Source organism: Lepisosteus oculatus, chromosome 2 (genome assembly GCF_040954835.1).
Source record: "Lepisosteus oculatus isolate fLepOcu1 chromosome 2, fLepOcu1.hap2, whole genome shotgun sequence".
Lineage (NCBI taxonomy): Eukaryota > Metazoa > Chordata > Actinopteri > Semionotiformes > Lepisosteidae > Lepisosteus > Lepisosteus oculatus.
In genome coordinates, this window is record NC_090697.1 from 38,891,796 (window position 1) to 39,468,511 (window position 576,716).

Here is a 576,716-nt window from a genome sequence, read left to right on the forward strand (position 1 = left end):
CATTGATACATTTGCTTTTACTTACATCTCAGCTTATGTGTAAACAGTAAACAGAAGACTGTTTACAAGCCAAATGGTTTTCTCCTAGGCATGAGTTATCAGGTCTTAAAGCTCCATTTGTCTTCATAATGAGTGATGTCTTCCTTTTAGTCAGTGTTAACCTGTGGAATTCTTCAGTTTCTGTTCTGGCAATAATGTTGTGTTTTGTTGCTCTGGTACCACATTTTAACACATCTGAGATGTCTAAGTATGTGATACTTCACATGCCAATGGAACAGATCAAGGTTAAATCTAACCAATATTTATGTTTTCTAATTTTTCAATATATAAGTAATTCTGACCTAAAATGTTTTAGCAAGGTTAAGATTTAAACATCAGATAGCACAGTATTATTCATAGCTTTTTTAGATATCCTGTGCCGACAGTTCAAGTAATTTATCAATATTAGCCTTTTTGCTTACAATGGGCTAATAACTAGATCTTCCATCATCTTCATGATGTTCAACATTTAAATAATCAAGTACATATTGCCCTGTACTTAATGATCCAATCTGTTTTTAAAATGTACATTATTTCAACAGACAATTGAAGAGACAGATAATTGAAAAAACAACTACAGAATTACCAAAAATGTAACATTAACCAAACATCAGTGCAATATTTGCAGAAATATTTGATAAAATACAATTACGGAATGTCCTTGAAGTACAGTTAAAAAGTGACATTTCATATTGTAAAGAATTCTCAGTGCAGTATGGTAGTACAGAGGTTAGCAAATCAGCTTTGTATTTTTGGGGTTATGGGTTTAATTATTGACTAGGGAGCCATGTGGAGTTTATATGTTCCCCATGGTTGTTTGAGGTTTCTGTGGGTGCTTAGTTTCATTTATAATTTTTGCTATCTTTATTTTTTTCTCTCTTTAGGGAACTTTGTAAAAAGCCTGTGTTCCTAGTACCCTCAAATATCACACTTGTGTATAACTAACATTCATGTACAGTGTTACATTCGGTAATTGTTCTTCAGGTTAGTGTAACTTCTGTTTGCATTTTTTATAGAAATACAAATAAGTACATGGGTACCCTGTATGTATGTAATGGTTGTTCTACAGGTTTTCAAATATGTGCTGTAGATTAAGTTAATTAGGATGACAAGATGTCCTCTTTTTCCCGGACATGTCCTATTTTTGAGACCAAAATATCGGTCCAAGCGGGATTGATAAAATTCCAAAAATTGTCTGGGATTTTGTTTTGCTTGTCAGACTGTGTAAACAAACATAGGCCTACATATTTTAGTTCGTTCTATGCATTACCGGTAGATGTTTTGAACTTACTCGCACCATATCTTGAAAGGAGTTTTTGTGTGTATGGATGTTTTTATGACCATGAGAAATTTTACTTAAATTTAACTTTTCATTATATTTCAAAATGTTTCGTTTAGACTTTTGTTGTGTTAAAATGGAAAAAAAACTTTAAGGTTAAAATAGGGCTATATTTTTTTTCCTTGTTTGCCATTATGGATGAGAACTGGCAACCCTTTAACTGTTTAAAAGTTTACTAAGAAGTTTAATAAAAACAAAAGAGTTTAAATTGATTTTTTAGATTAGAAAAAGTAATAAAAATTCATTACTTTAGAGGCATGTGTCAAGTGTCAATTATCCCCCTGTCCTCTTTTGTGAAAAACAAAATATAGTCACCCTAATTTAAGTCTCTATCTATGTTGTATTTTATTTTGTCAGAACTGCATACATGTTTAAGTAAGAGTGGCCTAATGAATTTCTTGTATATTAATTTCAATTTTCCAACTGGCCCTTACCAATCATGACCTCCTAATAATCCCCATCTATGAATTGGTTTCATTACTCTGCTCTCCTCCCCACTGATAGCTGATGTGTGGTGAGCGTTCTGGCACACTATGGCTGCCGTCACATCATCCAAGTGGATGCTGCACATTGGTGGTGTTGGAGGGGAGTCCCCATTACCACTAAAGCTCTTTGAGTGTAGTGTCCAGAAAAGTGCTATATAAGTTTAAGCAATTATTATTATTATTATTATTATTATTATTATTATTATTATTATTATTATTATTTTTACTAATGTGAAACCTATGAATGTATTCATGGTTAGATGTTTTTAGTGGTGGGGGTATGTTCTACAAATCACTAATATTTACAGAAAGAGTGAAACCTACTTGAGAATCATCTACAGAGGTCTTTTGATCTTCCTGGTGTCTAGATGTGTCAGAGTAATGCTTTTGTTCTGCTTTGTTGCTATGGGATGCCAAGCTTCTCAAGAAATAATGATTAGAATATTGACTGAAATATTTTGTTCACAGAATCTGGGATAGAACACAAAATACAGGAAGCAAACCTCTTCTTGTTTGGAAATGGATAACAGTTCCATCTAAAACACAATGTTTACAAGCAAAAAGAAGCCAGAAGATTTTTTTATTATTATTTTTAGTAGCTAATTGTCTCAAGGATCTTATCCAGCTATATCTTGTAAGACAGCACTGTATCAGCTTCAAAAACATGGCTGTGCGGCTTGTTCCCAAATCCCCAGATCCCTTGTTTAAAAGATACTGTACTTTACTTTTGTATTCATGTCTTCTTTATAAACACCTTTCATGTATAGTAAGTAGGTAAGGTCCCCTTTCAGGCCATAAAGGCCCATGGGGAATGGGGGGCAAGGGCCACCATTTTTATTTGGCCATCCAACACTGGATTTAGAGGTGATATGGTCAGCATCACACTCTGGCTGGCCTATTATCCACAGTACTCACTTGGAAACCAGGCTGGACCTGGAAGGAATTAGAGCAAGCTAAATCTCTAGCCAGATGCTCTTGCCGTCTGAGCTACCACAGCTCCTTCATGTACAGTACCAACACAGATAATAAGAGTGTCATTACACACTGACATGGCTCTACTCTATGTCTATGTACTTAACGTGTCTGTATTTGAATACATGGATTTATTATATTGAGACAGAAGATGATTCTTCTCAAACAAAATTATTGTAAGCTTGAGAGTCTGTAGGCAGAAATAAAATATATATATATATCTCATATGCAGTTATATATTATTCATGTGAAAAACAGGGTAAAGATAGCAATATTATTATCCTGGAGCTGTGCTGTTCTTCAGATATCAATTGTTATCACTTTCAGGATGTAGAATCTCATGAATCACCTCAAGATTCATTCCACCCTACATCTTGTCACCTTGTCTGAAATAAACTTTTCTCTATAGAATCATTAGCAGAACAGAGACATGCATATGGAAAATTTGTTTAATTTTCACACTTCCTCAAAAATGTATATAAATTACACATGAGATGCAGAAACTGAGCACATTTTTAACCTTCAGATTTATGAAGTTGCATCAGTGTATTTTAACCTTATTTAAACCACCACTAACCACACTGAGAGAAACCAGTGCTTGGGCTGTTTTACTGATAAAGCATCTTCATGCACAATTGCACCATTCATTACACATGAAAGAAGTCAATGTATCTAAATGTCTGGTATTTTGCTTCCTTTGTCATCCCATACTTTTCTGAGTTTTAGCTGCTGTGCCTTCATTTGTTTTGTAGGGCTACAGATCCATTATGACTCACAATTTATAAATCATCTTGTAATACTGTAGATACTTTTAAGGGATGCTTTAGTGACTTAAGGTGCTGAAAGGCTTATCTGTTCAGTGCTTGTTAGCTCCAAGTTTCTGGTCTTTCAGATGCTATTTATTATTCCCAGTGAGACATGAGTATTGACCTTGACCTGCTAAGAATAGTATCTATAGTCACCAGAAAAGAATCTACAGTATTGAGCTTCTGAAAGAATGAGGTATAGCTCCCCTTACCAGCAGGTCATAGGATAAATTGCACAGCAATACGGATCATTATTTTTTTTAATTTTTCTAAAAATTGTATTATTTCCACATTAAAATGTTTGTGCTTAAATATTAGGAATATTATTTTATTTTTTTATTATATCTGTACTGAGACATGATGACATAGGATATAAAATCAGATTTAAATAATCCAATATTTCACTTGACCTCATGCTTATAACAGCTTTGTTTTTTGGGGGAAAAAAGTAAAATTCAGTTAAAGGTGTTTTTAGATTTATTTTTTCATTGAGCTTTTAGAAAAATAAAATAAAATTCCAATAGATTTTTAAGGTGATATTTGGTATAATTATAATCATTCAAATATATTCATAGAAAATATAAAATTATAATTTTGTAACATTATGGAAAGATTTAAATCCAAATTCCATAATTTTTTTGTTCCTATTAAATGCAGAAATTTTAGACAAGCAGTTTTCCAACACAATGACAAATAAGAAAGTAGTAAAAAATGTTTTTCATTCAGATAGAAGTTCCAAATTGTAACTGCATTTTATCTGAGGACATTTCACTGGAATTTGCAGCATAATAATTGCCATGGGAACCACTGTGAGCTCCTCAGTCCTCTAGGATTACTTATAACTCTAACAGAGAAGAGACAGACTCTGTCATTATTGTACTATGATTCAAAGTCACTTTGCAATTTCCCCCTTAGCTTTTATGCTCGACACCAGCATATACCACCAAATCGTATATGAAAGGAAATTCCACTCATTTCTAAAAACGAACTGAAGAAAATAAGTTTTCACCTATCTGAGTTTGATCAAAGCTTCTAGGAATCAGCCTCTGTTTATGGATGGCAGTATAATCTATGTCATCTGGCTTACTAAAGAAAAGTTTTGACAGAACCAATACTTTAGATAGAAATATCAAGAAAAAAAGAATATATTGATCATTTGTATGTGAAACCTAAAACATACAAGGGATTAAGTAGACTTTTCGATAGACTGATAGTGATGGATATCTTGAATATTTGTTTGTTTTTTCCATAATAAAATACTCTATTAAATGAATATTGAATGGTTTTACCAGTCAGAGATCACTTTCATATTACATTTATCATCACAATTTTTTTACACTTGTAAATTGAGCCAGAAACTTATTTTAGTTAGCTATGCTTCTCAAGCTACATCGCCAGCAGCCATATCACCCTGCAACTCACAAGTGGCAACCCACTGAAACTAGGCAGATGTGAGCCTGGTCAGTACCTGGATGGGAGACCTCCTGGGAAAAACTAAAGTTGCTGCTGGAAAAGGGGCCAGCAGGGGGCGCTCACCCTGTGGTCCATGTGGGTCCTGATGCCCCAGTATAGTGACGGGGACACTATACTGTAAACAAGCGCTGTCCTTCAGATGAGATGTAAAACCGAGGTCCTGACTCTCTGTGGTTATTAAAAATCCCAGGGTGTTTCCCAAAAAGAGTAGGGCTTCTAAGAGTAGGGTATATTAACCCCGGCTTCCTGGCCAAATTTCCCATTGGGCCTTACCAATCATGATAATCCCCATCTATGAATTGGCTTCATTACTCTCTGCTCTCCTCCCCACTAATAGCTGATGTGTGGTGAGCGTTCTGGCGCACTATGGTTGCCGTTGCATCATCCAGGTGGAGACCCCATTACCTGTAAAGCGCTTTGAGTGGAGTGTCCAGAAAAGTGCTATATAAGTGTAAGCAGTTATTATTATTATTACATTTACACAAACTAATCTGAAATGAAATAAAATTAGACAAAAGATTAGTATGTTTCCATAAAAGGTTAGTGTCCATTGTTTGCTATCACTTATTATTATCTCTTGTTAAAGATTTCCAATTGCTACATCTTAGTAGTCATATTAGAAATAGCACATTGTGCTAGCATTTCACTTTTATTACTAAGATTTTGGAAGAGAAGTCTAACTAATAGATGATAACTTTGAAATCTGTAATTCAGAGAGCAATAACTCATGTATGATGAAATCCCAAATTTATTACATTTTCATTTATCATGCCAGTCAGCACTGTTCAGGGTTATGTTTAAAACATTTTACAATACTGTATCAATGCTGCAAAACCTGCTTCAGTTTAATGCTATACACTCTTTCCCAACACAGTACCACACAGACAAAAAAGAAGAAAGGAAATCTGTAAGGTCAAATAGGTTGTACAGAAGGATATATGTGAGTCTAATTTTAATTCAGGCTTTAAAATACATTCACATTTTTAACAAAACATATTAACAAATAAATAGCACATAACAAATCTACATTATTTCACTTCCATAAACTAAACTTGTCAAAACTTCAGTGAAGCCAAAACAATATTTTTGAAGTGCAAAAATGAATGTTTTTTAGGTTAAACATTCAGTTCATTTGTAAGTGTTCATGTAAGAGCCAATGGAATGCTAAACAGGCAAAGAACGCAAGAGAATACTACTATACAGCTGAATTTCTAAAACTGTCATCAGATTACATTGAGACAGAAATATCATATTATCTCATAGTCATTGCCTGTAATGTATTCCCTGATATCAGGATGTAGGTCATTAGGACAATACCAAAGAGACTGCAAAATTTAGAGCACCTGTGATGATAATTGTAAAAGCTGCATAGTTCCATGTCTCAGCATAAACCACAATACGTCACCAATATGCTACTGTGACATACCTATGACTGTTGCAATCAGACAATAGTTCAATGGTTACTTTCACTTGACTTAAATGTTTATGTCAAAATGTGCTTCAAGAAATTTGATAATATATAGATGAAATTTAGAAAATAAATATTCCATGTAATATATGTACCATTTAGGAATATGTAATTGACCTTGGAATTATGATAAATAGGGGCTCTACAAAGGTAATTATGTAGCTGCAGTTACATCTTATAAATCTACAGTATACATATTAATTAATAATGATCTGCATTGACATATTTTTGAAGAAACTATTCTTGCTGATAGTAGTTACAATCTTTGAGACATTTAAATAGTAACAATAATTTTCAGGTCCATCAACTTTTAAGGACTGTAATATTTTTGGATTTTGCTCTCAGATATTATGAAAACTGGAAAAATTAAAGTGGTGCTACTTAATACTATTATCCAAATAAAGTTGAAAACAAAAGTAAATTGAATTACTCTCCTCCTGTGTTGGATTACATGGATGGATAAAATATGATGAGTAAGGTACTCATCTTATCTCAGTGAATTCCAAGTGAGGTTATTTTATCTTTATTCCTCTCTCCACAAGGTTCTATCCTGGGTCCCCTACTGTTGTACTGATAATGATACTAATATATCCTCCTGTATTTCTGCATAGATGGCCCCACAGCATCTCCTCCTTGATGTATTCCCTTAATCTTAAACTCAGTCTCTCAAAATTCTATCCTCATACTTTTTCATACTTTTTCTTCCCTCTCTGTGAACTTTCTTTACCACTTGATTTCCTCCTCTTTCCCCCTCCTCCGCTGACAAGAAGATCAGAATCACTCTTGAACCCTCCCTGTTCTATACATCCATTAATCCATTTTCTAGCCATTTGAGGATATAGGAGCATGAGGCAGGATACACCCTCGATGGGAAACCAGTCCATCGTGGAAACAAGCAGACACACGCACATACTCACACCAGGGACACTTTTCCAAGAATTGAATTAACTTACCAGAATGCTTTTGGTGTAAGGAATCCCTAATGAAGAGATGTGAATATGTGCAGACGCAGAAGTAGGTAGATGACAAGGCAGGCGAACAATCCAATATGAAAGGCGAGATTGTGGTCCAAGGGAAAAAGGTGATTCAGTATCCAGGAAGTATGATTGAAGCAGACAATCTGAAACAAGAGGCGAGGTTGTGGTCAAAAGGAGTAAGGTAGGTCGAAATCCGGGAAGTACACGGTGGCAAAAATCCGAGACGAGAGGCAAGGTCCAAAGTCAAAAGGCAAAAAAGAAGTCCAGAATCCAGAGTAATACGAGGTACAGAAAACGCCAGGTAGAGCTCTCAACAAGTAGACTCAATACCGAGCAGCATAAAGTGGGTTAGAATGGCTTAAATACCCCAGCACTGTGAGGCAGCAATGTGAACTACTGCACCACTATGCGACCCCCTTCCCCCTCATTCTATTTCTAAGATATTTTTTTGCAATGTCTGGCACATTCCTTTCACTTCTTGTGTAACATTTACAGAACTCACCTGTTCCTTCCCAGTTATTCAACACAAATTGTACTCCAGTCTCTGGTGCTCTGCCACCTAGATTTTCGAAATTATCCAATCCTTCTGCCAATGTCATCCTTCCTCTCCAACCCAAGCTGAATTCACCACCTTACCTTGTCTTTTCTCTGTCTCACTTTTCTAAAGCTACTGCATTACTCCAGTCCCTGTACTAGATTCTGATTGCTGCATGCATGCAATTCAAATTTGATTCCTCACTATTGTCTCAACCACTGTCTATAATGTCATAGTCATTCGGCTCCTACATATCTTAAATTTCATATCTTTTCCTACAAGTCTTCTCATCTTCAGCTTTTCTTTTCCACAAGACTTCCTATATACTATTCCACTCACCCTTTCATTCTTGTTTTTTGCTCTCCTGGTTCTGCAGTTTCTTCCCACAGACCAAAAACATGTTATCTAGATTGTACAACAGCCCCCTCATATACAGGTATGTGTATATCCTGAAATTGACTGGTTTCCCTTTAATGCCTTGCTGGGTGTGGTCTGTTGGGTTTGGCTTCTGTTCACAATAACCCTGTATAAGACCTAGCAGTCATTCAAAACTGACTAGTGTTTTCCATAACAAACATTTAGGTGTAATGAACTGTCACCATCCTTTTTCACAACATTTAATTCTATTGTTTTACAAAAATCACAGAATTGCACAAATAAACATTTTTAGGCAAGTTCTGTGTTCTGCCTCACTTTGTCTGTCATTGATTATTCTTTATGATTCAGGTATGCAATAATTAGATTAAGCTAAGTATTCTTTTTTATATTTCTTTACACATCTCAGACTCATATTGGATCTGCACACTCTCAGGCAGATTTCACAGCTGTTGTCTCAGAATATATTTAGCTGTGTACTGCGCACCCAGTCATAGTGAGCTCTTCTTTACATTTTTTGGCCCCACATTCTCACACCCTTGGGTGCTAAGCTCCTTCACAGTTATGCTTCCACTATCTGCTTCCATCAAGAACCATGATTTCCCAGGTTTCATATTGATGTTGCATTTCTTTGTCTTTTCTTTTAATTTTGAATTGCTTCTTCTTTCTTCTTGTGTGGTTTGTCTTGGCTAAGAGCTAAGCTTTCCAGGCTCTTTGAGAGTCTGGAGTAACATCTAGACCATCATCCTAATGATGCTGATGGCAGATGATAGTTTCACATTTACACTTCACATATTTTACTCCTTTAAGAATATTCTGAAAAAGCATAATTAAACTCACTTTTTTTAATGGGCATCTTAGTTTATTACAGCATCTTATTTTATTTAATCAAATTCACAGATTTCTCATACCACCATAAAATAACTTCTCCTCACAACGAAAGAAGTTTGAGAGGATAAATATATGAAATAGGCAGAGTATATTTACATATATTGTTTTTTTATAAATTGCCATATATTAAAATAGTGCAATAACGGAGATAAGGACACAATTACCATTTGGGAAATCATGCAGTTTTTCTAATGATTTGCCTTTTCTGTTTTAATGGGACATTGGTTTCCATTAACAGACACTTCATATTATGACAGCTACTGTATGTTTGAAATCTAAAATAAATGGGAACAATTGTGAAAAAAGAATACTCTTCAGAACATAATTGCTTCCCCTCTCAGTCAGCATTCATGAATATGATGTCTGAGAAGGACTCTGAGATTTGTTGCATCTGTCTCTTGTTTGAATGAGGTGACTGAGTTGACTACAAAAAACATCCGTCACAAACTTAGCTCATTGTCTTTAAGGAAAGGAGCAGATGGCATATGAGACAGAAAAGATTCAAACTCCATCACCACAGTATTCCAGCTAAGCCTCTGAACTGTTACTCTTGGTAAATCAAATTAAAAGGAAATCCTGATTTTTTTTGTCTTAAGTTGCACACCAAAACCAAGACTTTAGTGAAATTTAAATAACATCCATTGAGTCTGAATTGTATCAGCATTCACTGTTTAGGATATTAATATACTAGAAGTAATGTCATCATTAAATAATTGTTAAAAAGTTATTGTACTAATTAAATCTATTTTTATTTCTAGCTATCTATCTATGATGTTTATTAAATGATTTTAGTATATTTTACTACTTCATCTTGTAGCTTATAGAGTCATCTCAGATAGCACTTAGTAACAGATGTATTAGATTTTCTTTTTTAAATCTTTTAAAATGTTTTTTTTTATTTTCTGTGATGTCTGGAAATGCTTCTGAAAAAATGTGCAGTCTATTTTACAATTTAAACCATAAAATTTAAATAAGGGTTTCAATCTAGCTGATGAAGAGAGGCTGATTTGTGCTTCGAATGCTTTGTTTCATGAAGGATGTAAGTACCCTGAAGCTCTTGACCTGTGTACATTTAGCAGAGTCCCCCACCCCCCTCAACACACACTCGCCACCAAAAAAATAAAAAAGCACCATCATGTGAACTTCAAAATCAAATAAGTCACACATTTCACATTCCATAAGCCTGAAATCATTTCCGAATTATAGAGATCTTTTTTTCACAATCTGCTTCATCATGTGAAGAACACAAAGCACTGAGGTTTGAGAGCTTGCAAAATGTGCTTTTCTCCAACAAGTACTGGCTTTGATTCCAAGAGTCACAAGGAGGGCAAGGAATGCATATGGACATCAAAAGCCATTAGAAATCAGCATTAACCTTTCCGTACATTCCAGCTCATTTCCCAGTTAAACCAGCCAAGAATGCTGTGCTCTACAAAATCAGTGGTTTACAAAATTAAAAAAAGGAAGAAAGGTAGCTTAGTAACAGCAACTATTTTCATTATTCTTTTCACATTATTTAAATGATTGTCTGCAAGGTTTCTTTTTTAATATACTACTTTGTTTTTTTGTGCATGGGGGTAAGGAAAAGATGTCCACTCTTATTCTATCACAGGGCTACAGTTATTCTATCACAGTTTTTGTTGAATGAGTATATACTGTATCAATCATAAAAAATCAACAAACATTAGTATTGATGACTAGAGCTGTGCAATCTCCTGAATGGGTAGACACCCTGATTATGAATACTGCATGATCCACACTGCAGTCTTTTACAATGCTTTTTTAGCAATGGATAAATAATTAAATTGAAAAAAGTACAAATTACAAATACACTGAAGGTCAAAAGATCGTAATAAGACACAAGTTCATTGAAAGCACTGAATACGATATTAGTGTTGAACTCACTCAGCATTTCATTAGAACAACAAAAGTCAGACATATTGGCCGTTAAAAGCTTTTTTGTTCATACATCCTGCATGTAGTTTATATTATAAAGATAAATAATTAAGAGGACTGCTTTTAGCAAGTGAGCTTTCATCAGCCCACGATTTTTCTTCCACTTGGATGTTTTGATTACCATCCTGAGTGGCATGGAAGCTGAGCTGTTTCTCTGTGTCCTTAGGGAACTGGGGTCAGTGTTTCAGTAGGTCAATATCAGATGCACTGCCATTGCCTTGAAAAGGCTTTGTTCCATTTTTTTGCCCAAGGGTTAGTAACTGTTGTCAGCAAGGGTAGTTGTGTGGGCTTTTGTATGTCTTGTGCTGTGGAATCAAGCTAAAATTTTGACGGTCCTCCAGGGAGTTCAGTCATTTGTTGTCGGATTGATCAAAGAAGCTGTGGACAGCTGTTAGTCAGCACATCATGCCAAGCTTGTATCACTACCTGTGAGGTAGTAAATATAAAGTTTTACAACTGGCAGTATGCTAGTACTATAAACTAAGAGAGGAAAGGATAATGTGAAGGGTGGTACAGGGGCAGATAAGTTTGTGGTCAGGTTTAAAAGTAATGCTACCCCATTTTAAATCATACTACATCTGGCATTGGTGCGTATTTTTTGTATGGTCTTTAGCTAACAAAATGAAGCCATTGCACTAGCTACCAAAATAACATTAAAAAAATTTGTATCTAAAGGATCTAAATAAATTATTCATGTTATAGTATGGACTACTTTTTAATATTCTACAATCTTAGTTAAATTTGGAATGTTATCTAATTCTCTAGTAATCAATTAAATACTTCACCCCACTCCCCCAGCCTACCTTTGAATATTTATTTTGATAACGTTTTCATGACTGTTCTTATGGACAGAAAAAGAAGAAAGAGTTAAAATGTCTTCATGTTAATATAAAAGTAGGCTACTTTAATTTCACCGCCTTTTCCACTTTCTGTGGTAGAATTCAAAAGAATTTTTGGCACACTGCTATAAAGATTTATGTTGTCAAGAGAGAGCATGGTTCTCAGACAAGTCCTTTTCTCCTGCGACTCACAATTAAGGACTTCTTTTACTTGTCGCCTCCAATAAATTCTACTACAATTACTAAAAATATAAATTCATGGTAGGGGTACTGCTAAATTAAGTCAGTGATCATTTACATAAAGTATAATTTCTTCAACATTCAACCTTACATGGCGTTCTGTGCTACTCTGATACCTGCTGAACTAATTTGTCAGAGAAGAACATTTGCTCTGGTTAACCTACAGTAGATTGACTTTCAGCTTTAATATAATACACTAAAACATAACATGAGGGTTAAGTGCACAGGCAAATCTAAAACATATCCACGATGAATGTTGTTGTTTTGAACTGACGATAGCTTTGCGTCCCAAACTGTAAGAAAATCCTAGGGTGTATTCCACCTTTTCGGTACTTAGTTACAGCATGTTGAATCAGGCTACACATGCTTCATACAGTATAATCCAGTCTAGTACAATCTTAGTACATACAGTATCTTTTTATAGTTTGATACAATATGATTACAAAATTCATTTTCAAGTTTGGCTTTGCTATTATGAGATACATTACAAAGTAATCATCCTTAAATTAGTATACATTGCTAAACCTATGCAATACTTGAAATGATAAGTTCTGAGAGCAATACTGTTCTAGATGTCTAATTGAACACAATGTCCTTTTGGTCTTGTAGAAGGTTAGAGGTTAGAACCTCAAGATTGCATGATGTTTTGATGTAATGAGTTGTGTAAATAAGTTGACATTTTTTTAAATAATGAAAGTACATTTAAATTGAAAATGGGATGTTCTTCTTCATACAAAGAGTTGTGGGTTATGAAACAATCACAATGATCAATGAGCTAATGGCAGCCAAATGGGCTAGATAGACCAAATGGCCTCCTCTTGTTTGTATACCTTTTGTATATTTTGCACCTGTGTCCACTGGTTAATGTTTCTCTGTCAATTCTGAAGCAGTCCACCACATTGACACTGTCAGTACTTTGTGGATTTTTTAAATAATTGTATCATGCCCTCTTTCAGCCTTCACTGTTCAAGTTTCAGTTCTTTCAGTTTTCAATTTTAATATATGATCCAATGATTTGAATTCTACACAGTGGACTATATAGCCTGACATTTTGCTTTTCTTATTTATTATTTCTCCACATTGTCTGAAAAATGAAAGTGATGTGTCAACATAAGCACTCAATTGTTTTTCATAATATACAGCACATTCCTGTGGTACTCCATTAATTATTTCACCCCAAACTTGAACATTTCCCCTTTGTCTTCATTCTCTTTTTCCAATTTATCAATCAATTGTCAATTTAAATTTGATGGATTTGCCCCTGACTGCAAAGAACCTATTGTTAGGAAATATTAGTGAGGACCCTATGCAGAAAACCAGAACAATCCCCAGAGGCATAGTCGGTATTACAATCTGAGGTTCAAGAGCCATACTGTAGGTAAACAAGTCGGTGCAAAAGTACAAAACCAGAAGTGAAGCCGTAAGCCGTGAGGAAGCCGATTAAGCTGAAACCAGAATAATAACCAAAGTACCAAAACCAGGAGATGTAGTCGGAGAACAAACCAGGGTCAGGAAGCCAAAAACCAAGTAGTAAGTCGTAGCAAAAAGGGAATTAGCTCTAGCCAGGAAAAACCCTAATACTAAATACAGGGGAGAGTGTGAAGCAGCATTAAATAGGCTGGGGTAAATGGGCTAATTGGAAACAGTGCTGGAATGCAAGGTGGCATGATGAGTCCACCGGGGGCGTAGCGTTACACCTTTAACTTGATAATTAATCTTTTATGGGAAACTTCATTAGAATACTTCTAAAAATCTAAAATATAGCATAGCATATGTTCTGTGTGTGTCCATTACAGTTGTTCCTTGTTGAAAGAACTCTTATTTTCCCACAATTGATCACCTATTTCTAATAATTGGTTCCATAAGCCTATGGAATAGATGTTATTTGTTTACGGTTACTTGGATCAATTTGGTCACCCTTTTTATGGATGGGCTCTACATAAGCTATTCTCCAGAGTATTGGCATTAGCCTTGCCTTGAGCTACTGTCAGTAGAGTTGTTTCAATTGCTTATGTATAGCATCTCTTGTTTTCAAGAGTACACTTAGTAAGATGCCATCTGTCCCCAGAGATATATTATGTATTGCAATAGTACCTGACATACTGCTGCTTCTTCTATGCTAATGATGTTTAATTTTAGAGCTTCCTTCTGCTGGGTGTGGCACATTTTCAGCTTATTTCTTAGTGAACAACTGAATGAAATACTTGTTTTTATATCTGCCATTTCTCTTTCATCATCAACAAGTTTAAGATCATTGTTGTGGATTAATTCTACTTTATTCTCAATGCTTTTTGCTGTTGTATTAGTGAAATAACGTATTACTGCATCAATTGAAGTATTCCTTACTGTCTCCCATGGCCTTTTAATATCCTTTGTAACCTGTTCATTGCACTCCTTTTCTTTAACTGGGTTGGATTTTTTAAACAATGTATAAACCCTTTATTTTCTTTCTTTATATATTTCTTTCCCCTTCCCTTATGTTGTTGAACATTTTGTAATGTTAATCTGTAGCTTTTGATTTGATATGCCTTGTGATAAATTTGTTCTGTGCTCCAGACAATGTCTTCAATCATTTGCCATCCTTTGCCAGTACCTGGATGGGACACTTCCTGGGAAAAACTAAGGTGTTGCTTGAAGAGGTATTATGGGGGCAGTAGGGGGTGTTCACCCTATGGTCTGTGTGCTGCCTCATCCCCTAGTATAGTGACGGGGACACTATACTGTATAAAAGCACTGTCCTTCGGATGAGAAGTAAAAACAAGTTCCTGACTCTCTGTGGTCATTAAAAATCCCAGGGTATTTCTCTAAAAGAATAGGGGTGTTACCCTGGCATCCTGGCCAAATTTCCCCTTGACCTTTACCAAACATGGCCTTTTGGTAATCCCCATCTATGAATTGGCTGCATCACTCTGTTCTCCTCCTTTAATCAGTGTCTGCATTTGGTGGGCTGTAACATCCCCCTATATCTTCAGAGTTTGCTTTCAGCAGTATGATCAATATAGATATACAAGACTCCTGATGCCTCTAACATTAGGTCCTGAACCTAAAATATATAACACTACACCTCCTCTTCTATTAATGTAAATGTTACATTAATCTCCATTTTTAATTAAGCATGTTTCTGTGATCCCAATTATGTCATAATTGTCTGTGGCGACCTCTAAATTCTGTATTTTGTGTCAAAAACTCCTAGCATTTAGATATAAGCATTTAATCACCTATTGATTGGTTTTGTTTTTCCCTTTAGTTTTCTTTATGTCTTTGTTCCCCATGTAACTTCCTTTTGGATGTTATTTGGCATCTCCCTCCTTCCATCTAGTTTGAATGTTTTTTTGGTTTCTTTGTGGATCCTTGTGCTAAGAAGATCGATGCTTAGATGTAATCCACCCCAAAGCCATATGCAATGTCATTCTGACTAAAACATTACTTTTTCCGGATTTCAGATGACTGTAGGATTAGCAGCAGATGGGCTATGGGGGGTGGTATTTTGGAAAAAAGAGGAATGTGACTTGATAAAGGTCCTGGTCAATTTATGTCCTCTAATTCTGTCTAGAACTATCACTGTCCAAATATAAGAGCGCATTGTACTGTAATTGTTGTAGTTTAAATGACAACATGTTACACAATGTTTTATCAGTTCAAAAAATGAAGCACTCTCTGCACACTCCTGCAAGCACTCTCTGAACAATATGTTTTCCTGGCTTGCTATAACTAGTTATGGGACTTGCATTGCATGCCTGGAACTTGATTATCTTGATTATCTATTAGCAGAAAATTTGGGACTACTAGGCATTATAAAAGAAAATCAAAGGAATAGTTCAGTACTTTTTTGACTGATTGTAGAACAGCTGGTATAGCAGCATTCCAATCTGATAAACATATGGTTGATGGTTAACTATGGAACATGTGTAAGTCTTTGGGCCTTACAGTAGCTAGGAACAGTTTATCCCTTTATGGATGCTAATAAAAAGAAAGGTTTACCCATTAGTAAAACAAAACCTTATGCTGCAGTTAGCATATGGCACTTGCAGAGATTTACTGTTTAATATATTTTCTGTTCCACTTATTACATGTTTCCTATGTAAATAAAAATAAAAAAGAACTGTTGATGAATAGTGAAACGTAACATGTAAAAACATAGACGGGTATACAAAGCAGGAAGGCATATAGCCTGCGGCTGGCAGGGTTTCCTTACAAATCCAGGTTTAAGTACAATTGCTACTCAAAGGGAAATGGTCTGTAATCATATAATCAAGATGATTAGCAAACCACCCAGGCAGCTGTTCTGCAGAGATTTTTGAGGTCCTTAAATAAATGGGGAGAGCTTTATCTGCAGATCAGTCAAGTTCTAAGAATAGAAGGGAGGAGAAGTTTGTTTTAAATGCTGTTATGGATATTTGGTTCTGATAATATGAGTAAAATGACTTATCCCTAAGGAGATTTCCTCCATGAAAGACTATGGGTAGACTATTGTAGAACAAGTAAGACATATATTGTATTATTATGGAAGAAGTAATAGGTTTATTCCGTGCTGAAAAGAGAAGAAAGAAAACAACGTTTTGTCTACACCTGAAAAAGGCTCCACAGCCATAACATTGTGTTTTCTTTCTTTTCTTTTCAGCATGAAATCATGAAATAAACCTATTACTTGTTCCTTTGCAGCCTACACATGCTGACGCAGCTACTCACCTGAACTACTGTATGATCATTATTGTCACCTAGAGAAGATATAATGAGATTCAATACTATAAGAACAGGGTAATTATTAAAACTATTATTTTAAATATAGTAATTATTTTTGCTTATTAATCTAATAGAATAACACAGAACTCTTAACCTAAAGATCTTTAAATTGTCACATTTATTGATTAAGAAATTAATTTAATTTATATTGATCTATTTTGCTACATTGTTTCAGATGTCAGTGCAGGTACGAAGAATAACCTTTGTGATGGCAAAATCCTAATAGCTTTTCTATGACACATACAGTATACTGCACACCAAAAATTGATTTCCAAACCTTGAGGTTGGGCTATACAGCTTAATCTTAGGCTTTTAATAAAGTATCTTTTGCAAGGCAGACTTCAAAAAAGATATGTTCAGATAACATAATAGAATTATACTTCTTGATTCTAGATAATTAAATCCTCTCAAACCTGATTATAATAGCAGATTCTAGAGTATGAAATTGCCAATGATTTTTCTGTCATATTCATGATAACTAATAATTAGAAGTTTCATAGAAACCTGACTTCCTTATACGTACATACTGCATATATACTGTATATATTTAAGTTTTAAGCTATGTTTAAAGAAACGTTACTCAACTCCATCATGTTTTTTAAGTTAATCCTCTACTATTTAGTGTGTATCTATGTCTCAAGCAACAAATCCATATATTTCTAATCTTGTTATTAGAGAATGGCTATTTTTCTAATAACAAACATACTTTATTTAAGAAACTTGACAAAAGTAAATTAATTATGCTAATTTATATTTGTCAGCGAGATCCACAGGAGATATATTGTAAAAGTCATAGGCTATTGTACTGCTGGAACAATACAAACTGTACATCAATAATGTATATCGTTCTAGGTCCAGATGCTGTCTTTGTTTGATTCTGTCATATTTCTATCATGCAACCTGGCTAAATATGTAATCATTCACAGGTTACTGAGACTTAGATGTCACATGTCATTATCACACAGAAGTCTGGCAATTAAGGTATCCATGGCATAACTGTCACATTCTTATTTGGCAAGTGTTGTCTTGCTGAAATCTTGTCAAGTCAGGCCCTGAGCCCACAGGAAAGGCAGCAGGTGAAATTCTAAATGTATCAACACACTTCAACTATATAAAGTTAGTGACATACAGTACAGTCAAGTTGCCACTAATCACTTTTTTTAGGACCTGTTATTTTTGATGCAGTTGAACTTATCAGTAAAAATGTTCATGATTATAGACCAAGATGATGATCATTCATTAGGTATTCTAAGTTGAAGTATCCCATATTGAGCCCTGAAATTGACAAACTGTGTTTGACTGTAATACTTTGACAGACATTACAGTTTGGCCGATGTAATATAATGAACTGCCTGACTGTGAATACCCTAAGCAGCAAGCAAAAGTCACTGGCTGACTGTGACTGGGATTCTCCGAGATAAGTGCATAATGCTGAGTAGAAGGTGGGTTTACTTGATTGGTGTGATATTAGATCTTAGTGACATAACCTCCTAGGACATAACCTCCCACCTGAACTACTAACTTCCTAGGAGCTTTCGGGCATGCAGTGGTATTGGTGAGTGATGTGCATGTCCTCCAATAAGTGCTGAACTTCCGGTACAGGCATGTCAGAGGAGTCCACATCATATACTTCTTGCCGTCATACAGTATCATAATTCTGTATTCTGTGCAGTGGTAAGGCTTATACTGTAACTGCAAATTAAGATTTGAAAAACACAAAAATCCGAACCATGTGAGTATAACAAAATTGATGAAGATTTCATTTTTTAAAATAAGTTAGACACACTTGCATAATTAGCTCTCTTACTAATTAGATGATATATTGCTAACCGATTGAAGTCACTAGGGTGCTTAATTTCAGTCATGAACATTTAATCAGTATTCAAAATTTACATTTTTTTCTGAAATCCCAAATGCATGGTGATATTTATTTTTTCTGCTCAGTATATATAGCTCAGATTAAAATACCTGAACATGTCAAAATTCATAAATACATTTTTAAAAACAAGACATCTATATATTGAATGTCACTATAAGTGTGAATGCTTAGAGAATACATGATTAGCTGTTTAATTAAATATTGATATAAGTGACTGGAGTCTACAGGAGGTGGTATTGAATCATGAAACTATAATCTTTCTGCACTAATACTACAACTCAGACATTCTCTGTCATGACATTTTTCATAGGAAAACAAAAAGCTTTATCTAACAGATTCCTGCTGAGGAAAGCTCAGCTGTGGCCATAAATTTCCTTGTTTGTATAGTTGCAGATTAGTGTTCTACAGGCCATTTTATTTTATTTTTACAGATGTTCAACTCATACCCCTTTCACTTTTGAAAATAATGACACTCTCATGTGCATTGGGTACTAGTTTGCAGTTGAGGAATGGGTTAAAGTTGATTTGGTCTTGGCCAGAGTTTCTTTTCACATACACAAACATACAGTTTTGTAATTTTTCATGACATATGGTGGAATGTTGTATAAAAAAAGATAAAATGTCCTCCTTACATGCTTTCAATTACATGCAAATGACTTGAGTTTAGTATTTTATCCTTTGAGTTGTAAGAAAGTCGCTGAATGTCAATTCATCAGCATGCTCCTAGGCATACTGAAGGTACTGTACACCCTAAAAAAAACAATTGCCAAAATGACAACGCACCTTGAGTATCTACATTGACACATATAGAAAATACAAAGTTTCAGTAATTTGTTTTCACTAGCCTGCCACACTCTATTGGGTTTATTTTTCTATTAAGAAATAATTACGAGAATGCCCATTCGTAATGTTGAAAAAATGAGAAAAAAAACCTTAGCGATGTCTGCATGGCAATAAAAAAAAGTAAAAAAAACAGAAAACCTCTCAGTGAATACAGGAGAATATTTTCAAGCTATTTTGTCTGTGTTGAATGATTACAACCTTCATGCGGAAATCTGACACTTTCAGCAGCTACTGTCAAAACCTACTCAAGCTGCTGTTTAGTTTATAACCTGGATGAAGGAAAATATTATCATAATGCAGACTCCAAAAGTGTCTTTATTTTTAATTTTGTATTCTTTATCTGTGAGCTATGTGATATACTTGACACAGAACATTCTCACAGAACACAAATCTCTGTGTACCTCCATGCTTCAGAGAGTGCCACACATTAAAGTACTACTACTTTTCCAATTCGCTCTGCCCCTTCGTTGTCTTGACACAGTTATTTGCCCTTTGTATTTGGAATGACTGCCACTGTTGTAAATTTACTTTTTTCTTGTTGTTAAAAAAGTTTTGATTGTAAGTCTGTTCAGTCCTCTACCACCTGTTTTCCAAAAACAAAAATTGTACCACTTTTCCACCCTGAGATGAACTATGAGACTATTTCTTTCCCCTGTGTATATAGAGGAGAAGAGGATATCTTGCATCCTTTTTACCCCAGGGGGTGTTAATGGATGGTGCACTCACTCCTGCTCTCCTTCACTCCCTGTCAGTGACAACCCCATAGCTATTATCAAGAGCAGGAAACTACTGTGAGCTTGCAACCGTGCTATCCTGTCTTTTCCTTCCCCGCTCTGCTGCCACACATATAATGAATAAAAGGAACAACATCTACAAAATGTTTTTTTCACATGCAGCTGACCCCTTTATCCAAAACAACATACTGTACAGTACAGGTGGGTAGCTGCGTCAGCATGCGTACAGTAGGCTGCAAAGGAACAAGTAATAGGTTTATTCCATGATGAAAAGAGAAGAAAGAAAACAATGTTTCAGCCGTGGAGCCTTCTTCAGGTGTGAGAAATACAGGGCAGTGAGAAAAGGTAATGTAGCGGGAGAACAAAAGCTGGGAGAGAGGAGGAGCGAGGGGCAGGAGGCAGGAGTGGGGGACAGACAGAGTGGCCAATCAGGTAGTGTAAAGTAAGGATACAGTAGGTGAAGAGAGGGGTGAAATGAAACCAACAATAAATAGAGAGAATTTAGAAGAAAATGAGTCTATCGTTGAGAGAAGGGGAAAGGTGTGATCCTAGCTGCCGAATAATTTTACTTTCTGTAGTCTTTCTGATGTAGGAGTTAGGAAAACCATCTTTGAGAACACAGACGGAGAGATTAGTGTGATCGTGGCCTTCAGAGGTGAAATGAGAAACAATAGGCTTGAAGAAATCTTTAATCTTCACAGCTCTTACATGTTCTCTGAAATGGTCTCCGAGTCTCCTTCCTGTTTCCCCAATGTAGATGCCTGGGCAACTACTGCAAGAGATACAGTAAATAAGGTTGCTGGAGGTACAAGATATCATCTGAGTGATACGGAATTGTACTGAGGGGCCTTGAATGAGTCTGGTGTTAGATATGTACTTGCAGGTGATACAGCGAGCTCTGTTGCAAGGGAAAGTCCTGGTGTGGATGGTTGCTGAGGGTGGTCAAGGGAGCTGTGTACAAGTAGGTTACGCAGATTAGGTGGTCAGCTTTATGAGATGATGGGGTGGTCAGAAAAGAGGGCCCCAATGGAGGGATCATCCTGTAGGATGGAAAAGTTGTCATTAAATGTACTGTACAGTTCATTTGTTTCCATTTATACGGTTGGACATTTTACTGGAGTAATTCAAGTTTAGTACCCTGCCCAAAAGGCACAACAACAGTGTCAAACCTGTTGGGATTTGTATTTTCATCTCTTTTTTCTAACTGCTGCCTATATTCACAATGTTCAATGAAACCTTGATATTTGAGAGTTCTACACTCACGTGTTTGCCTATGTGTCCAAACTTATTAGGTGCCACTTTGTTTGCATTCATGTACCAAATGTGCATACTGTATTCATTGGCTGTGCAATAAGTTCAGTAGAAAATATTGTCTTGTCTGTTATTACTGTGCTATAACAATTTTACAGCACAAAATTAAAATTTATAACAAATTATTACAATGAAAATATTTGAGATACAGAAGCTAATCCTATTTTCCCCATAAGGTATTAAGACCAACATTCTTGAATTTGACATTCACTGAGACTTCAATATACCTAACCCAACATATAACCCTCATGAATAGGTTTTTAGTGAATATTTTGGGTAATGCAATGGATATTGATTGTGATTTGTTTACCAAGTTCGATAAGCATTTTTTTTCAATACAGATAACCTGGTTTAAACAAAGTATTAATACAATAATTAAACAGAATGAAAGAAACATTAACTCACATTGGCCCAATGTTCCATTTTAATGCAAAGCACTCAAAACTTAACTATGACTACTAGTTCAACTCTTTCTTACACTAATTCCAGCATGCTTTGTAGACCAGTTACATATCTGCTTAGTACAGGGAGTTACAGTAAGAGCCTAAATATTTTGAATATAGGCTCCTATGTTACTGTGATGTGGAAATTATGCAGTTTGAGGGTCAAAATGTGATCACTTTTGATTCTTAAAAAGCACAGTGTGAATATATTGGTTAAGGAATGTTTAGATGACTATATATCTTTCATAAACTATTTTCTTCTTCTAAAAGCTGCTACTTTAAACAAGAGACACTCCTGGAGCTTTTCTTTTCTTTGGTTAAGCTGTTACTGAAAACAAAAACATTTAATGGTGTTCTGTCTGTCCAAATGATGAGTGAAGGGACAAAGTAATTAAATGTAATATATTTCAATTAGCAAGCTGTATTTTCAGAGAAGCCTGAACAGATCCACTTTGAATCCTGGAGAATACAAAACAATTGCCACCAACTTGTTGCTAAAAACAGAAATGCCTCTAAGCTATTGATAATTAGTGGTAATGTTCTTTTCCATAGAGAAGATGTTGATTGGTTCCTTTTACTGAAATACAGGAAGTTCATGTTTGTCCCAGGCAATTCTCTTTCCTGTCTGCTGAGGTTTATTTCAAATGCCATAATCAGCAGCAGAGTGTGACTTTTCTGGTTCCTTTCTGAGTTCAAAGCATTTATAGTCCTGTCAAGGATCACCGGCACCTTCAAGCCAAGAGTGAGGTCATTGGGCATCTTTGGTACACAGGAAGGCATGTTCCATTAGAGAGGGGAAATGTTTTCCTATCCCACTGCTAAAAATAATATAATAGACCTTAAATTAACTGTTTCAACTCATCAGTATGCAGTTGATCCAACAATGCAGGATTTCTGATTTCAAGATGGCAGGATGTAAAACCAGCGCTGTTTATTTGTTAAGGTGCTCTCAGATAGTGGAGTTTCCCCTGTCACTCTTGTCTGGATAAATGTCTTCACATCTGCATTTGCCGTTTCATTTAATAGGAAATAAATTGCACAACTACTTTTAAAGGTGATTGACTACTTGCTATATTGCATAATTGTAGAAAAAATAAATCAACTTATGATGGAAACATTTTTATGGCTCATAACATACCATGGAAATTCCTCATGCATGTTAATATACTGTGGAAATAGTATGAAGAATGCTTTTAAGGCTCTTTGTCATCACTGTTGAAGTTTGTATCAGGCTCCAATGTAAATCAAACAATAAGATCATTGTATATTTATACAGATTAGGATATGACATTATAGAAAAACTTCATTTGATGATATGATAATAAATATATTTAGAAACTATGTAATAGGTTTATTCCATGCTGAAAAAAAGAAGAAAGAGAACACAACGTTTCGGCCGTGGAGCCTTCTTCAGGTGTCAAATTTAGAAACTATTATGAGTATTGAAAGGAAAATATATTCGATTTTTTGTAACTTTAATATTTATTATTCAAAAAGATGATGTCTTATTCTAAAACACATAGATGAGTTAGAATATATTTACTTATTATATCACATACTGTACACGTATAGATAGTGTTGGGAGAATATAGTTTCATGTTACATTACCATTGCATTTTTCTAAATTACAGGTAAGGATAAAATTAGGTTTTTAATAGTTTAACAGTATGCACAGACCTTACAACAAGACAAAAATACTGTAAAATACGGTATGTAGCTTTAGAGTTTACTCCTTTTGTTCCTCATAAAGTTTGTAATATGATATGGCAATGTTGCCATTAAAAAAACATTCACAATGGCCACAATTAAAAAGCTCTTGGTTTCCTTTTGCTTTCCTTTTACAAGAAAATATTCACAGTCAAACGTTGAAGGAACAATAAGAAGTTGATAAGGAACAAGTAAAAGGTTTATTCCATGCTGAAAAAAAGAAGAAAGAGAACACAACGTTTCAGCTGTGGAGCCTTCTTCAGGTGTGTTCAGCCTAAGCATCCTGACGCAGCTACCCACCCATAAGAAGTTGATGTTTATCTGCTTATTTTGAATTTTTCCAGCTGTGGCTAAAAGTTGATAGTGGTTTCATTCAGCATCCTTTCAGGTGCCACCAGTTGGGGGAGCTTTGTCTTTTCTTGCTGCTTCAGAAACATCAGTATTAAGCTCGGCCCATTCAAAGGCTGAGTGCTTTAAGACCTCTAGGCATAATCTGTGGAGCTATATGTCTGTTCTTTACATTCTTGCAGAGAGGCAAATGAAGCAGTTGGTTTCACAAAGCAATGTCCTGCTGAATGTCCTCATTATCTCTTCCAAACTATTGTGTCTTTGTAATGGCACATTGGGGTGAATAATCAGCTATTATTTAAAATGCAAGAATTGTAAGAATATTCAGGTGTACTATTTTTACACAGGTTGTTTGTCTGCTCTAGTGTAATTAGTATTTAAAAGCAAAACTGAGATACTTCAAAGGCAATGTTGAGACTAATATTAGTTCTTTAACAGTTCTTTACCAGTTTGCAAATCTTATTCATGTCAGAGATGATCTTCATCTGAAGGACAAAATGCACTAAATTTTATGTATTAGCTTCAAAGTGAAAGACTGTGTTACATGCAATTCCCTCCAATAAGAATGATTGAAACTTCATTTTCATACTGAAGAACAAAATGCTGTGACACTCAAAAGTCACCAGACACCAGAGTAAGGAAAATAAATAAATGCGCAAAATAACACATTGATGTGTTACTTTTCCAATGATCAGGAACAAAGTTTTTGTTAAGCATTGAAATTAGGCTGAAACATAGTTTATTTTGTGTTTCTACAATTCTAACATTTTCATAGAAAAGGGTTAAGGATATGCACAGATCCTGACAAAGATAAGTAGGTCTATTAAAGTAGACATTTAAGAAGTAAATGAAAACAATATGAACATTTCAGAACATTTTTTAATTCTTTGAAGAAAACAAAATGTTCTTTGTTTCATAAACTGTAGAGTATCTTTATTTGGCTTAGTACTGGAGGCTGTGAAATAAATTCCCATAGAACCATGGAAGATAAATCTAACTCTGAAATAATTGAAAGCCTAATGTTGTTAAATGGATCTGTTGTGTTGATTCTCTGGGAAAACTTATTCTTTACAAAATAAAAGTACAAATGGCAGGTGTAGCTTTTAACAAGATTTGTGTTCTTTAAACTACATGATTCGCCAGAAATGTAATCTGCTCAGTGTGTACTCCATCCTGTCACAGAGTGCTTTCTCCTGAACTGCAACGTGTTGGTTTAGATTGGCTTGAGAGCACAGATAAGCACAACAGAGTTGTTTCTAGGGGATGACACATATCTTATCTCTGTGTGTCATAATATTTATTAACAGTCCAAGCTTATTTTAAAAAGTGTCAAAAGGTGCTGAAGGTGAAGTATCTTTTTTTTTGCCACGTATCTATAAAAGACAGGAAGTGATCACATGCAGCATATCTACACATTGTTTGTTCATTTATTGAAACCTCTGAATTACACCTTTAGTATTATTCCTAAAAAAGATGCTTAAGTGCAGCCAGTAAAGGTATCTTTTAAGACTGCAAGGAAAGCATCAACAAGAACAATTTCTTGCATTATGTAAACATTTTCATCCCAATGATTCCAATACACTTCACATAAGGTATGGGGAATCCATTATATGCCCCACCTGGAATTCAGTCATTATAAGATAAGATTACTTTATTGGCCATATACAACTTATTGTATTAGGAATTTATCTTTTTGCATACCCCAACTTGTTCTCCATAAGACACACAGACAGGGAGAGAAGCTTTGGTCAGCCACTTATACGGCGCCCCTAGAGTAGCTGGAATTAAGGGCCTTGCTCAGGGGCCCAACGGAATATTATTCCTCTGTCGGCCATGGGATACAAAACTGGCAACTTTCCAGCCACAGACACAGATCCTTAGCCACAGAGTCACCGTACCACCCACAGAAGCCCCAGTGTGTAGCAGAAACAGTACCTTTCAAAAGTATACAGTGGGTATAGAAAGTCACCACCCCCTTTCAAAATTTGTACCTTTTGTTGTATGATACTCTGAAATTAAAAACAAATTAAATTAGGCTCGTTCCATTTTTATTTACACACAAAAAACCCACATTAGCCAAGTTAACATACAATTCTAAAACATTCTGAAAATTAATATTACAAAAGTAAAACATCTTATTTGGATAAGCGAACAACCCCCTTACAACTGCATTTGTAAACATGCTCAGGTATAACTAATCACCTTACAGATTACCAAACTAATTGGCTCCCACCTGTGATCAATTGTGGTGATTTTGATTAGTTCAGAGTAAAAGCAGCTGTTTCCAGAGGATTCCACTGCTTGGAAGTGCATTTCAAAGCAAAGAATCCATTATGGGAAGAAAGGTGCTTTCAAAAGAACTTCGAGATGAAGTTGTAGAAAGGCACAAGTCAGTAGATGGATATAAAAACATTTCAAAGGCTTTAAGTATCCCTTGGAGCACAGTTAAGACCATCATTACGAAGTAGAAGGCTTATGGCACCACCAAGACCTTGACTAGATAAGGCCGTCGCTCCAAATAGGATAACTGACTAAGAAGGAGACTGATCAGAGAGGCAACCAGGAGGCCGATGTCAACTTTGAAGGAACTACAGGCCTTTAATGCAAAGACTGGGTATTGTGTGCATATGACAACAATATCACAAGCGCTCCGCAAATCAAGCCTGTATGGGAGGGTGGCAAGAAAAAAGCTACTCCTTAAAAAAAGCCACATCAAGTCTTGTTTGTGTTTTCCTAAAAAGTACCTTAAAGGTTCTATGGCCAAGTGGACCAAAATCAAACTTTTTGACCGGAGTGCAAAACGGTACATCTGGCTTACCATTCAAAGAACACTGTTCCTACAGTAGAGCATGGTGCTGACATCATCCTGTTGTTGGGGTGTTTCTCTTCAGCTTGGCCTGGGGCACTTGATACTTGATAGAAGGGAAGAAGGATGGTGCAAAATACAAGCAAAACTCTTGAAGAAAATGGGAAGATGGTTCACATTTTGACATGACAATGACTCAAAGCACACTGCCAAAGCAACAGTACAGTGCCTGAAGGACAGGTAGGTGAATGTCCATCAGTGGCCTTGTCAGAGCCCAGACCTAAATCTCATCGAAAATCTTTGGAATGACTTGAAGAAAGCAGTCCTTCAATGGTCGCCATGCAATTTGACTAAGCTTGAACATTCTGTTAGGAGAAATGGGCCAATATTCCCTCCTCTAGGTGTGCAAAGTTGGTAGAGATGTATCCAAGCAGACTCAAGGCTGTAATTCAAGCAAACCACCAATATTTAACTCAGGGTGTTCTCTTATCCTACCCAGTTATTCTACTTTTTTATTATTTTTTTTTCAGAAGCTTTGCTTTCTTTTTTGACTTTGCAAGGTACAATTTATAAATAAAGCTGGAAAAAGTCTGATTTTATTTGTCATCTTTTTGGGCTTTAAAGCAGCAAAAGGTGAACATTTTGAAAGGGAGTGGTGACTTTCTATACCCACTGTATATACCCTGCCAATGATGTTCCATTTCATTGAATTCCAAAAACATTTTTTCCTAAATTCAATACAGTTTTGGAGCATTCAGGTTTTGAATAAAAATACTAAATTAAAAATGTCAATACAACAATTGTAATGCAAATTCATTTAAATGTGCAGAAAACATTTGCTAGGCACTGTTTAATTCTCTGACAACATTGAACACTAATAATCTATATACTCCATTTTTATATAGATTTTTATTAGTAAAGAATGCAAAGAGGACTATACACATGCAACATTTAAAACTCTGACCTATCTACCATGTTTGTTTGTATTTCCAGTTTCCTTTAGCATTAATTGCGCAAAGTCTGAATATTAATTAATACATAACTAGAATTCCGAAGTATAACTTTATGTCTGTACTCATTCCTTGTATTTTTTCTTTCATAGGTTAAAGAATCTAAAGTATTAAGAAAAACTGTTTCTACCAATACACTGATTCATTGATTTGGATTTTTCAGGATATATTTTACCTTCCTTTGGGCTCCACCCAGTGGGCAGTGATTCGTCAAATATACGTATATTCACGGGAAAAATACGGCTATATACATATATATACATCATATAATCAACGTCGAATTGCAACTGTAAAATCGACGACATTAATAAACGCATATATAACGTCGAAAACACATCTAACACAGTACCTGAGGCTTTTTACTGTATATATCATGTGTGCCGTAACTAGGAGTATACGGCACTCTGCACAGTGTACGAAGTAAATTATTTTCCCAGTAATTAATTTATTTATTATATTTATTACTATATTTATTTACAGGTGTATAATTTAATTACTGGGAAAATAATTTACTTCGTATATTTGAATCAAAATGTGGTTTTGAGTTAGTGTGTTAATGTAATTAGTTTGTGTTTGTCATTACTATACTGTATATTGCCATGTTACCAGAATTTGTAGCTGAAGTTTAAGACTAGTTGTGTTTTTTATGATTATTGCCCATATGTTGATTGATTGTATACAATGTATAATTTGAAATACATATTTTTCAGGTGTGAATGTGTATTTTCAGAATAAATTTCTAAACCAAATCATTGGCTTGATTTACTAGTTTCTACACCTGTAAAACCTATCTTAACATATCTACCCATATACGTATAATAGTCCTCTAAAGTTATCCGTATAATAAACTTCTAAAGTTATCCGTATAATAGACCTCTAAAGTTATCCGTATAATAGACCTCTAACCATATACGTATAATAGTCCTCTAAAGTTATCCGGAACTCCAACCATATATGTATAATAGTCCTCTAAATGTATCCGTGTAATAGAACTCCAACCATTAATGTATAATGAACATCTAATCATAGACTTATAATTGACGTATAACAATAGACATATATTAGAATTTCATTCTAGACTAATTGCGGACCACATTTAGACGTCTAAGGTATGCGTTTAATAGATGTATATTATAGTCTTTTGCCCACTGGGCATCCAGATTTATTTACTTCAAATACATGAATTGTCCTCTGCCAATGAATCATTTTGTTGCAAAACCTCGAACACGTCATAAATGTATACTGTGTGTGTCTACAACACTAAAGACACATAAATTTACTATCTGTACTTAATATTCAATGAATGTAACCAGAAATCAAAGCCAATAATAAGAGGTATAACACCTTGCAACACTATATATTCTCAAAGAATAGTCTGAGTGTCAGTATCATCCTAGTATCATTAGCAACCCGTTACCACCTTTCCGCCCCATTGTAAAAATGATTGCTCTTTGAAGGATAAAAAATGCAGAGTTTTTTTACTGTTTAAAGCCAGACTTTATAGTTACAAAGTTGTTTGAAACTTCCTTTTTTATAGGGCTATTAAAAGAAACCCCAGCAATTTTATAAGATAATGAGGCAATTTTCAAAGATTAAGAGAAAATAAACAGTAAAATTCTTTTAAAAAACATGATCAAAAACCTTGGGCATTTTACAATTTAAATAGCAGAACATTCTAAGCTTTGTTCAGTTGTAAAAGCATTTCCTTTTTCTGGTGCAATAATGGAATTATAAAATTAGGTATAAATTAAACAGTCCCCAGTGTTTTTTATCTATATTATAAGAAATATTAGGCTTTTTAAAAAATAAATTAGTAACAAAGATTTGAATACATTTCTAAATACAAAAAGATGTACTGAGGGATCTTTAATAACTGATATTTAGGGAATGATGTGTCTTGCTAGAGGCAACATTGTGATTATGAAGCTGTTTCCATTTATACCAGGTTATTTTAGTACCACAAAGAAAGGACTCGTGATCCTTGGTAACCAGGGGTCAGGGACCCGGATACCAATGAAAGACATTTCTGTTGTGACATTCATTTGGTGAAGTTGGTTCAGTTTCGCTCTTAACTGTAGGAAACAAACAGCTGTTATGTGTTAGTCAGCTAGCTTACTACGTTTCAAGTAATCAACACTTTCTCATGGGAAAGAGCTCCTGAATGGACAAAAAAGGGTCCACATCCACTGCTTACTCCATAGGTTAATTCTGATGTCAAAGGTCGCAGGATCACAGTCTCCACAATGCTAAACTGTTGATGTGGCTGCTCAAAGGGCCTTGTCTAAAATGTATTGCTTGATATGGCCACACGAGATGAAAAGATGGAGTTGCTGCACTCTGCATTCTTCTTCAATTTGCGCTTGATGAGATTCAGGATGTAGCTTGGCAAGAAAATGGAATCTTACCCTCTATAAAATAGGATCAGAAAAAAATGCATGTGGTGTATAGTTTTCATGGAGTTTTAGTTTACCTTTCACATTTAATTCACTAAAATTTAACAAGAAATACACTTTCAAATATGGACAGAATCTATCCAGAATCTTTTGAGATTTGAAAGTGATATTAAATAACACATTCTAAATTCGAAATTAATAGTCTATATTAAGACATACATTTTTCATTACATTTTTTTCACCATATACACCATCTTAGCTCTTTGTGCAAATCCCTGGATTTACAAGTCTGTCTCTAGCAGTAGGTTAATGGACTATAAATCTAATGGAGCAACAGGTACTATGATAGTGAAAATTTTAGCTTTCTGTCTTCTTTCCAAATATATTTTTGCTAAAATAAGCAAACCATCAAATCCCAAACATCTGCAATAAGGACTGGATCTACTTTTTTCTCTACCATTCTTTGAACTTATAGTGCTCATAACTAATTACACATTTTACGCATGTACCTTGGCCAAATACAGTTTTCCTCATCTAATATAGATTATTTGATGAATTTACTTATAACTGCTTCTTTTTTATATGTCATTATACAATATCTGCAAAACCAGCATAGTACAGTATATACTCTATAAGTTGATGCTGTTGTTAATTATGTAAAATTGGTGCATTGACTTGCTTCTGTTGTACTCCAAATGCTTATCTAATTATTTTTACCTTAGGCTGTGACCAGATGTTGGCAGCAAAAGCTTTTATATCTAATGGAGAAAGGGCTGCTATCATCCTTATAATATTACAGTGTTGGAAGTCTGTTTTGGGGCAGTACTAAAGCCATGCTTATCCATCCAATATTTCTATGTCCCCACAACACTAATTATGTACTGTAGACTGTCCTGCTAATCACTCCAATCAGAACACACTTTTGCTGTAACAGTATATTAGCAGAGTTCATTATTTAATATGTTCTGTTTTACCTTAATTAATTCTGCATCTGTTTCTTCTCCTTAGGCTAGTCTATAATAAGACTAAATTAAAATTACCTTCTGAAACAAAAACATACTTCATTACCTATGTTTTGAAGAATCAAATTAAGATATCACATAATGGATTCAATACATATTAAAACACTTTGAATTACTTTATTTCCAACATAGGCTTAATGATGACAAATTAGGTTGGTTGCTCATTCCTGAATCTGTTTAATTTGCATTTCATTTTCTCAGGTTAGGATCCTCTGCATTTAGAGGTTTAGGTTTGTGTGATTAGCAAGAGAAAAAGGGATCTATAAACAAATAATTTAATGTGCAATAGCCAAAAAGAAATAGCATATCATAACTGCATTTATTATGTTTTATCAGGAGTATACTTGAAAATGAAAATTATAACTGCAGTTTATACATCAATCATATTTAAAACACAAAGCAGATGAACATTTTGCTATTTCATATTAAATTTATTTAAACCAAATAACAGCTCACTTTTTTATACGTCCTTTTTTTCCCATAGGCCCAATATTCACATTAAATTCACCTTCAGTGAAGCAGAAGGTTTTCTGATCTGCTTCATAGTAACACTGTCAACATGCTGTAAGATTGTTTTTAAGTTAACACACACAAATAGCAGCACTTCTCATAGAGGAGCCTCCATTTGTAGCATGAGTATGCTTTTTCTTATGGTAGGGGACATCAAGCTGCAGAAAACTGGCATTCTGTTTAATCCTGTCAGGCAATAAAAAGAAGTTGCACTCAGGGGGTCGGATACTGAGGGTGGCCCACATTATTCCTCCGCCCCACCTTGGGGGATGATGGAAAAGGCATGGCTGTTCCTTCTCATGGGTGACAATGTCTTTGATAAGCTGTCATGTTATCACCACTATATCTGTAAACACTGGCAGAAATGCAACATCCCTGGGTAGGATCAGGAAACCATTCAACGTGACACTGTGTTTGGATGTTCAAAGCACTTGTTCTCTCCTCTTGGCTTTGAAGCCGCACTAGAAAAGCTGATAACATCCTTGTCTCCTGGTATAGCAATGAACTCACTTGAGATGGCTCACCTCAGCTTATTCTGTGTGTTTAAGAGCTAAGAGATAGGTCTCTGTTTACTTACGTAGTTTACTTACTTGAACCATCATCAGGACACTGTGCCAAATAATAAATGACTGAGTTATTTAGCAACTTTAAACACTCATCATATAGTGGAATTCATGCTTGACTTTTTTCTCTTTTTGGGCCCACTATGAATTTAACAAAAGCCAGTCCTAATATCAACATGATATGCAGTACTGTCAGCGTCACATACCGTAGCATCTTTGCATTTCAATGTGTTTTCTCATGTAAATTGCCTGTCTACCTTTCTGGAACCTTTGTACAGTATGAATACTTGGTGCTATGTAGTCATACCTGAAAAGTGCTACATTGTAAGGTTTTGAAAGTGGTTCCTATTTTGCCTCTCTCCCAAGTCCTTAAGACACAGTGTTTCTTAAGAGGGGAGGTCAGTGATCTTTAAGGGTGTGTGGACTAGGTTCAAGCATGTGACAGTGGTTCAGATCTGAGGTATGATTACATATGCTACAGTATATATACAATAAGACTACAAGTTTCCAGTTTTTCTTTTTTTTCTTGTATCCAATGGACAAAAAGACCAGTAATACTTTTATTGACATTAAAACTGTTTAATGGCAAATTACAGTAGTTTGAGTAAAATAAATGAAGTGTGAAGTGTGTCTAAATGAAGTGTGTATTGTTTAGTTTGAGGTAGCAGAACTCACTGTAACAGACTAATAAAGCTTTGAATAGATATATTAGTTTAACTCTGTTACTTAAATTGTGGCGCTGAAAGAGAGTTTAGTTTTCTCTACTATTTTCAGAAGGCATGCAGCAGTAATTAATTAGGAGATCAAGACAACTCAGACATCTTTGAATTATTAATTAGATTAGTAACAAAACTGTATACCATTTATGTAAAGTCAAATTGCACAACCAAGACAAAGGTATATAAAAGTGACAAAGGCAGCAACAAAAACAGGTAAACAATCAATGCTTAGTGCTTAATTTTGTTTTTAACAGTGTTTGAAGAAATGAAAAAGAAAACAAACCAGTTTATGATATTTCTAAAAGGAGACTGGATTTTGTCAAACTTTAAATTAAAGCATAAAAAAATGAAAGTGCACTATTTACTGCAATGTGTAAATATTATAAAAGCATAAAAGTTAAATGTTTTAACCCACCATGCTGTGATCTTGAACTGCCAACTACAATCTTACAAGTGACATGATGATTTACTTTCTGAAGTACCACATTCAACGTTTTACCAGTTACAGTCTATATGAGGCATTAGGCCGTAACTTTCTAGGTTTAAAATACTGATTTGAAAGTGTGAAGTGAAAGCAAGAATGTAAGAGTTCATAAACCTATCTCACTGTTTCCTCTGTCCCTCTCTGTTTTTTTCTTGTGGTTGTGTGCCATTTCAGTTGTGTGTATTCTAATTTGAAAACAGCAAATGCCTGTATAAAGATTTACATCCATTTAAACTGCATTATTTTAAAATTGCAGTATGTTATGTCACAGTATATGGAAACAAGGAAAAAATAAATAAAAAAATCTGCATGTACTTCAATTGACCTCATCATTATTTTAATTTTAACTTTAAAAATACCTTTGTAACAAAAGGATGAATGTTCAAATTTAAATTAACCATAATAAAACTTTTAAGCAAATTTGAAGGTATTCCTCTGAAAAGACAAACCATGACAAAACTCATTTCTCAAACTTTTGATGCTGGAACAAATCCACTTGTAAATGAGCTCATCCATTAAACTGATAGGAGCCAAGGACATGAGTATTTCTCATTTTGTTAAAGCGGTCAAAGACTTCTAATAAAGCAAAGGAATTTCTTTAAAGCATTATCAGATTTTACAAGCCATTCAGCCAATTCATTACATGCAGATGTGAATTGCTGTATTTAGTTACAAATATTATTCTGCATTCTCATTTTCATTGTAAAACATACTGTATAAATCTTCTTAATGTTCCATCTGAAATATAAAATTGCTTCTTGATACAAAATGTGTACAACAGCATATCTTATATCATATTTAATGTAATGTTCCTAATAGCTCACTTTGCATTTTATGTGAATAAACTAGACCAGATACATTTCTAAGATAAGTCGAAAAATTAGGGTTGCATATTTTCTGTTGGAATTACAGAAGCTGAAAGTGCAGTTTCAGGTGTTTGCTTTTGTTAAAGCAGATGTAAAATCATTGGAAGGTCAGTGTTTTTTTATCATTATGCATTTTTGTTTCTTTCATGTTTCATGTGGCTTCCCCAGATAGTTGGAAAAGGTGAAGCAAAGGAGACCTTTTTAACTATTTAAAATTCTCTTTTTATTATATATAATGTAATACAGCTCACATGCAAAAAATGTCACTGCTAAGAGGTAAAATAATCCAGAGGCATAGGCATAAAGCAATATAAAATAATAGCTGTTTTCCTTGTTGCAGTGTTTTAGTATTTCAACACAATGTCTCATTAAAGATTTACATTATGAAATTCCTCTTCTAAAGGGGAACTGCAGTTCCAATTTCTCGCACCAGTTATTAAATCTCGCTGACAAAATAAATTAATTGACAGTATAGAAAAAAAATACAAATTTTGAATTAAGCACAAAATCGTGAAATTTTGTGAAAGTACTGTACTGTTAGTCGCCATGTTGTCGTAAACCCCTGACCTCACCACAGGCGAGAGCAAGAGCTCCCACGAATAGTGACATGATGAGCCCCCTTCCTGTTCACTAGTCACTGTAATGTGATGTATGAGCAAATTAGATACAAACTGTGCAGCAGATATTTCACTGCAGAAAATGTCCAATATGATCGGCATTCAGAGTTAACAAGTAAGTTCCATTTATCAGTACAACTGTTTCAAAGTCGAGAGCAATATTTCTATTGGATTAACAGAGATGTATTTACAAGCCTGCTTGTTTACAATGTAATAGGGCCGCTTCATTTCACCAGACAGCGGTGCACAAATCTGGAAATGTTGTCTGTTTTATAATGTAAATTAGAGGTTTTACAAGTCACCGTGTACATTTGACTATTATTGTGGTTTGAAATGCACTCATCTATGCTGATTCATTCTAACGCCAAAATATACAAGTAGCATTGTAGTATCCCTTTAAATAAGCTTCGAATAGCATGATCTGCTACATCAAACCTGGCGCACAAATGTCTCTGGACTCCTTTACCAGTGTTGCCATTCAAAATAATCACAGTGGAGCACATTGAATTTACCATTTTTTTATACACTAATTAAAAGGTTTACGTCTACAATCCCCCTACTTGCATGGAAGAACTGAAGATACAACCCTAAAACATATTCATATCACCCTACAACTCACAACTGGTAACCCACTGAAGCTAAGCACATGTACTGTACAGTAAGCCTGCTCAATACCTGGATGGGAGACCTCCTGGGAAAAACTAAGGCTGCTGCTGGAAGAGATGTTAGTGGAGCCAGCAGGGGGTGCTCATCCTGCAGTTTGTGTGGGTTTAAATGTTCCAGTATAGTGACAGGGACACTATACTGTAAAAAGGTGCTATCCTTTGGATGAGATGTAAAACTGTGGTCCTTACTCTCCGTGGTCATTAAAAATCCCAGGGTGCTTCTTGAAAAGAGCAGAGGTTTTAACCCTGATGACCTTGCCAAATTCTCCCCTAGCCTTTACCAATAATCCCCATCTATGAATTGGCTTCATCACTCTGTTCTTCTCCCAACTGATAGCTAAATTGTGGTGAGCATACTGGAGCACTATGGGTGTCATCACATCATCCATGTGAGTGCTACACATTGGTGGTGGTGGAGGGGAGTCCCCAATACTTGTAATATGGTTTAAGTGGAGCGTCCAGAAAGGTGCTATATAAATGTAAGGATATTATAATTATTATATTGTGTCAACTCACAAGCTCATTTTCACAGTGTATGTTGTCAGATTAAGGCATCAAAGAGAGGACAAATGCTGCTTCCACCACTAGTACCCCAAGCTCCTACACTCTTACTGAAACCACTGAGAAAGTTCATTTTGCATTGCATTCCTTTCTTTCATATTTTCACAGCTTGAAGTTTCTGACACTTTTTGACTGCATCACTCCCCTGACATTTCCTGAGAACTACTTCCTTGTTTCCGTTTTTGATTTTCTTTCCTCCTGACCTTTCGTTCATGGTGTTTCTTCTTTTGTGGTTGTAACCTCAACCTGAAATAGAATGAAAGCAGTTACATACTGTATGTGTTGATGGCCATAGAAATATTACGTGAAAAGCTCTCTTAACTCCTCCTAATGTATGAAAGCTGGTTTATGAAAGCAGTTAACAAAATCCCTTTAAAATAATACTCTATGCTTATTTTCACCTGGCAACACACTGATGTTACTATTGCAGAACTTATAATAATAATTATTATAATTATAATATAATAATATATTATTATTATTATTATTATTATTATTATTATTATTATTATTATTATTAACTTACTCAAATTCACCAAAACTTGAAACCCGATAGTCTTGGTCAACAGTGCAGTGGTATCTGTTACAGTCAGCTGATTACCAGATTCAATCCACAGATTTGTGGACCGGAGGACCAATCCTGTTATTTGGCTAGAAAGATTCAGTGCTTGATCCACATGTTAGGTCAGGACATGTGTTTTACCTCGCAAGAAAAGTATGAGAACATTGGAAGTTATTATTTTAATTTTAAACGTGCTATTAGTTTGATGCTTTTTTTGTACAGTAGATATGAAACTTCTTTCAGGAAATCACTCTTCTGATATTCCCATAAAATTATTTGTTAAATCTCAGAGTTTTAGAGTGCTCTCTTTTGTTCTTGTGTTTAATGGTAATAAAGTCAGAATTCTGACAGTTACGGATATTACCTGTTGCGTTGTTCTTTATCCTTTACACCTATTGACAGGTGACCTCAGGATCAGGACTTCATGCTTATCTGTGCCTTTGATCTCCACATTTATTTGTGCAGATTTCACCCATAACTGAGCTGTCTTTCTTCCTACAGAGACTTCCTGTGCAGATTATAATCACACAGCCTTCTGTGGTTCACAAGGCAATGTCAACAGCACTTAGAGGCTAAGAGGTCAGAGGTGTGAGTTCAGACCTTGAACACTGCTGGTATAACGATGTGCAGGCTTAGGCTGTCCATCAGAAAGCTTTTAAATGTGTTTGCATTATTTAAGCAGTTGAAAGGCCTTTTTGTTGAAATCTGAAAACAATTTAATTGCATTAAGTATTAGTTGATTCCCAGGGCTTCTAATCAATACAGCATTATATATCTAATGCCTGAAAGAGAACTCAAAGATACTTCATGAAAATGTGTTTAGCATATCCACAAATACACCAAAAATGACTAATCTATGGGAATTCTCAGTAAAATGCATCTGCAAACAGTAGGGAACTGCAGACACCAATAAAACAGTGCAAGGAATAGTCTTTTCAATTTGTTTCAGCACTCACCTAACTCCAACTCTGACTTTGGACAGGGCTATACTAATGTTTTGGAAAGAATTGTTGCATTTAGATTTCAGACTGAGGTACTGTTTTGAATGTAAAGTTTGACTTTGACATTTCCAGTAATACAAGGGACTTAGGTCTAAATAGGCTACCACCTCTTCACAATACCACTTGCCTGCATTTTGATCAGAATATTCTGCTTTAAACAATACTTTTCCTTTAAATAGATGTGGAGAAATTTTAAGAGTATACAGTATATGGTAAACCACCTACCATTAATCATTTTTATTTTTAAAAAGGTCAGTGGAGAATATTATTGTTAAAGGAAAAAATGAAGATTTGGTTAAGAGAACAAGATGCATCTAGAACTGAAATTAGAAATTAGAAAAACTGAACTTTTTTGGAAAGGTTTTTGGTTGTCTTTCCTTACTTTTCTTTTCATAGAGTTAATAGGAATGGATTCTTTAGACATGACCACTTGCTGGAAAGTAAGAAACTGATCTGAAGTTTTCAGGTAGGATATATTTGGTCTAGTATATCCATTTATACTTAAAGTAAAGTGGAAATTGACCTGCTTATCAAGAATCATTCAGCTCTTATGCAGATGGAACAGATTGTGAGACACATGTTCAGTCACAGGTAGAATCCTGTCAAAATAACTTTTAATGATCAAAAACTAATTTACATAGCTGCTGGAAAGAGCTATAACAATGTTCTGTAATGCTGAGGTAGGTTATGAAGAGAGTGCTCTAACTGTAAGGGAAAAAAGACAAAAACAAACATTTCGGGAGGTCTGACTTACAGTATTGGAAAAGGTTGTGTTGCTACATGGATCCCTATAATATACCATGCATGCCTGTAATTATAGCATGTAATCTTACATGATTACAAGTTTGATAATAGTTTTCAAAATAACATTTCAGGAGCATTTCACTAGCCTTTAATTTACCCGATGAATTAAACCACGGAGTTCTTTAATGTAAAAGATTTTGTTACAACCAATGTTGTGTGCAATGATTTACCCTCTAAAAAAATAATTGGTCAGATGTCCATATGAGCAAATACATGTATTTATGCAAAAGAAGAAAAATACAGAAATCATTCTTAAAGCATCCACGAAATCAACACAACAGAATTCCCCCATTGCTGGCATCTGTTTTTTTTTCCTTTTAAAAATAATTTTTGTCTCCTTCAATTATGTTAAAAAAATATTAAATAATATTGGACTCTTCCTGGAAGTTAGCAAATTATGAATTGATTTCTTTAACAATTTTCTTTCTTGAAACAGCTTATACATTCATATCATTACACCATGCTACAGTATATTCAGTAAATTCAAAAAATCCCTATGAACAGGAAAAATGTAAAGGATGTTCTAGCATGGAATGTACACAGTGCTCCTCCTGTCGGACTTGGGCGTCATCATGAGTCTTAATCTGCCATTTTGAATTCAACGGTTAAATATGGAAAATGCTTTTTGAGTTGAATTGTGTCTCTTTTATGACGTGTATGAAGAGGACATGTAAATACAACTGTAGATAGGTACACTTTATTTGAACTGAAAATATTTACTGGTATATCTTGTGTTATGGTACAGTATATACATGCATGGTGTGGAAACAGCTGTGCAAGAAATATAAGAAAGAAAGAGAAATCATTTTACAGAGACATAATACACGCTTCCACACCCAGTGGTTAACTTTTTTTCACTTCTGTGTTATTATGTTTACCTTTTTAAATTCACAGACTCTGATTTCAACTCTTTAAGTATTTAAAAGATAAACTATTAAAATTGTCTATATCTGCATGCTATTTACCAACTAATCTGTTTATAGGGCTTGCTTTCCAGTTTTCAATATAATTTGACCAAAAGATGCACACTATTCATGGTTTGTGTGGTTGGAGAGCACAAAAATATCCCAGATCTACATAATATACAGTATAATTACATGGGTAGTATTAGAGTTGACAGTTTACTACCACTCAAATGGGTAAAGCAAAATGATATCTACACCAAAAGAAAGGCATAACAAATTGCAGCCTCCACTGATCGGAAAAGGAATGTATTGGATTCATGCAAAAAGGAGTGCAGAAAGTAGTGTGATTCAAATCTGTAGCAGTGCATCTCTAGTTTTGGGGAGGGGGGGGGGCATAGAAAGTGAGCCTTAGGCTTTGAAGAAGCAAACAACTGACAGAGGATTTCTAATTGAGTCAGAACACTTGGAATGCACAGAACATAAGATTTCCTTGTGTGCCAAAGTGAAAAGAAAATACAGTAATGAGTATTCACCATCTTTTTCAATATTGTTTTGAAGTCAAAGATTCAGTTGTATTCCTTGCTGCTCTTATTGATCTTCTTTAGCAGTGCAGGTTTGATTTCTTTGAAGAACTAATCAAATATACAGTAGCTGTGTAACTGAAGTTTCTGCATTTTTTTAATGCATGAATAGGTTTTATAATCCTAGGCCATAAGGAATAAAAGCCTTTAGTACTCAGATCAGCTCCTGAAAATAATGGTACTATTTAGCAGTTTGATTAAACCTGTCTTTCTCTTATTTAGTGACTGCACAACTATGACTTTTTTCTCACAACTTGATTTATTATTTTTATTAATCATGCAGAAGTACTGCTGTACAAAAGTTTGGTGCCATACTTACTGTATCTTAGGTTTCCATTTATGAAGGTGAAATTTACAAACCACACACAACAATAAATGGAATATGCGAGTGACTCTTGAAATTAATGCAGAATTCACTGATTAAGGTGTGGTGGGTCAGGCTCTGTTGATATTACATTACTTGTTAGACAACCATTTTATTTGGTTCCTAAAATCACAATTTTATCTATTCATTACTGAATGTAATTTACATTTACTTGCACCTCATCACCAAAGGTTACAAGTTGCTCAAATCCCAGAAGTATCTTCAGTTGTATTACAGGATGCTGTCATGTGGCTATTCTTGATTAGTACATTCACAACAGATAGACAATGGGAGCAGATTAAAGAAGGAAAGAGGAAGGAAACAGACATTGTTTGAATCAGGGTTGAATAAATTTATGTAGACAGGTTTTATCGACTGGTATTGAGTCTGACCATGACATTGAGATTATCAGTGCATTTAGTTTTGTAGACAGTGTCATGGATGTCCATTCACAAAAGTGTAAACAAAAGGGCCTTTATTTTGAATACATCACTTAATGTTAAAAGTTGGGTAGTATTTGTGGCCCTTAAGTAGAATCTGTACATTTAATTTTTAAAATACACACCAACTCAACGCTACTAGTAACAAGCAATAGTTATACTGTACATGTATGTACAGTATATCCAGTACTGTATATCGCCAGGAAGGGTGTCCATCTAGTGTATAATATTAATTTGTACCTGTACACTCTTATGATGTATTTAAACATTAAATTAAGATTACCTCCTGAAAAAACAAGTGATCATTCTCAAGGTTAATTCAGGAATAAAATGATTTACAAAACACAGATTCTATGTATTGAAGGATTGTGTCTGTGTAATACAGCATCACTTCAGCTCAAATAGAGAGTTCACATAAAGAATTAGTAGTATACCAATAGTTTTCCACATTATTTGCTCTTGCATAGAAGGAGTCTTGTCCTCTTTTAAATGTGTAAAACATATGTATTGCACTGGATAAGAAATTATTATGTTTTTGCTACACAAACCAATTAATGCCATGTATGTACTGTAGCAGATAATGAGATGTTTGGTAGATAAAATAATGTGAATAACTTTTTTTAAAATGTGCAACAAAACTGAAGTTATTTAAATAAAAAGACTCATTACACATACTGTATCAGCTTTATTTTAAAGTGTGACAGAACTGTATCAATTAAAGTGCATTATTACAGCACACGAAAAAAATATTCATACAATAAGAAATTTCAGTTTATTTATTAATTTATTTATTAAACTTAATCCAAAACCTGACATTTTCTTGATAAGATATGAAACAGCAAAATGCCTTGAGGCATAGCCTCAAGAATTTAAATTAAAATTAACCCATATTAAAGTGTACACCCACAGACGTAAGCATAATTTCAAGGACAATAAGCTTGCTCAGTACTATAAAATTGAGTGTGAGGCTTTCTTCTTATCATTTACATCTACAATTCTTATTTTCAAACCACAGTAAATCCTTAACACTCTTAGCTTTCTGCATTTCATTTGTTCTTTCTGTAATGTAGTGTGGGGGTGTTTTCTAAGGCACTATCAAAGAGCACAGCTACTGAAAGCAGCAGTTCTGCCACTCTGTAAATCATGATTAGTCTCACAGGAAAAGAGTATCCTTTCAGGGAACACTTTGGATCATTTGGAGTTTCATACATTATTTCTAACAACTTCCACATTTCATTGGATCAGTTCTGTGATCCTTTAACTTTTTATTGAGGTGTTTGCTTGTATGTTCATTGTGTTAACAATAAACATATTATAAAACGTATCAAAGCTAATTCCAAAGAACATTATTAAAACCAATACTCAAAGCCTATGCAATAATATTTCCCGAGAGACATTAAGAAGTATAAAATGATTTGGGAATAAAGTGTTTCACTTGCTCTGATCTAGAACAAATTATTGTTTTCCCACTGACTTGACAATCTAATGTGACATCGATAACAACACAAGGGAGCTTACCTTTAACTGTTCATATGAACAGTTTTCAGTTGTGGTCTATTGGCCTTGTACTATGGAAACTGTGTTCACAATCTGGGTGTAGATGGTAGTTACAGACCAAACCAAGAACATGTTTTAATGCCTTCTGTATATTGGTGATGTTGCTGGCTTTATAACAGTCAGTCTACAATAACCAGAACTGGACACAGAATTGGTCATAGAAGAGAGAAGCCCACTGACCACTGCTCTCAAGAGCATGTAAAGAGGTGGGAAGTCTAGCTGCTTTCCTCACTTAGGATTAAGTGCTTGGGGGACAATTTAAAGCAACCAATCAAATCTATCTTATTTGGCAGACTATTAGAAACCAGAGCAACCAGTGAAATTTTACTCAAATATAGGGGAAATCCAAAACTCCACAAAGACAGGCACCAGAGCCAATAGAAAAACTCTTTATCTGTGAGGCGGCAGTACTAGTCCTACAGTATTATCATAATGCCACTCAATTGCCATATTGTGGAATTTAGTAGTTTTTAATATGTTTGTTAATCATTCTGGAATTCTAAGACCTTACTTTTGTTAACACATAATTTATCTTAAATACTGACTGAAGTCCAACTATTGTTACTCTAGGATGGTCAATGCAGTACTAGGGCAAACAAAATTACCTCACTTCTCTGTGCTCTTGGGTGCCTCTCTATGAGCCCTGTAGGCCCATTGCTGCTTACAGGACTGCCTATGAAGGGCTATTGAGACATTCGATTCGATTACTAGTTACAAATTGTTCCATTATTTTTAATTAAGTGAGATGTTCCTTGTACCTGAGTATGAGTGGTTGTTGGTAAGGAGAGTGTTGGTTGGTAAGAGACCTATTGATAAATATTATGTATGGGATCTGCCAGCCTAACAATATACAATATACCACATTTTGTTTTCATCCTACAATTGCAGCTGAAAAAAACAAATCCTTCTATATGTTTAGTCTGATAAGACTTACTGTAGCTTTTGTTTTTACCTTAACAAAGAAAAATTTAGGCTTGACATTACAATAAATAAGTTTGTTGTTATGGAAGGAGAATTGTATTGTTAAGATGTATAGTAACATACAAGTGCATGCTCTCAGTACATATTGGGATCTTTCGAAGAATCAGAAAACACAAAATTGCACCTAAAATACATATAATACCTTATAATTGATCCCTATAAGCCACACACTCAGTAAAGAAGATTTTAAATGTAAAAGATGTGCACTTTTAATAACATTAAAGTGTGAGGCAGGACAGACAACATCAAGATCAATACCTCGTTATGCATTATTGTACAGTTTTGGAACTAATGTTTCAGCAGTACTTTTAGCTGCCTTTTCTAAAATGATCATATATAGATAATTTTGATGCTCTGATCATTCTATGTTATGTGAGACATAACCCATAATTATACCAAGGATCAATTTCAGTAAAGAAAAATAAACATTAGTGAATTGTATGTTCTAAAGTTAAAATACATATCTTTGCATATTTTGTTGAAGTAATCTTATTGAAAAACATTCTGTACTCAAGTTATATTCAAGTAAGAAACTGACAAGCCTGCAATCTCTCAAAGTGATTCACTTTGTTACTGTATAGTGTAATGAAATATATCTCAATGCAAGAGACAATCTAATGCAAGACTGGTGTTTTATGAAGTTTATATCCTCAGTTAAAAAAATGCAAAACATTTCTCACTTAGAAGATTATCTAGCATCAGCTGACTAAATCATAAATCTTTCCCTCACACACTTTCTAACAAAATAATGTGTGAATTCCACAATCCTGGGATAAAGTTCCACTCCCCAAACAGAGATTGCTTTCTTCCAGCTTGAGACTTTATGTCAGTTAGTTATGTTAGTTTTGACTTTTCTCCTTCATGAGCTGGCGCCCAACAAAGTCAGACTGATGGAAGAGGGAATTGTGCTATGTGTGAGATTGTTCTCTTTCAAATTATTCAGTGCCATAGGTGACTTCCTGAATTGCAATTGACTGAACAATCATTCCTTGTTTCAGAATTATGGTGACCGTAGATTAATTGTCCATGAACCTTTCCACATGTAGGAAAAAGCTTCAATGTTTTGAAAATTAAGCATTTGACATGCCTTGATTTCTTCAGCAGTAGTTAACATCATGAAAATGTCACAATGGAATAGATTTTGAACCTTTTCTGACTCCTATTGAATGGAAAAACATTTTCATACTGATTTTTTGTTTTTAACAGTTTTGTTTTATCATCTATATTTTTCTTCATAAAGCACATACCAAGGGGTTTCTTTTTGCACTGAAATTACAATGTACAATATTTAAAAGGTGAAAAATAATTTCAAAAGATATTAGCACACGGTGATACAGACATATTATACACAGACCAAATTTATTCTAAACTTAACAAATTCTAATGGGTAGGTCATTTTATTAGTGCTTTTTTAACAGCTTCTTTATAGGACATCATTGAGAATATGTGATTTAATAATGATGTTATTAGAATACAGCTAAAAGAAAAGTTATACTTTATTTGTATAGCAACTTCAAGGTGAAACTTTTTCTTCTGTGTCTTTCTTCTTCAAAATCAAAAGCCAGAATAAACAATTAGAAGCCTAGAAATTGATTATGTTGTTTTTTGGCAAGAGTTTCTCACTGATGTTTGTCGACTCATTTCAAAATATGACTACAGTGTGTTATGACCAGAATATCATATCAACATTTTAAAGGTTGAGAGCAGATTCATACTAGAATGTTTCCTATTGAGCTTATACTATAGAAATGATATATATATATACAAAATATGTCCTCTTGTTTTAGAATATTTGCACTAGTGTACTGTCATTTCTCTTTTTGTATATGCTAAAATTTTCCGCTTTTAATGGGCTTTATTTATCCAGTTGGTTGATGTTATCCTACTTCTTCTTCTTCTTCTTCTTCTTCTTCTTCTTCTTCTTCTTTTTCACAGCCTTAGTCCCAGACTGTCCTGGGGTCAGCTGCTTTGGTTGCTCTTCTCCACTTGTCTCTGTCGAGCACATCTTCCTCACTTACTTCACATACCTCCATATCTTTTCTCACACAATCTATCCATCTCTTTCTAGGCCTGCCTCTTCCTCTTCCACCTCAAATTCCATTACCCTCTTTGTTACTTCCTCAACGTCCCTCCTCATGATATGTCCATACCACCGTAACCTCGCCTCTCGCATCTTCTCAACCACATCCACCACCCTACATCGTCTACGGATTTCTTCATTTCTGATCTTATCCTTCATTGAAATCTGCAGAATCCATCTCAACATCCTCATTTCAGTTCTTCTCATCAAGTTCTCTTCCCTCTTTCCAACTGCCAAGCATTCAGCTCCATATAGTAGTACAGGTCTAATCACAGTCTTGTACATTTTGCACTTTAACTTTCTAGGAATTTTCCTGTCACAGATTATTCCAGTTATTTCTCTCCACTTGTTCCATCCAGCTTTCACTCTTTGTTTTACTGCCTCCAGTGTTTCTCCTCCCTTTACAAGTTTTGATCCAAGGTATTTAAAGCCATCAACTTGTTTCAGTTTTCCTCCATTTGCCTCCTCCAACAACTATTAAAATACAACACATTATGTATATATATTGTAAAGCTACAGGATTCACATGGGCGAATCATCGGGGACTCGAACCCGAGCCTCCGGCATCACTCAACAGGGACCCAGCCACTTGAGCAGAAGGGAAATCTTCCATCAGCCCAGCAGCTGCGGTCCCTGCTATCCACAGGGAAGGGTGGTGACGTCACCACTCTGGTAAGCCAGCTCTCGCAAGCAATGGAGGCCATATGCATTACAATATATATATTTATTTGGGATGTCATTATGTATAGAATATACAAGGTAAACATTGTAAAACCACAGTAATGTAGTAATGCTGAAGTAGAAGTAATTAGTTTTGAAAAGTTTAGTACATAGTACATGTATATGGAGAAACAATAAATTGCTGCAAGGCAGAAGAGTTATACTGGTAGATCTCCTGCAGCAGTCTGAAATAAGAATTTTAAAAGCATAGAGATAAATCACATGATGTGCACTGCATTCATTGGCCTCTAGACAAAAGAGATAACCTTGAATGAATGTACCCTTTGAAAAGTGTTAAAAGCACGTCTTAATGCAGGACACCCAGGCACCAATGTGAGAATGAATGCTACCATGTTTGATATCACTTTTCAGGCTTTTTCAGTTTTACTTAGCGGCGGCATTTTTATCATAACTTACACAAATATTTTTTTTCTGAGATTGATAAGGTCATGTCATGCATAACTTTAAAATTGAGACCAATTCAATTTAAACAGTAAATTGAATAAAAACATATATTCCATATTCTCACCTGAATACCCACTTGATTTAAATAGTTTCACCTTTTTGTATAGCCCTAGTCGGGTGTTTTTAAATGCATTAGCACCAACAGACCACTTAAGATTGCTGTAGAAATTATGAAATTGGTTTAAGTAAGACTGATTCAATCATTACAAATTGTAAGTAGTTATAGAATCACTCATACTGAAGGTGTGTCAGAGGTCACACCCTCACAATCACACAAAGGTGTTAAAGAATTGGGCTGAAATTCTATAGGTGTGTATTGGAACTGCAGCAAGCAGACTTTCACCATTGAAGCACTTCAGATTAATTTACAGGGGAAAAGTTTACTACTAATAATACTACTACTAGTACTATTAGTACTAGCATCACTACTAATAACAACAACAACAACAACAACAACCATAATAATAATAATAATAATAATAATAATAATTCCTTACACTAATATAGTTTTTTTCTGGACACTCCACTCAAAGTGTTTTATAAGTAATGGGGACTCCCCTCCACCACTGTGTAGCACCCACCTGAATGATATGACTCACACCTGCTTAGCTTCAGTGGGTTGCCAGTTGTGAGTTGCAGGGTGATATAGCTGCTGGCAAAAAATGTTTGTTGATACGTTTGCTGGGAATCAAACCCAGGCCAATTGCTTGGAAGGTAGCTATGCTTACACTATACCACCAAGGAGCACATTCTTGGGAAAGAGGAAGGCAAGGGAAACTACAAGCAGGCCAGGCTAGATGCTCATTACACTACTATCACTGATACTGGACTCTCACTCTCTTCCTCTTCCCACAGTTCTCACTTCCCCTATTCATTAAGCTGGTGATCAGCTCAATCTGGTCCTGTTTGAGGACTTCTCACCCCTATCCTACCTGTCACTACTCTTGACTCCTAATTTCTGATCACTGTTTCATCTGGTTCCTTCTCTCTCTTGCACATCTCCTTCCTTCTCCAACTCCTGTCAAAACATTGTGCAGTAACCTGAACTCTCTGTCTCCATCTTTGCTTTCTTTACAGTCTTCTCTACAATCTTCTTGGCTCTCTTCTGTGACCCACTCAGTAAAAACAAGTTGTTGTAGGCTGTAGTAATGGCTGGTGTAGTGGTAAAGTTTCAGCTGAGGATAAACTCAGGAAATCTAAACATACTTAGATCTCTATCACTCACTTCTCTCATTCTTTCCTTCAGCTCTCGACCCTACTAAATGCTCCTGTTACCAATCAATCATCCTGTATTCTACTAACCATCCACGGAAACTCTTCTCCACCTTCACAACCTTTTTACCCCCTCTCCTCTTTCCTCTATTTCAACTGATGACTTTGCTTCCTTCTTCTCCTCCGACATAACTGACAACTGACATCCGTAGGCTCTTCACTGTTTCCTCCAACATAACTTCACAATCCACACCCTCACACTACTCATTCACTACCCTCTTAGTCCTCTTCTCACCCTTCCACCTTCCCCCCATTCAAACACTTCTCTGACAGTGACATTGTCTGCTTGCATTCAGGGCCTTCTATTCACTCACCTCTTGAAGACTGCTCACTCAATTTCCCTTCTTATATTTACTCTTTCCTCAACACCTCTCTTATGATGTTTTCCCATCCCTTTAAAGAAGCCTGCATCACAACTCTTAAAAATCCTACACTTTACCTTCTGTCACTCCCCCTTCTCTTTAAATAGGACAGCACACCATCAACTTTCCACTGAATCACTCTTGATAATTGCAATTTCACCCCAAAACACTCTACTGATACAACTCAACTCGATGTCCTTTGATGATCTTATGCACCATTCCTCTTATCTGTCCTTATTCTTGATGTCTCTTCTGCCCCTGACAGTGTGGATCAAACTTTGGTTCAACATTTATGACCTGCTAATCACTGGTAAATCAGTGGTACACCTGATTCTCCTTCTACCTACTACTACCTACTGGGTCTCCGGGTATTGTTCACTCTCTGCAACCCATTTACACTCCACAGTTGTCCCCCAAGTCTCTTTGGTGGGTACCTTTCTGTTCTCTCTTTTGTATTCACTATCTGGGACCTCTAATCTCTTGACAAGGCTTTTCATATAAATTATAAGCAGACATAATTCTCAGATCTTCTCTTTTCCTCCATTCCGTGTTTCTATCAAAATACCTGTTTTTGCCTACAGGTGCCTAAACCACTCTGCTCTAGTCCCTCATCTTTCACTCTATCCCCTCTCTCCTGGCATCTTCCCTCCTCCTCCACCAAAATATATTTGGCCTTTGCTCCATGGTGGTGCAATTACTGAAATCAGAATTGCTCATTCCACGTGACCACCTTAAAGCATCTTCTCAAAACACAAGACTGTTTAGACAGTATGTACTGTATATTGTGTAAACTTTTGTTACCAACTTCTGATACACTGATTAAAGAAGGAATGAACAATCAATCCTTATCTACACGTTGTTTACCATTCATGGGACATTGTTTGCAATCTGTTCCGCAGCACAGAGGGATTGCACTTCCAATATGTGCCTGCCTCACTGTTTTGTTTTCCTTGTCATTTGTATTTTAACTTATTTGTCTTTTAAGGGGTAGTGAGTATTCCAAAAGTGTTTTAAAATGATTATTGAAGTCATTAAACAATTCTTTTTGTAGATGAGCATAGCTGTGTGGTCAGGCACTTATGGCTTCCATGCTAAACTGGTTCCCCAGGGTTTATGGTTACCATCTTGAGTGTTCCACAGTTAAACTTAATATGGGCCATTGGCTTAAATAAAGATTAAATCAAGACACAGGGGGTAATTATGATTTCTGTGTGTCATAGTGTGCAGCGTGTGTGTGGTTCATGGGAAATAGGGGAGGAAGTTAATATGCATACCACCATGTCAGCAGATGTTTAACACAAGCCTTCAGTGATAGCATGATACCACACATAAACATACACAGAACATTGCTTTATGGCTCTAAAACATATGTTCCATAGATACTGTAAATTAATGATGAAGCAGAAACAAAATAACTCTCACACAATACATTTTTATGTTTAATTTAAGGAGTTCTATTTTATAATGTATTTTTAACATTTATATTTAATTAGTATTTATTCATTATATGTAAAAAAAGGAGTCATACACAAATTATGTTTCTGGTTAAAACTGGATGTGTGCCTGTCTTTTTACATGTTTACGTTATCTTTACATTTATACATTATTTTTTATCATTGTTTTTTTAAATTTCTAATCACAGTATATATGTGAGCATTGTTCTAGAGTGTATATTCTGCAAGATTTATGTAAATGAGGTAACCTTTAAATGTCTTTTAAAAGCCTTTAAAAGTCTTTCCAACCCAGTGAACCTGGCCTATTCATCTCAGTGGGGAACCCAAGCTTCACTCTCTAATGTAAAAAACACATCAGGCACACATCCAGCTTTAACCAAAAACATAATCTGTGTATGGCTCACTTTTTAATTAAAAAAAGAAGAGAATGCATTACATTTGCTTCATATATGCATTCAGTAAATAATGAATTAAAAAAGAACAGAACCACAATATGAGTATTATGCAGGAACCCAAATGCAAAGTCTCATTCTGTACCTTGAAAATACTGTTATGGAGCTTTGTGAAAAGAAAAATATATATAATCTGGAGAAATTGCTAGTGGATTGAAACTTTCCTTAAACTAAACTTTCATCCATCATTATTACAAATTATTATTGTTTTAATCACCACTTATTATTTTTTCTTATCTGTTTTTTTATTTATTTTTTAACATTATTAATTCATAAAATGTACATACACTCACAATTGATTTTGTTAAAATAATTTATTTCTTGTAATAAAGATTTAAACAGAGAATTACTGACATTTCTTGCATGTTGTTGAAATTTTAATTTCTTATGAATTTGTCATCAACTCTAATAAATGTAGAGACAGAGAATGGAAACATACATGTAAGCATTTTCTAAATGAAAATCTCTATAATGTAGTACGGGAATCTAAATGTACAACATATTATGTTAGCCAAATTGAGAGGAAATCAAAGATTGAAGTCAAAGAATCTTTGCATCTCCAAGAGAAGTGAGAGACGTTTTGGGGATGGTAGAAATAAGATGATGTTTGTATACATTTATATACAATATAAATATATTTATATGCAAGCAACAACGGGTGGCAATGCCTAACAGTTTCCACACTAAATGTTAAGACATCTTTCTCTAGATATTAAGCAGAGCTGGATTGTAACAGTTCTGTCCTACTAAGGGATCATAAATGGCTCATAATGTTTTTTTTAAAGATATTTAGTGGAGTTACCAATATGACAAATAAGTAAAGAAAGCTCCATGGTGTTCTTTCACTCTTTCTTAAATGAGAAAAAAATACAGAAATAAATTTAGTTTGGATATGCATTCTTCTTTAAAATATTCAGTGTTCTCTTTCATATTGAGAAACAAAACATGGACAGAATTTATGCAGACCACAATGAATTTTTATTTAATTTAGCAAACTCCAGAAATATTACATTTGTGAGATGTGAGGGTTAATTTGTGAGCATTTCAAATACATAGTTGTTTGATTGTTGGTATTATTGGATCTGATTTGTTAAGATAAACAATATTTAACTGATAGGAAACAATTTGTACAAATTAGGTGAACATTTCTCCACAACAAAATAATAATATTATCAATGATCCGTACTGTATTTCCAGGCTTGATTATTGGACCACAGTGTGTGCTGGTGTATCTTCATATAATCTTAATATACATCATGTTCAGGACTCAGTTACTTAGTTACTCAGATATTAACCAAAATTAAATTGAATGAGCATATATCAGCTGTTTCATTGCACATGCTCCCCATGGATTTCAGAATAAGATTCCAAATAATGCTGCTCATTTTTTAGGGACTGAATGGTTCAGATCTTGACTACATTAGTGAACTGTTTACTCCCTGTGCAGTACAACCAAAGGTGTTTGCACTCTTTTGACTTTGGCCTTCTTTCAGTTCCCAATATTATACTAAATACAGTATTAATAATCACTACACTATCTACAGATATAAATATCAGGTGAAATTTAAATTAACATGCAGAATCAATGTTTGCTTGTTATAAACAACTGCCTGATTAAAAAAATATATATGTATTAAAGAAAGTAGGATATTGAAAAGGCTGACTATTATCCACAGCTGTGTCAAACATTTTCTCTTATACATAATATGAGGAAGCAATAAAAATGGCAAACAATGTTAGGATATACATTTTGAAGTGTAGAATTTAAATTAATGGATGCAGTTAAAATTGTACAATGCATTTGCAAACATTCATTTATAATACTGTATACAATATTGTTCCAAAAATATATATTGCTGCTTTGGAATCAGTCCAAGGAAGAGAGCTGAAAAGAATGTCTGTACTGACAGACATTTTAAAAATTCAAACGACAAAATCAATCCACTGGACTTTTTCAAGATTAAAAGTATAAGACAAACTACTTAATATGAGTGGAATTTATAGTAAACTGTATAATTATCTGTAAATTTATCTGTAATTTATCTGTAAACTGACGTCTTGCAAAACTGCTCCTTGAGATCCTCAAATCATTTACAGCAGCTACTAACAACCAAACAATCTCATTTATTATCTTTCTAATGTTGTCAAGATCCACCTCATTCATATGCATTACTGGACTCTACATATACAGTACACTACAGAAATCAATAATTAATTTGAAATGACCTTATGGAATTTTAATATGTAACCCTAATTTTTAGCAATGAATCAGAAGTTAAAGTGGCAGCTACAATTGGTAGGTGAAGTAGTCTGACGTTCTTATTTCACCATGTTTCGGCTTCTACAATATAGAATATATTGTAGCTATAGCCTTTGGATTGTTTGACATGCTCATGTAATTTTGTTCTGGCTTTACAACTGGTAATACATTTCTTTCCTCACAAATCTCCCTCCAAATTGTGCACGTTCTTCAAACCAAATAGTATAATTTCTTCTGTGTTTTCAATGCTTATTTAAAAGTTTTTCATAAGATGATCCTTAATTCTTTTTATAACAACATTCACAAAATCTTTATCTCGAGAATGATTATTGTAAACGGGATAATAGTAATTGTGGTACATGTTTTAACAAGGATTTTGCAATAATGTGGTTTGCTTTGCCAAAATCTGTGAATGTTCTGTAAGTTTGCTGATTGGCCATGGCAATTGTACAGTATATCTAAATATTTGATGTGCTTCAAAAATTGCATGTGATATTAAGACTCTTAAAAACATCTGGTTATAAAGGGATTTAAGGAAAAGCAGGTGCACTTGCTTTTACATTATTGAGAGGGATACTATTACTTGATTAAAGTTTGTTTTAAAAAAATTTGCAGCATGCTAAGCAATTCTGGTTCACAAAACAATCTTTTACCAATATTACAAAACAGACTTTTGACTTTCCCTCATAACAATGTTGTCTACACTGAATTCCAATTACATTTCAAATTTAAGATCAATCCAACAATTGAATTGCTAATAAATGCTAATACATTGGCTAATAATTTCCATGTAAGGCTTAAAAGATGCTCCTTGAATTATACTGTATACTGTGCAATGCATTGTTAAAAAGACTCCTTTTCAAGTCTAAAGTTTTAACTTGCTACAGTTCCTATAAGCGTGGCAAAATTCTCTGATTAGTAGTGACTGCTGTATGTAGGGCCCAATGTAATTTGTGATTAATTAAATTGATTAGAAATGTATAGTATTTAGGAAAAGGCATGCGGAAACTATATGATTTAGGTTTTAAATATGAATGTTCTATTGCAGGACACTACTGTATTTGCAGTATGCCTAACCTGCTGTGCAACACACCTACAGTATATGATGATAATCATGAAAAAGTGCATGTTTTAAAGATCCCAGAAGTCAATAATTGATTTGAAATGACCATATAGAATTTTAATATTTAACCCTGAGTGTTTGTACTGCAACGTAATGAAATGGATCAGAATATTGTTAAATATCATCCATTACAAAGCATTTCTTATATACTGCATCCCTAGTTTCAGACACATACTGAGAAAACATGTACAGTATTTGTGTATAATTGTTTAACATTAGATTTTTTGGTACTGTATGTGCTTGAAAGTTTAATACAAGAAAATAATGTGACTAACATTTTATGTTCTAGTTAGACCATATGCAACAACAAGCGTTCCTATGAAATCTCAGTGAAAGCCAACTTGAGTTATTTCAGAGGTAAAGTGCAAAACTAGATGGCTAGATGACTGATTTAGGCAGTAAATCGGTCTAGCATCGACGGGTGATATAATATACATAACAAATCAACTTCCCCACAATGTACTGTATATACAGTATATATTCTATATACAATGGCTCCTACAACATGTAAATCCATATTGTGAAGAGTTGTCTAACTGACTGCTGTGTATTTGATATTGTGTTTCAGTTGTACATCTATTACACAATTTTTTTGGAAGGAAGTTATAACCCTATAAGACTTTTAGTTTTCTTTCTCACTTAGACCAAACACACTTGTCATAATACTGTTGTTATTATGCAGTACATTGTCATGAGGTACAACATGCAAACCTGTAGTTAACATGTCTTCACCAGTACCCTTTATACTGTACATATATTATAAAAATTCTATTGATTGTGATTGTATCAAAAAATGAGCCATGTTTGTAGACATAACAAAGAGAGAGGAATACTGTATAATTTTAATGAATTATACAAACATATGTTACCACACAGGTACCAACATTTTAAAACTGAATTTCTGAATAGCATTTTTAGAATTCAAGTTACCTTGTAGTGTACCGTATGTATTCACACTTAACAAAATTCAAAAATACCAATTGTACAGTAGTATATTAAGGAATCACCTAAAAAACAGAAGGAAAGAAAATGGAAGTTTTCTCTATTCTCCAGACTGATGTTCATTTTTTAAATAAACAATTAAAATGCAGTGAACCAATACACTCTGTCTGGAGCAGCCTATTCAACACAGTTATACTTTAGACCAAGTACAGGCAGCTCCTACAGCTGAGCAGTATTAACAGCTGATCTTATTACATAATATTTAGCTAGTTATCAACAGAAGCACAAATATAGGAAGGGACTACAGAATTCAACCTCATTACAGATGGTGGTTGAAGCTGACACCTGCAAATCATTTAGCTGAAATTGTTTATTTAACTTTTCTTGAGTGCTACCAGTGTTTCCTTCATGTGTTGTCCCTTGGGGCAATAAATAGCAAGGATACAATTTCAGTGAATTGCCTTTCAAATCTAGCTGAACTGAATAGAATCACTAAAAAACTTTAAGAATATGAGTGGTTGAATTTATATGTTTTTCTTTTCCAAATAATACAATTCCCTGCAGAGGCAAGCTACAGACCTGTGTTAAAAAAGACAAACAGCTTAGAAAGAAGTATATTGTGCAACCCCTATATCAAAATAAACTATGCTTCAATTATGAAATCAAATATCTCAATACAACCCCAAACTGTCAAACTAATACAGATATATAGGCCATATGATGCTGGTAAGATTTCACATTATAATTTCTAACACTGCCAACTAACAGTTTATTGTCAGGGGAGATTTACGTGTTGTGTAACTCTGCTACTGAAAGAATTGTAGTCAAAGAGAATCAAAAGAGAATTGTTTGTTGGAGCTTATAGATCCAACATATCAGTTGTAGATTAGCAAAGAAATATAGTAAGGATAACCTATACTCCTGTGCGACAGCCTACAGTGACATACTGACAGTCTTCTGCAGCAAAGACTTACATAATAAATGTGAATATAGACATATTAAAATAAAGTCTGATTTAATAAAAGAATTTAAAGAAAGGAGAATTTATCATCGGTATCTTTATAAAAAGAGTGTACAAAGTTAAGTCTCTATAGAATTTATAAAATGTGCTGAAAGCACTAACAACTGCATATACAGTACCCTGGACATCGGTTCACAAATTAACATTAACATTGCTCCATTTTTCACCACTAACTAATCAGTTGCAAACACCTTACAGTCCATATGCTGGTTGCAATCTTGTTCCCTCAATGTTTCTGCCCCACTACCTGTTTATCATTGTAGTGGAAAAAGTTGTTGTTTCACAAATGAAGCATACCTCTCTTGTACTTAAATGGTATGGTGTGAACTAGTTTTCCTCCTCTTTGCTATTTTTTTTTCATCCGCTCATGCTCATTATTCATATATTCATGTTATTCATATGATAATAGGTAAGCTATTAACATCTTGAGGAGTCTAATTTTTTTCCTTGACATTACAACAAAAACAGTTAGACACCTTATGTGAGATTGAGTGGAGGAACAAGCACTTGTTCTTGGGCTTTTGGGTAATCTTTCTTTTCCTTCAGGTCTATGGTTGAGTCAGTTTTTCTCCCTTTTGTTTTCAGAACATGGCACTATCAGGGCCCTAAAGTAAAGTCACCTTGAAAGACCAGTGAATTGAAGACCTTAGCCATCATTAATGATGCATGGGAAGGAATAGTAATTGTACTGATGATGGTAGATTATAACATCTAAAACTGTGTGACAGAATGCCTAGAGAACAGTATCTGTTTGTGAGGGTGGAAGCCATACACAGATTAAACAATTGTTTATAAAGGTCCCAAACAGCTGAAAGTTTCCCTTTTGGCCATTATTCTTATTTTCATAAGAACTTTGCTGCTTTCATATATTACCCATTCCAATAATTATATATTTTTAAAAGTGAATTTTTACCTGTTCAAAGAAGTGGCATAGAAGAAAGAGTGTGGTGCAGAGGGAGAAAACATGGAAACATGCATATCACATTTCTTTTTAATGAGAAAGTGTGTGTTTTGTGTTTTTATCTGTAGTATTATGATTGCAGTGTCAGATTTTATGTTTTGTCCCAATCTCCAAGTAATATACTATACCTCTACCTCTTTAAAGAAAAATTTAAAATGTACATATACAACACTACTGTATATACAGTATGTTACAGATTTCTGCACTCTTTATGTTTTTTATCTAGATGTCTTAAAGATTGAATGAGTCAATCACCAGGGACAATTGTGTTTTTTTACTATTCAGTCATTTCTCTAATAATGGAGGGATCGGGGAGTAAACTCCATGTGAAGGTGAGCCTTTTCTGCAAATTGTAGGGAGCATATTTAAAATCTCATCACTTTTTATACTGTATGTTTTTTTCTAAAAACATTCTTTGTACAGTATTAATTCATTTGATATTCATTTGCATGGCACAATATTTATCTGGGAAATAATTACTGTATGCATAAAAACTTTAGACTTTTACAATCAAGTTCTGACAAGACGTAGAGTTGGCATAAGTGTTCCCAGTCTTAGACACCACCCATGTATTGTTTCAGTTCTGTGTTGTGCTTACTGACTAACTCTAATCCACAGTGTATTTTATCAGAAGGATCACCATCAAAAGAACTGCAGCTTGTCCTTTGGGAAATGTAAATTGGGTTAATACAGAGCAATGTTATTTTGTATGCAAAATTTCATAGGTGTCCTGAATCTTGAAGCTTCATTTTAGCCTATTTTTTAATCATTCCAAATGACGATTTATTATGTTTTCTTTAGAGTACCATTTAAAAATACTGTATTGTAATTGATTAATTTATTTAGATGTATTTACTTTTATAACTCATTAGTAGGAGATGCCATATAGGGAGGAGTTTTTAGTTATTTGGCTTCATGCTCTTTGAATGTAATCCTCTTGAATATATTCTGTGAGTGTTGAAGAAAATCTGTGTTTTATTTATGGCTCTAACAAAATAAGTGTTTCTGTTCTGTAATGAAGATCATAACATTTGGTAAGAGAGAGGACTGGAGATATTAACATTGTTTCTCTAATGTTCACGACCAGGCAAGTGCTGTTTCAAGGTCATGTAATGCTGCTGCTGGTAGTCAAAAGCCAAATACATCTCTTAATCAGCCTATTCCCTTGGCAACCTGGTCGGGCAGGTTGTCCATACCACCAGCATTTACAGTACTTAACAGCCCTAAACTTGTTTCTAGCAGGGTATTCCAGCTTCAGCGGCATTGCAGCCCTCAGTCTTAATATTTGCTTTCTGATTTGCTGCTTGTTTCCCTTGTGTTTTGAAAACCCTTGTGGCTTGACTCACCGCCTGTTGCCCTGACCTTGCTCCTGCATCTCCCTCTGGCTTTGTTAGTATCTTCCCATGTATGACTCTCAATCTTGTTCAACCTTCTCCGGCAGTACAACCATTTCGCCTGCTCAACTACCCCTTTAGATCTTCCCCTGGTGCTTACGCTTGCTTCCCTCAGCTGCTTGTCTGCCTGCCCGCTGATCATGTATCTCAAGCACAGCTCTTGCCCTCTCCTGCACTAAGATCCATCACTTTCCCCAAACTGTTGCACCCCTTCAGATTTCACCAGCGGTTTGTTACAGTTTCAGTATAGAATTTGTTGGAAAATCTTAAATATCTTAAAATATCAGAAAATCTTAAAATATTAGATTGCATCTTATGTTGTTCTTTACTCCTTCTTGTCCATTTGGTGGACCAGATGAGCTCAGCAGGGAGGGTGTTAAAACACACGGACGCTAGAGCTAGGGAAGGTTCTTTTTGTTTGGAATTACCATCTGTACCACCCCCAACTATCAACACCACTGTTACATTTGCTCCCACTTCTGTCCTTGTAACGAAATGTACTGTACACACCTTTCTATGCAATGTGCACTGCTAGGCCTATGTGCTTCTTTTTCAGACTGAGAGGCCCATGATGCCCTCAGCATAATTAGCATCAGCTGTTGAAGGGATGTCTATCCCATTGTCAAATCTGCAAACTTGACACTGCTTGATAAGTCACAGTTGTGTGGCAAGCTGAGGATGCCCTAAAGAACTTAAACACTTCCAGACCCTTCAACTCTCAGACTCTCTGACATATTATATAGATCTACATGGAGAATTCTGAAAAGAATGCATGGAGATTTAGATGTTTTATACCACGTATAAAATCCTATATAAAATATACCTATCTACAGAATAAGTTTAGATTGTCATAGAAATTAATACATTTCTTAGTGTACGCTACAGTACATTTACAGGTGGTGGTGGAAAGAAATATATCTTCCATTCAATACGTCTGTACAGTACATGTTCATAATTTCATTAAATTTGTCAGGTACTGCAACAATCCTGTTATCTTAAGGTTAGGTGTGGGGGGTCTTTGTTTCCAATATTAATTTTCTTTTGGGAAGAGCGAAAGTCCAGTTGAATTAACTCCCCTCCCAACATCTCAAGATTTGCAAACACTTGCAAAGGTGCTTAGGGTTCATAATTGACATACATTCAATTCTATGTCTCTATCTGCTATTGAGGAATTACAACTCTTCTCTCAAAAACAATCCCTTTTTATATTTTGTAGTTATACAAATCAAAAGCTATTGCTTTCTACACATTTTGAGTGGATAAACAAATGCAACTGTCCTGAGGATGCTTGACGGTGTCCAGGGGCAGTGTGTAAATTAAAAATCAAACTGGGAAATTGATTTTTCCTTATGTTAACTGAAACAAAGTCACACTATTCAGATGGATCTAAGATGCTGTAAACATGTTGGTGTTAAAGTACTTAATCAGAGCAAGAATAAGAAACATTTAGCTCAGTAAATCAAACAAGCTACGAGGTCACTCACCATTATAAAATGCTGTGTCAGGTGTCCTTTCTTCATAAAATATACAGAAACTTAAAGAAATCATTAAAAGGGAAGCCTGAGAGCATGATCTCTGTATAGCATGGCAGGATACCTGACAGGACAGGCACATGTTTGACAGGCTTGCTCGTTAATCCATTGCCCCAAGGTTTTTGTGTTTCAACGCTGAGAGCAGTTCAATGCAAAGAGGGAAAAATGCATTAAGAAGGATTATGCAGTTTATAGTGTAAAGCATGATTTCTCCTTTTATGCAAGAATGTTACCTTCAAATATGAAGGATACAAGGGTAGCTGTCATCCAAATATGTTGAAAGTTTTATTTCATATTTTCGTTTTTCATGTTGGAAAAAATGTACAGTTTTGTGCAGTGTTTAACATAGACAAAAGCAAAGAAGGATCTTTCTCCATGCATAAAAAATAGGTATATCACTGGACACTGTATGCTTCTGACATTAACTCTGGACTGCCAGCACTCTCTCCAGGAATAAGCAGCAACAATCAATGATAATTAATGTGTTACAGATTTTTTTTTCTGTTGTAAGTTAATTTCTTTGAAGATGGCAATTGATGTTCCTTAAATATAACAGATAAACAAAGTGATTATACCACAATCAAAACTGTTATCATTTAGTGGCATAACCCCCAACCAACCATTATTAATTGTAAATAAACAAATACTTCTTTGCTAACTGTGATGTTTAAGAATAAAATATTCAATTGTAAAAGCAATGATGAGCTTATTATTTCTAATTAGAAATTACTAATTAGATATTTGTTTCCATCTGTGCTGACACAGGCTTCCTTTGGGTTGGCATTGATAAGGAAAAGGTGATGAACATTGACCTAAGCAATTAGTGTACCCTGTACATTGTAAACATGAATTCTCTGGAGACAGCCAAAAACTTGTTTTCAACCCTTACTCTGTTTCCTAATTATGTGAAAGCAGTGAGGCTTTAGTCTTTTGAGATAATAATAAGAAACAAAGCCTGACTGTTACATATTTCAGCATCCTTGTGTGCTGGAAGGATGGTGATGAAAGCCGATGAGCATGTATTTATAGGATGAGGGGTAGATACTACAAACAAGCAGTTTTTTTTAGGGTGTAATATCAAAATCCTTCCTGTCTCTTATTGCCACTCAAGGCTGTATAGCATTTTGTTTGAAAAGCAACCTGATATTTAAATGCATTCATTATATATTGCAATAAAAATAATAAATAACAGCTTAGGAGACAGAATGAATTACATTCAGAACTTACCACTGCATCACACTTTTGTTAACCTAAATACAAATTTCCTGACAGTCATACTAAAATATAGGGAAAGGGTACATAATAAAATAATGAAACTTACATGGAATTTTTAAAAACCTTAACAGGAAGAGATATGTGTATTTTTTGGAATGTAGCCAACCCTTCATGGAGTGCTAACTACTGTCTAAGAAGCCTGTTTCATGAATGGGTGAACTTTATTTCCAGATTATGACATTATGCCCTTGATTTATGTAGCACACTCTCCAACGGTTCTAATGCCCAGATAAAAAAGAAACATTAAGTCTCATTTGCAGACTTTTAGGCTATCTTGCTTTGAACTGTTCCTATTCATTTTTAAGAATGTAATTGACCTTTATTAGAAGCTTCTTAAATAGTTGTCTTTGATACATTTCCCCCCAGCAGTCCAAATCCAGATTTGTTGGAACAAAAAAGAAGCTTTGCCTTCAGTAAATAGTTGTGCAAGTTGAGGATTTATTTTTACTCATGTAAGGAAAAAATATTCTGTGGTATTAAAGCTCTGGACAGATGTGCCATTGAGAGAACAGTCACTGGAAAAATTCAAACAGAAAGCACAGCATATATCCACCTCAAAATGACCTTTTATTAGTATAGAACACATAAGTTAAAGTGACATCTTCAGTCCTGAAGGTAAATAATGTACATACTATTTCAATACCCTTTAATTCACATAGAGTAGAGGAGTCTTGCATCGCCCACATTTAAATTGTAGGCTTGGATTTTGAATAGCTGTATGAAATTGAACGGCTTCTTTACATCATAAATGATTTCCATTGACACCTTAGAATTGTTCTTTATTTTCCCTTATGTGTGCATTAATCCTCATTATCCTGATTAATATTCAAAAGACATATTCATGAACATGACATGAAACAAAAGAAAACAAAGGACTAGCATTAGTAGCCATCTGATGAAATGCTGGTAGGTTGTTATGCAGAGAATATGTTAGCCATTCTTGAAATTATTCCATTTAAATGTGATGTGATATTTTTTTTGTGTTTGTGATAGTAGTTGTGAGCACAGTTAATTACTGTATATTAAAAAAAAACATTTATAACAGATCTTATGTGAGTTCGTTCAACATCACCTTAAATCAGCTACGAAGAAGGATTAATTTATCTACAGCATACACTGATTGCACAACTGTAATGTGGTAAGAGTAATTCAATTCACTGATTCAAAAATAAAAGTGTCTTTTGAATTTCATTTAGTATATTACTATCTAAAAGCTGGTTACCAGGAACCTCAATCCTATCCCCTGAAATTTGCTTTTCAAAGTCCTAAAGGTAGACATGCCATCATTCAGAGCATGCATCCTTTGTCCATGCAAACAACCAGCAGGTGAATTGTGTCCATTGTTCCCGTCATCATTTTTTAGCTCTCATCACACACATCCAATACTATCAGCATTCAATACTAGCACAGAACTGAATCGCTATGGGACCAGCTACCAAAAACAAAACAGTAAGTCAGATGAACATGCAATACTTCACACTATACAAAGTACTTGTACTTGTGTATGTTTTAACAGTGAAACACAAGCTAGAGAACATGTGGTAACAACAAGCTTTCAAAACCAAGAATAGAAGAAACTTCTTTACCCAAAGGGTTGTGGAACAAACTACACAGCCATGTTGGTGAAGATGGAACCCTGGTTTCTTTTAAGAAATAACTCTACAGTATGAGATCTTTGAATAAGTATTTAGTGGCTAACGGCTTCATTTCAGTATTAACGTTTCTTACATTATTACATTTTTCTATTGATCATTCGTGTTCAAATTTATTATTGTCTTCACATTTTTCCCTCTGAGACTATAGATGGGGGGAAAGAACAAAATCTACTGTTCTGCTGCAGTTTATACTTAATACTTGGTAGATCAAACAATCCACAAGCTCTATTTGACCCTTAATTACACATTTTATAGTAGTCCATTCTATTATACTACCCTGCTTGTGCTTTCAAGTGTGAGCCCAAAATAACATTGTATAAGAGTCAATAGCTTAATCAGATACACCTGAGTTAGCAATCCAGAAGCCCAGGAAACACCAATGATTTCATTAATCAGGAACAGGTGAGGATTATTACTATCATTAGTGCACATAAGCTCTATTCAAACTGGCCTAAACAATGTTCATCATTCATGACATATTAATAAGTGACACTACTTTTAAGATCTAAAAGAATATCCATGCTAACAATAGATAGTTGAGCAATTTATTTCAGTGTTGTATTCTAAAATATCAACTGCAAGAGCAAGATGGTGTATAAGCAGAGTCATGTGGCTGAGGTCAAGCAGTTCTTTTCAGAACGTTGTCCTTTATCTATTCAATTTGAAGCAAAGTAATGTGGTGATGTTAATCAGAATCAGCTGAAAACTGGTCATTCACCAGAGTTTTTTTTATGCCAGATTAGTGATCAAATTAGATTTTTTTATACATTCTCATTTAAGTACAGTTGTTTATTCACTAGAATCCAGTTGGATAAATCAACAGTTTTTCTCTTCTTTACAACATAAATAAGGCTTTGGAAAATTTGGTAATTTTTTGCATGCAAAAAAATGTTTTGATACCTAAACCTCAGCAAGCCTTCACTTTATTTTGAGAAACCAGAAGAGACAATTATTAATCTATTTTCTGTTTATTACAATTCTCTGTTAATTTTCTAAATGTTTTTATTCCATTTCTTTATCCATCATAACAGGACTGGGAGCTTCCTGCAAGTAGAAAAAAATACAAGCTTTAAATGCTCACATGTGTTGAATAGTTAGCAATTTGTGAATTTAAGAGTGACACTTTAGATTAATTAGCTGCTTTTTGTTATTATAGTCATTTTGTTCATCTAAAATATAAAAATGGACAGGCAACATTACATATACAACACAAATAAAGAGTACAAACAAATAAAGTTAGTAGCAGATGGTCTAATATGTAATGACAATAAAAGAAGAAAGGAAATGCTTTCAAATGTATTTCCAGGCTCAAAGAACAGAAGTCATAAAATTGAATCTTCACATGGTGCAGTATTAAAAGGGAAATGCAGCAACAATACTGGGGATAATTAACAACAAACAGGACTTTAGAAGGAAGGGAGGGACAACAGTCTTCTAATGGAGACATTTTAAACATTATTCCAACATTGTGCAGTAAATGCTTAATATAAATGGATGGCTGAAGTGAGTGGTGAAAGGCCAGGGCCTGTCTGGTAACCCTGGAAGGATGTGAGGCTTGGAAAGGCTCCAGAAAAGCAGGATGTGTGGCCTGGAAAAGACTTAAAGAGTCATATTCACACTACACTTTTCGCTATGTTGTTCCTCCAGTGTGACATGTGAATTCAATTTTCTAAATGTTCCTTTGCAAATGAAAAAGACCCAAATGATAAAAGGTTCAACCATAAAGCTGTCTTCACATGCAATGTTTATAACAATGAGTATTCTGTATATCTACCAGGGACAACACTATTTGTCTTTCCTACCAAAAGGCTGTACTGTCAAGTGTGCAATTTCAGAAGCTGTGTTTATGATCTGTTGATAATAAATGTATTTATAATAAGATATGCCAGATTTTGTAGATTTTAAAAACACTAAAATCCCTTCAAACTGTTAAGATGTCTTGTTTATTTTATAACTTGTTGTTACATGGTTAACATTTGGAAGACTGGAGAAAAGACAACAAAATAAAAATGCAAAAATATCTAACGAAATATATATAAAGATTTTTTTTATTTGAATATCACAAAACTACTGAAATTGCATGTAACTGTTTTAATGATAAATGGAATATTGAAAGAATAAACTCATAATGAAAGTACTGAAGGAAGACAAGTATCTCTGTATACTGATCACGTTTTACCATTAGAAACATTAGAAAGACTTTCCTTCTCTGATGATTAGTCAGAAGCTGTTGCCTAATTTGCTGTTGATTTCTCCTTACCTGCCTTGTTTGCTGCAGCTTTCAACTTTTAATTATTTATCAGTAAAGTTTACTATTCTATTTCTTTTGATCTGTTTTAACCATCTTTGACCTGTTCTGTTCTGCCATGGACTACTCCAAACTTGGATCCACCTATGGTCTTCCAGAATTCTATCTAAATACCTCTTGCCCACCATACCTGCTATTGGCTCCAGTATTCATCCTTACTCATGTTCACCTGCAGGTCACTCTAAGTGGCCAATGAGATCTTTCTCTGGGTAGACTGCCATTCCTCAATCTGTCTGCCATGTCTGGAGCCTGTACTACATGTGCATCTCATTGATTACCTCATCTAGTTTTTTTTTTGCTTCCTTCCATTTTTGTTCTTAACATCCATTTCCTCTCTATAGTGTCTACTGCAAAGTTCCTACTGCTTCTGTCTGTGCCACGCTGTCTGTGGAACCAGTTGCTAGTTGCTTTTTACTTCTTTTCCCACCACATATTTGTCTATTGCTTTTAGTTCTGCAAGTTGTGTTTGTGGACCACTAGGTGGCACTCTTCCAACTGGAACTGAATTTCTATTGTTCTGTAAGAGGTGCCATACAGCAAAGGTGTTTTTCCCAGTGTCCTAGCTCCAGTTTCCAAGTCTGTTTGCTTGTATTACTGTCCTCATCTGTTGTATAATGGACCTGGTGGTGCACAAATCAAATCAAATCAAAGTTTATTTATCAAATGCACAACAATACGTCATGCAGCAGTAGTTGCTGGCAATGAAATGTGTTTTTCTGCAAGCTCACAAAAATTACAAGAATCACAAAAACACAAAAATCACAAAATTGAGGTTACATTTTTTAAATTGAATAAAACTCAATGTGAGTAGAGCTGTTATGTGTTCATGGTGTATGCAATATATACATGTAGTGTAGTTATGCTGAATATAGTGAGAATTGTGTGTCCATGTAGCCATTACAGGTGATTTGCTAAGGAGCTACAGGTTGGCTATTTACAGTAGCAGTCTTATTGCCTGGAGGTAGAAGCTGTTCCGTAGTCTGTTGGACTTGGACCGAATGCTTTGGTACCGTTTACCAGACGGTAGGAGGGAAAACAGTTTGTGACTGGGATGACTGGGGTCCTTGAGAACGGACCTGGCCTTCTTCAGACATCTAGCTGAGTAGATCTCCTGGATGCTTGGTAGCTCACAGCTGGTGATAAGCTGTGCTAACTTCACCACCCTCTGCAATACTTTGAGATCCCGTGTGGAGCAGCTCCCATACCAGGCAGTGATGCAACCAGTCAGGATGCTCTCAATAGTGCACCTGTAGAAGTTGGACTGGATATGTGATGGCATGCCGAACTTCTTTAACCTGCGGAGAAAGAACAGGTGCTGCTGTGCTGTCTTGACCACGGTGTTGGTGTGGTGGGTCCAGGTTAAATCCTCTGAGATGTTAACTCCCAGGAACCTAAAGCTGCTGACCCTCTCCACTGCAGTCCCATTGATGTGAATAGGTGTGTGGTCTCCACTCTGATGTTTCCTATAGTCCCCAATCGTCTCCTTAGTCTTAGTGATGTTCAGAGAGAGGTTGTTCTCCTGGCACCATACTGCCAGGGTTTCAACCTCCTCCCTGTATGCAGACTCCTCAACATCTGTGATCAGGCCAATGACTGTTGTATTGTCCGCAAACTTGATGATGGAGTTTGAGTTATGCCTGGTGACACAATCATGGGTAAATAAGGAGTAGAGGACAGGACTAAGCACGCAGCCTTGGGGGGCTCCAGTGTTTAGAGTCAGGGTAGAGGATATGTTGGTGCCCACCCTCACCACCTGCGGATGTTCTGTCAAGAAGTCCAGGATCCAATTACAGAGGGAGGTGTTCAGTCCCAGGTCCTGGAGTTTGATGACGAGCTTTGAGGGCACTATGGTGCGTCTGCGTATTGTCACAACAGACCTTTCTGGATTTTTGCATGCTTATGTTTCTCAGAATCATTGCAACATGTATTTCCTTTAAACCCATTTGCCAGCAGCTTTATCACCTTGCAACTCACAACTGGCAACCCACTAAAGCTAAGCAATGGTTGCTGCTGGCAGAGGTGTTAGTGGAGCCAGTAGGGGGTGCTCACCCTGCAGTTTCTGTGGGTCCTAATGCCCCAGTTGCATGAGACGTAAAACTAAGGTCCTGACTCTCCATGGTCATTAAAAATCCCAGGGTATTTCGTGAAAGGAGTAAAGGTTTTAACCCTGATGTCCTGGCCAAATTCTTCCCTGGGCTTTAACAATCATGGCCCCCTAATAATCTCCATCTATAAACTGGCTTCATCACTCTGTTCTTCTACCAATTGATAGCTGGTCTGTGGTGAGCATACTGAAGCACTATGGGTGTAGTCACATCATCCAGGTGGGTGCTACACATTGGTGATGGTGGAGGGGAGACCCCAATACTTGTAATATGGTTTGAGTGGAGTGTCCAAAAAAGTGCTATATAAATGTAAAGATACAGTATTATTAGTAGAAGTAGAAGTAGTAGTTTTCATTAAACCCCTGCACATCATCAGCACACTCTTATGATATGTCTTAGTTCTGCATTAGCAGGGTTCCTTTTTGGGTTCCACAACCTTTGCTTGTATACTGTAGCTACACATCATGTAGAGTTTGTATCAAACTGAGTACATTGAGAAATGTACTCAGTTTCTACTAATCACTTTTTACCTGTTAAGACCTGTTGTTACCTATCATCATCTATTTTGTCCAGTTATGGACCCAATATGAGCTTCTGATTAAAGCAGATGATTGGAGACTCTTCAGCAGTAATTCAGCATTTATTCCCTGCATTTATATAGTGCATTTCATCCCATAGGAGCCCAAAGTGCTTTACATACAGTATACTGAACAGTATGTCCTTCATCCACAACTCAAGTGAAGTATCCACCTGGATGATGCATGACAGCTGTGATGCAGCAGCTGTCCCTCTGTACAACACATCGGGTAGAAAAATGAAAAATTATTTCATCAATCGAATTGAAAGAGAACTTTAGATAGGCCAGAATATGAAAAACTAGTGTATAACTTAACCAGGTTAACACATCTACGGTACTCTTAAAATTAGTGTTAAGTATGCGGGATCTTGGATTAACGACTCATGTAAGTGACAGCACCTCTTGCAGTAGTGCTACTATAATGGGGTTTGGTCTGGAAATTTGAACCAGATGGAATATTGCCACCTTCTGGTCCACCATCATCACCTACAGCAGCAGCCTGGTCCTACTCAATGGTTTACCATGCTAGTTCCACCAGAGTACTATCATCTCGCTTAACTTCAAATATTTGATACTCTTTAGTACATAGTGCTAATACTTCAGTTATTCACCCCCTGTTGTATTTAATGATGAACTTGAACTTGAACTTTATTGCCATATGTAACCAGTACTGGTACAATGGAATTCTTACTTACAGAAAGTCTCTCGATTGTAAAACAAGTGTAAAAAACAAGACAAAGTGCAAACAGTGCATCAAGACAATGTACAAACAAACAATAGACAATGTGCAAGTAAACATGTAAACAGTTTGAATGTAAACAATACAGACGTGAAAACAATGACTGGAGATGTGCAATAGATAAGAAATCATAAAGAGGTAGATGGTGATGGTGCAGGTGTGGTCCGATGGGGATGGCTAAAAGTGTTCGCCAGTCTCACTGCTTGTGGATAGAAGCTGTTGAAGAATCTAGTGTCCGTATGCTCTTATATCTCTTGCCTGAGGGCAGTGGGGTGAAGAGCTCATGCCCGGGGTGGTGACTGTCCTCTGTGATGGCCAGAATTCTACCACGGCAGCGGTCCTCATAGAGCTGTTTAATCTCGGTGAGACCGCAGTCGATGATCTTCTGGGCCATATTGACCATTCTCTGCAGTGCCTTTCTTTCTCGCGAAGAGGTGTTGCCATACCACACGTTGATCCCGTTGGTGAGGACGTTCTCGATGGTGCAGCGGTAGAAGTTCACCAACACATGTATTGGCATCCCCATCGCTTGAGGCACCTCAAGAAATAAAGGCGCTGCTGAGCCTTCTTCATGATAGAGTCAGTGTGCACAGTCCAGGTTAGAGATGTGAATTCCCAAAAACCTAAAGCTGGTGACTGTTTCCACTTCCGTTCCATCAATACTGAGTGGGCTGTGAGTGTGTGGCCTGTGTCTCCGAAAGTCCACTATTAGCTCTTTCGTTTTCTTTATGTTCAAGTCCAGATTATTGCTATGACACCACCTAAGCAGCTGTACAACTTCATCCATGTAAGTGGACTTGTCATCATCACTGATCAGTCCTATTATAGTGGTGTCATCGGCAAACTTAATGATGCGGTTGTTGCTGTGTCTTGCTGTGCAGTTGTGAGCAAATAGGGAGTACAACATTGGACTCAGACAGCAGCCTTGTGGGGTTCCAGTGCTCAGGGTGAGTGGTGTTGATGTTTTATTGCCTATCCGTACCACCTGTGGTCTCTCGATAAGAAAGTCCAGCAGCCAGTTGCAGACAGAGTTGCACAGACCTAATCCCCTGAGCTTTGTCACCAGTTGACTGGGTATGAGGGAATTGAATGCTGAACTGTAGTCCACAAACAGCATTCTCACATATGAGTTCTTAGTGTCCAGGTGTTCCAAGGCTGTATGCACAGCCAATAGACAGCATCATCCACTGATCTGTTGTTCTGGTAGGCAAACTGCAAGGGGTCCAGGGACTCTGTGATGGAGGAGTTGATGTGTGACAACACCAGCTTCTCAAGGCATTTCATCACCACAGATGTTAATGCTACTGGGCCGTAATTATTCAGACATGTCACTTTTGTCTTTTTGGGGGTTGGAACAATAGTGTTTTTTTTTTTAAGCAGGTGGGGAACATGGACTGTGACAGGGAGGAGTTAAAGATGTCCGTAAACACTGTGGTCAGCTGGGCTGCACATGTCCTTAGGACTCGAGGTGGTATCCCATCAGGCCCTGCAGCCTTATGGATTTTCACCCTGCTCAGAGTCTTCTGCACGTCCTGCTCTGAGACTTTCAGAACAAACTCGCCCTGCACACTTGGGGTCTTCTCAGCATTGCCCGTGTTCAGAGCATCAAAGCGTGCATAGAAGTGGTTCAGCTCGTCAGGCAGGGATGCGTTGTTCGTGTCAATCTCCTGGCTGCAGCCCTTGTAGCCTGTGATTGACTGTAATCCCTGCCACAGCCTCCGGGTGTCAGCGCACTGCGTTTCAAGCCGCACTCTGTAGCTCCGTTTGGCGCGTTTTATGGCTTCCTCTAATGCATACCATGATTTCTTGTACAGCTCTTTGTCCCCCGATTTGAACGCGGTGGATCTATATTTTATTTTATTGTGAATGTTGTTGTTGAACCACGGTTTCTGATTGGGAAATTACCTAATTTTCATTTCTGGTACAATAATGTCGGTGCAGTATTTAATATAGCTGGTGACCGTGTCCGTATACTCATTTAAATCTGTGTCGGGAGCTCTGAGTGCGTTCCAGTCTGTACTATCAAAGCAGTCTATAAACTTGCTTTCCACCTCCCCAGACCAACAATGCACTGACCTGTTCGCAATTGGGGAGGTATTCAGCTTCTGTTTGTACTCAGGAAGCAACAGGAGAGCGATGTGGTCTGACTTACCGAAACTTGGGAAGCGCTTTGTATGCTCCTTTTATTGTTGTGTAGCAGTGGTCCAAAATATTGCCTCCTCTTGTCGATACAGTGACATGCTGAATGTATTTTTCCAGTACTTTCCTCAGATTGCAGTGGTTGAAGACCCCAACTACAATTGAGACAGCTTCTGGGTGGGAGTTTTCGTGCTTGTTGATAATGTCGTGGAGTTCGCTGTGTGCTGCTTCCACGCAGGCTTGAGGTTGAATGTAAACGGTTGCGATAATAGTGGCGGAAAACTCCCTCGGCAAATAAAAGGGTCGACATTTTATGGTCAGGTGTTTTAGATTGCGCAAGCAGGATTTAGAGATTACCTTCACGTCGGTGCACCACTTGCTGTTGACCAGGAAGCAAACGCCTCCGCCTTTGTTTTTGCCGGTTGCTTGGTGGTTTCAGTCCATGCGGTAAATGGTGAACCCCTTTGGCTGGATGGCGGTGTCCGGGACGCATGCATTCAGCCAGGTTTCAGTGAAGGCATAAACACAGCAGTCCCTCAGGTCCCTTTCCGCGTTGATCCGACAATGTAGCTCATCTATCTTAATGTCCAGTGACTGAACATTAGCTAACAAAATAGACGGCAGCGGTGGTCTGTGCGGACGCCTTCGTAGTCGCGCTAGTATGCCGCCTCGTCTCCCCCGGCGTCTCCCCACCTGTTGTTGTTGTTCGCCGCATCTTTGTCCGATCCAGCAGGTGGGGTCCGGTACGTGAAAAAAGTTGTTTGATGACATTAAGGAGTCTGTCCTCAGGTTTAAAAGCGTTTGTCTATCATAAGTAATGACAGACATTGAGCGTCCAACACAAAACAAGAGTATTAACGTATAAATAAACATTAAAACAGACACACAACGAGAGAGCTTTCTGTAAACCATCGCCATCTTTCCGGCGCCGGATGTAGACCTGTGCTGTACAACACAGAGATCATTTCCAGTAATGTTGATCCAAGTCTTCATTCTCCAGATCAAGTTTTCAAAGAGTTTTGTTAAGAATTCTGCTAACACACAAAAAGCATGCTGAAATATAATGGTTTCCAATAATTTTGTGAATTTTCCCTGTCTTATGCTAAGCACCTTGTAATGCCCCTGAGGAATTGCGTGTCAAGTAAAGTAAATTCTTTAAGTCTTAGCTTGTGTTTCCAGGGGGTTTGAAAAGATCAAATTAGTGCCTTTGAGCTGTTTCCTGAAAAACCCTATGTTTGTCTTGAATCCTAGTGTGCTGACCCTGTCCATCCGAAGGTTGTAAGCCAGGTCAGAGCTTATCTATCTAAAATCTATTTGAATTCTTCAATAGGTTAAAGGGTCAGGATCCTTATGGTTTGGTCTTTTTTAAACAGCTCAGACAGTTTTTTTTTCTCTCAATTATGATATATATTAAATAAATATTGAAAATGAACACAAGATGCAGGGTCTTGCTAGGCTGAGTTTATGTGTACAAGCTTCACAAAGGTTTAAATGAGTCAATTACCTGGAAAATTAATTATCTGATGTCTTTTATAAATCAGGTAAGGGTAAAACAAAAGAAACAAAAGAAAGCAGACCACAACAAATTATGAAAATGAAAAAAATGAAAAGAATCCTTTACATTACATTTCTTGATGAAAGAGGACACATTTTTCACAGTATAATGAGTTGAGTGTGCAGCTACAGTGCCTTGCGAAAGTATTCGGCCCCCTTGAACTTTTCAACCTTTTGCCACATTTCAGGCTTCAAACATAAAGATATAAATTTTTTATTTTATGTGAAGAATCACCAACAAGTGGGACACAATTGTGAAGTGGAACGAAATCTATTGGATTTTTGAAACTTTTTTAACTAATAAAAAAATGAAAAGTGGGGCGTGCAAAATTATTCGGCCCCCTTGCGTTAATACTTTGTAGAGCCACCTTTTGCTGCGATTACAGCTGCAAGTCGCTTGGGGTATGTCTCTATCAGTTTTGCACATCGAGAGACTGAAATTCTTGCCCATTCTTCCTTGCAAAACAGCTCGAGCTCAGTGAGGTTGGATGGAGAGCGTTTGTGAACAGCAGTTTTCAGCTCTTTCCACAGATTCTCGATTGGATTCAGGTCTGGACTTTGACTTGGCCATTCAAACACCTGGATACGTTTATTTGTGAACCATTCCTTTGTAGATTTTGCTGTATGTTTGGGATCATTGTCTTGTTGGAAGATAAATCTCCGTCCCAGTTTCAGGTCTTTTGCAGACTCCAACAGGTTTTCATCCAGAATGGTCCTGTATTTGGCTGCATCCATCTTCCCCTCAATTTTAACCATCTTCCCTGTCCCTGCTGAAGAAAAGCAGGCCCAAACCATGATGCTGCCACCACCATGTTTGACAGTGGGGATGGTGTGTTGAGGGTGATGAGCTGTGTTGCTTTTACGCCAAACATATCGTTTTGCATTGTGGCCAAAAAGTTCGATTTTGTTTTCATCTGACCAGAGCACCTTCTTCCACATGTTTGGGGTGTCTCCCAGGTGGCTTGTGGCAAACTTTAGACGAGACTTTTTATGGATATCTTTGAGAAATGGCTTTCTTCTTGCCACTCTTCCATAAAGGCCAGATTTGTGCAGTGTAAGACTGATTGTTGTCCTATGGACAGACTCTCCCACCTCAGCTGTAGTTCTCTGCAGTTCATCCAGAGTGATCATGGGCCTCTTGGCTGCATCTCTGATCAGTCTTCTCCTTGTCTGAGCTGAAAGTTTAGAGGGACGGCCAGGTCTTGGTAGATTTGCAGTGGTCTGATACTCCTTCCATTTCAAGATGATCGCTTGCACAGTGCTCCTTGGGATGTTTGAAGCTTGGGAAATCTTTTTGTATCCAAATCCGGCTTTAAACTTCTCCACAACAGTATTACGGACCTGCCTGGTGTGTTCCTTGGTCTTCATGATGCTCTCTGCGCTTTCAACAGAACCTTGAGACTATCACAGAGCAGGTGCATTTATACAGAGACTTGATTACACACAGGTGGATTCTATTTATCACCATCAGTCATTTAGGACAACATTGGATCATTCAGAGATCCTCGCTGAACTTCTGGAGTGAGTTTGCTGCACTGAAAGTAAAGGGGCCGAATAATTTTGCACGCCCCACTTTTCATTTTTTTATTAGTTAAAAAAGTTTCAAAAATCCAATAGATTTCGTTCCACTTCACAATTGTGTCCCACTTGTTGGTGATTCTTCACATAAAATAAAAAATGTATATCTTTATGTTTGAAGCCTGAAATGTGGCAAAAGGTTGAAAAGTTCAAGGGGGCCGAATACTTTCGCAAGGCACTGTAAGAGACCAGTCAGAAAAAGAAATAGTGCAGGTACTTCCATTTGGCAGTAAAAGTAAGAACTACTGTTTTTTGTGTTCAATATTTTCTTCCTGTATAAAAGTATTAAAAACATACTGTAGGAGAAAGTTTAAAATTAATTAGCCTTGGAGTCCCAGTAGTTTAGGATCAGAGTTAGACAAGGGAAAATTAGGTTACTCTCCCATTGGTTAAAAAGGAAGAAGGGTTCAGTTTCCAAAACGGGGTACCTATAGGTTAAAAAGGAGAAGCATATTGGAACTCTCCCATCATTTAAGATTAGATTTATAGGCCAATCACATGAGACAAGATCAGGTACCATTCATGTTAGGGTTAGGCTAGTCTAATTTTAGTCCTTTTTTCACATATCCCCTCCCTTCAACGAGACAAGTTGAGTCAGGTTATAGGAGATAGGATGTAGGTATCCTGGGAAAGGGGGTTTATGTTCGTAGGTCTGCCAATGCTATGCTACACATTTAGGGACACATGCCACACACTGATATGTGTTAAGTGTCCTCTTCTTTAAGGACATTTAACAGCATTGTGACCAGTCTTATACCATCCATCCTTCAGAAAGTCAGTTATTAGGGCATAAGGCGAGTCTAAACCCTGGGCAAGATGCCTATAAAATGCACACTATCTCATACACTCTGAGCAATTTACAGATATTTGTTTGAGAAAACCCACACAAAAATGGGTATAATATGCAAACTCAACACAGAAGGTGCTCCATCCCAGAATCAAACCCAGGACCCGAGTGCTGTAAGGTCACCATGACACACTTCATGGCATCAGTTACAGTCAATCCTGAAACAAAAATCATAAAAAGGAAAGATAACATCTAAAATATTGTGACTTGTCTGAATACTTGTTTTATGGATTAATCCTACCTGCACCAGGAACGATTTTGGTTTCATTCTACATTACACAAAAAAAGTTTTCAAATCATCCTTATACCCCTTATAAAATGTAACTTATTAACTTACCTTTTAAAGTATGAAGTTGGAACTGATGTATAACATGATTCCACAATTAGACACGTGGTTGTGTGCTTCCCACAGATATTTCACACTCAACTGTACAATATTCTAACACGTCACATGTTGGCCAATAAATACCAATACTGTACATTGTTGGTAATTTTTTTTTCTGGGGTTGTTGCTTCATCTGAAATAACTTTCTACTAAGTGTGCCCAGTCTAACATCTGCAACATCTTATCGTTCATTCTACAAAAAATGGTGTTTGAGCTCACTTGAATATGGAAATGTTATACATCATAGACAAGTGTTAAAAAGTACTTTTATAAAGCTTGCCAGGAACAATAATAACAAATAACAAAAAGAACAAATATGTATTATAAAAGAGGAAACATTTATTTGTACAGTTTTAAACAGTGTGTGCTCAAAGTCTTGGTGATAGTTAATTTTTCTAGAGCAATTAACCCAGCCTGTTGTACTCTGAACCTTTGTTTATTTACATTTTCATAACTGAAAGTTAAGATCAAATGCCACACACAAAGAAACCATGCCCTAGGTTTCATTATGAGCTTTGGTGGGTTATCACAGCAACAGAGCTTTACTTCAGAGCTAGTGTCTTTCAAAATGAATTGTATAAGTTTTATTTATTCAGTATAAAGAATACATACTGGAAAATTAAAATGTTTGTCACCTCTCTGAGGATGGTTTAGAACTCCACAGCGTTTATTAAAATATACAGTGTTTGTAACACCTTTATTCTTTTATGACCTTTATCTAACAGAATCATCAATTATAGTGAACGTTCCCTCTGCAGACCCTCTCAATAGAGTTCTTAGTATCTACAACAAGAAATAGAAGGGTCCACTGACAACAGAGAAGGGAATGTGGAGGCTGTTACAACTGTGCAATCATCTTCATAGAAACATTAATGTATGTTCAATCAATCAAATTCACTGCTGCTTCACAAATACATCCAAAATGGGTAATCTTTCAGTAACACAAAGACTAGAGAAGTATTTCAACAAAACAATAGCTAAATCTGGGGGTCTCCCTTTTAGTGCACATTTACATTTTTTAACAATTCTTTTTATTTATTTAAACTCAGAAGCAATTACAGAACAATATACACCACATATATTTCTTCCAGAGTCCCAAAATGCACATTATAGCATTTTAGTAAAAAATACAAAAGACAAAAAAAGGGAGAGAAACATCCACACTTTCAACTAGTTCATTGGTTTAAACTATCCATCTTTCCAGTATCAATATAAATAGGTTTATACTTGCAAGAATGTGAAAGTTATTGTTTTTCAACCACTCTGTCATAGAACTACTTGTATGTTTAGGATCATTGTCTTTCTGCATGACCCACTTTAATCTCCGCTTAAGCTTATAAAAGGTTGGCCTGTACTGTAAGTCTCCAAATTTATGATTCCATCATACCATCTTGTTCTTGAGGCAGCAAAGCAGCTCTACACCATAATACTCCACCACCATACTGGACAGTCAGGATGATGTCCTTCTGTTGGATTACAATGTTTGGTTTTCCAACACTAAAAGGGTTTCATCGTAAGCAATTGTTGTTCCTATAATAATATTAAGCGTTCACAAATGTTTTCTTGAACTTTAGTAAGGATCCCAACTGATGCCAAAAGACAAAAAAAAACTCAGACATATAATATTATTTAACTATTATTTAATAGTTGAGACACATGAAAGCTATACCTTTAACTGATTACATTAGTCATTACCATGTAGCATGCCAGAGCTATTTCATTTAAAATAAAAGAAATGTAATTCAGAATTGAACAAAACTGTTTCTGGTAATACTGGTAATAAGTCACCTTATTAGAAATGTCCCCTAAAATAGGAAATATTCTCAAAATTTCAATATTGAGAAGTATCAAAGCTGGAAGATGGACCAGTTTGCTGATAAGAGCAAAAAGTTGTATTTTTTCCTAATGAAATCCAATTTGAGAAAAAATGTTTCAGAGAAAGGACTTTTTAGTGTGTGCATATTTGATGGAGTCCCTTATTGCACCCTATATAATGCATGGGTCACTCACTGTACCCCACTTAAAAGAGAAAGTTTAGATAGATATGTTAGTCACAATTATTTATTCTATAGTAGTGTTGAAGTGCCATCTTGTGGATTTTTAGAGGGCATCTGCTAGTATTAGGATGTGATCTTAAAGAACCATTGGTAGAATATCCAAATTATGAAAATAAGACAAAAAGGGGTTTTAATGTCAAAATCCCTGAGAATAATTTATGTGTAGTAGAAAAGAATGTGTCTTTGGTAGATCATGTAAAGACTTGGAAAGTGCTGACTAGACCAAGGTAAGATGTAAACCTAGTATGTAGAATACATTCTGTGAAGGACCCTGCCTTTAAAGACAATATATAAAGTGTTGTGATAAATTTAATATTCATAGCAATGCCCTATGTAAAATATATTAGGAAGGGTCCATTAACAGTTTGGTGTGTAAACTGTTAATGCAGTAAAGAAACCTGGGTCAAAAGTCATTTGGGCAAAAGATTAAATAAAAACATTTAGCAAAAACATAATCCTCTCTTCTTTGTCACTTCCTATCTTAAGAATAAAAAGTGGTGAATTGTGACACTGTAAAATTCAAGTGCCCTGTCTTTTATTGCTGACAGTAAAATGATAATAATTGCAAGCACATCGGGGAACATCTTGCTGTTTAAAGTGAGACTCCCTATATCATTGTACACATACAGTATATTTTCAACCTGTACAAAATATACACTTATTGTGCATTGCCTTTTTAACCAGAGCCAAAGCCTCAGACAGCACTCTGTCATGTTTGTTACTGCTGTTGCTTTGAGACATCATCTCCTGAATAAAGTCTTACTGGAAAAGCTTCCCATGATCTTTTCTTCCAAATATAAAATCAAGTTAGCGGTTAAAAAAGAAAATTAATGTTAAATGGGTGAGTAGCCTTAGGGAAGAGGCAGTTATCTTACAGACTACATGTTATGTTCTCTCCAGGAGATTTAAGATATAATTTAAAATGAACAAGTATTAGGTTTATTCCATGCTGAAAAAAAGAAGAGAGAAAACACAATGTTTCAGCCATGGAGTGTTCTTCAGGTGTGAGAGAGACAAGGCAGTAAGCAAAGGTAATGTAGCGGGATAACAAAGGCTGGGAGAGAGGAGGAGTGACATGCGGGAGCAGGGGAAAGAAAGAGAGGCCAATCAAGAGGTGTGAAGTCAGAATAGGTGTAGAGAGGTGTGAAATGAAACTTCCAATTAATGGATAATTTTGGTTCCTGTAGTCTTTCTGATTTATGAGTTCAGAAAACCGTCTTTGAGAACACAGACGGAGAGATTAGAGTGGTCTTGGTCATCAGAGGTGAAATGAGAAACAATAGGCTTGGAGAGATCTTTAATCTTCACAGTCCTGACATGTTCTCTGAAGCGGTCTCCAAGTCTCCTTCCTGTTTCTCCAATGTAAATGGATGGGCATTTACTGCAAGAGATACAGTAAATAAGATTGCTGGAGGTAAAAGATGTCATCTGGGTGATCCAGAATTGTCCTAAGGGGCCCTGCATGAGTGTGGTGTTAGATGTGTACTTGCAGGTGATATACCGAGCTCTGTTGCAAGGGAAGGTGCCTGCTGTGGATGGGTGCTGAGGGCGGTCAAGGGAGCTGTGGACAAGAAGGTTGTGCAGATTAGGTGATCGGCAATATGAGATGATGAGGCGGTCAGAAAAGAGGGCCCCAATGGAGGGATCATCCTGTAGGATGGAAAAGTTGTCATTAATAGTCCTGGGGATAGGAAGTGTGTTGGGGTGGTAGGGAAGCACCAAAGGAATGCGGTTGTTATGGCGGGAGTTCCTGATCGGGTTGATGGTCTGAGGGGTGTTTTTGGCTCGGGCAAGGACCCTGTCAATAACACTGCTAGGGTATCCTCTGTTGATGAAAAAGGAGTACATTTTGAGGGCTTGGTTCTTGAAGTCGATGTCGTCGCTGCATAGTTGTTGTAGCTGAAGGAACTGTGAAAAGGGGAGAGAGTTTTTAGTGTGTTTGGGGTGAAATGAGCTATAGAGGAGATATTTGTGTGAATCCGTGGGTTTGTAATAAACCGAAGTGGAGAGTCGGGGGTAGTTGATGTAGAAGTTGATGTCTAGAAACGGAAAAGTAGTGGAAGATATGTTAACCGTATATTTGAGGGACGGGTAGAAGGTGGTGAAATTTGAAGCACTCAAGCTGGTCGTTGGAACATGTGGCGGCACCAACGCAGTCATCAATATATCTCTTGTAGAGGTCAGGGACATAGCCAGTGTAGGAAGCGAAGAAGCGTTCTTCTACCAAGCCGACAAAAATATTGGCATAGCTGGGTCCCATTCTGGTGCCCATGGCAACTCCACTCACCTGTTGGTAAAAAAGGTTATTGAAAGTGAATGCATTCAGTGTGAGGACCAATTCTGCAAGGTGTACCAGGGTGTGGGTGGGTGGATCAAGCACTGTGCGTTTGTCCAGTGTGTGCTTGAAAGCTGTAAGGCCGTCATTATGGGGAATGACGGTGTAAAGAGATGTGATGTCCATGGTAATTGGAAATCATTAAAAAGTTGGAGCGCGTGGTTGGTGTCTTTGATGTATGAGGGATATCATACATCAGAAAGACTACAGAAACCAAAATTATCCTGCAGCTAGGATCACACCTTCCCCCTTCTCTTAATGACAGACTACTTTTTTTCTAAATTTTCTCCATTCATTGGAAGTTTCATTTCACACCTCTCTACACCTATTCTGACTTCACACCTCTTGATTGGCCTCTCTTTCTGTCCCCTGCTTCCGCCTCTCACTCCTCCTCTCTCCCAGCCTTTGTTCTCCCGCTACATTACCTTTGCTTACTGCCTTGTCTCTCTCACACCTGAAGTAGGCTCCATGGCCGAAACGTTGTGTTTTCTCTCTTCTTTTTTTCAGCATGGAATAAACCTATTACTTGTTCCTTTCCAGGCTATGCATGCTGACACAGATACCCACCTGAATTACTATAATTTAAAATTACTTATCTTGGTAACTGAAAATTATTATAAGAATAATTCCACGATTTAAGTTTAAGTGAGCTCACTCATAGTGAAAATTAACATATGCTAGAATTATAAGGAGTAAATTGGGAAGCCCTGTGACAATACTTTCAAAACAAAAAGTCACAATAATATTGATAACAATAATATATAATGATGACACATTGGAATTACTGTAATTTTAATTACTGCCCATTATTTACATTCTTTTAGGACAAAAATGTGAATAATTCCAATGCACCTAATGTGTATTATGTTTCTTCTTCTGGCTTCTTCTACATGGTCTATACAGTGCCATGAAAAAGTATTTCCCCGATTTCCTCTATTATTGCATATTTGTCACACTGGATGTTTTCAGATCTTTACACAAAATCAAATATTAGATAAAGGGAACCTGAGTGAACAAATATTTTTTTATTATGATTATTTCATTTATTTAATAAAGTTATCCAACACCCCTATCCACTGTATGAAAAAGTAATTCCCCCCTTAAACTTAGTATCTGGTTTCTCCACATTTAGCTGCAATGACAGCAACCAAAAGCTTCCTATAATTCAAAATCAGTCTTTCACATCATTGTGGAAGAATTTTAGCCCATTATTCCTCGCAGAACTTCTTAAATCCAGAAACATTGGTAGGTTTTCGAGCATGAACTGCTTGTTTCAGGTCTTGCCACAGCATCTCTATTGGGTTTAGGTCTAGGCCACTCCAAAACTTTAATTTTGCTTCTTTTCAGTCATTCTGATGTGGACTTGCTTTGTGTTTTGGATCATTGTCTTGCTGCATGACCCAACTACGCTTCAGCTTCAGCTCACAGACAGATGATCAGACCTTCTCCTTAAGAATTTTCTGATACAGAGCAGAATTCATGGTTCCTTCAAGTATGGCAAGTCGTTCAGGTCCTGAGGCAGCAAAGCATCCCAACACCATCACACCACCACCACCATGTTTGGCTGTGGGTACAGTATGATGTTCTTACTGTGGAATGCTGTGTTTGCTTTATGCCAAACATAATGGGACCCATGCCATCCAAAAAGTTCCACTGTTAACTCATCTGTCTGTAGACAATTCTCCCAAAAGGCTTGGGGATCATCTAGGTTCTTTTTGGCAAATGAAAGACGAGCATTTATGTTCTTCTTGGTTAGCAGTGGTTTCCGCCTTGCTACTCTCCCATGAAGCCCATTTTTGTCAAGTGTCTTTCTGATTGTGGAGTCATGAACACTGACTTTAGCTGAGGCAAGAGAAGCCTGCAGTTCTTCGGATGCTTTTTTAGGATCCTTTGTGACTTCCTGGATGATTTTTACGCTGCACACTTGGAGAAATGTTGGCAGGCCAGCCACTCCTGGGAAGATTCACTACTGTTCGAAGTGTTCTCCATTTGGAGATTATGGCTCTCACTGTGGTTCGGTGGAGTCCCAGAGCCTTAGAAATGGCTTTGTAACCCTTTCCAGACTGATAGATACCAACAACTTTTTTTCTCTCTTCAGAAATTTCCTTTGATCATGGCATAATGTGCTTGTTGAATCTTGCTGGCAACTCTGATGGTAAGGGTCAAAATAAGTGAAGTTTATGTTGAGCAGGGCTGGCTGTATTCAAGCCTGGCTGTCTTCAATCAGCTGACTCTAAATTATGCCTTTAATTGGGTTGATTTATCCAATTACTTTTTCACACAGTGCCAGTTGGTGTTGGATAACTTTGTTCATTAAATAAATGAAATAAGTAAAAAGAAAAAGTATTATTTGTTCACTCATGTTCCCTTTATCTAATATTAGATTTTGTATCAACATTCAGTGTCACAAATCTGCAAAACTTTTTTCAGAAATTTCAAAAACAGATAAATGTAATGATTTCTAGAGACGATGAATGAGATAATATTATATATTAAAAATGTTGTTTAACTTTTTAACCCATATTTATTAAGATATTGTATCCCACCAATGACAAGCTGCTGGCTATCACTTACTTACGTTAAATAATCTGTGACTGCAAAAAGAAGGCAATTCACATGGGTATTATATTCAAGTAGTTAAGCAGGTCTACCCAGTTTGTATGCCTGAATGGGATTTGTGTCACATTACAATCCAGGGTAATGTAAGAGGCAGATGTTTTCATGCAATAAACCTTGAAAGGACATTGATAGCATAAAAGTAAAAATAAACTAACAGCTTGCACAGAATGACGGAACACACAATAATCCAAACCTGCAGCTTAAGGAAGGCTTAAGAATAGCAAGAAAAGAGTATTTTGTAATGGTTTTACACTAGCAAGAAAAAAGGGATAGTTCTTTTAATCCCGTTTCTCCGCCCAAATCACATTTTTATTGGCCTGTTATAAGCAGATACTTTGAAATCTATGGCTATTCAGGCTATATAGCCATTGCCAAGATATCATATTAGATACAGTAACTAATTGGAATGTTTTACATCTGTTTTCACCGAATTTTCATTTCAACAGATTGCTTTAAACTGATATGTACTGTAGTGCATGCATGAACTCTGTACTTACTGTATTATCACAATTCATTTAAAATGGAAATGCATCTTATATTCTTTCTTAATTTAGTGTTTCCTGACTGTATGCTATGAAATACAGTACTGTATTGTATATAATACATCTTATATACAATATCATGTCATTTACCAAACCGCTTTATACCATATGGTTAAATATAGAAGTACTTAATTAAATTGCATTAATGACTCAAATCTATAACAAATTTCCCTTAATTACATATGGTATATTTTAAAATGTAAAAAGCAAGAGAGATTGTTTGGGGATTCTCTCTCTCCAAAAGGGGACATGGTTAATCAGGTTTACTGAATAGTATTCCTGGTATAAAACCCCAGAGGGATGTTGTAGTAGTCAGGGTGTAGGAACTCAGTGTGGGTTGAGTTGGGAGCTGTTTTCCCCATCATAAACTCCATATGCAGGATACACCCATTTAACGTCTGAGTTGGAAAGGGTCTAGCACTGAATAGGTCCTCAGGTTGTGTAAGAGGGTAGGATGAGAGCACTGCAGATAGAACTAAAGCTCTGACCTCAGCAGGTAGTTGAGATAATGTTAGGATCGTGTAACAGCATTAATTGGGATCTTATATGAACAGATGCTCAAGTAGAGCAGGTAAGGTAATAAAAGAATCTTGGCTGGTTTAGTAGATACACTATTTGATATCGTGAGATTACCAGGTACTGTAGCTGAGAGGTTTCCCTGGACACTGGTCTAACAAGCAGTGAAATATACTATATCTTACTCTTTACATTAATATAAACAATATATTTTTTACACATTTCACAAAGAATTGTGTATGTACTGTAGGTGATCTGGAACATCTTCTAAACCCAAACGTTATATTCGTTTTTATAGTAGTAAAACTATTTGGTGTATTTTAAATTCAAGTCCAGCAGCACAATTGTTTTCGAGACTGCTTATTTGTCATTTTCACAGTAAAAATTTAATATTGCAGAAGCAAAACCTTGCCAAATCACCAAATATCAAAATTCAATGTTCTTACTGTGTAGCGGTGAAACTATTGCCAATTTTCCTGTCAATATCCCTAGTACTAAGCACAGACATAAATGGCTGCATGGGTCATTTTAAGAAATTTGAATGTAGCATTTCTTTCATTAGCTGCTCTGATAGGTCAAAACAGCTTTCACACTGTGAAATCTCACCATTTAGAGATTTAGAGGAAGTTTATACAGTAGGTGTTCAGCACAAATGCCAGAGTGTAATCTGTTTCCCTTTGTTTGTCTGCCTATCAATCAAGCGAAGATCAAATAAACTCTTTTCTGATGAGTTCCCACATTCTGAAAGGTTATATGTAAAGCATAAACATTCTATGTAGCATTGGTTATACTACTACTACTACTACTACTACTACTACTACTACTACTACTAATAATAATAATAATAATAATAATAATAATAATAATAATAATACATTCTATTATTTCATTTTCAATATTTTCAATAAATTCCAGGGCTGCAATGTTTATACTTTCCAAGATAAAGATAATTTTTTCAGAGCACATTCTTCCAGGAGAAAATAGCCTATGGAGAGCTGAAAGGTTTATGTAGTGGAAGATATTAACTATGAAATGAAGGTGCTGGATTCTCCATCCACAATACTGTATTGATAATCATTGAAATAGAATTCACAACAGGATCTGGAAAAGCTAAAGGTGTTACCGAAAGCTGGGTGTCTGATTCAAGAATAAGCATTCTTTTTTACAGTGGTAGGTCAGCTAAAAAACCCAAATTCAGGTAGCTGCAAAGAGTCACCAGACAGGTACTGTATTACAGAAAACAATGTTTTATGGTGAAATAGCCGGTGAGGCGTGGTGACACAACTACACATACTTCAGGCCTTCTATTAAAATGTTTTGCACAAAGGTCTTTTGGTGTGTGCATGGTTTTATTTTATGCTCAGTATCACTTAATAAATGTTATTTTGTTGATCTTTCTTCATTATGTTAATTTCTGACAGTAAACTTTTATAATGTAAGAGTGTGCAGATTTAATTTGCTCATATGTAAGAAAAAGGCTGTACCTCCTATTTGTTTTATCATTGCAGGAGCAAACATATTTTTAGATTTAAAAGGCAAATGGCACATACACCCCACAACTACTACAATAGTGTGAATACTTCTATTGCTTCACTACACATTTCCAGCCTCTACTCTCTGTCTACATGACTGCAAAGTGAAATGCTAAACCTGTCAAATATGTTTAAGATTTTCATGATTATTATTGCCTTCTTTTGGGAACTTTTTGTTAGAAAATGTCTGGTGAAGCTCTTAGTGTTAACCGTTTAATATGATTATTTTAACATCAAACAGTGTAATACAACTATCTAAAATTAAAGCCCAGAGAAAGGTAGCAAATATTTTCTTACTATTGTAGTTGTAAAAACTTTCACACATCAAATATCCAGATATGTAGGAAGAACAATATATATTTTACATATGTATTTGTACAAAATAAATATTAAATGGGTTTACTCTATCTAGATAACAATTTGTATAAGTATGGGTGTAAAGTTTATCTTAACAGCTTGGTTTTGAAAATAATGTCAAATCTTAGTAACTGAATTTAGGCTGAGGGCTATAGAGAAGGAATGTTAGGAAACTTAACGCTACAGACTACTGTTATCAAAGGGATAACACCACTCTGACTAGTGAATGAAGTGCTAAGTGATGGATTACACCCTTTATCGCCATGTGAAATTCTTTTATCAGAGCGCTTGTGTGCCACATACTACCAACACATCAAAGAGCCAAAGAGGAAATATGAAAAAAACTTCATTTTGAAACATCATACTATTTTTATTATGTCAAAGATATGTAATTAAAATCATGTATTAGTGTAATGACACAAATTAAATACATAATGCTGCATAAATAGGATTTACTGGTGTTTTTGTTATTCACAGATATAGATTCCACTGATATGAAGAATTCCACTGTCCATATCATACAGTAAGTGCATCAAAGTTCAGTTAATATGTTTTAAAGGAAACCGGAAATTCATAACTTGTGAAGAATGGAAAATTGCTACAGAAGAAACTCAGTTTGGAAAAAAATATAATATTATAAAATGATTGATGTAAAAACATTGTGTTAATAATAAACCAATTAAATACCATTTTATTCCTTAACATTGTTAAATGTGCGCCCAACTAAACAAGTTGCAGCATTTAACTCTGGTGACCTGGTGGACTGCTACGTTTATTCACCTTTTCTGTTTTGTAAGCAACAGTCAAACTCTTCTAAGGAGAAAGAGATTCATCAGATTGATTTGATGGCATTAGACGGCCTTAGGTGGTCTTTCTTCTGTTTGTCTGAGAAGCCATTACACAACTGGATCCTGTTAAATGTCACCAATTTAGTTTAATTTGTGCACATTTCTAAAAAACTAGACTGTTAATTGAATAAAAATTGTGACTGATTGCCCTTTCATTTCAACAGAGGGTGGTCCTTCTAGATTGGTGCTGAAACCCTGCATACAACTGTCCACCTTTGGCCTTTTGGGAAACAAAGGCTGCTTTTTCTCCAGCATGTTTTAAATGGGTAATCCACATTGTTAGACATACAAGCTGTGTTTCATCTTCACAGCAGCATTTATCAGCTTGCAATTCACCAGAGATAAAATGGTGATCAGACCTTTTGAGGTTTTGGTTTGAGGTTTTAAGGTTTTCAGTTCTCCATATTACATAGATTCAGTTGTGTTTTGTGCACATGATACAAAGGCAAACTGCTTTATTTGGAGTAGTTAATCAAATTGCAATGGGTAGTCAGTTGGAAATGCTTAGCTCAGATTGGCCTGTCAACAAAAAATACATTTATAAACAGTTCACTGCAAGAATTAAAAACAAAAACAACTGAATGTTAAGTATGGACACATTCCTAGCTTCTCACCAAGACACAAACATGCAATTTATTTTGCAGCTGACTTATTATAATGGATAATATTAAATATAATAATTAGACAAAGAAAGGGACACGAATTTGGAAATACAATGCATACAAATATGGTTTGTAAATTTTGCATTCTTTGAATTTCTCTGAAGTTCTATTACCTGTATAGGTAACTTAATAAAGATCCACATTTAATATGTTTGCACTCAGATAGGACTATAAAACTGATGCATTAGTGTATGAGTGCAGACTAATTCTGTAAGAAATGTAAACAAGATGTTATACTACCCAAATATTATACTCTATGTTTTACAATGACACATTTTATACATATCAGGCAAAATGAGCATGATATTTGCATCTTATTTTTTGAGGCAGATACTTTTCTTTACAGTCTGTAACCTTAATGTAAATGAACAGAATCATTCCCATCTTATCTTTCTTTGGTTTAAAGAAATATAAATACATACAAATATTTACAACACTAGCACAAAAATACAAACTAATATTAAGTTTGCAGTCTGTCAGGGATGTACCAAATTTATTATGAAATTTCCAAAAGAAACATGGCAGAGCAGGGAGGTATCCAAACTACAAAAGTGTCATGCCCTGTACACCTAGAGGGCGCTCTTCTTCTGTCCTGTCCTAGTTCCCTGTGATTATTCATGTCTTTCCAGTGTGTCTTGTTGTGTAAACTATTAACTTCCTGTGTCTGCTCTGCTCCTGGCTCAGCATTGGGGGTACAGATGTCGTCAGACTCGCCCGTTACAAGGTCGCCCCACGTCCGTGGCCTGAGGGCTTAGGTTTCTTTACTGACCTTGTCCGACCCCCTGAGCCTGGGCTAATCCCCGTGTTGCCCCTTTTACCGCTACACATAGGGTCTTTACTGCTCTCCTTGTCATTCCACGGCTTGCCCTTCCGCAATCCGTGATACAAAAGACCCTTCACAGGGCCGTCTGCTCTAAAACTGATTCATGATTTTAAGAACCAATAACTTAAACCAGATAATGCTTACCAGTGACAGCAGCTCTAACTGGCAGCTTCTACAAAGCAAATTAATATTTAATATTTCCCACCCTGGTCTGTCCCAGCAACAGACTTCTTATTGGTGGATGGTGGAAAAATACTCTTTGCCACTACCACATCCACAACTATATACTGTGCTGTATAGTCATTGTCATGCTTCCAATAATTGTTAGCCTCCAGTAAGAGTTAATCGTTCAATTTGTCCAGTCCATTGCCATTTTATTTTCTCAATTTTTACAATATCATAAAAAATGTTTTCTCTCTTATCCCTACAGTTCTTGTTGTGTTTTGTCTTATTAATACTAATATACTGTATATCTTCTCATTAATTTTTATTTTGCTTTTATGTTCTGAATTATCCTTGCATTTAAAGACCAAGCTCCACATCCATATATTGTATTTGCAAAGGCAAACACACATTGGTCAAAGAGTTTCCAGTTTAGGAATGAAGTCAGTTAATCATACAGGATTCTATATAATCTTCAAAAAGCATTATTTCACACATCTGCTGTACCTTTGCATAAAGACCGATTATCTTTAATATTCATTTTTTTTTTCAGGATTATTGACATTGATTTTAATTATCACACATTGTTAAACATATTTATTTATTTCTTGTTCAGCTAGCTGGTGTTATTTTGTTCTTGCTTTTTTATCTCTATGTTGGCGTTTTTAACTGAGGTTAGTAAAGAGCTGGATAAATAGCATGACAAAATATGTTGTACACAAGGTTAAAATAACTTAAAAAACATTTGGTTCAGCTGCTTAGAACTGAATGTGTAAATATTTTATTGCTTAAATTTGTGGATGATGCTGTCATTGTGCCAGAATAGAATGTTCATTCCAAGAGGTTCCAAAGTCTTCAATTTGAAGATCAGCTTGCACTCTTTTTGTTTGCTGGAAGCATTTGTTCCAGAACACTGATTCACCCTACACATGGTGATGTCTTTAGCAGTATTATTATCACGATTGCACTGCAATTGCAATTAGAAATGACATTACTGCAAAATGGTCAGCTCATCATCTTTTGCTTTCTTCAGCGTGTAGTTGGTTGCGTCTTTTACAAGAAATAGAAATAGTGCGCATACTGTACTGTAAATGTTTAATGAATTGCCATTGATGGTTTAGGGTCACTGATATCTGTCCATAATCAGAAGACCTTGTGTATAATATAAAAGCTGCCTTTTTTTCACTAAAATATTTGAACACCGCAGTCCAAACTACTCTAAAAATCCTTACAGATAGAATGCAGTGTGTTTTACTTGTGTTCTGACCACCCAAAGGCATGTGTTTTTCACTTTAATTTCAGAACTCAAAGACATGTTGAAAGAAGAGTTTTATTTAATAAAGATCCAAGCAGAAAGAAAAATGTAATATTTTATTATTTTTTATATTTTATTTATAACATTACATTGTGTAAATGTCACAATGTAATATTTGAAAAAAATATAACAAAGAAACACAGATTTATATACGGATACAGACTAATGTATTGACAAAATGTATTAGAGGCAGTTATTTACTTAAAGTAGTCAATTAGTTTAATGTGCTAAATTATACTTACTGTCAATAATATTGTTATAGAGTTTGTTGAACATTGGATTTTCTCAGGAAACAATCACATTTAATTGATTGAATTCAAATAGTCAGAGACAGGGCAATACATTTGTCTGTATGGAACAAAAGAAAGCAGGCATCCTAATTGAGATGTTGACAACTAGCCAACACATTTGAGGTGAAAAAAAAATAAAAAATATTTTTTCCTGTAGCCAAAAAGAAAACAATTAATTTAACATGTTGAAGTATATTGAAGTATTAATCTTACAAATTAAAAAGCAGTCTACAACACCATAGTTTTGTCAGAGAGATGATTTCTGAAGTTGACCAGTGCCCACTAATGACCATTAGTAGGATCATTTTATTAGAGAGAAAAGTATCTAAGGTTATTTTTAACAAAAATGTTACTGAAATTTCAAGTGATGACCAAATGTGTAAATTAATTCAACAAAAAATCAGCTAAAAGTGACTACCTGCTTTAAATTAGTTACTTTCCAACACAGCATGTGTACATATGTACTATCCTGCAAAAATGTCAGATAATTTAACATTTCACTGTTTATTTAACTGTTGTTAACTGTTAAATGTTAATTTGACTATTAAAAGCTTGTTGGTCCTTCTTCAGCAGCAATTCCAGCAACAACACATTGCAGCATTGATTCTGCCAAATGTTTACCGTTGTCTGTGGAGATTTACTGTAGGACCACTCAGCTAACAGTAAGTGATACATACTGTAGCACCTAACTTCTTGCTGACTGAATTTTACGTTCTATTAATTTTTTATTTATGGGCCAATGCCTATAAATCATCCAGCCTCCATGAACTGGCACATTAGGCAGTTTGCTATTGCTTTCAGCAATGCATCTGAAGCACATGCCTCATGCTTCTTGTGATATTACATCTATTTTTTTTTCTATTAGAAAGCACAGAGGAAATGGCCCAGTCTGCTACTTCTTTACAGATCTCAGGAATCCTTACAGGATATGCCATATTTTTGGCCATTCTCACTCTGGACAGGATGGATTACTGCTATAGTACATAACCATTTTCCGTAACGTTGGTAAGACAATTTAAATTTACAGGTATGTACAAAAAAGAAAAAAATTATGGAAACAAGGATTAAATAAATGACATCATTGGGATAATAATAAATACTGGAATGCAGAATACTACATCGTTTATTACTGTAGGCTCATGAATGCAAGCTCTTTGGACTTAGAGTGATAGCAGTGATAATTCTGGTTAAGATATTGGGTTTTCATAGGAGCTCATACTGTATATGGAAATATTTGCAATTAATAATATAAGAAAGATTACAAACAAGAGGATGCCATTAAGCCCATCTAGTTGATTGAAATGAGGATGTCATCCAGTTATTTCTTGAAAGAAGCCAGGATATCAGTTTCGACAACTTGGCAGGGTATCTTGTTCCAAACCTCCACAAATCTTTGTTTGAAATACCTCCTATTCTCAGTTTGAAATACACTTCCTGTAGTTTCCATTTATGTCCTGTGGTTCATGTTTCACTGCTGAATCTGACGAAGTTCATTGGGTTGTCTCTGTCAATGCCTTTGAGGATTTTGAATACTTGAATAAGGTCCCCTTATAGGCTTCTCAGTTCAATACTTAAATGATTCAATTCATTTTCCTGTCAGAGTATGCATTCCATTAAGCCTGGGAATATATCTGTCATTCTTCCTTGAACAAATTCCAAAGCAGAATTTGTTCTAAAGAGGTGACCACAATTTTACATACAGTAGTATTCTAAAGCTGGTATTCCTAGTGTATTGTGAAATGGTAAAGTAACATTTTTAATTTCAATTATGCTTTTTCAAGTATGAACCCAAACATTCTTTTTTCTCCCCACATTGTATAGAACATGATAATGACATAATAAGAAACACCTAAGATGTCTTTTTCAAAGGTAGTTCCCTTAAGCTTAGTCTAAAATCTTCATGTTCCAGCTACTCGTAAGTAACACTCTGATCATATCTACTTTAAATGTCATCTGTCATATGTTTGTTTGGTCTTGTATCTTTTTGAGTTTCCACTGATGCTTCTGTATTATTTCCTATTCCTTCTATATTCATATTATCTGCAAACTCCACTAGTGTACTGACTATATCAAAACCTAACAATGACACAGAACCAGCTCTTGGTGAGCCACAGTTGAGGAGAGCCTATAGATCACTCTTAAATCATCAACTTGTTAAGACATGTAACATGTGTGAGTTTTGGATCAGTTTAGCAAATTAATTGATTCAGTTAAGTGAGGAAGAGTTAGTTGTGATTCTTGAAAGCTACAGACTGATGGTATTTCAATTTAAAAATCCATAAAAACTGTTAAAACAAATTATCTGCTAAAGTGATCACAACTTAATAAACTATGTTTATTCCTGTTACTTTGTCAATAAACTCTTACAAGTGAGTTAAGCAAGACTCACTGTACAGTATCTTTTTTATAACTATGCTGATTATCCCCTAGAATCCCATTGCCATAAAGATGATCCTCTGCTTTAGTAAGAATAATCATTTCCATAACCATACATTAGTGGTGTTTTTCATTTATAATATTTGTTTTATTTATGAACATTGATTGATTAATCAGTTATAATAAAATTGGTTTTAAACATTAATATTCTCAGATACTCTAGTAATTACAGTATTAGTAGCCTAAGAATGGACACCCTGTTATTCATCTCATAAATGGTACTTCAAGCTGTTCACATTGCTCTCATATGAAAGGCCTTTTTTTACAAATTAAGCAGAAAACCTTTCTTTTATCTTCCTCATTCATTTATTTAAAATCTAAAACTACAGCAGAGATATTCATTCAATGGTTTGTAATTTGAAATGGTGTATCATTCCTTTATAATGTATTTTCATGTAATTTCAAACTTTCAATGTAATATTAAACATAATATTAAAATTACACAATTGTATTTCTAAGGCTTTTATAAACTAAACTCATAGACTAAAAAAACATAAATAAGAGCACATAGTTTCATATCCTAAAGAAAGGAGGAGTAGGGACAGATTGCACAATTAGAACAAGACACAGACAGACTTGTAACTTTGCCCTAAAATTAAGATTCTGTGCTCTAAAAAGTCAATAATCATTTAAAAAAACATGAGGGAAATCAATTTTACACTGAATTGGGTAATGATCATGGGATTACCCTTGGGAAGTTAACTGGAGAATACCTGGATGTTTTAACAGTTCAGATAATGATACAGAAGCACAGACAGGAGAGGTTACTGGGACAGTAGGAACCAGAATACAACAGGATATGATAACATTTTTCCAAAGGTGAATCAACTGAAATTTATTGTACATTCAAGATATGAAGAAATGCCCAGTCTGTAGGTTTCCCTTCCTTTTTGAAGCATTTGATTTTCTGGCTCAGGAATAATTTTGTAGTAGAATTAAACAGTAAAAGGTATAGCCAAGGTAGAGGAAATACTGTAGGTCCTGCTTTCAACATAATCAAAATGAGATCAAATCAATTAATTGAAGCTGAAGACAGATAATTGATCACAGCGTTGAACAAAATGTGAGTGCCTAGGTTTTATTACTTTTCAACAAATAATGGACAGAATAAAAAATTCAGTCATATCACTGTTTACCTGTAATTGCAACCTGTACTTCCATAAAACCCATTCAATATGTAAGAGACATTTAAGTAGGGAGCTACGTCAGCATGCGTAGACTGCAAAGGAACAAGGAATGTTTCATTTTATGAAGACACACTTGAAGGAGAGTCCACAGCCAAAATGAAGTGTTCCATTTCTTTACTTTTCAGGATGAAATGAGCCTTTGCCTGTTCCATTATGAAAAAGAAATGGAATGAAATCTGAAGAGCATCCTCTGTGTCAGATGGAAGAGATTATATGCAATAAGTAAAGTTTCAGGAGCTTCCACTATTGAAATACAGGGAGTTAAGTGTGTGTCTCCTTCTCTCAGAGCTGAACACAGCCAAATAGTTTAAGGGGAAGTGAATAAATGCAGGAAAGCAGGCACACCCTTTTCAAAGTTCATACAGAAGTGAAATTGGCATGGATGAATAATAAAGGGAAATCCCAGTCCTTAAAATGGTGCATAAGCCAAAAACAAAAACTACACTAAAAGGCCTTTCATCAAAATCTGAATTTCTGAGCTAGGGAACCCTAGCTGTACATAGTGAACAAGTCAGTTTGTGTTTCATGTGGGTGATTGTTTTTCTTTTTTTAATGACAATGTCTCTAACTTCAATTAATTATACCTATATACATGGTCAATATAGACAACTAAAACAACATATCTGTCTACATAGTATTGTAACAATATAATATAATTTAAAAAAATAAGTGATTTTTCAAAGTCCTCATTTGGTCCATTTGGAGTCACCAGATTCTTAACAGGAGGTGAAAAAGGGTGTATCCTTACATATCAGATTCTTACTTTATATAAAAAAACTTTATCCACCTATTTCAGTTTTCTTTAAATAATTAAATGTGTTACAAATGAAACCTGCAGGAAAGTAGGAAAAGTCAGCAATATTGTGTTTGTCAGGAAAAAAAAGACTTTACAAAGACAGACAAGTCTTAGATTTAAAGCTTAAAACCATTTTAAACAGAGAAATGCCAGTCTCCTGAATGCTTGGTTACTGCTTGTTCTCACTTGCCAGCCTATCCTTAGATTCATTCTTTCATCCATAACATCTATACGTATACTGTGGGTGGAAATACATGTAAAACTTAATAGCAGAGGTGGTTTTTGCATGCTTATGAGCTTGATTCCTTCCCCGGAACACCCAAACATAAACCTTCAAAAAACAAACAAACACACAAATATGCAAAAACAAAGCAGACTTCAGACAATTTCTGTTGAAAACGGCTGCTTAATATCCCAGACTGGCAGTCTGCAAGCTGCCACAAAGATGCTAATTATTTGCTGTTCTACTATGGCTAAAAGCTTCAGAGCTCACGATTTAAGGAAAGACAGTAGACAGTAGAAAAACATTGCCTCCCACTGAGGAAGAAGGGCAGCAATAAAATGTTTCCTGCAGCCTAATGCTTCCAGTGTCAGCTGATGCTTTACTAGTTTCCACTTGACACCAATTAATCCCACTTCTTCAGCTGATTATCCCCTCAGGAACTGGCAGGCACCCCTTCCTTTGAAAGATAGAAGGAGGGGGACCTCATACACATAGCAGCTCTTGGTTCTAGTGGTATAACTTAGGCCATCTTGAATGCCTCTTCACTCTGCACATTTTATGAGTTATTTTGTATTTCAAGCTAATAATCACAAACACACAGGATTTCCAGGTCCACACCCTCTTGTTTCCTCTCTTCACAAATCTTATTCTAACATAGTTGCATTAAAGTGAAGCCCAGTCTGATACAACATGACAAGTTTTTCCCATAGGGATGAATCCTTTGGAATGAGCGGCAACTAAGAGCAAAAGTAGTGTGATTCTGAAACTGAGCAGTGACCAGGGTAATAATAGCAGTTTCTCTTAAAAATACCTACAGTACACATTTAGAAAATACCATTTTAAATGCAGCTACCATATTAACCATTATTTCATATGTATTAGCCATCATATTTAATGTTTGTATTCTGAATATTTTTGTGTACAGTATGTGTTTCTTTGTCTTCGCAAAGACAGATATATAGAGCAGTGTTTAAGGCTTTGTACTCTGGATAACTGGAAGATTGTGTCTTTAAATCCCTGCAGTGAAAGGTCACCTTAAATACAGTAAGTTGCTTTGTTCACCAAACTGTATAAATGGGAACCAGTATAGCTCAGGGTACCCAGTTGATAGCATCCCATCCACAAGGAGGAAAGAGGTTGGGGGGCATGTACACTCATCCCATTAATATTATGGAAATCAGTATAAATTTAAACCTGATAAGCATCTTCAGTCTTCAGTATCGACTTTAGTTGTAACATGTGTATTAGCGTCCTGTATGAAAAGTAAGATACTTGCTATTTTCCTCTACAGAAATGCAAGGGTTAAAGGTTTCAGTTTCCCTGTTGTTATAAACTGCATTCTTGAACATTCCCCTCATCACAGAAGAGGTGGTGATGTTCACAAAATTGTTTAATATTGGATTACAACAATGCTTTCAACTGAAAAAAAGATAAGTATAGCACTTAATTTTACTTTTGAGTATGTAATTTAGTAATGAGAAAACATCGACCTTTATACTTTCCACTAAAGAATTCTAATCCAAAAAGTGAACCATTATTTAACCTTATGTAATTGTCGCCTTAGCATGAAAACATCAATTAAAATGATTAGTTTTATATTTCTTATATGAATTACCTATAGATCTACTTATATTTCTTTAAATACTCAAATGTGCATATAAAGGGCATATATTCATACTTGCAAAAAATAATGATTCATATGTCAATGATAAATAAATAAAGCTAATAAAGCATTGGAATAAAATATGTTGGTGGACAATAAAATCTAATGCTCAGATATTAAGAAAAGAAAGGCAATTCAAAAGCCTGCTCAAATTCTAGCTTTCATTCCTGGAATAAACATGATGTAAACATTTTATTATCAAGGATGCAACCCGCTTATAATCACAATTAACGAACCTTTGCACCTTATCCAGGGCAACGTACAAAATATATAGCAAGCCTATTAATGGAAAAACCTAATCCTAAATATATATCATATTAAGATGTGGCCTTGTGAAAAAAGTAAAAATATTTCATGTTAAATGGTGTTGTAACATTAACTAATAAGAAAATATATGTGTAATGTGACTTTGTGCCACATTTTCTTTTATACCACCGTTTTAAAAAGTTTGTGAGATTTTTCTCTTGTTTTTAAATGATCAGTTTATTACTACTGCTGAGCTATGTTTCATTTTCCTTAGTGTAGAAGGTTTCAGAATCGATTGCTGCATTCCTTGATCTTTTATACTTTTTTCTATTGATTTATCTAGAAACACATTACAGTTTTCCCTCAGGGCCTTCATATGGTGTCCTTAGTTGTCTGAAACCGGATGACTCTGAATGATACATTCATTTACTCTGGAAAAAGAGCTGCTAATTACTAAGTTAAACCTGCTGAGACAGTATTGTTTTATTATTTCATCCTTATGGCACAGCAATCTGTCTGCATGCCTACTCCTTATAGGATGATGGTGCCAAGGGTTGTGCACCTACATGCAGGCTCTAGTTATATCAGGGAACCTGTGGCAGGCTTGCCTGATGTGGGGCCCTCTGTCTTAGTGATGTGGCAAAGAATGTAACAGACTGAGGCATGTGAGCTCCTGTCTTGTTTAACCTTCAAAGTAAGATCTTTTCAGGGCAGCAATGCACAAAAAACTTTATTTAAAGCAAACAATCAATGATGCAATCTGCTGTATCACCACTTTGTAAAAGATCAGGATTTTTCAAAAGGTAAATTATGGTGACATAAATTATGCAATTTACTGAAATGAAATTCATTGCAAAACTAGCACTCAATTAAATTTGAGTAAGAGTATGGACAATTGTTATGAGCACCAATCATAATCATTCCCAAATCAGACTTAACTTCAGAAGAACAAGGGTATCACTTATTGGTTTGCAGTACATTAAGATTTCTTCTGTTATCACTGAAAATATGTATCCTCTCTTTTATAAACTAGGATTAAAATTTTTGCCCATCTGCCTATTTAAAAAACCCTAAGGTTTTAGCTGCCTTTTGCGTCTTCCTTTCGGAACACGCCCTTCTCAATGGGGCATTGGCAAGCTGGTCAGATTTTATTAAAAAAACAAAAGCCTGAAATTAATTATAATTAATGGTTCAACCCACCAGGCAAATACATTCAAGTAACCAAAATACAATGCCTTGCAAAAGTAAGATCCTTCCTATGGAATTCTATGCTATGATATACAGTAGCACCTTTAAAGGTGGTTTCTCAAAGAGCATTACAGATTGACAACAGGAGCAGGAACTATTAAAAATAAACAATAAAAAAGTGAGAGGGGTAGGCCTGTTTAGTCGAGCAAAGCAGATGTGAATTCATTGGTCGAGCCTTGTTACAATGCACAACAGAGTCTAACAGATTTTAAATTATCAGGCATTTTCTTGATGGCCAAGGCCTTGCAGTGGATGCTGCAGTGCGTCCACTTCATATCTGGAGCAAGCTCTCTAATTTGTGCAACTACACCGCTGTGTTGGCTTGTTATCGCTCTACCGCCGTCTGTACAAACTCTGATGCATTTTATCCAGCCGATGCCATTCTCTTCAATATATTCATTCAGAAGCTGAAATATGTAAAATATGTCTCCTGTAGTTCTTGCTAGTAGCGGCTTACAGAACAGAAAGTTCTCATGGGACATACCCTCAAACTCGTATCTAATGTAAACAAGCAAATTGGCCAAATCAAAGGCATCTACAGACTCATCTAATTGCAGTGAAAAGCATCTGCTCATCTTAACGCGCTCTATCAGTGTACTTTTGACATCATCTGCAATATCAATAATTCTTTTGAAGGGGGCAGCAGGTCGAGCTGTTTAGCAGCCTTTTCTCCACTCATAATACATGTCAGCTCTTTTGCCAGCGGTAAACAAAGTTCTTCACAAATAGTGTGGGGCTTACCTGCTTTAGCAATGCGAAACCTTGCATTTTTCCCCGTTTCTATTTCAGGAGTCCATCTCATAATTTAAAAGAAGTTTTTATTTCATACGCATGGGAGTGAAACACAGAGACGCTCTGTGTATTTTTCTCAAATTAACCTAGAACAGTCCTTAAATATTTTTCTGTTATCTATTACGCTTTCCTTTGCTCACAATATTGCCAATGTTCCAAAACCATTCACATTCTCCTACCTCCCTATTTGCTGGAGATAACTTTGTTAAATACAATTGGCCACTTATGTTTGTAGCACACATTCCTATACAATGGTATAGAATTACATAGTAGCTCTTATGTCCACGCAAGTATTAGCACGTGCTGTATTGTAGTAAGTAGGCTGCATATTTGACACATAAACTAGTTTTATTAAAATAGAAAAAATGAAAAATATGGAACACATTTCCAGGGTCATCTGGCGTACCATTTGTAACATAGTTTGAGAACCCTGGATATACAGTAGGTTATCTCCAGAGAATCTTATTTCCTCCCAATGACATTCTGGTAGATTCATTGACTTCAGGAAAAATTGGCCCTGTTTTCAGTGTATGCATGTTGTGTGATTGACTGGTGTCCCATCCAGAATGGAATCCTCCTTGCATCCATTGCTTCCAGGGATATGTTCCGGCTCCCCAGCAATCATGTATTGGAAACACTGGTTAGAAAATGGGTGGATTGATCCATTTTGGCAGGAATTATAGCTGCACATCTTTTGGGGTAGGTCTCTACCAACATTGATGAGTTGCACAACCATTTTTCCTGGCAATATGCTCAAGCTCTCTCAAGCTGCTTGAGTATTGCTTAGGGACAATAATTCTCAAGTCTGTGCACAGATTCTAAATTAGATTGAAGAGATAACTTTGACTGGACTGACCAAGAATGTTCAATTTACTATGCTTAAGCCACTTTTGTCTTGTTGAAAAGTTGAATTATTGTTGTTGAATTTTTCTCCCAGTTTTGGGCCTGAAGCAGGTTTTCCTCTAAGATTGACTAGTACTTTGCTCCATCTACTGTATGTTCCCTTCAGTCATGACTTGTTTACCAGTCCCTGCTGTTGAGAAGCAGAACTAAAACATAATGCTGTGGTTCTCAAACTGTGGTACGCGTACAGTACCACTGGTGATATGAGAGATGACCCTGGAAATTTGTTGTGTGCACTGAAAAATTGGGACAGGTTTTCATATTTTCTATTTTAATAAAATTAGTTTATGTGTCAAATACACAGCCTACATATGTACTTAACTATGACGATACAATGTGCACTAATACTTGAGACACAAGAGCTAATATGTATAAACCATTGTATAGGAATGCGTGCTACAAACCTAAGTGACCAATTGTATTAAAAGAAGTTATCTTTAGCAAATAGGAAGGTAGGAGAATGTGTGTGATTTTGGAACACTGCCAATCTTTTAAGCACAGGAAAGTGTGATAGATAATAGAAAAATATTTAAGGACTGTTCTAGGTTAATTTGAGAAAAATGCACTGAGCATCTCTGCATTTCGCTCCCATGTGCGTGAAATAAAAACTTCTTTTAACTTCTGAGATGGACTCCTGACTGTCTTTTAAGGGGAAATGCAGAAAAAATTCTCAAACAGCACCACATTCGTCAACAGAACAAAAATGAATAATTCGCAAAAATCAAGTATTATGTCATGGCTGAAAGGAATAGACACCAAGCGTACTGATCTTTCTGTTCTGCAAGCTACTACCCACAGGAACTACAGGAGAGCACATATTTCAGCTTCTGAATGAATTTTTCAAAGAGAATGACTTTGACCGGAAAAAATGCATAGGAGTTTGTACAGACAGTGCTAAAGCGATGACAGGCTGACACAGTGGTGTAGTTGCATGAATTAGAGAGGTTGTGTCAGATATGAAGTGGACGTACTGCAATATCCACCGCGAGGCCTTGGCAGTCAAGAAAATTCCTGTTGTCAAAAGTTGTATCAAGGCTTGACCAATGATTTCACGTCTGTTCAGTGTGCTTTGTAATGAAATAAGCAACAAACGTGTGCAGCTTTTGCTACATATTGAAGTGAGATGGTTATCAAGGGGTAAAGTGCTCATGAGGCTCTTTGAACTGCACTTTGAGGTACAGGTGTTTTTTGCATGACCAGCAATCTCCCTTGGCAAGTCTATTTGACCAGTATGGCTGGTAAAATTAGTTTACCTGGCTGATATATTCTCATGTTTGAATGAGCCGAATATGGGACTGCAGGGGCTCTCTCAATTTTGTACATGTCTGACAAGATCACTGCTATGAAGAAAATGTTGCAGCTTTTTGTTAATAAAATCAATCAAGTGATGTCTCTGCTTTCCCAACTTTGGAGAACTATCTGCGCACATATGGTGTGGAACTTGATGCTGCTGTTCATGACGTGATTGCAGTGCACCTCTTATCATTGGAATAACAGTTCTCAGAGTATTTTCCAGTTGAGGCCACACCAGAGTGGATCAGGAACCCCTTTACTGTTGATTTCATAGCAATACCCGAGAATCTGACCTGTGCTGAACAAGAGAAGTTGCTTGAGTTATCATCCGATATGTCTTTGATGTCAGAATTGAAACAACAGTCACTGTTGGATTTCTGGATCCAAAGACAGATTGAATACCCAGCTCTCTCATTAAAGGCTGTGTGGTTTTTGATGCCTTTTGCTACTACCTACTACCTACCTCACTGCAGTCAAGACAAAGCAAAACAAAATGGAGCCAGATCTACATTTGAAGCTAACTGCCATTGTCCCTGACATTGCAAGGCTTTGCTCAACTAAACAGGCTCCCTCCTCTCACTGAAATGGTAAGTGTTCAGTGCTATTTTTCTTATATCTGTGTGAGTGTGTGTGCGCTCATGCTCACGTTGGTCATTGAGAATTTCTGTAGTTCCTATGAGAAGATGACTTGTAGGTGGTACTAGGATATTTTGGTTTGATCCGGGGTGGTAGCCTGTCACGCCCTCTGCAGCCAGAGGGCGCTCCTTCTCTGTCCTGTCCCTAGTTTCCGGTCTGCTGTCCTTCCTGTCCCTCTCTTTCCCTTGGGCTATATATTTCCGGGTCTTGCACTCTGTCCGGGCTCAGCATTGATGTTCGGATGTCCTGAGACCCGCCTAGCACCAGGGCACCCCACGTCCGCTCCCTGAGGGCATAGGTTTCTATACGGCATTCCTGAACTCTTTGCACTAATGAGCCCGGGCCTTTTTCCCGTCTCGCCGCTACGCATATGGGTCTTTTTCCGCTCTCCTGCTCCCCACGGTTTGTCCCTTTGGACGTCCGTGACAGTAGCCATTGGATTTGGATCATATGTAACACTTTGCATTTTGACCACAAATTCAACAAAGAGTTCCAATTTTGTCACACATTTGCAGTATCACTTACTTTAGGTTCTTTGTGGCAAATCCCCTGCAGGGTTTGAGATGTTGTTTTTTATTTCCAAATGAATTCTGTTTTTGAACATCAACTTCCATCTCAGCTTCTGAATTCTGTACATCTTTCAAATACATTGGTATTCTAACCAGTTTCATCCTTGCCTGGATGGTCAGTTTGGAGGAACTCCCTGACCTACTCTATGTCACAGGAGCTGGTTCTGACTCCTGCGAAATGCGTAGTTGAACACCCTATGTAAGATGATATAATCTGGAAGTGACTGGAGTAGGACATTAGAGAAGACACAGCAGGATCAGGTCTGGTAGAAACACAGGGGGTGGTGAGAGCCGTGATCTGGTGCATGGGGGGAGCGCAGGTGAATGAGTCTAAAAGGAAGTCCAATAGGGGAAATCAGAGCGCAGTCCAAGGTTCAGGTGCCAGGAGATCCATCCAAGACAAACACAGGGAACAGGGGACTAGGAATACGGATAGTTAAAACCTTGACAGGACAAGGCGCACCGAGCCCTGGTAGGTCAGTAGGCCAGGACACCGTGATGAAGACTATGCCCTCGGGCCACTCCTTTGCCTGGTGGTAGGCGGGCTTCCGGGCGTCCTTCTTCCAAAGCTGAGCCCAGAATTACAGAGACTCTGGGACAAATAAAACTGGGAACACAACGAAAAAGGTAGAGGAGGGATGATGACCATTACTCTCTACTCTTTCTGGGTGTCTTTAACTTCTTAATGATCAACTTCATCATGCTCAAAGAGATATTAAGTTTTTTTAAAAGTTATTATACCCTTCTCCATTTTTGTGCCTTTATACAACTTTATCCCTGACTTGTTTTGAAAGCTCTTTGGTTTTTATGGTTGAATCTTTGCTTGAAATTTACTATTTGACAGAAAGACCTTAGAGATAATGTATTCTGAAATCATATTATTTTAGAACTGAAATTATTGAAACTACAGATAGTGGCTTGTTAAAGTAATTTTAATTTATATTATTTTTATTTAATTGTGTTTTTTGCTTTAAATTAATAGGTTATGCATAAAACAAATATTAATCACTACTTTAAAGTGTCATTATTATAAGCTTTAAAGCAAAATAAAAGTGTAAGTTCTGTCAGATGTGTAATTTAGGATCATTTTCATTTATTTTTCTCCTACAAACTTGTTAGTTTTTTTTTTCAGGGTATTTCAGGTTATAACCCTAACATTTCCTTTTCTGAGCAATTAGCTATAGTAACACATTTGAAGAAAGGGTGGAGTCCCAGTGCAATCTAAATAACATACCTACAGCTACAGCAATATATACAATACATTAAAAACACGTTTAAGTAATTTGGGAAATGATGTCATATAAATTACATTCTTTACATTGTCTGAATTAATTCTTAGTGAACATTTCAACTACAGTATATATATTCCAATTCATACTTATGGACTAGTAAATGATGAAGGATGAAACACTCTCCATTATGTAATGTTCTAGACATGGATAACCATGGATTACCATCTTTACAGCTAAATACTGTATATTCTGGCAAAGAACATTGTTGGCATCAAGTTAGACTGAGCTCTGCTGCTTTACAGCTCAGGAGACCTCACATGGAAGAATGTGTGCCATTAATATTCATATCAGACATTATATAAATCCTTGCACTGTTCAATCATTCATCAAAGCTTCAGGAATTAAACATTTATGGGTCTGATGAGCATAGATCATATATGTATTTAATTCACCAGGGAACCACCAGATAAGGTCTGTTCCATATAATAGTAAATGTTAAAAGGCTTAATTTTTCATGGTAGTAAAGGTGCATGAATATTAACGTAAGTTCACTGATATTTAGTAGGTAAGTATAAATTTTTAATTGCCTTTTACATAATTTTCTGGTTTTACACTGATAAAGCATGCCTCAGGAATTTGTGGATAATAAGTATACTTCAAAGGCCTCAATTAATGATTAGGGTTAAATTAAGAATGAAGATTTAAAATTATTTCAGAGATAATTTGTTAGAAGGTCCTTCACATCTACAAATTCATGCATATAGTATTTAATCCATGCATTTTTTAACACTGTTTTCTATTAATAATTTCTTAATGATTTATACGGGAAATTCATCACACAGTACCACATTAAAAAAGCGTTGGATAAAACAGGTATCGTCCTTTTCCTGTTTAATATTTTTTGTGAGTTTATTTTTAACATTTTTAGAATTTCATCTGTTATTTTGTAAGTGAACCAATTTATGAAATCCTGCTTAGCTGTCTAATGGTTTCAAAGCAAATACTGACGCCATCAAAGGAAGCCTTAAAGTTTTGCATTACAGTATAGTTTTGGGTTGTGTGTTGCAATTGTTAGATCAATTAATGTTATTTTTTTACATTTTTAATTCACAATATTAAATACCACATTTTTACTTAATGCATTATTTTGGAAATGTCAGCTGGTGATATTCACCATAATGATAAGTTATAATGGCACCTTAATGAAATGTCTGTGCAGACTTTGACCCTAATGATCTTATAACAATTCATTTTCAAAGTTTACCGATCGTCTTTGAAAAAAATTGTAAGATCTTATTCTTTTCTGTGAACATACCCTGTCAGCTGAGCTAACTGGAGCTAACTGTTAAAAAGCTAACTTGGGTAATTGTGTCAAGAGAAACAGTGCTGTCAGCTACATACAGTATAAACGTTTACTACTTGTCATGTGACAATGGGGAAACGAAGGTAATCCTTCCTATTTATAAATGCTTTCATGTACAGTAGTCCTGGAAGGGAATCGCATGCTGTAGCTTGGCAGTGTTAATAAAACAGCTTTGTGGAAATATAGAATATATGCACATCTTTATCTTGTTCCAATATACCCTAAAAAATATACATCTTTGGGACAGTCGCAATGATAAGCTTCCCAATGAGCTGCTCTTCTCTGATTGAAAAAAAAATGTAACTGCTTAAAGATGTGTTCTGTCTCAACCAACAAAATATGTTTTTGATTTCACCATGTAGAAGAAGATAAATAACTTCAGGGTTAAGTATGACAAACAGGTTCACAAAATCCCAGCAATTTAGAAAAAGATACAAGCATTTCAAATGAACGAGATTAATTCCATTCTGAAAAGCAAAAAAAGATTTTTTTTATTTTATTTGTACTCCTCAGTGTGGAATTAACATCGACTTTTTCCTTCACACATAGATGCAGCTCATTGCTCTAACATTTAAAAATGACAACTTGTCACCTTTCAAAAGGTTTGACCAATTTTCTTTATTTCAAATTTCTTGAATAAAATAAAGTTAATGTATGCAAATGAATCAGGAACTGGTTAATGAACAAGAAACACTGCTTCCTCTTTAGGCATAACATTTAATTGGGCAGTTGGAAGTGTGCAATAGGGATCTCATTCAGGCCTATTGCTCTTCCCTCTTTACTGTACAGTACTGTATATCTACTGTTTAGATTCGTACAGTATACAGTTAGAAAGATAGCTACATTTAAAGATGATACAAATACGGGTTTTGTCAAACACAAAGAAAACAATTAGTAAAGAAATTCAAATAATTAGAAAAAGAATTAGAAAAATCATGGATTTGTGGAGATTTGACAAATAAACTTTAACAGGGATAAGTATAAGGTAATCCACACAGCTAACAGGTACAGTACAGTAAGTATTCTTCTGTATTCTAATTGTATAATATTGTAGAAACTAAGAGTGTTTACAGTATGTAGATATTTTTAAGTCTTCATTAATGCAAGGTGGGGAAGCAAAAAAAAAAGAAAGCCTGAGTTTATACAGTAGCAAGAACAGGGGAAATTTACATGCAGGGAAGATATGCTCAAGCGTTGCACTTGTAAAATCTTGTTATTAACAATGTGCTCACTTTTAGGCACCATACTGAAAAAATAATGGCAATATTATACAAAAAGATATACTCATAGAAAGAACTTTGAGAATGATTCCTGGTCTCAGGAACTTGCCATAGACACACAGGTTAAAGGAGCAATATCTCTTAAAAACAAAGAAGATTGAGAGCCAATGCAAGTACAGTAATAAAATCCTAAGACAAATAAATATGATCAAACCAGGGAACTATTTCAAACTCAGTTGTGAAACAGCTGGAAACTGCAAATAGGAAACACAAAGAGTTGAGGTTATCTGAAAAGGCTTCCTATTCAGGTGGATAAGTCCCAAACTCTGGGCCCTTTTAAGAAACATCTGGAGGGTATTATAGTTTCACTTAGCTGCTAAACTACTGAACTAGAGCAGGCTGCATGAGCTATTATTTGCAACTTTAAGTTTTATTTTCTACCTTACAGCACTACTTTCTACTTAATTTTACATTTTATGTATTGAGATTTTTTTTTTCTGGAAAGAGACTTTTATTTCTGCTACAAAAAGGCACAAAGTTTATTGTCAGCTATAATTAACTTTCACAGTTTTTATGGGTTGATAAATACAGTACAGTTTGGTAGCTACTATATACAGAATAATTATCATGAATTAAAAAACATGATCATTTTTATTACATTGTTTTTAAGTTCTGCAATGTGATAAATTTGTAAAATAGAGGTGGGGGAACCAGTATTTGCGGTTGCAGTTTTAGAGGTATGTAATTCATTGCATGGAGTGTGTGTGTTTCTGTGTGCATGTGCATGCTTGTTTTATGCTGAGTGAATGTGAAGTGAATGATTGGTGTGTTCTGGTTCCCTGAAATGTGGACTGGTTCAGAAGGAAGCCAGGAGTGCTTATTATTACCTGTGGTGTGGGGAATTCCCAGCTTGGTAGAGGCTGGACCACACAAATGAGCATTTGAGAGATACCGCCAAACAATACTGCTTGTGTGATCTTGTGTGTCCTACTGGGAGATAGCAAAATTGTTATCATGCCTGCTAAATTTCTGCTACCGTTTTCCAGTTTTGATTTGCTAAATTAAATTAGGCCAACAATAACATTTATCTACCACATGTCACACTGGGTTGCTACTGCAAGATTCACATTTCGTTGCTGAGTTAAGTGTCATTACGGTACGCAATATCAGATTTAGGAGTGTTGAACTTTTGTTTCATTACCTGGATTTGCACATTGTTATAGGTTATTTGGCACTATACAAATGTCAAATGTGCATGTGGTTTGAGAGGCTTAACAGCACATTGTTCAATGACTAAATTGTGGTATCACATTTTTTGCATTGATTTAAGCACTTATTGTATTAAACAGTATTAAAACTTATAGTAGTGATATTTAAATTCTCAGATAACTAAACTTGTGTGAAATAGATAATTCTTTCTTTTAATGTGGTTCAGTCTATGATATGAAACCAATTAAATGAAAGTCATTTTCTTAACTTTTTTATGATTTTTTGGCACCTGTGAACAAAACTGCCTGTTACTTAATGATGCATATCATTTAGTTCCTGTGCATTCCATTCCATCTGGATTAGCTTCTCTGAGGTGAAAAGTAAAATGCCATATATTGCTTTAACGGCTGGCTGAGAATTTTCAGATCACTCCAGAAAATTCTGTAAGCCAAAAGAAAAAAATATTTTTCCTTTTTTTTTCTTCACTACAGTATTGAGAAACTCTGGTGACTATTCCCACACGTCTGCACACTGGGATGATGCTGTTTTTGCTACTTCTTTTTTGCACTCTGTCAAGACGGTTGAGGATTATTGAAGGACAGCAATTACCAAGTCTTACAACAGATTTCTTACCGGATCCTCCCAAAGAAAACTAATAATTCATCCTCAGATTATCGCATAGCTCCTTGTATATAGTATGTGAATTTTAGCATTATTGGAAATAATTGTGGAAACAAAGGAAGAATTGGGAATACAGATAATGTCTTATCTGTACTGTCTCTTTTCTGTTTAGTCACCAATTCAACCAAGTAGGCATTTTCCTTAATGCCTACTGACTTTCGTTTTTAGAATAAATCTTTTATTAGTGAACAAAAGCCATCTGAAAATCTAAACACACTACATCATACAGTATGTGTATCCATTACTTTTGTCGCTTGTTCAAAGAACTCAAAACGAAACAAGTTGATTAAACAAGTCCTACTGTTTCTAAATCCATTTTGACAATTTCCTATTTGACAATTATTTGCATAGTTAAGTTCTTATATTCAGACATATTGGTCAATAATTTGTCTCAGATGTATTTGACTACATCCTTGACAGTTTTGTAATTTAATTTTCACCTCCATTTCAATATTCCCTTCAATTTCTCTCTTGGCATTTCAAATATCCTTTTTAACAGTGTAATTCATTGATTACAATGTTTCTAGTGGCCTGGAAAGCTAAACCCTTCTTCTGCACACCATTTTCTCATCCATGTCTTGTGTTGACAGAATCGTAGTCTTTGGCAACTGGTAACCTTAAATTAGTGGCAAGTAGTTTTGCTTATGTTTCTCACAGATCAATTTTGGCCTCAGTGTACAGCAGCACTGTTGCTCTTGGTTTCAAGTGGTGGCAGAGGGCACCTCTTAAATTTGAGGTAATTATTATATCCTTATGTTTGACATTTAGCACATTTTGCTTGAGTTTTACTTGAACGTTATTTGTTCATTTTTTCTACTATTAGGAGGATGACGATTGCTACCACAACCTTAGTCTTCCTAAGAAAAATAAAAAATTCTAAACTTTCACTTTGTTCAAATGGGCAACAACAGCATCAGGTTTGAGGTAATGGAGGTAAATTTAAATTTAAATTTAAAATTTAAAGGTAAATGGATGGAACTTTGGTTTATATAGTGCTGGTGCAGGGAGCACCTAATCAACACAAATGCAAACATTTCTAGCATATAGAGTATAAACTTCCCCCATTAAAGGAAAAATTTGTAATTCAATAGCTGCTGTTCTACACTAGGTAACCAAGGCTGATGTGGCAAGAATCTACATTTACTTATTGTCTGTTAGCTTTGGTATGTGTGAACAGCTGTGATTTATAAATGTCATGGTCTTTAATGTAGCAATTTCTTGGGGAAAAACAGTTAGACATTATAAATATGTGAATTTTGGAACCCCCTATAGTTCAAAGGTTTAGACATTAAGAACTCCTGAACCCCTGCTCTATACCTAAAAATAATCCCCTTAATCAATGTTTTACATCTATGTGCAGCCCTGAACACTGACTCCTTAGTGCAATCAAGGAACAGAATGCTGCATCTTAAGACACCTTCAGTTATTTCAGTGATATACCAGCTGAACTGCAGAATGCCACATTATAGAGCACAGCTGTTCCTGTTTAAATGTACAGGAACACAGAGAAAGTAGCTCATAAATTTAAAAATGAAGGAATGAATCTGTTTTCCTCTACTCTTTCTCTTCTTTCATTTTATGCTCAGCTTTTCATGCTTGCAAAAATTCAAACTTATGACATCCTTTCATGTATTGTGACTGACCTTGCTTTAAACCTCCCATAATTGCCATACCTTAAATGGTTTGAATTAATTGATTTCCTTTTAAAAATCTGTTGTATCCTGCACTCCATTTGCACCCCCTATAGAAGTGGTGGAGAGTGGAAGTATCAGTTAGCATTCCAGGGTCCGTGGGGTCTTACCTTGTGGAAAATGAAATATAGTAGCTGTCGTATTAGGAAATCCATTGAAGTTAATGAATACTCTGTTCCCTTAAAATCCACATCTGCTCTTTGTTAGGCACCAATTCCCCAATTTCCCAGAAAATGGCTTATGATAGTGTTAAACTGCAGAAAATAGATATCATGCATTTGATGAAATAATACCATTACAGGTGAATATAAAAGAAAAACCTTACTGGATCAACCCATGTAACTGAATGGTCTTTGTTCAGTATATTTAAGTTTCATGTGTTTACAAATTCTAGAAGATTTGAGTCAGTAATAAATATTAATTAATCTCTCTGTTCAGTAAATACCATTTTAAGAAGCACCAACAATGAACAATCTGTTTACCTTATATCATAATATCTTAAGAATGAGTCATAAATGTTAGAATTAATAGCTTGTGGGCAATTTATTGTTTATAACAGGATATTTCTCCAAACAATCATCAAAAATAAATAATAAAATTAATCAAAATAGGCAGGAGAAAAAATTGACTCTTCTTTTCTTAATGATTTAAGTTACCTAGTGTTTAATTTACTCTTACATGGCAAACACAAACTTCTTATTTAAATTGTTTAATAGTTTTTTTTTTCTTTGTAACTCCTGACTGAATCTAAAGTTGTTAATTTTTTGTGGACAGTACTGGAGACACCTTATAGTTATGATAATTGAATTGCTTATGACTTTAAAATCAAATTTGTAATGGTCTGTACCATTAGTTAATGTTATCAGTATGGTAAATATAGACTACAGACTTAAGATTTGGTAATAAGACTAATCACATCACTAAATTAATGTGAAAATATCATTGTTATTTTATTTTATAATAGTGTACTGATTAAAAATGTTCTTAGAAAATGTGAAATCTGACAGTATCTGACGGTACACATTTATATATGCCATCCTATATGACAATGGTACTGTAAATACAGTGTATGTGGGATGGCCCGGAACAACCTACAGTATATCCCATTGCTCCTCAGGGATGACAATTAGTAGCAGACCAGACTTTTCAGAATGCTATTCTATGGGAAAGAAGGCTGATGTTAATGACCTAATCTGAAACACTGCCAAAGAACTGCTGGTGTATCACACATTGTCAATGAATCACAAGTAGTTGTTAGTGTATTAAATAAACAGGAAGCACAACAGGAAGCACAATTCAAGCTGCAAGAAGCTGCTGTACCAAAGGGAGAGAGATGAAAATGCACATTGTGTGAGAAGATCACTGAGTATTCCCAAAACATCACAGGCACCTGTGAGCATCCTGCCATAATGTCTAGCTACTGAGGGTGGACCAACTAAAATTATTCAGTGATATTTTGGTTCAGAAATACAGTATGTGTCAGGCACATATGCTAAATAATTCACACCCTGACTGCCAAATTATTTGGGCTATTTGTTAGAAATCATAATTAACAAAATACAATTGTAATAGTAAAGTGTTCTAAGAGTATTCTGTGAGGTAGTGGTGTTGTTGGTCTGGATTGTACACAAGAGGTCATTTATTCAAATTACAGGCAGAGTGCTGCTTTTGTACCCCTGAACAAGGTATAAAACACAAAAACCTTTGCCTACAGTATAAATGAGTATTTTATCAGGTTGTCAATGTAAATAGGAATTTCTAATCACTTTACTTTTCTATTGGTACTAATTGGTAGATTGTATTTCTCTAAAACTCTCAAGCCAGACAAGGAAATGACAAGTGTATTAAATGAATATTTCACTCTACTGTTTAACATGAAAGAAAATAAAGTTTTCTAAATAATATTAGCATAGAAGATGTAAAAGTGCTGCTGATACTATAATCATTTAAGAAAAATAAATTGCCAGGGGCTTATGATATTCTGTGAATTATAATTAAAAAACAAAGATACATATATAATGTCATTAAGAAAATAACACAAGAATCTTTATTAGGACTCCTCTTTGTAAATTCTGTTAATATATCTGATATTATGATGAATGATTGCATAGCTTATCTTTAATACCGTAAGCATCAAACATAAATCACTGTTTAATCAAACAGGCAGTCATACAAGTTAGACAGATTCTATATTTGTATAGGTCAGGTTGGGGATTGTTTAAAGTGTCCTCTGTATCTATAGGGCAAAATGCATTAATTCAACAGTCTAGCCAATATACAAATTAAAGCAGTAAATGTGTCACTTGAAGGTTAATAATTTTACTGTTAGTTAAAAAAATATATTTATTCTTTTCTTGGCAGCCTATCAATGTTCTAGATCTTGGAGAAGTAATGCTTGTCATGTGCTTGAAGGATCTCAATAAAATAAATTTGATAGAACACTCTGCATGACACAATGTTTAAAGCAATGTCTCTTTCATGCTTTGTCTTAATATTTCTAATTAGGTCCTTTTAATAAGATATAGCAATGAGAAAATAAATATGAACGTTGGGAATGATCTTGTAGACTTCAGGAAGGTCTTAATTATAGAACTAGATTATATAGTTTAAATTCATCTTGCAATTTTGTTGCACTGAAAATCAGTATGATGAATCTTCTTTTCATGTTTTTAGATTATTTCACTCATGGTACTACTAAACAAAAATGAAAAAAAAAGTTTTGCCAGAAGCCAGACATATTTCCTTGTTGCAAATGCAGTACAAAGGCAGGAAATAAGGATATGTTACTTCTTAAAAAATATGTAAAATTTGCTTTTTCTACATCTAATCTTAATTACATTACCAATGGAGCAGAAAATAATGGGCATTTAAGAATAATCACTTCTAATTGTGTTAATATGTCTTGGATTAGTGAGCTTTATCTCAACCACTTAGGAAGTTACCTAGGAAACTGTTTTACCACATTGCACCAGCAATAAATTTCAAAGTTGAAGAGCAGCACAATATAATTATAATGTTACTCTAAAAAACTAACACACCACATAAAACTATATGTTTTATTATGTAAGGGTTAGTCAATAAAACTAATTTTGCTGTCATGAACTGTACTGTACATCTTTGTAATTCAATTGCATTATGTATGATACTGGGAGAGCAAGTGTAGTACCCAGCTTTTAATTGTATAAGACCAGTAATTGTGTTTTTAAAATGAACAAGTGTAGGTTAATTCTATGTTGAAAAGTCGGAAAGAAAGAATAAAAATGTTTTTGTTGTGGAGACTTCACACCTGAAGAAGGTTCAAGTGAGCCTTCAGTAATTCAATCTGAAATGTAGTGTTTTCTCTTTTTTCTACTTTTCAATGTGTAATTAATGTCTGCTTGTTCTTTTGCAGCTCAGAAGATGAAATGTCAGATTTGTTGTATAATTTTTGTATTTTCAAAAACGTGACATTCTTCAGAAAAAGACAGCACAATATTGAACTAACTGTATATCATAGAAAAAATGAGTAGAAATTGGATTTATAGGAAAGACCTATGGAAAAGGAAAGACCAGTTGTGTGTGCATGATATACAATGGCTTTGGGGACCAATGTCTACAAGGGACGATAGTTTTTACCGATGGACTCAAATGCAGGGATATGCCAAAATGCCAAAAAAAAAAGAAACAGGAAAGTGAGAATTATAATATTCTGAAGCCAGTCGGGTATTTTTGTTACCCACTTCATTGTGGACCATGAAAGAGTCTCTAATTTGACGATACTATGAAATGATGAGATATGTTTGCTCAAAATGTTTGCCAGTTCTAATCATATTGCAACAATGTCATGGTTCAGTGAAACTGCTAGAACGTGCTCTGGGAATATTGGTGGCAGCAATATCAAAACATGAAGCTTCTGGGGAATTTACTATCACTACTCCACAGTAGCATCACCAACTGACAGGAAGCGCCTATGTTTGATGCAAACCCAGTAGAATGTGTAACAACTTGTGTTCTGTGTATCCTGTGTTTTCAGTGATTTTCAGGCAGTTTTTTTACTGTTTTACACCTGCTGTAAAGTTAACAATAATCCAACACAACAAAAACATTGTCAAAGAAGGACAACCAATCAAGCAGGAAGAATATTGGGCTCAAGAAGTATATGTTGCCTGCCTGTTCCATTGCATGAGTTCAGTTTGGTTTTGAATTGGCAGAACCTACCATAACCTATTAATCATTCAGCAAAAGTAAATTCTGCCAGGTTCACAAAAAATACATTGCAAATCTGTCTCTAGTAATTTTTTCTCATCATATACTACAAAAGAAAGCAAAACTACTTTTACTTGTATAGCATTCAGACTTAGTAAGAATAAGGTATACTTAATCGTATAGCAAATTATCCAATCTTCAGTATTTATTTAATTAAAATTAATTGAGCTTTACTGTATGCATTCAAAAACATGGAACCCAGTTTGGTACAAATGTAACATCACAAACAGTGAACTCCAAAACACTTTATTAGTACTGTATTAAACAATTGTATATTATTTAGTTACTTTCTGAATTTATCTTCATTTTAGTATTTGGAAAACAGTTGCAAAAATAATGTTGCCTTTTTAAAAAAAAAAGATAACAGAATACTTATAATGACCGTGTAAGGTCCCTGTGATGTACAACTTCCACACAGTGGAAATGATAGCTGCTGAAATGCATTCGTGCATCATGCTGTATCCACAAACCCAATTACAGAGTTACTAGTATTTAATGCAGGGCAACTTAATGCAACCTGGAGACACAATAAATACTTGACAGAGGTTGGCATAGATATAGACAATATAGACAACAGGCCACTTGTAAAGAGTGATATTTTCTGATGAATCCTAGATCTTATTTGGTGAGCACCTGTAATCAAATGGAAAACATGAAGGGTTCAATAAAGCCTACAAAAGGAGTATCATTGTGGTAGTGATAGGTTAATGGAATCGTCGGTGAGTAAGGCCATCTTAAGGAGTCAGCTTGTTGGTACTAATGGCAAAAGTACAAGTGTTATATTGATAAAACCCTCAAAGCTGTTTCTATTCAGTGATATAGTAACATCTTTATCTTTCAATATAGTAGTTAAGGTGGGTAGCTGAGTCAGCATAGTATTAGTATAATATAATAATATTTCAATATAGTAGTTCTCCTTCCCACACAACAAAGGTCACTCTAGATTTTCAACTTCAGTTTGAGATCAATGTTATCCACATGCTTACTGTAAATCCAAAATGTAACCCTGTTCAACACCTACACAACATATTGTGTAAACTTATATTGGTTTACCTGCATTAAAAGCAAAATGTAAAGCAAATTCTCTTGACATAGACCTTCTTGTCAAAATCATGATTACAAATGACATGATGTTAAAAATGACACTTTACTGATTTTCAATCTAGAGCTATAATTCTAGTGAGCCGTAATATAAATATAAAGAGATAAAACGTATGTCTCTACCACCACCACACAAGACAAAACATTCTGGAAACAGCTGGGGAGTTGTCCTTGAGACAGCAAGCAATTTCTAACTAGTGTTATGGAAACGTAAAATGAAAAAGAACACACAGCAAAGTGCTAACTTAAAAGAAATGTACGTCAAACTCAGGATCATTAAAAAATTCTTTGAAGTAAAGTATGGGCTTACAAATATGAAAACCATATATAAGCAGCTGTATTCCTTGTCGTTCCTTTCTCCAAGAATACAAGATAAAGATGTGATACTGAAATGATAAATAAAAATAACAGAAGAGCAGCTGTCTAATACTCCTCCCTTTCTAGAAGTCTGTGATTAAATGTTAATTCAGAAAGCCCCTTTTCCCTTCCTGTGTTCCCTTTTTGTATCCTGCATGAAATTGTGTATTGTAAGGCACTTCAATTTAGAGGTAATATAAACACAAAGAATTACATAATTCATTAGGAGTGTCAAAGGTGGATCCATCCATCCATTTTCTGACCACTTTATCCAACACAGCATTGCAGGAACCTTAGATAATGCAATGTATAAATGAATTTATTCCTTGTCTTTTACTATATTAAGCACAAAAAGAGAGTTTCTTTAAGGCAAATGTCTCATCTCCACAGAACACACAAGTAAAAGAGAAACTTCAAGCTATAGAAGTCCAAGCCTGAACTGTGGAACACCTTTCAGAATAATATGACAACATGAGCATGACACCTTCAGGGAATACTGATGATACTGATTCTGTCAGCATTTGACAGTGACATGGAAAAATCTGAACTACACATACCCTGGAGTTCTCTGCATTACTGCTTTGAACTAAAATACTTGGCAGCTACTTACATATTCTGTAAAAGGCTGTCAAATCTGATGAACTTTGACTCAAGGTTTACATGCTAAAAATTCATCAAAGACCTTTATGAAGATGAGAGTCTCTGTATTGGTATAAGCTTCTATAAGAAGTACATGTTTAGTTCTTATAGTTGTTTTCTTTTCTTCATGTTGCTTTAAAAAATAATGTAATGATTTTTTTAACAAAGCAAACCATGGATCAGCATTAAACTCATCATAGTATGAATATTTCCTTTTTGAATTAATATAATTTTTAAAGTGTCTTTATACAATAGAAATGCAAAAACAAGATTGAATAGCAATTGTTTAATGATCTTTATAACAGTCAGGAAAAATTGATATAAATTAGAATGGGTCAATTGTCATTTTGAAAGGTTGAATGGCTATACCTGTACATCTTACAGTTGTAAAGCAGTTGCAGACTACAGTGTGTAGAATACAGAGTACTGTATACAGTATGCATACAGTGTGAACAAATAACAGTGCAAAAAAACATTGACACTTTGGTTAATATAAATCCAGATTATAAGGATTAGGATAAATAATAAGAATAAATTCCAGAGTGGGTTTTCGAGTAAATATAAATACATGTTTGTTATAAAATTTGCATATTTGTATAATGGTATAACATGGTATAACCAACCATGATGGAATCATTAGAATCAACTGTGAGATTGTCTCCTGAAAAGGTCTTCTGTACTGTTTTCATGTACAGTATCAAACAATATCCATTGTACTAATGTTTTATTGTGATTATAGAATAACTAATATAGTGTGACAGTGGAACACACCTTCTACTCCGCGGCACGTGGGAATGCGCAGCTACCACACCGGATGCTAATCAGGGCTGCGCTTTAAGATCCCCACGCGCCAGCAGATGGGGGTTAGCTTAGAATCGAATGGGTTCCCAAGTCGGTTACACAAAACTTGCGTTGATCTAAAGGACAATCTATTATCCTTGTTCAGAAAGGATTCTCTCCTGTACCGGAGAAAAGAAACCTCTGCAGACAACTACACACCAATACACTGCAAAGAAATAATGAGCGCTCTGCCGGTACTCAGGCAGCACCCTATCAGATCCGACACGATCACAACAGTTTAAAGGCATAGTATGGAGAGGGCCTACAGTATGCTGTGATATGCTGTGCTGTCAAATACAAGGAGTTTTCAATGTATGGAAGACTTTTCAGCTGCTCTGCTTTCCTCACTAGTTACATTCCTTCAATGCCAATCTGCATTTTAACAATTCAACACAACAATTAATTATTCAGTACAATGCAGTATTTTAAATGTTAAAAAGAAAATAAATTATTAGTTTACTGCTACATTTAGTTTATCATACTTGGTATGAGCAGTATATCATTGACAAACCAGAATTGGTATGAGCCTTTTAAAACCAAAACGTAAACTAAATTAACCTAGCCTTGCTAGGGGTCTCTTAAGCCTTGAAAATCACATTTTTGTCAGAACCACTGTTGTGGTGTTCTGCAGTACTCCTGTAGTTACTGCTAGATTCACCATTGGATTCTGCAGCACAAATTATATTAGAAATTTATCATACCAAAACAATAGAATGAAATTTATATAAATATATTAGTACCACATGACTGATATAACAGGAAATGTCATGTTGAATTTTGGGACAGTTTACCACAAGAATATTTACAGAATACAACAGGATAATAACCACGAGTTTGCTAAGGTAACCCCTGTGGTGAAATGTCCAATAATACTGTACTTCATATGTGGTAATGTGCCTTATTGTCTTGTGGTACTAACACAGTATATGTTTATGATTGGATAAAAGACAAAGAGACAAAATACATTTTCACAATAATAATAAGACTTAATATCATAAAGCTGAAAATAAGGCATATTTACATTCACCAGAAAAATAATCCCACCCTTTCTAAATCCCTTTCTTTGAGAGAATAGGTAAATTAATGAAAGCTAAAGCTACATCCTTCCCTCGGTGTATCCTGTGCACATTCTTGGCAGGAGATCAAGGTAGAGTTGAAAGCAGCACTTCAGGGCATTGCGTGTGTTGCATTTGAGAGAAATCCTCATTAGTGGATAGTGAGTCTCTTATGATGCTTTTTAATGTGGGCACAATTGCATTCTTTCAATCCACTTAGAAAAAAAGGTTAATAACTGAAACATTTATTAGCCTATTTTTATAACTAGCTTTTCTTTTTCTCACCAGAGCTACTGCATTTATTTTTTAAGGAAAAAGATCAGGGATTTCCTCCTCCCTGGGTACCAAAGTAATTAAAGCTGAAAGAAGGACCAGCGCAGGGAATATGTGACCTAGTGAGCAGATATTATTTGTGCCTCCTGGTGGATGGTCTTTGTAAGAAGCCTGATACCAGCACTGGATTTAATTTCAATAATGTCATTTGTAGGTGTACAATGTTTTGAATATGTTTTTTTTATATATACCAGAAATTATTTACAGGAAAAATGAATATCTATCTAGCCATTTTCAAACTGCTTATCCAATACAAGGTGGCAAGGCAGCCAGTCCTTACCAGGTAATGATGTCATTTACATTTAATAGAAATAAACAATAGTTTTAAAAATTTGTTTCACAGTCGTTTCACTAGAATATCTTTAAAAATGAGTCTTCATAGATCATATATTTTGAAAATGTATAGAGAGTAAAAATGTTCTTAAAGATACAGGATTATATCATCACTCTACTATTTATGAAATTAGTTCATCACCTGAAAGTGTCATCACATTCTAGATGCAATGACTGCTAAAGTGAAAAGCTATTAGCTATGCCTAAACATACATTAAGAAACAAAAGTGTTTATTGACCAGAATTACACCACATCTAGAAGGTCTACTTCAGGTTTTCCAGAAGGGGGCAAGTGGCCCAGGGAGCAAAGGCTGTAGTAGTTCATCATACCTTCTCTTCCTCTCTGGGCTACTTTGCCCCCTTCTCTCACTTAAACCTCCTGACTGGCCTCTCTTTCTGCCCCCTGCTCCTGCCTCTCGCTCCTCCTCTCTCCCAGCTTTTGTTCTCCCACTACATTACCTTTGCTTACTGCCCTGTCTTTCTCACACCCGAAGAAGGCTCCATGGCTGAAACATTGTTTTCTTTCTTCTCTTTTCAGCATGGAATAAACCTACAGTATTACTTGTTTCTCTATGGTGAATATTGACATTTATTTTTTACCTCAAGGGCCGGTTAAAACTGGCTGGTAGGCCGGATCTGGCCCAGGGGCCGTAGTTTGCCCACAGGTGGTCTATAATGTTTCACTGGCATTTTAGGAATATAAAGCCGAGCTCTTGTTTCTCACAGTTCTTGGGTTCTTGGTTTCTCTATTGGGGTGTGGAGTTTTAATGTTCATGCTTCCCATCTCCACATGATTTTCATTTCTAGTGTCCAGACCAATTTCCATCTCCAAATTGTTTTCTGTCTGTCTGTCTTATTAAGGTCAATTAAATTTAAAGTTTTGTGCCCTGTATCTGCAGAGTTAGGCTCTGTCTCCTCCATGGATAAAATGTTTTCAGAAAATGGATAGATGGATCATATAATACAAATATGATAATGTAATACAATAACAATGTATTATATTGTTTTATCTTTTATAATACTGCATCCTTATTTCAGACCTGCAAAGTTATTTTTTTGACATTCATTACACTATATCCAGTATTTTCTGTTTCAAGGACAAATACTGTAACTTTATACAATATGTGTAGCCAAAAGTAAGCATGCTAGATTTAATGATGAAACTAACATACTGTAGTGGGATGTATTTGAAACTGCTAGAAAAACCCACACAGACCTTGATGAGGCAATATGATTGGAAAACACATGGCAAAATAAATTTAACGTAACTTAATTAAAGGTGCTGTATGACAGGAATCACATGTGGGTTATAATTATGTAGTGTGTGGTATGGACTGGAATTCATCCAGCACAGAAAAGATTTAGGTGTTGTGGATCATTGTCATCATCTAGGTATTGTGGAAAAGCAAATGAAATAGTAATTAGAATGCCTGTGGTTCAGCCACATCTAGAGTACTGTATTCAGCTTTGTTCACCGCATTGTGGGAAGGACATGTTTTCTTTAGAGAAGGTTCAGAGAAGGTTATCTATACTTATTATCTATTATCTATACATATTACAGAGCTAAGCTGCACGAGTCATGATGACAGATTGGAAGAAGAAAATCATCAAGTTGTTTGTTAGTTACTATATTAATTTAAGGTACTAATAAACATTTTTTTATCTATCTTCCGTGAAAACGATTCTCTTGGTTAGTTTATTGAATACTTTTTACATTATCTTTTGTGTATGTAAAGTCAAAGTTAACAGTAATACAAAGCTGTTTAGTTCTTACTGGAGTTCATCAGCATGAAATACCCAACTTCAATCTATAAAACAGATGTCTATATGTATCTTAAAAGGAGTACCCTTCAGGGTTATTGAATATTTTAAGAGGATGCAGTTTTAATGAATTAGTTGAAGTATGAAGTTGCTTGACTTTAGTTGGAATATTTGGAAGTTTTTTTCTACACTAAAGTTTGGGATTTTAATTTACTTAAAAATTGAATCAATAAAAGGAAACCTTCAGATATTTAAGAACTGAAAACAATAAAAAGGTTTAAATTAATCACATTATTAAGTCTGTGAAATGTTCAATGACACTGAAACTGAAAGATTTTTTTGGATCTAAAGCTAGAGAGGTTCAAAATGTGTGTCTCCAGGGTCAGGGTAATGAAAACTTCAATACATGTACAGTATTTTGAACATAAAAGTAAATGTTTTTAATTAAAACCTGAATGTTCAAACTAAACATTTTTATGGGTGAAAGAATTAAAATTTCAGCAAAAAACAAGAAGAAAAAACATTGGTATGAGCCTTTTAAAACCAAAACGGACCCTATGCGGACGACACAGTCCGACGGAGTGGGGAAACACTAGGGAAACGTCATGCAGGAAAACGGGACTGAAGACAAGGGGGCGTGTCCAAGGTGCGCTGGTGCACGGGGGAGGTGTGGCCGAGGCGAACAATCCGAGAGTAGTCCTTAGGGAAAATCCAAAACGCAAGGGTAAGTCCAAAACCAGGAGATCCATCAGAACTTGGAATTAAAACCATGAAGGCCGAGTCAGAACCGGCGGACGGGGAACAGGGAACGGGAACGGAGGTTAAAACCTTAACGGGACCAGGCGCTTCCAGGTCCCGGACTCGCATGATATGGAAATCAGATGCAGAGACCGGATGAGCGTCAGCGCCTGGCTTTTAAGGTGGGCTGGGAATGGGAAACAGGTGCAGAGAATAAAGCCTTGAGTGAAAGGGCTGGAGCACCCTTAAGGAGGGGGAACTAATATCGTGACATAATGGCTACCTTATGTATGATATTGTGTCACTTTTACTACCACCCATATTGTATGATATTGTGTCACTTTTCTCTCATTTCAGGCTTTGAACTCTGTAGCTTTCAACATCACCTTTGGCCTCATTTTGGTATCTCTAACCAGTTTCTTTCTTGTCTGGTTGCTCAGTTTGGAACTATCCTGATCTAGGAAGTGTCTGAGTTGTACGCATACCTTCCACTTCATGATGATAGACTTCTTCATACTAAAAGTATGAGTGTCATTGAAATGTTGTACCCTTCTGATCTGTACCTTTCTACTAATTTATCTCTAAGATGAAAGCTCCTTAATCTTCATAATTGAGTTTTTGCTTGAAATTCACTTCTTGTGAAACTATTTTTTTCATGCAGAAGCCATTAAACAAATTTTGTAACTTGTCAGTATAATTTGTTGTACCTCAAGCAATTTCGGTTTGTATTAACATAGGAAGTAAATCGTATGCAATCCTTTTACTTAGTTTTTGAGTCTGCATGGTAATATTTATTGGCATTTAAATTCATTCACTTACAGTATAAATGCTTTAGAAACACATTTTAAAACTTTTTTTACAGGACCAATAAATGTACAAAAATGAAAACAAGTGAAGCATTGAACAAGTCGAATGTTACTGATATGGAAACAAGAAATAATTGATAAAAAGAAAACATGAAAAACAATAAAGGGGAGAAAAGTCGAACTTTAATTACATCAACTCTGTGTGACATGGAATTATATGTAGGTTTAGTTTGAACATTCAGGAGGGTGAATACCTTGGCAGGTACTGAATGTAAGATAAAAGACATTTAAGTCTGATTTCATAAACCATGTGCCACCCAGCATAGCCATTGGCCCGATACCAGCAGTTGAATTCTGTTTTGAAATTATGTGTATTCTACAGAGGTTCTTTTCAGAATAAGTCATTGTGTCTGTAGGGCATATTCTAATTATTGGCATAGAAGTAACAGTACAAGAATGCAGACTATCATAATATATTGCAGTTCTGTAAGGTTTATTTTCACATACCCTGAAGGGTCATATGTGCTATGTTAGTTTGGATTGTGACGGCAAATTCTCTTTTGTAAATGTATTTATGGCAAGTTTAATTCTCGCGTCTTTTAATTCAACAATTTAAGATGTTGGTAATTAGATGTTAGAATCATTTTATTTAACATTCTTTGAATTATGTCATTTAATAGTTTTAAAATTTTCCGTAATTATAAAACCAATTGTGTATTCTTGCTTTGGCAATGACAACCAAAGGTGAATACAAACAAATTTTCTTAAGAAATATTTAAATAAACCTGATATATCAGTGTAACCTTGAGTCTTTTTAGTTGTACACAAACTCTATTATTTAGCCAAATAAACCATACAGTAATTCTAGACATATTTTGATGTTATTTTCAGTATTACAATCCTGTAGCATTACTACTGTATGCATAATTTATTTACAAGGATTTTCATTTACATTTGGAGCAAACAGTTCCAACTAATGTTTCTCTGCTGACAAAAATTTTTGCCACATGTTTGATCTGTAAGATCACTTACAGTAAATGGATTGTTGCAAACTCCATGTGGGATATGAGGTGCTTTTTTTCATTCTGCTATATAAGTCAGCTTTGTGGAGTGACCAGAATAATGTTGACACACTGAACATTGAGCTCTTTCAGAATTGCGCTTGGCCTCATGGTGACATCCCCTAGGTTTTCTCTTTGCCTGGCTGTTCAGTTTGGAGGGATAACCTGATCTAGGCAGTGTCTAGGTCATGCAATACTCCTCAGATTTCATGACTGACTTCATCATGCTCCAAAGGATATTCAGTGTTCCTAAAATGTCTTTATAACTTCTTTTGATCTACTGTATGCATTTCTACTACTTTATCTATTGAGTTGTTTTAAAAGCTCATTGGTCTTCATGGTTAATTCTTTGCTAGAAATTCTATACCTGATTGGTGGATCTTAAAAAGAGGTATGTTTATTCTTAAATTATTTGAACAACCATTTTTGCTATTGAACTAATTGTGTGACTGCACAGTTCAATTTTCTGCACCTCAAGTAATTTAGTTTGTATTAGCATAGATGGTAAATACTTAAATAAATGGAAAATCCTGGTAAATATGGGTAAATCCCCATATTTTATTTTTTGATTCTACTTTTGCTACTTTTGCTGACATTTAATCTATTTAATTACTGACAATTACAAACCACACATAGTGCTTGTAAAGATAGTACTTGTTAAAAAAATAGGCATACAGAAGCTTATTTTTTTCCTTGGCAATGTGTAGGTAGTGATGCAGACCCACAGTGTTACACGCTTGATTTGATTTTGGACTGGAGTTCCTTCTGTGTGGATTTTCATGTTTGTCCAGTGTCGACTTGGTGGGTGCTCAACATTTCTCTCATCTTGTAATGACATGCTGGCTACATTAACTGCTGTCACTAAATTTTCTCTGTGTGCTTGTGTGTAATGCTATAATCCTCCCTTGTAACCTATTATGCTACTTTAAAATTGTGCATTGTACACATATTTTAATTTCTTTCATTTTTATTATGGGAAGGACATTAAAATAATAAAATCTTGAGCTTTTTTTTTAAGGCAGAAGTTAGGAGCACAATTTTAATTAATATTTAGTATTTAGGAGAACAATTTTACAGTGCATTCCCTGCTTTATATCTGAGTAATTGTACATTTACTAACTATGAAGCTGCAGTGTTAAAGTGCACTTTATTTAAGAAAAAAACACATAATTAAATACAAATATGAACATTCTTCCCACATTTCTGGATTTCTCACAGATAATATTTTTGACAAAGTATTATATGACTGGCCACATAAAAATGCCAGAACATTGATTTAATTTATTAAAACGATTAGTTTTAAAACTATCAGGTAATAAAATCAAAAGCAAACTTCACATAATTACAGTAACATCACTGAGAATCTAATGAGAGACCACAATCTGTAGTGTGTCATTGCATTTTTAGGTGTTTTTTCTGTGAATGAAGTTTTCCTAACATACATACTGTAAACGTGACATACCTGTACAGTAGCTCTGGTTACAGATCAGTCCACTTACCCCAGTAGCAGGTGATGATGTTGCTGCTGCTGCTTCTGCTGATTATTATTATTATAATTATTATTTTAATTATTATTATTATTAGGAGCAGCATCAGCATTGCCATTTATGAAGGTCATTTCTCAGATCTAATATACAGATATTTAATTATTGTAATTTTGAACAGCTTTTTCTCTGGCTAATTAATTCAATTTAAAGTGCGTAGCCATGCATTAGATATTTGACGGCGTTGTGATTACCCGTTACCAATTACAGTAATTCACAGGGTCCAAGCTTATGTGCTGTGAAATCTGGAGGATCATGTGCAAGTCAGTAGGATGCCTGTAAGAAAGGTCTTCTACAAAGAGATTTCAGGGTTAAGGTCAGCAGTTAAATCAGAAACACACTTGGCCCCCAGCAACAGGCTAAATGCATTCAAGACTGGTTTTGCTTTTAGATTGCTCTCTTTAAGACAGTGCCAGTGTTTTTTTTTTAATCTCCCTCTTGTAAAATAAGGAGCCTGTAGTGACTTTTTTTGAAGATATATTTCCTAGTCTAGATAGCCTAGTCATGGTGTTTTAGTGAGCAGCCCTGGGCAAATTCTCCATGTGCTGTTGTGGTTTCATGGATGACATCCCAACGGCTGTTTCCTAAGGCAATAGTTCAGTGACTGATGGTTTAGTGTATTAATTGTCTATTCTGTTTCCCTGCTTGTTGTAAATATTAAACATTAGTTTGTGTTTCTATATTGACATTTCCCTGAAAAGAAGAGAATTTCCTGGATTATAATCCCATTTCAATTTTGTTGTAAAGAGAAAATTCTAGAAGAAAGTAAATGCTTTTGATTAATCTGGTCATGCTTTGCTTATATATCTTTTTAAGAGTAAAATAACATTTATAAATAAAAATAAATAACGATGTTTTGCTCAAATTACATATTCTAAAAATAAAGAAATCTTGCATTTATCTTTTGTTTTTGATAGTATAAATAATATAATTATGCATGTTTTCTGTGCATATACTGAATGGCTTTTCTCCAATTATAAACATTTTCAGTATATATTATCACAGTGTTTTGTACAGTACAAACATTTATATATTCTAATATCTTGTTTAAAATAATTAATTCTCTGATTCTCTGACATTTTTGAAATTCCTAAACAAACCTCTGGGGGATATATTAATTCCTAGATTTTGAGGACTACTTAGGCAAATATCTGTGTTTTAGTCTAAATCACAAAGGTTTTGATTTGAAAATGTCTTAAAAGAAATATTAGTCATATTATTCTTAATAAGTATTCTATAAATATTTCAACTAAAAACTAACACTTTTTATAAATGTAAAAAAATGATTGCAGCAAATGTCTCCATTTACTCATATTCTAGGAAGGTAACTCATTTTATAGTTATGAATAATTAAAATTATGCTTTGCTTCAAACTGTCCAAAATATATAGTCTGTACTGAATATTTCATCCTTCATCAGATAACAACAACCATACTATTTTGTATAAATATGATTTAATTTGGATCATATGCTCAAGCAAAGAATAACCATAAGAATTGTTTTCATTTTATTCTATTTATTTCCACTGGGCAGGCATGTGCAATCTGTTTGTTTAGTACAAAAAGGCACTTCCCTACAATTGTTGATTCAGTTCCCTCTTTGTATACTATAATAGAAACTAAATGTGCACACCACAAGTAGGAGCAGTCAGGTTTCTAAGAGTTCAATGATGGAAATGTCTGTTGCATTTATAAGACTGAAAGTAGCATGTAATACAGTATATTCAAGCAGAACGCGTGCTGTAGAAAATATATAGTTTATAGGAAAGCTAGAATTTAATATATGTTACAGTATATTAATTTAACTAAATATTGTCCTGGTAACAGAAAGCTCAGTGTGTCGCATCCCTTCTTCCTAGGTTCATCCTATTAAAAATTATGGAAGTCACATTTCTGCTTATCAATACAGTGTATAACAGGAATACCTGTGAGACATTTACAGAGATATCTTTTGTACTTCAAATTGCCCTCAACGTAACAAACAGTACTATAAACAACAGCCTTTGCAGTGTTCTGTATAAGAAAAAGTACAGTATGTGTGAATTGTTCATAAAGGGTCATTGTATACTGTTGTAATCTATTTCTGACATTGAATTTGCTTTAAGTGATATTAATACTGTATTTGTTTTGCTGTAATTTTTGTGAGATGGAGTTATTCAGTTTGAGTCATTTGATAAACAAAAGAATCAGGTGATTGGCTTGCTCTGTGTGTTATCTATTTTGAGCTGAGTACAAATTGCCAGTTTGCAGTTTAATGTGTAAATGAAGTTCACAAAAATGGATTTAATTCAAATGAGTAAATGGACCCAATTAGGCATTGTATAAGTAAAGATCAAACGATTGAAGATGTCTTGTCCGTGAGATAAGGTGGTGATTGAATGAAATGCTGTGCTTCAACAATTAATAGGCTTGTACAACAATTAATTATCCTTTAATAGTCTGAAGAAGAATCTCTGTTCAAGAAAGGACTTACATGGAAAGACACTAAAACATACTGTAGGTACATGCAGGTCTGTTGTGATGTACTCAAGCTAATAAAGGTTAACATATTCTTTAATAATCTGTTGACTTTTTCGATACATATATGGACAAACATACACACATACTGTACACATACAGATACAGTACATTGTTCTAATAACACCTTAAATGTGTTCTTGAACTGGTATCTCAAGCTAAAGGATACATTTACCTTTTACCTGCAAATACAATTTGGAAGTTCATGTTTCATTTCCTATTCATTATCTCAGTCCCAGGGAACAATGAATACTTTTAAAATATTATGCCCATGAGTTTTCTGAACAATAAAGGGAAAGTAAAAAGACTGTCGAAGGTGGGATATGATTTATTGTGCCTGCAGATTTTTGCAATATATTGTGACAGGCAATAGGCAGTCTATACTGAGCTATGCAAGTTAAAGAAACCTATGAAAAGAAGACACAGCTGTTCTCAAGAGCACACCAGCATCCATCCTTGTTGGCATTCTCTGTTTTCCTAACCAGTCAGTGTCAAAAACAGATAAGATAAGGGTAGTGTGATAAAGTCAACAGTGCAAATCCTATCCTATGCTGGTACATGCAGACAGAGATTCCTCAGTAAATAAAAAACTAAAGTGGTGAACTGCAAATATAATGCAGTTTACAGAAGATGCAAATGAGTTACAGATACAATAAAGCAATTTTAGATATCATATTAGCGCCCATAGCTGCGTAAAACAACTCTTGAGCTTGCCAGTTCCAGACAACTAAACAGTACCATTGCTTTTCATTTTCTCAACTGATGAGAGAGATGAGAAATTCAGACCATGTGAATATATCAAAATAGTAGCTATTATTAAAATGAGGTACGACTCTTCATATCATTCATGGATGTTTTAAAAATTTACAGCTTGAGTAACAGAAATCTAAATGGTATAGGTTTTTGTGGAAATAAGAAATATTGCCCTATAATATCTGTTAGAATTAGTATTACTGATATATTAACGTTCACAAAAAACAAAAATCCTGAAAATATGCTTATATTCCCCACCTTTTGCATATTATTTCCTCATTCTATATCTGCGGAGAACTGATGCATATCATTGAGCTATCCTCTCCCAAGTGTTCAAAAAGGTTTTGTGATGAAGTACCTTATGGTCTCAGATTTGAATGCACTTTTACGTAGTTTCTACTTTTGCATTCTAGTTCATATTTCACTGTTGATACTGAAGACATTAAGTGTTTTGACTCTGTTAATGCCTGTAAGGATTTGGAACACTTGAATCAGGTCTACTCATTGTCTTCTCTGAGAATACAAAGGTTCAGCTTCTTTAGTCTGTGCAGGTGCTGCAAAGCACCTCAGTAATTAAGGTTAAGCTGGATTGAAAATTTGCCTTGACATTGAATCCATCTGTTGTTTTCAATTACCTCTGATTTGGAATAATGATTTAATTGCTGATTTTCTAGTATAGTAAAATAATTACATTGTCAAAGTATATTGTACATTAAAACCAGAATGCAGTTGAGCCCAATGACACCATAGAGAGCTGCTGGAAAGGTATAACTGCAATGTTTTAACTTTATATTGAAGGCAGTGAGTGGGAATCAGATCTGAGTAATTAGTATAAACACACATTATGTCTGCAGTGATGCTGCCTTTTATTACCCAAGTGTCAAATAGTTTATTAAATTTTCCCACTTGTTAAGGAAAGCTGGTCCTCAGGCACCAAACACAACTCAGAGAGATACAACACCAGGCTATGAACCATGATCGTTTCCTTTTGGCTATTTCGTGTGGACTACACTAACAATCACATGTCTGACAATCTGTCAGTCATGCTAGAACCTGTAATGGTCTGACAATGAGGAAAATAAACATTATTTTCTACACGTGTAGTCTTGCTTAAGATTCTTAATGTTCTAACGTTGTCTTGTTATGCTGTATTATTATTTTGTTTGTTTTGCTGGGTGTGTTGCTGAAGGCTTCTGTTTAATTACACCAGAATAGCAACAGATATGTTGGGAAGGAAACATGTTTAGAAAAAGAACAGGTAAAGTACATTTCCTGAAGCAAGTTCAAACATTAGGAAAAAACACTCATGCAGATGTCTCCAAAGCCAAACTGCATAAAGGTATTTAAGTTGAAACCACAATAAGGGCAACGTGACAGATAAGTGAGTATTCCAGGCAAATGTTTGGAGTTTTGATTATCTAGAAATAGCTTTTGAATGTGTGTTTAGAGACAAGCAGTGCTGAAAGTGCATAAGGCATTTAGGCAGATTTAAGGGATGCAGCACAGACAGTTGTGAATGTAATTTCACTGGAACGTATGGTGGAAGTCAAGTGTGTAATTTACCTTGAGTTCCCAGTGGCCTTAGAAAAGGTTCTTCCTCTTTATGTGGGCCTATCAGGTTTTAACCTCACACAGTTGAGAAAATAGAGCCTTAGTGTGGACTCTGTTAGGGAAGGCAGGGTTTTTATTTGCCGTGAAAAATGTCACCAGTTTAGTTGAGATCGATTTTGACCTTAGCATACCATTCACCTCCTCTCAATTGCCCATCCTTGTTTAAGATATGCAAAGTAAAAAAAAAGGAAAAGAAAATAACAGCATTCACAACATTCCTGGCTCCCCTGTTAGTTTAGCACTCTTGACAGACCACCATGGTGAAATGTTTGCAGAGAAAGGATTAGGTTAAATTTACCAGCATATGCCAATGCCATAATGATCATGAATGGGGCTGATAAGGTTTCAGAGGTGTAATCTGGGAAACAACTCAAGAAGGACTTGCTAGAACCAGAGTCCTGTTGATTATTCTTCTCTGATTTTTAATGTACCTTCTTTGTCTTGAACTTCTAGTTTTTCTTTTGAACAACAGGTTGACAATAACCTCTCACATAAAGTAGAACACTTTGCAAACGCTGATCAGTTCCAGACAACATGTCCTTTTCCAGTGATAACACACTCATAACACACTCGTAAAACGACAAAGAAAGGTGCTGAGTATATCAATGTTTTTTTACACCTACATCCCGAATCAAATTTTTGACCCACATGCAAAATTCTTAATGTGTCAGTTGATGGCAGCCTTCTGTTTTACTGGCTGAGCCATGCTGCAGCCCCTTCATGCTAAGATTTTGTGAGAAAAATACAATGTGCTTAATAGCAGGTAAAGCTAAAACTGATTTTCTATTGTTTAGTAAATAAATATTTCTGTCAGTTATGGAAAAAAGACAGAACAGGCACATAATAGATACATTACCTTATTATAAACCATTCTATTCTACATTGATCAGCTTTTATATGCAAATAACATAATTATGACATAGAATACTGAACAACTGGACTTTTTTAAGCCAGAACTTATATTTCTATAGTAGTGATTTATTTTCAACTGTTTCTGATAAAGCTTTAATTAATACTATTTATAAATGCGACATTTGTATTTGTAAATTGAAGTACCGCAGATTAAAACTTTGTGCCATTCTGTGGAATTAAATATTTCAATAGAAGCTTTAAACTATTAAAAACATTTTCTTGTCAGTAGACTTTCTGTTTTAAAACAAAATACAAAGTCTAGGGCACCCGTGGAGCCTTGGGTTCAATCCCAGACCTGGGATACTATCTGCATGTGCTATGTATGTTTCCTCTGTGTGCTCTGGTTTCATCCTACAATCCAAAAACAAACAGGTAATTTAATTGGCGTCTGGGAAAATGGTGTAAGTGTGTGCATGTCTGTGTTTGTAACAGTGTGCACTGACGTTTCATCCAGTGTGTCCCCTACCTTGTACCAATTGCTTGCCGGGTTGCCTCCAGCTCCCCTGTGACCCTGTATTGGATAACGCATTTAGAAAATTGATTTATAACAATACATACCTTTACTAGTATTCAATATTTATCTTAATTATGTTGCAACAAAATAATAAAAATCCATCTATGTATTTTAGAACTGTATTCATATTTATGACACAAAACTCAATGTTTTACAGCATAAAAATCTGTTATTGTACAGTATATACAGTATATAGTGCTCACATTTGGCAACTGAAAAATATTACTTAAAGCAACCCATTAGGACAATACATAATAAGTTGTGTTTTAGTCCTGATTGCAAAGCAAAAGGTATTTCACATTATGCAAAGGCTGCACTAAAATGGCTCAGGAGGATGGATTATAGTTTTAAAGGCACTGGCCAGGATATGATATTAAAAAAGCTTTAGCTGACAGTTTGATTTGATTTGTTTCATTCGTTACTATGGAACACAGAGGCAAGCTGAGACACAATAGTCTAGCTTTGCTGGGACATCCTGAATAATTATCATTCTTTCATAGTTCAGCAGGCATGAGAACTTAAAGGAAACACACTTCTTACCATAATGTTTTGATCAAATTAGATCTGGTAGTTTTCATTGCTCTTTGCATACACATACTGTAGGTAAGTGATAATTCTCGTAAATTATTTACATTAAAAAAAACATTTAAAAATGCTTGTAATCACTTAGCTTATGATCTATGAATAAAATAATAATAATATACTCTGACAAGTACAGTATGTGATCCGTTAGGTTGGCCATTAAGAGTGATAGGCTGAAATTAAAAAGCTATCACACTACATCCGAACTTCCTTTAAGATGTATAATTAGAGTGTTGAACACACTAAAATTACTCAGGGCATTAGAAGGTAGTCTAATATCCTGGCAAATTATGGAACAGCAGGCACAATATTTTTTATATGATCTGCACTACTGATAGAGAAAACACTCTTGCATGGCTACTGCAATTATAATTCTGTCAAACCTTATTGTCTATTGAGAAATACTTGCCCCTTTGAATTGAGCAAAACAGTATTTTATGTTATCTGCACAAAGATAGTCCCATCCAGTAAACACAGGGCATATATGACCATTTTATTCTTTAGATGTGGCAACTTTTAAATGGTTGAAATCTGTATGAAATGGAAAATAGACCACAATATGATTAACCAAAACTGCATATTTTTGTACATTGATACTTCACTGTTACTGTATATGAGTCAGGTCAGAATGTAGATGCCCAGCTTCAAAACACTTAAATCAGAATTCAGATTGCTCTTTGGTACAATCAAGGACTACCGGTACTATATTTGATCTTTTATGGTAATGACTATTAGTTATCACTGTTTCACAACACTAGGAAGTAGAACTCCCTGCTTTGCACACATAAAGTCAAAGTTAAATTTCTCCCCCTCATTAAAGTAAATCAGTATAGCATAGCTAGCTTCATTCAGTGATACAAGAGTATATACAGCATGTACAGTATCTTACAAAGGACATCTGTCTGTTCTGTGATTTGTTTTGAGAGCAATATGTATTATAGAAGTTTATGTTAATTGACTCACACTATTTCACAATACTTTAAAGCATATTCATTTATCTTATAATTCCACTTAACATATACCAAGTAACAATTGTCTGACTATCTATCAATCCCAATGATATTTTCAAAAGACGTGACCTTTTCTGTTCAAACTAATCATACTTACCCACACTTTTCCAGTGATTCATGAAGGACTGTAAAGAAATAACAGACCAGATATCTCAAGAGGTATGGTTAAGACTGCATTAGCACTTTTTGTTTATGAGATATCATTCAAAACAGCAAATCAAGTTCAAGTTTATTGTCATTATACTCTTATACAGGTATATGGTATAACGAAATGCTATTTAGCTAGCTCTCAGACGATAAGTAGCACAAAAAAACAACAACACAATTGTATAATAAAAGAAAGACAGAGACAACAAGCAGTGTGCAAAAACAACAACAGGCAGTGTGCAAAAACAACAACAGGCAATATGCAAAACAACAAAAAGGTAACAGGTAATGTGCAAAACAACATCAGATGTACAAAAACATGCATCAACAGAATGAAATAAAAGGATAGAAATTATGGGGAGTGAGCTTTTTGACATGTAAGGCAGAGGTAGATTTCAATGTGTGAGTTTTTGGTAAGAAAGAAGGCACTGTGAGGTTCAGATCATAGGTGAGAGGTGAGGTGAGAGTGAGAGAGGCTGGGAGTTTAATAATTTGATAGTGTGGGGGTAAAACCTGTCTCTGAGGCTGGTAGTCCAGGCCCAAATGCTCTGGTACCATTTTCCAGATGGTAGAGGGTCATACAGTCTGTAGCCGGGGTGTGTGGGGTCTTTGATGATGCTTAAAGCTTTCCTCAAGCACCGTCTGTTATAAATACTCTGGTCCTTAAGTTAAATACATTTTTATTATATGGAAGTTTTTAACTGAAGACGCTGCTATCAAAAACCAGACTCTAGCTACAGTAACATATACATCAAACTCTTCACACACAAGGCATTTCTTTCAAAAATAATCCAGGAGAAAGTCCTCCAGTATATTTCTGAACTGGGCAGTGACATCATTTACCTCAGTGTCAGATTCCTGTTTACTGGATGGAATCTTGTGTTTCCTACACTATCTCCCAGTTCTTCCATCCTTCTTTGTCTTTCTGTGTTCCTTCTACTATTAACATTCCCTCTTCTTTATTTCCAATCTGACTGTGTTTTTTGCTCATTTGCCTGCTCTACTACTACTACTTCTGGGTTCTCAATCCCTTGTTCAAACAACCTGTTCACCTCTTTCTCGGAATCTAAAGTTGCAGTTCTACTCCTTTCTTCCATTTTGCTCAATCAGTCTTCTGCTTCTATCCAACTTGTCCAACAAGGTCCAAAAAGAACACTTTCTCACTTTGAGTTCCAGGTTTCTCCCATTTGGTCCTGTTACTCCTGATGCCACCTCTGGCCACTGGTCTATGTGGTGTCCTAATCTGATTTCATATAATTTTCTACCACCATGGGCCTTTTTTAAGTCTCCTAGCACTCAGGGCGGCTCCTGTTCACCTCCAAATAACCCCTCCACTCACAAAGCAATTTTTCATTCTAGCTCTGCAAAAATCCCAGCCCACTGAGATTCTGACCCCAGGTCTTTCCGTGAAATCATTTTATAACCTTATTTCTTCTCTCTTTTAACTAATCTTCTATTAAATTCTGAAGTAATCGCCAGCAGAGCATACTCCCTCTAACTCTCCTTTCTCAGTGCCAGTCACTAAAGACATCTGCCAGTCTGTGGCCATTCTTCTCCTCCTCTTTCAGATTTACTAATAAAGATGTATATGTTAATTTTGACTGTCATCTTATTCACTCTACCATCTACTATGAAACTAGAACTGTTTATTCTGCTATTACCCCATACTTGCTTTTCTTCCAGAATTCTGTCTTGATTTTAGAGACATAATTTGCTCAGTTTATCTTAATTCAAATTATATGCACATTATTCTTGATCTAGACTTTAAAACAAATAATTTTCTGCTAAAGAATCAGCTCATCTGCTCCAGAGGAACCAACATTCCCACTGAGGGTAGATAGATGTTGATACTGCTGGTATTGTACTGTATATTGCTCTTGCCCTCTGGTTCATCTCTCCATTTTGATCAACAATCAACAAACTTGCTGGGTTAATCACCCTGAACAGAGCTTCACTCATTATTAACTGGATGACCTCTCATTGGGCTGTTCTGCTACTTTATCTACTTTTGCTTCTTCTGTTGGAGCTCACTTTGCAGGCTATCTCAATAGTATTACTGACTCTATCTGTCATTTTTAGAAATCCACAAACTTGGCCCTAGATGCCAGTCTGGAAGGCTTCCAGTTTTTTAATAAAGGTCTGTACAAAACCCTGCAAGTCTACAGTATATACCAAATTATCTTGATTCTCAAACCTCTTAAATGTTCTGAACAGCCCATCAAATATTACAGCAGATATGACATCTGAATAAACAGTTAGATCTGGATACTTTTCACTATTGGTAGACAGAACTTTAGAATACCTCTTTTTGTTAGCCTTCTTTGCCGCCTTGCGTGTCTAAGGTGCTCAAAATTTACAGCCTCTTCTTCACCTTTTAATTTTTCTTTTCACCACTACTTATCTGATATCAATATCTTATCATTTCATAGGCTAACAGTACGTACAGTACAGCCTGCATTAGCCCTTATTAACTTCTCCTTAACTATTTTCACATTTCCTCACTAGCATCTTCTACCATTCCTTTCTTTGTGAATGAAAAGGTGAAATTCTAACAAAACAAATTCAGATCCTCCATAAAACAACTGTTTTTATCACCTATGGTGGATTGGCGTTGACTCCTCAGCTGCCTGTCAAGATGTTCCCAATTACCTAATTAATTTAACTTGGTAGCTGATATTCAGGGTCATACTACACATACGTCAGAACCAAATCTAACATTGTGAAACAAGCATTCCTTTGTTTTTTGCACACCATCTGAAAAAAATCAACAATTTGTGCCATTGTTCTCAATACATTATTTTCCTGATGCCTTCTTCTCTTTCTAAAAGGTGGGTTTGGGTTCCTAACCTCTTTGTCCTATGGTCAGGGGGACTGTCCCTCAGTTAAGCCAGTTAATCTAAATCTCACTAAATAAGATCTCAATAGAAAGCCTCAAATGCATCTAATTCTTGGTTGTTGTTACTCTTTGCTACAGAAGTAGTCTATATAGTTGAGATGTTTTTTTATTAGTCCATGAAGGCCGTTTTTAATACTTCCTTCAAGTATTAAAGACTGCTTTTTATTCATGTTTAAACTACCACTTTTGTCAAGAAAACAAATCAGTCCAGAATAAAATAAATTACTTAAAATATTTTTTTTGTATGGAATATAGTGGCAAGAAAAGAAATATAATTACTTAAACCAGTATCCAGTATTTTACAGTAGTAATATTGACAAAGCAAGCAAATCAAATAAAAACAATTGCTAATATTCTTTTGCTAAAATAGTACTGCAATATTCTGCAATATTCTCATGCTGTGCAAATTCTGTGCTCAATAGTGTAATATCATTTTTAGACTAAGGTGTCTGTATTTTGAAAATTGTCTGTTGTTTTTTTGTTAGTATAGATTTAGCTCAGACAAACCCATCGGAACATGGCACATGAATGTCTTACTTTTGATTCAAACTTCTAAACACATTGGTCTGAAAACCAGCCAGTCAGATTGAGTGCTTCCATGCAATCTAGACTACTCAGCATGTGGGTACCCCATAAAACAGTAAGGGGGAGCTTTATTTGACCCCCTTGATCTCTTGATGTGTAAGTGACTATAGGATAAAGTGGGACAAGAAGCAGGTCCACAATATAAAGATAATTTATTAACTAAGAAAGACATTTCCTGTAATGACAAACTGGGCAGCTATAAAACTAATTCTTTTTGTGGTTATCAAGGTAGAAATAAAAGAGCTTTAAACCCTGCGACTTTGTCCAAGAAGAAATAAGCACAATTTAAGTGTGAAGAAAATGAAAAGGCAGAGGCAACAAACTTTACCTTAAATATCATGGTTTTTAAACATGAGCCTTTGACACATTTGAATTTGTACGTGCAGTGAAAATACTGTAAAGACATGAATGATTTCAACCTCCCATGATGGTTAGATGCTAAATGTGAATTGAAGATACTGTAGTATTTATCTGAAAGACATTTGTCATTTCACATAATGATATGTAAATACCCCAATTTCCTATACCAAAAACACATACTTCTGTTTTCTTAAGAACTTTTAACGGCATTTAGTAGAACAGTTTAAGTCATATACAGTAGATAACTCTACAATAATGCAATGCAACTACAATAGACCAATTAAGGCGTCATAATTGTATATTTATTGCTGTGTAAATCATAAAACCAAATGGAAAAAAAAAATGATGTTCTTGTGTTATAATTTGTTTATAAAATTTACATATTAATTTATAATAAATATTCTGAAAAAATTCTGATGTTAAAAAATTAGATTATCAAGTTCAGGTTAATCTGTTTTTGATGTCTGTGTAATAATTAGAATTGACAATGTAAAACAGAAGAGTGAGGAGCAAATTATTTTCACAATTTGGAGAGGTAGGAGTATAAACTTTATGCTTGCAGGAACTTCTATGGAATACCTGGACATTATAAAGGGGTTTAGAGTTCTTTAAATCTGGAAACAAAGACTAGAATGTATAAACATGCCAATAAGTGTCTGATTCACTACTCAAGGTCAGAAGAATATTTAGCCAGTGTTTCAATAGAATAAAACAAATACATCACCTTATAATAGTCAGGTTTTCCAGAAATGTGAAAAGAATTCTGTGAATTTGAGAATTCAAATTGAGAAATAACTATTTGTTTAATGAATTTATAGTGCATATTGCTTAGTAATATGATGTATAATGGTACGAGGGCTACAGATGCTTGTCAAATGGGGATGGTATGAAAACTCCTTAATTTAATGGTATAGATCTGACCTCTAGTGGCAAAAAAAAAAAGTTAAAGATTATAAATCAGTTTAAGACAAATGCTTTTCATCATACAGTGGCACAATTAAAATTGCCATCTTGGAAGATTTAGATCAAGTCAAAGATAAGAAAATCTTCCAGATTTAAACTGGATAAAATTTTACTTTACAATTTAAATTCAACTAGAAGCACAGTTTAAGTGCATCAATAAAACTTGTCAATAAAATTCCATTATGGACTGAGAGGAATACTTTGATCAATGCTTAATAAGATATGTACAAAACCTTAAACTGTTACAAAAACACGGAAATATGATTTCTTAACAATATATCCTGACTGATTTCCCATTCAAAATTCCCAGGTACTTCAGCTGGAGGAATTCATTGTTCTTTAAAGAGTCTGCCACCTGTGACCAAATCTCACGTATCTCCTGGTGTATTGTTGCTGGAAATTGGGGGACCTTAACCACTTCTTAAATGGTGGCATGTCTGTTGTGGTGAATAACAAGATATTGTGCAGCTGTTAGCTGGATCCGGAATTGTTTTCCCAGAGTGGGATTTCTGTAAACAGCTATATCAAGAACATCAGAGAATCAGCAGTGATGGACATGCTGATAATTGCGGTCACTTTGTTGGCCATGGCACCACTTCCTTAGATGTCTTTATTTTGGCCTGAAGTGAAAGGAAATCACAACCCATTTCAATAAGAGATCAAGGACTATGTTAATTGTACTACTTTTATTTAACTGAATTGTTCTGCTGCAATTAGATTTATAGCAGACAGGAGCACCTCTATTTGCTTACACTATTTTTTTAAGGTTCAAGCTTTTTCAAAACAGGATTTTAAACAAAAGGTTAAATTAATTTTTTTATCTACCTCTGACATTAACTAAAAATAAACAATTCTTTAAACTTCAGCTCAGTGCTCCGTGTTACTTATTGTATTGCATTTTGCTCGTGATTCACTAATAATTAGAAAGCTCTGAACAACTGGTTGGGAAGGTAGCCAAGATGCAAAAATGAAGTCTGTGCCTCCTTTTCAAGGGCAGCCAGCTCTTGGACTGTAGGTGCCAAAGCGTCCACATGGCCTTTGTATAGCCCGCCTGAAAATAAACAAATTTAGGTTACAGATTCTCACTTTACTCAGAATTGGGTCAAACAAATTTGCTTCTGGATTTTTTAAGCTTGTCTTAATCAGAGTTGTAATTGATTAAAAAAAACTACATGCCTGTTTTTTGGAACAATGGCTTAATGGGAGAACCAAATGATAAACTTTGGACAACAACGTGGAAGGAAACTAATGTCATATTTCAGCAGACATCTACTTTATTTTAGTGGAGAGCTGTTACTCCTTCCAAATGCACACTGACAGACAATAACAAGAATGTTTTTGTTCATCTGATACTTTTGGACAGAATACAATGTAAAAAAAAACAACTTGCTTTGTATCAACTTAAACTTGCTAGGGGAATGCAGAGAAAAAATAAAATGCATTGCCAGTTTTGCCTATTAAAACAAGTTTAACATGCCTATTAAAAAAATTAAAAATGTATATATGCATTTTAGGAAATTACATGTATTGTGAATGCATTTCCTAAAATGTTTCTGCTGAATATTTTGACTTGGTGTGCGAATGTTTTATCTAAATATGAACAGTGTGTATTCTTTAAGGATTGGACAAAAGTATGACAATTGTCTGTTCTCAATTATATATTGCACTGAAGCAGAAAACTTGGTCCCCTGCTGTTTATGACCATGCTCTTGCCAAAGCATTTCAGTCAACCACATTACTGCATCCCACCACTTCAATATCTGTGTCAATCAGATAAATATTTAACATTGAACCTGCTTTTCCATATAATACTCGTATACCTAGACATGCGTAAAATACATCAATAAAATGTTATGTACATTTTCCAGCTTTTGTCTTAATATGCGATTTCAGACAGACTTTTAGAGCATACCTGCTGTTGCTCTTCTCTGGCCATAAGTTACTTTTCCATCAAAATCATCCACAGGCACTTTGATGTCAGGCTCACACTGTGTAATGGTGCAGTTCAAGTGGTCTTCAATCTCTGCAAGGAGCTGAGACGGAGAATTAAGTTTTATAACATTGCATAAACAGACAGAAACATGAATTTGAAAAACAAAGCTAATTTTTGAAGACTATAGGACACAGGCAATTAGAATAATTTTATCCTTTGACTGTGTCTTGTCATTAATGCTGTCAGAAAAGAAAATGTGATTTTAACTGCAAGAATCGCTTCCATGGGAGTGAAGGAGAGCAGTAGAACTCACCTGCTTCTCATTGTACCAAATAGTACACCCACCATCCTCTTTCAGTCTGGTATTATAGCATCCTCGGCCCCTGTTTGCACACACATGGTACCAAACCTAATTGCAAAAACAAACAGAATTGAAAACACTGCACTTTTAGGGTTAATTTATTACAAAAAAAGGTTTCATATAAATGCTTTGTCTTGTAATGAAAAGTTATTTGATAGACATACCAATCAAAAACATTCTTTTGTGTTTTGGTTTATGATTACTAAAATCCATAGTGTCAAGGTGTTTTATTTAAATATTAATAAGTCACCTTTTTAAAACTACAATAAAGAAAATACTTCACCTTTTCTTTCTCAGTGGCCACTAGAGAAATAGCTAAACCCATCCTAAAAACAAAACAAAATATAAGAACAAATTGCAAACGAATCTCGATTTAATAATCACAATATAATCTGCATTTGAAGATGAATATATTGAGTTATAATACAGTAAAAATATACTGTCCTTATATTTCACTTTGCACTAATTTACCCTATTAAAATGTAGGGTGAATAACACTGCCCGAGTTGTATTTAAAAGGGATAATGACACCCTAACACATAGAATTTGAGATGCATGGAAATTTACAATATAAAGTATGTATTTTAGTCCAATGCAGGTATCTAAATTTGTTCACTCATACCTTGATGCTACCCAGCAAACTCAAGATTTGTGCCCCACTTTGTAAATTTAGCTTTTGCAAAAAATCATCCCTGTGCATTATTTAGAAAATGCAAAAATAAAGAGTTGTGGTGAATAACAAGATATTGTGTCAGTCATTTTAAAGGAGAACTGCTGTCCCAATCTCTCAGACCAGTTTAGAATAATAAAACAAATTGTTTGATGGTATAAAAAAGGTTTACAAATTTCTAATAATTTTGCAATTTGTGAAAGGACTGTACTTACTGTGTTAGTACTTGTTATTACAAACCCCCGGTCTCACCACAGGCAAGAGCAAAAGTTATCATGAACTGTGATGTGATGCGGCCCTTCTTGCTCACTAGTCACCATAATGACTAACGTAACGCAATGTATGAACGGGTAAGTACAGACTGTGCAGCAGACATTTCACTGCAGAAATGTTCCAACTTGATCTGCGTGCCGAGTAAACAAGTGGTATATGTTCGCAAAACCGTCTGAAAGTCAAAAGCAGTATTTCTACTGGATTAAAAGAGATGTATTCACAGGACTACTTGTTTACAATACCATAAGGCCACTTAATGTCACCAGACGTTTTACTGACTTGTTCTGAATCTCAGATAATGGGTTCATGCATTACTGGAAATCTTGTCTATTTTGTGATGTAAATTGGAGGTTTTACTAGTTGACTGTGTATATTTTACTTTTACTGTGGTTTAAAGTGCATTCAATACTGATGCTTTCTAACCCTGAAATATATAAATAGTGTTGCAGTTCCCCATTAAATATTAAATATATTATGCTAAGGTAATTTCTAAAAAAAGTAATAAAAAAAATAGAAGATATTGATTTTTCATTCCAGTTCTGAACTTTTTGACCAACAAAAAAAATCACTACCATCTCAATGTCCTTTTACTGAATTGTTTTCTGTTGCAGTGCATCTTGTATTTTTGTGTCTACTCTTGTAAATACAAGACCAAATAATTAATATCCTGGTTGCAAACATACCTTTCAGCTCTTCCGACTCTTCCTATACGATGCACATAGTTTTGTTTTTCATCAGGAAGAGTAACATTGATAACTAGAAAAAAAACAATATATGTTTACACTGTAAATTCTCGTACACTCGTACCCAGGTAGAATCTAACTGCCTGTTTTAGAATGTCACAGAAATGTTATCTGAGCCAATGGACTGAATTTATGCCCAATTACTAGACATTTATAATTAGAGAAGACGGGGCAGTTTTTGAGAAAGGGACATATCTGAACTAAAAGGTTTCTTTGTGCTAAATCTAAGTATCAAAAACAGTTCACAATGATGCATACTGACAACAATTCTGTACATTATGAGAATACATAAGAAGGCAGCAATGCAATACTGGTGAATGTGAACATCTGCTTGTGGTTATAATTTCATTGTTAAATCTACACAGTTTTGTTAAAAGCATGTTTAAAGTGAAGCAATATTTGTGTACTGAAAATTTTAAATATTAATTACCATAAGGAACACCACGAATGTCAATGCCTCGAGCTGCAACGTCAGTGCAAATCAGAAACTTTACCTCCTGTCTCTGGCAACAGAAGAATTAAAATTAAATTAATTAAATGCATATCTTAAACATATTGTGTTGGATTCAAAGTAACATTCTTTTCTTTCAGCGAGTTTATTAAATTGTTAGAATTTATTTTGTGAATTTTCAAGAAACAGGTTTAAAAGCATAAATAATGTTATTAATAATACAGTTAGATCATGGTTTAAAAAAGTTCTTAAAAAACATGGAACAACCACAGGATGACCATCCAGAAATGAAAAATATCATGGCCAAAGTGTGAATCTAGTGGTATATAATTCAAATAGGACTTGATAAAATAACAGCAACTTAAATATTTTATAGAATACAATAAGAAATGTAACTAACAACAAAATCTTTAAATGTCTACAGTGTAAACTTACAGGCAGTTTACACAACGTTTTGCAAAAATCTTCCTTGCAAAAATTTTCCTTCTGGAAAAATATGGGTTAAATGGAATGAAGATTTGGCTAGGATTGATGTAGCAGAATTATGGAATATGTCTTTGGTGATACTGTATGATACTGAAAAATTACAGCTTAAATCAATATAAATTCATGACATAGGTATATTATTATAATTAAATCATTAGTTTGATGTTAAATCAACTGATAAGATTAATGCAAACTTTTCAGTTTTTGACAAATCTTATTCATGATTATTTAATTTCAAATTGTGGATGATAAGTCTGATGGTGTAGATAGATGTAACAGTCCAATTTCCAGATAAAGAGTTTTGAAATATTCCTGCTGGTGACCACAAATTACTCATCAAAAGCAAATATAGAACATTACTTTCTTTCCTTTGCCATTTATACAGAATTGTCTAGTTCATTTGTAAATCCATTTAAAAAATGTGATTTACTGATTCATTGCTTTTGGGAATGTTGGCAATTTTGTACAGTATGGGTACATTAGAGAGCTGGCTATCCCCCACTCTCAACAGTAAGATTGCTTTAACTCCATCATTATGCCTACTACAACATACGCAAGACCATTCTTTAAGATAACTGGGGAAAAAAAGAGTCCATTAGGCTGCTTTGTGGTACACCCTGCTATAAGTTTAAAGACACTCCTGTTGAAATTCTAGAAATCAACATTAGTAACAGGTTTGCAAAAATGGAAATATTAGAATAGTTAAGAACTGAAAAAAGTTGGGCAGTGGAAAGATGCGGAATTAAACAATTTCAAAGAATATGGAGAGATGTGATGTATAGATTAAAGCAGTAAGTAGAGGTAGTCAATAACTTTATTTTGGTTACTGTTGTGATTATTGTGCTTTTTTGTGTATTTTGTGATATTATGTTTCTATGTGAGTTGTTTGTTGTTTTAAAATAATAAAGAGTTCTTATAAAACAGTAGTGTTTAATTAAATAAAAATCCTACACAATTATTTAATAATAAAATTACACTAGTTTCTAAACAGTGCAATGGTTTCAAAATTACCTTGAAACGCTCCAGATTATGTTTGCGTTCATTTGGTTTCCGATCCCCATGAAGACAAACACACGAAAACTGATGTCCTTTTCGATCAGGTCCTAAATGTTTTAGAAATGAAAACCTTTGTTAATTAAATTAATCTTTGCTAACTTTATAAATGGTGACAGGTAGTGAAAGTCTTTCCAAGGATGGACCTTCTTAAGGCAATTTGCTCTTTTATGACAAAAGAACACTAAGGTTAAAAAGATTAATAAGATTCTGTGAGAATGCCTCTTGGACTTGCTTCAGAACATTCTTGATGTTAAGAGTAAAATTGGGTTATTGCTTGGTTGTACACTAAATGTTTGGATTCTGTGAACAATGCCACAATACGTTTCGAATTCCACCATTGCCCTTTTGTTAAAGTCACTTAAATTAAAATTAAATCTGAAAATGAACTGTATAAATAAAATTGTTTTTTGAAGACCGAATACGACATTGTTTAAAATAACCAATTTAAACATTCTTTACCGCCTCCTTGCTGAATTAAGTACTGCTCCATGTTGTCACAATCTATTTTAGTTCTGCAGAAAATAATAGCTTGATCCATCTTGTGTTCCTTGATAGCCTTCACTGTATATTCCCCCTTCAGGATTTTAATAGCTTCTGACCACATTTCTGGAAAGAAGACAAATCTGATGAGCATTAAATACAAACACAAGTCCCTGTAAGGGAGTTCTACTGATATTTTCTTAACATTTGTTTACAAAAATAGGCATCTCAAAATAAAGGGAAGAAACTAAATTAAACTAAGTATTATGTCTAAGCAAAAAAGTAAAGAACTTCGGATAAGTTTTTATATTCTATATATTCATTATATTTAGAGTATAATCTTCATACTCACCTGGAGAACTGGAACCAGGTCTTGTGTTGTCTTTTGCATGCACTTCATCAGTCTGGAGAAAATTTTAGAATACAGTATTTTTTAGAATCATACTCTGAACATACCATCAAACACTTGTACTAACAGAAGTGTAGGGATGCTCACTAAAAGTGAAAAGCAAAACATCAAGCATACCCGGATATGGTTTTTCCCAAGCCTTTCCCAGATTCTATCAGTTTTGGGGTTAACGGGCACTACAACGTGATGAACTGTCTCTGGTACAGAATCTTCACCTTTCAGATCCACCCAGGTAGGAAAATGCATGATCTTTTCAGAGAGCTTTTTCACGTCAAAGGAGTGAAGGGTTGCAGAGCATACTATCACCTACAAACAGAAAACACACTTAAAACTCAAGCCATGGTTGGATTACCAATATGACAACACTAAGCAATAAAAAAGATATTTCAACTACCTGAAGCCTCTTTCCATCAGATGTAATCTGAGGAATCTGGTTGTAGACTCTCATTATGAAATCAGTGTATCCTGCAGAAATGAGTCCATCCTATACAGGGTGGGAAAACAATGGATCAGTTACGTGTTTAGTTATCCTGCTCCAGTACATTTAAAGCACAACATATATGTACAGTCAATACCAAAGACTTTGCTTTTGGATTTACTTTATGGACCATAAAAGTCGATATATTACCTAAATGATTAAAATCCATTACATAGTAGAAGAAATTAGTTTACACTTCAGATTAAAGCATTGAAAATGAAAGGTACATACTGCTTCATCCAGTACCAGGAACCTCACTTGAGAAAGGCTGAGTTTCCCCGTAGATATCAGGTCATCCAATCGACCTGGTGTTCCAACAACTATATCGGTCTAATATAAAAAGAAAAGACACCTTTTAAAAATATTTTATAGAATTTTAAAGCTTGTATAAATTCATTATAATAAACGGAATATTGAATGGTCAGCATCACAAAAGGTCAGGTGAAACAATGTTAAATTATTCTGAAATCACTTTAAAGACTGGAGTCCAATAAATCAAAAGGTATGCTTTTCATATGTTTAGGGGCTAAAACTAGCCTTCATATCATCAATAACCCAATATCAAGATAAACTGTTTACCCATTATACAATTCAGGTTCATAAAACTATCAAAAGGCTACAATTCAACAATTCCAACTCACAAGATCTGTGGTGTATCAAAAAAGGCTCCAGAAATAGTATTTTTTTCTTTTCATTATATTTATTAAAGAAAAGATCAATAAATATATTTAATGTGCAATTTACAAACACCTGATATAGCAGCTTTCCCTTTACCGAAATATAAAAGGAAGGTGAAATGATGTGAACTGGCCTAGTACATAATGAGATAAGATGTGGTAATGCTGGTGTTTCATTTATACTATTTAGAAAAACAAACAATGAATGATGAAACCTAATAGTAACCTTTTCTAATCAGTCATATCAGCTAATATCTGAGAATTTAAAGAACATTATTTAAAACATACCCCTCGGTCTAGAACTGCAAGTTGCTCTTTCGCAGCTACACCACCTATGATTAGAAGTTCCCTAGAACAGATTTAAAAAGCATATATAAGAGAAAATGAGGATGTAAATTTATATATATTGTTACAGCCTCAGATGACAGAAAAAGTGTCTCTTAGATTTTAGATAAAGTTTGTGAAACTTTAAGAAGAGAAATATCTTCTAATTTCAAAGGAGAGAGGATGTTTTCTGAGGTCTGGGGGTCCCTTGAGCAGAAACAATTGTAAAGTTTGCTTTAGTATAACCAGGTAAGTTGTGGATTAATGATTGGCAAGGAGCAGTACAGACACACACAATATAAGATCACATGAAATGAGAAGGAAGGAAGAAACAAGCAACAAGGAGAGGAAAAAGGAGTCCAGAGGAGTTGGGACTTGAAGCTTGTGCCAGACAAGAGCCCCTACTTCTTGATCATCCAAACCAAACCTGAATGGAGCTAAGGATTTGAACCTCGTTAGAGAGAGCGTGCTATTCTGTGTTTTATGGAACTTGAAGTAACTTTTACCAGGGAAACCCAGTTAGAAATGTCTTTCCTGCATAGGGAGCATTTTATGGATAGGGATATAGGCTCCCATTTATTTTGTGGCATCTGGGGTGCAGACAGAGAGATTTAACTGTAGGTTACACTGTATTTAGTTAGAATGCAGCTCATCTCTTGTGTGGCCTCTGTAGGCATATTAAGAGTTTGCAAAGGAACAAGTAATAGGTTTATTCCATGCTGAAAAAAAGAAGAAAGAGAACACAACGTTTCGGCCGTGGAGCCTTCTTCATTAAGAGTTTAATGCTTAGTAGCAGTCTGGGGTTTTCTGGGTGACTAGAATGTAAGGCCTGTGAAACACCTTGTTTGTAAATACTGTACATAAAGTAACTTGTGTGTTGTATGTTCTGTGTACTGTAGTTTGTGTTTTGTCATTGTAATAAATATTTATTTTAACCAAGTGTGCCTGGATTATTACTCCTCCCACCAAAGCTGTGCAAGAGAATAAAGAATTTGCGTGCCTCTAGGTATACCAGTCATTCGGGTATATTGTTAGAAATCACGTATAAATTGGTGGGGTTATGAATAATTATTTCACAGATTGACTAAACCGCTCAAATACTGATTTTCACCAGTTTGTTAACCCCCCATTTGTAACAATATATAAAAACGTGCACATATATAGAAAGGAGATAGTTCTTTTGATTTATAGTACACTTGCTTAATGATTAAAAACAAAAATTATAGACATAGATTATACACATATCTATACACAAATTCTGTAAATATACTTACCTTAGTTTGGGATTGTCAACATATTTCTTAAACTGATTGATATTATTAAGTGTTTGTTCAGCTAACTCTTTGGATGGCTCAACAATAAGAGCTTTCGGGGCATTTGGCAAATTCTTTGTTTGGCTTACTTGTGCGCTTCCTATATGAGAAGGAAAAAAACATGACATGTACACATTAGAAAATATATTTAGAATATAAATATTCTGAGGTTGATTCCAATAAAATGCACATATCAAGATCTCAGGAAAGATTTAATAATTATAATGGGAGTTTGTATAACTTCAAATTCAGTAACACTGGCTATAATTATACTGCATCAACCATATGTTATTATATTAAATATGAAAAAAATTGACTAGAATGCGTTTCTTAGATTTATTTCACATACATAAGCAATACAGACTTTTAAACATGTCACAACTATAAAGAATAAATTAAGATTATTAGAACTTTCCAATACAGGCTTCATATAAATCTTACGTACAAGTCATACTAGCTGGAAAAGGGTCAGGACTTACATGTTGCAGATGAGCCTATTTCATAGGACAACATTTGGGATAATACAAATTCCAGTTCTAAAAATTCTAAGTTTTCCTTCACAGAGTTTGTAGAAGGCATCATATAAGGTTAGTTCATAACCCCCCTGCGTACTTTTTTATACATGTTGTGAGAGCCCAGAAGTGACTTTTGATTAAATAATAGAATGAACAAAGATTATAAGCTCAACCTGTGTGTTGTGATTTAACAACATGTCCATCAGGGGCTTGGTCTAGTGCAATAAAGCCATCCTTAGGAGGGTTTTTAAATTCTTCACTCCCAAAGTTAAACTTCAGCTCAGCATTCTGAAAAATGAAAATTGAGTGTAGCAGAGTTAGGAGTGCAATAAAAAGGACAATGACTTCTATAAGTAGAACGTCTTCAAGTGCCCTACATACAGATATAAAGTTTAATACCTTTAGGACACATGCAGCAAAGAAAGCTTGATTTTTCAAATGTGGAGGAACCTCAAATGCCAGACCCAAATCTTTTCCTAATAAAAATAACAAAAAAAAAGCCATCACAAAACAGTAAGATACAGTATAATAACCTTTTAGCATTAGGTTTTTAAAAAAGTACTATAAACATCCATCAAAACCTGTAGAAATTTCTAAAAAAAACTTGTGAAGTCAGTTGCAAATAATGATTTGCATCACTGAATTGATAAGAACAAGCTTAATGAGCAATACATACAGGTTACTGCCGAAATAAAGGAATCGCCAACATAGTGTTTTAATAGGGTATTTGGTCACCATGAGCCGCTAGAACGGCTTCAATGCACCTCGGCATAGATTCTACAAGTGTCTGGAAATCTACTTCTAATGTCTGGATCCAAAACACCATTTGTTCCATCATTTAGCGTTTTGTTGATGGTGGTAGATTGACATCTGGTGGCAGAGACAGCCATGGCATTCGCTTCACTTGCCAAATAACCCAAACAGCACGTCTTTGAACTGTGGGACAAAAAAAATCATGTGGCCACAGGAAAGCCGTGAGAACTGTACATGAAACACACCTTAAGGTAGGTGCCAAACCCAGGACTCAAAAGCTATGAGGAAGCAGTACTAACCACCATACAACTGTGACAACCATAATCTTATTCATTAGAGAATAAAAGCATACCATTTTTAGAGAAACTGATATGGCCTCTGTCTAAATCCAGGTAGCATCCTATAATGTCATGCATTGTGAATTCCTGGAAAAAAAATTAAAAAGAAATACACTTTACTTCTTAGAGCTCAAAACATAAATTTGTACTATCATTAACTTTATCAATCTTACCTCCCCATAGCTATCAAATTGTTTGTTGTGGGACTTCTTTCCAGTTCCACCAAATCCAAATCCAAACTTATCTGTTCCTAATGACATAAAGAAGGGAAACAATATATTGTCATTAAAAGACCAGTTACAGTCAAAAAGAGTAAAATAAAAGTTTGACTTCAGTAAAACTTACCTAAGTCTAATGCAGCTTGGGATGAAGACCATCCCACTCTACACAGGCCTTGATCATGACAAGCTACTTCATAATAGTACTTGCCTACAGAAAGAAAAGATTAGCATCACTGATCACAACTGTGCTGTGTACATATTTAGAACATAGTAGAAGCAAGTGAGCTTCTTAACTTTGCAATTTTTTCTAATGCTCCAATAGTACAATGATTGCATAATTTATCATTTAAGGCTTTACAGACAGAAATCATGCAACCCACTTCTAATTTTTAGGTTTTATTGAAAAAACAAAAGCACTACATCCTGTGATCCAGTTATCTGAGTTGATTATGTTTCAATCCATTAATAGAATGAAAGACCCAGAGGAAACCAAAATTGACAGAGAGAACATACAAACTCCACATAGACAGCACCTTAGAAACTAAACCAACGAGGCAACAGTGCTAATTTGTAAAATTAATTTTAACCTTTAAAGGTATAACTGGACAAAAACGGAAAAAAAACCCAAGAGCTAAGAATGACAGTCTTTCATTTTCAAGTGGACAGATTATAACCGATTACAATATAATGTGATTAACTATTTATGCAACAATACTGTACCTAACAATTTCATCTAAACACCAGTCCTTCTGTTATAACTGTACTAACCCTTTGTCACTCCCTTAGTTGAACGACAGCCATGCCACTCCTTGAACTCCCTGCTCTGACAGCACATGCCATCAGGACCAATAGCTAAGAGGGGAAAAAAATCACAAGTGACTCACATGCAGTCACAAAAAAAACAATTCACTTCATCTTACACTGAGTTATGTATATACATGTTTTTTCAATCATTACTTTTTAAATCTGCCTTAGTCAAAACAATTTTAGCTAAAAGTAAAAAAAAAAATAATGGTGGAAGGGGTTGACTGTGAAAATCAAAATTACATTCATGACAAATCAACCACTAAAAATGTATCTCCTTATTTTCTAAAGGTCACATAAAAAGACCATTGTAAATTTATTACATTATTTTGTTACATTTGCTCTTTTGATTTAAAAATTGATATGTCAAAATTGATTAAACACCAATCCAAATTTTGGGCTTAGTTGCCACTCTATCCTAAAAAAATAACTAAAATGTATTCATAAAATCAATACAATCTACATGAATTTTAACTTTGACTTTTTACATTAATGGCCAACAAAATCACACTTACCAAAAGCCGAACCTCTGTCATAAGGGTTCATCTGCCATTTGCTAAATACTGATAAAAACCAAAGAGAGAACAACTGAAGAAAAAATGAACATTTTGGGCTGATAGCACAACATTAATTTTCACATTTGTCTTTTTAAGTACAAAATACAAAATCGTTTTAAATGCCTTTTAGTGCTTTAGTGCTAACAATACATTTATTTTTTCACTTAAATTTAGTAGCCTGAAAGATGTACCACTAACCATCTTTTTCCATCATTTGGTAGAAGATTTTACCCTGCAAAGCATACTCTTTTTACAAAAGATGCTTGTAACAGCTGATGCTTTGAAATATAAGTAAATATATAAAAACAATTATTCAACAAGACAAATTTAACCTAGTGTACCTGCCCCTCCAGTTTTCACTGTTGCCTTCCCTTTCTTGCCCTCCTGTTGATCCTTAAGTGTTTCATACACAATCTGAATCACTGGGATACTGAAAGCCTTTAAAAAAAACAATTATTAAATATATATATTTTTAATATTTTTGCAAAAAACACACACAAATTACAGGAAGTGAAGCAAACTTTTTTTAGGTTAGAATCTGAACCACACGGTGTTTAAGTTAACCATGAGCAAAGGTCTAATAGGCATTCATGGAAAACAAATGGAGAATTAAGCAGTATATTTATATTTTTTTTTCTTTAGTCTAAGAACACACCATACCGACAAGGCTTAATCCTGTTCAATTTTATCCCATCAAGAATCACAGAAAATATACTAATATTTACAATACGTAAAAGTGCCCATCAGATAAAATTATTTAATATTACTTACACCAGTTTTTCCACTGCCCGTTTCTGCAGCCTGTGAAAAAGAAATACTTGTGTCAGCGGATATACTGTATATGTGACTTCTAAATTATGTTGTAAAGTCTCTTGAATTAAACAAATGAAAACTTACCATAAGCACATCACCACCTCCAAGAATCAGAGGCACAGACTCCGCCTGGATGTCTGTGGGGAGTCTATAAGTAGATATTAAACAAATAGATTATTTTAATGCTTTGTTACCATAATATTTCTAAGACAGTACCTAACAATAGTATTGAGCACCTTGAACTGTTTTCAGATTTGTTTTTGTTTTAAAAGTTTTTGCTTTAAAACTTTGATTATACACAATATGTGCCATACACATCCTACTGGACACATCCAAGAAAAAAAAGGAAATTAATAAATTGTACAAAACTGCAAAAAGATCACATAAATATTCAAACCCTTTGCTTTTGCACAAACTTACCTTAATGAGCCACACAATTAGATGAGTCCCATCTGTGCGCACAAATAATGGCTCACTTGATATCAAAATAAATACACCAAATAAATACAATAAACAATTCTGTTTAATGTCCCTCAGTAAGATGATTAATTTTAAGCAAAGATTCAACCACGGTGATCAAGAAGTAGAAATAGAAGCCCACTGTCAAGAGTAGTGCTGGCAGCTTTATGTTATAGTTATTCTTTTCGCCAGCAGAACAGGAGAAGCTTGTCTTGTCTGAGGGGAACATACTGTAGACAGTTATACTGCCAAATCTTAAAGAAAACCTGCTTTATACGTAAAGGTAAGACAAAACTCCACCCTTTAGTAGGACAATGACCAAAAGTACAAGGTCAAAGCTACACTGGTGAGGCATCAAGACCCTGATTTGAATCAATAGTCAAAGGCTTGAAAACTGCTGTATGTAAGAGATCCTCAACCAATATGAGAGAGCTTGACCAAATCTCCCAATAAGAATGGGCAAAAAGTCCCCCACGTCAGTACTTACAGCTGGTAGAGATGTCCCCAAAAAGACTTCCAGCTGTAGCTGATGCCAAAGGAGCTTCCACCAAATATTAAGTTCTTAATACTTACTGTATGCATCAATTTGCATAAATGTAACCATTCTCACTTCTGTTTTTGCTGACATTTACCATAACTTGCTACCCTTAGATTTACTTATTTTGAGCATTAATCTTTTGAATAAAATGTAAAAAAAAATGTTTATGTAATCTTCTGCAATGTTACAAAATCGAACACCACAGTAAGGGTCTGAATGCTTTTGCAATACACTGAATATAATTCCTGAAGGATTCCATTAGTAAGTAAATTCATATAGATCAGAACATACTTTTATATCTTCAGTTAGTAATTAAAAAATGTATCCGACAACAACCACCGCTGAACAGCAGACAGGTAAAGACATCTCCTGTTCTCAGCAAACAGGTTAATATTATATTAATAAATATTACGGTTGCAATGGGAGCCTTTAGGCTAATAACTCGCTTAACGACATTCAATGATCAATAATCACATACTGTTTGTCTTCATTGTAAAAAAAAAGACACGTTGCTTCAAATATTTTGATGCCTTCGACATTAAAAAGTCGAAAGCTGCATTACTGTTCGTACTACATTGTGATTCATGGTTCGCCATTGAAATCATACTTACAGCCAGTCCATCTCCTCCACTGCCTGAGCAATTTCGGCCATTACCCCTAGTTCTGTGGTAGCAAATCATGAAGAAAATGCACTCAGTGAATTATAAAATTATAGCTAATGAATAAAATATATATTATTATTATTCAAAGGGAAAACGTCTACGTTACTATACACATGCTTACATTATCGCGGTTTAAAATCAATCCTGAATCATACTAAAAGTCATTACAACTACATTCTTAACAAAGATATTAACATTTAGTTATTTAAAGAAATGTGAACTGTAAATTAAATCTTGCATTAGAGATTAAATAACATTTTCGTGGAGTTTACCAGAAAACGCAGCCATCTCCGCCACCGAAACGTCAGCCAGTTAACCGGAAACAGCGTGTCGTTACTCTCCTTAATATTGTTCGTGCGAATCGGGACTCTTGTCTATTTCGTTCCGACTTAATGCAGAAAATGCACCTTTTTCAGAAAATGCAACGGAAACTATGCGTAAACATTACTAATATAACAAGCTTTACAAATTATGTTCTGAAAAAGAAAATTTAAAATAAATTATGTTTTTTGAAAATAACATAACGCAAACATTTTTTTTCTTGTTAAAATACTACTAAAAACGGTGATGTCTTTTGTGCCTTTCCGGACACCGTAGGTAGATGCACGTAGGATCATGTCCCCCGCTGCAGACATGGCTGGCAAAAACACTTCAGAGAACGATGAGGAGAACATTCTCTACGATTTACTCATAAATAGCGAGTGGCCACCGGAGACCGATACTCAGGTCAGTGAGAACTGAAGGACGGATATTAGGCTTTAAGGCTTTGTTTCCTTACAATTAATATGTAATTATAAAAGCGTACAGACAGTGACAGGTGAGCCACGTAGCACTAGTGTATTGCAGAATGACGGGAGACTACTCTTAACTAAAACATGCAACAATAATTGCTACAAGCTTAACTGTTGTGCGTGTGCACCTGCATTACTTGTTTTTTTAAAACTTTTTTTTTGTTTTGCAGAATCCCAAAAAATAACGATTTGCATTTCATGCATCAATCTACCTGTAATTTTGTATTGAGTAAAGCATGTCATACCATATGAAAGCAAAATAGGTATACAGTATATAGTATACATTTACTGTTCAAATACATTGTTCCCTGGGAAAGATACGTGAGTATTTAGCTCATACTCCTTATTGTTAGCACTATGTAGTGAAACTCTACTGGAAGCACTTTGATAAAGTCCAGCTATCTCTGAGCACATCTCTGAACAATTACAGTAAACTCAGAACAGTGTCATGCAGTACTGTAGCATGTACTGCATGTAAAGTGTGGAAATACGTTATTAATACAAGTCGTTTTCATGTTGTGCTATTTAGACTACTTGTAGAGCTGTTTAAAGAGACCACATAACTTTGTAAGCATCTCGTATATTTACAGTTTGATTAGCTAATGTGTCATAAAAATTAGTAGGTCTTGTATAGACAGGAGTCCACCATCTTGACTACATGAAGTCTCCTTGAAAAGTGACAAAATGAACTACAACTGCTTACATGGAATTATATATTAAATCAGGGGAAGCTCAGTGTTGCCATCTGAGGTATTGTTTCTTATCATCAAAGTCAAAAGTATTTTATTTTCCTCAGTATCTGTATTACCTCAAATGTTTAGTTCAGAAGTGGTCTTTATTACCTGCTTATAAACTATAGCAGTGTAGTTTCTTCTTCTTGTCTGACTCAAGTTTTAAGAACTTTCTTGTGTTGGATGTGTTAACCTTTTCCGAACTAACAAAACCTCAAAACATCATTGTAGTTTGTTTTGTGTATGATCTTTTATAATCCTATGATTTGCAGCTTGCGCTCTGCTGTAGCCCAACTCTGATGTCAGGCCTTGAATGGATTATGTTCTTTTGAGCAAAGTTATCACCAAGCAGGGCAGACCTTCATAGCTGTGTTTGTGCTGGGCTGGAGAAGTTTATTTTTTAAATAAAACATCCCTGGTTTAGATTTAGACACATTTTATTTTACTGTTAGCTGTGGCTCTGTACTGTAATTGTGATGACAATCAAGTAGATTGTTGCAATCTAATGTTTGAAATGCCGAATGTTGATACGGTACTTGTATTAGTTATTTTGTAAATAAAAAATTAGATACACTTTGAAAGTTTTCTATGCACGCTATATTTTATTTAATCGGGATATTACTTTACTTATTCCTTTGCAAATTAAAACAACACACACACTGTATTGATTTCTATATGTCCTGATATGTATGCATATGTTTATCTATAAGGAACAAGTAATAGGTTTATTCCATGCTGAAAAGAGAAGAAGGGAAACAAGGTTTCGTCTGTGGAGCCTTCTTCAGGTGTGAGAAAAAGAGGATATTAGACAGCTAATAAGGCATGGGAGAACAAAAGGCGGGAGTGTGGAAGAGGCAGGAGAGAAGCTGAGTGGGCACTCCACAGCAGGAAACGTTTCCTGCATGCTGATGCAGCTCACCACCTGAACTACTTATGTTTATTAATATTTTCTTTTTTGCCTTTTTTGTAGCTGCGAGGGAACAGAGAGCAGAGTTCATCTCTGATTACAAAGGCAGTAACAGGTATGGAAACACCTCATATATCTTATGATTTTTTAAGGACTTATGTCTCTGTTTGCTTTTATTTACCATCACATTCAGTAAAATGATTAACATTTTTTTTTAAATGCAGAGTAGCTTTTCCTTCCTAAGGAACTACATTTTTATGATTCTAACTCATATTACTTCAAAATTCTTCAAATTAAATGGTGTTCTTTGGAGCTTCTACTGTTCCTTTTTGTCTTCACACTGTATCCTTTCCCAAACATTAGTAAGGATTTTTCCTGTTCTTATTTGTTTGTAAAACTACCGACACTTACCACTTACGGTGCGCTCACCACTGCCTAAATTAAAACTTAAACTAAAAAACTGTATAGTTTGTGTAAAGGCCAATCCTTTTGTCATGATAAAATATTAAAGTATGTAGTATGCTTGTCTAATTTTGCTTTATTATGTACAGATGTAGCCATTCAAAATGCACGGTAAAACCTTGTACCGCTGGAAAACATCTATAGCCTACTGCAGTATGTGATTGGCTGGCCAAAATGACAGACAGGTGGCACTTGTGCATTGGTTGTTACTAAAACTATTGCTTCTCTTTACTGTTCATGTTTAAATCTGCTAAATATGGAATATTAATATGGAATTTTACAACTAAAGTTTGGTAGCTGAGCATAACATTAAGAGGAGCATTATGTCTCTGAAGGTCATAAACGATTGTTTAAATACAAAATACACAACAGTATTCCACTTTCTTCATAAACATTTTAAGCATCAAAGTCTTTCACTCGGTCACTTACTGCAGTTATTTTGGAAAGGATTTTACATGCTCCTGACTATATTAAGTTTATATACTTTATAAAAAGTAAACTCTATGGTCACCACACTGTGACCCCTTCCCCAAAAACTTCACGGGGGCAACGTCATGTAGATGATTAAGAACTGGATACAATTTTATCTTGCCTAGTGAAAGCAAAAAAACAGATATTTGTCAACGTATTTACTACAATTATCCATCTCAGTGATCTCACTGTGCGTCCTGTTAACACTTCCAATTAAATTAAAAAAAAAAAACGTGTTTTCAGGTGTAAAATATCTGCTGTAATTGTTAAAGTGTTCTGAAAGAGCTTGGAAGGGATTGCTTGGTGCCCGCCAGCGCATTATCATCTTGCACCAGGGGAAAGTGAAAATGCTGGAAGTGCTGGTGGTCATTTATTTCACTCTCCATCACTCTGCCCAACCCCACACCACTCCCCACCCCACCCTGGACAGACAAAGTTGATTAAAAACTATTTTAAAAGGATGCGGGGTGTTAAAACAAACTCTGCTTAACAGAGCCGCTTGTAAGAGCAAGGTTACGTTCTGTTCAATTAAAGCTACAGTACAGATTTTAAATTCTTCAACCAAAATTAGCGGTTTGTCAACATCATCAAAATTTTCAAAATCATCACAATTTGCAAGCAGTGCACGACTTCTCAAAAGGTACCTTTTGTCTCTCCTGCAAATTCAACAAAGGCTTATTTTTTATAATTCTGAAACTTTTTAATAGTATTGTAGAGAATACGGTTCATGCTGGAAAATCAAAATACCGCCAACTCCTCCCACTGGATTTCACCTCCCACTGTTCCAAAGCCGTATGGTTTCAAAGTATGTGTGAAATGTTTAATTCCTAATCACGAATTAATCACAAAACCATCACTTATAATAATTCATCCAGATACACACTCTCACACTGGAGCCAACAACAAGCTATAATGGAGTATTTTTATTTATTAGACTATGTAAGAAACAAACCAAAAGTAATTCTCAGATCGGGCTTTGAACCGCCTGGGTGTAGTGCGCTACATTACAGTCAACTGCCCAAGACCACTATAAGGACAATAAAAGTAAAAAAAAATAAGCAAATGTTAAAATGTTTCCTAAACATCCACTTGTGATATTTTAGCTTCTTAGTTACTCGATTCCATATTAATATTACTATCAAGTGGTATTAAATCAGTACAACTTATATTGTTTTACAATAACAGCAAGTGGTGTTCTTACTACATTTTCTTAGAAAAGGATAACACGTTATAACTTTTTATGATGTACAGCATATAAGCTTTATAATGTTAGAACAAACACGTTAAAACCACTACCCACTGTAAGTTACCAAATTAAAGTCTTTGATGCGTAAAATATTTATGCATAATTAAAATATTCATGAAAAGGTGGAAGGCTGGATCTGTACATACAATGATGCTGACTGATAAAGGAAGTAGAGGACTATTGTTATCACGTAAAGTACAGTTATATACGAAGTATCATCATAGTTTCAGATTTTAACATTTATTCTTGCATTTTATTGTAGGTCCATTTAAATTTATTTTGAGTTACCTTTGGTACAGGTAAGTTTTGTATTTGATTTTTCTTGTTCTATATTTCGTGTAATGACAATTTTTTGTTTGGCAAAAAAAGGTACCTATTTTAACACTTTCACTTTAGTGTGCTGTAGACCTGTGACCAGAATCCGATAGGGAAAAATAATTAATCTTATTCTTCACAAAGACTTTACTAATTAAATTGTGTTCAGGCTGGTTATAACAACAGTCCATTTAACTCAATATTTTAAACTCGAGTAATTGTGCCTTTTAATTAACGTATCGCCCATGGCATGTGATGTCTTTTTTCAGCAGTTAAAAGTGGTAATTATTTATCCTTATGTTGACCTTTTTTCAGATATGGTTTTCTAACATATAAATGCTTTATCTTCTAATATATAGTCCTTCAAGTTGTTCTCTGCCTCCCGGACTTGTTCGTCTTGTCAGTAAAGAAATTAACTGGCAGCTGGTTCTTGCAAGGTAATCTTAATTAACTTTGTACTACAGTGCACACATTAAGGCTTATTAATCAGGGTTACACATTTAAAAATGTGTTTGTAAGAATAATGATCTTTTTTAGGGCAGCTACAAGATAACTTATTTATATATTTGTATGCTTTTAAATTAAATTTAATATTATTTGTTAAGTCTTGATAAAGTGTTGGTTTGTAATTTGTAAACAGAATATGTTCTATATGGCTCATAGAATGTCTAAAAGTAAATCAATCTACTCCCTTTCATAGCAATGGAAAACTGCTGGCTGTTGTACAAGATCAGTGTGTGGAAATCAGGTAACTGGTTATTTTTTACAGTTCAGTTTTATACTTATCAACTACAGCACCAATAATCTCTAGAGGAAAGGGCATAATTATTTAGTCAATTTTTCGTACATATTAAGTATCTTATGTCATGCAAACTAGGTTATTGTTTAAACCATAGAAACAGAAACAGTAGATGTTTTTCTTTCTTTTTACAGTATGTATCTTGTTAATGGCTATGGATTTCATTTTCTCAGATGACATTTTATCAGAAAAGCTTTTTTATTTGGTGTTTTTCTTTCTGCTTTTTGTGTTCAGAAAGTAAATGGGGAAAAAAGCTAATACTTTACAGTGTAACTCTCCATATAGCATACCAATCTTAATTTTAACCTGCCAGTTCTACTCCTTTATTTTTAATAGCCGGACATTCCTGGTTTACATCAGCTAACTATCAGTATGAAAACATTAATAAAAAGAAGTTAAACACAACATTGGCAGCAAAAAAATGAAAAAATGTCTGAATTTTGTTTAAGACATTTAAATCAGTTTCTCTCAATGTGTTCATTAAATTTAAAAGCAATGTTTTGAAAGATCATATAAGAGAAATTACAGCTGCTAAAACCCATTTCAGCTATTATTAATTTCATATCAACATTTTTATTGTGTTTGCTGCTCTTGGATGGAACAGTAACTCTGCATACTTATTAATTTCCAAAGTTTTCAACAGTCTGACCATTGTCATTAATAAATAACAATTATCACATTCGATGGATTGAAATACTTTTGGAGGGTATAATTTGTTTCTCATTTCAGTGGCATTTTACAGTATTGTTTATAAACACTTCTTGAAACATTCATAAATATATTAAAAGCCAGTGAAATATAGCCTGTCTTGTATGAGCTTCATTCGTCGTCAAAGTCTTTAAACCAGAAATGAATAAAAAATACTATATAATTTTAAAGTGTCACATTACTTGAAGTGTTAAAGAAAAAATATCCAGCATATGAATGTACTATAACCAAATTTCTGTACTTTATGTTGCTTTAGCTAGTGCCACATCATGGCACAGCAAACTTGAATCACTTGGCCTTTGTAAAAATTGGCCAGAAATTGTATTCTGAAATGTTGAAGAGTTCAGGGTACATTTAATACTCTCACCCCACAGTTTATCCATTTAAAACTACTATCCTTCTTGTGTCAGCCTCAAAGTGCTATCAGTAGATTCACAAGCAGGAATTTTAGGATTCAGTTAATATCTTTTGTGTCAGTAATACTGAATAAAATTAAACAGTCACAAGGTAAATACCCTTTAAAAAATCACTCTCACTGTTACTCACTAGTTATATTTTTCCCATTGAGTAAACTGTTGCTCGTAAATATTCTTGATGTGAAGAGTTGCATTAATTTAGTTATCCCCGCCCCATCTTTACAGTTGGTAATTTTTCAATAAAGGACCTCATTTCAACAAACAACATAAAATTCTGAATGAATTAGTTAAGAAAAAGGTGTCAGATGAAGGGTACCTTTGTTTGCTACGATGTGACTTAATATTTTTGGCATACATAATTCTCTTGATATATTTAATATTTAAGGTCAGTTGTCTTGAAAGACTCTATCTAAAATATTTTAACCAAAGCCTTAAGTAAGGCATATAAAATGTAGGGACATGATAACATGGAGCATCGCCTTAGAGCTAAGGTCTTGTACCAAGAAAGTGATTTTGAACAAATCTCTTTTTTATAGCCCTGTGGTCTGGCGGTGTAATAGTGTAATTCCTGTTTCCATTCGTTCTGGAGTTAGCAAGTCTGCAGTCCTAAATATTATCACATGTAATAATCCTATTACAAGTATGAGTAGTACTATAAACCTCCTAGCTCCTTCTTTGTGTCCCATATATTACCCTCGTTACCTGTGACCACCACATTAATAATATTAGTAAACATAGAATATTGGAAAATGTTGCCTTTTGTTATTTGAGTTCCGATTTGGTGCTTGGGTGAAATTTGTTTTGCTATTAATTTGCACATACTACATTTGAGTGTAATGGCAAATTTTCAACATGGAGTGTTTTCTCCAAAGTTCAGCAGCGCCTGTATTTCCTGCGAAGACTAAGAGTGTTTGGGGTTCGACAGGAAGTGATGCTGCTCTTTTACCGTGCTGTAATCGAGAGCATTATCAGATATGGTATTTCAGTGTGGTTTGGTAATCTATCAGTTCAGTTTAAATCGCAAGTTACTCGCCTCATCCAGACAGCTTTTAAGGTCATGGGTGTGAAATAGCACCTCTCCCTGCAGACAATCTTTAAAAAAAATCAATAATCAAACAGGCAGGAAAAATTATATCAGATCCTTTCCACATCCTCAACTTTGAATATCAACTTCTTCCTTCTGGCAAACATTTAAAGGTTCCCAAATGTAAGTCAAGCAGATACAAACATTCCTTTGTTCCACTATCCATTAAAGCTGTCAGCGCAAATGTCAAGGATAAACACAATTTTGACTCTTACAACCCACTTGAGTGCAATATGTTTTGTGATGTGTTATAAATGTTACATGTTGTTATGTTATACTGTACATGTGCAATAGAATGATGTGCAATGTTTTTCTTATTTTTTGTGATAGTATAATTTGCAATGTTTTTATTCTTTTTTTTGCATTGTATTTAAATGTACAGGAGTGCTGGGTGTCCATATAAAAATTCCCTCGGGACAATAAAATCTTATCTTATCATATGAAACCTGGATGTGGAATTCATGTTTTTGTTGTATGTATAATTCATATATGACAATATGTTGCCACTGATGGCTATATCTCTGCATTTAATTTACAATTAATTTCAAAACATCCAGTCAAACATTAAATTTACATTAAATGAAATATCATTGAATAAATACTTTGGTTGAGAGTTGTCTTATTTAATGTAATGGTCTGTTTCATTTTAAGAAGTAGTAACTAAAACAATACCTTGTTAAAGTATGGTTTCTAAATAATAGTATAAAGAGAAACAAAGCATATTAAACCCAACAAGAGGTGTACTGAATGGTAAAAATGTAGATTTTTAATGTAAAAAATCTGCATTTAGACAGAAAATCTACTGGTTTAGACGGTATTGACTGCATTATTTGTTGGCAAAATAATTGTGACCACTGCTCTTTTCTGCTCATCTAATACTTTATCTTGTTAAACATTTAGATCTGCAAGAGATGATTTTGGTTCAGTCATTGGAAAATGTCAAGGTAATGTTTCAGTTAAATTATTATTTTAATGTTGCCTTTTTCCTTTGGAACTTAATATAAAGGTTCTTTTTTCCAGATGAAAAAATGGGCTACCTGTTCCACTGTAAATTAATTAGTCTGACAATTTATTTGCGGAGAATGTCTAAAAAAAATCATGAGAAATTACTGGTTTTAGATTAGGTAATGAGGTTAAAACTGCTATTTCTAATTAATTTAATGTTGTCATTGAATATTTCTTGAAAAACGTCCTTTCCTTCTTAAGAGCAAGATTACTGGTTAATTTATTTAGATATAACGAGTTCTCAGATGTCGAAAAGTTATGCATACATCAGAAGAAAATAAAATGCTTTGCTGATGCTGTGTAAACCTGCAGTGTGAATCTTGTTCCTGCAGCGCAAAAATATGCTGGTTGAGTTAATGCAGCACTGAGATGGCATTTCATGCAAAGTTTCCTGGTTGTCTCTGCTGACAGATAATTAATTAGAAACCAGCTGCAAAATGATTGGAAGTTAATCAGAGCCCATGCAGGATGCAGAACTCTGTTATAGTAATTAATGAACTACTGTGCTCACAGTTAAGCATGCGGCCAAATTAATTGCCACAGTGATTTGACACAATAATAGCGATTTATTTTTTCACTTCTTTCATTCCAGATTACCTCCGAAACATATTTTCCACATTTGTATGTTTTTGGTATCGTAACATTTTGAGTCTTGTTTAATGATTTATTCGTTTGATACATTTTAGAACATATAGAATTTTAGACCCTGCACCCTGTAGTGATTATGAAGCCATCCACCCCCTTATTTTCTTTCAGTGGATATGTGTTCTATTTTATAGACTATAGAGTTGGATTTAAAAGGGTCAGTGTTTATGGGAATGATAGAATGAGGATGGAATGAATCATGGGATGGAAAACTCATCATTCAGCATGCTCTTCCCCTGAAATCAAAACTACAAAGGTCCACTTATCTTATGTTAAGTGGTAAAAAAGTATTTTGTAGGATTGATACTGTACGTGTGTGGTTGATTTGGTGGTACCAGGGGTTAGCATTGCTGCCTTGCAGCTCTAGGGCTCTGGGTTGAATTCTGGACCTGTGGTGCTGTCTGCATTAAGATGTATGTTCTCCCCATGTTTGTACTGGTTTCCTATGGGGGTTCCAGTTTCATCCCACTATTAAAAAACATTCTGGTAGGTTAATTGGCTTGGGAAAATGGCCCTAGGTTTGAGTGTGTGTGTCTGATCTGTGATGGACTGATGACCTGTCTGGTGTGTATCCTGCCTTGCACCCGTTGAAAGCATATCACCTTTTCCTTTTTTTGTTTTCCCATTAATTCATTCACCTGATTGGATACATACTGTAGCACATCTGTGAATGTGGAATTCATATTGTATCACTCATTGTTAACTTGGACCTTTCTGATTTGTTAAGGGCTGTGTGACTGATGTGGTTTATCTTCATCCCTTTGCCCTGTGTTAATGTTTAGCTTTGATACTTGGATACAGTATGGTGCTGAAGTAAAATTAAATGAGAGGCAAATTACAGGATGGAAGTAAACTGCAGAGGTCACTTTAATTTCATTACTCCAGCTTGTCATAATGAAAAATGAGAAAGAAACTGAGAGATTAATGAAAGTTTGAAATTCAAAATCCACTCCAGTATTTCATATTTATCTAAGAATACTGTACTTTGTCATTGATTTTGATGAATTTGCTACAGCTGAATTTAAAAGAGTAATAATGTTAGCCAGATCATTATCCAAGTTGGTGGCTTTTTTATTTGACTCAAACTGTCATTCATTTCTAGTGCAAATCATTAAGAGAGAATTATCATAAATTAATTCAATTTTTTGAGATATATAGTCTTGGAATTCTACATGTCTTGAATAGATAGTCTCAGTTGCATTTCATGTTTCACTTTTATTCTTTTCTGGTTGCAGCCCTACAGCCCAAGTTGTATGTTGTCATGGGAACTGCAGAATTTGACAATACATTTTACTTTTATTTGGTTGGGAAAAAATCCTTTTATATTATTTTGTGCTTTCCTCAAAACAGGTTTGCTGTGATTTTCAAAACTTTTTTTGTTTATGCACATTGCACATCTTGATTATTTTCCCAGTTTTACCACAGAATGACTTAACGATAGCTATGATTGTATCAATTTTTTACTTTACATGAGAAGATTTCCAGTTTGGATTGAAACATTTTTTGCTAAAACAACTGAAGGGGGCACTACTGTTTTATACAATTGTGATGGTAGAAAAAAAATAATATGCAAATCCCAAGAAAACGTTTGTCCATGGGCTGAATTTTGAAAACAAGACATTGATACATTTTGACAAAATAGAGACAACATAAAAATCACTTCTTTCACATTTTAATTGGGCACCATTTAAGATTTTCAGATGGCAGTTTGTTTGAAATATTAAACTTTTTTTTTATTGTTCCCACAGTTTCTAAAGATCCGAATCCTCAGTGGAGGAGAGTTGCCTGGAGTCATGACTGCACACTTCTTGCATATGCTGAAAGCACAGGGACAGTGAGGGTGTTTGACCTGATGGGGAGTGAACTTTTCATTATTCCTCCGGTAATAATTTTATGGATTAAAACAGATTATATACTGTAGGAATAGTCTGGGTACCTATTTTGTATCAGGATTAATGCATGAAAATGAGACTGAAAACATCAGCCTGAAGCAGATTAAACTGTACAGAGGCTTCTCATTAAAATTTATAACCACTGAATGCTGGCAGTCTGAGGCAGATGGTCTTTTTATTTGTGCCTCTGTTAATATTCCTGTCAGTACAAGAATTTCTTCTAACAAATCAGAGTTTCTGTGGTACTTGTATTTCTGTATACTAATTTATTTTGTTAACTAGTGTTTGCTCTCATTTTTCTGTGGATTTCTTTATAGTGGTTTATAATGGTTTATATAGGTTCTTTATACTGTAAATGTTTGGTAAGCAACATTAACTCATAATAGATAATGAATCCATAGTATATTAACTGTTATAAGATTAGTAACAAATATGTGTAAGTGTAGATGAACAACAAAAAGTTTGTGTAAAGGGAGAAACCACTAAAAGAGGTGACTCAAGTTTACCAGATTACATCTGAATGATAATTGGAACTATGTCCTATAATGTAATATAGCAGCATTTGAAATCTGTAGACAAGGCATAAGGCATCAGCCTTATGCTGGATACAAAACAGTTGATATTCCTGTAGAAAACCTACATAGAAATATGGTGAAGGGTATGTTAGTTTTTAGGGGTAATTTGCATCTGTGGTTCCTGGAGGCTTTGAATTCTAGATTGGATGGAATATATACCAGGACATTTAGGAAAAACTCCAAGTTTAGCTGAAATTAGAGATACAATGAAAAAATAATCTGTGTGCAATTCTACTAAGATTATAGTAGCAAATCTAGCTATTTAGCATATGCTGCTAATCTTATAGTACATTATCAAAATGTATAAATTGTTGTTTTTTTTTCAACTGGGATATGAATATATACTGTATATATAGCACTGTATATGAATACAACGTAAATATTAATAACTTACATTACAACAAATTTATTAACTGTTAATATAATACTTACATTTCCATATTTACTCTTATAAAAAAAGTTCCTGATATTCTCATGGATTTACAGTACTAGAACCTAACCTGAAGTATTCCATGAAGATGATCTGAGATTAAATTACTTTTTTGGTTGCATTTTAAACAAATATTTCACTTTGGTTATGTAAGTTCTAAAGTTGCATTCACATACAAAACCTGCTCATTTGCCTCTGTTGAAGGGTTCTTTCTTCCAATCCTACCTTTTAATACCAAACTGAATGCAAGGATCACTCTGTAAGAGTAAATGATTTAAAAACAATCCACAAAAGGAGAAACAGAAATCTCTATACAAAAACAAATTTCATTCTAAATGTACATTTCTCTAGCAGCCTTTCTAGGGTTTTCTGTCTATACTCCTGGAAATCCCATCCTCACTCTTTTCGTGTGAGAGAACTTATGTTGTGATTCCTCACCCATGCATGGAAGACAGTATATTTAGAAGATGCCTTCACAATCACAGGGAGTCGTCATCCCTGAGTTTCCTTAGAACATTAATCCATCTCATAAAACCTCAGTCAATGCACAACATTGTGTAACTTAAATTTGCTTACCCTTCAGCATGTTGATTTTTCTTTTTCCCCACAGGCTACCAGTTCTTCAGGTGACTTGAGCTATGCTGTGGCAGGCCTAATTTTTTTGGAGTGCACAGCCAGCGCCCAGTGGTCAGCAGAGCTACTTGTTGTTAATTATCGAGGACATCTTAAGAGTTACCTTGTCAGGTAAATGAAAAGAAAAACAAAGCACAAACACTTAAAGAAAGATTTCTGCAATAAATCTTAATATAGAAGCTTTTGTTTCAGAAAAAGAAGTAGTGGCATGAATGTCATGACTAGTTGAATAGGAATTCTAAATTTAGCATATATTTTGAATGAAATGGATTAGGACTGGCATAGTGACATGGCACTGCTGGATTCAGTTACAGACCGAGGAGCCTTTTATGTGAAATTGAAGTGTTCTCTTTGTTGAAGCTTGGATTTTCAAAAGGCTTATTTTCACATTTAATTAACAAAACTTGTCCCTCCTATGAGAGTGAGCTCATATGCATTGCTGTGCCTTTAGAGTGGCGTCTCATCCAGGGTATATCCTGTCAGGTGTCCATTGTTTACAGCATTAGGCTTACTGTGACCTTGTTTTGGATGTGGATGTTATTTGAAGTTATTTGAAGTGGATGTATAGATTATCCAGTGGTAAACTGAATTATTTTGCCTCTTTGGTTTTGCTGCAGTCATTATTAGTTATGCTGTGAATGTTTGTAAATTCTGTTAATATTTACATATTGTTTTGTTTTTGCTTGTTTATGGAGCTGATGGCCAGCAGTTGGTCTAGAGGGCTGCTGTCCAATGAAGGTTCTTAAAATTCTGAATTGAAATGTCTAAGAACTAGGAAAAGGGCTATATTGGTGCAGTTAAGCAAATTATCTACTTGATATTTGCAGGTATTTTGGAGCTTGGATTGGAAAATGATCCTTCTGACCATAACCTAGGAATGTGCTAGCTAAAATAATGTTCTTAAAAAAGCAAAGCAAAAATATAGACAGTATTCCTGCTCTATTTTTCATTTTCTATTAACTTTTAGGTTGGTAACAAACCTTAGGAACCTTTTAATAACTAGCAATTTTACAACCACAGAATAAAGTTAATAAAATATGAATATGGAAATGTTTTCCATCAGAGACATCTTATCCCAAATTAATAAAGTAAAATGTTTTTCATTCATATTTGTTTTTTCAAGACTTAAAAGCCAATTTAAGGTAAGTGTAAAACTTGCAAGATTGAGCTGAGAATTCTAGTTCCCCATACCCAGCTTAGGTATAATGTTAACCTGGCCACCTAAATATCTTTTAGTCTAAGTTTCCTTTACGTAACAGATTTAATTTTTGTTCTTTTCTAAAGTGTAGTTTGTAATAACTGATGAACAGGCATGGTGTCACTGCATTATTACCTCGCAGTGCTGGGGCCTTGGGTTTAAATTCCTGGGATTCTGTCTGCATGAAATTTGTATGTTCTGGTACAGTAAGTTAATTGGCTCTTCAGAAAAATTGGCCCTGGTGTGTGTGGATTTTTGTGTCTGTATGTGCCCTGCAATGGAGTGGCGTTCTGTCAAGGGTGTACCCCATTTAGCACCTATTGCTTGATGGGATAGGATCATCCCCAATGACCCTATATCGCATAAAGGGGTAAGAAAATAAAAGTATAAACACTTTGAATCATGTCTCCGATGCCTAAGTTTTATCGTAAATGTTAGGTTCATTATGCCTAAAAAATCCTATACAGTACCTACAAAAATCCAACTTGCATAGAATTTGGGTTGTAGCAAGTTCAGGAATGTAACCCCTACATAAATTGATGACTGCCTGAAATTCCATTTAGAACTAAAACCAACTAAAACCCATTTAACATTTCTGTAAATAGGCTGTATTTAATTTATCTAGTGACGACAAACATATTCTGTGTCAGATTTTGTTACTGTGGGATGCAGACACCTTGATCATTTAATCAGAGTACATTTTGTACATTTGTCTAAGAATATCAAGCAGGGATTCGTGTATGTTAAGTGATTTTTCAAAATCCTTGGTTTTGCATCCTTACTGTAACATCTGTAAATATAACGTGTTTAAGACCTTCTGTGGCAATCTTTGCTTTTAAAGTGAATTCTGCATATCAATAGATTGGTTTTGTTATATACTGTACAAAGTTTTTTTTCATAGAATTTAAATTTGTTTTTGAATACTAAAGCTGTTTTTTTGTTGTTGTTTTTTTTCACACAAATAACACAGCACTGGTGGACCATGTTGTCCCGAGTAATTGTCTCCAGAGATTTTCTATAACACACAGTATGTACTGTATGCCCAGTACTTGAAAGTGCAAGTATCAGTCCCCATTAGTGGGTGTGTATAATTTTAAGGTCAAATAATTCGTATTTGTAGAGGCTGAGGAGACAGTACTGAAGATGTTTATCTGGTACATACTGTACAAATGTTTTAAAACAGACAATTTAACTATGAATTAACACACTTAGCAGCAAAGTTAGATACTCTGTATAGTCCCTGTGTGGTTTTTATCTAAATATAAACTTGAAAGACTGAATACTTTTTTAAATTTAATTCTAAAATGCAGTACACAGGACACGGGCATTCATAGAATTAATAGAAATCTCAACATAATTTCCTTAAGAGAGCAGATAAGAGGACTTGTGTAAGTGGTTCTTTGTCAGTTCTCTGTAAATATTCTCAAATGGATCGAGCAATCTAAAAACTGCAAGTTTGTGTTCCTCTTAATCTAAATCATTTGTCTTTGCACTTTATATGACTTAGCAGTGTCAAGGCTTTGCCCTGGAGAGCTAGTGTTTTTTAAATTTTAAATTTTGTTGGTTTAATTAGGAGAAGCTGAAATGCTTTCTAGATCTCTTCTCATTGAACATTTAAAGCTGCTTAAAAATAGGTAGGACTATGGCTCTCTGGGACTGGAACTGGATACTCTTGGTATAGCAAGCCTCATTCATGGCTTTTTTAAGCTCCTAATTAAATTGACTTATTGAGATATCAATTAAACTTTTTTTCAAAATTCAGCTGTATAGTTTTTTAATCTGTTTTCTGTTCTCTGTCCTTAGTTTCAGAAATAACCTTTTGCTTGTATGTTCCTGCTACGAAATTAAGGAAATAGAACTGTTGCCTTCAACCTATTTTATCTTTATTTGACCACATATATTGAAACAACTTTTAATGTATTATCTCTTAATGATGTGTTGATACTAAGCAGGGACTCATCCTATAACACATAAACCATTTCCTAAAAAGCATAATACATTTAGTCAATTTGAATCTAGAAACATAAATTCCTAAATTAATCCTAATTTACGTTCCCTTCCAACATTTTAGGATCTGAAAACATTTCCAGATCATCTGAAACTTCTCTGTTCCACATACTAATAATTTCTGTGCATTTTAATTAAGTACAATTCATTTGATGACGTTTTGGTACAACATCAATAAAGGCTATTACTGGTGTATAGCTTTTGTCAAACTTTGCCTCATCATTCTGCTTACTCATTAAGATCCAACTTTCTTACTCATAAAATACTGATTATTCTCTCTTGGCCTTTATAGCCCATGTAATAGCTCACAGTGGCAGTGCCACACCACATGATTAATCATAATTGCCATAGTGTCATAATTGTTGTTTTTTTATTTAACCCCAATATGTTTGATTTAATAATTATCACACACTTTTATACTCAGTTACTACTAATATTATGTATTCTTATTATTTTTGACAGTGTGGGGACCAACCAGAGCTACCAAGAAAACCATAGTTTCAGCTTTGGAACGCATTATTCTCATGGAATTACAACAGCAATATACCACCATGGCCACAGGTAAATAAACATTTGTAAGATAACACCTTTCAATGCTGAAGGAGAGGAAATATTTCTGCCTTAATCTACAGGCTTTGGCAAGGTATGACAGATGTACATAGTCTTCATTTTTTTTAATGATGTGCCTATGTATTCCTTTCCCTTGACTGAGGTGTGAGCAACCAAAACAAATAAGCATTAAGTAAATATCAGCATGACATCCATCATTCACTGAAAGAGTATTGTCCTTGCATGTTATTTTCTTTGTGATTCAGATTATCCTTCCTAGTTATTATTTTTCTTTTAAATATTTCTTGTGTATGTCCTCCCCTAACATAATTTTTAATGGAATTGTTATGTTTTTTTATTACCACCAAAATTTGATGTGGTTATTGATAATCAGTCCTTGTGCCTCTATGGACGATATGGGTAAGGAATGGTATCATCAAAAAGGTGCATCTCTGAGAGCCATCTGTCATTTTTCACATTCCAGATAACGAAGTTCCTCTGGGAGAATTAGCATTGTTATGAGAAGTAGTGCAGCTGTGACAGCAATGCAAGCTTCCATGTGCTTAGCAGGTCATTGGGTTTGCTGGTGCGTGGCACGCCAAGGATGCCCCCCGGTCTCAATAGTGCTCTGCCAGTGAGGATGGGTGCTAAACCCAACCCACACCTTCTAGAATTCACAGTTGATTAATCCCATAGTCAGCCACTGATGAATGACTATGTGACCCTCCCTGTGTTTCAAAGTCTCTTTTCAGCCACAACATTGAGCCACAACAATGAATCTACTATATATGAGTATATTGTGTCCTGAAGAAGAATTCAGGATCCACCCTTCTTACTCATTCCTATAATGTCAATTTTGTCAAATAAAAATGTTAAAAAAACTGAATTCTCAAATTGAAGATGTCTATGGTATGATAAGTTTCAATTAAAAAAGAAAAACTAGGAGGAAAAGCTGAATATGACTCAATTTTTTAGAAAATTAAAAATGAAAACTGAAATAACTTGGATGGATAAGTGTCCATCCTTCTTGTCATAGCAATCCTAAATTAGCTCAAATGAAATCCATTATTCAGAATCACACGCCAAGTTAATTGGTCTGCACCTGTTTTCAAATGTAGTGAATCATTGACTTTCCGCAGAAATTCAACAGTCCCTGAAGAATCCTTCTGCTGGGTAGTGCCTTTTAAAGCAAAGACCCAACAAAGAGCATCAGGGAGCTTACAAAGACCTCTGGGACAAAGTTATGGAGAGGGACAGGTGGATGGGTATAAACATTTCAAGGGTGTTGAATATCCCTGGAAGGTGGAAGGTGTACGGCACCAGCAAGATCCTGCCTAAATCAGCCTATACCTCCAAACGTTATGATTGAGCATGAAGGAGACTGATCAGAGATGCTAACAAGTGGCCATAGGCAACTTGGGAAATATCCTAAGCGCTCTGCATATCTAGCCTGTATGGCAGGATGGGAAGAAAAGTATTTACGTGATACTGCAAACGTGGCCAAATGTTTTGTGGTCTGACAAAACTAAAATGAAACATTGTGTTCTAAATGCAGAGCACAAACCAAACACAGCATATCGCCCAAAGAACATCATCCCTATTGTGAAGCATAGTGGTGGCAGCATCATGTTAAGGGGATGCTTTTTGTTAGCATGGACTAGACCATATTTCCATTTGTAGAAGGGAAAATGAATGGAGCAAAGAAAAACCTGCTGCCCTCTGCAAGAAACCTAAAACTGAGACTAAAGTTGGTATTTCCACAAGAGAGCAACAAAAATCACGTGGCCAAAGCTACACTCGATTGGATAGGGAAATCAAAAATGTGTTAATGTCCTTGAAGGACCAGAGCCCAAAATTCAATGCTATCAAAGGACTTGACAGGGCCTGAACAGTTTTGTATAGAAGAATCTAGGCGTGGAAAGTTGGCAGACACCTAACTGGACAGATTTAGAACTGAAAGGAGCCAAAGAAGCTTCCACTAAGTATTAACTCAGTGGAGGCTTATCCAATTATGATATTTCACTTTTGTATTTTTAATATATATTTTTCCCATAAAACATATTCTCTCTTAAATGTGTGGAATATAGTATGTAGATAAGAGGAACAAAATCCTCATTTAAATGCATGGAACTCTGAGGCACTGACACATCAACAGGTGATAAAGGTTGAAGGGGTTATAGACTTTCTATAGGCACTATATGATTAAGATCTATAATTCAGATTATTGTAATTCATTTAGACAAAGCTACCCAAGCATTGCTGAAACTGATTCCCTGTAATTCTTTAGGAAATTGCAGGATTATATTCTGAGATTAATAAAAGCAGTCGGCAAAGGTAAAAAGACCTTATGTGGCAAGGGCCTGTATTAGAACAGTATGCATGTTAAAAGTATTGTGCAAATTAAACATCTGGTATTTCAGGCATTTATAAGATTTGTGGTTCTGCCATTGAGGTGGATTTTAGATTCACCTTAGTAACCGGTGGTGGTGGTTTGAAAAAACATCCTGCATTTTTACATTAATCTGTGTGCTAAGTTTTATTGAAACATTGTGTGGCAGATGGCACACTACATTAGACTGAATAGGATGCAGTTAATTTTAATTTAATCTCTTCTGCTCACCATACAAATCATTTTCTCAGTCAGACTCCTTATCCTTCCCAGCAGTTTTTTTTTCCTTTCCCATTATGCTGCATCGATGAGTTTATGCTGCAGTGCACTGGTTTAAAGCTGTATTAATATAAGGTGGATGTGTAAAAGACAAAATAGTGTTCATCTTCTCGTACCATTATTATCTTTTGAAAATTGTCATTATAAGGATTTGTACTGATCTTTTCTATATATATTCTAGCATTTTGTGCAAGCTGTTTGTGTCTTGGCCATGAATGTCTCTGTCTCTGAGGCTAATGATAGGATGGATAATACACATTACTGTGTATTCCAATGTGAGCACTAGCTATATATAAAAAAAACCATAGAAAAGCAGTAGATATTTCATATGTACATTCCCCAGTGTTCACCCGGTAATGAAAATGTCAGCAGGTACAGCAGCCGTAATTAAATACTGAATTCCACAAGGGGGCAGTATGTATTCAATATTTTATTAGTTTGTCAGAATTTTTGATATAGGGTTTACAGTCCGAGTTTTCCAGCTTTGCTTAGTATGTAGGAATAAGAAAAGCAAGATATAAAGAGCTTCCTTTGTTGGTTTTGCATTTTATCTATCATTACGTCATTTTTATTACCACTGTGTAAAAACAGGAGTAGTTGAAAGGTTTTTAAAAATTGCACTTTATACTTTCTGTGATTTTCTTAGCTGCTATTTATTTTGTTTTTGTAATTATTGCCTTAACTCATAGAGCCAAATACATCTCCTGATATCTGGACAGTCTTATTAATTTACACTCTTAGAAAAAAAGTTTTACATATTTATACAGTAATTAAAAAAACAAAACAAGACTAATACATTCTGTGTTGTCCCATTTGGGAAATTTCAAAATAATTCCAAGAAATGTTCTTAATATTTTATTCAAATTCTAAATGCTGAAACTGAAAATGTCTAAGAGTAAGATAAGGTACAGTAAACGTCAGCAAAATTTAATAGAAAAAAATGTAATCTGTTGGTAGCTTAGGTATTCAGACCCATGAACTCAGTATTCGGTGGAAGGACCCTTTTCAGAAATTACAGCAAGACTTTGAGGAAGTCTCTGCCACCTTTGCACATCAACTTAGTTCTTGCTCATTTTTCCTGGCAGATTTGCTCAAGCTCTCTTAAGTTGCTTGGGGTTTGCATATGGACTGCAGGTTTCAAGTCTTTTCACAAAAACTCAACAAGATGCATGTCAGGACTTTAATTTTTATTTTTAAGCCCTCTTCGGTGTAACTTCAGCTTTGTGCTTTTGGAACATTGTCCTGCTTAAAGGTAAATTTTCATCCTTTTAAGCAAGTTTTCCTCTTAGGTTTGCCAGTAATTCACTCCATCTATATTCCCTTCAGACTTGACATGCTTCCTAATTCTTACTAATGACAAGCTGAACTATAACATAACATATGCAAAATATGTTGCTATCACCATGCCTTAGAGTAAGGGTGGTGAGACTGAGAGATGCACTATGCTTGGTTTGTGTCAACTGTAACACTTTGCATTTACACCAGAAAACACAATCTTTATTTTGTCTGACCACAAAACCTATTTTCACACATTTGTCGTCTCAGTAGGTGCATTGTAAACTACATGTGGGGTTTTAGATGTGCTTTTTTTCCCTACAAGCCCCTATTGTAAAGTAACTGAAATATTGTTGACCCAAGGACATTTTTTCAAAATCACTGTGGTTCTCATGATGGCATCCTAAACCAGTTTTGTCTTTTATGCATCTTAAATATATATTAACTGTATTTAAAATGTTTTTTACACCCTTATCCTGATTTGTGCATTTATAAAAAAATATCCCTGTGTTGTTTTGAGAGCTGCTTTGTCTTCATGGTTGAATATTGGCTTGTAATTCCTACTGACTGAGGGACTTTAGAGATATAGGAATATTTATTCTGAGATCATGTCAACCACTATGATTGCTTACTAATTTTGTGGCTTGCTGAAATTTTGTGAACCCAAATTAATTTATCACAAAAAAGGGCTAGAATACTTGCCATCATGACATTTCCATTTTCCTCATAGTAATTAGCTTTTAACTTAATTTTTTAGTTTTTTTTGCTTTGGGTGTTTAAATACTGTGTGTTGTGTACAGTATGTGAAAAATATTAATGGCTGTTTTAAAGTATCATGACCACAAGCTTTCAAGCACCAAAATATGAAAACTTTGCGGGGGTCCAAATACTTTTGCTCGGCACTGTATATCATCTATCCTTTGTATCCGGCCTGTTGCCTACCAAAGCACTTTCCTTTATTATTTCAATGTTATTTTTTTCATTGCTCCTTAGAAGGTTATAGAATATAAAATAGTATAATCTTTTGACACATCTTGCTTCTTACTCAGTATGGGTAAGATTCTCAGGAAACACACAGCACTAACACTCTACATAATTGGAACCTGAATGATTTAGTATTTTTCTAATGGATGTTGCCACTTCTGTAGTGCATTTATACCATATAAAAAGCTGTTACTTACATGCATTGTAGACTTTATTGCCTGCTTAGTTACTTTGTTTTTAATTATATTTGTAGGGCACTTAATGTTTAACTTATGAGAGCCTTCTTTTATTTACAAGTGAAAAGCCCCAGGTAATGAAAGGTTGTTGTGCAATTTCTTTTTTCAAGTTGCCCGTATGTGGTGCTGAGCCTGGCTGAATCACAAGCTGATAATGGATCTTGCCTCAGGGCCACACAGCATGTCAGTGATTAAAATATGAAAATCCACGATTCTGGTCCTCATCTAAAGACATTAGGCTTTGCAGTCAATAGGATGCATGAGAGCTTTTTGTAGAAGGCCTAACTTACAAGCTTGCCATGCAAATGGCTTTAAAGAGACCTTAAAGTCCTTTAGACTGTGCCTGCCTGCTGATAAGACTGTCAAATGCCCATTTTGTGTCTTTTTTTCTTCTCTACTTAATAAAGTGAAAATTGTGGTTGTACAGGTTGCTGCTGGTTGGAGGCTGTGAAGCCACTGATAATGAAGCATCTAAAGCAACTAGATGTGGTCTCACAGCCTGGAGAGCTCTGTCGGGTTCTCCTTATTATAAACAAGTCACCAGCTATGAGGATGATGTGGGTTATGTAAGTACTGTTGAATAATTCATCTCTCTTATATGTTTTAGATTTGTGCTGGGTAGGAGGTTCTTTACCACTTTGGTACATGTTCAGAATTTGGCCAAAATAAAAGACGCAGGATAAATAACGTAATTTACTGCAGAATCTGGGAATCGGTTACAGCTGGTGTCCCACAGTTATGTGGAAATAAGGTGAAATGCTACTTTCCACATATGGAGCTATGTGCTGTTTTGAGTGATTTTAGACATCTGTCAGGTACTAGGTGGCCATTGGTCATCTTGGCAAATAAAGTAAAAATAAAACTGAATGACTTCCTTTTCATAGAATAGCTAGAGATCTAGAAAGATCAGAATTATATGATGTGGATTCATTTTTTATATTGACATTTGAAATGATGACATCTATGAAACGCTATATTCTTTATTAACTTTATTTCAAAACTGTCATTTTAATCTCCAGCCACTACATCTTTGGGATTATTCTTAATGCAATACTTCAAAAAGTTTATTCTATGTTTATTTAGTTTTTGAAAAGCAGTAGCGAAGCTAATAATAATCTGAATTCTAGTAATGGATAATAAAATAAAGCACTGCACTGATTATATACCTTCTTTGTTGTGATTGCATGAGCCCATTGATAAAGTTTTAAATACTGTACATAGATTACAGATTTGTCATGCTGTTACTAATATTGCTAAATTATGAGGATTGTGTTTATTTTTATATACTGCTCAGATATCTAGACTGATTTAGGGCTTGACAGAATGTGTCATAATGTTACATAATGTCAATTTCAGTAAACATCAAATGTGATTCTATACATCTTTAAATATGTAAATCCTAAAAATATAAATCTTCAACACCACTTTTCCACTATGATTAGCATCCAGAGTATTTCTATTTCAATAGAAAAAATGTGATTCATTTTCAAATTTTTGTTTTGCTTGTTTTGCAGACACAGAGAGGAGGATTCTTTAAAAAGATAAAGATGAGATTTTTTTCAAGGCAAAGGATTGAAGAGGTACAGTAATAAAGTAAAAATAAACATTTTATATAAATTATAGAAACTTTCAACTTTGATTAAGGGAATAGACATACACAAATATTAATTCTTAATTTAAACATAATTGTAAATCATCCTTATTTGGAAATAATCACATTTACTTGCTTGTTTTATTAAAATAAATCTCCCATGTCTTGCCCTCAGCTGAACTTTAAATCATAGCTGCAGATGATGACCTCTACATCCTAAAACAGCATACACATTGCAACATTGTAACATTTGAAAAACACTGTTTGAAGACAGTGAGTCAGCTGTAATTTTAGATCTCACCAAAATAAAACAGTATTTTTCTGTAGTTGGTTCTGGATTATTCGCTTTATTGGAATATACAGTAGCATTGAGTCTTGTTCACAACTTCATATTTTTCTTGGCTGACTTCAGTTACTCAGAAATTTGGAACTAGCTTGAGAGGAAACTGAATGAGAGAGATTACAGCCAGCCTAAACATGCTATAGAGATAATTTTATATGAATTGAAAAACAGAAATACTCAGCTTGTGGGTTTTGAGTGAGGAACTGTGTCAGTGTGTAAGCTGCAAAGAACAAGGTCAGTTGTCCACTGAAAAGTCAAAAGAAAAGAAAAGCACATCGTTTTGACGTTCTTTTCTCCATGTGCTTTTGGCACCTGAAGAAGGTTCCACAGTCAAATCATTTTGCTTTTTTCCTTCTTTTTATTTTTCAGCATGGAAGTTAACACAGCTTGTTCCTTTACATGTTTTGCAAACACTGTGAAGCAGAATGCCTAGAGTACACACAGCTGTGCCTACTTACTGTAGCAGTAGTTAATTTGCTTGGAAAAATCTCCAGTAAAATTCCAGCAGCTGCATTTTGCAGTGCCGTTTGTCAATGTAAATCAGTGCTTTATTCATGAATATCACTTTTTTATCAACTTATTAAGCATTATGAAGTCATTTTGTGGCGAAAGTGTATACTGTGCTGTTTTTTGTAAACTACAAAATACCCTTAGCATTTTATAAGAATCTGTATTGATGTAATGTTGCAGAACAATAAAAAATGTACTGAGGGTTCACTAATACTGTTATATCAAATGTATTGCTTTTATGTTGTAAACATGTATTATAGGATGGTATTCTTAAGATGAGTCTGTCACCTGATGGGACCCTTTTGGCAGCAATACATTTCTCAGGGCAGCTAACTATCTGGGAGATCCCTTCTTTTAAACAAAGGGCTGAGTGGAGTCAGGAATCTCAGGTAATTATAATTCTGTCATCTTAACATTCTGTCTCTATGTTGAATTGAATCTTGACATTGTGGCTTAGTCAAAAGTAATAAGTTATATGAGTTTAAAAATAATAAACCATCATTTTGACGGTTGTTTTTCTGCAACATTTCCATGATTCATACCTAATCTGATTGGACAAGCACATTGTATATTAATACATCTTTGTTGACTCAGGGTTACTGCTGTGTAGTTGGGCCCCTTGGGAAGAGCATAAGCAAAAAGTTTACAATTGTATTTTTTCCTCCTCCAGCCTGGATTTGATGAGATCAACCCAGAGTGGAAAAATTCACTTGAGAAAAGAAAGAAAATAAAAGGTATTTACTTTTCTTTCAGTGAGGAAAATAAGAGATTTACAGCTGTAATACACAGTGTAAACTGACTTGCACCCACTGGTGTGTAAAGAGTTTTCTTTGGCAAAATGATAAAAAAAAATAGGAAGCAACAAAAATGTGTGTACTGCAAAATGAATGTTTTTTTGCATGGCATTTGTGCAAAATCAAAACTGTACAGTCTAGAGTTGATGAAGTATTGAGTCAGGATAAATAACATATTGATTAGAGCTGTTAGGGCAGTTTAATGCCACAACCTAGCTGACTATTTTTTTTCAGCTTTTGTGGGTAACTTAGTCCTTTTAATTTCTGGGACAGTTTTGACTGTTTTTTTATGTTGTTAGGTTGTAAATTTGACCTTTTAAGTGTAAGACCAACATGTAAATATTAAACATAAAATGGAAGTGGACACACTCGTTTGTACAATATAATTCTCTCTCTGTTGCAATTCTGTTAGAATTCTGCAATTTTTAAAACTATTTCAGCATTCTACAAATGAATTGCTAGGCACCACAATGAATGTGAGCAAAAATAATTCCCTACACTGTATATACAGTATACATGAAAAAACATACAAAGTTGAATGATAATAAAGACACAGATGCAAGTAGTTATAAGTTTAGACCTAAACAAATTATATCTATCATCAATGTTACGGCTAATCTACTACAGAAAGATATTGTATGATAGATTCTGTAATATTTTGGTATCAATTACCAATCAATGATCCAGTAATTTAAAGTAACCTTTAATTTAAACCTATTTAAAATATTCATTCGGTAGACCTGCAGTGCAGTGTACTACATATTGCATGCAAGCCATTTTGTATCATTACTAGTTCAAATTTGAAAGTTTTCCATTGACACCTGATGTTGTCAAACTGCATAAAAAAGATGAGTGACTTTCATGCAGGTGTTCACATTCATTAAATATATAATAATTTTTCCTTTTTTTGATGACCTCTGCTGTGGACCATCTAAGAGGGTGCCAAGGAAAGGCACTGGCTCATGGACTCATGGACAGCTGTAGACATAAATTTAGGTTTCTTGTATGTTAATATATGCTTTCTTTGCTTTTTCAACTTATGCCCGCTTTTAAAAGTTTTCACAAAAAATCGTCTGTGAATTTACCTACATTATAGGTGAGATTTAGATTAACATAAGTAAAAGGAACTTCCAGATGATTTGATTCCTACGAAACATGCTATGCTCACTTCCAACAAAATTAATTTACATTTTCTTAACAGTGATATTGATTTCATTCATCATTTCATTTTGCATAAAAAAACCAAAACAAAAACTGTTAGTCTTACATTCTTTTTAACATGAACTCATAATCAATCTATGTGTAGTGGATTACAAGCTTGTACGTGTAACGTTTTGTATATCAGCTGTGTCCTATGTTCTGAAATCTCTGTTAATCACAGGCAGCTACCATTCCTATCACAAAAGGATTATGAACAACATTGATTGCATCTCGTTGTGCAGAATAGCTTACATTTACATTTTATGATGAATTTATTTGTGATGCAGGGCTTTTAAACTGCATTCTGAAAATGTAACAGAAAGGAAGAATGGCCTTTACGAGTCTTATAGATTCCAAGGCTCACAAAACTATTTTCAATTCTAAATGAATGAAAACGGATTTCCAAAATCTATTGTTGTGCCTAATATTTTTCATGATTTTGAATGTTTCTTACTACTCTTTTAATGAAATAATTATCAGATTGGTAGATTTATAGTTAGCAGGGATGGATGTTTACAGTGATGCAAGTTTAAGTATGCAGTATGTTCTCCTATAGTCACATGGTAAATTGTATTGGTGGTTCAATTAAATGGGGATGTGATTTATTTCATGGCTCCTGCTCTGTTATACAACATACTTATTTCACACCTCCTTCTCCTTTAGGTCCCTCCAGGTGAGGAAAGTTTGCAGTTTGGGAATCAGTGTGCTAATGACTTTCATTACTTACAGCAGACATTACAGCAGTTCCTGGCCCGTGAATCAAGTGCTTGTGACATGATTTATTTGTTAACAAAGCAAAATGCTTGAAACTCTTAATGTTTTGTCTACTTGTAAAGCAGTGCTGTAGAAAGATTTTGTTTACTTCTAGGCAAGGAATGCTATTTCCCACTGATTGATGTGAACTGGTGGGCAGATAGTGCAGTTATTCTTGCACGGTGCTCTGGCTCTTTGACTGTCTCATCTGTGAAAACCCTGAAGAACCTCTTGGGCAAGTCATGTGAGTGGTTTGAACCTTCACCCCACGTTACTGCTGCTCACGATGGAGGCTTCCTGAGCTTGGAGGTAAATCTATTGGTCTGAAGTCTTGCTTCATTTTTTAAATTATATTAATGATCATATCTATTCTGTAACAAAACAAGATGTACTATACAATTGTAGCTTTCCTGTGAATTCAGTCTCCAAGTCATATTCCTTAGATGTGACATACATTTAATATGTTAAAATAAGAAAGTGAAGGTTCTGCTCTTGGTTGCAGTTCGAAAAAATGTTCTCATGCTTATTTTTCTTCTGTATTATTATAGTTCTAACATGCTAAACTTAGTGAAGTGTATAATAAGCACATACATTTGCTGTGGGTCTGTGAGAATTTGTTAAAAATAAAGTAATAGTAAAGTACTGTTTAAAGATATCTTTTTTTAACTACGGCTGCTCTACGGTAGCAGTATATTCTATATCAAAACTTTATAAGCCTTACTTATACTTCTTGAATTTTAAATCACTTCTGAGGCTTCAGGTTTATTTTCTGTGTCCAAACAAGTGAAGACAAAAATATAGAAAAAGACACCTGTCTTTTTTTGTATCACTTTTGTTCTCAAATATTTTACGTTCGTAAGGGAATTATTCATAGATGCTAGAAATAGAGGTGTTTTCTCAGTATGTGTCATTTTTGTACAATCTTTATGAATATGTTCCACTTTCATTGTGTCCTAGAAAACTTCTGTGAAAAACTATCATGTGAAATGGGAAGAAAGCTTTAGTAATTCCATGCTGTTTAATTATAGACTCATGGCATAGTTAAATTGTTCATCTTGGCATTTTTAATTATAGTAGCACATTTGCCTGATGCTTTGCAAAGTGTGCCTATTTACTGAAGATGATAGGCCCAATAAAACATTTATTTTGTATGTCCAGAGAGCCATTCTTGAATTTTTTATGAAATATCTAATCCACTGCTCTTTGGGTTCTTTTGTGATAATTAGTACAGTATATGTAAATTAATATTTAAAAATAATCCTATAGTTATCAAAATTAAATCTTGTTTTGAAATACTGCAAATTCTTAAAGGCAGGTTTCCAGGGCACTTCTTTCTAAATTGCAAGATAGTAGTATTTTTTGATGGGTGTAATTATTTTATGTGAATCTCATGTCATTGAGTGGTGGATATGGTTTAATTTCCATCTTTTCCCCAGTGTCATTGTGAAGTTTCTTTGTGTTAAAATTTTTATCTTGAGGTTAAATGATGGAAAATGTGGTTTGGTAGTCAGTACTTTGAATATACTGAATACTTTTTTCTGAGACATTTTTTTTTCAAATAGCAGGCCTCTATGAGTGAAACAAATCATTACATTTTGTAAGCAAAATAACAGGAAAATACAGGTGATGTAAATTAATACTTTAGTTTGAAGTGATACTACCAATTAATTATGTTTTCTTTATTTACAGTTCTAAAAAATGATAAATTAACAGCAAAAAATATCTTGATAATTAGAATTGTAGATTAATGTATGTCAACAATAGTGGTATCTTGAACTGAGTCCTGATCTTTGTTGCTGTTTGGTCAGTGTGAGATCAAGCTAGCTCAGAAGAGGCCTCGTCTAGAGACTGAGGAAGAGGAGGGGGAAGATGATTCTGATTCAGACGATGAATTGTCTGCCAAGGCCCGGTATTTTGGGTATGTGAAGCAGGGCCTGTATTATGTGACAGAAATGGAGAGATTTGCACCACCACGTAAACGGCCTCGTACCATTACCAAAAATTACCGTCTTGTGAGCCTGAGGTCCACTACTCCAGAGGAGCTTTATCAAAGAAAGGTAAGTAAACCCAACTGTTAGGTTAATGCTAGTGGCTCATGACTTATTTTTTTTCCCTCTAATTACTGTGTAGGCTGTAAATATATTAAGTGCTTTTATATTTGGCCTTCCTAATTTAAAAGGAATTAATAAGATATTTTCCAAAGCATTCCTGAGCATCTTAAATCAAACTGTTACAATGATCGTTAATATAAACAAAAAGAGTGATTTAATAATGAAATAATAATGCTCATTAAAGAATCTGTAATTATTTTGTTTTCTTACAGAACAAGATTAATTCAATACATAAGATAAATATAAATATATATGATTCCACATACTGTGAGAATCTAGTTTTCATTGTTTTTATTACAAGGTCTTATTTGCACTCAAAATGTTCATTGGTGTATTTACTTCCTTTTGATAATTACTTCCTTTTGATTTTATAGTGAGTCATTACCTTCAGGATTTTTAATCATATGCCTGTGTTCATCTCTGTGTTCCTACAGGTTTATTTATATTAATTAATAGATATCATTCCCTTTTCCTTTAAAATATGTCTGCCAATAGTGATGCATCTTGGTTGCATTTTCTGCCAAAGTTTTTTTTTTCCAATTTGAACTCCTTGAAGAAATTAATCAATATATCAATTTCAGTACATTGCTTTTCTACAAGGGCAATATTGTTGGCATGCTTTGCTAGGTTTGACCTATTGTTTTGTAAAGGTTGACTGTTTTCCCCTGTAAGAGCCCACATCTGTTTCCAATTGAAATAGTCGTGGATCACTCTTCATTCAGTGTAACAATGACATTTTAAGACCTATCCCTAAAAACGTACAAGACATTCTCAATAACGGTAGTTGCCCAACCTCTGTAGTGAAGAAAATTGAACATCATCTAGAGAAGGTTGATAGAAAACACATAATTTAGTTTAAAGTAAGAATTTATTTTCACAAGACTGCTTTACTGTACTGTATGTAAGTCTGTGGACCACCAAGAAAGATCAAGCTCTGAATCGTAAGGCAATTGACCCTGCTTGTCCTAAGGTTAATGATGACCACGTGTTTCACTTTTGAAGAAGGGAAAATGATTGGATTTATCGTGAGCACAGAATTGTGAATGAGCTTTTTTTCAATGGAAGGAGTAAAGGTGTGTTTAAGAAGGAGAGGACTTTGTTTCATCTTGGACTTAACATTCCAAAATTGTACACTTACTATAAAGTTAGTTCTGTACAACTGTTGTCGGGTTTTAAGTTTATTAAATTAAAAATCTAAAACATGCTAAATATAAAATATAAAACAAGCATTCTTTACTTTCTGTGCTAGAAAAATAATGCTACTAATTTTTATTTAAATATTTTTATCAAAACTAAGAAGTCGTTTAAATCACAGAAAACATTACTTTTAGACTTATCTAAATAAAATCTAGGGCTAGAAAAAATCACATTATTTGTATGTGTGTTCATAGAGTAAGGGTTTTATAGATCTGAATACTTAAATAGGACTGAACATAAGTCTATTTTAGGTTTTTATTCAGACACCAGAAAGAGCTCGAGGGATAAAAACTATTGGTTGTGTAGACGTTTATTGATTGAAGTGTTAGTTGTCAGTTTATTCTGACTTTGCCATCAAACCAGCATTACAAGTTTAATTAAAATAATTGTGTATTTATGTGTATCTGCTTTCTGTCTTGTCATATAAATCACTTTTCTCTAAAGCACTATTTAATCAGTGCTGTTCTTCAAAGTAAGGTGTTAATCACCTGTCAGCGGTGTTCTAAGTGTTTACCATGATAAACAAAAACAAATGTGTTATAGTAGGTACATACAGTAGCAGTTTCAGAACGTTTGCACATTCTTAGGTGGCGGCTGTAACAGTATATATGTAGAAGCATTTTACACCTTTCAGAAATATTGTGCATATTATAGGGTTATCACAGAATAATATTTTTGTTTAAATTCATAAACAATTTCTCTGTGTGATTGTTTTCCGGATGGTTTTCCTAATGACATTACATAATTTTATTGTGTTAAATGATATTTATAACATTATGTCATTATCGTATACAAATTGAAGGCTATTGAATGCTACGTTTAGCACTTTTATTATTTGTCATCTTTTATGATTGCAGCATCAGAAATAATTTTTACTAATCTGCTTACTTAGGCAGTAATTGTCACATAACTGTCATATACATTATTTTTCTGATGGTGTTACTTTTACTGCTGTATACACTCTTTCCTAACTATCTATTGCAGTATTTCTGTGCATCCAAATATGATTAAACCAGACAAGCAGCGGAGAATTTTACATAGCTTTGGAATTCAGTCTTGCATATTTAAAGCTAAATTCAAACCAGTGTTTTGAGTGTTTGCAAGGTTATGCTAATCTGCTACTTCTTACTATTTAGATTGACAATGAAGAATATGGAGAAGCTCTGTCTCTAGCACAGGCCTATGGCTTGGACTCAGACCTTGTATACCAGAGGCAGTGGAGGAAATCAACTGTGAGCATTGCATCTATTCAGGATTATCTGGTATGTACGGGAAATGATTTATTATAGTGACCTGCTTTTAGAAAAAAAATATTGTAGTAAAGGTTTGTGGATATATCTGTTAAGATTCTGATTTCAGATTTAGTTGCTTTTAAATTTAAAATATATTTTGTAATTTAATAAGTGACACTTTATCATTGCACAGATAATAGCTTTTAGTGATTAGTACTTCTAGATGCTAATTAGTGACAACACCTTCCATATAACAGTATATATTGCTTTTTCTCTGAGTGTGAAAGAAGGCATGGTGTATCTCTTACCGCTCCTGGGCAGATATGTCTCTGTCAATGACAGGTGACTTTTTTGGATTCTGAAAGTACCATAAAATTTCATTTGCTGCATTATTAATACTGTTCAGCATATATATAGTATTTTCAAAAAAATATCTTTAATGGGTCAAAATGAGCTCTGGGGCAAAATGAATCAATATAATAAACCACAAATTTCGGTTGTTTGCATTTTGTTTTTAAAAATATTGCATCTGGATGAATACTGCACTTAATGTTTCATTGATAATCTTGACCACTCACAGAACAATGTAAAAAAAATATTTTGGAATGAATTCCTTATTGAACGCTGACTTTGTTGACGATTTTGAATAAAGAAAAGCAACTATATTTATACAGGAAATATTTGAGCCATCTTTTAATCTTTGTCCAAAATTGCATTTTAACAACAGACCAATGTATTTTTTAGAGCAAAATTAAGAAGCGCTCCTGGGTACTACACGAATGTGTGGAGCGAGTACCAGAGAACGTGGATGCAGCCAAGGAATTACTTCAGTATGGACTGAAAGGCACAGACTTGGAGGCTCTGATAGCTATAGGAAATGGAGACGATGGTGGAAGGTTTGTAAAGAGAAATTGAACATTTTTAGAAAGCTCTATCACAGGCTTTTTAAAACTTTTTATGAATAATAAGATTTTTGTATGTCTGATGACATATGAGTGGTTAAGAACATTGAAATTGGTTAACATTTCTTTTATGTCCTAATTTATTAATACATTTTTTGCTATGATACTGTGATATAGGCTCTACGTGACTCTCCCGTCTTTGTTTTTATGTTATTTTCCATTAATTAAAACTAAAAATACCTTCTGGAAAGCTGATTATGATAAGGAGATGCAACTGTGAATGTAATGCCCAATCGTGTGACTTTGAGCCTTTATATCCTTGTTATATTATTATTCACCTTTTCCTCACTTTCAGCATGTGGTGATAACAGTCTAAATAGAGAGATTAAGAACACACACAAATGTATAACAAGAAAGTGGTATCTATCCTTAAACGTGTTTTATAAATACATGTACATCATGAAGGCTGATTTTTTAACTTTACCCAAAACAGCTGGAACTGTAATCCCAGGCCACCAAATCTATCTTCTCTCAGGTCTATTTTTTCTCTAGATTTCCTGTAGTTTGAGATACTAAAAGCAAAATGTATATTTAGAAATCCCAAGACTTCTTATCTTATAAAGTGATGGACAACAATTAATTTATTTAATTTACCAGATTTAGTTTGTCATCTGAATTCATCTGTAGCTGTTGTTATAATCCTTGATGGGTAGAACGGCTTGTGCTGGCATAACTTTTGAAAATAGTATGATTAGCACCAGCAGGTGAAGCTTATGCTGTAAAAGATTGTCATTTCTTTTTTAAAAAGGAGAACATTTATCGTGAGTAACACACCCGAAGGAGGCTCCATAGCCGAAACATTGCGTTTTCTTTCTTCGCTTTTCAGCATGGAATAAACCTATTACTTGAAAATTTGTAGTACCAACTGAAGTAAGGAGCTAACGAGTGCAAACTGAATGAACCTGGAAGAATTCTGCATGGTTAAATATCTGTCCTAAGAAGTCCCTAAATCCTATGAATGAGTACATGCAATGATTATGCAATGCAGTTATTTGTTTTTGCAATATCCAATACTAGCAGTCTTAGAATATTCAAGTTTTTGTTTGTTTATATTTTGAGATGTTTTTCCCTTAAATTCCTTCACTTAAAGTTTATAAAAGATTAAAAGCATTTGGAATTAATTGCATATCATTTTACTTAAGGTTTTAATTAACTTTACATGTTTTTATTTCATACCTGCTATAAGAAGTTATTTAAAAACTTAAAAGCAAAACCTGAAAAGGCAAGCAGTGCTCCTGAAGAAACTTCAATGACACCTAGAGGAATGCAGTGTGAGAATAAGCAGATGCTAAACCCATAGCTCACAATTAAAGAAAAGCCTCCAGCTTTCTACTTGTGATGCTAGTGATGCTGTAAATAACATGGACAGAAATGTGCATTTTAATGGTAAAAGCTTGCTGTGCCTGAGGCCAAGTAGAATTGCACAGTTGCAGACATACCCTGTGTTTCAAATTAAATACAATCCCCCAAATAGTGAAATCATACTTCTATACATTGAAAGAAATAGAGTAATATAGTTATAATATATAATATATATATAGAAATTACATATTTTTATATTATATTTATATTTTATAAATTACATCTTCTGTATTTTATGTACATGTAGTTAAAGTTGTATATCTGTACAAAAGTATTCATTTTAAATATGGAAAACAAATCATCAGTCTTATTATGAGTTCTCTCTTTCAGTTATATTTATATATTTGCATTTTTGTCGAGACGGCTAGAACATTTTTATAGAAATAGTTTTGGAGATTCTAAGTATATTCAAAATTTATGTGTAGCCTACTTTTGGAATACTGCTAAACTAAGGTCTGTTATGTATTATATACAGTGTATTATAATCAAATACAGTGCAGTCCCTAAGTATTTGGACAGTGACACATTTTTTGTTGTTTTGGCTCTATACCCCAGCACATTGGATTTGAAATGAAACAATGACAAAGAGGATAAAGCGCAGAATGTCAGCTTTAATTCGAGGGAATTTACGTCTATACTGGGTGAACCATATAGAAATTACAGCCCTTTTTATACATAGTCCCCCCAGAAGTAATTGGACAATTGACTGCTTAGTTGTGTCTTGGCTAGCTGTGTGTTGTTGCATCTTTAGTTCATGCACAAGAGATCTAACAAAAGATCTAGAATTGATTCTAGATGTGGCATTTGCATCTGGAGTCTGTTACTGTTGTTTCTCAATATGAGGTCCAAAGAAGTGTTAATGCCATTAAAGTGGGCCATAATGCGGTAGAATAAATCAATCAGAGACATAGCCAAAATATTAGGTATGTCAAAATCAGCTGTTTGGTACATTGTTAAGAAGCAAGAACGCACTGGTTTGCTTAGCAATAGCAAACGACCTGGTAGACCACAGAAGACCACAGTAGTAGATGACCGAAGAATACTTTCAATCGTGAAGAAAAACCCTTTTTTGACTGTTGCACAGATCAGGAACACTCTCCAGGATGTAGGCATAGATGTGTCAAAGACTACCGTAAAGAGAAGAATTCACCAGCATAATCTCGGAGGGTTTACCACAAGATGCAAACCACTGGTAATAAAGGCCAGGTTACGGTTTCCTAAAGTACATAAAAAGCCTCTAGAGCTCTGTAACAAAGCCTTATGATGAGACAAAGATTTAACCTGTACCAGAGTGATGGAAAGAGAAAGGTTCTGAGAAAAAATTGAACTGCTCATGATCCAAAGGATACCACCTCATCTGTGAAACATGATGAAGGTAGTGTGATGGTTTGGGCATGTATGGCTGCCAGTGTAACTGGCTCACTTGTCTTTATTGATGATGTGACTGCAGACGGCAGCAGCAGGATTAATTCTGAACTGTACAGAAGCTTATCTGCTCAGATCCATCCGAATGTTTCAAAACTAATTGGACGGCGCTTCACCTTGCAGCAGGACAATGACTCCAAACATAGTTCTAAAGCAACTATGGAGTTTTTCAGGACAAAAAAGTGGAATGTCTTGGACTGACCAAGTCAATCAACTGACCTGAATCCCATTGAGCATGCATTTCACTTACTGAAGACTGAAAGCAAAAAGCCCCCGAAACAAGCAGGAACTGAAAATGGCTGAATTACAGAGCATCACCAGGAAAGATACCCAACGTCTGGTGATGTCTATGGGTCGTTGACTTCAGGCAGTCATCAATTGCAAAGGATTTGCAAACATGCCAAATTTGATTTAAGATAGTGTTAATGTGCCCAATTACTTTTGGTCCTTTGAAATGGGGGAACTATGTATAAAAAGGGCTGTGATTCCTATATGGTTAACCCAATATATCCATAAATACCCTCGTATTAAAGCTGACATTCTGCACTTTAACCTCATAGTCATTGTTTTATTTCCAAGCCAATGTACTGGAGTACAGAGCCAAAACAGCAAAACGTGTCACTGTCCAAATACTTATGGACTGCACCGTATGTATATATAATTTGGTCTTTTACATACGGTTTATAAACAGAATTTATTATACAAAAATATTTGAATTGATACTGAATTCCAGAGAAAGCAAAAGTTAACTATTATTTACAAGTGAAGTCATTATAATAAAAAAGGTGTACATCTTGTTGAATAGGTGGAAAATACTGAAAACAATCTATAGTATAATTATCTATCTATAGTTACACTCATTAATATATTTAATAATTTTATATTTATATTACTTATTCAATCAGTTTTTATTTATTAAATAATGTATATGTAATTATATTTTAATAGCCTGTATTACCTTATTCCCTTCATAATGTGGACTAGTTTATCCAAATGTGTACCTTTCATACATTTTATGATCACAACGTTCTTTTTAACAATCTCACATATTCCAAATAAAGTAGTGTAATGTGAAGTGTTAATTGCATAGTTTGCTGTAGCGACTAAAATTAAGTGAAATGTAATTTGTTCTGCAAATATCACTATTTTCTGAGTCGACTGATAAGTTTTTATTTGTACCATAGAACCTATTTTAAGTTACAGTGAAGCTTTTAAAGGAGAGAGTGGATTATTTAACTATGCAACTTAAGCATGACAAATTATTATATCTTGTTTAACCAAGTAAGGATCTACACCTTGTTTGACTATTGCTATGTCTCAGTTTAACTAAATCTACTTATAATTTTTCAATTCATAAAATGATTACAACTTTGATATGTTTAGAGAGAGCATTTTCAGTTTGGTGCTAGCTTGGCTTTCCATGCAAGTCAAGATTGCTCTTGATCTCAGCTGTAAAGCAGTAGCATTGCAAATGGGGTTGCTAATCCTTTTGCTAAATTTAAAATACTTATTTTAGCCAAGTGTATAGCAGAAAATGTATTTCTACAAAAATCCTAATTTATCAAAGATATTAGAGCCCATCAATGATGAGTATAATCCCTTATGCACTCCAGCAACAGTAAGCAATATAAAATCCTACTGCCATTTCAGTGTCATAAATGAAAATGTACTATAATTCAGAAGAGGAATTTTTTACATTGCATTATCTGTATGATTATTCTTCCTTGTCTTATGATAATAGTACAATCACAGAAAATATTGTCTGCCGTCTCTGCATTTTGCAGATAGGTAACCATAAATCTGTAAAAAAGATATTGTCTTAGTCACACCTGTGGCTGCGACATGGCTTCAAGATCTGATTTTTAAAAAATCCTTGTGGATTTAAAAGGATCATTTTTTTTATCCCCAATTCAGATTCATCCTGCCAGGTGACATAGACATTGAAGATGTGCCTTATGAAGACCTTCTGTCACCTGCTGAAGAACTGCAGATAAAGAAGGAAAGAGAAGCACAGAAACAAAAGGAGCTTTTCAGTACGGTGGACTTCAAGAGGTAAACTGTTTTTCAAAAATATGAGGTGGCATTGTTTAATGTTATTTGTTTTTCTGGCTGTGTTTGCTTTCTTTAGAAATCTGGAATCCCCAGTTAATTTTTATTACAAACCCACTTAATTTAAAGTTGAATAATGCCTACAACTCCTGTACAGCAAAGGAGGTAATGAGGAAATATTATCTTTTAGTATACCCTTCAGCCAGAGTGATCCATCACTTGATGTACTGAAAACTCTGATCTTCCTTAAAGGAGAGTTAGCACCAGGGAAAATGTTCTCTCTTGTGCAACAAGTCACTGTTTTACTGGTCAGATTGCCAGGGTAATGTCCACCTTACCCTGATGGTGATCTGTCAGTCATGTACCACTGTCTACGTCTTTTCTTTTCAGTGTGGCTCCAGCCTTGGAACAAGCAGGGTTTTTTAAATTTGAAATATGGACTAAAATTGATAATAGGTGACAGAGAATGCTTTAATCGTTAACTGACACAGCATATAACATAGTGATATTGAGGGGGTCTCTGTGAACTGCATTTTTTTTATAAGGTGGACATTCAGAACTGGTTTGAATTGGAATGGAAGAATGCTGGACACAAGGGCTTCTATGTAATTCTATACAGTGTTATATAGGAATGCGTGCTATGAAAATAAGTAACCGATTGTATTATTATAAGTTATAAGTTAAATCTGGCAAAAAGTGAAGAGGAAAATTAATGTGATTTTGGAATGTTGGCAATCTGATGAGCACGGGGAAGTGTGATAGATAACAGAAAGATATGTAAGGACTGTTCTAGTTCAATCAGTTTGAGAAAAATACACCAAACATCTTTCTCCAATGCGAATGAAATAAAAACCTCTCTTAACTTCTGAGACGGACTCCTGATGGACCCTAGAAAAATGTCTCCAATAGCAACAGTAATACATATAATATAAGAATATTTTCTTTACAGTATGTTGAGAATGTGAATTTTTAATTCTGAAAGAAAGTGGTGTAATTTTGTGCCATTTTATTAAAACAGGAAAAAGTAAAAATGAACCTATTAGAGTAATTAATAATTAACAGGTGTTCAATATGTGGAAACATATAAGTTAAGACACTTTATTTTATATTGGAAGCTCTTGGTCTAAACTGAGTTACTTCATCAAAAGCCTTGGTCTTTTTTGCTTATTATTACCACCTTGTTTTTACTAATTTGGAGGCTACTTCATTCATCAAGTCTGTCTTTTTCTGGGCCTTGGATAAGAATGTATGCAGCATTTGGGCAAGAGTATGAATCACAATCAGCCAGTGATGTGACACAGGAATAAACATGTCATTTCAGAACCATAAGAATCTAGTACATTCTAAAATCTACTAATTTACTATGTTAGATCAATCATTGGGACAAATCAAGTAACACCAGAAGGACCGAAGAACAAAACACATGACATGTGTATGAGAGAAAATGAGAGAAAAAGTTGGGCAACATACCACACGAACAGGTGGTTGATAGACTTAATTAAGAGGATCTCTTGAGAGTAAATTTAATTAAAAATAAAAATACGTAAAATATGTGATCCAATGAACATGGAAGATGGAGCAGCCTGCCTACACCTAAGAAGAATTAGCCTCTTGGGCATTTGGGCTGAGAATGCTGCAATATTAACCCTTAGAGAGAGATACAGTGTCTGTTGATACTGCACAAAAAAACAGAGGAAGTGTCAAAAGGAAAACAGCATTTCTTGTGGAAGCTTATTATTTTGAAATATGTTTAACAGTTTATAGTTCTGTGATATTACACATGGATGCAGTATATTATTTCAAAACATTGTGTTGCAATAGGCAATTGTGATAGCGTATTGCAGCACACTGGAACAAGTGAGCTATTCACAAACTGTCAGAATGTGAAATGGACATCTTAACATAAACTGAATCTTTTCAGCTTCATGTTGACAACATTGTTACAATTAAATAAAATTTAGTAAGCCCATAAAATCAGATTTACATTTTCATGATTTGTATCAAAATGTGTTTTATCTTCTAAGTATTATGAGATAGGAACTCGTGTATATCATGCAAGAGTGCAGTTCTTTCATATTTTAATATAGTTTCTGTCTTTTTAGATGTCATATTCAGTATTCATATTTAATGGTATCTTAGACGGGTTTCCCAGACAGATTTACCTTCCCTACCTCTTTCCACATTAGGCATTCTTGAAAGCATACATTTTCACAGCGCAGGTAACAAGTTCAATGAAGAGAATGAAAAATGATTGATAGCATTTCTTTTCCACATCACAATGTCTACTGAGAGCATTTCAAAAGCATTGATAAGTTTCCAGTACTGTGCACCCACACAAGCGTTGTTCCATTTCATACTAGGCATTAACATGTCCTTTGATTGGCATTTCATGATATATAGACATGCATGTGGGCATGGTGTTTTGATTAAAAAAAAAAACATCAGGTTGAATCTTCATCAATGTTGTTTTTGTAGTTTGTGTGTTTTTATCAGGATTCTATTCTAACATTTGGTGCAGTGTATTGTACCTTCAACATAGTCTGTAAGGATTAGAGCAATTTTCCTCTCTGATTCTGACCTCAGCATAGCCCTATGTAATTCATTTATTGAAAACTAAAATGTAAGATACATGGACATTTTCATAATTTGCTTTTCCAAGAGAAAGAGGAACTTGTCTTAAAATTGACACTCCTGTGCATTCTTTGGCAAGATAATGAGTTTGATAAGTTATATAATAAATACAGTTAGATATCCCTGCATAACTGATGCAAAGATAATAGAAGAAACCTGTTTAGTAATCATCAATCAAATTCATATCAAAGGCTTAATTTTCCACAATCCAGGTTTGACAGATGTTGCAGCAGCTGAAATGTTTATTTTTGTTAAATATACTACTTATTTTTGTGTTGAATTAAACAATGTGTAAATCACTGTTTATAGTTTAAAAAGAATAGGTAAAACAGGTTAAAACGCACCATACCTAACATCCTGAAAAACATCCTTCTTTCCTTTTTTGGGGATTGGGTAGTAATTAAATAACCTAAAATGTAATATCACTTATATTTTTTGAAAGTGGACTTAAATTAGTTCATATCTGATAGCTTTGACATAAATAGAATAGATTAAATAAAGTTCTTACTATGCAGTGATTTTGTACTGGACATTCTGAATTAGCATTCCTAAAGCAAAATACTTCTGAACAAATGTTATGTAATTTAAAAATTGCTTTTAATTATTAGAGAACAAATAGTATGTTCATAGTAGGTAATCAAAACTTCCTGTGTTATGAGTAAAGGATGTTTTTAAGAATTTTGTCACGAGTGGGTGAAACTTAACATTTTGAACTGAACACAGAACTCTTGAGGAAAATAAGGCTGTCTAAGCCGGAGCTTGTATTTGATTTGTTTCATACAGGTTTAGAATGCCTTTATTCAGTGTACAAGTGTACCTTTGCCTGTAAATGATGCTTAGTAACGATGAGCCATTAATTCTTCAGAGATAGGCTGTTTGTGTTGACAATCTCAAGTACAAATGATTTTTCCATCAGGCAGGTCAAACAATGTCAAGCATTCTGTTGTACTTGGGTTCTATTATCTTTAGCTGTGTTTTTTTGATAGCACTGACTTTGAGATGTATTTAAACACTACAACAAACTAAAACACTGTATTGTAACACAAAGTCCAGATTTAATATTGATTGTAAAAATAATAAAAAATAACAAATTTGTTTTTTTACATATGTTAGTTATTACAGAAGGGGTGAGGAGCCAAATTGACATATTGACCTGAAGGGGAGGTCAGAGGTCACAGGCAAGGGTATTTTTATATCAGTCCTATATGGTTTCTTAAATGTGTTGTGTAGCAACATTGACTATGTATTCTCTAAAGGCTAATTTATACTGAGAATATTTTTCAAGTGTTTTCTTATGTGCTTCTAACATCCGTCTGTTGCTTTAGTTGGTGTCTATTATACTGTAGTTAATGCTGCAGTCTACATTGGCAGCATAAGCAGCACGTTAAGTGCAGCAATATTTTTTATATTTTACTCTCCTTTGGTCATAATTTGAGTACAAAAACACATACATTTGCTACATAATGGATTCTAGGTCTTGTATTTTTCATCAAACAAACTCAGTATGGTGTCCCAGTGGCTTACTCCCCTTCAGGAAATCATAGGATGCTTTAAGCTGTCATTTGAATCCCTGTGGCTGAATACATGACTGGTTGATGAGGTAAACAATGGGGTGAAAAACGATGTGTTACGTCCTGTTTGTTTTCGGTGCAAAGTTTAGTTCAGCACTCATATCAAAGATGGAGAAGTACAAAGACCTCTATACCACCACCAGTCTTTCATCAAAGAAATTAGATAAACTGTATTGTCTAGCCATCACTTGCCATCAGTGCACAGCATTGGTATTGTATTTAGTAAACTCCAACAATATAATGGAATTTAAACAAATTTAATTGATATCATGTATAGTTATTGAATATGTTGCTTGATTCTACAGCTTCATTGGAATTTCTGTTATTGTGTTAACAGAATGGAAATGGTGAAGAAACTGGGGACCTTGCGTTATTACTCATTAGACAGCAAAAAAACTACTGTTGGTTAGGATTTGCTACACAATCTAAAAACTACACAAGAACAACTGACATGTCAGAATAATTCAAAATATGAATCAAATATATGGAGTTATAAGACAATTATACTTTTGATCTTAAAGTTCAAATGGCCTTATCACATGTATAGCGATCAGCTGAAGTTTTGGAAATTACTGTATTTTAGGTGTTTACTTCTTAATGAAAATATATAGATTTATGTCTATCACATATAGGTTTTATTTCAAATATATGAAAATATATGCCAATTGATTATTGATTAAAATAAATTGGCAAATGAAGAACTACTAATGAAAAACTTCAGTAGCATTCTATGTTCATAATAACGTATAAATTTTAGTAAGTTGGAACAGTCATGCCTCTCATTTAACAATTCATTATTCAAATTGCTGACAATCTTCAGAGACATAATTTCAACAGCTGAGTAAGCTCTCCCCGAACAAACAATATAACATGTTGTCATAACTAATATGTCACTTTTACCAATCAAATCGGAGTAATTAATTATAATCATCATTCTCTGTTCCTCTGTATACATTGATACAGCTAACAGGCTACATTTTATACAAAACAATAAACAACAAAATATGTAAGACTTTTGCCTAGCGGTATATTAGGACTGCTTTATTAACTTTTTGATTGTTTGAAATAGACATAATATAGTAATTACACACTAGTAATTATTCTTTTAAAAACAATTGTTCAGGTTCTGTATCACTTTCATGCATATGGTATCTAATTAATTTATTAATATTCTGTTCTATTTTGGACACATAATATATATATGTATTTGCTTATTTTAATGCAATATTAAAAATAAAAAGATAAATTATTTCTACATCTAGATTACACAGTAAGGAGCTGCTTTGATAGTTTTTCGAGTTACTAGTTTTCCTGGGGTCACATCTCAAGGTGAAATGCCAGTGGGGTGCCAGGTATGAACCTTCTTGAAGGTAGATTCACTGCTGACATCTGACATATCTTATGTTCATTAATAAACTTAATATTTTCATTCCACTCTACGGAAATGTGTTATATTCTGGACTGTTCGTGTCACAGGTGTGTCTGATTCTCTAAAGGATAACATGAATTGTCGCAAGATGCTATAGACTAATTCATATTGTTTAGAACTAAAATACTTGACTAGCACAGGGGTTTTCAAACGTTTTTTGTTGGGATGACGTATGACAGAAATAGAAAGTTAAATATTGATACAAACAACTTATTTAGTACAAACCCACTGTATAACTTTTCTCTTAGTTGCAGAAAACTATGCTGGCCGTGGCCTGATTTGGAATATGTATATTAATGTTGTTAAAAAGTATAGGTATTCATTTGTAACAAGATATTTATAGGTAGCTAAAGCTTTGTTAGGCCTAATTTTACCATGTTTCAATGCTAAAAACAACAAAATGCCACTCGCATACAAATCTTATCAACACAGGTTTTATTAGATGTTTTCATGATTAAACATATTTTCAATATTTTAAGCTTTCTGAAATCACCATGTTATTCTGAATCAGAAACCTAGGTTGGCGTATCACATGCAGGATGAAATATATTCTTGGCTCTTACTGTATAAAGAAGGAAAATGATGTACTTTTTACATAATTATTTATTCTTTTCACTTCTTTTTCTTATACAGCCGCAACTGCACAACTGCATAATTGGTTTTCTTACTAGGGCTGTGGATAGACCAGCAATATTCAAAGAGCTGCATGGTGATATACCCAGGTGCACTGGCAGTGCCAACATGGGTACAGGCTCCTGGCCTAAATTATACCCTCTATGATGTTTAAATTGTTATTTTAAAATTCCTGTAAATTGGATTGACCTAAGATGATTTTGGCTATTAATGATGAGAAAAGAGCAAACAATTATTCTAAGTTAGAAATGTAATTGAAATGCTCTTGATACAGTGTGCCAATTTACAACAAGTTGAATGAAAGTCAAATGAGGTGTAGCAAAACTTTGCTTATTAAATCATATTTAAAAGGCTCATTTCCCTGATATACAGTAGGCCGTGAGCAGATTCAGAAAATTCAGAACTACTCAGCAGTGGAATGCATAGAAGCCCTGTACTATTTATATAATTCATTCTTATACTTACTCTACACCGTCAATTGCATGCCTTGACATCATATGAAATAAAGGGAAAGAATTCAGTTTTTAAATAAACTGCCTGAGAATTTTAATTGTTTAATGCATCTTTCATCTTATGTGATACACCCCAGGCAATCAGGATAGTCATGACAGGTTAAGTTCCTTCTGATATACTAATCAGGAGTCTATACATGTAATCCTTTACACCAACATAAATTTGTGGCATTTATGTTTGAAGTGCTGATGGAGGTGCCCTTGCTCTATTAGCCTTTGTTTTCTGCAGTCTTTGCAGATTGCTAATCTCCCAGATGGTAGTTGAGGAATTCTAAAATACCCAAAGGATCTTAATATCTTTGCCTCTCCTCGGGAGTGTATAAATCAAAATACATTCATAACAAAAGAACTTGTCCTGTTCCTAATAAACACATCTTCATGAAACAGTAGGAGTCAACATGATTTTTATAATGACCTAATACATGATTTGACAGTGTTTTGTGATTCTCCATTTTAAATTCTGTTACAGGGCAATATGTGCAATGTACATACACAGCTAGTGATGTTGTTGGACTTAGTTTATTTCACCTTTTCATGAAATTTAATTGTTTTAAATAATTCTACTCTAGAGGGTTTTAAATAGCTGTGCCTCTGACTGATTTTTATTGGAAATCTCTTTCAAAGATTTATTTGAGTTGAATAAACTGGATGAATAATGTAGGAAACGGGAAAATAAGTAAGAGGCTTAGCTTCATACAGAATATTCCTAACATAACAGAGTACTTTTATACTGTCAGTTCTAAACAAATTTGATATCATGAAGCAATTACACATGGTTGACTATTTTAATGAATATTCCCCCACCCCCTATCTTTTTCTTTGCTCCCTATTTTACTTTACAAACCTTTTAATTGTCAGTATTATTAGAAAAAGCTATCATAATTTCTTCCGACGTCCAAACAATATTATTTGCATTTGAGAATGTATCCATTGATTTTGATTTTGATATTTTATTTTTTCAAGATTTAATTTTATAATGATAAAGGACACAGCATTTGTCTGAAATTTTAAATTATATTCTACTATCAGAAAACAGACAGTTCTATATAGTGCCAATGTTTAAATGATCATTCTCACTGTGCATTTTTTTTTTAATTTACCAAAATGTTAAATATATTTTGGTCTTCGAATACCTTCAATACAATGCACAGAAATAAAACAGAACACAGTTGATTGAATTATCAGTGTTTAGTTTGAATTTTGATAAATCAGCATCAGTACATACTTAAATCCATGATATCCTCAAGATCCAATATGTAAGTAATCAAGGGAAAAGGTAAATTTGAATTGTCTTTAAAATAGTTTTTGTTTGAAAATCTGTGTTTTATGCTGATTCTCTTTTTACTAAGCATAATTTCAGTAAAATTACCAAAATACCAGTGTGTACAATTTTTTATTTTGCTTGCAGAATGACACTGGAACAGAAAGAGCTGTGCAGAAGCAGATTGAAACTATTGTGTTATCTTGACCGTTTAGCAACTTATGAGGTCAGTAATAAAATAATTGCTGTCACTGCTTGTGCATATATAAACTCAATTTTATTTACTGTCTTTCAATATTTTCAACAATTTCATTTTTATTCTATGTACAAATGCTTGCATTTCTGAATCATGCTTAGGAGCTTCATACTTCAGGATTTTAATGACATGATGACTATGTCCTCATGTCCTATTAGTATAATGTAATTTATAATATAAATGTAATTGTAAATGTTGGTTGGAGTATCCGAATTTTATGGTCAATACCGTTGATTAAATAGCATTTCTTATTTTTTACTGGATGTGCTACTGATTTTTAACTACTGAATAATTTGTGTGCATTGAATAAAGTGATATGAATGAGTTTTAAGTAAGTTTTAGTTAAGTTATGTTTTAAATCTTTAGGTTAACTTCAAGTCAGCTACCTTCATAAAATCTGTATTGCATACTGTAGATGAGGTGGTAGAATTTAATAGAAATAAAACTTCAAAATGCAATCAAAGTAAATGATGCTTAGAGCTGTTTGATCACATTGGCACACATGGACAATGTGAGGGATAATGTATTATGCTGCATATAATGTGATCAAACGCTCTGATTTTGCTTGTAGGAAATCCTTGGAGGACCACATGCTGCAGAGCAGAGATATGATGCAGAGTTCTTCAAGAAATTCAGAAATCAGAACATTGTGCTGTCAGCAAGAACTTATGCCAGGGTAAAAGCTTATCTAAAAGTCTCTCAAATGTGGAAGTGTTTGACAATTCACCATTTTATAGTTTAATTGATAAAATTGACATTTTTTAAATAAAGTTACATTCTTGTAAGAGCTGATAATATTTCCTTTTGTGAACACACATGCTGAGAAGTGTTTCTTTGAATAATGTTGCTCCACACAGTTTGCATGCAGAGAGCTTTCTATTTACAGACATTTGTCTTGTAGATGTCTGCAATGTGTTTTAAGATGAGACAAAATATTTGTTTCTATCCTTTAGCTTATATATGAAATAAGATATTAAACATTTAAAAAAGGAGAAAAGTCCTTAGTTGTTCTTATGCATAATGTGTTGTGGGTTTTTAAAGGGATTTTTGTGGAGTTATAGAAATGACACGACTTTATAGACCATATTTGCTTTGAAGAAAAACCCTTATAATATTCAAACTGGCATCAACATTCCGCAGCCAACATTTATAGCCTGGTTGTTTCATATCTCAGACACTGAGCAAGTCTGAGCATGGTTAGTTCTATGATAGGAGTGCTGGCACTAAATGGCTGCAGTGCATCATTCAGGTATTGCTGCAGTTCAGAGGTGGGCAATTTATTAAGGACTTTTAGATGTTTTTTGGATAATAAAGCACTTTCAGACTCTTTAGGATGTGTAAAGCACTATATAAATGTAAGTTTTTATTATTATTACAGATCATATGTTGTCTTTTAGTACTGTACATTTTTGAAGAAACAATGGTACGTGTTACACTACAGTATCAATTCCTATATTGTTTCAGGAGAGTAATGTTCAGGCATTGGACATCTTGTTCACCTACCATGGATCTGAGCTTCTTCAGCATCGTCTGGCTATTCTGTCCAGCTTTCCAGAAACCACCTCTCCGCACGAATACTCAATTTTGCTTCCAGAAGCAAGGTATGAAACACTCTGTGAAGAGTTCTTAACAGTTTTTCTTTTGTTGAGAAGTACACTTGCAATACTTTAGGTGTTATTTATCTGGTAATTTTCTGTTATAGTTGCTCTAGCATTATAGGAGAGGAAAGAATGTATACCCTAGGGGTCAGTGGTAAACAGAAAGAACAGATATGAGAAGTGTCTCCACCTGGACTCAACCAATTGCTATCATTTTTCTTGTTTTTAAAAGTTATCAGTATAAGACATCAATAAAAAGTAAGTTTGATGTCTTGCATTGTCACTCTGCTGAAACTGTGCCTGGTAACCTAGAAAATATCAGAGTTCCAACTATAAAAATAATGAATTGAAAATTTGATTTCCAAATTTTTGATTGGAAATGCTGTTTTGAAAATCACTTCATCAAAACAAATATATTTTTGATTTCTTCAGAGCTACCATCTCTTGCCTAATCAACATAAACAAATTATTTTATATATTTAAGCCTCCTGTATTTTTCAATCACACTATGGAATATATCATTAAATTAGTTAAATATTGTTATGAAAAACAGTTTCCAAAATAATATGCAGTTGATTGCTTGGTAACTGGATCTACATTTTGTTTCATTGGGTTCAGAGATTATGAGAGTGAGATGGGCTGTAATCCAGGTTTAAAATATTTGTAAAGTTCAATACACAATGTCATTGAGACACATTCCATTCCGTGCAAATATAAATTTGAAACAAATAACATTTAATTGATACGTATTGTGTTGGAAATGCATCATGTAGTAGACCCCTGTTTATCCAAGTTTCAATGAAAAAGCTCTATTTCAAGAGACCTAGGTAAAATAGGTTTGTTTTATGTGTTGTTATCTGAACTACCTTTATTGAAACCTTGAAAATGGAGTATTACCCAACCTATAACGTCTAATGGCTAAATCTAAAATAAAGATACCTCAAAGCACATCCGTTTCCTTAGCAATGTCATGGTGAGGCTGATTTGTTATAGTGTGGTGCCTGAAAATGGCTTTTGAACCAGAACAGAGCACAAGTATTTAGACCTTTCCTATAGTGCACTATTTTTGAAATTATAAAATGATGCAAGGGTAAGATAAGTTACACTAAATGACAGGAAAAGCTGAAGAGGAAAAAAAAACACTGAAATATGTTTGTAGCACACATATTTAGACCTATGAACTCAATATTTGTTGGAAACAGCCATTACAGCTGGAAGTCTTTTTAGGTAAGTCTCTATCAACTTTGTACACTGGCTTGGTGCAATTCCTGCCTATCTTGGGAGATTTGCTGAAACTGTCTTAAGTTGCTAAGAGGTTGCCGGTTGCTGATGTACACCAGTTCTCATGTCTTTTCACAGATTCTCAATAGGATTCAGTCAAGACTTTGATTTGGCCTCTCAAAGGCAAACACTTTCTTTTTCTTCAAGCCACTCTAGTGTAGCTTGGGCTTTGTGCTTTCCAACATTGTCTGAAAGGTGAATTTGTGTTCCAACTTTTTAGGTCTGAAGCTGAATTTCCACCAAGCTTTGCTCTATGTTCAGTCATGACAAACTTCCCAATCTCTGCTGGTGAGAGGCAGAACTACAGTGTAACACAATGCTGTAGCCACTATGCTTAACATCAGAGTGCTTACTGAGTGATGCATTATGTTATATTTGTCAGATGAAATGCTTATCAAAAAGTTCCCATTTTGTCTGACCATACAATGTTTTCACTGTATGTTTATAGTCTCTCTTAAATACTTTATTGCAATCCTCCAGAGGGATATGAGATTTTTTTTCCAGTTCTATACAAGCATCCTTTGTGGAGTAGCCATGATATTATTGCCCCGTGGACGTTTTCTCCCATCTTAACCCACTGAGCTATGTTACCCTTTTAAAGTTGGCCTCACAGTGGCATCCCTCAGACTGTTTCATTGTCTGACTTTTCCTTTTGGAAGGCCAGTCTGATCTAGGCAGTGTCTAGATGCATTCCACTTCTTAATGATCAATGTCACCATGCTTAAAGAGCAAAGTTTATTTTTATTTTTTGTTTTATACCCTTTTCCTGTTCTGTGTCTTAATATAACATTATCTCCAAGTGTTTTGAAAGCTGCTTAATCTTTATGGTTGAGTCTTTGACTGAAATATCCTACCTTTACTAAGAGACCTTTCAGAGTGTTTTACATAGCTTCAGAATAAATACAGCTATTATTGCATACAGAAGTCACTCAAATAATTGTGACTCATTCATCTAATGTGATGTACTTATTTAGTTTTGCCACAAAAAAGGGTTTGAATACTTAAGCAATTCTGACTTTTCTGGATTCTGAATTTCCATTTTTCATTTATTTTAATTTACTTAATTGCTACTTCAAAATGTTATGACTGCAAGCATTAAAGCAGCAAAATGTGAAGAGTGGTCTGAATACTTTTACAAGGCACTGTAGTATTGAATTTGTATTGCTTTCTAAATTGAAGTGTACCCATGCAGATGTGGAATGCTCTGTAAAAAATGTAGCAAAATGAGAAATTAAGGTTAAAGAATCAATGAATAAAAACTGTGCAAAAAGGTAAATCAAAGGAATTGTTATACTCAAATATGTAGGTGCAGATGTATGTGCCTTGACTCTCATTTATATCCTTACAAAGAGGTAGCCAATCCCTGTTGTGCTAATAAAAAACTTTGACAACATGACTTATTAGCTTTTTGTAGAAGCCCACGTCTTTGGTAAAAGGTATCCCCTGTTACACATTTTAAGTTCACTTTACAATAGTTACTGTTTGTATCCTCCGTTTTCTGATTTATTTTCTGTTGATTCTGATGAGGTCCACTGATTGTCTTTTTCAGTGAATTTGACACCAAAGTTCAAGACTAAAGAGTTTTAGTACTATTAGCCTATCAGTAGGACATAATTTTAACCACTGGAATTAAAGCTGGGCGATAATTCGATAACTATAATTATCGTGATAGAATTTTCCTCTATATAATTTTAACAAAAGTTCGATACATGTTCGAAATATATGTTTAAGCTTTCCGCATGATATGCGCATGCGCACAAAATACTGCGCGAGTGCGCGTGCGTGTTGCAGACCGGGCAGCTAACGTGGTGTTGTTAACCCACATGATGGTGGCTGACAGGATTGTAGTTAGAGTGGAGAAATGAGCGACACTGAAGCAAATGTAGTGCTGCCAATGACCAGCTCGAAGGACGATGACCTGTTACCAAGGCTCTTAGTAAAGGTCAGACTTTAGAAAGCATAGTCTTGGTGCCCCATAGCTTGTCCAAAGATTGTTTTGGAGACTTGTACTTACTTTTATTGGGTTTGCCCTGGCAGTTTTTTGTTTGCTGTGATATGTTCTCAGCTATATGTAGGGAACTACTTGGTTACAGAAACCTGACATAACCTAGTGACAATAACCTTGATGTCCTGGCATAACTACATTCCAGCAGGACAACTATAGTATAGTATACTAAAGTACCAGACTAAGTTAGTACAGCTCTTGTGCGATTTAGTATTGTACAGCATAAAACACTGGATTGCATGGGATCGTTCTAGAGCGAAGTGGCAGTATAGTCACTATGTAATGATTTCAAGCACCTGTCACTGGGAAATTTATTGTAATATTTAAAAATTGCATTCCAAACACAATGCAGTAGATCTACGACTCATGCACAAACACTGAAGAAAGGTGTTATCAGTATTACTGGTAAGATGTAATAAGTAGTATGAAATAGTGAGTGTTGAGATGCATATATATAGAGAGAGAGATTAATATTCTGTGCGGGGAAGTAAACTGAATTTAAGGGAGACTCATTTAAGTAAACTGAAGTGTGTTCAATCACATCTAGGTGTCACTCGAGTTTATTTGTTCTATGTGATTTACTGCTGTGGGACTCTTCACTGGTTGTTTTTAAGGGGAGTAAGGATGTTGAGAAATAGCGGTGCAGTGGGCAAAATGTTATTTGATGTAGTTAAGTGGTGGTACATCAAATAAAACACTCTGATCTTATGATACACTATTCCTTCTCTTTCCTGTGGTTGTGGGGACAATATAAAAAGGGTGATATTTCATCAGAGATTTTAGCAAGGGTGTGGAGGACTGTCATGGCACAGTGATGCTGGTAATTTAACACATTAAAGGGCATAAGCCTCATCTTTATATTATTACATAAAAAAACGTAGTCTATCATAAAAAAATGCCAGTTTTTCTTGCATACATCAAAAGTGTTTCCATATGTTTCTGTCATTTATCAATAAAAATTAAAGCCACTGTGAAACGCCATATGTTCACATTCAAACCCACAGCAGCTGTCCTTGTTTTGTGGCTCATTGAAATTGGTTAATCATAAAGGTAATTATGTGCCCTTTGGACTGTATAGCCTAAATTGTTTTTTGCCTTTATCATTGCTTGTCCTCATTGTCTGAAAGTTGTAAGCAGTGTGTCAAGCTTGGTATTAAATATCATCTGCTAAGGGTTTGTTGTCTTGAATTTTATCTAAATCTTTTTAAATTTCATTTTGTTGCAGATACTGTACAATGTTAGATAATCCCTTTAATTTGGTGTGATCTACAAATTTGACTAGATTACTACCTAAACCAGAGTCTAGATCATTATTATACATTCAGAAGAGCAGAGATCCTAGTATAGATACCTGTAGTACACCATTGATTATATTATCCCAATTTGAACATTTACTAGCTCTTTGTACTCTCTATTTCCTACTTCTTTAGTAGATTGCATTCCTTCTCAAAAACCATAAATACAGAAATAATATCATACTGAAGCCATTCAAAATGTGCAGTTAAATACCATACTGTGCGAAATTATGTGCAGATTAGCACAGAGTACCACAGTACGTGATTGGCTGGCCAAAATGACTGACAGGCGGCACTTGTAGTGCATTGGTTGTAAGTGAAACAATTGCTTCATTTAATCTCTTTGTTGTACATGTTTAAATCTGCATTATATTGAATATCAATATGGAATTTTCCAATGAAAGATCAATTTTGGTAGCTGAGCAAAAAAATAACAGGAGCATGATGTCTTGATGTCTCTGAATGTCATAAATGATATTAATTTAGGAATATAAACATTCTGTAAGCTGTATATGGCTGGTATTGGTAGTTTAAATAGAAAATACACATCAGTATTCCACTTTCTTCATAAACATTTTAAGCATCAAAGTCTTTCATTCAATTACTCACTGTGGTTATTTTGGAAGTGTTTTTACATGCTCCTTTGACTATATTAAGTTTATATATTTTATAAAAAGTTATAATGTTTTAACCTTTTCTATGCTCATTATCTCAGTAAAAGAAGCATTCTTTTTAGAATTGGATTAATAGGGAATATAATATGGAATCATGTGTCTAAAGAAATTAATGATATTTAAGGATTTATTTATTTTAATATAGCTCAAATTATTACCGTAGTCCACTTTCTTTGTAAACATCTGACTCATTCACCCGCAATTACTTGGAAACATTTTGCCTGCCCTTTTCAGTTAAAGTTGTCAAGCGGCACATTGGTCACTGTTTTAATGGCTTTGGCGTGTGACTGGCATGCTGGAGTTTGGGGGTTTGACCCCAGCTCCCAGCATGAGGTTTCTTTTAACAAATAAACATCTTAGAAAAACTAAAATAATAAATGTTATGGACACTATATTAAATGTTTTGGTATTTCTAATTATCACAACATGTTCAAAGTGATTTATTGATAACTTATAATTTCAAACTGCTTATATTTGAAAATTGTATTTTGTTCGGGATGATTTGTCACCGTTTTCACAACCTTAAATTTATTAAACGTCTATTTTTGAGACAGGGTGTTCAAGAGATCTGTTTAATTTCTGAAACTCCCTCTGTATTTCCTGTTTTCACATAGATAAGAATAAACTACATATGCAAATCTTTTCACAGGTGGAAAGATGTTCTGTGCTCTTAGCATTACACATTGTACGCATTGTTACATTTTTAAGCATCAGTTGAAGCATTCTGAAGTCTGTCAAAATCGTAAAAAATGTTACCAAATAGTATTGGTGAAACCGTTACCTGTCCTGGATAAAGCGGTTAGGAAATAGGTGGAGAGGAGTCCCCATTACCCCAAGCGCTTTGAGTGGAGTGTCCAGAAAAGCACTATATAAGTGTAATGAATTGTTTTTTTTTATTATTATTGATATGTTGGAATCTGGACTTAGTCACCTTGGGTGAATTCACTGGCAGTTGAGACAAGTCCTTCTTAGTGATGAAGGTTTTGTAAACACCAGAGTGATGGATGTCAGGAGCTGTGGCATACACTTGATGATGTGCTAATTCTTTATACCAGTGGTTCTCTAACTTTTTGGACCAAGTTCCACCCCTGATCAAACCAAAGCATCCAAGTACCACCTACAAGTCGTCTTCTCATAGGAACCCCAGAAATTCTCAGTGACCAACATGAGCACGCGTGTGCGCACACACTCACTTACACATATAATAAATATTATAATAATAAACTTAATTTGATATAGCGCCTTTAAAGGTGGCTTCTCAAAGCGCTTTACAGAAAAATAGCAGGAACAATAACAATTAAATATAAACAATTAAAAGCAACATTTCAGTAAGAGGGGTGAGCAAAGCAGATGTGAATTCATTTTTTGAGCCTTGATACAATTCACAACAGAGTTATTACAGATTTTAAATTGTCAGACATTTTCTTGACGGCAAAGGTCTCGGGGTGGATGTTGCAATGCGTCCATTAATTTCTGGAGCAGCCTCTCTAATTCGTGCAACTACACCGCTGTGTCGGCTTGTCATTGATCTAGCATCGTCCGACGCATTTTATCCAGTCGATGCCATTTTCTTCGATAAATTCATTCAGAAACTGAAATACGTGCTCTCCTGTAGTTCCTGTTGGTAGCGGCTTTCAGAACAGAAAGTCCTCATTGGGCATATCTAATGTAAACGAGGAAATTGGCCAAATCGACTACAGACTCATCTAATTGCAGTAAAAAGCATCCACTCATCTTAACAAGCTCTATCAGCGTAATTTTGATATCATCCCCCATATCAATAATGAGTGACTGTGTCTTTCAGAGGGGGCAGCAGGTCGAGCTTTTTCTCCACACATAATACATGTCAGCTGTTTTGCCAACGGTAAATAAGGTTCTTCAAAAATAGTGTGGGGCTTTTCCCCGTTTCCATTTCAGGAGTCCGTCTCAGAAGTTAAAAGAAGTTTTTATTTCATGCGCATGGCAGCGAAACACAGAGACGCTCTGTGTATTTTTCTCAAATTAACCTAGAACAGTTCTTAAATATTTTTCTGTTATCTATCCTGTGCTCACAAGATTGCCAGCGTTCGTAGCACACATTTCTATGCATTCCTGTGTTTCCAACATTGGCATTGTTCCAAAATGACGCACATTCTCCTACCTCCCTAGTTGCTGGAGATAGGTTTTTTTAAATACAATTGGTCACTTACATTCATAGCACGCATTTCTATACTGTGGTATAGAATTACATTGTAGCTGTTGTGTTCACTCAAATATTAGCGCACGCTGTATCGTAGTATGTAGGCTGCGTATTCGACACGTATTAAAATAGAAAATATGAAACCCGTCCCGATTTTTCAGTGCACACAACAAAGTTCCAGGGTCATATGGTGTACCCCCTGGCGGCGCTCCATGTACCACGAGTGGAACGCGTACCATAGTTTGAGAACCACTGCTTTATACAATCATTGTAAAAAAATACCAATCGATGGGCAAATCCAAGTGTTATAATTGTAATCATAGCCGGCCCAGGGACGCCAAATATGTAATGTTGCCATAGCCAAAATGTAAATGTAGTGGCTCTCTGAAGGCACCAGTTCTGTAGGGTTTGGGCATTTACTGAGACAATTATTAATTGTAGCAGTAAATCACAAAGTTGATTCTTTTGATGGCTTTAGAATCCAACCATGCGACATAACTCAAACAACGCACACACACACAGGTACTAATACACGAAGATACATTTATTAATACATAGAATATGCATGTAAAACTAACAGATCTTATCGAGAAGGTTATCAGAATACAAAAGGTATGTATATTCAGTCAGTTACAAAGGGTTACACATATCAAGAGGACATATGTTCAGTATATCATTCATTTAGACCGTTTCGTAAATTAACTTGGTTATAACTTCTACATTAGATACTCAAAACAAGTATATAACTCTTAGGAATTAAATTGATATCAACTGGTTGGGATAAAAATTGAATTCTCAAGCTGTAATGCATTGAAGTTGAATACTCAACAAATCTCTGGGGATTCAGATCTCCTGCGGGCACAAAGAAACAGTTGCAGGCTGTTGCTGTCCAATCCGCGCTCTCTGGCTCGGTGCCAGGCTGTGCTGTGCGGTTTGCGACGGTGCGCTGCTGATGCTCACTGACCGGCTAGCTAGTGTTGGCTTTAACTTGCAAAGTTTCTGCACAGGAGAAAAGATGACTGTGGGTCCCAGCAGGTCAGGAAGAGGACCGGTTTGTTCCTGATGAAGAGCTAGTTCTGAATAGTGATTCAGCTGTCCACAGTTCCGACCTGTTCACGAGGCCTGCTGCTGGTGCTAACCTCGGGTGGATCCTCTGGTTACTCTCTGACAACCTCCGCTCTAGACTCTTAGAACAAAGGAAAGTTCTGGTACTCGGACACACTGGCCGTTCCGTGGTTGTCCAGGGTGAGTCTCAGGATGGTCAGGAGGCGCGCTGCGAGAATGTCCTGCCCTTGGGAGCCTTCTGCTCCTGGGCCGTCCTGCCCTGGAATTCTCCTTTGAATTCCCTTTAGAATAGTCCACAGAATTCTCCTGAATCTTACTGAGTCTCTCAGGCTCTCTGTGTTGCCTGTTTTTACCTGGAGGAACTTCAGCTCGTTGATCGGCTGAAAGTTCCATGGGCATCAGAGTCCCACGTGGGTTACTCGGCCCTACCAGTCCCTGATTGGTTGATCAAGGTGAGATATGAGTCACTTACTCCTGACACTTAGGAATGCAGTCCAGATGTCCATCTGGCACTCCCTAGAGAGATAGGCGCCAATGGATGACCATTGATCATGATAGCCAGGCTTAGCTAAGTGCATCCCCCTTTGGGAGCTGTCCTTTATCAAAGGAACCTTAAATCAGCCTGCATGAATAGTTTCTCTGTGGCTGCACCACAGAGATGAACAGAGAGATGAGGCCTAATTTGGGAAAGCTCAGAAACACTTAATTCTTTCTTATTAATAAGCCTCGCCGCTACATAATCTAGGCTTGGAGTGCCTAGTTTCAAGGACTACAAAGCACTACTTCTAGGGACTGATGGTAACCAGACTGCATCATGTTGGGACTACGTTTGGTGCCTTTAATGTAGACCTGTCCGGGTGTGATAACATTACCACAACATCCACATGCTGCTAGTGCAACAATGCTTGTCTTGTGGAATGAAAATGAAATAATTTTGTGGTGGATGATGGTTTTTACCGAGTTGAACCCCACTGATCGTTTGTGAAGTTGAGTTTGATGTGTTATCTAGGGCAGAGTGACCAGTAGTAAACAAGCATAACCTTGTCAAATCTCAATACAAGGAGTGGGCAGAGACTACAGGCAGTATCTACAACATGGTTAAAAGTGCATGCATCACAGCTGTACAGCTTGTATTTCTTCCAGTAGTGGCTACACATCACTAGGGTGTGATTTTCACAGTAGAGAACCACTTTTTCATATTATGTAAAACAATATATTCACATGTTACATTTGTTCAGTAAAATGTCACTTGCTATAAAATGCGTGTTTCCTGTTAATACCTTGGTGGATTTTGTTGTAGTTATAAGTGTAGGTTCTTTTGAAGTTCAGTATACACTGGTCAATTTCCATTATCATTTAAAAGTCTACAATTAAAACTTGAGACATGTTAATTCATCCTTTACTGTTATTTGATGGTACTATTTAAAAAATATATTATTTTACATTCAATGCAATGTTCATTTTAATCTGTTATTCCAATTCTTTATGCTCCTTTTCTTTAAAGGGCTTTTTTGTTTAATCATTTTTGAATAGTGATTTATTTCTCCTAATATTTTTTAATTGCTTTATTAAACAATTTGGGCTGCTGCTTTCTATTCTTTAATTTACTTACTTGGTCATATCTGCCTCTAATGATTTTTCCCTGATCTATTTGAGGAAGAATCTTCCATGATTTTTCACCTCTTAATGTCCCTGTTGTGTAGTGCTACACCTCCACTTCCATCTTTCCTGACTCTCTGAAAGACTGTATCTGGTAATGATGTATTTTTCACCATAGCTCTCATAATCACATGCTATCGCAGAAGGTTTCTTGTATGTTATTCTTAATGCACCTGACATTTATATATGAGCACTCTATTACCTGCATATAGCAGCATATAATAAATCTCCAGAACAGGTACTGTAAAAGTTTGAAAGGTCAAGAGAGAAAAGAGGTATTGGAGGCTAAAATTAATTTTAAAAAAAGGTTCTGGCAGTATTACAACAGCAAAAATACATTAGAAATTGAACATAATAGGAACAATAATTAAAAAAGAGAGGACTATGAAAGGGAAATGACTGATTTATTAAATGAGTATTTTTCCCAGGTGTTTACCAAGGAAGAAGTCAACAACATGCCTCAGGCTGAGCAAGGACAAAAACATTTTAGCATAGAAAAGGGAGTTCCAGCTACCAGAAGCACTTAAAATAAAGAAATCTCTAAGGCCTGGTGGTGATTTGTACCCATTGTACAAGGGGAAGTGTAATACTATACATAGACCATTAACAATATGCTACATGTTGTCGTTCAAATCAGCATTAATGCCTATTGATTGGAAAGTTGCTAATGTACTGTAGGTAGTTCCCATCCATAAAAAGGGTAACAAAAATTAACCAGATTTTTATAGTCAAGTCTTATCCTATTACTTTTAAGGTGATGGGTCTGATAATTACAATTAAATTTGAAATATAATTGAGTTTAATTCTTTGTCTTTTGAGGTAGTCTAGCAGTGACCAGCAGAGTTCTGACTCGGAGGATCTCCTCTTTGTCACAGCAGTTAAATCGACATTATATTTACTTAAAGGATATAGTTAATTCTACTACTGAAATAATGTACTGTATAGACAATATATGTCAAATTATGACATAAAACAACATTACCAGTTTTCTAATTGCAGTTTGTACACAGTAATTATTAATTATTGTAACAGTGTGTAGTGCTAATGTAAATGTAGTGGCTCTCTGAAGGCACCAGTTCTGTAGGGTTTGGGCATTTACTGAGACAATTATTAATTGTAGCAGTAAATCACAAAGTTGATTCTTTTGATGGCTTTAGAATCCAACCATGCGACATAACTCAAACAACGCACACACACACAGGTACTAATACACGAAGATACATTTATTAATACATAGAATATGCATGTAAAACTAACAGATCTTATCGAGAAGGTTATCAGAATACAAAAGGTATGTATATTCAGTCAGTTACAAAGGGTTACACATATCAAGAGGACATATGTTCAGTATATCATTCATTTAGACCGTTTCGTAAATTAACTTGGTTATAACTTCTACATTAGATACTCAAAACAAGTATATAACTCTTAGGAATTAAATTGATATCAACTGGTTGGGATAAAAATTGTATTCTCAAGCTGTAATGCATTGAAGTTGAATACTCAACAAATCTCTGGGGATTCAGATCTCTATCTTTCTATTCACCTCTTTCTCATAAGCCAAAAATAAACAGAAAAAACATCATTTTAACCACTCCATTGATAATGTGATGAAGAAAAGCCAACATTCTAAAAACTATTTTGAGGTTTTAATTATGTGGTCTGGATTTTAATAACTGAATTATGATATTTTTTTACATGCATACCTAACTTCATCTGAAAGCACACCAGGGTGAAGTAGCATGGTAAAGTAGTTAGGAAATGTAAGTCTTCACTGAGCAACCTGGCACTGTTACAGAGTAGTGGGGTAGACTGCCCTGTCATTCTTCACGGCTGAAACGTGTTTTCTTTCTTCTCTTTTCAGCATGGAATAAACCTATTACTTGTTCAAGAGACACGGTAGTTACTTTGCATTGTTTAAGAGTGCTATTGCAGTGGAAGTGAAAGATTTCCTGAGTCTGATGGTTTTACACCTGGGGGCACAGAGGCATCTTCCAAATGGGAGAAGTGTGAATTTGCAATGGAGGGGGTGCGAGACATACTTCATGATGCTTTTGGCTTTCTTAGTCACCCAGTGTTTATAAAGGATACTTACAGATGCAGCCATTCAAAATGGGTGAGGTATTTCACGGCATACCGCAACACGCCCACCGGTGTATCACGCGGTATCACGTGTGTCACGTGACTAGCTATCCGGCGTCGCCTTGTAAAACCGCCAGGGGGAGCTTAACCTCTCATGTACAGCTTTCGAGCCTTTAATTTTGAACTGTGTATTACAGCATGTTAATCATCAGTCATTCAAATGTTGGTATATTTTATGAAAGCAAGATTGCTCAGTTGGACAAAAGTACACAACCTACCTTTATCAGAAATATTTATGCATCAAAGCCTTTACTGAAGATATTACTAATAGTATTAATAATGGATGACTTTGGACAAGCTGTATACTCAAAGTATAATTTCTTTAGCACATTTGTACAAGCACTTGGAATCTTTCCAAGCCATACTTTGTCAGGCTTTTGTTTTACTTCAACGGGCATAAAAACTTCCTTGCTTTTAACAGGGCGTTTCATAATTTCTAACTACAAAAATGATTTAAAATGCGACACCTATCATGAAAAGAAAAAAATACACACCAGTATTCCATTTCTCCCTAAACATTGTAAGCTTTGAAGTCTTTAACTAACGTGATACCGGAGTCAACAAGCATACTTTTAGAATTTGATTAAAAGGGAATATAATATGGAATCGCGTATCTCAAGAATTTAATAACGGTATGATTATATCCGTGTACTGCGGCAGGGCTGTTTCGCCTGCCTGCTTATGCGAGCTGTCTTGTAGCCTACTGGTCTATGTGCGTGACTACCAACTGGCAGGTTGTGTGTTCGAATCCAGCTGGTGCTGGACCTTTCAGTTTTATTTATTTATTTTTTAATCGCGTAACATAAACATATTACCGTATGCAAACTGTACTGTATACAATATGTATATGTATATTTAATGTCTTAACTGTGCCCGTTTAAGTATTGAATATTCATATCTAATTTTACCACTGAAGGGAAATCTTAACATAAACATACAGTATATGGCTGGTCTCGGTACTTTAAAGAAAAAAATACACACCAGTATTCCATTTCTCCCTAAACATTGTAAGCTTCAAATGAAACCACTAAATAAAGACATAAATATAGAAATCTTAAGATTTGTTTTATTTAATGTTGGTAGCAGGATGAACTGTCAGAGTGTATATTTTGTCGCAAAGTTGCTACAAGATGTTAACAGTGAAAAAGGTATTTAGAAATGAGTTATTTCAAGATGAAAAAGAAAACATACACGAAACATGGTTTCATTACGACCAGAATCGGTCTTGAGATATTTTTAACTTGATTTACAGTATTTGAGAGGTATGTCTTAACACCGATACTACAGTGCTTAAGTACTGCTCACGTATATGTTTCTAGGTTTATATTATGCATTTCATACGGTCAAATTACTTTTGAGCAACTAATAAGAAGCGCTAAACGGTATGCCTTTTAGTTTCGTTTTGTGCTGGAACCCGTGGATTGATTAGAGATATCAAGTACATGTCATTTTTTAAATGTTGTAGTTCGTCTTGAAAAAATGTTACGAGTACATCATCTATCAACAATTAGGTTCTGTTTCCATATTGCGGATTTTGGTTAGGTACAGTATTATCAAATCCAGTGGCGCTGTGTGTTACTTTACTGAGTCCCAATCTGTGATTGAAACCTGTAAAACCGGTTTAATTCGTCACAGCCAGCACTCTTCAGGTGTGAGGGTCTTCTGCTCAGAATGAAACGCTAAAATGTTTGTGTATATTCTAATGGTAGTGGGGGCAGGGTGTGTGGGAACAGGTTTGTTCTTCACACCTGAAACATTTTCTCTGAAAGGATTTTCTTCGCAGTTAACCGATCTTGTAACAGCATGTTACAGTTTACTATTATTAACCATATTAATTTTAAGTGCTTAATGTAAAATCTTGTAAAAATATATTTTCATTGTTCAAATATACGTTAATATACATTAAGTCTGACTATCATATAATAAGTTAAATACAAAACTAAAGAAAAAATAGGGTTAAATATAATTCAAAATATTTTGCTAACAATGTTAACTGTTTATGAATAAAATGTATTAACTAAGGAGTAGGATGGCACAGTTGTTAGTATGTTTTTTGTTTTGTTTCTTTTTCATAAATACAACAGTAGTACCTGATGTCTCAGTGGCTTTCAAAATTAAATTATGCATGCAAACCTGTGAACTAGAAAGATAACTAAGATTTTAATACTAATTAAATGACCGCGGGCACTTCACTCAGAGTAGAACAGACTAACCTTCTAATGAAAGACGGTCCACCCCCCACGGACAGGAAAAGTGCCCACAGGCACTTAAACTTAATATGGTCAGTAACGGTAAACAGTAACATGGTAAGAAGGAGCACGTACAAACGTTTTCGAAATAACCACATGTAAGACTCTGATCCTAAAAATGGGATTTCTATATGTCTTTATTTAGTGTTTACATTAGTGACAAAGGCTAAACTTTTAGCTTCAGTAACGTGTACATATCTCCCCTTTTTATAAAACGACTTGGTTGAAAACTGTTCCAGAGCCACTGTTGTTTCATCAGTGAAAAGTACATCATGAAATGCCTCTCCCTGTTCAATCCACTGGAAAAAAGAAAAGGAGCATAAAGCTTCTGATGGTCATAAACGATATTCATTTAGGAGCAGCATCAGAGGTATGTTTTTAACTGCACTGCATTGGAGAGAATACCATAGTGTATAAATACAGTACTTACTAGTTAAAGGCTAGGCTCCCGACTACGGCGAAAGGAACCCTTCTTTCATTAGAAGACAATGAACATATTTTAGCCCTGAATGAATTAATAGCAAACATGGTTTACATAAAAGACATTTTTCCAAGAAAGTTTAGCCTTTGTCACTAATGAAACCACTAAATAAAGACATAAATAGAAAAATCTTAAGATTTTTAAAATACATGACTTTGCTAAAATTTATTTGAAAATAAAAACAATTACAACCGCCAGGGGAGAGAGAGAACAGGGGAGGGATGTTGGTTTTGCATAAGGGGCGGGGCTATGTTTGGGTATGTTTGGGAATGTGTAGTTACATGTTCTGGCTGTTTGTGAATTATCGTTGTTGAGTATGGAGTGTTGAAGTATTGATTTTGTGTAATGCTTTATGTTGAAAGTTGAGGTGGATTTTGTTTATGATAAACAGGATAAACTGGGATGGGAGGAAGGTTTGGTTTTGCATAAGGGGCGGGATTATGATAATTGGAGGACTTGTTATCTATGTTTTTGGTTGGTATTATGTTTATATGGTTGTTTTTGTTGGTTGGTTGTTATTATGGTAATTAATAATACGATCTATAGTTGAAATCTGAGCCTAAATAAAAAGAAAAAGCAAGTGATTAGGTTTATGAGCAATCTAATTACTTATTCGTTTAAAAAGCTATATAAAATAAAGTTTATTATTAATTTGCTGGACAGAGCGGTGAACATTATTATGCATAAGACAAAGATAACGATCCTGATCAGTTTAGAAATCTGTGTACGCTGTAAGGTTTTTACTTCTTAAACTTTTAAAATACACGTTTAGAATTGAAAGAAATCCTCTTCCTGGTATAGCAAACCAGCACGTCTTTTTTCTCCAATCAGAGGGGTGTCAGACGGTGTCAGCCAATCACCATTCTGCGTTGGGTAGCAACGGGTGACTGTTCTCAGGCGGAACATGTAAACAGCTTAATGTTCGTTTTAAATATTTTTTTTAATTAAAATTCATTCTTTACAGCAATCGCATATTTGGGTACCGTTTCATAAAACTTTCATGCTTAAAATGTTTAGGGAGAAATGGAAGACTGGTGTGTATTTTTTCTTTAAACTACCAAGACCAGCCATACACAGTACAGTTTACATACATACAGTAATGTTTTAAATTAATATCGTTTATGACCTTCAGATGCGTTATGCTCCTCTTCTTTTTATGCTCAGCTACTAAAATTTCCCTTTAGTGGTAAAATCCATATAAATATTCAAAACTAAGCGGATTAAAATGTGCACAGTAAAGACATTAAATGATTAAATCTTTGCACTACCAACCAATGGACCACGAGTGCCCCTGTCGGTCATTTTGGCCAGCCAATCACTTGCCCTGCGGTACCCTCCGGTGCCCCGCGGTGGCTTGTGGGTAGGTTACCGTACCGCAGGTTTTTACCGCGCATTTTGAATGGCTGCATCTGTAAGTTGATTTGATTATTATGTTGCCAAACCAAAAAATGGAGCAGTATGTTAAGACACTTTCAATGAATGATTTGTGGGAAAGTGTAAGAATAGTTTTATCTACCTTAAAGTAGCTGAGTTTCCTAAGAAAGAAGAGGCTCTGTTGATAGATAGTGTCACAATATTTGTCCCATTTTAGGCTTTTTCAATGACCAGTCCCAAGTGCTGGTAATGAGGACTTCCCTTCACCACCAATATACAGCATTCATCTGGATGATGCGATGGCAGCCATAGTGTGCCAGTACACTCACCACACTGGGGATTATTAGGAGGCCATGACTGGTAAAGGCTAATGGGAAATTTGGCCAGGAAAATTACACCCCTACTCTTTTCGAGAAACGCCCTGGGATTTTTAATGACCAGAGAGTCAGAACCTCAGTTTTACGTCTCATCCGAAGGACAATACCATTTTACAGTATAGTGTCCCCGTCACTATACCGGGGCATTTGAACCCACATACACTGCAGGGTGAGCACCCCTGCTGGCCCCTCTAACACCTCTTCCAGCAGCAACCTTAGTTTTTCCCAAGAGGTCTCTCATTCAGGTACTGACCAGGCTCACACTTAGCTTAGCTTCAGTGGGTTGCCAGCTGTGAGTTGCTGGGTGATATGGCTGCTGGCTTAAATGGTTAGTACAGAACTGGAAAAGGACTTAAGAATTCAAAAATGTAAACATTGCTTTTGTTTCAGTATTCTGTAACTCAACATCTAATTTACATCGCAAATGATTTATTTTGTTGTTTGTAAATGAACATATTGGAGGCATTTAAAAATATCACAAGCACTATTTTGAAACTTTGATGATTATTGTGTAGTTCTCTGAATTGTTTAACATCACTTGCAGTTTTAATTCTCTAAACAGCTGTTTTTATTAAAACCACGCATAGCATTAGACCGTTACAGCAGTTTAAACAATAACATGTAAAATAGCAGAAAGATTCCTTTGTTTTATATCCCTACGGCCAAACTATCAAGTTGTCTACTTCTGTCACAATATCTGCTTGAGGACAAATCCTTTCTACTAAATGTAAATTTCCTTTTCTGACTTTTTCACATTTTTTTAGATTAAAAAAAAATATTTCCTTACAGTTCCACCTTAAATTAACTCCATATTCAATCATCTCAGTCAATACATACTGGGGTGGCACAATTCCACAGTGGTAAGTATTGCTGTCTCATTACACTAGGGCCATTAGTTCAGTTCCAGGTCTGCTGGAACTGAACCTTTATTTTATTTAATTTGCATGGAGTTTTCATCTTTTGCCCGTGTTTGCAAGGGTTTCCACTGGATGCTCCAGTCTCCTCCCACCATCCAGAAATACTGCACCTTGCCTTGTGTCTGTGGCTTCTAGAGACGGGCTTCCGCTCTCTTGCAACCCTGAATTGGATGTAATGGGTAGAAAATTGATACATGGATGGTTAGTACATACTAGGCAAGTCCTTTCTAATTGTTCAAAAGCAATTTCTTCATTAGGTAAAGTTTGCAAATGCATTAACAAATATGTTATAGAGTGCATCATCAGAAGGAAGTTCCCACTTCCCTTTTTTGAGCAAATTTCACTTTTATGTGCCTTACTCCTTCAGTTCAGAAACAGTGCTAGAGATATTTATCATCTTTATATTGACAGACCCCAGAAACTGGTTTGAAGGATTTTTCCTTCTTGGTGTAATTTTATTTCCACAATGGGTTATTACCTTCTATGGTGTAACCTTTACATTGTATTGGTGACAGAAACAATGTTATGCTGGTATATCTGACATGGATATACTCCAGAGAAATGTCAAAATTGAAGCTGTGCACTTGGAAATGAAAAGCATATCAGATAGTTCAAACTAGATAGAATTTATTCTGTCTGTGTGCTGTTTCATTCCATGATACTGGAAGAAAAAAAAGTTTGGGTTAGTCATGAGAACTAATAAAAAAATATGGAAGACAGTTTTTTTTCAGTGTAAGATAAACGTGTATACATTTCTTATTTATCACTACAGTAAGGTTTAACATACTGTATTAGACTAATTGCATGTGTACAAATTTGTTGTGCAAAAATAATTGCAGTATGTCATTTGACTGAAAAGCTCTTAAACTTTTTATTTTTCAGTAAAAGTCAGAACAATCCTTTGGGAGTGAATAGGATATTCTTGGTATTAGGCCAAATTACAACTTTAAGGTACATTGTTTTGATATGGCTATGAAAGGTTGAAGTGAACGGGCTAATTATAAATTTTACATTTATTTATTGGGAAGAAGTTAACAATCCCTAGCTTTTGTAGTCTTATATATGGATTCATCTGACAGTTTCATGGAAAAGCATTTGATATATGAAAAATTAGCTAGGTTTTCTGTTCAATTTAAGTTTTGCTTGTAACTATTGTCTAGTGAGAAAATGAAAGTAATGCGGTATATGCTTTTGATCAGTACCTAATTTTTATCGCAAATCTAAATGACTTTTACAAAAAAATACAGTAAATATATAATCAGTAAAGAAACACTTGGATGTCGGAATAGTAGGGAGGTGTTAAGCCTAGCAAAAAGTTTTCTATTTTTTTTTCCGGAAATAGTACCTAATGCACAATCATTCATCATAATTGTTTTGGGATCCCGTTAATTGGAGATATATCCTATATTTTATTGTTTTTAATTAATTTCATAATGTGGAGAAGAAATTGGTTACCTTCATATCTGGTTGAGTACTTTTCATGATATAAAATATTTGTTAAAAAAATTGAATATGAAAGATTTGAAAGGCTTTTTTGGAGTACATGCTGAAGTGCTTTGCTTGCTGAAATGAGTTGTGCCAGGGACAAGCTTCCTGGAAACGTGTTGAAGTAGGCACTTTATTATAGTGCCTGTCGAGTTTGTTGAGTTTCGCACATGTACTCTTCATATTCAAGAGATTTCAAAGCTTTGAGTTTTTTTTCTTAGCAATATCAAAACAACTCCAGGAATGTATAGTATTTACATAAAAATGATTAATAGTTGCATCTTTGTACCATACGTAATAAAAGACACCAGTGCTACACTCTTTTGTTGCACTGGTGTGATGATAAAAAATCTCTGTACACAGTGGTTCTAGATTGATAAGATTAGTACGTAATATGTGTCATGGATATTTAAAAAAGAAAAATCTAAAACAAATCTATAGTTATGATGTACTGTTTAATATAAATGCATAAAATGTTAAAATTAATGGTTAATAGTAAAATGTAGGTAGTGCTAATTGTTAGAAATCAACAAGTTTACCTTGTTAGACCTCAGTTTCTTGCATCCTTTCTTCATTAGAAAAATGCTTATTAAACCTATATAACACAACTAAATGGGATAATTTATTTTACTCTTTTTCTCTTGCCATTAAATTAGAAACCACACTTAAAATTATTTTTAAAGGAAGGGATTTAAAGACATAAAAAACCTTATGAAATGCAGGAAGCTGCATCATACTATGTCATACAGCAAGGTCATTTTGTGTTGTAATTGATGAGTGAGGCAAGTTTATACTATTTTATCAGACGATGTTCCATTGACTTTACAAAACAAGAGTTCAGAACCTTTATTCTCTTAATGTAATAAGTAGTCTAAAAATACACTTCTTAATGAAGCCATAACCATTGACTATATGATCAAATATGTGATAGATGGAGTGAACTTGAAGAAGCACAATTATGGTGTTTTGCCAGTACAGGGATAAAAATGATTTGCTGAAGTCCTGAGTTATTGTATCTTAGCTGTTGACATACTGTATGTCGATGATTTACTCTTATTTTACATATCATTCAATGTATTCAACCTATATTTACATATTCTAACATAATTTAAAAATGTGGAAGGGACAACATATGACAACCTCCTACATCTGTGGAATTTATTTGATACGATTTATTTGCAGAACCAGTTGTCTATTTTATATTTCATTACCCTGTCTAATACACAGAGGTCAGTACACTGCAGCAGAAATTTGTCATGCAGCACCGCTTCTGAGAAAATGGCCCGAGAGTATTCTTGTCTGTACAAGCCACTGAGTGCTAGCTTTATTACATAAAGTTTTTCATGGAAATGCCAGGTCCCATACCATCTGTCTAGTAAAATCAGCTTTACTGTAGACTGGCACTATTAAAACACTACAGAGGGAGCTTCAATTTTTTATTTTAACATGTAACTATATAGAAAACCACTTTTGACCTAAAATGACCAATGAATACATTATTTCTGAACAATAGAGAGACTGAAAAACTGCTTTTGGTAAATGATATAAATGACTTGTTACTTTTATGAAAAGTTTTTTTTTTAAATTCAGAATTAATACTCAACATAGCAAAACACTTTTAAAGTTCGTATAAATTAAGATTTCAACTGCATTGTCGAATGAAGATTAGCTGCTTTCCCATGGTATTAAGCCATCTGCTGCTGCTATCGATAGGAAATTGTTATACAGTACATAGCCCAGGTCAGCAATTATTAACCAACTCATATGAAATATTTGGGTTAATCAGGAGGATTCTAATACTAGGCCACTGCCTACCACAATAGAACCACAGGGCACATTGGGACCCTCAATTGCATCTTTGTCTTATGTTATGTCTCTTAGACTGTACAGGTATAGTACAAGAAATAAAATGCAGATCTTTATGTCACCGTGTCTTACACAAGGTGAAAAAGATAGATGTAGAATCATTTTTTGACAGAGTTAGTTCCTTTTATTTATTGCATTTACAGTGTAGTGTGGATTGTGGTAGATTCCCCAAAGGCAGTTCCTATAATAGAAAAGGCCTGGAACCACTTGCCCAGAACAGGCATGATTTATCTCTTAGAAATGGGTGGGATTAAGTTCTGTTGGTGTCCAGTGTTTCTTCAGCTGCTGAATTAAGTACAGAAAACTTGTATTGTTGAAATGTAAATGTTTGATAAAAGTTATCCATTTGTCAAACCGTGAATGAATTAGTTATTTAGTTTATACTTGTGAATGACAGTATTTGACACATTGCTGTTTACCTTATGCTTATTGAATCATTCAGATTTCTAGTACTTTCTCATAATAATAAATTTTTCCCATCTTTGACTAAGAGTCAAAAACGTACGGAAATAAGTTTAACTGCTAAGGAAATGTACAGTATACTAGAGTATTTCATGCTTGGTAGAGACACAACCACCTGGCATTATTGATTTGTAGCTTGACCTTTTAACCTTGCTAAAGGCAATGTGACAATCACATTGTTACCCTGTTAGGGCAGTCTAAGATGGACAGTGATCAGCTAATCTTCCACTAGAGGCTGCCAAAAGCCTTTGTAATTGGTACTGGATGGTAATTAGTAAATTCATTAGATTATTCATGGTGATTAATTTCACATTGTCACTTGGGGGGGGGGTCAATTAGTCGAATGTTTGGGAGAAGCCAGAGTATTTGCTTCAACATGGCTGGGTAACTTGTTCCAGCAAAACCCTCAGAGTCATAGTGTTAAAAAGTGCCTCTTGTTCTCCACCTCTCACTTGTATCTTCTGCTTCATTACTTATTGGAATTTTGTATTTTTTGCATTCTTCCTTTAGAATTAGTGATGATGGTAATCTCATGCTAATACCATGGAAGGAACAAAAACACAGAGAACGAGACTGGTGCGAGGAACCTAAATGCAGGTAATTTCTTTGTAATGGATTAATAGTGAATGTTGAAAGAAAGGTTGCTAACATTGTATTGTTTCTATTTTGTGGGAATAATTTGAGGCATTGGAACAGGGGACGGCAGCCATTATAGTCATTTATATTGATTCATAATAACAAAATAACAGTGTTATTGCAGCATGATTTTACTCTGTTGCTCAGATTCACGGTCTGTAGGCTCTTATTCTATGTGCTCTTTTAAGAGCTATCAGTGAATTGTGTCTCAATCTCTGTCTTCTGTTCTCCAATCTCGCACTTACAGTGTACACATGCAGACCTGGGCAGTAATAATGCTGTAAAATTATGTAACTCAATACAAGAAGTTCCAGTTGATATGCATCAAAAATATGTAACAGAATTTACTGTTATATTACTAGTACAAACCAAATAAGTTTCCACTGTATTTTATTTCACAATAATACAAGGGGTTTGAAAAGACAAAAATAAAGAAGAACTGCAAGCATTGATTTTTAGTAGCCAGGCCAGCATATTCCTCTTATTGTATTTGATCTTTGTGAAAGTGAAAAGGTCATACACAACAACATTTTTGATGGAGAACATATGTGTTCCATTGTAATCGTTACTGTATCTTCACTTTCTAAGGAATTAAAAGATATTGTGTGTGAATTTTAGGATAGATCAGAGGCCACAGACAAGGTCATTTCTTACTTACTGTGTGTCATAGTTATTGTGATTCTCATTATGGAAATTTAAGCTAATTTTTAATTTGACCAGAAGGATGTCAAACAACTTATATGGCTTCCAAATGATGTGATCAATCATCTTTATTTGGTTGTAGAATTCCATTAGGCTAATGAGTATTCAGGAACCTACAGCTTTCTAGTGGAGATATATGTTGCAACATATGCAAAGCTATGCATCTTAACCACACCAAAAATTTATATTACCTCACGTTGATTATAAATTTTAAACTAACAGCTTGTTTGGAACGGTTTAGACAGTGAACATGTCCTAGTCCTTGTTCTGTTTGCCCAGAGTGTTGTTAGTTCATCAAAAGTTGAAATTTAATACACTCATTAGAATGGAAAGAAAAACAAACAGTGTTTTTACATTACAAATACATAAACAAAGGAAACCAGTAGAAATACAGTCTACTGATATATGGATGCTACATTGTTTGAACCAGAATAGGAAATGTAAAAACTTTTTACAAAATGTCACTGCTCTTAGCTACGGTGAATTACGTCTGATTTTGTATTTGTGGAATGGTTAATGTGAATTTGTTATCTTCAGGCTTATTTTGGAACCAAATCCTCTTGATGATGCTGAATTTCTGTATGAAGAGCAGCCTGAACTACAAAAGTTCAGAAATGCTGAACCCTCAATGCTGCTACTTACCGACTGGTACCTAAATCGGGCTCAAGAAATTGAAAGTTTTTCTAGACAGGTGAGAAATAAGTATTGTATAACCTAATTTAACTTTATGAAAAAACATACATAAAATAGGCTATTAACCTTTGACATGAACAAAACAGAATGTTTGGATGGTTGAATATTTGTTTCCCATCTTGTCTATTCAGTTTAAAATCCTTTAATTCATAGAATTATCTGCACTTAAGAATTATAGTTAGACATGCATTATGTTTCTAAAAATCCATAGCTTTATTTAATTCTAAACATTATTGTAAATGTTTGTGTTCCGTGGTAAACAAAACTCTTGGGGTGCCTAAGCAGTTGTGAGCCTGGTCAGTACCTGGATGGGAGACCTCCTGGGAAAAACTAAGGTTGCTGCTGGAAGAGGTGTTAGTGGGGCCAGCAGGGGGTGCTCACCCTTTGGTCTATGTGGGTCCTAATGCCCCAGTATAGCGACAGAGACACTATACTGTAAACAGGCACCTTCCTTCGGATGAAACGTAAAACTGAGGTCCTGACTCTCTGTGGTCATTAAAAATCCCAGGGTGTTTCTCGAAAAGAGTAGGGGTGTAACCCCGGTGTCCTGGCCAAATTTCCCATTGGCCCTTACCAATCATGGCCTCCTAATAATCCCTATCTATGAATTGGCTTCATTACTCAGCTCTCCTCCCCACTGATAGCTGTGTGGTGTGTGGTGAGCGTTCTGGTGCACTCTGGCTGCCGTCGCATCATCCAGGTGGGTGCTGCACATTGGTGGTGGTGGAGGGGAGTCCCCATTACCTGTAAAGCGCTTAGAGTGGAGTGTCCAGAAAAGCGCTATATAAGTGTAAGCAATTATTATAATTATTATTATAAATATTTGAAAAGTCAATATAGCAGGAGATATACAGCTCTGATTGTGCAAGGACTTCAGGATTAAATTTGAGTTTAATCAAAAGCAATTAGTGTTTTTATGTATGGTGTGTACCAATTGTGAATTAAGAATTTAGCAGGAAACTATTAGTGATGACATAATGGTTCAAGCTGTTTTTTTTTTAATTAACAGGTATGGCACACCTGTAACAGTATCTTTAAATTAGGCCGGTGTCAAAAAAACAGATCTCTTTGAGCTCAAAATACACTTCTTCTATGAAAATTCCTCACTGTAAACCAAGTCAGTTAAGCTCCTTACCAGAATTACACAAGAGTAGTCTTTCTCTGCTCCATTCTCCCTCTGGCGCATAACTAAATTGAGAATTCCAGTGAGCGGAGGTTTAAAATGTCACCTGACCATTTGTCTTTGTCCGATTGGTTAGGTGACTGAGGATGGCATGTCATACCCATTGCTTTCTGGGGAATGTGGTCTGGTTAGAAGTCTCCATCATACTTTCTGATCCTTATAAATATGGTATATATATTCCAAATCATAATGTATATAAACCATAGCAAACTAAATCTAAAAGACTCAAGAATAATTTTTGAGGTGCTCTACCCTCCCTGTTCCAGACCTTAAGTGCATTGAAATTTTGTAGGGTAAACCTTAAAAGCAAATTAGAAAGAAAATTACTCTTACCATCACAACTGGGCAAGATGGGTAAAACTGAATGTACAACAGCAGGTGCCAATACACAGTTCATGTTGTGTAGTAAGGTTTCTGTCAATTTGATCGGAATATTGTAGTAACAAATTGTGAGGGAGCTTGCCATACAATTTATTATGGCAAATTATATAATCTGTTGGGTTTTAAAAATTACAGATTCATATTTGCTTTCTTATTTGTAGTTAATTGAGGGTACAAAAAAAAACCAAAAACATTTTGTCATGATGTTCTCATATTTTATTCATATCAGTATTTTCCTTAAATGTACATAATATCAGTGTGAATAAAACTGATTTGTACTAAAATGACAGTAGGGCAAAGACATTTTCTTCAGTGGTAATGTAAAAACTGGCAACATCTCAAGAAAAACAAGTGAAGACTAAAGCAGTTAGGAAAGATAATATCATTCCTGCCTGATTAAATGTATGTGCATTTACATCTGTATTCTTTGACAGAGCGCTTAACTTTTTCTGAGGAGAGCACGTGATGCACTGTTTGAGATCAATAAAAGTATCTCGGCTGATTACTTCATTGTTCAAGCTATTGCCTGCAGTATTTTCGTGCACTTATTTTAATGTGCATCACTGTTGAATCTTGTAGCTAGTAACAGATGCAATTCGGAGAATGAGAGCTATTGTAAAATACCATAACTTGCAAAGTTGGTGTTGAGAGCTTCACTCCGTACAAAGATAATTATTATACAAGCACGTCTAGGGCCTTATATGGATTAGTTTCATCTGTCTTCTTTTTCTAGGTGGATTGTGCCTTGTCCTTGGTGCGGCTGGGAAAAGAGAGAAACATTCCTGGCCTTGAGCTTCTCTGTGATGATTTGGTTACCTTAGAGACTCTGGTATATGAGACTGCATGTGACCTGACCTTGACGCTGAAGGATCTACAACAGATGAAAGACATTGACAAATTGAAGCTTTTAATGAAAACAGTATGTTCTATGATCCATGCTTTGAATTAATTTCAGCTAACTAATGTTTAGAAAACAATATAAATAACAGCTTAAATAAAGCACGATCTTATCCTCTTTAGTTAAGAAAAATACATGCATTTGTTATTTTTAGAGACTTGTTCAGTTTAAGGCTTATGTTTGCTTTGGCCCAATTAATTAATGGATCCCCTGGGTACAAAGACAAAAACAAATGTATGCATCTCTATATGTAACCTGCAACCTTAAAGCAGTGAAAATATCTTTAAAAACCTTAAAGGTGGGATTGAAAAGGTATTTTTTTTAAAAAGAACTAAATAAACTACCCCTCTTTAAATAATTTAACTCCCTGTACAATGTCTTAACAGAGACATGCTCTGAATGTATACTTTTCTTGAAACTATCATTTTCTTTAAGTATGATACCTGAGTCATTGAATCCAATTATAGATAAAAACTAAGACCAATTGTCTATTTATAAATCACCCTGTTTGTTACCTCCAGTCTTCCGAACAAAAGTATGTGAAGAATGCGTACCAATGGATGGTCCCTTTCCTCCATCGATGTGAAAACCAGAAAGCAGGCTCTGCCAACGAACTGCTGAAAGAGTTCTTAGTCTCTCTTTCTAGAGAAGACCTTACCTTTCCCTTGAAGATATTTCAACATTCTAAACCTGATGTAAGTTATCCTTTGTTGGTTTTGCTTTTTTAACAAGCTGTACAAATTATAAACAAGAACATAAAAAAAGTCTTAAAAATTGTTTGGTTCCAGTCTCATACAGGCTTTCTTGCATGCCCAGCACTCTTTTTTCCATCCTAACAAAAATATTTTCACACATTACTAATAAGCTTTATACTGTTGCAGTTCCCACCATGATTTTGCCTGAATAACAATTTATGGACCCCAGGGTTTTGATGAGCTCAGGACAGAAAACTACTAAAACACTCCATAACTCTTCAGCTAGAGCTGTTGGCTGTGTTTTGTATGTGTTTAAAAATATACATTTCAAATTTAAGGTTTGTGCGGAGCCCTTGGAAATTTGGCAATCTCTGACACACATAATGAATGCATAGCAAAGTAGTCATTTTCTTTTGGTGTAACAGTTTTATTCATATAGGAAATGACTGTTTACCTTATAGATTGTTTATAATTTTTTGGAACATTGGTCACAGTTGTAGCCGAAAATGCAGGAATGATCTGGGTTAATATAATTGAATTAGAAACCATTGTGCTGGACATGCGCTGTGCATTATGATGCACATTATTAGTTAACAGCCATGTCTGCTTCAAGTTAACTATAAATGTAACTTGGGTGCTTTGTAAGATGGGTACCATATAAGATACTTTTTAGAATTTAAAGTCATGGGAAGTTCAGACAGGTTTGGAGGATTGAACTCATAAATCGAGAGCTAGGTGTATCTGATACTTACAATGCGTAATAGACATGGGATACTTGCGTTACACAAATAATTAAGTAAATTACAAGAATTCAAGAATATTCAAGAACATAATTTAATAAATTCCTCTCAACATATTGAATGGATTTTCCCCTTACATTCTGTACATTTGGTCAGTTGTGATAGTTTCTAATTAAAATAAGAATATGCTTCATTCTTGTGTAAAAAATGAAACAACAATAGAACAAGGGAGTTTTTTTCACCACATTTTGACATATGTTGAATTATGTATCTCAGTATTCAAGACTTATCCTGAAAAATTTTATTAGTAGTATTTTGATCACTGAGTGACTGGACGCAATGGATTTGTAATATTAGAATTGTGGCTGCCACCAGGGAATTTCACACTTGGGCTATGATTCAGATATTATAGGTTTCCTTAAATCTAACTTGTACTTTAGTATTGCTACAGTGATGATAAAATGCACAAGTAATGGTAATGCTAGATCTCTAGATGTGCTGAATGTCTTCCTCTTAATTTGTTTTAATAAACTTTTCAGCATTTTTATATATCCTTCTACTATTTCATGAAAAGATCTACACTTTACAGTTTGTACCTTGCCTCACAGCCCCAAATTGCACCTCTGTTTCTTTGTGCAATTAGAGTGTTATTGGAAATCCCTTTTAAAAGGTTTTATTTTAATGAACGATATTGAAGAAGAGATAGTTCTATCAGCTGTGTAACACCGATGTAACTGCTGAGGCTCATTAAAAGGCTGTCAGTGGGTGACAAGTAAGTATTTTAAAAATATTTGTCAAACCAGGAATCTTTGTTGAAAACCTACATTTAATAAATGTAAACAAAAAATAAAACTGCTAAAAGGTAATGTTATTATAAGTGAAGTGGTTAGATATGTGATTTACAAGTAATGTTCGGAAGTGTTTCAAAACATTAACAATTAAGGTAAATACCATGTTTGTCCCACAAAGAAAAAAGAGAGTTTCACATATTTACACTAGTGCACAAAAGAGAACACACTCGAAAAGGACAGTGAAACCATCTTTTGTTTAGAAAAATATATAGTGCATGTTGGGGAATTGCATTTGCTGGAGACTTTGTTTTATATGAGATTTGATTTTCTTAGTAAATAACTTTAAAATATTTTTGTCTTAAAAGAACATGCATATAATCAGAATGCATTTATTATTTTTGTGTTGTTCAATCCTGTTTTAGAATTCTGTATTAATGTGGATACTTGAGTACCAAAAAAGGTCATTGTTCATTGATACATTGAAATATACATGATTGGTAAAAAAAAAACTTGGTTAATTGCCTCAGCTTTATAATCAGCATAAATTAAAAAATCATATTAGCACATTTTCTTAATAACCAAACTGAATGCACATAATGTCATATTGAAAATGTCCATGCTGATGCTAATTAATGATCATTGTTTGAAAATCCCTCCTATGACTTGTGGTCTTACCTAGATTATATATACCATTGTTATGCTTGAAGGTATGTTTAACTGTGAAGAATGAGGTGATATATTATGCACTCTTCTTTACAGTGCCAACAGAAAATTATTGGAGACCATGACCAGTTAATGTCAATAGCCCTCGAATGTGTTTATAGCTGTGAACGAGATGATCAGCTACCTCTCTGTTATGATGTCTTAGAATGCCTTCCACAGAGAGGCTATGGGTAAGTATATTAACCATTTCTAATATCTGTTTTGGATTCTTCCTCCTTACAAAGCTTTTCTGTATTTTAAAAGACAACCTTTCACCGCGCTTTCCAGAAAATGTGAGGGAAGGTGCAGCCCTTCTATATTATTGTAGTCGTTTTTAAACTTTTCTGATATACATCTACCTCTTTTTTGGTAATCAACTGTTAATAATATTAAATTTCCCCAAAATGAAAACAAAACCTGGAAAAACAATGAAACATTTCACCCCATCCTGCTTTTACTGGTATTCCCTTCCAGGTTTCCACTGTCCATCCATTCATTTTCTAAATGCTTTATACAATAAAGGGTTGCAGATTAACTTACCAGTATATTTTTGGACTGTGGGAGGAAAGCGGAGCACTTGGAGGAAACTGAGAAACATGAACATGAGGAGAATATATAAACTTCATCCAGATAGGACCCCGAAAATTGAACCTAGGACTCAAGTGCTATGAGGCAGCCTTCACAGCCTTCCTCTCTAACAACATTTGGAGCTTTATGTTTTAATGATTATATTAAGAATAAAAAGTGAGAACAAGGGTGTGCACAGTGAAGTAAACCTATTTACAAAACATCTACAGTACCTTGCCAAAACAGGCGTAAAAAGACTTGCTCATAGTGCCCCATCATTGGTGCTACACAAGGATTGCGGGCCAAATTTCACATTGTAGAACGTACATTTTTTAAATAAAACCGGGGTTGTTTAATTTGAACAAATGTTACCCTTGAAGATGGTACAATGGCACCCATAGACTACCCACTAGAGCTGCTGCCTCATAGCTCTTGGGTCCTGCATACTGTTCCAGTCTGGGGTGCCTTCTCTGTGGAATTTGGATGTTCTTCCTGTATCCACATAGCTTCTCTCCAGGAGCTTGAATGTCTTTGCACTTCCCAGTGAAATATTGACTAGGTTAACTAATATTTCTTAATTGTCCTTGTGGGTTTGTATTTGTGGTGTAGTTGTGTACTGGGCACCCTATGCTTCTAGGACAGGGTTCAAGTTGCATCAGGTCTGAAAAACAGTTTTCTGATTATGGATAAATGGATGGTCTGGGACATCAGATTGAACTATATTGAATTTTACATTTTGTGGTTAACTAAGCGGCAGATATGACAGTGCAACCAAGTGTTTTTTTACAAGCAGAAATACATAGAGAGTATGTATCAGAAAAAGAAGTCAGCCTTTTCTGTTGATTTCGTAGTAAGGCACAACTTATCGCAGTGATTTTATGATTGACCTATGCACCCTGAAGCTTTTGAAGAAAATGTTTTGTGGTTGCAAAGTTATTTTTTAACTGACACTTTAATTTGGTCAGGGACAGCAGCCACATTATAGCTCAAATGAAAGCTGTACATTGAAGTTTGATTATAAAAATAGCCCCCCGTTAAATTAGTGTGGGAGAAACATATTCCAGATGAACTTTCCAAAGGAAAAAAAAAAAAAGAAGATCAACAATTAATAAACACAATTAACCAGTATGAATAAGTTACTTGTTATAACCTATTGTTCATATTTTCTCTGTAATCCACTGCCACGGAATAATTCTTTTTGTCCTTATAGATCTGAAACAAACCTGACCAAAATACTCCATGACAAGGTGGATCACCTGGAGAAACACCTTAGGTATGTTATCAAAATGTAAATATGATCAAATTGTAAGAATTATTTGACGAAACGTATAAAAAAAGTCTGGCACTTTTTTCTTTCCGTTATCTAGTGAAGTCCTGTGTTACTTTAATCTGGTATTTAAGATGTATTCTTTGTTTTTGGATGACATTACTTGATTTATATAAACAGTTGCTTATTAGTGACCTGGAGGTGGTTTCTTCACATTTGTGGTTTTAAAGATAGTTTTACTCTTTATTTGTTGAAAACATGCAGATACTTTGAACTTTGGTTCAAAGTTATCTCTTAACAAGTTGAACCAGCTTGTTATTTGCTTAATAGGACTAATTTAACACTATGTCACCATATGTTGCTTCAATGAGACCTAGAACATGTACACAGCAGGTTACATTTAACATTTTTTTCTTATCATGCCTTCAGTGCAGCAAATAGTCTCATCTATGGATTAGGTGTTTGGATGCCAAGATTTCACATCACCTTGAATGTAATTATGAAAGGTATCACACCCACTAAACCACTTTTCTGTCTTTTACAAGTAGAGGTCAAATCACACTAATTCTTTGTTTGCATAACAAAGAACTTGTCGGTCGCCTTTAAACTGGAACTTGACCTTATAATGGCAATGATGTCAGTGTTGAATGTATTCAAATCCACTGGGCTAAGAGGTCTTGTTCCTTTATTTGCAATGAAACACCCTCAAACTGCATGTAAAGTACTGTTAAAACCATTTTTGATATGTTCATTAGTGTTTTTACACCTCTGAAGAGGCATCTGTCTTCCTCTATTTAAGGAAGGAGTAAACTGTAGTGCTTTCTGACTTAAGAAAGCTGCACATATGCCTGACACATCAGTGTAGGGTACAAACTTATTAAATATGTTGGTTTTATTCTAATTATTGCAGTTGTATGAAAATAATACATATAGAAACTGAGAGGTGGTGGCTTTTATTCAGCATGTTCCCTGGATAGCTCATATTTTTGAACATCTTTGAACAGCTGTTTCCTATTTAAAGATGTATTACATATATTGCAGATCTTGTAAATTGTGATAGCAATCAGATTTGCCCTAGGGTTCTGGTGCCTGTCTTTAAAAAAACTGGGTTTAGTTTCTTTTGACATTTAGGAAGCTGTGCAGTTGGGAAGAGTGCATATTGCCTGTACATAGTTAATCAAGTTTTTCATTTTTGGGAAATGTACGCAGTAAACCTGTAGAACTAAATGTATTGTTACAGCTAGATGGGAGGTGATCAACATCTAGCTATTGTCAACATTTGCAGTACATGGGAGCATCAAAGCAAGAAAGGTACTATGGTATTTTCTGTCATTGTAATGGTTCTGAGACACATTGAACAAATGAACTATCTGGTTTATCTTAGTTAAATTCTTGGTAAATCTAACAAACAGGATTAAAGACAGATGACAGGAGAGATGAAGAGAAAGAGAGGAAGACAGAGAGGAGAGAGAACAGACAGAAAGACCCTCCAGGCAGGAGGCCCTTGTTTGGATCATAGTTGTTTAAGTCATATTCTGTTTGGATTAGAAGGCAGAATTGTATCTCTTTTGTGCTTGTTAGGTGTTAAATAGGATTGGAATACTTGGCAGCAGTTTAGGGTTTTTCTAGGTGGCCAGGACATAGCCTCTGGGATGTCTAATAGTGTAACTTGTATGTTGTATTTTGGATTGTGTGTTCTTAGTGTGTGTTATTGCCATTATTAATAATTATTTGTTTAACCCCTTGTGCCTTATCTATTATTTTTGCCAAAGCCGTACCAGAAAACAATCAAGTGCTTCTGATTATACTGAACATTCAGGTATATTCTTGGGAATGTCTTTACAATTAGAAGGTTATGATTATTATTTTAATTATTGATTATCCCACTCACTCTATTTTCTGTATTTCTCTGTTTTCTTAATGCCCTATTTGTAACAGTATAAACCTATGAGATGGTGGGGCTGGGGTTGTCATTTGCAGTTCATATTCTGTTTAAGGCTTCAGAAAATATAAATAATGGCTATGGTTTGAGCGGTGGGGTTGTTTAACTGCAGGTGAACTTAATTGATCAAAATGGGTTTTCTGGAAAATTACTTTGCTTGATTTACATCAACACACAAAATACAGAATGAAAAGAAAAAAAAAACAGAAAAGGAGGAAGAAAGGGAGAGAACCTAGGGAGAAGATATAGAGAGAAGAATTAACAACTCCATCTCATCCTCTTCTTCTTACTTTGTGTAATGCAAGAGAACCTTGTTCTGTCTTTGGAGACCAGTTACTATCTATTTAGTTGAGCCTTATTTTATAGGGCCTGCTGTTCTATTCATTTTAGGTAGTTAAGATTTCCTATATTGTGGAATCCTCAGACTAAGAACATTCTCTCCTACATTGGTGATGCATTTTTAGAATAGAGAGACTGATTCGCATTCAGTTTGGGCATCTATATTGTAGGAAGGGAGATGTCTGTCATATTCCTTCATACAGATGCAGCCATTCAAAATGGGTGAGGTATTTCGCGGTATACCCCGGTGGGCATGTCGCATCAAAATGCAGTATCATGCAGTATCACGCGGTGTATCGCGTCATTTGACGTCATGCCGGAAAGTATCCGGAAACACCTTGTAAAACCGCCAGGAGGAGCCAATAAAGCTTAACCTCTCATGTACAGCATTTGAGCTTTTAAATTTAAACTGTGTATTACAGCATGTTAATCATCAGTCATTAAAAAATTGGTATATTTTATGAAAGCAAGATTGTTCAGTTGGACAAAAGTACACAACCTACCTTTATCAGAAATATTTATGCATCAAAGCCTTTACCGAAGATATTACTAATAGTATTAATAATGAATGACTTTGGACAAGCTGTAAACTCAAAGTATTACGCTGGTCCACATTCTTTCTAACCGTCATTTTAAACGAAAATACTTAGTTTTTTCTTTGACAAACACCACAGCATTTCGTGGATCTAACTAACGAGGACAGGACATTAGCTAGCCAATACGATAAAGGAATGACTATTTTTGCTAATTTCTTTAGCACATTTGTACAAGCACTTGCAATCTGTCCAAGCCCTACTTTGTCAGGCATCTTTTTTTGCTGCAACGGACATAAAAACTCCCTTGCTTTTAACAGAGCGTTTCATAATTTCTAACTAAGAAAATTATTTAAACTGCGACACTTATTCATTCAAAATATCACAAGGATCCTCAAGAGCACATCAAAGACTATTAAAAGATACTTGTATCAGATACATGAGAATCCAGGCTTTTTTATCAACGCTTTCTTTTCCGTATACCAGATATTATGGAGCCACTTCAGAAGGGTGTCAGCCAGTCAGATTCCAGGAATCGGTACTTTAAAGAAAAAATTAACACCGGTATTCCATTTCTCCCTAAACATTTTAAGCATTGAAGTCTTTAACTAACATGTGAAATAGTGTGTAAAAAAGTGGTAGTTTTAAGCTTTTCTGCTAATATAATATGGAATCGCGTATCTAAAGAAATTAATAACGATATGATTATACTCGTGTACTGTGACAGGGCTGTGTAGGGCTGTTTCGCCTCACAATCAGACAAATGCAACATAAATTGGGCTGTGTAGTCTTCTAAGTATCTTAATAAACTTTCAGCATAGTTTTCTCCCCGTTTAGATTTATTTTTCTTGGGATCTTTGGATCAAACGTGGAAAGATTAGATTGTAATCGTTATTAGTTTTTAAATTCATTTTAGAAAAGTGTAATCTATACTAAAAAGCTGTACACCACCTGCTATAAAGATACATATTGTAATACTTTCGGGCTCGGAAAGGACGGACACAAGAACTCAGACTTGCGGAGTTAAAGCAAGTTAAAGCCTTGATTTTATATATCACCTTTAAAAGTGGCATCTCAAAGCAATACAGATTACAAATTTAATACCCAACACTGATTGTACCCATCTGTCATGCTAATAAAGCACCTTGAATTGAATTGAGTGGGGGGGGGGGGCAGGGCGAGCGAGAGAGCACAGCCAGGACAGGCAAATAAGATACACTCCACAGACATTCACAACAGCGACATATCATAAGAAAACATTTGCACATATTGTTAAATTATTACTTGTTTTTCAGGAAGTTAAAAAAACACTTGAATTACTTATCCAGTCTCTCGAAATAACATTATTTTCAAGCAATGCAACTAACGTCAGGCAACGTGTTTTTTTTAATCCAACATTGACAGCCACATCTTAAATCTTGTCAGTCAGTTCTTTTTTCTCTCTTTGGATGGTGGCGATTCAAACAACATGGGATAACAAGTGGTCTCAAAGTCACCGAGCTCACAGAGCTTCAACAAAAGATGACAATTTCCTTAGTCCTTCCTTAGTCTTCCTGAAATTGTCAGATTATGAGTGAATAAAAGCATTTTATTAAAAACACGTTTGCGTTTGTTTGGGAGCTATATTATGTATTTTTCATATGTAAGATATAATGATGTGTTCCTGCTTACACATCGCATTACTTTAAAAGCTAGAAAAACAGGTTTCGATTCACATTTTCTGGCGAGCCTTGTTTTGTCAAAGGAAAATTCTATTCTACTCTGAGAATGTAGGGGGAGGAAGAATGCCCGTGGTCTTTTCACTTACTGCAATATTTGGACACTCAATTGACTTAAAAAAAAAAAACCTTTTTTTTTTGACAGCTAGTACAGCACCCCACCATGCCCACGCGCCAGCATTATATTCTCATGTACGGGTAGAATATGTTAATTGTCTTCCAATGAAAGAAGGGTTCCTTTAGACATTAGAAGCTTGCCACGCCCGGATTGTTACACCAACACATTAGCATGTTAAAGCGATTTCATTGAGGAGCCTAGCTTTAACTAGTAAGTACTGTACTTACTGGGTCTTATAGGGGGGAGGTGTCTTTCGCTGGAAATCTCGCCCCCCTTCTACTTTGAAAATACCTGTGAAACCGGTTCAATTCTTCACAGCCAGCACTCCCGCAGAGAGGGGGGTTGTACTTGCAGTGCATCGGTATAGATGGGAAAACCAGAGCCGAGTCAAGTCTAGCCATGTGTGAGTCTAGTCTCATAGAGCTTCAACAGCAGATGACAACTTGTGAGTTTGATTAAGAATGAATAAAAGCATTTCATTAATAACGCGTTTGCGTTTGTCTGGGTGCTGACAAAGTAAAAAACAATTACTTTTTGACAATGAAGAACTGTGTGTGTGTGTCTCTCTCTGCTGGCGTTTGTAATCGTTTTTAAAAAAAAATACATTTTAGCAAAGTAATGTACCATAAAAGTATTGTGAGACATATTTGGGTTAACATGCTCAGTGTTCAGTGTGTGGTAATTTGTTTAGTGCGAGTGAAGTTTTATTTAAAATCTGACCCCGGGGAAAAGTGTGGTGTGGACGGCTGAGGAGAGAATGCAGGCTCGCGCTGTGTCCGTTATTCTTTTTGTCTTTTTGAGCCAGTGAAAGCTGAGCCACATGAATGCCTAAATCATTGTACCGAACCCAGGATTTTACAGTATTTTTTCTTTAAAATACCAATAATAGCAACATACAGTTTACATAATATGTTGATGTTCCAAAATTAATATAGTTTATGACCTTTATGACCTTCGTTATGCTCTTCGCTAATGTCTAAGCCGGAACACATCTCATTTTGTATTTCTTTTTAAAAAAATAATAAAAATCGTTTGCCCAGACTAACAGTATTGTTGTTATTGTTTTTATCCTGTAAAGCGCTTTGAGGAGCCACCTTTAAAGGCATACAATAAAGTTCATTATTATTACTATTATTAATTTGCTGGACAGAGAGGTGAACATTATTACGCAGAAGAGAAAAATAGCGATTTACGTTGCATTGTGCATTGTGCTTCTGTAATACAGTTTAAAATAATTTAAAGTCTAAATCAGCTTTATTTATGGGTTTTAAATAAAGGCGATTTAAACACGATTTAAATCAGTATAAATGTTTATATTGTAACGCATAGGTGACTATTCATTGTTATTAAAATGACTTAAAATGTTGTGATATTTAGAAATATAAATTTGTTTGGTGCGAGTGAAGTTTTATTTAATCTCTGAACCAGGGAAACGTTTTATTTTTTCAAAGAAACGTTTGTTAAAAAAAAAAGTCATGGCTTCAGCTGGATTCGAACACGCAACGTGTGATGTAGGAGTCAGGAACCTAACCCACAGCGCCACCGGCAAGGTCACATGAGGAGTGTTGAAAAAGCTCTACAAACATTATCAACAGACATCGTACAGCGTGTACTATTCTTGTGTTGCGGTACATGAATATAATTATATCGTTATTAATTTCTTTAAATACGTGATTCCATATTATATTCCCTTTTAATCAAATTCTAAAAGTATGTTTGTTGACTCCGGTATCACGTTAGTTAAAGACTTTGATGCTTAAAATGTTTAGGGAGAAATGGAATACTGGTTTGTATTTTTTCTTTAAATTACCGAGACCAGCCATATACTGTATGTTTATGTTCCAAAATTAATATCGTTTATGGCCTTCACACGCGTTACAGTATGCTCCTATTCTTTTTATGCTCAGCTACTAAGATTTCCTATTTAGTGTTTCCTATTTAGTGTTATTTGATCTTTAATAAATATTGGTTTGTCTTGTCCAAGTTTGTCTCCGATTTATCACCGTCTTTCCAGAACTGCTAGAGAATAAAAAAGAACACATCTGCCATATCTCAGGTGCCTCAAATTGTTTCCTATTGCTTGGTACATTTTTATTTTCTAACAATATGAATATGCTGAACCCCCCATAGTTTTTGATTCACTATTTTTTTACTGACTTGTGATTATAAAATATGTTTAATGTACAGCACATAATATCTTATTTAATGCCTGATTTGTAATTCTGCTTTGTCCCTTATGTATTTTGAATTGAACTGAATAGAAATGTGTTTGTTTTTATATAAAGTGCCCTAAATAAACATTAATAATTACCTAAATAAGTACATGAATTTTACATAGAACACCATCTGGTTCCCATAACAAATTATGTTACTGTATGAAAACATCTGGAAAATGTGAGCAGGTTTTGATGAGGCTTAGGTAAAAGTCATTGGAAACTCCAGATCCCTAGGAAAGAAGCACAACACACCATATGGTTTATAGATCATGGAAAAAGGTCAAGAGAGACTTGTGTTTGTATTCTGTGTTGCTGTCTTAAAAAAAACTGCAGTTGTTTGGAACAGCATATACTTTCCTCATGTGTTGCTTATTATTATTGTTACAGTATTTGTTTATTATTGGGATCTGCATTTCCTTGAAAACCCTTTCCTTGTGTTTTTTACTGGTTCAGTGTTGCTGAGATTTTGGAGAAGCACAGACTTCAAAAACCCATTTCATTTGTGAAGTCCAGCCAATCCAGCCGTGAGGAAGCTTATCAGCTGATGGTTAAGCTCACCCGATACACTGGACGCAAGTATGTTAAAGCACAGATAGAAGCAGAGTATTTGCTCTCCATATGCAGAGTATGCATGTTTGCTTATATTCATCAACATTGTTTTAATGCATAACTTATAAGTATTTCTTTGGGCTATAAATGAATTACACTAGATTTGTAGAGATGAACAGGGAAATGATTTTGCTGCTCAAATTTTTTTCTGGCAAGTGGTCAGCTTTGCAGTATAGAGTTGTTGGTCGAAAGAGAGGTATAATGATTGACTATATTATTGATTTGCTCCTAGGAATCCACCTGTAAGTGAGGGTCACTGGAGAGGATTGCTCCAGGATTTATTGGATATGCAGCAGAATGTGTATAACTGCCTGGAACCAGACACATGTTATCAGGTGTGTTAATGTCTTTACAAACCTTCATCTTTTATTTTTATCATATTTTTATAGACTCTTGCTACTCCCATTCCATCTTGTATTCTTCTTATTCTTTATATTTTAATTGGTTGTAAGGTGACAATTTAACATTAAAGTAACAAGTCACCTGCATATTAGCATCAGTGCTATCTGAGTCTACATGCTGGTGAAATGAGTAGTATCTAGAGTGTCAAATAAAGGGTTAAGCCACTAGAAAATGCTGGTGACATACTCCATATATACACAGGAATACGTTAAGACTACATACGCATAAGAGAATGACCTGAACCATTGTGAAGCCAGTGAACACAGATATCTAGACCTCACTGTGACGAGGACAGTGCCTGGTGGTGAGACGCCAGATGAGCAAGTTCCTCACTGGCAGGTTTGTCATTGAGGGATGAGCAGGTAAGAGCCTCTCTTTCAGGGGGGACAGTGAGAAGTCTTTCGGTGAGAGGCTGGGAGAAACATCTAAACCACAGAAGGGACAGGTTGTAGTGCAGTCCCGGAAGGGGATTGAGCACTGTGGCACATCCTGGTCTAGGGAAAGCAGGGCAACAGGATTTTCTCTGTATCCACTCTGGTTTAGTGAGGCATGTCTGGAGCTTCAGGGGAAGCTCAGGAAACTCAGTCTCATGTTGAGACACAAGGTTACTAATGGTTCCAGGGATAGGAGCGAAATGTCTAGGGGTAGGTGGCTCCTAGATACATATGGTTAAGGTTACTGAGAGCAGGGAAGGCTCTCACAAGGAAAGGAAGATAGGTAAAGAGCGAGACCGGCTAAACGGAATCAACTGAGGCTGCTACTCTTCAGCTTTCCTGCTCTCCACAACCTGAGTGGTCTACTCCTAAATCGCTCACTTCAAGCCTGGGAGTTTCATCCCATTCATCTTCCATTACAACGACATCTTACCATGAGACTCAGCTTCCCCGAAGCTCCCAGCACATCTCACTCAATGGTAGAGGACCCTTTACTGTGAGTTGGCTTTCACTCAGACAGCCCTACTCTCTCTCTAGAGCTGGGTGTCTGTTACATTGCTTGAATGCCTCTAGGATTGTACTGGAACCTGACCCTTCCGTGGTTACTGATGTACCTGATGTAACCAGCCATCTCACTGCAAGAGCCAGCGTCTCCGAGTCCCCCTGGCAGTGCTGGGTATGACTGTCAGGTATGGCAGTGAGGGCCAAGCTGGTTAGAAAGGCTCTATCCCATTAGCCCCGTACTGACATACCTGCCAGTGAGAAAATCGCTCAGCCTGCGTCTCACCGCGAGACCCGGTTTCTCAGTGTTCCTGTCACAGTAAGGTCTATCAATTCAGGAGGAAACTTGAGGAGCCTCCCCATGAGACTGTCACTTGCTGATACCGACTGTCTGACTCCTTTGCATTGCACTAGACTGTTTACTCACTGAACCTTTCTATAGGACATTGGCTTCACACCGGTTCAGGACAGTTCTCTAATTCTGTCATGCATATGAGGTCTTAACACATATACATATCTCTGGAGTGTCTCACCACCACCTTCTGCTTGTGGAAACTCCACAAAGAAAGATGAATAGCAAAAAAAGTAAAATATATTTTTGTGTATATATATAAAACCATTGTTACCTTTTCAGGAAATTATAGGTAGCTTATTTGATAAATAATTCATTACCAAAACCATAACATGAAAACTTTAAAAATACTAATATTCTGAGTACTGTATAATGTCTGATTTATGATTACATTTAGTTGCATTGATATAAATATATTATATGATACAATAGTACACCTAAAATACACTAGTGTTCTAAATGAAGACTCTTGCCAGACACTTTGCATCTTGTATTAATGTAGACTTTCAATGCTTACTTTTTTTTTCCACTATCCTTGTGGACTGTTTTTGTAATACTTATATTTCTTCTGGTAATTTTGGCTTAATAATCTAAAACCAATACAGGCTCCCTATTGCTTTTGATAATCCTTGTTAATTTTTCAAAACAACTGCCTTCTGGAGTTATATATTATTTCTAAACATACAAATCCATTTCTCTCAATCACATACTAGATGTTGGTGCCAGACTTTTACTCAGTTGCAGTAGCCAGAAAGTTTAGATGAAATGCAAATATTCTTATAGTTTGTCTGGTTGTATGTGCTTTATGCTTTTTTATTCTGTTAGTGAAAATCAACCTTAAGGGCTTCGAATCAATTGTGTGAGTCAACACTGAATATCAAAGATAGTGATCTAATGAAGTAAGGAAGTGTGGAGAGTGTATTTGCATTTTTACAATTTATTGAAAATTTGAAATCTCCAATGCAACATTTTCTATTAAAGTGACATAGGAAGCCATATGCAAAGTGTTATGGTATGCATCTAATGGTATTAGTATCTATTCCTCCAGATTACCAGAAGTTATCTCAGTAAAGAAAATACTGTTAAGCAAAAAAAAAGCCAGATTGCTACCTTTTTCATCCTGGAAAATAGAGACTAAATTTCATGTTGTAAATATCCTTCAAAACGAAAAAAAAAAACACTTCTTTGTTTGAGTAGAAAATGACATACTCATAATTTCTAATGTGTTTTGGATGTAGTATTTTTGAATCTTCATGAAAGTTATAACTATCCCTTTTCAAAATGACAAAAAACCAACATGGAGATCATGACCTCAAGCGTAAACTGACAAAGAATTATGTTCTCTAACAGTAATAGATGATACTTTTTTCTGTTTTTATGCAGTGGATATCCTCATCTTCCTATGATTTCAGAAATTTAATTTATTTTTATATTCATAGAATAATTATGGAACTGAAAATGAAGACCATCTCAGCTGCTCATTTAAATTATCATTTTTCAAATTATAGCCATAGGATATTTAATAGGAAACATAAGCGTACAAATTCAAACCTGATCACTCACTGTAGATTGGAAGAAAGCGAAGGCAAATGATTGCCTTTTGATTTCACCATTGAACTAAATCACCCATTAACCTATGCAGACCTTTAAATGTTATTTTGTATTGAACTATTTTGGAATGGCCTACAGCTTAGATCTTTCCATTCTGTTAATTCCTTAGTTTATTCCTTAGTTGCTCCATTCTTTATTCAGTTTGCTGACATTTTTATCTTGAGAAAAGATAGTTGTCAAGTGAATTCTAGAATACCTAATAATGTCAGTCACATTTTAAGATGATGTTAAGATTTGATCAGGTTGCAAAGAAACAACCAATCATAAATTATAAAATGCAAGGCTTTTAAATGCCTCTCTACAGAAGGAAAAAATAGCTTCTGGCTAGCAAGGAATAAAAAAATGCATATAGTAAACCTTTTTCTATTGCTCAGGGATGGTTCATAAATCATTTTTTAGATTTTGAAAGTTTCTTAAACAAAAACTTTCATATATTGAGTTGACATTAATATATGACTACAGTATTTTTATTCCTGAGTACTGCCATCTAATGGAACCCTTGTGAGATTCCAAGTAACATCCAAAGAAAAATGCCTCACTAATTTTACTTTGACTTATGTGTTTGTACTTCTGTCTGTATAGTAGCATTATGCAGGATACTGCATTTTGTATATTATATAAGGAAAAGATCAAAAGTTTTGTAAAGCTAAGCCATTTATATTATTTAATCTTTTTTTTTTCATATTGGGCCCTCCGGGTTCATCATTATGGGACACCACATTGGTGTTAAAGAAGATACTGTTGAAATGCAATGGTGTTTGAATAGCAGCTACTGATCAGCAGTTTTGGAAGTGGCAATAGATCATCTTTATCTTTTATGTCTAGCTATTTCTTTTTTGAGTGATTGCAATTTTTTTAGCTGAAAACAATGTCCTGCATTTTTAGTCCATATAATCTCATTTTGAATGGCAAACATGCAAGACATCTGATCAGTGAGATGTTAGAACATTTACCATAGTGATTATGGAATCAAAAACATAATTTCCAAAGTTTATGACCTTCATGCACATAAGTTCTAAAATATAAATTACAGACAGCAGTTATGAAGTACATATTTCTTTGTGCCTGAGTGTTGAGCATTATAAAGTGTGGAAAAAGGATTGTGTCAAAAAAGTATTTAAAACTCACATGAACAGTGAAAGATGAAGCAAACAGTCTCAGAGATGACAATAGGAAAACTTAAGATGGGAGGGGTATATTTAATGTATTAAATGAGTAATTCACTTGAGTGTTTACAAAGGAAGAAACCAAAAACACACAGTTGCAAGAAAAAGTTTGTGAACCCATTGGAATTACTTGGATTTCTGCATTAATTACTAAAAATGTGGTCTGATCTTCAACTAAATCACAATAATAAACAATCTGCTTAAACTAATAACAAACAAACAATTGTACTTCTTCTTCAATTGTTCAGTACTGAACACATCATTTAAACATTCACAGTCTAGGTTGGAAAAAGTATGTGAACCTCTAGGCTAATGACTTCTCCAAAAGCTAATTGAAGTCAGCTGTTCCAATCAATGAGATGTGATTGGAGGTGTGGGTTGGAGTTGCCCTGTCCTATAAAAAAGGCACACAAAGGTTGGTTACTAACAGAGTCTGCTCTTCTCAAGAAAGAGCTGTTCATGTGAACCATTCCCTGATCAAAATAAATATCAGAGGATCTTAGAAGAATTGTAGAGATGCATAAATCTGGAAAAACCTACAAAAGTGTTTCTAAAGGCCTGGGTGTTTGTCAATCTACATGTAGCGGAAATGCGTATTAATAAGGTATTAAGTTTGCTATCCCCCAGGCCAGTCTCTCTCCCTCATCTCTGTGGTGCTGGACAAAGAGAAGCTATTCCATGTGGTTCAGATTGAAGGTGTTTTTCTGTCTGATAGTTTTTTTATAAGGAACAGCTCCCAGCGCTGAGATTCTCCAGCTACCTTAATGAATGGTCATCTCTGGTGCCTTTCTGTCTGGGAGATTCCAACGGAGAGACTCATCCCAAGTTGTTTACAACCCTAAGGTCAGAGAGCATTGTTGCTCATCCTGCACCTTGATCAGCTAAGCAGGAACTGGTAGAGTGGAGTAACCCCACATGGGTCTCTAATGCCCGTGTAACTTTCAACCAATGAACGACCATTGTTCCTCAGATTTAGCTCAGATAATCACGTGATGGCCAGTGTGTCTGAGTGCCAGGACTTTACCTTGTTCTAAGAGTCGAGAAGGAGGTTTCCCCACGCGAAACCAAAGAATCTGCCCAAGGTTAGCCCAGCAGCAAGCCTCGTGAACCGCTGGTAACCCACCAGAGTGCTCGCCTGATCGAGTGAACTACGGTCGGAACTGTCGATAGCTGAATCTTAGTATTCAGGACTAGCACTGCATCGGGAACGAACTGGACTTCTTCCTGTCTAAAGAGTGTGACTTGCTGGGACCCGCAGTCACTTTTCATGTGCATAAACCATGCTAGTTCAGCCAGAACTAACTAGCCAGGTCCTCAGAGAGGCACTGCCACCGTGCCACAACAGGAATCTCTCCCTCTTACTCTCACACCTCCAGCCGCACCAGGACTGACTGGCACTGAGCCAGAGGATGCTGTTTGAACACAGCATCAGTCTGTTGCTGTTCCTTTGTCTCTGCAGGAGATCTGAATCCACATAAATTGGATGAGTATTCAACATTCTACATTGCAGCTCGAGAATTCAGTTGGTACCTCAATCCCAGTTGTTGTCAATTTATTTCATATGAGTTATTTACTTGCTTTTGAGTATCTAGTGTAGAAGTTGTAATCGAAAAGCTCATTAACGAAACAGTATAGATGAATGGTATACTGAATGTATGTATCTCTTGATATTTGTATTTGTTCGTGATTGAGTATATACCTTTTGTATTCTGCTAACCCTCACTTTACAATCTGTTGTGTTTATATGCACGTAAATGTATTCTCGTGTATAAGTATCCGTGTGTGCTTTGCTGAGTTGTTCCACAAGGTTGATTTTCTAATAGCCATCGAAGAATCATTTTGTGATTTACTGCTACAATTAATAATTGTCCCAGTAAATGCACAAAACCCCTACACATAGTAAGACAAATTGTCTACAAATGGGGGAAATTCAGTACTGTTGTTACTCTCCCTAGGAGTGGGTATCCTGCAAAGATCATGGCAAGAGAGCAGCGTGCAATGCTGAAGTAGGTGAAAAAGAACCCTAGGGTAACAGCAAAGTCTCTGTTCATGTGTCCATTATAAGAATAACACTGAACAAGGATGGTGTTAATGGAAGACGCCACGGAGGAAACCACTGCTCTCCAAAAAAAACCTTACTGCACCTCTCAAGATTGGAAAAGACCACCTGGATGTTCCACAATGCTTCTGGGACAGTTTTCTGTGGACAGATGAGACAAAAGTTTAACTTTTTGCCTGAAACGCACATTGCTATGTTTGGAGGAAAAAAAGCACTGCACACCAACACCAAAACCTCATCCCAACCGTGAAGCAAGGTGGAGGGAGCATCATGCTTTTGGGTTGCTTTGCTGCCTCAGGACCTGGACAGCTTACTATCATAGAGTGAAAAATAAATTCAAACTGTGTCAAGGTATTTTACAGGAGAATGTCAGGGTTGCGGTCCGTCACCTAAACCTTAATAGAAGTTGGGTGATGCAACAAGGGAATGACCCGAAACACAGGAGTAAATCAAGAACAGAATGGCTTAAACAGAACAGAATTCGTTTTCTGGAATGGCCAATTCAGAGTCAGAGTCCAGACTTCAACCCAATTGAGATGCTGTGGCACAGCATGAGATGAGGAATCTCAGAAATAACAATTAACTGAAACAGTTTTGTAAGGAGGAATAATTACGAATTAAATGATCTCTAAAATTCCTCCTAACCGTTCTGCAAGTCTCATCAGCAGCTACAGGAAATGTTTGGTGGAGGTTATTGCTGCTAAAGGAGGTTCTACCAGTTAATATATACAAGGGTTCACATACTTTTTCCAGCCTCGACTGTGAATGTTTAAGTGATCTGCTCAATATTGACAAGAAGACGTTCAATTGTTTGTGTGTTATTATTTTATGCAGATTGTGTTTATCTATTACTGTGGCTAAGTTGAAGATCAGACCACATTTTTATGAGAAATTAATGCAGAAATCCTGGTAATTCCAAAGGGTTCACAAACTTTTTCTTGCAACTGTACGTAAGGCTGAGAAAAGAAATCTATATATTAATACTAGCATAAAAGAGACATATGTGTTACATTTACTAGAAGAACTTAATAAGTCTCCAGCTTTTGAGTACAATATATACCACCTGTTGTGCTAATGCAAATGGGTAATATTATTTATTGGCTGTTAAATTCTTTAAACAGTCACTTAAGACAAATACCCATTGAGTTGAAAATGTGATAATGAAACACCCATCCACAGAAAGGATGATAAATTTGAACCAAGTAATTACAGGACGGTAAGTCATACTGCTATTTCATATAACATTGTGGAGATGATAATTAAAACTAAACTACAGAACCTTCTGTGCAGGATTTTGGGGTATTTAGCATGGATTTAGAAAAGTTAGTTTTTTTAACCAACAAGCAACATTCATAATAGACATGTCCTTTGGCATATTTCGGCATGATGATGTTCAATATAAAAAATAAAATACATTTAACATTTTAGATAGGGCACCATTTTGTATTCTTTCCCGAACAAGTAAAGTTTGTTGGGTTGTTGAGCCTGGAAGAAGCTATCTTGCCACTTCTTAAATGTGATGGCTGGCTTCTTTAAAGAAACATTAAGATGAGATCCTCAAATCAATTAGCCACTTCCAGTCAAACTAGCTGTATGGCCTCCACTCATTTATGGTATAATCTTTCTTAATTTTCTATGAAAACATTACCCAAGTTATGAATCTTTATTATTTTTAAATATTGGTTAAAATTATTATATATTAATAAATATATATGTTATATATTTTAAAAGCCAAATGTTTTGAATGCACTAACAAACACTTCACATTTATCTAGCATTAAGCAAATTGTATTCCATGCGAAAAGACAAATTCCTAATACAAGAAATTATATATGGCCAATAAAGTAATCTTATCTTATGTGATACTCCCATAAAAAAACAGACTCTAAGGACCAAAGCATAGGTCTGTCAGCACCAGAAGTAATCCACAGTTACGACATTTCTGACTGAAACAAAGGTGCAAATGTAAAAAAAACAATACATTTAGCACAATCAAATAGCAGCACCCATCACAACCTTTTGTCTTCTCAGCTTAGGTTTCTAAACTGTTTTTTGACCCCCCTTTGTGTCACTTAAGACCGAAGATCTGCCATGGAGATGTAGAAACAAATCCTTTCTGGTTATGAATACCTTTCTCTTCATGGAGGTGAATTTGTAGTAGTGAAGTATGACTTTCACATTGTGTCGATTTTGTTCAGGTTGTCTTTTCTTTCTTTTATGTGTTTTTCTTGGGTGGTTTGCAATTTATCGCACTAAATTGTAAAAAAAAAAAGTTTCTGTGATGATATAGCTTACAGCAATGCTCAGTTTCCCTTGGAGTAATTCTGACACTCTTTTCAACTTCAGATATTTACAGAAAGCCTGCTGTGCTCCAGCCGCCTGGAAAATATTCGCCTCGCTGGGCAGATGATGCACTGCAGTGCTCTATCGCAGGACACTCCCGTTAATGTGGCCTTCCGAGGAAAAGCACAGTCCAAGGTCAGCTACAAGAAGAGCATTGAATTGGTTCTGGCAGCAGCAAGGGAATACTTCAACTCCTCCACAGCCCTGACTGACAACTGCATGCACTTGGCCAGGTAATTATTTTATGTAAAAAATAACAAACTCAATTTTAGGTCTACCCTCCGGGAGTTTTTAAAAGTTCTTCTTTGCAAGTTTTATTTCTTTTTTTAATCAGTAGAAGATTGCTTGAAGGAATCAAGTTAGATTTTATTATTTTTTGTGGGTTTCAGTTCAGCGATTATAGCTTTTGTAATAACAAATTAGACGATCGATTAACGTAGTTGGCAGTCTCAGCAGGCTTGTCTGAAATTTATTGTAATTGCTGGCTAAGGAAAATTTAACACTATTGGTTGTTTGTATTTCAAGAAAAGAAAATAAAGACCTTTTATTATTGGCCAGCAAGGTCAAGGTTGGTGAAGACCGATAATTGGGTTAGTTTTTGTAAATTACAGTGAAGGAGTGTCTCATTACTTTTAAGTTTTCATGAATAATTTCAGTTTTACAAATTGCATTACATATGTAATTAGGTTTAGTTTCCGATAATATTTTTATTAGGCACTTCATGGCCTAGTAGGCTGCAACTAGTGCTGAATATTCAGATGTACCTGTCCAGGTACATCATCTGTTTATTCCACACTTACTGCTGAAAGCATGTAAGCAACCAAAAGCATCTCCAATAATATTGCATACTAATTAATGCATTATAAGTGTTTCACTCCTGAAAATGCAGAACAGCCAAGTTCTATTCCCATGCCTCCCCCGTAAATAAAGTAAATTACTTTGTAGTTTCTCTTTTATGAAGTGGAGCATCAAGCCGTAATTTCAGGTGTTCATGCAAAACAAAATCTAAATCACAAAAATTAAAAAATAGACATTGCTATTATCTTAAATGCAGTAGCAAGTTGCTATTATTTATTTGCCCCGTTTATTGTTAGAAACTTTTTCGTCTCATTTAATGTGGATTCTGTATCTAACACCTCTACTTATTATAACATTACAAACATGTTTGTAATCAATAGCATTTGCAGTGATTGACTGCCTCTCAGTATAGTGGGGCTTATAGCTTACGTTATTAGTAAGACACTATAAAAAGGAGAAAACCCATATGTAGTTAATTCACATTTAATTAAATATAATGGTTTTACTCTGCTTTATTACATTTAAAACCTTATCATCCGCAAATATGGAAAAAAAGCAATAATCAGGCTGTTATCCATGTTCAGCTGTTTACAGACTTTTTGCTTGGTTTTATGCATGAGCCATATGGTAAGAAAGAAAAAATTAAATTTTGTGAAATTGGTATTATTTTGTAGTGTCCTTTGAAGCCTGACACTCAGCAAAGAAGGTCTGGATTTTAGGAATATTCAGCAAAAAAAAAATCCTACATTTCCAAAACAAGGAAACCATTGTAATTTCTATGAAACTATATTGAAATATAATAGAAATTTTAAGAATAGGTTTAGTGTTTGTATTATTAATCTTTTTTATTATCTTTTAATTGCTATAAAGGAGATGTCTATATCTGTTAATGGTGCTTGACATTGAGCTGCTTAAGGTCACAGCCAGGATATGAAATTATATTCTTGAGATGGTAACGGATGCTGATCTCTGGTGTTAATCAATGGTCAGAGCTGTAGTTTTAATTTTGTATGTACATAATTGTATGTCCATAATTGAAATGTAGATTTTCTGTATAAAATTCATAATAGGGTGGTTCTAGTGGACTGTGCTTTTAAATGGAAGACTGTTAATGATCTTGATCTATAGAAGATTTTGTACCCTTATTTTGGCCCCCATTAATTCTGCATTAAACATTAGTTCCCCTACTTTGAGCTGAGGGGAATACATTCTTTGTTCATCAGAGATTTTAATAATATACACAGCATAGTACATGAAGGAAATTATTGTAGCTCGATGCTGATGGTTTACACACATGGATTAGTGGCTTAACATCTGGGCTTGATGAAATGCACATCATACGACCCAGCAGAATAAATACATGTTAAAAACAAACAATAGACAATACAGTAAATACGTGTTAAAAAGAAACAGCTTACATGTAAGAATACATAAACACATATCTCACTCTGCCAATATTACACTTTCATCTAACCTGATAGCCTCATACACAAAACAGTCACTTTGCATTAACTATACTAGACTGCACAGAAAACAAAAGCTTTCTTGTATACATTTTTCTTGGCCACAGGCATTTTAAAACACCTCCCTGAAGGTGGCAGTTGAAAATGGGAATGGACGGGGTGGGATGGGTCATCAACAATAAGCTGAGCTTTCCTTTGAAATGCAATATAATACAGCTCTTTAAAATGTTTATATGGTTGACCAGTTATTTTAATAGAAATATTAACAATTCTGGCCACTTTCCCCCTACTCTTAATATTCAAGCTGCTATACTGAACCGTGATACCAAAAATAATTATGCTTTCTTCCAACATTCTATATACCTCAGTAAATACTCTTACAAAGGCCATAACATTTGTATATTTTAATAGATTAACAAAAGTTCCCTCCATTTTAATTTCTTTCATGTTGATGAAAAATGATAAAGGTGACAATGCTTTACGAATGTTTTCTGAAACAGGTTTGTACCTTGCCTAATCCTTCCCAGACCTCTCTGACAGTCATCACATGAGATAAGACATTGTGTATTTCCCTGTAAATTGTGAGCAGGCTATGTGGTGTTTATAGGTATTTAAGCATTTCTAAATTAAGTGAATGCAGGTTGTTTGACCATTATCTTTCATCAGTCACATTCTGGATATGTGCAAGCAGCGAGATGTTGGTTAGCAGTGTGTAAAGTCACATGTGTCTGAAAAATAATTCGCTGAAATGTTTTTGGTCAAAGGTGTCAGATATGTATAATGTGAGGTAAATATTTAGGTGACTGGGAAGTGTCTCTTATATTTTAGATAACGTTTGTGACACTAGGCAGAGAGAAACGTTATCTTCTAGCTTCAAAGCAGAGAGGATGTTGGTCGAGATGTGGGGGTCCCTTGATCAGAAACCATTGTACGGTTTACCTTGGTATGCCAAGGTATGTTGTGGGTTAATGATTGTCAATGTGCAGTACAGAAACACACAATATAATATCACATTAAGACTACAGTGGAGAACAAGGAAGACAGAGAGGAGAGACAAGAGTCTGGAGGAGTTGGAACTTGAAGCTTGCGCTAGGCGAGAGCCCCTACTTCATGATCATCCAAACAAAACCTGACTGATGCTAAGCATTTGAACCTTGCTAGAGAGAGCTTGCTATTCTGTGTTTTTAGGGAACTTGGGATTCCTGGGTTAAAGATACCTCAGTTTAAAATGTCTTTCCTACTTAGGGTGCATTTTTATGAATAGGGATACAGGGTCTGTTGTCATTGCGATTGTGTGGCATCCAGGGTGTAGAGAAGAGGATTTAACTGCCTCTGAAATGTGTTGTCTGTAAATGCTGTGCATAGAGTAACTTGTGTGCAGTGTAGTTTGTGTTTTGTCATTGCAACAAATATTTGTTTAATCAAGTGTCCCTGCATTATTTCTCTTTTCACCAAAGCTGTGCTGGAGAACAAAGAATTCACATGCCTCACGTGTTTGGTTATATTCTGGAGATATCAAGCTGGTGATTATTAATAATTAGTTCACTTATTGACTAAACCGCTCAGTCAGTTCCTGATTTTCACCAATTTCGTAGCCCCCCATTTGTAACAATAGTGTGGACTAGAATACTGGTCATTTCCTTTGTATTATATTCAGTTACAAACATATATTCAGTTCAGTTATTTTAACAGAAAAAATAAGTCTGTTAAATGGCGAACATTGAAACATACCCCAATACAGCATGCTTCTAGCTTAATCCATAAATTCTGGTTTGCTGAATGTTGTTTTACAAAGAACAGACTAACACACTTTACTGCATGTATTTATGTAAATTTGTGCATTATTTCTGTTATGAATCATTTGCTTTGTTTGCCAGAGGGTCTTTAAACTGTCAGCAATACCATTCCAATTCCCAAACATGTCTGTTAATGTTAGGAAAGCTAGAAAGAGATTTCTGAAGATGGTTAATTTCTCAAGGTACTATTGTGCACAAGTTATGTTAAATTAAATTAGTTCAGTCTTTTCCCTATGTGGGGGACATGTCATTCCCATTAGAACTAATAATCCGGATTTAAAAAAAATACAGAAATCAGTAGCTAAAACACGAAGGAACCACAATAAGCTCTTTAAGCATTGCAAAGTTTCTCCATTTTATCACTGTGTGATTTTAGAAAATTAGCTATAATATTCTATTTTTGCCGAATGGGGTTGTCTTTGATATTTTGCTACACAATGCATTATGGCTGTGAATTTATATACAATCTAATGAATATGTACTGTACCTAAATTTCTTGCATTGATATTGATATTCATTAAGCATTATAACTAGGCGTATTCATTAGGCACTACATTCTACCATGTGATTCAAGCATATATTCTGTATTTTATTAAAATACTTTTATGACCGCTTCCATCTGTATTGATACAGTATACACAATGTTACTTTTAAACTTGTTAGATATTAAATATTTGTTTTACATGTGCAATATGTATTTCAATAGCACACCTAGAATGAGAGAAAATCTGCTTTTTTTTCCTTTTTGAATCAATACACTTTTCTGTGATTGTACATACATTAAACATGTACAGTAGAACAATACTTGATTATTAATTTTTCACTGTCAGTCAGTTAACTTGATTTACTTGCGGTACCTGTGATTTACTAATGATAGTTCTCATGTTCTATGTTTGCAATCCTTATTACCTTCTAAATATGAAATTACAGGGTTCCAGCACATGCAGGGTAAGACCGTGAACTTGTTGGTCCACAAGTTCTAAAATTGGACTATTGATAGATAGATACTTTATTGATCCCCTGAGGGAAATTGCAGTGCAACAGCAGCTTAACACAGACAACACAGCCACAGTCTAACGAATGATACAATAATAAAAATACAATACATACAATACGATCAGTACAGTGAGAAGTGCACTAAGAAGAGTTACTCACAGTCCAGAACACACAAAGAACTGAACATACCAGAACAGAACAGTACACAAAAAAGTCGTATTGCACAATATGACTATAAATATAAAAGTATTGCACAGGTCCCTGGCATATATTGCACAAAAACGGTTTTAAATGGGAAGAGAAAAAGAACAGATGTATTAGTTTACTGCTCAGTCCAGAAACAGGTCACTGTCAATGTTGCCTCTGCCCAGGCGCAAGGTGGATGTGTTGTACAGTCTTATGGCAGAAGGCAAGAATGACCTCCTGTAGTGCCCCCTGTCGCACCGTGGATGAATCAGTCTATTGCTGAACGTGCTCTTCATTTCTACAAGCATGTCATAGAGGGAATGGGAGACATTGTCCATGATGGCCTCTAGTTTGGACACCATTCTCATCTCAACCACTACCTCCAGGGGGTCCAGGTCGTACCCAATGACAGAGCTTGCTCTCCTGATGAGCTTGTTCAGCCTGTTAGAATCCATTGCTCTAATCCCAGAGCCCCAGCATACCACTGTGTAGAAAATTACGCTCACCACCACCGACTGATAAAACATATGTAGCATTTTGCTACAAACATTGAAGGACCTGAGCCTCCTCAAGAAGTAAAGTCGGCTCTGACCATTCTTGTAAATGGCGTCGGTTTTCTTAGACCATTCCAGTTTATCGTTGATGTGCACTCCCACATACTTGTACGAGTCCACCATCTCCACGCAACTCCCATGGATGTAGACAGGAGTAAGTTGGACCCTCTTCCTCCTGAAGTCTATCACCAACTCCTTAGTCTTTGCTACATTCAATTGCTGGTGGTTTTCCCCACACCACTCCACAAAGCTGCTAACCAGTCCTCTGTACTCTTCCTCCTGCCCACCCTTAATACATCCCACAATTGCAGAGTCATCTGAGAACTTCTGCAGGTGGCATGACTTTGAGTTGTATTTAAAGTCCGAGGTATAGAGGGTGAAGAGGATCAGAGAAAGAACCGTCCCCTGAGGAGCCCCTGTGTTACTTACTACCTGTTCAGACACACAGTTCTGAAGTCTCACAGACTGTGGTCTGCCTGTCAGGTAGTCAGTGATCCACGAGATCATGGAGGCATCGACTTGCATCTCCTCCAGCTTCCTCCTTAGAAGTAAGGGCTGGATGGTCTTGAAGGCACAAGAGAAGTCAAAAAACATAATCCTTATGGTGTTGCCAGCCTTGTCCAGGTGTGAGTAGGCCCTTTGCAGTGTGTAGATGATTGCATCCTCCACACCAACACTGGGCTTGTAGGCGAACTGTAAGGTGTCCAGTGTTGAGCTATCCAGGGGTCTCAGGTGGGATAAGACCAGCCTCTCCAGTGTCTTCATGACATGAGAAGTCAGTGCAACTGGTCTGTAGTCATTGAGGACAGAGGGGTGCCCTTTCTTTGGTACCGGGACCAGGCATGATGTCTTCCAGAGCACAGGGACTTTCTCCAAGTGCAGGCTCAGGTTGAACAGTCACTGGAGCCGTGATGGTCAGCCTGGCCTGGGGGATGGTGCTCATAGCGCTTTCAGTGCTGCAGGTGTTAATGGCAGAGGTGTTGGACAGTGGCAGCTGTGGGGGATGGGGGGTGAGTACCTGTCGGGGGTTGTAGCTGTAGGCGGCCATGATTGTGGGGGGGTGGAAGAGGTGTTGGGCAGTCGCAGCTGTGAAGGGTTAGGGAGCGTGTGGCTGTGGGGGGATAGGTGTCGAGCCACAGAGGACGCTGAATCAAACCTGTTAAAAAACTGGTTCAACTCGTTGGCCATCTTAAGGTTCCCCTCCATTGCACCCCCAGCCTGTCTGAAGCCAGTGATCTCTCTCATGCTGCTCCATACATCCCTCACCCTATTCCTTTGCAGCTTGTCCACTACCTCAATTGCACAGTAGTCTCTGATTTATTTGTAATTGGTTGTATGTACCCGCTACAGCTTTACAGCAAAAAACATTTAAGTGTTTTTGTTTTGTATTTCTTGCTCAATAGTTATATAAATGTACAGTAAGCACCTTTTACATACTGCATTATGTAAGATTATTTATTTTTAGATTGCAGTGTAAGAAAAGAATACATCTCTGTGACTGTAATATGGTACGGTAATATGTTAACATATGGTATTGTGTTTTTGGTTTTCTTGAATCTCCAGTCAATTATGCACATATTCTAGGAGAAAAAGCACATTTAACTAAAACCTTAGATCCTGCTGCAAGTGCTTTTGAACATAAGACCTAGAGTATACTATGAATTCCTCTCTACATAGGCTGAAAACCAATTTATAAAAAATCTGCTCTGCAAACATAATCAGGTGAATGTGATAATTAGACAAGTACTTGCGAACACAAATTCAAGGAAGGGGGAAAGAATTAGGATAGAGTTAAACCTGTGAGAAGAGGTGTGACATATGAAGGAAGGTACCTCAGGAATAAATTCCTAACGGTAAAACAATGCAATGTGTTGGAGGTACAGAGGATTAAATTATGGAAATGACAGAATTATCTTGCTACAAAGTAATGTTCTACACTACCAGTATCAAGCTTTAGACCCCAAGCAAATATAATTGTGAATTACCGTTCCTCTTAGAATGTCTGCAAAATGGAGACTTCCTCTTATGCTTTGGCTGTGAATAAAGGGAAAATAGACCACCACTTGATCTTTAGGGACTCCTTGGGTATGTGGTGTGGATGGACGAGACACTGTTGGTCTGGTGTTTCTCAGGCTTGAATGGAGGTCTGACAGTGACTAAAGAGGGTGGAGCTGTACATCAAACTTTGATCCAGTCTAGGCCAACTCTTGACTGAAGTGACACTCCTCGAGCTTAGTTTGGTCCCTTCACTCTTATTACTTTTCTGTACTTTCCACCTATCAGTTTCATCAAAGACATTCTATTGCCCTGTCTACTGGAGTTCTGGCAGGCTAGTTTAGATCTAATATTTAAATATTCGTTTAAATATGCCTCTAGGGGTCTGTGATTGTCTTGACAGGATGAATTTGAATTGAATTTTTAAAACTTGAAACTTGTAATGTCTGAGTCCCTGCTTTGGTTTTGCCCTTTCATTTGACCCTGAACAGGCGTAGTATGTTACTGTGAGGTAAATAATATTGTATTTTTTAATTTAGTGAGTTTACTGTTCTTGTAACTGTTTTTTTTAGTTAAGATTATCATGTAGTGATGCATTCAGTATTTTGCTTAGCTTTTTTCCCAATAAGTAGAGATGTATTTTCTCTGTATGAAATTTAATTTTGTTCTCAATGAGCAATAGGTGTCTTACCTCATTCTTCCACTAGAGGGTTCCCTTGGTATTTCAACAGATACAACTGGTCCATGTGGCTTGGATTTTGATTTTTTTTCAATCTGAAATCCTTTCTCATTGCTTGCTGCAATCAAATCACTGTTTGTTTCACTTTTTCTATTATAATTAGCCATTTCATTAAAGACAGAACAAGAATTCACATAGATGTTACCTTGCTTCCTGAATTCCAATACCGCTGGTTAAATTTCTGGTTGCCATGGTATTATCTTAATGGTAAATCAATGGTTTACATTTGTTTTGGCATGAACTAGTATTTTTAACATACATTCGTCTGTTTTCTATCACAGAACCTTCTTTATGGTTTGCAAGATTTATGGTTCTGTGAGCTTAACCTCCCTCTGGCACAAGAGCAGCCCATCTGAGTTAACATTCCTACATGACCATGTTGTTTTATGACAACGTCTTATTCCTTTACCAAGAACAGAAAGTTCACAAGATGTGTTAGATCGAGAGGCCAAACTTAGGTTTAATTTACTAACAGCTTTGCCATTAATATCAGAAATCTCGACAGTTAATGAGGCATGAGCACAGAGCCTGACATTATTGAATAGGAGAGCTTACAAATACGTGCTTGTGGTTTCTAAGGGAGCAAACTGAAACTACAGTGTCTAATCACATATCTATCCACCCATCCATCATCAGAAAGCTGTTTATTGATAGTAATGGGTTGTGGCAACCCAAAACTTATCTCAGAAGAATATAGCTCAAGACAAGAGGAACTATTCTCTGGATCGAATGCCAAGCCAGCCAGAGATACAGACAGACTTTTAGAATTTTAGAGACTCCATTAGCTCTGTCATCATGTTTTCGAGGGGTTGGGAAGTGACTGGAGTACATGGTGAAAACCCACATGAACACAGGGAGAACTTGAGGGAGTGGTGGAAGAAATGACAACAAAAACAAGATCAAACACTCTTCAAGCTATAGCTAAAAGTTCAGTAATGTCTGGAAGAAAGAGAAAGATTTAAAAGATGATTTACTGCTAGGTACAGTTATATCATGTTTTGATTAAAATAATGCTCAAAATAATATTCCCCATTGTTCTTAAAGGTGCTGCTTACAGCTGATTGCAGATTGCCCACCTGTCATTCAAGAAGAGCTTGATTTGATCAGTGCTCTGAGCCAGCTGGAGGAATTTGAAGTGAAGATCCTCCCTTTGCAAGGTAATAAAAACTCAGTTAATATCCTGGTTTATGTTCATCAGTTTGTTGATGAATCCTATAGCCCAGAGGTTACAATGTGTATCACTCCAGACTGTGGCCAGAGCTTCTAGTGACAATGCTTGGTAGCACTGAGCAATGCTCAATAGGCCATAATCCTGCAGAGCTGTGTTAGGTATACCAGTGCCATCTCCATCTCTGTCTTGGTTCCAGCAGAACCAAGGGTGTCATTAATGATAACTTTGTCAGTCGTCTGTTTGTCAAACATAATCTTTTACTGCTTATTGAGCCAGAATTTGTATTTTATATATTGTTTAATGTTTTTTTCTTAAAGACTAAATACTTTATCAAAGATTTCCTTGACTTATTCCATGTTCCCAGTACAGTGTGAGGTTTGCTTGTTGGTGCTATTGTTTCTTTATTCTAAAGAGAACCACTTGAGGTAAGTGTATCTGGCAAGCCTTACATAGAATGAAATGCTTCTTTCTTAACTTCTTTGCCCTTTTCTTGACTTTTTAAAAAATAAAACAATTGGTCTTGACAGCTTTAATATGAATGAAAGAAATGTTTTTTTTGTTATCGTTCATATACTTGAACATGCTTGTTTGAAGCTTCACCTTTAAGGTTCACTTGATTCTATTCTCTCACTTGATTGCTCTATGACTTAGTACCTATAGGGAAAAATTAGCAGTGAAGTTACTGACAGTGACTCACAATGCCCTTGTAATGTTGAACTGCATCCTGTTCACTGTCGTCCAGCTGAAGATATTAATGGTCAGTTGGCTTGTGCACATTTTTAAAGGTAGTGGCTGCAGGGACATATTAGTCACAGAGGAATGATTGTGAAGCTCTTCAAGCCTCTTGTTTTAGAAGTATTAGTGAGGATCAACTGTGAATGCTTGCAGAAATATTTAGAATTTAGAAGAACTAAAACAGTTTCGGCTGTGGAGCTGACAGTGGATCAAATAAGGATTAAACTTATTTTTTGGAAGGCTTTAAACCTGTTTTTTTATGCTAGTAACATCTGCTGTTTATTGCCCCAAGTAGTCCAACTTGGCCAGCACTGGCAACAGGGGACCCATGGGGCAAGAATATTGAAGATTACAGCACAGATGCAGCAATACATTAAGCCTCTATGCCAGCTGTAGTGAAAACTACAGCTGTATTCTGTTTAAAATATGTTTTACCAAACTTTATTCCATAATAAAGGAGAAATCTGTTAATAGCAAACATGGACAGATGACATTGAATAGCTAATGCAATTTAAGTTGTTTTGACTTGCTTAGGAAGTATTCCTTGCATGTATGTTGCAATTTCACAAACATTGATATTTCTGCATAATTTCTCTGACTTTTCTGTGTCTTTAATAATGACCATTCTGAACCTAACCATCTTTTAATTTTAACCACTTAGATTTTTTTACAAGTTTTTTAAAGCACAAGGTACTACTTAATTCTTTTGTGATTGTCATGGAAGGCTACAGCTGTGCACTAATAAATATATATCGACACACTCATGTAGACATTCACTTGAGCATACAGGGATATTTGTAAGTAAATTTTATCTATCACATAGAGCAGGTGTCAGTTATTTGTGCAACATTTAATATTTAAGCTCCTTGCACTTAGCCCCAACATTCATTCTATAAAGATGGCCCTGTTAGAAGTGTTTTAACTTTTTTTATGAAAAGCAGTAATAATATATAATCTTCTTAAAATAATAGTTCTCCATTTTCTGTTGGTGAATATGCTATTCATAGAAGAAGAATAACCCCACCTTGCGTCTGTTGCTTGCAAGGGCTGGGTTGGGTTCTCCTGCAGCCCTAAATTGAAAGAATCAGCCATATCACTGCACACCATACAATATGCTACATGCTTTACATTCTGAAATTCACACTGTCAGTTTTTGTCATCTGGCATATGTACCCTAGTGAAGCAGCGTCTTCAAAGTCAGCACTAAAATTAACTAAAATTTAGGGTTACAAAACTACCTTAATGAGCCATGCAGTTAGATGATAGGCTTCTGTGTCTGATAATTTTAGTTAATATATTTTAATACACATGTCTCTTTAAGGCAGTCAGGAAGTGGATTTCAAGCAAAGATTCAACTGTGAAGACCAAGGACCTTTCAAACAACTTAGGGATAAAATTGAATAAAGGCACAGGAGAAGGGTATACAAAAACATTTGAAAGACCCTTAATATCTCTTAAAGCATGGTGAGGTCAGTGAAGTGCAAGGCACACAGATTAGCCTGTCCAGACCGAGTAGCCTGGCAATGATGAAACTAGAAGTGATGGCACCCTGAAAAATCTTTTAAAATCCACAAGACGTTTGTAACAACATGCTTGATTCTCCAGACCAATGTCATGGTTTTATGATCAGACAAGATAAATATGAACTTGTTGATATATATACAAAGCATCTGATAGACATCATTTATGTCTGACACAAAACGAAAATCGTGCATGACTCAGGCACGAGAGTGTCATAGGAATAAGAAAGTAAATGAGTGGCCCAGTCAAATTCCTGACATGTGTCCTATTGGGAATCGGTAGAAAGACTTTATAACTATTGTTCATAAACTATCTTCAAGGACCTTGAGAGAGCTTGAGCAGATCTACCAAGAAGAATAGGCAAGAATTGCACCACGCCAGTGTGAAGTTGGTAGTGACCTAAGGCTATGATTGCTGCCAAAGGTTCTTCAACCAAATTTTGAGATCACTTCATTTTGAGCATTCAGGTTTTTAAAGTTTAACAAAATTTGAATGCATCCTTTTCTAATTTCACAATTTCTCACAATTCACAAAACTATATTTTATAGTATAAGTAAACCTACAAGTTTTGTTTAAAATCTTTCAAGTGTTTGAAACCAGCTGAGTGATCAATAGCCATTATGCTGACACCCTAAACCTTATTATAAGGAATGGATTGTGAACTTTAGAGAAGGTTTTTTATAACAGAATCATGAATGGAACAATGACTTTCTAAATCAAGATACAAAGGCATTATGCTGAAAACCTACATTGTTTCATGCAAGCTATATTTTCTTACTCATAGGAACATGCAAAATGAAAACTTGTTCAGGGCTCCTTACCTTTAAGATGTGTCATTTTTTGTTACTGGAGAAAATGCTGATTGATGTCTGTTTTAGTATAGATATGTTTTTACTGTGAAGTGAAATGTATCACAATGGTCTGTATACTCAAAGTATTAGGTAAAGTAAGAGCTGTTTCTTTTTGTTGTTTTTAAACACATTTTAAGCTTAATAAGATTCAGTCTGTAGTACACAAGCAAGTATAAACAGCTTTGTCAAAATACTTTTTTAAATGATTCAAGTTGTTTAGAGTTCTCCTGATTGTTCTTGGTGCTATCAGTAACCACTCCTGATTTTTGTGTGACCCTAATAAGGTGATAGTTCATACAGTAGATAACATTTTAGCAGTTGTCATTATAATTTATTTAATTATGTAAAATGATTGCTGTAAAGTTGTTGGTGTGTTGACATCAATAGAGAAGTAAGCCTTCATGCTGATATGTGCATTATATATGGAAAATAACTTTAATCAGGGTGTGCTGTGTTAAAAGTTTAACTATTTTGTGAAGTCCCAGTGTTTGGAATGTACACTGGAAGGGTTAATTTATTGAGTTATGTAGGTAGCAGGCTAATGAGATTAAGAATTCTTTACATTTACATAGCTCTTTTATTTTCCCCGACAATCAATATGTGGTGCGCCCACCCATATAAGCACCCACCTGGATGATGCTAAAGCAGCTAAAGTGTACTCTTACCACACATCAGGTATCAGTGGGGAGGAGAACAGAGTCATAATTCACCGATGGCTTTTATTAGGTGGTCAAGGCCAGGGGAAACAATGGCCAAGACACTGGGGTAACACTCCTACTACTTTCGAGATTTTTAATGACCACAGAGAGTCAGGATGGAAGAATGGTGTCTTTTTTTTAACAGTATAGTATCCCCTTCACTATACTGGGGCATTAGGACCCACACAGACTGCAGGGTGAGTGTTCCCTACTGGTCCCACTAACACTTCTTCCAGTAGCAGCCTTAGCTTTCCCAGGAGATCTGTCATCCAGGTACTGGCCAGGTTCACATCTGCTTAGCTTTAGTGGGTTGCCAGTTGTAAAATGCAGGGTTGTATACTGTAGATGCTGGCTATTTACATACTCGTATGTTAGTCAATGTCCCTTTAATCAAAAGTGAACAATTGAAGAATTCCAAGTTTCACAGTCAATGAAAGTACAGATTCAAAACACAGGTTGAACCTTATGCTACAGATGACACATCTAAGCCTGCTATGTTTACTGTGGATTTCTCAGAAGATGGGCTTGGGTTAGCATTTTAGTTTATGCATCTATCCATTTTTTAATTGCTGTATTGGTCATGTGGGAGCTGGCCTCTGTCCCGACTAGCAATGGGCAAGGTACACCATGAACAGAAAGCCAGTCTATTGCGGGGCACACAGACACAAATTCACACCAAGGCCGATTTTCACAGAAGCCAATTAACCTACCACTATGTCTTTAGAGTGTAGGAGGAAACCAGAGCACTCAAAGAAAACCCATGTGAACAGTTTTGTGTTAAATCATCACTATCTTTCACATTGTAGTTCAAGTGGGGAGCTATGTCAGTATGCAAGCTGCAAAGGAAAAGCAGCAGTGAATTTCACACTGAAAAGTAGAAAGAAAAAAAAACTCTTGACTGCTGTGCCTTTTTCAAGTGTGAGTGAGGGAAAGGGTGTGGGAATATGAAGGAAAAGAGAACAAAAGAAAGAGCTTATAAGAAAGGTCACAGCAGGTGAGAATAGGTGTCAAAATGAATTTGTGGGGGAATTCAAAGAGAAGTGTGAAAAGATTAATTCTGTAAATGGCTATAGAGTTTTTAGAAATAGATTATGCTAATTATCATTGCGAGATGGTGGAAGCTGTGATTTTAGTTTGAGGACCATTTGATTAATAATAATAATAATCATAATAATTGCTTACACTTATGTAGTGCTTTTCTGGACATTCTGCTTAAAGCACTTTACAGGTAATGGGGACTCCTCTCCACCACCACCAATATGCAGCATCCACCTGGATGATGCGACGGCAGCCATAGTGCGCCAGAACGCTCACCACACATCAGCTATTAGTGGGGAGGAGAACAGAGTAATGAAGCCAATTCATAGATGGGGATTATTAGGATGCCATGATTAGTAAGGGCCAATGGGAAACTTGGCCAGAACGCCGGGGTTACACTCCTATTCTTTTCGAGAAACGCCCTGGGATTTTTAATGACCAAGTCAGGACCTCGGTTTTTTTACGTCTCATCCGAAGGATGGCTCCTTTTTACAGTATAGTGTCCCCATCACTATACTGGGACATTAGGACTCATATAGGCCGCAGGCTGAGGGCCCCCTGCTGGCCCCTAACACCTCTTCCAGCAGCAGTATATGATTATTGAAAAACTGATGATACTATCATATCAATCATTAATTAATAATATGCCATTAAGAAAACTATGTAAAAATGACCTCTTTGTTTTCGTATCCATGTGTCAATATTTATTAGTTGTTTTGTTAGGTTGTCGGGGTATTAAACAAACTACTCATCCATGTGGTTGAAGCCAATACTATTACTACCTGGGGGATACTACAGCTGTGAGACAGGCTGAGGAAACCAATCATTAGGTCCGAAATCTAGCAGACAGCCAGGGTGGAGGATTCACTGGGTAGAGGGCCAGAGCACAGGAAGAGCTGTGCAGACAGAAAAAACAAGAGAATGTGCTGTACGTGCCATCAGTGGCCATGTAGCACACTGAATGCAGAAAGAGATTTCGGCTGGTGGTCAGATCCTGGCACAGAGTAGGGTTTTAAGGCTCAGGAAGTTTCAGGTGGATTTCTGGATTAAACACTTATATGCGGGTTTGTGTAGAAAACACTCTCAGACTTTTCAGCGTAATAACCCAATGGTAGAGTGCTAGACAGAGGAGAGGACAGGCGCTGATGAGGTAATTACCTATTACGTGGGGACCGGTGGCACAGACAGCCATCCCGATCATGTTCTCGCGGCACAGAGTGTGTTTAATATTGTGTGTGAATGTAGATGGTTGTCGAGGTGACTAGGGGCTATGAGCTCCGTCTTGCCTGGCTGTTACAGATACATTAGCTTCCTTCAAGAACTGGTTTCATGAGATCCTTGGATAAGCTACTATCAAATGTTTTTTTCTTATGTTCTACAATATAATTATTTTAGAAGAAAAGAGAAACATTAGTATTTTTTTATTGCATAAAAATACAATTTTCCAGTATTAAACGGAAGGTACAAATTTGTCAGTTTAGGGTTTTATAAATGAAACTTGAAATTGCACAATGATGAGTGTCAAGCAAAGTATAAAATTGCATCACATTCCTGCAAATGAAAGAACTGTCTGAGCTAAATTCTTAATAAAGAGTTTAAAAATGAAACTTTCTCCATATAGTTCGTAGTGCATGCTTTGTAAATTTGACAGATAAGCCATCAAATAACCTACTGAATTCAGAGGTACTCTCCAGATTTTTGTAGTTGATTCTGTTAGTACCAAGCCTTTTCCAAAGAATAAATATTAAAACAGACAAATTATGGTGTCTGTAGGACGTTAGTAAAAAAAAGTACTACAGTTCTCCTATGTATGTGTAAAATGCATTGCTTTTACAACTTAAACAAGTAAGCAGATATAATAAAAATGTGCCATTGCCATTGCGGATATAATAGAAAAGCGCCAAAGATAGAATAGCCATACTGCACCAAATTTAAATGATCTTGTTTTTTTATAAAAATGATTTTAGCTCCTTTTCACATGAGCATTCATAAATGTAAAACCAGGAATCAATTTTAAAGATTTTCGGTTTCAAAATCAATGCATTAGTAGTGCTCTTAAAATATGAAAACTAAAGTTGTAACTAATTTGTTTTGTTTATGTATATAAATTAAATTTCACATCGCAAAATTACACACAACAAATTATTTAATGCCTTACAGGGGCTCCAACTGGGAGAGTGACAAATCTTGATAAAAATAAAGGCTACATTTGCACACACAGCAGTTTGCTGAGTCTATTGCATGGTGTGCTGATGGAATGATGGTTAATTCTAGGGCATTCAACCTTGAAATTCTTTTTCAGTTTCAAGCAGTTGCATAGTGAATCCTGGCAACAGATAGATAGCTAATGGCAGAACTAAGTCTCTTATTGGTCATAATCTGTGTCTATTCACTCCTTATAGTATGTCCTCAACTGTTGCAAACAAATAGTGTTTGTATCAAAAATACTTTAGATGTGAGTATTTGCTTGTGGTTTTCAAAATTGAATTTATTTTAGGTAAATGCCTCAATTTTTGTTTCCCTTTTTGAAACAAAAAACGAATGCATCCTTGATAAAGATGAGCAAAAAAGACTGTATAAAATAAAAATAAACACAGATAATGATCTATGTTGTAGTTTTCCACAATGTTGAATATATTTTACATTATTAATGATTCTTTGCAATTAACCAACATTACATATTTCTCAAATTTATTTTCAATCCATTTTCTAACCACTTTATACAATACAAGGTTACAGGGGAGCAGAAGTCTATCCTGGCACACAATTGGTGCAACACAGTATGCAATGTGGACCAAAAATGATTTCGTGATCAAGCGTTTCTTTGTTGATTTTGATGTATACTTGGGGTTATTGTCATGCTAAAAGATCTAACGGCTAAGTTTAAGCCTCCAGATAGGCAAAAGATAGGCATTTGGCTAAATAGAACTTGTAGAGTGGTTCTGGTACTTGGTAGAGTTGATGATCCAGATGACCTTTACAAGAGCCCTAGGACCAATGGACGCAAACCACATGGCAGTATGATGTTCTTTTCTGCATATGCACCCGTCTTCCAACCATTTTTTGCAACCATTTCTTTCTTTTAATTTGTGAGTTCTTTGCCTTTCCCCATGATGATGGATGACAAAGAGATTTTGCATATCATCCCTAAAGAAACATGAAGTCACAGAAGGCATATATACAATATACTGGATACAATATATAGTAGTCCCTTAAGACTGAGTTAAACATAATAGATATATATATATAATGGATTTAATTTTCTTTGGTGTTATTACAAAAAATGCTAGTTTCTTTGTTTCGTGACACTCTGTCTTAAAGTTCTTAATAATAAAATGTTTTTGTTCCATTTTTGTCCAAATAATAATTGATAAGGCTTTAAAACAACAAACATCAAGCTAAAAGAGCTGACAAGCATTATGATTTACTTTTCCAACTCCTGAGATGGAGGGGAAAGAAAGAAATACAACAAACAACATATGGATAGAAGGTTAAGTATGTCGGAAATGTGGAAATGTCTTTTGCTATAAAAAATCTATAAAAACAAAGTACATTTTGATTGTCTGCCCCACTATCCAGATGTTACATAGCAGTATGCAGAGCTATTTGAAACAATAAATCCATAGTGTTGTTTTAAATTATTTATGCTTTAACACTTGTATAATCTTATACCAAATGTTTTCAGTGATGGGACATCCACAAATAATTCTATAGAAACATCATTGTTTTTTTCAGTTTGATTAAATCATTGGAAATGTTTCACATTTCATTTTTCAATGTTTGCTGTTAAGAGAAAAAAAAGTTAATAAAAGTAATAAAAGTTACTGCTCAGTTTATTGCAATAATGTACTGTAGATGTACCCATGTCACATCAGTAACCATTTGCAGTCTTCAGATAAGATGTGATTTTTTTTATATCTTGAAAGATATTTATTTCATGAACGTTTTAAGTGATGTCTTTTTTAGTTACACTTTGTGTAGTTCATGTTATGCCTGATTAGCACTTAAATGGCAGTTAACAGAAGAAGTTCAGGTTGCTGCTGGTTGTTGGAATTGCAGACACTATTGTGTACTAGAACTTCAAAATACATGTTTGAGTATATCGTCAAGTGGCATTGTGCTGAAGGAGTTGCTCTCTTTTTTTGGTGGGCATATTTAATCAAGCCCTGTCTGTGATCATTTAAGTTTGGTTCCAACTGTTTAGAAGAGTTGGGATGTTAATCGTGATGCCTTGTCCAGATATAATTCTTCCTACAAATGTATTTGCAAAATATTATTCTAAATCATTTATAGAAAGGCTGGTTTCAGTCTATAAAAGCCACTTCTAAAAAAATAAGCTACTTGTTAATGTTATCTGTTTTATTTATTTTTGGCAAGATTAATTGTTGCTTTTTTTTTACTTTCTCCTTGACCCTTTTTAACAGTTTATTTACAATATATTGGTCCTGACTTAAATATGTAAAAAGGGTGACATAGAACTGTTTTGCCTACGTAGACATTTCAATTTGAGGTCACCTGTTTTTCATTTTGTTTTACTATTACTGTATGAAATTATATTACTGAGACCCTAAATTCTCATTTATGATATATAGCAATCTATGTTTTTATATTGTAGATAAAATAGGTACAATATATACAGAAAAATGAGAATGGTTTGTCTTTGTGTAGTAAAATAATATTGTGCATATATTTATGCATATTTTTCTTAAATGCATATTTTAGTAAATCACATAACATCTTTATATATTTAATTCTAAATGCAGACCTTTTGATTGTAAGCTTTCTAAGAAAAAAATAATTTGTCTTTTTAAAGATGGCAAAGGATTTTTTGTGAGGAGTTTTTTGGTGCCTCAGAAATAGTATGTGTTTTTCAGGTCCCATAAAGAAAAAATATTTTTATAGCCTTTGGTGCTGTCTACATCTCAGAGCTGTCAGGTGTACTTGCTGGTTGATTTGTAGCTCTTCAAATGATGTAATTTTGTTTGCTAGCTAGAAATGCCAGAAGGCGATGATAAGGAGGATTAAAAGCTTTAAAGTGCTTGTGTAGAAATTACCTATTGACTACATTGCGAATAGACTCCTAGTTCATCCCCTGGTGCCTTGAGATACTACATCCACTGAAGTTGCTCATCAGCTAGCCAACAGGAGCTTCAGTAGATCCTCTACAAAGCAGACTCCAGCCTGATGCTCATTGATACTAACAGAGGTCTACCTGTTTGCTTCTGGAAAAGGTAGCAAAAATCGATTGGATCCATAAAGGTCCAGTCTGTGCACTTTTCACATTCTGTGTGATTGTGACTGGAAGGTAAAATCTCCTGCTGAAAGTATTACATGAAAACGCTGGTCTTTTCTGCACTTATTCTTTGTTATAGTACAGTGCAATGGAATAAACATGCTGTACATATTAAAATATATATTCGGGAATTGAAGTCATATTTTGGTGAAGGGGAGGTAAATGAATCCATAGTGTTTTATATGGATGTTGTTCACAAATTTGTGTGGATGTTAACATTCCAAACTTTTTTTGGCATTTCTGTATTTAATTAAAAGATAAAGATAAAGATAATTTGAAGATAAATTATTACAACTGGGAATGCAATTGTAATAATAAGTGAAAAAGAAAAAGAATGTTCTGAGTATGGATTTGTCTAACCTCCAAAGCAGCTTCAGCACACAGTATTTAGCGATAAGTACTACTCTTTACAGGGTTCAACATACTGGCTTACAATCAGACTTTCTTTGTTTGGTATACTATCCCATAAAAATCCACCTCTTCCATTTTCCAAGTTCACAGTGCTCACAGGCTCTTGTGGTGACTTCATCTTGTTTGGTTCTCCATTGGACTCTTAAAGCCCCAAAGCTAATATTCTGTGTATGCACTCTATCTCACTTTCTGTGAGAAAGCATAAAAAAATCAGAATTATTCAGCTAACTAAATATAATATTGAACCAATGGTAGCATCCAGCATTTGAACTTACTGGCCTTTTTATATATTGAAAAGTCTTACGTCCATGAACCTGTGTGTTAAGGTGCATGAAAATCAGCTCAGGTTAAGAAGCGATGTCCATTTGATCCTCAATTACAGCATTTCCAGAAGCAGTTTCCATACAGAATGCATACTGCTCACTGTAACCATTCACAAAATGATAACATTTAATTAGTAGAAATAATTGAAGAGACACAATTTGAGAGTTATGAGCTTGGGTGACATTTTGATCTGAGTGTTATTTCGAGAGTTAAACTCATCTGGGACTCCCAGCACAGAAGCTGAAAGCATTGACTGAAGTGTTGTGTGCAAATCGTGTGAGTTTAGTATTTAATGGAATTTGATGCACCACTTGAGTATATGTCATGACTGCAATATGGACTGATAAATCTTGATAAGAAATTTTGTCTTTTCTGCCCTCTTCCACTTTTGATAGTTATCTAAACATTAAATAGTTTATTATTTTAAACAAGTAAATTGGTAATACCTGGAAAACATTGTAATCTTGAGATCCACAACATTTGTTTATAAAACCACCAAACCAAAATAATTTCCTAAATAAAAATCCATAGTATTTAACCATCACATGACCTTTATGATTCTATCACTGATTTCTATATACACTGTCCATGTTTACAAGGTAAAAACTTTTAATATTGTACAGTGCCTTGCGAAAGTATTCGGCCCCCTTGAACTTTTCAACCTTTTGCCACATTTCAGGGTTCAAACATAAAGATATAAATTTTTTATTTTATGTGAAGAATCACCAACAAGTGGGACACAATTGTGAAGTGGAACGAAATCTATTGGATTTTTGAAACTTTTTTAACTAATAAAAAAATGAAAAGTGGGGCGTGCAAAATTATTCGGCCCCCTTGTGTTAATACTTTGTAGAGCCACCTTTTGCTGCGATTACAGCTGCAAGTCGCTTGGGGTATGTCTCTATCAGTTTTGCACATCGAGAGACTGAAATTCTTGCCCATTCTTCCTTGCAAAACAGCTCGAGCTCAGTGAGGTTGGATGGAGAGCGTTTGTGAACAGCAGTTTTCAGCTCTTTCCACAGATTCTCGATTGGATTCAGGTCTGGACTTTGACTTGGCCATTCAAACACCTGGATACGTTTATTTGTGAACCATTCCTTTGTAGATTTTGCTGTATGTTTGGGATCATTGTCTTGTTGGAAGATAAATCTCCGTCCCAGTTTCAGGTCTTTTGCAGACTCCAACAGGTTTTCATCCAGAATGGTCCTGTATTTGGCTGGATCCATCTTCCCCTCAATTTTAACCATCTTCCCTGTCCCTGCTGAAGAAAAGCAGGCCCAAACCATGATGCTGCCACCACCATGTTTGACAGTGGGGATGGTGTGTTGAGGGTGATGAGCTGTGTTGCTTTTACGCCAAACATATCGTTTTGCATTGTGGCCAAAACGTTCGATTTTGGTTTCATCTGACCAGAGCACCTTCTTCCACATGTTTGGGGTGTCTCCCAGGTGGCTTGTGGCAAACTTTAGACGAGACTTTTTATGGATATCTTTGAGAAATGGCTTTCTTCTTGCCACTCTTCCATAAAGGCCAGATTTGTGCAGTGTAAGACTGATTGTTGTCCTATGGACAGACTCTCCCACCTCAGCTGTAGTTCTCTGCAGTTCATCCAGAGTGATCATGGGCCTCTTGGCTGCATCTCTGATCAGTCTTCTCCTTGTCTGAGCTGAAAGTTTAGAGGGACGGCCAGGTCTTGGTAGATTTGCAGTGGTCTGATACTCCTTCCATTTCAAGATGATCGCTTGCACAGTGCTCCTTGGGATGTTTGAAGCTTGGGAAATCTTTTTGTATCCAAATCCGGCTTTAAACTTCTCCACAACAGTATTACGGACCTGCCTGGTGTGTTCCTTGGTCTTCATGATGCTCTCTGCACTTTCAACAGAACCTTGAGACTATCACAGAGCAGGTGCATTTATACAGAGACTTGATTATACACAGGTGGATTCTATTTATCACCATCAGTCATTTAGGACAACATTGGATCATTCAGAGATCCTCGCTGAACTTCTGGAGTGAGTTTGCTGCACTGAAAGTAAAGGGGCCGAATAATTTTGCACGCCCCACTTTTCATTTTTTTATTAGTTAAAAAAGTTTCAAAAATCCAATAGATTTCGTTCCACTTCACAATTGTGTCCCACTTGTTGGTGATTCTTCACATAAAATAAAAAATTTATATCTTTGTTTGAAGCCTGAAATGTGGCAAAAGGTTGAAAAGTTCAAGGGGGCCGAATACTTTCGCAAGGCACTGTATATACATGAGCAGGGAGTGATGAACTTCTAGACAGATATTTTTGGTGTTATTTTGCACTATTGCACTAAAAGAACAACTGTGCACTTCAAACCTACATCTTGTAAAAGCATTACATTTTTAGAACATTATTCAGACAGAAAGTATAGCACTTTCTCTACTACTGTAGTCTGTACCTTTGTCTTAAATGTTAAGATTGCTCTATTATTTTTGTATAGCTACATTTAGCAGCTCTGGAAAATAAAGGCCACAATCTCCAAACTACTGTATCACAATAAGCTACAGCTAAAATGAGAATAATTCTGCAAAGCAGACTGCTAAATCTCTCATAATATGTACGTGTATATACATATATATTTATTTGTGTTCTGATTATAAATGATCTTTAAATACATTATAGAATTTTTGAGGGCATTAACACTGAGATTAGTCAGGATTGTAGACTTTCACCTTTTCAGTTGTTTTGCAATATTTGGCAAGTTATTTTTAAATTTGTATACACACATGTACAGTGTATGCATGTTGGAATTCTTTTCTTGCAGAGTGTAGTGTTTCAGGAGTAGAAATAGAATTTTAATAGAATACACTTTAGTGCAATTCCAGTGCAAGTTAGTAGCTGAACTTCACATTATCACATCTGATGATTATAAAAGTAGTGTACTGTGAGTTATGAATATATTCTCACATTGCAATTGCGAAAATAAATATTTTACAACATCCCTCTAAATAGAAACTGTTATTAGTTTAATTGTAATATTGTTTTATGTGTTTCCTATAAAAAATAGTCATGACCTTGTAAAATCAGATGGCCAATTACACACGTCTTATCTAATTGTCCTAAGAATCGCATTTTTAATGAGTAAAACATGAGTGCCATGTACTCTTCAAGAAAGGACAAAGCTTTTAAGAGTAATGGAATTGTCATTATACTGCAAAGACCTAACAATAGAACCTGTCAAGTCATCATCATCCTTTTTTGCCTTTTTTGACACTTGGCATGTCACACACTAATGTTGTTTTTTTTTTTCTCTGAATCTATTCCCAGTACGCCTGCGATCAGACCGTCTCACTCTCATTGAAGAATGCATCGCTCAGTGCCCAACAGCTTATAAGCAGTACACAAAACTCCTGGGACTTGCAAATCTGCTGAGGGTCGCAGGTAATGTAGTGTAACTGTTTAAGTGTGTACAATACCATGAACACAAATGTGATATGCTAAGTAGAAGATATTGAACCTTTGAGATGCATATTCATGGATGTTGTGACAAGGCGCCAGAGGGATACAGGTTCGTTGCCTGTTTTAATACATCTGCAGGGTTTGACTTTTTTCTCAGTTAAATTAATTTTAGATTTTGGAGAAAATAGCATTCTCTTGCTAATACAGGATTGTGTTGTACGTACACTAATATTAAAAGAAGAGTGTGTCTAAAAAAAGGGGAGTTCGTTTTGGCACTAAAGAGCCCTAAGATGTGTTTTACATTTTTCTTGTGATTGGCTGTTCAGGCTAGAGGGAGTAATGGAGGACCTTCTTCTGCAATGTTTTTGATTTAAGGTTGAATGAGGCAGAAAGTATAAGAAGTAATCATCCAGGTTAGATTGTCAGAAACCAGCATAAATTGACTTTTACTAAATTTCTCAATCTGGAATTGGGAATATTACAGATGTTAAATCTTTAATATATAATCATGCTTCAGATGTAAATTATAATGCAAGTTAATACTCCATTAATGTGCTTGTGCTTAAAGGAATTGTGCCTGCATAGTTTGTTACAGCTTTCTACAATCTGTTGCCCAGTAGTTAAATAATGACACCACCAAGTCTTTGACTGAAGATAATTTATCGCAATCATGTGTGGTCACTAGGCATGTCAAATGAAGAACAGCTGAATATGTTCCCCTTTCACTGTCTGATAGCACTCTGGATTTCTAGTACGTTGACTGCAGGTTTGAGGCTCTTTAGACTGGAATGAACGATTACTCCCTTCCAGGAGAAAGACTAGAAGGATTTGTCCTGCACTGTTTAATTCAGTGCACACTTCAGACTGATGAAGGCATTGACAGACATGCTTAGATTTTGAATCTGTCATTTTTTTTCTTTTGTGTCTTGCCAGAAGGGTTGAATGAGAAACAGGTATTGTCAAATCAATGCAAAACCTCTCCCTCTCAGGTGCTGGTAGATTTTGCATGAACACATCCTGCCATAGACACCTGTGCTATTTCATATGGACATCTCAGTGGCTTTTGGGCTTATAATAGTCACAGTAGAGGAGCTCATTTTTTTTCCTGTTTAATTTTGCTTACATTCAGTCTGTCTTGTTTCATTTTTTCTGCAAATTTGAAGTCACAAATTGCTTCAGTACATCGGTATTTTAACAATACTAGATCTTAATCCATATAATCTAATTAGATACAATACAGGTATGTATGTAATAATTCATTTTTGCATTTCATCCTTTACATCTGTTTCCTTAGTGATAGTTTGGTTAATATAAAGGTTTATGATGATGAAAAGCCAAACATATATAAAAAGCTACATAATTAAAATGTACTTGACATTTAAACAACTTTCATTAAAAGGATAGAGTAGAGACAATGGCAAAATGAGCAAATTAAAAGAAATTCTGAATTTAAAATAACTATTATGTCTTTATTACACAGCTTTAAGTATGTAGAAAATTATTTGTAAGTTTTCACAAACTGTTATTTAACCTCACCCCAAATGGAACACAAGGTCAATATCCTTCTGAAATGGATGCATCTTTTAATAATCTTGAATGATGTTGGAAACTTGCACAGCCTAGGCCTTGGTAGGGTCTTGAATTCAAGGGATCCCCTTGACCATCAATTCTGAAATTTCAGGTTTTCATGTCTTACTCAGTACACAGATTAGAAATAAATATTCAGAACAACGAGAGGGGAAAAAAACATCAAACACATTGTCTGTCTTAATAAGTCAATTTTTCAAGTTGTAGTACACCTAGAATGTAAATTTATTTGCTAGTATGTAGTACCTTGAATACAAATTTGCAAGTGATTGAACAAATATAAACATTTCTCCATTAATTTTGCATTTACTTACTCTACTTGCAGTGCTTGAAAGGGTATTAATGGTGTTTAAACAATAGAAAAGTCTGTTTTTGAACTTTCTTGCAAGCTACTGGTGAACAGATATTACAAATTGACAAGAAGCTTTGTGATCTTTACTTGAAGAAAAAAATAGCATGGCAAATGCCTCAGATCCTCCTCTACATCTTTGAATGGTCAGAATTCACTCAATGACAGTTATTTCTGCCTGTTACATCAGCATTTCATAGGCGGTTGGTTTGAAAATATTAGGAACTCTTTGGTCAGCAATTTCTAGACACAACATTAATAATATGGAAGTGAACTAAACAATTGTACAACTGAACATAAAGTTTATACTGCTTTACAAGGTAAGCACAATGGGTTTTATGTATTTTGACAAATGTTTGCTTTTATGATTGTATTTTGGTGGAGAATTTTTAAATTATCAACACTTTGGAGCTTCTCTGAACTGCAATGCCGGAGAAAAATAATCTGTTACTATATCTGGTGTTATCTGGTTTCTAAATATACTGTTGTGAAGTTTAGATTGTCTTGCGTCTTGTGATATAAACTTTGTGTTTTGATTTTGCTGGTACAAAATTGATTAAATTCACTGGTTGTAAGCTCTATATAATTAATTTATTGGTTTATTAGAAAATAGTTTCACTACTGAGAAAACAAACTTAATGGTTGTATTTCAAGGATATTGAAGAGCACTTGTATGTGCAGTACTTTGTGAAATGGTTAAGAATGTTGTTTTTGGTCATTTGCAGCTAATGTTACACTTTTCATTACGTGTTCCCATTTGTAATTCGCACACTGTATATACATCATTTTGAATTTCACTAGGTAGTGAGTTTTGCTTTTGTTTAAAAAATGTTCCTTTCTTTATTCCATTATAAGAAATTAAATACAGCAATACAGTTAATTCATCTCCTCTTTCTTTAATTATCATTTGAAAAATATCCAATATTGTGACATACCGTATTGGATTTTCTTATGTTAACTACTTTGGAATAATATTTCCACTAAAAGTATTTCCAATAAAAGTATTAACACTAATAAGTAGTGAACTGGTAGATATTAAACATTTATACTGGCATGATATTACTGGTACACTACTGGTAGTGTAGTAGTTATTAGAGGTACTAGGACTACTACAGATTCTGCCAATAGAACTACTGCTGCTTTTATTACTTCTACTACAAAAGATTGAGCACAAAAGGAATTGCAGTTTTTGGAGTTTGTATTCTGAAGCAGCTTGTTGGAATCCTTTACGAAACAGCTGGATGAGATTCTTTGATCAATAAGCTGCTGAGAGCCATGGAGTGTTTTTTTTTCTTGTTTTGCAATGTTTCCTATGTTTTTATTACAGTAACAACAAAAAAAATAGTCTTCACATATGAACAGTAATAATGGCTGTAGTATTTATGACTTTCGTGATAATGAATCATTCAGGCTTTGATGAGTGTCTCTGTAATTTTCTCAGGAGATAATGAAGTGAAGAGAAAAGGCCAAGTGTTAATTCTGCTGGCAGAACAGGCTCTTCACTGCCAGGACTACAAGGCCTCCAATATCCACTGTCAGGAGCTCATGGCAACAGGTACTATCCAGCAGTCTCATTCAATGCACGCTTGATGTACTAATGAGCATAAGCACTTAAAATAAACTTAGTCTTAGAAATCACACCTTGATTTTAGCCTTTCAGCAGAATTGCTGAAGTGCGGAACTTGAGTGGCTCACAACGTAAGCACATTTTGGACACAACAGTGTGATCGCTGGTTTGAATTCAGTCTTTGTTAATTGGTGACTAAGACCAGATTCACCAAAAGAACAGCACACAAATAGCTTTGTGGTATCAGAGTTTCTTCAGTTTGTTATGCAGCAGCAACCTTGTGGCTATCCTGGGGCCTGGGGACTTCTGCACTTGCTGCTTTCATTTTGGATTTATAATGCAAAAAAAAATAGAATCCCCTACTGCCTACTTGTAAGATATGTGTGCACATATGTGGATTTGTTTGTGTATATATAACACAAGCGCTTGTGAAAGGAATATAGCGCATACTACACCCATTAAAAACTGACAGTTTCACAATATGAAAAAGGAAAAATGTGGAAAAGAACTAATTAGATAACACCATCTGATAGGAAAACTCAGAAACAGACAGAAAGGAGTACTAACCTGTTTTCTAATCATTTTATCTTACTTTTCTTATTTTTAGAATATACAGAAGTATTCATTTTAGTTATCGTTCAATGAAAGTTAAGAGCTCTTTACATATTTTACTATAATTGGCTATATTAGTTATTTCTCATTCAAAGTGTCTATGTAGTTTAAAAGAGTATAACGAGCATTAAGTTTATGAATTGAGTAATACAACAAAACCTTGCACTCAGCCAGTGCTGAAAGGTTTATTTAAATAAATCTTAAATATGGAATGTTCAGCCTGAATTAGGTTGAATAAATGCTGGAAATACAGGAAGTGCATTTTTTTTACTGTTTTGTCTACTTATGTATGTTAAACTCCCAGATAGGACATACTAAATCCTATGAAAAAATACATTTCAGTTGATAAAATTCTTCTTCTGCCTTGTCAAGACAATTTTGAAAGCGAGATTGATAATATAATTTTAATTTGATTTTCTTTTTTCCCCCTGCACTTAAGTGGAGACTATGAGAAGAAAACTTGAATTAACATTTAATGTATGATGAGCCAGGACTGCAGATAAAAAAAGCCCTAATTACAAATTTGTTGAATCCAGGAAGCATAAGGATTTATTAAGTTGCAGACACAGGTCTGTTTGGTCTCTCAGAAAGACCCTTAGTAGACTTATTTACTGGAATGCAAAAGAAAACTCAACTGTGCAAGTCTCTGATCATAATCATAATTGGTCTCTATGGCTGATTTCCAAATGCATTGAAAATAGATCATGCTTTCCTCAGTTTGTTTTGTAATCACTGTACATTTACAGTGTCATTTTAACAGATTGCAAAGCATGCCTTGCAGGCAGGGATCCTAGAGAAAGAAAAATAAGCAAAGACGTTTGTATGCAGAGCATCTTGCATACTGTATCTTTGAGCCTAATAATTGAAGACTGCATCTAAATGCTGTTCAGATTCTCAAAGATTGCAAAGGGGCCAGATGCTCAGTTACAAGAGAGGTCATTTATCTGTTTCTTTTTTATCATTATTTCCCATCATGCTATTTTCTTGCATTGAAATATTTAACAAAGGATCAGCGGTGACCTTACCAATGACTGACAGCAATTCCAGATGGAATAGTGATTCTTTCTTTTTTTTGCCTTTCCAGGTTACAGTGATGGTTGGCAGGTCTGCAGCCAGCTGGGACAGTGTGAGAGCTACCAGGACCTGGGCACTCGGCAGGAGCTCATGGCCTTTGCCCTCACACACTGTCCTCCACATGTCATTCAGAGTCTGCTAGCTGCTAGTAGCTCTCTGCAAACACAGGTGGGTCTCAGAACATCCTGACAATAAGCAGTAATGTAAAACTGCGCAGAGACCAGGCATATAAAATTGCATGGGGAAAAAATGTCAAAATACAAGCTGTGTAGTTTTTGTTGTCTTCAATCACATAGAAGCAATGCAATCCAGTGCAATGGCGCATAGTTTATATTCTGTACAACAACACAGTTTAGAACCTCATAAAACTTCAGAATAATGCTCAGCCTAAAATAAACCATACTGAAGCAGGCATGTGCAAGCTTGTACTGACTAACCAATTTCTGCAGGGGAATCAGAGACTAGGGAAGGGAGATTATATGGATTTAAAGTTTTAGCAAATCTGAGATTTTCTATGGCTGGTTTGTCTGTAGAATAATAGTCTATCTACAGAATTATAAATGTTGAATTCATATCATGTTGTGCCAAAGGTGTATAATTCTATATTAAAATGAAATTTTAAAATTGTCTTGCTCTTGACTTTAGAAGGCTTTTGCACAAAAGAGATGAGAGAAGAGGAAAATTACAAATCCCCAGACAATAGAGTACTTCATATACGGTTAGGTTAATGGAATTAATACTATCTGACAGATGTCACAGACAGAAAGCCTGAGGGGCGTATGAAACTTTTGAGTTCTGCAAAGTATTGAAGAGAAATAAAAGCATCAATCCTAAACCACCCATAAGATCTAAAGAAAGGGATTAGGTCAAGTAAAACTGCTTTTTTCTAAATTTTTCAATGCAAAATGTTTTAGTCTACATAGTAAATGCTGGATGGATATAAAAAAATACACAAAATTTTAAGAGATGACTTTCATTAGCTACTTGCATCAATAGTAACTATCATATTGTTTTGTTTTTTAATGTATATTAGCTGTATTTTCATCTAAATAACCTTTTCTCTATGAATTGAGTTCATGAAATTTTTTAAATTATAACGTTTTTCTTTACAGCATGTAGTTCAGATCTTTAAGTAAACTAACTAATTTGAGATACAGAACATGGTTTCTCCATTCAGCATCGGTGTAGGCAATATGTGCTTAGAAGTAATTGTACCCTTTATATTAAATAATAAGATTTGCTAGGTATGGTACTTCTTAAAGCCACAATGTATACTTTTGGCTCATGGAATATTGCATATTTTCTGATCTGTGTATCAAGTTTTTCTCTGTCATGAGTTATATCATTATAAACTTTTCTGTTTTCTTTCACTAACTTTGTACTGTGATTTTAATTTACTTTGTCAAAGTGTTGTAATTCTGAGTGCTCTGCTAAATTTATTAAGTGCCATATCACAATCTATTTACCATATTGACAGACTCACCCAACTATCTTTTGCAACCTTTTTAAATTTCTGTTTCCTTTGTTTGTACCTGTTTCCTTTACCTGTTTCAATATTTTGTGTGTGTTCTTCCTTATTGGAAAATGCATTAGGCAAGAGATGTTTAAAGCTATTGTACATATCAGAAGTGTGAATCTTGTGACACATAAAAAGAATGGTGGCAACATATTTCTTTGTTCATTCTCTTGGGTAATTATCTTGCTAAGTTCCAGTAACAACTTTAAAATACAGGAAAATGAACAATTTAAAAAAAATGTATTTTTAATTCAACTTCCACATGTGCAAGATTGGTTTTATATTAAGGGAATTTTTGGTTCATTGGGAGTTAACATTGTTTAACTTAGGAATTAAGCACAATAAGAAGTTTCTTCACGGCACAGATGAAGTGTGTGAGGTGATGAATGTTAAGCCAGTCTAGTGAGGTCACATGATAGCAAACAGATGGTACATTCATATCTTGGGGCCTATTTTATTTAATTGCCAGACTTCATAATTTAAGCATCACAAAGGAGAGACCTTGTTGTCAAATCTAACACGCTGGATTAATTAGAGGGGAATTCAGTTTTTCAGTGGTTGCTGTTCTTTCACCATTATGACTAAAGTAATTTGCCCTCTTTTCACTTTTGATGTGGCAATAAATGTGTGTCAAATTATACTTGTCTACTGTCTATCAAAATAACTTGCCTGACTTTTTGGATTTTTCTTATCTTGTTAGTTGACGACATTTTCGTATTTCACTATGAGTCAAATAATATAACTTTAAATGCATTTACCTGTTATTGTAAATAGCAGATAAAATATAGTTTAATTATACTAACAGTTTAAAGCTTTTATATTCAGTGGCATAAATGTTAATTTAAATTGGTGCTTTCCATTGCAGAACTGTGGAATTTTTGTTATTGTACAGTACTGCTGGCTCATACATTTTTATTGTTTTCTTTTTTCAGTATTATAATCTTGTTACTGAACTGAAACTGAAATATAGGAAAACAATCATTATTTCATAAAAAGACTAGTCTGTACCATTCTGAATTTCCATATCTTTCTTATTGAATATACTGTTCAAGCATTGTTCTCTTTTGTTCTTTCTTTGTGTAATGTATTGTTTGGATTTCTATTTTTTTTATTCTCGTTTTGTCTCGTTAACAGATCCTTTATCAAGCAGTGAACTACCAAATTAATCCCACTCATCTTGGAGAAGCATCTAATCATTTTGGAGCAGGGCTGGATGCTAAAGATTCCCAACCGGTCAGGCTTTTTGTTTATGGTGATTTTAAGGTGGCTTGTTTTGTTTCTTAACAAGGGACCAAAAAACTTCTTACCTTAAGCAGTTTGAAACTATCTTTTTAGTATAGCAGATTACACAACATAGTTGGTTTCTCTGTGGTTTCAAGAGGTAATAGTCGTGCAGATGGTACATGCAGATGTTTTACAATCACTCTAAAAGTATATTATTCCTAATTGACAAATTTTGGTTTTAAAAAGGTGTTTTATAATTAAAAGATGCCTATAATTTTGTAGCTGTTAATGATTACCTTCACAACTCAGTGTTATAGGCCTTGCAATATAAATTACATATCCTAAACGGTTGTCTGTCTTAAGTAAGAGCTAAACTACAGAACTTAAGATGTTCTGTACATAAATGACCTTATAAACACAATTGTATGCGGTGTGTATTAGCTCATTATAGGGTCATAAAGTATCTAACGGAGGAGTAAGTAAAAAGCGGAACATCAGAATGGTTCAAAACTAGTAGGAATTAAGCAAATTAAGAATAAATGAATGCCAATTAATGTTTTAGTGATTTATATAATGATTAAATAATGATTTATTTTAGATCCTTAAATATGGTACATATCATATGAATGTCATTTTAATAGCAGTTCATCTGTTGATGACAGTTATCCATGTTTACATACTGCTTTTCTCAGCTATAATCTCAACTAATTTGACAAGCATATTAGCAGGGTCAACAAACATGAAATTTAATTTTCTAAACATTTTTTACATTGATTTTAGACATTTAATTTTCTAAACATTCAGACATTTTAAAAATACCTGCTCCTACAGAGAATTTTACCTGATCAAATAAAACTGTTTCCTTGTGCATTTTAATTGACTTTTGCTTAAGGCCCCAGCTGTGTAGTAAAAATGGAAAATCAGATTGCTTTGATTTAAAATGCCTTTTTGAAACCAAATTCAATTTGGAGCAGGTGTTTTACCTTTATGTCTTGCTACACATTAGTTTTTGTTATTTTTTTTTTAAACTGACAAGTGTCATAAAAAAAAAGCATTGTTAGGTTTTCAAATTACATTTTGTTTATGGCAGTGCACATTTAGGTTTCATAATATTTTTGTGTTCACTGAAATATATAAATCAACATATACAGTATAAACGATGTAAACCAACATCAGCATCAAATACTGTCCTATCCTGTTATAATGGTCCACAATTAGGAGACTGTATTTTTTATATTTCACATTATCAATTACTAGTATTTTTGCTATTAAAATGACCTATTTTGTGCGTAAGACAGCATATATAATTTATCCATTATTTCACAGTACTAATACGTGTACCACCTTTTTTCAAATGAATTTATTAATTTCTATGAACTGATAATGAAGCCTACTAATTGCTTTCTTTATTTAATTGGGTGTTAAAGATTATCCATTTTAAATGAAAGTTGTCTATTAATTGGGTTTTTATTAATAAATAATAAACTCTGGCTCCAATGATTTAATTAGTCAAAGTGAGAGATTTAATCCGTAAGAGTACATTGAATTAGTTTTAAAATATCAAGAAAATATTTCAGTTTGTGTATTGTGTTTATGTTTGGGCAGTTAAAAATGGTGAAACACAGTGATAAGCACTGGTACATTGAAGTGAAATTGTCATTTTTGCTTTATACTATTGTATTGGTAATTTGTAATTTGTATTTCAGATCAAAAGATAAGTATGAGGTAAAGTACAGAAATACAGTTTTTATTCATTGATATTCCTGTGCATACAGTACATGTTAAACCATGTTGAACCAAAATTCTGTTTTTGTTCACTCCCCCCAATTTCAGGGCTGTATAAGTGTTGATACACATTAAGGTCAAAGTAAATTAAATTAGTGTAAAGGTAGTATTTCAATATCATTTGACTCTTGATATATTTATTTGTGATAATTTACGAAGTCTTAACTGCAGCCACTTTACATTTTTTCTTTTTTGTGCGGTTTTCTGACTTTTGTTTCCTCTTTAAAGTGTAAAATACAGCTTAAGATTCAAATCAGGATATTGACACCTGTATAGTTTAAACGTTTCTACTTCTTCTTCCTGATTAACTCCTTGGTTAAATGGGCAGTTTGTTTTGGGTCATCGTCTTGCTGCAGAATGAAGTGTTGCTCAATGGTCTTGGAGGCTTTTTTGGGCAGACACAATATTTCTGTAGACATCAGAATTCATTCTGCTGCTGCCATCATGAGTTAAATCATCAGTAAATATCAGTGAGCCATTTCCAGAGTCAGGCATGCGTTCCCAAGCTATCACACTACCTCTACCGTGCTTCACACATGAGGTGATGTGTTTAGGATTATTTTCAGCCCCCCACTTCCTCTGTACTTTTCCTTCCTGTGACTTTGATGAACATTTATATTTGTTTTGTTTTTCCATAAAACCTTATTCCAGAAGTATAATGGCTCAATTTTATACTTTCTTGCATATTATAATCTGATCTTTCCGTTTTTTTTTTATGCCGATGAGATATAGCCCTTGTAATTCTTCTGTTGAAGTCTTCTGAACGTGGTGATTCGAAATACTTTCATCCTCACACTCTGGAGATTGTCTGCAATCTCATTGGTTGTTAATTTTAGTTTGTTCTGTCCTCACTACTGTTATCTTCCTTGGGGGACCTGGTTTTTGACCATTGCTCTCTCCTCCTGTAGTTTATTTCTCTAAATATTCTGTATTGTTGATTTTGCTGTGCCTGATCTCTCTCTGCATTGGTTCTAATTGGATTTTGTTTTGCTCTCATCTTTAAAAGTGCTTGCTTTTCCATCTTGGTTTATGCCTTCTAACTCAAGAGGCAGACTCAAAATGTAAGCACCACGGCTGTGCATTCACAACTCTTTTATGTTTTTATAATTAATGCAACATGGAACACCAGAGCAAATAGAAGCATCTGTCAGCCATTTGTCCCAATACAGAACAGAATAAATAACATTGTTCTAAAGTGGATAAACATATGCAAAATAATATCAAAAACAAAAGCTGAAAGTATTTACTTTTGCCTCATATTAATTGTTTGATCTAAAATACAAATTTCATTTATGCATAGCAAAAATGACAAATTGCACTTCACTGTCCTAAAACATAAAGCATTTCTCTGTCACTTAAAAATAAGCAAATTAAAAAAAAAACCCTTTAGATTAAATAGCAGTGTTCCGTGGAGTAAAACTATTTATGTTTAAATGGAGTGTGTTTATTTATAGAATAATATATATCTAAGTATAATTTAGCCTTAATTTGCAGCAGAATCCAAAATCATTATGGATTGTTTACATTAACAGGAAGAGTGCAGTGCTACTTTAAAAAAAGAAATTTGTCCAAAACTTTTTCTGCATTTAACAACCTTTATTCCAATTGTTAGGTCACAAAAAAAGAAACATGGTTGTAATGTTTTTGACTTATACAGTTTTAGCTTCCTTTCATTACTTCCATTCAACAAGAAAGCTTATCAATACCTTTTGATGATGTATTCATAAAGCATACAGCAATATACAACATATGACAAAAACATTATTCCACCTTCTGTTAGAATTCTTGGTTTTCAGACGTATATATGTAAAGATAAGCCAACAGTGTAGTAATTGTGTTGTTAAAAACGTTTGAAAATAGCACACTGTGGCTTTGTTTCTTTCTAAACGCTGAAGAAAGGCTTTTGTCTAAAATGTCCCAATACAAATTAGTTTTTAACAATATTCTCCTCGTCTTTTCCAGTTATATATGTGTATATTCAGTATATATTGGCTTGAGTTGCCCGGCAATCCTGGAGAAAACGAGTGCTACTGTATATCACCTACTGGCAATAAATTACACATTAAGCAGTGAGAAATTTAATTTCATTTTGAAATGGTGCCACAATGCATTATCAGTGCATTTGACATTAAAATAGTACATTTTTGCAAACCATGTTTTGGCCACCACTATTATATGATACTATAGACATAAATTAGCAGATGAATACCTAACATTTCTGTACATAGACCACTATCAAACAGTCACGATGCTTCTGTACAAACAAAGGAGAAATATCATTATTATAAAGCTAATTTGTAAATGGTTACAATTATTATTACATTCTTCAGTATCATGCAATATCTTTAAAGAGGTCTTGGAAGGTTGTGGAAAGGCTCTTTTTCAATATGTTGCCAATTACTTTACAGCCCAGCCTAAAACATTTCAAATCAGACAAAAAAATGCACATTGATGCACATCGATGTTGTAAGTTCATAACCATACAGTAACTCCTTTCAGGCATTACTGGATGAACTTGAGACTTTAAATGTATAAATATGTTCTAAGACATAATTAAAACAGAATGGGCTACTAGTGCAATTGTGCACCAGGATGTCTGGGGTGTTTTTGATCTTTATTTTTTTTTTTAATTTACTATACAGAATACTTTCAGAAATGCAGTCCTTTAATGGGTTTTTTTCTGGGATAAAAGAAATTCACAAACTCTCCATCCTGTCACTGGGTGATATGTGTTTTGTTAACAAAGATTAATCATATGTTTGATTTAGCCTTGCAAGATGGCATGCACTTTGTATGGACATTATTCTGCACCTGCAAAGTTCCTGTTAATCCTCTGTATGTTTCCAAACAGTTATGGTTTAAAATTCAGCAAAGTACTGATGCCTGCTTAAACTTAGCAAATGTTTGACAGCTTTTGTATCAGCATATTTTTAAGTTGCTTTCTATGACAGATGAGACATCCTGTACATTATCCAGATCAATAGTTTTAACATTGCAGTGCTTGCTTGTATGGTATTCTTTTGTTCTCTAATTTTGCTGGTGAATGCTTCATCTTGTAGGCCGATGCAAAAGCTTCTAGCACAAGGCAATCTGCAGATCTGCTACATCGAACCACAGCTAAAACTATAGAGGTTCTCTCTAACACCACTATGACCACCAAGGCTGTGCTGCATGCAGTCAGTGATTCACAATGGTGGAAGAAGTCAATCAGTTACCTGCGACCTCTACATGTAAGACAATTTTACATGATCAAAATATTAAAATGACAGAAGCCCCTGCCACTGTATGTTAACATGCTATGCACAAAAATGATAGTTTATCTGTGGGGTTGTTGTTTCTAGTAAGCCTATACACTACAAGGTGGAAACAAAAAAGCCACATGGCAGCATACTATTTTGTTAGAAATTAACAAGTAATGTTAGAAAGAAGGAGTAGAGGTTACTTTCCTGCCTACAAAGTCAAAAGCAGAAATAACACCTTTTCAGATGTGGAGCTTTCTTTCCATGTGTGAAAGTATGTGTGTACAATCACCGCTCCCCACTAATCATTAGAATGGTACTATATCACAGAAAATAGAATACTTAGTTTAACACATGGTTTAACACATGGTCTCCATGTCAGTGATGCATACTTGAGGAGAGAAGGAGTATAAAATACTACTGCGTGGTGACTCACCTACATATTAACCATTTTTAAATTAGAATAGCTAGTTATTAAACAGGGATTTGTATCTAAAGTGAATGGGGTGAACTAGGTAAAAACAACTGCTTCTGCAGAAACTTTCAATTTCTTGCTTTACTCCTCAATGATAGAGCACATGCAGGTTAACTTGCACAAATGGGAAATAACCAGGGATTGAACTAGGGAGCTTCTAGTAACAGACCCCTTTTCTGAAACATAAGATCCTCTCCAGAGGCTCTTTTTTCAATTGTGCACCATGTTGTCCATAGGGATTCCTGGTCACAGTCAATGAAATTAGACTCCACATGGCAATTTCTCTTACACATTACATTGTCAGCTAAACAAAATATACTAAATTTGCATCATATAATAATTTTATATTTTATGCTTTTGCCATTATCCTTGTTTCTGTAGTTTCTAATATACAAACACCACAAGAACATATTCTGAGAGCTGGACATTTAGTGAATTAACTTGTAAAGCAAAAACCACTATGTGATTATGAGAGCTCAGATCAAACTACCCAGTAGTACTGTTATACTTGACATGCTGGATGTTTTGAAAAAGCAGTTGAATGAGCTCCTCAGATCAGTGTGCTACTAGCAATGAAACTAGCAAGATTGGCCAAATTGCCTGTCCTCATTTACAGCCTAATTTACGTTTTTATGCAGATGCAACCTTTAGCACATCTATTTTCATTTTACAGTTACATTCGTGTTCCACTTGAATGTCATTTTAGAATTCCATTTGTTTTAAATTAAACGTCTTCTGTCACAATTATACGTGCAGAAGGTGTTAAAACACAGAAGGGTAGGAGGTTTGCCTTTTTAAAGTAAGAAGACTCCCGGTTCAAGCACCAGCTCTTCTAATGGCTCGCTATTATCCTGAGCAAGCAAATTTAATTCCTTAAGCTCTATGCTCTGTCTGACAGAAACTGTTGATGCATCAATCACTCTGTACTCTCGAGAACTTGGTTTGGGTAAAAGTAGCTTCTGAAGTGGGTAAAAATTAAAAGAAAATTAAAGCATTGCTTTATATAGCACACTGTTTCATATTTAATAATTTCTTTTAAGATTTCACAGTCAGTGACTGTGCATTATAAAAAATAGGCAAAATCTATTTTCGCAACAGTGTTTATGATATCAATTTTAATTTTGATTAAAGAGCCCTAATGTATTATGATGAGAGACTGTATTCATCTCTAATCACTCATGTCTCTGGGGGAAAAAAAAAACCAACAAAAACAAAGATTCAGTCTTCTGTCACTAGATGACATGTAGACACATCTTTTTTATGCATTTATATATGCATAAAAATAAAAAAAATGCTTCAGTTGGGCTAAGATAAATGTAAAAGTAGTAAGCCTGATGTACTCTCTGCCATTGGAATATATAATATCTAATATGATCTATAATATATAATATGATGGAATATATAATATGATCTCTCATAGAACATGTGTGCAACATAATGTTTATTTTTCTTTATCTCTGGCTTATATAGCCTGATTTCTAAAACACAGATTTAATTCTCAGTTCAACAAGGTAAATTGTAGGCATTCAAACACTTGTTTCCAATTTTGTAATATTCCATCATATATGAAGATATTCATATAAATGTAATCAATTTAATTAATATAATTATTTGGAGTGCACCATTTTCGATTCCTGCATCTAACAAATGCCTGATTTTAACTAGCAATTCCCAAGGCTTGAATAACAGGATATTAACTATTAATATTTTATTCATTTTTAATTGACTAGTTGTTTGCCATATTTTGTGTGTTGTTTTAGGAAATTGATTGCTGCTTGGCCTTTACCATGTCTTTGTTGTGAAGAATATCCTTGAGAATTGATATAGCAGAAGTTGATGCCAGACATTATAAATATTTCATAGCACTTTGTTTTCTTAGGGTCAAGGACTGGCTTCTTCACTAAAGGGCATAGCTGAAGAAAATGCAGATATGGAAAAACAAGGCTGCAACCCTTTCTATGAGTCTCTACTGGATAATCCCTACACTGATAAAGTAAGTACTGAAAAACTTTTTACAGATAGATGAAGACAAGATTGTGTGTGCATCTTTCATACCTTTGTGGGACCCAGGAAGGCATGAAAGTGATAGTAAAAAGTCAGGCTAATTCCAGCTTTAGAAAACATGAGAGGGTAATGAAACACCCTCTTGATTTCTTGTTGAATGTAACTTGTCCTAGGATCAGCTGTAATCATTTTGAAACCAATAAAGCATAGCACTCACCATGTAAAGGACAATTCTTTCATATAATTAACATACTTATAAATTGTCTTGAAATTTCTTGTTCCTCCTCTTCCTCTTTCATTTCATTTAAACATGTAGCATATTTCTTTTTTTTCCGTTTCTTTTAGAGTGAAGTGACGTACACATCGTATGAGCACAGCCCCTTGGAAAACTTTGCTGAGGTTTTACTGCGGACAGGAAAACTAGCAGAAACTAAGAGCGAAGGCCAAAGCCTATTTCCTGCAACAGAAGGTAAAATGCACATTTCTTCCCTTTCTTCATATTACTGTATGTGTCTTTAAAATGTAATCTTAGGAAAGCATGCAGAGAAATTTCTCTTTGTTCCCAGAGATTTTTTTTCATGTAATATTTTGTAATGGTGTCAAAATATCATATCAGTTAATGATTATGAGCTGAATTAGAACATTAAAAACGGAGAAGAATTATAATTCTTTACATTTTTTGTGTAGTGCTTTTCATCATAAATTATCTGAAGCACTCAGGAGGAGACCCATTTCATCCTACACTGTTTTAGTTAAACACACAATGTGACCGACATTTTCTACTCACCATATTAGGTGAAAAAATGAGGAATTCCTTCACCTAATGGGGGCATTGCTTCAAATAAGGAGAACTGCAGTGCTGTTTTTTTATATTTTGGGGTTAAAAAGAATCAGCACCGGTGAGTGCCTTTCGTATGCACAGCTCCATATTCTGCGATTAAGAAACGAGGTAACAAAACTACTGGTGACCTGATGCAGCCTTGTGATGAAGCCTAGCAGGCTTGTGAGTGTCCTTTTTAATCTAATAAAAATATGCTGTCGATTTCGAGATGATTGTGCCGACAAACACTACTTGTTAACTCTGCATACAGATCACAATGGAACATTTCTGCAGTTCAATGTCTGCTGAACATTTTATACTTATTCGCTCGTACGTCACATTACATTAGCCTTTACAATGACTAATGTGCAGGAAGGGCCACTTCATGTCTCAATTCGTGGGAACTCTTGCTCTCCCCTGTGGCGAGACCAGAAGTTTGCAACAACATGGTGACTTACAGTACTTTTGCAATTTTGTGCTTAATTTGAAATGTGTAAATTATTTATACTGTCGATGAATTTATCTTATTAACAAGATTTAATAACCAGTCTGAGAAACTGGGTCTGCTGTTCCACTTTAAAGGGCAAACTTTAGGTAGGCTGGATTTCTGAAATCCAAATTGGAATTAAGCCAGAACACTGAGGAAGCACTCCTGTTCTGACAAGCAGTTTCTTGGCTCCTATAATGACCAAGTTGTTAGAGTCCCAGTTTAGCTTCTCATCTGTAGTCTGGCATCGCATACAACACAGAGTCTGCTGTTACCATACCAGGGCATTGAACTAAATGGAAGTGCACCTACAGGTACACCAAAACCATTTACAACATTATTTTTATTATAGGTCTCCTATACTGGGCTGCCGTTTTCATCTTGTACTATTTTTGTACAAAATAACTGTATTAACCCTATGACACAGTAATACACAATAAAACACAGAGACATAAGCCTAATTTGTTTTTTTTTAAATATGAGGGTATTAATAAAACTGAGTTATTAAATTACTGTTGTCTTTGTTCATACTCAAGATCAATAAAGTATTAAATTAGAACATCTAAAAAGGTACCTGCATGAATAAAATCCAAAGTGGAATATAAAATACTTTGTGATAGAAATTTAATCTGATTGACTGCCAGAATAAATTAAATGGATTTTTTTTGTGTTGAGATTTTCATTTTGTACTTTAAATGAAAGACCTTTAGCAAGATCTATCTATTTTTTTGTTGTTGTTATTCTGTAATATGAATGTTTGTGAACAAATGCAATAAGTGATTTTTGACAAAGAAGGAAGGTCATTGGTACATACAGTAAACATGGTATGGTTTGGTATGGCTATATGGTTTGAGAATGATGTTGTTTTGCATAGATTTTATTAACTAATCCTTTTTCTAATATTCCTCCTTTAGTTGTTTCTGTTATTACATGAGGTCGTAACTACACGATCATTACAACAATGATTGCATTGTTTTAAGTATTTTGTCAAAAGTGGTAGGTTATAGAGCCATCTGCTACATTGTTATTACTGTCAGTTTTAGAATGAATTACTTGTATACTAATAAATACATCCTTTAATTAATTATTGTTTTTCGGGAATGTATTTAATGAGTTAGGAGCTGTTTTGTATTTGTAATCATGTTTTGTATTGCATTTACATTTGCTTAAATTATATATATTGAAGATCAGTGGCACATGCTAAGAATATATGCACAATATTTTTATTATTCATAGTTATTGGTTGTCCAAGATTCAAGTTTGTCTCACTTTTTTCATAGTTGATTTTGAAATTGATTGAACATTCTTTTTCCATTTATAAGTGTTCTAAAACCATTTTAGGAAGAGGTTTGTGTATCATGTCAGATGGGCTCCACAATCTCCTTAACTCTCTTATCACTTGTGAAAGTCTCCTTCATACTTAAAAGACTCTTCTGGACAATAATACAATAAGGGCTGCATTTTTAAAGAGAATATAGACATACATCCAAGACCTGTCACGTTCCTGTTTTCCAGTGTGATGTGCTACCTTTCTGGCTCAATGTTTTACCTGCACAGGTTCTTTAGCAAAAATGTTGCTTGCTACAGTCTTATGAGATATACCTTTTTTACTTCTATCAGACTCTAGCTTGGATATCTCAATGTTCTCAGTATGTCAGTTTAAAAAAAAAAACACCTGTCTCGCTGAGGTTCCTTGATCAGGGAGTGAATATGAAGGAAACATTCAATCATGAAGACTAAGGAGCTTTCAAAGCAAGTTGGGAGTATTCATTGAAAGGCATAGATTAGGTAAAGGGGACAAAAAGCATTGAAGTCTCTGAATACCCCAGTGAGCAAAGTCTACTCAAATCATTGGATAAGTTGGGATACAGTGTGCAACAGTCAACAATATTTCATCACCCCTCAAAGGGGACTAAAATAAAAACCATCTCAAATCCTACATAGGGTTTGTAACAAGAAACCTAAGAGTCAGTGCAAACATTTTACAATTCATTAACATCTTCATTCCATGCTGGGAAATAAAGCGGAGAGACAGTGTTTTGGAGACAGAGCTTTCTACGAGTGTGAGGAACAGAGTAAGGTACAGTAGTAGGAATATAAAACACAGGGAAACAAAGGACAGGGTAGGTGAGATTGGGCACAGAGCAGGTGAGAAAGAGTGTCCAAATGAAGAGAGGTCTGACAGACTGTTGTGAAAAGCTGAAATCTGTAAATTAATGGAGAGAATTTAAAAAGAGTTAGTCTATCATTGAGAGAAAGAGGAAGGTGTGATCCAAGTTTAAATTTAATTTTGGCTTTTGATTTTTTTTCTGGAGTAAGAGCAACAGTCCTGTAATCCCTGTAAAAGGGCATATACAGAAATGTCAGATAAATTGTAACAGGTGAAGGTGAAATGGGCTCAAAAGATTAATGATTTAATTAATGAAATTGGTCTTTTTCCGTATTAGTTTTGCTCTGCAGTTGTACACAGTTTACATTGTACTGTATTTAAGATATGCTGATGAGTAAATATGTATATTTGGAAAAAATGTATTTATAAATAAATATTTTAATAAATATATTAATGTGTGATCATGCATCTGTGACATCAGTCATAAAAAAACAAATATGTGTAATTGTGAAAGTAGGAAATTTGAAATATTGTGATAGAGCATAATTTCATCCTCACTGTTCTGTCAGTTCCTTGGTCAGACAGTCTTCTTCCTTTGTTGCTAATGCTACGAGATTACTCTATTCACATGATGATATGTGAGTGATTTTGAAATATATTTATAAACGATTTTGGATGCGTATTTGCAGGTGATAAAGTGGCTTCTGTTACAAGAAAGGATAGCTGTTGTGGATGGTACAGTACCTGTACACAGTGTCCAAAAGAAACTGCAAACAAGGTTGTTGAAGTAGGTGGACAGGGAGATAAGATGAAAAGGTGTCTGGGAAGAAAGTTCCATTTTGTAAAATGGAGATGTTGTCTTTAATGATCCTAGGAACAGAAAGGGTGTTGGGGCAGAAGGGAAGCACCAGAGGAATTCAGTATACAGTAGGTCTGGAAATTGTCGGGTTGATGTTACAGCATCTAGGGCAGTGATTCTCAAACTTTTTGGACCAAGTACCACCCCTTATCCAACCAAAGCATCCAAGTACCACCTACAAGTCATCTTCTCATAGGAACTACAGAAAATCTCAATGACAAACATGAGCGCGCGTGCACACACACTCACACATACATATAATAAATATTATAATAATAAACTTTATTTGATATAGCACCTTTAAAGGTGGCTTCTCAAAGTGTTTTACAGAAAAAAAAAAACATTAACAACAACTAATAAAAAAGCACCATTTCAGTGAGAGGGGTGAGCCTGTTTAGTCGAGCAAAGCAGATGTGAATTAATTTTTCAAGCCTTGATACAATTCAAAACAGAGTCTAACAGATATTAAATCGTCAGGCATTTTCTTGACGGCAAAGGTCTCGCGGTGGATGTTGTAATGCGTACATTAATTTCTGGAGCAACCTCTCTAATTCGTGCAACTGCACCATTATGTCGGCCTGTCATTGCTCTAGCACCGTTTGTACAAACCCAGATGCATTTTATCCAGTCGAGGCCATTCTCTTCGATAATTTCATTCAGAAGCTGAAATATGTGCTCTCCTGTAGTTCCTGTTGGTAGCGGTTTACAGAACAGAAAGTCTTCATGGGACATACCCTCAAACTCGTATCTAACGTAAACGAGCAAATTGGCCAAATCGACTACAGACTCATCTAATTGTAGTGAAAAACATCTGCTCATCTTAACGCGCTCTATCAGTGTACTTTTGATATAATCCTTCATTTCAGTAATTCTATGAATGGCTGTGTCTTTCAGGGGGAGGGGGGCAGCAGGTCGAGCTGTTTAGCAGCTTTTTCTCTACACATAATACATGTCAGCTCTTTTGCCAACGGTAAATAAGGTTCTTCAAAAATAGTGTAGCTTACCTGCTTTAGCAATCCGCAAGCTTGCATTTTTCCGTGTTTCCGTTTTTATTTCCGTATTTATTTAAAGTTTTTATTTCATGCGCACGGGAGCGAAACACAGAGACGCTCTGTGTATTTTTCTCAAATTAGAACAGTTCTTAAATATTTTTCAGTTATCACGCTTTCGTGTGCTCACAAGATTACCTGCGTTCGTAGCACGTATTTCTATGCATTCCTGTGTTTACAACGTTGGCATTGTTCCAAAATCATGCACATTCTCCTTTCTCCCTATTTGCTGGAGATACAGTAGCTTTTTTTAAATACAATTGGTCACTTGCATCCGTAGCACACATTCCTATAGAGTGGTATAGAATTACAGAGTATCTCTTGTGTCCACTGAAGTATTAGCGCGCACTATCGTAGTATGTAGGCTGCATATTCGACCCGTCCCGATTTTTCAGCGCATACGACACAGTTCCAGGGTCATTTAGCGTACCACCTGGCGGCACTCCACGTACCACTGCCGGTACGCGTACCACAGTTTGAGAACCACTGATCTAGGGTATTCCCTGTCAGTGAAAAAAGACTGCATTTTATATTCATTGTCTTGTAAGTATATGTTGTAGCAGCATTGCTATTGAAGTTTGAGGAACTCTGAGAAAGGAAGGGTGTGTTTAGGGTGGAAGGTCTTGTAATTGGAGATAACTGTGTGAATCAGTGGATTTGTAAATTGACAGAAATTGACAGTCCCAGGTAGTTGTTGCAGAGGTGTATGTTTACAATAGGAAGAATGGTCAAGATGCATTCAATTTTAGAGATGGGTGAGTGTGAAATAATGTGGCAATTGTTGTAGCTGATTGTTGCTATAAATGTTTATGCTTACATTGTACAATATGTATTTTTATTATATTCTTACTTCATATACATCTAAGTATACTGTATATATAGTCATTTATTTGTGTATATTGTACCTACAGTACATAGGTGAAAGCTCCACAGCTGAAACATTACATTTCTTTTCTTCTCTTTTTAGCATGGAATAAACCTTTACTTGTTCCTTTGCAACTGTTATAATATATACCTTATAATATTATTATTTCCCTCATTATCAATTTCAGGTCTTAAAACTTCACCTGTTCTGTTAGAGTAGTACATGTATTTACTGTACTAAATATGTGTAATGATGAAAGAAAGAAATCTAAAAAAATATTTTTTTGTGTGCACTGTTATCATCCAGTGTGTCCTTTAAAGCTAGTAGAAAAAAATGTATCTTCAGAACACTGGAATTTAAAGATGCAATCATTAAGACTCAAAAGATTAATAATCACATTTGGCCTTTTCTATATTAGTATTGGTCTGCAGTTGTAAACACTGTATTGTATTTAGGACATACTGATGAGTAAATATGTATATAAATACGTATATCTGGAAAAATGTTTATAAATACATTATGTATGATCATGCATCTCTGACATCAGTAAACAAACTGTGTGATTGTGATGCAAGAGAAGCAACAGCAAGCTAAAGATCAAAATAGCAAAGCAGTTGCACAAGATGGATCACTTACACTAAAAGATCAATGTAGAACTACACCTTGGAATACAAATAAGCACTCCAAGAGCAAGTAAGCGTTTATTTCATGCCCTTCCTCTAACTGCCCTAGCAAAAAATGATATTGTGCAAGTCACCTTAATGTCAAAAACATGTTTAAAAATGACATTAATAAGAACAACATATTGCATACTGAGACTTAAAATGATTTATGTATTGATTTTTTATGCTTGTCTATTGGTAATTGTTTAAAACCTTTAAGGGGTTTGGAGAAATTAGACTGCAGCACTTCTATTACTGAAAAGACACTGCTGTTATACCAGTATGTTTCTTGTGTAAGTGGTAAATAACTATTGAGTACCATTGCTTTAGCAGTTAGACTCTATGGGGTGGCAAAACGCATCCATATCACATCATAATGCTGATTGATTGTCCTCTTTAACATTCGTTTTTCTTTTGTTATTTAAGGATGGAATTAATATTAATTATCACAAATACAAGTTTTAAAAAAATGTCGTTCTGGCTTTTGATATAGGCAACACAATAGTTTTGTAAGTTGCTGCCCTATCATATCAATACTTCATGACTTTTCATATGTCTCAACTTTGGCTTTCAGCATCAAGGCATTTCCCCTTCCACAGTGCAGGTATTGGCTTTGATCCTGTCATTTTAAATGATGACTTTGTTTCAGTTTTTAAGGCTCTAAATGTCAGAAAGTGATTTTTTGGAGGGACTTTACTTTTACTATACGCTTTCAAAAGACCCATAACACAAACCTAGAGTCTATTTTTGTGATCACTAATTAGACAGTTTTTGGCCAAATGAGTAAAGGTAAAGGGGGTTTCTGTTCAGTTTTTGCATGTTTTAAGATAATATTCTGTTCTTTTCCAATTGATCTTTGTGAATTACGTTTAGATCATATTTTCTGTGGCATTACATTTGATTAGAAAAAATGCAGACTCTGCCTTGCAGAGCTTCTTTTGAGATTGTGTATCACAAACATGCCTTACCTTGGATCACACTTAATTTCCAAATTCTACCAAAAATAAAATATCCTTAGTCTGCATCAGTAAAGGACATTCTGTAATAGCATGTATTGAAGTAAATTTCAGGAAGATTCAATCGAAAATGCTGTTTGAATTTTGCTGATCTAAGCTGTCAGTCTTTATTTTTCTCATGTAGTTAACATCTTTTTAACTTATCAAAGCCATGTCTAGGAATAGTATCACAGTTCATCCTAGCACATACCTGTAGAATAATGGTGATAACTAAAACATTTACAACATAAAAACTGTGATATATACAATAAAAATTGTAAATTAAATATTTTAAGATAATGCTAGCATTTAGTCACCATATCTCCTTTTTTCTCAAATTGTGATTTAAGTCATCCTGAATTTTAGGATGAATACAGAAAATATATTTGGTGCTTGTTAATTATCATTTTAGATAGAAAGAGGCTCTAACCATCAGTCATACCAAGAAAAAATGGTTGTCGATGCCAGTTTAGACAACCAGAAAAGACCAAGCCTAGAAATTGTAGTAGGGAATCAAGTGAAAAGCAAAGCACTACACCTTTGCTAACTGTAAAGAGATTTAATTTTAAACTCTTTTTTAAAAGTAGAGAAAATTACAATTGGATTCTGTTTATAATGTATAACATTTTTGATAACATATGTAATATGAATAAAAGAGGGTATAGAATAAACTTTAAACTGGTCGAAAATAAACTTCTATTAATATATAGTCTGTTCATTTGGATAGTGAGCATTGTAAACCATATTCTTAAATATCCAATAATGCATTATAAAGCAAAAACACAAATAATGTGTATATTGTAATGGAATAGTACAATAATTTGAAAGTTTCTCTGAGCAGTTATGACAGTCATTTTAATTATGGTGTGTCAGGTGTCTTTATTTGAATTAAACATTTAATGCATTCAAGTGCCTGATGCTTTTTGAAAATGTGAAATAATCACTGACAATCCAATGTCCATTCTAATTGAATAGTTAAGAGAGAGCTGGCTTTAACACACATCCACCCTTGTCTTTTGTGATTACATAAAATGCAATCCATATCAGAAATCCAGTGAATACAAGTGACTGTCTACCTCTATTGTGTGTTTCCAAAGTAACACAAAAGAGACAACTACAGAGATTATCTGATTAGAGTCAAACTGCCTTTGACAGCTGAATTAACTTTCACCTTCTTTACATTTTTAATGTGTTTATTTTTATTAAGTCTTTTCGGTAATTACCTAGCTAGAAAAGTACTTTTAATTTTTCAATGATGAGAATTGAATTCTGGATTTTAAAGTGTTACATCTCTCACATCTGTTTATAGTACGTATTTTGGCACATGACACTTTTTTCAGAAACAAGCACATTAACAGAAACATAAATAAAAAATAGATTATCATTAAATAATCAAAACTGCAGATTATTTATAACATAGCACAAACCTACAGATCCTTAAGATTCTGTATTATTTCATCTTGCCCAAAAAGAACCATCAAATAAAAATATTTACTACTCCCAACACATATTTCCAATTCACTCCCATTTCAATACACGTCCTTGCTGCAGTAGTAAAATATACATATAAATATACATATAAAATGCTTCCTGATTTGTTGTCTGGTATGTGTTTCCTGATGAAATACACTTATGTGTTGTAGAAACTTTAATTCTTTCCTTAGATGAGGTGTCATGTGTTACATTGCAGGAGTGGGATAATTGAAATTGTTTGGTTGTTTTTTTTGTCCCAGGTGAGGATATAGATCTTCCTAGTGGATGTTCCTTGGATATCTGTGTTTCCTTCACTTTCATTTAATCTACTCAAATATTAATATTTTCCAGACATTACATAACATGCACTTTTTCAACAGTATTGGTGTTCTTATTCAGTATTTTGACCAGTAGAATTCTTCACATGGCAAAGGAAAATGAGGACTTTGAAGGAAAATGAATGGAAAGTTATTTTTCCCCTCAGTGCCAAAGTCCATCATAAAGACTTGGGTTGTCATTTGATTTTACAGGTAGGAATGTAATAGATATACATTCATTCACTCTTGAATAAATTGTCCAGTTTAGTGAGAGTGCTAAGTTTACATAACTGTGTAAATTCTTGAGAACAATTTGTGAAGTAGTGGAAGGGATCTTTAAAAAAAGACTTCAGCATCTGACATAATTTAAACAATGGGTTTATAATGCATATATTTTGTCTTTGTTCTGTGCAATGCTACCAAGATAACATTATATTTTTAAGCAAGACTACATTATCCAGCCTGTATTTTTATATATTTTGTTCTTATTCATCAAGTCTATGGAGGAGTACACATCTTCAACACACAAAGAAAAAGAAGGGAGTAAATAATATGAAAGAAATGTTTCAAGATTACTTACGTATTCATACCCTCTGCTTTGGCAAACCTAAATTCAGGTGCACAAAATCACCTAAACGAGCCACAAAATTAGTTGTGTGACCTCTGCCTGTGTGCAATAGGCTTGCTTGGTTTCAGAAAAAAATAGTGTAATAATATGATTCTTTGAATATTGTGGAACAATCAGAAATAGAAACACTAAATTGAATGAGTACTTTTTTTATTAGGAACAATCAATCAGGTAACATAAAAACCAGTATCAGCATCTAAATACAAAGTATTTAAAATACAGTTCCTTAATACAACAACACAATGTGCAAAACAAACCAGCAGGAGTAACAGTACATACACAAATCATTTTGACCCATTCAATCAGAGATTGCAAAGATTAATAATATTAGGGTAAAATACTTTGACTACAACATTTGCTATGTATATCTTGTATATTAAAAGTTAAATTATACAGTCTTACTGTTTATACAGAAATTAAACAACGTTCATTTTCTCAAAGACAGTAAATATTGTTTTACTTCTACAAGCTAAAATGTATCAAATATTTTAGGAATAAGTGTTTATTTGTCAATATTTAGGTTTGTCCATAAAACTCCCAACCATTTTGTTGATCAAGCAAAATTACAATTGGCTTGTGAGTTTCAAGTTTTCTCTGGTCAAAGAGAAAGCCTTGCACACAATTCTGGTTATACAGTATATGGACTTACTCTTGGCCAATATACCTTAACAAACCACACAATTATATGAGTGACTTCTGTTTGTGTGCAATAATAAATACAAATTACCTGTCTCTATAAGATCCCTCGGTCAGATAGTGAATTTCAAGCAAGTATTCTGCAATGAAGTCTAAAAAGCTTTCAAACCAGCTCAGAAATAAAGTTGTGGAAAGCACAAGAAAGCATCAAGAAAAAGATATAGAAAATGAAAAGAAAATATTAAATAAATTATTTAGTTTAATTGTTTTGTGAGTCAATATCCCTCAGAGTATGGTGAAGTCAATCTTGAATAAATTGAATGAGTATCATACCACCTATACTCTGCCTAAATCTGTCCGTCTCTCTCAACTGAACATCAAGGTAAACAGAAAACTGGTTAGAGATCCAGCTGCGGGGCCAATGGTGACTTTGAAAGATACATAAAATAGTTCAGTGGCTGAAATGGGATAAAATGTCCAATAGTTAACAATACTGTTGTCAATGAGCCCCAGACAACATGAGAGATCTTGAGAAATTCTGCTAAGAAGAATAGGCAAGAATTGCACTAAAATGGTGTGAGATGTTGGTAGAGACTTACAATAACTGCTCGTGGCTGTAATTGCTGACAAAGGTGCTTTCAGAACAATTAAAGGTTTATTCTATGCTGAAAAGAGAAGAAAAGAAACACAACGTTTTGGCTGTGGGGCCTTCTTCAGATGTGTTTGCAGCCTAAACATGCCTACTTGAAGTGATTTCGGAAGTCTGAACACTTCTGCAATCAACATTTATTTTTTTTCTTTAATTTTTGCTGACATTTACTGCATCGTACCCTTAATAAGACTCCGGTTTGATCATTCAAGGATCGTTCAAATTAAATATGAATTTAAAAACCTGTGAGTTTGCAATTTTGGAGTTTCACAAAAGGTTAGCATTATATGAGTACTTTGAATACTTTTTCAAGACTATCTGTTAGGTGTTCATTTTTCTTGCATTTCATCATACTGTTTATTTTTATATTTAATTACCTCACAAAGAGCTTATTTTTTTTTTAGCTGTTGTAGACTTAATGAAAAAATGCCAGCATGATGGATGGTTAACCTTTAACTCATAAGCTTTTATTGTTATTGGTTTTAAATAATATTCAATTCCCCGGAAAGAGAATTAATGAATAGATTAACTAATTGGTAAAATAATTTCATCAAGCAGTTACTAAATAAAAAATAGTCCTTTGTGAAGTTTATTTTTTTACACTCTAACTTAGATTTTATTACACTCATTTGCATTGTGAGAGTCATAACGCTGAACTTTTGCTTGGGGTGTGAAGATATTAATGAGATCAGGATTCAAGGAGGTTGTACTAGTGGGAAGATTAGATACTCTTTACTTTAATGTATCTCTCATGCAGTGCCTAACAAAATTATTTAAACCTTTGCATAGTTTTTAAATGGTTGCTTTAAAGAATGACGCTAATAAGTATAAATTAATATTTGTCATACAGCATACACAATCTACTCCATGCGTTATAACCAAAATAAAAAAGAAGATGAAAAATATGCATGCATTTAAACACTTTTCTATGGCAGAGGATGATTCAGTTATTCAAGGCCTCTGTGTACAATTATGAAAAAAACTCTCATGAATTAAAACACCTGTCTTTCTAAGTCACCCTCAGTTGGTGACTTTAAAGCATGTATTCATCAATAAAGTCTAAGAAGCTTTCAAAACAATATAAATATAAATAAATAAAGTTGTGGAAAAGCACAGATCAGGAGAATGTATGAAAAATCACTGAACATCCATTTGAGCACTGTGAAGTCAGTCATGAAGAAATGGAATGAGTATTATACCACTCATGCATTGCCTAATATGTGTGTCTTTCCTAACTGAGCACCCAGTTCGAAACTTAGATCTGGCTGTAAGACCAACAGTGACTTTGAAAGAGCTACATCTCTCAATGGCTGAAATGAGTGAAAATGTCCATGAGTCCCAAATAACATGAGAGATTTTGAGCAAATCTGCCAAGAATAATAGGCAACAATTGCACCAAGATCAATTGTTGGTAGAGACCCATGACTGTACTGTGAGTGCTGCCAAGGGTGCTTCCATCAAATATGGGTCCGAATACTTAATCAAAACATTTCAGGTTTTTTTTTCTCCTTAGTTTTGGTTGATATACACTTTAATGTAGCCCTTAGAAGTCTTCTGTTTGAGTGTTCAGATTTTGAATAAATTATTTAGTTTAATTGTTTTATTGCGTGTGCAAAGCACTCCGTCTGTCTACCAGCATTTATACAACTAGTCTGTGTAGGATTTTTTAAATTATATATCTTATGCTTTATTACTTTATTTGATATTAAAGAGTCTGCTGTGAGAATCATTACTAGACAGCTCTCAAGTGGCTGGTTCAATGAAAGGCTTTACTTTGCACTTGGAGGACAGTGAAACCTAGAGTCTCAAAGCTGCCAATTTTGTGAATCCAGGAGTTCACTACATTTGTTTGAGTGATATTGAATGTGTGCCAATAGGACAAAGTCCAGATTTCTTAGAACTGTATCTGTCATGTGTCAGAGTAGCTTTGGCACAAGTTTAGTTGTTTATACATTATAAAGCATATACACTATGCTGGAAGAGGTGAACATTTTGGCTTCACTTGGCTTCACTCCTCTAAACTCAGTTTAGATATTTCAGTGGAAAATAAGGGTGAAATTAAAAAATTATCTCATTGTTTAATTTCTGACTCCTTCCCCAAGTTTATAATTATCGTGAAATTTATATTTAGATGCATATATATGTATTTAGATCACAGCACATTAAATAATCAAGGCAAGCAAATTTTGTTTTTTGGTATCACATCAGACACTTTATCTGTTCTCCCTGACTTAAAAAAATAAATAATGGTGTCTGGCTTCCTTCAGGAACTGAAGGAAACATAAAATGTAAAAATGCAAAAAGAGACTTTGAAAATATTTTAATGACCCATTTTAAGGAACACAATGATTATCATTGAAAGCTCTCTCTGCTATTTCTGTGTGCGCGTTTCCTGAAACGCTTCTGATTTTTCAATTGTAGAAATACACATGACTTGTCTGAAAGCTCACTTTTTGATTTTTAATCACTTTTTTTCAGTCTTGATTCAGCTGGCTAGTGATGCCCTTCCTAAGGATATGACTCTAGCTTTAGCCTATCTGCTTTCACTACCACAGGTATGTCACTGCCATCTTTGAAAATGTTCTCTTGGTCTGAGCTTGTGCTACATGATCAGGCTCCTTTTGTAAAACTTTTATACACAGTTTATACAGCTTCATCTAATGGTATAATGCCTACCTGTAGGACCACAAAAAATGACTAATTATCTTTTTTCTGACAGTTATGTATGTGTACAGTATGCATTAATACCACTCAGAATCGGAACATGTAGCATATATTCATGAGATCGAGTCTAATTCTTGATGTTCAGGAAGATTATATTTTTCACATATGGAAGAATGTCATTTAAAAATATAATTTAATAAACAATTTTAAACCCTTTTCCTTTTAGGTTATTTTGTGAATTTTAAGTTGTTTTTTTTAAATAACTGGTTTACTCACTCCATATTCTGTTTTTGTTAAGAGTGCCAAGTGCCTTGTTCTTGAACTGAATTATTTTTTCATACTTCAAACTAAATGCATTTTTTTCTAAAATTTCAGGGGTGCAATGTAATTTAAAATAACATACGGATACTTCTGACAATACAACTTTCCTTGTTTTAATCAATCCCTTTGAAACTGCTGCTTACAAGCTGTCTGGTCTGCATTTGTTTAGTCTACTAGAATACTAGCATCCTGACCTGTGATGTTTGCAGTACACCTGCAAAGTAAACTTGAAACTTGTTCATGTTGATGTGTAGATATTTAAATCTATAAATTACTCTAAAACTGTGAGAGGTCAAGAGAATATTTCAGTTGTTTCCCAATTAAATAATCATGTAGTAGATTAAATTGCTGTTTTTCACCTGTGAAACATCTGTAAAAAACTAAAGTTATCTAATTTTAAAGAATAATGTGATTATGATTTACAGTATAATACCTCTCTCCTGCTTAATCATATCAAGCTATTGCCATCAGTGGTTATTTTAATACATGCTGGTATTCTGTTTTAGGTACTGGATGCCAACAAGTGTTTTGATAAGCAATCTCATTCAGCATTATCTCTGCAGTTGGCGGCATATTATTATGCCCTACAGATCTATACCCGTTTAGCTCCATGTTTCAAGGACAAATGTCACACACTTTACAGGGTAAGTACTTGATATTCTTACTGACCTACCTTGAAATAAAAATGTACCTGTTTCAGTGCCACTCTGTGACCTCTATGGAAAGCAGTAAGAGTCAAATAAATATCTTTGTATTTCTTCTGTACCATTGCTTGATGTATTTATTTGTATCTCTTTGATGTGTAAATGTGTAAATTAATCTCTGATATCCCATGGAGCAATCTAAATCCAGACTTCTCTAGCATATCATATGTCTCAATCATATGTGTCATGTATTTTTTTATATCTAAAAGATAAATTAACTGTATATTTTTTTTTTAAAGTATTAGCATTCACCATTCAGCGAATGCATTTTTTTCTCTCTATTGATGGTGCTGACTCACCATGATACCATTAGACAAATCTAGACCAATACAAGATTCTCACACATTCTGCCAGGTTATCCAGGTGTTGCTTTGAGAAATGTCTGGATGTATCCTGCGCTATTTGGTGTCTTTTACATTCTTACTTTGTTTTCTTGTTCTGAAACCTTTGGGTCTCAAAGTGCTCAACTCTTTTTCATATATTCTTCTTTTATGTGCTTCAGTCAAAGGTCATTGTCTCCCGGGAGGCGATATCAATATTGCATTTCCTCATATTTTCTTTTTAACACATTTTTCTATCCTCCTCTTGTGCAATTGTTTTACATAAGTTGGGAGAAGAGTTCCTTCTCTAGGCATCTAGAGAGTCTGACATCTGGACAAACCCAGTGGAGCTGATGGCTGATGATCATAGCTGCAATGTTTGTGGTATCTTGGAGAAAGCACTGGTGTTTGCTGCATCTGTACTCTCACTTGATACATAAAATATGCTCTACACTGTGTTGCTAGTACAACTCCAGTCCCTTCATCTGTCTCATGTCTATCATCCATGTTTCAGCTCCACATTGTAAGAAAAGAATGATGACTGTAAGCATGTCACAATAATCAAACACATTTTTACATTTTGATTTGCTTTAAAAATATAATGTTTTTTTAAAGACACTATGTATGTTTTACAATGAAAACCTAAAATAAAATTATGTGCTTTTTATAATTACTATTTATATACAACTACTATACTAATAATTCGGTGTACTGTCTTAATTAAAAATGAAAAATTATTTTAGTGTTTTAGACTTTTAGTTTTTATTATTAAAATACGATTTACTGTATGTGAGACATTTTATATTAAGGATTCATTGTGTCACCTGGCAGTTTTACAAAGAAGTGCAGTTTTGCATAAGATTATTTGAAAAAATAAAAAAGTGTTGGGTGTTATTTTTCAGAATAACATGGCATATTCTACACATCTAGCATTCTGAGTGGCTACATCTGTACCTCAGATGACCAAAGATAGCAAATGTACATTTCAGGCAATGCTCAGCTTTTTCAATAATATCAGTCTTTTGTGAAAAAGATAACGTGCAAGATATGAAAAGTTCCCCATTCATTGTAAATCTACTGTACATTAATGATGCCATGATATCTACTTTTAGAACCTGCTTCTAGAGAAGTTTGGTTTAAATTAAGTGTAAATCCATTCTTCCCGTTTGATTCAATAAATACAGTAACTTGCAAGTATTCAACCTCTTTCAGCGCTGTCCCATTTTGTTGAATTACAAATGAAATATACACATATATACATATTTTTAATCAAATCTTGAATACTTTTATGGATGAAATAATTTAAGTAGTATTTATTCTAAAGTCATGTGAAACTATTATTAAAAACAGACAGAGCCTATTCATCTAGTTGTGTGACTTGTGAAAGAAGTTCTGTTTACCAGAATTAATTTTAGGTTTATGTGAATATACACCATATTTCAGTTTTGGTATTTTTTTGTTTGTGGACATTTAATTTGTTCCTCCATTAAAGTGTTTAAATTCTGCATCCAAGTTGGATTTAAAACATTCACTTTAAAAATGTGTGTACAACATTTGAAATTAGATAAAATAGAACATCATTGGAAGTGGATGAATACTGTTACAGAACATTGTATGTTGACAGTTCCAGAGTTCCAGTTTCAGCGATCCATTTCTGACAAAGAACATACTGCTGTGTCATCAGTGTACTAGAGTTACAGTAGATGACTGACATTCATATGATTTTAGTTTTGGTTACCATTAGTTGCACTCTGGCAGGGATCTTATAATCAAAAGGCACACATTGAAAGTAAAGATCAGGCAAATGAAAAAATCCTGTTAGATTCTGATGCAGACTTCAAATGAATTTGCAATGTAGTATTTTATACATGAAATAGTTAGATTTATTGTTATAAATCTAACAACATTTATAACAAATTTCTAGTTCATGTTACTGGTCAATGGTAATTATATTTTTCCTTAAGGATACCGACTTTGAAAGTGGCTGATCTTATATTCTCTTATAGCCTTAGCTGATGCTTCAGAGTTGTCTGATGAATTTAGTAGATCTTTTTACACACAGCTACTATTAGTGATGTTGATGACAGTATCTCAGGACTTTCCCATGAGCAAAGTATTGACTATGTTTTTGTGTATTCTGGTTATTCAGGTATAAAATACATATTTTGCTTATTACATCTCAGAACAGGAAAAGAGATTAAGTTCTAAGAAGATCCTTTTTTCTGGAAAATAGCTAAACACTTCTGGGAAAGTGAAAGGTGTCTGTAAGTAACATCCTAATGGACCCAGTGGTATTTGAAGGTGCACCTTAAAAGTGGCATTTCTGCCTCTCATTGCCTACAGGCACATCTTTTGACTCCTACCTGTCATTATAGATAGATGGATAATACTTTATTAATCCCGTAGGGAAATTGATGAAAATTATCTACTCAGTGTATGATACTATACTTAAAGTAAGACTCCAGAAATGTTAGCTATAACGTTATGGTGTTAACAAATGTATTTACAGTACTTAAAGGTTTGGTTTTCAACTGAAGTCTGATTAAGCCTAAATGTTTATTGGGTGCCCTCCTGTGGTGATACAGGAAAGGAAATCCCAGAGTGCTTGACACATAAGAATGATGAATGGATGATGGAGCTTTGTTATTCAGCCTAAATTAAGTGAATAATGCCTTTAACATAGTGATTGATATATAAGATTAAAAGATTACCTTTGGCATTTGTAACAAGTACAATTTCATTGGAAATATCCAATTTAGCCATTGTTCAGACAGGTGACTAGATGAATTTCTTTTCAGGTCATTGAAGGTCATATGGTCCTGTGTTTGAAGACTTAAAAAAGCATTTTTGGGAGCTTTTCTTAAATCCAAGCAGAACGTCCTATTTTAATTAAAAAACCAAGTACTATTAATATGTGTATATATTGAACACATTTTATGTCCAAAACTAGATTAGATATTATATAAAGATTGCAGCTTTACCCTACAATTTTAGATTGTTCTCTCCTGACATTAGCTGTTCATCAATTAAAACATTCAAAGCAATGTGTGATCTACATACAATATGCCAGTGTTTATATTTTAATACATTTACCAATGAATTATAATTGCTTACACTAATATAGCGCTTTTTCTGGACACTCCACTCAAAGCACAATATAGGTAATGAGGACTCCCCTCCACCACCACCACCAATGTGCAGCATCCACCTGGATGATGTGATGCCAGCCATAGTGCGCCAGAACGCTCACCACACACCACACAGCTATCAGTGGGGAGGAGAGCTGAGTAATGAAGCCAATTCATAGATGGGGATTGTAGATTGGTAAGGGCCAATGGGAAATTTGGCCAGGATGCCATGGTTACACCCCTACTCTTTTCAAGAAACACCCTGGGATTTTTAATGACCACATAGAGTCAGACCCTCGGTTTTACGTCTAATCCGAAGGACTGCACCTGTTTACAGTATAGTGTCCCCGTCACCATACTGGGGCATTAGGACCCACATGGACCACAGGGTGAGCGCCCCCTACTGGCCCAGCTAACACTTCTTCCAGCAGCAACCTTAGTTTTTCCCAGGAGGTCTCCCATCCAGGTACTGACCAGGCTCACACCTGCTAAGCTTAGCTTCAGTGGGTTGCCAGCTGTGAGTTGCAGGGTGATATGGCTGCTGGCTAATAATTTGCTTATAGGTTAAGTTTGGATTTGGAATTCATTCTGGAATAAGAACATTGTGGCCGTTATGGGTGAAATGGGGAACTATCTGTTCAGAGAGAGACAGTTCTGACATATTCCTTAAAATGGTCTGCCAGTCTTGCTCTTGTCTCTGTATTTATCATGTAAACAGCTGGGCATTTTCTGCAGGGGATGCAGTAAATTATATTTCTGGAAATACATGATGTCATCTGGGTGATCTGGAATTGTCCAGAGCAGTGAATATGCATGGTATTGGATATACATCTACAGGTGATGCAGCGGGTTCTATTGCAGGGGAAAGTGCCTGGTGTGGATGGTTACTGTGGGCAGCTAAGGGAGTTGTAAACAAAAAGTTTGCAGATTATGTTGGATATACATTATATGAATTAGTCTAATAAATTCTTTCATAAATAGTATGTAGGAAAAAAGTGAAGCAATAAGTGGTAGAGTTGCAGTTCTAGAAACAAGATACTTATGTAGTTGTAAATAAAGTTAGTATATTTGAGATCAAAACAGTTTCTCTATATCGATTCTAAAAAGGAAGTGGTAGTTTCCCTTTGGTAAGATGTGCTCTTATGCTTATCATTTAGTGAATGATGATACTTCAGCTGCTGTTGGTATTTTTAATTCTTTGTTTTTTTTACTTAGAATACCTTTCTGATATAACCCTGTTAAGAGACATGCAACTCCTATTAACTGTTGGACCAAAACAAAGCATCAACTTTGTCTTTTTTCTTAACTGTGTTTGAGCCTGACTATCCCATAGAGCAGAACACTTAAACCTCTGACATCCAAATGAAAGTCTGTTTGACTGGATTTGAGATGCTCTGAGCTAATGCATTGAGCTGTATCCTCGCCAGAATCCAGATCAGTATATGTCTTTGTGTGCAGTGTTTTATTCTTCAGCTAAGTATTGAACTGCTGACTTGCAGCAGGGTTAGCCCACTTGTTTTTTTTTTCTTACCCCTTAAGCTGACCTGTTATTGATGTTTCTCTCTCCCTGATTTACTCTTGCACAGTGGTATCCCTTGGGGTTTAATTCATGGACAATGCACAGAAATTGCTTGATTCTTTGCAAACTCTAGTGGAAAATGCTTATGAGTTTATACAAAAAGCTATGGGCAACACATAAACCACTCCTTTGTCCTTGCATTATCTTCATTGCATTAGATTCAAGATACAACACAATACATTGCCCTATATTTTGTCAAATACGGAGATGCACAGAAAGACGATGTGAAAACTTATTCTCTTTATCACTAGATCTTATTAGATTTGCACAAGTCTAAAGCTCTATATACTGTCTATATATCTCTATATACTTTTTTCCTGTGTAACATCCCCAGTTAAAATGCCAGCCCAGTGCTATCTGAATTTTTCTCAGTCTTTGTTTTTATTTATTTCTTTATGTATAAAATGGTTATTTTGACCTTAGAAACAAATTGAAAACTGTATTAACATTTACAAATTAATTTAGGTTTAAACTTTTAAGAGTGTGCCAAGATGCCTTTATGAACTATAAAAGTGTATAAAAAAACTTGCGTGAAATTTAGGGACTTTTGTTATAATTTTAATAAATTCACACCTCAATAAATGCTGGTTCTGCAAATCATTAAAGGAAATGGAGCCATTTGAGTCCATTTAGTTCCTTTTTCAATATATTAACTTTTTTAGGTAGGATCGTGAATTTGTGAGTGTTACCGCAGACATAAACTTGTACACACACCTCCCTACAGCATTAAAACTCTGGCAGTGAAATTTCAGTTTTTTTCTTTGGAAACAAAAAACAATTTTTGGAAACAAATCTTGCAAAAATTAGAAAACAGATTTCAGTTGTATTGGTAGTTCTTCCTCTAAGCATTCAAAGAAATCTCATATAGAAATCTCATAATGACTCTTTCCAAAACTATCCTTGCTTATAGCCTTTGACCTCTCCTTAATGTGAAATGCTTATTTCAGATTCTGTACTTCCTAATTATTCTAGAACACATATAGAAAATCCATGCATGTTCTACATAAGTCTTCCTTGTCTGTAAAAAGTAATATTCCCACTTGATCATCAATGATTAATTCTTGCAGCTAAAGCAAATGTTTGAGAACAGATCTTAACAGATCTTGATAGAAATAGTTTTTATTCCTGTTCGACTATAGTTACAGTAGCAATAAGTGTAAAGAATAGTGACTTTCTGTGAAGAATTAATGTAACTGTTGGTGTTCCCCTTTGGTTTAACTAATACATGTTTTTGTTTAGATCACAGATTGAACGTTACATACCAGACATTGCTGGTTTGAGCCTGTGTTCTCAATCAACTGTGATTTGGACATTAATGTTTGGGTGGGTTAGAGAGCCTTGACTTCAACCACCTGCTGCAAAACATTTACTTCTGGGGCATATATTAATTCAATGTCACTGGTGGTGTTGTTGGTACAACTGATCACTCAGCATGTAGAAACAACAAGCTATGCAATAGATTTCATCTAATACATTTTTATTTGCATTGTATATTTTTTCAGCTTATCTATGTTGAAATACTCCTTTTATACAGTATATATATGAAGTAGTAAACATGATCTTTATAAAATTGTATGTTCCTTTTTTAATGTTTGATGACTTAACTTTATATTGATCATATGTATTAAGTGCTTCATTTGTACAGTAGACATGCTCATTACAAAGTGTTTAAAACTGAAATTCAAAATGATAGATGCATAGAGATGGTGTTTAGTAAAGTTTTATAGAAATTTTCAATAGATCACGAATCTAAACATCTTTCAATGCATTACAGAATTTGTTTCATAGAATATAATTTAATTAACAAAATAAAGCATTCAAAATGCATCACCAAGAAACCAAGCTAACAGAAAAATTACAATTAGAAAATTATTTATTTATCAGATTAAATTTAGTTTCACCTGAGCTTTAGAACCTGGAACCTGGATAAAGCATGTAAAATGGCAACAGTTATATTGAATGTTATATTTATGTGTGTGTTCATTCATCTGTTGCACCCCACAGATTTGATTAAATCAAATTAAATCATAATGGCACAAATGTTAAGCAACAGCTATTTTAGTGATTAGCAATGGTGCTTTAAATATAGATGTTAAAATGCAGACAGCCAGAAGCAAAGCAAATTATACATTTGAATATTGGAAAGGGAACAAAGTAAAGTGTGCTTTGTATGCCAACTGGTAAAACGAGGGTCACATGTGAGTACAACAAAATTGTCAAAATATTTTAAAAATTGCTGAAAGAAACAAATATCAAATGGTATATTTTCATCAAAAGAAATATTTAATTGGCAATATTTGTTAATGTAATTATGCCCAAAGCCATAACTGCTTAGAGTAGGTACTGTAACTGACAGTGTAACACAAAGAAAAGGAGCCTTCAGCAGAACAATTGCAAGTGCTTTCTTGACAATGGTATTAATTTGATTGTTATATCATCTTTTAAGGCTTGCACTATTATACAGTAGTATAGATGTTGTGATTAAGTGTCTGTGTCTAAATGTATATTTAGATAACATGCAGTGATGTTTTCATGTGGTGTCCTGACAGAAAATATACCAGTTGCTCTAACCTCTGATTAGATAAATAAAAGTATGTGGCAAGCGTTCTTAATAATAATATCCTATTATAAAATGAGTACATCCATGGCAAACAGCATGCATGCAAATTCCTGACAACAGTTCTGCACTGATTCTGTGTTCTTTTTTTGTACTTGCATCAGTTACATTATCAAAAATGTAGCCAAAACAACTGGAGTATATTATGAGTCCCTTGATCATAGTGTAGTATCTGCCTTTCCCTAACAGATGCAGATATTTTCATTAAGTGTTACTCCTAATGTTAGTTTCATTTGAATGAGATGCCTGTGATCTGATGAGTTTAAGATTAAGCTAATTCCTTTGTTTTTTGCACCAGTCTCGCAGTATTTACAATGTTCATGTATTTTGAACCCGGCAGCTTGTAGGGTTTTTCTCTTTCATTCCAAATCTTGATTTTCAGACATAGCTTTTAACATGCCCTGAAATTAGACATTTACTGTAATTTATTTATGGTTTTCTGTATTACATTATATTATATGGCCTACTAAGTAGATGTGGAAAGTTAGCAATAAAGCAACTGCATTTTAAATAATAGCATCATTTTAAAATTCATATTCAAATTATATGTAGACATTTTCTGTTTGGTAGAAAATTCACAGAGGAGATTTTCCTTAGAAATGTGCATATATTGAACCAATACAGTGTGTCAGATGTAGTCCGTAATCAGTGCTCTATTTATACAATTATTTACACATGTATTGTTGATGGGCTGATAGTGGGTTTGCAAGGAGCAGTTGTCAGATCATGTTTATATGAAAAGGACTTTCTATTCAAACAGTTCAGTCAGGCAACATGTGAGTCTAATTTAAGAATAAGGTGATTTAAAGATGTCCAAATGACTTCATTACTAATTTCATTATGTTGCTAATTTCTTGTCTTGACTGTTTCCATGTTAAAGAAGACATCCGTACCACCAAGTGACAGTCTGTTCATAGCTAATGAGAGAATAGTATTTAAAACATTGTGAAAACACAGCTACATTGTTTTAATCTTTGCTAGTTCTTAGTTATTTAGAATTATCAGGAATGTTCATTATCTATACAAATATTCAGATTTCTTACTAATAAATAACACAGTTTCCAGTCTGGAATCAAAGGAATATGTATGTCATCTGAAATCAGACATTTTGTAATTTTCATAAATTTTCAAATTTCAGTTAAAAATGTTCTTAACAATGGACCAGATTTTCCCAGATAACTGACGTCTATCTGTAACAATCTATGAAAGCCCAAATCAAAGTGTAAATTGAGTAAATAAGAGGGGAGGAGTTCCTTTTAAAGGAATATAAGAAACAAATGTTAGAAATGCTGAAAAGACATTTTAAAATAATATAAATAATGCTGTCTGTCATCATTTCAATGAGGTTTGAGGAGAAATTTCACTTGATGTGGGATTTTAAAATTGTTATGTTGATTATTTCTGAAAGTTTAACATATTACAGTTTTTTACAATTGCTAACACGTATTTTTCAATACCAAGTTCACTTTTTCAAAACAACTCTCTACACCAACATGAAGCTTGTGGCACATCTGTTAATTTCACGCCCAAAATGTACTAAAGCTATCAAAACACTGCAAACTTGTCTCAAAATAAAAAAATCCTATCAAAACATCAGCACTAAACACAGGTGGCATTACAGTGCATGGTTTATTTTACATCAGGCTTCCATGTAGCAAATAATGTTGTGCTCTCTAGTTTCTCTTCATTGTAAATATAGGTTTTTATTTGTTCTTTATGTATATTTATGTATCTTTTTTTATCAAACTTTCCATTACAAAACAGGATTGCACATGCACTACTCTATACAATGAACCACCACAGTACATGCAACATACAGCAATATTGATGTACTTTACAGTAATAAACAAAATGTACTGTAGTACTGAAACAACTATAAGTCACAGGTACAGTAATGCAGGTTTTAGTTTACCCATTCTTCTGCATTTGGCCACAAGTTCTCATCCTCATCGCACCTTATGTCCTCTCTTGCTATCCACCAGGGAAATAATCTCTTTGCATGCCTGATCCGTCCCTGGCAGTCTCCAGTTGTTATCTCCAGGAGCCTGACATCCATTGCTTCCAGGAGGGACATCTGATCATGTGTACGATGATCATACACTTTCCACCTCCATGAGGAAAGAAATTCCTCTATAGGGTTGAGGAATGGTGATTAAGGTTGAAGCAAAAGGGAAACCGTGCTTGGATGGGCTGCAAACCAGTCTGTGAAAGGTCTACATTGTCCCACATAATCACAAATGTTTGCATGTTTGGCCTCACCTGTCCCCTTTCCTCCTCAGACACAAGCCTTCCATATAATTCATCCAGGAATGAAATGAAGCCTTCTGCATTGTATGGCCCGATTTGGGACCTGTGTAACAGTAACCCATAGTGACATAGCCACACACACAGTGATATTGCCACCCCTCTGACCCAGAACATCCACCGTGGCCCTCTGCCCTGTTACATTCCATCCCCTTTTTGCTAAATTGAAGCCAGCCTTATCCACATAAATTATTTCATGGGGTGTCGGACTGGCCTCCAGTTCCATGACTCTAGCAGAAATCAAACAGATTAGGCTATACAGTAAAAGCATTACTGTGTACCTACAGTAAAAGCAATAAGGCAGTGAGTGCTGTGTCCTACAGTTTTGTTCAAAACCATTACTGTTGAATAGACACCTGCACATACTGGTGCCTGAGGTCCTTGATATAATCACTGTTCCTCTCAAAAGGAGCAGTGTGCAACTGCTTCATGCTGATGTGATCTTTCGTCAGGGTCCTAGCTATCGTTGTGAAGCTGACATGGTCTATTATGGTAGCTCTTATCTTATCAGACACAATAGCTCATGGTCTTCCTCTGTAGCGAATGCCACCACGCATTCCAACTCCTCTCTCTGTTCCTTGTCCATCGTCCAGGCATTTGTCTTTCACCAACTCCTGCGTTTCTTGCTGGGTCCATGTTGAGCAAAATCATTCCAAAAATGTCCTCTTTTTATAAGATGGTCATGGAATTGATAATCTCTTGGCACCTGGGTAGGTTTTCAACTGAGATGAGAATCAACTGTGTTTGATCTATTTGCATAACTTCAATCAGCAGTTTGTCTCATTAACCTTTATCAAAAACTTTGTTGTGGACTTGGAATATGTTCAGACATATTTGCGACTTAGCATATTGGTATTCCCTTGGATTTTACTGCATATGTTAGGTTTTAAAATTGCGTGTTATCAGTTTGAGACAGAGTATGCAAGCATTTGCAAATTGGGTTGTTAAAATACACCATTTTGCTGGTAGTGGAGCTTGAGTGAGAAGTGAATTAAAGAATTTTGAAAACTATGTTCACCAAATGCATTTTGTGTCTAAGCTATGAAAAAATCATTCATGGTTTGGTTTACTTGGAGAGTTGTTGTGTTAACTGTGTGAATAGTTTTGAAAAAGGAAACTATATTGAAAAACACTTGTTAGCAATTGTAAAAAACTGTAATGCTCATGTATAAACATGTATGCACTTAAAATACATTAGTACAATATGTACTGTACACAGTACCTATAGATATACAGTACATGTATACCTCTATAAACAGTTTTCTATATTGATAGTGTTCCTCCTTTTATTTACAAAAACTTATCACAGTTTGTTTTCACTGACCTTGTTTGTAAACGTAATTTCCCTGACATTTTGTCTGACATCACTACTACCAACCCACAACCACATACACCTACCAACTAGAACATGACCACACAAAGTCACCTCTCCTGTCCAAAAGGACGTCAATGTGACGACCTAATACAGTTGCTTGGTTGAAACCAATGTAGGATTTTTCACTGTTTTAAGTGGGCCTCACTATTTAGATATATATTTTTATAATGTCTGTTTTTCCCCTCTGAGTAAGAAGGTCTTAGATGAAAGATGAATGCATGATTCTTAGAAAAAATACAGTACATATGCATATCTCTTTCTGCCTTGTCTTCATTTTTCAAGAGATTTGTGTGACAGTATTACATCATATCATATAATTTGAAATAGAAAAAAAATTCGTAATAAAGTCTATGTGCCTTAAAGGGTGTGAATATAATAAGTTCTATCATACCTCTTTGTAAGATTGCTGAGTCACAGACACCCAGTAGATTGTAGAGAAACAGCAGTGGTTACCTGCTCCACAAAGTGTTCTATTGTTAAAAATTGTTCAAATAAAAAATCCTATTAAAATCCTACCACTCAAAGCGCTTTACAGGTAATGGGGACTCCCCTCCACCACCACCAATGTGCAGCATCCACCTGTTTGTACCCCACCACCCAGATTACCCTGTTCAATATTACTTTGAAAGTCAAGGAAATTGCCTTCCATTGATTTTCACATCCATCAACTTTAAATGCTCACTTCGTACTTCTTGTTTGTTTGTCTGGATAAATATTGACTTTTAATGTATTGTCTGCATGCATTTAAAACTATTTAATGTATGCTATTAAAATTTAATTTTAATTATTGATTTAACTTGGAGTTCTCAGGTAATACAAAAAGGAGTTGTGACATAATAAGAGATTCCCTCATGTCAAAACAAGGAAAACAAAAACCATCAGCTTTATTAGAAATTAAAAGGTTTGATATGACTTACCTGAACACTCAATTAATTACTGTTTTTAACAGATAATTTTCATGTTAATAGCTGAATTAAATGTTTTTCTGTACATCACTATTCCTAAAATCCATTAAGGTTGTAGAGCAGAAACAATTAAATTTCCCTGTTGTGTATACCCTTTTCTTCCACTTTTAAGTAAGAGACCTTGTCATGTCAAGACCTGTTAAAAGGCAAATAGGGAAAGAAAAAATAAACTGTATAATAAATGTACCAGTACTCTCCTCTAAAACCTTTTCAAGTATCTTTTTGTGAGTGCGCCAAAGTAGACTTTTCATAATCTGAGCTGTTTGTTCATAAACGGTAACCTTCATGATTAAAAATAACACACATGAACATGGGTTTGTTTGTAAACATGCTAGTGATCCTTATAAAAAGATTAAACTAAAGTTGTTTAATTCAGTAAAAATAACCAGATCGATGCAATTTAATCCTCTTGAAAAAATGTGAAATAAATTTATGACAAAGTATATTTGAATAGATACCATAACACCGATGGCATTAGAGTGTAAAGTACAGCACATTACTAAAGTTTTGTGACTTTAAAGTCAAAACTGTTTTTGCTTTAAGGTTTAACAATTTGTATATATGATATTATTCTGAATATACTAATATGAATGATATAAAAAGTGTCTTACATTGTACTTTTTTCAGTGATTTCAAGTGACAAAAGGCAGTGGGACACATTCTTATAAAATATATTTCATTCTGCTGTTGCCATCGATAGTTCACTTACTGTAGTTCACATCCTCAATAAAGATGAGTGAGTCAGTTTCAGAGGCAGACATGAATGCTTAGGGCATGACGTTACCTTCACCATGCTTCACTGATTAGGTAGGGTTCTTTGAAACATCCGCAGTTCCTTTCTTTCTCCACAGTTTAATCTTTCTATCACTTTAGTTGCAGATTATCTTGGTGTCGTCTGTCCTTGTACCAAAACTTTACTGGCACATCATTGACCATCTGTGTCAGCTACTCTTGATTAACAGGAAGTTCTCTGGCTCTTATGTTCACATTTGTCTACATACTCCACAAAAACCAGAAGACCAAGTGTGACAGGTTGATAGGATATTCACAGCTTTTTTTTTCAAGAACATCAATTAAATACAATCAGCATATGTTCAAAAATTATAATTATGTTTATATCAAATAAATTATTTTTTCATTCCAATTTAAAACTTGTTTATCAGCTTCTATTTATAGAAAAGGCTTGAAACCTAATTCTATGTTCAATCTGTATAGTATTAAAGTATTAATATAAGAAAGCCTACCTGGTTAATATAATCACTTTTTTGGAGACGTGGACCTTTTCAAAGTTTTCTTTTAGTTTTACCAATGTGTGCTTTTCCCTGAGGACAAGTATTCATTTAAATTATATCCTGTGTAATGCATGAAATAAATTATTTTTATTTTTAACATATGTTAATTTTTATGAAAGAACTTTAGTTTTTGATTCCTGCCCAGATGATTCTAATTAATTATTTAAAATTTTAGTTTAAAAAGTAGGGCTTCTTCTCAAGTGGATTGCAGTTAAGAAATAATTGTTTGCATAAGGTCTTTGCCTATGCTTAAATGTTGACAAGTGTTAATAAAAAATATTAAGCTGTGTGGACGGTACAGATTAATATTGTAAGAAAGAACTAGGATTGCAGAGAGTGATAGTATTTTCTTTTGTTTCAGTGTCAAAGGAAATTAGCAGACATTACAGGCAGTGCCTCGCAATAGTATTTATACCCTTTGGTTTCCCATTTTGTGAAATTACAAAATGACACACATTTAACACTAAACTAGATATTTTAGTCAAAATCAGAGTGTTCAAACTGAAAACTTTGAAGGGTAAGATAAGTAACCGTTGCTGTCTGCAAAAATATTTTTTAAAAAACTAGCTTCAGTGCAAGATATTTAATCTGGAAACTTCCAAGCTACACCAGTCAGTGTTAAATGACAAATAAGACAAAATCCTAAGATAATATAACAGCATCACTGCACTACATAGGCAACACTACTGTACAATGTAACATGCTCACTTTGTGCTGGTGGGGCTCCTTTTCCACTTTTCCCCTTCGACAATACCAAAAAGGGATCAAAAACAATTAACACAAGTACATAGTAACCATATTGTAACACACAATTCATTAACATATTACTACCTGGCAGAGTTCATTTTAACTGTTTTTTAAACAGTGCATGGTTTAACCCAACAAATAGTTTCTCCCATATTTACAAGTAATGTGCATGTGAATGCCTGCAACTTGGCTTGGGTCCTTTACCAGAATGGCAGAAGCGGCTCCGTACTCCCAAACCCATCCGACAAACAGAGTGCCCCACACACAAATAGTCTGAGTAAAATACAAAAGAAATACATCTACATTTTTGTGTATGTGTATGTTTAAATGTCTAGAGATTGAACATGATGTGTAATGCATATAATGTGGCATGTATGAACAAATGAAAAACTAACTTGTCTGTGTGTGTATTTATGGTAAGCTGACTGATAATACTGGGGGAAAAATGGGTAATTGTAGTGAAGGATAAGTATAAGTGCTGCCTGAAACTGGTGACAGAGCCCTCTGTAACATGACTACGTGTCTTTTTGGCAGAGTTAGTAAACATTGCACATCAGCTTGATGCAGTTTTTTCCTGTTCTTCTTGGCAGATTGCTCAAGCTGTCTTAAGTTGATTCAAGTCAGAACTTTGTCTGGTCTTACTCAGTGACATTCATTTTTTTATTCTTAAACTGCTACAGTGTAGCTTTAGCTTGTGGTTTGGATTACTGTCTTGCTAAAATGTAAATTTTAGCTACAGTTTTAATTCTAAAGCAAGTTTTCCTCTAATATGTGCCAGTATTTCACTCCTTCAATGTTTCCATCTGTCTAGACAGTCCCTGCTGATGAGAAGAGGAATACAATAATGTTGCAACCACCTTGTTTGACAGTTGAGATTGTGTTATCTGAGTGATGCACTACACTGGGTTTCCATCGGATGTAACACTTTTCATTGCTGTGTATGACAAAATTCCAGTTTTGTCTTGTTTTGACTACAAAACCTTTTGCCATATGTTTACAGCATCACATATGTACTTTTTCACAAGACTTGTGCAGTTTTTTTTTAGATTTTGGGTTGGGAGGGGGAGGTGACTGGGTTATTTTAGTCATATGAACAGTTTCTCCCATCTCAACCACTGAATTCTGTAACTTTTTCCAAATTTCTGTTGGTGTCATGGTGCCATCCCTAACCATTCCTTGCCTGGCTGCAGTTTTGAGAGACAAAGTCTGAACTAGGTAGTTTATCTACTTGTTCATTTTCACCTTCACCCTGTTTGTAGAGAAATTAAGGGCTTTGTGACTGTTATGAAATGAATAAAGTGTTTTATACAGATTTTTTCCTTGAACTTAACTACCAGACTGAGGGACTTTACAAAGATGAGCTTATTCTGAAATCGTGTGAACTACTATTGTTGCACACAGTTAGAGGCCACTCATCTTATTCAGTTGGCCATTAAAGTCATTTTGTGCACCTAAATTAATCTGGTTGTACCACAGCCAAGAGTTTGAATACTAATACAATCGTGACTTTTCCACGATTCCATTCTGCTATTTATTAGTTCACTTCTTTATATTTTATTTGAATTTGTGGTGTATCTATTGAAATAATACACATGCACTTCAAAGTGCCATGTCTGCTTCAAAGCAACAAAATGTAAAAACTGTATGGATTTGAATACTCTTAAAAAGCACTGTATAACTGTTTCTTATTTTGAAACCATTGTAAAATCTGCATCATCCTTCCATATTACATTTTAACAGATCATTTTCAGAATGTGTGTATCTTTTTTTTGTTTATGCCTTGATGAAAGCACTTTCTACATGGTTTCTAAGAAATACAATTTGCGATGTACATTGTGGGACTTCTTAACAATTGGAAAATACATTATCCCAAATACGTGTACATTTGTAATTCTACCAAGTTGTGCCAATTGTTTATTAAATAACTTCTCAGATGAGAGATTTAAAATCATAATTGCTGAAGAAATCTGAAGTCTGTAAAAAAACATTTTTAAACCCATTAATATTGTTGCATTATTCAATTTATTACCTTGAATATCATTAGTTTTTTTTTAAAAAAAGATGCTTCTGATTTTACTCTTCTATTTTTTCTGCAGGCTGATCCCAAAGAACTAATAAAGCTTGTGACAAAGCACATTTCTGACAATGCTGCTGTTACTTGGCCTGAAGAGCTTGAGAAACTGATAAAGCAACTTTGTCTCTACAACGAGAGGCTGACGGACTTCACCCAGGCTCAGATTCTGCAAAGTCTCGGCAGAGGTGTAGACATTCAGAGGTTTTCAGCTGATAGCCAGTATAAAAGAGAAACTATCCTGGGCCTGGCAGAGTAAGTTTTTTAAAAATATTTTCCAGACTATAGTGTGCTTTACTAACTTCACCACTCTCTTTTGATTCATAAGTATAGGCTAATTTAGAACCCTAAAATTATGAAGCATAACAAAGCAGTTCTTGTTCCTTCTCCTGTTTCATCGTTTCACTCAGAATGATTATTCAGCTCTGCACACCTGAAAATGGTGAAATTAAGGTATATTAAAATACAATTCTGCTTATAACCCTAACAGTAATTCATATAACATGTTTTAAGTTTCCTAAATATGCTATGTCAGAAAAACATTTTGTTTTAATTATTAAATTGCCCAAAACAAAACCAATTTTTTTCACACAATATCTTACATAAATACAAAATTACAAAATACAAAAGGTTGAAATGGCGAAGTTATAGATTTTTTATTCATTTTTTCTTTACATTTACAATGAAAATAGCACTTCTATTTTAACAGTTGTCTTTCAAGATACATTTTGCAGATTTGCTGTAGAGTATGTTTTTTATCCATAAATATGATTTTTATTATAATAAGTCATATTATTATTTTTGCTATCCATTGTAAAAGTAGACAATAACATTGTGAAGAAACAATTGTTGTAATCTTTTATTTTAAAATAAGCCTATAATTCAATATTTGATGTTGCAGAACCCTGGAAGAGAATGTCTACAAGATTTCAATTTCTCTGGCTCAAAGATACAGTATTCCTCTTTGGGAGGTATACATGACACATTTGGAATTCCTCTTCACTGATAGTGGGTAAGTACTGTATTCATTGATGATCGATGAAACAATAATTAGTGCATTTAAACCCACGTTTGTCAATAAATGTGATAGAAGTGTCAGTGTTGCCAGGAATAAATGGGTTACTCAGTTAATCTAAGTAATATGCAAGTGTTGGTAGCAACAGGGCTTGAGTCAGATCTGGCCAGCCAAACTCATCCCGCATGGCAGTTGCAGTACTATCCATTAGCAAGGAGTCAATTTGTATCTTTTCTTGTAATTATCTTATGGAAGAATAAAAGAACGTAATGTGGTATGAGTGAAATGTAGTTTCTTCATAGAAGTAAATGCAAAGCCGACATGCCTGATTTGTAAAGGTAGATGTTGCCAAAGAACAATAGCTGTAGAAGGTTGCTGCTCCTATCTAGCAAATATACTGTATATTGTTCTGCATGTATTTTATTTATTTTTTCCATGCTACAGAACATCCTTTTAATCTTTTGCCGATTCTGTTTCCACTTAAAACTATTAAAACTGTTATCAGTCTCTCCGGCAGAGTTTACAGGTGATGCTAACCCATCAAACTTGTATTTCAGTTCTTCAGTTTTCCAGTTGAAATACAATAATCCCTTGTTGTACACAAATTTACCTAACATGTTATGAGTATCCACACAGAATTTTCTATGTACCATTTTACCTTGTGAGACCTTGTTATTCATTGTGGTTGAGAACAGGAACTATTCTTGTTAAGAATACTGGACATAAAATAAAAGCTTAAGCACATCTGTGCATGCCAAAGATATACACACATGATTAGAAAATAAATAACATGTACAAGGGAGTCAAGTATACTCTTTAAAAAATAATCTGGGTAAATTGTTTGATGGTTAGGATTTCTGCATATTTATATTAAAATGTGCCAGGTAATGTCTTCATCTGTAATGCTCAAGGCACTATTTCAAGTAGTATTTGCTGCAAAGAGTTTGTATAAAGCTATTGAACTAAAAAACTTTATTTAGCAGGTTATACTGTGGTTAGACAACTTTACCCATGGGGATGTCATAGGCTGTGACACAAGAAACAAAAACAAACTACAGTAGAACTAGAATGAGCAAAGACCATCTTTGTTAAAAATATGTTATCTTTTTAATCTATTACAATTATAGAGCATAGAAAATGAGAAAGCCATGTTTTCATTGTCTTTGTTAGTCATTCCACCAAACACCAAGTGAAATAAAACTAATTATGTAGTCAAAACATAATCTACAATGTTTTAGGGGAACACCAGTATAAATTAAATCTTAAAAGTCATTATGGAAAGGCTAGTCTTTCTACAAGTGTCCAAGATATAGTAACGTGAAGATTAAACTTAACAAACAGTGTTCATAAAAGAAAGAATCATAAACGTTTTGAAGGACCCCCAGGTCTTTAAAGTATAGAGATTGTTGTTACTTCCCTTTAAGTGTGGATTTGATCATTCAATTATGCAATCTAACCAATTGCTTTAATGAAGATGTCACTAAAGCAACGTCGTTTATGATAACTGTTAATCAGCGTAAAGATATGTCTGTTCATTAAATTGTCACTGCACTTACTACAAAAAATTGTAATTATCCTAATGGTGACTTTGTGAATTTTATCAATGATAAGTGAATATTTAAATCCAGTATAATTCCTTAGATCTATATATGTCATACTATATCATTTAAAAGTATTCCCATTCAGTTTGTTTCTTAATTGCTTCAATTTATTATATAATTTAATTTTTATGTCATCTTAAAATTGCTGTAACAAAATATTTCAATCATTTTATTTCCTTAAAGGTTTAATCCCGGATCTACACATTTGAAAAACACTTGACACTTTAAGGTGTAAGAGGCTTTTTTCTACGTTTATGGAGGTTTTCAAACAAAACATGATTCTCTAGAGCAGCCACCTTCTCTCTGCCAATGAATTTTAAAGATGTTTTTTCAACTGCTTTCAACCCATCCACTGACTAACGCTGGGAAACGCTATTTATACTTTATGTACTAAACGGTCAATAATTAAAGCTTACTCTGTTATAACATGGGCACTAAACAACTTCACCAATAATTTAATAATGAACTTTTTTGGTGGCTTTTGTTAGCATGTTGGCTGTTTTTGCAGTCATATGGAGAAAAAGAATTTAACATCCAGTCTCTTAAATCCATTCCTTTATTTCACAAAACGTTTGAAGCATTTTAACTATAACACAATCAGATATTTTTCCTGATATACTTTTAACTTTGTTTCCTTAATTAAATTCAGTGAAGAATGGAAGAAATTCATTATTTGATCCTTTTCTTCCATTCTTTCATTGATTTACTGTAATTCTAAATCAAAGTCCCTGTTACCTATTTCATATGCTAATTTACCAGCATACCACAATCTAGTCAAGTCACTACTCTCACATTTCCGGCATGGGAGAAGTGTCTCTTTGTGAGAAAGAATAAACGACAAAGAATTTCACGATTATGTATAAGAATAATACAACCACAAAATGTTATTACAAATTTTATAATCCAATGTAGTCTGGTATCTGCCCTAAAAAAATAAAATCACCATAATTCACACCTCGGTGAGAAAAATATTTTGTGATCTACTCCCTTTAAGAAAATCTGTTTAATTATTTTGTACTAAATTAGTCATACACAGTACACTTCCAGAAGTGTCAGATCAAATCAAACGGACAGGCCGATAGCTTGCACAAAGTGAGTCTGTGTATTTATTGCAATAATAAAGATGCAACAGCATTCATAACATCTCTCTGATGTTAAGCTTTCTGAATGACACGGGTATATAAGGGTACCTACTTGCAGGATAAAAAGTAATATAAAAAGGAGAAATGCCTTCACTGCCAGGAAATTTAACTTTTGCAATGTGCTGAACTGCATCTTCTAACTCAGACATGGATATAAGAACCTCAGTACAGCTGCCTCATCAGAAAGACTAAGTAAATGAAGAGATTGGATATAAACCTTACAATGCGTCCCTAATTGTATAAAATGTCTGAACTGCATAATTTAGAAGTATATAACAGCAGGCCCACCTGGGAATGAAACCCACAAAGTTTCCAGCGCTCCGGAGCCATGACACACCAGATAACAACAAACTGACTTTTAAGTGACTTTAATCAGAATCAACCTAAAATATGATTCAGCAGAAACAATTTCCAAAAGAAAACACCCAACAGGTATCACAACCAGATCATCCATATAATTTCTGAAATCTTTGGTTACCAGAAACTTGGCACTCAGCTCCTTCCATTTTGATCTGCCAAGTACTAGTGGTCCAATAAGAATTTTGTCAAGATTTTAAAAAAATAAATTTTATTCACACATAGTGTATGAGTAGTTAACCCTAAGCATTGTCACACTATGTATTGCATAATTGCATAGTGTTACTGTTACGACCCCAAGTGTCTAGGGGTAAAGGGGTGTAACATTTAGGATAATTCTTTTGGAAGCAGGGGTGTTTTGGTGAGGGACTAGGAAGCGTGATAACAAGGGTAAGGAACTAGAGTGGTGCCAAAGGAAAGAAAATAACAAACAAAATGGAGCTGGCTAGGACAGTGAAGGAAAGCTAATCTGACTACAAAAGAAAACCTGAAACATACGGTCTTCGGCGTCTTCAACACCCTAGCTAACCTGCACTGACTACCCAAAACCATACAAGACAAACGGCACTCACCCGTACTAAACTAGTGTACTAATACAAAATCAACTAAGTGTGTAAGTGTACCCAACAACCTAAACTAACCTTATATACAAAAGTTCACACAAAACACAAGTAAACCAGGAATACAAATAAGGGAAAACAAGAGTAATCAACAGGAGCAGGGTACAAAAGAACACAAAAGTTGAACATGTAACACTGGGGCAAGGTAATGACAAAACAAGGATGAACACACAAACAAACGAAAGTACAAAGAAACTAACAGAAAACCAACAAAACAACAAAACTGAAGCTATACGAAAATACACACACACAAAGCAAAACAAACCAACAAACGAAGCCGAAGCAATAACCAGAAGCGAAGCGATAACCAAAACCAAACGGGCCCGAAGGCAAACGAAAGGCTTTTTCTTTCTGAAAGCCTCCATGTTATATAGTGAATAAAATGAGTTCTGATTGGCTGAGGGATGATTGATGATGACATCATGTTGAAACAGTGGTGTGATGGTTGGCCAATGGGGAAGGGAGAACAATCAAGGGTCAGCAGTGTGGACATAACAGAAAAAACACACAGAACACACACTGGGACGTAACAGTTACCATAAACACTATATACACCATAAGTGTAGTTTAATTCAGAGTACCTTAATGTTACATTCTTACTTATCCTTCTTTGTTTATTGATTTTGTACTCTGTGCAAAGAATTCACTATTCAGTGACATTAATAGATCTTATAGCAGCAGTACTATTTAATTGCATAGTTGATCATGCAGTTTCCATTGGATCCTTTGGATTCCCTAAGGTGTATTAATGTACAAATTATTTGTTTGGCATTTTAAGTCTTAAATCTTTTTAAAATATTATGAAGATACAGGAGCATATCCCACTGCAAAAGCATAAATTGTCAGTTACCAATTCTGTTTGTCTCTTTAACCTTAAAGTACATTGTTTTACTGGTAGATCATCCAATATTATTTTACAAACAAGAAAAATTCTAAATACTCTACACTAAAACTGCTTTACTGCAAAATTACTACAGTGCGCTATATTATATTTAATAATAATAAGAATTAAACTGTTCAGGAATGTAATCATTTGAGGGACATAACAAATTGAATAGTATTCTCTTTGGTTTGTTCTTTCTGCTTCACAGGACACAGTTAACACTTAGTTTTGCTTTTGTTACTGTGGCTTAAAATATAGTGTGCTTGGCAGCCTGTGCTATAATTGAAATCAAATGTGAAAATCATGGCAAATCATAGGTTATTCTTAGTTAAAATTTGTTCAAATGTATTGGTAGGATGAGTCTGGGTTAGTATAAATAAAATCTGGGGAAAATAAATGGATATAAAAAATGCCTGAGGTCCTTTTAGGATAATGTATTATCATATAGAATATTTATTGCAATTTTCACCTTTAAATAGAATTATAAATATTTGGAATTATATGTTTTTTTTTTTAATCTATGAGGACTCCAAAGCATTTTAAATATAGAAGTGGATTCACTTTATATACTGCTAAAGTGCATGACCCATAGGGGTGACACAGGTTAGCACTAGCAACTCAACCAATTAAATTAAAGAAGTTTGCGTAGCCCAGACAGGTCAAGCTGAAAGTGGAATTTAGTTATGACACTGCTCTTCCGGACATGTGCCATAGCATATTTAATAGCCAAGTAGTAACCAGGATTGGTTTTAACAACTTAGTCAAAGGATTTCTCCTCTTACAATGGATTGTCCCTGGTTCTCATAGCAGCAACTTAAGCAGCAACCTGATTTAGATTGCCAGTTTATTATGTAATCATTGCAAAAATACTGCATTTTGTTACATATGATTCTATAATAAAACCTGGCACAGATATTAACATCACAATAACCGTGGGTGTAATATGCAAAATTGAAGTGCTAATCAATGTTTCATTCTTGCAATATTATTAAAATGTACAATATGTGACTAATGGAATTGGATATTTTTTTAGATTTTCATTTAAAAGTATATTTGATAAACTCTGTGTGTTTATGTTTCTGTTTAAATTTGATTATGAGTGGAGACACATTATCATTAAGCTGAATTGTAGGTGTTATGAGTAGAAGATGGAATTATAAAGCATTTCTCCTATATGCATTTAGTGGCATGTGTTCATGACAGATTTTAAATGAACTATTTCTAATTTATTGATAACACAACTCTATAAAACATTCTCTTCGATCAAAATGAAAGAGATATGGAGAGTCTGAATATTTATCACTTTCAGGAATGTTGTTTATCTTGTCTGAAAAGACATTCAATTAGGCAAAAGTGCAGATGTAGTCAAATCTGAAGTTATAAAGCCAGAGTTAACAAAAATGTATGTAAATGGAACTGAATAAAAATAGCACCATAAAATCTATATATGCACCCTATGATTTACTGAAAGATGCTAAACTAGTATTACATACTGTTGTGGGTGTGTTTATAAGTTTTGGCTCTGAGGATTGTAATATTTCTTTTTCCCCACTTTTCTTAAGTCTCTTTTAAAGTTGTAGTCTAACTTTAAAGTGAAAATTTGTCTCAAGACTAATTGAGACAAACAAAAGTTACAACACCTCACATATGCCTTTTCTCTAGAAGTAAGCAGCTTCACCACTTCTTTAGATTCCTACCAAACTTTAAGTGACTTACTTCTGTTACTCTTCAACAACCGCATTCTTGACTAAAATGAGTTTATCTTTTAAAACAAAAAAATACTTATTTCAGGTTTTACTTACAGACCTTTTGGAACAGGATTTAAAAGGAAAATTAGTTGTCTTTACTTTTTAATACTCTGTAACAGTGTATAGTCCTTTTGGACTGCCTTTTCACAGGCTTCAGAGTCAAAACCTTGAGAGCCGGTGTGTAATTGCTCAAAATTTAGGATACTTCACTAAGGTGAGATAATGAGTGGTAAGGCTCAAGAGAAAAAAATAGAATAATTCTAAGAAATTCTAAGGTTTTTAGAGACGAAAAGAGTGCGCCTTAGCTATGCAGCCGATGACGTGGTCCTGGGACAAATGAAGTCACGTGAGAATTTAATACAGGGCTCTTAATTAGAAGGTCAGGTGGTGCTGATGAGAGACATTCTCACGCGACAATCATGGAGAGAGAAATATTTTAGAGGGGTGCCTTGGTGGTGTGAGGGGTCCTCTAGTGGTGAACAGGGAAAGATTCATTTCACTGTGTCACAACAGTCATTGAAAATAGGAAGTTTATCCCCCTATTCAACTTATTTTATTTTATAAATAATATTTGGATAATTTCTTGGTTATTATGAATTTTAAAAAGAAAAGGTGATTTGTTTAGAAACTTAAAGCCTGTTTTCTAATATTGATTTTGTTTATGTGTGCTTTTTCTGTTAAAGCCTTTCTACAAAGGAGATTGAAAGCAGAACAGAGACTCTGGGTCTCTTGGATACATTAAAAACCAATCCAGAAGCCTTTTATGAACACATGACCAAATATGTATATCCCAGCATTGAAGGCACAGATCTCCTCCGCTTCCTGTACTATTTCTCCCTGCTTGAAAGCTGTGGATGTTCGGATTTTGTGAAAACAACTATTAAACTAGATGTTCATATAAAACTACTCAAGAAGCTAAAGGCAGTGGCAGCTGGTAAGTGTTTTCTTTAACGAGTCAGGTTTGAGATTGATGCATTGGCGGAGCGGTGGCACCGTGGCTAAGTATCTGTGCCTGTGGCTGGAAAGTTGCCAGTTCAAATCCTGTGGCCAGCAAAGGAATCCTCCTCCGTTGGGCCCCTGAGCAAGGCCCTTAAACCCAGCTGCTCCAGGGGTGCCGTATATATATGGCTGACCCTGCACTCTGACCCCAAGCTTCTCTCTCCCTGTTTGTGTGCCTGTGTGTCTCATGGAGAGCAAGCTGGGGTATGCAAAAAGACAAATTCCTAATGAAAGAAATTGTATATGGCTAATAAAGTGATCTTATCTTATCTTACAAGAACCATTCAGTCTGTTTTACTTTGTTGATGACAGAATTACACTTCTTTTCTACATTGTTTACACATCGTTTATTTAATTTTTAAAAGTTTTTTAATTGCCAGTGTATCTTTCATAATTGTTGGGTTAACACTTGTTGTTTTGCATTTGTATTTTGTTTATTTTTCTAAATCCGTGCTGTGAATGTGTGTGATGGATGTGTGTTGCAATTCAGATCCTTATTGTAGCTTATACATGTTATTTACATGTAAATCCACAAAGTAGGTCAACTGTGGCAGCTGGTCACACCCCTTCCATCTGTCAGTCAGGCAGATTTCCATGGAAACACAATTAGGAAGCTCACATTTCAGTATCACATCATCCCTTGACTCTGGGTGAAGAAGACTTAGTACTGGGCAAACAGTGCTCCATCATAGACTTTATCTCTTAGCCACTGCTATGTTCTCATATTTTGTCTGCGTTTTGCTTTGGACTCTCAACCCTGCTTCATGTCATCTCAGGCTTTAAATCTCCCTCATGTTCTACTAAGTTATGTACAGTACCCTAGTTGCTTCACTGAACCTTGGCCTTCGGAAATTCCCTTGTACCTCCTCTGTGTCTCTCCGGCTTGGAACCGGCTTGGTTTTGCCCATTTGCATTGGTCACCTGATGCACTTTACGTACCTGTTCCAACTCTAGAATTCATCTTTTGAGCCATTGGCCGCCATTACAGTTTCTGTTTAAGTATCAGTTCTTTGTTTTCTAGTACATGTTATGAAACTAATATTACCATTTGTAATTTCCAGGAGCTGATATACCACTGAAGTATTTGATGATGTTGTGGATATAACAGTATAATCATCAGATCTCAATTAGAATAATCACTTTAGTAGTTTCCAGAACCACTTGTGTGTATTGAAAATGATTTTTATTATATTATGAACTGCCAAAATAAAATAAGTACCACCAAAAGAAAATGTCCAACCACATGCAGTATTACATCTGGGTCTACAAAGTAAATATCAGCTTTTTGTTTACATCTGATTTACAATGTCATTTAAAATGGAAACACCAAAGAGAAGCTACTTAATACATTATGTCATTAGGATACCACATATTAACAGTACAGCTTATATGTGCTGGAATTCTGTAGGAGTGTTGCAGCACCATTTTTACATGAAAACGTCAGTCAGTTCATGTCTGGTAGATAAAGGTAGAAAATGCTGTTTTGGGCATCTTTCCCAGACATTCCATAAAATCTTGATTACGTTCAAATCATGATGAATGAGAAGGATATGATTTATGTCTAACAAAATGTGATGCCCATTGTACTCATTGAACTATTGCATAACTGCATGTGTTCCAATGGATGGGATCATTGTCGTCTTGGAAGATACCCCTCCCAGGGCTTTAAGGTTCTTTAGTTTGGTGCCACATCTGCACTCATCCATTTATTTAGAACATGGTGAAGTATGATACATATGACCATATTGCAAATCTTCACCGACCTGTTTTGATCACTGAAGCTCCTTTCAAATGTGCCCCAACTGAAGTCTCACCTTGCAGCCATGTTATCCAAAATTATAGGCAGTCAGCCCTTCTAGTATTTTTGTACATGACTTAAAATATGTTGGAATGTTCTTCACTTAATTAACACAAGCCACACAACAGGTTCTAGTTGTTGCCTAGTACCTCTGCTAACGTTTTGTTTTGTGCTGCATTTTCTGAAGAACTTTTACCATCCCTTTATGATATGGGGCTGCTCATTTTAATAGAGCATGTTGTGACACAGAGTTATAAATTGATGTTTTCTAGTAAAGTCATTTTATTTCTGAGAAAAACAAAAACTTTTGATTCATTTTGATCTCATTTGTCATTTTGAACTGTTTTGGGAACAAAAAAGAACAAACCATTCATTTCACCATTGTTCAGAAAAGTCTTCAAAAGCTTTGTTTTGAAAGAATCATATATTTGTTGATCTAGTGCGTCCAAGATTATTTGTAAAGCTTTTCGAGATGGAGCAAATTGTGGATTCTGATGCAGGCTTACACACAACCACTGATGCCTGATAAGCATAAATGACAAACCTAAAAGTATTGCTGACAATGCCACAACTCACAGGCCAAACCTTTCACTGTGAGGTGATATCCGTAGTGCCTGTCATTTGCAAGAGCTAAAGTATTCTGTGTATAATGTTTTGCCTCAAGTGTCTGTCACTGACATGTTTATAAACATGCCATTTGCTGTTTGTCAGCACAAATGTGTTTGACATTGTAAGAACCTTACAAATGTACAGTATATACAGATGAGGTTCTCTATATTTCCGTTTTTTCCCCACTTTATCTTGTTGTAATGCGCAACTTGTTTAAAAAATTGCCATCTATTGTGATTTCATTAAAAAAGAACTCCATAAATAACAGGTGGCACATGACATCAGCTCTTGAGTACCTATATTCCGACATAATGGATGGTACTCTGTCTAAAATATCAGGCACTAATCCAGTATATTCAGTGTGACAAGTTAAATCAGGGTTTCTTATGTCTGGAATGTTTCTTGAGTTACGTTGACAATGTAATAATACTTTTATTTAGACTACTGTTTAATACTGTTGTCTCTCCCTTTTCCAGGATTGAACTACAGAAAGCTAAATGATGAAGACCCTTTGGAAGCTCTGGAGCCTGTACTGACTAGTCAAAATGTTTTATCCATTTCTAAGCTGGCTCACCGATTACCTCAGAGAGAAGGAAACGTGCCGTCATCCAGCAGTGTGCATGCAGTATGGCTTCGTAAACTCTTCTGGAAAGGAGACCCTCAAATCCTAAAAAAGCAGCCCCATTCGGACCCAGAATACTTACATGCATATGATACTTGTGCTAAATACTTTGATAGATTACTTCCAGCTGACATTCTTATTTTCATTGATGACATAACATTTTCTACAGAAGCAGCAAATCTAGTAAGTTGTTTATAGTTCTTTTTCTTGCTAATTATCACTTTAATACAGTGTTGGTGACAAAGAGAAGTTTTTACCTTCAGGGTTGCATTTTATGAGGAGAGTGGTTTCTTCTTGAGCAGCTCGTTGCCTCCCCCACTTAGCCATTGTGTTTTCTGAACTGTGTTGAGTGGCAAAATGGACATATTTGCAGTATTTCTATACTCTTCCTTGTGACGTAAAGAATTGAACATGCTTGTCGGCAATTCCAAAATATGTTAAAATAGACTTGAAGCATAAAAAATGCAACAGGCCTGGGAGCATGGGGTTGTGTTGTGCTATACAGGTATGTGCTGCCAGTATAGATTGCAGCACTGACTACAATATAGCACGAGAGGAGTGGCAAACATGCAGCAAAGTTTTAAAATATTTTTATTTATTTATTTTAAGTTTGTTTAATTGTGTAGATGAATGTAATCAACAGCTTTTTTAGTAGCACTACCAGAATGGTAGTTTGGACTGTTGAACCATATGAACTGAATAAAACCAAACACCCATGGCTAATTATGGAGAAAACAAATATGGGCTTGTGTTGGAAGTTAGATTCCCTGTGTCAAGAGAAAATGTTGGGCCAGAACAGAATCCTCTACTTCAAAAACTCTGGAGGGCTCTCAGGAAAAAGGGTGCGGAACATGCTCAATCCAAGATGCATTGAGCTGTGTTTTGGGAAAAAAAACTAAAAGGGACACTTTTAGAACATCAGCCAAGATCAATATGACTAAACATCTACTACAGCCAGTGTTTTCTGCACAGCTTACAAAGAGGCTAAATACCATACACCAACTGGTTTTGGGTATAAAATTTGTTCACATTTGAATGTGATAGTTGTGATCTGGATTTGCATTCCAATATTGCAAAATCAATCATCCAGCAACAGATTACTCAGAAAACGTTTTGAGATAATACATTGTGCTCATAAATCTGATTGTTGCTAAATTAGATTACTAGTCTGAATAAAACAGTGCCTTCATACTGTTACACACCTGCTCATATGTTTTAAAAAATGGTTTATGAAAAATATCAGAAAGCATGAGAAAAGAAAATGATTTTTGTCATTATAGGCATGCATGGGGTGTATATTTAACAAATGCCGCTCTGCTATTCCCCTCATGGGATGTGATGTGGGTCATTGGTGGGCTCTGGGTCACACAACAATAATTCTTAGACAACAGCAAAATTTGCTGCACTGGGTCTTGTGCAGATGCAAAATTCCACACTGTCTAGGCTTTAAGAGGGTGATGTCACTTCTGAAACATGCTCATTGCATTGAATCCTGTTTCATATCCAGTAGTAGGAGATCACAAAGTCAGATTCTGAAACTTAATGGACCCAACGACACATCCATCAGAAAGGATTTTTTTTTCAAAAATAGATTAGGTGTAATAACATATGATCATGGTAGTTGAAATAACTAATTAAACCATGTTATAAAAGTTATCTTTATAGAATGTTATCAACAGTGTTGGCTTAAAAATGCATTGAAAGTGCATTACATAGATGTTATGCACTTCGCTTTGGTACCTCTGTTGCACCTCTATATCCACTCCTCCCATTCACATTAGCTCCAGCACTTTGTAACTTACAAATTAATCACTGCAGCAAAGCTTCAATTTATTGAATTATCCTTTATTGCCCCTAAGGGAATTCTTGCACATCAAAAGCCCATAAACATATAACATATACTATAATAATACAACAACAGTCCATACAAAAACAGTATTTAACAACATCACTCAATCAGAACTTTTCCAGTTCCAAAAAATAAAATAAAAAAACAGACAAGAACACAACAATAATAAAATAACAAAGATCTATACCAACAAACTTTTTTTCATATTTAAACTATTGAATGCTTTTAGGTATAAAGGCAGAAATGTACAAGATTAGTAATATGTCGCTCCGTTAGACGTGTTATTGTTACTGAGTCTAACGATGCACCAGTAATCTTATTACCAATTCTGATCGCTTTGTTCAACTGATTTTTGTTTTTCAAGGGCAAAGCACCTCCCTAGCTTTAAATACAAAATATTAGAATGCTCTGAATAAAACTCATAAAAAGTAACAACATTGTGCTTTCTACATTAAAACGTCTTCCTTAGAAAAACACAATCTTTGTTGCATCTTGAAATACCTTGCCTCCATATTGGTGGTCCAAGTCAATTTACAATCGATAATAGTCCCAAGGTATTTAGTTTCATTTATGGTTTCAATATCAGGCCTTCATCCTTCTTCACACCTGAAGTCTACACACCAGAAACCTTGTGTCCGTTTTCTTTTACTTTGAGCATGGAATAAACCTTTACCTGTTCCAAATGCAAGATTAAGTTGCTTACTGCGAAGGATGATTCTTGCTGGACCTATTTCTACAAAATAGAAATGCCGATATAGTAACATGTAGGGTATGAAAATATAAATGCATTTGAGCTTCTCATTGTTAAATTGACTCACCTATAGAACATTCTGTTACTTGTCCCCATTGTGTGTGAATGTAAAATTGATTAATCCTACTTCTGTAATTAGTGTGTTTTACAAGGCATAGTTGACTTTGTCTACCACTGAATCGTCACCGCTTGCCTGTTAAATATTTTCTGCTACAATTTTTCTTAAGATTAAGAAAATAATATATGGTCTTTTAGGAATTGTATTACAAAATAGGTATTTTAAATGTTTTAGAATTACAGTTTTTTAAGAAATAAAACTGCAATTATAAGACTCCTTATTACATGAAACCATTTTTTATAACAAAGTGTTTAATCTAATATTGAACATACTGTAAAAGTATGCTGATAAATCAAGAACCTCTCAGCAGTATACTTGAGAAATGACATACAACTGCAAATTGTATTGATAAAGTATTATTGACAATAATTGCTCAGCATAACAAACATTAATTCCATTACTTTACAATTTCTTTGTCTCTAAAAATGCAATGTTACTGTTTTATAGTCTCTGGGAAAATTTCTATGTGTATGTGTTTTACCCACGAAGTGGAAGTGCATGCTCGGATTCCAGATAATCAGGTGTGTGGCTGAAAAAAGTAGCCAGAAAGGGATACTGTCAGTTCCATTTGCTGATATGAATGATGCAAGATGTAAAAATCCAAACCCATTTTTGTACAAATACTTCAGATGTAAAAATGTAAATAGTTGAGAGGGAGTTTTCATTTTATTCTTCGATATTAAGTATATATTTCTTGTTTAATCCAAAAATGCATTAACCTAGTAGAGATTATTATCTTTTAAAAGACAATTTGAGAAGGTTTCATAAAATAAAAATGTAAATGATCAAGCATAACACATCACGGGTTTATTATTACTAATGTAACCCAGTGCTTTGAACAGCATATCTTGGTTTTCTAGGTGTGAACTTCTCATGTACTCAATCTTTGTAAATGAAAGACGAATGCAAAAACATCACAGGGCCGTTACACAATTTGCATTAATTTCAGTTTCAACTGTTTTTGCTAGTTTGCATACCAACTGCCTTCCCCCTTTGTTTGCATGACATTGGATGAAAAGAGGCATACTCAAGTATAAACTGATACTGTCACAGGATTCTTTATCAGATGTGTAGTAGGATCATTTTTTGTTTGAAACTCCATCTCAGTGGATAATCTATTAACATCAAAACAAAAAAATCAAAACTATTATTTATTTGCCATTAAATACATAAAGTCTGGAACACTTCTTTCCTTAAAAAATAGAGTGTTACAGTAATAAATGTTTGTTGTATTTTTACTGTATTTCTGTATTTTGAATTACAGGACCATTGAGAATGTTTCTCTTTTGCAAAGCAAGCTAAATTTAGCATCCTACCAGCCAGTATGTCCCGATGGCCTTTTTTACATTGAGATTATTACAATAAACAGCAATCACTTGAGACACAGATAAACCTATATCTAAAGCCAAAATCAATACTAAGTGCTGAAATGAAGAAGTCACTTTAACTTGATCTATCATTGCCTCTCGATTGCAGCTGCAAAATCTTACCTCTAAACCATTTGCTTCATTGTGTAATCGATGCTTCCTTCAAATCAGCCCCACAAGCTCTAATCAAAATGCACTATGAGAACCCACCTTAACGGGGGACCAATGACACTACTGTCTATAACAGCAATTGATTGTTTGAGTACAGTGTCAGTCATAGTCCTGGCGGGTTACAAACCTTAATGTGATGTACAGAAAATCAATATAGATGAAGTTGTTTTATCATGTAGAAATGGGACTACAGTGCATTTGTAATAAATGAACCTGTTTTGGTTGTTGCAACTGAGCTAAACAAACTGTGTAGTAAGAAAATTATGTGATTGTGGTGCAAAGCTATAAGACTGCAGTAAAAGTGGAACAAAAGTTGCTCTGGAGTACTCACCAGAGTGTAGATTAGACACAGCCCTTTTTCCTCTACCACATAAATGCATCAAAATGCAACAAAAAAAAATTGTAACACACCCAATTTGGGAGCAATCTTTTAGTAGGTGGTTCCTAGGAAAATAAACACATGGGCAGCTGTAAGGTACTAAAAAAATGTATTTAAAGCAAACAAAAAAAAAACAAAAGCCTTTTCTTCACTTTTCAGAAACATTTTCTTTAGGTTAACCTTCTAAGTTGGTCACCTTCTAAAATCCAGTTGTATACTTGCAGGCAGTTTTATAGTATAGCTGTGAGGAAGCATTTTTCTTCAAAGGAAAACTAAAAACAGTTTCTAGATCAGAAATAATTCTGTAAATAGATTAGAAATAATATTTCAAATGTAATAATATCTTTAAAGAGATTATTAAGATTAAAACACCTACTGTAAGTCTTTTTAAGTAACCCAGTATAGCCAAGTGTTTACAGTTTTGTATTAGTGTAAGTATTATTGAAAGTCAACATTTGCTATTCTCAGGGCCTCAAAGTAATGGGCAAAACAAGGTATTTACTGAGCTGTAGGTTGTATCAGAGAAAATGATCAAAGGGAACCTACTGGTTTACACTAGTTAATTAATTCCGTGGTAAATCGTTAAGAGTCATCATCAGTCCAGAAAAACAGGATATAATATATGTAGGTAAACAAGAAGGGAGGACAGGGAAAGAAGAGGAGAGAGAGAAAGAAAGGAAGAAGGAAAAGGGAAAAGAGAAGGTCTTGCCAGGCAAAAATAACGCGTTCTGATCAACTTTAGAGACCAGATTCTAAGTACTGTTTTTGAAACTTAAGAGAGCTTGCAGTCCTATTGTTTAATAATAATAAATATTTGTTTATCCTAGTTTGCTTTTGATTCAAAGCTGTCAGAGAATAAAGGTGCCTCAAGATTATACAAACCACTCTGGTATTTTTGACAAGTGGGTTATAAATATCTACTGTAATAATTTTAATATCTTGCTCCATATTCTCTGTTTTCTTAACTGTTTAACTGGTGACAATTGTTTTTACTATTTGCTTGCTCTACCATTTTGCCAGGTGTTTGCCCAGTCTTAAATCTTGTCTGTATTGCAATCTTGACTAGTTTAGTAACCATACCAGAATATAGATCATTGATGTACTGTAAATAGAAAAAACAGTGATCTTATTACAGACCACTGTGTTAGTGCGTTAATCATATTTACCAGAAAACAGAGTTAAGATGTTTTAATCGAACTCTAATCAAGATCAAATAAATTATAATATTAAGCAACAGTGCTTATCAGTATGTCTGCATATTTACAAATGTCCACACAGTTTAAACACAGGCATGTTCCCTTTCATCATGCAATATTTTATTTTAGATCTTTATTACTGCTTGCAAATGTATTAATGGTTGTTCAATAAATTCTGCTATCGTAGAGTGGAGTATAGTTTGAGACTTTGTTATGCTGCACACATTTTTACATGATGACAATACTAATGTCAGGAGCACAGTGCAGTTTTGTATACATATACATTTAATAAAATAAAATAAAATGCAGTGCTAAAATTGTTTTCTTTTCCCACTTGTGAAACAATTGTGAACCCACTCTGTTTTTACTTTGAACAATATATGAAATTTGGTGCAGTTTATTGCTCACCTAATTTGATCTATTCCTTTTTCATTTTTATTTAGCTGACTGTTGCAGCCAGGGTGGAAGTAACTAAGAGAGCCTTGAAAGCAGTCAAACAAATAAGTGAGAAACTAAAGAAAAAACATGCGGATGAGAGCAGCCACCTTGCTGAGAATTCCCCAGTTGGCTTTGATGAGGCACTGAATCACCTCCAGCAATCTCTAGCTCATCTGGAAACACTCAGTCACAGTTTCATTCTCTCCCTGAAGAACAGTAACCAGGTAATGAGAAATGATGCTTCTTCTTAGATGTTGTGTGTTCTGCTTGTGTGTGGGTTATCGGGCCGCAGGTTCTTGTGTTTCAGCAACATGCTGTATGAACGTATACTGTAGGCTTTGTTACAGTTGGGAACCTTAATTTAAATTCAACTTAAGCCATCATCCTACTTAATTCACAAGGATTGGAATAAACCTTTTAATATAATACCTTTATTGGTCAGTTGCCTGGATAATTCATTATGTTTTTGAAAATGTTTTTGATAAACTAGAGGCAAAACAAACTTGGTAATTCTGACAGGACAAAATGTATCACAGCATGTGACCTCATGACCTCTAGCACAAGCACAACTTTTCTAAATATACAGGCAATTAAAAAAATATGCTCATTACTATAATCAAGTGACAACAGACTTATTCACATTACTAGAAAAACAGTAATATTTTTTTTTATTTTATTTTCTCATTTGCTGAATTGGGGTTACTTCAAAGTAACTACTTTACCTACTTCAAACATTTTAGGAAGAGCAAATGTAATTTGAGGCTTAATTACTTGGATATTCATGTATTATTTAAAGCAATATTTAAAACAAAAACATTATTTATTTAACCCAGTAATTCCAAGTTCTTGTGTTCAATGGTTCAAATTGTTTAAGCTCAACATAAGTATGTATTTTCTGCACTGGTGGGCAACATTTTTCTGTAAAGAATGTAAAGTGGACACTGACTGGCGTTTGACTCCCAAACATATTTGATTTACTACTAAAAAACGAGCCACATGCTTAGTATAATTTTCCTTTTCAATTATGAAAAAAGTGCATGCTGAATCATTGTTCTGTGAATATATGCCACTCATTTTCCATGAAAAAAAGTATGAAACAAGTAATTGTTAAAAATATCTATAATTTGACAATTTAAAAGGTTCCAAATATTCACAATGGATACAAACAAACAAATTTAGGCCATAAAACGTTTTAACCAGCACACAAACCACTTTTGTTGTGTTATGTATCATTTTTTTTTATTTTTCTTTAATCTTTGAAATGCCTTGGTCCTGTTCAACAGAATTGCCTTTGGGGTTCATTTTGACATTCAACTACAAATACTGAACTTAAAGTGAAACAAGTTGATGGGATGCTTCCCAGCTCTTTTATTAGTGCCTAATCACACATTACTAAACACATTATTGAATTGATCCTGAACAAGTGTCATATCCAAATATTTTTTCTCGTCTTTAAAAATAGAGGTTCAACATTTTTAGTTAACTTTGTAGGATTGTACTGAATTTCTTTAAAATAGAAGACATATTTATCTTTTTTTTTAATGGGGAGTGATTATTATTAGAGTTCATAGTGAAAATTCCAGCTTAGAATTCACTGACCCACTGCTTTTGGAGGACACTATAAAACATTTAAAAGTGCCTCCCAGAAAATAACCTAACCTGTAAATATTGTACTAAGTATTTAATATTATATTAAAAGATTTATACAATACCTTTGTATTGTCACAGCAAAATTTGGAAAAAATACCACTTTTACTACTTTTTTTTTCTATGGCATAATTGTTAAGATTTATTAAGCATTTTACAATATACTTCAAGTACAAGTTTTGAAACTTTAATTGTCCTAAAACAATACTTATATTATAGTATGATTTTTCTCTATACTGAGAAAAATACACAGAAATAAATGAAATATAGATCTTTCTTCTGATAAATATAATCATTTTCTTGAGTGCTGTAAAATCCAATATTCTGACCTTAAGCTACAAAGTACAATATGTATCAATGTAGTGCCAACTGCAGAGTGCTTGTTTAAAAAAAAAAGTAAAGACAGTCATGGAACCTGTGATTCAGTTGATCTTACTTTTCTTCAGTTCTGCACTGCAATAATGTGGTATTTCAAAACCACCAGTTTCTTGATCATGAAAGCCCAAGAGTTATTGTTAAATGAAGGGCTAAGTGGAAGAAAATCTGTTCCTTTGTTTTGAATTTATGTATGTAGCTCAAAATAAAAGATCAAATAATGAAAGAAATCAATTAATTATATTTCTCATTCATGTCCAGGAACTGCTGAAGAAGTACAGCCGTCTTTATGACCTGTCCAGGTCTGAAAGGGAAAAGGTTCACGAGTTGGCTGTAACTATGTCAACAGATGGACAACCACTTAACTATATCCAGCAGCTGCTAGAAGCTACTGCTGGACCCGTGGATATCTCTCCCAAGTCCGTGGTGCAGGATGCAGTCCAAAGAACAGTTGCAGCTCTAAGGTATGTGTGCAGCAAGATTGCATTTCCTTGTGAATGTACGGACAAATTCAATTCAATTAAATTTATTTTTATATAGCGCTTTTCACAATGAGGTCCCCCAAGGCTTTTAACAATGCAAGTGACCATACATGTTGTGAATACAAAACAGAAAAGACCAGAAGACAACAGAGGACAGGAACCAAAAACTCCTTAGTAAGGAAAAAAAAATCTTCTAGGAGTCCAAGGTTAACTGGCTGCCCAACCCATTTGAGCATGCTAACATTATAAATTAAAAAAAGAAATAAATGTATGAGGGTATTAATTCATCCATCATGTCTTCTGTATGTCAGTACTCCATGCAGATCCGTGTGTCTAATATGGCGCCTAGGTTACATGGTGAATCTCTGAGGCAGATTTTTAAATCCTCTGAGTCAAGTGCAGAAGTTATAGTAGTCCTATCATTATTGTTGCCTCCAAACAACTGAACCTCTGTTTTATCAGAGTTGAGTAACAAAAAGTTTTCACACATTCAAGTCTTTACTTCATTAATGCAATTATCTAAAGTGATAATAGATGAGTTGTCGTTAGGTGTAATCGAAATGTATATTTGAGTGTCATCAGCATATGAATGAAAGTTAATATTATGTTTTTGTATTATCCTACCTAGCAGCAGCATGTAGAGAGAGAACAATATTGATCCCTGCACTGATCCCTGTGGTACCCCAAATGAACTGGTGACATTGACGAAGAAGTACAATTATTAGATATTTGAACATAATGAAAACGATTAGTTAAATATGAAGTAAACTACTTAAGGATGGCTCCACAAAAGCCAGCCTCAACCTCAAACAAATCACTGACTTATATCACATTGCATTATCTGCAACACATTTGCTTGTTATTTGTTGCCTTTTAAATGTTAATTTCCCTGTCATTGTGTTTATCTACATTGTTTATTTTTAAAAAACAGACATTGCATTATTTAAAATACAGACTGCCTTTCTTATAGTATGAGGAGCACATCCATATTTTCACTTCTGTTTATCTATTCCTAAATTAATTGTTAGATGTTGTGAATAGAACAGTACTGCATCTGTTTCATGACAGTTTTAGTGCCATGATATGTTTCTCATTTGGAAAGAGCTTAAGTTGGGATCTACAAATAAGTGCTCGAGGGGTGCTGTACAATGGCTTACCATGCGTTCTGACACCAGGCTTCTCTCTCCCTATCTGTGTGTCTGTGTGTCTCATGGAAAACAAGAAATTGTAGAGGGCTAATAAAGTGATCTTATCTTATCTTACAAATAAGTTAATTCAGGCCCAAAAGGTTATGTTTGAGACTGAGTGTTACCTTGCTAGAGTTTTAAAATGGCTTATTGTGCAGTGATCTTTCATTTTAAATGTGGATATATCGGGCAAAGCTGAAACAAGAAACATAGCATAATGGTTAATGGAAAAAAAAGTTTAATTAATAAGAACTGCTTTTGGCACAGAATTCTATAAAATTCATTAAAAATTCCATACAAAACAGTAGCCATATAATTTTCAAATATATGAATTGTATCCCAACTGTAGCAAATATTTAATGTTTTATTTAAAATAAGGTTCACGAAGAGCTAGCATGTATCTATTTTTTTGTAGAAGTGTGCTAAAGCGAGATAAAATGTGGAGAAAGCAGACAGAGCCTGTTCTCAGTCAACCACAGGTAGAGAGCCATCTGAAAAACAGTAGTATATGAAGATATAAATATATATGGATTGTTATTGCTTTGAAACCACACATGGTCCACAGTGATTTGCACATAGCTTGTTAAAATGTATCAATTTCCTGTGATTCTAAGCACAATTTACTTATTTACAGATACTGTCAAAATGTCTTGAAGTTTATTAAAGTTTGGTTTCTGTACTAGCAACCCCTGATGCATCAAGGAATTATTAGAAGATGCACTTTTGGAAACTGCAGGAATATTGACTTATTGTTTTAAGTGATTGTTAAATTAACTTCACTATTTCAAATTGGGCTTGGACACTACTAGTTTTAAGAGATCCTATTCTTTCCTAAATATCTTCAAACTCACATTGAAATCTGAACATCAAACTCTGTTCATTTTCCTTTGATGTAAGTTAGATTAAATTGTTGATTTTATGGAATTAAGTTCCAGCCTTCTAATATGCACAGTTAATCTTTTGGAATTAAATTAAGAGTAAAACTCTTGTTTCAGAAAAGACATAAATAGATTTAAGCCTTAATGTGATAAAAGACTAACTGAATTATCTGTAGTGCCATCCACTTTTACTACATCATTATTGTATGTTACCTTAAAAATGAAATGGTCATTGTTTCAGCTGTAAGACTTTCCTTCTGGAGGACCTGACAACCTACTTAAACCATTACCCTTATTCTTCTTCTGTTGCTAATAGGGACTCTTTGTGATGTAGTAAAGTGAAGAAAATCCAGCTTTAGTTAAATTCACAACATAACACCATCCTTATGCAATCCTTATTGTTCAGTCGCTTTAAACTGATAGAAACTCTTAGCTTTATAGGCTCATTGTTCTGAATATGTGTTCTGATCACTGGTTTCGGCACTGTAGTGTAGAAACTCCAGTGGTAGTTCTGAAAAACCTCAAGGCTCACCAGTTTAAGGTTAGATGTAGGGAAGTATACTCTCATCAATTACATTTGCACCTGAGCACAGGGCAGTGTTAATGTCATGGCTTTTCCAATTGCCATTCAAGCTTTGCTGTTTCCATTCATTCTTGGTGTGAATAGATGCAGCCAACTTGATAGTGCCTGTCTCAGACAATATTGTTTGTCTGCGTATCTGTGCTCACAGTATGTGAGCAGAGTGGTGATACAGGTTGCATACCAATTGACTTCTCTAGATTGTTAAAAATAGTGCATAATAGTTTTGGAAAATAAAGTAGTCAGTGAGGCATTCACTTAAGTTGCAAATTTAAATTAAAGATACCTTATGCCAAGAAACCATTAATATTGATATAAAACTAGGACTGCTTATGACACTATAAGCTTTCAGATGGTTTGACAGTGATGAGAACTTTATTTTATTGTCACAAATATATAGTGCATTGCAAAAGTATCCAGACCTTTGCACTGATTTTACATTTTGTTGCTGTAAAGCTTGTTGTCATGACACTTTGACATAGCAATTAATAATTATTATATATACACCCGTACTTCTTTTTACAAACATAATTCGTTCCCAGAAACCCATTCCAATAGTAAAAATTTGTAAAAAGAAAAACTTATTTCCATTATTTCTTATGGGGAAAAATTACAATCAGTTCCAGACTCCAAAAATGTTACCCCTACTTTTACTTTTTTCACAAAAAAACACAAGTTTCTTCATAGTTTCAAAGTTGGCTTTTGTTATTCGAAATGTGGATAACGATTAACATGCTTTGTAGTATTACATTTTCATAAAAAGAACATTCATGAAAAGAGATGTGGGTATGCTATACATTATTTGTAAAAATTAGAACAGTGGTTATCTTTTGAGGCTTTTACCTAGCTGCAGGTAAGCCCAGAGACAGCTAAACACATGATCAAATGGGATTTTCTAGAGTGGAAATTGAAAAAATTTGAAAGTCTTCAACTAAGAAGCATTTCAGTTGATAAGTTACCAAAGTGACAATACAAAAACCTCAGATAAAAGATATGTCTTTTGCTAAATGTATGTTCATCTGCTAGAATATAAACTTGGACTGAAAGAATCAAGCATGGCCATATATGCTAATCTGCTTGTTTGAAACCAGATATAATTCTCACCATATTCAATAAAGACGTAAATTAAGCTTAGGCTAAAATGACCCAGCTCTGTATATAAATATTCACAATTTGAAAAGAAAGAGAAAAGTTTAACAGGTGATATTAAACAACGCTAAAAATAAACTTTCAAAAAATGTTAGAAGAATTCCTAATATGTTTTTTACATTAGGAAATATAGTAGGAACATAGTATCTTAAAATAAAGAAAACCAATATTTGCAATTACCTACAGTAAATGCCAATTGAAGCTCAAGAAATATGTAAAGGTATATTTTATGCACATTGAGATTAAAACATTTTTAGTTATTGATGTTATGATTTTCTCAAAGAATTCTGTCAAAACCTCTGCTGATACTTTCCAGTCTCTCCACTGTCTTGTCATTGGTCAAATGTGTGACGCTCTAGTGTCCAGTAGGATTTATGAGTGGAAATTTCTGACTATAACACTGTTTAGCAAGTAGTGTACCTGGAATAATTAAGATTTGTGATAAGGTTTGTTTCATTTTTTCTGTTGTTGAAGTGTTGTCTCTTATCTTTTCCTGCTCTTGGGACTGTTCTTTGATTAAAAATATGCCTTTTTACCATACTAGAGAAGTGAAGTCCACAGATTAATTATCACTTTAATTACCCCATACTGTTACAGTACTTACCTTGAAGCTCTTTGTTACCTTGCATCAGTGAAAAGAATAATTGGGAATGATAAGACATTTATATGACTAAAAAATCTGTGGTGAAGTGCAATTATTTTTATGCTAATCCTATTAAATAGGTTTAGTCTACATTGTTGACCTACAACTAGGAGGCAGTTTGTATTTTGCAAAAAAGATTAAAAAATAAATATCAATATAAATAAATATTTAGATTTTTGCAAGTTATGTAGGTTTCTAGACACTGTTAAAATATTTTACAGAGTACTGTAAGCTTGGCTTTTTCCTTAGTTTTATTGATAAATTATCCCCCCCCCCCCCCCATATCATCCTATTTAAAATGTATAAGCACCATTCTGCACTAATATGGAAAGTATTCCTCGCGTAATATGTTAGGAATTTGAAAATGGTGTACACTTGTCTGCGTCCAGCATTTATTAGCTATCTCATGTGAATTAGGGCCAGCCTTGTCTTTCATAAACCAAAAAGTAGCTGATAAGACCAATATGAGAGTCACACAGTCCCTTGCACGTTAAGATGTCCTCTCAAGAGATATTTATCAGTTTGTTTGCTGTGTAATCAGGTTATATCTTTTAAACAGTCTTGCTTGTTCTGATAGCACTGGGCTCCTTGCCAGATATGCTCCTTCCATCTGGTTCATTCAAGGGCCATAATTTATGTCTTTAAAACAGTTCTTCTATTTAAAAGGTGTTAAAGCTTTTGTTAAAGTGGGTGTAGCAGACCTTCTGTGGAAGACTTGAGGCTTCAGTCAGTGGAACAATTGATGGATAAGCATAGAGGCTTTGGTTATTGTGCCTGTCTGTTTGCAGCCTGATGTTGGTGTGAGTGTCTTCCCACTTGATACATAGAATCTTCTGCAAACTGCATTAGTGATCTGACCCCAGTCCTTTTAAGTCTCTGCATTATGTAGTTCATGTTTTATGAATATAAAGTAGATTTTTAATGATGACAGCAAATACACAATCAGTTTAATTTCAGGATTTTAATTTTGGTATTAAAATTCTCAAACACCCATTTCCTTAAGTCTACCAAACACTGCCCTTTCAGATGCAGTTTTGGATATCTTTGTCAGAATCAGATTTCTGTAAAAAAAATATGTATGTGAAGTGCTCTGCATTCTTCATAGTCTCATTGTAATTCTGAAGTGATGGTGATGGGTCGTGTGTATTGGGAGCTTCCGGCTGGAAAGTATTGGCCTTCTGAATGTTAAGTGTAAATCCCAACTTCTCAAATGCTTCAGTTAATATGTTGACAATTGTCTGCCAAATCAGGTGATGCATCATCATCAGTTTGGTGATTGAAGTCTGGCTGGTTTTATTTCTGGGCCAAAGCTGTTGGTGATTTAATAAAACCTGTATATTGTCCATGATCTAAGTCAGCTGCATTCCAGCATGGAGTGTGTTATCAAGTGGAGCATGATCGTCAGAAATATTGAAAATGTTAGCTCTGTAATGAGTGAATGCCAGAATTAAATTAATCAGGAAAGGACAGTTTTTTACAAATATCACTGTAGTCAAAGCAGTAGCATAGTCATAATTCTGCACATTTTTGATATTTTTTGACATTTCAGTGTGCTTGCAACAACTCTCCCCAACTCCACTAAGGTGTGACTATGCACTAGCTTGAGAGCGATCATCTGGATTTGAACCTTTAACTTCCAGAATATAGCACTCACCCCACTCTCCAACTGGAGCCATTTAGTGAAAGACACACTCGAAAACCCCATGAATCAATTTCTAATTTTTACTTACATGTCAGTACTAGTAATAAAAAAGAGATTAACAGCTGCACTTGGTGCAGTGGGGTTGGTGATGGGCCTATAGGACTGTGTTTTTTCAGAAAAACAAGGTCAGAATGTGTAAAAAATGTGACATTTTCCATTAACCTTCTGTTTAGTGTCAAGGGACTCCATATTTCAATTTCAGTGTAGTTACAAAGAAGGAAAAAACATCTGGAATGCAGTTGCTATTTTTAAATTTAGCAGGTGTAGACCAAGTTTCTCCTACTTTGTTTTATTATTATTACTATTGTTCTTAGTGAGAATAATGTCAAGAATATGGTAAATAATATAAACACACTTTTAACATTTTTTTTCTTTCGTAGCTGAAGCTATTTGATTTATATTATTTAGTCCATTATCTTTCTGTCATCATGTTTATTTGCTGTTAAAAATGGAATTGGATGTTTTTCACACTTCTTTTCTTCCTTGCTTCTGTTTATTTTATATTCTTCTTGAAAAATTGTCCCTTGTATATCATAAAACAGCAGTGTCTGGAGGTACAGTATGCTCTGAATATGTAATGTGATTCACTGAGTACAGATGCTCAATGAGAAACAGAACTCAGAAATACGAGAGAGTAAAAGTAAATCAGCTGCTGTGTTACACTTAACATTTATGTTTAGAAACTATGTATCAAAATATATATTAAGATACTTGACTCTCTAGGAACTTTTAGAGAAGTAGAAAATTACCTGACAATGAATTTATGTAAGGTTTTGATGAACAGGAGACATTTAATCTATACTCTAAGTGCTTTCCATTAATTATGTCTTGTTTTTGTCCTTCACTGGTTTTTGTTGCCTTGTGTTTTAATATACTTGTTTAAATATTGAATTAAATTTTCTCATTTCAGCTCTCGCATTCTGTTGAATATTTCCCTTCCAGATTACACTTTTTGCTTGACCCAGTGAATGTTCTGTGGTCAAAACACTACAGTACTTAGAAGACATTATAAGACCTCCTTTGAAAAAGCATCTCAAAAAGCAGCATTTTACTTTTTGATAAGGCATCTTATCATCAATAGTTTCTTTCCTTCAAAGGTAGTGACTCTAGTTAATGATGATGTATTTTATATCTGCGGTATGTTTTTTTTTCTGAAAAGCATCACAAAAGATCATATAAAACATTTTTATTGGAAATTACAAGATTATGCATCACAACTGTACCTATTTTAATCCCAGCTTTTTCTCGACCTATACAGCCTCCAATCTTATCTTATAAGGGAAACAAAAAATTACTTTTACACTTATGTTTTTTATGTTCTTTTGCAGTGAAAGCGAAGCATCTCGGACAAGTAGGTGTGATCCCTTGCAAGTACTTGAAGGAATTGTCACAGCTGTGCATTCTAATGTCCAGAATGGGTAAGATGAAGTTGCTTTCAGCCACTTACTGTTCATTGCAAAAACAACTAAAAAGCTTCAAATCTTTGTTTATAATCTGTTGATGCTCTTATTCAAGTTCACAGATTTATTAAAATAAAGTCAAATTTGAATAATTTGTAAAATCAGTCAGCATATTAGTACAGTATTTGCATTTCATTCATTAGCTCTGTTATTCAGTACTGATATTCTATTTAATGATTGTATATTTTATAGTTTTTGCTACCAAAGTATAAAGAAAATGTTAGAAAATTATAAACTCAGAATCTCTTTAGAATAATGTATTTATAAAGCTAAATACTGTTATGAAAATTTAGTTTCTTGTTCTATGGTGTTTCCGGGGGAAAAGTTTATGTAAATGAGCTAAAACTACTCACACCACACTTTTCTTTATCTCCGCGGAGTTTCTTCCGTACGAATATCTTCCAGATCCAGTCCATAATTCGTTCTCTTAATCCTGATCCTATCCGAGTTCCAAAGTCCGTAAAATAACACTAATCCGCGCAGTATCCACCCACAAGCCACAATCTGAAAACCATAATCTGTATCTCCTTTCAATAGTCCGTTATTCTTTAATCCGATTTTAAACACAATCCTAATTCCTCTCTCTCCTCCAAACCGCATTCACCTTATCGGCTTCCGTGCTGGTTCACTGTTTCACTGTTTCTGGGGCATTTATATTTTGGTTCCTGATGAGGCTCAGCTGTGTCTCGTTGTTCTTCTGGATAGACCTTTTCCATATGCGGGTCTTCTTGGCAGCCATTTTGGTCAGGTCTATGTTGAGTATATTAAGCAGGTCATTCCAAAAATAGCAGTTATGAATGACCCTTCCCCTGGTCATCTTACAGTTCTTATATCTTCCTCATTATGTGGTCATTGAATAGAACTGCATTCATAGGTTTTGTATTTATGATTTACCTGGGTGCAATAGCAAGAAATCGTTTAATAGGCAGAAGTCACGGAAACCTCTGGCATGTCCTGGGAGAGTAAAGCAGTCAGCACTCTTTCCTCCTTTTCTTCATTCTTCTTCACCATCATTTGTTGCCTCAGCTGTCTTGACAAATCCTGGCTAAGATATGCCATCTTATTATATGTGGGGTCCACAGCCTTGATCCTGACAAGTAACAGGGTCTCCTGTAAATTGCTGTTTTTGCTGTTTCTGAAACTGATGTTTCAAGAATCAGTGGGATCTGTTGTCCCTGACTGAAGACACTTATAAAACCTGATGGACTGGAACTCGCCCAGAACAGGGGTGTAGAATGCTATGACATATACGTTTTGAGAGCTAAGTGTAAAACTTTTCATTGTGAAGAATATTTGTTGTGGCCTGTTATCTAGTAATCAGGGTAAGCCAGTAAGTAAAGTGAATTTGTGAATTATTCACTAAATACTCTTCAGCTTATAGAATTTCCTTCACTGAACAGTTAGGGTGCTGAAAAATGAAGATTAGTGTCCTGAAGAAACTTTTAGAATAAGGCTACCTTTTTATCATACCTAACACCCGAAGAAGGCTTCACAGCCGGAACCTTGTGTTTCCTTTCTTCTCTTTTCAGCATGGAATAAACCTATTACTTGTTCTTTCTCATTTTTTTACATGGGTGTACACATACTCAAACTCTGTGAGGGCTGCAGTGTGGTACATTAAAGAGGTTTGACTTGAACTGTTACCTATACCTACACAGTTCAAGTTTTGCATTATGAGAGCACCCTTAACCTTGTGAAGCAGTGACAGGAGGCAGGAGAAGTCTGAGGAGACTATGCTTGAAAATGGAACTTGCCTGTCTTCCCTTCACATGAACCATATTTGATGGAGAAATTCAGCTCTCTCATATTTCATGGAGCTGTCACCTTTTCATTAAATTGTTTGAGCCACAAATGTATTTTGAAGTTCTGAATGTTTTATGTATGGCCCCGGTTCTCATTTGTTATTCATTGATTATCACATAGTTCAATGTTTTGATTGTCACTTGTTCTTTTTTAAATATGTTTACAACATGTAAGTTGCATAAGGTTTCATATACAACTATCAATATAATGTTAAATATACACTTTCTTTTCTGAACTGATAAGATCTCCAAATGTTTTAATATAACTCAGACACTTTCAAAACAGTTGCATTCTGTATTGCAATTTTAAACAACTTATTGCATCACTGTTGTTTTTACAACAAAAATATTAAAAACATTTTAGTGCGTTTTCTTCTTTAAGGATAAATATATTGTTCATACTCTTCATATATATTGTTCAGTACTGTCTGACTTTAATTAATGTATATGAAGTCTTTGTCTTTAATAGGTGTAGAAGTATAATCACATTATTTATGTAATATCGGTTCAGTACTCCAAAAAGTGTTCACCACATTTAAAGCACTAAAATTAAAAAGATAAGGTATAACTTAAATTACTTTTATTTAATGGAAATGTAATTGTTGCTCAATGTGGTTTTATACATCTCACAGGCATAAATTCACATAAATAGAATAATTTCCAAGTTATTTACAAATTTTGGTCAATTGAATATGTATTACTATCTATATTCAAATGTTGAATTACAAAACAGTATTTTTAGATTTATAAATTATATCTGAAAGTATGGCAGATAATGCAATAAAAACAAAAGACTTATACCTGCTGATAGCAATTAATTTAGAGTAGGTGTTCATCAGTATGTTACCCAGAAAGGCTGTACTGCGTAGGAGGTAGTCCATGTTCTCTGGCTATTTTCTTAGGGGGAGTCTCGTGTCCTCTGATGACCTTCTCTCCTGGCTGCGGCCTTTCTGTGGAGATGCATCGCTTCCAGTGAAACCCCGCATCGAGGTCCTGCAGATCCTGGAGCAAGCGTTCCATCTGAATGACCAGGACAGCAAGCTGCTTGTGTTCTTCAGGAGCCAAGCTGTACTGAAGTCCTGCTGGCCTCATAAACAGGTATAGACCATGTTTATTTCTCCACTCTGTTTTGTTGTCTTCCCTTCTGTCATTTGTAAATCTCCTTAAATCTTGCAGTCTTGCAGTATATTACACAAATAATAGAAATAGTATAATATTATATTTGTTTAAAAATGAATTTGTGTAATTTCAGAAAAATAAGGTGTCTTTCCCAGAACTGGCAGTGCTCTCTTTTTTTTCATGTTCTAAACATCTTCTGTTTATAAATCTCTGTGCCTCTTTGTTGTTCTCACTTTCCTCTCTGTAGACACGAGATTTCGTGTTTCACTTCATCTGTGTAGTACATTGTAGAGATAGAGCCATGAATAGAAGAGTTTGCCCTTCTGGGTATTTTCTTGAAGGGAAGATCTTCATTCTTCGATGAACATACTGCACTGTTCTAACAGTAGAAAAGTCTCTTGTACTAGTCAATGTACACTCAAGGCAACAAATCAAAGTAAGTTTTCAACTTTCCATGTCAGTTCAAATTTCCCAGTAGTCACATCAAACACACAGGATAATCAGTATAGAGAACAGTAAAACAATAGTCAGCACTTGTTTTTGTAGACATTTGCAGTTATGGTGCATATTTTTATACACTGGCATGAAGATATTGAAATTGTGACACCGAGATTAACTTTAGAGATTCTAAAGTTAAAACTCTTTTGTTATCTGACTTTAAAGTATAATTATAATGGACTAACATTCAACAGTTTTAATATGGTTGTGATTTCCCTCACGGGATCAATAAAGTATCTATCTATCATCTATCTCTAAGGCTCTTACTATCTCTTTGTGTGTTTTTCAGATTTGTAAATATGGTTTACTGGCATGGTGGTTAGTTGAAATGGTATATGTGATGGAATATGCTTCAATGTATACTGTATGTGATGGTATAAGTGACAGAGTAGATGGTATAAGATGTATCCTATAAAAGTAATGATAGTGACATTGCTGTGAAGGCAAGAAAGCTACTACTATACTTGCTTATACTGTAAGTGGTGCATAAAATATTGATGACAATAGATGGCTTTTGCAGACATAGAAAACACTACATATTCAGCTGTAAGCAGTAATGATTTAGGCTTCTCAAAGGGAAAAGTACCGTATAATGTTGTTATGTTTTATTGTCACTTGAGTGATGTATTTGTAGTACATGGTAAATATTGTTGTGAAATCTGGAGTTATTTTCATGACAAAAGCATATGTAAAATCAACTTTACTAATATAGTTAAAAGTGTTGTAAAGAGAAAAAGTTTAGTATTGAATCTTCAAACATTTCCTAGCTTGTACCTTTGAATTAAATAGTGATGTTTTTTTTCCTTTTCTGATTATAAAAAAACAAAGCTTCAGCACAACACACTTACATATTTAACTTTTATTATAAAACACTCAACAGATAAAATGTTTGAACGTTGTCAAGATCTGAATATTAATAATTTCCTGGGGAAGACCTGTAGTGATTAAATACAATTTGTATTAATTGTTTTTATTGTCATTGATCATTTTTGTAATATAATTGTTTATAAATATCGGAATAAAATGGAGAATACTTGTTTGTATTTCATAACAAATACCTTTCTTAAGTGTTATATTTTATAAGAGCATTGATTTTATTCCAGTTAACTATTACCTGCTCTGTTGCCTAGTTTATACTGTACTAGTTAAATAGCTTCACAGGGTGCTTGGGTGAACCATATGCAATCCCCATTGTTCACCTCCAGATGTGGCTCTTGAAAGTCTCCCTGATAGAGATCAGATGGGTTTTGGATGAAAAAATTGAGAAAATTAGCATAATTAAACTTTAATGAAGTCTACTTCTGAAATGACTTCAGAAAAATATGTTCAAGGACTTCAGCATATTGCAAATGAGAGAGAGTATTTGTGACTGTCTTTTATATACAACCTCTCTTTATCTCATCACATCATATGCAGTTTAATAAAAGGGGACTTTCTTTGAATAAAAGTTGCCTCTCGTGGTCCCTAAACCAATCATTAACAGTAACCTTTACCTCATCATCATTTAACAACTTAGGTCCTTAGAGCTGCTTTGTAACATAAAACAAATAATGGTGATTGGGTGCTGGGCCATAGCTGTAGGGGTTTTGGAGTACTGGGAATCCTAATTTCTTAATGATTCCTACACTTGGCTAGCTTTGATTAAAAAGCACTATGGTGAAAAAAAACTCTGTTTGGTCTCTTTAGCAAAAAAGAAAATGTTCCAGAGTCCGACAACATAATGTACTTCATTAATAGTTGCTTTGTTATGCATATAACACTAAACCAGATTTAGTGTGCGACAACAGTGTGAACACTGAGCACTGTGTGTCTAGATTATTCACCCACCCAATTTGTATCTTAGAAATCACAGAAAGTAAAACATTTTGGATCAAAGCCACACAGCAGAATATCAGTTCCTCCAATACAAATATAGCTTATTGCATTTTGTACAGATACACGCATCATACAGAATAGAAAGAAATAATGTATGTCAATTTTTTTAAATTACCCAGATATTTCAGTGGTATCTATTTAATTGAATATGTGTAACTCCACACATCTACAGAATGATTTATTTCTTTTAGATGGTGAACTGGAAAATAGCAACAGATTTTAAAATTAGATTTGAAAACCCTAGATTGCAATATAAAATTTGGCATTTAAGTTCTGGTTATCTTTTTGCTTTTAAGATAAATTGCTGTGTTTCAAATCATTAACTGGTCAGTAGAATAAATAAATATTGTGGTTTTCTTACATCAGACATATCTATCTGGTATCATGTGTCATACCATTTAAGAGGTGTAATGTTCCCTGCAAAAAAGCAATTCAGAGTTATTTTTCTCAAAACTGATTGCATGACACACAGTAGTTCAATCCAGATGCTATAAGGTTAGCAGCTCTTGAGTGGCAGATTAATATTTCGCTTGGCAGCATTCTCCCACTAGTGCACAGAACATTTAAATATTTTGCATTTAATATAATAATCACATTAGAGCCTAATTTTGCTGAAGTGTGACCTCTTACCCCCACTGAATTGAAACTGAAGTTTGAAAAAGTGACTTAAGGTTTGCTGTTACACATAATTAATACCCTCTGTCCAACAGAGATTAAATGTGTGTGCAGTATCAATTGTCAAAAGGTAAATATCTATCAATTTAAAATTTCTTACCTCATTAACCCCCTCCCTGCTGTATTGTTGTACAGTAAGTTGTATGTCATGCATGTTTTTGTCCAATTATATAAGTAAAGTAGCATTTTTTTATTTGTATGGATTTATGTCTATTTTTTTAATTTAAACTCTTGTGCCTTTGCAGTTTGCAATATAGATAACTGACAAAGATTGTTATGTATTATTTGTTTACTTATAGTTGCCCTATGACAGTGTCTGTTGACTCTCCAGTCAAAGACAAACCTATAAGCAATGTTAAGACAACTGTTAAGAAAGTCAACAATCTGCCTTCCAATTCATTTCCTCTAACCTAAATCATAATGTACATGGGTGAGAGAACACCTGTCTCCATAGTTATTTGCTAGTTATACATTACCCTTATTATGGGATGTGTGTTTTTTTTAAATCTTTGATACCTTTACTTTTTTCAGACGTGCATTTGTAAATTTCTCTGAATACATGTAATGTACAGTACATGCCTCTAAATGTAGAAATTGGCACACAATCTCTTAACTTTGTTCTCTAAAGACAAAATTACTGCATTTTAACAGTTAGGTGAAAAAAAGCATTTTTGAATTACAGTATGTAACAAGTGTAGCATTCCCTGTGCTGCTAAAGATCATGTTACTTTGTTAGAAGTCAAGGTGTCAGGCTTCCATACTCTCACAACCTTTTGAGATTTAGTTTATCACTGAAAATCTAATTCTGAATTCTCCATAGTTCAAAAATACATTCTTAATATTATTATATCAGCATGCAGTACACTTTTTGTAAAGAATGTTGATACCCCATTGAGGTAAATAATCCAAGATTGTTTTACAAAATGTATAACCAAAAAAGTTAAAACACTTTTTTTAAAAGAACCCTTATTGTATTTTAGTAGCAAAGCAACAAACTTTAATCATGAAGGTAATCTGCATTTTATCCAAGACAGCTTCTGTCTGTTGTAGAGGTTTGATAGGTTTACTGAGACAATTATTAATTGTAGCAGTAATCACGAGGTTGTTCGTTGTGGCTTTTAGAAAATCAATCATCAGAACAACTAACAACGCACACACACGGGTTCAATACACAAGATACATTTATTAATATAAATTGTGCACCAACATATACTAGTCTGCCTGGATACAAGCGGCAGACCTTACTGTGAGGGTTATCAATATACAAGGTATATAATCTCAAAGAGATGCAAACACAAAGAGATACACAACAGAGAATATATGTCAATATATATCGTTCGGTTACCAAATTGCTAATCAGTGTTATTACCCACTGTTACTCTAAACTCGGAAGTAAATACATTACTCATGAATTAAATTGATAACAACTTGTGTTGAGGTACAATTGAATTCTCGAGACGCAATGTAGAACATGGGGTTTACTTATCCACTGTGTATGGATTTGGAATTTCCCGGCACGAACACCAAACCAGCTGACAGGCTCCGTTGCAGCCTCTGTTCCAACGGTTGTCCAGTGGGCGTTGTCCCGGCATCCTCTGGCTACCGGCCAACCAGTCGAGGTGCAGCTCGGAGTAGGACGGGCGGAGTAATCTAACTGCGGCGCGCAGGGCAGTCGTTGCTCCGAGGGGATTTACCAGCAGTCTGGCTGGCTAGTAGAAAGTCGCTATGCACAGAGTGTGACCACGAGTCCTCACAAGTCACTCTTTTGCCTGGGAAGAAGCTGGTTCGTTCCCGGTCCAGCGCTGCTTCTGAATAAGCTATTCAGGTTGTCGACGAGGGTCCAACTGTAGGCTGCCATTGATCAAGATGAGCATTCACGTTGGTAAAATTCTGAGTACGTACGGGATCCTCGGCCTCGCGCTTAGAACAAAGTCCAAGTCCCTTTGCAGACAACAGCAGTTGTCACGTGATTGTCTCTGAGGATGCGTGAAAATGGCCAAGGAGAGCCCCGATCTGAGCTAGCGCTCCCTTTTTGACCAAGACACAGATGTGTGCTGATTGGTTGAGAGTTTGGCGGGCATTGGAGACCCACGTGGTATTACCACGCCCTGCCAGTCCCTGATTGGTTGATCAAGGTGAGATATGAGTCACTTACTCTTGACACTTAGGAATGCAGTCCAGATGTCCATTCGGCACTCCCTAGACAGATAGGCGCCAATGGATGACCATTGATCATGATAGCCAGGCTTAGCTAAGTGCATCCCCGTTTGGGAGCTGTCCCTTATCAAAAGAAAACATCTTAAATCAGCCTGCATGAATACTTTCTCTGTGGCTGCACCATAGAGATGGAGGGTGAGATGGGGCCTCATTTAGGAAAGTATAGCAACGCTTAATTCTGTCTTATTAACAAGCATTGCCGCTACACTGTGTTACTGAAAGTGCATCTGAAGTGCATTCTTAATAAAACATTTTCATTCTAACCACAAATGTTTACCATTGCAAAAAGTAAAGTCTCACAATAATAGCATTATATAATTTGTACATTAGGAAACCGTAAATGCAAAGTTTTATTTGGTTGTATCCAACATCTGCAGAATTCATGGGCAGTGCTGGTGTTTAGCAATGGTTCCTCAACTCTGGGGTTCTGAGTTCAATTCTGATTTGGAGATGTGGAGTTTGCATGTCCTTCCTGTGTTTGTGTGGGTTTTCTCTAGGTTCTTCTATCTCCAAAGACATGTTGGCTCTTGTAGTCATATGCGTTCAAAGGAAAACAAAAAAGAAGAAAATATATAATTAAAATAAAATAATAATTGGAAGAGGGCATAAAATAGTCATTTTTGTCAAGGTTTATTAGTCCATATTCCCGTCATTTTCCTTTGCAAACCTAAATTAACATAGGTGCATTAAATTCCCATAACAAGCCACACAATTAGTTGAGTGGCCTCTATCTGTGCGCAGTAATAGTGGTTAGGATCATTTTACAATAAATGCATCTGTCTCTGTAAGGTACCTCAGTCAGTGAACTTCAAGCAAGGATTCACCCATAAAGAAATTCCAATTCAACTTTCAACATAAAATTGTAGAAAATATAGAAAAGCACAGATCAGAAGAAAGGTATAAAACATCAAAACTATTGAATAGCTGCACTATCTAACACTGCACCTTCTATCATTAAGAAATAATGAATGTGTATAATACCACTAAGACTAGATCTGACTGTCTGCCATAATTGAGTAGCTGGACATTGACAAAACTTTACTAGGGATACTGTGTGGACAAGGGTGACTTTTTGAGACTAATGGAGTTCATTAGGTGTGATGGGAGAAAATATGTATATATCAACAGTGTCACAGTCATTCACAAAGCCAGCCTGTATGGCACAAGAGAAAAACCACCTCATGTTCTGCATGGGTTTAGCAACAAAACTTTTAAGGGACACTGCAAACATCTGCCAAACATTTTCGTGGTCAAAGACAAAATTAGAAGTTGGGGTCAAAATACAAATTGTTACATCTAATAGGAGCCCAGCGTTGAGCATCACTTCAAGTCAACGCCATCCCTATTGTCAAGCATAGAGGAAGCAACATTATATTATAGGTCTGCTTCACATCAGCAGTGACTGTTGACAATCATATCATTCTCGTTTTGATCTCTTGATTCTTGTACTTGCTGATTTTTTTGGCTTCCTTCAATCGTACTTTGGATTGTGTGGGAAAGCCACATCAATTAAGAAGGAACTCACTTTCCTTCTTGTAGAATATTGTTAGATAACCTTTACCAGGTTATGATTAAACTGTTTTGCAGCCATCACACAAATACCAATGCAGGTACTGTAGGCAACATTGATGTGGGAACTCTTAGGATCACTATGTGTTTTAGGATGTCTCCTTGAGGTTTACTAATCAGTGTTAGGTATTTGGTCTTGTGCAGGAATGATAGAGTATTTTTATATTTGTTTAGTTTTGTAGTGGATAGCCTTGCCTCTTGCCCTTGCAATATAGAAAATGTCCATTGAATGTAACTTGAAGAAACAATCATGCAGCTATGATATGGAATAAATAAGTCATAAATGTAATGAGACTAGCACAAACTGGAAAACGTACATAAGTGTCATGCAAATGAAATAAGAACAAAAACAACATACAGATATCGTGGATATACAGTAGAACAGTAACATACATGCTGTGGATATGTTTTCAATCTTTACAGTTACTAAGTGTGATTAGAAAATTGCATTATTCATTTCAATTATTTTAATGGTTTTAATTGTAATTGTAATTGATTGTAGTTGTATTTGCAAGTTCTATTGAACATATATGGTTTTAAAAGCAAGGGGAACCTTGATAGCAGCCCAAAACCAGGACATAATTAAATGGGTTTGATCACAAATGTCACAGGTGCATCAGCATTTTATGCAGTTGAGCGTTTATGCTAGAAACATACAGTGCCCTCCAGATTTATTCTTACCTCTGTTGAAAACTGAAACAAAAACCCCATAAAACAGAATGAGTAACAGATTGGATCATGTGTCTTTTCTAGAAAATATAATGTGAGTAAAATTTCCAAATAGAAATTCCGAAAATTGCTATGGTTCTCAATTAGATAAAATATTTAATTATTAAAAATAATAACAATATATTATATTTTAATATGAGATAAAGTATTTACTGTAATATTTACAATCAAAAGATGACAATATATCAGTATGTCAAAACATTTTCCAACTAATAATTTTAGGTGAGACTGGAATACAGTTCTGAGTTTTTTAAATAGATTTTGAATGATTGCTTTGTTAATTAAAGACGCACCTGTGTTCCAGTTAGTGCTAACTGGCTTTTACCTTGTAAAAATTGCCAGGTTTAATTTTTTGCAACTGACTAATTATTTGCAGTTTAACTTCGTTATATAGTCTTTGGAATCATTTTGCATATTTTATCTGTACCTTCAAGTGACATTCTGTTTCAATATCTTTTTTTTATTCCTTAGCCTTTAGCTTGCTGCCATAAAATTCATACTCTGTAGACGTGAGAGCATTATTCTTTGTCCTGATTTTATAACATCTGATTCTTAATGAGCATGTAATCAGTCCTGGAGTAGAAAGTGAGCAATTTCATTGTCAGCTTTGATTATGAATTAACCTTTAAATCCCATGCAGACCAGAGCCTCACAGAAGTCTTATTTTACTACATCTGAACTGTCAATGCAATATCCTCCCTTACAAAGCTATATCCAAAGAGATTATTAAATGTCTTCATTTATGTGGACTTGATTAGTGTTGTTCCTTTTTGTTACTTATGTTTTTTTAATATTTTAATACATTCACCAGGTGGGTTTTAGATTGTGTCTAGACAATGACCATACGGAAATAAAGTCAACACCTTTCTCCAGTTCTGTTACATTTACATTGGTTGCTATGGAAACATACATTTGATTTCAATGTTGTGAGTGTACTGTTTTTCAATATACTAGACTAGCTTGACTTCTCTGTGTATTTTTGGTCTTTTTGTTAGAACAGGAGGTCATGCACTGTTAGTCGCATAGTCAAGAATCTAAGTAATGCTGCATCTTTCCAGCGGTCATGCGACTTTGAACAGTATTTACCAACAAGTGAAATAACCTTTTTTTTCTCTGAAAGGAATGCCAGATATCCATGTAAATGTGTTTAGATGCAAGTATTTGTTAAATGAGACTATTGACTTAAGAATCTTTATTAAATATTTACAGATTATGCAGAATGGTACTGTATCACGAGACACATACACCATTTTTATATAGTATTAATGAAATACTTGTGTTCAGAAGTATTTCATTACCAAGAGTACTACCCACAATGTGCACCATTGTGAATATAGTATCTATTTCTGATGCTGGATACATCTACCAAAATCATTCCAGTTGAGCTCATCATTCATTTGAAATGAAATGCCCTTAAATTGTTTATACTTTACAGCTGTATGTTAAGTCGTGTTCTTAAAGATCCTTTGATATTTATTTAAAAAATGGTCACTCAAAAAATTAAGAAGTCTTGCTATAGGAAAATATTTGTGCTTATTATGTTGTGTAGAAGTGTAAATAATGATTTAAATGTATCAATGGGAAAGAAAAACTGTTTTTTTCCATGTAAACTACCAATATTACGTTTCCACAATATTCCATGCTTCAGTTCCCATTGAGATGCATTATTTTTCCTAAAAGTACTGTTTAGATGGGACATGACTTATATGACTCATATGTATTCAATTATATTATATTATGCAGTATAGCTATATTTGAGAAGCACACTTTTATGTATTCTTTGATGAAGGGCCTTCAGTCACATAATGTTATTAAGCTTACCATTAATATCATCATTAGCACATGCCAAAGTAATAATAGTGGCAAAAGTATTATAATTTTCATTGTTATGGATGCTCTTATCATCAAGTAATTTACTCACTAAAGCAGAATCCTTGTAAACTCATTTGAAATAATGAGGCATTTTCAACTCTTATCTGTGGGGAAGGATATGATGCGAAATGGTAACAGGAGGTCTTGTTTTTCTCTTTTTGAACTAAGATGGCATTAATGATACTATAAAGTTCCATTACTTGAATTTGTGGGAAAGCCACACTCAGGGTGTTTTTGTAATCCTCTTAGTCAGGCTTTGCATACATCAAAGGAGCCTTAATATTTAATTATGCTCTAGGTGCTATAAGTACTATTCCTACAAATCAATGTGTTGCTGGGAAGAAGGCCAGCTACTGCAAAATTAAAAAGCTGCTACTGTATGTGAAAGCAGTCACCTATCTAACTACTAGACACGCAGCAATTTCCAGTTCTCTAATGATTATCTAACAGAATTAAAAATGCAGAGGTCCTCATTTTTCAAAAGGCTTCAGAATCCTTAATTCAGATTCGAGCAGTACCCACTCCCCACTCGAGGGGAGGCACATGTCTTTCTAATCCCCTAGATACATTTTATCTGTAAGCTTCAGGTTCTGTAATTTTCTAGTTAACTGGTGCATAGAAAATAGGGGTCAAGATGCTGACGTATCTTTGCAAGAAAAACTTTCAGCTGAAAAAGACACTTGTTTTAAAACTGTCACACTGACTGCTATTAACCATATGGCTTTTGGATGACCACAGTACTTAGTCAAATCTGGGTCATTAATGATTGGTCTGTAAGAGCTTCTTTTGGCATTAGATAAGGTGATACACATTTAATTTAATTTGCTTTTGGAAAATGAAAAGGTACTTTCAAGCATTTTAAATGTCTTCTTTAAAATGGTTGCTTTCAGAGATGGTAAAGCTTGATTTAATGGTATTGCTGTCAGAGGTATTGAAGCTTGCTTTATTGTTCTTTCTGCAAACCTTTTCTCTAAAAGATGAAGGCATAAGATTTATTTTGGACTACATTTTAAAACATTAAAGGACAATTTCTTCACAAAACTACTTGGTTAATACACCAATTCACAACCATGATTTGTTGATATAAGCAATTCACTATGAAGAGGTATACAGACTTTGAGCAATGAGGTCTGTGCTTTCTTTTGACATACTGTATATAACAATTTGGTGATGGCATGGTGTCACAGTGGTTAGCATGGCTACCTCGCAACACTGAAACCATAGGTTCAATTTTGGACTTGGGGTACTGCCTGCGTGGAGTCTGTATGTTCTCCCTGCGTTTGCATATTAACAGTTTAATTTCTTGGTTGCCTAGTGAATCATTCTATAAGGATACTTTTTTTGTGTATGCACTACACATGCTTGGTTGTTCCAAGTTTTAGTAGACTTGTTGTAACCTTCTCTTGCTTTTCAACCTAAAATCTGGTTACAGTTTTATTTTAAATTCATTCAAACTCAAGAATTGATGGTTCATTTTAATAGCTAACCACTTTCATTCTTCTTATTCTTGTTAGTCTGCTAGAAACATTAATAGCCTGTGTCATGTCACTGGCTAACTGTGACAAGGATTCCCTTAGTGGGGATTGGGCGAGATTAGTGGGTCAGAGTGCTTTCAGCCTACCTGATGCTTACAAGGTTTGTCATACTCTCATACTCCCATACTCCCAATTGGCTGTGAAACTCAGGTATGGGGCTGGGTCTTCCTTTTCTTCCCTGTATGTGTTTGCAAGGTTTGCAGCAGCAGCAAGCCAAGTTATGAAAAATGAATAAGCAATTCCAAATCAATGACGTATAACAAAATTAATTAGTGATTCTCAATATGTTTCATAAAAAAATATTCTCTCAGTTTCTCTTCCAGTCATGTCCACCATATTTAAGGTATCATGCTTTGCATTAGGGGTGATTAGGCTGGTTCTAGTAACTGCTTCTGATGAAATACATGCATACATGTACATAATAAGACTTATCATTATAATTGTTAATGGAACATTAATCATCTGTATTTGAAGTGGTCTATTTGTATTAACAACTTACTGTTTTTAAGAAATAAAACATATTGGGCTTGACAATCACTTCTTATAATGGGAATTCTAGAATGCCAAATGTGTGTTGTATTCAAGTTCAATGATATGTTAGATAGGTTCATTTATCTGCTTGCTCTGTTTCATTTTGTGTTTCTTTGTTTAGTTTCCCAAAAATTAAAAGTCTTCAGTGCCTTTTAGGGTTTTTTTATTTTGTGGAAGGTGAGATCAGACCTAGAGATGGGCTAAATTACTAAGAGGTCATTACTTAATGATGGACTCCTTACATTAGACAAAAACCCTTATTAAAACATTGCATGTATTTCATTTGTGGTTACAGACATGCATTATAAAGGTTTACATTAAATATTTCCCCTTTTTCATTATTAGGACATACTAATTAAGATATTTTTATTCCCCCTTTTTGAAGGCATCAGTCAAGGGTTTCATTTAAGCTTTTGAAATGGTATTTCTTAAGTGTCTCACAGTCTTTAGTACATTAACTGTAGTATATATGGAAATGGAATGACAATAGTCAGAAATTGTTGTTTTTTTTTCTACCTGCCATGTCAGCATTATTTTTATTATAATTTGAAAAAAGTTATGATTGATTTGCATTAATTTTTCAAATACAGAAGTTTGGGTACAATTTTTCAGTTCTATATCAACTAATTGATTTCATTTTAGACATAAATTTCATGGAAATACATCAACATGATAAAGACTAACGTAACTCACTAAGCTGTATAGTATGCATCATGTTATTGTATGTTTGATAAAATAAGATTAAGGCAAAGATCAGGCAAAATAAATTATTAAATTAAAATGTAAAGTGAAAAACACAAAACTGAAATTGAAATTCAAATATTGTATTAATTTTAGAATTTGTGTAAAATAGTAGATGTAGTCACTAAAGCACAGCACAGGGAAACACAGGGTAAGATGCTATAAGATGTAAAATTTCTTAGGCTTTTCCATTCTTTAAATGAATTGAAAAAAATGAAATAAGTTGATTGCATAAGTGTTCAGACACATGAACTCAGTCTTTGGTGGAAGCAAATATGGCAGTAGTTACAGCAAAAAATATTTTTTGGTTCATCTCTACCAACATTGGACACCACCTTGATCTACCAGTACATCTTGGCAGATCTATTCAAGCTCTCAAGTAGTTTGGGGATTGTTTCTGGACAGCAGTTTCCAAGTCTTTTACAGATTCTCAGTAGTATTCAAGTCTGGGCTTTGACTGGAACTCTCAGGGGAGTTTACTCTCTTATTCTTAAGCTACCACAATGTAGCTTTGGCTGTGTGCTTTTGATTATTGTCCTGCTGACAGGTGAATTTTCACCCCAGTTTTAAGTCTTTAGTAGACTGAGATAGGTTTTTCTTTAGTATTTGCTTATACTTTGCTTTAGTTCTTAGTAAAGAGAAGCATTTCCATGGTAAGGATGGCATAAACTAAGAGATGCAGTATGTTGAGTGTGCACCAAACATAACACTTGGCATTTAGACCAAAAACTTCTGCACGTAATGTAAATGCAGAGGAACTGATGAGATATGATGTGGACCTTGAAATGCAATCTTAACTACACCATGCGTTCAAGTGTCAATGTATTAAGACTAGGACGTCTAAGGCTAGGAAGTTTTACAAGAGGCTGAGTCTGACATTTGATGTTTTTCAAGTGTACTACAGCCACTTTGGGAAGAAATTGTGTGATTGTGGATCATTCATCAATTTAATTTCAATCAACAAGTCTTGGTGAGGATCAGGGCACATTATAGACCACAATATTTGGAAAAATAAAATAACTTTATTGAAAGGTTGAACAGATGTTCTGAAAAGCATTATAGTTGTAATACCTTTGTTGTGATATTTTCCTACTTAAAACCTTTTATATTACATACTTTTTTATTTTAATTCAACAATGTTTAAATAATTACTTTATTTTAATATTTCAGATTCAGCATGTGAAATAGCATTGGCATTTGCAGAACTTTTTGTTTTTCATTTTGGTATTCAGAACAATGCAGCATTCTAGGTGACCTCTTAAGAAAATGACCTCTGCAACTTCATTGTTGGGTTCACATGGGATATAAACTGCACACAGTGTAGTAGGTCAATGAATATTAATGTCTTCCCTTTAAATGTGGCAAAGGGTAGACAAGAAAAGGCCTTCATTCCCTGTCCTGCCTTGACACACACAGACTAGATTAGTGTCATGCAACAAGCTTATTTACACCAGCTTTTTCTGAGCCAGCGATGAAATGTTATAGCAAGACAGTGAAATTATTACACTGTCTACTGTACATGGAGAAAATAGGTGTTTTGTGTCTTCTTCACATTATAATTGTGAGCCTTGCTAGTGTTACATTAAAAAAAATATATTTTATTGAGAAAGATCATTTTTATTTCAGTTTTACATGCTATTTCTTGTGATTTGATATGATATACTCTAGTACAAGAAACTTTTTAGACTGTACTCCATACTATTTTGACATTGAAAAGTTATAATCAAAACAATCAAGTATATTTCTAGTATCTTGAGTCTAAATTAAAGGTTTGAAGCCTATGAATTTATTCTGATTGATCACAAAATATAAATGCGTCATAGACTAGTATAGCTGAACATGTTCTCCATTGAAAACATGTGAATTTAATTTGTTTCAGATTATTTTCGCTCTAAATGTGCTTGAGATTTCAATTTTAAAAAATCATGGCCTATTTTTTTTTTCCTTTTAGGTTCATGTTCTTAATTAATATTACAGAAGTGTGTTAATCCATAAATAGTAAGAATTTCACATGCTCTTGTAGAGGATGCAAAAGTCACAGCGCAGCTGAGCGAAGGCTTGAAATTAGTTTTAATTTGTTGCAAAGAAGGCCATTTTCCGGAGAACATACAAAACGACATACAAAAATGCATCCTTCTGTAGTGCTCAGAATTCAAGCATTTTGTAGACCGAGTAAAGCTCTGACAACTCTCTAGTGTTTAGTAAAATAGTAAAAGATATAGATCATAGAGATTTTGCATATACTAGTGGAAAATTCATATGTATTCATTTAGCATTTTAATATGAAATAAATAAATAACAAATGTTTGCTATCTTAATGCACTTTGAGTTTAGAAATTAATCTTTTATTTAATACAAACTGCATTCTTCTAAAATGGTCAAGAATTCATAAGCTATTTATTGTGTATTTTTGTCAGTGTACTGCAGCATAATGGTTACCATTGCTGCCTCTTAGTGCTTGCACTGTACTATACTGTAGGTTTAATTCCTATGGTGCCATCTGCTGGTAGTTTGCATGTTCTTTCTGGGTTTATTTGGGTTTCCTCTGGGTACTCCGATGTCCTCCCACCATCCAAATGTAGTACATGCTGGTAGGGTAATTGGCTTCTATAATATTGGACCTGTGTAAGGTGTGTGTGTTTGCGTCTGCATGTGCCCTGCTAGGGACTGGTGTCTTGTCTAGTGTGTGTCCTACCTGTCCCCTATGATTCCCAGGATAGGCTTCAGGCCAGCGTGACCCTGAGCTGGATAAGCAGTTATTGAAAGTAATATGTGAATTGTCAATGTTTTTTCCTAAAAGATATTTAACACATTTTATTTTTCTTGGGTTTTGTATTTTTATATATTTGCTATGTAAAGTACATATGGACATTTAGTTCTTTATTTAGAAGGTTAATCTAACAACAGTACATAAAAACAAGTTAATCTTAAAGGTTTAGTCTTACTTAATTCTGGGAAACTAAAGAATTAATTCAGGATCTAAGATCAGTACTGCAGTGCTGTAACTACAGAGTTGTTGTGTTCTTACTGATAGGTGATGTGTCTCCAACCAGTTTTTGGAAATATTGTTAAAATCAGACACGTATTCACATATTTACTTAAATGGGGTGCAAATATTTTCAGTTTCTGAGGGTCCCTCTAAATACTTAATGGCCACTTTTAATACAATTTATTTTGAGATTCTTGAGAAGGACAATCTTCTGCCCAAACAAAATTCCTTAAGGAGTATGGAGAGATGGAATTGCAGTAAGTCAGTAGTTGCAGCCAGAAAGTCTAATTAACTTAGACAGATTCTTAGATCAGGTCAAGCTGCTATTTATCACCAAAGGCCATCTGATGAGGCTGCAGTGCCTTGAAAAACTATTCAGACCCTTCATATCTTTCTATCATATGGTGTGTCATTTTGTGAAATTGCAAAATGATGGACACATATTTTAAACTTAATATTTTATTTAGTTGTGCTAATATTGAGCTAGGTAAAAAAGGTAAAAAAAAATAAAAATGTCAGTAAAAACTATAGAGAAAAAATGAAATATGCTGTCTGTGTAAGTATTCAGGTCTGTAAACTCAATCCTTGGTGAAAGAACCTTTGTCTTTTTTTGTCTCTGCCAACTTTGCACATGAGCTTGGTGTAATTCTCTCTAGTCTTTGGCAAATGTGTTCAAGCTCTTTCAAGTTGCATGGGGAATGCTTATGTACTGCAGCATTCAAGTCTTTTGACAGATTCAGGACTAGGGATGGCATCAATTGAGTGATATTAAATATATTGGGCTTGTATCAGATGTAACACTTTTAATTTAAACAAAAGGTTCCAGTTGTGTCTTCTCTGCCCGCATTTTATTTAGTCCCATACAAGTCTTTCCAGATATTCTTGATACGATTCAAGTCAGGATTATGATTGGGCCACTCAAGGTCATTCACTCTCATTTTTAAACATCTCCATGTAGCTTTGTCCTGTGCTTCTTGTGTATTCATTTTCCTGTTGACAGGTGAATTTTTACAGACTTTAGAAGACTGAAACAGGCATTCCTCCATTTCTCCTTGGGTACTAGCAAGCTTTCCTGCCGAAGAGAAGCATCCATATACAGATGCAGCCATTCAAAATGGGTGAGGTATTTCGCGGCATACCCCGGTGGGCGTGTCACAGTATCACGCGGTATCACGCATTTCACGTGTGTCACGTGACTAACTATCCGGCGTCGCCTTGTAAAACCGCCAGGGGGAGCTTAACCTCTCATGTACAGCATTTGAGCCTTTAATTTTGAACTGTGTATTACAGCATGTTAATCATCAGTCATTAAAATGTTGGTATATATTATGAAAGCAAGATTGCTCAGTTGGACAGAAGTACACAACCTACCTTTATCAGAAATATTTATGCATCAAAGCCTTTACTGAAGATATTACTAATAGTATTAATAATGGATGACTTTGGACAAGCTGTATACTCAAAGTATAATTTCTTTAGCACATTTGTACAAGCACTTGGAATCTGTCCAAGCCATACTTTGTCAGGCATTTTGTTTTACTTCAACGGGGCATAAAAACTTCCTTGCTTTTAACAGGGCGTTTCATAATTTCTAGCTACGAAAATGATTTAAAATGCGACACCTATCATTCAACTAGAGCTTAAAATATCACAAGGAAAAATACACACCGGTATTCCATTTCTCCCTAAACATTGTAAGCTTCGAAGTCTTTAACTAACGTGATACCGGAGTCAACAAGCATACTTTTAGAATTTGATTAAAAGGGAATATAATATGGAATCGCGTATCTAAAGAATTTAATAACGGTATGATTATATCCGTGTACTGCGGCAGGACTGTGTAAGGCTGTTTCGCCTACCTGAACATGCGAGCTGTCTTGTAGCCTACTGGTCTAGGTGCGTGACTTCCAACTGGTAGGTTGTGTGTTCGAATCCAGCTGGTGCTGGACTTTTATTTTAACAAACATTTCTTCGAAAAAATAGGTAAGCGATATTATGGACAATCAATTGACTTTTATATTTCAAAATATCGCAACATGATCGATATTTGCGATATTTTGAATATATCTTCCCTTCTGACAGTGGTTCCTGCTTCTATTGTGTGTGTGTGTGCAACAGTAAATTTTTATAGAGAAATGGAGGCGGGACAGTATGCGTTACAATATAAACATTTATATTGATTTAAATCGTGTTCTGATTTAAATCGCAAACGCGTGTTTAATTATGTGTTTTTTAATCATGATCAGGCTAATGCATTTCTACATTTTCTGTATGAACCAGCTTAGAGGTTCATACAGAAAGACAGCTTGTGTTTAAATTGAGTGTAAGGTAATTTATGCTTCTAAAGTCATGGTCAGTATTGTTGTACTGTGCTGTACTGTGTCACATTATTTTATAGCGTTTTTATTGCGTTATTAAATCCGGTGGCGCTGTGTTAGTTTCCTGACTCACATTATTTAAACTGCGACACTGATCATTCATCTCTAAATAAACTTTATTTTATATAGCATTTTAAGCGAATAGGTAATTAGATTGCTCATAAACCTAATCACTTTTTCTTCATAAACACAGCGTGATTGCTCTCTGAAAATGCTTTTCCTTTATTTTTAAAGTAGGCTCAGATTTCAACTATAGATCGTATTATTATAAACTTTCTTGGAAAAATGTATTTTATGTAAACCATGTTTGCTATTAATTCATTTAGGGCTAAAATACGTTCATTGTCTTCTAATCGAGTCGAGTTGACATTGGAAGCCTGCCACACCCGGACCGTTAACGCATTAGCACGTCAAAGCCCATTGAGCCAGTATTGGCTTTAGTATCCCCCCCTTCTCCCCTCAATTCAATTCAATTCAAGGTGTTTTATTTACATGACAGATGGGTACAAGCAGTGTTGGGTACTGTATGTATATTGTAACGCTTACGGCAGACAGGCACTGTGTAGGAGCCGACGCACCAGAGCAGCGCCTGCAATTTTTATATTTATAACTTAGTTTTTAAAATTAGTCAAGCAATACGAAGCATCTCCTTTTACTTAGTGCCTGAGCATACTGCAACGCGTGTGAAGCCCATAAACGATATTAATTTTGGAACTTAAACATACAGTATATGGCTGGTCTCGGTACTTTAAAGAAAACATACACACCAGTATTCCATTTCTCCCTAAACATTTTAAGCATCGAAGTCTTTAACTAACGCGATACCGGAGTCAACAAGCATACTTTTAGAATTTGATTAAAAGGGAATATAATATGGAATCGCGTATCTACAGAATTTAAAGACCAGACAATCGCAAACTCGTTTTCAATAAAATTATTTTATTCATTCAGCAGTTTGTGAGAGGGACATCCAGCAGGGAGAGACACACACACCGGTTTTCATTGACAACATTGTTTTTTTTTCAATTCCTCTTGTCTAACAGGAATGTTTTGTTTGTGGACAGACTGTTAGACAAGAGGAAAAGACTGCCTCCTCCTACGAAGCATTTCGTTGATCCGATCACGAATTCTTTTCCAGTCGTACGCAGCAAGGGTTGAGAATCTCCGATTCACCATCGTACTAATGGTTTCCCGGAGATTGGGTTAAAAAAAAACAAAAAACATACTAACAACTGTGCCATCCTACTCCTTAGTTAATACATTTTATTATTCATAAACAGTTAACATTGTTAGCAAAATATTTTGAATTATATTTAACCCTATTTTTTCTTTAGTTTTGTATTTAACTTATTATATGATAGTCAGACTTAATGTATATTTGAACAATGAAAATATATTTTTACAAGATTTTACATTAAGCACTTAAAATTAATATGGTTAATAATAGTAAACTGTAACATGCTGTAACAAGATCGGTTACAAGAAGAAAATGCTTTCAGAGAAAATGTTTCAACCAAACTTATTCCCACACACCCCGCCCCCACTACCATTAGAATATACACAAACATTTTAGCGTTTCATTCTGAGCAGAAGACCCTCACACCTGAAGAGTGCTGGCTGTGACGAATTAAACCGGTTTTACAGGTTTCAATCACAGACCATGTGACATGGGACTCAGTAAACTACAGTAACACCGTATTTGATAACGCTTTAAAAACGCTATAAAATAATGTGACTTGGCACAGAACAAGTTTACAACACAGTACAAAGATAAATGCTGACCATGACTTTAGAAGCATAAATTGCCTTACACTCAATTTAAACACAAGCTGTCTTTAGCCCTCTAAGCTGGTTCATACAGAAATGTAGAGATCTAGGCTCAGAACACACAGCTTCATTAGCGAATACATATGCAGGACAACTAGAGAAGACGTTTTACAGAGGGTGGATTTTTAGAAACATCCCATCAGACATCCCATCATATTCACAATGTGAAATCTAGAAAATAATATTACGTAACCAAAATCCGCAATATGGAAACAGAACCTGTGTAATTGTTGATAGATGATGTACTCGTAACATTTTTTCAAGACGAACTACATTTAAAAAATGACTTGTATGTACTTGATATCTCTAATCAATCCACGGGTCCCAGCACAAAACGAAAGTAAAACGCATACCATTTCTCGCTTCTTATTGCTCAAAAGTAATTTGACCGTATGAAATGCATAATATAAACCTAGAAACATATACGTGAGCAGTACTTAAGCACTGTAGTATCGGTGTTAAGACATACCTCTCAAATACTGTAAATCAAGTTAAAAATATCTCAAGACCGATTCTGGTCGTAATGAAACCATGCAAGGGAGTTTTTATGTCCGTTGCAGTTCTTTTGCAACATGAATATAATTATATCGTTATTAATTTCTTGAGATACGCGATTCCATATTATATTCCCTTTTAATCAAATTCTAAAAGTATGCTTGTTGACTCCGGTATCACGTTAGTTAAAGACTTCGAAGCTTACAATGTTTAGGGAGAAATGGAATACCGGTGTGTATTTTTTTCTTTAAAGTACCGAGACCAGCCATATACTGTATGTTTATGTTAAGATTTCCCTTCAGTGGTAAAATTAGATATGAATATTCAATACTTAAACGGGCACAGTTAAGACATTAAATATACATGTACATATTGTATACAGTACAGTTTGCATACGGTAATATGTTTATGTTACGCGATTAAAAAATAAATAAATAAAACTGGAAGGTCCAGCACCACCATTATGTTTATATGGTTGTTTTTGTTGGTTGGTTGTTATTATGGTTATTAATAATTCGATATATAGTTGTAATCTGAGCCTAAATAAAAAGAAAAAGCAAGTGATTAGGTTTATGAGCAATCTAATTACTTATTCGTTTAAAACGCTATATAAAATAAAGTTTATTATTAATTTGCTGGACAGAGCGGTGAACATTATTATGCATAAGACAAAGATAACGATCCTGATCAGTTTAGAAATCTGTGTACGCTGTAAGGTTTTTACTTCTTAAACTTTTAAAATACACGTTTAGAATTGAAAGAAATTCTCTTCCTGGTATAGCAAACCAGCACGTCTTTTTTCTCCAATCAGAGGGGTGTCAGATGGTGTCAACCAATCACCATTCTGCGTTGGGTAGCAACGGGTGACTGTTCTCAGGCGGAAGATGTAAACAGCTTAATGTTCGTGTTAAATATTTTTTTTTAATTAAAATTCATTCTATACAGCAATCGCATATTTGGGTACCGTTTCATAAAACTTTCATGCTTAAAATGTTTAGGGAGAAATGGAAGACTGGTGTGTATTTTTTCTTTAAACTACCAAGACCAGCCATACACAGTACAGTTTACATACATACAGTAATGTTTTAAATTAATATCGTTTATGACCTTCAGATGCGTTATGCTCCTCTTCTTTTTATGCTCAGCTACTAAAATTTCCCTTTAGTGGTAAAATCCATATAAATATTCAAAACTAAGCGGATTAAAATGTGCACAGTAAAGACATTAAATGATTCAATCTTTGCACTACCAACCAATGCACCACGAGTGCCCCTGTCGGTCATTTTGGCCAGCCAATCACTTGCCCTGCGGTATGCTCCGGTAGCCCGCGGTGGCTTGTGGGTAGGTTACCGTACCGCGGGTTTTTACCGCGCATTTTGAATGGCTGCATCTGTACCAGCATTGCCACCACTATGCTGCTTTACTATACAGTGCTTACTGGGAGATGTGCACTTGGAATTTAGACCAGAAGGTTCCAATTTCATCTCATCTGACTACAACACTTATCTCATTTTTGGGGATCACTCACATACTTTATGGCAGGCTGTTTTTGAGATGGGAAATTGATTATTTTTAATAATGGTTTCCTTCATGCCACCCTGCCATAGCTTTTGTGAACTGTTCTGGATATTGTTGACTGATGCACATTTTTTTCTATCTCAACCATTTAACTCTTCAGCTTTTTTCAGTATTGTTGCTGGTCTCATAGTGGCCCCATAACCAGTTTTTTGATCTGTGCTTTTTTTTTATTTAATCCCTGACTTTTTTGAAAGTTCCTTAACCTTTGTTGGTTGAGCCTTTGCTTGAAATTTACTACCCACCCACAGGACATCACAGAGGCAGGTGTTATTTATTCTGAAATCATGAGTGTCACTGTTATTGCTTATTTCATTTTGTAACTTGTTAAGGTGATTTTGTCAAGTTAAATTAATTACTACGGGAAAGGGTTTGAATATTTATCCCAAAATTACAGTTATATGTTTCCTTCATATTAATTATATTTGTTCTTTTTTGTGTAGATAAAAGTTTGTGTAGATAACAAAAATTAATTACTGCTTCAAAGTAGTAAAGTGCAAGCTTTAAAGCAACACAATTTGCAAAGTACTTCTAATTTGAGGAGGCTGTCCCCATCCATTTGATCATTTATGTGCATCGTGAATTATTTACATTTTAATGAAAAGCAATTTATTTTACATGTTTAAAAGTTATATATTATTTGTGCTTATGTATGTACAGTCAATTAATTGCACAAATATTAACTCCCTGGAATGTTTCTGTACTTTGTTGATATCTAAACATGCAATCATGACACTTTAAAATAGGATGTTATTTTTAGAATCTATAAAATCTATTCCAAACAGATAAAGCAAAAATGCTTGTATTATGCAAATTAATTAGATTTATAATCTAATTTCTTATTTGCATAAATATTCCACTCCTTTGCTACAGTAAACCTAAATCAATTTGCATGCAAATATTATAAAAAAGCCACACAGTTATTTTAATGGTCTTTATGTATAATCACAGTAAGTTAACTTCTCCTGGGTTAACTCATTCTGTCACTGTAAGTTAAAACAAAAATTTAATTTCAAGCCGCCGCTAACATATTCACACATCAAACTAACCATGAAGACCAAGGAGTTTTTGAAACAAAACAGGTATAAAGTGGTAGAGAGTCAGAGATTATTAAATGGTTTAATTATTACTTAAGAAAACTCCATCATTATTAAATAAAATATACATCATAAAACTCTACCAGAATCCAAACTGAGCAGCCAAATATGCAGGTGACCGGTTAAGATATGCCATTATGAAGACAACAGTGATCTGCCGAGTTTCAAAATCTATGTTAAACCCAACATAGCAGATGACTTGATCAGCACCATTCCCACTGCCAATCATTGTGGTGGCAACATCATCTTATGGGGATGCTTTTGATCAGCAGGGAGTGGAAAACGTGTCAGGACTAAGGGAAATGGGATGGTGCAAAATACAAGTGAAACCTAGAAGAAAACAGTTATGAGTTGCTCAAGTCTATACAACTTGGTCATAAATTCACAGTTCAGCAGGACTGTGACCTGAAGCATAATGCAAAGGCCACACTGAAGAAGTATTGTAAGAAGAGAGTGAATACCCTTTATCTTGCTCAGTCCTTATGGGCTGAATCAAACAGAAAGAAATATGACAAGGCTTGACAATTGCAGAGCATTAGTGAGCTTGTCTGCTTTGGAGCATTTTTTTTTTCAGAAAGAATGGACTTGCACCTTCCCACTGGCAAAGCTAGTAGATTTTGTACATTTAGATATTTGTTTGAAGTGACCGTTTGAACATTATAAACCACTAAAGCGTTTTTGTGCATTTTGTATGGTAAAGGTGCAAAGGTACATGTGAGGATTCGAGTGTATACAGTGTCTTTAGTTTTTCTGTGAAAGAATTATGTTGGAAATTAATAGATGAAGTTATGCAAATGTGTGCACTAAACAATATACTTGAAATACAGATTAAGACATTCAATTCAGACTGAACTGTGAGCAATTCTGTAGGATAGCAAACTTGTAATTAAACTTTGCCTGTCACTTCTCAAGAAACAGATTTTCCAAATATTAATATTATCAGCATTAATTTAAACTATATAATGAGAGTGGCAATAATTTGTTTTATTTTTGCAAAAGACAGTATAAATACCTGTAGATAATAGGATTTATAGCTGTATAATGGAACTTAATTGAAACATAAGTAATTTAGTAGTAAGCCCTCTCTTGACCTCTACATCCTCATGTTCCAGGGCTTTTTTTATTTAAATTCAGGAAAACAACATTTGTTGTTTTTTTTTCTAATCATAATTTACATTTGCAATATTGTAATTCAGTACTATATATTTTAAATAATAGAATAAAAAACAATATATCTGGCTCATAAAGGCTTCTGTATAATCTCCGATTTACTGGAGATCTGAAACTGTTTTTGATTAATGTACATGACATTGAATAACCATTATTAGAAAGCCTCTTGTTTCTGGCAAGTGGTGCATCATCCCCGAGCTTTAGCACCAGCATTATATGGTGTAAGAGTTACATCAGGAGGTGAACATTATACCATGGTTTCCAGTAGGTCTTGACATTTTAAATAAAAGCAGCCACTTGGAAGCCACTGTTTCTCAGACCCCACAAGCTCAGCCCTTACTGTTTAGCTAATTAAGTCAATAAAGGAGAGTATAGGTGAGGCTATACCGTGCAGCCATTCCAATTCTGCAAAAGTAGTCTCTTCTCTTCTTTCTTTTGGATTCATGTGACTTTAATGTGTGTGTTACATATTGATTTTTACCTTCAAAGTCCTTGTTTCACATCCTTGTGTTAAGTCAAAGGCTTCTCCTAAGGCATATAATTAGTTTTCATCTTAGGATTTTATTTAATATTGCAATACTGACTCCATCCAGCAGCCCATTTTCAAACCCAGCAATCAATGGGCGCAAAGCGTGATGCACCTACACCTGACACCAGTACATCACAGTGCATGCACAGACACAGACGCACACACAAGGACCGATCTTTACAGAAGCTAACTAACCTACCCGCATGTATTTGGATTGTGAGAGGTAACCGGAACACCTGGAGGCAGCTCATGCAAACACACAAACTCCACAAAGATAACATTTTCCAGCATGCTACTCACAAAGTAACTCTTCATTTTATTTCAGGCATGTGGTTTTCATTTGGTGACAGTGATTTTATTCATAACTGGTGACTTTTTTAGCTTAGTTCCACTGTCTTGTCGCAAAAGACTTTAAAGCAAGACTCTTGTATTATCTTAGGAGATTTTCAGTCCTACAGTGCACACAAATGTGAATTTGAGGTCTGACTGAAAGTAGGAGCAAGAGGGAAGTTATGTCCAGTTATGTAAAGGGAAGTATGTTTTATATGTATTTCAGTCAGTATTTTATTTATATGTACTAGTCCCTAAATTTAGTCACACATGTCCTAGGATTTTTGTTTTCTTTTGTTTTGAAAAAAATACAGTTGCTTCAGCATAACAAAATGTTTGTTCAATGTTTTTTCCATCAGATAAAAGCTTAAAGGCTTGTAAGGTTTTCAGAATTTTACGTATAAGTAGAACATTTTTACAATAATGTATTTTTTAAATGCATAATTATCATTTATACACCTGCAACACACAGTTTTTGTGAAAACTGTTATGATGAGCTTAAGGAAATATTTAAACATGTTTTTAAACTTCTCAGATTTAACCACTTCTCCTGGTTAATTTCTTATACTGGACCTTTTCTCTTTGCCGAACCTCACTTTGTCTTCCAGGTTGTGTGGTCTGTACTTGTGGCACTGTGTGTATGGTTTTCTCCAGCTCATACCATAAATGTTCTATTAGAGACTGATAACCAATCAAGAACACCATTTTAACTTTGGATAATTGATTTTGTGAGTTTGATGAATGCTTTGTATTGTTGTCCTTTTGACTAAGCTAGAGCTTGATACTAAAAACACCTGCTTTTGGCTAAAATATTCTGGTAACTTTGCAAACCATCTGTTCACCTAGACAATGTAAACCAACTCTGAAGTAGAACATTTTTGTTCTTCACATTAATAATGACTTTCTTTTTTGCAGCAAACATTTCAGCTTTCTCTTCTACTCATATTCCTTGTGAGATTGTCCAGAACCTCAATTTGTGTTTTATCCTGTCAAGTTATACAGCATCTTCCCAATGGACTCGGAAGTCAATTATTTGTGAATTGCTGTTTGTGAATGTCAGATTTGCGCTTTTTTGTTGTCATGTAACTATCATAAATCCGTCATTTGTGAGTTCATTTGTTAAATAGTGGTCTTGAAAATGTAATATGTTGGTAATACTAGAGTTTTTTTAAGTCCTGGTAAACCATCATCACAAGCACCTTTTCTAACTGAACTACATTTTCTAATGTCCTCTGTCTAGTGGAATAGCAACTATCCAAATAACTTTGAACTTCATAAATCCAGTCAAAATTTGAATTTTATAGTCATAGCTTTGGATCTTTACACAATGATTTCACTTTCTCTGTGATGAAGTGGTACAGAGAGTTTTGCTTCTGTGCTCTCTTCTTTCTTGAAATGAATACATTTAGAAATGTGTATATTTTACAGTTATGCACCTTATTTATCAATTCCCCCTTTTTATATATTTTCTCACATTTTTATAATTATACCAGCAATCCTGGCACCTAGTGGCATTGATAATTTGTAAATGTTGAAAAGCATTGATATTTTTTTCTAGGTACTATTTTCCCTGTATTATTTAACCATTAGGTTAACTGTCCCTTTACTGTGTTTTTTTGTTAACTGCATTGTATCCTTTATTAGCAAGCATTTTTTTCCAGTTAAGGGTTGCAGCAAATCAGAGCTTATCCCAGAGCGCATAGGGTATGAAACATATTTACATCATGCATGGCATCACAGGGCTCTTTTTTTTAACTTGTGAGCTTTTTGAACATTCTTCAAGTTTTAACTGTAGGCTCTAAACAAAGTATGTGTGTTTTGGTGCTAAGTTTATTATTAGAAAGGTGTTCTTGGTATCTTGTTTTAATTACAGGTGTGCTTGAAATGTGCATGCTTATTATATTCCCTTCTAAACTGTGGTGTTAAGGAGCTTTTCATCTTTTTAATTATGAAGGTTTCTCCAAAGTAACCAGGAAAGTCTATGAATATTATACATTCACAATATTGATGATTTATTCCTTCTATAAAACAAGACTGTCAATTAGCATTTTTTGACTGGGTATTGAATGAATTATAAAAATACTGCTCCTTTTATTTAGCTATGGCCTAGTATATACAGCTTGCCTTTGGTAGAGAACTTGACTTTTTTATTTTGGTGACAGAATAAAAATCAACAGAAATCTCTACAGAAATCAACAGTGTAGTTGACTTGTTAAATTGTTAAATAATTTAATTTAATTTCAAAAGCTTACTGCATATTGAAAAATGACAATCAAATTGTTTCAATTAATATGACCATCTTGCTTAATATGTATGTAATGTTTTAAGTGTTTTTTTTCAATCACCACTTTTAGTTGTATTATAAATGTTTAACATGCATGAAACCCTAAAAGTTGCAAGTGTAATATTATTATATAGAAACTGTTGTATAGAGTTCTGCCTGTTAACATTTTACCAGTAAAGCTATATTCACATTCTGTTGTAGTTCAGGTGAGTAGCTGCATCAGCATACGTAGGCTGCAAAGCAACAAGCAATAGGTTTATTCTGTGGTGAAAAGAGAAGAACGAAAACACAAAGTTTCGGCCGTGGAGCCTTCTTCAGGTGTGAGAAAGATAGGGCAGTGAGCAAAGGTAATGTAGCGGGAGAACAAAAGCTGGGAGAGAGGAGGAGTGAGGGGCAGGAGCAGAGAACAGAGAGGCCAATCAGGAGTTGTGAAGTCAGGATAGGTGTAGAGAGGTGTGAAATAAAACCTATAGTGAATAGAGCGAATTAGAAGAAAAGTAGTCTGTCGTTAAAAAGGGGGGGAAAGTGTGATCCTAGCTGCAGGACAATTTTAGTTTCTGTAGTCTTTCTGATGTTTGAGTTCGGAAAACCGTCTTTGAGAACACAGACGGAGAGATTAGTGTGATCATGGCCGTCAGAGGTAAAATGTGAAACAATGGGGTTGGAGAGCTCTTTAATCTTCACAGCCCTGACATGTTCTCTGAAGCGGTCTCCGAGTCTCCTTGTTTCTCCAATGTAGATGGCTGGGCATTTCCTGCAAGAGATACAGTAAATAAGCTTGCCGGAGGTACAAGATGCCATCTGGGTGATCCAGAATTGTCCTGAGAGGCCTTGAATGTGGTGTTAGATATGTACATGCAGGTGATACAGTGAGCTCTGTTGCAAGGGAAAGTGCCTGGTGTGGATGGTTGCTGAGGGCGGTCAAGGGAGCTGTGAACAAGAAGGTTACACAGATTAGGTGGTCGGTGATATGAGATAACGGGGCGGTCAGAAAAGAGGGCCCCAATGGAGGGATCATCCTGTAGGATGGAAAAGGTGCCGTTAATAGTTCTGGGGACAGGAAGTGTGCTGGTGTGGTAGGGAAGCACCAAAGGAATGCGGTTGTTACGGTGGGAGTTCCTGATTGAGTTGATGATCCGAGGGGTGTTTTTGGCTCTGGAAAGGGCCCTGTCAATAACACTGCTAGGGTATCCTCTGTTGAGGAAAAAGGAGTACATTTTGAGGGCTTGGTTCTAGAAATCTATGTCATCGCTGCATAATTGTCGTAGCCGAAGGAACTGTGAAAAAGGGAGAGAGTTTTTAGTGTTTGGGCTGAAATTAGCTATACAGGAGATAGCTGTGTGAATACGTGGGTTTGTAATAGACCGAAGTAGACAGTCGGTGGTAGTTAATGGAGAAGTTGATGTCCAGAAATGGAAGAGTAGTGGAAGATATGTTAACTGTATATTTGAGGGACGGATGGAAGTTGGCGAAATGATGCAGAAAGTGCTCAAACTGGTTGTTAGATCATGTGGCAGCACCGACCCAGTCATTAATGTATTGCTTGTAGAGGTCAGGGACATAGCCGGTGTAGGAAGCGAAGAAGCGTTCTTCTACTCAGCCGACAAAAAGATTGGCATGGCTGGGTCCCATTCTGCAAGGTGTACCAGGGTGTGGGTGGGTGGATCAAGCACTGTGCATTTGTCCGGCATGTGCTTGAGGGCTGTAAGGCCGTCATTATGAGGTATGACGGTGTAAAGTGATGTGATGTCCATGGTAAAAATGAAGCATTCGGGGCCCTGAAATTGGAAATCATTAAAAATTTGGAGCGCGTGGTTGGTGTCCTTGATAGATGAGAGAAGACCTTCAACCAGCGGTCTCATGAGGCTGTCGAGTAAGTAAGTTGTAGATGTAAGTAGATGCAAGTAGTCGGACAGTTGCATGCTGATACAATGGGGCGTCCAGGAGTGTCTGGTTTGTGGATTTCGGGAGAAGGTGAAATTGAGATACCTGCGGATGTTCAATGATGAGCCTGTTTGCCCTTGGGGGAGTTCCTTACTGCTGATAAGAATGGAGATGGTGGAGACCACTTCCTTTTGGTAATCAGTGGTATGATCCTGTTGGAGAGTTAGGTAGGCAGAAGTGTCGGTTAGTTTTCTAGAGGCTTCAAAGATATATAGGTCTTTATGCCACACCACAACCGCGCTTCCAGTATGGCCCATTATTTTCAATTACAATTTTTTTAATAGATTATTTTATTTTCAAGGGTGTCATAGTGGTTATCCTTGCTGCCTTGTAATGCTGGGGCCCTAGGTTTAATTCCAGACCTAGAGTGCTATCTACATAGGGTTTGTATTTTTGCCCTGTGTTTGTGTCGGTTTCTGCCAGGTGCTCCGGTATGTCAAAAGACATACTGGTAGGTTAACTGGCTTCTGCAAAAATTGTCCCTTTTATGAGTGTGTGCATCTGTGGCGTCCCATCTAGGATATATCCTGCCTTGTGCCCGTTACTTGCTGGGATAGGTTCTGGTTTCCCTGCAATTCTGTATTAGAGGTGACCCTGTATTAAAGTGATTAGTAAATGGATGGATAGATTTTTAATAAAAAATGCTATCCTAAAACTGAATGCATTTGTAGGTGAAATTACAAATGTTAGCAAAAACTCCATAGAAAAATGTAAAAAAAACTTAAGTATGTTGATAGCTTAAGTTTTAAAATCCTGTAGTCAGTACTTCATGGAAAAACCTTTGGCAGGATTTCCAGTTGTGAGTATTTTTGCACACCGGGATGTTGCATTTTTAAACATATTCATGCTGTGTCAAGTTGATAGCAGAGAGTAATTTAAATTGGTTGTGGAAAAAGAAGTGAGGACCATCATCAAAATCCAGGAAATGGATGTTGGAACTGAATGTTAAGTAGTATAATAAAGTACAATTAAACAACAATGCCAGGGTAGACTACATGCAGATGAAAACACTGTATATTTCTACAGTTAAAAAGTTGAAAGCTTTGTTGAATTAAAGATTATGAAACTTTGCCAGATATTTTAAAATGTAAAGAAATTAACTAAAAAGTGCACACAAAATGTGATGAATTAAGCCATGTTTAAAGCTAAGGAAAATCTAAGATCACTGAAACATACTGTAACTTTCAGTGTTCTTCAGTCCCAGGATAGTTTTAATTCATTCTGCTCTATGCAGCTCTCAAATGTATTAGAACTGAGTTCACCTTAATTTTTTCCTAATACTTTAATTTTGCCTTTCTAGTTTCTACTCTAGCTTCAGATCTGATTTCTTAACTCATTACCCTGTATGTGCTTGCAGTACAGCAGGCTCTTCAGCATTTTGTTTACCCAAGGCTTATTATTTGAATAAACTTTAACAGGTTTCATAGGAATCACCATTTATTTGCAGAAAGATATATAACTACAAACCCTGTCTATGAGTTCATCTTAATTGTCAGAAGATTATAAAAGACAGACCAAAACAGCTTTCTAGGCAACTCTTTGTTTTTACTCACTTCAAGGTTCTGTTGTACATAAGAAATGTGTCTGTATGGGAGGCACTCAGGAACACATTAAGATCCCTCAATGTTTACTGATATTACCTGTGAAAGGGGGACAAAACATCTTACAAAATAAACCTTTAAGGGCTGAATAATCAAAAAATGTTTCATTATAATCTAATATCTTCATAGAAAAACTTAAGTCCTACAACACATTTACTCAAACCACTGTATTTATTGTTTTGTGAACCTTACTGTCTTTGGGACTTCTGAGGGGGTATTTTTGATCGTAGCAGAATTTATCGATGTTCTTTCCAACCTTTTGCTTCCATTTATGTTCAAGCTGCAATTATTAATCTGGGTTAAAATCTGGAGATTGGCATCGCCAGTTGTGAATATTTATTAGTATAGTTAACTATTTCATTGTCAACTTGGATATCAATTTAAATAATTTAAATTGTTGCCCGACCAAGCATTCTCATAGCCCATGGGGACAAGATACATTTATTTTGTCTTCATTGCAGGGTACCACTATACCAGTAATCTAAGATTTCTTAACACTTCAGTAAGAAGTGGTAGGTTGAGCTTTTCTTTGGATTATTTTATAGCCATTGACAAACTTAGGGTAAATGATAATTTGAATGCAGTATTCAGAGACTTCACTGACCTTAAACATGATGATGCATGTTTCTACTGCATGTATTATTCCATATGCTAACTCATTTTTGTGCCCCAGAGAAACAGGCAAAGTCCAGGTGCCTATATATACCATGTCTTGCAAAAGTATTTTGTTGAACTATACTGTAAATCATGTATTCATATTTTTAAAATGAATATTCATTGTAAAAATGTGAAATTTGTTAAATTAGATGATGTATTATTAGATTGTATAAATACATTGATCTGCACTAAAATGTGGCTTTTTTATTCCTTTCTTTCCCTTAGCTGGAAGTTGGTGATATTGAGAATGAAGAAAAGCGATACCAGCTATTTATGGAGTTGTTAGAGTCCTGCATTAAATGGGAAGAGATGCAGCACTTAATATTACTTCTCCAGGCCTGGCCACCAGTGACAAATGAAGTGATGTAAGTGCATTTTTGATTTCCATAATATCTTCTTGTTGTCTTTCTTGTCACAAAGCACTAACATTAAAAATAACAAGAACATGTCATTTTTCTGTTGTTAATCATGAATAAAAATCAAGACTTAAAATTCCTACTAATTTGAATTCAGTTACTTTGTACATTCACATCTTAAACAATTATTTCTGCCTTTCAGGTTTAAAAGGCATATTTTTGCCTTCAGATGTAAAAATGACCATCTATGCTTGATTGAGATGTGATAAAAAGTACACATGGGTACAACTAGCAAGTAGAAAAAGTACCAAATACCAAATGCTATTGTTAAATTTGTTGGGAACAGCATTGTATTCAGTGCTTCTTTTCCTTTATGTTGTTATTGGAAGCTGTTGCCAATTTGCTTATTTTCTAATTAAGATTGATTTCAAATATTTGCTTTTATTTGTGTTTAATGTATGTATCCCAGATAGCTTTAGAATTGTGTTTTAATTATAAATAGATTTTTTTATTCATGGAAACTTTGGTTCTTCAGACCAGATCATCAGACCAGTATGTAATTGGGTGATGTTCAATAGCACTGTGATAAATGCAGAAAAGAATATCTGATATAGATCTATATCATCTATTCTTTTGGGACTTTGTATTTGTTTATTACAAGGAAGGAAGCACAAAGCTGTCAAGATTCTCCTTATAAAGGATGATAGTCTTATGTACTTAATTCATCAGTGTCTCTGCAGAGAAATGCCTTTTGATTGCAAATGGTAGAACAAATGGTAAAAGAACATTTAATGTTTCTTCTTGTGTATAATATATAACTAATTTATATACTTCTTTTTATTTTCTTCTTGTGTGTTAGGTACTGTACATATACTGTACACTTGGGTATTGCTTTTTTTAGTGACAGCATTTTTTTTATTACATGACTACTATAACTGTTTACAGTACCAGAACATTTGCATGTTGTTCACTTGAGAGGTCCATCCTTAGGCTGTTTGGAAAAAGTAAATTGTTGTACAGTGATGAAGTTCAAGTCATTAACGTTTTAAATTGCGTTTCTGTGGTTTCAAATTAATTTGGACTGTTACATTTTTACACATACTGCAAATGTTTGAAAATATTATTTTTATAATGCATTGCAGCTGTTTTCACCCCTTACCAGTAATGTCAAATTTGGTTGAATTATAAATAATGCACAGAAATATTTTTAAAACTTATTTTCTTCAAACTGTAATGATTACATCTACCTGATGGAGGCCCTTTGGCAACAATTGTTGCTGTTTTTGGATAGGTCTCTACCGGCATGATGTAAGCATGGTGTAGTTACTCCTGGCAAAGGAGTTCTGACATATCTTTGCAGTTCACCCTTACAGTTTCTTTTGGATTTAAGTCATTTGTTATTCTCTTGTTAGAACATGGCATTGGTTTCCAATTAAACCACTTGTTACCTTGTGACAATGGTCTTGCCAAATGAAAACGTACATTTTCATCCCAGTTTGTCATTATTGTTTGAGTCAAGTAGGTTTTCTACGGGGATTCATTCCCTCAGTGCTCTTAGGTGGAAGCAATGTTATTGTCTGCCAGATAAGGCAGGTTTTCCTTATCAGTCATCTAGATATGGTAACTGTAGTGTATTAGAAGCAGACTACAGTAGTAGCTGTGGTGTGTCAGAGGCACCAGAAAGGTTATGGTATAGCGTCCCTTGACAACCAGGATCAGCAGAGTAGGTATACTCTGTTGCTACTAGAAGGTATTTAAAAGGTTATGATTCCTACTGGTTAAACATTTACTGAGTGTTTAAAGGTTTGGTTAAAAAACAAAGGAGAGACACAGGGTGAGATTTCTCTTCCTCAGAAGAGGACTTGGTTATCAATTCATTAGCATTAACAAATTCAGGGTTGGATTTGGGGGATTGTTATTGGCTAGTTTCAGACCCTAAAAGGGTTTTTTAGTTGGGATGGCAGCCCAAGAAGATAGTACACAAAAAGAATGTTTGGAAGTAAGGGTTTAAGAGTCTCTGTGGCGTGTCACTGGAAGAACTTGTCATACAAGAACATATCTTGTCATATGCAGTACCTTAGGAAGATAAAGTGATAATTCCACTAATAACAAATTAAAAAGATACATCGAGTAGCTAAATAATCATTACTCATTAACGTATACTTGGTCCTTAAGAAGGTTAAGCATAGTTAAAAGTTTTCAAATACAGCCTGATACTGAATTTACCTTTTCCATTGAAATGGACTTTATAATAAAGTATATAGTAGATCAGTTAACTTACCTGTGAAAGCTAAGGCATTCATGAGGCAGCAATGTAAAGAAGGCAAAACCCTTTTTTTTTGCAGTTTTTGGTATTCCTGTAATGTTTGCATATTTTGTATTTTTTTTGTTGTTGTTGTTTTGTGGTCAGAGTGATTTAGTATTTATTTGCTTGAATATGAATATCAACTTATATTACATTATATAAAATATAAAACACAGTATATAATATATATATAATCCCCTTGTAATATTATAATATTACAGTATTAATCAAGAATATAATATTGTAAGATAGCATCACTGGCACTTCTCTTTCTGTAACACGCTGTGAACCTGAATGCAGTAAAAAGATGATTAAATTTCTACCTTGAGGACTTAGAAGCCTACACATTAGCAGTATAAAAACACCTCATACCTGCACCTGCTATTCATCAACAGTAATTACAAAATTCATCAGTTAACATCTTATTATAAAAAATAAGAAGTTAATGCAATTTATATTTCCCTATAGCTATACAATCAATCAGCCTAATCAAAAGAATTTAGGTTTTGATTACTCAAATTATTTAACAAGAAATAACACCTGTTTCAGTTTTCACATCCTCTACTAAGACCAACCATTTATTTTTTGTAATTCTTAAAATGAGTATAGGCTTACTGTACATTTTAGTACAATTCAGACCAAATGGATAGTACATGATCTTTTAAAGTTTAAATGTTTTTTTTTTCAAATCAATAATGGCAAGATATGAAGGTGGATTTTTGACTGTGCTTATAAAAAAGTTTAAATGGTCATGTACTATGTTTACTATACAACACATTATTACAATTAGTTTTAATAGCAAAGACGATTGAGAAATGATATGATCCTTTTGATTTTGCTCCACCCCATAATATTAGTTAAAAATAGATTTAAATTTTTACGAATTAAGTTTAGAATCTTTGAATATTTGAAACAATTTATGCAAAAAAATCCCCAACAAATTATTGCTTTTAACCAAGCTCAATATGAAACCCAGAACTGTTGTGGGATAAATAACTAGCAAAGCCAGGCATAATGCTGTGAGACACATGCACCCCCATACTGGTCCCAGTGAGAATACTTAGTCCTGGAGATGCCTTCTGCCCAGTACAAGAGCCAATGATGCATGGCAAGGCAAGCACCTCTTACTAGGCCAGAACACCTAATCCTGCAGGCACTCATCCAGTTTTCTGCCAGTACTGAAGGCTTCCTAGATATAGTGAGCACATGGCCTTCAAACCTGCAATCTTTTGCCGGTATGTCATGATGCCAGTCTGGTTGGTCGCTGTAGTTTTTTGTTGTTGTTGTTTTTATGCGTGAACTAGTCAGGAGTCTTCTTTAAATATATCAGTTTTTCTAACAAGTGGCAAGTCCTAGCAATTATTAAAGCAAGTGAATTAACAGTATTTTCAGTGTGACACGTGCATAGAACTAGAATGTAATTCTAGTGATAAGGCATGCAATGTTAAAACCTCTCACAAAGTACAACATATGGTGTTATTCAGTAATTTTACTCATATACACATGCAGTATACTCAGACATATTTTAACTATCCTCACCCTGCTTGTGTGGTTGTTTTATATATACTTTTGTCTCTGGGGTCTCAAGTTACAATTCCCTTGGTCCGGCAAAGATCTTTTGTGTTTTTTCTACACATACTGTACAACTCATTGACATTCCTGTAGTGATGTGATATACTCTTCTTTGTGCTCTAACCTATTCATATCTTTCTTTATCATTTCTTGTTTTTGCAATCTTAACATAATTCTGTAGCTATTCTGTATCTTCTGTATTATTTTTGTATACAGGTTGCTTGTCTTACTGTAAATAAAATGAGATTATCCAGTATTGCTTTATCCATTGAAACTAGTCAGAAAATTGAGTATGCATAATTTTTTTCTCTGTTTTGTGTCATTGATATAAACAGACTTAGGTGTAAAATAATACAATATATTTTATTGAGAGAGTTTTCCTTACAGAGGCTAGAAAAAGTATTCACCCCCTTTGGTATTTTTCACATTTTATTTTCTTGCATTATTGCACCAAAAAAGTTTTTGTGGGGGAATTCTTACCACTGATCAACACAAAATATTATTTGATGTCCAATAAATAAAAACAACTCTAAAGTTTTTTTTAAATTACAAATAAAAACAGACAATAATTGATTACATAAGTATTCACCACTTTTGCTAAGTTACACCTATCTGAACTGGGGCAATCAGTTGTCTTCAGTCCATCTGTGTACAATTAAAGTGTTTAAAGATGAGTGCATTTCCAAACAAGAGCCTCATCACGAAGATAGAAGAACATTCAAAGCAAATCCGAGAAAAGCTGATTGAAAAGCTACAATTAGGGGAAGGATCAAAGAAGATTTCAAACACTTTGACTATCCCTCAGAGCACTGTCAAGTTCATCATTGAGAAATGGAAAGAATACTGTGAACTGTGAATTTCTCTGTAAAAGTGCGAAAAGGCATTTGTTAGGGAAGCTACCAGCAGGCCCACAGCAATTTTGACAGAGTTACAGTCTTCCATGGTAGCGAGAAACGTCATGGGACAATAATAGCCCGGGCACTTCACAGATATGCTCTTTATGGGAGGGTGGCAAAAAGAAAACCATTGTTGAAGAAAACTCACATGAAATCTCAACTACAGTTTGCCTGCAAAAGGCATGTGGAAGAACCAAGTGGAGGAAGATTCTATGGTCTTATGATGCCAAGATTAAACTATTTGATTGTTTGGTACAAGACTAACACTGCGCATCATCATTAGAACACTACCCCTACCGTAAAACATGGGGGCACGAGAATAATGCTATGGTGATGCTTCTGTGCTTCAGAGACTGGAAAACTTGTCAAAACAGAAGGCAAAATGGATGGATCACGATATAGACAAATCTTGTTGTAAAACCTGCTGCAGTCTGCAAGAGACTTAGGATTTATATTCCAGCAGGACAATGACCCAAAACATACAGTAAAAGCCACATTGGAGTGGCTTAAAACACAAAAATGGTCCAAAAATCACCAACAGTCCCCATCCAACCTGACAGACCATGAGCAAAATTGGGGAAAAAAATGGGGAAAAATTACGGTGGCCAAAGTTTGTAGAGACTTACCCAAATAGACTTACAGCTGTAATTGCAGCTAAAGGTGTTTCTACCAAGAATTAAAACGAGAGGGGTGAAAACCTATGTAGTTAATTACTGTTTTTTTTTATTTGTAATTAAGGCAGAACTTCAGAGTTGTTGTTTTTTTATTTGACATTACAGAGTATTTTGTGTTGAGCTGTGATAAGAATTCCTAAATAAATCAATTTTGTTTCCATGATGTAAGAAAATAAAATGTGAAAAATGCCAAAGCGGGCGAATACTTTTTATAGCTACTGTAATACCCATTGATGATATATAGTGGTCTTCTCAATATTAGTTGTACATTTAATATAAAGGCTATAAATCTTTATTATCTGTAAAGAGTCCTACTTTGTACGTTTTTTTATATGACTATGGATCAGTTTAGTAGTTCTTGAAATGTTAATGTAGTTATTTGTAGTTTATTAAAATTTTAATTATTACATGTACGTATATTTGTTTATAAAAATAATAAAAAAGCATTTGGTTTTTATGTACTGATGTATTTTATGGATTGAGTTTGTAAAAGAAAATTCACTTATGTTTTTGAATTGTGTGTTGATTTTTTGCGTGAAATGTATTCAAGTTTTTGTTCATGAAAATCCTTAGTACTTCTGCTTTCAGTTGCTGTTTTATTTTGCATATCAACATTTAGGCTTGCAAGGAATACTGTTGAAGTAAATGATATTCTGCATTAAAATGAAATGCAGTTCTACAGTGGTGAATGTTAGTTAAAATTCATTGTGTGCAGTAATGTTTTTGATTTAAACTGGCTGCTTCAGGCAACTGTCACTGCATATCTCACTTTGTGTAAAGCTGCGAGATCTGAAATTAAAAAAGCCTTTATTCTCAGAAAATGATGTTTTTTTCTAAATATATGATTTATGAAGTATTCTCACTTGATGTTCCCTATTTTTTTCTGTTTAAATGCCCCATGTAATGTTAATGCATTACTTTGTGTCAACCTGTTTTTATTTTTATCTTGAGGTTGCAAAAACAAAGTGAGGTCCGCCGAAAGATCATTAAAGTGTTCCCAATTTATTGTATAAACTGGCTTTTCTACAAATATGTGAATAAAGTTGCTTTACACTGTGTGTCACGTCACAATTTGCACACGTACATTTTTCAAGGTATATTAGATATAAATTACATAGAGTTGACCACTTTTCTAAGAAACTTTTTAAATGCATTATAATATAAATAAGACAAAAAATAATGTATTAGCCTTGTGATAGACTGGCATCCCATCGAGGGTACAGTATATACTGCCTTGTGTATGTTGCTTGCCGGGACAGGCTCTGTCTCTTCAGTGACCCTGCATTGGAAAAAGAGGTCAGATAACGGATGGTTAGATGATTTATAAGTAATCTAATGAACAACAGTAGACTCTGTATTATCCCTACCTTCTCTACCTTTTTATCAGTATAAAACCTCCTCTGTGCATCATTTAAATCAAATGTGTTTCAAATAAGTTTGCCATGGTCTGTCTATGCTTATGCAACCAGTTCTACAATTTTGTATGACACAGTTTCATTCAACCATGAACTTAAACTGATGAAAAAGAAAAGGGTCTTTGTTACAGTAGAGCCTTCTTCCTTTGTGTTACTTGGTTTCAACATTCTGGAGGAGAAGAGCAGCACAATTAGATAGGATACAGAGGAGCAGACCACATCCAAGATATTAATTATTGTATAATTAAAGTATTGTATAGTGGTGTATACAGAGTATTGTATAATCTTTTCTAAACCTTTGCTAAGCAAAAGCAAGATTTCCCTAATATTAATTTTCAGCTAACCTCTTTCTTTTTTGCTCCTGCTTTTTTTTAAATCTTCTTGTCATCTTCTTGGATTCTTTTGATCTCTTGGGATCATTATCAGTGTTTCTATAGTCTGTCAAAAATAGCTATATATAGTTTTAACATTAAAATGTAATATTTAATATGGTTATTATTCAAATGTATTCATATTCATACAGCAGTCAGTCTTTTGTGAAAGCTCCTTTGACATTGATAAATTGGATTTGGTGCTTCCTGTAGCCATTGCCTAGGTTCTTAAAGTATTAAAGGGGAAACTATTTACTCCTCTGTTAAAACCTCATAATTTCTTCAAGGTTGTACAGTCTGCAATAGCCATCTACTTTCTTCAGATCATGCCACAAATATTGCTTTAAAATATGATAACCAATCCATACCATTTATTTTTATCTTTTGGGGCTTTCACTATCCACCCTATCTTGTCTTGTCTTGTCACATTACCTGGACATTAATGTATATAGGACCAGCTTCATTGGAGTGATGTATCAAAGGACTCCCTCTATCCTGAAGCCACTTCATTTACTTTATAGGCCTGTTAAGAGTTCTGCATCCTTTTATACTCAATATGTACTGGCAACCAAGTGTTCAAAGCAGAAAAGGCAGAAGAAAATAGCATATTTCAACAGCTGTTCTGACAGTTGAAAACTATAGAAGAATGAGATCTCCAGTTGTCTCAGTCTTCTTGGATGAAGGACAAGTTCTCTTAAAATATGTATGGAAGCTAGTGTGCAAAATATGAATGAGTATGGTCACAGTTGAGCCTTTTCTACATATATACTGTATATGTACATACTGGATAGTATAGCGTTTTTTTATTAAGCCATTGATGTACACATGCATACTGTATATCACATTTTAGTTACTGTATGTATGTTACTGTATAATTCAAAGTTATGACTAAGACTGCAAGATAGTGTATACTTATCTGAATAATATTACTGAATGTTTTTATTATTAATGTTATTGTTAGTTTTTTTTTTACTCTTTTTGTCCTGCTCTGTCCACAGTTGACTATATTTTCATGTTGTTTTTTTTACTGTTATGTATTGTTTTATAGATTAAATTCTGTGGAAAACCCTTGGGTGAAACTGGCTTCTGCTATAATGTCAAACAGTGCCTCTGGGAAGCAAAGAGAGATGGATAACGAAGTGCTGAGTATGTGTCGGTCTGTCTATAACACAAAGCACATGTTGCCCATTCAGGTAGGTTGGATCTGTTGTTCTTTGTTCTGCTGAATGTTTCTGTGTTGTAATTAAATATATCTATATAATTCTATAAACATGGGCTGAAATGCTAAAATATCTATAAATAAACATACGTATGTATAGGATATGTATAGGAAAAAATAAATAATTTTGTGCTCGAGATTATATTCGAGGCAGCTTTTTACATATAAAGTTATTCATTGTTTTATGATGTACAGAATGCCACTAATTCATTTTGGTTAAATTAAAACTAGTGGAGCATATCAAACACAAAGTAGGTTATGTTAGCTATTTATTATCTCAGCACTTTCTTGTCTTTGTCCTCCTGAGGACAAATGTTCTTATCATGTTTGGCCTGTTTTGCATTTTTCGTTCTCCTTGAGTATGCCTCTAAATTTTAGTCTTTCACTGTTCTGTCAAGCTTGTGTATCACAGTATAAATAAAATCCACAGTTCCTGCTTAAAGCAATAGCTTTTGTCACACAGAGTTGGAAGCTTCAAACTAGCAGTGAAATGTGAAAATTAAGCTCACTAGGTTGCCATCTATTCTCACCATGGTTTTTGTCTCCCAGCAGATGGATAGTCTTAAATTTAAAGCAAATGGCTGCGTATGACTTGCTTTAGTTATTTTCGCATGCCTTTCCATTGAGATTATGCTTCAGTAATTCCTTTATGGAATGATGTTTCTGATTCTGCATTTTCAGAAGCATACCTGATTAAATTAAATTTGTCTACTCTGTACAAGAATTACATAAGAGTTTAAGAGAAATAAATATGTTTTGATGTAACTATAAACTAAACATGATAAAGTCAGAGATTAGTATAGTGTATTTTAATACAGAGGCTTAAATAATGTAACAGGTATATACTGCATATTGCTACTGTAGTTTAGGTGGGTAGCTGCATCAGCATGTGTAGTATGCAAAGGAACAAGTAATAGGTTTATTCCATGCTGAAGAGAGAAAATGAAACGTTGTGTTTTCTCTCTGCTCTTATATTGCTACTGTGTTACTCTTCTTTGTAATGTTCTCAGAATGTTAGCCCTAAGCTACACAACCACAATATCACTTATTTTTCATAATTATTTTTATTTGCTTTAGTAACACAGCTGTTTCCCCTACAGTGTATTAGACACATATCATCCCAGCTACTGGATCACCACCATCTTTACCTGCCTGCTCTGAAACTTATGCTGGAGAGCAAAGATGAACAGCTTAAGACACTGGCTCTGGAGCAGATAAGACACATCAATAAAGTAGGTTCAGCTAAAGTTAACACCTCTTATCAGCTGTTGAAAAGTGTTTTTTTTTATCTTGAGCTTAGTAAAGGGAAAAATTCTCTGCAGGCTTATCTTATCTCAAGACATATTTGAAGAATACATTGTGTGGTAATGTGAACAAGACATTGGAATAATAATAAGCGTATTTAATATTAAAAGCAGTGCTGAAACATAAAAATTAAGAATGAAACCAAGATGAACATCGGCTGAAAGTTATGGGTTAAATTTTTTTAACTGCTATTGTGTTGTTGTGCTTGGTCATTCACAGATGCAGCCATTCAAAATGTGTGGTAAAACCCAGTACTGTCAGAAATTATTTGCAAAATAGCGTGGATTTATAGTGAAACAATTGCTTCATTTAATCTCTTTACTGTGCATGTTTAAATTCATTTAATATTAGATATTATAATGGAATTTTACAACTAAAGGGAAATTGCGGTAGCTGAGCACAAAAATAAGAGGAGCATATCAACTCTGAACATCATAAACAATATTAATTTAGGAATACAAATATATTTTCAAACTGTATATAGCCGGTAGAGATCGTTTAAATAAAAATACACAACATTTGGTTACTTACTGTGGTTAATTTAGAAAAGTTTTTACATACTCCTTCTGACTATATTAAGTTTATATACTTTATTAAAGGTTATAATGTTTTAACCTTTTCTATGAATACGTGTGCTTGCTATCGCAGTAAAAAAAGTGTTTGTTTTATAATTTGATTAATAGGGGATATAATATGGAATTGCATATCTAAAGAAATTAATAACGATATATATGGACTTTTTTTTCATATAGCTGAAAGTATTACCGTAGTCCACTTTCTTTGTAAACATCTGCATAAATTGGACTCATTCACCCATGATTAATTAAAAACATTTTGCCTGCCTTTTTAGTTATAGCTTAAGTTGTTAAGCGGTGCATTGGCATAATGGCTTTGGCATGTGACTCACATGCTGGAGGTTGGGGGTCCGAACCCAGCTCCTGGCATGAGTTATCCTTTATCATATTCAAATTTCTTTGAAAAACGAAAATAGTAAATATTATGAACACTATATTGACTTTTTTGGTATTTCTGAATATCACAACATGTTCGAAGTTAGGTGATTTATTAATAACTAATAATTTCAAACTGCTTATATTTTAAAATTCTGTTTTGTTTGGGGTGATTTTATCACAGCCTTCAATTTATTAAACATCTATTTTTGAGACAGGGTGTTCCAGACCTCTTTTTAATTTCTGAAACTCCCGCTGTATTTCCTGTTTTCACACAGATAAGAATAAACTACTTGTGCACATTTTTTCACAGGCAGAAAGATGTTCTGTGCTCAGTAGCTCTTTTACCACAGTATGCATTATGTTACATTTTTAAGCATCAGTCGAAGCATTCTGAAGTCTGTCAAAATCGTTAAAAAGGTTACCAAATAATATTGGTTAAACTGTTACCTGTCCTGGATAAAGTGGTTAGAAAATAGATAGGTGGATTTACACTTGCATGACTTTAAAATACATAAAAAAATAAGTAAAAGCATTTTCTTCCCTCTGTAGCTGATCTTTTGCAGCCTACGCATGCTGACACGGCTTTCTATGTGAATTCTCATTCTTGACTGAGAAGGTTTTAGAGACCTTTACAACCATTTTTAGTTTCAAACAATTATAAATACGACGTTAACATTGACATTTTTATGAATTTTTCACTTAAGCGTATGGAGGAGTGTCAGATGTCAAGGAGAGCCCCGCCCTCTCCCCACGGACAGACTGACAAAGCAATTGGGAACTTTAACTATCCAGCCATTGCAAAGGGTGCAACTGCAACATTATCAATAACCTTTTAAATCTGAAGCTGTTAACTCAAAACATCTGCATGTTAAGATCACGGTTTCTAAATAAAAAAAAATCAAACCTGTTTGGATGAGAACATCATGATTGTTACGCAAGGAAGTGAAACGTGACAATTTGTTACAATTACCAGTTGCAGTTGCACCCTTTGGATTTTCTCTCTGTTAATGTAAAGCTGAAAATGGCACAGCATAATGACAGTTTACAATTATTAATAGTCTAAACAGTGTACAGCTTAAGTTGTAAAAGTAGAAAAAGATTTTCCCTCAGCATAGACCAGGATTCAAAACCATGCGTTTTCTGGTAACAGCCGAAATGCTCTACATGTCCCGTTAAGCTATCACAGCTCCACCTGGTGGTTTTACAAAGAACTGTAGTCACATTTCTGAAAATATCGAAAATGCTGCGGACTTCCGCAATCTACCGCAGACTCGCGCAGTCGCTCAACCACTCAACCACAAACTACTGCAGTATCCCTGACGCTTTCTGAGTGGCTAGATCTGTACATACAAAGAAAAAAATGCATTAATCTGGGCTACAGGTGTGCTTGTATCTTGCTAAGAATACATTGGATTTGAGTTTTTTTTTATTTTGTTTTGTGTGAAACTATTAAACTGGTTTATTGCATATTATAGTCATTGTTGCTTAGGTTAGCAGGTTAGCTGCATTGCTAACACAAGTGCCTTGAAATCTTGGTGCAAAAACTAATTTAATATTTAGCTGTGTATTGGGTGTAGAATATTCATGAATAAAAGACGAGGTCAGAGTGGTGATGTCTTTTATTAAAAATGATATAGAGGCATTAAATTGTGTAAGTGCTTCTTAATCTTTACTAATCAAGAGGATATAGAACAATCACATTGCATGGAGCAAGGGTGGGATCATTTTTTGAGGGATTTCAATTTTTCTCACATAAACTGAGATAGACTGATTGGGAGAACATATAATTAGATTTAAATTGATACCCAGTTTCTCAGAGCACCAGCAAGGGAACATGATTGCATTGATCTGACATTTTAAGATGACCCATCTTGTGTAACAATGATGCAAGACAAACAGGAAAATTTTGACCAGATCATGATCACTTTAGAGGTCTTTGAATTAGATGGGCAGAGTCTAAAGTAATGGTTTATGAAGAAAAACTGAAAGAAATTTGAAAGTGTCATATATATGTAAATGGATATACATAAAAAACTTAATAGTAGAATCAAAAGATTTGTGGTACTTTTACAACACCATTCGAGACTTGGAGCCGTGATGAGGCCGTGAGGAAATCGTGTAATTAGTCCCCCCCTGTGATTTCTAGTTGTATAATTTGGTACCCTCTAGGACAGAAAGGGTAGCAAGATTCAGCAACTGCAGTCGTTAAATTTGACATGCTCTCCGACTAAAAGTCGTGTCAAGTCATGTAGTGTGACGCCTGCATAAGGCAAATCAGAGACTGTATATTTAACTGCAAAGTGAAAAATACAATTACACGAGCAAAGAGAGACAGAATGAAAACCTGCAATGCAATCCAAAACAAATGCCAATAGCCGTTTTCAGTTTTACAGTAACAAAAGATCACTAAGACAAATAAAGTGTCTTAGAGATATAAATGATTACACAGGTATTAACAAAGTTAATGATATGACACAGGTAAAAGGGGCTGATTAAAAAATATATACACAAATCAGAGCATGAAGTGTAAAAATAGATCATTTCAACCAAATTGCTTGGACTAGATGGTATTTGCCCATTTTGATCAAAGAAATGAGGGGCTTTATTCTGCTAATGCACTGCTGTGCATTACCACTATTCTGGATATTTCAAAAGTCATTTTGTGCATGGGATGATTGCTAAATTGCAAATGTAATTGTTTTTGGCAGTTATGGATAGTATGTAACTTTGTTTTGTATAAAGTTAGGTATGAAGCCGGTATGGGCACTGATATTGAGAGCTGCAGTAGACTGCAGTGAAATCATTATTGCTATTCTGATCTATATCAATATCTAGACTTTGGTGTGGAAAGAAAATTTGTTTACTTCACAGCCATTAAGAAAATATCAGGTTTTTGTTTATACATGCTAAGGAAAGGCTACTTACACTGTGTTTTTGTGTATGAGAATGAAGGTTCTAACTCCTGTAGTCAATTTCTTTGTGTTTATAAAGACTGTAAGTTCATTTAAAAACTGAAAAAAATCCTTTTTTAAAGCCAGTTATTATTACTATTTGAGTTCTGTGCATGGTTTATATACCTGTATTTTCTTTATGTTTTGCACTAGAAGTTCTTTAAGAAATTATTAAAGGAATAGTTATTAGTTTTAATTAATATTTAATCTCAAGTCACACTGTAGCATAAAGGAGAGTAAAAAAAAGATGAAGGAACAAATCATTGTTTTGGTTTATAAAGATCAGTATAATGCAACATCTGGTAAATAAAGACCAAACATCAAAGCTTGGAAACTAACATAGTGCACCATTCTCTCCATATACAATAATTTTCCTTTATTTACAAAAAATCTAAAAACTTGATATAAATAGCCATCCGTCCACATGTACCTTCATTTTTAAGCAGATCTATTACTATTTATATTGTACTATACATAATTAAATGCCACCGTGGTATAAGGACATTGATGGGCCTGAGGCTTTACTTGCCCCATATCATTTTTCTAGCCTTTTAGATATTTCAGTGAAGCAAAGAGACCAGAGTACGGATGTGCTCAAAGGATTGCATTCTAAGGTTTAACATTATTGTTGTGACAATTTTTTAAATAAGATTAAATAAATGAACGACTGAATCTTTGGAGCTTGTAGAAGGCATGATACTTTCTCCTCACAGCATGCAATGAAAACCTGTTGAAGTGACTACTTAGTCATTTCTGATTGTTTTTGTACAGTATCTCATTCTGCATGACAGCAAAACAGCACAATACTTGATTCAAATAAAAATAAATCAAGAATATTGTTCTTAATGAATATTGGTTATGCACTCAAGGCTACAAAAGTAGTAGTAAGCATTTACCTTTAGCTGGAAACGCAAAACTCTGTCAGTTCATGTACCCAAAATACAGTATAAGATCAAGAGAAAATGATTGTGTTCCTTACAGAGAGCATAAGTGAACAACTGGTACAGTATGTCTCGAAAGTCAAATGTCAAATTTGTCCCTTCCATGGTCAGGTTTAGAGAACTGCCTCTATCATATTTTGATACCTTACACTTACACACTTGAGCACTTAGTTTTGGTGTGTGCAGTTTCATATTTACTCTAAATTATTTTGCCTTTGAGCGAGGTAACACCAATATGTATTCCTGTGAGTACTTTATATTAAATTAGGGACCTTTATTTTCTGTTAAATTTCAGCTGCATGATGTCAGTACCTGTATTATTAAACAGTATTGTCTTCCCTATTTGCATTTATTAGTTGTCTGTAATGAAAATCCTCTTAAGTTTTCTCTGAACAGCCAAATCATATTAATCAGTTTGTCTTTATAATGTAAAACTTATGTCTTGAATTATTAAATGTGTATTATAAGTTAGCTTTGGTGGGGATCCAGATATTTTCATACTGATCTGCATTTTAATTTACTCTTAACAGCACTATTTTGAAATGTCAAATATTCTCCTTAGAATCTGAAAAGACTCTTTTTTTACACAAGGACATTATGAAGTTATGAGTTATAAAGCGACCTTTAAAAAACTTTTCTGTCTAAACTTATTCATTCTATATTTCACTTTATTTTAAAAGTATTTTTTATTTCTACAGTTAAAGGAATACAAAAGCAAGAAAATATTAGAATTAGAAATTAGAATTTTTTACAGAAACTTGATTAAGTCGACACCCATTAATTTGTGAAAAACATAATGCATATACTGTATTTATACATAATAACAATAAATAATAGTGATAATAATATACATTTTTAAAACTTTCTTAAATAAACAAAGGGCTGTATATTTACCATTTTTTTCTGAGATATAATAGTATAAGGCATACAAGTAATTGAATCATTAAGAATCAGTGTATACGTGTAAAATAATAAATGAACCCGTAGTTTGCTTGGCACAATTAAGGGAGTAAACAGTAAATAGAAAAAGGTAGTTAAATCACTGGATGTCAAGTAAACTGAAACTGGACTTGGGAAGCCCTTTCCTATATAATGGTCAGACATTTTATCTTTATTTTTTATCTTCACTGTACAGTGAAGTGATAGTGTTTTAAAGGCTTCTAGGAATTAATCGCTCACAATAACAAACACATCTCACATCCAGATTCTAAATATAAAATGTATTATTACAACACCAAAAGATTCCTAGCAAATCAACAAGAGTAATTATATTTGAGAGTCTGCTGTGATACAAATGGTTGATCATTCACTCAGGGATTAAAAAATAAGAATAATAACGTTAATAAAGTAGAACATAAATAAATAACATAGTTAAAATACATCAACTGTAACATTTGTTGCCGTCTACCTTGTAGATCGTATCAGTTTCATATAGTTAATTACTTTCATATTCTCCAATACAACTAAATATGCATTTATTATAATGGACTAAACTTTAAATGTGTTTGGAACTTTAACTCTCCAAGATCCATTTGCCAAATGTTTCTTTCAAAAATGCGAACTAACCGACCGAAGGTTGGGTTAATCACCTTGGTCCAGTATCCTTCAGCTGCTCACTGTATGCTAGTAAAGTCCTGGTGCAGAGAGACAGAAGGGGAGAGAAAGAGCTTTGCTTAGCTGTTGCTGACGAAAAGAACAAGAATGTTAGAGTATTGCCTGAACTTTGGCTTTAAAAAATAGACATCTGACTCGGGTCTTACGGGTTTGACTTACTGTAGGTGACCACAAGTGAGATGGATGAGAAGCACCTGGTTTTATTGAATATGCACCGATGGAGTCCAACTATCTTAATTATGTTGATAAGACAAAAATAATAATTGGTTCAAATTAACCAATGAATTAACCAATTAACGAAAAAACACCTTATTTTTCTTTCTGTTGTAAATAAATTGATCATCCCTTGGTGATTAAAAGTGACCTCTGACCCATAGTCTTGAGTACCAGACTGAAGAGAGCCATGCTGCACAATTTATCATCAGGGAGCCAAGAATGGATCCAGCTTTACAATGTACTTGTTTGTGTTACAGGATATGTGCATATCATAGATGCCCCTTATATCTGCATTACTGATGTTTTACACAGAGAGGCTTAAGCTGCTAAGATAATGTCTCATCAAGGCAATGGAAAGATTATTAGAAATAATACCATTTTTATTCTTAGTGTAAGCACAGGTTAGTGGAAACATCTGATCAGAAGAGATTCCAGAAAAAGAGTAGTTGACACTGATCAGTCTAGAGAGGGTTACAAAACAATGTGTAATTTCTGTCTCAATCCATCTTCTGTCAGACTACAAATCTACAAATAGAAAATATTCAAGACTGGTCATCCTGACAAGATCTACAAAACAGCAATCTGTATAATCACCCAGAAAGTCACAAAGAACCCCAGAGTATAATTTAAGGATCTGCATAACTCGGTTTCTGCAGCTAATGTGATTGTTCATGCCTCAACCATCAGGAAAAGGCAGAGCCGGAATGGTATTCATACTGCAGGAGGATAGCCAGGTTCTCTAAAAAGAATATTGCCACCTGGCAGAATGTTGGACAGATGAACAACAAGTTGACCTTTTTGACTGCAACCAGAAACTAGCAAAATCCAAACACTACCTTCTAATAGAAGAACCACATCCTGATCTTCAGGACGAGTATAATGGTAGGGGTATATTTTACTGCCTCAGGATCCAAACAGCTTCCCAACTATTTAGGAAGACATAAATTATATCAGTACATTCTAGAGGAGCATGTCAGGCCAGCCATTCCTCAGCTAAAGGAGGTCCGAAAGTGGGTGATGCAGCAAGACAATGATTCTAAACATAAAAGTGTATCCACAAAGAATGTCCTAAACCTCATTGTAATGTTATATCAGGACCTGAAGTGAGCTGTTTCTGCAAGGAAAACCTGAATTGTCAGTCAACCTGAAATAGGTTTGTAAGGAAGAATGTGCAAACTTCCTGAAGAAAACAATGTAAGAGACTGATATATTGTTACAGAAAACGTGATTCAAGGCATTGCTGCCCACACTATAATAATAATAACAACAACATCAACTATTATTATTATTATCATTTTATTTACCAAGCCTCTTTCCAAACCTCCAGATGTTTTAAATATACATGTATTTAACACATTTTTCTAGGTTTTCATTTATAATTGCTTTTCATAATGTTGGAGCATATTGTTTTTCACTTGGAGGTAGTGTGTTACAGAATATAAATAAGGGTAAATAAATTCTAATTTAATGCGTCTTGATTTCAGGCTTTAATTCCACAAAATGTGTTACTTTGAAAAGGGTGTGTAAACTTACTGCAGGCACTGATTTTAGTATTTGATGTATGCTGACAGTTTTGCTGTAGTAATCTAGGACTAAAATTACATCAGAACTGCATTTCATTTTGGCAGTCTTTAAATTATAATATAATTAGTCAGGAGTATTAACTGCCATTTTAAACTCTTTGTCTTGCCTTATAGTTAACAGGAAAAGTTGAAGATCTGAATATTCAACTACTTCTGTTCTTCATTTTTATATTAATTATATACCATGTGCATACAGTGCACACAGTTATCAAAACAAATAGCTGTTAAAAAAGCACTGTGCTATATTTTGCTGAATACCAGATATTTTGTTATAATTAGTTGCACCACTCTAACCTGCATCAAACTTAATGATAAAAGAATATTCATCTACTCCATCGGACCTACAACTTGTTTTTGCAAAGCATTCTGCTGCAGCACATCAGCTATAATGTACTGTCACTTACCATCTGGTAGCAGCTACTGCACAGGGAAAAAATGCATTGCATTTGCTTATTTCAGTGATTTACAAGAAAACTGACAAAGTCAAACTACAAAAAAAATTCTCTATGACCACTTTTTAAGTTAACTAAAATCTGAATTATTATTAGTTTAAAACTTATGGAATGAAAGGAATTCATGGAAGGAATGAATGTAAGTGACAGTATAAATCACATGTATTGGATTTAGTTGAATCCATTATCAATAACTATAATAATTATAAATCATAAACTACATGTAATTATGCTATGTTTTATATTGAAATATTGTATTATTAATGTTTGTGCTAGAAAATTGTGTTATACAGGAGAGTGAATGATTGATGCATATTAGCAAAAGGCATTTTTTAACAAACCTAAAATAATACGTTCATCCTTTGAAATAAGATTTTTTATACTCTGGTATAATCACAAGAATAAATAATGACCTGCATAATTTCATTTTCATTCGTGCTTTGACTAAAAATGATTACAGCTCAATATGTAAACAGTAATAAAAAACAAAATTGTTAACATGACTAATGGAAAGCAGAATATTAAAGATAATGGGATGTTGTACTAAATTAATGTGCTCCTAGATGCCATATATACATCTCTTAAGAGTTTATAATAATAATAATTGCTTACACTTATATAACGCTTTTCTGGACACTCCACTCAAAGCACTTTACAGGTAATGGGGGCTCCCCTCCACCATCGCCAATGTGCAGCATCCACCTGGATGATGAGGCGGCAGCCATAGTGCGCCAGAACGCTCACCACACATCAGCTATCAGTGGGGAGAGCAAAGTAATGAAGCCAATTCAGAGATGGGGATTATTAGGAGGCCATGATCGGTAAGGGCCAATGGGGAATTTTGCCGGGACGCCGGGGTTATACCCCTACTCTTTTCGAGAAACACCCTGGGATTTTTAATGACCACAGAGAGTCAGGACCTCGGTTTTACGTCTCATCCGAAGGACGGCGCCTGTTTACAGTATAGTGTCCCCGTCACTATACTGGGACATTAGAACCCACATGGACTGCAGGGTGAGCGCTCCCTGCTGGCCCCACTAACACCTCTTCCAGCAGCAACCTTAGTTTTGCAGGACCTCCCAGGAGGTCTCCCATCCAGGTACCGACCAGGCTCTCACCTGCTTAGCTTTAGTGGGTTGCCAGTTGTAAGTTGCTGAGTGACATGGCTTGATAATGTACATATGTAACAACTGCGGAGTCCGGAACAGAATGGAGAAGGGGTAGGACTCAGGAAAAGGGGTTGAACAACACTTTTATCAACCAGAACCGGGACAATTTACACACACAGGGATGGGGGGGTCACAGCACTTCACCTACACTAACACAGACACGGGAGGGAAGAGGTCGCCACACAGCCCCCGCCCCCTTATATACAGTCTGGTTCCTGCAAGTCCCGCCCCTCAGGCGCTGTTGCCAGCCCGCCTTGCATACGCTTGGCCAAGGGGGGTGAGATTATTTCTGTCGATATGGATGAGCCTTTGGGAAACAGTGTTCTTTACAAAACAGCATAGTAACTTAGTTTCTTTGTGAATTCCCATATTCCTAGACAGGGCTCAGTATGCTTTGTTTTTAGTACACCAGGCCTGCATTACTGTTTCTTTTTAGAATTTGTAGTGAACTGCCATGAAAGTAAAAAGATAGGTGTTTTCAATTCTGGTATTTCAGCAATACAGTTGCCTGTATACTTTACTTGTACTGTACTGTAAATTACTTTATTAAAATAGACTTACCTTCAGAGATATTCCAGTATACTTTTTAAAATGAGCTTTAAATATAATCAGCCTAAGTTATGGATATATCTTTAAATTAATAAGATTTTGATTTCAAGTCTCAAATATATATATATATTTAAATGTTCTATGATTGGTCTCCTTTTAAATTAAATTATATGAAAAATACAATTCCACTTACTGTACTTTATTAACAATCCTGATAGACAGCTTTCTAGTATTTGCAATATTTTCTCAGGAGCCCATCTTTCTTACAGGATTTAATTTTAGAAAATTAGTACTGATTTGCAACTACGTGCAACTTACTTTTGTCCTTACAAATATTGTATGCATACCTACAAACCTCATAAAGCACATCTCAGTGTGTGCTTTATTTAAAGATTTTAGACTATATATATTGTCTCTTATTAATAAAGGTTGTGTTTTACAGGTTTTGAATCAAGTGCATGATATTCATTCCTTTAATGTAGAAAGTCTTAAGTGATCCTCGCTGTGTCAGGATTAACATTATATTGTAAAACGATAATCAATTTCCTAAATTTTCTGCAACCATTGATGGAGCATGGTTCTCAAAATAATCTCTATGATATTGGTTACTATTGAAACATTTTACAACTTTTAAGGAAGTCAGGCTCTAATGGCTATTGTAAATGCAGGTGATGTAAATGAATAAGGTTAGAATTAAAGTTAGAAAGTGGGTCCTGACACCAGCTTACTTAGCAAATAAATCTGTTAAAGAGAAAGCTTCACCCTACAGTCAGGAAAATTCAAATATGGATATATTGTTTCTTTGATTCTAGCACAGCTGGCGCAATTGTTACTGTCTAAATAGTCCTTCAAGTAGTTATTATGAAATTTGTGATCTTGACATTTTGTAATTAAAAACTGTTGATCAAGTTTGCAATTTTTTCATAATGCTGCTGGAGTCTATTATTTGATCATAAGATCATAAGAACATAAGAAGGGTTACAAACAAGAGGAGGCTATTCAACCATCTAAATCTTTCTTTTCAGTAGAGAATTGATCCAAGATTCTCATTCAGCCATTTTTGATGGATGTTAGGATATCAGTTCCAACAAGATGGCTGGACTGTTTATTCCCTACTTCCACAGTGCTTTGTTTAAAGAGCAAAAAGTAAACTTGTCTCCTGTTCTCAGTTTTAAATGCACTTCTGAAGATGTCCATTGCTTTGACTTTGTGAATGTTTTTGAAGATACATGTATGAGTACTTGAATCAGGTCTCCTCATTGTCTTATCTTTTCAAGACTCTGTTTTCAAAAGTTTCAGATGTTATTCTTTTGAGCCCAGGAATGTATCTGTTTGTTCTCTGAACTGATTCCAGAGCAAATAATTGTGCCAATTGTGCCAGTATTCTATGTGTGTCAAAATTGTGCGAGGTATTCTAAAGCAGCATTTCTCAGATGATGTGCCATGGAATTTTGGAAAACTCACGAGAGAAAAGTAAAAAAATATCTAAATTAAACATTGTTTACATATTTTTGTTTTGAATAGTAACCAAAGTGTCGTCTTGAACATTCTGTGTATACACCTAAGACAGATGCCAAACTCTTAAGGGAATTGCATGTGGCATGAGTTTATTTTTTGTCTGTCAAATCTGACAGACAAAAAATACAAAGACAGAGTATGTCTGAGAGCAGTTGAGCAAGAGCTCCATGTTTTTTCTGTCATCAGTTGCTGTCAGACTACACTTAAGGTGACTATACTTTAAGAAAAACTCATATTAAACATTGAAATAAGTTTTTTTTAATATATTATAAATATTAATATTGTCATTCTTAAATAAGATAATAAATGATGTGCTTGGGCAGATGACATTTATGTATGTGTATAGAGTGGGAGCTGCAAATGTTTTCCATTTATAAAACGGTTCAGTAACTGTTCTAAAAGAGATTTTAGTGCATGGTACAATAGAATCCCTTCATTTATATTACACACTATAGAGTATGATCTAATATTCAGTTTGTATTTTTTATTCCTCCCCCAACATTGCCTAGAAGAAGAAAATGATGTCCTACATTTATGCTAAAGTATTTTATAACTATACTAATCAAACTTGGTATTTCACATTTTATACATTTATCATATTTTTTGCTAGCTACATTCAACCACCTGCCCTACATTACTTTTATTATAATCTGTCAAAGTCCTGAATCTGGTTTAAGTCTCTGAATTTCTTTTTCATCTTTTGAAGTGTTTTTTTTTTATTTCGCCTTGCTTGGTTTCATGTATGAACTTGAGTAGTCTGCTAGCTATATCAGAATCTAGATCATTAGTATAACAGAACAGCGGTGGCCCTAGTACAGACACCCAATTTGTAACAAGTGAATTGGAATTCTTAATTGCTCTTGTTTTCTCAGTGCACAGATAGGTGAAGCAACAATAAATAAAAGCAGTAGGTGAGTAGTGCAAAGTACATAATACAGCATTCAATACATATTTTATAAAATACAGTAGTAAACAAAAAAGTGTAATATGGAGTAGTTAGTCAGTTTGTAATTAGCTGCTTGTATTTAAGTACTGCTTGGGGATAAAAACTGTTTTGTGAACATGGTGGTCTGTGTTTTGATGATGTGCCACTGCCTGCCAGACCAAAGAGCTGAGAACAGTTTGTGTTCAGGATGGTTATAATCCTGTATTATGACACAAGTTTTATTTCAGCAACAGTTGCTACAGATCTCATTAATTGGTTGAAGACATTACCAACAAAAAGTCAGTACAACAGTATTTAGGAGATAATTGAGTTATTTTGCATTGCTGGAGATTGCAGAGGGAATGAAAGATTTCCTGAATTATTAATTACATCACCCTGATATTTATCCCTTAAGTGTACTCACTGTTTCTATTCCATTAACCGGTTGTAATCCCAGTACATGCTTTATATTGTATATGCCATTTTATCATAAACCTTTTAAAATTCTTAATATGATATCCCATACTCTCTTTGAATTTAGATGTTAGTTAAGTTCAAGTTCAAGTTTACTTGTCATTCCAGCCAATATGCAAGTATACAGAAGTATACAGAGGCGCAAGATATCGTTCTCCAGGTCTATGATGCGAATACGGACAAGGCACTGACAAGACAATGCAATAGACAATGTAAACATAAACATGTCTGACAGGGTATAGGATACAGGGTACATAAAGTGCAATGTGCATAGTGCAATTTACTTTACAGGATTGTGCAAAGAATACATCAGACAGTATCTCTGACATTAGGCAAAAAAGAACGAAGTTTCCAGATTTGGAGTAGGTGCAGGAGGTACTAGGAGCTTGTTGAAGAGCCTGACAGCCTGTGGTCCTCTTTAAGTAGGACCCTGTTTTGCTAAATCCATGTTGACTATGTCTTATTGTCATAGAGATGATCCTATGGTTTAATTTTAATTATTTGTTTCCATGACCTTGTAATACAAGACTTACTTTTTATAATAAGATCAGTTTTGTCAGCCTTCTTAAAATGGGTGCTACATTAGCAATTCCCCAGTCAGTGAATATTACCCATCTCAGGAGACTACTGGAAGGGTTATGTTAATATGACATATATTATAACATAAAATATATTAAGTTAATATTACTTACAATGTCTTGTTTTCTAAAATACGATTGGTTCAATACTACCAAGCCCTGAAGGTTTATTTAGCTTCTAGTACCTCTTATACTTCTATCTAATGTAACTGTTTGTTTCACTTGATTAAAATATTAATTTCATACATTCTTCTGTCATCACATGAAAAAAACATTTATCCCTGAGACAATTTATACTGTTTCGCTGTTGTTATACTGTAAGAGATAATGTATTGTTTAGTTTACCTCCATTGTAATATTTCTTTCTACAGTATATCTCCTGTGATCTTTCTAATATTTTTTAACCTGTGCATGAGGCCCCTTATACTCTTTTTTTATAACTGGAACTTGTATTTTTTATGATGCTTTAGAAAGTACTTTCTTTCTCCTTATATTATCCTTCATTTATTTAATTATTTGGGAAACTCTGCTTTCTGGACTCACTTGATTTGCTTGCTCATGTAGTGATAATTTTGTTCTCTACTTTACCTGAATATCTTTATTCCGCTGCTATCCATTATCTACGTCAAAATACTGTATATCCCATTTTAGTTCTCTCAAGTGCTGTTTCATTCTTTCATAGTTTTTTTGTTTTAGATTCTGTTTTATTTTCAAAATATGCTTCAAGATGTGCTATATCAAGATCAGTGTTCCCTATTCTGTTTTCGTTCTGTTTTCCTGTTTTTTATACAATCTGTCTTCAAAGAGTAAATATTAGCTCAGCATATATCCTGACAAACTGAGTAAGACAGAAGTCATTGGTGATATCTACTGATTCAAGTCGGCTTCTGACATTCATTATGCAATTTTTCCAGTCTACATTATTTTTATGAGAACCAAGTTTTTCTTCACACATGCACCTGATTTCATTGTGTGTACTGTATATTATATGGTAGCTGGATGCTCTCCCAGTGTCCTAGCAACATCAAAACACAGTGTCTATGCCAGCAACAATCCTTTGCATGTGCAATTCTACATAATCATATTTCTTACTGATGTTTTGTCATGCTTTGTGTCATTACCTATTCAGAATATAAAGAGGGGTACAAAAGGGGAATGTGAGGTCTGCTGAGGGACTCAAACAATACACCTGCCTGGAATAGCTTATTGAGTGTGATCCCTAAATGTATTAATTCCAATCTGCATTGACAAAGTTTATTTTATGGACTTCAGAATCAATAGTGAAACAAGAATTAGGGGATACATTTGGAAACATCTGTACATTAACAATTGAGCACAGCAGTCAAGAAACGAGATCCTTAGATCTATTGTCTACCAACTACCAATTGGGCTAGATGGGCTAAATGGTCTCCTTTCATTTTTATTCTTTCTTACATTTCTACAACATATAATTATCCTACAAGATATAGATATGCCCCTAGCTGCGTTTGACAAGGATTCTCTAATGGGTTATGGACATTTGGCCAAGTCCTTCTGAGTGTTTTGTGGGCTTTAGTCACCCAGAACTTCCTCAGATTATTGAGCAGTAGTGATTCCGATTGCAGCTAGTGTTAACTTGGGTGTCAAATAATAAACTTGACAAGTCATAAGAGTGTATTAACAGATCTTTGTTCTTTCTGTGTGGTATAGGTATTAATGAGGAAGTGTTCTCCATATTGTGTTCTGAACCAGATTTGCATAGGTTTGTCAGTGAAAAAGAAAAAATACTGTTTAAATAATTAAATAGTCCTTTCATATGCTTTCTGCTTCTTGTATTTTGCCAATATGTGGCAAAACCTTTTTAATAGAAAACAACAGCTGTACCATCTATTGTCTGTTATACTCTGCCATTCATTTAGAGTCAGACTGTATTTCTGTTTGGACATTTTGGTTTGAATGAACGATGCATATTGTGATCAAATCAATCATTTATACAGTTAAATAAAAACTAGAAGGTCAAAAATAATATAAAAATAAATTACTACACTAACTCCTTAGGGTGTTAGGTGTGTTCTTTAATTGCTTTCACACATTTCACATCCAGTGAGCTTGACATTTGCAATAGCATACAGCTTCACTTTATTAAGTACAATATTTTGTAAATATACAAATTAAACCATTTTCTGGTGTCAGTTTAAATATGACTTAAATTATAAACAGTGCCACCTTTCAACAGGATTGAAACATGAACCAAATACTATTCACATCTTAAAGAGATTTAATGTCTCAGGAGATGCTTAGTTGCTCATATAATTAATCATTTTCTGGTACACTTTGTAACAAAAAGATGCACTCTAGCAAAATGGGACTCCCCAGTGCTTTAATGAATTCTTCACCTGTTGCCAGACCACACAGGTAAAACTTCACACCTGGCAGTGTGGTGACCGCAACACAGAATATTTCCATATCTCTTCGCCATTTGTTGTTCATATGGGAATTCATTAGTTGTTTTTCAGTATGTATAGTAACTGTGTTTTAATGCACACTACTGCTTCACTGAGTTGTCTGGATATTTATTCATTTTAGGTAGACTTTTCTTGACCAATGAATGAGCATATTTACTTAACATGGCCCTTAGTTACAGCTATCTATACTGATAACTGGTTCAGCTCTCTTGCTTCATATTCCTTATGGAATGACATTTTTATATAACCAATCATAAAAACTATATATTTTATTAACATCACTTCTACATGGCTCTTTCAACAAAAAAATGATATCTGTTGGGGCCATTTCTCATGTGATCTTGCAAGATAACATACGTAATAATGCACTACAAACAGTGTAGCTGTCTTGAATTTTATTTTCAATTTATTTCTCTTATTCTGGCCTTTTCAGTTACTGTTTTTAACCAGACAGATAAGCTTGGAATTGACATAAATTTGTCTTTGTCTGAGTGTGCATGTGGTTACAGAACCTTCCAGATACATTGCCTGCTTCTCACTCATCTTCAGAATTACTTTATACTTAAAGAATATTTTTTTAAAAAGACACTGTGAACTCTTGCTTTGCCATAGCATGCCATAGATAAGAGACAGAGACTGCAAAGAGACAGAGTGTGCTGTTTGTGCAGAAGCAAAGAGTGGGGTAATAAAAAAAAGGATACAAAGACAACAGGTTACAGCAGTCCGCACAAAGTTGGCATGCCCATCTGTCTCTAATTTAAAAATAAGTCTTGATTTTTGCTTTACTTCAAACCACTGCTCCTTAGCTCTGCCATGCCTTTGCTGAAACCAAAGGCTCTCTCTCATGCTGGGCTCTGGCTCTCTCTCTTTCTGACTGAACGACTGTGCTGCCCAGTCGGAGATGGGTCACTGCTGAATCTTTGCCCAGTATACCAGCAAGATTATGTGGCTTTAGAAATATTTGTGTTTTGTTATTTAAACATTAAGCTATCACTCCACCTGTATTCCACTTATACCTCCCTCTATATGATTATAATTAAAACTCTTATTACAACACAACTGTACAAACCTGTTACAGTTTTTAATACATCATCTTTATTGTTTTCCAATAAGCTATGTGCATAATCTGTTATCATGCCATAATAGAAATGTCACCAAGGACACAAATTCCACGAGGAGCCTTTTTTATTTACCAAGACACAGCACAGAGACTACTCTGTTTTCACCAGCTTTTGTCAACCATTTACTCTTGTTTCTCCTTATCCAGGTCAAGATGAATTTCTGAAAAATACATACCAGATAATCTTTTTTGAAGTATTCTCTTCTCCAACAAAAATTGAAAAATACTTATGACAGCAATCTAACATTTTACAACCAGAAAAGCTGAGAATTCAGATTCTTAAATGTGTGCTAGACTGGACATGTGAGTAGGACTGTGTTTTTTCAGTGCCATACTCTCTACATCAGTCTCAACTTCTAAATTGTTGTAAAGCATGAATTATAAACACAAAGTACTTTAGTGCACATTTTGCAGCCGTCCTTTACTTCCAAACCTGTCTTTTGTGCATTGTGGAACAAATTGCATGTATTGTAAACACATTGAACTGTTGGTTTATATGGTAGACAGTAGATGAAATATATTAATAGAGATAGTATAAACTCACCTCTAGAATTCTATATTTAGGAGTAAGTCATAAATGGAGCAGCCATTATTGAATCCTTTTAAATAGATTGCAAATCAGTCATACGTTTAATCCTGTATTAGAAGAACTGTGACAGTTTAATATTTTATAGACTTTTTTTTCTGCATTCCCAATATATTCTGATTAGTGCATTTTTGTGTAGTAACGATAACATTCAAGTGACATTGCATTCAAAAGGATTTATTGTTTAAATTATAAAGGTAAGGGCCACAAAATTATTTATGATCCATGATACATTTTCAATAGTACTGTATGCATATTTTCAATTTTGAATTGATTTTCAGCTATGCCCACTTAATCAGAAATTAACACACATCTGTGTTACACACTTGATATTGACAATCATTTTTTGTAATTTTAATATTAACAGAAGTTAACATGTCCACTTATACCACTTAGATATGAAATGCTGACTAGCACATGTAGAGGTACTGTATTATGTGTGCATTTGTTGTTCAGTATTTTTGTATTCAGGGCATCAGATTGGAAAGAGATCAAGATATTTATCTGGCTGCTAACAACCTGAATCTAGCCTGAAAGCTACACATGGTGCTTCTCTTACTAAAGCTCATAAAGTCAAATTTCAAAATCTAAACCTCTCTCCTTGTGTTTCCAGGATTTTAGGATTCAGGGAGCCTTATCTGAAAATATATATTTCTCGAATAGATACTGCATCCAAGTTTTCACATTTTTGGAAACTTTTCATGAGATTTTGTGTCACAAATTAAGAGCATTGTTTCTTCACATGAATAAAACCTTCATTTACATTAAGCATTTATTATAAAAGCAGAACTACACAAAATTCTATGTTTCTCATACCATAAGAAATCTAACATACAGCAGGCTTTGCTCTCTGTGACTCACTACCCCAAGTAATTACATTTCTAACATGTAATTATTATTTATCCATGATTTGCAATTTTTTTTCCAAATATCTATTTTGTACTATATGTTAGTTATGGCAATCATGAAAATTAAAATACCTATCAGGGGTAGTTTCTAAATATCACTTATACTCAACTAAATTTTACTGATTGAACATTCTGTAGGTGTAAATGTTATCTGAATCACAGTGTAATACTCACTCCTTATGCTTCACGATTTCAGGATTAGTACTTTAATGTACTATTTTGTCACTTACTCTATTACCAAACACTTAAAAGAAAATAATCAGGGAAAAATATAACCTTCTTTGATGTTTTACACCCTGCTGTATGGGTTTATAATCTGTATTTTACATTTTCTCATAACATAACAGCACAACCAGAAACACCCTGGTGAAGTTTAGATATTCTTAATGGCTAGGAACAAAGGCTTATTTTCCAACTTATTTTCCTTACAAGATGCTTTAAACTGGGCAATTCCCCCCCCAAAAAATAGCATATAGCTTTTTTAGATTATGACTGTTAACTGCCTGATAAATCTGATGTTTTCTGGTAGCTTGTTCCAAAATCCCAAACTTGTCCTGTTTTTTTTATATGTGGTTTCCTTTAGTTTTGGGTTGAGTTCACTGGTTCATGTTTCACTATTGATCTTGAAGAAGTCTGTAGGATTGCCTTTGTCAATGCTTATGAGGGTTTTTAATACTTAATTTGGGCCTCCACTTAGTCTTCTCTGTTCAAGGCTAAAAGGTTATGGGCCTTTAATCTGTTAGTGTGTAAGACATTCATTAGATCCCTAAACTGTATCCAGTCACTAGCGTGTTAACTATACGAAAGTCTAGATTATTGATATACTGAGTATTAAAAGAAATGTATTACTCAATTTATACATGTATGCATTTTCAAAAAACATACAGATTTTGAATAGTGACTAAATGTTTTTAGCATCACTGTTATTAATTGATCATTCATAACTAACCACAAAACACTCTAGTGATTTTAACTATTGCATAACCACTTAATAACCTCAGTCATGTGAGTTGATTGGGTACTGTAAATGTACAGTTCACATTTTTATCTAGAAAACAATAAAATCTCTTTTTTTAATAAAAATAGAAATTAATTTATCGTTTTCTTGGTAAATATGTGAACAATTTTACAGTTGTAACTAGGAATCTTTTGATGCTCAGTTTACAAATTAGAAAGAGCAGTGGTCCTAATACAGATCCATGTGGTATTCCACTAATCACATCACCCCAGAGTGACCATCCACCTCTTAACTGCAGATGCTGCTACTCCTTATGCATTACCATTTCTCAATTTGATTGCATTGACTTGGATACCTACCTCCTATAATTTAACAAACGGCATATTAAAATTTAAATATGGTACTGCTTGTGCCTGTGACTGATGTTGTTTTATTCAAATAATCCTAACAGGTTAGTTTAGCAAGACCTACCTTTTTTTTAATTCAGGCTGACAATGCTTGTCTAAACTACATAGATGATCCTATAGTTTAATTCTAGTTATTCTTTCCATAACCTTGCATATAATTACTTGACTTGTGTTTTGTCACCTTTTTTAAGGTTGGGCACAGGGAATATTACTTCTGGCCTGTGCGACTGTTGAAGTGTTTAAATCTAACGGCCAATTAATAACTCTTATAGCTCTATATTATATCTTATATAACATATCAATATCTCTTGATTGCTTTAGTACAATTTGTAGAATATCATCGTGGCCTGGAGATTTGCTTATTTAAAGTGTTTGTAGTAAGTCTACATTTACTTATATTCTATGCTAAAATTAATTTAATAATGACATTTGTCTTTTTTTTACCTGAAGCATTTTTTTTATTTCATTCTAGGTAAACACCTAAATGAAATATTCATTTAAGCTATTTCACTTTCATCATTTAAAACATTCCAATTTTAGCCTATGAGACACTTTACTGTTCCTTTCCTGTAGTAATACAAAAAATATTATTCTTTTTAGCTCCTATTGTAATATTCTTTTTTTTCTCTCCCTCTTGGCCTTACCTGCAGCTTAATTAAACTTTCCCGAAGATTACAAATTTGCTTGGAGGTCATTAAACTTTGTTGTCATTAGACTATGCTTTTTGATTATTTTATATACTGCTTTCTTGCTCCAGATATGTTTCTTAATTTATTTATTAAACCATTTGGGAAACATTTGAGTGTGCTCACTTTTGGGATAAATCTCTGCTTTGCTTCAAGCAGAAAATATTTAAACTGTATCTATCCTCTACATTATCTGCCCTATTACTGTACATTGTACTTCTCTTAAGCACTGTTTCATTCCTTCATAGTCTGAAGGAACTGTTTGGAATGCTGTGTATGTACTGGATCAACTCAAAGGATGTCAATCATTTCTCTGTATAGTCTTTGCTATAGAAGTCTTTCCAGTAGCTGAGAAAGCTGAAGCCATTTGTTAGGACACCATGTTCTCAGGCATGTATTGTGTTGACAAATTAATGTTTAAATTTTTTAACCTTTGCATGGTGGAGACAGGATTCCAGAGTAAAATGCAAATTTGTTTCAGATAGAAACATGAACAACAACTCAGCCTGGATGTAACAACTTCAGTTACATTTTCTAGAAGCCTGTCTACTCTGGAAAAAAATCACCTGAACTCCATGGAGACAGCATGCTGATGTTGATTGCTTGATTCTTCACTTTAATTGTGTTCCTGAGAATACTCTCCAACAACAATCATTTCTTTTTTACCACTGGCACTACTTAAAGTTGTTGTGATTGGTGTCTGAGTTTTTGTGATGGCAGTGTCCTGGGGCCTGCTGTCTTAATCTCCTAAGTCTTGATTGTTTGTTTCCAAGCCCTACCTAATGTAGTACACCTTTGCTTTCTGAAGGTGGATGGTGTTATCAGAGTAGGCTGCTGTATTTCAGTAGGACTTACTATGACTTACCATGTATTCAAGTTATGAAAAATTCATGTAGAACCCCGCAACCTTATATTGGATAAAGGAGTTAGAAAATGGATGGGTGGATTAATCTAGAATCTTATATGCAGGTCTTAAAGTACATACTGTATGAAGGATTCAGCATTCTAATTACTAAAATATGTTCATTGTCATATATAGTTTGCAGGCTTTCTGGACGGGGAGTATTAGAGGGAGTTCATCTGTATCTTGAACCCCAGGTTGCTCAACTCCACTGTATGTAACACATTTAGCAGACTTGCAGAAAGTAGTTAACATGAGATATTGACCATAACGATATTGTTTGCATACCGCAAGGAGGAAGCAAAAGACTTCAAACCACAAAGCAGAAGTAACTGGGTGAACTTAGGCCTCAGCCACTGTAAATGGTGTGCATCCCTAGAGCTTGATGTGTACATAGACTTCCAGGTCGTACTGGAGACAGAACTGTGTTCTTGTAGCCAGGATATAACTGGAAGGGCAGTGTAAACTAAGGAACATGTTGTCTACGGTGGTCTTCTCAGGAATTCTAACAGTCCCATATATAAGCCCGGGAAAGTGCCAGAAAGAGGGGTTTAAGTTCATGGAGCATTGGCAAAGTATTGGGAGGTGGGAAATATTGGGCAAGTTTCTGAGACAAATGGGACCTTACAGGCAGAAAGGGCTGAACCAGAGAGGCATGAAGGTATTGGGGAAGTGTAAATTATATATATCTCTCTGAAGAGTAGTTAACAAACATTTAAATAGGGAGCTAAGCATGTTATAGATGATATTTTGGAAAGCACAGACCTATATTAGAACAATGATCAGAAACAATGGCATTTTAAGGAACTTGGACTTTGAACAAGCACCGAGGATAGTAGGCAAAACAAAAGCACATGGGTTAAAATATTTAGACTTCCATAAACTTTTGTTATTTATTGGATATACAGTATATTTGTAGATAAAGAATAAGTATGAGTGTCCAAACTTTTTTTTTCCATTCATGCACTAAACCTTGCAATTCTGTGCCCTCTTGTAAACACAACTGTAAATCTGTTGTAAGGATGCAAGGAGACACAGTGTAGGCCAGGGTCAGATTTCTACATTGTAAATATTTAAAAAATTTTATCGGACATGTTTTTGCCTTATCTTTAATTTGTCTACTTATTTTACTTTTGAACATCATTTTCATAAGGAAGGCATGAAATTGCACTTTCTTAATTAAAGTTTGGGTTGATTTAGTATATATCTATTAAGTTTCCTCACCATTTATATCTGAAACTAGTGTGAACACTATCGCACCATAAAGGTACTAAAATCTATAGTTGTGGGCATGGATCCTTTGTTGTAGAACAAGTCTTTACATGCAAACAGTGATGACTTTGATAGGATACTACCCAAGAATCCAAGCGGGCTGTACATATTATTAGTTTAAATATCCTCCAAACACAAAGACCAATTAATAATTCACAATTTCGATTAAAGTTTGGTATAAATTCAGTATCCTAATCTTAATCATTTGATGACAAACAAATGCCATCATGTTATGTGTCAATGCTTTGCATATGTTGTGTACCATTACACCAAACTACTAAATGCTTGGCAACGTCCTAAAACATGAAGCATTTTTCAAATTCCATGATATGAGAGGCTATTATGTTCTGTTTAGAATAGCAGACACTCATTTGAATGTGACCATTCTGTAGGTTATATTTAAGCAATTGTGATTTAGGTGAATTATTCTGCCCCCGACTCACCTGTAGATATACTGTATTTGTGCTTGCTATTTTAATCAAATATAAACAATTAAAGTTTACCCAGTACCTAAATATATACTGTATATTTACTACCATCTTGTTCAAATTAGGGTGTATGCCTTTAATATTCTGCTCTGGACCTAAGTTCTTATCAAACAGATAAACCACTTTTGTCAGAAGCAGAACATCAGTCTCGTGAGAGCTTTTAGAAGATAATGTTAAGTCACCCATAATGGCCACTGCCATTTTGACATATATTGAATTTTTAAATGTGTAAACAAGTGCTAAACTTAGCAGACACTATAACTAGGAAAGTGAAAAATAATAAAAGTTTAAGTATTTCATTCAGAATTTAAATTTTTATTGATAGATTTTGAATCATTTGTCAAATTTTGCCAGTGAAGTAAAAATTGAATTGAATTCATTTATATGGAAGGACACATAGGGATTTTTTCTGTTTATCTCCCATGGCCCTTTTTTTTCTACATCTATTCACCTGTCCTATTTCACTTTCCAGATGACTGAGCAACCTTTTAGCTCTGACTCAAGTCTATTGTTAAAGCAACCAGAATAACTTTGATGGATCATTGTGGGAAAAAAAACAGGAGAGAAGAAAATATGTACCCAACTTAACTTAATAGAAAAATCCACAGTTAATAGCATCAAAGAACAAATGGCCAATCTTAGAATATAGGTAATAAGATCATGTATGCATCATTAATCTATATTTTTTATGTTTAAATTGTGTATATGCTTTATGATATCTGTTGTTTTTGTGATTCTAGTCCACATGTATCTTAAATGGATTGCTTATTTTGCAGATACCTGTTAGAAGTGCATTGATACAATTGACTGCATAGCACGCATATAACTGAATGTATAAACAGCAACAGTTGGAAATGTGTTTATCATGTTTTCAATAATTCCCTTTTATCCTTAGTGAGGTGTGGAGAAATATATTTGTTTCCCTGATACTACAAAGTACTAATCCCAACCGACTCTGTGACCTACTTTTTTGTCTAGCTTCCTCAGTGTAATTCACACAAACCACAGTTTTATGAGGTGAAATGTGCCACACACATTATACTGAGAGGAATGTTCTTTCTGAACATGGAATGGAGAAACTGACCATATCCTCTGAGAGGCCCTTTTAAAGATTAATGGCAACATCAGTGGGATTAAAGACCCCAAATGCAATTTTGTATCATTGGTTCCATTTTCTTGGGTTTATTTTTCATATTGCTTAAGCCTTTCAGTGAACCCTGTTGACCTTGCCTGGATTCCAAACTACTTATTTAACATTCCACTCACATTTTCCCATTATTTGTAGCTGTAATAACTTTTAGACTGAAGTGTAATCTGTATACAGTTATTTTTATCAATGCTGTTTTGATCCCTTAAAAGGCAATTAAATATTAATGGCTTCTTCTATAAATATATAGATTGATTATTATAAATTATTTTGGTTGTAAATCAACATGACTACAGTATATAATATTGATTGGGAATATTATATATCCCTGATTATTCCTGTTTTTCTAAGGATATGGGATTTACAAAAGCTATTTTGAATAATATAAAGACAGACTAATTCTGTCATCCAAAGATTCCCTAATATATTACAGCCTGACATATTTGTCTTTGTTTTGCATGCTATGTTATATTTGCAACTTATAGGAAAGACCCTGTGTGGATTTCAACTGTTGTTTAACACCTATTTTTAAACAATGTAATTACAGTTTTGACCAAGCTTGCAAATTTTCAACTTTATTGCTCTAATATATTTTTGGGGAAGTATATTATTAGTCAATGTGGCACTGATATGCAGTAGTTTGTATTAGCAAACATCTTTATTTTACACTGATTTCATTGGTGGTAGTCACACAGAATGAGCAACATAAGTACTACAGCACAAAATTATGCACGGAAGATGACAATTTTGTAGAGCTGAATAAGAACATTAAAAAGATGTAGCCTTTGGCTTTGTGAATATTGAACTGATTTCTGTGCTATTTTGGATAGCAGTGGTAATAATATCTAATATTTCTTTATTATTTCCTTTAGGACAAATACAATTTAAACTAAAACAGGTAATTTCATCACAGTGATAACAGCAATGATGATGATGAGGAGGAGGAGAGTAGTAATAGTACCTAGCTATACAGTTTTCTCTGACATTCTTTCAACTCAGTAAAAACATACATTTTTTCACTTTAACAAGCCCAGAATGAAGAAAGCCTGTTCAGTATTCCTCTGCTTGTTAACTTTGGTGGTAGCCTAATCCCCTAGAATTCAGAAAGGCAAAAATCCTAACAGTTCATTTAGAGAGAAGAAATCTACAGGACTGCATGGCCCTACAGCTTGTCCATCCTTCAGGAATGTTTGCTAAAGGTTTTATAATAAACACATATTAGGTATGCATGCTAATGATTAGTTACATTGGCATCCAGTTCTTTAATGGTGCACATCTTTTTGTTTTACATTATTATCTGATACACAGATTCAAAGGTTTGAGAACTTTCCTGTGATATAATCTATCCTTGTGTACAGGCGCTGTGCCTTTTACAGAAGGTGACATCGTCCTATTGGAATCTAGATAGCGTTGAATTCCCATGCGGCAGGGGACCTGGCCTTTTTACATAGTGGAATTCTTCACTGTCTGAGATGTGATGTTGTGTTCCTTTGAAGCTGGAAGTGCCAACAAGTTCCAGCATAGGTAAAGCTGCATTCATCCAGCTCCCTTCAGGTCTTAATTTGACCTTTTTCATCTTATCTACATGCTCCCAGCTCCTGCTCACTGCAGGACCCAGAATTAAATCTCCTCTGTACCACTTCCTTTCTTATAATATGGGTAATATATTTTTTTAGGACAGATTATTACTTTCAAAGTGTGTTAGCAGGTACTAAAAATATACATACCATGTCTGTGTGTTTTTGCTACATATACAAAATAATATTAACAGCAAATAAAACTAAAAAAAATATCAGTTTTGAAAGAATAATTAAACGTAAGGGAAAACTAGAGTAAAACCTACCACATTTAGATTTTATTACCCAACCCAGTTTGAACAGAAGTTCAGTTTGCACCTGAACTATCAGAAAAAAGAAGCAATGAACTGTCAGAAATTGTATATTTGAGGATTTTGTAGATTCCTTACAATAATAACAGTAAAGGAACAAGGGAAGGTTTATTCTATGCTGAAAAGAGAAGAAGAGAAACACAATGTTTCGGCTGTCGAGCCTTCTTCAGGTGTGTAATATCAGTACATGAATTTGCCTCTGAAAATTGGTTTGTAAGATGGTGATTATGACTTATGGGTGAGTTATGAGCAGACTAGTGAATCAGCTCTAATAAATCAACAGATTAAAGAAAGTAAAATTTGCATATTTTTATACTATGTAAAAAAGGAGATTGTATAGTATACTGATTTTGCCTAATGACTGTGTTTGGAAATTAAATGTATGCTATGAGTTCATGGGTCTGAAGAATTGTACAACTACTACCTTTCTATTTTTTTTTTTATTTTGCAGACAATCTCAATACATTCCTGTGTACATACCTTTGTTCTCTGCTTATCATGAGAAGAGGTTGCTTCATCTATCTTTCACTAATTAACAATACTGCGAAACTTTTGGGGTCAAAAGAGCTTGTGATAGAATTCATCAGGGACATATTGAACTGCCAGTAATACATTTTTTGGTTACCCACACTGCTTCTCATCTTCTTTCTTTTACATGCTAAGAATTACTCAGCTGTTTTAGAGCTGTGGCAGAGCATATTGCTTTGTAATTTTTTTATTATTAAGGGTTTGCACAAATGTTGAAGGAAAATGTAAAGATAATGGTTTATGTTTTTAGCTAATAAATTCTCAAAAGAAACAAACAAATACAACAAAATCAGCAACATAAAGGGTTTATGAAAAACAGAAAATTCCCAAACTGCAGAATGATTCTTTAATATGATCTACAAAAGAAATGATCTTCAAATATTTATTTGGAAAAAATCTTTTGAATGCAGGCAAAACAACAACTTTGAGCAGGAACATCTTTTTTTGAAAACAAAACATAAAATGGATTGCACACAGCTATGAGAAAAGGAAAAACCATAGCTTCCAGTCCAAAGCTGTAAAAGTTCCTTAATATCACGAAGCTCAAAAGACAGAATTTCAAACGGTAGTGTGAAACAGTGTACACTTGATTCAAATCACACAGTGTTGTTGTAAGATGTTTCCGAACCACAAAAACATCAACAGAGTAGTACATGATCTGTTCAAAAATAACTCATATCATTCTGTATATTTCTATACTTTAAAATAGTTAATAGTGCTTTGCTAGGTTATACAGATGCAGCCATTCAAAGTTCACAGTACAAACCCATGCCGCGGCAACTACGCAAGCGCCACCGTGGTACGTGAGTGATTGGCTGGCCAAAATGACCGACGGGGCACTCGTGGTGCAATGGTCGGTAGTGGAAAGATTTAATTATTTAATCTCTTTACTGTGCACGTTTTAATCTGCTTAGTATTGAATATTTAGATGGAATTTTACAACTAAATGGAAATTTTAGTAACTAAGCATAAGAAGAAAAGGAGCATAACGCATCTGTAGGTCATAAACGATATTAATTTAGAAACACATAAACATATTATGTAAACTGTATATTGCTGGTCTTGGTAGTTTAAAGAAAAAATACAAACCAGTATTCCATTTCTCCCTAAACTTTTGAAGCATCAAAGTCTTACATGTGGTTATTCCGGAAACGTTTTTACGTGATCTTTCTGACCATATTACTGTTCATTTATATACTTTGTGAAAATTGATCGTTTTAACCTTTTCTGTGAATACGCTCGTTATCGGATTAAACAAAAGCATACTTTTAGAATTTGATTAATAGGGAATATAATATGAATTCGCGTATCTAAATAAATTAATAACAGTATAACTATATTCATGCACTGTTGCACAAACAGTAGTATAAGACTGCCTCGGTGACGTGATAGGTTAAGTGACTTATATCCCTGAGGTCGAGTGTTCAAACCCAGCTGTCGCCATCAGTTTTCTTTTAATAAAAACATTTCTTTGAAAAACTAATATAGCAAATATTATTGGCATTGTATTGACATTTTTTATATTTCTAAATATCACAACATGTCTGTACTGTATGTACACAGTGTGTAGGGTGCAAATCCACGTGAGCCCGAAAGCCCTACATTAATGTTGTGCATTCGCCTGGCACTGCACATTCACAGGTATTTTCAAAGTAGAATAGGGCAAGTCTTCCAATCAAAGACACTCCATCTTCCCCCACGGACACGTTTTCTTAGAAAAACAGATTCACAACGCGAAGCCGTGTCAGTCTTCTGTGTAAAAAAAATCGTCTTGAACACCATGGGTGCTGGTTTTAAGACGCTGCTGAGTAAAGAATAGGAATTTCCCTGCTGTCAGCAGTATTGTGTATATAGTTGACCTTTACCTGAATGAAAACAGGACATAAAGAAAGGGTTTCAGAAATCAAACAAAGCTTTATTCCCGTACTTACAGTCTGGATAATTGGAGGCTACGCTGTTATGCTTCCTATGATGATATACGGGTTTTTCACATGAAGCTGTATTGAGCAGTATTTCTCAGTATTGAGCGTTGTGAACGTGTGTACACAGCGGTCCCCCCGGGTTCCAGTTAGTGCATAATTGCCCATAGGTGAAAAACCGGAGGTTTAAAAAAAGAGAATTAGCTCACTGTTTTATGTGGAGGCTATGAACATGTCGTGGTCTTTAAAATGCATTTGGTTTGAAGGCTTTCTGTGTTTCCCTTGTGAAGATATAAACAAAAGAATAATCAAGCGTGGTAAAAAAAATGGCTTAAAAACTAAGCTATCACTTTTCTGTGCTTAGTGCTTAGTCTGCTTAGTGTGTAGTTTGTTTTCTGCAGCATTGTGGGTGCTGTGGTTTAAATGCTATTGGCTTGTGAACAGCATTGCCCTCTTCATAGGAGTGCACAGTGCCACATTAAATAAAAGTACGAGAAAAAGAGATTCAGAACACATTCTTCTGTGTAAAAAAATTGGTTTGAATATCATGGGAGCTGTTTTTAATAAGCTGCTGAGTAAAGAATATTTGAATTTTCCTGCTGTCAGCAGTATTGTGTATATAGTTGACCCTTACCTGAATGAAAACAGGACACAAAGAATGGGTTTCAGAAATCAAACAAAGCCTTATTCCCATGCTCACAGTCTGGGCAATTGGAGACTGCGCTGTTATGCTTCCTATGGTGATATACGTGTTTTTCACACGAAGCTGTATTGAGCAGTATCAATTTTCACAAAGTATATAAACGTACAGTAAAATGGTCAGAAGGAGCACGTAAAAACATTTCCGAAATAACCACATGTAAGATTTTGATGCTTAAAATGTTTAGGGAGAAATGGAATACTGGTGTGTATTTTTTCCTTAAACTACCAAGACCAGCCATATACAGTACAGTTTACATACAGTACTATATTTATGTTCCTAAATTAATAGAGCATGTGAAAGGCATACTTTGTATGATTGGAAACGAATGTGTGATCAGATCAACAAAATGCTGTAGTGTTACTTTTTGTCAATGAAAAAATAAAGTATTTTCGTTTACAAAGACAGTTACAAAGAATGTGGACCAGGGTAATACTTTGAGTTTACAGCTTGTCCAAGGTCATTCATTATTAATACTATTAGTAATATCTTCGGTAAAGACTTTGATGCATAAAATATTTCTGCATAATTAAAATATTTATGATAAAGTTGGTAGGCTGTGTACTTTTGTCCAACTGAGCAATCTTGCTTTCATAAAATATACCAACTTTTTAATCTATAATGATTAACATGCTGTAATACAGTTTAAATTTAAAAGTCTTAAGAGTATACAACTTAAATTCTTAATTGAATAAAGATTGTCCCTCAGCAGTGATCTGAATTCGAAACCAGATGTTTTCTGGTGACAGCTCAAATGCTGTACATGAGAGGTTTAGCTTTATTAGCTCCACCTGGCGGCTTTACAAGGTGATTCCGGATGCTATTAACATAATCTAATTTGCATACGGTACAGCGCGGTATACTGCGACACGACCACTCCATCTACCGCAGCATACCCCGCTTGTTTTGAATGGCTACCTCTGTATGTTGCAGTTAAATTGTATTTGGGCACTGCATATGTGTTTGCATTCAGGTAATTGGCACTAATATGGATTTGTAGCAAGTACAAAGCTATAATCACAAACTAGCAATAAATGGAAGCAAACCATTTTCTGGTTGTGATTCTACTAGAACTTTTTTATCTTTACATTCTTCATTATTGCCTTGGAAAAGGTTATGAGAGAAGTACTTTTTATTAAGTTGAAGATGTAAAATCATTCAGCTTATTCCTTTGTTAAACTATTCTATACAGTTAAACGGTTGAATGTTTTCAAATTTAGAATTTCTTTTTTGTGCCTGTATTGATTCATTTGCTTTGTATACAACTATTCCAGGTGTGCAGCAATCTGTTTCTTCAAATTTTAATGAAAGATAATGTGGAAAGCAATTAGTGAACTCCTTGATTATTTCAGCAGCATGTATGTGAACTAAGCTCTCATCATTTAGGACCATATTTCTAAAATTTCAAAAAAAACATTATCTCAAGTGTTTGATTATTTCTTATATTATTTAATTCGGTTATTATTTGGTTTCTTTCTGATATGGATTATTTGGATGTTGAAGCTAAAACTGTTTTGTAAACCTTTTTTTTTTCTTTTCTAATGCTATAATGCTTTATGTTTTTTTCTCAAATATAGAGCATGTGATTTTCATTGTGCTCTAAACAGCTTTGAGTTTATTTAGAAAGGAAAGCATTACTAAGACAATTGAACATACTAAAGCTTATGTGTGGAAAACGTTTTTATAAGATCATTGTGATATTTGTCAGAGTTAGTGTATTATTGTGAGGTAATATTCTGTTTGCCATTATAATGATATACTACTATATTCTTTTCTACATTTTTACTTTGTTTTCTTTTTGTGTGCAAAGTGTTTTTGCCTAAATGTGTGAATAAGAGCTTAAAGTTTTTTTTAGAAAATATTTGGTAATTTCAGTTCAGCTGAAGTAATACTTTAGACTTTGTACAAATACATTGTTCATGAAAGTTATGGTAGTGTTTGCAAATGTGGCTACTCATGAGCTTAGACAATGCAAAAATACATTGGTATTCAGTTCTGGAAGGTTACACATTAGAGAAGGCCATCAAGCCCATTTTACTTGTTTGGTTATAAGTAAGGAATTGAAGAAAGTACTGTGTCTTATCCAGTAAACTGCAGCATTTTATAGAGAATATGTTTTTTGTCCTTTTTTTCAATTTTTGAATGCTTAACAGTCACAGAGAAGGTGGTTAATTATAAAAGGCCAGTTGCCTACAACTGTGAACCATAGGGAAAACCTTTGGGGGGCTGTCACAGATTCTGGATCAGAGCACTTATGAGAATAAAATAGGTTTTCTGATCAAGGAAAGGTATAGACTGACTAAATGGTCATGCAGTTCCACTTGGAGTGGCAGTTATGTGTATATGCTTTATACAGTTATACAGTAGGTTTGCTAACAAAACCACATATCCAACCACCAAATTATCCAAGCCTTTATGCAGTACTGTACATGTTCTAATTTTTCCACTTTTTCCATAAACTTAAAATTTTCTATGCTATATTCTCAGCTTGTGTGTTCTTTATAATTCTTTTTTTTTAATTTTTCTTGTTATTTTAGGTCGACGATTTTAATTGTGATGCTGAGCTTCTGACACTGCTTCTGGATTCCAACCTGGTGGTGAAATGTGTGGAAACTGTCTTTTATCCCCATCTTATCAACCATCTTCTCTCTAACCATGAACAGGGAAGATGGAGTGTGGAAGACATAGCCAGACAAATGCAGGAAGGTGGCTATATGGCAGAGTCTGGGTCCCTGTTGCTTTCCTATAGGGGAACTCATCCGGCTCAGTTTACATTTAATACTGCACTAACTGTCATTCAGAGATGGCTGTGATCACATTCTTTAACACTATGTATATCTTTAAGACGGGCCTCACTAATATAAAAATTACGAGTTTAGGCATTAACATAACATAGTGTGATACAAGATGTAAATGATTTGGTAAATGAGAAGCAGCTTTTAATTATACATTTAAAATTATACATTTTCTCTGTTATTACTAAAGATCAAACTGATTCCACAGCTATCAATTCTGAATTGTATACAGAAAATACCATACCAAAAAGTATGGTATTATTATGTTTGATCTGGTATTCTATTTAACATCTATTAAACATTATAGTCTATGCTTAATTTTAAGGAAAGAAACCTGCTGTGATTGAAGACATTGACTTAATTTGTGAAACTTTTCCTTTTGTGATCATTGTGAAAAAGCATTTGTGAAGTCTTGTGGTTCACCTTTTTCCTAAAAAGCTCCTTTGTGTTGAGTAATTACTTGAAATGCCAAATGGAGCATCAATCTTAATTGAAAGCATGTTAGTTAGCTTTGCGTCATGTTCTTTTGGTAATGTTGACTTGATGTACTGCATTCAATAGGAAGGAAAACGCACTGGCTTGTATGTACTGCAATAAAAATGCATTAATACAATACTTGTAAATGCTTTATTTTTTTCAAATAAAGTAATATTTTTACAGGCAGTAGGCAAAATAATGGAAACACCTAACAAAAAGGATTAATATTTTGAAGTAACTAAATCACAATTATATACTATTGAATGGCTATAATTAGCCCCTATTATGTCTCTGTGACAGACACTACCAAGTCTCAAGGGTCAGCATCACAAAATCTCACGCTGGCAACAAGAAGTAAGTTTAGGATGTTACGTCTGGGCTGTTCCGAGTTCTCAGCCCTCGGTCTCTTTGAAGACCGGTCACATTCACACGAGGAGCTCGAACCTCACCCAGCGCTACATGCAGCATATTCAGCAGGTTCTCCCAACCAGCTGCCGCTCGTTAACATGAGCACAATATTTAAGCCCTACAGAATCATCGCTTAGGGCTCGGTTATTGAGCTGCTCTCAGTCTTGATCTGCCCTGATCTGTGAGTTCTGTGTTTCAGTCATGTCTTACTTTCTGGCAATCCTGCACAGTCCCACTTCTATCCCTGGACCAGTTTCTGCTTGTAGTCCAGTCACAGCAGAGTTCTGCTTCTGTTCACAGGCCAGGCCAGTTTCTGCTTACCTTGTGGTCTGTGCAGTCCTGTTCCTATTTCCAGTCCAGTACTGCTTCCTGATTATCCTGTCTCCTACATCACCCATTTTGCTCCTTATAAGAACCACATCTCTCTCAATGAACCAGCCTGTATCATGCACATAGATCCCTTTCTTACTCAAAACGACACAAGCTACCTTCCATCTGGTGAAGAGCCCCCAACACCATTAGCAACCTATACGCCCATTAAATAACAAACCAAAGTTTCATTGCACCCATGTGAAAATATCACATTCTAATCCCTTTACCAGTTACCTAATAATTATCAAATTTACCTCTAGTGTGGCTCTTTTTCAGTTAGAGGACATGAAGCCACCTCTAGAGCTAGGTCATCTATACCTACAACCCTTTATAGAGCTGGCCTGCCACACTTTTCGCCCCTCAGCTCTCAAGTCAACGTTCTGCAGATAAGGCATTGAGGGGCACAGTTCTTATAAATCTCCTGCCTGGGTAGAGTGCCCTTTGCTCAGTAGAGTTATTTCCCTTTTGAAGGCTACATGTCACGGTTCTTATTTAGAAGGAACTGGTAATTTTCATGGGTTAACCTGACACTGGTGACTTGTTTATTTCCAGGACAGAGACTAAGGGAAGAGTAGCTCAGCATCCAACACTCCCACTGGTCAAATCTGCAGGCATCATCCATGTGACATCCTTTCCTTTCTTCCATTACTGTTAGGGAATAGTCAGGCATCCTCGCCCCATTCTTCCATCTGTCTCAGGTGTTGGTCACAAACCCTCTCCCAACCTCTTCTACTAGAGGTTTGGGTCTAGAAAGTAAGAGATTTTCATGTTTTCGTTTCACTAGAGGCTCAAATTGGGAGAGCAAATTTCAGTCTGCAACATTGCTCTTTCTTCAGAATTTCAGGTAAGATCAATCATGCCATCAATCATCTATCTTGTCCCTCCTCTTCTAGTCAATGTCACAATCCTTGTCCCCATCCCCTGGTTCCTCAGTACAGAGTAGCAATTGCTCTCTGTGATGTCCCTTCTCCTTTAGAGACATAGTGTAAAGTGTATCAGGTGTACCATTAGTTTCAGCTCTTGGGTCTTGGTGGCAAGAGCTGCATTTCACAGGAATTCTGGGGTCAGATTGTCACACCTCTATCGCCCTCACCTCCAGAAATTCTTTGGTCATATTCAAACTTCCCTCTGGTGAGTTTCTATCACATCCCCAATAGAAAAGCCTCTTTTTCTACCCTCTCTTTTCAGAAGAGCCTGGCTTAACTGAAACTGCAGATTTTTCCCCTTTTCTGTAGTGGTCAGTGGGTTTTAGAGCTTAGACACAGTGGTCATCTCACCCTGGAGACAGTTACTTTTCAGTCTCATCACCTATTTCAAACTCATCACTCACCTCTTCCAGATTCTTCTGAAGTGTGCAGTGCATTCACTTTCTCTGCAGCTGGCTGATTTGTGTCTCACATGTGGCCACCATGGACTCTGTCTTTTTCCTATGCTGCTTGCTAGACTCTGTTCTCTCAGTTCACAGGTGAATTTAGTGCACTTCTGTCGTTTTTCTAGTTCTTTCTTTTTTTTGTTCTCCCTCTGTTGTTCCAATGGAGGGCATCTCGCAAAGTAGCATTTTCATGTCATATTGCTTCAGCTTCTAGATTTTTTCAAAATTCAGTCATTTGCTTCCGTTTAGCTTTTTGGTCCCGACATCTGGAACACGTGAGTCTTTGGACCCATGGCTCCATTCAAAGCACTCCACCCGATGGTGTGTGAGAACACCACACCATTCCTAAGAGTCTTGAGATGAAGTCCAGTAAATAGTGAGAAGCACTGCCCCTCCCTGTTGAGGGTCCTATCATCCTGATGACTTCCTATCTTTCCCATACACATACACATATACATAGCAGCTCTATATAACAACACAACAGTGGAGCGGTGGCACTAGCCAGCAGCCATGTCACCCTGCAACTTACAATTGGCAGCCCACTGAAGCTAAGCAAGTGTGAGCCTGGTCAGTACCTGGATGGGAGACCTCCTGGGAAAAACTAAGGTTGCTGCTAGAAGAGGTGTTAGTGAGGCCAGCAGGGGGCTGGCCTCACTAACACCTCTTATATACCTTGCAGTATATGAGGGTCCTAATGCCCCAATATAGTGACTGGGACACTATACTGTAAACAAGCGCCGTCTTTCAGATGAGACGTAAAACTGAGGTCCGGACTCTCTGTGGTCATTAAAAATCCCAGGGTGTTTCTTGAAAAGAGTAGGGGTGTAACCCCGGCATCCTGGCCAAATTTCCTATGCCTCCTAATAATCTCCCTCTATGAATTGGCTACATTACTTTGTTCTCCTATCTATATTTCAGCACCAATTTATGACAGACCCTAGCCTACCAAGCCCAAAGGGCCTGCATACTCAAAACTCACAAGGGCAACAAAACCAAGTCCAAGAGTCTTTATTTTCTGCTTTTCAGGCAGCAAAAACAAAGTCCACTTGAAACATATCCAAAACCACTAGCACCATTCAATACACTTTAAATACCAAACCAAAAGCTTAGTTGTGGAATTTTAACCTATTTATCAATTAATAATTAATTACCTTAATCACCTCTACTGTGAATATTTATGAAGCAATAGATTAGAAGCAAAGTACCAGTTTCCAGTAGCATGTCAACTGCAATTACACTCCTTTCTACTGCTGGCAAAAATCTGAACAGCTAACATTTGATGAACTGTTAAATCATTTATGGTATTTTTCAGATCGATAGAGATCTTAAGGATATCTTAAGGGTTCCAACTGAATATCAGGAGAGCTGATTGTTTGAATTTAGTTTTAAATTTTGCAGGTCCTAAGGTACTATTTGATGGGTTTCCAGAAAACTAATTTCTGCTTGAAAAAAACAGTCCTGGGACAGGTCAGCTTCATATGATTTGTAAGAGCTTATTGAAGATAAAGTATTAAGTCTCTTCTGACATGGGCAAGAAAAGGCCTAAATGGTCATCTGCCCATCACTGGGCAAGATGTAGATGCTCTCGGACTGCGTTTGTGTCAGAAAAGTTTGGAAAAGATAGCTTATCTTAAATATATATTCTACTTTTACACTAATTCCAGATAGTAATTAGGAAAAAGTAGTAATTAGTATTGCCTTAGTTTTTGGTCATTATTTTACTATAGTGAATTAGAATGGTGTAAAGGTTTAGGTGATAATTAACAAGGAGGTAGAAAACACTTCACAGAGTCGAGCCATGTCCGTGGGGATCCAGAGGAAGAGCTGAAGAGTGAAATTTTGCACCAGTAGACTGGTAACATTTTCCTTAAGTACGTCCCAATGCTACATCCATTTGTTCCTTAAATAATAACATGTTTTCCAGTCCCTATTGAGTAGAAGCAACACTATAACATGTTGCCATGATCACCTTGCTTTAAAACAGAAATCGTGTTGACTAGGAGATGGGTCTATGCCAAATGTAAAGCTTGACATTTAAATAAAGAATTTCCAATTTGGCCTCATCTGGCCACAACATGTTTTGGCACATTTTTGCAGGATACTTGGGTTATGAGATGGGTTTTCCACTCTGCCCAACAGGCCAGCTTTGTGGAGTGACCGGGGTATTATTGCATATGTCCCCTTCTATGTCACTGACCTGAAGCCCTTTATCTCTTTCAAATTTGACATCGGCCTCAAAGTGACTTCCCTCACCAGATTCCTCCTTGCTTGGCTGCTCAGTTTGGAAGGACAGCCTCATCTAGGAAGTATCTGGATGGTATGATGCCCCTTTATTTCTTGATGATTGAGTAGACCATGCTCTGGGAGACATTCAGAGACTTCAGTATATACATCTTCTTCTATGTCTCCTGATCTATGCTTTTTGATCATTTGTTTTGAAAGACACTTCATCTTTGCTTGACATTCTCTACAAAAACAAGAAATCTCACAGAGACATGGGTTTTGTATTCTGGCATAATGAGAACCTTTTTAATGCACTAATTGTGTGGCTTGTTAAAGTAATTCTGTGCATTTCAATTAATTTTGGTTTGTTCCAGTAAAGGTTTAAATACATCCATTTTTCTGTCACGACAATTACCTATGCACTTTTTTTTTTGTTTTTTTGCTGAGAATGTAGAATGTAGAATAGGCTGTGTATATAACAAATATGAATAACTTCAAGTAGGTAGCTGCGTCAGCATGCGTAGGCTGCAGAGGAACAAGTAATAGGTTTATTCCATGCTGAAAAGAGAAGAAAGGAAACACAACGTTTCAGCTGTGGAGCTTTCTTCGGGTGTGTTCTTTTTCCTCACATCCAAAGAAGGTGCCACAGCCAAAATATGAATTACTACTAAATGTCATTACTGCAAGCTAGCAAAACTGAAATCTGTGCAAGGGTCTGAATACATAATAATTGTCAGGAATATAGACGCAATCTTGGTCACCTTCATTTGTAAGAGCTGATTTCAGATGCTGAAATCTCTGATTTTAAAAATCGTGATAAAAAACATTTATTAAACAATTAAACCCCATTGTGTCAATTATGCCACGTGCATTTGTGGTGTATTTATGCATTATGTTTTAGAGAAAAATCCAACTCTAGAAAGTGTAGACCTCATTATATTTTCTGAATGGCAATAGTTTTGAAATGTAGAATTAGAGTTGAAAAATTAAGTATCGTGTTATCTTTAACTGCATCATTAATTAAAATGGCTTTAAAGACATCCTTTGAACTTAATATCCATTTCTGTGGCCAGTTATTGTAGATAAACAATAACTGCACTCTTGGCAATGTTTCAATAATAAAGTCTGATCTATATGAAATCACGAAGCAGAGTAAGCTTAGTAATATATTAGGAATTTGCAAGTTAGCTGTGACTCAGAGTTGATTCGAGGTACTCAAGCTTGCATTATATAATGAGGACAATGACATTCTGATTGTGTTGTTTTGACAATATGAGCATTTCTTCATTTCTAGACACAGAATCACTTCCCAATCACCAACACTGTCAATGTCATAGAGTGAGTTATCTCTCAGAAATATGATTATCCTAAAGACTCTGAAATTTATCACAATTAATTTTGAATATAGGAATCCAATGTTATCAATGAGTCTCTGTCAGCAAAGTATTCCCTAACCATACCACTGTAACTCTATATTCCTAATATTATAATGAGGTACATGTTTTTTATGAAGATAACAGTCACTAGACGATATGGAGAGGGGAATATATACTGACATTTTTTTTAATGTAATGCCTTTTTAATTTGTTAAGTACCTGTATAACTGCATTTAACTATTATTATTTTTAAGTATGAAATTGCATGGGTTTTTGATGTGCATGTAAATTGATAGTCATCTCAGCCATTGTTTTATTTTGTTTATTGTCTCCTAAAGATTAAAAGACATAAATGTGGCAACAAAGGATGTGTGCATCTGAGATTGTGTAAAGCTAACATAAACCTAATGACAGTCTTCAACTGAGACTCCCAACTTGTTTTTACACTGCCACTAGCCTTTTAGACAGAAATACTTGTCTGCACACAACAAGTTGCACAAGATTTTGTTCTTCAATCCAGGACCATTATCTTATACCTTGTATTAAAACATTTAACCTATTTTGGCATTTATTGGAAGGGGGCCCATATGTCAATATTGGCCATCATGGTGATCACACCAGAGATTTATTAGTTCCAAAGTTTCAGATGAACCCCACTATATTCAGTAATTTGGTGGGTTAAGCAATCTGGAACATTTTTCCAAAGTCGCAAGGACAGTGATAAGGATTAGATAGGCAAAGGAAAGCACTAGCATACTGTATGTCTGCTTGTTATATGTATTTATGCTTATGTGTGGTTCTCTCTCTTTTTTTAAGAACTGCTATTCTGGGTTTCTGACCTGAATGCATTATTGTGCATAATACACAATTGTCAAGTTTTCTAGTCGGAATCTTTCCAGAAGATCAGAAGCATTTCTAAAAACAAGTATGTCTTAAATTTTAACGCTTTTTGATATTTCCTAAACATGAAAAGAAAATACATTTGATGTCAATCAGTTTTCCTGTTTAAAGTATTGCAGTCAAGCTGTAACCTCATTTGCACTTCCTCCCATGCTGTATTTTGCTTTGGATCATTTTTATTTTTCCACCCACTGTTCTCAAGGATATTAATTCATCCTGAATGGAGTTCTGACACAAAATTAATCTTCTCCTTATATGTATATACCGTTGTTCCAATTCAGTTGACTTTCACTTCAATCTCAATAATTCCCTGCAAAAGCATATGCATATTTTTCAAATGTTTAATATGATTTACTTCATGATTCTGTATCCATGTATGCTATTTCTGTGCAAATGAAAACAGACAAAATGGTACAGTAAGTATGCTTTGAAGCAATCATTGCATGATGAACTGAATATGATGCCAAAGGGTGTTTGTAATGCATGCCATTCCATTGCCAAATTTGGAAACTGGCAAAGGCCCACAATCAAAGTTTTGTTTAAACTAAGTTACTATATGTTAAATATGTATTGCTCTGTATTTATGCTATTCAATAATTTGGTTTAATATCAGTCAATCAATTTGACCCTAAAGTACAGAAAGAGGTAGCTCTTCAGAGGCAGAGGTGATGTTGGAATATTATTTTTTTTTGGCTTGGTGTATCAGACACATTCTCTTGGGAAACTTGCCAATTAAAATAGCAGTTCCCGAAGGAAACAGAGGGAAGTTACTGAGACCTCTAATGATCAGATTCTGCATTCGCATCAAATAAGTATTACTATATGATGTAAAAACACCATTTTGATTAATTTCATTTTTTTTAATATAGCTCCAAACATACTAATATCAGAGGTGGAATATATACATAAAATAATGTAGGGCACTAAAATAGTAATTAGTTGTTTTTTTCTCTCAGTACATTTGAAGTGGAAACATTTAATCAATGTATTCAGTGTTCCATGATAGACAAAATATTCAAATATTCAATAAACAAAACATTTTCTGTAACTTTTTATAAATAAATATATTTCCAGTTGAATGGTATAAGGCAATAAAACAGTGACTGAGTCAGCATGAAGTCATATATGCATATATGCAACAGAAAGATGTTTCCATCACAGTCGTGGAGATGGTTGTGTCTGATTTTTTTTCTATTAGAGAGCATGAGTAGAGAACCAAGAATAATTATTATATGCATAGTAATGTTCTTGTCTTACGTTTGTCCTAGTTATTTTTTCAGGGGAAAGGAATTTTCTGACTACAGTACTAGTGAAGCAATGATATCTTGTGCTTGAGAACATTTCAGAATAAGAAAGTATTCTGTATTGGTATGTTTTAGTAGTGAGGTTGTGCACTACTTCAAAATGTAAACAGTGTATGTATAAAATATATAAATATATACAATATATAATCTATATATTTAATATATAACAATAATATTAGCAGGAGTGCAACAGCTAATAACGTTTCCTCTTCCAGAATAGCATATATGATTACATTCATCCCTTAACAAAGAGGACTTTTTCATTATGCAAGTTGAAAAACAGCCTTGCCACATTAAGTCCATTTTAACATTTAACTGTCTTATTAACTTATAAAATTGGTTTTAAAATCAATAGAACTGAATCTCTATATGCCTTGGTACAGGATCTAGAGAATATAATTATTTATCCATTCTATTTGAACACAAACAGAGAAGTAGATTGTAATTGGAAAAAAAAGCATTTTGAATCAACTCAGATGACATTTCCAACCCAACTTAAAATTAATCCTGGCTGAAGAACAAACATGAATCAGGAAGGGTGGATTACAATGATGCAAGATATAGAGAAAGCTTTAGCAAACTGGGCAAGCACGTTAAGCTGCCAGTTTTGTCTCAGTAAACATTTCCATTAGCAATCGTTATAATTAAATAATCCAGTTTTATGTCTTAATTTGAACCAACAGTAGTATTAATGTGAAATTTTAGTTTTACTTTTTTAACACATAAGTTCCTTAAAGATTAATATAAGTCTACTTAATGAAGCTGAACTCCAGATCACCTTCAATTAATAATTAAAGCATTTGTTTCAAAGTCATCTCAATAATGTTTCTGATTGATGTCAGTCTTTCCAATATTTCCTAAATTTATTCTGCTGTATCTAACAGGGTACCATTCCGTGAGTAATATGCATACAAAATATATGCTTGAACACAATATTTAATTTTCATCTGCAGAATCCTTTAGTGGAAGCTAAAAAAATTACATGTATGCAATTCCTAGTCCCAGAATTGCCAGGAAATAAAGATTCTGAGAAACCTCTGAAACCAATATGTTTATTTACTAAGCCTCCAAGGAGTTGCTCACATCCCCTTTTCTACATCTGCATTAGAGTGCAAGAGAAGTTCCTTCCAGTCATAACACACGGCCGTTCCCATCGATAAGGGTTATAAAAAGTAGGCTCCTGGGAAGAGTAAGCTACTTGACAAGAAATAAAAAGATTACAGGCTTTAGAAACCCTTCATACCATGAAAATCCCTCAGTGTATGCATTCAAAGGCTCTTTGACAAGGATGCACCTGCTTCCTTCAGACATCTTAAAATGGGCACAGTGAAAATTTAATAAATGCATTGAAGCCAAGAATTTTACTTGTTCTTTTTTTTCTTCTTTTGTGCCTTAGTAGAGGTGAATTAATAAATTCCATGAATGGTGTTTAGGCATCTTACTCTGCAGCAGCATATTTTGTATCTCATTTAAGATCGTAAAGGATGTCAAATTTAGTTTTACAAAATGATCCTTTGTTTTAAGGTCATAGCAGGACTTTTCAAAATGTTTTAGATTTATCTTGATCATCAAAGAACTGTATCAGACACTATAAGATACTATGAAAAAGAAAAGAAACATAAAGTGTCCCTTAAATAGAAATCATGACAACTCACATGTTTTATCCCTAAGAACATAATAAAGGTTTACAAATAAGAGGAGGTCATTCAACCCATGCAGCTCACTTAATTGCTAGTAGCAAATTGAACCTAGAATTTCATCTGGCTATTGTTTTGAAAAGCCAGTGTTTCATTTTTGACAATAGGTTTGTTTTGTTTTTTAGATTTCCACAATCCTTAGCATAAAAGTGCCTTAAGTTTTAAATGCATCTCCCTGCAGTTTTCACATGTCCTCTGGTTTTTTCATCTGAAAAAGATATTTGGTTGACAGTTTTGTCCAGAGTGATTTCTATTTGTATCCATTTATACACCTGAGAATTTTACTGAGATAATCAGAGTAAGTACCTTGCTCAAGTGTGCAACAGCAGTGCACCATGTGTGATTTCACATACACATACACAAACACTTATACAGTAGATACACAAACAGTACACACAACATAGACATACACACGCACATTAAAATTTGCGCCAATAGAAAGTACACTGTAGTATACTCCAGTCAGTTCAGCATACTGCTTTCAGCCCTTCACTGCTTAAAACAGATTGATAGGTGGCATGTGTGTTGTGTTAGATGTAACTGAAATGGTGGATAATTCTAACCTTTACCCTACATGGGTGAGCTCAAACCTGAAGAAGGCTCCACAGCCGAAATGTTGTGTTTTCTTTCTTCTTTTTTTCAGCATGGAATAAACCTATTACTTGTTCATTTACATTCTATATAATGTATGACAGGGCTGTTGCTTGCCCCAAAGTTCTGGAATTCTGTCCCATAGGATATCAGAGAGTCACCTACACTGAGCACATTCAAAACCAAACTCATATCTAATCCCTTGTGTTTATTTATGCTAATTTTTATCTATCTTTTAAATTTTTTTTTTTTAAATGTGTCTGTGTGTCTCATGGAGAGCAAGTTGGGGTATGTGAAAGGATGAATTCCTAATGTATTCCTAAATTGTATATGGCTAATAAAGTGATCTCATCTTATCACAATGCAGAAACCTTTAAGTAAAAATATGGTAATAAAGCGCACTTGAGATATACAATATATAGTATATATAACACTGATGGACACTATTTTTTAATAGAACGTAAAGATCTTTGAAGTGTGTATCAAAGATAAGGGGGTTGGTAATGATGATTGTTAGGGAATTATGGCAAAAGTTTATCTTGAGAAGCTTTGCTTTAGTATGCAAAGTGTGAAGAAAGTCTAATTCTAAGTCTAAGTCTTTTTCATGTGCAAAGGTCCCTAAATCTAACAAAAGCAGGGAATTTCCACATAATATCTTTATTTGGTTTTGAAAATGGGATCACAGTGTATAATAATCCATAGAACAAAAACCATGCTTTTTTCTGTTAGTTGTACAGTAACTAGGTTTGGAAATGCAAAGTTGTATTGTAAAAGCAATTACTTGCACCTATTTTATTCAGTACAGTATCCAAAGGGGAGCTGGAACCTATCCTGACAAGCCATGAGCACAACACAGGGAACACTGAATGGGATGTTAGTCCATCACAGGGCTCGCACAAACACAAACACTCACACACTTACACCAGTTCCAATTAACCTACCAGTACTTCTTTGGACAAGACACAGATAGCAGGGCTCCAGTGCTGGGAGACAGTAAAGCTAACCATTGTGCAATGTGAGGCCCAGTAAAGATATTGTGGTCATGTAAATCTATCATATTAAACATTAATGATCTGAATAACATATAATATAAGGGATATAATTTGCCAATGCTTAACTCAGGATTTGTAAAAGTAGTAGTAATAGTAATAAGGAAATAAAAGTACATACAGATAATGGAGTTTATGTGTTAAAAACCACAGAGACGTGTTTCCTGAGGACATGATGAGTCAAATCCTCCAGTGAAGGCAGGTGTAATTGAATGAATTTCTCTTTTGTGAAAACACTATGGTTAGCATACCAGGAGACTAACAGGATGTGTGTAACAAAAAGAACTGAAAATATTTAAGAATTAATTTCTATCTTTCAAAGCCAATTCACAAAACACATGCCAAAAATATTAAAATAATGAGACAATAGAAAACATTCAATTAAAATGTGTAAAAAAATGGTTTAACTACTGTTTTACAGTATATAAAAAGAATGCATGAAATCATACAGTATACTGTATATTTGAAGGATTCCATACTTTCAATTAATAATTAATGTTTAAATAATGCCACATTTAATAGCTATAGAAACAGTTTCTTTATTTTTAATATACACAAATATGAACATTGTAAGCTGTTCTCCAAAATACACTTTTTTAATCAGAGATTTAATCTTACAATTAATATTCTTGGATCACAGTAGGTTGTAGGATAATTGGTATATTAAAAATATTGTCTATTGGTCCAAATGAATCAGCTTCAATAACAAATTCTAGTTTTAATTGATTAATTGTGCTTTTTGTTTATTAACATACTAGTTCAAAGGAGCTTTCATACTGTACAGTTTCTATTAGTAGAGGAAATCAAACTGATGGAAATCATCCATTCCTCTTCCCCTAGTTTGCTACACTAGTCTTATACACTATAGACTATAAACTGTTTTTATAATATTGTATTATAGAATTCTTGTTTTCATTTTCACTCTCTGTTCAATTACACAACTTTAGCAGTGAGCAGATGCTGACATCTCAGCAGGTAAATAACTGTGATTGCAGTCAGTACAGTTCCTGTTGAAGCAGAATGAGTAAGTAAATGTTAAGTTGTAATTAGAATTTTTGTGATCACCAAACGATTAGTCATACTACGTATCCTTTGTCACAAAAATAAATGAAAAAGTGAAGTGAAGTGAATAGGAGACTCCTCAGTACTTCCCACATGAATAGCTAGATCTCCCAGAGAACATTTATTTTTAAGTCAAAATTCAATGATCCTGTTGAATTTATTATATCACTGTATTTTTAACAGTGCAGAATCTCCTAGTGCTTACATTATACAACTGGTTTATTTCTCAGTCATTTCACAAGTGGATCCAGCTCATGTTCATGTGTAGTTTAAATAAGATCAGACCTTGCTATCTTTAAAAAAATAAAATTATTAAAATATAAGTTTATTTAAAAAAATGTTTATTTAATCTAACATGGTCCTATTATCTGGAAAAATCATACTGTAGCAGTAGTTAAAAACATTCTGAATATAAAACTCAGGACTGACAAAATCTTAAAATAAAGCTCAATTGTTCATTAATAGTTTAATGATTCAATAATCTTACAAAGCTACTGTTTACAAGTTGCCTCAGTATCAGGTTATAAGATCACTTTATTGACCATAAACAACTTCTTGTATTAGGAATTTCTCGTGGTTAGTATTCCTTTTCCATAAGCCTGTGGTTGTGTGTAAGGTAACCTCTCCTTCTGTCTGTCCTGAATCTTTTTTGCATCTCCCCCAAAGCCTATGAAGAGCTTTTCTGTGAGGGCTTTGACAGAGCACTTGAAATACTGATTTATCTCTTTGTTTTATAGACTTTGTCTTATCACCTGGCTATTTAGTTAATTACTTTTATTTTAATTAAAATTGGAGTGGACCATTTGTTTCATTTATATCTACCAAATTTGTAATTGTTAATCAAATCAGGTTTGTTCCACTTTCCACATACAGTATACTTGTTCAGGGGTAATACGTAGCAGGCATAATCTTTTTTGGGAAAAGTAAGAAGCACACGTACTTTAATACAATTCGTTGCTTGAGCCATCTGTTACTATTGGAGTGCCCCCTATGCCTTCATTAAACATACTGTATGATTGATTGGGGCATGCGGCTCCCAATGTTAAGACTTTGAAGTCAAAAGTCACAGGGTAAGTCCATAACAATAAGAAGATATCCTTGCAAGCTTAACCCTGAAGTGTGTGCACAGCACCACTCAGAGAATCCCCAGGTAAGTTCAAGACATAACTCAGACTAGAATTAATGAACTATAGGGCCGAACCAGTACTCTGAATGGGAGTTTATACTGTTTGAGTTACTTTTTGTTGTTTTGTTTTTGCTTTAATGAGAAATTATTTCTTAATTTCATAGTCTTCTTAGACCTTTTGATGAAGTCAACAATGCATGGCAAGGTTGTGGGTGACCTTGCTAGTTTCATGCACATCAGCAGCTGAATTTATGCAATTCGATGTTACACCTGGTCAATGATGAAACCCAAACTCCAAATGGTAACATCATCTTCCTCTTCTTCAGGGTCTTTACTGATTGAGCTACCCGTCCTTTAACTTTCTGATATTTTCAATGAACATTTTTATTTAGAATATCTATCTGCTTATTATGTAGGTATTTTAATTCACTATATTAGATAAGGCTATTATATTCTGAATAGCCTTTTTTAATGAGAATTCAAATTTCAGAGATGCAGACATTATATTCTGAAAGAAGGTAAGAACAAAAGCAATATTTAATTTAAAAAAGGAAATAAAATTGTTATCAAAATATCAAACAATTTTGGAGTCAGTAAAAATGCTTGGTTGCGATGAATTGACCTTGAAACAATAGATTAAAATCAGGAGGTAGTGGTAATACCATGGTTCATTGGCTGTCAATGTACAAGAGACCTTGTACTCTGACACATGAAATATCCTCTGTCTTGTGTAGGTTAAACAAAAAAATAAGGGGTAATGGTTAAGGATGCAAGATCTGGATTTTCCATTAAAGAGAAAACAAAATGCCTGGTAGGAAGGATATACCAGTGTCATAACACAATATTTATAGGATCAAAGCAAATAACATGGGCCATAGATATTTGGATTTTGAAAAATAAAATGTGGTAGAGAACAGACACAAGCATATTGTGTATAACAAAATTATCTGCTGTCTAAAAATATGAGGTAACTATTTTTTTCAAAGCAAAAGTTAAGCTATGAGACCTTGTACACTTAAAGCAAAAACAATTTAAAAATCTTGTAAGGACCAGCTTTAATGCTTGTACTGTAAATAACACATGGTTTTCAACTGATTTTGCTTAGGAACCTGAATTTGTCAACTAGTGAGTTTAAAGAAATTGTTGCTTAACTATGCAGGTCTTTAAAAGATGCTCAGTTCGGAGAAGGTAAACACTCACATGGTAAATGAAGGCACATTCAGATCTGCAGTTATGTGCAGAGCAAGCCTTTTCTTGGAATGCATTTTACAAAAGGCTTAGATGAAACATTCTGCATCATTATCTCAAGAAAAGATTGTGATTGTTAGACAGACACATAACATGTTTTTTAATAATCACATGTTGCTCAAATCATAGGTTTCATATATTCAGAATTCTAAAAGTCACCACTTAAAGAAAATCATAGATATTCCAAGACTATATTGTATTCATGATTATTTAACAAACTTATAGATTAATACTTATTCTCTTTATTGATCCATCAAAGAAAAACTTATCAGGCATAAAGGCATTTTCAGGCCATAAAGGCCCATAGGGGGCAAAGGCCACCATTTTTCTTGACCATCCAACACTGGAGGTGTAAGTGATGTGGTCAGCATCATGCTCCGGCCAGCCTATTACTCCCAGAAGGATTTACCTCCAGTACTCATTTGGAAAGCAGGCTGAGTGGACCTAGGAGCCGTCTGGAAGGAATTAGAGCAAGTTACATCACTTGCCCCTACCTGAGATTGAACCTTCTGACCTTCTGGTCAGGAGCTAAATGCCCTTGCTGTCTGAGCTACCACAGCTCCCAGGCATAAAGGCTAAACTTAAAACATAGAACTGAATGATGTTTAAAAAATAATAAAGACAAACCATACATAATGTATTTCAAATACCTGGCCACATCACTATCAGTCACTGATTGTTCATTTGGCTTTTATTAATTACATTAATTATTTTTCAAATGTGACGGTACCAAAGAATGGCATTATATTATTTTACTATTATTAGGATAGGCAGCGGTGCATTGCTGTTTTTGTGGGGCTGGAGCCCTTGGTTCAATTCCTGGGGTGCTACATGCATGGAGTTTCTTAGTTCTCTCCATATTCGCATGGGCTTGCGCCTATTGATTGCTGCGACTGGTTGGATAAAGCAGCTAGAAAATAGATGGTTGGATGTCATATACATTCCATATTGAAGGGATTAGATCCTATTAGAGTTTCATTGATTTTTATCCCAACTGCTATATACTATATAAATGTACATTTTCATAGTATTTATATTGGCAAAATAAATATTTAATATAAATAATTATATGAATTATACAATTTGGATAATACAGTATTGAAATATACTTACGAGTTATAATAGCTACATATTTTTATTTAATAGTAGCCTTAAATTATTAAGTGTTCTGGACACTTCAACAGCAGTCATGACGTTTACAGAAGTTAAAAAAGCCTTTAGCAAAGACCATAAAGTAGCAATGCTATTCTTAGATAACACATTGCAAAGTTTAAAGTTAAAATCACATTTATTCTAAGTTATGGCTTTTTATATGCATATTGTATATATATATACTCAATGAAATAAGAACAGAAGGCAATTTACAGAATGAGTTATAGATTAGTTAGTTTGTTGCTTAAAAGTCACTAACCTTCTTGTTACATCTAAGATGGAATTCTCATTTTGATATAAATTGAATTTCTGCAAGAATCCTTGAAGAATCACATTAAATTCTGCCATGCTTCATGACAGTACAGAATAAACAAACATGATTATATGAAATATGAAACTCCATATAATACTGCTTGGATCTAACAACTCTAAGATCTTATTCTCAAATCCAGCCTCTATGTCAGTCTTATCTACAATTGGTTTGAATAATTGAGTACAATTTGCCAAAAATGACATATGTAAAGAAAGAGAAAAAATCTGGATAAAAGTTCAGTCTTAAATCTAACATTATACAAACTGATAATTATAAATGAAACAAATACATTACAACTTCTTGTCACCTGAAATATTTATGGACTTACATTCCTGAACCCCTTGCTGCATTCTATAATAATTGAATAACACAAAAAAGTCTGTTAATATAATTATTCTGTCAGTTCAATCAGATAGGTGATTTCTCAGAGTATACAGACACTCTTTTCCCTTGATTTAACCATTTTTTAAACAACAAAATAACTTAATTTGACACAATATCCAATCATCTGTAATAAAACAAATACAGGCTGTGGGGATAAAAGAAATGTTTATGTTGTTACAGTGAAAAGTGGGGCTCACAAACTTTTTTGCAAGGATGAACCTCCTCCCTTTGCATTTGCTTAATAGCTTACATTCTAAGCATACACTTTCCAGCATTCCTATTGGGATGTAAAATATCACTAATTTGACTAATGACTAAAATATGATAGCCTTTTTTAGACACATGATGTGTACTAGGGCTAGCAAACCAGTTTTACCAGTCACTGGACAACAAAACTAAAAATCTTCAGGATGCTCAGAGAGAGTTATAGAACTTATAGATGCCCTTAAACAGGTACCATTTAACAGTACAGTACATGACAAAGTCGTTTAAACTGGTCTCATTTTTGTTTTAATGTGTTTATTTGCTTTTAGACAGTTTTTTAAAGCCAGTAAGCATAATATGTTTTTTAAATTAAAATCTAAAACATTTATATATAATGTATAGAATTGCTTTTTTTCTGTATCTACCCTTTTTCCATCTTAGTAATTGACATAATTGTATTTTTATAAATATATGGGGTTTTTGTTAACACCAAGGACATTACAGCACCTTTTCTAGCATAACTTTTCTGATGTAAAACTGGATGGAGCATTTACTGCATTGATGATTGCATTGTCTCCTCAGGGTGGGGGGTGCATGATGTGGGCTGCAGCCCATTTTATAATCATTAATGTGTGAAAAAGCACAAACCAAAATCTATTTATAATTAAAGTCAGCTATAGCTATAAGACATTTGAACAATTTGCAACTAAGTTTATTTTCTTTTTAATGCAAAGTTTTGCACATCTTTTGAATTCCATGAGTGGCATTTATAAATTTTATTTTCTAAAATAAGACTCATTTTAAAAAGGTCTAATTAAAATGGACAAGTGCCTCCTTCCCAGCAAGTAGTTTTTAATTGTGCTTCAGCTGTACACAAAGACAAAACAATCTACAATTCCCTATGTACCGCACACATTAGGAATTCCATAAAGCAGTATCCACAGATATCCATACTATTGTATTAGCATTGTTCTTACAAACTTGCAAATTAAGTCTTCAACTACAGTAGATGTCATTATTTACACCATTGTTTTGCACGTGATCATTAAAATAACGACAAATTGCAATATTAACAATTTAAATATATTTATCTAAATATAGTGTGACGTTTATTAGCCACAATATATCTTACAGTATATGACAAAGTCACTAAAATCACTACTCAAAAGTTTTATTTTAATCTGGTGTCTTTGTTTTTTTTACATATTTATTTGTTTTAAATATTTTAAACAATATATAAAATACTTTTAAAATTAAAATCTCAAATAAATAATCTGTTTTTAATTGCTATTTATCCATATTTACTAATAATTCAGTATATTGTATGTAAATAAAAAATGATACTTCTTTTAGTGTTATTCAGTATTGTGACATAGTCAAATACAATACCCTAAAGTATTCATATCCCCAATGAAATAGGAACAAAATTTAATATAAGATAAAGTGTCATGCTTAAAACAAAAACTGTAATTGTAATAGGATTCCTTAGTCCAGCAACACTTAGAGTAACTACATAAGCATTGACTGAAACTCCAAGAAGAAAAATGCAAATGTAAACACTGTACTGTACATAGATGCCATATGCAGTTAAAAAAACACTGTCCTAAAGTACAGTATGTATTATGTAACTGTTTCAAGAGAGTGTTGGGAGCAAAAACTATTCAGAATGAAAGAGGATGTGGAAAAATCGTATGTAGGAACTGCAATTTAAAGGTAACTAAGAAGCACTACATTTCCAATTTTATTTCTTTCTTAATGGTAAATTAAATGTAGTATTTATTTCTTAACAAGAATGATTTGTACACACAGTAAAATATCACAGCATCAGAGTACTAAAGACCAAAGAAGTTAACTAATAACCATCAGCTGCAAAACAAACAGTCATTGAGGAACAATAAATTAAAATCATCAACAGTTACAAATATCTTGTCAATATTATTGATTACAAACCACACTAAAACACAGATCCCATTTGCAAGAACAGCCAACAGTGATTGTTTCTCCTAAGAAAAATCTGCTATCTTAATGTGAGTACTGCAACAATGACTTTATTCTATGGAGCTATTATTGAATCCATGCTAACATTCACTTTGGTAGCCTGGTTTGGTAACCTTGACACACACAGTAAAAACAGACTGAGCAAAACTGTAAAGGTAGCCTGAAAAAATATTGGTGCACAACAGCTACAGCTTTCAGACATCTACATCAAACAAATAGCATGGAAGGCCCAACATAACCATTCACTGTTATGACTACCCCTTGCATAGTGAATTTGATCTCCTTCCATCTGTACGTTAATTTAGACAATGTAGATTTAATTGCAATTGGGCTCATTTATCATGTATTCCCTAAACTATTAACCTGCTTAATTTGGACAATTGATTGTATATTTTACTTTATATATTTATTTCTATGTATGTCTCTTATTTGTTAATGGGATCATGTTGTGTTAAATGTATTGTGTGTTATGTTATGTCTCTTGGCCTTAGTGTTAGTGTGTGCCCTGTTATGGACACATCCCACCCAGGGTGTATTCTGCTTTCAGAACTACCAGTACCTTTGTATTTTTACATTCTTTTATATTAAACATTTCTCTTTGAAGTCCATATAATTTTTCTAATTACTTTTCTCTCCACATATTAAGTTTGCAAGTACAATTAAGCTTTCAGGGTTCTTTGAATGGCCAGAACATTAATTAAAAGTAAAAACAGCATTCTTTAAAAACAAATTTCCATCATCAACATCCATTATAAATATTTTCAGATACTTAAATATTTATCAGTCCAAATTTTGTAATACTGCTGAAATAAAGATAAATAGTGAAACTATTCACAGTTTATAGACACCAAAACGAAATATAACCAATATCTTGACGTCCTGCATTTGTTGTAATTGGTTGTAAATTTGTTATAATTGAAATAATTGCCACCATTTGTAATGTTGAACAACATTTTTTTTCTTATCACAGCAGGTATGATAAGGCATTAAGGGGCATGATCATTTAGAATCTATGTCAACAAATAATTTTTGTAATTATTGTAGTCTAAACTGAAACAATAGCCAAAACAGAAACTTTTTAAAAAATAACCCTGTATGGAATGTTAAAACTGGGGAAACACATAAGGCAACATACAATTGTGTGTGGACATTTTGAAACATGTTTCTCCACAGTGTCATTGCTGACTGAATTACCTCCTACAACAGCAAAGGCACAAATAAAAAAAAGCTCACGTTTTTAGGCAATATTACTTTGTCAGCCTCTGAAATGATGTTCTGTATACTGTATGTACCAGATTTGTATATAGAAGTGTACAACAGCACTTCGAAATTAATTTCAGTATTCTAAAGTGCAAGTTGAACAACATTTCTACTGGAAAAAGAAATATGCCAATCTGGTCAGTACACATTGTTTTTCATCACTGGTGGTTTTGAGAACGGGCTCTATTGCAGACGAGAGAGCAAGCAGTCCACCCTTTGCATGACATGACAGATTTTACTTGTGCACCTTTCAGAAAGGCAGAAACCTTTTCTTGTTCTACAACTGAGCTTGTCTGAGCTCATTTTAGTCAATCAATCTGATGCTAAATTCTTTGCTGATGTTTGGCTACTACATTTAATGTTTTTTTTTTGTGTTTTTTACTGTGGCTAAGCAATTTAAATTGAAGGATGTTAGAGGAGCCAGTAATGTCATAAGAAAAACAAAAATTGATTATGGATTTTGTTTTCACTTTGACATTATAGAGTACCTCGTGTTGATGAGTGGCAAAAATTCTCAGTTACAGTAAATATGTCATGGTTCCATGCTGTAACACAATAAAATATGAAAAAGTCCAAGGGGGGTGAATACTTTTGCAAGGCAATGTATATTCCAATAAGATATCAAAAAACATTTTATTCCACAAAATGTCACGATTATAGTCCCCCCTCCTTAAGGGTGCTCCAGCCCTTTCACTTAAGACTTTATTCTGTGCACCTGATTCCTATTCCCAGCCCACCTTAAAAGCCAGGCGCTGACGCTCATCCGGGCTCTGCATCTGGTTTCCGTACCATGCGAGTCCGGGACCTGGAAGCGCCTGATCCCGTTAAGGTTTTAATCTCTGTTCCCCTTCCTGTTCCCTGTCCGCCGGTTCCGACCCGGCCTCTGGTTTTAATTCCTTGATTTGATGGATCTCCTGGTTTTGGACTTACCCATTTGTTTTGGATACTCTCTAAGGATTACTCTTTTGGATTGTTCGCCTCGGCCACACCTCCCCTGTGCACCAGCGCACCTTGGACACGCCCCCCTGTCTTCAGCCCCGTATTCCTGCATGACGTTTCCCTAGTGTTTCCCCACTTTTTTGGATTGTGTCGTCCGCATAGGGTCCGAAAAGAACTGTTTGTTACACAAAATCCATAGGCGCTAATTAAGATATCTTCTCCTCTAAACAACCATTTAACTGTTAGAAAAATATTTAGATAAATTTCAGTCTTAAATTCACGTGGTAACTATAATAGAAATTAAGAACTGAGTCTCTCATCTGTTTTTAATGTCAATACAAAGAGGGAATGTGACCAACAGCAAATTACAAAGGTGGCTTTAATAATTATGTTCTTTAATAATTCATAGTGCAGAAGCTCATGTCTGAACTCATATACTTCCTTTCTCCATTACCAATTCTATATTCATGGCATTCCTTGTATCTAATTAATTACATCATAAGTTATCCACTTTTAGAATCAATGCATAATTTATTTTGAATCTAGTAAAGCCCCATTAAAAAAAATATATTCAGAATACTGTAACATTAATTCCACTTTATCGGTTTAACTCCTAATGCATTCCTGCATAAATATTTCATCAATGCTTTGGCTCAGTGATCAAATATGTTCAGTGGTATTACTGCATTAGACTATGACAAGGACAGTTTTACATACCTAATTGTTTGAAATATAAAACATTTAAAACTTTATAAATATTCAATCATTTTTCATAGTTATCATGAGCCTTGGTTTTTGTTGGAAAATTCCTAAAACTAAATACAAGAAAATGCTTTCTTTAATGGAGATATTATTTGTATAAGACATCACAATTTATGAAGAAGATTGCTTTTAAGTGGGATGTGTAAAGTGCTTAATTGTAATATCTTAATGGATTGTTCCCATTATAAGTACTGCATCCTTATAAGATTGTACAACTGTGCTAATCCCTAGGGCAAATTCACTGTATTATTTTTCTATTATATTTTTGGATGATCCTCCATTCTCCAAATATTAGCTGTTGTCTAGTTACTCTTAAACAAGATTGTTAAGGTTGGGAAAGGGTTCTACATAAGTTTTATTCAAAATATTGTGGAGCTTTGGGGAAATGTAACAGTAATTACATTTATCAGCTATCTATTTTTTAGGGCTAAATGTAGCTATTGCTATAGATTACCATTATAGAAAGCAATTTTGCCCTTATGATGGTAAATTGCTTCACCTTATATGTGTATCTACTTGAATGTGACTTACATTCATTGACAACACTGACACATTAGTTCAATTAAGTAACTGAGATCTGAGGTAGAAAGAAACACAAAATACTTTGTATCCTTCAGAAAAAAGAATTTTATTCAACAGTTTTAGAAAATTCTACCATCATACTCATTGTCACAAAATAAGAGGATAACAGTACCTTAGCCTTTACTAAAATCATATGCTACCATGATGTGATACTGTATCTTCAAGTCTACTGTATAATGGATAACATTTTAAATCTGCCCCTTATTTCTACCTCAACTAATGATTAAGCAGCACAATTTACTTTAAATTGTGTGTTGTCCATATTTGTTTTATATAGACTTTCAGTGTTCTTAGAACTTTTAAAATTGAAACTGCTTAATGTAATTACCACAAAGAAAAGTCAACATTCTCTAAAAGGGAATTATTCTATGTGCATCAAAATAAAAGTAATTATATGTTCTGTTCATATTTCAGTTTGACATAATGTGAGGAAAATTAAAAAGTTCTACCACTCTCTCCTGAGGTCACTGGAAATGAGCAGTTACTGATGAGACAATATCTATACAACCCTATTGGCCACTTAAAAGAATAGACACTGTCAGCGGTCAGGTAATAATCGGCATGAACAAATTTCCATCTCCTTTCCTGGTCATAATAAATGGCCATACAATATGTCCATTCAGTTGAAAAATGGTGGATATTCATTCAGTCCCAGAAACTATTATTATAATCAAAATGTGAAGTGCAAGTGACATCCATGCATTCTAACCACTTATCCAATACAAGGCTGTGGGGGAGCTGGAGTCTATGCCAGCAACCACCTGGTGCAAGGCAGGATACCCCCTGGACAGGATGCCGCTACATTACACAGCACACACAGAGAGAAAAACCCGCACAGACTCACACCAGGGCCAATTTTCCCAGAATCCAATTAACCCACCAGTATGTCTACCAGTATGTCATAGGAGGAACCCTTGTGAACGTGTGGAAAAGATACTGTACAAGCTCCATGCAGTTGCAAGTGAAACGGCAAAATAAATGGTATGGGACTCAACTGCAAATATTTCATAACGTGTAGAAGCAAGGCACTCTGTTACATTAAAAATGAAAAGCTATTAAAGATTTCCAATAATCATTCTGTTGCCATGACAAGACAGCTTGGGATATGTGTTAAGCAATAGGAATACAGCTGAAAGGAGTCTGTCAGATAAGCAGCAAATTCCAAGCCTGGAACACATTCCAGATTAATGTCAAACTAGAATAATGAAATTCTATAATGACAGATTGTACAGCATGGCTCCCTTCAGTATGGTATCCTCTTCTACCCAAGACATAGGGTCAGAGGTCACTGTCAATCACACAAAGGATGGCAAACTAAACAGGAACCTTGAAGGTTGAGAGAAGCATTATACAGTACCTGATTGCATCATAATCTCAAACAGTGATTTCCTGCTTTAAAAGGAGCTGTGCAACTCATGTGCTTGCTCACTCATTCCTCTTCTCTCTCCATCAAACCTGGCAATCTGACAACACTGCAAACCATGTTACTGCAATTGTTACCGTTTCAATCAGGACTTTACCTTTGTTCAAGACGATAAACCAGGAGACCTCAGTGGAGGTCTCTTGATCATGGCATGATGTGTTTCCACTGGCCTATCTAGTAGCATCGCATGTTATTACAAGAATAAAGTGTTATTAAAGATTCATAATTATCTTTCTGTTGCCTTGACCAGACATTAACCTAGCATCTTAGGTCTATGTGTAAAGTATCACAAATGCTGGAAGGGGTCTCTCTGATAAGAAGCATATCTTGAGTCTGTACACAAACAGCATATCTTGAGTCTGGACACCATAAAACTGCATCCACTTTAATTCCTCAGTGATAAATATCATGGCTCCCCTCAATCTGGTACCAAAGACTGTAGGTCAGAGTCACTGTGAATCACAGAGTGCATGGCCAATCAATGAAAACCCGCACGTTCTAGATGGACTACACCTGATGATATCATAACCAGTCATCATCTGATTTGCTACCTTAAAGAGAAAGTGAGTCTACATAACAGAAATTTGCAGAAGCAACTAATTTGTCAGTGTCTTGTAACCAAAGAAAGCTCTCTTAAGAATCAATCATTTTCACCTGAGTAACTAAATTTATATAGTTGGACACTTTTTGTTGACAGTCTAAACATCAGCAGTTATACAGTTAATGTACAGTAAGTGATATACAGTACCCAAGTTCTTCCCACCCGTCTCACTTGCAACTGGTCTCAAGTCAAACATATGTGCTCAGATTGTTTAAATAACCTAAGCTCAACAATGCAAATTTCTTTGAAAGGCTGTCTTCAACTGCCAGCTAAGTAAAGCCCTCTCTCTCTGTGTGCCCAGGATCTGAAGCAGAATGGACCACAGTGATTAACCCAGCCTAGCTCTGGCTTCTGCAAGGAGAGTTAAATCAATGAGTAAAAAGTAAAAATTGGACATTTGCCCAATTATTCTTTTGCTACAAAACCTATTTTCACATAATACATTTCAAGAGATAAACTATTATTCCAAACACATTTCATAAAGTTTAACTTTATGATAGTTAATGCTCATTTACTTGTCTTTGAGAATATGAATGTGATTATCTATATGAGAGCAATATAATCTATGAGGTAGTTTACAAATTATAATCAACATGTTTTAACTCTGATGCTATCAATTCTTTTCTTTGTAATCCCTGAGTGAAAAATGAACTATTTATAAAACAGCAGGTTCATTAACAAATACAGTGCAGTCTGTAAGTATTTGGAGAGTGACACAGTTTTTGTTAATTTGGCTCTGTACTCCAGCACATTTGATTTGAAATGAAACAATGTCAGCTTTAACTCGAGGGTATTGGATGAACCATATAGGAATCACAGCCCTTTTTGTACATAGTCCTCCCATTTTAGGACGTAAATACCCTACGTACTTTAACCTCATAGTCATTGTTTTATTTCAAATTCAATGTGCTGGAGTACAGAGCCAAAACATCAAGAATTGTGTCACTGTCCAAATACTTATGGATGGCAATGTATATATGATAACTCTTGTTGGTTTGCTATAGTATGGATGTTTTGGTGTTGTATTAATAAATTGTGTATTGTGTATTTATAATCCATGTGTAAGACTAATCATATTTGTTATTGTGCATGATTGATTCCTAACAGTCATTAAAGCATCTCTTGCAATTTATTCTTCTAGTTTCTAAATGTTTCAGTTAATTAAATGTCCTTTCCTCACTACTTATGTCATATCCTATTCATACTATTCTGGCTGCTCACAGAAACCAAACTTTTTATTTGGTGAGGGTTCCCTAAGCTTTGGTTTTCTAATTTTTAGTGGAAATGTAGATGGAATAAAACCTGGGACAAATATTTTACACAAAATGAATAAGAGGTATTTCTGTCCATTAAAAATGCAACTGATTTGACAGCAGCCAGTTTTCATAGGGTAGGCAAACATGTGAAAACCTCAAATCATAAAACGCTTTTAAGAGCAGTTTGTAGGTGCTCTACAAAGGTGTTTCCACACTTTAATTAGTATTGTTATTGTATTTCATTTGTGAAACCTAAAGATTTTAGTTACAAAATGTATTTGTGGGAGCAGAAAGATTAGTTTAATAAGGATCTATATGTTGTGCAGGATACAGTATGTTTATGAAAATGTTAATATTGATTTATTGTATCATTTTCCTTAGGGAATGACCACCAAAATCATGTTAATTAAAATTTAATTTAATGTCATTTTTGAAGTTAGTGAAGTTACACATGCATTGAAATATAAATTGGAGCACTTCAGCAAAATAACATTAAATCACAGTATATGAATGGGAAAATCATTTTGGTGTCAAAATTCTTTTTGTGCACACTGATTAGCAAATGGAAAAAGGGCTACATTAAACAACTATTTTAAATGTTACAGAAAAAGAAAAACTGATATCTAATAACTAGATTTTAGAAAAATGATAAAGAATCAACTGTGTCTTGTTGTGGGTTTTGTACTATAGCTAAAGTATCTCCAGAAACAAAAATGCTGGGTGATCCGGAATTGTCCTGAGGGGCCTTGAATGAGTGTGGTGGTGGCTGTGTACTTGCAGGTGATACAGCGAGCTCTGTTGCAAGGGAAAGTGCCTGGTGTGGATGGTTGTTGAGGGCGGTCAAGGGAGCTGTGAACAAGGAGGTTACGCAGATTAGGTGGTCGGCGATATGAGATGATAGGGCGATCAGAAAAGAGGGCCCCAATGGAGGGATCATCCTGTAGGATGGAAAAATTCTGGTTAATGGTCCTGGGGATAGGAAGTGTGTTAGGGTGGTAAGGAAGCACCAAGGGAATGCAGTTGTTACGGCGGGAGTTCCTGATCGGGTTGATGGTCCGGGGGGTGTTTTTGGCTCGGGCAAGGGCCCTGTCAATCACACTGCTGGGATATCCTCTGTTGATGAAAAATGAGTACATTTCGAGGGCTTGGTTCTCGAAGTCGATGTCGTCGCTGCATAGTCTTCGTAACCTAAGGAACTGTGAAAAGGGAAGAGAGTTTTTAGTGTGGTTGGGGTGAAATGAGCTGTACAGGAGGTAGCTGTGTGAATCCGTGGGTTTGTAATAAACTGAAGTGGAAAGTTGGGGGTAGTTGATAGACAAGTGGATGTCTAGAAACGGAAGAGTGGTGGAAGATATGTGAACTGTATACTTGAGGGACGGGTGGAAGTTGGTGAAATGGTGCAGGAAGAACTCGAGCTGATCGTTGGAGCATGTGGCGGCACCGACGCAATCATCAATATATCGTTTGTAGAGGTCAGGGACATAGCCAGTGTAGGAGGCGAAGAAGCGTTCTTCTACCCAGCCGACAAAAATGTTGGCATAGCTGGGTCCCATTCTGGTGCCCATGGCAACTCCACTGACCTGTTGGTAAAAAAGATTATTGAAAGAGAATGCGTTCAGTGTGAGGACCAATTCTGCAAGGCGTACCAGGGTGTGGGTGGATCAAGCACTGTGCGTTTGTCCAGCGTGTGCTTGAGTGCTGTAAGGCCGTCATTATGGGGAATGACGGTGTACAGAGATGTGATCAAATTCATATTTGATCAAGGCTAAATATTTGACTCACATGTGCAAAATACTGTAAAAATATAATTCCTCCATTAAGGACATATCTTAAAGAAATATCACCAGACTATGCCCTGTGTTAATAATAATTGCTTACACTTATATAGCGTAACTCAAAGTTCTTCACAGGTAATGGGGACTCCTCTCCACCGCCACCAATGTGCAGCATCCACCTGGATGATGCGACAGCAGCCATAGTGCGCCAGAACGCTCACCACACATTAGCTATCAGTGGGGAGGAGAGCAGAGTAATGAGGCCAATTCATTGATGGGGATAATTAGGAGGCCATGATCGGTAAGGGCCAATGGGAAATTTGGCCAGGATGCCAGGATTACACCCATACTCTTTTCAAAAAACGCCCTGGGATTTTTGATTAACACAAAGAGTCAGGACCTCGGTTTTACATCTCATCCGAAGGATGGGGCCTGTTTACAGTATAGTGTCCCCGTCACTATATTGGGGCATTAGGAGCCACATGGACCGCAGGGACCTCTTCCAGCAGCAACCTTAGTTTTTCCCAGGAGGTCTCCCATCCTGGTACTGACCAGGCTCACACCTGCTTAGCTTCAGTGGGTTGCTAGTTGTGAGTTGCAGAGTGATATGGCTGCTGGCATGTTATCTCTGACTGTGGCTAAAAAGCTGGTTACCTCATATTATCTTCTCTAGAATTGATCTAGAATTGAGTTGAATTGATCTAGAATAGACTGCACGACTAGGTTGTCTAAATCCACTCAACAGTAGGTCCAAAATTTGGCAGCCATAATCTCTATCAGGTTGCAAGCAAGTGATCGCATTACTTCTGTCCTGGTGTCCTTGCACTGTCTTCCTATCAGTTTTTGTGTCGACTTCAATTTTCTCATGCTTCATTTAAGGCTCTGCACTACCTGTCTGAATTATTACCCAGCTTATTACCCAGTTTGCAGCATTCATTCATCTGTCTCTTGTCTCCTGTCTGTCCCTCAAGATCATCTACAGTACATTCTATGGGTGACAAGGCCTTCTCCTGCTATGCCCCAAAGCTGTAGAATTTTATCCCCAGGGATGTCAGAGTCATCTTCCCTGAGCACATTAAAATCCATACTCAAAACCTTCTTTAGAAAGGCATTTATTTAATTGATGTTGGTGTCTGCTCTTTTGTATCTTCTACTGCATCCTAAACCCTTCTGTTTATTTATGATATTTTTATCTCTTTGCATATTGAGTTGAAGGAAGAGCTGCATAATACTTATTAATCCCAGATCTTCTTCCTTTATTTAAACAGAGTTTGCTTAAAAGGAAATGAGAATGTTTCCAGCAGCTTACTAAAAAATATAACATACATAATAATGCTAATGTGTCATCCCTTAGGTGTTTGAACTTTTCATTCAGCGATTTCTGTGGCTGGGGTGAAGAGTTGCTGAAGTGGCCTCAACTGGGAAAAATCAATTGAGTACCTTGTGTTGCACAGTAAGGGAGAAGCACTAATAATGTCTTTGCAAGCGGCTTAACATTTTAGTGATGTGACAATATACTTACTGTACTTTCAGTTTTGGAGACCTGAGTTCAAATCCTGTTTTCTGTTAATAGCATATTGTTTTGAGGGTTTTATCACTGCTAACATTTTTCCACCACATATTGCACACTCTCTTTCTCTAACTCATACAATCACAGTATAATAAAAAATGAAAGTCAAAACTCAGAAATTTGCTTTGTTTCTTAGCACATCCTTTGAGTAAAGGATAGATGTAGCAACTCATCAAAATTTAAAATAACTCCTGAATATACCAGTACTGCTGGAATTGACACAAGCAAAATGCACATTTGAGATTTGCTAAATGATCTTGTCCTACATGACTTTAAATATTTGAATATTTCTTTTCTCCCACTCACTTCTCAGAATGAGACCTTTTAAATGGTGTGCTCTTATTTCAAATTATTAAAAAGGTATCAATGAGAGTTCATGTCAAAATGAAGCTAATTGCATATAGCATGGCGAGCTATACTTTTTTCAAGCTATACTTTTTTCACATTATTAGACGTAACTGGCTCTACTTTCCAGTCTTAACATATTACCAGTCTTTTATACACTCAAGGAGGCAACCAAACATGGTTCCTGGGCTTTCTTTGTAAAGCATTCAACTGTAGGTATTTAACCTCACCTATATTGAATCTTTACTTTTCTCTCCTACTGACCTAATACAATCACATACTGGAACAATCTTTATCACAATTGAAAATAAAGATGGATTTTAATTTTTTAAGCCAATTCTTAAGAACGAACTACAGATCCAGCCATTCAAAATGAACAAGGTGGATGTGGCACAATATATCGCATCATATCGCATGTTATTGAATTATGATAAAAGTATCCCGAATCACCTTGTAAAATTGCCAGGTAGAGCTAATAAAGTTTAATGTCTCATGTACAGCATTTAAGCTGTCTCAAGAAAACGCCCGGTGACGAATCCCGATCACTGCTGAGGGACAATTTTTTTCCAATGAAGAATTTAAGTAGTTTACTCTTTAGACTTTTAATATTTTTAAACTGTGTATTACAGCATGTTAAACATTAAACATTAAAAAGTCAGTATATTTTATAAAACCAAGGTTGCTCAGTTGGACTAAAGTACACAATATTTTATGCATCAAAGTCTTTAACTTGGTAACGTACAGTGGGTTCTGGTTTTAACGTGCTTTTTCTAATATTATTAAGTTTATATTCTGTACTTCATAAAAAGTTATAACATTTTATCCTTTTCTAAGAAGACTTAGTAAGAACACCACTTGCTGTTATTGTAAAAAGATAAATGTTGTAGTGATTTAACGTCACTTGATACTTGATATTTATATGAATATGGAATCGTGTAACTAAGCAGCTAAAATATCACAGGTGGACATTTTGAAACATTTTAACATTTTAACATCCGTTTCTTTTGTTCCATTCCAATGTTAATGCGACACAGAAGATATTATTAATATAGGGCGGAAGGGGGGGGAGCTCTCCTTGACAGTTGACACTCCTCTATACACTTAAGTGAAAAATTAATAAAAATGCCAATGTAAATGTCATATTTACAATTTGTTGGTTTAAATGGTTGTAAATGGTTGTTCTCTAAAGCTTTCTCAGTCAAGAAAGTTTTCAAGTAGGGAGCAGTGTAAACATGCGTAGGCTGCAAAAGATCAGGGAAGAAAACGTTTCAGAGAAAACAATGTTTCAGGTGTGAGGAATACAGAGCGCCAATTCAATTGCAGCCTAAACGTTTCCTCACACACCCTGCTGATAATGATAGGGTGCTGACTGGCAAGAAACATTCCCTCCCATTTTTAATCATTCTGTGCCTGAATCAAAGCCGGTAAGAGAGAGTAGGAAGAGACAGAAAAAAGTGTCTTAATTTCACCTAATTTCCTTCTACATTCTCTCTATTCATTGTAGGTTTCATTTCACACCTCTCTTCACCTCTTCTGACTTCACACTACCTGATTGGCCACTGTCTGTCCCCTACTCCCACCTCCTGCTCCTCCTCTCTCCCAGCTTTTGTTCTCCTATGCTACATTACCTTTGCTTACTGCCTGTCTTTCTCACACCTGAAGAAGGCTCCACGGCCGAAATGTTGTGTTTTCTTTCTTCTTTTTTTCAGCATGGAATAAACCTATTGCTTGTTCCTTTGCAGCCTATGCATGCTGACAAAGCTACCTTCCTGATGTCTTCGTAATATTTACTATTTTATTTTCTTAAAAGTCTTTGTTAGAAGAAAAACCTGTTCCTGAAGTGAGTATTTAACTCAGATCGCCTAGACAGAACCCCTATTAGCAAACAGGCTGCTCGGAAACAGAGCTAAGACAAACAGCTTAAAAATGTAAGCTGTAATCATGCGTGAATTAGTCAAATTAAAAATAAAATGTGTTTACAAAGAAAGTGGATTAGAGTAATACTAACATCTATATAAATACATATATTTAGATCCTTAAATTAATATAGTTATTAATTTTTTTTAGATAAGCAATTCCATATTACATTCCCTATTTAGCGGATTCTAAAAAGTATGAGGTTTTTTACTGCGATAACGAGCACAAGTATTCATAGAAATACTTAATAGAAAAGGTTAAAACATTGAATACAGAGGGAGTTTCAAAAATTAAACAGAGGTCTGGAACACCCTGTCTCAAAAATAGATGCTTAACAAATTGAAGTTTGTGAAAAAGTGACAAATTAACCCAAACAAAAGACAATTTTAAAATACAAAATATTAAAATATTTTAAAATACATTAGTTGTTATTAATAAATCACTTAACTTTGAACGTGTTGTGATGTTTAGAAATACCAACAAATTCAATATAGTGTAGATAATATTAACTAATTAGTTTTTCAAAGAAATGTTTATTTGTTAAAAGAAAACTCATGGCGAGAGCTGGGTTTGAACCCCCAATATACGAGTTATATGCCAAAGCCATCTATGAATTGGCTTCATTACTCTGCTCTCCTCCCCACTGATAGCTGATGTGCGGTGAGCGTTCTGGCGCACTATGGCTGCCGTCGCATCATCCAGGTGGATGCTGCACACTGCTGTTGATGGAGGGGAGACCCCATTACCTGTAAAGCGCTTTGAGTTGAGTGTCCAGAAAAACATTATATAAGTGTAAGCAATTATTATTATTATTATTATTATTATTATTATTATTACACCAATGCACCGCTTGATAATTTAAGCTATAACTGAAAAGGACAGGCAAAAAGTTTCCAAGTAATAGTGGGTGAGTGAGTCAAATTGATGCTGATGTTTACAAAGAAAGTGTACTACTGTAATAATTTGAGTTATATGAATATAACTATATAGTTATTAATTTCTTTAGATATAAGAATTCATATTATAGTCCCTATTAATCAAACTCTAAAACATACGCATTTTTTTTACTGCAATAACGAGCGCAGGTATTCATAGAAAAGGTTAAAACATTATAACTTTATATGACGTATATAAACTTAATATAGTTTTACTATATATATATAGTTTTATATACTTAATAAGGAGCACTTATAACTTTTCCAAAATAACCACAGTATTGTTGTGTATTTTTTTATTTAAACTACCAATACCAGCCATATACAGTTTACATAATACAGTATGTTTATATTCCTAAATTAATATCATGACCTTCAGACACATTATGCTCCTCTTCTTTTTATGCCCAGATACTAAAATTTCCCTTTAGTTGTATCATTCCATATTAATATTCAATATTAAATGGATTTAATATGCACAGTAAAGAGATTAAATGAAAGTGGATTACAGTTTCACTTACAACCAATGCACCCCGAGTGTCGCCTGTCAGTCATTTTGGCCAGCCAATCACGTACTGTGGTATAATGCGCTAAATATTAGATAATTTCTTGTAGTACAGTGTTTTACCATGCATTTTGAATGGCTGCATCTGTTTGCAGTTAAAGTCTGTATGCATGTACAATTTGGTGTATTAAACCTGAAGTTTATATTTCAGTTTATGAATGCTCTTTACTTAAACCTAGAAATGAATTTGTGTCATTGCTATGTTTTAGCAAGGAAAATAAATGCAAGAGAACTGATTTATTGGTCTTAAATTTAAAACGAATTTTGGATGGTTATATATTCATATTTTATTGTGTCTTGTACTAGCTATAACCTAAAATGTGGCTTCTGAATACCATGTATAACATGAGGCCCACATTAGCTTAAAATGAGAACAGTGGCCAACTAGAAAACTTCACATCACAGATGAGAACAGAATTTAAGTTCATGGACTTAAATCAGTAATTTCTTATACAGTTAAAGAGTACATCACAGATATACATATAGAAGTACTGTTTAGACAAAAAACAATATGTATCCTACCTATCTTTTAATGAAGAAAATAAACAGTAAACAAATTTAAGTTTATTACTATTCAATTTAATATTCTTATTCTTGTGCATGTTTGGTTTATGTACATGTTTTTAATTAACCATCATTTCAAATTTAATAGATGAATCTATAAAATGTCTTTAATTGTCTTAGGCATGCAAAGACATTTCTTTCCCTCTCTTTTCCCTGGCAAAATTGCACAATAGGGTATCTACTTTTTTTAAATTGCCTTATCCTAACTGGTCAGGTACCATATAGTTCTACATATAAAATAAAATCAATAAAACCTGTAACACATCCAGGGATGTTGTTCCAGAATGAAATCTCTTACAAAAGCAGGTCCCTGGGGTAACCAACATGCAAAAGCAGCTGTAAAGCATATAAAATAGTGGTCATTATCTACAATGAAAGAGAAATAAAACAAAATTACACAAACAAAAGTCTAAGCTCCTCTTTAAGATGCTAACCAGATGGTTTCCCTTCAAGACCTCTCTTAAACCTTTTTGAGCAAAAATGAGACTCTGAGACTCTTCTCAAAAACTCACAAGTCAGAGGGAGACAACAGGGAATCCACCCTCTGTCTCCTGATGACAGATGTTGACTGACCTGGAAGCTTTCAAATCAATTTTCTTACCCCAACTGGTCAGGTGACTAAGCAACTCCACAGCATTCTAGGTTATGTTGTTCAGACAAAGAACTCTCTGTGGTCCTTGACCTAGAAATGGATTTTTAATTTTACATTGAAGAGATGAATTAGAAAACATTAATTTAACACGTGAAATGAATATATATTCAGATTTATTGTCAACAATTACCTGAAAATACTCTCTGAATTTAGAAGTTGAGATCTTCGATAATTAATTTTCTGAAGTGCTAAACACATTGATATTTTTACCGATCCCTTCTCCTGTGAAAATTAAGAGTTCCTTTAAAGGAAAAAGGGGAGCAACAGAGACCTCCATCTTCCACATTTGTGAATGTACTGCATCTGCATTTTATGAGTGATGTCAACATTTAAGTAGGCATGGTGGCACAGTGGTTAGCATTGGGTTCTACAGCCCTGGGTTCAATTCCTGGAGCACTATCTGCATGGAGTTTGTATGTTCTCCCTGTGCTTGTATAAATACACATACTACATACTATAGATCACCGTAACTGTTGACTTCTTAAAATATTTTCTACAACTTCTACTTATTTTTAATATTAATTTGATGCAGAATGCACATTGATTACTGTATTGGTTAAGAATGAAGAATTAATCATCTTAATTTTATCAGGGTTTTTTTTAATCTATTCAAGGTATTGTATAAACTCTGAAGTATAATAACAAGGCCCCACTTTAACTTGAATTCAGGACATAAATTATTTGATACACTGTTTAATTCATACACAAATATTCAAGTAAAAATATGTATTAGGTAAACTTCAAAATAAGGGTTCTTTTGTCATTTGGTGAGTTTAAGTTTATTAACAATTATCATTCCCAAATTTTATATGTGTTGCCATGGATACAACTGTCTTAACTTGAAATTAAATTTGAGAAATGCGATGTGATTCCCAGTACTGTAATTAGTCTTGACATTGTGGTCAGTATCTCCTAGTTCAATTATTACAAGCAATAGCGGGCACTGTGGTCTAATACTTAAGCACATTATCAACTCTCAGAACGTTTCCTTTTATGAGTCTTTTTTAAGAGAACTATAAACACAGATTATAAGATTACAATTCTTATATATACAGTACAGATCAAAATAACCCAAATACTTTTAAGTGTAGATCGTATCGAAATTCTATTAAGAAAGGTAACCTACAGTATACATTAATATTATTGTTTTAGACAATTAAGTTTAAAATGTACATTTTATTGCTTTCTAACCAGTTTTTTTCAGTTCTTACTTTAGTTCCAAATGAAATCTCAATAAAACTGTACAAAGAAACACTTGCAAGAAATCTTTAAGGGGCTGGAATAATGAAGGATTTGCCACCTAAAAGCTTTAATGAATGGCCAAAAAATAAATGCGGAAAAGTGTTATGGTATGATGAAAAAATATTTCAGTTACAACAAGAAAAAGCAAGAAAAGAGAAGAAAAAATTGAGAATCTGTGTAGTTAATTCAGAGGTGGTAATAGCCCCACAGCCTTTTTTTCAGCTTACCACAGAATTATGTTGGGTTAGGGTTAGCAAATAGCTTGTGGAAATTCCTTATTCTTTATATATACAGAATATAGGCTTTCTAACACTGAACTGTAAACTACTGCTAGCTTATATGGTAATTTGTTTTAAATTAAAAATAAATCTGCTGTTAAAACCAGTCTCCACCATGAAAAGGGAAAAAAACTAAACATTCTCAGTTTAAACCTACAAGATAAAGCAGCAAAAAAAATACTTATCTCTAAGGCAGCTTTAGTTTTCTCAGGTGAAATATATTGCAAATGACAGTCAAGTAGTAAAATTAATCCATGTTAAAAATAGATAAAAATGCAGAAAATACTGTGCTTCTCCAGAATGAAACAGCAAAAGGTATTTTAGAAGGAAAAGCATGGGGTGAAGATCAAACACATGTATTATGTATCAGAATTTTGCTAATTGTGATTTGATAGGTATTTATACTCTACATATTCTATAATGTGTACTGTATCATACATGCAGCCACATTATGTTTATGCTTGTCTTTTAAAGTAGCCTTGAAACTTTAGAGTATTCAATTATTGTTTCTTATTTGTTTGTATATTTACGGACATTTTTTTTACTAAAAAAGTAGCGAGAAGCTAGTATAGGATTAGAGAGGATAGCAGATATAAAATACAGCACAAGTGTATGTTTTTTCAATCTGATTATAATACATTCAGCTAACTGCACACTGGAAACAAAGAAATAAAACCTAAAACTTCAGGTCACGCATTGCTTTAACATAAAAAGCTTACAAACCAGAAGATACCACTCGACCCATTGTGCTCATTTGGTTGCTAGTACAGTAGTTTATTGATCTCAGGATCTCATCCAGGCATTTCTTCAATGTTTCCAAGGAATTAAATTCAACAGCATTGCTCAGTAGCTTGTTCCAAGCACCCACCACCCTTTGTAAAAAAAATTCAGCTCTCCTTAGTCCTGAATACACTTCCTCATTGTTCTATGTACAGTACATCACTCTGCATATACTGTATAGAGACATTATATATTCTTACAGTATATATTATTTAGAATTGTTGTCTATTTAAATACATGTACAGTACTGTATGCTACATAAAATGTAAAGATGACATTCTTACATTTCCAATGGTGCTAAATGGTTTAAGGTAACTGGGACAATCATGCTTGAAATAGCACAAAGAATTGCAATGAACTTCATATGATTCATATGAAAATGCATTTATTATTTTTAAAAAATCAATCAAAGGACATTCTTTTGCAGGTAAATGCAGATGACCCAATCCATCCGTTAAAGACTTGAAAAACTATTTTCTTCTTTTTGACATTGGGATTTACAGAATTAGCCAAGTCGTTGTTGTTAAAATAAAAAGCAAACCAAATAATGTAAAGTATATACTGTACACTCCTTTGAGAACTGTCAATTATTATGCCAATGTAATATGCCAGTTAGTATATTTTAGATTTCTATTATTGTGAAATATTCTTCCAGTCTTGTTAGTTATCTTCCAGCTGAAGCTGAAGAATTCAATAGAAGTACAGACTTATTGTAAAAGCTTTTGTATGATTTATCCCATATAATTACAGCACATATATATTTATTGGAAAGACAAAAACTGTTTCATAGAAGTCTGAAAGTGAATTTAATGAAGCATGAAAAAACATTTCTATTTAATGCTCACAGAAGGCATTTTATTGCACAGAAAAAGATCTTTATAAACTGTATATGCAAGTAGGCATTTATTAATGTTTCACTTTAGGTCAGTGCCCATCTCAGCTTCACGCTTCAAGTGAAAAGTCAGAAATCCTGCGACATCTGAAACTGTCATAATATAAAAGCTTTTTTGATAATTTGCCGTTGGACAGGTTTTTATTTCTCTTATACCACTTCTTCAGTGGAAATAACTAAGACTGAAAAAATATGAACCATTGACATTTGCTTGCATGCTTTTAAGATTGTTCAGTTTACTGAAATGGACTACTTATTATTTATGTCAAGCTTAATTTTCCACCCATACCATCTATTATCATCATTTAGGAGGACTACTTAGGATCAAATTGAGAGATACTTCAAGTAATTTCAGGAGAGGTAACACTTCAAAGTAGTGTTCATTTTATTTTTCTTCTTTCATTTTACCCATCCCACTCACACCCACTCATACACAAACTAAATGTAGTGTGTGCCTAAATGTACAAACTACAACTGTGCAGGAAGAGATTTGAAATGAAATTCATCACAGTCATCAAACCTTTTTTTTCTTCCAGCTATGTTCTTAAAACAACATCTCCAATGATGTGTTCACTGTCAAAATCTGTGATGCTCAGCTGAAGTTTTCAATTGTAATTATTTTTATGTGTAAGGTAATGTTTTAAAATTAAGTTCTCTTCTAGTTTTGAAATTGCTGATTCACAATGTCTACTCTCATTGTCTGGCTCCTTAACAGCATAGCCCACAATACCAGAGAATAAACAGGAAATGCTAGAGAGATGAAACAGCTCTGAGTGCAAATATTGCTACCTCACAGGGGCCAGTTCTACAGCCAGCTACAGACATTTCTATTGTTGTATAGTTTTTCTGTCCTCAAACGTATCTGACTCCAGTTTCAGTCTGTTCTGCACTGCTTATTGGGGTATTCCATTAACAACCACCTAATTACTTTGCCTTGTTTCTGGATTATAGTGCTCAACCTGAACTTCAAGCAAAGGCTTTAACTGATTGATATTCATGGCAGAAACAATGACTCCTAGCTTTAAAACTTCACATACAGTAAAGTCTAATCCCAGAACATTGGCAGGCTCACTATATCACCTGATATAGTATATGATCAGTACCAGTCTATCTGGTACTGATCATATACTAGCAACAAACAACTAGTCGAACCACATTGTACATAAGCTTTTTTTCAACATTACTAACACAGTGACAATTCCAAATGTGGTTTATCAAATTTTAACAATAATAATAAAGTTACTGTTTTCATAAGCAATATATTAATGATTAATAATTATTGTGTGCATATAGTAATTAGAAAAAAATAGATAAAGTAATTAGCTGTTTTATATTGTAATTACTATATTATTATGTCAATTTCAGTGGCAATACAATGGCAAATATAATTGTGATTCTACTTTTAATTGCCTAATATTGCAAGTCATACACATATATTCCAGTACCAGTAATACTGTTGGGTGTACAACATTATGAAATAGATATAGTTTTAGCTTTTTCACAATGAAAAAATATGCACTTGTTGTGTTGAATAGGCTATCTTTGATTACATTTGTGTCCATGCAAACCCATGCAGAAAAATATTTATTTGTAATGCATTTGTTGGCTATGATTTTTAGATTGGAAGATCTTGATTCTTGACTTTAAATTTTGATTAATCCTTACCTGATAGTAGATACTACAAATATTAGAATCTCCTGACAGTGGGATATATTTCTAAATACAAAAATACAATAAATGGTTTCTGGTTTGATGGTGATACATGATGAAGACACCTCTCATGCAATTTAACATCAAACATCTCTTTGCCAACTGCTGGCAACATTTTGAGCTGCTTAGTGATTCTACGAGTAGTGATTCTTGCAGTATATTTTGTAATGTGTAAAGTTGTTAAAAAAAGTAGGCATTCTTTTTCGGAAAAACTTTTTGTTTTTATGATAACATAGTTACATATATAGAGTAAAATCAATTGGTGCAGCTTAATGGGAAAACCAAGTTGTGTTTTTTGCTACTATCATCAAGAGTTTGTTGTCAACTCTCTTACAGACAAACTGAACAATATAGTAATATGAATAAAGGTCACTACAAACAATTCATGTACTGTATATACAGCACTTCATAGGTCCCTTGACACATTTGACACATCCCTTGAGCACCTCCAGGGGTGCTGTACAATGGCTGACCCTGTGCTCTGACCCCAAGCTTTTCTCTCCCTGTCTGTGTGTCTGTCTCATGGAGAGCAAGCTGGGGTGAAAAGATGTGAAAAGACAAATTCCTAATGCAAGAAATTGTATAGGGCTAATAAAGTGATGTTATGTTACATTTTAGGTTTGATTGCATCTAAAGAAAAGCCACATTTAAATGAAGTGTTTAATATATTTGAGCAAATTAGATAATATTTGTAATACTTTTTCATGTAATGCAAACAGATTAAAATATAATTTGTTTTGGACAAATAAATTTATAAGTAACATACTGTAGATGACGTGAAGGTAACAATTGACATGACTGTAACTTACCGACAACAGTAATAATTTATTTCAAATTATTTCAAATTAATTCAAATTAATTAATATCACTGAATTCCAAAATATGCAAAAAAAGTTTTGTGAGGAACTTTTCATATTTGTGAGGATATGTAACTAAAAAGTTACAAGCTAGAGAAAGTTTGAGAAATAACAGATAATTCCATAATAACATGAAGCTCTGGGAAAAGTTATTGTAGCGGCGAGGCTTATTAATAAGGCAGAATTAAGTGTTTCTGAGCTTTCCCAAATGGTCCCATCTCTGTTCATCTCTGTGGTGCAGCCACAGAGAAACTATTCATGCAGGCTGATTTAAGGTTTCCTTTGATAAGGTTTCCTAGGACAGCTCCCAAAGGGGGATGCACTTAGCTAAGACTGGCTATCATGATCAATGGTCATCCATTGGCGCCTATCTGTCTAGGGAGTGCCAGATGGACATCTGGACTGCATTCCTAAGTGTCAGGAGTAAGGGACTCATATCTCACCTTGATCAACCAATCAGGGACTGGTAGGGCCGAGTAACCCACGTGGGACTCTGATGCCCATGGAACTTTCAGCCAATCAACTAGCTGAAGTTCCTCCAGGTAAAAACAGGCAACACAGAGAGCCTAGGAAATTCAGAAGAGATTCAGTGAGAATTCTGGAGAATTCTGTGGACTTTTCTAAAGGGAATTCAAAGGAGAATTCCAGGGCAGGACGGCCCAGGAGCAGAAGGCTCCCAGGGGCAGGACATTCTCACAGCGCACCTCCTGACCATCCTGAGACTCAGCCCGGACAACCACGGAATGGCCAGTGTGTCCGAGTACCAGAACTTTCCTTTGTTCTAAGAGTCTAGAGCGGAGGTTGCCAGAGAGTAACCAGAGGATCCACCCGAGGTTAGCACCAGCAGCAGGCCTCGTGAACAGGTCGGAACTGTGGACAGCTGAATCACTATTCAGAACTAGCTCTTCATCAGGAACGAACCGGTCCTCTTCCTGACTTGCTGGGACCCACAGTCACCTTTTCTCCTGTGCACAAACTGTGCTAGTTAAAGCCAACACTAACTAGCCGGTCAGTGAGCATCAGCAGTGCACCGTCGCAAGCCGCACAGCACAGCCTGGCACGGAGCCAGAGAGCGCGGATTGGACAGCAACAGCCTTCAACTGTTTCTTTGAGTCCGCAGGAGATCTGAATCCCCAGAGATTGGATGAGTATTCAACTTCAATGCATTACTGATCGAGAATTCAATTGTTATCCCAACCAGTTGATATCAATTTAATTCCTAAGACTTATGTACTTGTTTTGAGTATCTAATGTAGAAGTTATAACCAAGTTCATTTATGAAACGGTCTAAATGAATGATATATTGAACGTATGTCCTCTTGAAGTCAGTAACTCTTCGTAACTGACTGAATATATATCTTTTGTATTCTGATAACCCTCTCGATAAGATCTGTTAGGTTTACATGCATATTCTATGTATTAATAAATGTATCCTTGTGTATTAGTACCTGTGTGTGTGCGTTGTTTGAGTTATATCGCATGGTTGGATTCTAAAGCCATCAAAATAATCAATTTTGTGATTTACTGCTACAATTAATAATTGTCCCAGTAAATGCCCAAACACTACATTACATTTTGGCTATGGCAACGTTACACTATGTAGAAGAAGGCTGATTGGGAGAGCTGAAGTAATCTCATTCTAGCACAGACAGCTCACATCTATATATGTAATCTTCCCTTAGATAAGTTTTGATAAATCTATATTGTTGATTGTACACCTGGTAGACTTGATGACGTTTTTTTCTGTGGCTTAGTCTATAGTGTCCTAAAATAGCTTTACATTTGGGCAATGGTAATATTTATTCCTTGACTGACCACTCTGTCAGCTGGTCAGAACACCTCCCACTCCATCAGAAGCCCCCTTGCCATGAATCAAAGATGTTCCAAATTCCTGCAATTGCCTTTTTTTAAGGGATCCAGTAATTCAATTAACAATAAAGTTACACTGTCATTTTGAAAATATGATTAGAGATTGCAAAAATAAAATATCAAATAAAAAATCTCTTGATGAGCAGCAAATTAGACAAGGCTATACCTATAATCAATACACAATACTCAAATTAGCCAGATGACTTGTGAAAAGGTTGAAAAAGTAGAATCACCAAACAGGAGTTATCCTAATTTATTCCGTTCATTACAGTATACACTAAATAAAATTAATTTATATAATTTATGACTAACATAGTTCCTCACTAGCTGTACTTGTGTCCTGTGCCTCTGTAACAATCTAGATGTCCCAGTCTTTTAATTGCCTGAAAAAACTACACCTCCCAGAAATCCACCGTTTTGCTTCCTTAGGTCCTGCAGGTGCCGACCAGCCTTGCTAGCTTTTAAGTACTATAACTTGTTTCTTCAATCATGTGTTGTTTCTTGTTTTTCATTTTAACCTTGTAAGTGTTCATGGGAAATGTAGTTATAACAAGCTTGTCAAAACTTTAAAAAAATAACGACAGCAAGTGACTTAGTTAAAAAAAAATGGATACAAAAATGTTTATGAAGAAGATGGAATACTGTTTTGTACCTTTTTTTCATTTTAAGCCATCACTGCCAGCTATATACATATATTATAATTATATTTATAAATTAATATTAGTAATAACATTCATACATTTTATTATGTTTTGGTTATTTTTTTAGCAATCAAAATTTCCCTATAGTTACACGATCCCATATAGTGTAGTTCTGTAAGTGGATTTTAAGAACTAGGCTCTCTGTACATCAGTATTACAGCACTTTGCTTTTCAGCACCACACCTAGTGGTGTAATGCAAGAGCTTTCAATCTAATAAATTTAGGCTCTGTTCACCGTCCCCTTTTCTGAAAAAACCTGAACAGCCTATGTTACATTTTAAAATGGTACCTAGGATATATATTTTATGTTTCTATAACATGAGATATGTTATGTTTTCAAGAAATTTGACTAAGACTATTAGACTAAGAAAAAAAACTAATCCCAGTAACATCTAATGCAACACAAGTGCCACTTATTGATCTGATTTGAGCAGAGAAGGGCTGAAAGCAGCAAGCTGGACAGGAATGTACTATACACTGTGCTTTCTACTGGCACACATTTTGATGCACTTTCAAAATGGGTGTATCTGTATGGGGAAACAATGAAAACTCTAGGGTTATAGACATTGTGATTTTTAATTTGCACAATGGGAAGGTAAAGTTTTTTGTTAAATATTGTTTGTGGTATGAATGATCCTGCAGAATGGCCCCATTCTTGTTTGTCTGTAGGTGAAACAAAGGGGTGTATACTGTAATTTGTATTATAAAGGAAAAAGTGTGGTTAAGTATTAATGGAGTACTGTGAAGGATTTGGAAATCATGGTTTTACAGAATTTTGTTATTGATGTAATTTTCTAGAGACTAGTCTAATTTTCTAGAGTTACAACTTGTTGCTACCTATTCAGGATGTAATAAAGAAAAAATACATGAAATACATTTTTTTTGTTTCTGAGTCAAGGCTTATTAAAGCATACACCATCCTGTGAAAAGTGCTCTGAGCCTGTCTTGCAAGTTTAGTGTGACTGCTAGGGGAAGTGGGCTGTAACATGTATACAGTATGTACCACATCATTCATAAAGATGTGCCCAAGAACTGTATAACGCCAGCTTTTACTCAGGGAATTTAACTGCTTTGTTCCCATTTTTGAAACTCCCTGTCAATACACAACAGATGGTCTAGGACATTAGATTGTTTTAAAATTGAATGCTTACTTTTTAGAAAAGGTGTTTATAACTAGCTGTAAGTGGATATGTTCTTACATACAGTATACTTTGGTTTTATTTGTTATTATGGGATGCCTAGGTATGAAGATAAAGTGATGACTGATTATCTCCAAATATTTTATTTATTTAATTATTTATTTTAGTTTTTAAGTATTCACCTGACAGGAAAATGCAATAAATTATATAACTCAGCAGCTGCAGGTCAACTGAACATGCAGTTGCTATCCTTCCTCCATTGTACACTCATTTTTTATTACCATTAGATTTCATTACAAATGACAAATCTGAAAAGGGGACCATTGGTTGCTGTTATGGGTTCGGTAATAGGGACCGAACCAGTGAATGAACCCACTTGCAGGAGCGAACAAAGCCAAGTCGTAATCCAAAAGCAAACCGTAATCGTAGGAATGAGCCAAGAGTCCAGGGGAAGCCAGATATCCGAAAGGGAACGAGTACCGAAGCCGAAGCGAGATCCGAAGTCATAGTCCGTAGAGCAATCCAAGAATCCATGGGTAGCCAGTGATCCAAAACAGAGCGAAAGTAACCAATCCAAGCTGAGATCCGAAAAGCCGAAGTCCAAAGGGAAAAACCGCAAACCGAAAGCCAAGATGAACACAGTGTAGAAGTAGCGCACCAGGAAGCTCGAAAGGGAAAACCAATACTGAGCAACGAGGTACGGAAGGACAGGTGTTTAAGTAGGATGAGACGGGGGTGTGGTGGTGAATGGGAAAACTGATAGGTGAACTGATGGATAGGGGCTACGCCTACTTCTGCCTCCTCCGTTGCCGGGAGGCAGGGATCGTAACATTACCCCCCCCTCTACGGGCAGCTCCTGACGCCCTAACGGGATGATCCGGGAAGTTACGGTGGAAGTCTTGGATGAGGTTGGGGTCCAGAATATCCTTCTCCGAGACCCACGAGCGCTCCTCCGGACCGTAGCCTTCCCAATCAACGAGATATTGTAGGGATCCACGAGACCATCGGGAATCCAGGATTTTATTGACCGTGTAAGCAGGGAGTCCATCAATTACTCGAGGCGGTGGGGTTCTTTTTTGCGGTTTAGACAGGGTGGATCTGTGAAAGGGTTTAAGGAGGGAAACATGGAAAGTAGGGTGGATCCGAAGGGTAGGAGGCAAGGCCAGTTGGTAAGTTACAGGGGTGATCTGGGCGAGGACACGAAAAGGACCAATGTACCTGGGAGCAAGCTTGCCAGAAGGTTGCTTAAGAGGAAGGTTACGAGTAGATAACCAAACAAACTGACCACGTCGAAGTCTGGGTGGGATACGACGGCACCGATCAGTCACCTTCTTCTGCTGAGCTGAGGTGCGAAGAAGGGTGGCTTTGGCCTTCCTCCAGAAGGTCTTCAGGTTAGAGATGTAGTCCTGAACCGAAGGTACCTCTGTGTTGGGATGGGAGTCAGGGATAAGAGGAGGCTGATAACCTAAAGCACACTTAAAGGGAGACATGCCAGTAGATGTGGTATACAAAGAATTGTGTGCATACTCTGCCCATGGGAGCAATGACACCCAATTATCATGGGTAGAGGAGATATAAGTCCGTAAATAGGTCAGCAGTTCCTGATTCATTCGTTCTGTCTGACCGTTGAGGGTGATAAGCTGAGGTAAGTGATAAGCTGAGGTAAGTGAGACTGAGGCGCCCAGTGACTTACAGAAGGCCCTCCAAAATCGGGAGACAAACTGAGGGCCCCTATCAGAAACAATATCCTTAGGGATGCCATGCAGTCGGAAGATATGTTGTACAAACAATTCTGCTAGTTCTCGAGCTGTACAGTATGTAAAGATGGTAGGGGAATACAATGGGCAGATTTGTATCTTCCAGGGGAATCATGTACAGACCGGCGGCCTTGGTGGATGGAGGAGAGGCGGAAGGCAGAGTCTTGGCCAACTATGGGACGACAAAAAACCCCCTTAAATTTTCCTAAAAAAAAATCATAATCCTGAATTTCAGGAGCCCCGCGATCAAGCAGAGCAGTAGCCCATTCCAAAGTGCGGCCGGTTAGCTGTGAAACTATGAAGGCGATCTTGTCCTGAGGAGAAAAAAAAGTCTCCGGGTGAAGCCTGAGAACCAGCGCACACTGTGCTAAGAAGCCCCGACATTTCGGAGGGTTGCCGTCAAACCTGTCAGGTGGAGTTAGTGGAAGAGGTCGAGGGGCAGGTGAAGGAGTTGGCGGAGGCGGAGCCGAAGCGGCAGCTCCAGCGTTGCTTCCTTGATTGCCGATGGGCGGCATAGCAGACAGGTGCGCAGAGATCTGTTGGACAGAAGCCTGGAGCTGGAGTAAGGCTTGTCCGTGCTGATCCAAAGCCGAGCGAATCTCCTCTTGCTCCGCTGGGTCCATGTTAAACGGCTCAGTATTCTGTTATGGGTTCGGTAATAGGGTCCAAACCAGTGAGTGAACCCACTTGCAGGAGCGAACAAAGCCAAGTCGTAATCCGAAAGCAAACCGTAATCGTAGGAACGAGCCGAGAGTCCAGGGGAAGCCAGATATCCGAAAGGGAACGAGTACCGAAGCCGAAGCGAGATCCGAAGTCGTAGTCCGTAGAGCAATCCGAGAATCCATGGGTAGCCAGTGATCCAAAACAGAGCGAAAGTAACCAATCCAAGCCGAGATCTGAAAAGCCGAAGTCCAAAGGGAAAAACCGCAAACCGAAAGCCAAGACGAACACAGAGTAGAAGTTGCGCACCAGGAAGCTCGAAAGGGAAAACCAATACTGAGCAACGAGGTAGGGAAGGACAGGTGTTTAAGTAGGATGAGACGGGGGTGTGGTGGTGAATGGGAAAACTGATAGGTGAACTGATGGATAGGGGCTATGCCTACTTCTGCCTCCTCCGTTGCCGGGAGGCAGGGATCGTAACAGTTGCAGCTTATATTATAAACTATTAACTATCAATGCTGACCCATCATCTACACTCAGAAATGGAATTGTAAAGAGTATTGCTGTAATTTCAGGTATTTTTGGCATTTAATAAAGAAAATAGCTTACTTATGTGTAAAACATGATTTCCTTTAACAGAATCCTAAACATTAGTTTGGTTTAATTAACCAAACAAACAGATATAAGTACACAATATTTTGCCTAAATCTGGACAAGTGCCAGAGACAAAAATGTACTGTAGTTACTTTGTTATGCACCAATAAAACAATATATTTACATCACACCCATGTTAGTGATGAATTAACAGACTTGCTTTATACAGTACTTTGAACACCATACAGTACTTGTAAGCACAGTAAGACAGTAATGTATTAATTTTGGAGGTGAAAGCCAGTCTGTTGTGGAAGATTATTAGGAAGAGTCTTACAGTTGTGCAAAAATGTCTTCATTGTGAAATAAATACATATGACAAATGCATGGAAATGTTGTTATGAATATGCAGTAATGTATAACAAAACAAATTTGTTACCAATATGACTAACAATGAATATGACTAACAATGAATACAGCACAATGATAACAAAAAATACAAATTTCAATAAAGCTGTATGAGAAAAAACTCTCATAATGCCCATAAATGTTTTTTTTTATTTCAATTTTAATTCAGAAGACAAAAATGCATGATATTTATCCTTAGATATTTATTCCTGGTGAGGGCCTTGGCAATCTGTAGCCTATCCCAACCGCAAAGGCTCAAAGTGAGTCTAGGGACTGAATCCAACGCCAGTCCATTACAGGGCACAAGTATAGAGGGAAATTTAAAACACACCAGTTAATCTAATCACCATGTCTCTGTAAGGTGACAGAAAACTGATACACTCAGAGAAATCCCTTGAGGAACTTGAGGAAAATATACAAATGAAACACACAAGGTTCACAAGTCTGAAGTTGAAACCAGATGTCCAGATTGTATTGGTCTTATAGATATCCATTGATGAAGGGGTGCCCCTAATATTGTCAATTAGAGTTCAGTAGGAATGTGAAGATACAATTCCAGCTATATTTATTTACATCAAATGTGTATCTATTAGGAGTTGAGGCTTCTGGGGTGGTTTACAATTAAAGAAAGATTAGATAAAGTTTGTAATGTGCTCAAGTACTTCACGACTGATGCTATGCTGTAAGAGGCATAGAAAAAAAGTAATTTACTTTCATCTTTTTTCTTCACAGCTTTCTTCACTACCTCTTTGTAATTTCTCTTTTTGTTGTTTCTTTTTCAATGTTTTCAAAATGGTGTTATTTTAGATAGAAATAGCAAACTTTCCTAATTTTTTTCATCTACTGTATGATGCATCTAAGTGTATTAATCTGTTTTCTACAATCTTCCATTATCTCTGATATTGCATGATAATTTTTCATCAGCCAATCAACCACTAGAGGCTGTTTAAGGCATCTACAGTATTATCTGTAGGCTCTTTAGGGTTGAGGATCAACAAGGTAATAGCTCATTCTTCCGGTAAAGTAGTATGGTATATTGTGGCTTTTTGTATGAACCTCATTCCAAGTCTCTTGGATATGGTTTGAGTGGTAGAGCGCACAGAGAGGGACTTCAATTGGTGCGACACCCATAATGAATTAAGACATGACTGGCACTATGTCTCAAACCTATGAACAATCACGCATATGCCTTCCTGCTCAGGGAAGTATCTCATGACAATAAAGTGACACATGGCCTTCTCAGGAGAGGCTGAAATGGAGCCAGATGCATCCAGTCAAACAGATGGCGAAACAGAAAGAAGCAGAGTGAGAAAACTGTGCAAAGGGTGCGCAGACCTGAACAGTGAGTTGAGGAATATGAGTAAGACCAACTACCAGCAGAGGAAGAGTCTGGATTCCAAGATGGATGAGATGCAGATCAGACATTTGTAGTGCAGTCTGGCTGAGAGTGAATGCTTACTTCAAATGATGAATGATCTAGAGATATATACTCTCCCCAAACTTTACCCCAAAATGGGTCAGCATGAAAATTTTATAGTTAAACTCAAACAGGCAACTGTGGAAATATTATTTTTAAGGAGATTAGTCTTCAAACAAATAGATGAAGTCTTTAGATGTCACATTCTCATGTGAAGGGGTCAAGAAATATTTGGTATCTACATGGATTTTATGGTGTTAGAGTTGTTTGGGTGATTTTAGTAGCAGGATGTGTCTACCTTTGTTAGAATTATAATGAATAAAGACTTTCCAGCTTTTGTTCCTGAGTTTTTAATGTTCTCATTTTATGCATTGGTTACAAAATATAAAATAACATACTATCATTGTGTAATATTCAAGAAGGCACACCAAGCAGCATTAAATAATTACTATAAATTCTCATAGAAGTTCTGTTATCCAAAGAGCAGTGTAATAAAGTGCTGGAATGTGACAAACTACTTAACACAAACACCATATATGAACAGAGATGAAAATTAATATATATATATCTTCATTTCTCCAAATACAATAATTACATATGAGTAGAGTAGAATAGTGATTTCTTCCAAGAAATAGTTGAGTAGGATAAGGGATCTGCACACTCTCGAACTATTTGAGCAGGTGTTGTCTCAGGTGATTTTTTATTATATAATCCAGTTATAATGAGCACTTTTTGATCCTCTCAATTTGCTTCTCGACTGCCATCTTTGGACTTAAACAGATGGACTCCTTCCCAGATACTGTCCTTCCACGTGGTTTGTTGAAAGGCTATGATTTCCTAGGAATTATTATTGATTTTGCATTTCTTCATGTTTGCTTTTATCATATCTTTGAAATCCTTCTTTTGATCTCTTTTGGTCTAATTGCCTCTTGATTGAGGCTGGTACAAGACAGCTTTCCTTGGCAGCTAGGAAACTGACTTCTAGACCAGGGGTTCTTAACCTTTTTGAGAGTGCCACCCTTTTTAGGGATTAAAATTTTTTTAAAGTTTCAATACACCCCCTCCCCCACAACACACACGCATACACTGATTTAAAATGTTCACGTTCCATAAATTGTAAGTTTACTCACTTAATAATAAGTATTATTATAGCACCTTTCATAAATTTTTTTGCAACTCAAAGTGCTCCTTACAAAAATATTTAATTAACACTTTAATATACTTAAAATAAGTCACAATAACATATTAAAAGAATCATGCACAAACAACACAAAAAACAATGTAATTATACAAGAAAACACAAGTACTGTAAAAGCAAGAGTAAAAAAATAAGTTTTAAGCTGTTGTTTAAAAATATCCATAGAGCCAGCCTCCCTAATATTTTTAGAAATACTATTCTACAGTTTGGGTGCAAAGTAGAAAAAGGCTGCCTCTCCAGACATCCTATGCTTATTTTTTTTTAATAATCTTTAAAAGTCGTGTGCTTGTTGCACTGGCCTTGATGGAATTTTACAGTACGAACAGCTTTATCAATTACTTGTTTGAGTTCAGGGGGCATTTTCTTAGCTAGGAGGGCTTGGCTATGAATCATGCAATGCATCCACAAAATGAATGGAGCAACAACCTGTACTTTCGTGACTAGCCCACCGGTTTTGCCAGTCATAGCTGAGCAGATTCCCAGACACCTGTCCCAGTCAATTTCATGTTCACGTACATACCGTATGTGTCCAGCAAAACGAAAAGTGTATCGCCAGTGGCATGCTCGGGAAGAGGACGACAGAACAAATTGCCACCTATTAAAAAATGCTCCATTGCTGGGCTAATCATGACTGCCTTGCACAAAAAAATGTTAGATATAAATGCAATCGTGGCCCCCCTGGGACTACGTCATGACCCCCATGGAGGACGACTGCACTTCCTTAGTTCTGGTAATGCTGCTTTTTTTTGTCAAAATCAGCATTTTGTGAACACTAGCCATGTGTATTTAAAACCTCTGATGGATGACTTTTGTCTTCTGAATGTTAAGTATAAACCATATCTTCTCTCATCCTAAGTAAACATGTTCACTTTTCTGGAGATCTGTTTTGGACAAGGCACATACTCCAGCATCACCACTGTACTGATGTTTGATTAATTAATTTAGGATCAGAGTCATTGGATATCAAGACTCTGTATTAGATTACTGAGGATTACAGTACATATATGAATGTACTTGTTTAAGCATGTAAACGAGTGGAGTGTCTAGAAAAGTGGTATATACAGATGCAGCCATTCAAAATGCGTGGGCGATACCGCATTATTTTCCGGTGCGCTGTACGCAGTCTACTGCGAGTTACTGGTAAATACCGCTAGTTACCGTAAATTCTCCTAGAATACGGCAAGCAAAATAATAGTATCCGGAATTTCCGCAAGGTGGAGCTAATAAAGCTCAACCTCTCATGTTTGAGCTGTCGCCATCAAAGTCTTTAACAAAGATATTACTAATAGTATTAATAATGAATGACCTTGGACAAGCTGTAAGTGTAAACTCAAAGTATTGCCCTGGTCCACATTCTTTTTTTCATTGACCGTCTTTGTAAAAGTAACACCACAGCATTTCGCAATCACGCATTTGTTTCCAATCATGCAAAGTATAGTAATTTTTGAGAATTGATTCACCATGCCTTTCACATGCTCATAAAAGAGATTGATTTAGGAACATAAACATATTACCGTATGCAAACTGTACTGTATACAGTATACAGTGCCTTGCGAAAGTATTCGGCCCCCTTGAACTTTTCAACCTTTTTCCACATTTCAGGCTTCAAACATAAAGATATAAATTTTTTATTTTATGTGAAGAATCACCAACAAGTGGGACACAATTGTGAAGTGGAACGAAATCTATTGGATTTTTGAAACTTTTTTATCTAATAAAAAAATGAAAAGTGGGGCGTGCAAAATTATTCGGCCCCTTTACTTTCAGTGCAGCAAACTCACTCCAGAAGTTCAGCGAGGATCTCTGAATGATCCAATGTTGTCCTAAATGACTGATGGTGATAAATAGAATCCACCTGTGTGTAATCAAGTCTCTGTATAAATGCACCTGCTCTGTGATAGTCTCAAGGTTCTGTTGAAAGCGCAGAGAGCATCATGAAGACCAAGGAACACACCAGGCAGGTCCGTAATACTGTTGTGGAGAAGTTTAAAGCCGGATTTGGATACAAAAAGATTTCCCAAGCTTCAAACATCCCAAGGAGCACTGTGCAAGCGATCATCTTGAAATGGAAGGAGTATCAGACCACTGCAAATCTACCAAGACCTGGCCGTCCCTCTAAACTTTCAGCTCAGACAAGGAGAAGACTGATCAGAGATGCAGCCAAGAGGCCCATGATCACTCTGGATGAACTGCAGAGAACTACAGCTGAGGTGGGAGAGTCTGTCCATAGGACAACAATCAGTCTTACACTGCACAAATCTGGCCTTTATGGAAGAGTGGCAAGAAGAAAGCCATTTCTCAAAGATATCCATAAAAATTCTAGTCTAAAGTTTGCCACAAGCCAAAACATGGAAGGATTAGATTGTAATCGTTTTTATTTTTCAAATACGTTTTAGAAAAGTGTAATCTATACCTGCCCAGACTGTACGCCTTCCTAAACCCCGCCCTGACCACTTTCACTCCTGTCCTACTCTTCCCCGCGCACCCCAGCTGGGCGCTCTTTGGCCTCTGCCCGGGAGGAATGTATATTTAGATATTTACACCTGGCGCTGCACCGAGGGAGCGTCTGCATTTATAACTTAGTTTTTAAAATTAGTCAAGCAATATGAAGCATCTCCTTTTACTTTTAAGTCCCTTAAATACATTGAGCACAGCTTTCTCACCACTTAGATTACTTTTTGATACCATCCTTACACAAAGCAGAAACTTTTTGTATTTTCCGATGACATACAGTACAAGTGGAAAGATTACAGATTTTAATCATCTTTAATTTTGTTACATTTTACATTTTAGGAACGTTTCATCTATACAAACACCACAAAACTATTCTCGATTGTATTTCTGAATGTTATGTTATACCTACAGTAGTTCACTGCTTTAAATACATCGAATTAAGAAAGTTAGGTGTAGCACTTTAGATCTTTTTTTCTGAACCGGGGAAAATCTGATCATGTTTCTCTATAACAATAATAAAAGACATTATTTTACATATCACCTAATCATATCACATATTACATAAAAATGGCATCTCAAAGCAATAAAGAAGATGGAAACACACTTAAAAGGGACCAAAGTAAATACCAGACAAACGCAAACGCGTTTTTAATAAAATGTTTTTATTCATTCAGCAGAGAGTGAGAGGGACATCCATCAGAGAGAGACACACACACCGGTTTACATCGACAAAAGTCTGCATTTTCAGGAGTGTCTCTAGCCTCCCAATCCTCACCAGTACTGCGTCGTACTGCTCCCGCTGCTGCTCCCGCTGCTGCCGAAAAGTCTCCACACAGGTGCCTTTTGCTGAAGTCGGGAGACATTAGAGGCTTGCCACACCCGGCGTCAAAGCCCATTGAGGACCCGTGTGCAATAATTGTTTTGTCCCTTGATTTACAGATCTGCATTAATTATGGAAATCGAGTTCCTGCTCTTTGCAGAAGATCTGGTCCTGCTGTCGCCCACAGAACAGAGGCTGCGCCAGAACCTGGCACTGCTGGAGCAGCACTGTCAAACCTGGGCGCTGACAGTCAATCTGGACAAGACCAGAGTGATGGTTTTCCAGAAAAAAAGCCAGACCTCAGGGAAACAGGTACAAATTCACACTTAACAACACATTAACACCTAACAATGGGAGCAGGGACGAATTAGGCCAGTAACCACTATTGTTAAACATACAGAAAAGAATATTAAAGTATTGAAGTATTGGCTTTAGTATTAGCCATACAGAACATTAAAGTGCCCCTTTTCCATTCAGTGGGTGCCTGAGCCGCTGTGTCCTATCTTCTGACAGTTGCCGTTATGAATGTCTGTAGAGTGTAGAGATCTTATTTTTAGTACTATATTTTGTATTATATCCCCTATTAATCAAGAGTATGTATCGGCTTGTCCCCTCCTCCAGCCCCTCTCTGTGTACAGTAGAGCCTCCTGTCCAGCCAGCACATGTCCACAGACATTCACAACAGTATCATAATATCATAAAATGTTTGCACATATAGTTAAATTATTAGTTGTTTTTCAGGAAGTTAAAAAAAACACTTGAATTACTTATCCTGTCTCTCGAAATTAAGTTATTTTTCAAGCAATGCAACAAACGTCGGGCAATGTGTTTTTTTTAATCCAACATTTACAGCCACATCTTAAATCTTGTCAGTCAGCTCTTTTTTCTCTATTTGAATTGTGGCTTACACATCGCACGACTTTAAAAGCTAGAAAAACAGGTTTCAATTCACATTAGCTGGCGAGCCTTGTTTTGTCAAAGGACAGCACAAAAAAACAGACAATACACAGGGAGAGAGAGAGTTTTTTACCCTCTGTCAAAAAACCCAAATAACCCGCGGCAGAGACTCAACATGGAATAAACCTGTTACTTGATTCATATGGATGCCCGATTCCGCTGGGGATTCAAAACATTTTTTATATATTTTTTTAATTGGGTATCTAAGGGAATAGCAGTATAACCCTGTTCATGCACAAACAGTGGCATGTTACATTATTAATTTGGGTGTCTCCTCTTGCCAGAAAGCTCTAAATTGCATTTTGAGTGCGGTTTTTGACTTTTTTAAAATTGCAACCCATAAATAAGGCCGATTGCAAAAATGCACTTGGAATCTGTCCCAGCCCTACTCTGTCAGGCACTTTCTTTTACTGTAACGGACACAAAAACTCCCTTGCTTTTAATAGAGCATTTCATAATTTCCAACACCGAAAATTATTTAAACTGCGACACTCAAAATGCAATGCAAAATGCAATTTTTATGATATGTCGCTGTTGTGAATGTCTGTGGAGTGTATCTTATTTGCCTTATGTCCTGGTTATCTCGCTCTCCCTCCCCCCCTCTCTCCCTCAATTCAGTTCAATTCAAGGTGTTTTATTAGCATGACAGATGGGTACAATCAGTGTTGGGTATTTACTTTGCTTTGAGATTCCACTTTTAAAGGTGATATATAAAATTTTAACTAAAATTAATTGATATCTTTGTCTTCTAAGTATCTTAATAAACTTTCAGCATAGCTTTCTCCCTGTTTAGATTTATTTTTCTTAACTAGTATACTTTAGATCTTTTTTTCTGAAGCAGGGGAAATCTGATCATGTTTCTCTATAACAATAATAAAAAAACATTTTGTGATATCACCTTAAGGGCAGCACAAACAAGGGTTAATTGCACAATGGACCTCGCAAAGAAATTTAAAATAGTCTTCTTTAGGTGTGAGGGTAGGAGTGGACCGGAGCAGGCATAATCGGCAAATTAGGAAAACAAAGAACAGGACAGGCGAGACGGTTATCCAGAGAGCGAGTGATCAGAAAAAGGAACAGCTGTTACACCCAGGTTTTACGCTCTCTCTGCTGAATGAATGAAAGCATTTTATTAAAAACGCATTTGCGTTTGTCTGGGTATTTACTTTGTAATCTGTGGTTTACATCTACTGTATTGTTTTGAGATGCCACTTTTAAAGGTGATATGTAAAATAAAGTTTTTTATTATTGTTATAGAGAAACATGATCAGATTTTCCCTGGTTCAGAAAAAAGACGATTAAAATCTGTAATCTTTCCACTTGTATGTCATCGGAAAATACAAGAAGTTTCTGCTTTGTGTAAGGATGGTGTCAAAAAGTAATCTAAGTGGTGAGAAAGCTGTGCTCCTCAAAGCGCTTTACAGGATAAAAACAATAACAACAATAGTGGCTTTATAGAAATACAAAATGAGATATAATGATGTGCATGAACAAAATTATACTGCTATTTTCCTTAGATACGCAATTAAAAAATAAATAAATTTTTTGAATCCCCGGCGGAACACAATCCATAAGAATCAGCGCTTTTATACAGTATATCGCCTTTAAACACATATATTTAAACACGGGTTTACGATTTAAATCAAAACGCGATTCAAATCAATATAAATGTTTATTTTGTAACGCATAGGCGACTATTCATTGTTATTAAAAAGACTTAAATTCGATCATGTTGTGATATTTAGAAATATAAATTTGGTTGGTGCGAGTGAGGTTTTATTTATTCTCAGACCAAGGGAAACGTTTCATTTTCATCAAAGAAATGTTTGTTAAAAAATAGTCATAGTTCCATGGGATTCGATCACAGACCATGTAACATGGGAGTCAAGAACCTAACCCACAGCGCCACCGGCGTAGTCACATGCTGAGGGCTGAAAAAGCACTACAGAAACATTATCGACAGACAATGTACAGATTTGATAAAGCTATAAAATAATGTAATTAGGCACAGAAGAAGTTTACAGCATAGTACAATAATAAATGCTGACCATGACTTTAGAAGCATAAATGACCTTACACTCAATTTAAACACAAGCTGTCTTTAGCCCTCTAAGCTGGTTCATACAGAAATGTAGAGAACCAGGCTCAGAACACACAGCTTCATTAGCGAATACATATGCAGGACAAGTGGAGAAGACGTTTTACAGAGGATGGATTTTTAGAAACATCCCATCAGTGACATCACTGAAGTCAACTCCTAGGTAACTGTCGTGTGGATAGTTTCACAAGAATCAGACAAAGGTTTAAGCATCGCTTGTTCTAGATAAAACTGCAAAAAAAAACAACAACCCATAATGTACTTCTTTGCGGCTCTGTTTGCCCAAATCATATATTCACAACGTGAAATTAGAAAATAATATTACGTAACCAAAATCAGCAATATGAAAACAGAACCTGTGTAATTGTTGACAGATGATGTACTCGTAACATTTTTACAAGACGAACTACAACATTTAAAAAATGACTTGTATGTACTTGATATCTCTAATCAATCCACTGCACTGCATTAAAACAAAACTAAAACTAAAACGCCCTGGGCATACCGTTTCGCGCTTCTTATCAGTTGCTTAAAAGTAATTTGACAGTATGAAATGCATAACATAAACCTAGAAACATAAGTGAGCAGTATTTACGTAGTATCGGTGTCAAGACATACCTCTCAAATACTGTAAATCAAGTTAAAAATATCTCAAGACCGATACTGGTCATAATGAAGCCATGTTTCGTGTATGTTTTCTTTAAAGTACCGAGACCAGCCATATACTGTATGTTTATGTTCCAAAATTAATATCATTTAAGGCCTTCACACGCGTTGCAGTATGCTCCTATTCTTTTTATGCTCAGCTACTAAGTTTTCCCTTCAGTGGTAAAATTCCATATGAATATTCAATACTACAACGGGCACAGTAAAGACGTTTACTGTAAATCTTTCTACGACAGACCAATGGACCACGAGTGCCCCTGTCGGTCAACCAATCACGTACCGTGGTACCACGTGTCATCTTGTGTCACGATGCGCGACGCCGTAGCCAATTACCTCCGGTACGTGTCTGTACTGTGCACTTTGAATGGCTGCATCTGCAAGTGTAAGCAATTATTATTATTATTATTATTAAACAGAAATTATATCCCCTTTTGCTTTGTTGACTTTCATTACAATTTCTTTCAATCTTTCAGTGACTTTCAATCAATGTAATTAATTGTTGCCAGAACCCCATCCCTCTTGTTCGTGAGCAATGACCAAGGGAACTACTGCAAGGATGAGGATGGGACAGCTGGAGGAATGTGAGAGAGATGCACAAAGGGAAGTTCAGAAGGCTAAATATATGTAAGGAAGCTGAAGTGAGTAAGTTTAGGATCTGATTTTCCTCTGTTTTGTGCTAAAGCTCTTATTCTGGGATTGATATTAATAGAATTTGAATAGGAATAATTACTATTGTAAATAATATTAATTACTTACAATGATTAAGTACAACTAAGTACAACTTTAAGTACAACTCAAAGTCATGCCACATGCAGAAGTTCTCAGATGACTCTGCAATTGTGGGATGTATCAAGGGTGAGCAGGAGGAGGAGTACAGAGGACTGGTCAGCAGCTTTGTGGAGTGGTGTGGGGTGAACCACTTGGAACTGAATGTTACAAAGACAAAGGAACTGGTGGTAGATTTCAGGAGGAAAAAGGTCAAACCTACTCCTGTCTACATCCATGGGAGTGGCGTGGAGATGGTGGACTCGTACAAGTACCTGGGAGTGCACATCGACGATAGACTGGAATGGTCTAAGAACATCAAGGCCATCTATAAGAAGGGACTCTGGGATTAGAGCAGTAGATTCCAAAAGGCTGAAGAAGCTCATCAGGAGAGCAAGCTCTGTCATTGGGTCTGACCTGGCCCCTTGGAGGTAGTGGCTGAGAGGAGAATGATGTCCAAACTAGAGGCCATCATGGACAACTTCTCCCATCCCCTCTATGACAGGCTTGCAGGAATGAAGAGCACATTCAGCAATAGACTGATTCATCCACAGTGCGACAGGGAGCGCTACAGGAGGTCATTCTTGCCGTCTGCCATAAGACTGTACAACGCATCCACCTTGCGTCTTGGCAGAGGCAACATCGACAGAGACCTGTTTCTGGACTAAACGCATATACACATCTACTGCTACATCTGTTCTCTTTCTTTTTCCCGTTTACAACCACTTTTGTGCAATATATGCCAGGGACCTGTGCAATACATTTATATTTATATCTATAGTTACATCTATATTTATATTCATATGTGTGATACGATTTTCTGTGTACTGTTCTGTTCTAGTTTGTTCTTGTGTGTCCAGACTGTGAGTAACTCTTGTATTGTATTGTATGTATTGTACTATTATTATATAATTCGTTACACTGTGGCTGTGTTGTGTGTGTTAAGCTGCTGTTGCACTGCAATTTCCCTCACGGGATCAATAAAGTATCTATCTTTTAATTAATTTAAAATAAATTTTAGTTATGAGGTGTTTTCAACAAGCTAAAAAGATATATTTAATACACAAGAGAATCAATAAAGAAGTGGGGAATAAGCACAGTTACAGTAGAAAACCAAGAGCAAAACTAAATTATACATTAAAAGCTTTGGTGAAAAGCTTATTTAGAAAATGTCAGTACTTGTCGAGCCTCTAATCGATTTGGGCAATGAGTTCTGCAGATATGGTTTTGCAAACAGGAAGGCTCAATCATCTCCTCTTGTGTGGAGTCGGATCTTTAGTAGAGTAAAAAGGTCTGAATCAGCAAATCTCAGATTAAGATCTGAACTATACTCATGCAACAAATCTTGAAAAAAGTTACAAACTAACCTTATTTTTCACCAGGGGAGCCTGAGGTCCAAACTTTAAGTTTGTTGGGAACCAAAGCAATTTACAGATGATGAGAGTTATGTGCTAATATAGATTTAGTTAGAAGATGTTGAGCAGAGTTCTGAACATACCAAATTTTTCATACTAAAACCTATTTTGTAATCTAATATTCTAAAGTCTAAAGACGTATAAAATTTAAGCTACATATAGGCAATCTCATAAAATTCCTAATGTAGTTCAAAATAAAACACAAGATCAAAAGTAGCACCGAGGTTTTTAAATTCCATCAAAGTTAGTACTTCACCACCTTAAGCAATAACAATTTAGTCAACAACTTTGAGAAGCTGATATCAGTGGCCTGCAAGTATAACCTCAATCTTTTCACAGTTTAATTTATCATATCTTAACTTTGGAGTATACCGTGTAAAATGCAGAAAGTGCAGTATTAGTGTTTGATTTTGTCTATAAATACTCTGATATAGGATTGCAACAAAATCCAAGTTCAGGGTGCACAGAATCCTGTGGAACATCCAGAATAAGTGGGGCAACATTATATTTAAAAAAACAATGATTTACAAATTGGCACACGATACCCAAAGAGCAACTAAACCAATGAAGGAAAATATTTGTGATTCCTAGGTAATTATCCATGCATTTTATGAGTAGAATGCTGTGATTGACAGTATCAAGTATTTACACTTAAATCCAAAGGGAGAAGAATATTAACTGATCTGGAGTGAGAAAACATCAATAAATCATTAATGACCTTATCAAGGGCTGTGTTGGTAAACCCCTAACAAAACCCCTAACAAAAAAGTCTCAAAAAGCTCAATACATGAAAAGTAAGATTATAATTCAACTGGCAGCAGGCATTGCAGCATTTTTACACATAAATAAGAATGGTATTTATTAAGTACTTTTGGGGATCTTGACAAGGTTTTTCTAATACAAGTGTAACAGCAGAAGATTTCTTATGAACCATTTTATGAGGGACTCATTAATGAGGTTTGTAATAAGCAGACAAAGAAAAAAGAAGATAGTTTTGAGATGGAATTAGGTATAGGGTCCAGGCAAAAGACAATAGGTCTCATGTTTTCTACCCTACAATTAAAGGGGAAATGCAGTCTCAATTACTCAGACCAGTTATTAAATCTCTGTAACAAAATAAATTAATTGACAGTATTGCAAAATCTTACATATTCAAAATTAAGCACAGAGTTGTGAAATTTGTAAAATTACTGTACAGTCATCATGTTGACGCAAACCTCTGGTTTTGCCACAGGCAAGATTGAAAGTTTGCTCAAATTGCGATGTGAAATGGTCCTTCCTGCTCAGTAGTCACTGTAATGACTAATGTAATGTGTACATGCGAATAAGTAGAGGTTGTGCAACAAACATTTCACTGCAGAAATGTTCTAACATGATCTGCATGTAAATTTAACAAGTATGTTGTATTTGTTGGCAAAACAGGCAAATGTATTAAAAGATGTATTCACAAGCCTGCATGTTAAAAATTTTATAGAGCTGCTTCACCTCACCGGAAGTTTGGTTGCCTAGTTCTGAATCGCAGAATATGCGCTGTGCATACCTGGAAATTGTATATTTTTTTCTACTACACATACTGTACTATGGTAGGCACAGTGGAGTCAAAGACTACAGATTTTTTTTAATAATCGGTTGCAGAGCAGCCACTACTCTGTAAAACTGCCTGTGAATCCTAAACTACCACATGTGGTTGTCAGACAAATTGGTACAGTATTGAATGCTTATTAACTCATTAGTGCTTTCCTGTGCATACTGTATGAATACAATGATTACATTGTTAAGACAGAATTTCGTTATTACCACAATTCCAAATGAAATATGTCATAAAAATGTATATTACTAATAACATTATCATCTATTTAATTACATACAGTACATTGAATTATTATTAATTGTGCATAAACAGCATTGAGAAAACATACAAAAATAGAATGTTATTGCTATAAATACATTATACATATTGGCCTTTAAAATATATCACATTTAAAAGCAAATAAACACATAAAAACAAACCAATGCCACATTAACATAAAAGTTTTGTAGTAGTGATTTGGATGACTTTGTTGTGTACTGTAAATTCTATGGTAGCTGATACAAGAACTCATTTTGAAGTCTGCACTATATTTTGATCAATATATTTAAATTATTAGTATTGCAATTTGCTGATACCTTATATTGTTGAGGTATGAACAGATTAAATTTTGTGACTGGCATTTCAGTTTAGTGTTGGGGTGTCACTATAAAGAGCAGCAAAATCCTTAAGTAAGATAATGTAGATTGACTTACACGAAGGGGTTATTTGCAATTTCCTCCAACAAACTTGTTAAATTAATTAAAATCTGTTTTAGGTCAGTGTTCTTTCAAATTAAGGAGATAATCTGTATCATGTTATAGAAATAAAATTGCCAAGTTTGCAGACAATACCAGAATAGAAAGACTTTAAAGCAATGTAGAAAATGCAAAGGACAATCAAAAAGATTCATGTAAACATTATAATTTCGCAAGCCTGACAGAAGTACATAGTGGGTGCAATCATTATAGAATTAAATGCTTATTTCATTCTAATGTTTATAGGTAGAAAAATTAATGACCAGTGATCTTCACCTTAGTATTCACTGTGATTGTTTGTGTTGGTTTGTCATTGTTAAGCATCCTAAGGCAATGCTTTTAGGAGGCTCAAATCTAACATATTGACAGTCTGCTTTCTGACAATTTCTTGCATGATTTTATACTCGTCTTTGAACAGTGCTCAATCCATAAGTATTCAGAATGTGGAGTGCACCAAACATCTTGTTCTAAGTGTCCAGAATCGATATTAACACAATTTATATGCATCAAAAGACAGCAAAATGATCTTAGTAAAGTAAACAAAATAAGCAGAGAGATAATAGACTATGTTATCTACATTTCTATTCACTATGCAAACCGTTGTCTATTCAATTGAAATTGACTATTAGCACTGATCCAAATTAGCCTGCATACTGATCTCAGGCCTAATAAAAATTGATTCACCTACATTTACTTGCTAGGCTCTGCTTTAGTTTAACACATGAATACATACAGAGATGTCCTATGAAAACAGCGTGAAAAAAAAAGATTTAATGGGTATTATTTGCACTGCCAGCATTCAGTATCCACTGGGTTTTTCATATCCAAAGAAAAATAGCTTATTAAAATAGTTTTCCTTTACTGAAACACATCTGACAGATGTTTTGTAAATACTATGCAGCATCTGAAGAGGCACAATCCATAGGCCCCCTGCAAGGTACTTTTTGAAAAAAAAAAAAGTATTATTCAGTGACTGACTATATATGACCAAATTGTTTTCTGGCCATATTTTCACTGTGGCTCGTGTATCATAGTACTGCAATTAAAAGTATATGAAAGTGATACAATAGCTTAATGGGCCATGATCACGCTGATCTCTCCGTCTGCATTCTCAAAGTAGGGTTTCTTGACTCCTATAGCAGAAAGACATCAGAAACTAAAATTATCCTGAAACTTGGTTCACACCTCCCCCCTGCTCTCAACAACAGATTTGTTTTCTTCAAATTCTCTCTATTCTTTTGTAGGTTTCCTCAACTCTCTTGACCTCACACCACTTGATTGGCCACTCTGTATCTCCCCTACTCCCTTCTCCTCTCTCCTGGCTTTTGTTTTCCTATGCTGTATTATCTTTGCTGACTGCCCTATCTTTCTTACACCTGAAGAAGGCTCCACAGCCTAAACGTTATGTTTTCTTTCTTCTCTTTTCAGCATAGAATAAACCTATTACATTTACTATGTGTTCTTTGGGACAGACAAAACTTTAATCATATTTTTAGTTAAGACAATTTAACTTTCTTAAAACCACTTATGCTTTTTTCAAGCTCTCAGTCCACTAACATTGAGAAACTGCTAAAATGTATCATGTAGCATTTCAAATGGTTTTATTCCCTGGAGAGCTGTTGTGCAGCTGCAAAAAGGTTTTCAGGGCTGGTTAATACACTTCAGTGTATTGTCATTGGACCTGAAGGACCCAGCAGTGACTGAAATAGCAGATGGAAGAGGATATAAAATCTAATTTCAATGTGATATCTCTATTGTGAATCTTGTCCAAAGAAAATCATTTGTGGAAGGGGGCCTCTAGAGAAGATATCTAGCCCACGAAGACACACAAACATTGATGGTGGGCAATGGCTGAGTAGTATCAGATGTGTGAATTTTCATTAAAGGTTTTACTGAGAATTACATTAAAATAATTTTAAGTCATCATAATTTTCTTATGGCAAAACTATTACCTCCACCAAGTAAGTATTGGATAAATTTACCTTACTCTTAAAGAAGATATTTTTGGCATCATACGTCACTTTGTACACCGGTTCTTTTAGGGAGAATAATGTAGAAGCGACGACAATGTGGAAGAGTGTCACTTGCTTTTCTCATATTGTTGCGGGAAACTCAACCGTATAAATGAGTATCCAAATGTTCAGAAAATATACATATAATATGTCATATGTATATATAACCATAAGGTGCTTTTAACAAAACAAGTCAGTTTGTGCTTTGTAACAAGAAACATCAGAATGATATCAGCTAGGAGTTATCATAAGTTACTTTTCTATTTATATATTTTCCGTTTATATATAGTTTTCTATTACATAGTACAATTAAAATAAATTATTTTAGATTTGGCAAAAATGACATACAGTATATAGTTACAGACTCTAATTTATAGAAAGGCAAATAAAATGTGGTGGTGAATCAGCTGGTGAATTAATCATTCTGCTACAGTAATTTGCGAGTCTTTCCAGGGTCCCTTAAGTCACACTTGGTCTTTGAGAGTCAAAGGCTCTTTTGTTTTTAAGTCTACCTGAGTCTACCATTTCTTATTTTGATGAATTATTTATTTTATCTGGCTTAATTGCAACTGTTACAATGTCTGTAGCCCAAGGATGGCCACCTTCACTTCACCTAGGCATTCAACTAATTAACTGGTTTAATTGACTGATTAATTGGATAATTGTAATACATTTCTCCAGGTGCATACTCTCTAAGGTGGTATGTCTGGAATAAATCACCTGTTTTAATTTATCAGTGGTGAAGAAAAATATTATTAATATACATGTCTGAGAAAATAATTAGATTAATTGCTGTAATTGAGATAACGTAAGCTGTTTGGAAAACCAGAAGGCACTGAAACCTCAAGGAACTGAGTTCAAGACCCCTTGTTCAGTCATTTAGGAAGGGTCATATTGACCATTTACATTATGGCCATATAATCTATTAGGTACATTTGATGCAATCATATTTAGTTGTTTAATTGATTATTTGATAATTATCAATAAAGGTATTAAGAAAATTGTTGTATTTAAGTATTGATATAGATTGGACTGGAGGAGAACTGAGCTCAGAAGTCCTGACTTAAGTGAACAGACCCTTGTGACTGCCCAGTTTAGGTTAGAGTCTGTTGCAAGCATATTATCTAACAGCTGAGAGAAATTAGTCTAGATAGCACAGTTTGAGTCTTGAGTACTCCTGGGCCTTAATAACTGCAGATACTGTGCATGGAAAGAGTGAGGAATTAAGGGAACCACAAACTTAGTTGCTGCTGAATCAATAATATAAGTGTTTGTTACAAAGAGACATCCCTGGACAAAGAGGATCAGTTGGTAGGTGAGAGAAGAAATATTAAAGCCAAAACTCTAAATCAAAGAGTACAAATGAGTAGCTAAAGAGGTACAGAGAAAACTGTGTATCATTAAGTAAGTTGAATTGAAAACTTTGTCTGGTGATTTGGAATAGTGAAGAATTAAGAGTGTGGGGGGGGCAATATGGAGTTAATTGTAGTAATTATTAACAGGGAGCGCTAACACATTTTTTTCAAGTTTTGCAAGAAAAGTTTTGTAAGTGGTGCCTGTTATTTTGCTTTATGCACAGTACATACATTTTGATTAGAATAGCACAGTCTCCCTAATTTTCCTTAATTTTGTGTATAAACAATCATGACATCTGTTTTTGCACATTTATAACACTTGACACAATGCAAAGCTAAAAAAGTCATGACCTCTTAAGCACATATGATGTCACTTACGGATGTCCATATAAAGAATTATGCATGTGATTTCACTTTAAAATAAAAAATTAACAACTTTTGTAGCAGTTATGAAGGGATTATGAAGCTAATATGCAGGAACATTCAAACAAAGCATCACCTAGTGTTAAAAAATTTTCTCAGCTTTCTTGAAAATACCATATAAGCCATGGCTTTACAGTTTGAATTTACATTTAGCAAGACAATTTATTTTTTTACACTGCTTCTGAGGGACATATATTGTCTGAACATAATTTCTCAAATTTAAAACATATAATTGCTGTTCTTGAATTTAGTTGATTCAGGGAAATAATACTGCATTCAATTGTCCTTCCTCTTTGAAGCTGATTCAAGCTGCACCAATGGAAGGTGGTACGGTGTTATTACTGTTAAATTATTGTTTTTGTTATTTTGTTACATTATTCTACATTATTAAAATATGTTCTGTATTTGCCATGTATATGATCCACTGTATCAGTACTGTTGTTTCAGCTCAAGAAGAGAAATGACTGAAGAAGGAAAAAATATAATCCATTCTGACATGCAGAGAACTGTGAAACTAAATTCATACAAATTAAATCTCTTTTTAAAATTGCATTAAGAATCACTGTTGGCAACATGAATTGAGCTAGATTTATATTTCCATTAAGGATTTGATATGTCTGTTCAAATGTTTTTTCCTACTATACCTTTAGCTCAAAATGCACAAAATGTAGAAAAAGTATTGAATACCTATACTGGAAATCTTATGAACTGTAAATCAGTTGAATACATTTTAAAAGATTGCATATATTTTACATAAATGCCCTTATGAAATCTGACAGTTGTATCCTGGGCTACTGATACATTCTCTTTAGAATACAATTTTATAGTGATTACTTTACAAAGTATAAACCCCAGCTCTCACTGGAACAATCTTTTAGTATAGGTCTGACTATATTATCTTCTGAAGATGGTTTTATTAATTTTAGCTCATCAAACACAGTCTGATTCTATTATAAAACTTGTCAGGAAGAAATTAGTTTTATTTAAATATTTTTGTTCTGAATTACAGGGGGACATGAAAGCAGAGTTCTTTTTTATCCCTTTTGGTTATTGAGAATGGATACGCCTCAGGGGGCTGAATGATATTTCTTTTTTATATCTTTTCAGTTTTTTATGTTTAGTTCATTACTAAGAATGTCAATAAAGGCCAGCAAAAAGCAGAGCTTTGTAGCAGAAAGGAAATAGCTAGGCCTTGAATTGATTGTTCAAGAAATATTATTATATGAATCTTTCTTGTGCCTTGGAAATAAATCTAGAAGCCGGTCAACTCCTCTGAGCTAGCTCCTGAAGAATGTTTGTGAAGCAGGACTCTAATAAAAAAGAATGCTCTGGCAATCCAACACCTAAATCCACCCATCCTAAATTGGATTGATCCTGAGATCCTATAAGTGATGCAATACTCATATTGGTGACACATAGACTTCAGTTTTAAGAGGAATGAACATCTGTACTCACAGCCTGTTAAGATGCCACCTCTGAATCTGAAATGATACTATTCATGTATAGCTTAAGTGCATGAAAAAAACCTGAAAAATATTTTCACACATATATGTAAATATCTTCTGGCCCCACCAGCAAAGACAAAAGCAAACATCTGTCGTTAATTCTTGATGTGAGTGAGTGATTTCATCTGCGCATCTCATGACATTTTGACATATCTACTATTATACATAACATACTATATAATTAGTCTATTCAAATGTATTGAATTCAAATATAGTGGAATTTCTTTAATAAAAATATGTCAGTAAATTAATGCCAGTAAAGTACTCAAATTTAATTTCTAATTTCTAAGTGAATAGTGAATTCAATAAATTACATTTGTTGAATGTAGTATCTGACTAATCAAAATAATAATAATATAGAAAAAGAGCTTCTTTGTAAAAGTTCAAAATTATTTTACCAAAGGTAAAATAAGGAACTCCTAGGGAAGGACATGTATCATTATGGAGTAACAAACAGCATGACCTCAGCTAATTCATTCAGTTTGGTAACTGAAGTAATTTGATTTTGACCAGTCAAAACATCAAGATAGCAATGACTGTGACTTTTGTAGCAGAAAAGCAAAGACTATGATTTCACCCTAATTTACATGAGGAAGAATTACTTGAGGGATGTTAAGATTATTCTCTGCAATTCATTAAACATCATAGAGCATAGTAGAGAAGATTAGGACTGAATTTTTCAGCAAAGAACAGAAAAATATGTTTTTATGGTACAGAGTCAGAATCTGGATATAATCCTGCTCCTTCAGACCAATATGTATGAAAGGAGGCACTTTACTTCTTTACTTTTACATGGACAAACTAAAGTCGTTTTGTGTAGATTGTAATATTCTGCAATTGTGTACCATAATACACATGATGTTACATTTGATCATCAGTAAAAAATAAGGTGTTATTAGTGCTGATTAGGTAGAGATACAACACTGTGCATGCACTAAATTAAAAAATAATATATATAAAAGTATTCTTATCAGACAAGCAAGAGCAAAATAAGGTAGTCTGTGCTCTTGGATTATACTCTAAAATTATAGATTTTTAAATAACAAGTGATTGTCCAGTCTATTAGTTCTGGACATACATGTACAGTATTAGAAACAAAAAATGATTCCTGGAATGTGAAATTTTACTAGCCATCTGTGAAAAGTGGCAGAGAGTTTAATGATATCGTAAGGTGTTTGGTATTCTGGTATGTCATGAGGGATTTGTGAGATACTCTATGATGACAAAGCAACATATTTCTAGAAAAATGTTTCCTGATGTTGATATGAAAAGGAGGGGATATCCCATTTGAATCAGTAACATATATTTGTAGAGAAAACCGGTTCAGGGACGCCAAATATGTAATCATAGTGGCTCTCTGAAGGCACCAGTTCTGTAGGGTTTGGGCATTTACTGAGACAATTATTAATTGTAGCAGTAAATCACAAAGTTGATTCTTTTGGTGGCTTTAGAATCCAACCATGCGATATAACTCAAACAACGCGCACACACAGGTACTAATACACGAGGATACATTTATTAATACATAGAATATGCATATAAACCTAACAGATCTTATCGAGAGGGTTATCAGAATACAAAACATATATATTCAATCAGTTACAAAGAGTTATACATATCAAGAGGACATACGTTCAGTATATCATTCATTAAGACCGTTTCGTAAAGTGAACTTGGTTACAACTTCTACATTAGATACTCAAACAAGTACATAACTCTTAGGAATTAAATTGATATCAACAGGTTGGGATAGCAATTGAATTCTCGAGCTGTAATGCATTGAAGTTGAATACTCATCCAATCTTTGGGGATTCAGATCTCCTGCGGGCACAAAGGAACAGTTGCAGGCTGTTGCTGTCCAATCCGCGCTCTCTGGCTCGGTGCCAGGCTGTGCTGTGCGGCTTGCGACGGTGCGCTGCTGATGCTCACTGTTGGCTTTAACTAGCAAAGTTTGTGCACAGGAGAAAAGATGACTGTGGGTCCCAGCAAGTCAGGAAGAGGACCAGTTCGTTTATGATGAAGAGCTAGTTCTGAATAGTAATTCAGCTGTCCACAGTTCCGACCTGTTCACGAGGCCTGCTGCTGGTTACTCTCTGGCAACCTCCACTCTAGACTCTTAGAACAAAGGAAAGTTCTGGCACTCGGACACACTGGCCGTTCCGTGTTTGTCCGGGCTGAGTCTCAGGATGGTCAGGAGGCGCGCTGCGAGAATGTCCTGCCCTTGGGAGCCTTCTGCTCCTGGGCCGTCCTGCCCTGGAATTCTCCTTTGAATTCCCTTTAGAATCTGTCTGAATCTTGTTGAATCACTCAGGCTCTCTGTGTTGCCTGTTTTTACCTGGAGGAACTTCAGCTCATTGATTGGCTGAAAGTTCCATGGGCATCAGAGTCCCACGTGGGTTACTCGGCCCTACCAGTCCCTGATTGGTTGATCAAGGTGAGATATGAGTCACTTAGTCCTGACACTTAGTAATGCAGTCCAGATGTCCAACTCGCACTCCCTAGACAGATAGGCGCCAATGGGTGACCATTGATCATGATAGCCAGGCTTAGCTAAGTGCATCCCCCTTTGGGAGCTGTCCTTGGACCTTAAATCACCTTGCATGAATGGTTTCTCTGTGGCTGCACCACAGAGATGAACAGAGAAATGAGGCCTAATTTGGGAAAGCTCAGAAACACTTAATTCTGCATTATTATTAAGCCTCACCGCTACATATCCCCCCTTTTTGAAGGCCACGAGGTCCCGAGGCATTGTTGCCTTCAAAACAAAACAGAGTTAAGTGATGTCCCTTGCCATTAGAACATTAACCTTAAATGTCCACATTACTCCTCGAGAATTCATACCGGAACCAGCATTGGATACAAACAGGATGAATAACATCTGGAGTATGTATAAACACGGTAGGAGACACTATCTCAGTCTAGGAATTACACATCAGGAAGTTCACTGTCAATATCTGATACCTCTGTGGTAGATATTTGGGGAGAAGTCACTTCCTTTCTTTTGACATGCTACCTTTGACTCATTCATGCTACCCAGAGTACATCTTGATGTGAGACTACATCATTCAGAGTACACTGTCAGTCATGATCCAGCTACCTGGCAGTAGTGTTACAATAACACCAGTTCCTGTTCCCAGCCCCCCGATAAACCACAACACCTGTGTTGGGTATCTGCTAGGGTGATTTGGAGGTTTGTTCCATTAAAGCAAACTCAACTACCTGTACCTCTTCAGGGCTTACTGTTTCTTGGATTTCTATCCAATTCAATAGTGTGGCACCTGAAGGCATCCATGACCTCAAGTTTGGTCTTATGTTGTCTGGTTCCAGACCGTACAGTGTTAAGTTCATGCTGTACTATGGCCTCCTCGGGAAAACTATTGGTTAGGTAGCTGCATTGTGGTAGCTGTATCATGCCCGTCACAAGTCATAGTGTCAGTTAAATGTGGTGTGCTTACCAGCCATTTACTTCCCACCTGCTCTTCATGGGGTTCATTAACCTCCCTCTGCTCGTTAGTAGCTTTACACCCTTCATTGGTGAATCGTTTAGACACAGCCAATGGATAGCTTTGGCAGCCATACCCATCTCAAGACTTGGAACCAAATTCAATCTTGGATTGCCTTCTGGGTGAGCTATGAGCGATGGGGTTAATGTCACATGCTCCTCTACTGAGAAGAGTGGAATCAAGTGGGTTGGGATTTGTGCCGTGGTTAGACTGGCTACAGTGGCACTAAACTCCCTTAACAGGTCTTGTGTCAACATTCTGGCCTGTTGCACACAAGCATAAACCCACTGTATAACACCAACAATCATGTCCACTGGTTGGGGAATAAGATTTAACCCTGTTGCATAGGAAGTTGCCTGTAGGGTTTCCCCTAAGCTTTCCAACTTTTGCTGCTGTTGATACAGTCTGTCACTACCCTCTGGCATCTCTGACACCTGCCTTCTTGGGGCAGTCAGAGTGAGAGTGCCAGTAGCACACAAACCTACCAGAAAAAGCAAACGTACAACAGTGGCGGCAGCAATCAGTCCTCCCAAAAGTCTTTTCGGGTGGCTGATCCCAGTCATCTCCTTCTGAGTGACTGTCGCCTTTCTAAGCTGGTGCAGCGTGTACATGGTGTCTTTCTCAGTATGCCATGTGGCATCTTGGGCACCAACATCCTGGAAATCTGGGGAGATCTGACGCAGCTGCTGATGCTGCTCCTCCTTTTCCAGGGCATTTGCTTTTTCGATTTGTTCATGCCTGTGCTCTAGGAACCCTGCAGGGGGTGGTGCAGTGGTGGAGCATGCCTGACCCTCGGCTGAGTGGTCATCTGGAGCACCTGAGTGATCTGGGATTGTTAACCTATTCTCACTGTTCAGGTCCACCCTGCACACTTCCTGATTGAGGAATCCCTCTATCGGCATGTTTACAATCGTTCGCTGGGTGTGGGTGTAGGACACCTGTTCGCTCCCCCCTTCCCTCGCTAGGGGCTCAGGGAGCTGCCCCAGCACTGGGATAGCTAGTTCACTGTCTTTGAACTCACTATCACTCACCAGGCCCATGTCAGTGCAGGCGGGGATTCTGACACCCCTCTTTGCGATGTCCTGCACTGGCAGGCGGGTGGCTTGACCATCCAGCTCCAGTCTGGCTGAACCACTGTTGGTCAGACTCAGACTGACAAACTGAGCTGGTGGCTGTAAGAAAACCGGCTCGGCTTTCATTCCCTGTCCCTTCCTGGGGACTGGGTGTGTTGGCGACCCTGCCGTTGAGGCAGGAACAATCAGGTCAGTCTCACTCACTACCTGGTAGTTGTGAGAAATAATATTACCTGACTGCAGGTTCCCTGGGTCACAGCAGAGGGAATCAGCATCTGGGATCAGGTGTGTCCACAGTGCAGTAGTCTCAGCGTCCAGCTGGACCTCCTGTCTAACCTGTGAATGTTGCACCAGGGGCACCTGGCGGTGGCCCTGCGACAGCTGCTCAAGCAGATCCTCACTAATAGAGGACCTCTCAGGGCTAAGGGTGAGGGCTACATCACCAACCTGCTCTCCTGCCATCTGGATCCCTTCCACCACTGCAGGGTGGTGGTCCTGACCCCTCTTGGGTGCCAGGGTGCACAGGGAAAGCTCCTTTTCATCGCCAGGTGGGGAGATCTGCTCCTCTTTAGGGACGTAAAAGGTGTGTGCTTTACCTGGTGGATCAGGCGGCTGCTTGGAGCACCGCTCCTGTGGCATGGAGGCTGTTGTGACCTCAGCCGGGACACAACTTCCCTGTATATCCGGGGAACAAGAAAATATTTTTATTTCTTGTCCAGAGGGAACAGAAGGAATCTCCACATAGGCTTCTGTGTTCGGTGGGCACTGTGTGAGCACAGTCTGCCTCTTGCCCCCCCTTTCCTTCTGTACAGAAGGCTTAGGAGCCTTGACCTGTTTCCACACCTTGCCTTTCTGGTGATCCACCAAAGGTTCCTCTCTGAGTCGCATGCCCTTTTCTTTTTCTACCCGTTTGAGCTTGCCGTGTGACATCAAACACCTTTCAACCTCAGTGTCAATCAGTGTCTCACTGGGTAAGACATCTCCCATGGCAGCCTTGAGGTAAAAGCTTCTTGCTTTTCCTCTGCGTTTTACTGCCTGCTCTGTGACTTCAGGGGTGGAGTCAGCACTCACTTGGGAGTGGCTGACCTCATCCAGGCAGGAACCCTTCCGCTCAATCAGATAGACTGAGGGAGGGAGAGGGGGCGGGTCTCCGCCTCCTCCAGTGGAGAGTATCAGCTCATTCACGCTTCCGGCAGCCTTGGGGAACGGTTGTCCCTGTCCTAATAAAGCTTGTTCAAGCCTGGCCAGGCGGGCGGCTACTAAATGCTTTTGTTCAGCTTTATCTAGCCCTTTCCCTCCCCCGGTGTTCTCATGGCACTTAGGACGCTGGGTGCGGTCCTGTGTGAGTGCTTTGGAACGGGGCTTAGCCAGCTCAGGAGCCTGTGCTCCTTCGAGCAGGGGGGAATTAACCCTGCTGGCTCTGACGGCGAACACAGTCGCTTTAACAGCTTTTTGCTCAGAGCGACTTTGGACATCATACTCCCAGGCTTTCTGCACGAATCTCTTAATATCAGTCATTTTCATGGTCTGGGCATCTATATGCATTAAGATCATCTTTCTGACTGACGGGTGGAGATTCGCAATGAATAAACCCTTGAAATGTGTGTTCTCTTCGCAACCCTCATCATTTCGCCCTCCAAAATAAGTTCGTCTAAGTCTCTCGTAATATTTGCGAGGGGACTCTGCTCTCTCGTGCTTAATGTTAAGAGCGGCGGCTATCGCAGCAGTCGGGTCAATAAACGCACTGTATTCTTCGATAAGTGCTTGACAAAGCTGCTCAAAGTCATTACAGACTTCTTTCATCTGCCTAGCCATCCACTCATGTACAGCTCTGCTGGTAGTTTTTCTAACCAGAAACACTTTCTCCTGTTCTGTGGCGTTTGGCAGGTACTGCAGGTTATACCTGAGGTCCTGAATATAACTCTCGATATTATTCTCTGACACTGCCGGGTCAAATCTCTCTATGTCCTTCGCTAGCTCTCTCAGAGAATGGAGATTTATTCTACTAGCTTCTCCGCTGACGGAGATATGGAAGAGATCGTGGTCAGACTTGTCGCTGCTAGAGAGAGTGCTTAATAGCGACTCGAATTCAGACCTTTTAGCAACCATCGTTAAACTTAAAGAGTATTACTTTTAAGTACGAAATCACAGTTTTACCACAGAAAACCACAAGATCAAGTATGCAATCAACCCGGTAGATCGCAAAAGATCACAAAACAATCAAGCACTGCTTAAAGAGCAAGGGTAACTTTTTTCTTTCGGCTTTCAGCACACTGTATTGTCGTGTATGAAACCCGCGGCGTTTTATATTGAATTATTCCGCTTGGTTGACTCATTTCAGTCTTGCCACGCCCACCCAGGGACGCCAAAATAAATGTAGAGAAAACCGGTTCAGGGACGCCAAATATGTAATCATAGTGGCTCTCTGAAGGCACCAGTTCTGTAGGGTTTGGGCATTTACTGAGACAATTATTAATTGTAGCAGTAAATCACAAAGTTGATTCTTTTGGTGGCTTTAGAATCCAACCATGCGATATAACTCAAACAACGCGCACACACAGGTACTAATACACGAGGATACATTTATTAATACATAGAATATGCATATAAACCTAACAGATCTTATCGAGAGGGTTATCAGAATACAAAACATATATATTCAATCAGTTACAAAGAGTTATACATATCAAGAGGACATACGTTCAGTATATCATTCATTAAGACCGTTTCGTAAAGTGAACTTGGTTACAACTTCTACATTAGATACTCAAACAAGTACATAACTCTTAGGAATTAAATTGATATCAACAGGTTGGGATAGCAATTGAATTCTCGAGCTGTAATGCATTGAAGTTGAATACTCATCCAATCTTTGGGGATTCAGATCTCCTGCGGGCACAAAGGAACAGTTGCAGGCTGTTGCTGTCCAATCCGCGCTCTCTGGCTCGGTGCCAGGCTGTGCTGTGCGGCTTGCGACGGTGCGCTGCTGATGCTCACTGTTGGCTTTAACTAGCAAAGTTTGTGCACAGGAGAAAAGATGACTGTGGGTCCCAGCAAGTCAGGAAGAGGACCAGTTCGTTTATGATGAAGAGCTAGTTCTGAATAGTAATTCAGCTGTCCACAGTTCCGACCTGTTCACGAGGCCTGCTGCTGGTTACTCTCTGGCAACCTCCACTCTAGACTCTTAGAACAAAGGAAAGTTCTGGCACTCGGACACACTGGCCGTTCCGTGTTTGTCCGGGCTGAGTCTCAGGATGGTCAGGAGGCGCGCTGCGAGAATGTCCTGCCCTTGGGAGCCTTCTGCTCCTGGGCCGTCCTGCCCTGGAATTCTCCTTTGAATTCCCTTTAGAATCTGTCTGAATCTTGTTGAATCACTCAGGCTCTCTGTGTTGCCTGTTTTTACCTGGAGGAACTTCAGCTCATTGATTGGCTGAAAGTTCCATGGGCATCAGAGTCCCACGTGGGTTACTCGGCCCTACCAGTCCCTGATTGGTTGATCAAGGTGAGATATGAGTCACTTAGTCCTGACACTTAGTAATGCAGTCCAGATGTCCAACTCGCACTCCCTAGACAGATAGGCGCCAATGGGTGACCATTGATCATGATAGCCAGGCTTAGCTAAGTGCATCCCCCTTTGGGAGCTGTCCTTGGACCTTAAATCACCTTGCATGAATGGTTTCTCTGTGGCTGCACCACAGAGATGAACAGAGAAATGAGGCCTAATTTGGGAAAGCTCAGAAACACTTAATTCTGCATTATTATTAAGCCTCACCGCTACATATTGATACAAACAATGTAAGGTGTTTCTTTATTTTGAACATTTTATATCTGTATTTTCACATACACAACAAAATGTTATGCATAAATAATAATAACCACTCCTCACCATCCATAAAAACCTCTCAACCATCCATATCAGTGGCAGTCCCATTCAAATGTATACCTAAGGAACTCTGATATCCAATGAAATGGCTGCAATAGAAATCCTGTTTGATAACAAGGCTTTGACTGCTAACAACCACTCCAAACCTCCACAGTCCTCCTCTCACACCATGGATACTAACATTTGAAAATGTCACATAGAGGGAAAGGCCAGAATCTACTGATGGCCAGGAGAGGAAATATTGAGGCTTGAATGCCATTCACCTTTACCTGTCACAGGCAACACAGAGGTTCAGCACCAGATGGAGAACAGACCGATCTCTTATTGAGAGCACAGCCACAGTGCTTCTGTGAAGATGAAATGGGATAGAGTCCTGGCAAACTAATTCCATTCTACCCCCAGCCAATGACACCACTGTTTTAGCTGCAATCCAATTATTCATCAAGCCAAAAGTCCCTCTGGCTGCAATAAAAGTGAAGAATTGGAAAAAAAGTGGAGCATGATGTACATTAGATGCAGACCACCAGGCTGACATTAGGAAGATTTTGTCTTGTTCTGGTAAGAAAGAGATATGAATTTGTTCAACAGAAACTGAGCACAGCAGAAGAAAGAAGAGCCGGAAAAAAGTTGAATTGAGGCTACAGGGAGCCTGGTTCAGATGGGATCAAATGTGTTTTAGGGAGGTGAAGTGATGTGAGGATTTTACTGTAACAAGGTGAATTCCTGCCCAGTGAGTTCAGAGGCATTTTTTGGATCATAGGCAGACAAGATGTTTCTGCAAACTTCAGAATACAGTATATTCTGTTGCTACCAATCAGTTACATTATCAATAAAGCCAGTTCAAAGGTCTTGTCTATTCTGTCTGAAAAACTTTGTTGTGGGTCATCTTTGTGTTTCTTTCTGAATTCTGGCCTTGGTGTTTTTAGTGTTGATGTGAGGTTTGCATCTTGCAATGTAGCCATTGTACTTCTCCTGTCAAACTCTTCTGCACAGAGTGAATTGAGACATTTTTACACCTGCACTGTGGAAATTGTCTGGTATCTCTGGTTGTTATTTTAGTTTGTTTTTTTTCACAGCTGTAATGGTTTTTGTGTCACCAACTACTGTCCTCTTCCTTAGACAACCTGTTATTTTCTGATTGCTTAATACTCCAGTAGTTTCTTTTCCAAGACCTTCTAGATTGTTGATTTTGTGATGCCCATTCTCTCTGCAGTGGTTCTAATTTGCATTTCTCTCATCTTAACAATTGCTTTTTTGTATTAGACAACTCTCTACTCTCTACTAAAAAGTAAACTCAAAAGGCTTAAACTAAGTATATTCACAGCTTTATATGTTTTCACAATTAATGCTACATGGAACAGCTGAGCAATTAATAGCACCTGTTAGCCATTTGTCCTAATACTTATGCTCATCTGAAATGGGAGATTAAACATTTTTTTCCTCACATGGCTAAACACATATTATTATACAAATAATAAATACCCAGACAAAAAATGAAATTCTATACTTTTGCCTCATAATAATGTTTTGATCTGAAATATAAATTTCTTTAGCACACAGCAAAATGAGAATTTTCATTTCACTGTACAGTATTTATTTTGTATAATGTTATGTAGTTGTGTTATTTTTTGTAAGATTTGTTTGTCCACATTTTGACTTTATTACTGTTTTGCTAGAACTGTGCCAGAGAATAAAGGACTCAAGAAACAACTTGAGAGAACTTATGTTCCCATATCACACTAACGATTCAGATTTATTTTGTTTATTTTATTTTTTGCCCACCTTAGTTTGTAACTATATATATATCTTATAAAGTATACTTATTCTTTCTTACTCTACTCACTTTCTTATTCTCAGAATTTCCCAAAGTCCTTTCAGAAACATTCAGATTTCAAGACAACACAGTGATTGTTCCTACTGTATATGACACTTTTTGCCCGATAGAGCAATGGTGTTGTTTATTTTTATATCACTTATTTTGTACACTCTGTATTGGTATCACTTCTTGCTTCCCCTGTGACTATCATTTCTGCGGTTTATAATCCCAGAAAGACTTTGTATCCACAACAAATTTGATGATACCTTCTCTTGGGCCACTTGGGACTCATTGGTAATAACAAATGAAAATGCCCCTCAGCCTAACTGGAAACTCCCTTAACCCAGACATTCCAGCTGAGATGCACTTAAATGTGGTGTTTGGAAGCAGGAAATGGGTTTTGTTTACTTTCTTGAGAAATGTCTTGTATCTTGGTTTATGTTCATGATCCTTTCAGATCATTCTCTACATCCCTGCCCATGTATCTTTGCTTGCAATTTGTTTTTATGTCAGAGCTGGATAATGACCTGGGTGTATCTATTCCCCTATACAGTATATCTTAGTAAATGATCTATCTTCACTAGATTACAGAATATTTCTCTTTCATTTATGGAATCTGTCTAGCTTTACTAATTTATATTATTGAACTTTGTATTATCTGTAGTTTAAATCACAGTGAAAGTAATTAGCTTGTTGTTTTTCACAGAATCTTCTTGGCATGGAAATAAAATCTATAGTGGTTTGTCTCTATCAGTTTGATAAATTACATCATCAGATGTTTGTGTCTTTAATTACGTACCCACTAATTAAACATTGGTTGCATAGGTACATTAAGCCATGGAATTTTGTAAGTTTACCCAGAGATGATTACAAATTTCTAAAATTCAGTATTGTAAAAGTATATACAAGTATTTCTTAATTTCTATTAAAAAAAAGTATTGTAAAAAATGGGGCATTGCTTTTTTTTGTAAAAGGTTTTGCAGTTATGTGTATACATTTTTTAGGATGTTTCAATTACATGAACTAAGCTCCATTATCCAGCACTTAAAGGAGTAACAATAAGCTTTGACTTGTTGACACACAAGCTATGACTTTGAAAGGACGTGACATGAAAGTTTGATATACATTGCAATGCATTAAATCATGTGTAACTGATGTATCAATGTTTCATCTAGCTTCAGCAAATAGATACCACCATGGTACCCAAAATGTAATGTCAGTGGCATCAAACACAGCCGACAGCCTCACCACAGGATATCCATTAAGCAATTTTTGAGTGAAATGGCTTTCACATTACTCCTATATTAGCGACACCTTTTGAGCTTTAAATTACTCTAATGTTTTCAGGTAGGGAATCGAGCAAGTTTAATTCTGGAACCAAGACCCTGCTTCACCATTTATTTAAAATATTTAAAAAATCTGTTCTCATACTTCCACTTATTCCAAGACTTGATTTTTTGTAAATTATTTTGTATCAAATAATTTTTTTCAAAAAACAGAACAATATGACAAAAAGGACATTTCACCTCACCACCTCCTCACTTACTGTAGCCAGCATTATTGTTTTCTATCAACAGAAATGCTAAAAAAAGTAATCAATAAGTCTTTGGTTATATCAAAGACAGTGTTTCAGGAACAAACCATCCACTGCAGGTAATGTGAAGGCTCCCAATGCAGTGCTAGCGTCTGCTTATCTATGGTGCATCCAGCCAACCAAATCTGTTTCTGACACTGAAAGAAGCCAAGATAGATTTGTTATGGCCAATTCTGCAGTTGTGAAACCAATGAATTCTAGTTTAGTTGCACAGTTGGCAAAATATAATTCAGGAAGTTCAATTTGTCCCACTTATTATGCTGTTCTCATACAAAATAGGCAATCAAGGTCTTGACTGTATGGTTTATTCTTTGGAGATGATACCTAATAGTAAATTCTTGAGTAACATCAGAGCTCTTACGACATTCATGCAGTAATTGGCTTCTAAACTGAAGACATCTGGAGTTCCCACAACCAGATGATGAGATGAGGCATTATAGTATGCTATTAATAGAACACTCCTACATATTTGATATAAAAATATAGCTACAAGGCTGCAAGGTATATCTGGCCTTTGTTACTTTTTGGCAAACGTCCCATTTACTAAATAAATTAAGTTTTGCAGACTATTTAATTTCTGTGAATTGTAAAAAAGGAAATGCTAGTTTGGAATTGTCAAGCACAAATATTTCTAAATTCCAACAATAGAAATACCAAACATAAGTAAATTACTGTATGTTATTCCTAAGGCTTTGTGTGTTTGTTTTTCTGCCACAACAAAAGAATTATTAGGACTATGGCTAAATGTTTCATGTATATTTTCTTGTCATTACTGCAACTGCACCAAAGTAAAAGTAGAACAGCTTCTTTCTGTAAACTCCTCACTTCAACAGGAACTTCCAGAAGGGTGAGCTTTGACTTATGATGGACCTTATCCTTTGGAGGAGGTCCATATTACACTATACTGTGTATCTGCAGAAAAAATCGGTTTTCCATTTGCAGATATATGTTTCCTGTCTCTTCTAGAGAACTTTGAATATTCACTTTTAAAGACACCCAGTCTCTATCAAACATACTTCATATTTTGACTTCAACAGAATTAGAAGTTACCCTTATACAGCTGGCTAATTCTGGATTACAATCATTTAGAATGCAACAAACCAATTTCATCACAAAAATATAATTTAACACATAAATCCTGATACTTGTAAACCGAGTCACATAAACCTTAACCCAGCTCTTGCATCATGTTCCTCATTCTTTCTGCCACTGAGTCACAGTAAATAATGCTAACAAAAATGTTTTACAGAAGTGAGCTGAGTTATTGATATCATTTCACTTAGCCACCCACCAGCTCTGTGCAAAATGGATTTTGATGGAATTTTAAAATGGAGAAAGAGAGGTCATGAATTTTGGATCAGATTAAGCTTGAAGGGACAAAAGTTTTCACACTGCTCTAAAAAGCTTACACATCTATCATTCGTCTTTCTCAAAATTAAGGAAAATACAGAAATTGGGAAGTTATGAGCTGATCTGAAAAAACAAGGCTTTGGGTGTGCTTGGATCAAATGACCTTGCAGTCTGCTTCTATTGACTATGTCTTGATTTTTTTGGCAAAACAATCACTGGTTTTCTTATAAGACCAGAGACTATCAACTTTCTATTGCAGCTCATTCTTGTTTCTTACTTTTGCTTTCCAAAGATTACATAGGACCCTTCTGTATGTCTTTATGTGAAAATATTCTACTCTCTGACAATTCACTTCTTTTAATTAATAGATTTCTATGAATTTATTTCAAATTCATAGATTTTTGCTAGTGTATATGTGCAATTGTATTTACAGTATGAATAGACCACTTGGCTGAAAAGGATATACATATAGAGCTAAATTTGTAGGATTAAATGATGGAATTTATACACTCTATAACTTATTTTCTCCTTACTATATTTTCTGTCCATGTATTTTCCAATCTTTTTACCCAATACTGATTTGCGGGGGAGATGAAGCCTATACTGGCAAGCAACGGGGTGCAATGTTGCGCAAGGAAGGATACACCCTGAACCCTGAACAGGAAGCCAGTTTCAATTAACATGATATCTTATCCATAGTCACTTGTAATATATAAACAAAGCAATGTCTTTTTCAACAAGTTTGTTATTTAGATACAAATGATATCTTGGGATAGTTTCCTGGGCCCATTTCTAGGTGGGGGGCATTGCTGCATGACTGAAAGACTGATCAACAAGTCTGTGTGAAACTCTATGTAATAATTTCTGGAATTCAGGAAAAAACACATCCTTTTTACTAGCTGCTACCAAAAACCAAACAAGATGCACTCTTCACATGCTAACATAGCATGTCTAACATGACATACTCTTTACATCTTTTTGTTTTAAGAAAATGCAAGTGTTTCCTAATAGGAAGTAGTAAACATGTGAATATTGCCATAGCAGGTGTAAAGAAAATCAGTGATATTGGTGACTTGACCATCAGACCTACATTTGGGTACGTTTGGTACATTGGGTAAATTGGGTACATTTAGGTACATTTGGGTAAATTAAGGTTCATTTGGTCACATTTGGGTTCATTGGCTATATCTGGGTACATACAGATTCATTTGGGTACATAAAGTACATGTGGTTTCATTTGGGTATATTCGGGTGCATTTGGGTACACTTGGGGATGTTTGGGTACATTCCAGTCCTTTCAGATTAATTTTGACACATTTGGTTATATTGTCTAATTCTGGGTTCAGTTAGGTTCGTGTGGGTGGATTTGGGTACATTGGGTACATCTACTGTAGGTGCATTAGGGTTCATTTGGGTAGATTTGCGTACATTTAGGTACACTCGGATTCATTTTGTGCACATCTGGGTACATCTGGGTACATCCAGGAACATTCATGTTCATTTGGGTACATCTGGGTTCATTTGGGTTCACTTGCGTGCATTTGGATACATTGGGTATATTCAAGTACATTGGGTATATTCGAGTACATTGGGTATATTTGTGTTAATTTGGGTAAATCTGGGTGTATTGTGTTCATTTGGTTGCATTTTGGTACATATGGTACATTCGAGTCCTTTTGGATTCATTTTGGCACATTTGGGTATATTGTCTCCTTCTGGGTATAGGTGGGCTTATTTGGGTACATTTGGGTACCTTTGGGTTTAAACAGGTTAGTTGGGTACATTCGAGTACAATTGGTTTACACCAGGCACATTAAGGGACATGACGTACATTCGGGTACAAGATAAGATTTATTGTCCCTTGAGGGAAAATTTTTGTGGACACACAGCACTTCTTTACATTTAAATATAATGCAGAAAACAAGGAAAATAAACATTGCACATCACTCTATTGCACATGTATTACATATAAAAACAATACATTACGAAACATTGCACACAAGTGGATTGTAAAGGTCAAAAAGATATGGAGGGATAGATAGTTTAGTCATATTTCTAGTTCAAAGATTTACATGCATAATTTAATTTTGAAAGCCATCATATATTACCCCCTTTTTTCTTTTTTATGAAATGTTATAATTTTATTTTACTTGTTTTCTGATGGTCAGATGTTTAAAACATTGAGCCAACAGACAGAACTCAGTGGGCGGTAAGCTATTTCCTCTGATTGGAAAGAAAAATTGCTGTTCACACCACAGGAAGATAGGAGATTGTGAATTTTTGTATATATGAAATGCATGTTGTGTTGGCAAAATTATTTAAAATGTTCAATTCAAAGTACAAACAAAAAGTTAGAGCATTCACAAAGATTCTAAGATGATAAAGAATGCACAAAAAGTGTTTTTTAACTATCAAAAAGTTCTATCTTCTATCTAAGTTAGGTAGGGAAATGTCTACTACCCACTTTCACCTTGCTGTAACTATAGTGGGGAGGTAACATATTTGGGGGTTCATTTAGGATCTTTGAATCGTTTTGTGGAGCCTGTATATTTTCTTTGGTTCATGCATGCAGTTGGAGCAGTTTTAGTTTTTAGTGTTTTTTTTTCTATTATGGATACTACGGTTCTACAGTGTTATGGTTTGTATTATAAGCAATTGTGGTGTCCATCATGGCATTCAGTTTATAGCAATGGTTCTCAAACTGTGGTACGCAGAGCGCCGTGAGCTGGTACGCCATATGACCCTGGAACTTTTTTGTGTGCACTAAAAAATCGGGACGAGTTTTCATATTTTCTATTCTAATACGTGTCGAATACACAGCCCACGTACTATGATACAGCGCACGCTAATACTTGAGTGGACACAAGAGCTACAATATAATTCTATTCCATTTTATAGGAATGCATGCTACAAACATCAATCAATTGTATTTAAAAAAGCAAACAAGGAGGTAGTAGAATGGAGAATGGTAGGAGAAAACACCGCCAATCTTGTAAGCACAGGAAAACATAGAAATATGTGCTACGAACGAAACTGGCCAATTGTATTTAAAAAAGTTATCTCCAGCAAATAGAAATGTAGAGAATATGCGTTATTTTGGAACAATGCCAATGTTATAGGCACAGGAAAGCATAGAAATGCGTACTACCAATGCTGGCAATCGTGTGAGCACAGGAAAGCATGATAGATAACAAAAAATATTTAAGAACTGATCTAGGTTAATTTGAGAAAAATACACTGAGCGTCTCTGTGTTTCACTCTCATGCACATGCAATAACTTCTTTTAACTTCTGAGACGGACTCCTGAAACGGAAACGGGGAAAATTGCAAGCTTGCAGATTGCTAAAGCAGGTAAACCCCACACTATTTTTGAAGAACCTTATTTACCATTGCCAAAAGAGCTGACACGTATTATGTGGAGAAAAAGCTGCTAAACAGCTCGACCTGCTGCCCCCTCCGAAAGACATAGCCACTCACAGAATTATTGATATGGCGGATGATATCAAAAGTACGCTGATAGAGCGCACTAAGATGAGCAGATGCTTTTCACTGCAATTAGATGAGTCTGTACATGTTGTCGATTTGGCCAATTTGCTCGATTACATTAGATACGAGTTTGAGGGCATATCCCATGAGGACTTTCTGTTCTGTAAGCCGCTACCAACAGGAACTACAGGAGAGCACATATTTCAGTTTCTAAATGAATTTATTGAAAAGAATCGTATCAGCTGGATAAAATGCGTTGGAGTTTGTACAGACTACAACTAGAGCAATGACAAGCCGATGTAAATCGCAACCACAGTGATGTAGTTGCACAAATTAGGGAGGTTGCTCCAGAAATGAATTGACGCATTGCAACATCCACCGCGAGACTTTTGCCATCAAGAAAATGCCTGACAATTTTAAATCTGTTAGACTCTGTTGTGAATTGTATCAAGGCTCAAAAAATGAATTCACATCTGCTTTGCTCGACTAAACAGGCTCACCTCTCTCACTGAAATGGTGCTTTTTTATTAGTTGTTGTTCCTGTTTTTTTTCTGTAAAGTGCTTTGAGAAGCCACGTTTAAAGGCACTATATCAAATAACGTTTTTTTAATATTATTATATTTATTATATGTGTGTGTGCACATGTGCTCATATTGGTCATTGAGATTTTCTGGGGCTCCTATGAGAAGATGACTTATAGGTGGTACTTTGATGCTTTGGTTTGATCAGGGGTGGCACTTGGTCCTAAAAGTTTGAGAACCACTGGTTTAGAGGATTTTATTCTGTGCCCGACTTTGGAGCAATTTAAAAAATGTTGCAAGGCAGATGTTTTATTGATAGTGGGTTTTATTACCTCGGTTAACTGGGGATGTTTCAAATGTTAAATTCAGGAAGGGAGACACGCAACTCCCTGGCAGACAAAGTTCAAGTTTATTGTCGTTATACTCAAACAAAGTTTCATTCTATGGTATAACAAAATGCTATTTCTCTCTCATGCTATCTCTCAGACAGTAAGTAGTACAAAAAACAACAATACAATTCTATAAGTAAAGAAAGACAGAGACAACAGGCAATGTGCAAAACAACAACAGGTAACAGGTAATGTGCAAAAAAAAATCTGTTGTGCAAAATCATACATCAACTGAATTAAATAAAAGATAGAAAAGTATGGGGAGTGAATTTCTTGACATGTGAGGTAGAGGTGGATTTCAATGTGTGTTTGAGTTTTGATGAAGAGAGAAGGCACTGTAAGAGTTTAGATTGTAGGTGAGAGAGGCTGGAAGTTTAATTATTTTATAGTGAGGGGGTAAAAACTGTCTCTGAGTCTGGTAGTCCAAGCCTTAATGCTCCCATACCGTTTTCCAGATGGTAGAGGGTCAAACAGTCTGTAGCTGGGGCGTGTGGGTAGTTTGATGATGCTTAGAGCTTTCCTCAAGCACATTCTGTCATAAATGTCCTGGATGGTTGGGAGAGCAACCCCAGTGATGGACTGGGCCGTTTTCACCACCCGCTGTAGGGCTTTGCAGTCAGCAATACTGCAGTTGCCATACCACACTGTGATGCAACCTGTCAGTATGCTTTCTGTAGTGCATCTGGAAAACTTAGTGAGGATCTGGGGAGATATCTTAGGCTTCTTCAACCATTTTAGGAAGTACAGGCGCTGTTGTGCTTTCTTATTCAGACAAGTGATGCTAAGATACCAAAGGTGATAAAGGTTATGAAAATTCATTCAAAAGGGTGCAGATGTTAACACAAGCTATGTTTATAGAGCCGCTTGTAAGAGCAATGTGACTTTCTGGTCAATTAAATCAAAGTTACAGTACAGTCAGACAGATTACAAATTTTTCAAACAAAATTAGCTGTTTGTCAAAATCAGCTACTTTGCAAGGAGTACTTGAATTCTCAAAAGGTACATTGTTTTCTCATGTGCAAACTCAAAAGTTTAATTTTTCTATAATTTCGAAACTAGGACTGTATGCCTTAGGGACTCATCAATAGAATAATCAAAACAAAACACCCTCTGGGTCTTGTCTCCCAGCGTTCTACACATGTTAATTCCATATCCATATGTATCCACACATACAGTATACCAAAACATTGGCATACACGTAATGAACTGCAATGTGATCATATACCATATAAATATACTATATATACAGTGTGATACTGTATAGTTTTAAAGTCACTACAATACAGTATGTGAGAAATATTTTTCATAATCACAATTAATGTTAAATTGTTTGCTCTTTACTCGTTGCTGAAATTTGTATTAAAACAAAATATAGATTTTCTAAATGCAGATGTAAAACCGAAAGAGACACATTACATTCACAACAAACTATAATAAACTATTTTTTATACATCTGGCTGTGTAAAACACATAGCAAAAAGGATCGCTCTGATCAGGACTTGAACCATGTACCTTGGTATAGCAACCACTTGTCTAAACCAATGTCCTAAACTGCCACATAGGGGCAATGTGCTATAGTACATTACAGTCTTTGAGGTTTCATTGTCCATTATCACTTTAAGGAAAATAAAAGTTTAAAAAAAAAACGTGAAAAATTTCCAAAATATTCACAAGTGATGTTTTTAATTTCCAAAATTTCTTCAGTTACATGGTTCCATATTATTGTAACTGCAGGGTTCATGTGATGGTGGTTAAACCTTCTGCTGGTAAGGATGGGAACTGAATGGAGACAGATATATATTTATTTGCAGTTTATTACTGAACAGCCACCATTACTACTCTGTGTTCTCTCCCACTCTATTCCTGATCTCTCCCTGTCCTAGTGCTGTTCTCCCCTGTAACCAATAAGAAAACACAAAATTACCTATCCAGCATCTAAACCAGAGAACTCCACACAACTCAAAAACATTTCAAACTGCTCAACTGAACATTAATATTCTGTATCATGTGGCATTAAATCTCATTACACCTTTTTTTAATAACAACAATGGCTAGTGTTCTTATTACATACAGTATTCTTCGAAAAGGATAAAACATTATACTGTAGCTTTTTATGACGTATATAAACTTTATATAGCTAGAACAAGCACATCAAAACTTTTCCAAAATAACTGCAAGTTACTGATGCATAAAATGTTTATGAAGACAGTGGAATACCTTGTGTACTTTGTATTTTTTATATTTAGCTACCTAATGTACTGTATGTACATTAGGTATATATATTATGAGACCATATGGCTCTAAAGACCCTACATTATAGTATGTGTGAAATATTTTTCATAATTTAAATTGTTTCCCGATTACTTGTTGCTGAAATTAGCATTACATTAGGTATCTTTTATGTTATAGTTCTGATTTTATTTTCAGCTACCAAAATTTCCTTTTAGTTTTGAAATTCCATATTAGTATTCCATATTAAGTGAATTTAAACATGCATATTTGAGATACAGATTAAATGAAGCAATTGTTTCACTAACATCTAATTCACTGTAAGTGCCACCTATTAATATTTTTAACCAGTGAATTGCATACTGCAGCACACCACAACGTGCGACTTACTGTATTGGAAAGAAATACCACACGTTCTGAGTGACTGTATCTGTATATGTTGTTTATTGTTTTTAATTTGAACCTTGCAATTGTTCATGGATAATTTAGTTAAAACGAGCATGTTGAATCTTTCTCAAAGTAACCACAGCAAGTTAATGAGTTAAAGTGGAACTTCAATGCTGTTTTTATATTTAAGGTTTAGAAAGAATGAGTGCATGTCAAACCACAATGAAAATAAAATACACAGAGTAACTTGTAAAAACCTCCAATTTGCTTCACAAAATAGAAGAAAATTTCCAAGTATACACAGCACCATGTTCTGTGATTCATAACAAGGCAACAAAACTTCCAGTGATGCGATGCAGCCACGTGACATTGCAAATAAGTAGGCTGGTGAATACATCTCTTTTAATCCAATAGAAATATTGCTCTCAATTTTGAGATGGTTTTGCTGACTTGTTAACATTTTATACAGATCATGCTGAAACATTTCACTGGTGAAATGTCTGCCACACAACCTGTACTTATTCTCTCGTACATCACATTACATTAGTCATTACAGTGACTAGTGAGCTGGAAGGGCCGCATCACGTCACAATTTGTGGGAACTCTTACTCTCACCAGTGGTGAGAGCAGAGGTTTGTGACAACAATGACAACTTACAGTCCTTTCACAAAGTTCATGGTTCTGTGCTTAATTCAAAATTTGTAAAATATTTCTATAACATTAATTAATTTTCCAAATTTTGTTACCAAGATTTATTATTTTTGATGATGTAGTTATTATTTATTTTTGATTTTTATTTTTTTATGTAGAATTTAGAGTACCGTTGTGTACCTTATTTTGTTTTATTTTCAGCTACTGCTACCAGCCATATAAATATATTATGTTTTTACTAATTAAGAACATTTAGTTATTCTTCAGTTATTTTTATTTTCAGCTACCAAACTTTCCCTTTAGTTACTTGACTCCATATTAATAATTTATATTAAGTGGATATAAAGAAATAGTAAAACAGATAAAGTGAAGCTACCTTTTCACTAAAATCTAATGCACCACGAGTACCACCTATCAATCTTTGGGCAATGAAACGGAAAATGCAGCAAGCTGAATTATACCGTGTTACAGCTGTATGGGTTTACCTGAACAGCACATTTGTAGACAGTTCTTCAGGGAACCTAGTTTCCTCCCAAACCCATGCAGACATTGGTCCAATGTGCAGACTCCATGCAGATAGCACCCCAAAATTAAACCCATGGCTTCAGCCCTGATAAGAAACAATGCTAACCACTGCACCACTGTGCACTAAATGAAAAGGCAAAACATATTCACACATTATGCATATAAGTATAATGTCTTGTGGAGTTTTTTTTTTGTAGAGATTATAAAGGCTTTATCCAACAACACGCAAATAGTTTCAAACTTTATTGCTTCATTTAAATAGAATTTGACTGAACTACTGAAATGCAGTAGTTGTAATATTAAGGTTAAATGCTCGATAGCATCTGGGAAATACGCATATTTGCATTTGCTTAGCTATAGCCTGAAAAGATAAAAATATAATGTAAACTTGAAATCTCTGCAGGAATTACCATTATTGACTTAAGGACTTTAAGGATGGTATTGATGATTGCTAGTTGGCTTTAAAATTCAGGTGGTAGGTATTTATTAAATATATTGGATTTTCAGAAACACTAAGAAAATGATTTCCTGTATTTGCAAATTGGTTTTTCATACCTGGTGTTTTTATATTAAGTTTTAGTGAGGCAGAGTGTGTAGCTCTGCATAATCCTTTTAAACTAATACGACTTCAGAAAATACAGAAATGAAAACATCCAGCTATAGTAGCAAATTGTATGGGGTATTACCTTTGTATCATTTGTGTAATGGTCTGAAAGTCATATAAAGCAGCTCATCTGGGAAATAATTGTTCTTGCGCAGCTATCAATGAGCAAAAAAATTGTGACACAGTGAGATATCAATCAAACTTGCTTGGATGAGAAGTGTATATGAATATGCTAATGTTTCTGTCCCCATAAAGAAAAACAAGAAAACCTGTAAAAAATGTGAGAATATCCCTATAGAATGCTGTTCTTTTAAATTAATAGCTTACAGTCAATCAATTGTTAAAATAAACAACTGAAAATCACAACAGAATTACAAATATTTTTTTTAATAATTATAGAATCATATAGCTGAATTATAATACAGATTATAAATTTACAAACAATTTACAACATTCTCTAGAACAATGTAAATAAAACCAACCAATGTAAACTATGATGAAATTTGTAGCTGTTGAACTTTCGTCATGTGTGTCAATTTTTTTTGCTTTTTACTTTTTAGCGTGTGATTTACCTCTACTGAATGTGTTCCTTTGCAGCTCCCCATGTGATACAATACCCTATATTTGAAAGGAATACTTATGTATATATAAAAACATTTAGCAACTTGTGTTTATATATGTCGAATAACTTACATTTTATGTTATAAAAACATTCTGTGTTATTCTAGTACATCTGTTTGTTTAAATGTCTTGCTACCAAACATAATTCCAGGTGCTTTTTATCCTGCTGCAAAGTGGTCTGCGCTGCAGTTTAGGCTTTGCAGCAAAGCGAGATTGTGAAATATTCCTTTAAAATTTTAATTACAACACAGCTTTGCTTTTCTCCATTGCCTATTTTATTTTTTAAACATATTCATTTCAGTTGTGTGAGAAACTTCTGTGCTACAAAGTAAGCATGGGAAACAAGAGATGGCACAGATTTTGACTAAAGTTGGCTTGTGTTAAACTTGCCTGCTAATTTGTCACATTTAAAAAAAAGTACAAGAACAAGAGCATTTGGATTAAAGAAAGAGAAAATATTTACCATAGTCATCAAAGTACACTGACTCATTGTGATTTTCAATTGACCCTCTCTTTCTGGATGTTTTTAGGATTTATTGGAATAAACCAATATAACTTGACAACGTAAGTATCTTAAGTATATCCAGTCTATGTTTTAGTGACATTTATAGATTGGGCAGTTGGAATCAAATTTAATAATCATCTTACTGTAAATAAATGGTATGAAAAATTAGCTTTAAAAGGATAGACATCAAAACATATTTCTTGTGAAGGTTGTTAATGATCTTTAAGAAGTGCTGACATTCAATATTTATTTGTATTCTTCTACTACATTTGACAGGAATTCTGGCCCACTCCTCCTAACAAAAATCAGCTTCAGCTTTGATATGTCTGAAGGCATTTGCTTATGCACGGATCTCTTTAGGTCCCACCACAGCATCTCAATGGGGAAGAGGTCTGTACTTTGACTTGGCCATTCCAAAATCATGATTCTTTTCTCCATCAGTCATAAACTTGTAAATTTACTTGTGCTTTGGATCATTGTCATGTTGCATGATCCACCTTTGGCTAAGTGTTAGCTGTTGTACAGATGGCCTCACACTTTCCTCTAGAATGAAGAATTCGTGGCAGATTGATTGTGAGATATCTAGGTCCCACAAATGAAAAGCAGGTCCAAATCATAACTCCACCACCATGCTTGATGGTTAGTAAGAGGTTTTTGTGGCGATTATGAAGTGTTTGGTTTTTGACAAATACAGTATATCGTTTTGAACCACAGCCAGACAAATCCACTTTGGGCACCTCTGTCCAGAGGACATTGTTCCAGAAGTATTATGTTCATTTAAGTGCTGTTTTGCAAACCTAAGCCATGAAGCAATGAAACAAATGTCTTGAACTTTGTCCATTTGTAAATTATCTTTCTCATTGTATGATGATGGATTTCATGTTGGAAATAGCTTCATTACCCATCCCAGACTGAAGAGATTCTTTCTCTGAGACAATTATGGATATCTTTTGACCTAGGCATGACATGTTAGCAAAAACCTGAATGCTCTGAACCAAACTGCCAATGTTTCTGGTTTTATATACAGGTGGAAGCATTTCCTGATGATCAACTAGTCATGTGCACTTGTTTAACAGCACCTGATCCTAATTACCCAGGATTGGTGGCAGGTACACGTAATTTGAAAAATAAGAAAGAGCCACAGCGCCCTTAAGAGGAGGGATTGCGATCGTGACAGCTAATCATTAATTCAAAAGAAGGAGTTTGGAGCTTTGATTGCTTGTTTGTTGTTATTTTTGAAGTAGTTTTAAGTTGCTGAACTGCCAAGTTTGGATAATTTACACGAAATAAGCAGATTAACTTAAACATTTTTGTTTAAAAGATCTTTGCTTTATTTGTGCAGAGAAATCATAAAATATAAACATAAAAGCATTTATATTCTCCTTAAAATGTGATGGGAAAATCAATTATTTTCAAAAGTTACCTTTTAGATTATGTTTCATTGATGCGAACATTGTTTTTTTCATTCTTTACAAATTAAATATTAAACAATAAAATAATTTCTCCTTATCAGTTGTAATTTGCCAAGTACCAGTAACTGTAGTTTTGCCTTGCCTTTGCTGTTTAAACAGTCGCATCTTTGTGAAAGAATGTTTTGTTCAAAAGAGAAATTATAGCACATATTTAATTAAACCATGCATTGTATAGTTCTAAGTTTGTTTTATAAAGCTGTATCTCATTCCTTGACCTTTTGCTAAGATTATTAATATTGCATTAAGCTATTCGTTCTATTTGTGCAGTTTTACATATCAGATGGCTTGCCAAAATGTGACAAAGAAAAAACAATGAATTTCTTATTCTTTTATGTTATTTTATTACAAACCATGTCTTCCTCATCCTACATACTGTATATCTATTTATTTTTAATTTTCTATTAATTAATTTAGACATGTAAGTTTTTTGTATTTTTTAAGGAGTATTCTCATTAGCATACAAAATGTTAAATTTCCCTTTTTTTCCTTTTTACATCAAAGCATAGAGCAATTCTTTTGACAAAGCTCTGAAACAATGCACAATATATTTGAAACTCATTCTTGTCACTTTGGAGGTAGGAAGTGTCCCTTATGGTTTTTAGTGTGGGAGAAAACAAGATGGATGCACAGAACCAATCTACAACAGATTTCAGCTTTGGTAAACTTTCAATTAAATATAAAATAGTAGGCATTAGTACTGTACAACAAAATATTAGCATAAAAATCTTATTAAAATCCCTTTCAAGCATTAGAAATGTTTTGTTCTGGAAATACAGTGTTTTTTCAAATAAAACATACCTATGGCAGGTTAGTTGCCCTCTGTATTCTGGTAGGAAACTCTAAGTAGGTCCAGAACTCAAAGTATAAGCTAGGGCTTCTTTAATTTTGTTTTATTTTTTCTATTAATTTTGATAGCTAAAATACTGTTAAACTGACTGTCTCCAGGTGTGTCTGTGTGCTGGTCAATGCCTATATTAGTACCAGATTGATGTCCATGGTCAGCTGTACATCACATAGTAAACAATTATACTAATATGTAACATTGACTAAATCATTTTAGTGAAGTAATTAATCTATCCTTTGTGTTACAGAGATGATAGATGTGTTACAGAGGCAAACTGGGTCTCAGGATAAGATAAATGGAACATTAATCTTAAAGAGGAAGTAATCTAACAGAGTAAGCAAAAGTAAGACAAGAGCAGCAGAAACATAATTGTGAGATGATACATCCATTACAGACTAGACTATAGAATCTACAAATAATTTGAGCATGGGAGAAACTTAAAAATGTATGTAAGGGAATTAATTTATGTTTGTGGAAATACAGACTTCCAATTTGTTATATCCACCACACTAAAATAAACTTCTCATTTGTTTGATACACAGTACCGTAATTACTCCTACATGACACCTACAGTACCTGTATGTTGAAAAATTATTTTGTCCTGTCACTATTCCATAATAAATTATATTTTATTCTGACATACTGTACCTGGTCTTATTGCAGCTTACATCCATAACACTATCTTTATTATGGTGTTTATTATACTATCTTGACTACATGAAGATGATAACACAGACATTTACATAGAACTATTTAGTGGAAGTGGGGCAGATCTTGGACTGGTTGGAACTACTTTTTCTAAGGTAGATATACATGTATGGAAATGCTTAATTTATGTTGCATACAATCTCTGAAACTGTCAATTTCAGTTAGAGAGAACTCTGTGCCTTTCCTTTTCATATTACATTAAAACACAAAAATCAAGTTCAAGTTTCTTTTTGTCATTCCAGCCATATACAAGTATACAGTGGAAATATTGTTCCTCCTGATCCACAGTGAAATTACAGACAAGACACTGACATAGACATTGTAGACAGGATACACATAGTGCAAATTACTAATAATAATACTAATACTTATAATACTAAGACAGTGTACACCAAAACAGAGGCAGTGTACACAGAATATACACATAGTGCAACTTACCTATTCTAGGCTGGGCAAACGATTTTTAAATTTTTTAAAAAATAAATAAATAATGAGATATAATGATGTGTTCCTGCTTAACTTAGACATTGCACGACTTTAAAACATATAAAAACAGGTTTCGAGAGTTAAAAAACACTTTTTATGCGCGAAAAATGGGTGATTTTTCTTCCTCGTGATCAGCTCAGAATCTTTGTGTACGCTGTAAGGTTTTTACTTCTTAATTAAACGTTTAAAATACACGAATTTCATAAAGACAACACACATTTCGAAGAGAAAAAATCCCATTCTTTTCTCTTCCTGGTGTGTGAAACTGATCAGCAGGTCTTTTTTTCCCAATCAGAGGCTCTGAAAATAGCGTACCGCCCACTGCGCTCCGTCAGAGAGGGGCGCAGCACCGAGAGAGGGAGGAGGCGCGGAGCGCAGCAGTACAGAACGAACGTTCTACTGCCTGGAGCGCTTATGGCAGCGATCGCGTCTGCATTTATAACTTCGTTTTTAAAATTAATCAAGCAATATGAACCGTCTCTTTTTACTTTTAAGTCACTTAATTATCATTAAGCACAGCTTTCTCACCACCTAGACTTCTTTTTGATACCATCCTTAGACAAAGCAGAAACGTCTTGTTCTGTCTAATGACATTACAAGTGGAAAGATTACAGATTTTAATCGTCTTTAATTTTGTTACGTTATACATCCATACAAACACCACAAAACTATTCTCGATTGTATTTCTGAATGGTATGTTACACTTAGTTCACTGTTTTAAATACATCTAATTAAGAAAGTTAGGTGTTAGCATAAACTATTAGCAATCAATATTAAATTTAGCACTGTAATAATTTGTTGCACTTTCCCCCGCATCTTGTAAAAATATATTTTCATTGTTCAAATATACATTAAATCTGACTATCATATAATAAGTTAAGTTACAAACTAAAGAAAAAATAGGGTTAAATATAATTCAAAATATTTTGCTAACAATGTTAACTGTTTATAAATAATAAATTGTATTAACTAAAGAGTAGGATGGCACAGTTGTTAGTATGCTTTTTGTTTTGTTTCTTTTTCATAAATACAACAGTAGTACCTGATGTCTCAGTGGCTTTCAAAATTAAATTTTGCATGCAAACCTGTGAACTAGAAAGATAACTAAGATAACCATCCATTTATAATGGTGGCAAAGTGGTTAGCATTGCTATCTTGGAGCACTGGGGTCCCAGGTCCCATCCTGTGTGTGTGGGGTTTGCATGTTCTCTCTGGGTTACATGGTTTTTCTCCATATGTGTGATATGACTCCCTCTCGCACTCCAAAACATACTGGTAAGTTAATTGGTTTATGGGAAAACTGGCCCTGGTGTGTGTGTGTTTGTGTCTGTCTGTCCTGTGATGGACTGGCGCTATGTCCAGGGTGTATTCTGCCTTGTGTCCGTTGCTTACTGGGATAGGCTCCAAATCCTCTGTACTGGATAAAGAGATTAGAAATGGATGGAAGTAAAGGCACTGTGTGGATTGAACTATACACAGTGTTAGAAACCCACTATGAAATGGCAGCATTTCACTGAGAATAAAATATTTTATAGTGCTGGTTTAAGTAAACAGCCTTTCCACCTCTCTTGCACATCAGTATCCATACCTAGTTATTTAAACAAATTGCCTCTAATTATAAACATCTTAATATGCTGGCTCTGTGGATCCGCATCAGCGATGTTTGCCCATTCCTTCAATTCATGTGCATCCAACACACAGTTCAATGCTAGCAACTACACAAAATCTAAAATACAATCCTCATTTCAGTATCTATGTAAACATACAGTCTGTTAACTTCATCATCTTCATCAAAAGTATGCCTAACCCCATTAGGAAGTGTTCTTGTTATCAGTGTATTCCTCAGCTATCCCAAAATTATCTTCTTACCAACATCTCTAGTTTTTTATCCTGCAATAACTCAGCCAACACTTAAATCTCGAAAAGCTGCTTGTGTTCATTTCTTTAAATCACAAATATCATGTGTAAATACTGTCCATATAATACTCTGCATTGTGGAATAATAGTTTATTTTAAAGGGAACTAGAGAAACTAAGAACTAGAGAAATCAAGAAAGGCTTTTTTTTTCTAGAATTAATAAATGCACATCCTGTTCACTGGGGAAATTAAATCCACACTGAGCAATCTTCAATATGTTCAGAATATGACAGCGAGAATCCTATCAGGGATGCATTACACCTGTTTTCAAGTCCTTGCATTGGTTACCTATCAGGTTTCGAGTCAACTTCAAAATCCTCATCCTCATTCAGTACCTACAGTATATGGCTTATTATCTGTCTACTCCCCACCTTTGTCCGTCTGACTCTGGTCTTCTAGCTGTCCTCAAGAACATCCACATTCTGTGGGTTACAGGGTCTTCTCTAGCTGCACCCCAGAGCTCTCAATTTGTATTCCCAGTGATATCAGTCATGTACCCTGAGTGCATTTAAATCTAACCTCAGAACCTTTCTTTTCAGAAGACTTAGTGTCTGTATCTGCTTCATTTTCTAATTTTGGTAGCACCTCTAACTGCTTGTCTTTCTTATATGTATTTACTTTGTAATCTGTGGTCCTTATATCTGTTTTTATATCTACTGTATTGCTTTGAGATGCCACTTTTAAAGGTGATATATAAAATAAAGTTTTTTAGTATTGTTATAGAGAAACATGATCAGTTTTCCCTGGTCCAGATAAAAAGATCTAAAGCATACTAGTTTGTCACTCTTCTCATTCCCTTTGCTAAATAACTTTTCATACTAATCTGATCAATCTAACTGTTTTCTGTGCTTTCTCTATCCTGCTAGATTTGCAATTATTCTGAACATTTTCTTCTTGAAATAACTTATTTCTAAATACCTTTTTTCACTGTTAACATCTTGCAGCAAAGCTGCGACAAAATATACACTTAGAACAGTTCATCCTGCTACCAACATTGAATAACAAAATCTTAAGATTTCTATATTTATGTCTTTATTTAGTGGTTTCATTAGTGACAAAGGCTAAACTTTCTTGGAAAAATGTCTTTTATGTGTTGCAGAAAAAACTGACTTGCTTTAACAAAGTATGTTTACAAATCCTTTCACCTGGCAATCTACCTGAATGCCCAACTATCTGAGAAGCCCTCCATGAAACCATGGTTGCTATTAATTCATTTAGGGCTCATTGACAGAATTGCTGTTTTTTATGCATGCTTATTTTCTGATTCCTCACTCTGTTTCATGTTTATAGATAAGACTTTATTGATCGTGAAGGGAAATTGATGTACATGATGAACATGTTTGCATGTTCTTTTGTAACATACACCTTTTTGTGATTTTTTTTGTATATCTAAGCAAGTGTTCCTGCATCCCTCTTCTGCACTTTAGTCATGGCTTTTTTTCTGTTTGCTTATTTCAAAGCAACACCTGCTCCATTTCTAAAACTTTTTACTCATGTGCATTTTTGTATTTTTTACACCTCTAGCACTTTAACATCCTGAATTTTCATTTGCCTTAATTTGTAGAATGAACTTGAGTTTTAGCCTAAAGAAGTTTTCATTATCTTTTGTTTCTTGTCCTACAACTGTTATTATTGATCACCGAATTATTGTTCTTGACATGACTTCATTCAGCCTTTCCTGAACGTCTATGACAGGCAGAGAGAGTGCTGTTTCTGGTGCGATCTTTTGCAGCTGACATTTCACTGTTTTAAACGAACAAGAAATTAGATTGCTCATAGATCACTTATCCTATATAAACACAGCGTAATTGCCCTCCGAAAATCCTCTTTTTCTTGTTCGTTTTAGAGACCTTGATCGAAACTGATTTTAGATGTCAGAAAGGATTTCTTTTCTCTGTATTTCCTACATTGCTTTGTCGATATTTTAACTTTATATCTAACTTTATATCTAGGCTCAGATTTCAACTATAAATCGTACAGTAATTAATAGCAGTAAATACTGATGTTTTGCGCCCTCTTACCACAAAAATATATATGTTTTGTAGCTGGGATGAACTTTATTTCGTACGCGTAGCTACTACGATTCGGACACGGACGGTTAAACATGGCGGCAAATCAGACACCCAGAGAGAGGGGGGGGGGGTGTCTTCTCGCCTCCATAACTAAAATGCCAAATAGGAGTGGCTTAAGCGACATACACAGTCGTGTAACTGACAGTTTGAGGTAGCCTATCGTATAAATTTCGCTTTGTTGCTGATAGGTTAAGCTTTCGAAACTCTGCCCCAAAGTCATGTGACTGATTTTTCGCCCTGTTTCGTTGGTTAAACACAATGATCACAAGCACCACCATGGTAACTGGGATGTGTAGTTTTTAATTCCGTTTGAATTATAACTGTACGTACTGTCTTCGTATTTGGCCAGGGCTTTAAAGAGAGGTCGCGCCAAAAATTTTCGGTGCCGTCGTCTCCGCTTTAAAGGTACACCCGTCGCGGAAGAATTCGATCTCGGGACGTTTGCCCAGCGTACTATTACAGAATAGTACACAAAATACACCATACAATATACACTAACACTGGGGGAATTTAAACCTTGTTTCTGCAGTTGAAGTAGGTGCAAATAGATACCAGGGTGTTGAGAAGCCTGACAGCCTGTGGGAAAAAGCTGTTACAGAGTCTGTTGGAGCTAGCCTGCATACTGTTATATCTTTTTTCCAGATGGTAGGAGGGCAAAGACTTTATGGGAGGCGTGGGAGGGGTCATCTACTATACTGGAGGCCTTGTGCATACAGCGTATGTGATGGATGACATGAATGGAAGGAAGGGATGCTCCAATAATCTTTTCAGCTGTTTCCACAATTCGTTGTAGGGTCTTGCGGTCTAAGGTTTTGCAATTCCTAAACCAAATAGTAATACAGCTGGTCAAAATGCTCTCAATTATACCTATGTAGAATGTGTTAAGAATGGGGGGCGGAGGTTTGAAAATAGAGACGCTGCTGTGCTTTCTTGACTAGGGAGGTGATATTGAGGGACCAAGTGAAGTCATCTGTAATGTGTACGCCAAGAAACTTGGTGCTTCTAGCTGTCTCCACAGTTATGTACAGTTGATGTACAGTGGAGATTGATCAGTGTGGGGCCTCCTGAAGTCAATAATCATCTCTTTTGTTTTATCTACATTAAGAGACAAGGTGTTATTTGTACACCACTTCACTAGTTGCTCCAGCTCTGTCCTGTTTAGTGACTCATCGTTGTTGCTAATGAGGCCCACAACTGTCATATCATCAGCAGACTTAATGATGGCATGTTTGAGCTGGGATAAGCATAACAGATGTGGTCAGAGTAGCTCAGGCGGGGGCGGGGAACAGCCTTGTATGCATCCAGTAAGTCCAGTATGTTTACCCCTCTGGTTGCAAAGTTAACTGTTACGATCCCTGCCTCCCGACAACGAAAGAGGCAGAAGAAGGCATAGTCTTAGTTCATTAGTCTACCTATCAGTGTACGCTTTCACCACCACACCTCCGTCTCATCTTGTATTTAAGCACTAGTCTTTCCCTACCTCCTCGCTCAGTATTGGTTTTCCTTTCGAGCTACTTAGTTGTGCTACGCCTTCTACTTCTTTGTACTGTGCTGGTTTCGACTTTGGTTTCTTCCCTTTTACTAAGGTTTTTTGGATTACGGCTCGGCTTTGGTTACTCTCTCCCTGTTTGGATCACTGGCTTCCCCTGGGCTCTCGGCTCTCTCCTTCGTCTATGGTATTTGGATCAAAACTTGATCACTGGCCAAATCCTTAACATTAACACATTGATAACATTTAGGGAGAGCTGGCTTAAGATCCGCCTGGCTTGCAGATCGCTGATGGCCCCGTAAAGGACTCGCAGCCCTTTTTGGAGTCAGCGCTGGGCAGGATGTACACAGCCTCAATAATAACAGTAGTAAATTCCCTTGGTAAATTAAAAGGGCCGACACTTAACTGTTATAGATTCCTCTAGTGATGACCAGTGACTACATATTGAATTGAATTAGTTAGGGTATTCATTTCTACATTATTTGTTGTTTATATAAATATACAAACCAACTCCGCAAGACTTACCAGTCACTGAGACTCCTGTCCACGCGGAAGGAGATCAGTCCATCTAGCCGAATAGCCGTATCCAAAATATTGTCATTTAACCATGTTTCAGTAAAAATAAAAAGGCAGAACTCCTTCATCTATTGCTGAGTAATCAATTGTAATCTGTCTCCATTTTATCCATCTTGTTGATTTGGTTTGTAGTATCTTATTGACATATTCTGCAAGTAACATTGCTCAGTAACTCCTTGAAAGATTTTAGAATATCTGCTTAAACAACAAGGCTGTATAATTTGATTCAGACACTCACAACACCTTGCACCTGCAAGACAAAATTGTCCTATCAATCTTCTACTTTACAACAGTATGACAATGATGAGTATTCCAATCTCTAGTTAATAGATCATCATATTGAAGAATTTATATATAATATATAAATCTATAAATAGAGTTCTTAATAGATTTGTTTTCAAATGTCATCTAATTTGCTTTCATATAGTTACCTTATTCTATTTTTTATAAAGCTTTTTAACTATAGATCTTCTGTGCCTTATTTAAACATGATTTATTTCACATGCCATTCAATGTTAGAGTGCTTTATAAATATTGAGCAGCAAAAGAAACATCAGTCATAACAAAAATTCACAAAGTTGTCAGGAAAATGACAATCTTTTTGTAGGACGCACACTGACATTTTATTGAACAGACATAATATAAATTCAGATTATAGTATTCATTATACAAATTAACATGTCATTTACTGTGGGGATTTACTGTGAAAGTCAAGGCATAGAAGCACTATGCTGCCAATAATAATATATGTTGAAAACAATGCAAGCTGTAAATCTGTGATGCATGTTTTGCTTTAAGTTGCAGATGTTGTCTTGTAGGATTCTGTTCTATTTCTCCCATAGAGCCTGGCTATGCATTTGCCTCATTGCAGTTGTCGAAGGCATAGATGTCATACATCATAGCACGTCATCCCACAAAAGTTTATGGTGCAACATTTATAAGATCTCATCTCAGAAGATATGTGTTTTCATATCAGGTTGACCTCGTAGAAAATACAGCAGATGACACCACAGGACTTCGTTAAATCCTGTCCACCAGTCCATCTGAAAACTTTGATCCATCAATAAAGAGGATTTATCTCCATTTCTGCTGAGTCATTGAGGTGTTGTTACAACATACTAACACTGTGAAGCTAGTTCTTATGTTAAGCAGGTTATATTTATTTTATGCTCTTTTTTTATTTTCACCAGACTGGAAATTTAACTGGTCCCAAAAACGTCTGTCACTAACGACATGATTAAGTGGTTCTACAACAGTCAAGGATTATTTTGATTCACATTAAAAAAATAAAAAAAATTATTGATTATTGTACAATATATTTTTTCTCTGGGAATTCAAGCTCACTGTAAGTTCATAATAAGAGCAGTTCATAATAAGATGCACAGTTTTCATAACATAATGAAATATACATTACTGTCAAATGCTTCAGACTTTTAAAAGTATTCTACAATATTAAAAAAACAGTTTTAGGGTGATATTCTACTGCAGATTTAGACATTTTGTCAGTTAACAGTTCTGGTAGATGTGTATTTACTTTTGTAAAAAGTAGCCTTTTACTGTAGACTCTAGATTTATGAACGTGTAGAGAGGAACACAAGATGTAAATGATTAGGAATACCTGACAATGAGTGAATTAGACTTGATTAGTCAATGTGGTGATTATCTTCTATAAAATATATTGCCTTCCCACTTATTTTTTAGGTTTAGCTGTTGTGAAGAGTGTGATTAATGTGAATTAATGAATGCTTAAAGACAAGATTGTTTCTCACTCAAATTAAGCTGTATTAGTCCTATTTAATTTGTTATAATAGTAGAAAATACTAGTGGAGGCTTAATACATTTTTGCTTAAAACATTGTGATGTCACTGGGTCATGTTTGGGGGGGGGGGGGTCTCTAGACAAAACACACTCAAAATCAAGGAATATATGTAAAACTTTATTGCATAAGGAAAATAAAATAATAAAGTAAAATAAATCCTAGCTCATGGGTGTTATTTTTCAGGTGTATCTAGTCCACTCCTGATAAATTAATAACAAAAAATATTAATCACATCTTTGAAAAAACAAAAACAAAAATATTATTCTCAATCAGTTTATAATCTCTTGTCTTGAATTAGGAATTCAATCTGGTTTTCAACCTTAGAAATTCTTAGAAATTCAGCTCCTTGTCTTCTGTGTATACAGTTCACTTTTTGCTCACAATCAACACTTCCTCATAGTGTGTTCCTTTATTTTCCTTCCTGAAGTATAGGTGTGCTTTATCTTTCAAGTACCTGTGACTTCTCGTTTCCTTTCTTATTCCTCTTGAGTTTAACAACAGGTTATTCTGCCAGACATCTTCTAAACAGTTCATTTTCTTCTACCTGTATATCACTTAAATATAAATATTTGCTGGTCCTTTAAGTACCCTCCTTGAGCATTTAAACAAAAGTTATGCTGCTTACAACTCGCCTTACATTGTCTGGTGCTCTAGGGATGCAAGGAGTCACAGCACAGTCCGGTAAAGGTTTGAGATGAGTTTAATTGTAACAAAAATGGCCACTTCCAGAGAATACTGAAGGAGACAACCACAAGGTGTATTTCCCACAGTGCGCTGAATTGCAACAGTTTTACAGAGGGTTTTATAGTCCAGCCATGTTATTGCTATGAATGGGAGTTTAAGAGTCTTCATTCTACTTGTGGTCCAGTGGGTATTCTAGATGATATTGTCTTGCAGTTGTCTGTTCAAAATTCTCTCAAGCCAGGTCAAGAGACCATGTCAGTAACCCCAGGCCAGAGCCAGATATTTACAGTGTGGACCTATGTACACTTCCAGATATTACATCACCCCTTGATTTTCTATGCTTTTTTCTTTTTCTGCAGCCATCTTGGTACAACCAAAAACATTAAAAAAATCATTGACCATGTGTGGGAAAATACTCCCCATCGACCATACAACCCCTTGCGGCATTACAATATATATAGTATATAGCAACAAATAATTGTGCCGATAATGTCTCAGACTTTACTGAGTAGTGCTTGTAAGTACAAATATACCTTTTTAACATTATTAGGGATATTGAATTGAATTAGCTAGCGTTATTCAATTGTAATGGTAAACAAAATGTGTACCTATATCTATTGTACTTACTGAGAAGCTGAAAATATTATTTGCTTGTCTGATTAAACACATCAATAATACATATAACATGGAAATAACCCATCCATTTTTCAATTTTTAACAGCTTTATCAAAAACAGGGTAATAGGGTATTCTGGAGCAAAAGGCACACAAGTAAAATGCACCCTAAATGGTAAGCCATTCCATCATAGGATACACGCACGCACGCACCAGTATGTCTTGGACTGTTGGAGGAAACCAGAGCACCTAGAGGAGATATGAGGAGAACATACAAACTCCAGGCAGTAATGCTAACCTCTGCGTCACCATGTTGAGCTTTATTTTTTAAAAATATTATTTTACTGGGTATTGCAAATATATACTAAAAGCCTTTTATTTTCACTGGACTGCTTATACTGTATGTCTCAAGCAGACTGCCACTTTAAAAGGTACTGTATAAAATAAAGTTTTATTATAAAGTTATTATGAAGTGAAACCTGTCTTTGATTAATTACATCATCCAGGCTGTACAATCTTGTTTTCTCTATAGGCCCTTTTAAATTATTTTAATATAGTTAATATGGTTCCATACTGTCACGTCTTAAATCATTCTGTAAAAGCAGCATAACAAAGCATCTTAACCTGAGTCTTGATTTATTTTAATCACTGTACTACCTCATGAAGAGAGTCAAACTAAGGCTTCAGGAGACACTTGTCAGCTATTCAGTTTTACATCACATGCTTCTTTTGCATCATCAATCTCTATACACCTTTCAATCAGACACTTCCCCAGAAGATTATAATCCCTTCAAGTAAAGCCACTATCAGTAAGGAAGCTATTAACTTTGGTAATCATCACTAAAACTGTCAATGAATACAATGTTTCTTCAAACTCTTTTTCACTCTCATTTATGGGAGCAATATTATTATTATTTCTACATTGTTGTGAATTTATGACTAAACCATTAAACTGCAAGTGAGGTGCCATTAGGTGTCATCATTAATCATTTGAAATTGCCAAACTCATACAGACTTCAATAGAGAGATGCCATCTCAAGATCAAACTTGGCAATCAGAGAATTGCACACTTGATCATACACTTTGAAAATTTTCTTTTCTATTTTTTACAGTTAGCAAAAGAACAGAATGACATTTCATCTCTGAGATCTTCACCAGCAAATTCCATTTTGTGTTGAGTTTTGCCAGAACTCAATCTAGAGGCTGTCTATTGGTTAGATTCCTAAGCAAACTTCTGTGTTTTTTTTTTTGTTACACTACTTGTATTATAGAATTAGGAGGTTTCCATGCAGTTGTGACATGTTCTTTCTTTCTGTTATTCCAAAAAATAAGGAAAATTCCATCCAATTCTTTGGCCTGCAAAAATAGCAGTAATAAAAAACTCCTCGCATTTATTCCAGGACTTTTAAAGGTGTTACGTAACCCGTGTGTGTCTGTGTTTTTGTTTAGTATTTTTCCGCTTCCTGTATACCCCCACTTGTCCATCACAACACATTCACTGCAGTTGTGACATCACCATCGATCAACTCTCGGCCAATCAGCAACCAGACCTAAAGTTCAACTACCTGAAGAAGTTTCGACTCCATTAGCTTTCGGCTCAACTTTGGTTAGCTTCGGCTCGTGTCCGCATTTGCTTGCTAGTGTTTGTTGTTAGCTTCGGTTTCATTTATTTGTTGGTTTTGATTACCTGTGTTTTGTTATTACCTTGCCTGCACTTGTTACTTTCCTTTTTTACCTTGCATGTGCTCATTTGTTACTCTATTCCTTAATTATGTATTTCTTCGGTATTACCTGTTTTTCCATAATCGTGCAATTTGTTCACTTGTGTCATGTTATTTGTAACTGTGAACTTGTTGTACACCAGGGGAAAAGGTGTAAGTAAGGTCATCGGGTTACATTGTGCACACATAGGTTTGTTTTTGTCAAGAAACACTAGGTTAGGGGCGAGTGCCACCTTTGTATTTTTCTGGTTCTGGTTAGTCAGTGTAGGGAAGTTAGGGCGCATGAAGACATCGAAGACCTTTTGTTTTGTGTTTTTGTTTTGTTAGTTAGGTCAGATCTCAGAATCAGTGTATTAGCTAGGTCCGTTTTGTTATTTTACTTTTCTTTGGCACCGCTCAAGCTCCTTTTCCCTGTGTGTTCTTTGTGTGCTGTAAAACATACCAGTCACTTATTCACTTTTTTATTTTGTAAATAAATCACTTTTGCACCAAAAGTTTATTGTCACACTTCCTACGTCCCTCACCAGAAACCCACCTGCATCCAAACCCATCCTGAATGTTACACCCCTTTACCCCTGGACACCTGGGATCGTAACAGAGGAATCTGAGAGAGTGAACCACCTTACTGAAGGATACAGCAATGGCAACGCTTCAGAATATGAATTCATGGTACAAATGTCTTCTGTGATTTTATTAATCTTTCTACTGAATGATAACTCTTAACTAATTGCACAACGTCCAAAATTAAATCTAAAGTGTCTAAGAAGTACTCTAAATTAAACCAAATCTCGAAGCCTTAATGATTATACCAGATTTTTTTAAACTTAATTCAGGTAAAAAATATATTCATTTTTATTGCTTATTGAGATGGACAGTAAAGAAAAGTAAGGTTTAACATCAGAATTCAACATCTAGAATATTAACCTCAGGGAAGAGCCACCAGGGTCAAGAGCTTTGCTTCGTCCAGAGGGCAATGCAGGGCAGTAGGGTCTGACTTCCAAAGCTAAGCTGGATACTCCATATTGGGGTGGTTCTCAGGAGGCCAGAGGGAGCTGAGTTGATTCAAGGCTCACCTCCGGGGGGGTCTTCTCCAGAGACCAGGCCAGAGGTGCACTATCTGAACTATCTTCTGGAATGCATTCCTGTGGGAAAGCACATGGAGCCAGTTGCTTATTGCTACCTAGACCGGGCCGAGGGAGTCATCTGCTGAGTCCCGTCCTCTGGTCCCCTCTCAGCACTCTGAATCCTCTAGACAGCACATCAGCAGGCTGAGCTCCGTGGCAGAGCCCGAGAAATTGCAAAGTGCAACGGGAAATGCTCTGCTTGTACACTAAAGGTTTGAGGAGGAATGGAGTGATGTGAGCATCAATGCTGGATCACCAAGGAGGAACATAGCAATTAAATACCTCAGAGCACCTGTTACCTTAAGAGTTCTCACTACACCCAGGTACTCTGCATAAGCGGTCTTCACAGCAATCGAGGCAGAGTGGAAATGTGGTCACTGGCCACTACAGCTGTAACATGCCCCACTGCATTACAGCAGGGAGAGAATAACTGTTCTGTTGATTTGTTACCTCTACTACCTGTAGCTAGATATAGCAAATGGGGAAGAAAACTTATTTTCTTACTTACTTAAAGGTTTGAGCATAAAATTTGATCCATTTTAAAGAAATGTGATCCAAAACCAATATAATCTAGAAGTGACCATAAAGGATTCAATCCAAGAAAAACTAGATATTTTCTGCATACAAAGACAGAACATCACAGTAGGAAATAGTGTCTTTAGTTATGTTTTTTTTTTTTACACAAAGGTGTCCAAATACAATTTTCAATAATAAGAATAAAGAAATAGGATTGATATTTCACTGAAAAAAGCTTTTCTCCATGGAGGTACTGTATGTAAATACATCAAACTAAAGTGATCCTGAGGCCAAAATGCCAGATATCATTATGGATGAATTCCATCAAAGCTTTACCTTTTACTATGTCCTTCACCATCTCCTTTATCAGACAAGGATATAGCTGTCTCCAGTACAGTTGCCTCTGTGGGAACTAGTCAATTGGAAAATTTGTAGAAACTTTATACACTTTCCCTGATCAAACTGAATTTCTTAAAATATTTGTGTTATTTATTTGCATTAATTCTGTCTATTATCTGGTTTGGTGACAAAGCAGTGTACTTAATTTTCTTAAAAGAGTTGTTAAGCAATCTCTTAAAAATCTCTTCAAAAGCCAATGCAGTTTACAATTATGTAATTTTTCTAAAACAAATTTTTTAAAGCATGTTTTTTAATTATGACTTAAATTATACACTAAATATAATTCTACAATAGAGTGTAAAGGTCAATGACCCAGTTAAGATTAAAATCAAGCCATTTCTCCAAGTTAGCTTTAAACTCATTTAAAAATACTAATTTTGAAGTAGTGAGGTATTAAAAATGCCTGTGGCTAGGGAGGTTGATATTCAGTGATTTATTAATAAAACAAATCTGTGCAATGTTTCACAGGTTTGACCTTGCATCACGTCACTAGCTGACTGTAACCAAGGTTTCACAAGCAATGGTGCAACATTGGCCATGTGCTGCAGTGATTGCCATATGATTAATTAAACTTGGCTTTTTCAGTAACACAGAGACACCAGAGGCCTCCCAGATACTTTCTGACTTGCAATTCAATCAAAAAGGGACTTGTCTCTCCTCCAATCTCTACTGAACCTCTGGTATGGAGCTTTTGTGCCTATTACATGTTAATAAATGAGTGGTTCAAAGGAATTCTGTCTATACTTTCTCCCTCTGCCGTGTGTGCAGTTGCAGAGTTTGTAGCTCTTAGCTGAGATGTGAGATTATGTATCTGGACATTCATTTCCACAAACTACAGTCTGTCTAATTTTTACAGTTATTCATTACAACATCTGTGTAATCAGAATCCATATCCAATATTGAGGAATTGTTTGAATAAAAAAGAATACATAACTGCTGCTGAACTAAAATGGAAAGTTAAAATGACAAAGCTAAAGATCTTAACCTTGCTATTTTAAAAGATTACCACCATTCACTACCTCAGGACAACAACAGGAAAACAGTCTTCCCATGTTCACTTTATTTAGTACTTCAACCAGATCTTCAGATCCCAGTGGCAATCCCATAATCTTCTAGCTTGATTACCCTGTGCTCCAGATTTTCCATTTTCACTGAGAGGCCATTCTTTTTATGCCTATTTCCCCCCAAAAAAAACCATTTTAGAAAACAAATGGCCAAAGGATTTTCATTTGAGCGTTAAAGTTATCCTCCCCTGCAGCAATCAGGAAGGTCACCACCTCCATCTCTATTTTCACCAGTCAGTTTGCTAAACAATAGAATGCTGTAGCAGAATGGTCATCTTATCCAAGTCAGAAGAATCAGATTATTTCAATTTTTCATTATTGGAAAGGAAGTGGAATTACCTTTGCCAGGGTCCCTGTCTTCTTATACAGACCCATGTTCAAAATCCAATACAATTTAATCATTGGATGAGAAAAAAAAATAGTTCTGTAATGAGAGTTCTCACCTCTGGCTATCAATATTGGTACTAGTCACATGTTTACATTCCATGTTTTTGCATTGATAACAAAGCTGTGTTTGACTCATCTGTGATCATGGCAATGACTGTTTCTTAATTTTCTCATGCTTCTTGGGTGCGTTTTGTATGTTTTGATTAGTCAGGATAACTGGTCTTCCAGAGGAGGCAAAAGATGCAGTCCATATTTTTTTAAAACTACTGGAATTTTGATATTGGAATTATATCTTTAGATTAGACATTCCATGGTATATGGTATGTTACTAATTTAAAAGTAACCATACAAATTTGGAAAAAAATCATTTTTGCATCTTGACAGGTCTTTGTGTTTAATCTGTATACACTACCATATTAATTTTATCTTCTGAACTACATTTTTTCTCTTTGAAGATTTGGCACATACCCAATCAGTTGAATTAAACTTTCATTTTCCTTAGTGGAAAAGGTATCTTTTAATATTCTAATGAGAGTAAAATAAAATACAACTGTGTGTAGTTTATTTATTAAAAACAATCATTTTGCTCAGCAAAAAAGGACTTACTTTCTGGAATTACAGTTAGGAATTGAGTATTCTACATTATTTCTCTTTTCTGTTGTGTTTTACATATTTATTTATGGTCCTGGCTGCTTTGGCAGCTTTCTGTCCTATTAAAAAAGGACCTTTTTGTATTTTCTTTTTGTTCTTCTTCAAAGGAACTTACTATTTTCTCTGTTGCTTTTACTGCTCTTGGTGCTCTTTCTTCTTCTTTCCAACTCATTTTTCTTTTAGGTTTTAAGAAAAGTAAAGGGACAAGGGAAAAGGGAAGAGCAGCCTCCTGTGTATGGGCTGCACAACTGTTCAACCACAGTCTTCCACTTGCTTTCTTGCCTCCTTCTATGTTTATTGGCACACTGAGTCTATGTCTCCTATCATCTGGTGAATTCTTTGTTGCTATCTAGTGTAGTTTAGATTTTTTACTTACTTTTTAAAATGCTTTAAAAAAAGAAAACAACATAAAATATACTGAAATCTCAGGAGGAGCAGCAATTGCTTGTGCTCTGCCTCTCTCTTGTGTTGTAATCACCACGCCCATTTTGCAGAACTTAAATAGCTGTGAGAGACAGCTTCCAGGATGAAGCCTGGAGTATTGCATTGGCTCTTGTGTCATGTGACTGAGGATGTATCATACACATAACATTTTAGAAGGTAACACTTTTTGCATCTTCTGATCATCCAGAAAATGATCAGGTATAAAATGAGGTATCAATGGTATCTTCATTTACAGACATGTTTCTCCCTCTGTTTCTCCACCTTTGGACCCAGCAGCTGCAGAACCTTTCTTTAACTGTTTAACTGTATCCTTCATGAAGAGACTGTTTGCTGCTGGAACTCAGGCAACTCAATGTCATGAGTCTTATTTAAATGTACTAACCTCCTTCAAGATCATCCACTACCAACCATTTATGCTGATCTACACCTCATGGCAGACAACTTTAAAGCAGATGAAGACATTAGCCTGTAATTTACTAATGGTAAAAAGAAGCACAACATTTTCTGGAATGAGAATACTATAGTTATAGCTTATGTACTTTCACAAAAATTTGTCAATTTGTTTTAAGCCCTTTGACCAGCAATACAGCTTGTGCAGTGAAGCATTGCAGATTGCCAATCACACTAAAGCTCATTAGGTGCACTTTAACCCAACACGATCCAGGTGGAACAATGCCTGATCAGATCACCTTTAAAAAGGCCTTTATTCAAAGCTTAGGTCACTGCAAGAAAAAGGCCACACAGTTAGTTTTCTGTTCATTCCATAATGCCTCATATGTCACCAGAATGTCACCTGCTGCAGGCCGGCATGTCATGTGCCAGTGTTGCCAGACACTATGGAGTTTGCGGCTCCACTGTGTCCAGACTGCAGGGAAGGTTTCAGCAGACCGGCAGGACAAATGACCATCCAAGATCCGGTCGCCCTCGAGTGACCACACCAGAGCAGGACCGACACATCAGACTGGTCTATCTGAGAGATTGTTTCAGATCTGCCACCCATACCGCTGCTGAAACTGCTGACAGACACAATGCCCACATCAGTGACAGGACAGTAAGGCTCCATGCTGATGGCCTTAGAGCAAGGCGACCTGTCAGAAGCCCCCTGCTCACACCTCCTAGATGTCACACATAACTGGCTTGGGCCAGACAGAGGCTGCAATGGTGTACTCGTCACTCTTCAGTCTGTTCCATGCAGACAGGAGGGCCAGAGTGTGGAGGAGTAAGTGTTGAGTTTCTTTTTTCTATCAGTATACTGTACATATAGAAGTCTAGCAGGGGTTTTGCCAATTTTGGCAATTAGGTATTAAAGTGTCATATGTTAACTGTTTGATATAAACTGTTCACTACCTAATGGCAAAGAGTGACATGTTAGTTTTTGATCCCTGTCAGCAATTGAGATATAATGGAAAATATTCCAGCAACAGATTTAAAGATAATACAGTGCAGACAGTCTTTATGAAACATTATGATAAGAAAATAACATAGAAGAAGACAGTAGCCTGGTTAAACCTATTCTTTTTCACTGCAAAAGTACCCAAAGAGTGTGACTGATGAAGATGGGATCTGGAGAGGATTTTGGGGGGCAATATTTAAATTGCATGCTGATAGCACACATCCAATAGCAATTTGTTCAAGGTGGTAGTAGAGGACTACATGAACTGACCTGTGTAAGAACTATGGGAAATATGGGAACAGAGAACATTTGGCTGTGGCATGCAAAAAGGTGGTGTATGGGAAGTGTTCAGAGGTCAGCCAGGAATTAGAAGAACACTAGAATATAAGGAGCATCCCCTATTGTATAAGACTAGTCTGCAGTTGTTTATGAATAAGGTTCATAGTAATGTATGAGAGGAGATCACCACTTTAGAAGGGTTGGGAGCAGTAAAGTAGTGAATTTGCTACGACATTTGAGACCTCTTTTCCTATATGAAGGGAACAAGTCAGGTTCCTGTTTGGAGTCTGATGATCAGAATGGTGTTTTCTCAAAAATAGCGTAAGGAAGAAGTAGAAGAAGGTTTTGCGCACTAACAGGTTATAGGTAATTGGATTGTACATTTTTAGTAATCAGCCCACTTTCAGGTGTGTAGATGGTAAGATGGTAATGTAGAATACATCAGCAGTAATGGTGGGCATTAAAAGTAAATTACAGACTTGGAACTGCATCAAGTGATTGGGGAATCATTAAACCTTACACATTTCATCAAATAGAGTAAGAAGGTTATTTAGAGGGAGAGCTTTAAGGATAATGCTTGAATTGGTTAATGATTTATACAGTATATTATTGTGACTTATATAAGGAAAAAATTATTGATGAAGAAATAAGTTAAAAAAAGATAAGTTTTTACCAGATAGTATAAATGAGACCTTGAGTACTTTTCTTAAAAATGATCATATAGATCTTAAAACTTGAGGTCTATTAGTCTCCTTGTGCATGATTACAAGCTCTTCTGTAGATTTTAACATTTTGTATGAAGAAGGTTTTAGTGAAGGTGATTCACCTGAATCAGACATAATCCAAGTTCTGTCCCAGGAAGGTGGACATTGAATAACCTTGTGTTAGTGAGAGATACAATATGCTTGGTTAAAGATAAAAGTCTTCAGCTGGCCATTCTAAATTTGGATTTGGCAAAAGAGTTATTTTAGATGTTAAAAATCGATGGGATTGTTACAACCACACATCGCACTCATTCCCACTGATTGCACCTATTAACTAATTTTTCAATCAGGATCCGTTTCCTCCTCTATTTAAACCTCCAGCTCCCACATTCCCACTCTTGGTATTGGAGTCACTAGCTTGTCAGCTTGCTGTTTGCTCAGTTTTCTCTCAGCTTGCTATTCTCAACCTTTTTTATTTTTGGATTTTTGACCTCGCTTTGTACTTCAGATTCAGTCTCTCGCCTCTGTGTTTCTCAGACAGTTTGCCTTGGATTTGCCTCTTGCTAGTTGCATAGGGTCCAGCTACTTATGAAGTGATTTGCGAAACTTTTATGCTTTTATTAGTTTCCCTCAAAAAGTTCTCTTTTCTTAGGGATTCAAAATTAAAAAATGTGTTATTTTAGTCTGTCAGCATTCTGTTAGATTGAAGGAATGTACCTGTTTGATCTTCCCTGGACTGGTTCCAGAGAACCAATATTTTCTTTTTCCATAATGTGCTGATGACCTAAATTGTACACAATATTATAAATGAGGTTGTACCAGTGTCATGATAAACATAACCACTGTAAAACCATGAATAGCAGGATAAATGGCTACATTACCAAGTACAATATAAAGCGAATGACACTATGGCAAACTAACATGAATGTAAAAGAACTATAGGGAGCCCCAGTGAGCCATACAGCTCTAGAAGAGGAATTAAGACAATTTGTTACACCTGGTAAACACCTGCCTCTGGTACCAGGCTGTTTTCAAGCAGACCAAGCATAACAAAATAAGCACAGTAACAGCAGTCTTTACATGATCTGACTGTTCCAAAAGATACTGATTGATTTCAGGGATTTCCTGATCTGAGTTAAAGAGACAGAAAAAAGCAAAGGAAGAAGGAAAATCATTCCCTGTTTATCACTGTCACAGTGGCAGTTTATGCTAAATTTAAGATTTATCTTATTGTTAGTAATCTCATTGGTGATAATTATACTAACCATATTTTGAAATCAATGTCCCACTTGATACAGCAAAATATGCATAACCATAATTCCTTTTTCATTATGATAATTGGAGTTTTCACTAAGGGTTCAGGAGGAGGACAAACCCTAATCCTTCACACTTGCTCTCTCCTAAATATAAATAAATTGACTTCACACCACCCATTTGCACATCTTCCCTCACTTCCCACCTTCCTGTCCATCATCACCTTTGCAGTATATCCCTACTTTATTCCAGGCAGCGGGGGGGGGACATTTTGGTCAGTTTGCCATTATCTCAGCCTACCACTACAGCAAGACACACTCAAAGCTTTTTGCTTCAGTCTGAGATTAAAGACATGCAGAGGTCTTGCTAGTATGGGTATTGCCAATCTTAACCCAAACAAATAACTTTGAGGTGAGCTCAGTAAACATTGATATCAACATCAACCACTGGAATACCATCTATCTGATCTGTCAGCAATTCTTGTAAATTCCATGGCAGGACAGTTTTTTCAACAGATCATGTTGAAGATTTATTCTTGTGGTTACCCCACTATTTGCAGACTTCTGTTCAAACTAATGGTCAATATCACTTATGCAGTTTCTTGACTGGAATGCTCCACATGACATGTGCAATAGCACATAATACATGCAAACTTATTTTTGTTTAACACTAGAAACAAAAGCAAAAACAACATAACATCAACTAACGTTCATCTTGTATCTGGTGTTAAAATTTTTTTTTAATTTTTTTTTACGCATTTTAGCACACTCACTTGAAGCAATATAAATTGTAACAACAAGTGTCATTTGCAAGAAAAGAATCCACAAGAACAAACAAATGAGATCTTTTTGTCTTATACATTTTGGAAAGAATAATGAATTATTGTAATTTGATTAATTGTGCTTTAAAATTTGATTTATTTATTCAGGTTTATATGTACTGTAGTATATACTGTATAGTACATATGTATAATATAGAAAATGAAATTAATATGATCTGTGACATTCTGTTTCATGCTTTTTAAATGTGAAGATTTCTGTGTGCCTAAGTTTATATAATATTAATCTCCTCCTGGTCTCTTCCTTCTTTCTTTCATTTCAGAGATGAAAATGTGTTCCAGTATGATGTCTGCACTGCCTGTCAGTCATGCTGACTGTATCTGTTGTACTGTCAAGATTCTTTTTCAAATGGATCTTCAGTCTTGCTGGGTTTTGTCTCAGTAAAAACCAAACACCGTTTAAATATGTCACACTGTTTATAGGAAAACATGCACTAATAAAATTAGAGTTCAGCTGTGGCTGCTGAATGTGCAATATGAAATCCATAACTAGAATAAAATGAAATACACAATAAATTCCAAATTATAATAGAAAATCAGAAAAACTAATAATCAAAGAAAAGGGGACATTTTAATGAAATTCAGAATCGATAAAAAAATCTCAATTTCTTTATGTTTGCAAAAGATATTGTAAAGTATCAGTTATTCAACATTTTAAAAAGACTTTGAAAGAAGATATAAACTATGTAGTAGCAGTAATGAGAACAAGTGTAGTCATTACAAAGGAAATTATTTGTAAAGTCTTAAACAAAGATTAGGAAAAGGTCAACCTCTAATCTCACTCCCCCCCATACAGAAATATCGCAGATGTGGCCTAGCCAGCCAACTTCTTTCCATTCAGAACTCAGGCTTGCATAAGACACTCTTCATGAATTCCATTCTTTTACTTCCTGCCAGGCTCAGCATGGTATGGTTCCACGGCTCCAGTCTACCCTGGTATGATAGCCTCATCCTCATGGACTTGTTGTTGACTCAACCAGACATACTGTATGAAACAAACTTCTCTAACTTAAATTACATTTTCTGAATTACTTTAACTAACAGTTCCGAACATAAAGCAAAACAAAAATAAAGCAGAGTAGAAAACAACAAAACAGAACATCCCTTGATTTAACAATTACAATGTTGAATATAGGGCAGGTATTGTGGAACAGTGGCTAGCACCTGGGGTGCTATCTGCTTGGAGTGTTAGTGTTCCCCCCATGTTCCCCCCACAGTCCAAAAACATACTGGTAGGTTAATTGACTTGTGGGACAGTTCTCCCTAGCTTTGAGCGTCTGTGTGTGTGTACTGGGATCGATTGGCATCCAGTCCATAGTGTAGCCTGCCTTGTATCCATTGCTTATCGGAAACAATAAGCCTGGCTCCCTAAATTTGAATAAGTAGCTAGAAAATATAATTATGACCCAAGAGCACTGTAGTCTAAACAGTTCACAATCACAGTTGCCTCTGATTTGCCTAAAAATCAGATTATTTTCTCATCCCATTATATACAGTAGGTCTATATCTTAACACTGACTAGAAATTGTAAAAGATAAAGAATGATGTAAATGTGTCAAAACATTATTCTAGGTCTTTTTAATAAGCAGATGATTCTAGTACAGGGTTGACCACTTTAAATGTATAGTTTATTTCTCTAACTTTTTAGATTATGAACATACTGTACACTGGTATTAATTTAATTTTAAATAAAAGAATTTCTCAAAAGTTACAGAATCAATTGCATTGCTATCATTTGACCATTGCTGTGTAAATAGAAGTTTATTTTCCTTGGCAAAATATGTTTAGGGAAAACCACCTTGGGCTCTATTGAACATTCACTCATTTTGTGTTGCCACATTTTGAATAATTATCATTTAGATAAACAAGATTAATTAATTATTAATATTAATAATAATAATAATAATTGCTTACACTTATATAGTGCTTTACTGGACACTCCACTCAAACTGCTTTACAGGCAATGGAGACTGCCCTCCATCACCACCAATGTGCAGTATCCACCTGGATGATGTGATGGCAGCCAGTGCACCAGAACGCTCACCACACATCAGCTATCAGTGGGGAGGAGAACAGAGTAATGAAGCCAATTCATAGATGGGGATTATTAGGAGGCCATGATTGGTAAGGGCCAATGGGAAATTTGGCCAGGACACCGGAGTTACACCCCTATTCTTTTCGAGAAACGCCCTGGGGTTTTTAATGACCAGAGGGAGCCAAGACTTCGGTTTTACGTCTCATTCGAAGGACGGCGCCTTTTTACAGCATAGTGTCCCTGTCACTATACTTGGGCATTAGGACCCACACAGACCGCAGGGTAAGCACCATCTGCTGGCCCCACTAACATTTCTTCCAGCAGCAACCTTAGTTTTCCCCAGGAGGTCACTCATCCAGGTACTGACCAGGCTTACACCTGCTTAGCTTTAGTGGGTTGTGAGTTACAGGGTGATATGACTGCTGGCTTTAATTAATTAAATGATTAATCTAATTATTAATTAATGTTCTCAATCATTTTTATTTCTTTCTACCAAGTGAGCAATACAATGACAATGTGAATACATTATTATATACTGTACAAGCACACAATATTAACTATAGGGAAGCTCAATTAAACTGAGAAAGGGAACCATTTTTTACACAAAGGATTTTAAGAGTTTTAAGAGCCATACTGTCTAAGTGAATTGCAATAACTTCTCTCAAAAAAATAGCTGATTGAGATCCTCTGATCCATTTGCTGCTAACAAAACTATGAGTTAGAGGGACCAATTGTAACCTACTAATGTAACCCGCTCTAATGTTCTTATACTTTAATGTTCTTGAGATTTTCTGTAATAATACCCCATACTGAAGGAAGGATTATGGCATTATATCTCATTTTCAATAAAACACTATCGATAGTTATTTTAACTTTTTAATACTGTAACATCCATTTTCTAGAATTTATTGTAAAACATACAATAATGATGGTTAAATAATCTTTTACCTAGGTCCGGTCCCTGCATGTGCAGTATTAGTATTATCTAATGCCTGAAGCATAGCATGTCCATTTTTGATTGCTAAAAGATTACAAAGTCTGGTCTACCCACATTACATTAAATCAATAAAAGGAACAGGAATCAATAAAATTGTTTCTATTATGAAGAGCACATTTAAAACTGCAGACAAAAAAACAAAGATACATTTTCTCAAATCTGAATTACAATAATGATGCGAGTTTCATAAAAATCATATGTTCTGTCTTAAGATCGTGATTATAGCATCTTGTTGATGGAACCAGGAGTTTTATGTTCAAACCCAGCATGATTCATCAAAGTGGAAACATGAACAATAAACTTAAAAGTTGTGTTTTGTAGATAATTTAAGAAAAGCAAGACTTTCAGGTTGTAACTTGTAATCATTTATTCCAACTGCCAACATCCTTAAAAATGCACTTTCCAGATTTACTTTCTTTGAAATATTTTGGATATTTTCATTGGATTTTAACTGATGTGTGAGCTTCTCCATACAATTTGAAACTCACACATTCTCTCAAATAAGGATGCAGAACTCTTATCCTTTTTTAGTTAATAGCATAAAGTATCTTGCAAAATTATAGACACAATGTTTAATAAAAAAATAGTACAGTGCAAGTAAACACTTGTGTGAACAAAATTAAATATAAGCAAAAACTGCAAAGAAAAGGCAAAAAGTAAGATGTGTCAATTGTATAATAATTATGCAGTATATTGTTATTGATGATTATGCTGTTATACCTTAATCTGTTCAAGTGCAGAAAAATGCTTTGACAAGTCACACAATTAGTTGAGTTAGTCTACAGTATGTGTCTATAGTGTTTCAAGTCAGGTAGTCAAGTCAGGTATTATATTTTAAGCAAAGATTTAACCATGAAGACCAAGGAGATTTCAAAACCTATTAAGGATAAAGTAGTAGAAAGGCACATATCAGGAGAAGAGTATAAAATATTTAAAAAAGATACTAACCATCACTTTGAAGACTGTAAAGCTGATAATTAAGAAGTGTATGGGGAATCACATAAACCAGATTCTGTTTATGGAGTTGCAGTATACATTTAAAAATGTTGCATTTAAATAATTGTTATGTCAAATGGAGTCTATAATGAAAGTTCAGAAGACATAAACCTTCTGGACAAGTAAAAATTTCCAATGTGATTTGTAGTATTACTTTACCTTTCAACAAAAAAATAGTTAAAACCACAAATTCCACAGAAGTATTCATTGTGGTTACAGTGGTTATTCAAACGCTGAAATTCCAGCTTAACAGCAAAGTTATCAAATAGTAAAATTACTTACGTTTCAAAAGACCTTTAAATATCTGATGCAGTGAAATGATAATACTCCATTTTAGAAAATCCTATTTTTGGGTTGTATCCTACGGTTGGATTTGTTAAGGCAGCTGTATATAAAACATTGGTGGTATTGCAGGTCAAATGGAGCCTATCCCGGCAAGCAGGATACACAGTGAACAGGTCACACACCCAGAAGTCAATTAAGCTTTTCTTTTGAATGTGAGAGGAAACAAGAGCACCCAGAAGAAACCCATGTGAACATGGGGAGAAATATTAATTCCATACAGATACAGATACAGCCATTCAGAATGTGCAAGGGATACTGCAGTAGTTTGCATTTCAGGTGCAGTGGGGTACTGCAGCTTTTCAGAAATACTCAGTTGTGTGATTGCACTACTTTGTAAAACCACCAGGTAGAGCAGTGAAAGCTTAACATGGCGTGTGGAGCATTTGAGCTGTTGCCAGAAAACGCCTGGTTTCAAATCCCAGTCAGTGCAGAGGGACAATCTTTTTCCAGTTAGAGAATTTAAGTTGTATACTGTTTACACTTTTATTAATTTTAAACTAGGTATTACAGCATGTTAAACATTAAACTAATTTAGTTCAAACAAGGAATTCTGTGGAGTTCCCTGTTTATTGGTACTAAACCTTGATGGGACTTCAGGGCTCTGTACAGATTACAGAAAAGTGAACACTGAATCTCCACCAGACATCGTATGTACTGTTTAACCATAAGCAGGGACCAATGCACTGTTCCCTTTTGTAACAGGGTATTCCCTGGAAATTAGACACAAGAAGGGCATGGACAATGTTGTGAGGCTCTGGGGGATTTTTTCTGTAAACTGAAGAGTTATAGAGGAGACACATTGTGAATCGCTTCATTTATATTTGTCAAAATGTTCCAATTTAAATGGAATATGGAATATATTATTGATAATATTAATAATGAATGGCCATGGATGAGCTGTAAGCTGAAGAGTTATAGAGAAGACACATTGAGTCTTGTCTTTTCAGTTTGGAATTAACCTTTAATTCCTCTAATTAATCGATCCTCTGGCCAGATGTATTAATTAATCGATCCTCTAGCCGGATGTGTAAAAATAGTTTGTTATTAAAGTTTGTTGTGAATGTGATGTGTCTCTTTCAGGTTTACATTCACATTAAAACAATATATATTTTGTGTCAATACAAATTTCAGCAATGAGAAATGTAACTTTAAATTTTGATTAAGAACAATATTTCACACATACTGTACTGTAGTGTCTTCGAAACCATGTGCTCTCATACTGTATATACAGTATAGTTATACAGCAATTTATTGCCGTGTGTGCTACTGTTTCGGTATATCTGTTGGTCTGACTTTGTGGGATTTTCGTGTGTGAAGCAGTGGGAGGTGAGACCCAGCGGGGGAGGGGTGTTTTAATTATACTATGAATCAGTTCCTTGAGGCATATCGTTTCGGAACTACAGTGGGTTCACATTTTACATGAGTTTGAAATATGCATTTTTAAAATAACACCATATACGATTAAGTATATTTTTCTTTAAATTACATAGCGCGAGTCAAAATAACGTGTGCCGCATAGTTATGCATAAATTGAGAACCCTCTGTATAAAAAATAAACCTTTGATGAATTTGCACAAGAGAAAAAGGCACTGTTTCAGAAGTCATGTACTGAGCAAAGAAGGTGAGTTTGACAGCTAATGTTGCTTAAAGAATTTAAGATCTATCTGACTGTAATGTAGCTCTAATGTAATTGAGCAGAAAGTCACCTTGCTCTCACAAATGGCTGTTAGAGTTTGTGTTAACATACTGCACCGTTTTGAATGAATTTTTATCACCTTTATCACCTTTGTCTGTCTGGGGCATGGGGGTTGTATCCCTCCCTCGGTTTAACATCTGATAAATCCCCAGTAAACCAAGAGACTAAAACCCGCTATCGATAAAACATCTGCCTTGCGACATTTCTCAAACTGCTCCACAGTCGGGCACAGAGTAAAATCCTCTGAAAAGCCACGATGGACACCACAATAATCTGTAACACAAACTGTAGTACGATAAAAACTGTAATACAAAGGACCACTACAAATCAAAACAACCCCAAGTGCAGCAAGCGTGAACCAAGGAAAAAATATTGGCTCCACAAAACAAATCAAAGGTCCTAAACAAGAACACTATATATAAATATATTACATTCCCATTATGGTTATGGCAAGGTGAAAGTGGGAATCTGATTTTTTAAACATTTTTAAAGAATTAAGAAACAATGACATGTCCCTACCTAAGCTACCTAAGCTGACATTGTATCACTTTTAACTTTAAACAGTAGAACCTCAATTATATTCACCATTGTATTAAACGTTACAACAGATACAAATCTTAACACAAATCCAAAGCCTTTTAAAACAGAAGCACTTAGCTCTACTTCACACCTGCAAGATCACAGTGTGCCCAGTAGCTCTTCTGTTTGGATTACATTATGAATGACTCCCTGAGGCATACCATCTTAGGTTTTGACATTTAAAAAAAAAATCAAACCTTTGTTAGGATGAGAGAAACAGGTATCTTTTGAGAAGTTGTGTACTGATTTCAAAGAATCTGATTTTGACAAACTTTAAAGAGATAATTTTGCTTGAAGAATTTAAAATCTGTTTACCTCACTGTATTGCATCTTATTTCATTGAACTGTCCAGACACCTACAGAGATGCAAGATCTAAATTAAGGTCTGCTTCTTTCATGGTTTTGTTATGCAAAATATTTTTACACTTATTAAACTTCGAGATCCTGACTGATTTGACTTTTGATCTTTTCAGAATTTGATGTATTATATTATTTATTAATTATTATCATATTGTTTATTATAAAACCTGTGTTATGTAAAATTGACACAGGTGCTGCTGCTGTTTATAGCCTCTCATTAATTTAAAATGCGCTGAGTTCTCCCACAGGCACCCCTTTGCATTTTTAACACCTTTATCACCTTTGTCTGTCCAGGGAGATGGAGTCCCCAGTACCCCACTATGTGAACATGAATGTAAATTGAACATTAAAATACTCTGATAATTATTTTTATAATTATGAACATTTAAATACTCAAAATTATCAATTGCAGCCTAAACCTTCCCCACACACCTTCCCCCTCTGCGCTTAGGATATACACAAAGAAAGCACTGAAAGCTTGGGATGCCCTTTATTCAAAATAAGGTTTCTGAAAATGGAATGAGGTACTAGATGTTGTTTCTATAAAAAATGTGAACATTTTCACAAATTGTTACCTTAAAAATGCCTGTAGTTTGAGATCTCCGTGTCATTTGTTGGCGATGGTATTGACATCTGAAACATCCTGTCTCAAAAATAGGCATTTAATAAGAAAGTAAAGGTTGTGAAATCAGTGACAAATGACCCTGAACAAAATACAAACAGTTTGAAATTGTTAGTAATAATTGAATATTATTAATAGTGATCAGATACCTTATTATAGTTCGGTTTCAATGGTGTTTTTAATATCACTTTGTTATTCTTGATTGTAAAATATATATATTTTTAAGCAGATTCTAAAAAGTACACTATTTTTACTGCGATAATGAGTGCAAGTATTAATAGAAAAGGTTAAAACATTATAGCTTTCTATAAAATATATAAACTTAATATAGTCAGAATGAGCACATCAAGACTTTTCCAAATGAACCACGGTATGTGACCAAGTGAAAAACTTTGATGAATGAAATGTTTATGAAGAAAGTGGAATACTGTTGTGTATTTTTTATTTATACTACCACTACCAGCCATATACAGTTTGTAAAATATATTTATATTCCTAAATTAATATTGTTTATGACGTTTAAAGATAATTCAATATTAAGTAGTTTTAAACATGCACAGTACAGAGAAAAAATAAAGAAATCACTTCATTAACATCTAATGCACCACAAGTGCCACCTCATCATCTTTGGCTACCAAATCATATACTGCTGCCGCATGTACTGTACCAAGAAACCTACGGCACAGGGTTTTACTGCATATTTTGAATGGCTACACCTGTAGCACCCTGAGAGTTGAACCCAGGTCCTCATCACTACAAGGTAGCAACGCTAACCACTGCGCCACTGAAGTGAGTATCATCTTCTGTTTAATTTCTGTTTAAAGGTGAAATTTCTTATTCTACAGATGTTCTGAACATACAATGTTATTCATTAGTTAAAAAGCTTATTTTTTTCTCTATCTGGAATATTTAGATAAATTGTAATTCAGATCATGACCCTTAAGCTACCAGATCCCTATAGGTTTTCAAAGATCACCTAAAAAAAGATTGTCTACTCCTTTATGAAAACCTTATTTATTTGAGCATTAAAGAAAGACTCCACTGCTTTTGTTGCTTTCCTATGTCATTTATTATACTATAAATGTAAAGTGCAGAGATAGAAATTAATCCTGTTTTATTTGCTCAAAAACAGTAAAATTTGCCACACCACATGGACTCTAAAAGAAACAGAAATGTGAATAAACCAGAAGGAGACATTTTGGAAGCATTAAGAAATGATTTGATGATTCACAAATGGCATATGTCGCTAGCAGCACAGTGCACAATGAAAGTGTCTGTTTTCCAGAAATTGGAGGAATGATTATTTTAAGTAAGATGTTTATTGATTATTTTTATATTCCAATTATAACTACAAAAAATATATCTGGAAGAGGTGGCAACATATGTATACACAGAAGATCAATTTAAATTGTTTTATCCTGACATTGTGGGTTTCAGTAGGCACCAACAACCCCACTTAAATTAGATACTTTTCACATTCAATACACTTTTACAGATCAGTTATGCCATTAAATATGAAAATATTTCAGAGACTTCTTGTCTCCAGTGAAACCAAATAATCTTTATCATAGAAGATGAGACTTAGGCTTGGTACTTAGACTACTCAGACATTATAATCTTGCAGTAAAGGCAAATGAATATCTGTGACAAATATCTGGAGGCCAGTAAGTTTTATTTTTTACATATTCTAATAACTTCAGTGTGTCTTGAGAAGATTCTTTGTAACTAAAAAGAAAGATGCATTTTACAGGGTTTTCTAGGGTTTCCAGCATTTTTACCTTAAAAAAGCAAATGTATTAAAATTAAAATTAAGGTGAAAAAATGTTAATACAATTCTACCCATACATTAAGCTATTAGTGTGCAATCCTTTTAACTAGGATTTAATTATCAAAAGGTTCAGGCTACATTATTATAATAGTGAATAAAGAAAATAGCAGTATTTTGCTGGAATTTATTGATTGGGATTCAAACATTTCATATTTCAAACTGTTTGAATATTTTAAGCAAACTAATTTTAGCATTTCTTTTTCATTTTTCTCATTTGTTTTTTAAACAAGTTTTTTTAGAACATTTGTATGCTCTAATGATCACAGAGAACCATAAAACAATGACTTACAGCTATTTTAATGTTGCACATTTAAGTACTGATGTGCACTGAAATATAAAAGGTTTCAGATTAATGCAAAGACAGCTTGGGTTACTGTGTTTTAGAGGATGGAGAAAGATGTGGAGTAGATTCATTAAAACTAACAGCGTCATGCTGAAGAAGAGTGTACCAAAAGTGTTACAATAAAAATAACAAAAGTGTCACAGTAGTGAAGGGTGTGCCTAGATCGTTGCTCTTGAAAAAGGCTGTTTTTTATTTTATGGAGTATTTAGCAGGAGAAATTGCTTTTTAATTCTTATAATGGATTATACTCCTTACCTTTCTCAATGAGCCTTTTCATTTTTATGTGGCCAGTAAGCTACATTTCTGTGCAAACTTAGACTCAGATACACGTTTTGTATAAAAAATACTTTGCAGATGTGAAATTAAGGTCATATTTCTCACCCCCTTCTGGTGTATTGTGTGATAAAATAAGATTTTATTTCCACATTTGACCTTTCCCTCTGTGTCCTTGTGCAGTCTTCCATGCATTTGGCTTCTCTTTCCATCATGTATATGATTACATTGCATCTTCATGCTCTTCTTGCAGGTCCTCTAAGCTTTATTTTTTTACACATTACATAGCTTTTATCATAGTAAATTTCAGAAACATTTTTTAGTGTAGCAAACTGGGAATAAACTAGTATTTCTGAATAAATACAGTACAATAAATGATTATTTTAATTTAACTGTGTTAGTTAGACAATAACCCGCAAGAAAAGACATTTTAAAATGAGCCACACTAAAATATAATTATCATTTATGGAGGTAACAAAATGAAAAGCCTTCCTAATTATCTTACGAATGAAGGAGAAAATAGAGAATGGAGAAAAAAATGGGCATGACATTCTAATTTTATTCAAAATTGATGGAAGACATTATGCATCAGATAAATATGAGTTTCATACTGTAAATTGTTGTTCACCCAGGTGCAGCAGTGTATCTACACATTGGGTGAGACTAACTGTCATGGTATCAAAGCCTGTTTGACTTATTCTGGAGAATAAGGGAAAGATGATGCCATTAGGGAGACCTCCTGGGAAAAACTAAGGTTGCTGCCGGAAGAGGCGTTAGTGGGGCCAGCAGGGGGTGCTCACCCTGCGGTCCATGTGGGTCCTAATGCCCCAGTATAGTGATAGAGACACTATACTGTAAACAGGCGCCGTCCTTCGGATGAGACGTAAAACCGAGGTCCTGACTCTCTGTGGTCATTAAAAATCCCAGGGCGTTTCTCGAAAAGAGTAGGGGTGTAACCCCGGCGTCCTGGCCAAATTTCCCATTGGCCCTTACCAATCATGGCCTCCTAATAATCCCCATCTATGAATGGGTTTCTTTACTCTGCTCTCTTCCCCACTGATAGCTGATGTGTGGTGAGCGTTCTGGCACACTATGGCTGCCGTCGCATCATCCAGGTTGATGCTGCACATTGGTGGTGGTGGAGGGGAGTCCCCATTACCTGTAAAGTGCTTTGAGTGGAGTGTCCAGAAAAGCGCTATATAAGTGTAAGCAATAATACTTATAATTATAATTATGATTATTATTATTATTATTATTATTATTATTATTATTATTCTCTTTTAAACAGTTGTGATAGTCTAGTGGCATATAGTCTACCCACTAGTGTTATTTAAAATTCCTTGAAGATGGTACAGGAACATTAGTCTTTTCTACTGACCTGAGCCATCAGCATGTTACCAAATTAGAACAGAGTATTCAAGTTGTCAGAAATCTCCCCGTAACCAGATCACTCAACAATGCTGATGAAAAGGGACTGGAAAATCCATTTGATATACTGAATGGATTTTGCAACAAAGCCCTTGAATGGTCCTGCAAAATATCACGTAATTACTGTAAATAAACCAAATTGGAATTTTTTGTTGTAAACACATTTAAACTGTACATGTTTGCAAACCCACATAATATTTCTTTGTAAACATATGCAAGCACAGGAATGTTTTTTTAAGGATTTAATGAAAAATGTATGGAACAAAGCATAGAGAAATGGCAGAGGAAAATAAAGTCATCTAAGAAGAAAATTCACCTACAGTATAGTCTAATCTGGACAATAAGACAGTGGCATAAGAATACAAATGTGAATATCCTTGAGAGGAAAGACATGAAAACTTCTGTCCATAAGCAACCCTTAGAATTTGAGAGACCTTTGGCAACTTTACCAAGAAGAATGGGCGAAAATTGTGTAAAGCCAGTGTGAAGAAAAAACTTCCATTTGCAATTGCTGCCAAGATGCTTCCACCAACTATTGATGAGTTTATGGTGGTCTGAATACTTATGCAATCAACACATTTCATTGTTTTAGTTTTGGATTTTATGGACATAAAGTGTAACTTATCTTACCCTTAGAAGTCTATACAGTAGTTTGAGCGTTCAGGTTTTTAAAATATTAATTTTAAAATGTGTAAACAATGTATGAATCATTCTTAATTCCACTAATTGGACAACAAGAAGTGTTTTAATACCTTTTCAAGGAATTATATATAAATATATAACATATATAAATACACAAAAAAGTGAGTCTTCTGAGCCAATGTCCATGTTTCTCCTTAACTTTTGAGATGAAAGTTAAATTTTCCTTGTTTGCTTCCTATTATTGTAACATTCACAAAACAATACCTTAGAGGAAATGGAACAATTCTGTGATGGCTGTTTTTTGCCACTGTGCCTTATTGTTTTGCAGGCTTTATGCACTGTATCCTGCACTTTATTATTAGTGTGAGATTGAAAATGCATTATAGTTATGCTTCAAAAAACAGTAATGTCTGTGAATTATGGACTCAGATATTTACAAGGTCAGACTTGATTTAATTTCAGGAGCAAGTAAGTTGCAACTGACTTTGTATTGTTGGAGAGAAAGGAAAACAGAATGAACTGGAGTGAAAGATCAGGTTAAAAGGTGAAGAATTCATCCTGCAATTAATGTGCTGCTGTAAGTATGCTGTTTTTTTTTTTGCTCCAGTAAAATATATGAAACAATAATGCATCTTTTAATCATTGAAACTTATTATTGTAGTTTTCAGTGTACTAAAAGTTTTTTTTCAATAAAACATTTTTAAAAGTTGTAATCTTTGATTTATATATAAATGAAATGGACGGATATCTTTCAAGTTAAATCTCTTACTATGAAAATGTGTATTTTACCATTCATGAATGAATGTTTCTTGATTAAGGGTTGCACTGTAAAGTGGCAGTTAGTATTGCTATCTTACAGCTCTTAGGTTCTAGGCTCAATTCTGCATTGGGGAGCTATCTGTGTGTATTTTTCACATTTTTGTTAGGTGCCAGAAGCATTATTTGTGATACAGCTAAGTTTCTCTTTGTGATACAGCTAAGTTTCTCTAACATTTAATCCAATGTTCAGTTTTTTCATACCTAGAGCTGCTTTTATCCATACCAGGATTTTACTTTATTCTCTTATATCTTTATATAACAAATATTACAGAGGATATATCACAGTTTATGTAGTGACAGTTCAGATAATAATGATATATAATAGTGATAACTTATTGATAGAGTGGTACATTTATATACCTTGAAAAATGTGTGCCTCTTTAGGAGTCATACTTAAGATTTAATATAATTTAAATAACTAAAACTGGGTCTTTATCTTTTTCTTACAATGTTTTTCTAAACTATTACTGTACATATACAGAGCTTGCTTAAAAATAAAAACATACAGTAAATGTATTTATAAACTGGCTTTGTAATTTCTCATTAATTGGTATTTACTATTTGCCTGCTGCTATACCCTCCCCCCCAAAAAAACTGTGTATTCTCATCATGCATATCTTATGTATTTTTTATTGTTGTTGTTGTTGTCATTCTGTAAAACGTTTTGAGAAGCAACCTTTAAAGGTGTTATATAAAATAAAGTTTATTGTTTTTAATAATTTCGAAATGTTGGTAATAATGAGGGTGGCATTCAAACATGAGGAAAACACTCAAACTCCATGTAGATAGCACCCCAGGTCATTAACTGAACCCAGCACCCCAAGACTGTGAGGCAGCAATGCTAACCACTACACCACAATGACACCCTATGCAATCAATTGATATATTTATTTTATAACCAAACTTATCTCAAAACAAGAAGGACAGAGAGCACATGACTGTGGCTATCCTTCTGGATGGGATGCCACACATTTACAAAGAAAAAGTGACAATTTAGAGCAGCCAATCATAATTAACCAGTATGTCTATGGGATAAGAGATATAAAGCAATATCGCGAGATGCTTCTTTCTAGAATTCTTTCACCAGAGGATTCGATACAGATAAATTTCAATGAAACTTAGAAATTGAAAATTACATGTTTGTCTGGGAAAATATACAAATTATTGTACAGTATAACGATACAAAGAATAATTTTCATTTAAAAAATTGGCTTTACTTGGGCAATTCTGGCTGCATTACAGGTGAATAACAGCATGTTTCAGAATTTTTGTAGCTATGTGTTACTTTGTAGAAATATTAATCAATGTAGTTCATGGGATGTAAAAGCATGTATACAGTATTGCTTAAAAAAAGAAAGAGGAGGAGAACTTTCAGAATATACTAGAAATGTCAGCATATTGTAATATCACAGTGTTTATCAGCAAAGTGCTGCAATCGAAAGACAGGTAGAGGAATCCAGTTCCTGACCTCTGGCTATAAGCCAGGCAACAGGGAGGCATTGCAAAACTAGGTCTTTCCTAGTATTTCTTTAGTTAGAATGGGGCATGGTGAAACAAGCAGAAATCAAGCCAAGTGGGACAGATTACAACACAAGGGAATATCCAAAGGAAAGGTTCAAAAAACATAGTAGGCAGTCCATGACTAAAGAAAAAAAACCGAGATGAAAACCAGCAATACTAATATAAATGAGTGATTCTAGAAATCTGGAATGGAACAGAGCTGTAATCAAAACAAAGAGAGTTCAAAGCTACAGAATCAAAAAAGAGCACTAGTAAATGCTGGGACTTGAAAATAACACTCAAAACCTTGCTCTGACTGAAGGAAATGTGAGGACTTAAATACAAAGTGATAATAGGTAAGTAAAGTTATTGGAGGCATGTAGCACTGATAAATGTCCAAATCATGTTTATATGGCACTGGTGGGTGTTTGAGTCCATATGGAGACATGGTCATGTATTATTGTGATCTAGTGCTGTGAGTCTCCCACAGGTGTTACAAGTATATAATGTATAGTAATCACACCTTCACTGTTTGCAAGATGATAGGAGATGATATACAATAATATTCAGCACCATTTTCATTATAGGAATGGTTTCCATAGATAATAGATCAATTGGAAAACATTATAAGAGAATACAACTAAAGCAGTCTCTTTCCTTAAGAACCTAGTAAATCCACTGGTATGCAGGAGATGGAAATAAATCAATAAAAAGAATGCAAGAAAGGTTGCAAATGAGAAAAAAAGACATTCAGCCCATCTTGTTCATGGTTGCAGGAACAAATTGATCCAATTGATCCAAGTAACTCATTCAGCTGTAAATTAGAAGGTATTACAGCATACTATTGAGCCATATTGATTTTAAGAAGGAACATTTTTGTTAATCTGTTAATTGCAGTATTACAGGAAGCCAACATAAATAGAACCGAATTCAGGTGGTTCATTGTATGTTATGATACAGTGGTAGAATCACCGGATTAGAATTTGGTTAGGAAGATTATTTTGAACATTCATGGAGCTTCCAATGTAAAAACTTTGTCACCAGGTCTATATGAAACATTGAAAATGAAAGTCCCAGTAAGCAGTGAAATACACTATAGGTTTGGAATACAAAAAATCAGAAGAATGTTAGAAGTGACAGCAATGCATTTGTAATATTGTTACTTGTGCTGTAAACTTGTGAAGGTTTTACTTGTAATGTTAAGAATGTGAAGAAAAAGAGATTAAGTTTTTCCTTCAGAAATTCAAGTATTGCTTTCTATTCCTCTGTTACATTGCTTCAGCAATGTTAATGTGTCCACACTCTTTTTATTACATTATAAAGATATCCTGAGTAAAATACATGAATCGTTTCACATAAGGAAAGAAAAGGGACATGGTTGATATCCTAAACATGTATTTCACTTAGGTCTTCATTAAGGAAGATATCAACAACATTTCTCAGGCATCAGAAGGACAGTGTTTTGAATTTGTATTATACTACTAGCATAACAGACATGTTTATGGTACTAGAAGAACTAAATCTAAATCTACAGTGTCTGATAGTATCTTGCCAATTGTATATTGGCCAGCAGCCATATCACTCTGCAACTCATAACTGGCAACCCACTGAAGCTAAGGTGTGAGCCCGCTCAGTACCTGGATGGGAGACCTCCTGGGAAAAACTAAGGTTGCTGCTGGAAGAGGTGTTAGTGGGGTCAGCAGGGGGTGCTCACCCTGCAGTCCATGTGGGTCCTAAAGCCCCAGTATAGTGACGGGGACACTATACTTTAAACAGGCTCCGTCCTTCAAATGAGACATAAAACCAAGGTCCTGACTCTCTGTGGTCATTAAAAATCCCAGGGCATTTCTCAAAAAGAGTAGGGGTGTAACCCCAGCCTTGCCAAATTTCCCATTGGCCCTTACCAATCATAGCCTCCTAATTATTCCCATCAATGAATTGGCTTCATTACTCTGCTCTCCTCCCCACTGATAGCTGATGTGTGGTGAGCCTTCTGGTGCACTATGGCTGCTGGTGCATCAGCCAGTTGGATGCTGCACATTGGTGGTGGTGAAGGGGAGTCCCCATTACCTGTAAAGCCCTTTGAGTGCAGTGTCCTGAAAAGCGCTAAATAATAATAATAATAATAATAATAATTATGATTATTATTATTATTATTATTATTATTATTATTATTATATAAAGAGACAAGAGATTTTATTCAGAAGCCACTGAGAACTCTTCCAACACTCATTCAAGACAGGGTTACTTCTTTCTTGCTTATTGCTTATTTTGTACCCCTCCATAAACAGGGGAGTAAACCTAAACTAAATAATAACTGACAAATAAGTCTAACTTCTATTACATGGAAACAATTATAAGAACCACACAAGAGGATCACCTGTATGGAATATCCTAGGAAACAGTCATTATGGAAATTGTAAGTCTTGTTTGACCAAAATGTTGTTGCATATATTTCAGTAAGGTGACCCCTCAAACAAGAATTATTCCTGCCTTGTATATGAGTATGCAAAGGAACAAGTAATAGGTTTATTCCATGCTGAAAAAAAGAAGAAAGAGAACACAACGTTTCGGCCGTGGAGCCTTCTTCAGGTGTGAGAGAGACAGGGCAGTAGGCAAAGGTAAAGTAGCGGGAGAACAAAGGTTGGGAGGGAGGAGGAGTGAGAGGAGGGAGCAGGGGACAGAAAGAGAGGCAAATCAAGAGGTGTGAAGTCAAAAAGGGTGAAATGAAACTTCCAATGAATGGAGAAAATTTAAAACAACAGTAGTCTGTCCTTAAGAGAAGGGAGAATGTGTGATCCAGCTGCAAAATAATTTTGGTTTCGGTGTTCTTTTTGATGTATGAATTGGAAAACCGTCTTTGAGAACACAGACGGAGAGATTAGTGTGGTCGTGGCCGTCAGAGGTGAAATGAGAAACAATGGGCTTGGAGAGATCTTTAATCTTCACAGACCTGACGTGTTCTCTGAAGCGGTCTCCGAGTCTCTTTCCTGTTTCTCCAATGTAGATGGCTGGGCATTTACTGCAAGAGATACAGTAAATAAGGTTGCTGGAGGTACAAGATGCTGTCTGGGTGATCCGGAATTGTCCTGAGGGGCCTTGAATGAGTGTAAGTAGTGGATGTGTACTTGCAGGTGATACAGCGAGCTCTGTTGCAAGGGAAAGTGCCTGGTGTGGATGATTGTTGAGGGCGGTCAAGGGAGCTGAGAACAAGGAGGTTACGCAGATTAGGTGGTCGGCGATATGAGATGATAGGGCGATCAGAATAGAGGGCCCCAATGGAGGGATCATCCTGTAGGATGAAAAAGTTGTGATTAATGGTCCTGTGGATAGGAAGTGTGTTAGGGTGGTAAGGAAGCACCAAAGGAATGCGGTTGTTAAGGCGGGAGTTACTGATTGGGTTGATGGTCCGGGGGGTGTTTTTGGCTCGGGCAAGGGCCCTGTCAATCACACTGCTAGGGTATCCTCTGTTGATGAAAAAGGAGTACATTTTGAGGGCTTGGTTCTCGAAGTCGATGTTGTCGCTGCATTATCGTCGTGGCCTAAGGAACTGTGAAAAAGGAAGAGAGTTTTTAGTGTGGTTGGGGTGAAATGAGCTGTAGCTGTGTGAATCTGTGGGTTTGTAATAAACTGAAGTGGACATTCGGGGGTAGTTGATGGAGAAGTTGATGTCTAGAAACGGAAGAGTAGTGGAAGATATGTTAACCGTATATTTGAGGGACGGGTGGAAGTTGGTGAAATGGTGCAGGAAGAACTCAAGCTGATCGTTGGGAGCATGTGGCAGCACCGACGCAGTCATCAATATATTGTTTGTAGAGGTCAGGGACATAGCCAGTGTAGGAAGCGAAGAAGCGTTCTTCTACCCAGCCGACAAAAATATTGGCATAGCTGGGTCCCATTCTGGTGCCCATGGCAACTCCACTCACCTGTTGGTAAAAAAGATTATTGAAAAAGAATGCGTTCAGTGTGAGGACCAATTCTGCAACGCGTACCAGGGTGTGGGTGGGTGGATCAAGCACTGTGTGTTTGTCCAGCGTGTGCTTGAAGGCTGTAAGGCCGTCATGGGGAATGAAGGTGTACAGAGATGTGATGTCCATGGTAAAAATGTAGCATTCGGTACCCTGAAATTGGAAATCATTAAAAAGTTGGAGTACGTGGTTGGGGTCTTTGATGTATGAGGGAAGATCTTCAACCAGCGGTATCATGAGGCTGTCGAGAAAGGCTGAGATGTAAGTAGTTGGACAGTTACATCCTGATACGATGAGGCGTCCAGGGGTGTCCGGTTTGTGGATTTTGGGGAGGAGGTAAAATTGAGATACCTGCGGATGTTCCATGATGAGCCGGTTCGCCTCCTGGGGGAGCTCATTACTGCTGATAAGAAGAGAAATGGTGGATACCACTTCCTTTTGGTAGTCAGTGGTAGGGTGCTGTTGGAGAGGGAGGTAGGCAGAAGTGTCAGTTAGTTTTTTAGAGGCTTCCAAGATATATAGATCCTTATGCCACACCACAACAGTGCCTCCTTTGTCTGCTTGTTTGATGACGATATCATCCCTGTTGCGGAGAGACTGGAGCGCCTGATTTTCTCCTTGGGTGAGGTTAGACCTGTGTTTACTAGGTATAGAGAGTGCCTTGGGGCTTGATTAGTGCATTGGTTGATGAAATAATCAACTGGTAGAAAACGGCCAGAGGGGGGAGTCCAACAGCTCTGTTTGGGATTAATGTTGTTAATGACATCAATAACCGGGTTGTTATCAGCTGTCTGTGAAGAGGAATCGTCGGCATTGATCTGGGGGATATCCAGCTTCCTGGGAACTGGTACAAAACTGAGCCCTTTGTTGAGGAGGGATAGCTCATCCTGTGAAAGGGAAAGGTCAGAAGGTATAGTGACAACAAGGTTAGGGTTTGTGAGGGTGTTTGGGGTGTTGATGGTTATCTTCTGTAGAAGGTGACTGAGTTTTTTTGTCCTTCTCTGTAGTGAGAAACTGGTAGAGTTTAGAGTTGAGAGATCTAATGAGGTTAGTTATGAAGGGAAGATGATGTGGAGCTGTCAGCCGTATAAATTCCTTAGCCTCTTTGATGTTGTTTTCGGAAAGGATAATCTGTTTTTTGAGGGAGAAAATGGTAGAGAGCATTAGTTTCCTAGAAAATTGTTTTAGAAGTCTCTGAGTGTTACTCTGGGTGGTATCACAGTCAAAAGAAAGGGTATTAAATTTAAGGCAAAATCCTTTAGGGATGATATTATGTCAACGACATCCGTAAAGGAATAGAAGGTGGTTAGAAAGCCTGGTCTTGGAACAGATAGCTGTGAAGAGACTTGTATATGAGTATGTCATCTTGCAATTATAAAGGGTACTTTCTCACCCCAAAACACCAGCACATACACAGACTAGATAAGACAGTTATCATAAGTAATTTCCCATTTATTTACAGCAAACAGTCTTCCCTTCACATAAAAGCTTTCCCCATAACACGCGCTTTCTATGACCACAGGCATAATACACAAATCAGATGACACAGCTTACTCATAGAGTAATCCAAAACCCCAGTTACCAGAAAAGACAAGTCCCAAAAGAAGAGTCCACCAGTATTATCTGAACACAGCTCTGGTCAGTGCCCTGGTGTGCCTCCTTATGCCACAGCAAAGAGACAATGAAATTATAGGCATCCTCCTCTGTCCCGGAGCCCTAAACAAATGCATCCCTGGTGCCCCCCACCACCATGTTTGTCTCCGATGTATAATTAAAAATATACTATATATATCAGGATATGTATTTTTGGATAAAGTGGTTATAAAATGGATGGATGTTAAAATTGTGTAATATGCCAGTTAGGCCCCTTAGCAAATAGTGTGTAAAATTTTGGTTACTAATTTACAGGAAATATATAACTTATTTCTGGAATCTGCCCAAAGCAGAGCACACAGACACATTCTTGGGCTTAAGGAATGTCCTACACTGACAGATGGAAGGAATGTAACTTTTTAAACATTAAATAAAGAAGATTTAGATGGGACCTGATATGAGGATTCAGAATGTTCAAGGATATCAATGAAGTCAATCTAGCAGATTTCTTACAAATGGACAGTGAAACATGAATCAGAGGACACAAGTGGAAACTATGGAGAAGTGCATTTCAAACCACTTCTTTACCCAAAGCATTGAACAAATTATGGAACCACATTATTGACACTTATAACCTGGCTTCTTTCTGGACATGGCTGGTTGTGATTCTTGGACCCATTAACAACTAACTAGCAAATACTTGCGCTGAATTGTCTCTTCTTGATTGAAATATGTTAATGTTCTTATGTTTTAATCATTTGTTGTTGTTTTTTTTATATTTTAATATCTTGCCTCCTTCCTTTGTTCATTTGAGAGGCCATACTCTCAACTTAAATTACCTACAGTATATTCTTTATTTTTCAGTTCAGACATCTTTGTGAGTAACTGCATTGAGTTAATAGTATACATTTCTCTTCTTCTGATATTTAAAGTCTATATTCAGAAACATATTCAGTGCCCTAATGAGCCTTTACTGATGGAAGTTGGAATCAGAAAGTGATAATTTGGCATGTTGTAACTGCAAAGGAAAAAAACAACAACTTTTCAATCCAAAGCCTGCCCCATGATATTTGTTTCTTCCACCTTCAGCCTACAGGCTAGTAGAATCCTTATGAGAGCATAAGCATCATATACAGTATTTGTACATTCTGGAACAGAGGAAAGACTCAAGTCTTTAGAGATTCATATTGTGCAGAATACTGTTTCTGGCAGCTTTGATTTTGTCCTTTCATCTAAATAAACTAAGTTACAAAGAATTAATTCTGCCCTTTAATTACTTTGCATTGCATGGGTGCTGTTATTTTTACCACAATGCTGCATATGCCGCTGGTCAGAGGTCCTGGTATAGTAAAGTGATTCTGTTATATTCTCTTCACAAAGCTGCAAGCTTGTAAGCATTAAAATTCCCCATGGGATTTGGTATAGTAGGTGGGACACCTGTCTGGTCAAAACATGAATGCATTCTAAAGGCAGCAGTTCAAGTCCAGTGTACACCAGCAAGCACTTACATACAGATTTTCTAGTGTACCCCACTAACATCCATCCTGTGTGCTTTCATTTGCACGAACATGAGAGATCATCAGAAATATTTAGCTAATAGTGCCTGACAATAAAAGCTCTACAACTATAAAAAACACTTTTAAACAAGTAAATTCAATTCACAACTCAATTATTTAGGTGGACATTAAAAGTATTGTTACATGTGACAGGAGCATCAAAATGCTTAACTTCACCTCACAGTACTTCTTATTTTTCAGTTAAGACATTGGATATTCTTTGGAGCATTTGCTCAGCTGTCCCTTATGTTATCATCTGAGCATGACAATGGCCAGAATTTTGAAAAACCAAGCAATCCTACCAATATTTAAATATGAAAAAAAAATATTGTATGCTAAATTAGCCGCCTTGGCTGTGATCCAGAAAAAAATAGTAGGTAATACACCAATATAGTATAAATTGACAAAGTAAAAGGACAGAAAAAGGAGAGAAACAGAAAGACAAAAGAAGAAAAAGGTATCTTCCTTTGACAGATCAGACCACAAAGCATGTATAGCTAAGTTGAGCACAGAAGAGACAGGTTTTAAGATTTAGGTAAGGTACTAATGGCTTGTAGCTGAGGAAATACTTATTTTTCTTTTTTGTGTGATCCACCAGGCTTTCTAGAAGAGTGAAAAATGTTACCACTTTTTTAATATCAATTTAGGGTGTGATCAGGCCAAGATGATGTATGCCGTAATGAGTTTACTCACCTGCCCCCAAGGGATCCCTAACCTTTCCTATTAAAGAACTATGTTTCTGTAGGTTCTATTGAAGCAGATCTGCCAGCTGTGCTAGAAAAGTCTTTCTCTAAAACAAGAAGTTCAGCTTCTGGCTAAGATAAGGTGTGACTGTTACTCCTACAAAGGCCATAAATAAAAACATAAAAGTCACAAGGTGATTCTAAGAATTGACATAATTGAAAACTAATTTGTCAGTGTTGCTATGAGCAAATGGATATAACTTAAGACACCATGATATTTTTTTATTGAAAGGGATATCTAATATTCTTCCAGATGACACCTCAGCCTGGAATAGCTACCTTCTGCTTTAACCAATCAATTTACATTAGATACAGTATAACCTCTGAATCACAATCCACAATTTTTTTAATTATTATTTACACAATACTCTAAATCTGCATTTGAGTGTCTGGAAGTGAGGGGAGCACACTGTTAGTTTGAATGACTCAGATTTGCATTATACAGAAGCTTCTTCATGGTTTGTGATGGGAAGTGGACCACTATTTCATGCTATAGTCAGTCCTCATATTCTTATATCACAATAAGGATGTCAATGTTTTCCTTTGAATCATTATTTTTACTTTGTTCACTCCAATATGAAATATTAGTAGTACTGTATATAATAGGCAAATATAACCAATTATTCAGAACCTGTACAGAAAAAGAGTATGCACACTACATCCAATATATGCATTATCAAACTTGAGAAATTCATGATCACAGTTGACTAATGACACATCTCAGCTTGAACCAGCAATTTGTTAAAATTGTGTAATAAGATTCCACATTTGACCACGGAACACAACCTTTACTCCAAACATAGACCTTTCAGTGGATGCCTGAGAGAAAACTTTTTATGACAGTTACTAATCAATTAATGCTTTGAACCTAGCAATAGGATATTACAAAGTAAAATTTGTGACATCTTTTTTAAACTTCTTGTCTTAAATTCCTAATTAAGTTCCCAAATTTAAAATAAGTAGGTCATGAAAATAGTTTTAAATATATATTTTATGCATATTTTTTTAAAAAGATATGCGTTTGGTGGAGGAGGTCCTTAGGTTTGCCGAATTATTTTTTTTTAAAGATTTGTTTAATACAAATTAAAATATATATTAGTATTATCTCTTGCAACTGTTTCAGCATTTATGAGAAGATGTTTAGTTATTTAAATATGGTACATCAACATTACAAAAATATACAGTACAAACAATAGTATACAAGGTAGTATTTAAAAATAAACTAATTCAACTGTGTGAAAATGAGTCAAAGGTCCAGATACTTTCTAGAGGTCAGTTTTTAAGCCTTTGCAAACAAAGAAGACTTTTACAAGAGTTTGTTGACTTTATTAAATCCCTTGGGGTTTAATCTTGAGCTTTGATGTTTGAGAACTACTGAGAAATATACCAAAAGCATTTGGGATAGCCTGAAGTTCCCTTAACAAAATCAATAAATCAATTCAAAAAGGACAGTTTGATTTCTTAAGAGAAGTTGAGCTCCAATACCTTTTTAAGTATATAAATTCCAACTGTTGCAATTATTTGTCAGTTCCATTGGAAGTCTCAGTTTCTCTCCTTCTTACACGTTTTCTTAGTTTTCTTCTCAATCCCTAAAGCCAAAAGCTTATACTGATGGCACAGCTCATACAAACACTAAAAATGTATATCTCAAAAATAATATATTATACATCCAAAGATTTGCTTTTATTTTACCACTAATGAAATTTAGTCATTTTACACTTTGCTTTGTGTCTTATATACAGTACATACATAAATGCAGATCCCCAAGCCAGCATGTAGATAGTAAACCCTTTATGCCGTTACTTGAAATTAAAGCTTATTACTAAAAATAGAATAGGCATGTCTAGATTTCCTACAAAAATAAATCAGTTTTTTTTAATCCTTGCAAAAAACACAATCCCACACTCTTTATGGTACTAAACTTTTGACAAAGAAATGGCCTTCTATTATCTGTTTAGGAAGATGAGGAAATATTTCACAGTGGTCAAGTTGTAAACCCAAGCCAAATATTGTTTCTTTCATTAGTTAATGAGTGATAATGACTCTAATAAACAAAAAAAAGTACTGTGATTCAAAATACCAGTAAACCTGCATTTAGATTTAATCAGTCATGTTTTATGCACACAATTTTTACTACACTATTGCAAAGGATTTTGTCTCTTTATCTATTTTTATGACTTAGGTGAAGATCTGATTACATATTTGGTCAAATTTATGCAAAAATACAGAAAATTCACAAACTTTCAAGCACCATTGTATGGATTTTATTTTTAATCTGAAAATGTGCACTTTCATATTGCCTAACATTTACTTTTTAATGAATAGAATACAGAATCTAGTTTTAAAAATATGAAAGGTGCATCAACAAACCTTGAAGTATGTTCTCCTTTATTTTCCTAGATCTTTGGAAATAAGAGCAGACCACAGGGTAGGTTAGTGCCTCAATTTTTAAACCTGTTGCTTTTCTTCTGATTTAAGAAATTGAGTTTAAGTATGACTCTATGTGTCTCAAGTGTCAAGTTCCACAAGGACAGAGTAGGCAGAAGAAGATGTACTGTACCACAGGAAATATCACAGTGGTTTTTCTGGCAACCAAAGGCTGGGGCAGAACGAGATTGCTAATTGTTGGTGTCTCTGTGACATTGGATCAAGCTATGAGTGGAGTGCAGTGGTGTCTTAGCAATAAAATCGAATATTTTCCATATACTGTAGTTTCAGGTTCAAATGGAAAGTATTGTGAGTGAGTAAACTGTGAAGGAAAAACTGGAAGTTATCTCTATACTGAAAAGTAAAAGGTTATGAGGGAAAGATAGAAGAGTTGATGGGATAGAAAGTTTTATCTACCTTAGGATAGATTGCTTTGGTATATTTCACCATCTTTTCTGTGCTTCTACACACATTGAGCAAATTCTAATTGTCCTTTTTTGATGGTATTGGCAGTTTGCTCCAATTGATGCTATGTTTGACTCAGTTCAGGAGAAGAAGTTGAGCATTGCAAGACCTCAACATTACTAACTAGGAATTTTACTATTGTATTCCTTGCACTGTGTGGTCTTTCTTTGTCCTGTTGTAAAATCGACACTTCTAGATTGGCTTGCGGGAAAATTAAAAGTATTGGCTAAAGGACTTTGACAATGTATTATTCAGCAATGCAGCTGCCCATGATCTGCACCAAAGGTATGTATTCTTGTGTTCAATAAGATATCTCCCTTCATCTTTGCACAACTAACTGTCTTGAATAATGCAACAGTCAGAATAATGATAATCATTTACTCATGTTGTCCTTCAAGTCTGTCAATGGCATAACAGCTTTTAAGAAGCATTTTTCTATCTAAGACACACTGCCACTCTCTCACCACTGGAGATTTTCTCTGGCTATCCGTTTCAATTCTCAGTAGTTATCCTACGATCTCTGAGTAAACATGCACACAGAGTTACAGTCAATTTGATGATACACAGGTTATTTCTTCATTACTGGATTTTCTCTTGTTCCAGTCACTACATCCAGAAAATGTTGCAGATTAATCAAACAGTTGTGGTGGTCCTGGACCAGTGTAATAATGCTTCCAGAATTCAGCTTGTCCCTCACAGAACTGATTTCTTGGTTTCTTTGTTGAAGAGTAGAACATTTCTTCAATTCTGATAGCAAGCAGGTGATCTTCATTACTCAAGTGTGACATGGTTGTACTACTGTATATGTGATATCTTTTTGAAAGGAATGCATATTTTTAATTATTTTGTCTATTTTAAATACGATTTCAAATACCATTTAAGTACTAAACCCTGAGCACCTGTCATTTTTATTAAAATAACTTTACTTGAATTCATTGAAGAGGGTGACACAGTAGCACAATGGTTAGAATTGCTGTCTGTCAGAGCTCTGCTTGGGGTTTGTATTTTTTCCTGTGTTCACATGTTTCCTCAGGTGCTCTGTTTTTCTCCCAAAATCCAGAAAAGACATACTGGTAGGTTAATTGGCATATGGGAAAATTGGCCCTGGTGTGAGTGTGTGTCAAACCAGGGAGTATTCTTCCTTGTGTCCACCAAAAACATAAGGGACACATTCATCCACACCTAGAGTATGTAGTATTGTTTAAATTCTCACCTAGCATAAGAGCTCTTCTGTATTCTACTATGCGTTTCTGGCATTTCTGAAGAGAGATGAAAATTCCAATAGGCAGAATTGCTCCAGGAGCCATCTTGAGATTGAACCACATCATGTTCAATTTGATTGAGGTCTGGAGATTGAGGTGGCTAGCTGAGAACATTTATTTTATGCTCAAGATCTCTATTGTCTTTGGATTTTTGCTTGCATCTCATATCACTTGTCTCACAGCCTATGTTGGCAAGATACACTTACATCCTCTTCCAAAAAAGATTGCCACAATTTTTGTAGGTGTTTTTATAGCCATCCCCCAACTTGTGGAAGTCAAGTATAACTTACCTTCAGTCATTAGGTAGGCTCTCTGATCTTAAACGTGATGATGTATACTACTACTCAATATATTCTGTGAGTTACATCTTTTTATACCCAAAGTAAACAGGAAAGCTGTGGAGGTCTTGACATAGTTCTGGAGTATTCCATTGCACTTCCAAAGAGCTGAATGTTATTGTTTTTATGGAATTTATTTGAACAAATACTTAAGAGTTGTGAATAAATATGAACATCATGTTTTCTGCAATTCAATTATTTATGAGAAATATGACTTTTATCCGTGCAAAGTTATTTCAGTCACAGTTAAATATTTTTGGCATTGTTTTAAGCCAGACATATTATCCAGTATACATCTTCTTCTGTTACATATTTTATCATTGAATACATCTGAAGGGCACTATAAGTATACCCAGTGTGTAGGCTTTTTAGCAGACAATATAGCTTCAATTATAAATTGGATACTTTCTAGACTACTATTTTCATACTACTAGACTCTACGATGGATTTTACCATTTTCTCATAGGTTTCTTATTTCTATTTCAAGAATTAAACAAAAATACAATTCTATACTTGAGATGTACAGTACATAAAGAATATCTCAAAACACATAAAATTATAAAGCTTTGAGCTGTCCATGAAAAAATAAATCTAACTTCTTAAAAGATGTAATCAAAACTTAATGAATACACCACAAATTTAACAATAGTGTACAAGAAGGCCATCTCATTACATAGTTCTTTCAAATTGTTATCAAGACATTTTGCTGCTTATCTTTCTGTTATCATTCATGGCTTCCATACAGTAGTTTCTATGAGTTGCAGCTGCTGTAGTACTTTAAAATTCTGACATGCAAATCTGTCCACAAGAAGACATAGTGATAGTGAGGATGGAAATGTTTTACCATTTTTAACCAACGTGATGAAATGGGTATTGCACAGCTTAGTTACGATTCTCAGATCTTGAATGAAACGGAAGCAAGCTACTGTTTTTATCTGTTTCCTTATGTAACAAAGGCATTCCTCAGTTTTAATTCTAGAAATTGACATATCCAAATTCAAATGTATGTTTAAATTAAAGAATTCAAGTAGGTAGAATGTGAAACTCTTGCATACTGTAGATGATGTCATTCAAGTTTTCATGTCTTTTATGATGATAACTTCTGCCCCATCAAGATAATTACAAATTGAATCCATAAAATTTAAGTCATTTAAAGGATTTCAAATACTTTATATTTTGAAATTCAATTTATTTTCCCCCTCAGTGGAAATTTAGACATGTACATAAACAAATGGAAATAGAAATTTCAATTGTCATGTAAAACACAGAAAAAAATAAGAATAAAAGTGCATACTTCTTACCAATGGTGCTATAAGAGAAATTGACCACATTGAGTATTACCACATTGCGTTTGGATGGCAATCCCGTCAAGTACAAAATGGTTTCAAATGAGTGGATTTTTAACTAATGTGGCTTTTGTTCTTAGATTTACAAAGTATAGAATCTAGAAGATGTGCTAGATAATGTTGTATACTCAAAGGTGTTACACTATACAACATATTTTTGATTTGGAAAAATGTTGTGAGAATGTATATCATCATCTGTGGAAACACAGGAAATACAGTAAGTGTTACCTAATAAATAATGACATACTTAAAAATATGATTTCATAATTAAATAATGAAACTAATGTAATTTAAGATTTTCTGTAATTATTTACTGGGACAAACTATATACTGTATAGTGGAAATGTATTTTTGTACAAGAATAATGGATATACTCTAATTTCATCAGTGATGGCACTGGTAAATATTGCATTCTGTGCGCTGCTTGTTATTTGAGTAGTAGCCTGTATTAAAAGCATGAATTAACATATTTTTAATTAGGTTAAGGTATATACTGTACATTTTTGGGATATGGGAATTCAGTTCAAACATTCTTAGTCCAATGTTAACACAGGAAAAAAAAAACTAAAATACTGTACTCAATGAATGAACTGAAGCATTAAACACAGAAATATTATACTGTAAATCCTCATAGTTTAATCTCATTAATCATACGATATGCACATATGGCCATCAGCAGAATTTGATTTGAGCAAGTTCTTTGGAGTCGGTATCTCCTGGGCAGCTTTATGCCTTTGTGTTTTATAATTTGTCATCATGGATAAATGAGAATGAGAAGACTACATAAACCCCACATGGTAAAACAGTTGTGGGGAAACCCTTAATCATGGATAAATGAGAATGAGAAGACTACATAAACCCCACATGGTAAAACATTTGTGGGGAAACCCTTATCTATTTCTTTAATGCTACAGAGGAATGTAGCTGGAAGAACCTTTACTGAAAACCTGAAAACTTGTTTCGACCTGAAACAAAACATACAGTATGACACATTTGTTCTTCATACAAAAGCTACGCCTTGATGTTTCACAGTTCAAGCAACAATATGTGGTTGATATAAAAGACCTTCAGTGAAAGGGCACACTTTCAGGCCTTCATTTTAACATCCCTGAGAGACCAGATCTCCATCTTACTATAGCAGTACTTTATGTCCTTATGTAGATATTGCAATATATTCTTTAAAAAAATGTTAATGCCACAATGAGCCTGTGAAAACACAACTTACCTGTTCAACTCTTCTGCCACTAGTTCACATTCAAATGAGCATTTTCAAGTTTGAACATGTTCTGATAGAAAGATCTATGAAGTCCTTCTTGCTGTTTTTTCTAGCTCTGAAAACCTGTTTTTCCAAGTTTTCAAGCAACGCCAAATGTATTATTTTCAGACAAAGGAAAAATACTGTAAATGCATTTAAGATTATACAGGAGAAATATAAATCAAAACCCTCTTCCCATTGCAACAGTAAAAAGTTCATTGTATGTATGTTGCCTGTTAGTGCATGTTCACTCAGTTTTCACAGACATCATAAATTAGTTCCATGCAGGAAAAAAATGCATTTCATTTAAATGTTTTAATTTGCAATGACTCACTTCTGGCAACTTAGTACCTGTGATAAAACATTACACACACACCCTTGTGTAACCATTCACTTTCAATGTAAAGGGCCAAATAAATGTTCTAATGGTTTTGAACTTGAATTAAAATCCACCTGTGGAATCTGTATTATTACAGTGCATATCATTATTAGAAATGACTAAAATATGCACCTTTTCTTAAAAATCAACATTTAAAAATATGTTCAAAATAATGAACTGTTTAGTTAGTGTTATAAAAGGACTTTTTATTTTTTTAGTAAATCCTGAAATATTTTAATAAAGTGTTTATCCAATTGAGTACTATAGTTGTAAATTTAAGAAAAAATATACCTTAAATTAGTAACTTTTAGCTGTTAATGAAAATATTTTTCATCCCTATAACTTTTATCATAGTATCAAATATCAAACATAGAGCCCTAATTTCTGTTTATTTAAAGGTCCCAGAACAATACAGTAAGATTTGAAAGATTGTAAACTGTAACTCCTTACAGTCTCACAGGAATAGAATTATCTACCAAATAAAAAAAAAACAAACACTGCTGTTACTCTAGTTTGGGCCTAAATCAAAACTGAGGTTGTCATGCTCTACATTTTACTGTTGGTGATCTCTAATGTTGGTAAATTATTTTTCTTTCATTCTTTCTATCAAAGCAAAGAAGCTTAAGGAGCATACAGTATTTTCTTTTAATTTTGTACCATATCTTCAGCTTTATTTTTTTAAAAATGTGTTATCTGTAATGGTATAGAAAATCAGATGTGCAGTATATTCTTTATAGAAGCACATACTTTATATACAAGGCCCATTGAATACATAAGTTTCATTATTAAACTATTCATATGTTTGCTTTTAAAAAATAGTGTCTAAATCTCTTATTCATTATTATAGTGTATTGAGTTCATGTAAGCACAACAATAAATAGAAAAATAACCAACTAGAGGTACATTTTTTATGTCTAGGTTACAATGTGCTTGATTCCTTCTATAGAATTTTAATTTCAGGATTCAATTTAAATCATTAAGTACTCTCTACCATCCTTTTATTTCATTTTCATGCAGAGACTAGTCTATTTAATCATTATACTTTGAATTAGTTTGTTTTGGTATTTTTGTATATTCAAAAGTCAAGTTATCTTCACATTATACAGATACTGCACATTAAGATGTACGGCATACGTATCAATACCATTAATTGGAATCCTTATGTTAGGCTTTTATAAAGCAATTTAAAATCAATACATTGAGAGTTTTTAGCTGCATAAGAGAAAATTCTGAAGAGTCCCACAATTTTTTTGTGTATTGAAAAAATTCACATACTAATAATCAGCAACCGCACTGCATGATAATCATCTAGAAACACAAATTTCAAATATAACCACATCTATATGAATATTAAAATTTTGTGATCCTTTGCAATGATACAGGATTTTTGTACATAGGTTAACCCTTACTGAGTCAGTTAACCACATGTTTTGGAGAGACTTCTTTGGGGGTTTACTTATTTCTTACATATTCATTTAATTAGGTTCGCATAACTCAATAGAGTCATTTCAGGATGGATAATACACAAGAGTTAAAAGACCATTTATGTTTATTATTAGCAGTCTATGTTTATTTTTTCAATGAAACAAAGGATATATTAACTTCTCAAATACAAAAATATGAGATCCAAAACAAATGAACACTTTTATCTTCTGACACCAGAGCAAAAGAAATATATATATATATGGCTAATATTAAATCAATGCTTGCAGTAACCCATTTACCATTCGTAAATCGCATACAAGAAACAAAGGGGTGCCCATTTCGAGTAGTTACTAGAACAAAGAGCCACTTTCTGTTTAAATATTAAGGAAAAAAAATCGATCTAACCAAGGGGTAAAAACCAAAAAAAAAAAACAACTGACAGTGCACGCTGGCAAACCTGGGCCAGTGAGAAACAGGCACCATCTACAGCAACATGATTGTATGCGAAGCAGAAAATGCTAATATTCTAATGTGTGCTCAGTGTGTTTAAAGGTACGAGGTGAATCTGTTGGGCAGACTTTCACAATCTGCGTGAAAGCTCGAATCTACCCATACAAAGGAACGTTTTTTTTTCTTTGAAAAAAAAAATGACCCTCGGTAAGTTAATGCTCCAAAAAAAAGGCGCAGCCCTTGTTTAAGGCATGCAAGTCTCAACAGGTCCGTTTTTAAAGATGAACAGCATTAGCACGTTCCTACTCCTTCCCACTTACTATAGATAATTCCTTAAGCAATCTAAGCTTTCCAGTGGCGTCCACTTTACGTCTTTCCCTGATTAAATCCTCCAAACTGTGAAACATCAGGGTATGCACATTATTTTTCGAGAGGTGGATTTTAAGAAAATACTGTTGCTCTGCAGTGTGAACCTCCCCACCAGCTTTAAACTCCCGTTTGCCAAACCTGCACCAGGCAGCAAAACTTTCAGAGTTTGTCCAGCTGATCTCACCGCTGCTTAGTCCCAAGTGCCCACAGGCATTCTGCATAACCAGATCTGCTGGAAGCGGTCTGTATCGGTACCGGTTGTTGACTATTCTACCCAGTCGCCCATTGCTGATCTCAAACAGGCTGTCCTTGCGAATTTCCCCTTTGTGCAAATGTATCACTTGATCATCCCCTTCATAAATCGTCCAGTGCGGGGGCTGATCGTTGGCTACATGTACGAGTTCCAGCAAGTCCCCCGGCTTGCACATGGTTAGCAAAGTTTTTATAGAGTAAATATTCAAATCTTCGTTTTCTCTTAATTTTGAGAAAATACATTCCTGGCAGCAGAAAGCGGAGTATTCTATCTCGTTGAGAACTAAGTGACCGTCCTTGCTGGGGCTCTGATCTTTGTAATTCTCGGGCTGCGATCTGTCATCCAGGTCCTCTTCTTCATCCGAGAAGAAATAGGCTACACCGACCCTGAGCTCGTCCTTCTCAATCCCCGATGGATCTCCGGTGGGCAGCTCGCTGTAATTCAGGTGGGTGATCCGATCCAGTTGATTTCCCATCAATGACGGGGCAGGGCAAAGACATGAAATACTGTTTGGAGAAAAAACAAGTAAGTAACACTATAACAAATTGCTCGGGATGAAGCACATGTAATATTAAACGAAAATGTATCCTCTTGTTTTAAGTCTGCAAAACTAGTCCTACAATGTTCTTTATTTAAATAACACTACGTTATTAAATTAAACGTGGTTTTTTTTTGCGGTGACCTTCTCACATTTCTGAAACTACTTTTTTAGATCAAGCCAATACATCGGGAAAATACTAATGACATTGCCGAAGGAACATAATACGAACACAATGCTCGCGTTCCACTACGTAAAATGTTACAGCTTAGCATATAATAAACCTTACTTCTTAAGGCAAGCGAATTAAAATCACAGTAGGCACGGTGAATTTCATTTAAAAATGACCATAGCTTGCCGTTTCGCTGCACAAAACCTACTAGTCGTACTGGGGAAAACAGACAAAAAAATAAAACAAATGAAACTTGCTTATTTTGACCGGCGAACTCCTTGCAAATACCTGAGATTTTCCCCAGGTGAGTGCTTAAAAGTCCCCGTGTGCCATTTGTGTTTTCAGTGTTGTTGCGTATCCACTCCCGTTGTTCTCCTCTCCAGTGTGACCGACCTATAAAATAAGCTCCACTACACATTAAGTAGAAAAGAAAACTCCGCCCAAAGAACAGAAACCGGCCCTCCTCAGCGGTTATTGGTCCAAAAACCCTCAGTATAACCTTTGTAGATTGTTAAAGGGGCGAGGGGTGTATCAATCATACATTTGACAGTAACGGACGTTCCCAGTTTTTATTATTATTTGGGCTTACAATGGGAATGCGTATTTTTTAGAGTACAATGAAGGAGGGAGATGCGGAATCTTGGAAACTAACACAGGACAATCATGTAGAAAAACACCAGATTTTGCGTTTGAGAAGTGCGACATTTAATGGCACACACTTTTTTCATGAAGAATAAATGCATTTTGAATTCACAGTGCATGAGTGACATATCTGACGTATTGATTGTGTAGAGTGCAGAAATTTTAAACCTTTCATGAAGCTTGGAATGTACACGTCTGTTATCTGAACTGGCAATGTTATTTCTCACAGGCATTCTGTGGTCTTTTCTGACTATGCAACAACATTAAATACATACACATGTATTTATAATGTTATCAAACATTATAGGGATGGCTGAATATCTTTATGAAATTAAATTTAAAAAGGAAGAACCAACACAAATAACACAAAATATACTATATATTAATATATTAATCCCATCAAAAGAAAACAAATCAATTGACTTTTTAAAATAATTTAAGCAAGTATGTTGCTGTTAAATTTACTTGTAAATGTTCTTAGCAATAACAGCTGCATGTACTCTTCAATGTTCTGTTCCAAATGATCATTGTAAGTACAAGTCATGCTTTATACTTTTCTCTTTCCCTGCCTTGCAGTGCTCATTTTCTCAATTCTTCTGTTGTTCTGTGGGGCTATTGGCACATAATGGTTTTTAACATGGCCCTCAGGTGGTTACTATACTTCAGTGATACATAAAACAGACTCCCTTCTACAATAATAATAATAATAATAATAATAATAATAATAATAATAATAATAATAATACATTTAAAACAAATCTATTGTTTAAGCTAGTCAAGATGGACAAACATATCATAAATGCTTAGCAAAGTACACAAGGACATTAAATTTCACTGTGTAGTACTTCACTTTTATAATTACAAAGGATAACAGCTTTAAGGGCACAACACTAACTGGGATGTTTCCTGAAAAATACTGATAACATTTAAGTGTATTACAAGCCAGCCTTATGGAGGAAAAAAAAAAAACATTTAATAAATATACTGTAGATAATCTAGAACTATGGAAGGTAATGTTATTGAGTAACCAAGGTTACACATGTTCATGATCTTATCAAATTAGAAATTCTTATAATGTCTCAAGGAGCTTCTAATACTTTTCTGTTTCCAATCCAGTTTCTTTTCAAAACTGGTTTTATACACATCAAAGTTGTAAATGGAGATACCTCTTTACTCACCTCATTATTTTAAGGACATTCAGTTACAAAAGTTTTTTCCATAAAACTTATTTTTGCTTTTTATTCTGTGCAATTTGGCTCTTCAGAGTATCCAATATATGGACATCACAGAGGCTATGTAGAACACTTATACAAATATACATTTCATGAAAACGGATTGCTGTATGTTAAGTGCTTGTCCATATACAGTCCAGTAAAGGAAAGAGGTACTGCTATCACACACAGAAAAGGGAGCTTTGTCCCAGAATACAGAAGAAGGGAAATCATCAGAGTCTCAGAGAGAGTGAAATGGTTGCAACCACTTGTGTCCCCAGTGGTGATGGACAAGGAGAAATAGAATGGGTACGTGATTCAGGAATCAGGATCACATGTTTTGTACATCTGTTTTACCAGGACCTAACTATTAAAGATAACTGTTCAAAGACATAGCGGTAGGTTAATTGCCTTCTGTGAAAATGGGCCCAAGTGTGAATGTGTGTGTCTGTGTGTCTATGTCACTGTGCCCTGTGATGGACTGGATTCCCATCAGGGGTGTATGCGCCCATCACCTGCCAGAACAGATGTCATCTCCCCCATGCCCCTCTGTTGGATAAAGTGATTAGAAAATGGATGGGTGGATGGTCCCAATGAGGAGAGGTCATAAAATGCTTTTTTAGGGGCTGGATGAGATGCTTTTGCAAAATATTTCACCCTATGAAATTCACCCAATTAAAAAAAATGGAACAGATCACCAATTTAACCTCCCAGAGAGCAAGGTTATACAGTATGTCTAACCATTCTGGAAATTTCATTTTTTAAGTATCATCAGATTGTTAGGAGCCAGAATTCCTAACAATCAAGATAATGCAGCACGGTTATGAGCATGATGAATGTCAAATACTGTTGCTCCCTCTTAACTCTTTGCAGGTTAATTTATTCTCCAAGGCCTTTATTCACGTCTGTATGCTTCTGTAGTTTGTACAATATCAAGGACCTCCTATAAACCCACTGCAATTTCTTCAGTTTGCTCTTGAATAGACTGACCATATGTTTCTATGTCTTTACAGGATATACTGTAAGCAGCTAAATGAAGCTGTTGTATCTATACAGAAACAGAAATCACTTGGTTTAGTGACAGCATGTCTTCATCCGAGATGTTACAATGAGATTAAATTCTATTTCGTTATTCAAATTTTGCAGACTGATACTTTATACAAAAATAAAAACTAAATGTTTAGCTTCACATGTTTTTATTGTGAAAAACATCCATTTGAATGCTCTACATACTGTACATAAAACAAACAGACCCATTTGTAAAGACTTTAAGCAGATAGGTACATACATGTGCCATCTAACATATTATGATCAAACACGCTTTTTTAAGGTTCAATTTAATTATGTGAAAATATGGCACCAGTTCTGGATCAGGTTCTTCATCAACTAGTCTTTTGTATGAAGGTTCAAGTTCAAGTTCACCTTTATTTGTTATTCCAGCCATATATAAGTATATAGTCGAACAAAATATAATTTGTCCTGGTCTATGGTGCAAAACAAGACAGGACACTGACATAGACATTATAGACAGGATACACATAGGGCAAAGTGCAAATAGTGCAAATTACTAAGGCAAATACATATGTTATGACCCCAGGTGTCTAGGGGCAAAGGGGTGTAACATTTAGAATAATGTTTGAAAGCAGGTGGGTTCTGGTGAGGAACTAGGAAGTGGGATAACAAGGGTTGGTGCAAAAGTGATGATTTAAAGTTGAATAAGTGACTGGTTCAAAATAGGACACAATAACCCACAGGGGTAAGGAACTAGAGTGGTGCCAAAGAAAAGAAAATAACAAACAAAATGAAGCTGGCTAGGAAAGTGAGGGAAAGCTAACCTGACTACAAAAGAAAACCTGAAACACACGGCCTTCGGCGTCTTCAACACCCTAGCTAACCTCCACTGACTACCCAAAACCATACAAGACAAACGGCACTCACCCATACTAAACTAGTGTGACTAATACAAGAATCAACTACGTGTGTAGTTGCAAAAAATGTACCCAACAACTTGAATTAACTCTATACACAAAAGTTCACACAAATACACAAGTGAACTACGAATACAAACAAGAGTAGACAAGTAACAGGGTACAAAAAAACACAGAGGTTGATACAATAACAAGTTTGGGCAAGGTAATGGCAAAACGAGGATAAACACAAACAAACGAAAGTACAAAGAGACTAACAGAAACCAACAAAACAACAAAGCCGAAGCTGTACGAAAACACACACACACAAAGCAAAACAACAAACTAACAAAGCCGAAGCAAAACTAGAAGCGAAGCGAAGCGAAGCGAAAACCAAAGCCGAGCGGGACTGAAGTCAAACGAAAGGCCTCTCCTTTCTGAAAACCTCCATGTTATATACTGAATAAGATGCACTCTGATTGGCTGAGAAGCTGATTGATTATGATGTCATATGGAAACAGTGGTGTAATGGTGGGCCAATGGGGGAGGGAGAACAATCAAAGTCAGCAGTGTGGGACATAACAACAAAAACACACAGACCACATACTGGGACGTAACACCCCCTCCCAGAGCAAGAACTCTCAGATTGTTGAAATGACTGATTGGTGTATATTCAAAGATTTGTCCACTGATATAAATGAGTATACAGAGGTGGTCATATCCTATGTCAACTACTGTGTGGATAGATGTGTTCCTACCAAGAAGATCCGGATATGTCCAAATCAGATGCCTTGGATGAACAAAGACATTTGCTCCAAATTTAAAGCACGGTCTGCTGCCTTTCAGTCAGGTGACAGAGAACTGTATAAAAAAATCAAAGTACGACCTGGAGAAAGCTATAAAACTCCAAAAACAAGCTGTGTTTTTGCAAGCTGTGTTTCACGAACTACAAAGGCAACAGCAGCAGTATTTCCTCCATTGAAGCATCTCTACCAGATGAGCAGAATACCTGCTGCTCCTGTTTTGAGGCTCAGAACACTGAGCCCTCTATCAAGGCTCCCTGTGATCCAGGGGACTTTGTGTTACAGCTCTCTAAACATGAGGTGCGTAGAGCCTTTAAGAGAGTGAAAACCCGCAAAGCAGCTGGCCCAGATGGTTTCTCGCCTCGTGTCCTTAAAACCTGTGCAGACCAGCTTTCTCCAGTGCATACAGACATTTTTAACCTCTCTCTTTCCCTGTCAATTGTACCAGAGTGTTTTAAGAAAACCACAATTGTTCCACTGCCCAATAAGACCAAGGTAACTTGCTTGAATGATTACCGCCCCATGGCACTCACTTCAGTGGTAATGAAGTGTCTGGAAAGACTAGTACTGTCCTACAAATTGCTTTATCCCAGACTCCCTTGACCTACTTCAGTTTGCTTACCGTCCAAACACTGTAGATCAGTTGATAATGCCATATTTATAGCACTTCACACTGCCCTAGAACATTTAAACAGACAGGATACCTATTTTAGGATGCTGTTTACTGATTACAGTTCAGCCTTCAACACAATTGTTCTCGCCAAGCTAGTCCCAAAACGCAGGAATCTGGGCTTATGCAACTCTATCTGCAACTGGGTACTGGATTTCCTGATGGGCAGACCTCAGGTGGTGAAAATTGGCAACAATATCTCCTCTACAGCGATCCTAAACACTGGAGTCCCACATAGCTGCTGTCTCATTCCTAGGCTGTACTCCTTATTCACCTACGACTGAACTGCCACCTACAGCAGCAACCACATCATTGAGTTTGCAGATGACACCACTATTATCACGGAAGTCGGAAAGGGCAGCTCCTGATGCCCAAAAGAAGAGCTGCACATTACTGGGGGGAGGAAAAACCTAATTTAAACCTTTGGGAGTCCACGGCTGAGAACTACCCCGTCCTCCAGGGTAAAAAATCTTTAGGAAGGGGGGACCGGACTGGGCTCTGGAGGAGCAAGACAAAAAACCAGACTGAATGCGTAAAAAATCACGCACAACAAAAAAATAAACCCTGATGAACTGATGAAACAGAGGAACAAACATCTAATTAAAAAAATGACTGACAAGAGATAGGGAAACCAGGGGGCATGGGAGCCTGGATTACGGAGACCAGAGGGCATGGGAGCCCGGGACAGAGACAGCAGCGGGCATAGGAGCCCGGGACAGAGACAGCAGTGGGCGTGGGAGCCCGGGACAGAGACAGCAGCAGGCATGGGAGCCTGGGACAGACAAAATATGCAAATAAAATCACACACAACAAATATAAACCCTGATGGAACAGGGGAACAAACAACACGTAAAAAATATTTTACAACAGATAGGGAGAGGAGGGGGCATGGAAGCCTGGAACCAGGAGTAAATAAAAACAAATTCCAAAAACCAGGAAACAAAAATATTTGCAAAAAGCCACTCACAGGGTCTAGTGTAGGTTCAGTATTCTATCACGGATGTCGGAAAGGGTATGCCATGCAATGATTAGGTGAGCAGCAGAGACCCTATGCTTAGCGGTAAAAGGGGCAACACGAGGTTAGCCCGGGCTCAGGGGGACGGACGATGTTGGTATAGAAACCTAAGCTCTCAGGCCACGGATGTGGGGTGACCTGGTAATAGGCAGGTCTCACGGCATCCGTACCCTCAATGCTGAGCCAGGAGCAGAGCAGACACAGGAAGTAAATAGGCTACACCAGTGGTTCTCAAACGTTTTGGACCAAGGACCACCCCTAAACTAACCAAAGCATCCAAGTACCACCTACAAGTCATCATCTCATAGGAACCCCAGAAATTCTCAGTGACCAACATGAGTGCGCGTGCACACACACTCACACATACATATAATAAATATTATAATAATAAATTTTATTAGATGTAGCGCCTTTAAAGGTGGCTTCTCAAAGTGTTTTACAGAAAAACAACATTAACAACAACTAATAAAAAAGCACCATTTCAGCGAGAGGGGTGAACCTGTTTAGTTGAGCAAAGCAGATGTGAATTAATTGTTCGAGCCTTGATACAATTCACAACAGAGTCTAACAGATTTTAAATCATCAGGCATTTTCTTGATGGCAAAAATCTCGCGGTGAATGTTGCAATGCGTCCATTAATTTCTGGAGCAACCTCTTTAATTCGTGCAACTACACCGCTATGTCGGTTTGTCATTGCTCTAGCACCATCTGTACAAACTCCGACACATTTTATCCAGTCGATGCCATTCTCTTTGAAAAATTAATTCATCCAGTGAAATATGTGCTCTCCTGTAGTTCCTGTTGGTAGCGGCTTACATAACAGAAAGTCCTCATGGGACGTACCCTCAAACTCGTATCTAATGTAAACGAGCAAATTGGCCAAATCGACTACAGACTCATCTAATTGCAGTGAAAAACATCTGCTTATCTTAACGCGCTCTATCAGTGTGCTTTTGATATAATCCTTCATTTCAATAATTCTATGAATCACTGTGTCTTTCAGGGGGAGGGGGGCAGCAGGTCGGGCTGTTTAACAGCTTTTTCTCTACACATAATAAGTGTCAGCTCTTTTGCCAATGTTAATAAGGTTCTTCAAAAATAGTGTAGCTTACCTGCTTTAGCAATCCGCAAGCTTGCAATTTTCCGCGTTTCCGTTTTTATTTCCGTATTTATTTAAAGTTTTTATTTCATGCGCATGGGAGCGAAACACAGAGACACTCGGTGTATTTTTCTCAAATTAGACCAAGTCTTAAATATTTTTATGTTATCACGCTTTCGTGTGCTCACAAGATTACCTGCGTTTGTAGCACGTATTTCTACGCATTCCTGTGTTTACAACGTTGGCATTGTTCCAAAATCACACACATTCTCCTTTCTCCCTATTTGCTGGAGATACAGTAGCTTTTTTAAATACAATTGGTCACTTGCATCCGTAGCACGCATTCCTATAGAGTGGTATAGAATTACAGAGTATCTCTTGTGTCTACTGAAGTATTAGCGTGCACTGTATCGTAGTACGTAGGCTGCATATTCGACACGTATTAAAATACAAAATATGAAAACCCGTCCCGATTTTTCAGCGCACACGACACAGTTCCAGGGTCATTTAGCGTACCACCTGGCGGCACTCCACGTACCACTGCCGGTACGTGTACCACAGTTTGAGAACCACTGGGCTACACAACAAGACACACTGGAAAGACAAGAATAATCACAGGGAACTTGGAACAGGACAGAAGAAGAGCGCCCTCCAGGTGTACAGGACATGACAGGAGGTGGTATTGAGGGACCAAGTGAAGTCATCTGTAATGTGTACACCAAAAAACTTGATGCTTCTAAGTATCTCAACAGGGGAGCTGTTGATGTGCAGTTGGGAGTGCAGCATGGGCCCTCCTGTAATGATTATCTTTTTTGTTTTATTTACATTAAGATATAGGTTGTTGCTTGTGCACCAGTCCATGGGGACTTTCTACAGTGGGCTGTTCAAAAGTGCTTTAGATTTGATCATTAATCAATATGATCTTTACCCTATGTATTCGTCCAACTACTTACAGTATATGCAGAATGTATTAACAATATCTTCATAGTTTGTACTGAGAAGAGGTATTTGACAAGGCTGTCAGTCATATTTATTGTTTCTTCCTTTGGTAGCATCCCTCTAATTTATTCAAAATCTGCATTACTCACATTGAAATACAGGGGTCAGAAAAACATATTTCATTCCAATTATTATTTTTGTGACATCAACTGCTGTCAGCTTCCTTGGACAACCTGATCTTTTCTGACTCCTTCCTCCTCAATTGACAGCAATTCACCCTGCACCACATAATGACCCCAAACATACTGCACTTTTAACCAAGGAGTTAATCAGGAAGAAGTGGAAAAATTTGAACTGGCCAAGTCAGTCTCCTGATCCTGATCCTATTGTGCATGCATTCTACTAGATGAAAAAGAAGTTAAAGTCAGAAAACCCCACAAACAAGCAAGAACTGAAAATGGCTGCAGATATTGTTTGGGTAATTATCTCAAAGAGAC

The 576,716-nt window shown here is 35.2% G+C and overlaps 3 protein-coding genes across 4 annotated transcripts; 1 reads left to right on the top strand and 2 right to left on the bottom strand.

The window, feature by feature from the left end:
* Positions 1-136,789: 136,789 nt before the first annotated feature.
* ddx1 (DEAD (Asp-Glu-Ala-Asp) box helicase 1) lies at positions 136,790-151,798 on the bottom strand. The gene is made up of 26 exons (XM_006625944.3): positions 151,709-151,798; positions 151,386-151,437; positions 149,862-149,925; positions 149,736-149,765; positions 149,306-149,402; positions 148,923-148,970; positions 148,372-148,455; positions 147,728-147,811; positions 147,556-147,632; positions 147,397-147,469; positions 146,691-146,767; positions 146,465-146,579; positions 145,738-145,876; positions 144,428-144,488; positions 143,694-143,792; positions 143,379-143,468; positions 143,102-143,290; positions 142,928-142,979; positions 142,555-142,701; positions 142,051-142,142; positions 140,533-140,605; positions 140,043-140,115; positions 138,700-138,742; positions 138,369-138,464; positions 138,035-138,155; positions 136,790-137,173 (listed from the first exon to the last, which is right to left on the bottom strand). The coding sequence occupies exons 1-26, from the start codon at positions 151,722-151,724 to the stop codon at positions 137,043-137,045; spliced, it is 2,223 nt and encodes a 740-aa protein (XP_006626007.1). The 5' UTR covers positions 151,725-151,798; the 3' UTR covers positions 136,790-137,042.
* A 239-nt stretch (positions 151,799-152,037) lies between these two features.
* On the top strand, positions 152,038-422,256 carry nbas (NBAS subunit of NRZ tethering complex). Of its 2 annotated transcripts, XM_015351022.2 has the most exons (52): positions 152,038-152,162; positions 153,929-153,980; positions 156,307-156,343; positions 156,719-156,796; positions 157,060-157,107; positions 160,267-160,310; positions 162,765-162,898; positions 164,524-164,657; positions 168,214-168,312; positions 173,891-174,029; positions 174,978-175,043; positions 176,168-176,296; positions 176,578-176,641; positions 178,770-178,963; positions 180,463-180,711; positions 183,099-183,224; positions 183,939-184,090; positions 188,858-188,995; positions 197,177-197,255; positions 197,857-197,961; positions 198,750-198,886; positions 220,905-220,991; positions 222,270-222,423; positions 224,723-224,908; positions 225,409-225,582; positions 227,873-228,006; positions 229,593-229,655; positions 236,969-237,091; positions 237,357-237,459; positions 245,996-246,225; positions 255,564-255,676; positions 269,855-269,968; positions 273,364-273,477; positions 275,186-275,343; positions 277,826-277,924; positions 282,760-282,930; positions 285,294-285,407; positions 285,764-285,887; positions 299,447-299,523; positions 300,460-300,597; positions 317,081-317,310; positions 317,957-318,067; positions 325,105-325,355; positions 328,304-328,632; positions 334,724-334,942; positions 337,002-337,204; positions 344,690-344,779; positions 347,526-347,721; positions 379,086-379,225; positions 387,498-387,642; positions 388,769-388,900; positions 421,386-422,256. In XM_015351022.2, the coding sequence occupies exons 1-52, from the start codon at positions 152,052-152,054 to the stop codon at positions 421,659-421,661; spliced, it is 7,113 nt and encodes a 2,370-aa protein (XP_015206508.2). In that variant the 5' UTR covers positions 152,038-152,051; the 3' UTR covers positions 421,662-422,256. The 2 variants fall into 2 exon arrangements, with proteins under 2 accessions (XP_015206508.2, XP_015206518.2); XM_015351032.2 differs by lacking the exon at positions 282,760-282,930.
* A 142,776-nt stretch (positions 422,257-565,032) lies between these two features.
* Positions 565,033-568,335, bottom strand: lratd1 (LRAT domain containing 1). The gene is made up of 2 exons (XM_015351195.2): positions 568,222-568,335; positions 565,033-567,729 (listed from the first exon to the last, which is right to left on the bottom strand). Exon 2 carries the CDS (start codon positions 567,696-567,698, stop codon positions 566,904-566,906), a length of 795 nt encoding a protein of 264 aa, XP_015206681.1. The 5' UTR covers positions 567,699-567,729; positions 568,222-568,335; the 3' UTR covers positions 565,033-566,903.
* Positions 568,336-576,716: the final 8,381 nt, after the last annotated feature.

Bases quoted from the DNA above. Each gene is read 5' to 3' on its own strand.
- ddx1 (XM_006625944.3), bottom strand. The intron at 149,403-149,735 runs GTAAGTAATATT...TTTTTTTTAAAG, and splicing joins CGGGCAGTGGAAAAACTGGT to GCTTTCAGTATCCCAGTGAT. The intron at 146,768-147,396 runs GTATGCTTTTAT...TATTTTTATTAG, and splicing joins TATCAGTTTCTCTAAAAATG to GAAAAGATTTGGGTCTGGCA.
- nbas (XM_015351022.2), top strand. From the start codon at position 152,052: ATGTCCCCCGCTGCAGACATGGCTGGCAAAAACACTTCAGAGAACGAT. The intron at 197,962-198,749 runs GTAAAAGCTTAT...ATATTGTTTCAG, and splicing joins CAGCAAGAACTTATGCCAGG to GAGAGTAATGTTCAGGCATT. The intron at 220,992-222,269 runs GTAATTTCTTTG...TGTTATCTTCAG, and splicing joins TGCGAGGAACCTAAATGCAG to GCTTATTTTGGAACCAAATC.
- lratd1 (XM_015351195.2), bottom strand. From the start codon at position 567,698: ATGGGAAATCAACTGGATCGGATCACCCACCTGAATTACAGCGAGCTG.